General features: G+C 47.6%; 8 protein-coding genes across 11 annotated transcripts; 5 read left to right on the top strand and 3 right to left on the bottom strand.

Moving 5' to 3' along the window:
* Nucleotides 1-32,111: 32,111 nt before the first annotated feature.
* On the bottom strand, nucleotides 32,112-45,005 carry HSPE1 (heat shock protein family E (Hsp10) member 1). The gene is made up of 4 exons (XM_038749615.1): nucleotides 44,804-45,005; nucleotides 37,045-37,209; nucleotides 33,472-33,561; nucleotides 32,112-32,341 (listed from the first exon to the last, which is right to left on the bottom strand). Exons 1-4 carry the CDS (start codon nucleotides 44,804-44,806, stop codon nucleotides 32,291-32,293), a joined length of 309 nt encoding a protein of 102 aa, XP_038605543.1. The 5' UTR covers nucleotides 44,807-45,005; the 3' UTR covers nucleotides 32,112-32,290.
* A 341-nt stretch (nucleotides 45,006-45,346) lies between these two features.
* HSPD1 (heat shock protein family D (Hsp60) member 1) lies at nucleotides 45,347-78,634 on the top strand. 2 transcript variants are annotated; one of them, XM_038749525.1, is made up of 12 exons: nucleotides 45,347-45,474; nucleotides 51,618-51,784; nucleotides 59,978-60,230; nucleotides 62,171-62,253; nucleotides 63,550-63,645; nucleotides 64,345-64,438; nucleotides 67,076-67,244; nucleotides 69,685-69,784; nucleotides 72,574-72,819; nucleotides 72,913-73,087; nucleotides 76,156-76,334; nucleotides 78,108-78,634. In XM_038749525.1, exons 2-12 carry the CDS (start codon nucleotides 51,620-51,622, stop codon nucleotides 78,258-78,260), a joined length of 1,713 nt encoding a protein of 570 aa, XP_038605453.1. In that variant the 5' UTR covers nucleotides 45,347-45,474; nucleotides 51,618-51,619; the 3' UTR covers nucleotides 78,261-78,634. The 2 variants fall into 2 exon arrangements, with proteins under 2 accessions (XP_038605453.1, XP_038605454.1); XM_038749526.1 differs by lacking the exon at nucleotides 45,347-45,474 and adding an exon at nucleotides 45,507-45,525.
* Nucleotides 78,635-85,646: 7,012 nt separating this feature from the next.
* COQ10B (coenzyme Q10B) lies at nucleotides 85,647-125,860 on the bottom strand. The gene is made up of 5 exons (XM_038749316.1): nucleotides 125,732-125,860; nucleotides 98,987-99,133; nucleotides 95,399-95,591; nucleotides 89,500-89,601; nucleotides 85,647-86,223 (listed from the first exon to the last, which is right to left on the bottom strand). The coding sequence occupies exons 2-5, from the start codon at nucleotides 99,106-99,108 to the stop codon at nucleotides 86,056-86,058; spliced, it is 585 nt and encodes a 194-aa protein (XP_038605244.1). The 5' UTR covers nucleotides 99,109-99,133; nucleotides 125,732-125,860; the 3' UTR covers nucleotides 85,647-86,055.
* A 16,963-nt stretch (nucleotides 125,861-142,823) lies between these two features.
* SF3B1 (splicing factor 3b subunit 1) lies at nucleotides 142,824-200,425 on the top strand. Of its 2 annotated transcripts, XM_038748898.1 has the most exons (25): nucleotides 142,824-142,874; nucleotides 161,281-161,447; nucleotides 163,043-163,147; nucleotides 165,256-165,370; nucleotides 167,531-167,610; nucleotides 168,919-169,086; nucleotides 169,611-169,848; nucleotides 171,766-171,978; nucleotides 172,364-172,485; nucleotides 173,741-173,938; nucleotides 174,248-174,349; nucleotides 175,775-175,954; nucleotides 178,008-178,094; nucleotides 180,365-180,635; nucleotides 184,019-184,164; nucleotides 184,291-184,437; nucleotides 184,587-184,712; nucleotides 184,980-185,201; nucleotides 187,045-187,227; nucleotides 187,317-187,428; nucleotides 190,901-191,021; nucleotides 191,329-191,460; nucleotides 194,361-194,633; nucleotides 196,845-197,061; nucleotides 200,116-200,425. In XM_038748898.1, exons 1-25 carry the CDS (start codon nucleotides 142,847-142,849, stop codon nucleotides 200,272-200,274), a joined length of 3,912 nt encoding a protein of 1,303 aa, XP_038604826.1. In that variant the 5' UTR covers nucleotides 142,824-142,846; the 3' UTR covers nucleotides 200,275-200,425. The 2 variants fall into 2 exon arrangements, with proteins under 2 accessions (XP_038604826.1, XP_038604827.1); XM_038748899.1 differs by lacking the exons at nucleotides 142,824-142,874; nucleotides 161,281-161,447; nucleotides 163,043-163,147; nucleotides 165,256-165,370 and adding an exon at nucleotides 165,380-167,156.
* Nucleotides 200,426-206,908: 6,483 nt separating this feature from the next.
* On the top strand, nucleotides 206,909-365,750 carry ANKRD44 (ankyrin repeat domain 44). Of its 2 annotated transcripts, XM_038749028.1 has the most exons (28): nucleotides 206,909-206,970; nucleotides 253,001-253,084; nucleotides 258,139-258,217; nucleotides 260,983-261,053; nucleotides 266,219-266,419; nucleotides 270,421-270,508; nucleotides 274,525-274,667; nucleotides 275,411-275,623; nucleotides 284,847-284,925; nucleotides 288,335-288,449; nucleotides 292,459-292,541; nucleotides 295,905-296,022; nucleotides 298,060-298,128; nucleotides 300,259-300,399; nucleotides 304,867-304,950; nucleotides 309,136-309,247; nucleotides 313,809-313,880; nucleotides 319,963-320,167; nucleotides 324,164-324,251; nucleotides 326,794-326,911; nucleotides 330,016-330,232; nucleotides 335,842-335,929; nucleotides 339,199-339,282; nucleotides 342,670-342,815; nucleotides 349,046-349,128; nucleotides 353,794-353,876; nucleotides 358,266-358,357; nucleotides 365,193-365,750. In XM_038749028.1, exons 1-28 carry the CDS (start codon nucleotides 206,944-206,946, stop codon nucleotides 365,420-365,422), a joined length of 3,213 nt encoding a protein of 1,070 aa, XP_038604956.1. In that variant the 5' UTR covers nucleotides 206,909-206,943; the 3' UTR covers nucleotides 365,423-365,750. The 2 variants fall into 2 exon arrangements, with proteins under 2 accessions (XP_038604956.1, XP_038604957.1); XM_038749029.1 differs by lacking the exons at nucleotides 358,266-358,357; nucleotides 365,193-365,750 and having other exon boundaries at nucleotides 349,046-349,132; nucleotides 353,794-353,844.
* A 15,420-nt stretch (nucleotides 365,751-381,170) lies between these two features.
* PGAP1 (post-GPI attachment to proteins inositol deacylase 1) lies at nucleotides 381,171-486,190 on the top strand. The gene is made up of 27 exons (XM_038749043.1): nucleotides 381,171-381,237; nucleotides 391,416-391,569; nucleotides 395,139-395,314; nucleotides 399,819-399,990; nucleotides 405,493-405,653; nucleotides 410,189-410,241; nucleotides 413,337-413,403; nucleotides 416,038-416,143; nucleotides 425,034-425,089; nucleotides 425,206-425,289; nucleotides 430,680-430,726; nucleotides 433,295-433,346; nucleotides 437,057-437,134; nucleotides 439,559-439,634; nucleotides 443,892-443,965; nucleotides 444,205-444,256; nucleotides 445,495-445,561; nucleotides 450,429-450,537; nucleotides 455,976-456,014; nucleotides 458,345-458,438; nucleotides 460,413-460,503; nucleotides 464,457-464,654; nucleotides 469,515-469,644; nucleotides 473,776-473,826; nucleotides 477,726-477,910; nucleotides 481,786-481,890; nucleotides 485,879-486,190. The coding sequence occupies exons 1-27, from the start codon at nucleotides 381,205-381,207 to the stop codon at nucleotides 486,015-486,017; spliced, it is 2,649 nt and encodes an 882-aa protein (XP_038604971.1). The 5' UTR covers nucleotides 381,171-381,204; the 3' UTR covers nucleotides 486,018-486,190.
* A 12,851-nt stretch (nucleotides 486,191-499,041) lies between these two features.
* Nucleotides 499,042-502,701, bottom strand: LOC119930616. The gene is made up of 3 exons (XM_038749142.1): nucleotides 501,983-502,701; nucleotides 500,981-501,107; nucleotides 499,042-499,073 (listed from the first exon to the last, which is right to left on the bottom strand). The coding sequence occupies exons 1-3, from the start codon at nucleotides 502,695-502,697 to the stop codon at nucleotides 499,067-499,069; spliced, it is 849 nt and encodes a 282-aa protein (XP_038605070.1). The 5' UTR covers nucleotides 502,698-502,701; the 3' UTR covers nucleotides 499,042-499,066.
* A 573-nt stretch (nucleotides 502,702-503,274) lies between these two features.
* GTF3C3 (general transcription factor IIIC subunit 3) lies at nucleotides 503,275-570,311 on the top strand. Its single transcript, XM_038749144.1, has 18 exons — nucleotides 503,275-503,556; nucleotides 507,416-507,542; nucleotides 509,034-509,254; nucleotides 513,187-513,310; nucleotides 513,412-513,603; nucleotides 518,877-519,042; nucleotides 525,785-525,932; nucleotides 528,364-528,436; nucleotides 533,890-533,987; nucleotides 537,602-537,773; nucleotides 544,764-544,966; nucleotides 547,730-547,831; nucleotides 551,673-551,808; nucleotides 555,714-555,951; nucleotides 557,672-557,862; nucleotides 563,431-563,555; nucleotides 568,955-569,107; nucleotides 569,203-570,311. The coding sequence occupies exons 1-18, from the start codon at nucleotides 503,455-503,457 to the stop codon at nucleotides 569,323-569,325; spliced, it is 2,694 nt and encodes an 897-aa protein (XP_038605072.1). The 5' UTR covers nucleotides 503,275-503,454; the 3' UTR covers nucleotides 569,326-570,311.
* The last annotated feature ends 5,151 nt before the right edge of the window (nucleotides 570,312-575,462 follow it).

The raw sequence follows: 575,462 nt of genomic DNA, 5'->3' as shown, positions 1-575,462 counted from the left end.
GGAACAGCCGCGCCCCCCAGGAAGGGGGGAGGGAAGGAGGCGGGAACAGCCCCGCCCCCAGGAAAGGGGGAGGGAAGGAGGGGGGAACAGCCGCCCCCCCCCAGGAAGGGGGGGAGCAAGAATGCGTTTCTTAGATTGGGGTAGTGTCCTCTCCCATTCGCTTAGTGCCGTGCTCTGCGCACCGTAAGCACTCAATAAATAGGGTTGACTATGAATTTAACAATGATAATGGCACTGATAAGCGGTTACTATGTGCCCAGCACCGTTCGAAGTGGGGGGGGGGGGGGATGTGCCACGGGGGGCTCCCAGTCTTCATCCCCATTTGACAGATGAGGTCACTGAGGCCCAGAGAAGTGACTTGCCCAAGGTCACACAGCTGAGGAGTGGCAGAGTCTGTGAGCCCGCTGCTGGGTAGGGACCGTCTCCATTCATTCATTCATTCATTCATTCATTCATTCATTGAGCACTTACTGTGTGCAGAGCACTGTACTAAGCGCTTGAGAAGTACAAGTTGGCAACATATAGAGACAGTCCCTGCCCAACAGCAGGCTTACTGTCTAGGAGGGGGAGACACACAACAAAACAAAACATAACAAAATAAAATAAATAGAATAAATATGTACAAATAAAATAAATCAATAGAGTAATAAATATGTACAAACATATATACATATATACAGGTGCTGTGGGGAGGGGAAGGAGGTAAGGTGGGGGGGATGGGGGAGATTATTCATTCATTCATTCATATTTATTGAGCGCTTACGGTGTGCAGAGCACCGTACTAAGCGCTTGGGAAGTCCAAATTGGCAACATATAGAGACGGTCCGTACCCAACAGTGGGCTTATATGTTTGGTTGTCTGTCTCCCCCTTCTAGACTGTGAGCCCACATCTCTCTATGTTGCCAACTTGTCCTTCCCAAGCGCTTAGTCCAGTGCTCTGCACACGCTGAGCGCTCAATAAACACGACTGAATGAATTAGAACCCACGACCTCTGGCAAATGAATGAATGACTACATATACATATATATTCAGAGAAGCAGCCTGGCTTAGTGGAAAAAGCCTAGCCTAGCTTCTAGATTGTGAGCCCACTGTTGGGTATGTTTGTACATATTTATTACTCTATTTATTTATTTTACTTGTACATATCTATCCTATTAATTTTATTTTGTTAGTGTGTTTGGTCTTGTTCTCTGTCTCCCCCTTTTAGACTGTGAGCCCACTGTTGGGTAGGGACGGTCTCTATATGTTGCCAATTTGTACTTCCCAAGCGCTTAGTACAGTGCTCTGCACACAGTAAGCGCTCAATAAATACGATTGAGGATGATGATGACCGTCTCTAGATGTTGCCAACTTGGACTTCCCAAGCGCTTAGTCCAGTGCTCTGCACACAGTAAACGCTCAACAAATACGATTGAATGAATTAAGCAATGAATGAAAAACCCTGGGCTTGGGAGTCTGAGGTCGTGGGTTCTAATCCCAGCTCTGCCACTTTTCTGCTGTGTGACCTTGGGCAAGCCACTTCAGTTCTCGGGGCCTTAGGTACCTAATCTGTAAAATGGGGATTAAGACTGTGAGCCCCACGTGGGACAACCTGATTACCGTATCCCAGTGCTTAGAACAGTGCTTGGCACATAGTAAGCACTTAACAAATACCATCATCATCATTATTATACGTGCATATATGTGTGCATATAATAATAATGATGGCATTTATAAAGCGCTTACTATGTGCCAAGCACTCTTCTAAGCGCTGGAATAATAGTGATGATGATAGCGTTTATTAAGCACTTGCTATGTGCAAAGCACTGAGCTAAGCACTGGGGAGGTTACAAGGTGATCAGGTTATAAACAAGTAGATCATCAATCGTATTTATTGAGCGCTTACTATGTGCAGAGCACTGTACTAAGCGCTTTAGTAGATGTGCCTGTATATGTGTATACCTCCTTCCCCTCCCCACAGCACCTGTATATTTGTATATATGTTTGTACGTATTTATTACTCTATTTTACTTGTACATATCTATTCTATTTACTTTATTTTGTTAATATGTTTTGTTGTCTGTTTCCCCCTTCTAGACTGTGAGCCCGCTGTTGGGTAGGGACCGTCTCTATATGTTGCCAACTTGGACTTCCCAAGCGCTTAGTACAGTGCTCTGCACACAGTAAGCGCTCAATAAATACGATTGAATGAATGAATCCAGTGCTCTGCACACAGTAAGCGCTCAATAAATACGATGGAATGAATTAGAACCCACGACCTCTGACTCCCGAGCCCGGGGTCTTCCTGCTAAGCCACGCTGCTTCCCTATGAATGAGTGAGTGAGTGAGTGAGTGAATGAGTGAATGAATGAGTGAATGAATGAGTGAGTGAATGAATGAATGCAGCATGGCTCTCAGTGGAAAAGAGCCCGGGCTTTGGAGCCAGAGGTCGTGGGTTCAAATCCCAGCTCCGCCACTTGTCAGCTGGGTGACTTTGGGCAAATCACTTCACTTCTCCTCTCCATCCCCCGCATCTTACCTCCTTCCCTTCCCCACAGCACCTGTATATACATTTGTACATATTTATTACTCTATTTACTTATTTATTTATTTTACTTGTACATATCTATTCTATTTTATTTTGTTAGTATGGTTTTGTTGGGTAGGGACTGTCTCTATATGTTGCCAAATTGTACTTCCCAAGTGCTTAATACAGTGCTCTGCACACAGTAAGTGCTCAATAAATATGATTGATTGATTGATTCTCTGGGCCTCAGTTCCCTCATCTGTAAAATGGGGATGAAGACTGTGAGCCCCACATGGGACAACCTGATCACCTTGTAACTCCCCAGCGCTTAGAACAGTGCTTTGCACATAGTAAGCACTTGATAACTACCATTATTATTATTATGCCTCACTCTCTTCCCAACCCGCCCTCGGGGGGAGGAAAAGGGGGGAACGACCCCACCCGGGGCCCGGGCTTGGGAGTCAGAGGTCGTGGGTTCGAATCCCAGCTCCACCACTTGTCTGCTGGGTGACCTTGGGCAAGTCGCTTCACTTCTCTGGGCCTCAGTTCCCTCTTCTGTCAAATGGGGATGACAACTGTGAGCCCCCCATGGGACAGCCTGATCTCCTTGTAACCTCCCCAGCGTTTAGAACAGTGCTTGGCACATAGTAAGCGCTTAATAAATGCCATCCTCATCGACATTTATTACTCTATTTATTTTACTTGTACATATCTATCCTATTTATTTTATTTTGTTAGTATGTTTGGTTTTGTTCTCTGTCTCCCCCTTTTAGACTGTGAGCCCACTGTTGGGTGGGGACTGTCTCTAGATGTTGCCAACTTGGACTTCCCAAGCGCTTAGTACAGTGCTCTGCACATAGTAAGCGCTCAATAAATACGATTGATGATGATGACAGCTCCGCCCCCCCCCCCGGCGGGAGGACAGGAAAGAGGGGGGAACAGCCCCGCCCTCCCCGGAGGGAGAACAGGAAGGAGGGTGGAACAGCCCCGCCCCCTCCCCCAGGGAGGACAAGAAAGAGAGGGGAAGAGCCCCGCCCCCCCCGGAGAGGAGGTGAGGGGGGAAATAGCCCCGCCCCCCGGCGGGAGGAGAGGCAGGAGGGGGGAACAGCCCAGCCCCCCTGGAGAGGAGGTGGGGATGAAATAGCCCCGCCCCTCGGCGGGAGGAGAGGAAGGACGGGGGAACAGCCCCGCCCTCTCCGGAGGGAGGACAGGAAAGTGGGGGGAACAGCCCCGACCTCCCCGGAGGGAGAACAGGAAGGAGGGGGGAACAGCCCCGCCCTCCCGGCGGGAGGACAGGAAGGAGGGGGGAATAGCCTCCCCCCCGGAGGGAGGACAGGAAAGAGGGGGGAACAGCCTCGTCTTCCCCGGCGGGAGGAGAGGCGGGGGGGGAACAGCCCAGCCCCACCCCTCCCAGAGAGGAGGTGGGGGGGAAATAGCGCCACCACTCGGCGGGAGGAAAAGAAGGACGGGGGGGGGAACAGCCCCGGCCCCCGGCGGGAGGACAGGAAAGAGGGGGGAACAGCCCCGCCCTCCCCGGAGGGAGAACAGGAAGGAGGGGGGAACAGCCCCGCCCCCTCGCCCAGGGAGGACAAGAAAGAGAGGGGAAGAGCCCCGCCCCCCCCAGAGAGGAGGTGAGGGGGAAATAGCCCCGCCCCCCGGCGGGAGGACAGGAAGGAGGAGGGAACAGACCCGTCCTCCCCGGCGGGAGGAGAGGCAGGAGGGGGGAACAGCCCAGCCCCACCCCCCGGAGAGGAGGTGGGGATGAAATAGCCCCGCCCCTCGGCGAGAGGAGAGGAAGGACGGGGGAACAGGCCCGCCCTCTCCGGAGGGAGGATAGGAAAGTGGGGGGAACAGCCCCGACCTCCCCGGAGGGAGAACAGGAAGGAGGGGGGAACAGCCCCGCCCTCCCGGCGGGAGGACAGGAAGGAGGAGGGAACAGCCCCGCTCTCCCGGCGGGAGGACAGGAAGGAGGGGGGAACAGCCTCGTCCTCCCCGGCGGGAGGAGAGGCAGGAGGGGGGGAACAGCCCATCCCCGCCCCTCCCGGAGAGGAGGTGGGGGGGAAATAGCGCCGCCACTCGGCGGGAGGAAAGGAAGGACGGGGGGGTGGGGGAACGGCCCCGGCCCCCGGCGGGGAGAACAGGAAGGAGGGGGGAACAGCCCCCCCCCGAGGGAGGACAGGAAGGAGGGGGGAACAGCCCCGCCCTCCCCGGCGGGAGGACAGGAAAGTGGGGGGAACAGCCCCTCCGGAGGGAGGACAGGAAGGAGGGGGGAACAGCCCCGCCCTCCCCGGCGGGAGGAGAAGCAGGAGGGGGGAACAGCTCCGCCCCCCCCCCCGAAGGGGGGGAGGAAATAGTCCTGGCCCCCGGCGGGAGGACAGGAAAGAAGGGGGAACAGCCCCGCCCCCCCCGGCGGGAGGAGAGGCAGGAGGGGGGAACAGCCCCGCCTTCCCCGGGGGAGGAGAGGGAAGTGGGGGGAACAGCCCCCCCGGGGGGGAGGCAGGAAGGGGGAACAGCCCCACCCTCAGGGAACTGATGAGGAAATTCAGTCTTTTAATCGTATTTACTGAGCGCCTACTGTGTGTGCATTCATTCATTCATTCAATCATATTGATTGAGCGCCTACTGTGTGCATTCATTCATTCCTTCAATCATACTGATTGAGCGCCTACTGTGTGCATTCATTCATTCCAAGGCCCTGCTGAGAGCTCACCTCCTCCAGGAGGCCTTCCCAGACTGAGCCCCTTCCTTCCTCTCCCCCTTGTCCCCCTCTCCATCCCCCCATCTTACTTCCTTCCCTTCCCCACAGCCCCTGTATATATGTTTGTATAGATTTATTACTCTATTTATTTATTTTACTTGTACCTATCTATTCTATTTATTTTATTTTGTTAGTATGTTTGGTTTTGTTCTCTGTCTCCCCCTTTTAGACTGGGAGCCCACTGTTGGGTAGGGACTGTCTCTATATGTTGCCAATTTGTACTTCCCAAGCGCTTAGTACAGTGCTCTGCACATAGTAAGCGCTCAATAAATACGATTGATGATGATGATGATTCCTTCAGTCGTATTGATTGAGCGCCTACTGTGTGTGCATTCATTCATTCCTTCCTTCATTCGTTTTTATTGAGAAGCAGCGCGGCTCAGAGGAAACAGCCCGGGCTTTGGAGTCAGAGGTCGTGGGTTCAAATCCCGACTCCACCAGTTGTCAGCTGGGTGACCTTGGGTAAGTCACTTCACTCCTCTGGGCCTCAGTTCCCTCATCTGGAAAATGGGGACTAAGATTGTGAGCCCCCCGGGGGACAGCCTGATCACCTAGTATCCTCCCCAGCGCTTAGAACAGTGCTTGGCACATAGTAAGCGCTTAACAAATACCATTATTATTATTATTATTATTATTCTTTGGAGTCGGGTCATGGGTTCAAATCCCGACTCCACCAGTTGTCAGCTGGGTGACCTTGGGTAAGTCACTTCACTCCTCTGGGCCTCAGTTCCCTCATCTGGAAAATGGGGACTAAGATTGTGAGCCCCACGGGGGACAACCTGATCACCTTGTAGCCTCCCAGCACTTAGAACAGTGCTTGGCACATAGTAAGCGCTTAACAAATACCATTATTATTATTATTATTATTATTATTATTATTTGGAGTCGGGTCATGGGTTCAAATCCCGACTCCACCAGTTGTCAGCTGGGTGACCTTGGGTAAGTCACTTCGCTTCTCTGGGCCTCAGTTCCCTCATCTGGAAAATGGGAACTAAGATTGTGAGCCCCCCATGGGACAACCTGATCACCTCGTATCCCCCCAGCGCTTAGAACAGTGCTTGGCACATAGTAAGCACTTAACAAATACCATCATTATTATTATCATTATTATTCTTTGGAGTCGGGTCATGGGTTCAAATCCCGACTCCACCAGTTGTCAGCTGGGTGACCTTGGGTAAGTCACTTCACTCCTCTGGGCCTCAGTTCCCTCATCTGGAAAATGGGGACTAAGATTGTGAGCCCCACAGGGGACAACCTCATCACCTTGTAACCCCCCAGTGCTTAGAACAGTGCTTGGCACATAGTAAGCACTTAACAAATACCATCATTATTATTATTATTATTATTTGGAGTCGGGTCATGGGTTCAAATTCCGGCTCCACCAGTTGTCAGCTGGGTGACCTTGGGCAAGTCACTTCACTTCTCTGGGCCTCAGTTCCGTCATCTGGAAAATGGGGACTAAGATTGTGAGCCCCACGGGGGACAACCTGATCACCTTGTAACCTCCCCAGCGCTTAGAACAGTGCTTGGCACATCATCATCATCAATCGTATTTATTGAGCACTTACTGTGTGCAGAGCACTGGACTAAGCGCTTGGGAAGTCCAAGTTGGCAACATCTAGAGACGGTCCCTACCCAACAGTGGGCTCACAGTCTAAAAGGGGGAGACGGAGAACAAAACCAAACATACTAACAAAATAAAATAAATAGAATAGATAGGTACACATAGTAAGCGCTTAACAAATACCATCATTATTATTATTATTTGAACCCCTGACCTCTGACTCCAAAGCCCGGGCTCCTTCCACTGAGCCACAATGATGGCATTTGTTAAGTAACAGTAAGCGCTTAACAAGTACCATAATTATTATTAAGCAGCCTGACTTAGTGGGTAGAGCCTGGGCCCGGGAATCATCATCATCATCATCAATCGTATTTATTGAGCGCTTACTGTGTGCAGAGCACTGTACTAAGCGCTTGGGAAGTCCAAGTTGGCAACATATACAGTCCCTACCCAACAGTGGGCTTACAGTCTTAAAGACTGTAAAAGAATCAGAAGGACCTGGGTTCTCAGCCCGGCCCTGCCACCTGTCTGCTGTGTGACTCTGGGCAAGTCACTTCACTTCTCTGGGCCTTAATATATGTATATACCTGTATATATGTTTGTACATATTTATCCCTCTATTTATTTTACTTGTCCATATCTATTCTATTTATTTTATTTTGTTAGTATGTTTGATTTTGTTCTCTGTCTCCCCCTTTTAGACTGTGAGCCCACTGTTGGGTAGGGACCGTCTCTAGATGTTGCCAATTTGGACTTCCCAAGTGCTTAGTCCAGTGCTCTGCACATAGTAAGCGCTCAATAAATACGATTGATTGATCGATTGATTAATGATCTCATCTGTCAAATGGGGATTCAGAGTGTGAGCCCCGTGTGCGACAGGGACTGCGTCCAACTTGATTAACTTGTGTGGACTTCAGTACTTAGAACAGTGCTTGGCACACAGTAAGCCCTTCATTAATACCATAATTATTTCTTATTTATTTGTTACAATATAAGGGGGTTGGTTGACACGATCCTTGCTCACAAGGATTTAATGCGGGACCGGAAGTTAAAATACATTTTATTAATATAAATTTTATATAAATATATATGTTTTTTTACTCTATTTTATTTGTACATATCTATTCTATTTATTTTATTTTGTTAGTATGTTTGGTTTTGTTCTCTGTCTCCCCCTTTTAGACTGTGAGCCCACTGTTGGGTAGGGACCGTCTCTAGATGTTGCCAATTTGTACTTCCCAAGCGCTTAGTACAGTGCTCTGCACATAGTAAGCGCTCAATAAATACGATTGATGATGATGATGATAAAGCGGAAGCCACAGAGTACTTGCTCCCTTCAGCCTCAGTTACCTCATCTGTAGAATGGGGATGATAACTGTGAGCCCCATGCGGGACAACCTGATCACTTTGTAACCCCCCCAGCGCTTAGAACAGTGCTTTGCACATAGTAAGCGCTTAACAAATGCCATTATTATTATTATTATTATTATTATTATTATTTATTATTATTTATTCAATCCCTCCCCCCCTCCAGCCCCATGGCACTTATAATAATAATGATGGTATTTGTTAAGTGCTTACTATGTGCCAGACACTGTTCTAAGCGCCGGGGTGGATACAGGGTGATCAGGTTGTCCCACGTGGGGCTCACAGTCTTCATCCCCATTTTACAGGTGAGGTAACTGAGGCACAGAGAAGTGAAGTGGCTTGCCCAAGGTCACACAGCAGACAAGTGGTGGAGCCAAAATTAGAACCCACGTCCTCTGACTCCCAAGCCTACGCTCCTTCTTTTAAGCCACGCTGCTTCTCTCATATATGCATATATACATATATATATATATGTATGCATTTATTTATTTATATTACTGTCTGTCTTCCCCTCTAGACTGTAGGCTTGTTGTGGACAGGAATTTGTCTGTTTATTGTTATATTGTCCTCTCCCAAGCACTTAGTACAGTGCTTTGCACACAGTAGGCATTCAATAAATGCTGTGTGACCTTGGGCAAGTCCCTTAACTTCTCTGAGCCTCAGTGACCTCATCTGTAAAAATGGGGATTAAGACTGTGAGCCCCCCGTGGGACAACTTGATCACATTGTATCCCCCCCAGCGCTTAGAACAGTGTTTTGCACATAGTAAGCGCTTAACAAATGCCATTATTATTATTATTATTATCCATTCATCTGTATTTATTATTAATAATTATTAATATTATTAATAATTATTATTTATTTATTCAACTGTATTTATTAATGATAATAATAATAATAATGGTGATGTCATTTATTAAGTGCTTAGAGAAGCAGCGTGGCTCAGTGGAAAGAGCCCGGGCTTTGGAGTCAGAGGTCAGGGGTTCGAATCCCGGCTCCGCCAATTGTCAGCTGGGTGACTTTGGGCAAGTCACTTCACTTCTCTGGGCCTCAGTTCCCTCATCTGGAAAATGGGGATGAAGACTGTGAGCCCCCCGTGGGACAACCTGATCACCTTGTAACCTCCCCAGCGCTTAGAACAGTGCTTTGCACATAGTAAGCGCTTAATAAATGCCATTATTATTATCATTACTATGTGCAAAGCACTGTCCTAAGCACTGGGGAGGTTACAAGGTCCCACGGGGGGCTCACAGTCTTCATCCCCATTTTACAGATGAGGGAACTGAGGCCCAGAGAAGTGAAGTGACTTGCCCAAAGTCACACAGCTGACGTGGCAGAGCCAGGATTTGAACCCATGACCTCTGACTCCAAAGGCCGGGCTCTTTCCACTGAGCCACGCTGCTTCTCTAATGAATAAACTCACTGTGGGCAGGGATTGTGTCTACTAACTGTGCTATATTGTTGTATTGTCCTCTCCCAAGCGCTTAGTACAGTGCTCTGCACACAGTAAGCGCTCAATTTGCTGGAAGCAGCATGGAGTATTTATTTTACTTGTCCATATCTATTCTATTTATTTTATTTTGTTAGTATGTTTGGTTTTGTTCTCTGTCTCCCCCCTTTTAGACTGTGAGCCCACTGCTGGGTAGGGACTGTCTCTCTATGTTGCCAACTTGTACTTCCCAAGCGCTTAGTACAGTGCTCTGCACACAGTAAGCGCTCAATAAATACGATTGATTGATTGATTGATTGAAACAGCACTGGTCTGGCAGTCATAAGGTCGTGGGTTCTAATCCCGACTCCACCACCTGTCGGCTGTGTGACTTTGGGCAAGTCACTTCACTGCCCTGTGCCTCAGTTTCCCCGTCTGTAAAATGGGGATGGAGACCGTGAGCCCCACGTGGGACAGGGGCTGAGCCAACCCGGTTTGCTTGGATCCACCCCAGCGCTTAGTGCAGTGCCTGGCACACAGTAAGCGATCAACAAATACCACTATTATTGCTAATATTAATAGTAATAATCAATATTATGATTGACTGACCGGGACAAGTTGAGCGGGGTGCCCCCTAGTGGAACGGAGATATGGTGCAGGCAGGTCAAACAATGATAATAATAATAATAATGATGGCATTTTTTAATGGCATTTATTTAGCACTTAATATGTGCAAAGCACTGTTCTAAGCGCTGGGGAGGTTACAAAGTGATCAGGTTGTCCCACGGGGGGCTCACAGTCTTCCTCTTCCTTCCTCTCCCCCTTGTCCCCCTCTCCATCCCCGCCGTCTTACCTCCTTCCCTTCCCCACAGCACCTGTATATATGTATATATGTTTGTACAGATTTATTACTCTATTTATTTATTTTACTTGTACATATCTATTCTATTTATTTTATTTTGTTAATATGTTTTGTTTCGTTCTCGGGCTCCCCCTCCTAGACTGTGAGCCCACTGTTGGGTAGGGACCGTCTCTAGATGTTGCCAACTTGGGCTTCCCAAGCGCTTAGTACAGTGCTCTGCACACAGTAAGTGCTCAATAAATACAAGTGATTGATTGATTGGGATGGACACAACAAATTGGGTTGGACCCAGTCCCTGTCCCACATGGGGCTCCCAGTCTCAATCCCTATTTAACAGATAATCAATCAATCAATCGTATTTATTGAGCGCTTACTGTGTGCAGAGCACTGTACTAAGCGCTTGGGAAGTAAGATCACTGAGGCACAGAGAAGTTAAGTGACTTGTTCATGTTAAGCGCTTACTATGCACCAAGCACTTTTCTAAGCACTGGGGTAGATACAAGGTGGTCAAGTTGTCCCCCATGGGGCCCACAGTCTAAATCCCCATTTTCTAGATGAGGGAACTGAGGCCCAGAGAGGTAAAGTGACTTGCCCAAGGACACACAGCAGACAAATGGTGGAACTGGGATTAGAACCCGTGACCTTCTAGGCCGCTTTGCTTCTCTGTAACTCTAATCCTTCCTCAAATCCTTGGCAGCCTCCTAATAATAATAATAATAATGGCATTTGTTAGGTGCTTACTATGTGCCAGACACTGTACTAAGCACTGGAGTGGATCCAAGCAAATGGGGGTGGACACAGTCCCTGTCCCCCATGGGGCTTTCAGTCTTCATACCCATTTTAATGATGATGATGGCAGTTATTAAGCGCTTACTACGTGCAAAGCACTGTTCTAAGCACTGGGGAGATTAGAAGGTGATCAGGCTGTCCCATGGGGGGCTCACAGTCTTAATCCCCATTTTCCAGATGAGGTCACTGAGGCCCAGAGAAGTGAAGTGGCTTGCCCAAAGTCACCCAGCCGGCGATTGGCAGAGCCGGGATTTGAACCCATGACCTTTGACTCCAAAGCCCGGGCTCTTTCCACTGAGCCACGCTGCTTCTCTTCTCTGTGCCTCAGTGACTTCTCTGTGCCTCCGTAACTTCTCTGTGCCCCAGCTCCCTCATCTGTAAAATGGGGATGAAGACTGTGAGCCCCCCGTGGGACAACCTGATCACCTTGTATCCCCCCCAAGCACTTAGTACAGTGCTTTGCACATAGTAAGCGCTTAACAAATACCACCATTATTATTTTACAGATGAGGGAACTGAGGCCCAGCGAATAATAATAATAATAATGGCATTTATTAAGCGCTTACTACATGCAAAGCACTGTTCTAAGCCCTGGGGAGGTTACAAGGTGATCAGGTTGTCCCACGTGGGGCTCACAGTCTTAATCCCCATTTTCCAGATGAGGTCACTGAAGCCCAGGGAAGTTAAGTGACTTGCCCAAGGTCACACAGCTGACAATTGGCGGAGCCGGGATTTGAACCCATGACCTTTGACTCCAAAGCCCGGGCTCTTTCCACTGAGCCATGCTGCTTCTCTTCTCTGTGACTCAGTAACTTCTCTGTGCCCCAGCTCCCTCATCTGTAAAATGGGGATGAAGACTGTGAGCCCCCGGTGGGACAACCTGATCACCTTGTATCCCCCCCGAAGCGCTTAGTACAGTGCTTTGCACATAGTAAGCGCTTAACAAATACCACCATTATTATTTTACAGATGAGGGAACTGAGGCCCAGCGAAAAATAATAATAATAATAATAATGGCATTTATTAAGTGCTTACTATGTGTCAATCAATCGTATTTATTGAGCGCTTACTGTGATGTGTCAATCAATCAGTCAATCAATTGTAGTTATTGAGCGCTTACTGTGTGCAGAGCACTGTACTAAGCGCTTGGGAAGTCCAAGTTGGCAACATATAGAGACGGTCCCTACCCAACAGTGGGCTCACAGTCTAGAAGGGGGAGACTGCACTGTCAAGCACCGTTCTAATCGCCGGGGAGGTTACAAGGTGATCAGGTTGTCCCCCGGGGGGCTCCCAGTCTTCACCCCCATTTCCCAGATGAGGAAACTGAGGCCCAGAGAAGTGAAGTGACTCGCCCAATTGGCGGGGCTGGGATTTGAACCCACGCCCTCGGACTCCAAAGGCCGGGCTCTCTCCACTGAGCCGCGCTGCTTCCCAAGCAGCCCGCTCCCGCTCCGGATCCTCAAGGGCAGGAGGCCCCGGGAAGGATGAGCCCAAAAAATTCCCAGAAGGGGGGTAGGTTTTGCATCAGGCTCCCACTCCGTGATGTCAATGGCGGCCTTGCTCCTCGCTCTGGAGGCTGGCCACGTGTCCGCCCGTCCGGCTCCCTTCCCGACGCCTCTGGACGCTATCCCGGCTCCGACACTTGTCAGCTGGGTGACTTTGGGCAAGTCACTTCACTTCTCTGGGCCTCAGTTACCTCATCTGGAAAATGGGGATGAAGACTGTGAGCCCCCCACGGGACAGCCTGATCACCTTGTAACCTCCCCGGCGCTTAGAACAGTGCTTTGCACATAGTAAGTGCTTAATAAATGCCATCATCATCATCATCATCATCATCAATCGTATTTATTGAGCGCTTATTATGTGCAGAGCACTGTACTAAGCGCTTGGGAAGGACAAATGGGCACACGGTAACCCTCCCCCTCCAACGCTGGTTTGTACAACACCCGAGACGCCCGTGACAGCATAGAAACCCCGTAACCCACAGAGAGGACGTAGACGAAGCCGCGGGGCCTCGGTAGTAATAATAATATTAATATCGATGGCATTGGTTAAGCGCTCACTATGTGCAAAGCACTGCTCTAAGCGTTGGGGAGGTTACGGAGAAGCAGCGTGGCTCAGTGGGAAGAGCCCGGGCTTTGGAGTCAGGGGTCATGGGTTCAAATCCCGGCTCCGCCAACTGTCAGCTGGGTGACTTTGGGCAGGTCGCGTCATTTCTCTGGGCCTCAATCAATCAATCAATCGTATTTATTGAGCGCTTACTGTGTGCAGAGCACTGTACTAAGCGCTTGGGAAGTACAAATTGGCAACACATAGAGACAATCCCTACCCAACAGTGGGCTCACAGTCTAAAAATTACCTCATCTGTAAAATGGGGATGAAGACTGTGAGCCCCCCGTGGGGCAATCTGATCTCCTTGTAACCTCCCCAGCGCTTAGAACAGTGCCTTGCACATAGTAAGCGCTTAATAAATGCCATTATTATTATTATTATTATTATTATTATTACCAGCGTGGCTCAGTGGAAAGAGCCCGGTTTTTGGAGTAAGCAGTCATGGGTTCAAATCCCATTTCCGCCAATTGCCAGCTGTGTGACTTTGGGCAAGTCACTCCACTTCTCTGGGCCTCAGTTCCCTCATCTGGAAAATGGGGATTGACTGTGAGCCCCCCGAGGGACAACCTCATCACCTTGTGGCCTCCCCAGCGCTTAGAACAGTGCTTTGCACGTAGTAAGCACTTAACAAAATGCCATTATTATTATTACCAGGTGATCAGGTTGTCCCACGGGGGGCTCACAGTCTTCATCCCCATTTTACAGGTGAGGGAACTGAGGCCCAGAGAAGTTGCGACTTTCAGTCATTCATTCATTCAGTCGTATTTATTGAGCGCTTACTGTGTGCAGAGCACTGTACTAAGCGCTTGGGAAGTCCAAGTTGGCAACATATAGAGACGGTCCCTACCCAACAACGGGCTCACAGCCTAGAAAGTGACTTCTGATTCCAAAGCCCGTACTCTTTCCACTGAGCCACGCTGCTTCTCTGGTAGAGCCCGGGTCCGAGAGTCAGAAGGACCTGAGTTCTAATCCCGGCTCCGCCACTTGTCCGCTGCGTGACCTTGGGCAAGCCATAGAAGCAGAGTGGCTCGGTGGAAAGAGCCCGGGCTTTGGAGTCAGAGGTCATGGGTTTGAATCCCGGCTCCGCCACATGTCTGCTGTGTGACCTTGGGCAAGTCACTTCTCTGAGCCTCAGTTCCCTCATCTGTAAAATGGGGATTAAGACCGTGAGCCCCCCGTGGGACAACCTGATCACTTCATACCTCCCCAGTGCTTAGAACAGTGCTTTGCACATAGTAAGTGCTTAACAAATGCCAACATTATTATTATTATTATTATTATTATTATTATTATTTGAGAAACAGCGTGGCTCAGTGGAAAGAGCCCAGGCTTGGGAGTCGGAGGTCGTGGGTTCTAATCCCGCCTCCTCCACTTGTCAGCTATGGGACTTTGGGCAAGTCACTTCACCTCTCTGGGCCTCGGTTCCCTCATCTGGAAAATGGGGATTAAGACTGTGAGCCTTATGTGGATTACCTTGTATCCCCCTTGTATCCCCCTACTCCACCCTGTGCTTAGAACAGTGCTTGGCACATAGTAAGCGCTTAACAAATACCATTATAATTATTTCACTTCTCCGGGCCTCAGTTCCCTCATCTGGAAAATGGGGATTAAGACTGTGAGCCTTCGTGGATTACCTTGTATCCCCCTTGTATCCCCCTACTCCACCCTGTGCTTAGAACAGTGCTTGGCACATAGTAAGCGCTTAACAAATACCATTATTATTATTTCACTTCTCTGGGCCTCGGTTCCCTCATCTGGAAAATGGGGATTAAGACCGTAACCCCACGTGGGACAACCTTATTACCTTGCATCCCCCCACCCCAGCGCTTAGAACAGTGCGTGGCACATAGTCAGCGCTCAACAAATACCATTATTATTACTTCACTTCTCCGTGCCTCAGTTCCGTCGTCTGTAAAAAGTGGGGATTAAGACCGTGAGCCCCACGTGGGACAACCTGATCACCTTGTAACCTCCCCAGCGCTTAGAACAGTGCTTTGCACATAGTAAGCGCTTAATAAATGCGCTCAATAAATACGATTGATGATGATGATAACCTGATGACTTTGTATCCCCCCCCAATCAATCAGAAGCAGCAGAATCAATCAGAAGCAGCGTGGCTCAATGGAAAAGAGCCCGGGCTCTGGAGTCAGAGGTCGTGGGTTCAAATCCCGGCTCCGCCAATTGTCAGCTGGGTGACTTGGGGCAAGTCACTTAACTTCTCTGGGCCCCAGTTCCCTCATCTGGAAAATGGGGATTAAGACTGTGAGCCCCCCGTGGGACAACCTGATCACCTTGTAACGTCCCCAGTGCTTAGAACAGTGCTTTGCACATAGTAAGCGCTTAATAAATGCCGTCATTATTATTATCAATCAATCAATCGTATTTATTGAGCGCTTACTGTGTGCAGAGCACTGGACTAAGCGCTTGGGAAGTACAAGTTGGCAACCTATAGAGACGGTCCCTACCCAACAGTGGGCTCGCAGTCCCCCCAGCAATTAGAACAGTGCTTGGCACAGAGTAAGCGCTTAACAAATACCATCATTATTATCATTATTACCTCCCTCCGGCCTCCGTTTCCCCCAACTCCTCTCCTCCTGCTGAGGGACCAAGGCCTAATAACAAAGTGCGCAAAACACAGTTGGAAAATTTACTTTTGTCAAACAGAAGGACGGTTGTAGCCTTGAGGGAAAGAGATCCAAAGGATTATTTTCTGCCAGACTTCAGCTCCGGGCCAAAAAATAAAAAACCAGGACAAGGAGCTTCTTCAAGGCTCCCATCGGCTCTCTCCTTTCTTAACGCTTGGATTTGCTCCCTTTTTCTCAGCCCCACGTCCACATCTGTCGTTTATTTCTATTCAATCAATCAATCAATCAATCGTATTTATTGAGTGCTTACTGTGTGCAGAGGACTGTACTACTACTACTAATAATAATGTTGGCATTTGTTAAGCACTTACTATGTGCAAAGCACTGTTCTAAGCGCTGGGGGGGGATACAAGGTGATCAGGTTGTCCCACGTGGGGCTCACGGTGTTAATCCCCATTTTACAGATGAGGTAACTGAGGCTCAGAGAAGTTAAGTGACTTGCCCGAGGTCACACAGCAGACAGGTGGCGGAGCCGGGATTCGAACCCGTAAGCGCTTGGGAAGTACAAGCTGGCAACATATAGAGACAGTCCCTACCCACCAGTGGGCTCACAGTCTGAAAGGGGGAGACAGAGAACAAAACCAAACATACTAACAAAATAAAATAAATAGAATAGATATGTACAAGTAAAATAAATAAATAAATAAATAGAGTAATAAATATGTACAAACATATATACATCATCATCATCATCATCATCAATCGTATTTATTGAGCGCTTACTATGTGCAGAGCACTGTACTAAGCGCTTGGGAAGTACAAATTGGCAACATATAGAGACAGTCCCTACCCAAGAGTGGGCTCACAGTCTAAAAGGGGGAGACAGAGAACAAAACCAAACATACTAACAAAATAAAATAAATAGAATAGATATGTACAAATAAAATAAATAAATAAATAAATAGAGTAAAAAAAATATATGTACAAACATATATACATATATACAGGTGCTGTGGGGAAGGGAAGGAGGTAAGATGGGGGGGATGGAGAGGGGGACGAGGTATTTATTGAGCGCTTACTGTGGGCAGAGCACTGGACTAAGCGCTTGGGAAGGACAAGTCAGCAACATATAGAGACAGTCCCTACCCGACAGTGGGCTCACAGTCTAAAAGGGGGAGACAGAGAACAAAACCAAACATACTAACAAAATAAAATAAATAAAATAGATATGTACAAGTAAAATAAATAAATAGAGTAATAAATATGTACAAACATATATACATATATACAGGTGCTGTGGGGAAGGGAAAGAGGTAAGATGTGGGAATGGAGAGGAGGACGAGGTATTTATTGAGCGCTTACTGTGGGCAGAGCACTGGACTAAGCGCTTGGGAAGGACAAGTCGGCAACATATGGAGACGGTCCCTACCCAACGGCGGGCTCGCACTCTAGAAGGGGGAGACGGACAACAGCACAAAACGTGGACAGATGTCATCAGAATAAATAGAGATAAAGCTAGATGCACATCAGTAACAAAATAAATAGTAAATATGTACAAGTAATAAATAGAGTAATAAATGTGTGGGTCAAAACCTCAGAACAAATGCACAGCATTAACAAAATAAATAGTAAATATGTACAAGTAATAAATCTGTACAAATATATGTATATACAGGGGCTGTGGGGAGGGGAAGGAGGTAGGGCAGGGGGATGAGGGGGAGAGGAAGGAGGGGGCTCAGTGTGGGAAGGCCTCCTGGAGGAGGTGAGCTCTCAGTAGGGCTTTGAAGGGAGGAAGAGAGCGAGCTCATGTCTTTCTCCCCCTCTAGAGTGTAATAATGATGGTATTTGTTAAGCGCTTACTATGTGCCACGCACTGTTCTAAGCTCAGGGGTAGATACAAGGTGATCAGGTTGTCCCCCGTGGGGCTCACAGTCTTCATCCTCATTTTACAGGTGAGGAAAACGAGGCACAGAGAATAATAATAATAATATAATATATATAATATAATATATATTATATAATATATATAATGATAATAATAATAATAATAATACATCTTCCCTCCTGACTTTCCCATCGCTGTCTCACCTCACTATCTTCCTAGTTTCATAAATTGGCCATCTCTATATCATCTTTCTCTGTCTCTCATTTGCTTTCCATATTTACTCTGCTTCTATATCTATATATGTATGTATACATATGTTTGTACATATTTATTACTCTATTTATTTATTTTACTTGTACATATCTATTCTATTTATTTTATTTTGTTAGTATGTTTGGTTTTGTTCTCTGTCTCCCCCTTTTAGACTGTGAGCCCACTGTTGGGTAGCGACCGTCTCTATTTTTGCCAACTTGTACTTCCCAAGCGCTTAGTACAGTGCTCTGCACACAGTAAGCACTCAATAAATACGATTGATGAAGATGATGATGATTCTATTTATTTTATTTTGTTAGTATGTTTGGTTGGGATATGAACCCATGACCTCTGACGCCAAAGCCTGTGCTCTCTCCACTGAGCCACACTGCTTCCCCCCTCCATCCCCCCGTCTTACCTCCTTCCCTTCCCCACAGCACCTGTATATATGTATATATGTTTGTACAGATTTATTACTCTATTTATGTATTTTACTTGTACATATCTATTCTATTTATTTTATTTTGTTAGTATGTTTGGTTTTGTTCTCTGTCTCCCCCTTTTAGACTGTGAGCCCACTGTTGGGTAGGGACTGGCTCTATATGTTGCCAACTTGGACTTCCCAAGCGCTTAGTACAGTGCTCTGCACACAGTAAGTGCTCAATAAATACGATTGATGATGATGATGGTGATTCTATTTATTTTATTTTGTTAGTATGTTTGGTTTTGTTCTCTGTCTCCCCCTTTTAGACTGTGAGCCCACTGTTGGGTAGGGACCGTCTCTATATGTTGCCAACTTGTACTTCCCAAACGCTTAGTACAGTGCTCTGCACACAGTAAGCGCTCAATAAATACGATTGATTGATTGATTAATAATAATAATGGTATTTGTGAAGCGCTGACTCTGTGCCAGGCGCTTGTCCAGCGCATAGAACAGTGCTTTGCACATAGTAAGCGCTTAACACATGCCATTATAATTATTACTGAGCGCTGAGGGGGATGCAAGCAAATCGAGTAGGACTCAGCCCCTGTCCCATGTGGGGCTCACAGTCTCAATCCCCATTTTCCAGATGAGGAAACTGAGGCCCAGAGAAGGGAAGTGACTTGCCCAAGGCCACACAGCTGACAAGTACTAACCTTCTCAATGTGCCTCGATCTCGCCACCAACCCCTCACCCACATCCTGCCTCTGGCCTGGAATGCCCTCCCCCACTCAAATCCCACAAACCATTCATTCATTAATAATAATAATAATAATAATAATAATAATAATAATGGCATTTGTTAAGTGCTTACTCTGTGCAAAGCACTGTTCTAAGTGCTGGGGAGGTTACAAGGTGACCGGGCTGTCCCATGTGGGGCTCACAGTCTTCATCCCCATTCGATAGATGAGGGAACTGAGGCCCAGCACCTATATATATGTATATATGTTTGTACATATTTATTACTCTATTTATTTATTTTACTTGTACATATCTATTCTATTTATTTTATTTTGTTAGTATGTTTGGTTTTGTTCTCTGTCTCCCCCTTTTAGACTGTGAGCCCACTGTTGGGTAGGGACTGTCTCTAGATGTTGCCAACTTGTACTTCCCAAGCGCTTAGTACAGTGCTCTGCACACAGTAAGCGCTCAATAAATACGATTGACTGATAGGAAGGGGTCGCGACTGCATATATGTATATATGTTTGTACATATTTATTACTCTATTTATTCATTTATTTTACTTGTACATATCTATTCTATTCATTTTATTTTGTTAGTATGTTTGGTTTTGTTCTCTGTCTCCCCCTTTTAGACTGTGAGCCCACTGGTGGGTAGGGACCGTCTCTAGATGTTGCCAACTTGTACTTCCCAAGCGCTTAGTACAGTGCTCTGCACACAGTAAGCGCTCAATAAATACGATTGATTGATTGATAGGAAGGGGTCGCGACTGTATATATGTATATATGTTTGTACATATTTATTACTCTATTTATTTATTTATTTATTTTACTTGTACTAATCTATTCTATTTTGTTAGTATGTTTGGTTTTATTCTCTGTCTCCCCGTTTTAGACTGTGAGCCCACTGTTGGGTAGGGACTGTCTCTAGATGTTGCCAACTTGTACTTCCCAAGCGCTTAGTCCAGTGCTCTGCACACAGTAAGCGCTCAATAAACACGATTGATTGATTGATTGAAGTGACTTGCCCAAAGTCACGCAGCCGGGATATGAACCCATGACCCCTGACTCCAAAGCCCGTGCTCTTTCCACTGAGCCACGCTGCTTCTCTGTGATATTTCTTAAGCGCTTACCATGTGCCGAGCACTGTTCTAAGCGCTGGGATAGATACAAGGTGATCAGGTTGTCCCACGTGGGGCTCACAGTCTTCATCCCCATTTTCCAGCTGAGGGAACTGATTCATCCAATCGTATTTAATGAGCACTTACTGTGTGCAGGGCACTGTACTAAGCGCTTGGAAAATACAATTTGGCAACACATAGAGATGGTCCCTACCCAACAACGGGCTCGCAGTCTAGAAGGGGGCGATGGACAACGAAACAAAACAAGTAGATAAGCGTCAATGCTATCAAAGTAGATAAATAGAATTATAGATCTATACACATCATTAATAAAATAAATAGAGTAATAAATATGCAGAAATATATACAAGAGCTGTGGGGAGGGGAAGGGGGTAAGGGCAGAGGGAGGGAGTGGGGGTAATGAGGGGGAGGAGCAGAGGAGGGGGGCTCAGTCTAGGAAGGCCTCCTGGAGGAGGTATGCACATTCATTCATTCATCCAATCGTATTTATTGAGCGCTTACTGTGTGCAGAGCACTGGACTAAGCGCTTGGGAAGTCCAAGTTGGCAACATCTAGAGACGGTCCCTACCCAACAGCGGGCTCACAGTCTAGGCGGGGGAGACAGACAACAAAACAAAACCTGTGGACAGGTGTCAAGTCGACAGAACAAATGGAAATAAAGCTAGATCATCATCATCAATCGTATTTATTGAGCGCTTACTATGTGCAGAGCACTGGACTAAGCGCTTGGGAAGTACAAATTGGCAACATATAGAGACAGTCCCTACCCAACAGTGGGCTCACAGTCTAAAAGGGGGAGACAGAGAACAAAACCAAACATACTAACAAAATGAAATAAATAGAATAGATATGTACAAATAAAATAAATAAATAAGTAAATAGAGTAAAAAATATGTACAAACATATATACATATATACAGGTGCTGTGGGGGAGGGAAGGAGGTAAGATGGGGGGGATGGGGATAGATGAACATCATTAACAAAATAAATAGAATAGTAAATATGTACAAGGACATAAGTGCTGTGGGATAGAGTGGGGCAACTATCAAGAGAAGCAGCGTGGCTCAGTGGAAAGAGCCCGGGCTTTGGAGTCAGAGGTCATGGGTTCAAATCCCAGCTCTGCCAATTGCCAGCTGCGTGACTTTGGGCAAGTCACTTCACTTCTCTGGGCCTCAGTGACCTCATCTGTAAAATGGGGATGAAGACTGTGAGCCCAACGTGGGACAACCTGATCACCTTGTAATAATAATAATAATAATAATGGCATTCGTTAAGCGCTTACTATGTGCAGAGCACTGTTCTGTGCTGGGGGGAGATAAGAGGTGATCAAGTTGTCCCACGTGGGGCTCACAGTCTTCATCCCCATTTTACAGATGAGGTAACTGAGGCTCTGAGAAGTTAAGCGACTTGCCCAAGGTCACACAGCAGACATGTGGCGGAGGTGGGATAACCTCCCCAGCGCTCAGAACAGTGATTTGCACATAGTAAGTGCTTAATAAATGCCATCATCATCATTATCATTATTATTATTATCAAATATCCAAAGGTCCCTTAAGGAGCTCTCACAGCCTAGAATTAAAGCCAATTTCAGTAGTTACAATCTCAGTGCTTAAAAATGAGTCAGATTTTTGCACTTTAGCAAGCTGTTGCAGAGAAGCAGCGTGGCTCAGTGGAAAGAGCCCGGGCTTTGGAGTCAAAGGTCATGGGTTCGAATCCCGGCTCCGCCACATGTCTGCTGTGTGACCTTGGGCAAGTCACTTCACTTCTCTGGGCCTCAGTTCCCTCATCTGTAAAATGGGGATTAAGACTGTGAGCCCCACGTGGGACAACCTGATCACCTTGTATCCACCCCCAGCGCGTAGAACAGTGCTCTGCACATAGTAAGCGCTTAACAAATGTCATCATTATTATTATTATTATTAATAATAAATGCAATCATTGTTATTATTATTATCAAATATTATTATTATTAATAAATGCCACCATCATTATTATTATTATCATTATTATCAAATATCCAAAGGTCCCTTAAGGAGCTCTCACAGCCTAGAATTAAAGCCAATTTCAGTAGTTACAATCCCAGTGCTTAAAAATGAGCCAGATTTTTGCACTTTAGCAAGCTGTTGCAGATGTAATGATCAGAGCCATCCTTTTCGTAGGGGGAAAAAAACAACTCTCATTTTCCCAAGGATAGTCAATCAATCAGTCAATCAATCGTATTTATTGAGCGCATACTATGTGCAGAGCACTGGACTAAGCGCTTGGGAAGTACAAATTGGCAACACCTAGAGACAGTCCCTACCCAACAGTGGGCTCACAGTCTAAAAGGGGGAGACAGAGAACAGAACCAAACATACCAACAAAATCAAATAAATAGGATAGACATGTACAAGTCAAATAAATAAATAAATAAATAAATAATAGAGTAATAAATATGTACAACCATAAGGATAGCCCAAGGGGTGGGTAATATTACCAGGAACATTCTCATCTGATTTAATCTGTTCTTGAAAAGTCAGGGTCGAGAGACAGAGGCACTCAATGAATCATTTTCGGAGGATAAAGCCTGTTGGGAAATGCCTCCCAGCTGACAGGGAGGACAAAGGGAAAATGAAAAGCCCCTAAGCTCACTGCAATTTAGCAATAAGTTGGTGTGAACTTTCCCCTCCTTCCTAAGGAGAATTAGCATGAGTCAGTGCTAAACACTCTGCTTTTTTTAAAATAATAACAATAATAATAATAATGGCATTTATTAAGCGCTTACTATGTGCAAAGCACTGTTCTAAGCGCTGGGGGAGGTTACAAGGTGATCAGGCTGTCCCACGGGGGGCTCACAGTCAATCCCCATTTTACAGATGAGGTAACTGAGGCCCAGAGAAGTGAAGTGACTTGCCCAAAGTCCCACAGCTGGGATTTGAACCCATGACCTCTGACTCCAAAGCCCGCGCTCTTTCCACTGACCCACGCTGTATCTGTTAAGCGCTCACTATGTGCCAGGCACTGTGCTAAGACAAGATAATCAGGTTGGGCACAACCCATGGCCCACATGGGGCTCACAGTCTTCATCCCCATTTTGCAGACGAGGAGACCGAGGCCCAAAGAAGTTATTTCTGAATGTAAAACACTTTGACTTTTTCTTTTACAATATTTAAGCCCTTACTACGTGCCAGGCACTGAACTAAGACAAGATAATCAGGTTGGGCACAACCCATGGCCCACATGGGGCTCACAGTCTTCATCCCCATTTTGCAGACGAGGAGACCGAGGCCCAAAGAAGTTATTTCTGAATGTAAAACACTTTGACTTTTTCTTTTACAATATTTAAGCCCTTACTACGTGCCAGGCACTGAACTAAGACAAGATAATCAGGTTGGGCACAACCTATGGCCCACATGGGGCTCACAGTCTTCATCCCCATTTTGCAGACGAGGAGACCGAGGCCCAAAGAAGTTATTTCCGAACGTAAAACACTTTGACTTTTTCTTTTACAATATTTAAGCCCTTACTACATGCCAGGCACTGAACTAAGACAAGATAATCAGGTTGGGCACAACCCTTGGCCCACATGGGGCTCACAGTCTTCATCCCCATTTTGCAGACGAGGAGACCGAGGCCCAAAGAAGTTATTTCCGAACGTAAAACACTTTGACTTTTTCTTTTACAATATTTAAGCCCTTACTACGTGCCAGGCACTGAACTAAGACAAGATAATCAGGTTGGGCACAACCTATGGCCCACGTGGGGCTCACAGTCTTCATCCCCATTTTGCAGACGAGGAGACCGAGGCCCAAAGAAGTTATTTCCGAACGTAAAACACTTTGACTTTTTCTTTTACAATATTTAAGCCCTTACTACGTGCCAGGCACTGAACTGAGACAAGATAATCAGGTTGGGCACAACCTATGGCCCACGTGGGGCTCACAGTCTTCATCCCCATTTTGCAGACGAGGAGACCGAGGCCCAAAGAAGTTATTTCCGAACGTAAAACACTTTGACTTTTTCTTTTACAATATTTAAGCCTTTACTATGTGCCAGGCACTGAACTAAGACAAGATAATCAGGTTGGGCACAACCTCTGGCCCACATGGGGCTCACAGTCTTCATCCCCATTTTGCAGATGAGGGGACTGAGGCACAGAGAAGTTAATTCAGAACGCAAAACACTTTAACTTTTTTTTTTATAGTATTAAAGTGCTTACTATGATGATGATTGTATTTGTTAAGCGCTTATTCTTTGCCAGGAACTGTACTTACTAAGCACTGGGGAAGATATGAAAGATAATCAAGTTGGACACAATCCATGTCCCACATGATGATGGTATTTGTTAAGTGCTCACTATGTGCCATGCACTTTTACATATTTATTACTCTATTTATTTATTTTGCTTGTCCATATCTATTCTATTTATTTTATTTTGTTAATATGTTTGGTTTTGTTCTCTGTCTCCCCCTTCTAGACTGTGAGCCCACTGTGGGTAGGGACTGCCTCTATATGTTGCCAACTTGTACTTCTCAAGCGCTTAGTACAGTGCTCTGCACACAGTAAGCGCTCAATAAATACGATTGATTGATTGATTCAATCCGTGTCCCACATGATCATGGTATTTGTTAAGTGCTTACTATGTGCCAAGCACTTTTACATTATTTAAACGCCTACTGTGATGATGACGGTATTTGTTAAGCGCTTACTCGTTGCCAGGAACTGTACTAAGCACTGGGGAAGATACAAAAGATAATCAAGTTGGACACAATCCGTGTCCCACATGATCATGGTATTTGTTAAGCGCTTACTATGTGCCAAGCACTGTTCTAAGCGCTGGGATGGATAGAAGGTCATCAGGTTGTTCCACGTGGGGCTCACACTCTTCATCCCCATTTTACAGATGAGGGAACTGAAGCAACAGAGAGGTGAAGTGACTTGCGGGGCTCTTAATCCCCATTTTACAGATGAGGCAACTGAGGAACAGAGAAGTGAAGCGACTTGCCCAAAGTCACACAGCTGACAATTGGCGGAGCCGGGATTTGAACCCATGACCTCTGACTCCAAAGCCCGGGCTCTTTCCACTGAGCCACGCTGCTTCTAGTCCCAGTTTGGCTACTTGCCTGCTGTGTGACCTCGATCATTCATTCATTCATTCATTCAATCGTATTTATTGAGCGCTTACTGTGTGCAGAGCACTGGAGTAAGCGCTTAGAAGACCAATATATCAATATCCCCCTCTTTCCTCTCCCCTTCCTCCCCCTCTACATCCCCCAAGCCTTACCTCCTTCCCTTCCCCACAGCACCTGTATATATGTTTGTAAGTATTTATTACTCTATTTATTTATTTATTTTACTTGTACATATTTATTCTATTTATTTTATTCTGTTAATATGTTTTGTTAATATGTTTTGTTCTCTGTCTCTGTCTCCCCCTTCTAGACTGTTGGGTAGGGACTGTCTCTATATGTTGCCAACTTGTACTTCCCAAGCGCTTAGTACAGTGCTCTGCATACAGTAAGCGCTCAATAAATACGATTGAATGAATGAATGAATGAATATAACAGAGAGATTCCCTGCTCACAGCGAGCTAACCGTCTAAAGTAGAGGAGACAGACATGAATTAGACTGTGAGCCCACTGTTGGGTAGGGACCGTCTCTATACGTTGCGAACTTGGACTTCCCAAGCGCTTAGTACAGTGCTCTGCACACAGTAAGCGCTCAATAAATACGATTGATTGATTGATTGAATAGAAATAAATAAATGGGGGATGTGGACGTGAGTGGTGTGGGGTTGGGAGCCCGCTGTTGGGTAGGGACTGTCTCTATATGTTGCCAACTTGGACTTCCCAAGCGCTTAGTACAGTGCTCTACACACAATAAGTGCTCAATAAATACGATTGAATGAATGAATGAAAAGAAAGGGAGCTAGTCAGGGTGACGCAGAAGGGAGCGGGAGAAGAGGAAAGGAGGGCGCAGTCAGGGAAGGCTTCCTGGAGGAGACGGGCCTTCGATAAGGCTTTGAAGGGAGGGAGAGTCATCGTCTGTGGGATTTGAGGAGGGAGGGCGTCCCAGGCCTGAGGCGGGACGTGGGCCAGGGGTTAATCAATCAATCAATCAATCAATCGTATTTATTGAGCGCTTACTGTGTGCAGAGCACTGGACTAAGCGCTTGGGAAGTACAAGTTGGCAACATATAGAGACAGTCCCTCCCCAGCAGTGGGCTCACAGTCTAATTCATGTCTGTCTCCTCTACTTTAGACGGTTAGCTCGCTGTGAGCAGGGAATCTCTCTGTTATATTCATTCATTCAATCGTATTTATTGAGCGCTTACTGTATGCAGAGCACTGGACTAAGCGCTTGGGAAGTACAAGTTGGCAACATAAAGAGACGGTCCCTACCCAACAGTCTAGAAGGGGGAGACAGAGACAGAGACAGAACAAAACATATTAACAAAACATATTAACAAAATAAAATAAATAGAATAGGTATGTACAAGTAAAATAAATAAATAAGAGATCGAGAAACAGTGAGATGGTTAGTTAGCACTGTCTGCTGTGTGACCTTGGGCAAGTCACTTCTCTGGGCCTTGACTTGACACCTGTCCACGTGTTTTGTTTTGTTGTCTGTCTCCCCCTTCTAGACTGTGAGCCCGCTGTTGGGTAGGGACCGTCTCTAGATGTTGTACGTCCCAAGTGCTTAGTACAGTGCTCTGCAATCAATCAGTCAATCAATCAATCGTTTTTATTGAGCGCTTACTGTGTGCAGAGCACTGTACTAAGCGCTTGGGAAGTACAAGATGGCAATAGAGTAATAAATAATAAGAAACAGAGTAACAGTACAGTGCTCTGCAGTATTTCATTCATTCAATCGTATTTATTGAGCGCTTACTGTGTGCAGAGCACTGTACTAAGCGCTTGGGAGGTCCAAGTCGGCACCATATAGAGACGGTCCCTACCCAACAACAGGCTTACAGGCTAGAAGGGGGAGACGGACAACAAAACAAAACATTAACAAAATCAAATAATTAGAATAAAGATGTACAAATCAGATAGAGTAATAAATAATAATAATAAACAGAGTAATAGTACAGTGCTCTGGAGTATTTCATTCATTCAATCGTATTTATTGAGCGCTTACTGTGTGCAGAGCACTGTACTAAGCGCTTGGGAGGGACAAGTCGGCAGCATATAGAGACGGGCCCTACCCGATAGCGGGCTCACAGTCTAGAAGGGGGAGACGGACAACCGAACAAAACATATTAACAAAATAAAATAATTAGAATAAAGATGTACAAATAAAATAGAGTAATAAATAATAATAGAGTAATAGTACAGTGCTCTACACACAGTAAGCGCTCAGTAAATACGATTGAATGAATGAATGGGCCTGTTACCTCCACTGGAAAATGGATATGGAGACTGTGAGCCCCACGTGGGACAGGGACTGTGTCCCACCTGATTAGCTTGTAATAATAATAGCGATGGCATTTATTAAGCGCTTACTATGTGCAAAGCACTGTTCTAAGCGCTGGGGAGGTTACAAGGTGATCAGGTTGTCCCACGGGGAGGCTTCTAGTCTTAATCCCCAATTTACAGATGAGGGAACTGAGGCCCAGAGAAGTGAAGTGACTTGCCCAAAGTCACCCAGCTGACAGTTGGCGGAGCCTGGATTTGAACCCATGACCTCTGACTCCAAAGCCCGGGCTCTTCAGCTTTTCTGTATCCAGCCCAGCGCTTAGTACAGTGCTTGACCCATAGTAAGTGCTTAACAAGTAGCATAAAACTCTATTAGAGAAGCAGCACGGTTCATTCATTCATTCAATTCATTCAATCGTATTTATTGAGCGCTTACTGTGTGCAGAGCACTGTACTAAGCGCTTGGGAAGTACAAGTTGGCAACATCTAGAGACGGTCCCTACCCAACAGCGGGCTCACAGTCGAGAAGGGGGAGACAGGCAACAAAACAAAACATATTTTAGTTAATAGAGCCCACGCCTGGGAGTCAGAAGGTCCTGGGTTCTAGTCCTGACTCTGTCGAGTTTCTGCTGGGTGACCTTGGACAGGCCACTTCATTTCTCTGGGCCCCAGTTACCTCATCTGTGAAGTGAGGATTTATAATAATAATAATAATAATAATAATAATGAGGGCATTTTTAAGCGCTTACTATATGCAAAGCACTGTTCTAAGCACTGGGGAGGTTACAGAGTAATCAGGTTGTCCCACGGGGGGCTCACAGTCTTAATCCCCATTTTCCAGATGAGGGAACTGAGGCCCAGAGAAGTGAAGCGACTCGCCCAAAGTCACCCAGCTGATAATTGGCGGAGCGGGATTTGAACCCATGACCTCTGACTCCAAAGCCCGGGCTCTTCTGCTTCTCTGTATCCAGCCCAGCGCTTAGTACAGTGCTTGACCCATAGTAAGTGCTTAACAAGTAGCATAAAACTATATTAGAGAAGCAGCATGGTTTAGTTAATAGAGCCCACACCTGGGAGTCAGAAGGTCCTGGGTTCTAGTCCTGACTCTGCCGAGTTTCTGCTGGGTGACCTTGGGCAGGTCACTTCATTTCTCTGGGCCCCAGTTACCTCATCTGTGAAATGAGGATTTATAGTAATAATAATAATAATGAGGGCATTTATTAAGCGCTTACTATGTGCCAAGCACTGTTCTAAGCACTGGGGAGGTTACAGGGTAATCAGGTTGTCCCACGGGGGCCTCACGGTCTTAATCCCCATTTTCCAGATGAGGGAACTGAGGCCCAGAGAAGTGAAGTGACTTGCCCAAAGTCACCCAGCTGATAATTGGCGGAGCCGGGATTTGAACCCATGACCTCTGACTCCAAAGCCCGGGCTCTTCTGCTTCTCTGTATCCAGCCCAGAGCTTAGTACAGTGCTTGACCCATAGTAAATGCTTAACAAGTAGCATAAAACTATATTAGAGAAGCAGCATGGTTCATTCATTCATTCAATTCATTCAGTCGTATTTATTGAGCGCTTACTGTGTGCAGAGCACTGTACTAAGGGCTTGGGAAGTACAAGTTGGCAACATGTAGAGACGGTCCCTACCCAACAGCGGGCTCACAGTCGAGAAGGGGGAGACAGGCAACAAAACAAAACATATTTTAGTTAATAGAGCCCACGCCTGGGAGTCAGAAGGTCCTGGGTTCTAGTCCTGACTCTGTCGAGTTTCTGCTGGGTGACCTTGGACAGGCCACTTCATTTCTCTGGGCCCCAGTTACCTCATCTGTGAAGTGAGGATTTATAATAATGATAATAATAATAATAATGAGGGCATTTTTAAGCGCTTACTATATGCAAAGCACTGTTCTAAGCACTGGGGAGGTTACAGGGTAATCAGGTTGTCCCACGGGGGGCTCACAGTCTTAATCCCCATTTTCCAGATGAGGGAACTGAGGCCCAGAGAAGTGAAGCGACTTGCCCAAAGTCACCCAGCTGATAATTGGCGGAGCTGGGATTTGAACCCATGACCTCTGACTCCAAAGCCTGGGCTCTTCTGCTTCTCTGTATCCAGCCCAGCGCTTAGTGCACAGCGTGGTGGCTAGAGTCAGAAAGTTATGAGTTCAAATCCCGGCTCCACCACTTGTCTGCTCTGACCTTGGGCAAGTCGCTTCACTTCTCTGGGCCTCGGTTCCCTCATCTGGAAAATGGGGATGAAGACTGAGAGCCCATGGGGGACAGGGACTGTGTCCAACCCCATTTGCTTGGATCCACCCCAGTGCTCAGTACAGTGCCTGGTACATAGTAAGTGCTTAACAAATACCATAATAATAACAATCTAATAGGGGATCCCCTATAATAAGCCTTGGGAGTCTAGTCTACTGTGAGCAGAGGACTATACTAAGTGCTTGGGAAAGGATGGCAACTAGTAGATAAGATCCATGCCCTCCGGATTGTAAGCTTCACACTGCTCTGCACACAGTAAGCGCTCAATAAATACGATTGATCGATTGACCTTGTATGAACCTCAGCGCTTAGAACAGTGCTTGGCACATAGTAAGCGCTTAACAAATACCAACACCATTATTATTATTACTACCCCAGGACCGTCTCTATACGTTGCCAACTTGTACTTCCCAAGCGCTTAGTACAGTGCTCTGCACACAGTAAGCGCTCGATAAATACGATCGATTGATTGATTTAGAACAGTGTTTGACACATAGTAAGCGCTTAATAATGAATGGCTGAGTAATTATGCCTGTTGACTTGTTTGGATGCCTGTCTCCCCCCTTCTAGACTGTGAGCCCATTGTGGGCGGGGATTGTCTCTACTTGTTGCTGAATTGTACTTTCCAAGCGCTTAGTACAGTGCCCTGCACACAGTAAGTGCTCAATAAATACGATCGAATGAATGAATGTGGGCAGTAAATGTCTGCGCTCACATGAAGTGCTAAGTGTGATTGATTTAATAGGAAAAATTTCACTTCAGCTTCCCCAACCACTATGAAACATCTAGAGAAGCAGCGTGGCTCAGTTTAAAGGGCCCGGGCTTTGGAGTCAGAGGTCATGGGTTCAAATCCCAGTCCCGCCAATTGTCAGCTGGGTGACTTCGGGCAAGTCACTTCACTTCTCTGGGCCTCAGTTACCTCATCTGTAAAATGGGGATGAAGAGTCCCCGGGGGGACAACCTGATCACCTTGTAACCTCCCCAGCTCTTAGAACAGTGTTTTGCACATAGTAAGTGCTTAATAAATATCATTATCATCTCTAGGGAATGCATCTTGTCATATTGTACTCTCATTTAGTAGTGATGATGGTATTTGTTAAGCACTTACTATGTGCTCTCACATAAGTACTCAAGAAATATGATTAACTGGGAGAATTTCAGCTCAGCCTCCCCACCCACTATTAAACGTCTTTAATGGTGGTATTTGTTAAGCGCTTATTATGTGCCAGGCACTGGGGGAGATATGAGGCCATCAGGTTATCCCACATTGGGCTCACAGTCTTAATCCCCATTTTCCAGCTGAGGGAACTGAGGCACAGAGAAGTGAAGCGACTGGCCCAAAGTCACACAGCTGACAAGCGGCAGAGCCAGGATTAGAACTCACGACCTCTGACTCCCAAGCCCGGGCTCTTTCCACCGAGCCACACTACTCCTCATTGTCTTTATGATCTCCACAGAATTTGTCTATTATATTGAACTCTCTCAAGTATTTAGTACAGTGCTCTCACACAATAAATATGATCGATTTTAGTTAACGGGGAGAATTTCATCTCGGCCTCCCCATCCACTATTACACTTCTCTAGGAAATAATAATAATAAAAATAATGATGGCATTTATTAAGTGCATACTATGTGCAAAGCACTGTTCTAAGCGCTGGGAGGATACAAGGTGATGAGGTTGTCCCACGTGGGGCTCAGTCTTCATCCCCATTTTACAGATGAGGGAACTGAGGCCCAGAGAAGTGAAGTGACTTGCCCAAAGTCACACAGCTGACAAGTGGTGGAGGCAGGATTTGAACCCATGACCTCTGACTCCAAAGCCCGGGCTCTTTCCCACTGAGCCACGCTGCTTCTCTATTTCTCTATGAAATGTGTGATAGTGTACAGTCTAAGCGCTTAGTACAGTGCTTTGCACACAATAAACACTCCCTAAATACGATCGACTATCTGCCTGAACAGGGAAGGGGATCCAATGGCCTCGCAGGGAGCAGGAGTTGGAAATGTTCCCGGAAAAAAAATCCGGCAAGCACCAAGCCTTTCACCTATACACATTTTATTTTGAAATGTTCACAGCGTTCCGTCCTTGTAGACCTGCCAGATATCATTAGTTTATTATAAAACAAAACCGGGAGATTATTTATTTACACGATGAAAGCAAGGTTTCAGAACGAGAGTGGAATGGGCGCCTCGGCAAATTCCGCTGGCGATGATTTCAGTTCAAATATTTTCCCAGAATATCGCCGTCTCTAAATAAGAAATAATCCTGCAAAGAGAGAAGAAACACAGATCATCAAGACCCGCTGCCGAGCTTCGACGCACTTTCTGAATTTTATCGTTAAATGAGCACGGAAGCCGGGTTCTAATCCTCCTGTGTGACCTCGAGCAAGTCACTTAGCTTCTCTGGGCCTCAGTTTCCCTTTAAAAACACCGCTCTTCCTTCCCCTTAGGAAGGACTGTGACCGATCTGAATACCTTATATCTAACCCAGTGCTTAATCCCGGGCAGCGTGGTTCAGTAGAAAGAGCCCAGGCTTGGGAGTCAGAGGTCGTGGGTTCTAATCCCGGCTCCGCCACTTGTCAGCTGTGTGACTTTGGGCAAATCACTTCACTTCTCTGGGCCTCAGTTCCTCATCTGTAAAATGGGGATGAAGACTGTGAGCCCCCCGTGGGACAACCTGATCACCTTGTATCCCCCCCAGCGCTTAGAACAGTGCTTTGCATATAGTAAACGCTTAACAAATGCCATTATCATCATCAGTAAGATCTTGCATATAGTAAGCGCTTAACAAATGCCATTATCATCATCATCATCAGTAAGATCTTAAACACCATCATTACTATTATTACTTTTACCACTTTTAGACTGTGAGCCCACTGTTGGGTAGGGACTGTCTCTATATGTTGCCAATTTGTACTTCCCAAGCGCTTAGTACAGTGCTCTGCACATAGTAAGCGCTCAATAAATACAATTGTTGATGATGATGATTACTTGTCACATAGTAAGCGCTGGAACAAACACCAGAATTATAATAATAATGACAGCATTTAAGTGCTTACTATGATGCCGACCTGTACTTCCCAAGCGCTTAGTATGGTGCTCTGCACACAGTAAGTGCTCAATAAATACGACTGAATGAATTAATGTGCCAAGCACTGTTCTAAGCGCTGGGGGTATACAAGGTAATCAGGTTGGCCACGTGGGGCTCACAGTCTTCACCCCCATTTTACAGATGAGGGAACTGAGGCCCAGAGAAGTGACCTGCCCAAAAGTCACACAGCTGACAAATGGTGGAGCCGGGATTAGAACCCATGACCTCCGACTCCCAAGCCCGGGCTCTTTCCACTGAGAACCATCCTGCTTCCCTTCTCATTTTTCATTTTAATAGCCACCAACCTTGTCTTCCAAGACGACTTTGGTGCCACCATATTCCGGAAGGAGAACTTTATCTCCCACGTCCACGCTAACAGGCTGGAGTTCTCCACTCTGAAGGAACAAAAAAATACACAAAAAGCAAGAAAAAAAGTTAACATTTGCCAAACATCCGAGGCTTCAACAGATTCATGGGGTAAAAAAAACCCAAAACCTTAGTAACTTATAAACTTGCTGACATGTTACAAACTAAGGAAAAGCCGTTGCTCTCAATCATCTGCAGATGGGAGAATCCAGAAGACCAAGTTTCAATTTAAACCAGTCCCCGATAAACTTTACTCTATAAGTTAAACATTAATTTGTAGTTGCCGCATCTTAACCGTTAACGACCTCTTCCCTCTGGATTCTGATTTGCAGGAGAAAAATCAAAATTAGAAGCCGCTTTCACTCTCGACTACCTTTTCTTATATAAATCGGAGCCCCGCAAAACACTTAAATCATCATCATCAATCGTATTTATTGAGCGCTTACTGTGTGCACAGCACTGGACTAAGCGCTTGGGAAGTACAAATTGGCAACATCTAGAGACAGTCCCTACCCAACAGTGGGCTCACAGTCTAAAAGGGGGAGACAGAGAACAAAACCAAACATACTAACGAAATAAAATAAATAAAATAAAATAAATAGGATAAATCCACAAATTTCAGCCTCTTCCCTTTCCCACACGGCTTTTGGGCAAGTTACTTAACTTCTCTGGGCCTCAGTTACTTCATCTGTAAAATGGGGATGAAGACTGGGAGTCCCTCGTGGGACAACCTGATTACCTTGTAACCTCTTGAGCGCTTATAAGAGTGATTTGCACATAGAAAGCGCTTAATAAATGCTATCGCTATTATTATCCCCCATTTTACCGATAAGGTAACAGGGAAATGGAGTGACTCGCCCGAGGTCACCCAGCAGACACGTGGAGGAGCGAGGGATTAGAACCCAAGTCCTTTTAATAATGTTGGCATTTGTTAAGCGCTTACTATGTGCAAATCACTACGGCGTACTACACTGTTCTTAATCCCATTTTACAGATGAGGTAACTGAGGCTCAGAGAAGCTAAGTGACTTGCCCAAGGTCACACAGCAGACATGTGGCGGAGCCGGGATTCGAACCCATGAACCCAAGTCCTTTTAATAATGTTGGCATTTGTTAAGCGCTTACTCTGTGCAAAGCACTGTTCTAAGCGCTGGGGGGGATACAAAGTGATCAGGTTGTCCCATGTGGGGCTCACAGTCTCCATCCCCATTTTACAGATGAGGTAACTGAGGCTCAGAGAAGCTAAGTGACTTGCCCAAGGTCACACAGCAGACATGGGGCGGAGCCGCGATTCGAACCCATGGCCTCTGACTCCAAAGCCCGTGCTCTTTCCACTGAGCCACGCTGCTTCTCTAACTTATTATTATCATTAATAATAATTTTGGCATTTGTTAAGATAATAATGACGGCATTTGTTAAGCGCTTACTATGTGCAAAGCACTGTTCTAAGCGCTATGTGCCAGGCACTGTACTAAGCGCTGGGGCAGGTCCAACCAAATCAGTCCTCGTCCCACGTGGGGCTCACAGGCTTAGTTCCTCTTTTACAGACGAGGGAACTGAGGCCCAGAGAAGTGAAGCGATTTGCCCAAGGTCACACAGCTGACAAGTGGTGGAGCTGAGATTAGAACCCAGGTCCTTAGCTCAACACCCAAAGATTGATCAACCGGGAGTGGAATAAAATGAGGGGAAGGGCCGAAAGATGGAGATGAAGATTAATTTCTTTTCATGTGGGTAATTAAGAACAAAGTGGCCTCAGGGCACTTGGAAGAGCACAATATCAAAGCGTTGGCAGGTATTTTCCTTGCCCACAAAGGGTTTACAGTCTAATTAAGCCCAAAGTGTCCTAGTGGGTAGAGCCTGGGCGGTCAGCAATAATAATAACGGCATTTATTAAGCGCTTACTATGTGCATAGCACTGTTCTAAGCGCTGGGGAGGTTACAAGGAGATCAGGTTGTCCCACGGGGGGCTCACAGTCTTAATCCCCATTTTCCAGATGAGGGAACCGAGGCCCAGAAGTGAAGTGACTTGCCCGAAGTCACACAGCTGGCAATTGGCAGAGCCGGGATTCGAACCCATTACCCCTGACTCCAAAGCCCGGGCTCTTTCCGCTGAGCCACACTGCTTCTGTAGGCCTCAGGACCTGGGTTCTAATTCTGCCCCACCACCTGTCTGCTGTGTAACCACGGGCAAATCACTCCTCTGTGCCTCAGTTACCTCATCTGAGTAATGGGGATCAAGACCCACGCGGGACTCACATTTCTCACAAGCCCAAGTCACAACTTTGAGAAGCAGCGCGGCTCAGGGGAAAGAGCCCGGGTTTGGGAGTCGGAGGTTGTGGGTTCTAATCCCGGCTCCGCCACCTGTCAGCTGGGTGACTCTGGGCGAGTCACTGCACTGCTCTGGGCCTCAGTGACCTCATCTGGAAAATGGGGATGAAGACTGTGAGCCCCACGGGGGACAACCTGATCACCTTGTATACCCCGCAGCGCTCAGAACAGTGCTTCGCACATAGTAAGCGCTGAATACCATTATTATTAATATTGACTCACAAGTCCAATCTCTCCCCCTCGTCCCCCTCTCCATCCCCCCTGCCTTACCTCCTTCCCCTCCCCCACAGCACCTGTATTTATGGATATATGTTTGTACATATTTATTGCTCTATTTATTTATTTTACTTGTACATATCTATTCTATTTATTTTATTTTGTTAGTATGTTTGGTTTTGTTCTCTGTCTCCCCCTTTTAGACTGTGAGCCCACTGTTGGGTAGGGACTGTATATGTTGTCAACTTGGACTTCCCAAGCGCTCAGCACAGTGCTCTGCACACAGTAAGCGCTCAATAAATACGATTGATTGATTGATAGGGACTGTCTCTATATGTTGCCAGCTTGTACTTCCCAAGCGCTTAGCACAGTACTCTGCACACAGTAAGCGCTCAATAAATACGATTGATTGATTGATAGGGACTGTCTATATGTTGCCAGCTTGTACTTCCCAAGCGCTCAGTACAGTGCTCTGCACACAGTAAGCGCTCAATAAATATGATTGATTGATTGATAGGGACTGTCTCTATATGTTGCCAGCTTGTACTTCCCAAGCGCTCAGCACAGTGCTCTGCACACAGTAAGCGCTCAATAAATACGATTGATTGATTGGGACTGTCTCTATGTTGCCAGCTTGTACTTCCCAAGCGCTTAGTCCAGTGCTCTGCACACAGGAAGCACTCAATACGATTGATAGGGACTGTCTCCATATGTTGCCAGCTTGTACTTCCCAAGCGCTCAGTCCAGTGCTCTGCACACAGTAAGCGCTCAATAAATACGATTGATTGATTGATTGATAGGGACTGTCTCTATATGTTGCCAGCTTGTACTTCCCAAGCGCTCAGTACAGTGCTCTGCACACAGTAAGCGCTCAATAAATACGATTGATTGATTGACAGGGCCGGGATTTGAACCCATGACCGATCTCCACAAGGCGTCGGAGAACCGTCACGTCACACGCCAACGCACCTTTCCTTTGGAGCCGGATCCAACGGCGACTACCGTGGCCTGCAGGACTTTGCCCTGGGATTTTTCCGGGAGCATAATGCCCCCCTTGGTGACCGTCTCGGCCGCATTTCGTTCCACCAGGATGCGGTCAAAGAGGGGGAGAAACTTCTTGAACGCCTTCCCTGCCTGGGGAAACCGAGGGGGACATTTGTGAGGCCCCTGCGACACAGCACACGCTGCTTCCCAAGCGCTTAGTCCAGTGCTCTGCACGCAGTAGGCGCTCAATAAATGCGACTGAATGAATGAGACCGCTGAGGGAGAAGACGTGGGTGCTAATCAATAAATACGATTGAATGGATCAATCAATCAATCGTATTTATTGAGCGCTTACTGGATGAATGAATGACAACGGTGATGAGCAAAGTCTCGCATCCTGGGCCGGGGAACGGGGGCCCCAGCGCTTAGAACAGGGCTGGGCACGTTGTAAGCGCTTCCCAGGATCATGATGAGATTTATTTTGTTCATGATTTAGCTTTAATTCTATTTGTTTAATTCTACTTGCACATATTTACTATTCGATTTATTTTATTTTGTTAATATATTTTGTTTTTGTTGTCTGTCTCCCCCTTGTAGACTGTGAGCCCGCTGTTGGGTAGGGACCGTCTCTAGATGTCGCCGACTTGGACTTCCCAAGCGCTTAGTCCAGTGCTCTGCACACAGTAAGCGCTCAATAAATACGATTGAATGAATGAATGAATAATCTCGCTCCGCCACTTGTCTGCGGTGTGGCCTTGAGCAAGCCACTTCACTTCTCTGGGCCTCAGTTCCCTTATCTGGAAAAGGGGGGTGAATAATAATAATAATGATGGCATTTGTTAAGCGCTTACTCTGTGCAAAGCACTTTTCTAAGCACTGGGGAGGTTACAAGGTGATCAGGTTGTCCCACGGGGGCTCAGTCTTCACCCCCATTTTACAGATGAGGGAACCGAGGCTCAGAGAAGTTAAGTGACTTGCCCAAGGTCACACAGCAGACACGTGGCGGAGCCGGGATTCGAACCCATGACCTCTGACGCCCAAGCCCTGGCTCATTCCACTGAGCCACGCTGCTTCTCTGTGATGAAGACTGTGAGCCCCCCGTGGGACAACCTGATGACCTTGTATCTACCCCAGCGCTTAGAACAGAGCTTGACACATAGTAAGCGCTTAATAAATACCATCATTATGGTATTAGAGAAGCAGCATGGCTCAATGGAAAGAATGCGGGCTTGGGAGTTGGAGGTCATGGATTCTAATCCCGGCCACTTATCAGCTGTGTGACTTTGGGCAAGTCATTTCACTACTCTGTGCCTCAGTTACCTCATCTGGAAAATGGGGATTAAGACTGTGAGTCCCACGTGGGACAACCTGATCACCTTGTACCTCCCCCAGCGCTCAGAAAAGTGCTTAGCACATAGCGTGTAACAAATACCAAAATTATTATTATTACTATAGGGGATACAGCCCAGGCCTGGGAGCTGGGTTCTAATCCTTAGTCTAATCTAATCCTAATCTAATCCTCTAATCCTAATCTAATCCTCTAATCTAATCCAAGCGCTTAGTACAGTGCTCTGCACGTAGTAAGCGCTCAATAAATACGATTGATGATGATAATCCCAGCTCTGCCACCTGTCTGCTGGGTGACCTTGGGAAGGTCATTTCACTTCTCTGGGGCTCAGCACAATGGGGATGAAGACTGTGAGCCCCACGTGGGACAGGGACCGTGTCCAACCCGCTGATCCTGTACCTATTCCGGCGCTTAGTACAGTGTCTGGCACATAGTAAAATCTTACCTAGACTGTGAGCCCGTTGTCGGGTAGGGACCATCTCTATATGTTGCCAACTTCTAATAATAATAATGGCATTTATTAAGCGCTTACTATGTGCAAGGCACTGTTCTAAGCGCTGGAGAGGTTACAAGGTGATCCCACGGGGGGCTCACAGTGTTAACCCCCATTTTACAGATGAAGGAACTGAGGCCCAGAGAAGTGAAGTGACTTGCCCAAGGTCACACAGCAGGCAATTGGCGGAGCCGGGATTTGAACCCGTGGCCTCTGACTCCAAAGCCCGGGCTCCTTCCACTGAGCCCCGCTGCTTCTCTAGCACCCAAGCGCTTAGTACAGTGCTCTGCACCCGGTAAGCGCTCAATAAATACGACTGAATGAATGGATCTTATCAAATGCCACTAAACCCTGGGGTGGATTCGGGATAATCCAATCTGCCCCACATGGAGATCACAAGATAAAGCTAGATACAACTAATTAATCAATCGTATTTATTGAGCGCTAACTGTGTGCAGAGCACTGTAACCAATTAATTAACCAATAGTACTTACTACACTCCTAAAGCAGAGCACATAGTAAGCGCTTAATACCACTCAAACAAAACCAGACCACCCATTCACTCCCAATCCCCAATTTTCCTCTCTTGCTCTAAATTCATTCCAGCGCCTGCATTACAGTAAGTGCTCAACAAATAGTTATTAGCGATTATTATTAGCCTCTCCTGTCTTATTGGACAACTCACACCTTTCCCTGTTTCTTGGAATCGAAAGAATGACCTTGCTTTGTCCCCAAGGTCAAGCCCACGTGCAACTCATGGTGGATAGAGGCGTCTATTCTAGTCGACTCTTTCTAGCGCTTACTACAGTGCTCTCTGCACACGAGCCCCAGACGCACATGTCTTAGGCCCCCGGAGCAGGAAGGACCCTTTTGTTTAAATTCATCTCAGTACAGTGCCTAGCACATAGTAAGCACTTAATATCCCAATTATTACTATTATGTTGCCAACTTGTACTTCCCAAGCGCTTAGTACAGTGCTCTGCACACAGTAAGCGCTCAATAAATACGATTGATATTATAATTAGGATTTGCTCTGCATCTTCTAGACCGTGAGCCCGTTGTTGGGTAGGGACCGTCTCTATATGTTGCCAACTTGTCCTTCCCAAGCGCTTAGTACAGTGCTCTGCACACAGTAAGCGCTCAATAAATACGATTGATGATATTATAATTAGGATTTGCTCTGCATCTTCTAGACCGTGAGCCCGTTGTTGGTAGGGACCGTCTCTATATGTTGCCAACTTGTCCTTCCCAAGCGCTTAGTACAGTGCTCTGCACACAGGAAGCGCTCAATAAATACGATTGAATGAATGAATGAATCAATTCCCTTGTCTGAAAAACGGGAAAAATCAATCCCTGGTTCTCCCTCCTCGTTAGACTGTGAATCCCACATAGGGGCTGATGATAATAATGATGGCATTTATTAAGCGCTTACTATGTGCAAAGCACTGTTCTAAGCGCTGGGGAGGTTACAAGGTGATCAGGTGTCCCACAGTTTTAATCCCCATTTTCCAGATGAGGTAACTGAGGCCCAGAGAAGTGAAGTGGCTTGCCCAAAGTCCCACAGCTGACAATTGGCGGAGCGGGGATTTGAACCCATGACCTCCGACTCCAAAGCCCGGGCCCTTTCCATTGAGCCACGCTGCTTCTCTAATGATGATGACCTGGGTTCTAATCCCTGCCCTGCCACTTGTCTGCTGTGTGACCCCGGGCAAGTCCCTTCGCTTCTCTGGTCCTCAGTTACCTCATCTGTAAAATGGGGATGGGGGCTGTGAGCCCCACGTGGGACAGGGACCCTATCCAACCCGTTTTCCTTGTATTCACCCCAATTCCTGGTACTTAATAAGCACTTAAATACCACAATTATCATCATCATGACATCTTTTAGACTGTGAGCCCAATGTTGGGTAGGGACTGTCTCTATATGTTGCCAACTTGGACTTCCCAAGCGCTTAGTACAGTGCTCTGCACATAGTAAGCGCTCAATAAATATGATTGATTGATCGATCATAAAAGGTTATCATGCGCAACTAAACGTTGGGGCAGATTCAGGAAAATCATCTCCATCTAAATCAATCAACTATTGATCGACTGATTGATCGATTAATCAATTAATCGATCAATCAATCATTGATTGATTAAAGAGAACCGTATATTGTCCCTGTAAAGTGGAGAGAAGTATTCCATCGATGGTAATTAATAATAATGATAATTAGGTTGGACACAGTCCCTGTCCCACGTGGGGCTCCCAATCTTCACCCCCATTTTCCAGACGAGGGAACTGAAGTGACCTGCCCAAGGTCACCCAGCAGACAGGTGACAAGGTCGGGATTAGAACCCATGACCTCCCGATTTCCACTATTCCACACTGCTTCCCAACCTTTATTGAGCACTATCCTGCTTCCCAGTACTATTACTAATCGTATTTTTAAAGCGTTTACTATGTGCCAAGTGCTTTATTTGTTGCCGATTTATACTTCCTAAGCGCTTAGTACAGTGCTCTGCCTACTGTAAGCGCTCAATAAGTACGATTGAATGAATGAATACAAGCTAATCAGGTTGAACACAGTCCCTGTCCCACATGGGGTGCACACTCTTAAAACCCCACTTTACAGATGAGGGAACTGAGGTACAGGGAAGGGAGCGCTTCCTATACGCAGAGCACTGTACTAAGCGCTTAGAATAATAATAACAAAGGCATTTATCAAGCGCTTACTATATGCAAAGCACCGCTCTAAGCGCTGGGGAGGTTACAAGGTAATCAGGTTGTCCCATGTGGGGCTCAGTCTTAACCCCCATTTTCCAGATGAGGGAACTGAGGCCCAGAGACGTGAAGTGCCTTGCCCAGAGTCACCCAGCTGACAATTGGCGGGGTCGGGATTCGAACCCATGACCTCTGACTCCAAAGCCTGGGCTCTTTCCACTGAGCCACGCTAGAAGAGGACAAGAGGCAATACCCTCAGTGCTAAGGGCTCAGTAATGGGAGAGAAGCAGCAACATGGCCTCGTCATTAGGTCATGGGTTCTAATCCCGCTCCGCCACTTAATTAATGATGGTATTTGTTAAGCGCTTACTATGCGCAAAGCACTGTTCTAAGCGCTGGGGAAGATACAAGGTTATCAGGTTGTCCCACAAGGGGCTCACAGTCTTAGTCCCCATTTTACAGATGAGGGAACTGAGGCCCAGAGAAGTGAAGTGACTTGCCCAAAGTCACCCAGCTGACAAGTGGCGGGGTCGGGATTCGAACCCATGACCTTTGACTCCAAAGCCCGGGCTCTTTCCACTGAGCCACGCTAGAAGAGGACAAGAGGCAACACCCTCGGTGCTAAGGGCTCAGTAATGGGAGAGAGGCAGCAGCATGGCCTGGTCAGAAGGTCATGGGTTCTAATCCCGACTCCGCCACTTGTCTGCTGTGTGACCTTGGTTAAGTCGCTTCACTTCTCTGGGCCTCAGTGACCTCATCTGGAAAATGGGGATTGAGACTGTGGGCCGCACGTGGTACGGCTGGGCCCTCCCACTTCTCTCCACCCCAGCGCTTAGTACAGTGCCCGGCTCATAGTAAGCGCTTACCAAATACCATCATTACGATGATAAAACGGGGGGGCCAGAGAAGGGAAACGACTTGCCCAAGGTCACCCAGCAGGCGAGTACAAAGTTCATTCATTCGTATTTATTGAGCAGAGCAGTGGACTAAAAGTGGATTTACCCACGCTATTTCTCCACTACTCCAAGAGTTAATCCCTCAGTGATATTTCTCAAGCGCTTCCTACGTGTGCAGAGCACTGTGCTAAGCGCTTGGGAAGTAGCGGGCTCACTGGAAAGAGCCCGGGCTTTGGAGTCAGAGGTCACGGGTTCGAATCCCGACTCCGCCACATGTCCGCTGCGTGACCTTGGGCAAGTCACTTAACTTCTCTGAGCCTCAGTTCCCTCATCTGTAAAATGGGGATTAAGACTGTGAGCCCCACGTGGGACAACTTGATCACCTTGTATCCCCCCCAGCGCTTTGAACAGTGCTCTGCACATAGTAAGCGCTTAACAAATGCCATTATTATTATTATTATTATTATTATAGCGGGGTTTAGCGGCAATAGCCCGGGTTTGGGAGTCGGAGGTCGTGGGTTCTAATCCCGCCTCCGCCACGTGTCAGATGGGTGACTTTAGGCAAGCCACTTCACTTCTCTGGGCCTCAGTTCCCTCATCTGGAAAATGGGGATGAAGACCGTGAGCCCCCCGTGGGACAACCTTATCACCTTGTAACCTCCCCAGCTCTTGGAACAGTGCTTGGCCCATAGTAAACGCTTAACAAGTAAGAGGAGCAGCGTGAATTAGTGGAAAGAGCCCGGGCTTAGGAGCCAGAGGTCGTGGGTTCAAATCCTGCTCTGCCCCTTGTCAGCTGTGTGATCTTGGGCAAGTCACTTAACTTCTCTGAGCCTCAGTTCCCTCATCTGTAAAATGGGGATTAAGACTGTGAGCCCCACGTGGGACAACTTGATCACCTTGTATCCCCCCCCCAGAGCTTAGAACAGTGCTCTGCACATGGTAAGCGCTTAACAAATGCCATTATTATTATTATTGCGGGGTGTAGCGGCAATAGCCCGGGTTTGGGAGTCGGAGGTCGTGGCTTCTAATCCCGACTCCGCCACGTATCAGCTGGGTGACTTTGGGGAAGTCACTTCACTTCTCTGGGCCTCAGTTCCCTCATCTGGAAAATGGGGATGAAGACTGGGAGCCCCACATGCGACAACTTGATCACCTTGTAACCTCCCCAGCTCTTGGAACAGCGCTTGGCCCATAGTAAACGCTTAACAAGTAAGAGAAGCATTGTGGCTCAGTGGAAAGAGCCCGGGTTTAGGAGTCAGAGGTCGTGGGTTCAAATCCCGGCTCCGCCTTTTGTCAGCTGTGTGATCTTAGGCAAGTCACTTAACTTCTCTGCCTCAGTTCCCTCATCTGTAAAATGGGGATGAAGACTGAGAGCCCCAAGGGGGACAACCTGATCAACTTGTAAACACCTCAGCGCTTGGAACAGTGCTTGGCACATAGTAAGCGCTTAACAAATACCATCATTATTATTTTCTGGGCCTCAATTCCCTCATCTGGAAAATGGGGGTGAAGACTGTGAGCCCCACGTGGGACAACCTGATCACCTTGTGTCTACTCTAGCGCTTGGAACAGTGCTTGGCACATAGTAAGGGCTTAACAAATACCATCATTATTATTCTCTGGGCCTCAGTTCCCCCATCTGGAAAATGGGGATGAAGCCTGTGCGCCCCACGTGGGACAGCCTGGCGACCCTGCATCCACCCCAGCACTTGGCACTTAGTAAACGCTTAACAAATACCATCATTATTATTCTCTGGGCCTCAGTTCCCCCATCTGGAAAATGGGGGTGAAGCCTGTGCGCCCCACGTGGGACAACCTGATGACCCTGTATCCCCCTCCAGGGCTTGCAACAGTGCTTGGCACACAGTAAGCGTTAAGCGCTTAGTCCAGTGCTCTGCACACAGTAAGCGCTCAATAAATATCATTGAATGTAGACTGTGAGCCCACTGTTGGGTAGGGACTGTCTCTCTATGTTGCCAACTTGGACTTCCCAAGCGCTTAGTCCAGTGTTCTGCACACAGTAAGCGCTCAATAAATAGAAGTGAATGTAGACTGTGAGCCCACTGTTGGGTAGGGACTGTCTCTCTATGTTGCCAACTTGTACTTCCCAAGCGCTTAGTCCGGTGCTCTGCACACAGTAGGCGCTCAATAAATACGATTGATTGATTGCATGAATGAGCAAAGACCATTAAGATGATGATTATAATTGGGAGGAGACAATGGGGCAATAAAGAGTCCCTTGCCCTGTTGAGGGGGCACTGCCAGGGTGCACGTGGTTCTGGTGGGGGGAAAGGGGCAACACTTACCATGGCTCCCTCGGCTGCAGCTGCTCCTTCTCCGCCCTGCAAGGAGACAAGAAAGAGACAAAAAGAGACACAAAAGGGGAGAGAGAGACAGAGAAAGGGAGAGACCCGCAGCCACCCCCCTCCAGCCACGTGACCCTGCGGCCTAGAAGTGCGGGCTAAAGGAGGGAAACCCAAGGCCACAGGCCTCTGCGCAGGCGCGGCGGCCCAAGGCCGCGGCGGCGCCGGCCGTGATTGGCTCCCCCGGCCGCCGGCGTGATGACGTCACGGGATCCCCCCTCCCACCGCGCGTTTTCTGGCGCTTTCCACGCCGCCGGCGTGCAGGGCGAGGGGGGGGAGGGCGCCTCAGTGGCCGGAAGTGACGCGCGCGCGCGCTCCAGAAGGTTCTGGAATCCCCGGCGGCCCCGGAATGGGGATGGGGCATACGGGCCCCGCCCGCGCGGGTGGGGCAGAGGCGGGCGCGCTTGGCGTATTCAGGGTGCGGGGCCCGGGGGCCGGGGCCTGCACATGTGGTGCGGGGCAGGGGGAGGGGACAGGACCGGCCAAGGGCCTCATTGCTGCGACCCCCCGCCCTCTCTCTTTCTCTCGTCTCCATCCATCGTCGTCTCTCGTCTCTGTGCAGGGGGTTTGTGTGTTTCTGTCTCGCTGCTGCTGCTGCTATTCGCCTCCCTCAGGTACCTGGGGCCCAGCCCTCCTCCATGGCCAACCTGCCCTGGGGGTCAAAGGTCAGGGGGAGAGGATGGCTAAGGGGGGGCTGCCCCTGGGGTGGGGGGTCACCAGAATAATGATAATTATAATAATGATGGTATTTGTTAAGCGCTGGGGGGGTACAGGGTGATCATCCCCATTTTATAGACGAGGGAACTGAGGCCCACAGAAGTGAAGTAATAATGATGGTATTTGTTAAGCGCTTACTATGTGCAAAGCACTGTTCTAAAGCGCTGCGGGGGGGGGGGGACACAGGGTGATCAGGTTGCACCGTCTTCATCCCCATTTTGTAGATGAGGGAACTGAGGCCCACAGAAGTGTAGTGGTCATCATCATCATCAGTCGTATTTATTGAGCGCTTACTATGTGCAGAGCACTGTACTAAGCGCTTGGGAAGTACAAATTGGCAACATCTAGAGACAGTCCCTACCCAGCAGTGGGCTCACAGTCTAACAGGGGGAGACAGAGAACAAAACCAAGCATACTAACAAAATAAAATGAATAGAATAGATATGTAATAATAATGATGATGGTATTTGTTAAGCGCTTACTATGTGCAAAGCACTGTTCTAAGCGCTGGGGCGGGATACGGGGTGATCAGGTTGCACCGTCTTCATCCCCACTTTGTAGATGAGGGAACTGAGGGCCACAGAAGTGAAGTAATAATAATAATAATGATGATGGTATTTGTTAAGCGCTTACCATGTGCAAAGCACTGTTCTAAGCGCTGCGGGGGGACGACGACAGGGTGATCAGGTTGCATCGTCTTCATCCCCATTTTGTAGATGAGGGAACTGAGGCCCACAGAAGTGAAGTAGTAGTAATAATAATGATGATGGTATTTGTTAAGCGCGTACTATGTGCCAAGCACTGTTCTAAGCGCTGGGGGAAATACAAGGTCATCAGGCTGTCCCCCGTGGGGCTCACATGCTTCATCCCCATTTTCCATATGAAGCAACTGAGGCCCAGAGAAGGAGAATAATAATGGTATTTGTTAAGCGCTTACTTTGTGCAGAGCACTGTTCTAAGCGCTTGGGGAGGTTACAAGGTGATCCCACGTGGCGCTCACAGTGTTCATCCCCATTTTACAGATGAGGGAACTGAGGCCCCCAGAAGTGAAGTAATAATAGTAATAATGGTGGTATTTGTTAAGCGCTTACCATGTGCAAAGCACTGTTCTAAGCGCTGGGGGGGATACGAAGTGATCAGGTGGTTCCCACGTGAGGTTCACAGTCTTCATCCCCATTTTATAGATGAGGGAACTGAGGCCCACAGAGGTGAATAGTAATAATGATGATGGTATTTGTTAAGCGCTTTCTATGTGCAAAGCACTGTTGCAACAGCCTGGGAAGTTACAAGGTGATGGGGGGGGGGGGGGGGGCTTTGATTGATTCATTCATTCATTCCGTCGTATTTATTGAGCGCTTACTGTGTGCAGAGCACTGTACTAAGCGCTTGGGAAGTCCAAGTTGGCAACATCTAGAGACGGTCCCTCCCCAACAACGGGCTCACAGGCTAGAAAATTTCATCAGACGATGGTCTCTAGAGGTTGCCAACTTGGACTTCCCCGGCGCTCAGTCCAGTGCTCTGCACACAGTAAGCGCTCAATAAATAGGAAAGAATGTACTGAGCGCCTACGGTGTGCGCAGCACTGCGCTAAGCGCTGGGGAGAGTCCACTACGGCAGGCTGGGTAGTGATAACAATGAGGATATTTGTTAATAATAATAATGCTGGCATTTGTTAAGCGCTTACTATGTGCAAAGCACTGTTCTAAGCGCTGGGGGGATATAACAGTGATCAGGTTGTCCCACGCGGGGCTCACAGTCAACCCCCATTTACAGATGAGGTAACCGAGGCTCAGAGAAGTGAAGCGACTTGCCCAAGGTCACACAGCAGACATGTGGCAGGGCCGGGATTCGAACCCATGACCTCTGACTCCAGAGCCCGGGCTTTCCCCACTGAGCCATGCTGTTAGGCGATTACTATGCGCCCAGCACTGTTCTGAGCGCTTTACGAGGTGATCAGGTGGTCCCACGTGGGGCTCCCAGTCTTCATCCCCATTTTGCAGAGGAGGAAACTGAGGCCCAGGGCAGTGGTGGGCCCTGAGGGTGTGCACAACACTGTGCTGAGCGCCCGGGGGAGTCCGCTAAGGCAGAGGGGGGAGGGAGGGACAAGAGGCATCCATGCGGGTGGACAGGTTGATCGGTCGGTCAGGGGTACGTACTGAGTGCCCAGGGTGGGCACAGCACTGTGCTAAGCGCTGGGGGGAGAGTCCACTACAGAGTGGGTGTGCCCTCTTTCCCCCCTCACCACGAGGTTGTGGTGCAGAGGGGGACAGGGCCATCCCTAGGGAGGAACAGGTTAATCGATCGATGGCACGTATTGAGCGCTCAGAGGGAGTCTACTACAGCAGCGTGGGTAGACGATCTCCCTCCCACCACGAGGTCGCAGCGCAGTTTGTACTTCCCAAGCGCTTAGTACAGTGCTCTGCACATAGTAAGCGCTCAATAAATACGATTGATGATGATGACTAGGTTGTCCGCTGTGTGACCTTGGGTGCGCCCCTTCCCTTCTCTGGGCCTCAGTTCCCTCCTCTGTGAAATGGGGATGGAGACGGTGAGCGCCACGTGGGACTGGGGCCAACCCCATCTGCTTGGATCCACCCCCCAGCGCTTAGTACAGCGCCGAGCAGAGAGTAAACGCTTAATGGACAGCACAATAATCAGTCGATCGATGGTATGTATTGAGCGCTGACTATGCGCAGAGCACTGGACGGAGCGCACACTGCAGTGATGTTCCCCGCCCCTGAGGAGAAGCAGCGTGTTCTAGGGGAAAGAGCCCAGAGGTCGTGGGTTCTAATCCCGCCTCTGCCACTTCATAATAATAATAATGGCATTTATTAAGCGCTTACTATGTGCCAAGCACTGTTCTAAGCGCTGGGGAGTTTGCAAGGTGATGGGGTTGTCCCACATGGGGCTCACAGGCTTCATCCCCATTTTACAGATGAGGGAACTGAGGCCCAGAGAAGTGAAGTGACTTGCCCAAAGTCACCCAGCTGACTAGTGGCGGAGCCGAGATTTGAACCCATGACCTCTGGCTCCAAAGCCCGGGCTCTGGCCACTGAGCCACGCTGCTTCCCCTTCAGCACTTGATGATGATGGTAGCATTTGTTAAGCGCTTACTATGTGCAGAGCCCTGTTCTAAGCGCTGGGGAGTTTACAAGGTGATGGGGTTGTCCCACGTGGGGCTCACAGTCTTCATCCCCATTTTACAGATGAGGTAACTGAGGCCCAGAGAAGTGAAGTGAGTTGCCCAAAGTCACCCAGCTGACTAGTGGGGGAGCCGGGATTTGAACCCATGACCTCTGGCTCCAAAGCCCGGGCTCTTGCCACTGAGCCACGCTGCTTCCCCTTCAGCACTTGTCTGCTGTGTGACTTTGGGCAGACTGAGCCCCTTCCTCCCTCTCCATCCCCCTCCATCTTACCTCCTTCCCTTCCCCTCAGCACCTGTATATATGGATATATGTTTGTACAGATTTATTACTCTATTTATTTATTTATTTTACTTGTCCATATCTATTCTATTTATTTTATTTGGTTAGTATGTTTGGTTTTGTCCTCTGTCTCCCCCTTTCCGACTGTGAGCCCACTGTTGGGTAGGGACTGTCTCTATATGTTGCCAGTTTGTACTTCCCAAGCGCTTAGTCCAGTGCTCTGCACACAGTAAGCGCTCAATAAATACGATTGATTGATTGATTCTCTGTGCCTCAGTTCCCTCATCCGTAAAATGGGGGTTAAGACTGAGCCCCGCGTGGGACAACCCGATTACCTTGTATCCCCCCAGCGCTTAGAACAGTGCTTGACATACACTAAGCCCCTTCTAGACTGAGCTCCCTGTTGGGTAGGGACCAGAGAAGCAGCGTGGCTCAGTGGAAAGAGCCCGGGCTTTGGAGTCAGAGGTCAGGGGTTCGAATCCCGGCTCCGCCACATGTCTGCTGTGTGACCTTGGGCAAGTCGCTTCACTTCTCGGAGCCTCAGATACCTCATCTGTAAAGTGGGGATGATGGCTGTAAGCCCCACGTGGGACAGCCTGATCACCTTGTATCCCCCCAGCGCTTAGAACAGTGCTTGGCACATAGTAAGCGCTTAACAAATGCCATCATTATCATCATCATCTCTATATGTTGCCAACTTATACTTCCCAAGCGCTTAGTACAGTGCTCTGCACACAGTAAGCGCTCAGTAAATACGATCGAATGAACGAATGAAAGTAAGCACTAACAAATACCATTATTATTATTTTCTGTGCCTCAGTTACCTCATCTGTAAAATGGGGATTAAGACTGAGTTCCACATGGGACAACCAGATCACCTTGTATCCCCCCAGCGCTTAGAACAGTGCTTCACGCATAGTAAGCGCTTAACAAATACCATCATCATTATTACTATTAATAATAATAATGAGAAGCAGCGTGGCTCAATGGAAGGAGCCCGGGCTTGGGAGTCAGAGGTCATGGGTTCAAATCCCGGCTCCGCCACTTAGCTGTGTGACTGTGGGCAAGTCACTTAACTTCTCTGTGCCTCAGTTCCCTCATGGGGATTAAGATTGTGAGCCCCACGTGAGACAACCTGATCACCTTGTATCCCCCCCAGCGCTTAGAACAGTGTTTTGCACATAGTAAGCGCTTAACAAATGCCATTATTATTATTATTACCATCTCTGTTGCCACCTTGTACTTCCCAAGCACTTAGTACAGTGCTCTGCACACAGTAAGCGCTCAGTAAATACGACTGAATGACTGAATAGTGGAAATCAATCAATCAATCAGTCGTATTTATTGAGCGCTTACTATGTGCAGAGCACTGTACTCAGCGCTTGGGAAGTCCAAGTTGGCAACATATAGAGACAGTCCCTACCCACCAGTGGGCTCACAGTCTAAAAGGGGGAGACAGAGAACAAAACCAAACATACTAACAAAATAAAATAAATAGAATAGATATGTACAAGTAAAATAAATAGAGTAATAAATATGTACAAACATATATACATATATACAGGTAAGAGCCAGGGCCTGAGGGTCAGAGGTTCTAATCCCGGCTATACCACGTATCTGCTGTGTGACCTTGGGCTAGTCACCTCACTTCTCTGGGCCTCAGTTCCCTCATCTGGAAAATGGGGATGAAGACTGGGAGCCCCCTGTGGGACAACCTGATCACCTTGTAACCTCCCTGGCGCTTCGAACAGTGATTTGCACATAGTAAGCGCTTAATAAATGCCATCATTATTATTATTAACTTCTCTGTGCCTCAGTTCCCTCATCTGAAAAATGGGGATGAAGACTGGGAGCCCCCTGTGGGACAACCTGATCGCCTTGTAACCTCCCCAACGCTTAGAACAGTGTTTGGCAATCAATCAATCAATCAATCGTATTTATTGAGCGCTTACTATGTGCAGAGCACTGTACTAAGCGCTTGGGAAGTACAAATTGGCAACACATAGAGACAGTCCCTACCCAGCAGTGGGCTCACAGTCTAAAAGGGGGAGACAGAGAACAGAACCAAACATACCAACGAAATAAAATAAATAGGATAGAAATGTACAAGTAAAATAAATAGAGTAATAAATATGTACAACCATATATACATATATACAGGTGCTGTGGGGAAGGGAAGGAGGTACGGTGGGGTGGATGGAGACGGGGAGGAAGGGGAGAGGAAGGAGGGGGCTCAGTGTGGGAAGGCCTCCTGGAGGAGGTGAGCTCTCAGCAGGGCCTTGAAGGGAGGAAGAGAGGGAGCTTGGCGGAGGGGCAGAGGGATTGGGGGCATTCCAGGCCCGGGGGATAGTAAGTGCTTAATAAATGCCATTATCGTTATTATTATTAACTTCTCTGTGCCTCAGTGACCTCATCTGTAAAATGGGGGTGAAGACTGGGAGCCCCCGTGGGACAACCTGATCGCCTTGTAACCTCCCCGGCGCTTCGAACAGGGCTTTGCACATAGGAGGCGCTTAATCAATGCCATCGTCATTATTATTATTATTGCTATGGGGGGGGGGGGGGGGGGAGGAAGGGGGCGCTGAGTAAGTAGCCCGTGCTTGGTGTGTTCGCAGCCATGCTCCGCCTGGTCCTGCCGCTGCGGCCGCTGGCCCGGTCCCTGACCCCGCGGCTCAGCCGGGCCTACGCCAAGGACGTCAAGTTCGGGGCCGAGGCCCGCGCCCTCATGCTCCAGGGAGTCGACTTGCTGGCCGACGCCGTGGCCATCACCATGGGACCCAAGGTACCCGGCTGGGGGTGGGCTGGGGGGCTGCAGGCCGCTGACCCGGGGGAGTCCGAGGTCATGGGTTCTAATCCGCTTATCCGCCGTGTGACCTTGGGCGAGTCGCTTCACTTCTCCGGGCCTCGGTTCCCTCATCCGGAAAATGGGGGTGAAGACTGGGAGCCCCGTGTGTCACAACCTGATTACCTTGCCTCTATCCCGGTGCCTAGAACAGTGCTTGGCACGTAGTAAGCGCTTAACAGATACCATTATTATTATTAGCCCAGCACTTAGAACAGTGCCTGGCACAGAGTAAGCGCTTAACAAATACCATCATTATTGTACAAAGATAATCGGGTTGGACACAGTCTCTGTCCTACGTGGGGCTTGCAGTCTTAATCCCCAGTTAAAGGAGGGGGAAAACGAGGCCCAGAAAAGTAAGGCGACTTCCCAAGGTCACACAGCAGATGAGGCGGGGCCTGGATTAGAACCCAGGTCCTTCAGCCACTAGGCCCTACTGCTGCTTCTGCAAATATTTAACAAATACCCCTGTCATCATTAAGTGCTCACTATGTACCTCCATCTGGGACTGATACTGGGATCAGTGCCTGGCACATAGTAAGCGCTTAACAAATGCCATTATTGTAATTCTAACCCCTCACACCGTCTAAAAGGGGTAGAACAGGAATTTAATTCCCCAATTTCCAGGTGAGGCATAGAGGGAAAAGATGAGGGACTTATCCAAGGTCACGCAGCAGGCAAGTGGTGGAGGTATCTAGTATCTCCCCCACTCCAAGTGTGAGCCCACTGTTGGGTAGGGGCCGTCTCTATATGTTGCCAACTTGTACTTCCCAAGCGCTTAGTCCGGTGCTCTGCACACAGTAAGCGCTCAATAAATACGATTCAATGAATGAATCATCATCATCAATCGTATTTATTGACCGCTTACTATGTGCAGAGTACTGTACTAAGCGCTTGGGAAGTACAAATTGGCAACATACAGAGACAGTCCCTACCCAACAGTGGGCTCACAGTCTAAAAGGGGGAGACAGAGAACAAAACCAAACATACTAACAAAATAAAATAAATAGAATAGGTACGTACAAATAAAATAAATAGAGTAAAAAAATATGTACAAACATATATACATATATCCAGGTGCTGTGGGGAAGGGAAGGAGGTAAGATGGGGGGATGGAGAGGGGGACGAGGGGGAGAGGAAGGAAGGGGCTCAGTCTGGGAATGAATGAATGAATGAATAGTATCTATCTCACCGCTTAGTAGGGCGTCTGGCCCGTATAGTAAGCACTTAACAAGCACCCTTTAAAAAGCCAGGTAGCATTACAAGTCAGATTTTGCGATTCTCGGGCCTGTTCTTTGGGGAAGAGGATGATTTGATTTTCGCTAAGAGGATGGTTTAGTCGAACCGAACGCAGAAAGCCCAGAGAACGGTTGAGCGAAAACAGGGCTACCCCCTCCGGCCTGCCTCTTGGTCCAGAAAGTCTCCGGTTTAACAACATCTTTTACAAAGGTGGTAAATCTGCGTCAATGCCCGTAAAATGTGTTTTATAAAGTGCCACCCTCAGGAGTAAAATAAGCGATCCACGCCGGAGAATCAGCACGTGGGAGGACCTGGCCGTTAATGCCCAGCGGGGACTTTGACCTTCTTGCTTCATCTGCCTGCGGTGGCGAGGACCGAGTCGGTTCCTTTCAAATCTGCCAATCAATCAGTCGGTGGTATTTCATTCATCATTCATTCATTCATATTTATTGAGCGCTTACTGTGTGCAGAGCACTGGACTAAGCGCTTGGGAAGTCCAAGTCGGCGACATAGAGAGGCGGTCCCCACCCAACAACGGGCTCACAGTCTAGGAGGGGAGACAGACAACAAAACAAAACATGTGGACAGGTGTCAAGTCATCAGAATAAATAAAAGTAAGGCTAAATGCACATCGCTGACAAAACAAATAGAATCGTAAATATGTACAAGTAGAGTAAATGAGGTAAAAAATCTGTACAAACATATATACAGGTGCTGTGGGGAGAGGAAGGATTTATTGGTTTATTTATTTATTGGTATTTATTGAGCACTTACGGCTTCAAAAGGTTCCAGCCCACCTGGGCTGGTTTCGGAGATTGCGCTTTTTGGAATTTATTTCTATTAACGTCCGTCTCCCCTGCTAGACTGAGGTCAGGCAGGAAAGAGATCTGTTCGTGGTTATGTGATACTCTCCCAGGTGTTCTGTATAGTGTTCTACCCAGTGTAAGCGCTCAGTAAATACGGTTGTCTGAGCCCCCCTTATGTTTGGCCTTGAGACTTAGTGACTGGCAAGTGGAGTCAGAGTTTGGGGAGGAACAGAAGGATTTCAGTTCCTCTTCGGATGGGCAAAGAACTAGTTAATCTGACTAACACAATCCTAGTTTGCTCCGCGGGAGTGTCACAGGATAAGCAGGAAAAAAATCAATCAATCAATCAATCGTATTTATTGAGCGCATACTATGTGCAGAGCACTGTACTAAGCGCTTGGGAAGTACAAATTGGCAACACATAGAGACAGTCCCTACCCAACAGTGGGCTCACAGTCTAAATGAAGCAATAATATCCATATTTGACCCTCTGCCCACCATCAAAGCCCTGCTAAGCGCTTAGAACAGTGCTTTGTGCGTAGTAAGCGCTTAACAAATACCAACATTATTGTTATTATTGTGGACTGTCTCTATATGTTGCCAACTTGTACTTCCCAAGCGCTTAGTACAGTGCTCTGCACACAGTAAGTGCTCAATAAATACGATTGATTGATTATTATTATTACTAAGATCCCATGCCGGTTTACTTATTTCTCTCCTTCTAGACTGTGAGCCCGGTGTGGGCCGGGATTGTCTCTCTCTATTGCTGAACCGCTCAGTACAGTGCTCTGCCCACAGTAAGCGCTCAATAAAGGGAAGCAGCGTGGCTCAGTGGCAGGAGTCAGAGGTTGTGGGTTCTAATCCCGGCTCCCCCACTTGTCAGCTGTGTATCTTTGGGCAAGTCACCTCTCTGCGCCTCAGTTACCTCAATCTGAAAATGGGGATTACAACTGAGCCCCCCGTTTTCCAGATGAGGTAACTGAGGCCCAGAGAAGTGAAGTGACACAGCTGACAATGGGTGGAGCTGGGATTTGAACCCATGACCTCCGACTCCAAAGCCCGGGCTCTTTCCACTGAGCCATGCTGCTTCTCTGTATTTAATAATAGTAATAATGATAGCATTTACTAAGCGCTTACTATGTGCGAAGCACTGTTCTAAGCGCTGGGGAGGTTACAAGGTGATCAGGTTGTCCCACTTGGGGCTCCCAGTCTTCATCTTTGACCCCTTCCTCACATTCCTTCTCTCCTTCTCCATGCCCACTCTGATCCTCGGAGACTTCAATATCCACATGGATATCCCTAACGACTCCTCTGCCGCCCGCCTTCTATCTCTCCTTGACGCTGCCAACCTCTTCCTCCACCCCACCTCACCCACTCACCAACTTGGTCATACCCTCGACCTCATCATCTCCTACCGCTGCACTGTGTCCACCCTCACCAACTCTGTGATCCCTCTCTCTGATCATAATCTTCTCACCTGCCTCCTCACTCACACTCCTTTCCCCTGTAAATCCGTATTACTCCCTCACAGAGATCTCCGCTCTCTGGACCCCACCCATCTTTCGGAACGCCTCACACCCCACCTCGCCGCCCTCTCCTCTCTACCCAGTCTTGATGATCAGATTACTGCTCTCAACTCTACCCTTTCTACTCAGCTAGACTCGCTCGCTCCCCTTTCCCTTCGCCGCTCTCGCACCACTAACCCACAGCCCTGGATCACTGCCACTGTCCGCCTCCTTCGCTCTTATGCTCGAGCTGCCGAACGCTGCTGGCGAAAGTCTAAACACCATGCCAACCTCGTTCACTTCAAGTTTATCCTTTCCTGCCTTAACTCAGCCCTCTCTTCTGCCAGACAAAACTATTTCTCCTCCCTTATTGACACCCATGCCCATCACCCCCGCCAGCTCTTCCGTACATTCAACTCCCTTCTCAGGCCCCCGGTTCCTCCCCCTCCTCCTTCCCTCACCCCCAACGATCTGGCCTCCTACTTCATTAACAAAATTAAATCCATCAGGTCCGACCTCCCCAAAGTCTCTTCCCCCCTTTCTCCAACCCCCCGGCTCTCAACATTCTCTGCTACTCTCCCATCCTTCCCAGTGGTATCCTCAGAGGAACTCTCCTCCCTCCTCTCAAGTGCTACTCCGGCCACCTGTGCTTCTGACCCCATTCCCTCTCATCTTATGAAATCTCTCGCTCCATCCCTTCTCCCCTCCTTAACTTCCATCTTCAACCGCTCACTCTCCACTGGTTCCTTCCCCTCTGCCTTCAAACATGCCCATGTCTCTCCCATCCTAAAAAAACCCTCTCTTGACCCCACCTCACCTTCTAGTTATCGTCCCATATCCCTCCTACCATTCCTTTCCAAACTCCTTGAACGAGTTGTCTACACGCGCTGCCTAGAATTCCTCAACAACAACTCTCTCCTCGACCCCCTCCAGTCTGGCTTCCGTCCCCTTCATTCCACGGAAACTGCGCTCTCAAAGGTCACCAATGACCTCCTGCTTGCCAAATCCAACGGCTCATACTCTGTCCTAATCCTCCTCGACCTCTCAGCTGCCTTTGACACTGTGGACCACCCCCTTCTCCTCAACACGTTATCTGACCTTGGCTTCACAGACTCCGTCCTCTCCTGGTTCTCCTCTTATCTCTCCGGTCGTTCTTTCTCAGTCTCTTTTGCAGGCTCCTCCTCCCCCTCCCATCCTCTTACTGTGGGAGTTCCCCAAGGTTCAGTGCTTGGTCCCCTTCTGTTCTCAATCTACACTCACTCCCTTGGTGACCTCATTCGCTCCCACGGCTTCAACTATCACCTCTACGCTGATGACACCCAGATCTCCATCTCTGCCCCTGCTCTCTCCCCCTCCCTCCAGGCTCGCATCTCCTCCTGCCTTCAGGACATCTCCATCTGGATGTCCGCCCGCCACCTAAAGCTCAACATGTCGAAGACTGAGCTCCTTGTCTTCCCTCCCAAACCTTGTCCTCTCCCTGACTTTCCCATCTCTGTTGACGGCACTACCATCCTTCCCGTCTCACAAGCCCGCAACCTTGGTGTCATCCTCGACTCCGCTCTCTCATTCACCCCTCACATCCAAGCTGTCACCAAAACCTGCCGGTCTCAGCTCCGCAACATTGCCAAGATCCGCCCTTTCCTCTCCATCCAAACCGCTACCCTGCTAATTCAAGCTCTCATCCTATCCCGTCTGGACTACTGCACTAGCCTTCTCTCTGATCTCCCATCCTCGTGTCTCTCTCCACTTCAATCCATACTTCATGCTGCTGCCCGGATTATCTTTGTCCAGAAACGCTCTGGACATATCACTCCCCTCCTCAAAAACCTCCAATGGCTACCGATCAATCTGCGCATCAGGCAGAAACTCCTCACCCTGGGCTTCAAGGCTGTCCATCACCTCGCCCCCTCCTACCTCACCTCCCTTCTCTCCTTCTACTGCCCAGCCCGCACCCTCCGCTCCTCCACCACTAATCTCCTCACTGTACCTCGCTCTCGCCTGTCCCGCCATCGACCCCCGGCCCACGTCATCCCCCGGGCCTGGAATGCCCTCCCTCTGCCCATCCGCCAAGCTAGCTCTCTTCCTCCCTTCAAGGCCCTCCTGAGAGCTCACCTCCTCCAGGAGGCCTTCCCAGATTGAGCCCCTTCTTTCCTCTCCCCCTCGTCCCCCTCTCCATCCCCCCGCCTTACCGCCTTCCCCTCCCCACAGCACCTGTATATATGTATATATGGTTGTACATATTTATTACTCTGTTTATTTATTTATTTATTTATTTTACTTGTACATTTCTATCCTACTTATTTTATTTTGTTGGTATGTTTGGTTCTGTTCTCTGTCTCCCCCTTTTAGACTGTGAGCCCACTATCGGGTAGGGACTGTCTCTATGTGATGCCAATTTGTACTTCCCAAGCGCTTAGTACAGTGCTCTGCACATAGTAAGCGCTCAATAAATACGATTGATTGATTGATTGATTGATTCATCCCCATTTGACAGATGAGGGCACTGAGGCCCAGAGAAGTTAAATGACTTTCCCAGGGTCACACCACTGACAATGGGCAGAGCTGGGATTTGAACCCATGACCTCCGACTCCAAAGCCCAGGCTCTTTCCACTGAGCCATGCTGCTTCTCTATACTTCATTGTCATATTTATTGAGCGCCTACTGTGTGCAGAGCATTGGATTAAGCGCTTGGAAAGTACAATCCGGAAACAAATAGAGACAGTCCCTACCCAACAATGGGCTGTGATTTATTATCACCTTCCCACCAGAAGGGGCCATTTTGGTTGTGGCAGATATTCACGCGACCTCCAAGTCAGTATTTGCCTGGGCTTTGGAGTCAGAGGTCATGGGTTCAAATCCCAGCTCCACCACTTGCCAGCTGTGTGACTTTGGGCAAGTCACTTCACTTCTCTGAGCCTCAGTTACCTCATCTGAAAAATGGGGATGAAGACTGTGAGCCCCCCGGTGGGACAACCTGATCACCCTGTAACCTCCCCAGCGCTTAGAACAGTGCTTTGCACATAGTAAGCGCTTAATAAATGCCATTATTATTATTATTATTTATTGAGCGCTTATAATGTGCGGAGCACTGTACTGAGCGCTTGGGAGAGTCCACTAGTACGGAATTAACAGGCACGCCCCCCGGCCCATGATGAGTTTACAGTCTAGGCGGGGGAGATGCAGTAACGTAAAGAAGTATGTTACTGTTGGGCAAGTCACTGAACTTCTCTGGGCCTCAGTTCCCTCATCTGTAAAATGGGGATGAAGACTGTGAGCCCCACGTGGGGCAACCTGATCACTTTGTATCTACCCCAGCGCTTAGAACAGTGCTTGGCACATAGTAAGCGCTTAACAAATACCAACATTATTATTATTATTAATAATAAATGCCATTATTATTATTATTAGAGCCCCGGCCTGGGTGTCAGAAGGACCTGAGTTCCTGTCCCAGCTCCGCCGCTCGTCTGCTGGGTGACCTTGCCCAAGTTGCTTCACTTCTCTGGGCCTCAGTTCCTAGCGTGGCTCAGTGGAAAGAGCCTGGGCTTTGGAGTCAGAGGTCATGGGTTCGAATTCCGGCTCCGCCACATGTCTGCTGTGTGACCTTGGGCAAGTCACTTAACTTCTCCGAGCCTCAGTTACCTCATCTGTAAAATGGGGCTTAAGACTGTGAGCCCCACGGGGGGCAACCTGATCACTCTGTATCCCCCCAAGCGCTTAGAACAGTGCTTTGCACATAGTAAGTGCTTAACAAATGCCAACATTATTATTATTATTATTATTATTCATCTGGAAAATGGGGATTAAGCCTGTGAGCCCCACGTGGGACGGGGACTGTGTCTGACCCGATTTGCTTGCACCCACCCCAGTGCTTAGCAAATGCCACTATTAATATTATATAATGTGCTGTACTGTGAGCCCACGGTTGGGTAGGGACCGTCTCTGTATGTTGCCAGCTTGTACTTCCCAAGCGCTTAGTACAGTGCTCTGCACACAGTAAGCGCTCAATAAATACGATTGATTGATTGAAGTAATTTGTAATAATAACGATCGCATTTGTTAAGCACTTACTATATGCAAAGCACTGTTCTAAGCGCTGGAGAGGTTCCATGGAATATTGGCCTGGGGGGCAGGAGGTTGTGGGTTCTAATTCCCCCTCTGCCATTTGTCTGCTGTGCGACCTTGGGCGAGTCACTTCGCCTCCGCGCCTCAGTTCCCTCACCTGTAAAATGGGGGGGTGGAGACCACGTGGGACAGGGATCGGGTCCAAATCCGGTTTGCCGGCATCCACCCCAGTGCCTGGTACACAGTAAGCGCTTAGAAGCAGCGTGGCTCGGTGGAAAGAGCCCGGGCTTTGGAGTCAGAGGTCATGGGTTCGAATCCTGGCCCCCGCCACCTGTCAGCTGTGTGACTTGGGGCAAGTCACTTCGCTTCTCCGGGCCTCAGTTACCTCAAATGGGGGTGAAGACTGTGAGCCCCCCGGGGGACGGACCCGATCACCTTGTACGGTGCTTTGCACATAGTAAGCGCTTAACCGATGCCATCGTCGCCCCTTAACAGATGACCTCGATTATTCTCGTCTCAGGGTAGAAATGTGATCATCGAGCAGAGCTGGGGGAGCCCCAAGGTCACCAAGGACGGCGTGACGGTGGCAAAAGCCATCGACCTGAAGGACAAATACCAAAACATCGGGGCCCGGCTGGTCCAGGACGTCGCCAACAACACCAACGAAGAGGCCGGGGACGGCACCACCACGGCCACCGTGCTGGCCCGCTCCATCGCCAAGGAGGGCTTCGAGAAGATCAGCAAGGGAGCCAACCCCGTGGAGATCAGGAGAGGTGGGGGGCCGGGGCCGTAACCGTACCCCCTTTATTACTGCGATCATTCAGCCCTTCCTGGGTGCCAGCCACTGTACTAAGCGCCAGGGCAGATCCGAGCAAATCGGGTTGGACGCGGCCTCCGTCCGGCACGGGGCCCGCCGTCTTCATCCCCGTTATACGGGTGAGATGACTGAGGCCCAGGGAAGTGAAGCCATACGTTGCCAATTTGACTTCCCAAGCGCTTAGTACAGTGCTCTGCACATAGTAAGCGCTCAATAAATACGATTGATGATGATGATGATGAAGCGACTGGCCCAAAGCCTCCCATTTTGCATTTTGTCCTTTGCTTTCTTCTCCCACCCCCACTATCCCAACCTTTCAAAGCCTTTATTCAAATCCTCTTTTCCCCTACTCTCTCCGTCATCATCAATCGTATTTATTGAGCGCTTACTATGTGCAGAGCGCTGTACTAAGCGCTGAGCTCTCCATCTTGGGACCCGTAATTTATTTCCATTAATGCCCGTCTCTCCCCTACTGTGTCCAAGCACTGGACTAAGCGCTTGGAAAGTACAAATCGGCAACTTCGGCACGGCCTAGTGGGTTGAGGCCGGGGCCTAGGACCGGGGCGGTCCTGGATTCTAATCCTGGCTTGACCCCCCGGTCTGCTGGGTGACCTTGAGCGAGTCATTTCCCTGGACCTCAGTTAGCATATATCTGAAAAACAGGATTGTGTGAGCTGCATGTGGGATGGGGACTGTGTCCAACTTGAAGGGTTAGTGAGTAGAGAAGCAGTGTGGCTCAGTGGAAAGAGATGGGCTCGGGTTCAAATCCCGGCTCCACCAGTTGTCAGCTGTGTGACTTTGGGCAAGTCACTTCACTTCTCTGGGCCTCAGTGACCTCATCTGGAAAATGGGCATTAAGACTGTGAGCCCCCCCGTGGGACAACCCGATCACCTTGTAACCTCCCCCAGCGCTTAGAACAGTGCTTGGCACATAGTAAGTGGGGAGCAGCGTGGCTCAGTGGAAAGAGCCGGGGCTTTGGAGTCAGAGGTCGTGGGTTCAAATCCCGGCTCTGCCACTTGTCAGCTGTGTGACTTTGGACAAGTCACTTCACTTCTCTGGGCCTCAGTTCCCTCATCTGTAAAGTCGGGATGAAGACTGTGAGCCCCACGTGGGGCAACCTTGATCACTTTGTATCTACCCCAGCGCTTAGAACGGTGCTTGGCACATAGTAAGCGCTTAACAAATACCAACATTATTATTATTATTATTAATAAATGCCATTATCATTATTATTATTAGAGCCCAGGCCTGGGTGTCAGAAGGACCTGAGTCCCCATCCCAGCTCCGCCGCTCGTCTGCTGGGTGACCTTGCCCAAGTCGCTTCACAGCTCTGGGCCTCAGTTCCTTCATCTGGAAAATGGGGATTAAGCCCGTGAGCCCCACGTGGGACGGGGGACTGTCCGGCCCGATTTGCTTGCACCCACCCCAGTGCTTGACATAGAGGAAGCGCTTAGCAAATGCCACTGTTAATATTATATAATGTGCTGTACTGTGAGCCCACTGTTGGGTAGGGACCGTCTCTATATGTTGCCAACTTGGACTTCCCAAGCGCTTAGTCCAGTGCTCTGCACACAGTAAGCGCTCAATAAATATGATTGATCGTCAGTCGCATTTATTGAGTGCTTACTGTATGCAGAGCACTGGACTAAGCGCTTGGGAAGTCCAAGTTGGCAACATATAGAGACGGTCCCTACCCAACAGTGGGCTCACAGTCTAAAAGATATTATATATATTATAACAATATTATTACAAGGGGGTGGGTAGGATCTTCTAAAGCACATACACAGCCCGCACTGAGGGGATAGCTCGGACGGCCCGGCGGGTGGATGGAGTCGGGCCGGGGAAGCAGGGGGTGGGCCGCGAGCTAAGGAATGACCGGTGTCCTTGATGTCCAGGGGTGATGCTCGCCGTCGATGCCGTCATCGCCGAACTCAAGAAACTGTCGAAGCCCGTCACGACCCCTGAAGAGATTGCCCAGGTGAGGCCTGCCGCCGCCTCCCGACTCACAGGCCGCTCCACATTTATGTCGCCGGCCGTTCGGCTCCTATATATACGTTTAGTTCCGGGAAGCAGCGTGGCTCAGTGGAAAGAGCCCGGGCTTTGGAGTCCGAGGTCATGGGTTCAAATCCCTGCTCCAATCCCTGCTCACTTTGGACAGGTCACTTCTCTGGGCTCAGTTACCCCATCTGTAAAATGGGGATTAAAATCGCGTGTGAGCCCCCCCATGGGACAACCTGATCACCTTGTAACCTCCCTGGCGCTTAGAACACACGTAGTAAGCGCTTAGCAAATACCAACATTATTATTATTATTGGACCAGAATGGCCCACAAGGAAACGAAGCTGTAGATTCTGCTTGAAGCTTACTACGTGTCTGCTGTGTGACCTTGACCAAGTCATTTCTCGAAGCCTCGGTTTCCTCCTCTGTATAATGGGGATTAAAATGGAGCCCCGTATGGGACAGGGCCCACAGTGTCTTGCCTCTGTTTCTTCAGTTGTGAGCCTCAGGGGTCTGATCTGACTTGCGTCTATCCCAGCACGTGGTACTGGTACTTGACACATAATGAGCGCTTAACAGAGAAGCAGCGTGGCTCAGGAAAGAGCATGGGCTTTGGAGTCAGAGGTCATGGGTTCAAATTCTGCTCCGCCAGCTGTGTGGCTTTGGACAACTCTCTGGGCCTCAGTTGCCTCATCTGTAAAATGGGGATTAAGACGGTGAGCCCCCCGTGGGACAACCTGATCACCTCGTAACCTCCCCAGCGCTTAGAACACTGCTTTGCACATTGTAGGCGCTTAGTAAATGCTGTTATCATTATTATACCATAACAAAACTCATCTGCTAAATAAATTTGAAACTACTAAAGGATACAATGTAACTCTTGCACTGTCCTCTCTCAAGGGCTTAAAACAATTTCCTCCACATTAAGCGCTGAATAAATACGATTGTAAGATTATAAAGGTGACAGGGAAGAGCTACTGTCATCCATGGGGTGATGTCCCATGTCAGTGGATATTATTTTTAGGGTAAAAGCTTTGCTGATTCTGGAAAGATTTCCATATTCAGTAGTTCGAAGGAATTATGACCGGCTGAAGTGGAATAAAGCGAGGGGATCCCCTCTCATTATCTGTTCGTTTTCCAAGAGCCTTTTAAATCAAGGCCCATGAAGAACGACTGCATGCCCTGGAGAGAGGAGATGTGAGGTCTGGGGAGAAAGCGGCGTCTCTGCGTTGTCCTCTGTCCAGAAGAATAACTCGAAATGGTTTTTATATTTCAGGTGGCCACAATCTCAGCGAACGGAGACCAGGAAATTGGCACCATAATATCCGACGCGATGAAGAAAGTTGGGCGGAAGGGAGTCATCACGGTGAAGGTAAGTTCAAAGTGATTGCCTTGTTATCTTGATGTTTGTCTGACTGCCTGACCTATATATATGTATATATGTTTGTACGTATTTATTACTCTATTTATTTTACTTGTACATATCTATTCTATTTATTTCATTTTGTTAGTATGTTTGGTTTTGTTCTCTGTCTCCCCCTTTTAGACTGTGAGCCCACTGTTGGGTAGGGACTGTCTCTATATGTTGCCAATTTGTACTTCCCAAGCGCTTAGTCCAGTGCTCTGCACATAGTAAGCGCTCAATAAATACGATTGATGGTGGTGACTCCTACTGAAATAAGCTCTTTGTGATTTATTAATGATAGTAATACCGATGATGATGGTATTATTCCATCTGCATTTTAATCCGTCAACCCGCATTTTACAGATTTATGTTGACGTCTGGTTCTCTGGCCCCCTTTCCGCCCAAATCTATCAGACCGCCGCTCTTTTCCATCTGCATTTTAATCCATCAATCTGCATTTTACAGATTTATATTGGCGTCTGTTGCTGTGGCCCTCTTTCCACCCAAATCTATCAGACCGCCGCTCTTCTAAAATCGTCCTCTTCCAGGAAGCCTTCTTCCATCTCTTATTAACTCTGGGGTTCCAGTCCTCAGCCTAACAGTGGTTCAGTAGCCCTTCAGGCACGGCCCCATTTCACCTCCATCGATCTCCTTTCGTCTTCCTAGGACGGGAAGACGCTGAATGATGAACTGGAAATCATCGAAGGCATGAAATTTGACCGAGGGTACATCTCTCCGTACTTCATCAACACGGCCAAAGGTAAGGGCTGTTGTCACTGAAAAATACCGGCCCCGCAAACTCAACGCTTCAGGACTCTGCGTATCATTGCATTTCTGGAGGCCTTCCCAGACTGAGCCCCTTCCTTCCTCTCCCCCTCGTCCCCCCTCCATCCCCCCCATCTTACCTCCTTCCCTTCCCCACAGCACCTGTATATATGTTTGTACATATTTTTTTACTCTATTTTATTTGTACAGATCTATTCTATTTATTTTATTTTGTTAGTATGTTTGGTTTTGTTCTCTGTCTCCCCCTTTTAGACTGTGAGCCCACTGTTGGGTAGGGACTGTCTCTATAGGTTGCCAATTTGTACTTCCCAAGCACTTAGTACAGTGCTCTGCACATAGCGCTCAATAAATACGAATGATGATGATGATTTCTTGAGTGATGGTGAACGCCTTCAACGAGTTACAAGCATTTTCTAGGAAAGGGGACTCAACTAGCTATAATAATAATAATAATAATAATAATAATAATAATAATGGCATTTGTTAAGCACTTACTATGTGCCGGTCACTGTTCTAAGCACTGGGGTGGATACTGGGTAATCAGGTTGTCCCACGGGGGGCTCACACTCTTCATCCCCATTTTACAGATGAGGGAACTGAGGCACAGAGAAGCCAAGTGAGTTACCCAAAGTCACACAGCTGACAAGTGGTGGAGCTGGGATTTGAACCCATGACCTCTGACTCCCAAGCCCGGGCTCTTTCCACTGAGCCACGCTGCTTCTCTTTGAGTGCTTTGGATTTGGGATTGGAAAATATTGGAAGAAATCCATCAGCGTGGATAAATTCCTTGCTCTCGGGAAGGAAGCCGAAGGGGCAACTCAGTTGTAACGCTAGGGATTTAAGAACTAGAAGTGACTTGCCCAAAGTCCCCCAGCTGGCGAGGGGCAGCGGCGGGATTAGAACCCACCACCTCGGACTCCCAAGGCCGTGCTCTTTCCACTAAGCCACTTGGCACAGAATAAGCGTTTAACAAATACCACTAATAGTAGTAGTAGTAGTGGTACTGAGGGTTGGCTGTCCTGGTCCAGAGGACTTCAGTTTTTTCCCCCCCGAAAAAATCGCTAGAAAGACTTCCCTCCTCCCTCTTGAGGACCTGAAAGAATAAAGGCAAGTGATAATATGAGAAGCAGCGGGGCTCAGTGGAAAGAGCCCGGGCTTTGGAGTCAGAGGTCATGGGTTCAAATCCCCGCTCCGCCACTTGTCTGCTGGGTGACTTTGGGCAGGTCACGTAACTTCTCTGGGCCTCAGTTCCCTCAACGGTAAAATGAAGATTCATTCATTCATTCAACCGTATTTCATCATCATCATCAATCGTATTTATTGAGCGCTTACTATGTGCAGAGCACTGTACTAAGCGCTTGGGAAGTACAAATTGGCAAAGTATAGAGACAGTCCCTACCCAACAGTGGGCTCACAGTCTAAAAGGGGGAGACAGAGAACAAAACAATATTAACAAAATAAAATAAATAGAATAAATATGTACAAATATAGAGTAATAAAGATGTACAAACATGTACATATATACAGGTGCTGTGGGGAAGGGGAGGAGGGGATTAAGACTGAGCCCCCCGTGGGACACACTGATTGCCTTGTAACCTCCCCAGCGCTTAGAACAGTGCTCTGCACATAGTAAGCACTTAATAAAGGCCGTTATAATTATTACTATAATTATAGTTGTTGCTATTCTTACTGGGTCTTTAGGGCGGTGGTCATCGTCATCAATCGTATTTACGGAGCGCTTACTATGTGCAGAGCACTGTACTAAGCGCTTGGGAAGTACAAATTGGCAACATCTAGAGACAGTCCCTACCCAACAGTGGGCTCACAGTCTAAAAACAGTCATGAGGTTTCATCATCATCATCATCAATCGTATTTATTGAGCGCTTACTATGTGCAGAGCACTGTACTAAGCGCTTGGGAAGTACAAATTGGCAACATACAGAGACAGTCCCTACCCAACAGTGGGCTCACAGTCTAAAAGGGGGAGACAGAGAACAAAACCAAACATACTAACAAAATAAAATAAATAGAATAGATATGTACAAGCAAAATAAATAGAGTAATAAATATGTACAAACATATATCATCATCACCATCAATCGTATTTATTGAGCGCTTACTATGTGCAGAGCACTGTACTAAGCGCTTGGGAAGTACAAACTGGCAACATAGAGACAGTCCCTACCCAACAGCGGGCTCACAGTCTAAAAGGGGGAGACAGAGAACAAAACCAAACATACTAACAAAATAAAATAAATAGAATAGATGTGTACAAATAAAATAAATAAATAGAGTAATAAATACGTACAAACATATATACATATATACAGGTCAGTCAGTCAGACAAACATCAAGATAACAAGGCAATCACTTTGAACTTACCTTCACCGTGATGACTCCCTTCCGCCCAACTTTCTTCATCGCGTCGGATATTATGGTGCCAATTTCCTGGTCTCCGTTCGCTGAGATTGTGGCCACCTGGGCAATCGTAGGCAGGGTGTGTTGTCCCGTCCTGAGCGCTTAGTCCACTGCTCGGTGCTCAGTAAGTAAATACGGTCGCTTGAGGGGCAGGCTGAGGCTTTGAGGCGCGGCTGTGCTTGGCTCCGGCAGGGCAGAAATGCGAATTCCAGGACGCCTACGTCCTGCTGAGCGAGAAGAAGATCTCCAGCGTCCAGTCGATCGTCCCCGCCCTGGAGATCGCCAACGCCCACCGCAAGCCCCTGGTCATCATCGCCGAAGACGTCGACGGAGAGGCGCTCAGTACCTTGGTCCTCAACAGGTGCGGGAAACGCAGCGGGGGGACGCGGCGTCTTCGGGGGGCGTCTCCCGTGGACCGGGGTGAGGCGTTAGCCGGTTGTCAGGTTGGACGCAGTCCCAAGTAGAGGAGGTGGGGATTCAATCAATCGATCGGATTTACTGGATAATGAATCCAGTTGTCCCACGTGGGGCTCCCGGTCTTAGTCCCCATTTTACAGATGAGGGAACTGAGGCTCAGAGATCAATCAATCAATTGTATTTATTGAGCGCTTACTGCGTGCGGAGCGCTGTACTCAGCGCTTGGGAAGTCCAAGTGGGCGACATAGAGAGACGGTCCCTACCCAACAGTGGGCTCACAGGCTAGAAGGGGGAGACAGAGAACAAAACCAAACATATTAACAAAATAAAATAAATAGAATAGGTATGTACAAATACATCGATCGTATTATTGAGCGCTTACCGTGTAAAGTTGCTGTAACCCTAATGAATAATAATGAGGGTATTTGTTCAGCACTTACTATGTGCGAAACACTGTTCTAAGCTCTGGGTGGGAGGCGAGGTGATCAGGTTGTCCCACGGGGGGCTGACAGTGTTCATCATATTTATTACTCTATTTGTTTATTTTACTTGTCCATATCTATTTATTTTATTTTGTAAGTATGTTTGGTTTTGTTCTCTCTCTCCCCCTTTTAGACTGTGAGCCCACTGTTGGGTAGGGACCGTCTCTAGATGTTGCCAATTTGTACTTCCCAAGCGTTTAGTACAGTGCTCTGCACATAGTAAGTGCTCAATAAATACGATTGATAATGATGATACCTGTATATATGTTTGTACATATTTATTACTCTATTTTACTTGTCCATATCTATTCTATTTATTTTATTTTGTGAGTATGTTTGGTTTTGTTCTCTGTCTCCCCCTTTTAGACTGTGAGCCCACTGTTGGGTAGGGACTGTCTCTAGATGTTGCCAATTTGTACTTCCCAAGCGCTTAGTACAGTGCTCTGCACACAGTAAGCGCTCAATAAATACGATTGATGATGATGATGATCCCCATTTTCCAGATGAGGTCCCTGAGGCCCGGAGAAGTGAAGTGGCTTGCCCAAGGCCACCCAGCTGACAAGTGGCAGAGCCACTTAGAGAAGCAGCGTGGCTCAGTGGAAAGAGCCCGGGCTTTGGAGTCGGAGGTCATGGGTTCGGATCCTGACCCCGCCACATGACTGCTGTGTGATCTTGGGCAAGTTACTTCTCTGAGCCTCAGTTACCTCATCTGTAAAATGGGGATTAAGACTGTGAGCCCCACATGGGACAACCTGATTACTTTGTATCCCCCCCAGCGCTTAGAACAGTGCTTTGCACATAGCAAGCGCTTAGCAAATGCCAACATCATTATTATTATTATTAGAGCCGAGGTTTGAACCCATGACCTGACTCCCAAGCCCGGGCTCTTTCCACTGAGCCACACTGCTTCTCTAGTTTGCAGGAGCTTGGGCTTGGGAATCGGAGGACATGGATTCTAATCCCGGCTGTGCCAATTGTCTGCTGTGGGACCTTGGACAAGTCACTTCACCCCTCTGTGCGGCAGTGACCTCCTCATCTGTAAAATGGGGATGAAGAGCATGAGCCCCATGTGGGACAGGGACTGTGTCCAACCTAATTATCTTGCATAATGATAATGGTGGCATTTGTGAGCCCACTGTTGGGTAGGGACTGTCTCTATATGTTGCCAATTTGTGCTTCCCAAGCGGTTAGTACAGTGCTCTGCACATAGTAAGCGCTCAATAAGTACGATTGATTGATAGGGACTGTCTCTATATGTTGCCAATTTGTGCTTGCCAAGCGCTTAGTACAGTGCTCTGCACATAGTAAGCGCTCAATAAATACGATTAATTGATTGATTAAGCGCTTACTATGTGCAAAGCACTGTTCTAAGCGCTGGGGAAGCTACAAGTTGATCAGGTTGTCCCCAGCAGGGCGGGGGCTCAGTCTTAATCCCCATTTTACAGATGAGGGAACTAATAGTAATAATAATAATAACAATAATAATGATGGCATTTGTTACCCGCTTACTATGTGCAGGGTACTGTTCTAAGCACTGGGGGGGATACAAGGTGATCAAGTTGTCCCACGGGGGGCTCACAGTCTTCATCCCCATTTTCCAGATGAGGGAACTGAGGCCCAGAGAAGTGAAATGACTTGCCCAAAGTCACCCAGCTGACAGTTGGCGGGGCCCGGGATTTGAACCCACGACCTCCGACTCCAAAGCCCGGGCTCTTCCCACTGAGCCGCCCTGCTTCTCCACAGGCGCTTACCAGACACCCTCATCATCACCCGGGAAAGGGGAGGGAGTCCAAAGCCAGAGGGAAAGACCTGGGCAAGCGGCGAGAAGGGCTCGCCCAAAGTCCGGAGAGAGTAGGTCTGGTGCTTGAAGGTGGCCCGTCTCTTCCTCCCTCTTCTTTCCAGGCTAAAAGTCGGTCTGCAGGTTGTCGCCGTGAAAGCCCCGGGTTTCGGCGATAACAGGAAGAACCAACTCAAAGACATGGCCATCGCCACCGGAGGGGCCGTAAGTACATAAGTAGATAATAATAATAATAATAAGGATGGCATTTATTAAGCGCTTACTATGTGCAAAGCTCTGTTCTAAGCGCTGGGGAGGTTACAAGGTGAGCAGGTTGTCCCACTTGGGGCTCACAGTCCTCATCCCCATTTTCCAGATATAATAATAATAATAATGGCATTTATTAAGCGCTTACTATGTGCAAAGCACTGTTCTAAGCGCTGGGGAGGTTACAAGGTGATCAGGTTGTCCCACGGGGGGCTCACAGTCTTCATCCCCATTTTCCAGATAATAATAATAATAATGGCATTTATTAAGCGCTTACTATGTGCAAAGCACCGTTCTAAGCGCTGGGGAGGTTACAAGGTGATCAGGTTGTCCCACAGGGGGCTCACGGTCTTCATCCCCATTTGACAGATGAGGGAAGTGAAGTGACTTGCCCAAAGTCACCCAGCTGACAGGTGGCGGAGCCGGGATTCGAACCCATGACCTCTGACTCCAAAGCCCGGGCTCTTCTCCACTGAGCCACGCTGCTTCTCATAAGGTCACTGAGGCCCAGAGAAGTGAAGTGACTTGCCCAAAGTCACCCAGCTGACAATCGGTGGAGCTGGATTTGAACCCATGACCTCTGACTCCAAAGTGCATGCTCTTCCCACTGAGCCACACTGCTTAAATAATGATGGCATTTATTAAGCGCTTACTATGTGCAAGGCACTGTTCTAAACGCTGGGGAGGATACAAGGTGATCAGGTTATCCCACGTGGGGCTCACAGTCTTCATCCCCATTTTCCAGATGAGGTGACTGAGGCACAGAGAAGTGAAGTGACTTGCCCAAAGTCACCCAGCTGACAATTGGTCAGCTGGTTTTGAACCCATGACCTCTGACCCCAAAGCCCATGCTCTTTCCACTGAGCCACGCTGCTTAAATAATGATGGCATTTATTAAGCGCTTACTATGTGCAAGGCACTGTTCTAAGCGCTGGGGAGGATACAAGGTGATCAGGTTATCCCACGTGGGGCTCACAGTCTTCATCCCCACTTTCCAGATGAGGTCACTGAGGCCCGGAGAAGTGAAGTGACTTGCCCAAAGTCACCCAGCTGACAATTGGTGGAGCCGGATTTGAACCCATGACCTCTGACTCCAAAGCCCGTGCTCTTTCCACCGAGCCACGCTGCTTAAATCACCCGCCACCTTTCTCTTTTAGCGTGGATCAGTGGAAAGAGCCCAGGCTTGGGAGTCAGAGGTCATGGGTTCGAATCCCGGCTCCGCCACCTGTCTGCCGTGTGACCTTGGGCAAGTCACTTCACCTCTCTGAGCCTCAGTTCCCTCGTCTGGAAAATGGGGATTAAGACTGTGGGCCCCACGTGGGACAACTTGATCACCTTGTATCCCCCCCAGGACTTAGAACAGTGCTCTGCACATAGTAAGCGCTTAACAAATGCCATCGTTATTATTGTTATTATTATTATTATTATTTATTCCCAGAGGGTGGAGAACTTGATTTAACTCGCCAAAAGGAGTCAGGTCTGTCTTCGGCGTTTCACAGGGGATCCATTAGCGAGGGGGTGTAATTGGTCATATTAAGCAATTGGCTCCGCAGAGCCTTTGGCGGAATCCTTCCTTCAAAGGCATAAGGGCATAATTATCATTAATTATTGTGGTATTGGTTAAGCGCTTACTACATGTACTTCAAACAGGGTAGGAACAGGGTAATCGGGTCGTCCCACGTGGGGCTCACACTTGTACAGATGAGGGAACTGAGGCACAGAGAATCAATCAATCGTATTTATTGAGCACTTACTGTGTGCAGAGCACTGTACTGAGCGCTTGGGAAGTACAAGTTGGCAACATATAGAGCCGGTCCCTACCCAACAGTGGGCTCACAGTCCAGAGAAGTAAAGTGACTGGCCCGGGGGCACCCAGCAGACAAGTGGCGGGGCCGGGATTAGAACCCACATCCTCTGACTCCCAAGCCACTAAGCCACGCCCGGGCTCGGGAGTCACTTGTCTGCTGCGTGACCTTGGGCAAGTCACTTAACTTTTCTGGGTCTCAGTTCCCTCGTCTGTCAAATGGGGATGGCGGCTGTGAGCCCCGGCATGGGACAACCTGATGACCTTGTATCTCCCCCAGCGCTTAGAACGGGGCTTGGCACATAGTAAGCGCTTAACAAGTGCCATAATAATAATAATAGGTAAGAGGGATACACTTTCATCGTCTTTAGCGATGAATAAGTACCCTGTATCCCACACAATTTGCTTGTATCCACCCAGTGCTAAGTACGATGTCGGACACATAGTAAGCGCTTAACAAAGTATATAGGATAGATATGTACAAGTAAAATAAATAGAGTAATAAATACGTACAAGCATATATCCATATATACAGGTGCTGTGGGGAAGGGAAGGAGGTAAGATGGGGGGGATGGAGAGGGGTCCGGGCCTCGGTTCCCCCATTTTACTTGTCCATATCTATTCTATTTATTTTATTCTGTTAGTATGTTTGGTTTTGTTCTCTGTCTCCCCCTTTCAGAGTGTGAGCCCACTGTTGGGTAGGGACCGTCTCTAGATGTTGCCAACTTGGACTTCCCAAGCGCTTAGTCCAGCACTCTGCACATAGTAAGCACTCAATAAATACGATTGATGATGGTCTGTAAAATGGGGTTGAAGACTGCGAGCCCCCCACCCCCGGCCGTGGGACGGGGACCGGCCGAGCTCGTACTGACCCCGTCCCCGGGGTCCGGCACGTAGTAGACGCTTCGTGAGTAGCTCCGCCGTCCCCCCCACCCCGCCGCAGGTGTTCGGCGAGGAGGGCCTGCCGCTGAACCTGGAGGACATCCAGCCCCACGACTTCGGCAAGGTGGGCGAGGTGATCGTCACCAAGGACGACGCCATGCTCCTCAAGGGCAAGGGCGAGAAGGCCCAGGTGGAGAAGCGCATCCAGGAGATCACCGAGCAGATCGACCTCACCACCAGCGACTACGAGAGGGAGAAGCTCAACGAGCGGCTGGCCAAGCTGTCGGACGGCGTGGCCGTGCTGAAGGTGAGCCCCCCCCGCTCCGCCCCGGACCCCCGCGGACCCCCCGGGCGGACCCGGACCCCCCGCGGACCCCCGGCTCTCTCCTCCCCGGCGCAGGTGGGCGGGACGAGCGACGTGGAGGTGAACGAGAAGAAGGACCGGGTGACGGACGCGCTGAACGCCACGCGGGCGGCCGTGGAGGAGGGCATCGTCCTGGGCGGCGGCTGCGCCCTGCTGCGCTGCATCCCCGCCCTGGAGGCCCTCACGCCCGTCAACGACGATCAGAAGATCGGTAAGGGCCCTCCGCGCCCGGCTCCGGGGGCGATCGATCCGTCGATCGGTCGGATTCGCTGCGTGGCTCGGTGGAAAGAGTCTGGGCTCTGCCAGTTGCCGGCTGGGTGACTTTGGGCAAGTCACTTCACTTCCCTGGGCCTCAGTTCCCTCATCTGTGAAATGGGGATGAAGACTGGGAGGGACAACCTGATCACCTTGTAACCTCCCCAGCGCTTAGAACGGTGCTTGGCACATAGCAAGCGCTTTGTGGCTCAGTGGAAAGAGTCTGGGCATGGGTTCAAATCCCGGCTCTGCCAATCGCCGGCTGGGCGACTCTGGGCAAGCCACTTCTCTGGGCCTCAGTTCCCTCATCTGGAAAATGGGGATGAAGACTGGGAGCCCCCGGGGGGACAACCTGATCACCTTGTTACCTCCCCAGCACTTAGAACGGTGCTTGGCACATAGTAAGCGCTTCATGGCTCAGTGGAAAGAGCCCGGGCTATGAAGTCAGAGGTCATGGGTTCAAATCCCACTCTAACTCAGCTGTGTGACTTTGGGCAAGTCACTTCACTTCTCTGGGCCTCAGTTCCCTCATCTGGAAAATGGGGATGAAGACTGTGAGCCCCCCGTGGGACAACCTGATCACCTTGTCACCTCCCCAGTACTTAGAACGGTGCTTGGCACATAGCAAGCGCTTCGGGGCTCAGTGGAAAGAGTCTGGGCATGGGTTCAAATCCCGGCTCCGCCAGTTGCCGGCTGGGTGTCTTTGGGCAAGCCACTCACTTCTCTGGGCCTCAGTTCCCTCATCTGTAAAATGGGGGTGAAGACTGGGAGTCCCCGGGGGGACAACCTGATCACCTTGTAACCTCCCCAGCGCTTAGAATGGTACTTGTCCCATCATAGTAAGTGCTTCGTGGCTCAGTGGAAAGAGCCTGGGCTATGGAGTCAGAGGTCATGGGTTCAAATCCCACTCTGTTAACTCAGCTGTGTGACTTTGGGTGAGTCACTTCACTTCCTGGGCCTCAGTTCCCTCATCTGGAAAATGGGGATGAAGACTGGGAAGCCCCCCGGGGGCCAACCTGATCACCTTGTAACCTCCCCAGCGCTTAGAACGGTGCTTGGCACATAGTAAGCGCTTCGTGGCTCAGTGGAAAGAGCCTGGGCTCTGGAGTCCGAGGTCATGGGTTCAAATCCCGGCTCTGCCAGTTGCCAGCTGTGTGACTTTGGGCGAGTCACTTCACTTCTCTGGGCCTTAGTTCCCTCATCTGGAAAATGGGGATGAAGACTCTGAGCCCCCGGGGGGTAACCTGATCACCTTGTAACCTCTCCAGCGCTTAGAGCAGTGCTTTGCACATAGTAAGCGCTTAATAAATGCTAAAAAAAAAAACCCAAATGCATTATTATTATTATTTCATGTGCCCTGATTCCATCTAACTCAGCCCTGATCTCTTTCCCTCTTTCCGTCCCTCCCCACCAGACCCTTGCTCTCCCCACCGTCAAAGCCTTATTAAGGTCTCATCTCCTCCAGGAGCCCCTGAATTAAATTCTCCTTCCTCCACCTCACTCTATCTTCTGCATTGTCTAATAGTAATAGTGATGATGGCACTTGTTAAGCGCTTACTATGTGCAGAGCACTGTTCTAAGCGCTGCGGCGGGGGGGGGGGTTACAAGGTGATCAGGTTGTCCCACGGGGGGCTCACAGTCTTCATCCCCATTTTCCAGATGAGGGAACTGAGGCCCAGAGAAGTGAAGTGACTTGCCCAAAGTCACCCAGCTGGCAATTGGCGGAGCTGGGATTTGAACCCATGACCTCTGACTCCCAAACCCGGGTTCTTTCCACTGTGCCACGCCGCTACATAATGATGGCATTTATTAAGTGCTTACTATGTAGAGCGTGGCCCAGGTTTTATCAATCAATCAGTCGCATTTATTGAGCACTTCTTGTGTGCAGAGCACTTGGGAAGTCCAAGTTGGCAACATACAGAGACGGTCCCTACCCGACAGTGGGCTCACAGTCTAGAACCCATGACCTCTGGCTCCCAAGCCCCGGCTCTTTCCACTGAGCCACGCTGCACCTACATCTGATGTTTGGGCACTTGATAATCGCCCCCACAACCACCAAAAAATATACATTATTTTTTCATACATCTGTCCATCTCTAGACCGTAAGACCCCCTTTTAGACTGTGAGCCCACTGTTAGGTAGGGACTGTCTATATGTTGCCAACTTGTACTTCCCAAGCGCTTAGTACAGCGCTCTGCACACAGTAAGTGCTCAATAAATATGATTGATTTAGACCCCCTTTTAGGCTGGGAGCCCACTGTTGGGTAGGGACTGTCTCTAGATGTTGCCAACTTGTACTTCCCAAGCGCTTAGTACAGCGCTCTGCACACTGTAAGCGCTCAATAAATACGATTGATTTAGACCCCCTTTTAGACTGGGAGCCCACTGTTGGGTAGGGACTGTCTATGTGTTGCCCACTTGTACTTCCCAAGTGCTTAGCACAGCGCTCTGCACACAGTAAGCGCTCAATAAATACGATTGATTTAGACCCCCTTTTAGACTGGGAGCCCACTGTTGGGTAGGGACCGTCTATATGTTGCCCACTTGTACTTCCCAAGCGCTTAGCACAGCGCTCTGCACACAGTAAGCGCTCAGTAAATACGATTGATTGATTACAGGCAGGGAGCGTGTCTGCAGCTCCTGTTGTATTCATTCATTCAGTCGTCCTTATTGAGCGCTTACTGTGTGCAGAGCGCTGTACTAAGCGCTTGGGAAGTCCAAGTCGGCAACATATAGAGACAGTCCCTACCCAACAGTGGGCTCACGGTCTAAAAGGGGGTCTAAATCAGTCGTATTTATTGAGCAACATAGACGGTATCGGACTTACCCAGGCTGTAATGTGGGGCTCTGCGCTCAGGAAGCGGTCCGGAGATGGCGTTGATTGATTATTGATTGGATGCGTGAGGGGCATCGTCGGGGTGTCCGGATACCCGGGCTCAGGCGCGATGCCGGCCCGCCAACTTGGGAACGCGGGCACCCGGCCAAATGGAAGCCGACCGAGCCCTCTTCCTCTTCCGCCCGCAGGCATCGAGATCGTCAAGCGGACGCTGAAGATCCCCGCGATGACCATCGCCAAGAACGCCGGCGTGGAGGGCTCGCTGATCGTCGAGAAGATCCTGCAGAGCAGCTCGGAGGTCGGCTACGACGCCATGCTGGGCCAGTTCGTCAACATGGTGGAGAAGGGAATCATCGACCCCACCAAGGTGAGTGGCTCGGCTCCTTTTCTTCCCTTCTTGGAACGCGTTGATATATGATGTTTGTCCATATTCATCACTCTACTTATTTATTCTACTCGTCCCTAGGCCGTGAGCCCACTGTTGGGTAGGGACCGTCTCTATATGTTGCCAACTTCTACTTCCCAAGTGCTTATTACAGTGCTGTGCACACAGTTAGCGCTCAATAAATACGATCGATTGATTGATTGATCCACTGAGCCACGCCGCTTCTCTTACGTACCATCGATTGATGGATTGATTGATGAGGTCGGGCTCAGCCCTGTCCCACATGGTGGGCGTGCCCACGGTCTAATGGAAGAAAGAATAGGCATTTACCTCCTTCCCTTCCCCACAGCACCTGTATATATGTATATATGTTTGTACATATTTATCACTCTATTTATTTTACTTGTCCATATCTGTTCTATTTATTTTATTTTGTTAGTATGTTTGGTTTTGTTCTCTGTCTCCCCCTTTTAGACTGTGAGCCCACTGTTGGGTAGGGACTGTCTCTAGATGTTGCCGGTTTGTACTTCCCAAGCGCTTAGTACAGTGCTCTGCACATAGTAAGCGCTCAATAAATACGATTGATGATGATGATGATGATGATGAGAGAAAACCGGTTGTCCGAAGGAGCTGTGCCCAGGCCCGGCATTTTTCCCTCACCGGGAAAAGAACAGAGAAAGAAGCGGCGCGGTCTAATGGGAAGCGCCCAGGCCTGGGAGCCGGAGGGATCTGGGTTCTAATCCTGGCTCTACCATCATCATCATCATCAATCGTATTTATTGAGCGCTTACTGTGTGCAGACAATTGGCAGAGCTGGGATTTGAACCCATGACCTGACTCCAAAGCCTGTGCTCTTTAATGCTATTATTATTCCACTGAATAATAGACTGTGAGCCCACTGTTGGGTAGGGACTGTCTCTATATGTTGCCAACTAGTACTTCCCAAGCGCTTAGTCCAGTGCTCTGCACACAGTAAGCGCTCAATAAATACAATTGATTGATGCCTGTCATCCATGTTTTGATTCTGTAATAATAAAAATAATGTTGGTATTTGTTAAGCGCTTACTAGGTTCTAAGCACTGGGGGGGATGTTGCCAATTTGTACTTCCCAAGCGCTTAGTACAGTGCTCTGCACATAGTAACCGCTCAATAAATACGGCTGATGATGGTACAGGGTAATCAGGTTGTCCCGCGGGGGGCTCCCGGTCTTCATCCCCATTTTACAGTTGAGGTCACTGAGGCCCAGAGAAGTGAAGTGGCTGGCCCAAGGTCACACAACGACTGACTGACTGTACATATTTATTCTATTTATTTTATTTTGTTAATATGTTTTGTTGTCTCCCCCTTCTAGGCTGTGAGCCCGCTGTTGGGTAGGGACCGTCTCTCTATGTTGCCCACTTGTACTTCCCAAGCGCTTAGTCCAGTGCTCTGCACACAGTAAGCGCTCAATAAATAGGATTGATTAATAATAATAATGTTGGTATTTAAGCGCTTACTATGTGCAAAGCACTGTTCTAAGCGCTGGGGGGGGGATACAAGGTGATCAGGTTGTCCCACGGGGGGCTCACAGCCTTAATCCCCATTTTACAGATGAGGGAACTGAGGCCCAGAGAAGTGAAGCGACTTGCCCAAAGTCACTTGAGCTTGTGGTGGGAAGGGAACATGTCTTACCTTGTGTTGTCCAGTGCCGCGCATATAGTAAACGCTCAATAAGGGCGACTAATTGAGCTCTGTTTTTCCCTCCTCCCCACGCAGGTGGTGAGGACGGCCCTGCTGGACGCCGCCGGGGTGGCCTCCCTGCTGACCACGGCCGAAGCGGTGGTCACCGAGCTGCCCAAGGAGGAGAAGGAGCCCGCCATGGGCGGGATGGGGGGAATGGGCGGAGGGATGGGAGGCGGGATGTTCTGAGCGCCTCCGCCGGCGACGCGGTCGGCAGTGTGAGAGACGACGACGGAGCGGAGGGGGGAGACGCCCCCGCGGGTCCGGCGGGGCCGACGTCCGAGGCCCGTCACCCCCCCCCATCCCCGGGTTTTCAGTTGGCAAAACGCAGCGTGGGTCTCTCCGCCGTCGGGGCCCACGGCCTGGCAGATAATTTATTTTCTATTTTCGGAGAAAAAAGACATTTGTACATTCCTGATCACCGCGGGCAGGGGGGGGGTGACCGTCTCTTTTCAACGCAGTTGTGCCAGGCGAAGACTGGGATCCAGCCAATTGTGTACAAAGTAGCGAACTAGCCCATTACGTGACCACCTTTGTGTAATAAAAGATCGTTGGGAGCCGCCCATCTTTGTCCGGACTGGGAGGGGGATTCACCAGCGAGTCCACGATTTAGTTATAATGACGGCATTTAAGCGCTTACTGTGTGCAAAGCGCTGAATCCATGATTTATTAGTTGTAATGATGGCATTTGTTAAGTGCTTAGTATGTGCAAAGCACTGAATTGATGTTTTTTTAGTTATAATGATGGCATTTGTTAAGCGCTTACTATGTGCAAAGCGCTGAATCCATGATTTATTAGTTATAATGATGGCATTTGTTAAGCGCTTACTATGTGCAAAGCGCTGAATCGATTTTTTGGTTATAATGATGGCATTTGTTAAGCGCTTACTATGTGCAAAGCGCTGAATCCATGATTTATTAGTTATAATGATGGCATTTGTTAAGCGCTTACTATGTGCAAAGCGCTGAATCGATTTTTTGGTTATAATGATGGCATTTGTTAAGCGCTTACTATGTGCAAAGCGCTGAATCCATGATTTATTAGTTATAATGATGGCATTTGTTAAGCGCTTAGTATGTGCAAAGCGCTGAATCCATGATTTTTTAGTAATAATGATGGCATTTGTTAAGCGCTTACTATGTGCAAAGTGCTGAATCCATGATTTATTAGTAATAATGATGGCATTTGTTAAGCGCTTACCATGTGCAAAGCGCTGAATCCATGATTTATTGGTTATGATGGCATTTGTTATGCGCTTACTATGTGCAAAGCGCTGAATCCATGATTTATTATTAGTTATGATGGCATTTGTTAAGCACTTACTACGTGCAAAGCGCTGAATCCATGATTTATTAGTTATGATGGCGTTTAAGCGCTTACTATGTGCACAGTGCTGAATCCATGATTTATTAGTTATGATGGCATTTAAGCGCTTACTATGTGCACAGCGCTGAATCCATGATTTATTAGTTATGATGGCATTTAAGCGCTTACTATGTGCACAGCGCTGAATCCATGATTTATTAGTTATGACGGCATTTGTTAAGCGCTTACTATGTGCAAAGCGCTGAATCCATGATTTATTAGTTATGATGGCATTTGTTAAGCGCTTACTATGTGCACAGCGCTGAATCCATGATTTATTAGTTATGACGGCATTTGTTAAGCGCTTACTATGTGCAAAGCGCTGAATCCATGATTTATTAGTTATGATGGCATTTAAGCGCTTACTATGTGCAAAGCGCTGAATCCATGATTTATTAGTAATAATGATGGCATTTGTTAAGCGCTTACTATGTGCAAAGTGCTGAATCCATGATTTATTAGTAATAATGATGGCATTTGTTAAGCGCTTACTATGTGCAAAGCGCTGAATCCATGATTCATTAGTTATGATGGCATTTGTTAAGCGCTTACTATGTGCAAAGCACCGTTCTAAGCGCTGGGGAGGATGCCAGGTGATCAGGTTGGGGCTCTCAGTCTCATGCCCAGAGAAGTGACTTGCCCAAAAGGTAAGGTGATCAGGCTGTCCCTCAGGGGGCTCACAGTCTTCATCCCCATTTTACAGGTGAGGTAACTGAGGCACAGAGAAGTGAAGTAACTTGCCCAAAGTCACACAGCTGACAGTTGACGGAGCTGGAATTTGAACCCATGACCACTGACTCCCAAGCCCGGGCTCTTTCCACTGAGCCACGCTGCTTCTCTGGGTAATCAACCAGTCCATCGATTGGTTGTACTTATTGAGTGCCTACAGCATTAGGGCTCTCACAGCCCCCTTTTTTTTTTAATGGCATTTATTTAGCCCTTACTATGTGCTAAGCGCTGGGGAGGTTGCAAGGTGATCAGGTTGTCCCGGGGTGGGGGGCTTACAGTCTTCATCCCCATTTCACAGATGAGTAACTGAGGCCCAGGGAAGTGACTTGCCCAAAGTCACACAGCTGACAATTGGCGGAGTGGGGATTTGAACCCATGACCTGACTCCAAGCCTGGGCTCTTTCCATCGAGCCACACTGCTTCCCCACAGATTTATTGATTTAGTCCAACGTATTTGAGTGCTTACTGGGCCGAGCACTGTACTGAGTGTGGGGCATTCTATATATGTTGCCAATTTGTACTTCCCAAGCGCTTAGTTCAGTGCTCTGCACATAGTAAGCGCTCAATAAATACGATCGATGATGATGATGCTTTGCACACAGTCGGAGCTTAATAAATGCCATAAATTAAAAATACAATTGAGGGAATAAGCGATAGAAGGAATGGGGTTGAAAATACAGTGCTTTGCACACAGTCGGAGCTTAAATGCCATAAATGAAGTACAATTGAGGGAATAAGCGATAGAAGGAATGGTGTTGAAAATAAAAACAGTGCTTTGCACACAGTCGGAGCTTAATAAATGCCATAAATGAAGTACAATTGAGGGAATAAGCGATAGAAGGAATGGTGTTGAAAATAAAAACAGTGCTTTGCACACAGTCGGAGCTTAATCAATCAATCAATCAATCAATCGTATTTATTGAGCGCTTACTATGTGCACAGCACTGTACTAAGCGCTTGGGAAGTACAAATTGGCATCACATAGAGACAGTCCCTACCCAACAGTGGGCTCACAGTCTAAAAGGGGGAGACAGAGAACAGAACCAAACATACCAACAAAATAAAATAAGTAGGATAGAAATGTACAAGTAAAATAAATAAATAAATAAATAAACAGAGTAATAAATATGTACAACCATATATACATATATACAGGTGCTGTGGGGAGGGGAAGGCGGTAAGGCGGGGGGATGGAGAGGGGGACGAGGGGGAGAGGAAAGAAGGGGCTCAATCTGGGAAGGCCTCCTGGAGGAGGTGAGCTCTCAGGAGGGCCTTGAAGGGAGGAAGAGAGCTAGCTTGGCGGATGGGCAGAGGGAGGGCATTCCAGGCCCGGGGGATGACGTGGGCCGGGGGTCGATGGCGGGACAGGCGAGAGCGAGGTACAGTGAGGAGATTAGTGGTGGAGGAGCGGAGGGTGCGGGCTGGGCAGTAGAAGGAGAGAAGGGAGGTGAGGTAGGAGGGGGCGAGGGGATGGACAGCCTTGAAGCCCAGGGTGAGGAGTTTCTGCCTGATGCGCAGATTGATCGGTAGCCATTGGAGGTTTTTGAGGAGGGGAGTGATATGTCCAGAGCGTTTCTGGACAAAGATAATCCGGGCAGCAGCATGAAGTATGGATTGAAGTGGAGAGAGACACGAGGATGGGAGATCAGAGAGAAGGCTAGTGCAGTAGTCCAGACGGGATAGGATGAGAGCTTGAATTAGCAGGGTAGCGGTTTGGATGGAGAGGAAAGGGCGGATCTTGGCAATGTTGCGGAGCTGAGACCGGCAGGTTTTGGTGACGGCTTGGATGTGAGGGGTGAATGAGAGAGCGGAGTCGAGGATGACACCAAGGTTGCGGGCTTGTGAGACGGGAAGGATGGTAGTGCCGTCAACAGAGATGGGAAAGTCAGGGAGAGGACAAGGTTTGGGAGGGAAGACAAGGAGCTCAGTCTTCGACATGTTGAGCTTTAGGTGGCGGGCGGACATCCAGATGGAGATGTCCTGAAGGCAGGAGGAGATGCGAGCCTGGAGGGAGGGGGAGAGAGCAGGGGCAGAGATGGAGATCTGGGTGTCATCAGCGTAGAGGTGATAGTTGAAGCCGTGGGAGCGAATGAGGTCACCAAGGGAGTGAGTGTAGATTGAGAACAGAAGGGGACCAAGCACTGAACCTTGGGGAACTCCCACAGTAAGAGGATGGGAGGGGGAGGAGGAGCCTGCAAAAGAGACTGAGAAAGAACGACCGGAGAGATAAGAGGAGAACCAGGAGAGGACGGAGTCTGTGAAGCCAAGGTCAGATAACGTGTTGAGGAGAAGGGGGTGGTCCACAGTGTCAAAGGCAGCTGAGAGGTCGAGGAGGATTAGGACAGAGTATGAGCCGTTGGATTTGGCAAGCAGGAGGTCATTGGTGACCTTTGAGAGCGCAGTTTCCGTGGAATGAAGGGGACGGAAGCCAGACTGGAGGGGGTCGAGGAGAGAGTTGTTGTTGAGGAATTCTAGGCAGCGCGTGTAGACAACTCGTTCAAGGAGTTTGGAAAGGAATGGTAGGAGGGATATGGGGCGATAACTAGAAGGTGAGGTGGGGTCAAGAGAGGGTTTTTTTAGGATGGGAGAGACATGGGCATGTTTGAAGGCAGAGGGGAAGGAGCCAGTGGAGAGTGAGCGGTTGAAGATGGAAGTTAAGGAGGGGAGAAGGGATGGAGCGAGAGATTTCATAAGATGAGAGGGAATGGGGTCAGAAGCACAGGTGGCCGGAGTAGCACTTGAGAGGAGGGAGGAGAGCTTAATAAATGCCATAAATTGAATGCAATTGAGGGAATAAGCGATAGAAGAAGTGGGGTTGAAAATACAGTGCTTCGCACACAGCCGGAGCTTGAGAAATGCCATAAATGAAATACAATTGAGGGAATAAGCGATAAAAGGAATGGGGTTGAAAATACAGTGCTTTGCACACAGTCGGAGCTTAAGAAATGCCATAAATGAAATACAATCGAGGGAATAAGCGATAGAAGGAATGGGGTTGAAAATACAGTGCTTTGCACACAGTCGGAGCTTAAGAAATGCCATAAATTAAATACGATCGAGGGAACAAGCGATAGAAGGAATGGGGTTGAAAATACAGTGCTTTGCACACAGTCGGAGCTTAAGAAATGCCATAAATTAATTAAATACGCTTGAGGGAATAAATGAAAGAAGAAAAAGAAGGAATGGGGTTGAGCGTCCATTCGGCGGCCGCCAACTGAGCCGACTCAACAACTTACTAGACCTTTATTGAGAGGTTTCTTGGGCGCTTACAATGATCCGTTTAAAAACCAGAGGCGTCGAGGTTGGAGATCCATTATCCCAAGTGAGTCCGCGCTATAAATAAAATCGGGGGGTGAGGGAGGGGGACCGGCGGCAGGAATCTTGGCAACGAGGACTTCCCGCTCTTTCGGCCGCGTTCCCAGCCGGGCCCGGGTCGCCCGGAAGGTGACTGGGAGCCCGTCGTTGGATTGAAGGAATATCGCACTTTCCCAAGCGCTTAGTCCAGTGCTCCGCACACAGTAAGCGCTCAATACAGACGACTGAATGAGTATCCTACTTTCCCAAGCGCTTAGTCCACTGCTCCGCACACGGTAAGCGCTCAGTACGATTGAATGAATATATTTTCCTAAGCATTTGTCCAGTGCTCCGCACACAGTAAGCGCTCAATAAAGACGACTGAAGGAATATCGCACTTTCCCAAGCGCTTAGTCCACTGCTCCGCACTCAGTAAGCGTTCAATAAAGACGATTGAATGAATATCCTACTTTCCCAAGCGCTTAGTCCACTGCTCCGCACACAGTAAGCGCTCAATACGATTGAATGAATATATTTTCCTAAGCGCTTGGTCCAGTGCTCTGCACACAGTAAGCGCTCAATATGATTGAATATTGTACCTTCCCAAGCGCTTAGTCCAGTGCTCCGCACACAGCGCTCAATAAAGACAACTGAATGAATATCGTACTTTCCCAAGCGCTTAGTCCAGTGCTCCGCACACAGTAAGCGCTCAATACGATTGAATATATTTTCCTAAGCGTTTGTCCAGTGCTCCGCACACAGTAAGCGCTCAATACGACTGAATGAATATTGTACCTTCCCAAGCGCTTAGTCCAGTGCTCCGCACACAGTAAGCGCTCAATAAATGAATGAATATCATACTTTCCCAAGCGCTTAGTCCAGTGCTCCGCACATAGTAAGCGCTCAATACGATTGAATATATTTTCCTAAGCGTTTGTCCAGTGCTCTGCACACTTAAGCGCTCAATACGATTGAATTAATATTGTACCTTCCCAAGCGCTTAGTCCAGTGCTCCGCACACAGTAAGCACTCAATAAGTATGACTGAATGAATATCGTACTTTCCCAAGCGCTTAGTCCACTGCTCCGCACGCAGTAAACGCTCAATACAATTGAATGAATATTGTACTTTCCCAAGCGCTTAGTTCAGTGCTCCGCACACAGTAAGCGCTCAATAAAGACGACAATGAATATCAGACTTTCCCAAGCGCTTAGTCCAGTGCTCCACACGCAGTAAGCGCTCAATAAAGACGACAATATCATACTTTCCCAAGTGCTTAGTCCACTATAAGCGCTCAATAAAGACAACCGAATGAATATCATACTTTCCCAAGCGCTCAGTCCAGTGCTCCGCACACAATAATCGCTCAATAAAGACAACAATGAATATCGGACTTTCCCAAGCGCTTAGTCCACTGCTCCGCACACAGTAAGCGCTCAATAAATATGACTGAATATCATACTTTCCCAAGCGCTTAGTCCAGTGCTCCGCACGCAGTAAACGCTCAATACGATTGAATGAATAGTGTACTTTCCCAAGCGCTTAGTTCAGTGCTCCGCACACAATAAGCGCTCAATAAAGACAACAATGAATATCGTACTTTCCAAAGCGCTTAGTCCACTGCTCCGCACACAGTAAGCACTCAAAGATGACAATGAATATCGTACTTTCCCAAGCGCTTAGTCCAGTGCTCCGCACACAAGTGCTCAATAAAGATGACAATGAATATCGTCCTTTCCCAAGCGCTTAGTCCACTGCTCCGCACACAGTAAGCGCTCAATAAAGACGACAATGAATATCGTACTTTCCCAAGCGCTTAGTCCAGTGCTCCGCACACAAGTGCTCAATAAAGACGACAATGAATATCGTACTCTCCCAAGCGCTTAGTCCACTGCTCCGCACACAGTAAGCGCTCAATAAAGACGACAATGAATATCGTACTTTCCCAAGCGCGTAGTCCAGTGCTCCGCACACAGTAAGCACTCAATAAAGACGACAATATCGTACTTTCCCAAGCGCTTAGTCCACTGCTCCGCACACAGTAAGCGCTCAATAAAGATGACAATGAATATCGTACTTTCCCAAGCGCTTAGTCCAGTGCTCCGCACACAGTAAGCGCTCAATAAAGACGACCATGAATATCGTCCTTTCCCAAGCGCTTACTCCAGTGCTCCGCACACCGTGAACATCGTCCTTTCCCAAGCGCTCGGTCCAGTGCTCCGCACACAGTCCGCGCTCAATAAATACGACTGGATGAAGATGAGAGCGTCGAAAATATCCGTGTAGAGAAATATATAAGGGGAGAGGGAGAGACATGTGCCCGGGCGCCCTTGGCGAACGGCATTTAATGGAGCCGCCGGATGAGATCCGCCCCCGTCCGCCCGCCGCCGGCTGGTCGACGTGTCCCGGCCCTCGCGGCGATGAGTGACGACGGACGACGGGGACTGTAATAACTTAAACCGGGAACGGGGGGCCGACGTATTAGACGCGGGAGTCGCCGGGGGGGGGGTCCTCGGGCCCGGCGGGCGGGTCGGGGGGGAATCCCGGGAGACGGGAGGACGGGATGCGGGACGCGTTCCCGGAAACCCGTCCGCCCTAGGTCTGGTGGACTTCGTGCAGCATGAGTTGCCGAGGAATGGCGGTCTCCGGCCCGTAGATCTTGGAGGCCCTCCTCTCGAAGGCGGCCACCATCTGCTTCACCACCTCGTCGAAGAACAGCGCGGCCAGCTGAGAGTGCAGGAGGGAGCGGAACTCGAATGATATCTGTCGGGGGGGGGTGGGGGGCGAAGGGCAAAGGTAACTGGACCCTCCCGAGCGCTTAGCACAGCGCGAGGCGGTCGCCGAAAGAATGAATGGTCAGGATGGGGTGGGGGGGGAGGTCCTCGGGCCATTCGGCTGCCGACGGGGCGACCGGGAGGACGTGGGTAGGTCATGTCAATCAATCAATCAATCAATCAATCAGTCGTATTTATGGAGCGCTTACTGTGTGCAGAGCACTGGACTAAGCGCTTGGGAAGTCCAGGTTGGCAACATGGAGAGACGGCCCCTACTTCACTTCTCAGGGCCTCAGCGCTTAACTCGGCGCAAAGCACTGGGGGATAATGACCGTCACGTTCAGGGCTTATTAAAGAGAAGCAGCGTGGCTCAGCGGGAAGAGCCCGGGCTTTGGAGTCGGAGGTCATGGGTTCGAGTCCCGGCTCCGCCAACTGTCAGCTGGGTGACTCTGGGCAAGTCCCTTCACTTCTCTGGGCCTCGGTGACCTCATCTGGAAAATGGGGATTAGGACTGTGAGCCCCCTGTGGGACAACTGATCACCTTGTAACCTCCCCAGCGCTTAGAACAGTGCTTTGAACACAGTAAGCGCTTAATAAATGCCATTATTATTATTATTAATTACCCTTGGGCCTCAGTGACCACATCTGTAAAATGGGGATGGAGACTGTGAACCCCCATGTGGGACAACCCGATTACTTTATATCTGTCCCAGCGCTTGGAACAGTGCTTGGCACACAATAAGCGCTTAACAAATACCATCACCATTATTATTATTTTTATTTTTTAATAATAATAATAATAATAATAATAATGGTATTTTTTAAGTGCTTACTCTGTGCAAAGCACTGTTCTAAGCGCTGGGGGGATACAAGGTGATCAGGTTGTCCCATGGGGGCTCACAGTCTTAATCCCCATTTTACAGATGGTGTTAGGCACTGTGTGTCAAGTGCTGGGGGAGATACCTGCTCAGCGTGGCTCAGTGGAAAAAGTGCGGGCTTGGGAGTCAGAGGTCATGGGTTCGAATCCCGCCTCCGCCACTTGTCAGCTGTGTGACCTTGGGCAAGCCACTTGACTTCTCCGGGCCTCAGTTCCCTCAGCTGTAAAATGGGGATGAAGACTGTGAGCCCCAAGTGGGACAACCTGATCACCTTGTAGCCCCCGCCAGCGCTTAGAACGGTGCTTTGCACATAGTAAGCGCTTAATAAATGCCATCATTATTATTATTATGATGATTATCCAGTCCAGGTCCCCCTGGGGGCTCACAGTCAAAGCAGGAGGGAGAACTGGGGTCGAATCTCGCTTTTACAGTCGAGGAAACTGAGGCCCAGCGAAGTGACGTGATCTGCCCAAGGTCACCCAGCAGGCATCTGGTGGAGCCGGGATTACAGCCCGGGCCCGGGCTCTTTCCTCTAGGCCACGCTGCTTCTCCTCCTCCAAGCGTTTAGTGCAGTGCTCTGCACAGGGTAAGGACGAATAAGTGCTTAAAAAAAACCCATCATTATTATTACTATTATTATTATTATCATTACAGTGACTGGCTGCTCAATAAATACTTTTGAATGAATGAGTGAATGAATGAATCCATCCCAGCGCTTAGTACAGTGCTTTGCACCTCGTAAGTGCTTAAAAAAACCATCATTATTATTACTATTATTATTATTATTACAGTGACTGGCTGCTCAATAAATACTTTTGAATGAATGAGTGAATGAATGAATCCATCCCAGCGCTTAGTACAGTGCTTTGCACCTCGTAAGTGCTTAAAAAAACCATCATTATTATTACTATTATTATTATTATTATTATTATTACAGTGACTGGCACCTAGTAAGCGCTTAACCAAAACCGAAATTATTGTTATTATTATTACTATTATTATTACAGTGACTGGCACCTAGTAAGCGCTTAACCAAAACCGAAATTATTATTATTATTACTATTATTATTATTATTATTATTATTATTACAGTGACTGGCACCTAGTAAGCACTTAACCAAAACTGATATAATAATAATAATAATAATTATTATTATTATTATTATTATTATTATTATTATTACAGTGACTGGCACCTAGTAAGTGCTTAACCAAAACTGAAATTCTTCTTCTTCTTCTTCTTCTTATTATTATTATTATTACAGTGACTGACACATAGTAAGCACTTAACCAAAACCGAAATTCTTCTTCTTCTTATTATTATTATTACAGTGACTGGCACCTAGTAAGCACTTAACCAAAACCGAAGTTATTATTATTATTATTATTATTATTACAGTGACTGGCACCTAGTAAGCGCTTAACCAAAACCGAAATTATTATTATTATTATTATTATTATTATTATTATTATTATTATTATTATTATTGTTATTATTACAGTGACTGGCACCTAGTAAGCGCTTAACCAAAACCAAAATTATTATTATTGTTATTATTATTATTATTATTATTACAGTGACTGGCACCTAGTAAGCACTTAACCAAAACCGAAATTATTATTATTATTATTATTATTATTATTATTACAGTGACTGGCACCCAGTAAGCGCTTAACCAAAACCGAAATTATTATTATTCTTATTCTTATTATTATTACAGTGACTGGCACCTAGTAAGCACTTAACCAAAACCGAAATTCTTCTTCTTCTTCTTATTATTATTATTACAGTGACTGGCACCTAGTAAGCGCTTAACCAAAACCGAAATTATTATTATTATTATTATTATTACAGTGACTGGCACCTAGTAAGCGCTTAACCAAATCTGAAATTATTCTTATTCTTATTCTTATTATTACAGTGACTGGCACATAGTAAGCACTTAACCAAAACCAAAATAGTAATAATAATAATAATAATAACAATAATAATAATTATTATTATTATTACAGTGACTGGCACCTAGTAAGCGCTTAACCAAAACCGAAATTATTATTATTCTTATTATTCTAAGGGTAGGGTGAGGAGCAGAGTACCTGGAGGTACTTTTAGACCGTGAGCCCACTGTTGGGTAGGGACCGTCTCTAGATGTTGCCAACTTGGACTTCCCAAGCGCTTAATACAGTGCTCTGCCCGCAGTAAGCGCTCAATAAATACGATTGCTGACGACCGACGATGATGGAGGGTACGGACACCCCCAAGGGGACAGGCCACGTAGAAGGGGGCAGAACAGCAGGGGAAGATGAGGGGCTGCCGAGGGCGGACGCCCCACCCCTTGGGTCACGATATTTGGGAAGCGCCTACTACGTCCCCCCCGCGTCCTTACGGAGAAATCGAGGGTGCAGGTCCTGGGGTAGCCGGGCAGGCCGGGGCTGAAACGCCAGATGGTCTCCAGGTGGTTGAAGAGCTTCCCGTCCGTGCAGGACGCCTACGGCACCGCGGACACGGGGACAGAGACACGGAGAGAGGGAGATGCCATCAGAAGCAGAACTATTACTATTAGTAACAGCAATAATCACTGCTATCACTAATAGTAATAATTATTACTATTACTAATAGTAACAGTAATACTAATAGTAGTATTAGTATTAGTAACACTATTACTAATACTATTAGTACTAATAGTAATGGTATTACTATTACTAATAGTAATAGTAATACTAATAGTAGTATTAGTATTAGTAACACTATTACTAATACTATTAGTATTAGTACTAATAGTAATAGCATCACTTTTACTAATAGCAATAGTAATACTAATAGCAGTATTAGTATTAGTAATGCTATTAGTATTAGTACTGATAGTAATAGTGATACTATTAATAATAGTAATAATTACTACTATTATTATTGCTATTACTAACAGTGATAGTAATACTAATAGTAGTATTGGTATTAGTATTAGTAATGCCATTACTAATACTATTAGTATTAGTACTAATAGTAATAGTATTACTATTACTAATAGCAATAGTAATACTAATAGTAGTATTAGTATTAGTAATACTATTACTAATACTATTAGCATTAGTACTACTATTACTAATACTATTAGTATTAGTGCTAATAGTAATAGTAATACTATTAATAATAGTAATGATTACTACTATTATTATTACTATTACTAATGGTGATGGTAATGCTAATAGTAGTATTAGTATTAGTAATACTATTACTAATACTACTAGTATCAGTGCTAATAGTAACAGTATCACTATTACTAATAGTAATAGTAATACTAATAGTAGCATTTGTATTAGTAATACTATTACTAATACTAATAGTAGTATTTGTATTAGTAATACTATTACTAATACTATTAGTATTAGTGCTAATAGTAATAGTAATACTATTAATAATAGTAATGACTACTACTATTATTATTTGGAGTCAGAGGCCATGGGTTCAAATCCCGGCTCCGCCGGTTGCCAGCTGTGTGACTTTGGGCAAGTGACTTCACTTCTCTGGGCCTCAGTTCCCTCATCTGGAAAATGGGGGTTGAGACTGGGAGCCCCCCCCCCCACGTGGGACAACCTGATCAATCGTATTTATTGAGCGCTTACTGTGTGCACAGCACTGGACTAAGCGCTTGGGAAGTCCAAGTTGGCAACATATAGAGACGGTCCCTACCCAACAGTGGGCTCACAGCCTAGAACCTGATCACCTTGTATCCCCCCCAGTGCTTAGAACAGTTCCTTGCACATAGTAAGCGCTTAACAAATACCATCATTATTACCATTATTATTATTATTATCAGACATGGCTCCGGGACTCTGACAGACAGGTTGTGTGCATGGCAGGCGGGCCCCTAGGGTGAAAGGTGGCCATAATAATAATAATAACGATGGCATTTTATTAAGCGCTTACTACATGCAAAGAACCGTTTTAAGCACTGGGGAGGTTACCAGGTGATCAGGTTGTCCCGCGGGGGGCTCCCAGTCTTCACCCCCATTCTCCAGATGAGGGAACTGAGGCCCAGAGAAGTGAAGTGACTTGCCCAAAGTCACCCAGCTGACAAGTGGCGGAGCCGGCATTTGAACCCATGACCCCTGACTCCAAATAATAATGATGATGGCATCTGTTAAGCGCTTACTAGGTGCAAAGCACTGTTCTAAGCGCTGAGCCATGCTGCTTCTGGTGGCTACGGCGCCTTGGCCTGCCCCGCCGCCAGACCCCCGACGGAAGCGCCCCTTGGTGAGGAGCTTCTGGCCGCCCGCACTTGTGTGCGTTCACACCCAATCAATCAATCAATCAATCAATCACATTTATTGAGCGCTTACTGTGTGCAGAGCACTGGACTAAGCGCTTGGGAAGTCCAAGTTGGCAACATCTAGAGACGGTCCCGACCCAACAGTGGGCTCACAGTCTAGAAGGGGGAGACAGACAACAAAACCAAACATAGTAACAAAATAAAATAAATAGAATAGATATGTACCCGTAAAATAGAGTAATAAATATGTACAAACATATATACAGGCATTTATACATTTATATATATTTTTTAGTCTACTCTTTTAGACTGTGAGCCCACTGTTGGGTAGGGACTGTCTCTATAAGTTGCCAATTTGTACTTCCCGAGCGCTTGGTACAGTGCCCTGCACACAGTAAGCGCTCAATAAATACGATTGATGATGATGATGACATATATATTTATATATATATATATACACATGTATATGTGTGTGTGTATAGATATATAATATATGCATATATATTTAAATATATACATTTATATATACACCCAGACACACCCACCCAGCCTGCTGCTGCCACACAGGGATGAGGGCATGCACACGCGTGTGCACACACACACACAGTCTGCTGCTGCCACACGGGGACACGTACATGGGGACACACACACACACATACAAACACATGCACATACACACCCCCAATCACCACCATCGCGCTGCCGTGAGAAGCAGCGTGGCTCAGTGGCAAGAGCCCGGGCTTGTGTGACTTTGGGCAAGTCGCTTCACCTCTCTGGGCCTCAGTGACCTCATCTGTCAAATGGGGATGAAGACTGGGAGCCCCACGGGGGACAACCTTGATCACCTTGTATCCCCCCCCCAGCGCTGAGAACAGTGTTTGGCTCATAGTAGGCGCTTAACAAATACCAACATTATTAACATTATTATCATGGGGACGGACGGAGCAGCTCACCCATCTCCGCAGCGGGTTCCATGCTCCCAAAAACACTGATCAATTAATCAATCAATCGTATTTATTGAGCGCTTACTGTGTGCAGAGCACTGTACTAAGCGCTTGGGAAGTACAAGCTGGCAACATCTAGAGACAGTCCCTACCCAGCAGTGGGCTCACAGTCTAAAAGGGGGAGACAGAGAACAAAACAAAACATACTAACAAAATATAATAAATAGAATAGATATGTACAAGTAAAATAAATAGAGTAATAAATATGTACAAACATGCCGTGGGGGCCTTGGCGGATAATAATAATAACAATAATGATGATGGTATTTGTTAAACGCTTCCTATGTGCCAAACATTGTTAACAAAATAATGATAGTAATGATGGTATTTCTTAAGTGCTTACTATGTGCCAAGCACTGTTAACAATAATAATGATAATAATGATGGTATTTGTTAAGCGCTTACTATGTGCCAAGCACTGTTCTAAGCGCTGGGCTAGATATGAGGTAACCAGGTTGTTCCACGCGGGGCTCACGGTCTTCGTCCCCATTTTACAGGTGAGAGAACTGAGGCACGGAGAATAATAATAATAATAATGATGGCATTTGTTAAGCGCTTACTATGTGCAAGGCACTGTTCTAAGCGCTGGGGGGGGATACAAGGTGATCAGGTTGTCCCACGTGGGGCTCACAGTCTTCATCCCCATTTTACAGATGAGGACACTGAGGCTCCGAGAAGTTAAGTGACTTGCCCAAGGTCACACAGCAGACGTGGTGGAGCCGGGATTCGAACCCATGACCTCTGACTCCAAAGCCCATGCTCTTTCCACTGAGCCACGCTGCTTCAGAAGTGAAGTGGCCTGCCCGAGGTCCCCCAGCAGATGAGTGGCAGAGGCAGGATTAGAACCTACAGCCTCTGACTCCCAAGCTCAGGCTCGTGAGAGGCAGCGTGGCTTAGTGGAAAGAGCCCGGGCTTTGGAGTCAGAGGTCATGGGTTCAAATCCCGGCTCCGCCAATTGTCAGCTGGGTGACCTTGGGCAAGTCACTTAGCTTCTCTGTGCCTCAGTGACCTCATCTGTGAAATGGGGATTAAGACTGTGAGTGCCACACGGGACAAACTGATCACCTTGTAGCCTCCCCAGCGCTTAGAACAGTACTTTGCACATAGTAAGCACCTAACAAATGCCATCATCATCATCATTATTATTATTATTATTGTCAGCTGGGTGACTTTGGGCAAGTCACTTCTCTGGGCCTCAGTTTCCTCACCTGGAAAATGGGGATGAAGACTGTGAGCCCTCCGTGGGACAACCTGATCACCTTGTAACCTCCCCAGCGCTTAGAACGGTGCTTGGCACATAGTAAGCCCTTAACAAATGCCATCATCATCATTATTATTATTATTATTTCCATTAGGCCACACTGTTTCTCTATAATGATGACAATGGTATTTGCTAAGCGCCTACTCTGGGCCAAGCACGGTTCTAAGTGCTGGGGGAGATGCAAAGTGATCAGGTTGCCCCCCTTGGGGCTCACAGTCTTCATTCCCGTTTTCCAGATGAGGTCACTGAGGCCCGGAGAAGCGAAGTGACTTCCCCCAAGTCACACAGCTGACAAGCAGCGTGGCTCAGCGGGAAAGAGCCCGGGCTTTGGAGTCAGAGGTCATGGGTTCAAATCCCGGCTCCGCCAATGGTCAATCTGAGTGACTTTGGGCGAGTCGCGTCACTTCTCCGGGGCTCCGTTCCCTCATCTGGAAAATGGGGATGACGACTGTGAGCCCCCCCGTGGGACAACCTGGTCACCTTGTGGCCTCCCCAGCAGCTTAGAACAGTGCTTGGCACATAGTAAGTGCTTAATAAATGTCACTATTATTATTTTTAAAGTGACATTTATTATTTTATCAATTATATTAATGATTTATTAATCATATAATTTAATTGCCTAAATTAATTATTAATTATTTGTTGTTTATTATTTCATAAATTACATCAATTGTTTATTAATCATACGATTTAATCATATCGATTAATCATTAATTATATGATCTAACCATATTGATTAATTATTAATTATATGATCTAATCGTATTGATTATTAATTATATGATTTAATCATGTCGATTAATTATCAATTATATGATTTGATCATATTGATTAATTATCAATTATATGATTTGATCATATTGATTAATTATTAATTATATAATTTAATCATGTTGATTAATCGTTAATTATATGATTTAATCATATTGATTATTAATTATATGATTTAATCATCTTGCTTAATTATTAATTATATAATTTAATCATGTTGATTAATCGTCAATTATATGACTTAATCATATCGATTAATTATTAATTATGTGATTTAATCATGTTGATTAATTATCAATTATATGATTTGATCATGTTGATTAATTATTAATTATATGATTTAATCATCTTGATTAATTATTAATTATATGATTTGATCATATTGATTGATTATTAATTATATGATTTAATCACATTGAGCGATCATTAATTATATAATTTAATCATCTTGATTAATTATTAATTATACGATTTGATCATATTGATTAATTATTAATTATATGATTCAATCATATTGAGCGATTATTAATTATATAATTTAATCATGTTGATTAATTATTAATTATACGATTTAATCATATTTGTTAATTATTAATTATATGATTTAATCATATTGAGCGATTATTAATTATGTAATTTAATCATGTTGATTGATTATTAGTTATATGATTTAATCACATTAGTTAATTATTAACTAATTATTTGCCGTTTATTTTTTAAATTATTATTAAAGTGGAGGAGCCGGGATTCGAACCCACGCCCTCGGGCTCCCAAGCCCGGGCTCTTTTTCTACTTAGCCGGGGGGGGGGGGGCTTCTCTCAAAATCTCCACCACGCGGGCCTCTGCCCGGCGGGTGGGAGGGAGGGGCGACGGCGGGGAGAGAAAGGAGGTTACCTCAGAACAGTGCTTCAGCGCTTAGAACAGTGCTTTGCACATAGTAAGCGCTTCACAAATGCCATTATTATGATATTATTATTACCTTGACCATATGCGGGTTGACGAGGGTGACGACGGACGTGTACCTCTCCAGCACCGGAGGGAAGCCGATTTCTAGGCGGGCCTTACAGTAGCCGGACCGCTTCGATGCCACGTCCGATCTTTTGCACCAGGGAACGAAGTGTTTGTAGTCCTCCACGCCGGCCACCACGTTGTACATCTCCTGCATGGAATACCTGGAGGACCATCGGGAATTCACGCGTAGATTCGGTCCAACCCACGCGGCTATAATGCGGTTTATTCTGACGGTTCGGTTTTGTTGTCCTTCTCCCCCTTCCATTCATTCGGTCGTATTTATTGAGCGCTTACTGTGTGCAGAGCGCTGGACTAAGCGCTTGGGAAGTCCAAGTTGGCTAGTACAGTGCTCTCCATCCCCCCCATCTTACCTCCTTCCCTTCCCCACAGCACCTGTATATATGGATATACATATTTGTTACCCTATTTATTTATTTTACTTGTACCTATCTATTCTATTTATTTTATTTTGTTAGTCTGTTTGGTTTTGTTCTCTGTCTCCCCCTTTTAGACTGTGAGCCCACTGCTGGGTAGGGACTGTCTCTAGATGTTGCCAATTTGTACTTCCCAAGCGCTTAGTACAGTGCTCTGCACATAGTAAGCGCTCAATAAATACGATTGATGATGATGATGATATGTTTGTACATATCTATTACTCTATTTATTTTACTTGTACATATCATCATCATCATCATCAATCGTATTTATTGAGTGCTTACTGTGTGCAGAGCACTGTACTAAGCGCTTGGGAAGTACAAGTTCTATTCTATTTATTTTATTTTGTTAGTCTGTTTGGTTTTGTTCTCTGTCTCCCCCTTTTAGACTGTGAGCCCACTGCTGGGTAGGGACTGTCTCTAGATGTTGCCAATTTGTACTTCCCAAGCGCTTAGTACAGTGCTCTGCACATAGTAAGCGCTCAATAAATATGATTGATGATGATGATCATGATATGTTTGTACATATCTATTACTCTATTTATTTTACTTGTACATATCTATTCTATTTTATTTTGTTAGTCTGTTTGGTTTTGTTCTCTGTCTCCCCCTTTTAGACTGTGAGCCCACTGTTGGGTAGGGACTGTCTCTAGATGTTGCCAACTTGGACTTCCCAAGCACTTAGTACAGTGCTCTGCACACAGTAAGCGCTCAATAAATACGATCGATGATGATGATGAAGTTGGCAACATATAGAGACGGTCCCTACCCAACAGCGGGCTCACAGTCTAGAAAGGGGAGACAGACAACAAAAGAAAACATATTAACGAAATAAAATACATAGAATAAATATGTACAAATACAGTAATAAATCATCGTCATCATCACCATCAATCGTTATTTATTGAGCGCTTACTATGTGCAGAGCACTGGACTAAGCGCTTGGGAAGTACAAATTGGCAACATATAGAGACAGTCCCTACCCAACAGTGGGCTCACAGTCTAAAAGGGGGAGACAGAGAACAAAACCAAACATACTAACAAAATAAAATAAATAGAATAGATATGTGCAAGTAAAATAAATAAATAAATAAATAAATAGAGTAATAAATATGTACAAGCATCTATACATATATACAGGTGCTGTGGGGAGGGGAAGGAGGTAAGGCGGGGGGGATGGGGAGGGGGAAGAAGGGGAGAGGAAGGCGGGGGCTCAGTCTGGGAAGGACCGTGCTGTCGACTTGGACTTCCCAAGCGCTTAGTACAGTGCTCTGCACACAGTAAGCGCTCAATAAATATGACTGAATGAATGATGGCATTTGTTAGGCGCTTACTATGTGTGAAGCACTGGGGGGATACAAGGTGATCAGGTTGTCCGCCGTGGGGCTCACAGTCTTCATCTCCATTTGACAGATGAGGGAAGTGAGGCCCAGAGAAGTCAAGTGACTTGCCCAAGGTCAGACAGCAGAGAAGTGGCGGAACCGGGATTAGAACCCAGGACCTCTGACTCCCAAGCCCGGGCTCTTCCCACTGAGCCACGCTGCTTCTCTCTTTATTGCTGAATTGTACTTCCCAAGCCCTTAGTACAGTGCTCTGCACACAGAAAGCGCTCAATAAATACAAATGAATGAATGAATTTAAAGCAAGAAAATAATGCTAACAATGTTGGTATTTAAGCGCTTGCCGCGCACCAGGCACTGTACTAAGCGCCAGGGCGGATATGAGCAAATCGGATCGGACACAGTCCCTTTCCCGCGTGGGGTTCATAGTCTCCATCCCCATTTTCCAGATGAGGGAACCGAGGCCCAGAGAAGTGAAGTGACTCGCCCAAGGTCACACAGCGGACGAGTGGCGGAGCCGGGATTAGAACCCGTGACCTTCTGACTCCCAAGCCCGGGCTCTCGCGCTGTGCCAGGCTGGCAATATTGCTAGTGACACTACCGAAGGCACTGCCACAAAAACCCCTCGCCAAACGCCCTGGCCAATTCATTCATTCAATCGTATTTATTGAGCGCTTACTGTGTGCAGAGCACTGTACTAAGCGCTTGGGAAGGACAAGTTGGCAACATATAGAGACGGTCCCTACCCAACAGCGGGCTCACAGTCTAGAAGGGGGAGACAAATCTACCCAGTGCAGTCTAGTAATAATAATGATGGCGTTTATATGTATATGTGTATATATGTATATATGTTTGTACATATTTATTACTCTATTTATTTATTTATTTATTTTATTTGTACATTTCTATTCTATTTATCTTATTTTGTTAGTATGTTTGGTTTTGTTCTCTGTCTCCCCCTTTTAGACTGTGAGCCCACTGCTGGGTAGGGACTGTCTCTGTATGTTGCCAATTTGTACTTCCCAAGCGCTTAGTACAGTGCTCTGCACATAGTAAGCGCTCAATAAATACGATTGATGATGATGATGATATGTTTGTACATATCTATTACTCTATTTTACTTGTACATATCTATTCTATTTATTTTATTTTGTTAGTCTGTTTGGTTTTGTTCTCTGTCTCCCCCTTTTAGACTGTGAGCCCGCTGTTGGGTAGGGACCGTCTCTATATGTTGCCCACTTGGACTTCCCAAGCGCTTAGTACAGTGATCTGCACACAGTAAGCGCTCAATAAATACGATTGATTGATTACTAAGCGCTTACTATGTGCAAAGCATTGTTCTAGGCACTGGGGAGGTTACCAGGTGATCTGGGGAGGTTACAAGGTGATCAGGTTGTCCCACGGGGGGCTCACAGTCTTCATCCCCACTTTCCAAATGAGATAACTGAGGCACAGAGAAGTGACTTGCCCAGAGTCACACAGCTGAGTTGGCGGCGCAGGGATTCGAACCCATGACCTCTGACTCCAAAGCCCGGGCTCTTTCCATTGAGCCACGCTGCTCCTCTGTCTAGTGTGCAGAGAGCTGTGCTAAGCACTCGAGCGGGTCCAATACGACATTGAACGGACACAGTCCCCGCCCGCCACGAGCGTCCGGTCTAGAGGGGGAGGCGGACACTGGCGCTTAGTATAGTGCTCTGCACACAGTAAGCGCTCAATAAATACGATTGATTGAAAGCAACGTCCAGATGCGGAGGGGGGGGGTGGTGAGGACGGAATACGCACCCGATGATTCTCCGCTCGGAATATTCCTTCCTCTTGTTGACTAACGGGGCCGTCAGGTTGAAGAAAGTCCTTGCAGGGAACTCTTTGGGCACCAAGGCTTGAGGGGAGGGCGTCTTGTACATCAAAATACCACAGGAGGCCAAATGCCTGCAGGGGGGGGTGGAAAGGAGAAGGAAAAGGACCTGCTTAGCACCACTGAGTCACGTTGGAGGGGAAAAAAAAACGACACAACAAGGTATAACAACAATGATGGCATCTGTTGAGATGCCAAGGCCCTGCTGAGAGCTCACCTCCTCCAGGAGGCCTTCCCAGACTGAGCCCCTTCCTTCCTCTCCCCCTCGTCCCCCTCTCCATCCCCCCATCTTACCTCCCTCCCTTCCCCACAGCACCTGTATATGTGTATATATGTTTGTACATATTTTTTTACTCTATTTATTTAATTTATTTGTACATGTCTATTCTATTTATTTTGTTAGTATGTTTGGTTTTGTTCTCTGTCTCCCCCTTTTAGACTGCGAGCCCACTGTTGGGTAGGGACTGTCTCTATATGTTGCCAATTTGTACTTCCCAAGCGCTTAGTACAGTGCTCTGCACATTGTAAGCGCTCAATAAATACGATTGATGATGATGATGATGATGATCTGTTAAGCGCTCACTACGTGCCAAGCACCGTCCTAAGCGCTGGGGTAAATACAAGGTGATCAGGTTGTCCCCCGTGGGGCTCACAGTCTCCATCCCCATTTTGCAGATGAGGGGAACTGAGGCCCAGAGAAGCCAAGTGACTTGCTCAAGATCACCCGGCAGACAAGGGGCTGAGCCGGGATTCGAACCCATAATAATAATAATAATAATAATAATAATGGCATTTGTTAAGCGCTTACTTCGTGCAAAGCACTGTCCTTGATCGCACAATGCGATCAAGTTGTCCCACGTAGGGCTCACAGTCTTAATCCCCATTTTTACAGATGAGGTAACTGAGGCTCAGAGAAGTGAAGTGACTCGCCCAAGGTCACACAGCAGACTTGTGGTGGAGCTGGGATTCGAACCCACGACCTCTGACTCCCAAGCCCGGGCCCTTTCCAAGGAGCCACGCTGCTTATCCAGGTAAGTCGGGCGCATCTCGGCTCTCTCCCCCGTCTCGGCTGTAAGCTCGCCGTGGGCAAGGAATGTATCTGTTATTCTTTCATTCACTCAATTCTATTTATTAATAAATAATAATAATAACGATGGCATTTATTAAGCGCTTACTGTGTGCAAAGCACTGTTCAAAGCGCTGGGGAGGTTACGAGGTGATCAGGCTGCCCCACGGGAAGCTCACGGTCTTCATCCCCATTTTACAGACGAGGGAACTGAGGCCCAGAGAAGTGAAGTGACTTGCCCAAAGTCACACAGCTGCCAATTGGCGGAGCCGGGATTTGAACCCGTGACCTCTGACTCCAAAGCCCGGCCCCTTTCCACTGAGCCACGCTGCTTCTCTTAGGCGCTTACTGTGTGCACGGCGCTGTACTAATTGCTCGGGAAAGTACGGTACAGGAATAAAGAGTGATAATCCCTGCCCACAACGAGCTCAGCCTATATAATCATGGTATTTGCTAAGCTCTTACTATGTGCCAAGCACTGTACTAAGCGCTGGGGTGGATCCAAGCTAATCCGGTTGGACACAGTCCCTGACTCACGTGGGGCTCACAGTCTCAATCCCCATTTGGCAGATGAGATCAATGAGGACCAGAGAATAATAATAATAATAATAATAATACCTGTATATATGTATATATGTTTGTACATATTTATTACTCTATTTATTTTATTTGTACATGTCTATTCTATTTATTTTATTTTGTTAGTATGTTTGGTTTTGTTCTCCGTCTCCCCCTTTTAGACTGTGAGCCCACTGTTGGGTAGGGACTGTCTCTAGATGTTGCCAATTTGGACTTCCCAAGCGCTTAGTACAGTGCTCTGCACATAGTAAGCGCTCAATAAATACGATTGATGACGATGATGATAATGGTATTTGTTACGAGCTGACTACGTGAAGAGCACTGCTCTAAGCGCTGGGGGAGATACCAGGTGATCGGGTTGTCCCACGTGGGGCTCGCAGTCTTCATCCCCATTTTACAGATGAGGGAACTGAGGCACAGGAAAGTGAAGTGGCTCGCCCAAGGTCACACAGCTGACAGGCGGCAGGGCCGGGATTAGAACCCACATCCTCTGAGTCCCAAGCCCCTGCTCTTGCCAATAAGCCAAGCATCTTCTCGAGCACTGTTGTAAGCGCCGGGGTAGATACAAGGTGATCAGGTTGTCCCACGGGGGGCTCACGGTCCTCATCCCCATTTTACAGATGAGGGAACTGAGGCGCAGAGCGGTGAAGTGACTTGCCCAAGGTCACCCAGCAGATAAGCGGCGGAGCCGGGATGAGAACCCACGTTCTCCTGACTCCCAAGGCTTGTGCATTATCTGTATATATATTTGTACATATTTATTACTCTATTTATCATCATCAATCATATTTATTGAGCGCTTACTATGTGCAGAGCACATAGTATTTATATTCATTTATTATAAATATTTATTTATTTTACTTGTACATATTTATTCTATTTATTTTATTTTATTAATATGTTTTATTTTGTTGTCTGTCTCCCCCTCCTAGACTGCGAGCCCGCTGTTGGGTAGGGACCGTCTCTAGATGTTGCCGACTTGGACTTCCCAAGCGCTTAGTCCAGTGCTCCGCACACAGTAAGCGCTCAATAAATACGATTGAATGAATGAATGAGTGATCTAACAGGCCGCACTCGGCGCACCGTAAGCGCTCCAGGAATAATAAAAATAATAATGATGGCATTTGTTAAGCGCTTACTATGTGCAAAGCACTGTTCTAAGCGCTGGGGGGGATACAAGGCGATCAGGTTGCCCCACGGGGGGCTCCCAGTCTTCATCCCCGTTTTCCAGCTGAGGGAACTGAGGCTCAGAGAAGTGAAGTGACTCGCCCAAGGTCACACAGCAGGCAGGTGGCGGAGCCGGCATTCGAACCCATGACCTCTGGCTCCGAAGCCCGGGCTCTTTCCACTGAGCCACGCTGCTTCTCTATATATCGCTATATATCTATAGTGACTGTGTCTATATCTATATATCCAGCGCTTAGAACAGTGCGTGGCACATAGTAAGCGCTTAAATACCATCATCACCATTATTATTACTATTTCTATAATTTTATTTTGATGGCATTGTCGCCTGTCTACTTGTTTTGTGGCCTGTCTCCCCCTTCTAGACGGCGAGCCCGTTGTTGGGTAGGGACCGTCTCCATCTGTTGCCGAACTGTCCTCTCCCAAGCGCTTAGTCCAGCGCTCTGCACACAGTAAGCGCTCAATAAATACGACCGAATGAATGAACGAAGGGACTGACGCCCGTCCCAAGGTGCTCAGAAATGTCGGCGTCTTCGCAGGCAGGGCTGACTTTTTTTGCCCGCCGCCCCCGGGCAGGGAAACTAAAAATACCCGCTTTGGGTCACGAGAACGTCTATCTGGCGCACGGCGAGATACTAGACGCCTCTCTCCCGGAGGAGAGGGTGGAAAGGGTCGCGTGGTGCCAACTTGTACTTCCCAAGCGCTTAGTCCAGTGCTCTGCACATAGTAGGCGCTCAATAAATACGATTGATGATGATGATGGCCCGGGCCGCGGGCGTCAGCCTCTCCTAGGCCCTGCGGCTTCAAAAATCTATCATCCTCTACTCGGATGCTCCGTCGACTTGTGCCATGTACAGATTTATTATTCTATTTATTTTATTAATGATGGGCATATAGCTATGATTCTCTTTCATCACCAATCGTATTTATTGAGCGCTTACTGTGTGCAGAGCACTGGACTAAGCGCTTGGGAAGTCCAAATTGGCAACATCTAGAGACGGTCCCTACCCAACAGCGGGCTCGCAGTCTAAAAGGGGGAGACAGAGAACAAAACCAAACATACGAACAAAATAAAATAAATAGAATAGATATGGACAAGCAAAATAAATAAATAAATAAATAAATAGAGTAATAAATATGTACAAACATATATACAGGATTCTCTTTATTTATATCGACGCTATTGATGCCCGTCTACTTGTGTGTACATGTACGCATTTATTATTCTATTTAATTTAATGATGCTATGTACAGAGCTGTAATTCCATTTATACTGATGCTAGTAGAGAAGCGGCGCGGCTCGGTGGAAAGAGCCCAGGCTTGGGAGTCGGGGGTCGTGGGTTCGAATCCACGCCCCGCCGCTTGTCAGCTGTGGGACTTGGGGCAAGTCACTTCATTTCTCTGGGCCTCAGCTCCCTCATCTGGAAAATGGGGATGAAGACTGTGAACCCCCCGTGGGACAACCTGATCACCCTGTAACCTCCCCAGCACTTAGAACAGTGCCATGCACATGGTAAGCGCTTAATAAATGCTATTATTATTTTTATTTTTAAGACTGTGAGCCCCACGTGGGACAACCTGATTGCCTCGTATCTTCTACCCCAGCACTTAGAACAGTGCTTTGCACATAGTAAGCACTTAACAAATGCCATTATTAATTATTGATGCCTGTCTAGGTGTGTATGTATGTACATATTTATTATTCTATTCGTTTTATTAATGATATGCATACAGCTATAATTCTATCAATTTATACTGATGCTATTGATGCCTGTCTACTTGTGCATATATGTACACATTATTATATTTATTTTATTAATGATGTGTATAGATCTATAATTCTATTTATATTGATGCTATTGATGCCTGTCTACTTGTGTAGGTATTAATGATATGCATACAGCTATAATTCTATCAATTTATACTGATGCTATTGATGCCTGTCTACTTGTGCATATATGTACACATTATTATATTTATTTTATTAATGATGTGTATAGATCTATAATTCTATTTATATTGATGCTATTGATGCCCGTCTACTGCCTGTAGGTATGTACATATTTATTATTCTATTTGTTTTATTAATGATGTGTGTATAGCTATAATTCTACCGATTTATATTGATGCTATTGATGTCTGTCTACTTGTGTATATATGTACATATTTATTATTCTATTAATGAAGTATATAGCTATAATTCTATCGATTTATACTGATGCTACTGATGCCTATTTGTGTATATATGTCCATATTTATTCTATTTATTTTATTAATGATGTATATAGCTATAATTCTATTGATTTACATTGATGCTATTGATGCCTGTCTACTTGTGTAGGTATGTACATATTTATTATTCTATTTGTTTTATTAATGATGTGTATATAGCTATAATTCTATCGATTTATATTGATGCTATTGATGTCTGTCTACTTGTGTATATATGCTCATATTTATTATTCTATTAATGAAGTATATAGCTATAATTCTATTTATACTGATGCTACTGATGCCTGTCTATTTGTGTATATATGTCCATATTTATTCTATTTATTTTATTAATGATGTGTCTTTAGCTATAATTCTATCTATATTGATGCTATTGATGCCTGTCTACTTGTGCATATATGTACATAGTTATTATTCTTTTTATTTTATTAATGATGTGTCTTTAGCTATAATTCTATTTATATTGATGCTATTGATGCCTGTCTACTTGTGCATATATGTACATATTTATTATTCTATTTATTTTATTAATGATGGGCATATAGCTATAATTTTATCAATTTATATTGATGCCGTTGATGCCTGTCTACTTGTGCCCGGGCTCTTTTCACTAAGCGCTTAACAAATATCAAAATTATTGTTATTATTATTATTATTAATTAATTATGGCATTTGCTAAGCGCTTACTATGTGCCAAGCACTGTTCTAAGTGCTGGGGTAGATACAAGGTGATCGGGTTGTCCCACATGGGGCTCACAGCCTTCATCCCCATTTTCCAGATGAGGGAACTGAGGCCCAGAGAAGTGCAGCAACTTGCCCACTGGCAGCCCACTGTTGGGTAGAGACTGTCTCTGTACATTGCTGAATTGTACTTTCCCAGCGATTAGTTCATTCATTCATTCAATCGTATTTATTGAGTGCTTACTGTGTGCAGAGCACTGTACTAAGCGCTTGGGAAGGACAATTTGGATTAGTTCAGTGCTCTGCATGCAATAAGTGCTCAATAAATACGACTGAATGAATGCATTAGTATTAGTATGAATGAATTAAGCACTTAGTACAGTGCTCTGCACACAGTAAGTGCTCAATAAATACAATTGATTGATTGATTGATTGAATGACGTGGCGGAGCCAGGATTAGAACCCACGACCTCTGACTCCCAAGCCCGGGCTCTTTCCCCTGAGCCACAATGTTTCTATTTTTATGATCAGTATTATGAATAATACTGCAGCGTGGCTCAGTGGAAAAAGCCCGGGCTTGGGAGTCAGAGGTCGTGGGTTCTAATCCTGGCTCCGCCACATCATTCAATCAATCGTATTTATTGAGCGCTCACTGTGTGCAGAGCACTGTACTAAGCGCTTAATTCATTCATATTAATACTAATTCATTCATTCAGTTGTATTTACTGAGCACTTATTGCATGCAGAGCACTGAACTAATCCAAATTGTACTTCCCAAGCGCTTAGTACAGTGCTCTGCACACAGTAAGCACTCAATAAATACGACTGAATGAATGAATGAACTAATCGCAGAGGTCATGGGTTCAAATCCCGGCTCTGCCACATGCCTGCTGCGTGACCTTGGGCAAGTCACTTCACTTCTCTGAGCCTCAGTTACCTCATCTGTAAAACGGGGATTAAGACTGTGAGCCCTACGTGGGACAACCTGATCACCTTGTATCCCCCCCCAGCGCTTAGAACAGTGCTTGGCACATAGTAAGCGCTTAACAAATCATCATCATCAATCGCATTTATTGAGCGCTTACTATGTGCAGAGCACTGTACTAAGCGCTTGGGAAGTCCAAATTGGCAACATCTAGAGACAGTCCCTACCCGACAGTGCGCTCACAGTCTAAAAGGGGGAGACAGAGAACAAAACCAAACATACTAACAAAATAAAATAAATCATCATCATCATCAATCGTATTTATTGAGCGCTTACTATGTGCAGAGCACTGTACTAAGCGCTTGGGAAGTACAAATTGGCAACATATAGAGACAGTCCCTACCCAACAGTGGGCTCACAGACAGAGAACAAAACCAAACATACTAACAAAATAAAATAAATAGAATAGATATGTACAAATAAAATAAATAGAGTAATAAATATGTACAAACAAATGCCATTATTATTAATAATAATAATTAATTATTATCATTAGACTTGAATTATTATTATTAGACTTTTAGACCATGAGCCCACTGTTGGGTAGGGACTGTCTCTACATGTTGCCAACTTGGACTTCCCAAGCGCTTAGTCCAGTGCTCTGCACATAGTGAGCGCTCAATAAATACGATTGATGATAAGAAGGAGGAGGTCGGATTGGTGGAGGGGGAGAAGCAGCGTGGTTCGGCGGGTAGAGCCCGAACCTGGGTGTGGGTTCAAATTCCAACCTCGTCCCTTGTCAACTGGGTGACTTTGGGCAAGTCGCTGCACTTCTCTAGGCCTCAGCCGGAAAAGGAGGATGAAGGCCGGGAACCCCCCGTGGGACCGCCTGATGACCCAGTACTCTCCCCCGGCGCTTAGACCAGTGCTTGGCACATAGTAAGCGCTTAACAAATGCTATCATTATTGGCGAGCCCGGGACTGTCTCTATATGTTGCCAATTTGTACTTCCCAAGCGCTTAGTCCAGTGCTCTGCACATAGTAAGCGCTCAATAAATACGATTGAGGATGATGATGATGACCCGAGGTGACCTTAAAGCGACCGACGGAGCCAAGCAGGATTCTCGTCAGCGGCCCGGCTCGATTTCAAAACGAAGACGGATGGTGGGAAGGCCGCCCGGGGTCTCGGCTCCTGCCCCGACTTTTCGGATTTGACGGTATCTATTGAGCGCCTGTCCCCGGGCCACCTCTTTCATTCATTCATTCAATCGTATTTATTGAGCGCTTACTGTGTGCAGGGCACTGGACTAAGCGCTTGGGAAGCCCAAGTCGGCAACGTATCGAGACGGTCCCTACCCAACGGTGGGCTCACAGTCTAGACGGGGAAGAAAACAAAACATATTTACAAAATAAAATGAATAGAATAAATACGTACAAAGAAAATAGAGTAATGAATGCGTACAAACAGGGCTCACAGTCTAGAAGGGGGACACAGAGAAGAAAACCAAACATATTTACAAAATAAAATGAATAGAATAAATACGTACAAAGAAAATAGAGTAATAAATACGTACAAACATATATACAGGTGCTGTGGGAAGGGGAAGGATCAGTTCAGACATAGTCCCTGTTACCCTGAATCAACTCCAGAGCTTAGAACAGTGCCCGGCACATAGTAAGTGCTTATCAAATACCATTATTATTATTATTATCATCATGATTCCACAAGAATCCTGGCTGGGCAGGCAATTAGTAATTAGTAGTTTATGGGATTTGTGATAGGGACTCAAATACACAGTGCTCTGCACATAGTAAGCGCTCAATGAATACGATTGATGATGATGATGATTTATTACTCTATTTATTTTACTTGTACAGGTTAACTATCCTATTTATTTTGTTAATATAATTTGTTTTGTTGTCTATCTCCCCCTCCTAGACTGTGACCGTATGGTTTTGTTCTCTGTCTCCCCCTTTTAGACTGTGAGCCCACTGCTGGGTAGGGACTGTCTCTAGATGTTGCCAATTTGTACTTCCCAAGCGCTTAGTACGGTGCTCTGCACACAGTAAGCGCTCAATAAATACGATTGATGATTTACTGTGGTGAGTATCAGTTTCTCAATTTCCTGTTTTGGGACTTCCCTCCAACTAGATCATTTACTAAGAGCTGACCTGGACGCCTCGGAACGAAGAAATATCTTATTCTTGAGCTTAATACTCGCCTACCAAACTACGTGTCAAGCGCTGTTCTAATTCTGGGGTAGAGACAAGTTAATCAGGTCTGACAGAGACCCTGTCCCCCTCAAAATTCACCCCTGTGTGCAGAGCACTGTACTAAGCGCTTAATAATGATGGCATTTGCTAAGCGCTTACTATACAGCGTGGCTCAGTGGAAAGAGCCCGGGCTTTGGAGTCAGAGGTCGCGGGTTCAAATCCCAGCTCCACCACGTGTCTGCTGTGTGGCCTTGGGCAAGTCACTTCCCCGAGCCTGTTCCCTCATCCGTAAAATGGGGATTAAGCCCGCCGCCAAGCCGTTCGCCGCCACCCCCCGGCCCTTCCATTCGTCCAATCCTCTTTACTGAGCGCTTACTGGTGTGCAGAGCACTGTACTAAGCGCTTAATGATGTACATATTTATTACTCTATTTATTTATTTATTTATTTTATTTGTACATATCTATTCTATTTATTTTATTTTGTTAGTCTGTTTGGTTTTGTTCTCTGTCTCCCCCTTTTAGACTGTGAGCCCACTGGTGGGTAGGGACTGTCTCTAGATGTTGCCAATTTGTACTTCCCAAGCGCTTAGTACAGTGCTCTGCACATTGTAAGCGCTCAATAAGTACGATTGATGATGATGTACATATTTATTACTCTATTTATTTATTTACTTTATTTGTACATATCTATTCTATTTATTTTATTAGTCTGTTTGGCTTTGTTCTCTGTCTCCCCCTTTTAGACTGTGAGCCCACTGCTGGGTAGGGACTGTCTCTAGATGTTGCCAATTTGTACTTCCCAAGCGCTTAGTACAGTGCTCTGCACATAGTAAGCGCTCAATAAATACGATTGATGATGATGATGATGATGGCATTTGTTAAGCGCTTACTACATAGCGTGGCTCAGTGGAAAGAGCCCGGGCTTTGGAGTCAGAGGTCGCGGGTTCAAATCCCAGCTCCACCACGTGTCCGCTGTGTGGCCTTGGAAAAGTCACTTCTCTGAGCCTGTTCCCTCATCTGTAAAATGGGGATTAAGCCCGCCGCCGAGCCGTTCGCCGCCACCCCCGGGCCCTTCCATTCGTCCAATCCTATTTATTGAGCGCTTACTGTGTGCAGAGCACTGTACTAAGCGCTTAATAATGATGGCATTTGCTAAGCGCTTACTATATAGTGTGGCTCAGTGGAAAGAGCCCGGGCTTTGGAGTCAGAGGTCACGGGTTCAAATCCCAGCTCCACCACGTGTCCGCTGTGTGGCCTTGGGCAAGTCACTTCTCTGAGTCTGTTCCCTCATCTGTAAAATGGGGATTAAGACTGTGAGCCCCACGTGGGACAGCCTGATCACCTTAATAATAATAATAATAATAATAATAATAATGGCACTTGTTAAGCGCTTACAATGTGCAAAGCACTGTTCTAAGCACTGGGGGGATACAAGGTGATCAGGTTGTCCCACGTGGGGCTCACAGTCATAATCCCCATTTTACAGATGAGGTAACTGAGGCTCAGAGAAGTTAAGTGACTTGCCCAAGGTCACACAGCAGATAAGTGGCAGAGCCGGGATTCGAACCCATGACCTCTGACTCCAAAGCCCGGGCTCTTCCCACTGAGCCACGCTGCTTCTGAGCAATCACGCTGCTTCTGAGCGTATCCACCCCACCTTGTATCCACCCCAGTGCTTAGAACAGTGCTTTGCACATAGTAAGCGCTTAATAAATGCCATCATTATTATTATTATTAGATGTGCTATCGCCTTGTAACCTCCCCAGCGCTTAGAACAGTGCTTTGCATATAGTAAGCGCTTAATAAATGCCATTATTATTATTATGTGCTGAGCACTGTTCAAAGCGCTGGGGGGATACGAGGTGATCAGGCTGTCCCACGTGGGGCTCACAGTCTCCATCCCCATTTTACAGATGAGGGAACTGAGGCACAGAGAGGTCAAGTGGACTTGCCCAAAGTTAAGAGCTTACTATGTGCCAAGCACCGTTCTAAGCGCTGGGGGAATAAGAGGTGATCAGGTTGCCCCACGTGGGGCTCACGGTCTCCATCCCCATTTTACAGATGAGGGAACTGAGGCACAGAGAGGTCAAGTGACTTGCCCAAAGTTAAGAGCTTACTATGTGCCAAGCACCGTTCTGAGCGCTGGGGGGATACGAGGTCATCAGGTCGTCCCCCGTGGGGCTCCCAGTCTTCATCCCCATTTTCCAGATGAGGGAACTGAGGACCAAAGAAGTGAAGTGACTTGCCCAAAGTCACACGGCTGACACATGGCGGAAGCAGGATTGGAACCCACAACCTCTGACTCCCAAGCCCGGGCTCTTTCCACTGAGCCACGCTGCTTAACCTCCCACGGAGCGGAAGAAAGGAAGACCACCTCGGAAGGCGTTGACGAGGGGCGCTGCCTAGAGGGTAGAGCCCAGGCCTGGAGTCAAGAGGACCTGGGTTCGAATTCCGGCTCCGCCACTTCATTCAATCGCATTTATTGAGCGCTTCGTGTGTGCAGAGCACTGTACTAAGCGCTTGGGAAGTACAAGTTGGTAACATATAGAGACGGTCCCTACCCAACAGCGGGCTCACACCCAGCTTGCCTGCCGAGTGACCTTGGGCCAGTCGCTTCGCTCATCGGGACCTCAGTTTCCTCATCCGTCAAATGGGGATGGAGACTAGGAGCTCCACGTGGGACCGGGTCCATCCTGATTAGCTTGGATCTTGGATCTTGGATTAGCCTGAGAAGCAGCGTGGCCCAGTGGCAAGAACGCGGGCTTGGGAGTCAGAGGTCGCGGGTTCTAATCCTGGCTCTGCCACGTGTCAGCCGTGTGACCTTGGGCAAGTCACTTCACTTCTCTGGGCCTCGGTGAAAAATGGGGATGAAGACTGGGAGCCCCACGGGGGACAACCTGATCACTTTGTATCTATCCCTGCGCTTAGAACAGTGCTTGGCACAGAGTGTGCGCTTAAATACCAACATGATTATTATTCATTCAATGCTATTTATTGAGCGCTTACTATGTGCACAGCACTGTACTAAGTGCTTGGGAAGTACAAACCGGCAACATATAGAGACGGTCCCTACCCAACCACGGGTTCACAGTCTAGAAGGGGCAGATTATTATTATTATTATTACTCTGGCGCTTAGTACTGTGTCTAGTGCATAGTAAGCCCTAAAAAAAATACCACAAAAAAACCTCCATTTATCCAATTATTATTATTAGCTCTTGCATACTCATTCATTCATTCAATCATATTTATTGAGCACTTACTGTGTGCAGAGCACTGTACTAAGCGCTTGGGAAGTACAAATCGGCAACCAATAGAGACGGTCCCTACCCAACAAGGGGCTCACATCGTGGCCTAGTGGGTAGAGCCCAGGCTTGGGAGTCAGAAAGTCATGGGTTCAAATCCCAGCTCCTCCACTTGTCTCCTGTGTGACCTTGGACAAATCGCTTCGCTTTTCTGGGCCTCAGTTCCCTCATCTGTAGAATGGGGATTAAGACTACCAGCCTCACAAGGGAAAGGGACTGTCCAACCCCATTAGCTTGTGTCCAACCCAGTGCTTAGTACAGTGCTCTGCACATAGTAAGCGCTCAATAAATACGACTGATGATACCTCGAGTGCTGCCAACTTGTGCTTCCCAAGCGCTTAGTCCAGTGCTCTGCACACAGTAAGCGCTCAATAAATATGATTGATTGATTGATTGATCTCCTCATCTGTTAAATGGAGATGAAGACTGAGAGGCCCACATGGGACACGGACTGTATAGCTAATTTGTTTACAATAATAATAATAATAATGAAGGTATTTGTTGAGCGCTTATTATGTGCGAAGCACTGTTTTAAGCACTGGGGGGGATACAAGGTTGTCCCACATGGGGCTCGCAGTCTCCATCCCCGTTTTCCAGATGAGGTCACTGAGGCACAGAGAAGTTAAGTGACTTGCTAAGTGACTCTCTTTGCTTCTTAGGACACCCAAATGCACCCCACGGGTCTTCCCTGAAAGACTGGTTTACATCATCATCATCATCATCAATTGTATTTATTGAGCGCTTACTATGTGCAGAGCACCGTACTAAGCGCTTGGGAAGTCCAAATTGGCAACATATAGAGACGGTCCCTACCCAACAGTGGGCTCACAGTCTAAAAGGGGGAGACAGAGAACAAAACCAAACATACTAACAAAATAAAATAAATAGGATAGATATGTACAAGTAAAATAGAGTAATAAATATGTATGTCCAGGGGGGGGACAGTCCAGGGGGGGAGAAAGCCATTAATATAAATGAATTTATTACGGATACGGATATAAGTCCTGCGGGGCCGAGGGAAGGGGGGAAAAAAGAGTGTAAATCCAAGTTCAAGGGCAACATTACAGGGAATTTTATACGGAGCTAAAGGACGCGGCTTATAAAGTTTACCCATTCTTCTCTCATCCCCGTGACGGTATTACATAATTGAGCAACGCCGCTCCCGAACGCCTTCTTTGGACCACTCTCAATTTGCCCTCCTCCCCGAATTCATTCATTCAATCATATTTATTGAGCGCTTACTGCGTGCTAAGCGCTTGGGAAGTCCAAGTCGGCAACAGATGGAGACGGTCCCTGCCCCACAACGGGCTCACAGTCTGGAAGTGGGGGGGGACAGACGGCAAAATAAAACACGTAGGCGGGTGTCAAAACCGTCAGAATAAATAGAATTATAGCTAGGTGCCCATCATTAATAAAATAAATAGAATAATAAATACGTACACATTAAATAGAGTAATAAATATGTACAAATAGAGACAAGTGCTGTGGGGAGGGAGGAGAGGAAAAAGGGCGGGGGGGGGGGGGGCTCAGTCTGAGAAGGCCAACCGTCAGAAGAAATAGAATTATAGCTAGGTGCCCATCGTTAATAAAATAAATAGAATAATAAATATGTACACATTAAATAGAGTAATAAATATGTACAAATATAGACAAGTGCTGTGGGGAGGGAGGAGAGGAAAAAGGCGGGGGGGGGGGGGGGGCTCAGTCTGAGAAGGCCAACTGTCAGAATAAATAGAATTATAGCTAGGTGCCCATCATTAATAAAATAAATAGAATAATAAATATGTACACATTAAATAGAGTAATAAATATGTACAAATAGAGACAAGTGCTGTGGGGAGGGAGGAGAGGAAAGGGGCGGGGGGGGGGGGGGGGGGGGCTCAGTCTGAGAAGGCCAACCGTCAGAATAAACAGAATTATAGCTAGGTGCCCATCGTTAATAAAATAAATAGAATAATAAATATGTACACATTAAATAGAGTAATAAATATGTACAAATATAGACAAGTGCTGTGGGGAGGAGGAGAGGAAAAAGGGTGGGGGGGGCTCAGTCTGAGAAGGCCAACCGTCAGAATAAATAGAATTATAGCTAGGTGCCCATCATTAATAAAATAAATAGAATAAATATGTACACATTAAATAGAGTAATAAATATGTACAAATAGAGACAAGTGCTGTGGGGAGGGAGGAGAGGAAAAAGGGGCGGGGGGGCTCAGTCTGAGAAGGCCAACCGTCAGAATAAACAGAATTATAGCTAGGTGCCCATCATTAATAAAATAAATAGAATATGTACACATTAAATAGAGTAATAAATATGTACAAATATAGACACGTGCTGTGGGGAGGGAGGAGAGGAAAAAGGCGGGGGGGCTCAGTCTGAGAAGGCCAACCGTCAGAATAAATAGAATTATAGCTAGGTGCCCATCATTAATAAAATAAAGAGAATAATAAATATGTACACATTAAATGGAGTAATAAATATGTACAAATATAGACAAGTGCTGTGGGGAGGGAGGAGAGGAAAAAGGGGGTGGGGGGGGCTCAGTCTGAGAAGGCCCAAATAGGTTAGAGATCCCCCAATTATTCACAGTTATTCAAATGTTTGCTTTAACGATAAGCAGAAAATACACTTGAGTCAAGGTTTTGCGCCCTTGGCCCTCGGTGACCCAACGTAAGAGTGTAAGTTCCTCGCGGGCAGAAATCTTATCAATCAATCAATCGATCTATTGGGTTTATTAAACGCTTCCTTGGGGCGGGGAGGGGCAGAGCCCGTCGTTGGGTAGGGACCGTCTCTCTACGTTGCCCAATTAAGCGCTTAGTCCAGTGCTCTGCGCACAGTAAGCGCTCAATAAATACGACTGAATGAAGGGATCATCATCATCATCAATCGTATTTATTGAGCGCTTACTACGTGCAGAGCACTGTACTAAGCGCTTGGGAGAGTCTAATATAGCCGAGCTGGTTCCCTGCTCACAAAGAGCTCACGGTCTAGAGGGGAAGACGGACGTCGATAGTAAATAAATTAGAGATCGGGGCCTAAGCATTGGGAGAGAATATTAAGTGCCCAGAGGATACAGATCCAAACGCATAGGTGATGCGGAAGGGAGCTGTTCGGTGCTCTGCACATAGTAAGCGCTCAATAAATAGGAGAGAGAGCTTCATTGGGAAAGGCCTCCGGGAGGAGGTGTGACCTTAAAAAGGCTTTGAAGGTGAGAGACGCTGGAAGAGGGAATTTCAGGCCAGAATTAGGGCTTCAAACCCTCCCAACTATTATATTGTACTCTCCCAAACGCTTAGTACAGTGCTCGGCACACTGTAAGTCCCCAACGAGAACAATACTACTACTACTACTACTAATAATAATAATAACAATGGCATTTATTAAGCGCTTACTATGTGCAAAGCACTGTTCTAAGCACTGGGCACTGTTCTAAGCACTGGTACTAATACTAATAATGATGGTGTCTGTTAAGCGCTTACTATGGGAAAAGCGCTGTACTAAGCGCTGGGGTGGATACAAAGAAATCGGGTTGGACCCAGTCCCTGTTCCCCGTGGGGCTCGCCGTCTCCATCCCCATTTGACAGATGAGGTCACCGAGGAACGCAAAAGTTAAATGACTGGCCCAAGGTCACCCAGCAGACACGGGGCAGAGCCAGGATTAGCACCCACGACCGTCTGATTTTGGTCCCTTCACTGTGCCTCTTTTGCTCACCTGTAAAATGGGGATAAAACTGATAGCCCCAATGAGACACAGACTCATTGTCATCATCATCATCAATAGCATTTATTGAGCGCTTACTGTGTTCAGAGCACTGTACTAAGCGCTTGAGAGAGTCTAATATATCCGAGCCGGTTCCCTGCTCACAAAGAGCTCACGGTCTAGAGGGGAAGACGGACGTCTATAGTAAATAAATTAGAGATCGGGGCCTAAGCATTGGGAGAGAATATTAAGTGCCCAGAGGATACAGATCCAAACGCATAGGGGACGCGGAAGGGAGATGTTCGGTGCTCTGCACATAGTAAGCGCTCAATAAATAGGAGAGAGGGCTTCACTGGGAAAGGCCTCCGGGAGGAGGTGTGACCTTAAAAAGGCTTTGAAGGTGAGAGATGGTGGAAGAGGGAATTTCAGGCCAGAATTAGGGCTTCAAACCCTCCCAGCTATTATATTGTACTCTCCCAAACGCTTAGTACAGTGCTCTGCACACTGTAAGCGCTCAATAAATACGATTGATGATGATGTAAGCCCCCAATGATAACAATACTAATAATGATGGCGTCTGTTAAGCGCTTACTATGGGCCAAGCGCTGTACTAAGCGCTGGGGTGGATACAAAGAAATCGGGTTCTTTTCCCCGTGGGGCTCGCCGTCTCCATCCCCATTTGACAGATGAGGTCACCGAGGACGACAAAAGTGAAATGACTGGCCCAAGGTCACCCAGCAGACAAGGGACAGAGCCAGGATTAGAACCCATGACCGTCTGATTTTGGTCCCTTCACTGTGCCTCTTTTGCTCACCTGTAAAATGGGGATAAAACTGACAGCCCAATGAGACACAGACTCATCATCATCATCATCATCAATCGTATTTATTGAGCGCTGACTGTGTGCAGAGCACTGTACTAAGCGCTTGGGAAGGACAAGTTGGCAACATATAGAGACGGTCCCTACCCAACAGTGGGCTCACAGTCTAAAGCACGTAACTACGCCAGCGCTTAGTACAGTCAGAGGTCGTGGGTTCTAATCCCGGCTCCGCCACATGTCTGCTGTGTGACCTTGGGCAAATCGCTCAAGTTTCTCCGGGCCTCAGTTCCCTCATCTGTAAAATGGGGATTAAGACTGTGAGCCCCACGTGGGACAACCTGATCAACTCGTATAATAATCATCATCATCAATCGTATTTATTGAGCGCTTACTATGTGCAGAGCACTGTACTAAGCGCTTGGGAAGTACAAATTGGCAACATATAGAGACAGTCCCTACCCAACATAATAATAATAATAATAATAATAACAATAATGGGATTGTGGGGGAATAATAATGACGGGGGAGATTGTATCCCCTCCAGCGCTTAGAACAGTGCTTTGCACATAGTAGCGCTTAACAAATGCCATCAATATTACTACAGTGCCTGGCACATAGTAAATGCTTAACCAGTACCATTAAAAGCAACAAAAATACACCTCTGATGGCTTTTGGGCGGGACAGACAACACCCACACGGGCATTTCATGACTAGATTATAATAATAATAATAATGGCATTTGTTAAGCGCTTACTATGTGCAAAGCACTGTTCTAAGCGCTGGGGAGGTTACAAGGTGATCGGGTTGTCCCACACGGGGCTCCCAGTCTTACATTCCCATTTTCCAGACGAGGAAACTGAGGCCCAGAGAAGTGAAGTGACTTGCCCAAAGTCACACGGCTGACAAGGGCCTTGTGGGTAATAATAATGAGATTAGTCAGTGAATGGTATTTATGGAGCGCTGACTGGGCACAGGGCACTGTATTAAGCGCTTGGGAGAGGAGAACACTAATAATAATAATAATGGCATTTGTTAAGCGCTTACTACGTGCAAAGCACTGTTCTAAGCGCTGGGGGGGGATACAAGGTGATCAGGTTGTCCCACGTGGGGCTCACAGTCTTCATCCCCATTTTACAGATGAGGTAACTGAGGCACAGAGAAGTTAAGTGACTTGCCCAAGTTCACACAGCAGACAGGTGGCGGAGCTGGGATTCGAACCCATGACCTCTGACTCCAAAGCCCGGGCTCTTTCCACTGAGCCACGCAGCTTCCCATAGAATAAATAAATAAATAGAATAGAATAAACACATTCCCACAATGAGCTTCTAGTCTAGCGGTTTCCAGTTTGGGAGGGAAGGAGGGTGTCCTAGGTCCTGCTTTGCCCCCCCCGCAATCCATCCCAAGGCCTGGGGGTCCTGGGTTCTAATCCCGGCTCCACCAGCGGTCTTCTGTGTGACCTTGGGCGAGCCGCTTCACTTCTCTGGGCCTCAGTTCCCTTGTCCGTCAGACGGGGATGGAGACTGGGATCCCCACGTGGGACAACGAAGAGGACACTGTATCCACCCCGGCGCTTAGCACAGTGCTTGGCATGTAGTAAGCACTTAACAAACACCCTCATCATTATTAATTATTCTTCTCTGGGCCTCAGTTCCCTCCTCTGTCAAATGGGGATGGAGACTGGGGGCCCCAGGTGGGACAACCAGATGACCTTGCATCTACCCCAGTGCTTAGGACAGGGTTTGGCACGGAGAAAGGGCTTAACAAATAAATTGATTTTATTACCATTATTCCCTGGGCACTTCCTGAAGGCTGGAGGAGAAAGGGCAAGCCGGGCGCAGCCTCCTCCAGGCTGGCGGTCGGATTGAAGGACCAGGGACCCCCCCTCCTCCCCGCCAGGACTGGCCGGGAGGTGGTTCTTCCCACCCCGACCCCGGCGGGAGAAGCAGCCCGGGCATCAGGAGGTCCTGGGTTCTAATCCCACCTCCACCACCTGTCTGCTGGGTGACCTCGGGCAAGTCACTTCACATCTCTGGACCTCAGTTCCCTCATCTGTGAAAGGAGGGTTAAGACTGTGAGCCCCATGTGGGACAACTTGCTGACCTTGTATCTCCCCCAGTGCTTAGAACAGTGCTTGGCACATAGTAAGCGCCTAACAAATACCATCATCATCATTATTATTATTATTATTTCCTTGTCATCACCCTGGCACTCAGTACAGTGCCTGGTCCTTAGCAAGCGCTTAACTGATACCACTACGATGATGACGATGCTGGTTCTTCTTCTGGCCAGGCTGAGGGGAGGCCTGGGCCACCTCATTCATTCAGTCATTTATTTATTCAATCGTATTTATTGAGCGCTTACTATGTGCAGAGCGCTGGACTAAGCGCTTGGGAAGGACAAGTCGGCAACATATAGAGACGGTCCCTACCCAACAATGGGCTCACGGTCAAAAGGGGCGGGACAGACAACAAAACAGAACAAGTAGACAGGTGTCAAAACCGTCAGAATAAATAGAATTAGAGCTACATAATAACACCAATGATGGTATTTGTTAAGTGCTTACTGTGTGCCAAGCACTGTTCTAAGCGCTGGGGGGGATACAGGGTCAGCAGGCTGTCCCCCGTGGGGCTCACAGTCTCCATCCCCGTTTTCCAGATGAGGGAACTGAGGCCCAGAGAAGTGAAGTGGCTTGTCCAAAGTCACACAGCTAAGTGGCGCCGCCAGAATTCGAACCCGTGACCTCTGACGCCCAAGCACGAGCTCTTTCCGCTGAGCCACGCTGCTTCTCATAATAACGATGGTATTTGTTAAGCGCTTACTTGGTGCCGAGCACTGAGAAGCAGTGTGGCTCAGTGGCAAGAGCCCGGGCTTTGGAGTCAGAGGTCATGGATTCTAATCCCTCCTCCGCCCCTTATCAGCTGTGTGACTCGGGGCAAGTCACTTCACTTCTCTGGGCCTCAGTTCCCTCATCTGGAAAATGGGGGTGAAGACTGGGAGCCCCATGGAGGACAACCTGCTGGCCCTGTATCTCCCCCAGTGCTTAGAACAGTGCTTGGCACATATTAAGCACTTAACAAATGCTATTATTATTATTATAAAATGGGGATGAAGACTGTGAGCCCTAGGCGAACAACCTGATTACCTTGTACCAACCCCAGTGCTTAGAACAGTGCTTGGCACATAGTAAGCACTTAACAAATACCATCATTATTATTATTCTCTGGGCCTCAGTGACCTCATCTGTCAAATGGGGATGAAGCCTGCGAGCTCCACGGGGGACAACCTGATCACCTTGTATCCCCCAGTGCTTAGAACAGTGCTTTGCACATAGTAAGCGCTTAACAAATGCCATTATCATTAAGTCCCTTCACTTCTCTGGGCCTCAGTGACCTCATCTGTCAAATGGGAATGAAGACTGTGATCCCCCCCTGGAACAACCTCATCACCTTGTATCCTCCCCCAGCACTTAGAACAGTGCTTGGCACATTGTAAGCGCTTAACAAATACCATCATTATTATTGTTATTATTCTAAGCACTGGGGAGGTTACAAGGTGATCAGGTTGTCCCACGGGGGGCTCACAGTCTCCATCCCCATTCGACAGACGAGGGAACTGAGGCTCAGAAAATAATAATGATGGCATTTGTTAAGTGCTTACTATGTGCAAAGCACTGTTCTAAGCGCTGGGGGGGGGGATACACGAGAAGCATTTTACCTCATCTGTCAAATGGGGATGAAGACTGTGAGCCCCCCGTGGGACAACCTGATCACCTTGTAACCTCCCCAGTGCTTAGAACAGTGCTTGGCACATAGTAAGCGCTTAACAAATGCTATTATTAATTATTATTATTATTACAAGGTGATCAGGCTGTCCTACATGGGGCTCACAGTCTTCATCCCCATTTGACAGATGAGGGAACTGAGGCCCAGAGAAGTGAAGGGACTGGCCCAAAGTCACCCAGCTGACAAGTGGTGGAGCCGGGATTCGAACCCATGACCTCTGACTCCCAAGCCCGGCCTCTTTCCACTAAACCACAATGATTTGTCCTTCCCAAGCGCTTAGTCCAGTGCTCCGCACACAGTAAGCGCTCACTCAATACGGTTGAATTGAATGAATGAATATGCTGCGACTTGCCCTTTTCTTTCATTCAATCGTATTTATTGAGCGCTTACTGCGTGCGGAGCACTGTACTAAGCGTTTGGGAAGTCCAAATTGGCAACATCTAAAGACGGTCCCTACCCAACAGCGGACTCACAGCCTAGCAGGGGGAGACAGACGACAAAACATGTGGACAGGTGTCAAGTCATCAAAATAAATAGAAATAAGGCTAGATGCACATCATTGACAAAATAAATAGAATAGTAATTATGTGCAAGTAAAATAGAGTAATAAATCTGTACAAAAATATACATACATATGTATATGTTTTGTTAATACGTTTGGTTTTGTTGTCTGTCTCCCCTTCTAGACTGTGAGCCCGCTGTTGGGTGGGGACCGTCTCTATAAGATGCCAACTTGGACTTCCCAAGCGCTTAATACAGTGCTCCACACACAGTAAGCACTCAATAAATGCGATTGATTGATTAACCGTCTCTATAAGATGCCACCTTGGACTTCCCAATCGCTTAGTACAGTGCTCCGCATACAGTAAGTGCTCAATAAATACAATTGACTGATTGATTGACCGTCTCTACAAGATGCCACCTTGGACTTCCCAAGCGCTTAGTACAGTGCTCCGCACACAGTAAGCGCTCAATAAATACGACTGATTGATTGATTGACTGACCGTCTCTACAAGATGCCACCTTGGACTTCCCAAGCGCTTAGCACAGTGCTCCGCACACAGTAAGTGCTCAATAAATACGATTGATTGATTGATTGACCGTCTCTATAAGATGCCACCTTGGACTTCCCAAGCGCTTAGTACAGTGCTCCGCACACAGTAAGCGCTCAATAAATACGATTGATTGATTGACTGTCTCTATAAGATGCCACCTTGGACTTCCCAAGCGCTTAGCACAGTGCTCCACACACAGTAAGTGCTCAATAAATACGATTGACTGATTGATTGACCGTATCTATAAGATGCCACCTTGGACTTCCCAAGCGCTTAGTACAGTGCTCCACACACAGTAAGTGCTCAATAAATACGATTGATTGATTGATTGACCGTCTCTACAAGATGCCACCTTGGACTTCCCAAGTGCTTAGTCCAGTGCTCCGCACACAGTAAGCGCTCAATAAATACGATTGATTGATTGATTGACCGTCTCTATAAGATGCCACCTTGGACTTCCCAAGCGCTTAGAACAGTGCTCCGCACACAGTAAGTGCTCAATAAATACGATTGATTGATTGACCATCTCTACAAGATGCCACCTTGGACTTCCCAAGCGCTTAGTACAGGGCACCGCACACAGTAAGCGTTCAATAAATACGACTGATTGATTGATTGACTGTCTCTACAAGATGTCTCCTTGGACTTCCCAATCGCTTAGCACAGTGCTCCGCACACAGTAAGTGCTCAATAAATACGATTGAATGAATAAAACAAAACATATTAACAAAATAAGAGTATGTACAAGTAAAATAGAGTAATAAATATGTACAATCATATATACATAATATATGAATATATATTCAGCGTTTAGAACAGTGCTTTGCACATAGTAAGCGCTTAACAATTTACCTTTTAGACTGTGAGCCCACTGTTGGGTAGGGACCATCTCTATATGTTGCCAATGTGGACTTCCCAAGCGCTTAGTCCAGTGCTCTGCACACAGTAAGCGCTCAATAAATACGATTGACTGATTGATTAACGATTGATTGATTAGAGAAGCAGCGTGGCTCAGTGGAGAAGAGCCCGGGCTTTGGAGTCAGAGGTCATGGGTTCAAATCCCGACTTCGCCACTTGTCAGCTGGGTGACTTTGGGCAAGTCACTTCACTTCTCTGGGCCTCAGTTCCCTCATCTGTCAAATGGGGGTGAAGACTGGGAGCCCCCCACGGGACAACCTCATCACCTTGTAACCTCCCCAGCGCTTAGAACAGTGCTCTGCACATAGTAAGCGCTTAACAAATGCCATCATTATCATTATTAACCAATCAATCGTATTTATTGAGCGCTTACTGTGTGCAGAGCACTGGACTTAACAATTTACCTTTTAGACTGTGATCCCACTGTTGGGTAGGGACCGTCTCTGTATGTTGCCAACTTGTACTTCCCAAGCGCTTAGTACAGTGCTCTGCACACAGTAAGCGCTCAATAAATACGATTGATTGATTACCAATTGTAACCTCCCCAGCGCTTAGAACAGTGCTTTGCACATAGTAAGCGCTTAACAAACACCATCATTATTAAATACCCCCATTACAATTATGATTCTATACAGGTCCTTCATTCATTCAATCATATTAGAACAGTGCTCCGGCGCTTAGAACAGTGCCTTGCACGTAGTAAGCGCTTAATAAATGCCATCATCATCATTATTACTATTATTATTATTAATTGGACGCTTACTGCGTGGGGAGCACTGGACTGAGCGCTCCTTCCCAAGCGCTTGATCAATACGGTGGAATGAATGAATGAATGAATGAATGAATGAAGCGACTTGCCCAAAGAATACTAATTATCATTAATAATTAATACACGATACGTGAATCATTAATAATATATAATAAGTTAAGGGCAGACACCTCGTCTACGTGAATTATTAATAAGTAATATAATTATAATTAATAATCGATACACGATATGTGAATTATTAATAATATATAGTAAGTTAAGGGTAGACACCTCGTTTACGTGAATTATTGATAAGTAATAAACAATAAGTTAATGGTAGACACCTCGTCTACGTGAATTATTAATAAGTAATAAACAATAAGTTTAGTAGACACCTCGTCTATGTGAACTATTGATAAGTAATAAACAATACGTTAATGGTAGACACCTCGTCTATGTGAACTATTAAAAAGTAATAAACAATAAGTTTAGTAGGCACCTCGTCTATGTGAATTATTGATAAGTAATAAACAATAAGTTAATGGTAGACACCTCGTCTATGTGAATTATTAATAAGTAATAAACAATAAGTTAATGGTAGACACCTCGTCTATGTGAATTATTAATAAGTAATAAACAATAAGTTTAGTAGACACCTCGTCTATGTGAATTATTAATAAGTAATAAACAATAAGTTAATGGTAGACACCTCGTCTGTGTGAATTATTGATAAGGAATAAACAATAAGTTAGTGGTAGACACCTCGTCTATGTGAATTATTAATAAGTATTAAACAATAAGTTAGTGGTAGACACCTCGTCTATGTGAATTATTGATAAGTAATAAACAATAAGTTAATGGTAGACACCTCGTCTACGTGAATTATTGATAAGTAATAAACAATAAGTTATTGGTAGACACCTCGTCTACGTGAATTATTGATAAGTAATAAACAATAAGTTAATAGCAGACACCTCGTCTATGTGAATTATTGATAAGTAATAAACAATAAGTTAATAATAGACACCTCGTCAGTGTGAATTATTGATAAGTAATAAACAATAAGTTATTGGTAGACACCTTGTCTACGTGAATTATTAAAAAGTAATAAACAATGAGTTATTGGTAGACACCTCGTCTACGTGAATTATTAATAAGTAATAAACAATGAGTTATTGGTAGACACCTCGTCTACGTGAATTATTAATAAGTAATAAACAATAAGTTAATGGTAGACACCTCGTCTATGTGAATTATTGATAAGTAATAAACAATAAGTTAATGGTAGACACCTCGTCTACGTGAATTATTAATAAGTAATAAGCAATAAGTTAATGGTAGACACCTCGTCTACGTGAATTATTAAAAAGTAATAAACAATGAGTTATTGGTAGACACCTCGTCTACATGAATTATTAATAAGTAATAAACAATAAGTTAATGGTAGACACCTCGTCTATGTGAATTATTAATAAGTAATAAACAATAAGTTATTGGTAGACACCTCGTCTATGTGAATTATTAAAAAGTAATAAAAAATAAGTTATTAGTAGACACCTCATCTATGTGAATTATTAATAAGTAATAAACAATAAGTTTAGTAGACACCTCGTCTACGTGAATTATTAATAAGTAATAAACAATAAGTTAATGGTAGACACCTCGTCTGTGTGAATTATTGATAAGGAATAAACAATAAGTTAGTGGTAGACACCTCGTCTATGTGAATTATTAATAAGTAACAAACAATAAGTTTTTGGTAGACACCTCGTCTATGTGAATTATTGATAAGTAATAAACAATAAGTTATTGGTAGACACCTCGTCTATGTGAATTATTAAAAAGTAATAAAAAATAAGTTATTAGTAGACACCTCGTCTACGTGAATTATTAATAAGTAATAAACAATAAGTTAATGGTAGACACCTCGTCTATGTGAATTATTGATAAGGAATAAACAATAAGTTAATGGTAGACACCTCGCCTACGTGAATTATTAAAAAGTAATAAATAATAAGTTATTGGTAAACACCTCGTCTATATGAATCATTAATAAGTAATAAACAATAAGTTAATGGTAGACACCTCGTCTATGTGAATTATTAATAAGTAATAAACAATAAGTTAATGGTACACACCTTGTCTACGTGAATTATTAAAAAGTAATAAAGAATGAGTTATTGGTAGACACCTCGTCTACGTGAATTATTAATAAGTAATAAACAATAAGTTAATGGTAGACACCTCGTCTATGTGAATTATTAATAAGTAATAAACAATAAGTTAGTGGTAGACACCTTGTCTATGTGAATTATTGATAAGTAATAAACAATAAGTTAATGGTAGACACCTCGTCTACGTGAATTATTGATAAGTAATAAACAATAAGTTATTGGTAGACACCTCGTCTACGTGAATTATTGATAAGCAATAAACAATAAGTTAATAGCAGACACCTCGTCTATGTGAATTATTGATAAGTAATAAACAATAAGTTAATAATAGACACCTCGTCAGTGTGAATTATTGATAAGTAATAAACAATAAGTTATTGGTAGACACCTCGTCTATGGGAATTATTAAAAAGTAATAAACAATAAGTTAATGGTAGACACCTCGTCTACGTGAATTATTAATAAGTAATAAACAATAAGTTAATGGTAGACACCTCGTCTATGTGAATTATTGATAAGTAATAAACAATAAGTTAATGGTAGACACCTCGTCTACGTGAATTATTAAAAAGTAATAAACAATGAGTTATTGGTAGACACCTCGTCTATGTGAATTATTGATAAGTAATAAACAAGAAGTTAATGGTAGACACCTCGTCTATGTGAATTATTGATAAGTAATAAACAATAAGTTAATGGTAGACACCTCGTCTATGTGAATTATTGATAAGTAATAAACAATAAATTATTGGTAGACACCTCGTCTATGTGAATTATTGATAAGTAATAAACAATAAGTTGATGGTAGACACCTCGTCTATGTGAATTATTAAAAAGTAATAAAAAATAAGTTATTCGTAGACACCTCGTCTACGTGAATTATTAATAAGTAATAAACAATAAGTTAATGGTAGCCACCTCGTCTATGTGAATTATTGATAAGTAATAAACAATAAGTTAATGGTAGACACCTCGTCTATGTGAATTATTGATAAGTAATAAACAATAAATTATTGGTAGACACCTCGTCTATGTGAATTATTGATAAGTAATAAACAATAAGTTGATGGTAGACACCTCGTCTGTGTGAATTATTGATAAGTAATAAACAATAAGTTTAGACACCTCCGTCTACTATTAGAAATCAATCTTCTAATCGATGAGGAGAGGCGCTGGGGGGAGGGGAGGGGGAGCTGAGGAGAAGGGGGGAGGGGCCCCAACCGGATCGAACCGGACCGGGAGGACCCGGATGTTGGCGGAAGGACCCGGATGGAACCGGCCGCGTTACCTGAGCCTCCTGACGGGTCCCTGAGGAGAAGGGGGGGGGGAGGAGGAGGATGGCGGCGGAGGCGGTGGTCCTGCCGCCGCTGAGGGCGACCCGGCCCGCCATCGCCGCTCGCCTCAGGCCCGCTCGTCCCTGCTGAGGCCCCCGGCCGGCTCCGCTCTCCGCCAATCAGCAGCCGCCCCGGCCGCCGGCTTCCCCCCCGCCGAGCCAATCAGCAGGCGCCGCCTCCCCCGGCTCAGCCAATCAAAAGGCCGGCATCCCCCCCTCGTGCGGGGTTCCCTGACGCAACGCGTTGCCGACCAATCGGATCAGAGGCGGCCGGGTGCGGTGTCGCGCGGGCTCTCCGCCAATCAGCAGCCTCCCCAGCCTAGCCAATCATCAGGCTCCGCCTCCCCCGGCTCAGCCAATCAAAAGGCCGGCATCCCGCCCCCCGCCGAGGCTCGCTGACGCAACGCGTTGCCGACCCATCGGATCAGAGGGAGCCGGGTGCGGTGCCGCGCGGGCTGTCCGCCAATCAGCAGGCTCCGCCTCCCCCGGCTCAGCCAATCAAAAGGCCGGCATCACCCCCCCCCCACCTACGGCGAGGTTCGCTGACGCAACGCGTTGCCGACCAATCGAATCAGAGGGAGCCGGGTGTGGTGCCGCGCGGGCTCTCCACCAATCAGCAGGCTCCGCCTCCCCCGGCTCAGCCAATCAAAAGGCCGGCATCCCCCCCTCGCCGAGGCTCGCTGACGCAACGCGTTGCCGACCAATCGGGTCAGAGGGAGCCGGGTGCGGTGCCGCGCGGGCTCTCCGCCAATCAGCAGCCTCCCCGGCCTAGCCAATCAGCAGGCTCCGACTCCCCCGGCTCAGCCAATCAAAAGGCCCAGGCTCTCCCCAGGACCCCACCCTCCGACTCGCTGACGCAACGCGTTGCCGACCAATCGGATCAGAGGGAGCCGGGTGCGGTGCCGTGCGGGAATTTCCCTCCCCCACCGGGCGCCGGCTCCTATCTCCGCCAATCAGCAGCCTCCCCGGACGCCGGCTCCCCCGCCTAGCCAATCATCAGGCGCCTCCTCCCCTGGCTCAGCCAATCAAAAGGCCGGCAGCCCCGCCGAGACTCGCCTAAGGACCAATAGGATCAGAGGGAGCCGGGTGCGGTACCGCGAGGGCAATTTCTCCCCCACGCGGCGCCTGCTCCTCTATCCGCCAATCAGCAGCCTCCCGGCAGCCGGCTTCCCCTACCCCCCCGCCTAGCCAATCAGCAGGCTCTTCCTCCCCTGGATCAGCCAATCAAAAGGCCGGCATCCCCGCCGAGGTTCGCTGACGCAACGCGTTGCCGACCAATCGGATCAAAGGGAGCCGGGTGCGGTGCCGCGCGGGCACTTCCCTCCCCCACTGGCGCGTGCCGGCCCCGCTCTCCGCCAATCAGCAACCTCCCCGGAAGCCGGCTTCCCCCCTAGCCAATCACCAGGCTCCTCCTCCCCTCGCTTAGCCAATCAAAAAGCCGGCAGCCCCCCCTCCGCCGTGGCTTGCCCAAGGATCCCACCCTCCAACTCGCTGACGCCACGCGTTGCAGGCCAATCGGATCAGAAGGAGCCGGGGGCGTGGCCGCCTCCTCCCCCACCTGCGCGCACCGCCTGGCGCCGGCTCCGCTCTCCGCCAATCAGCAGCCCCGCCGGCCGCCGGCGCCCCCCGCCTAGCCAATCAGGCTCCTCCTCCCCTCGCTCAGCCAATCAAAAGGCCGGCAGTCCCGCCGAGGATAGCCTCATGAATGAATGAATGCATGCGGAGGCCCTCTGAGAGCTCACCTCCTCCAGGAGGCCTTCCTAGACTGAGCCCCCTCCTCCCCGCTTTACCTCTTTCCCTTCCCCACAGCACCTGTATATATGTTTGTACGTATTTATTACTCTATTTATTTATTTTACTTGTACATATCTATTCTATTCATTTTATTTTGTTAGTATGTTTGGTTTTGTCTCCCCATTTTAGACTGTGAGCCCACTGTTGGGTTGGGACTGTCTCTATATGTTGCCACTTTGTACTTCCCAAGCGCTTAGTACAGTGCTCTGCACACAATAAGCGCTCAATAAATACGATTGATGATGATGATATCTATTCTATTTTATTTTGTTAATATGTTTTGTTTTGCTCTCTGTCTCCCCCTTCTAGACTGTGAGCCCACTGTTGGGTAGGGATCGTCCCTATATGTTCCCAACTTGTACTTCCCACGCGCTTAGTCCAGTGCTCTGCACACAGTAACAGCTCAATAAAAACGATTGATTGATTGATTGAAGGCCTCCTGGAGGAGGTGAGCTCTCAGTAGGGGTTCGAGAACCAGGCTCTCCCTCCTAGCCAATCATCAGGCGCCTCCTCCCCGGCCCAGCCAATCAAAAGGCCGGAAGCAGTTCCGACGTTCGCCTCAGGACCCCACCCTCCGACTCGCTGACGCACTCGTTGCGGACCAATGGGGTCAGAGGACGCGAGGCGGGGCTCCGAGGGGGCGGGGAGGGAAAGGGATGATAGCGCATGCGCGATGCGGTTAGGGACGTGATTGGCCAATGTGAGGGGCGGGGCCGACGCGCGACGCTCATTGGCTACCAAGTCCCCGCCCGCCCAACCCGGTGTCGCCGCCATTTTCAGGGGAATTGCCTCAGTCAGTCAGTGGTATTTATTGAGCGCCTACTATAATAATAATAAAAATAATAATGACATTTATTAAGCGCTTACTATGTGCAAATTACTGTTCTAAGCTCTGGGGAGGTTACAAGGCCATCAGGTTGTCCCATGGGGAGCCCCCCAGTCTACATCCCCATTTTCCAGATGAGGGAACTGAGGCCCAGAGAAGTGAAGTGACTTGCCCAGAGTCACCCAGCTGACAAGTGGCGGAGCCGGGATTTGAACCCATGACCTTTGACTCCAAAGCCCGGGCTCTTCCACTGAGCCACGCTGCTTCTCTAATTATAATGATGATGGTCTATAATATAATAACAATAGTTAGAAATAATATAATTTGATTTGATAATTTTCTAATATATATAGTAAAGATAATACTATAATAAAATATAAAAATGACAGATTATCCCATGGGGAGGCTCAAAGTCTTCATCCCCATTTTACAGAGGAGGAAACCGAGGCCCAGAGAATAATAAGAATAGTGTTGGTAATCGTTAAGCGCCTGCTCTATGCCAAGCACTGTTCTAAGCGCTGGGGTAGATACAAGGTAATTAGATTGTCCCGCATGGGGCTCAGTCTTCATCCCCATTTTCCAGACCAGGGAACTGAGGCCCAGAAAAGTGAAGTGACTTGCCCAAGGTCACACAGCAGACAAGTGGCAGAGCCGGGGTTAGAACCCACGACCTCTGACTCCCAAACCCATCCTCTTTCCTATTGAGAGTCTACTATAATGATGATGGTATTTATTAAGCGTTTACTATGTGCCAAGCACTGTTCTAAGCGCTGGGGGAGATACAAGGTCAGCAGGTTGTCCCACATTGGGCTTAGTCTTCTTCCCCATTTTCTAGATGAGGGAACTGAGGCCCAGAGAAGTCAAGTCTCTTGCCCAAGGTCACACAGCAGACAAGTGGCAGAGCTGGCATTAGAACCCACGACCTCTGACTCCCAAACCCATGCTCTTTCCTATTGAGAGTTTATTTACTATGATGATGATGATGATGATGATAGTATTTGTTAAGCGCTTACTATGTGCAAAGCACTGTTCTAAGCACTGGGGAGGTTACAAGGTGATTAGGTTGTCCCACGGGGGCGTTAACAGTTTTCATCCCCATTTTACAGATGAGATAACTGAGGCCCAGAGAAGTGAAGTGACTTGCCCAAAGTCACCCAGCTGACAAGTGGTGGAGCTGGGATTTGAACCCATGACCTCTGACTCCAAAGCCCGGGCTCTTTCCACTGAGCCACGCTGCTTCTCTAGTTATAATGATGATGGTCTATAATATGATAATATCACGATAGTTATAAATAATATACTATAATTTAATAAGTTTATAATATTATATATAATACAGATACTACTATAATAAAATACAATAATGACGGATTGTCCCATGGGGAGGCTCAAAGTCTTCATCCCCATTTTACAGAGAAGGAAACTGAGGCCCAGAGAATAATAATAACAGTGTTGGTAATCATTAAGCGCCTGCTCTGGGCCAAGCACTGTTCTAAGCGCTGGGGTAGGTACAAGGTAATTAGATTGTCCCACATGGGGCTCAGTCTTCATCCCCATTTTCCAGACCAGGGAACTGAGGCCCAGAAAAGTGAAGTGACTTGACCAAGGTCACACAGCAGACAAGTGACAGAGCTGGGGTTAGAACCCACGACCTCTGACTCCCAAACCCATCCTCTTTCCTATTGAGAGTCTACTATAATGATGATGGTATTTATTAAGCGTTTACTATGTGCCAAGCACTGTTCTAAGCGCTGGGGTAGATACAAGGTCAGCAGGTTGTCCCACATTGGGCTCAGTCTTCTTCCCCATTTTCTAGATGAGGGAACTGAGGCCCGGAGAAGTCAAGTCTCTTGCCCAAGGTCACACAGCAGACAAGGGGCAGAGCCGGAATTAGAACCCATGACCTCTGACTCCCAAACCCATGCTCTTTCCTATTGAGAGTTTACTATGATGATGATGATAGTATTTCTTAAGCGCTTACTATGTGCAAAGCACTGTTCTAAGCCCTGGGGAGGTTACAAGGTGATCAGGTTGTCCCACAGGGCGGGTTAACAGTTTTCGTCCCCATTTTGCAGATGAGATAACTGAGGCCCAGAGAAGTGAAGTGACTTGCCCAAAGTCACACAGCGGACAGTTGGCGGGGCCGGGATTTGAACCCATGACCTCTGACTCCCAAGTCCGGGCTCTTTTCCACTGAGCCATGCTGCTTTTAGTATCTACTACAAGGATGATGGTATTCAGCGCTTAGAACAGTGCCAGCGCTTAGAACAGTGCTTTGCACATAGTAAGCGCATAATAAATCATCATCATCATCAATCGTATTTATTGAGCGCTTACTATCATCATCATCATCATCAATCGTATTTATTGAGCGCTTACTATGTGCAGAGCACTGTACTAAGCGCTTGGGAAGTACAAATTGGCAACATATAGAGACGGTCCCTACCCAACAGTGGGCTCACAGTCTAAAAGGGGGAGACAGAGAACAAACCAAACATACTAACAAAATAAAATGAATAGAATAGATAATAAATAGAATAATAAATGCCATTATTATTATTATTAAGTGTTTACTCTGTGCCCAGCACTGTTCTAAGCGCTGTGGGAGATACAAGGTGATCAGGTTGTCCCACATGGGGCTCAGTCTTCATCCCCATTTTCTAGACGAGGGAACTGAGGCCCAGAGAAGTCAAGTGACTTGCCCAAGGTCACACAGCAGGCAGGTGGCGGAGCCGGGATTTGAACCCACGACCTGTGTCTCCCAGGCCCGGGCTCTTTCCACTAAGGCACGTTGCTTACTATGTGCAGAGCACTGTACTAAGCACTTGGGAGAGGACAATACACCGATAAATAGACACATTCCCTGCTCACAATGAGCTGTCAGTCTAGAGGGAAAGACAGACATTAATAGAAATACATAGATTGATGATAATAATAATTGTGGTATTTGCTAAGTGCTTACTTTGTGCCAGGCACTGTAATAATAATAATAATGATGATGATGATGGCATTTGTTAAGCGCTTACTATGTGCAAAGCACTGTTCTAAGCGCTGGGGCGATACAAGGTGATTAGGTTGTCCCACGTGGTGCTCACAGTCTTAATCCCCATTTAACAGATGAGGGAAGTGAGGCTCAGAGAAGTTAAGTGACTTGCCCAAGGTCACACAGCAGACATGTGGCGGAGCAGGGATTCGAACCCGTGTCCTCTGACTCCAAAGCCCGGGCTCTATCCAGTGAGCCACGCTGTTCATTCAATCGCATTTATTGAGCGCTTACTGTGTGCAACGCACTGTACTAAGCGCTTGGGAAGTACAAGTTGGCAACATATAGAGACGGTCCCTACCCAGTAGTGGGCTGACAGTCTAGAAGGGGGAGACAGACAACAAAACACCACCTATTAACAAAATAAAATAAATAGAATAGTAAATATGTACAAGTAAAATGGAGTAATAAATCTGTACAAGCAGCGTGGCTCACTGGAAAGCGCACAGGCTTTGGAGTCAGAGGTCATGGGTTCAAATCCCAGCTCCGCCACTTGTCAGCTGTGTGACCTTGGGCAACCGCTTCACTTCTCTGGGCCTGTTACCTCATCTGTAAAATGGGGATTAGAACTATGAGCCCCCCATGAGACAACCTGATCACCTTGTAACCTCCCCAGTGCTTAGAATAGTGCTTTGCACATAAAAAGCGCTTAATAAATGTCATTATTATTATTATTATATACAGGTGCTGTAGGGAGGGGAAGGAAGTAGGGAGAGGAAGGAGGGGGCTCAGTGTGGGAAGGCCTCCTGGAGGAGGTGAGCTCTCAGTAGGGCTTTGAAGGGAGGAAGAGAGCGAGCTAGCTATTCATGTTTTATAATAACAATCATTGTGGTATTTGTTAAGCGCTTACTATGTGCCAGGCCCTGGACTGAGCGCCGGGGGCGGGGGGGGGGGGGTGCGGGATGCAAGCTGTTGTACTAAGCGCTGGGGTGGATACAAGCTAATCGGGTTGGACACAGTCCCTGTGAGAGCCATGGGGCTCACGTCTTATCCCCATTTTACAGATGAGGTAACTGAGGCCCAGAGAAGTGAAGCAACATGCCTAGGGTCACATAGCAGACAATAATATTAATAGTGGTGTTTGTTAAGTGTTTACTATGTGCCAGGCACTGTACTAAGCACTGGGTTGGATACAAGCTAATGGGGTTGCACAGTCCCTTTCCCTTGTGAGGCTCGTAGTCTCAATCCCCATTCTACAGATAATAATAATAATAATGATGGCATTTATTAAGTGCTTACTATGTGCAAAGCACTGTTCTAAGCGCTGGGGAGGTTACAAGGTGATCGGTGATCAGGTTGTCCTTCGTGGGGCTCACAGTCTTAATCCCCATTCTACAGATGAGGTAACTGAGGCACAGAGAACTCAAGTGACTTGCCCGAAGTCACCCAGCTGACAATTGGCGGAGCTGGGATTTGAACCCATGACCTCTGACTCCAAAGCCCGGGCTCTTTCCACTGAGCCACGCTGCCCAGAAAAGTGAAGCTATTTGTCCAAGGTCACACAGCAGACAAGTGGTGGAGCTGGGATTCGAACCCATGACTTTCTGACTCCCAAGCCTGGGCTCTACCCACTAGGCCATGATGTGAGCCCCTTGTTGGGTAGGGACCGTCTCTATCGGTTGCCGATTTGCACATCCCAAGCGCTTAGTACAGTGCTCTGCACACAGTAAGTGCTCAATAAATATGATTGAATGAATGAATAAGTACGCAAGAGCTAATAATAATAATTGGGGAATCATCAATCAATCAAGGATATTTATTGAGCTCTTAATCTGTGCAGAGCACCGTACTAATTGCTTGGGAGACTACAGCTTATGAGAAGCAGCGTGGCTCAGTGGAAAGAGCGCGGGCTTTGGAGTCAGAGGTCATGGGTTCAAATTCCCGTACCGCCAATTGTCAGCTGGGTGAATCTGGGCAAGCCACTTCACTTCTCCGGGCCTCAGTTCCCTCATCTGTAAAATGGGGATGAAGACTGTGAGCCCCCCGAGGGACAACGTGATCACTTTGTAACCTCCCCAGCGCTTAGAACAGTGCTTTGCACATATTCATTCAATCGTATTTATTGAGCGCTTACTGTGTGCAGAGCACTGGACTAAGCCCTTGGGAAGTACAAGTTGGCAACATATAGAGACGGTCCCTACCCAACAGCGGTGTTTAATAAATGCCATCATTATTATTATTATTACAGTACAACAGAACTAACAAACGTGTTCCTTTAACAGTGTGTTCATTCATTCATTCAATCATCTTTATTGAGCGCTTACTGTGTGCAGAGCACTGGACTAAGCGCTTAAGAAGTACAAATCGGCAACATATAGAGACGGTCCCTACCCAACGACGGGCTCATAGTCTAGAAGATCGTGTTATGGGTCAAATACTGTGGTATTTATATTGTTAGTATGTTTGGTTTTGTTCTCTGTCTCCCCCTTTTAGACTGTGAGCCCACTGTTGGGTAGGGACTGTCTCTAGATGTTGCCAACTTGTACTTCTCAAGCGCTTAGTACAGTGCTCTGCACACAGTAAGCGCTCAATAAATACGATTGATTGATTGATTGATTGATTGAAATACTGTGCTAAGTGCTGTGGTAGATACGATATAACCAGATTGGCCACTGTCCCTGTCCATACGGGACTTACATTCTGAAATAGAGGGAGAATACTCAATCAGTGGTATTTATTGAGCACTTATTGTGCTCAATCAATCAATGGTATTTATTATTATTATTTAAAATTGTAGTATTTGTTAAATGCTTACTACGTGCCACAGTATGTACGAGTGGTCGACACAAGTTAATTAGGTTGGACACAGTCCCTGTCCCAAATGGGGGTCCCAGTCATTCATTCATTCAATCATATTTATTGAGCGCTTACTGTGTGCAGAGCACTGTACTAAGCACTTGGGAAGTACAAGTTGGCAACATATAGAGATGGTCTGTACCCAACAACGGGCTCACAGTCTAGAAGACGCAGCCTTAGAGAGAAGCAGCGTGGCTCAGCAGAAAGAGCCCAGGCTTTGGAGTCAGAGGTTGTGGGTTCAAATTCCGGCTCCGCTGCTTGTCAGCTGTGTGACTCTGGGCAAGTCACTTCACTTCTCTGTGCCTCAGTTCCCTCATCTTTAACATGGGGATGAAGACTGTGAGCCCCCCCGTATTACGACCTGATCACCTTGTAACCTCCCCAGTGCTTAGAACAGTGATTGGCACATAGCAAGCGCTTAATAAATGCCATTATTATTATTATTATTATTATTATTATTATTATTATTAAGATGGACTCACAGTCTAGAAGCCTTAATCCCCATTTTACAGATGAGGGAACTATGGCACAGAGAAGTGAAATGACTTTCCCAGGGTCACGTAGATGACAAATGGAGCCTGGATGAGAACCCAGGTCCTCTAACTCCATTCATTCATTCAATCGTATTTATTGAGCGCTTATTGTGTGCAGAGCACTGTACTAAGCGCTTGGGAAGTACAAGTTGGCAACATATAGAGACGGTCCCTACCCACTCCCAGGCCCGGGCTCTATCCATTAGACCACACTGCTTATTGAGCGCTTATTGTGGGCAGAGCACTGTACTAAGCGCTTGGGAGAGGACAATGGAACAGAGTTGGTAATAATCATCATCAATCGTATTTATTGAGCGCTTACTGTGTGCAGAGCACTGGACTAAGCGCTTGGGAAGTACAAATTGGCAACATATAGAGACAGTCCCTACCCAAAAGTGGGCTCACAGTCTAAAAGGGGAGACAAAACCAAACATACTAACAAAATAAAATAGAATAGATATGTACAAGTAAAATAAATAAATAAATAGAGTAATAAATATGTACAAACATATATACATATATACAGGTGCTGTGAGGAAGGGAAGGAGGTAAGACGGGGGGATGAAGAGGGGGACGAGGGGGAGAGGAAGGAAGGGACTCAGTCTGGGAAGGCCTCCTGGAGTAGGTGAGCTCTCAGTAGGGCCTTGAAGGGATTATTATTTATTATTATTATTATATAATAATTATAATAAATAATAATAATCGTGATGGCATTTGTTAAGCGCTTACTGTGTGCCAAGCACTGTTCTAAGCACTGGGATAGATACAAGGTGATCAGGTTGTCCCACATGAAGCTCACAGCCTTCATCCCCATTTTACAGATGGGGTCACTGAGGCCCAGAGAAGTGAAGTGACTTGCCCAAAGTCACACAGCTGATAAGTGGCGGTTCCGGGATTAGAACCCAGAAGAGATGACCCCCGCCCACATGAGCTCAAAGGTTTGAAGGAGGGACACGTAGGGCAGTGTGGTCTACTGGGTAGAGGTATATATGTACATATGTTTGTACATATTTATTACTCTATTTATTTATTTATTTTACTTGTGCATATCTATTCTCTTTATTTTATTTAGTTAATATGTTTGGTTTTGTTCTCTGTCTCCCCCTTCTACACTGTGAGCCCACTGTTGGGTAGGGACAGTCTCTAGATGTTGCCAACTTGGACTTCCCAAGCGCTTAGTACAGTGCTCTGCACACAGTAAGCGCTCAATAAATACGATTGATTGATTGATTGATTGATTGATTGATTGATAGAGGTCATGCCTGTGAATCAGTCACTGGGGGTGGAACTCCTAGGTGGCACCCTGCCCGTCCCTCATTCTCCCGGAAAAGGGTGGCATTCCCTGCCCTCTAGACTGTAAACGTCTCCTTATGGGCCGGGAATGTGACCCCTCATTCTGTTGTTTTGTCCTCTCCCAAGAGTTTAATAAGTGCACATAATAAGTACTCAGTAGTGCACATAGTAAGCACTTAATAAATACCATTATTATTATTTAGAGAAGCAGCATGCCTAAGTCCCCCTCTCCATCTCCCCCATCTTACCTGCTTCCCTTCCCCACAGCACCTGTATATATGTATATATGTTTGTACATATTTATTACTCTATTTATTTATTTTACTTGTACATATCTATTCTATTTATTTTATTTCGTTAATATGTTTTGTTTCGTTCTCTGTCTCCGCCTTCTAGACTGTGAGCCCACTGTTGGGTAGGGACCGTCTCTAGATGTTGCCAACTTGGACTTCCCAAGCGCTTAGTACAGTGCTCTGCACACAGTAAGCGCTCAATAAATACGATTGATTGATTGATTGATTGATTGATAGAGGTCATGCCTGTGAATCAGTCACTGGGGGTGGAACTCCTACGTGGCACCCTGCCCGTCCCTCATTCTCCGGGAAAAGGGTGGCATTCCCTGCCCTTTAGACTGTAAACGTCTCCTTATGGGCTGGGAATGTGACCCCACATTCTGTTGTTTTGTCCTCTCCCAAGAGTTTAATAAGCGCACATAATAAGTACTCAATAGTGCACATAGTAAGCACTTAATAAATACCATTATTATTATTTAGAGAAGCAGCGTGCCTAAGTCCCCCTCTCCATCCCCCCATCTTACCTCCTTCCCTTCCCCACAGCACCTGTATATATGTATATATGTTTGTACATATTTATTACTCTATTTATTTTACTTGTACATATCTATTCTATTTATTTTGTTTTGTTGGTATGTTTGGTTTTGTTCTCTGTTTCCCCCTTTTAGACTGTGAGCCCACTGTTGGGTAGGGACTGTCTCTATGTGTTGCCAATTTGTATTTCCCAAGCGCTTAGTACAGTGCTCTGCACATAGTAAGTGCTCAATAAATACGATTGATGAAGTCACTTCACTTCTCTGGGCCTCAGTAACCTCATCTGTAAAATGGGGATTAAGACTGTGAGCCCCCCGTGGGACAACCTGATCACCTTGTAACCTCCCCAGCGCTTAGAACAGTGCTTCGCACATAGTAAGCGCTTAACAAGCGCTTAACATGCCCACATCTCCCCCATCCTAAAAAAACCCTCTCTTGACCCCACCTCCCCTTCTAGTTATCACCCTATTCATTCATTCAATCGTATTTATTGAGCGCTTACTGTGTGCAGAGCACTGTACTAAGCGCTTGGGAAGTCCAAGTTGGCAACATACAGAGACGGTCCCTACCCAACAGTGGGCTCACGGTCTAGAAGGGGAAGACAGAGAACAAAACCAAATATATTATCACAATAAAATAAATAGAATAAATATGCACAGATCAAATAAATAGAGTAATAAGAGGTCATGGGTTCAAATCCTAGCTCCGCCAATTGTCAGCTGTGTGACTTTGGGCAAGTCACTTAACTTCTCTGGGCCTCAGTAACCTCATCTGTAAAATGGGGATTAAGGCTGTGAGCCCCCCGTGGGACAACCTGATCACCCTGTAACCTCCCCAGCGCTTAGAACAGTGCTTCGCACATAGTAAGCGCTTAACAAGCGCTTAACATGCCCACATCTCCCCCATCCTAAAAAAACCCCTCTTGACCCCACCTCTCCTTCTAGTTATCACCCCATATCCCTCCTACCATTCCTTTCCAAACTCCTAGAACGAGTCGTCTACACCCGCCGCCTCAAATTCCTCAACGCCAACTCTCTCCTTGACCCCTTTCAATCTGGCTTCCGTCCCCTATGCTCCACCGAAACTGCCCTCTCAAAGGTCACCGATGACCTCCTGCTTGCCAAATCCGACGGCTCCTACTCTATCCTAATCCTCCTCGACCAGCCCACTGTTGGGTAGGGACTGTCTCTATATGTTGCCAACTTGTACTTCCCAAGCGCTTAGTACAGTGCTCTGCACACAGTAAGCGCTCAATAAATACGACTGATGATGATGATGATGATGACACTGTGGACCATCCCCTTCTCCTCAACACGCTATCCGACCTTGACTTCACAGACTCCATCCTCTCCCGGTTCTCCTCTTATCTCTCCGGCCGTTCATTCTCAGTCTCCTTTGCGGGCTCCTCCTCCCCCTCCCATCCCAAGCGCTTAGTACAGTGCTCTGCACATAGTAAGCGCTCAATAAATACGATTGATTGATCCCCTTACTGTAGGGGTTCCTCAAGGCTCAGTTCTCGGTCCCCTTCAGTTCTCTGTCTACACTCACTCCCTCGGTGAACCCATTCGCTGGAGAAGCAGCGCGGCTCAGTGGAAAGAGCCCGGGCTTTGGAGTCAGAGGTCAGGGGTTCAAATCCCGGCTCCACCAATTGTCAGCTGGGTGGCTTTGGGCAAGTCACTTCACTTCTCTGGGCCTGTTACCTCATCTGTAAAATGGGGATTAAGACTGTGCGCTCCCCATGGGTCAACCTGATCACCTTGCCCAGTGCTTACAACAGTGCTTTACACATGGTAAGCGCTTAATAAATGCCATCATTATTATTATTATTATTCGCTCCCACAGCTTCAACTATCATCTCTAAGCTGATGACACCCAAATCTACATCTCCGTCCCTGCTCTCTCTCCCTCCCTTCAGGCTCGTGTCTCCTCCTGCCTTCAGGACATCTCCATTTGGATGTCTACCCGCCATCTAAAACTCAGTATGTCCAAGACTGAACTCCTTATCTTGTCCTCTCCCTGACTTTCCCGTCTCTGTTGACGGCACTACCATCCTTCCCGTCTCACAAGCCCGCAACCTCGGTGTCATCCTCAACTCCTCTCTCTCGCTCACCCCTCACATTCAGTCCATCACCAAACCCTGCCGGTCTCACCTCCGCAACATCGCCAAGATCCGCCCTTTCCTCTCCGTCCAGACCGCTCCCTTGCTGTTTCAATCTCTCATCCTATCCCAACTGGATTACTGCATTTAGACTGTGAGCCCAATGTTGGGTAGGGACCGGCTCTATATGTTGCCAACTTGTTCTTCCCAAGCGCTTAGTACAGTGCTTTGCACACAGTAGGTGCTCAATAAATACAATTGAATGAATGAATGAACAAATGCCATTATTATTATTATTACTGACTGACTCCCTAAAAATGGTTGCCTGAGTGACACGTTGTGGGTAGAGAATGTGTCTGTTATATTGTACACAATTTATTACTCTACTTATTTTATTAAAGATCCATATATAGCTATAATTCTATTTATTCGGATGGTACTGACACCTGTCTACTTGTTTTGCTGTCTGTCTCTGCCTTCTAGACTGTAAGCCCGTTGTTGGGTAGGGACCGTCTCTCTCTGTTGCCAAATTGTCCTCTCCCAAGCGCTTAGTCCAGTGCCCTGCACACAGTAAGAGCTGAATAAATACGATTGAATGAATGAATGTTGTACTTTTCCAAGCGCTTAGTCCAGTGCTCTTCACACAATAAGAGCTCAATAAAAACGACTGAATGAATGAATGTTGTACTTTCCCAAGGGCTTAGTCCTGTGCTCTTCACACAGTAAGCACTCAATAAGTACGATTGAATGAATATTATATTTTCCAAATGCTTGGTACAGTGCACACAGTAAGCGCTCAGTAAGTACGACTGAATGAATATTATATTTCCCAAGCACTTGGTACAGTGCACACAGTAAGCACTCAATAAATATGACTGAATGAATATTATATTTCCCAAGTGCTTGGTACAGTGCACACAGTAAGCGCTCAATAAGTACGACTGAATGAATATTATATTTCCCAAATGCTTGGTACGGTGCACACGGTAAGCGCTCAATAAAGAGAATAAAGAGAAGCAGCGTGGCTCAGTGGAAAGAGCCCGGGCTTTGGAGTCAGAGGTCATGGGTTCAAATCCCGGCTCCGCCATTTGCCAGCTGTGTGACTTTGGGCAAGTCACTTAACTTCTCTGTGCCTCAGTTCCCTCATCTGTAAAATCTCATCATCTTCTAGACTGTGAGCCCACTGTTGGGTAGGGACCGTCTCTATATGTTGCCGACTTGTACTTCCCAAGCGCTTCGTAATTAATAATGGCATTTATTAAGTGCTTACTATGTGCAAAGCACTGTTCTAAGCACTGGTGATCAGGTTGTCCCACGTGGGGCTCACAGTCTTAATCCCCATTTTACAGATGAGGTAACTGAGGCACAGAGAAGTGAAGTGACCTGCCCAAAGTCACACAGCTGACAATTGGCGGAGCTGGGGTTTGAACCCATGACCTCTGACTCCAAAGCCCGGTCTCTTTTCCACTGAGCCACGCTGCTTCTTAGTACAGTGCTCTGCACACAGTAAGCGCTTAATAAATATGATTGAATGAGTGAATGAATGAATAAAATGGGGATTATGACTGTGAGCCCCCCGTGGGACAACCTGATCACCTTGTAACCTCCCCAGCGCTTACAACAGTGCTTTCCACATAGTAAGCGCTTAATAAATGCCATTAAAAAAATTAAAAAAAATAAAAATGACTGAATGAATATTGCTGCATTGTCCTCCCCCAAGCACTTAGTCCAGTGCCCTGCACACAGTAGGCGTTCAATAAATATGACTGAATGAATATTGCCGCGCTGTCCTCCCCCAATCGCTTAATAATAATAATATAATAATAATAATGGCATCGTGGCTCAGTGGAGAAGGGCACCTTGGGCAAGTCACTTAACTTCTCTGAGCCTCAGTTACCTCATCTGTAAAATGGGGATTAAGACTGTGAGCCCCATGTGGGACAACTTGATCACCTTGTATCCACCCCCAGCGCTTAGAACAGTGATCTGCACATAGTAAGCGCTTAACAAATGCCATTATTATTATTATTATTATTAAGCGCTTACTATGTGCCAAGCACTGTTCCAAGCGCTGGGGAGTTACAAGGTGATCAGGTTGTCCCACCGGGGGGCTCACAGTCTTCATCCCCATAATAATAATAATGATGGCATTTATTAAGCGCTTACTATGTGCAAAGCACTGTTCTAAGCACTGGGGAGGTTACCACATGATCAGGTTGTCCCACGTGGGGCTCACAGTCTTAACCCCCATTTTACAGATGAGGGAACTGAGGCCCAGAGAAGTGAAGTGACTTGCCCAAAGTCACACAGCTGGCAATTGGCGGAGCCGGGATTTGAACCCATCATCATCATCATCAATCGTATTTATTGAGCGCTTACTATGTGCAGAGCACTGTACTAAGCGCTTGGGAAGTACAAATTGGCAACATCTAGAGACAGTCCCTACCCAACAGTGGGCTCACAGTCTAAAAGGGGGGGGAACTTTTAGAAATCTGACTCATCCCCATTTGCCAGATGAGGGAACTGAGGCCCAGAGAAGTGAAGTGACTTGCCCAGAGTCACACAGCAGTGCCCTGCACCCAATAAGGGCTCAATAAATGCGATTGATGGGTGGATTGATGGACGGTTTGTCCCCAGGCTGCCAAGGGGGCCCCTTTTAGACTGTGAGCCCACTGTTGGGTAGGGACTGTGTCTATATGTTGCCGACTTGTACTTCCAAGTACAAGTGGAAGTCCAAGTACTTCCAAGTGGGCAGAGTGGGCCTTAGGCCTTGAGGGATCCTCCCCCATTTTCCCTCCTGAGAGCTCACCTCCTCCAGGAGGCCTTCCCACACTCAGCCCCCTCCTTCCTCTCCCCCTCCTCCCCCTTTACCTCCTTCCCCTCCCCACAGCACCTGTATATGTGTGTATATATGTTTGGACGGATTTATTCCTCTATTTTATTTGTACATGTTTGTTCATATTTATTTGTACATTTGTTTATTTGTACATTTATTTGTACTTTGTAATTTGTATTTGTGCATATTTATTGTATTTATTTTATTTTGTTAATATGTTTTGTTTTGTTCTCTGTCTCCCCCTTCTAGACTGTGAGCCCACTATTGGGTAGGGACCGTCTCTATATGTTGCCAAGTTGGACTTCCTAAGCGCTTAGTCCAGTGCTCTGCACACAGTAAGCGCTTAATAAATACGATTGAATGAATCCCCCAGCACCTGGATATATGTATATATGTTTGTACGTATTTATTACTCTATTTTGTTTGTACATATTCTATTTATTTTGTTAACATGTTTTGTTTTGTTGTCTGTCTCCCCCTTCTAGACTGTGAGCCCACTGTTGGGTAGGGGCCGTCTCTAGATGTTGTCAACTTGGACTTCCCAAGCGCTTAGTACAGTGCTCTGCACACAGTAACCGCTCAATAAATACGATTGAATGAATGAATCCAAGCGCTTAGTACAGTGCTCTGCACACCGTAAGCGCTCAATAAATACGATTGATTGATTGATTGATTGACTGGGCCTTCCGCTTTCCCCGCCCAGCCCCCTCCAGTCCCGGCATGCACTGCGCGGCCCCGCTGTTTCCCCCCCTCCTCCCTCGCTGCGCGTTCTTGAGCCGCGCCTGCGCAGAAGGTGTCGTCCCCCCCGGCGCGCGTTCTTGAGCCGCGCCTGCGCAGACGTCGCCCTCAGGCGCGCGTCCCCGCGCCGCGCCTGCGCAGGCGTCGCCCTCCGGCGCGCGTCCCCGCGCCGCGCCTGCGCAGACGGCGCCCCCGCTCTTCGGGGCGGCGTCGGGGGCGAGCGGAAGTCGGGGGTGTGTGGGCGGGAGGGCCGCGGCAGTTCCGCCTGGTTGTCGGGGTGGACAAGATGGCGAAGATCGCCAAGACGCACGAAGGTAAATGAGGAATTTGTGGAATGGCGGGGATGGGGACGGTCTGCCCCGACATGGGGGGGTTTGTGGGAACAAGGGGATGGCGACAGGGGCGGGGAAGGTCGGGTTGGGGGGCTGAGGGGCCGCGGGGAGGACCGGGCCTGGGAAGGCCTCAGGCCTCTGTAATGGCGTCGCTCTTGCTCACCTCACCCGCCCCCCCCCCCCCACCTTCCTCCACATACACACACACAGTGACTCAGTGCGTTGAACCCGACCCTGGGAGGCAGAGGTCGTGGGTTCTAATTCATTCCATATATATCCCTGTATATATGTATATGTGTTTGTGCGTATTTATTACTCTATTTATTTTACTTGTACCTATCTATTCTATTTATTTTATTTTGTTAGTATGGTTGGTTTTGTTCTCTGTCTCCCCCTTTTAGACTGTGAGCCCACTGCTGGGCCTTCCTCTCCCCCTCGTCCTCCTCTCCATCCCCCCCATCTTACCTCCTTCCCTTCCCCACAGCACCTGTATATATGTTTGTACATATTTATTACCCTATTTATTTATTTTACTTGTACATATCTATTCTATTTTATTTTGTTAGTCTGTTTGGTTTTGTTCTCTGTCTCCCCCTTTTAGACTGTGAGCCCACTGCTGGGCCTTCCTCTCCCCCTCGTCCTCCTCTCCATCCCCCCCATCTTACCTCCTTCCCTTCCCCACAGCACCTGTATATATGTTTGTACATATTTATTACCCTATTTATTTATTTTACTTGTACATATCTATTCTATTTTATTTTGTTAGTCTGTTTGGTTTTGTTCTCTGTCTCCCCCTTTTAGACTGTGAGCCCACTGCTGGGCCTTCCTCTCCCCCTCGTCCCCCTCTCCATCTCCCCCATCTTACCTCCTTCCCTTCCCCACGGCACCTGTATATATGTTTGTACATATTTATTACCCCATTTATTTATTTTACTTGTACATATCTATTCTATTTTATTTTGTTAGTATGTTTGGTTTTGTTCTCTGTCTCCCCCTTTTAGACTGTGAGCCCACTGTTGGGTAGGGACTGTCTCTAGATGTTGCCAATTTGGACTTCCCAAGCGCTTAGTCCAGTGCTCTGCACACAGGAAGTGCTCAATAAATATGATTGATGCTGATTCCAGCATGTTTATTGAGCGCTTACTGTGTGCAGAGCATGCATTCAATCAATCAGTCAGTCGTATTTATTGAGCGCTTACTGTGTGCAGAGCACTGGACTAAGCGCTTGTGAAGTACATCATCATCGTCATCAAGCGTATTTATTGAGCGCTTACTGTGTGCAGAGCACTGGACTAAGCGCTTGGGAAGTACAGATTGGCAACATGCAGAGACAGTCCCTACCCAACAGTGGGCTCACCGTCTAAAAGGGGGAGACAGACAACAAAACCAAGCATACCAACAAAAAAAAATAAATAGAATAGATATGGACAAGTAAAATAAATAAATACGGTAATAAATATGTACAAACATGTATCCAGATATACAGGTGGCGTGGGGAAGGGAAGGAGGTAAGATGGGGGGGATGGAGAGGGGGACGAGGGGGAGAGGAAGGAAGGGGCTCAGTCTGGGAAGGCCTCCTGGAGGAGGTGAGCACTATGTTTGTACATCTCTATTACTCTATTTATTTATTTATTTTACTTGTACATATCTATTCCATTTATTTTATTTTGTTAGTATGTTTGGTTTTGTTCTCTGTCTCCCCCTTTTAGACTGGGAGCCCACTGCTGGGGAGGGACTGTCTCTAGGTGTTGCCAATTTGTACTTCCCAAGCGCTTAGTACAGTACGGTATTGAGTTAGTATGTTTGGTTTTGTTCTCTGTTTCCCCCTTTTAGACTGGACTTCCCAAGCGCTTAGTCCAGTGCTCTGCACACAGTAAGCGCTCAATAAATACGATTGATGATGGTGATGATTCCAGCGTATTTATTGAGTGCTTACTGTGTGCAGAGCATGCATTCAATCAATCAATCAGTTGTATTTATTGAGCGCTTACTGTGTGCAGAGCACTGTACTAAGCGCTTGGGAAATACATCATCATCATCATCAATCGTATTTATTGAGCGCTTACTGTGTGCAGAACATGCATTCAATCAATCAATCAATGTCGTATTTATTGAGCGCTAACTGTGTGCAGAGCACTGTACTAAGCGCTTGGGAAGTACATCATCATCAATCGTATTTATTGAGCAATTATTGTGTGCAAAGCACTGTACTAAGCGCTTGGGAAGTCCAAGTTGGCAACATATAGAGACAGTCCCTACCCAACAGTGGGCTCACAGTCTAAATGGGGGAGACAGAGAACAAAACCAAACATACAAAATAAAATAAGTAGAATAGGTATGTACAAGTAAAATAAATAAATAGAGTAATAAATATGTACATACATATATACAGGTGCTGTGGGGAAGGGAAGGAGGTAAGACGGGGGGGGGGGGGATGGAGAGGGGGACGAGGGGGAGAGGAAGGAAGGGGCTCAGTGTGGGCAGGCCTCCTGGAGGAGGTGACCTCTCAGTAGGGCCTTGAAGGGAGGAAGGCATTCATTTTCATTCAGTCGTATTGATGGAGCGCTTCCTGGGTGCAGAGCACTGGACTGAGCGCTTGAGAAGCAGCGTGGCTCAGTGGAAAGGGCCCCGGCATTGGAGTCAGAGGTCGTGGGTTCAAATCCCGGCTCCGCCACTTATCAGCTGTGTGACTTTGGGCAAGTCATCCCCCTGGCCTGGAATGCCCTCCCTCCGCCCATCCACCAAGCTCGCTCTCTTCCTTCCTTCAAGGCCCTACTGAGAGCTCACCTCCTCCAGGAGGCCTTCCCACACTCAGCCCCTTCCTTCCTCTCCCCGTCGCCCCCCTCTCCATCCCCCCCATCTTACCTCCTTCCCTTCCCCGCAACACCTGTATATATGTATATATGTTTGTACACATTTATTACTCTGTGTATTTATCTTTCTTGTACATATCTATTCTGTTTATTTTATTTTGTTAGTGTGGTTTTGTTCTCTGTCTCCCCCTTTTAGACTGTGAGCCCACTGTTGGGTAGGGACCGTCTCTAGATGTTGCCAACTTGTACTTCCCAAGCACTTAGTACAGTGCTCTGCACACAGTAAGTGCTCAATAAATACGATTGATTGATTGATTGAGCGCTTACTGTTTGCTGAGCATTCATTCATTTTCATTCAGTCGTATTGATGGAGCACTTACTGGGTGCAGAGCACTGGACTAAGCGCTTGGGAAGTACAGGTTGGCAACATATAGAGACGGTCCCTACCCAACAGCGGGCTCACAGTCTAGAAGACTAGACTAATCTAGGGAAGCAGCGTAGAGCCCGACCCTGGGAGTCAGAGGTCGTGGGTTCTAATTCATTCAGTCGTATTTATTGAGCGCTTAGTGTGTGCAGAGCGCTGGACTAAGCGCTTGGGAAGGACAAGTTGGCACCATTAGAGACGGTCCCTACCCACCAACGGGCTCACAGTCTAGAAGACTAGACTCTAATCTAGGGAAGCAGCATAGAGCTCGACCTTGAGAGTCAGAGGTCGTGGGTTCTAATTCATTCAGTTGTATTTATTGAGCGCTTACTGTGTGCAGAGCACTGGACTAAGTGCTTGGGAAGTACAAGTTGGCACCATATAGAGACGGTCCCTACCCAACAACGGGCTCACAGGCTAGAAGACTAGATTCTTATCTAATCTAGAGAAGCAGCGTGGCTCAGTGGAAAGAGCCCGGGCTTTGGAGTCAGAGGTCATGGGTTTGAATTCCGGCTCCGTCAGCTGGGTGACTTTGGGCAAGTCACTTCACTTCTCTGGGCCTCAGTGACCTCATCTGGAAAATGGGGGTTAAGATTGTGAGCCCCCTGTGGGACAACCTGATCACCTTGTAACCTCCCTAGCGCTTAGAACAGTGCTTTGCACATAGTAAGCGCTTAATAAATGCCATTATTATTATTATTAGAGCCCGACCCTGAGAATCAGAGGTCGTGGGTTCTAATCTAATCTAGAGAAGCAGCGTGGCCCAGTGGAAAGAGCCCGGGCTTTGGAGTCAGAGGACATGGGTTCAAATTCCGGCTCCGCCAATTGTCAGCTGGATGACTTCGGGCAAGTCACTTCTCAGTGCCTCAGTTATCTCATCTGGAAAATGGGGATGAAGACTGTGAGCCCCCCATGGGACAACATGATCAGCTTGTAATTTCCCCAGCACTTAGAACAGTGCTCGGCACATAGTAAGCATGGCTCAGTGGAAAGAGCCCGGGCTTGGGAGGCAGAGGTCATGGGTTCAAATCCCGGCTCCGCCTACTGTCGGTTGTGGGACTTTGGGCAAGTCACTTCACTTCTCTGGGCGTCAGTTACCTCATTTGGAAAATGGGGATGAAAACTGGGAGCCCCCCATGGGACAACCTGATCACCTTGTAACCTCCCCAGCGCTTACAACAGTGCTTTGCAGATAGTAAGCGCTTAATAAATGCCATTATTATTATTAATCCTGGCCCCGCCCATTATCAGCTGGGGGTGATTTTAGGCAAGTCCCTTCTCTGGGCCTCAGTTCCCTCATCTGGAAAATGGGGATGAAGACTGGAAGCCCGACGTGGGGACAACCTGATAATAATAGTGATAATGTTAGCATTTGTTAAGTGCTTACAATGTGCGAAGCACTTCTAAGCCCTGGGGAGGATACAAGGTGACCACGTTGTCCCCTGTGGGGCGCACAGTCCTTATCTCCATTTTACAGATGAGGGAACTGAGGCTCAGGGAAGTTAAGTGACTTGCCCAAGGTCACACAGCAGACAGCATTGCTATTGTTGTTCTGGGTCTCAGTTTCCTCATCGGTAAAATGGGGATTAAGATTGTGAGCCCCACGTGGAGCAAGCTGATGATCTTGTATCCCCCCCAGCGCTTAGAACAGTGGTTGGCACATAGTAAGTGCTTAATAATAATGATGATGGCATTTGTTAAGCGCTTACTATGTGCCAAGCACTGTTCTAAGCGCTGGGGAGGTTAAACGGTGATCGGGTTGTCCCATGGCGGCTCACAGTCTTTATACCCATTTTTCAGATGAGGTCACCGAGGCCCAGAGAAGTGAAGTGACGTGCCCAAAGTCACACAGCTGACAGTTGGCAGAGCTGGGATTTGAACCCATGATCTCTGACTCCAAAGCCCGGGCTCCTTCCTCTGAGCCACTCTGCTTAACAAATGCCATCATCATCATCATCATTATTATTATTATTATTATTGTTATGAGAATGTCCTGGGTTCTCACCCCCACTTCCCCTCTTGTCTCCCGTGTGACCTTTGACTTCCCGTCTGCGGGCCTCAGTCCCCTCACCTGTAAAATGGGGGTGAAGGCGGGTGACCTTTGACAAGTTACTTCCCATCTCCGGGCCTCAGTTCTCTCACCTGTAAAATGGGGGTGAAGATTGGGAGCCCCCACGTGGGGCAGAGATTGGGTCCAACTTGATTGGCATGGATTCCAGTTGCCTTGGGAGTCAGGTTGTGGGTTCTAATTCAGCTCCGCCACTTGTCACCCTGTCCCCTTCCCCTCCCCGCGGAACTTGTGTATATTTGTACATATTTATTATTCTATTTATTATTGATGTGTAGATAGCTATAATTCTATTTATCTGTTTTGATGGTATTGACGCCCATCTACATGTTTTGTTTTATTGTCTGTCTTCCCCCTTCTAGTCTGCGAGCCCATTGGTGGGCAGGGATTATCTCTGTCTGTTGCCGAATTGTACTTTCCAAGCGCTCAGTCCGGTGCTTTGCGCACAGTAAGCGCTCAGTAAATATGACTGAATGAACGAATGACTTTGGGCACGTCATCTCACTTCTGTGCCTCAGTTCCCTCATCTGTAAAATGGGGATTAAGATTGTGAGCCCCACTAGCGACAAACTGATGACCTTGAATCTCCCCCAGCGCTTAAAACAGTGCTTGGCACATAGTAAGCGCCTAACAAATACCATCATTATTATTAGTGCCTTCCACATAGTAAGCGGTTAACAAATGCCATTATTATTATTATTATTATTATTATTATTATTATTATTATTATTAACCTCACCCCTCCTGCCCAACCGTGAACGGGTGCTTTGCTCCAGACTCCGTTGCTCCCAACGGATTTGAGATAATTGGGTTGGACACGCTCCCTGTCCCATGTGGGGCTCACCGTCTTCAATCCCCATTTGACAGGTGAGGGAACTGAGGCACAGAGTACACTGGACTTATTATTATTATTACTATTATTATTATTATTATTATTATTATATCATTATTATTATTAGACTGTGAGCCCGTTGTTGGGTAGGGACCGCCTCTATTTGTTGCCAACTTGTACTTCCCAAGCGCTTAGTACAGTGCTGTGCACACAGTAAGCGCTCAATAAATACAATTGAATGAACAAATGGACTTAAGCGCTTGGGAGAGCATATTATAATAGAGTTGGTTGACACATTCCCAGTCCCGAACAAGTTTAGTCAGTTGTACTTATTGAGCATTTACTGTGTGCAGGGCCCTGTACTGAGCGCTTGGAAGTGTAAATCTAGCAATATAACAGACACATTCCTCGCCCACGACGAGCTTACAGTGTAGAGAGGGAGGTAAATGTTAAACTAAATAAGTGACTCGTGTGGATTTACGTGATGTGCAAATCCACGTGCTGTACTGAGCGCTTGGAAGTGTAAATCTAGCAATATAACAGACACATTCCTTGCCCACGACGACCTTACAGTGTAGAGGGGGAGATAAATGTTAAACTAAATAAATGACTCGTGTGGATTTACGTGATGTGCAAATCCACGCGCACACCCAGGCTGTTCAGTAAGTCACACCTCGTCCCTGGGGAACAAATTGTTTAGCTCTGTCAGTTTTCTTGGGGGGGAAAGGGATGGGGGTCTCTGGTAGCTTTGTCACTAGACTTTAAACTCATCGTGGGCAGGGAACGTGTCTGCCAACTCTGTTGTATTTTGTCATCCTCAGTGGTATTTATTGAGCGTTTACCGTGTGCAGAGCTCAGAGGTCATGGGTTCAAATCCCAGCTCCGCCAGTTGTCAGCTGTGTGACTTTGGACAAGTCACTTCACTTCTCTGTACCTCAGTTCCCTCATCTGCAAAGTGGGGATTAAGACTGTGAGCCCTCCATGGGACAACCTGATCACCTTGTACTTCCCCAGCGCTTAGAACAGTGCTTTGCACATAGTAAGCGCTTAATAAATGCCATCATCATTATTATTATTACTCAGCGCTTGGGAGACTCCAGTATAGCAGTTGGTAGAAAGGTTCCCTGCCCACGATGAGCTTACAGCGTAAGGGGGGAGACGGATGTTATTCATTCAGTCCTATTTATCGAGTGCTTACTGTTTGCAGAGCACCGTACTAATTAATACAAATATTCATGTGCTATATTAATACAAATGCATCATTTATAGTATAGAATTTATAGGAATGGACATCGATGCTGTGGGGTTGAAGGTGGGGCGAATATCAAATGACCAGAGGTCACAGACGCAAGGGCATAGGTGATGTAGAAGGGAGAGAGAAGTCATTCATTGTCATATTTATTGAGCACTTAACTGTGTGCAGAGCACTGTGCTAAGTGCCTGGGGGAGTACAGTGGAACAACAGACACATTCCCTGCCCACAACGAGCTCACAGTCTAGAGGAGGGCGTATTGTCCTCTCCCAAACGCCTAGTTTAGTGCTCAAATACCGTTGAGTGATTATGATGTGGCAGCCTCTTGTCATTCATTCACTCAGTCATTTATCGAGCGCTTACTGCGTGCAGAGCACTGTACTAAACGTTTGGAAAGTACAATTCAGCAACAGAAGTGTCGGGGTTGGGGGGAAAGTTGGGCCATTTAGGGACCTTGAAGGCAGCTTTACACTCTCAAGCGTAGTAGAGTACTCAGCAGAGTGCTCACTCACTAAATACTCCTGACTATTGGAGGAGCATTCGCCCGCTTCTCCGTGTTATCGATTAAAATAGCATCACCGGGCCCAATAGGCTTTCAAGGAAGCACTGATATATCGGCCCTTTTAAATCAATCAATCAATCAATCATATTTATTGAGCGCTTACTATGTGCAGAGCACTGTACTAAGCGCTTGGGAAGTACAAATTGGCAACATATAGAGACAGTCCCTACCCAACATTGGGCTCACAGTCTAAAAGGGGGAGACAGAGAACAAAACCAAACATACCAACAAAATAAAATAAATAGAATAGATATGTACAAGTAAAATAAATAAATAAATAGAGTAATAAATATGTACAAACATATATACAGGTCCAGGGGCGACGCTGGAAAATTCATCAGCTGCCAAGCGCTGAGGATGTTTCCAGGCCCAACTCTGCCTTGAGACGATCTTTTCCTCGGAAGGACCTAAATTAGCGTGTGCGTTTTTAGCCCCTTCCAGAATGAGGCCGAGAGCAATGCGGGGATGCGGCGAATTCAGGAATTTTTCCCGGTGGGCCGGAGCGGGGCTTCGGTGAACAGCTCAACTGGCCGGCCCAGTTTGCCTCTCCGTTTATCTGGGTCGCCTCCCAGGAGCGGGAAGAGGAGGCCAGAGAATCAAGTCGTTGGGCTATTGTTCTGTGGGTTAAATAAATGTTTTGAGCCAGCTGGCAAGGTAGCTTCACAACTTGTACTTCCCAAGCGCTTAGTACAGTGCTCTGCACACAGTAAGCGCTCAATAAATACGATCGATTGATGTTGATAGACTTAGCCGTTATATTCTAAGATGCATCTATTCGTGTGAGTTTTTAGGTTCAGGAAAGATGGGTGCCAGGCTTTTTCTGCCTTCTCATTGTTCGCGTTCTGTATTAGACCACAGAGCTCCCCTGGCACTAAAATGTCCGCAGGTTTTTAAAGGAAGCCAGTCGAAGAGACCGTTTGTTTATTTTTCTTTAAGTCTTTCCTTTTGAAGGTTGTGCTTGTTTGCTGCATTGGTTTTTCCTGTTTGAAACCGGTGAGCCAGGTGTCCCGCCGGCCCCCTCTCGCTCTCCAGTGAACAATTGTGCTCTCTAAAGAAGCAGTCTTCCATGGCTGCCCTCCCAGTTGGCTCAGGAAAACGGAACCTTTCCACTCTAATATTCCGCATCATCCCCAGACTGAGCGGATGATGCGGAATATCAGAGTGGAAAGGTTCCGTTTTCCTGAGCCGATTCAATTCCTGTCCCTCCCTCCTCCTTACTGGGAGTCCCTTGTGGGGCAGGGACTGTTTCCAACCTGATTATCTTGGATCTCTGTGGCCCTGTACTTGGCCAGAGTAAGTGCTTATAATGATAATTAGTACTTAGCACTTAGTACAGTGCTCTGCACATAGTAAGTGCTCAATAAATACGACTGATGATGGTGATAATTATCTCTTCCTCCCTTCAAGGCCCTGCTGAGAGCTCACCTCCTCCAGGAGGCCTTCCCAGACTGAGCCCCTTCCTTCCTCTCCCCCTCGTCCCCCTCTCCATCCCCCCATCTTACCTCCTTCCCTTCCCCACAGCACCTGTATATATGGATATATGGTTGTACATATTTATTACTCTATTTATTTTACTTGTACATATCTATCCTATTTATTTTATTTTTTTGGTATGTTTGGTTTTGTTCTCTGTCTCCCCCTTTTAGACTGTGAGCCCACTGTTGGGTAGGGACTGTCTCTATGTGTTGCCAATTTGTACTTCCCAAGCGCTTAGTACAGTGCTCTGCACATAGTAAGCGCTCAATAAATACGATTGATGATGATGATAATTATTGTTATTATTATTATTGTTGTTATTGCTCTCAGCCACTTAATAATAATGATGGTATTTGTTAAGCGCTGACAATTTTTCCTCTCCTCCTCCCTACCCTTTTCCCCTCCCCACAGCCCTTGTGTATATTTGTACACATTTATTACTCTGTTTATTTTACTTGTACATATTTACTACTCTGTTTCATTAATGATGTGCATATAGCTATAATTCTATTTATTCTAATGGTTTTGACACCTGTCTACTTGTCTTGTTGTCTGTCTTCCCCTTCTAGACAGTGAGCCCGTTGTTGGGTAGGAACCGTCTCTTTATGTTGCCAATTTGTACTTCCCAAGCGCTTAGTACAGTGCTCTGCACACAGTAAGCACTCAGTAAATACAATTGAATGAATATGTGCCAAGCACTGGTCTAAGTGCTGGGGTGGATACAGGGTCATCAGGTTGTCCTGTGTGAGGTTCACAGTCGTAATCCCCATTCTGCAGATGAGGGGACTGAGGCACAGAGAAGTGAAGTGACTGCCCAAAGTCACACAGCAGACAAGTGGTGGAGCCGGGATTAGAACCCACAACCTCTGACTCCCAAGCCCCGGGCTTTTTCCACTAAGCCACGCTGCTTCGCTAATAATAATAATAATAATAATAATAATAATAATATCTCAGAACTCTGCCACTTGATGATAATAATAATTGTATTTGAGTGCTTCACTGTGCAAAGCACTGTACTAAGCACTTGGGACAGTACAGTATAACATCAGGTACATTCCCTGCCCACCTCAAGCTCACAGTTTAGAGGGGGAGACAGACATTAAAACAGATAATGACAGATCTAGCCATATGTACTTTGGGGAAGGATTTTGTTTCCAATGATTAGTCCAAATTAAATCCTAAATACGATTGATGAAGGAGGACGAATGAAGAAGGGGGTGAGAGAAGAGGAGAGGAGGGCTCAGTCGGGGACGCCTTCCTGGAGGAGATGGGCTGTCAGTAAGGCTTTGAAGTGGGGGAGAACCACTTAATAATAATAATGATGGCATTTATTAAGCGCTTGCTATGTGCAAAATACTGCTCTAAGCGCTGGGGAGGTTACAAGGTGATCAGGTTGTCCCACGTGGGGGTTAACAGTTTTCATCCCCATTTTACAGATGAGGGAACTGAGGTCCAGAGAAGTGAAGTGACTCGCCCAAAGTCACACAGCTGACAATCGGTGGACCGGGATTTGAACGCATGACCTCTGACTCCCAAGCCCGGGCTCTTAAGTTAGTACAGTGCTCTGCACACAGTAAGCGCTCAATAAATACGATTGATTGATTAACACTGAGCCACGCGCACTTGTCTGCTGTGTGACATTGGTCGAGTCACTTCACTTCTCTGTGCCTCAGTTCCCTCATCTGGACAATGGCAGCATGGCTCGGTGGAAAGAGCCCGGGCTTTGGAGTCAGTGGTCATGGGTTCAAATCCCGACTCTGCCCATTGTCAGCTGTGTGACTTTGGGCAAGTCACTTCACTTCTCTGTGCCTCAGTTCCCTCACCTGTAAAATGGGGATTGACTGTGAGCCCCCCGTGGGACAACCTGATAACCTTGTATCCCCCCAGCATATAGAACAGTTTTTTTTTAGACTGTGAGCCCACTGTTGGGTAGGGACTGTCTCTATATGTTGCCAATTTGTACTTCCCAAGCGCTTAGTACAGTGCTCTGCACATAGTAAACGCTGAATAAATACGATTGATGATGATGGGGGTTTAGGCTTGTGAGCCCCACGTGGGACAGGGACTGTGTCCAACCGTATTTATTGCTTGCTTACTGTGTGCAGAGCGCTGTGCTGTCTACCCCAACGCTTGGAAAGGTGCTTGACACATCGTAGAGCCCGGGCTTTGGAGTCAGAGGTCATGGGTTCAAATCCCGACTCCCGCAACTGTCAGCTGTGTGACTTCGGGCAAGGCACTTCACTTCTCTGGGCCTCAGTTCCCTCATCTGGAAAATGGGGATTAAAACCGTGAGGCCCCCCCCCCCCGGAACAACCTCATCACCTTGTAGCCTCCCCAGCACTGGGAACAGTGCTTTGCCCCTAGTAAGTGCTTAACAAATACCATTATTATTATTATTATTATTGTTAGTCCCCTCAACAGCAGGGAATGACAACATTCAGTTAAGCAGCGTGGCTCAGTGGCAAGAGCCCGGGCTTGGGAGTCAGAGGTCGTGGGTGCCAATCCCGGCTCCCCCACTTGTCTGCTGTGTGACCTTGGGCAAGTCACTTCACTTCTGTGCCTGTTACCTCATCTGGAAAATGGGGATCAATCAGTCGTATTTATTGAGCGCTTACTGTGTGCAGAGCACTGTACTAAGCGCTTGGGAAGTACAAGTTGGCAACATATAGAGAAGACTGTGAGCCCTGTGCGGGACAACCTGATGACCTTGTATCTATCTCAGTGGTTAGAACAGTGCCTGGCACATAGTAAGTGCTTAACAAATGCCATTATTATTTATTATTATATGGGAACACTGATGGCTCGGCCTCCTTCTGGAGCATTGGCTACTGCTCATCAATCAATCAGTGGTATTTATCAAGTGCTTACTCAACATTTCCTATTCACCCCAACCGCACAGCACTTACGTAAATTATCTATTATGTAAATTATTTATTATGTAAATTATCTATTGTGTAAATTATCTGCTATTCATTATTTATATTAATGTCTGTCTCCCCCTCTAGACTGTAAACTCATTATCGGCAGGGAACATGTCTGCTAATTAATAAATAATAATAATAATAATGATATTAAGTGTTTACTATGAAGTGCTGGGGTGGATACAAGTAAATCGGGTTGAACACAGTCCCTGTCCTATATGGGGCTCACAGTCTCAATCCTCATTTTACAGATGAGGGAACTGAGGCACAGAGAAGTGAAGTGATTTGCCCAGTGTCACTGTAGACAAGCGGCAGAACCAGGATTAGAATCCATGACCCAATTCTCAGGGCTGTGCTCTATCCACTAGGCCATGCTGCTTCTCTAATTGTGTTGTACTGTCCCAAGCACTGAGAACAGTGTTCTGCACAAAGTAAATGCCATTGAGAGAAGCTGCATGGCCTAATGGATAAAGCCTGGGCTTGGGAGTCAGAAAGTCCTGGGTTCTAATGCCGACTCAACCCCTTGTCTGCTCTGTGACCTTGAGCATGTCATTTCACTTCTCTGTGCCTCAGTTACCTCATCTGAAAATGGGGATCGAGGTGTGAGCCCCCTGTGGGACATGGACTGTGTCCAACCCTATTTGCTTGGATTCACCCCAGTGCTTATTAGTACAGTGCTTGGCATACAGTAAGCACTTAAATACCACAATTATTATAATTATGAATGAACAGTGAATAAGGATAATATGCATTTTCCCTGTATTTACAACATCAAGTCCCAAACTGACTAATTGGAGTGGGAGGTAGAGGGGCAAGACACTCTCCTTTTGAATGTCTACCCCAGACTCCAAGCACTTTGTGGGCAGGGAATGTGTCTACTAACTCTTGGACCGTGGCTCAGTGGAAAGATCCTGGGCTTGGGAGTCAGAGGTCGTGGGTTCTAATCCCAGCTCCGCCACTTATCGGCTGTGTGGCTTTGGGCAAGTTGCTTAACTTCTCTGGGCCTCAGTTACCTCATCTGTAAAATGGGAATTAAGATTGTAAGCCCCACGTGGGACAACCTGATCACCTTGTATCCCCCCAGCGCGTAGAACAGTGCCTTGCACATAGGAGCTTTGCACTTAGTAAGCGCTTAACAAATACCATTATTATTATTATTATTATTATTATTATTACTCTACCATGCACTTAATATTTGTGGTATTTAAGTACTAACTATGTGCCAGACACTGTATTAAGGGCTGGGGTAGATGATCAGGTTGAACACAGTCCCTGTCCCACATGAGGCTCACAGTCTTAATACAGTGCTCTGCACACAGTAAGCACTCAATAAATACCACAACCTGATGGATTCTACTCTGTGCTGAAGAGCAGGCGATCCCGGGCTGGGAAGATGATATTCCCAGTTGTGGCAGGCCTGAAAATACAGTCAGACTCCTTTCCAGAAGTCAGTCCAAAGGCAACCAGGAACACCATGGAAACCAAGAATATGCAAGAACCTAGGTTGGGTTTGGAAGGAAAATAGGAGAAATGCAAACTGATTAGCTTGACTCTATCTACCCCAACACTTCGTACAGTGCCTGGTACATAGTAAGCACCTAAATACCATAAAAAAAGACTCCCCCCCACCCCCAGTTTTAGCACATACCCTGGCCCAGGTGTACAAACACCTTCTGCGGGCCTCACACTGGAAGCTTGTTGTGGGCAGGGAACGTGTCTGCCAACTCTGTTAGATTGTTGTTAAATAGTGTACTCTCCTACGTGCTTAATAATATAATAATAATAATGATAGGGGTATTTGTTCAGAGCTTACTGTGTGCCAGACACCGTTCTAAGCACTGAGGTAGCTACAAGATAATTGGGTTGGCCACAGTCCTTGCCCCATAGAAGGCATACAGTCTTCACCCCCATTTTACAGATGAGGTAACTGAGGCACAGAGAAGTGAAGTGACTTGCCCAAAGTCACACAGCTGACAATTGGCAGAGCAGGGATTTGAACCCACGACCTCTGACTCCAAAGCCCGGGCTCTCTCCACTGAGCCACGTTGCTTCTGTAAATACGATTGAATGAATGAGTGAATGAATGAATGAATGAACTTTCTAATGGAAGGAAATGTAAGGGTGAACCTAATGGATTTGGGACATTCAGGCTGTAAATGTATTTCTTGCTTTCAGCTTATATCTACCCCGATGCTTAGAACAGTGCTTGATAAATAAGTAAGCTCCAAACAAATCCCGAAAAACCATCAACTGGCAGGCTTTCAAATCTGGGTGCCCAGTGGAAAAAGACACTTGGTTGAATCAGTTCCTAAAACTGAGGATTATGTGTTCTGTTGCCATTGTATTACTTTATATGAATAGCACACTTGTAAAGCATTGCGTGATTTAAAAACAAAACACCCCAAAAAACTAATCACTCGGGTGGAACAGCAGGTAATGACATGAATCTGGATTTCTGCTGTGGTTCTGAGTAACCCGGCTTGGAAAAGTAAATTTGTCTTTAATTGGGTACAAAGCGTAATGCTTTCAGTTGCCAAAAGTGCACCCGGGAGTTATTCACTGGTTTTTTGTTTTGTTTTTTTAAATAGTATTTCTCAAGAGCTTACTGTGTGTCATGTACTATTCTAAGCGCCGGGTTAGATGGGAGTTCATCAGGTCGGACACGGTCTCTGTCATCATCATCATCATCAATTGTATTGAGCGCTTACTGTGTGCAGAGCACTGTACTAAGCACTTGGGAAGTACAAGTTGGCAACATATAGAGACAGTAACAGTGGGCTCACAGTCTAAAAGGGGCTGTCCATTGTGGGGCTCATGGTCTAAGTAGGAGGCAGAACGGATTGAATCCCCATTTTCCAGATGAGGAAACCGAGTCCTGGAGAAATGAAGTGACTGGCCCAAGATCACACAGCAGACAAGTGACAGAGACAAGATTAGAACCCAGGTCCTTTGACTCTCCGGCTCCTGCTCTTCTTACATACTCTTTTCCTTAACACAGTCCGAGTTTTCCTTCGAATAAGTTGGTCCTTTTCCGAGTCTCCCTGGCCTAGGTAGATCGGATTGATTTTAAAAGTCGAGGTTCTCTTTTTGTATTTAGTGGGGGTCTTTTGATTTAAAAAATCATTGTTCCTGTGGCTCTCTGCAGGGGATGTGTTTTGCACTTCAAAATACCATCATTATTATTATTTAAATGTCTCTGGGTTAGACCGAGTGGCTGTCTTTCTGAAATACCATCTAAGATGGTGATATTATGGCCCCTGGGTGCCATTTGAGTCTGTCAGTTGTATTTATTGAGCGCCAACTGTGTTCAGAGGGCTGGACTAAGCTCTTCAGAGAGGACAGTAGGAGCATAAACACTCATTCCTTGCCCACAACGAGCTTGCAGTCTATACTGTCAAGTTTCAGAAAATGAAATCGAATGTACCCATGTTTTGAGTCAGGTCATGTAATAATCAACCAACTCCTCGCTGCAGTATTGTAGTAGATTTCAGATCCGGAGGGAGAGCTTAACAGCTCATTAAGGGAGTGAGGCACTTAAGCTCTCAGTTTTATGTTTTTCTGGCACAAGCAGATGGTTTTAGGATGCCGACATTTCATAGATTTTTTTTTTTTTAATTTAAAATTGTTCTGGTTAAAAGATGGGGTTGTGAAGTGTATGTAGTTTCTGGAGTAGTTGGGTGGCAGAGAGCCAGTGAGTAATAAAGGTTATTGATTAAGCGCTTACTGTGTGCCAAGTGCTGAGGTAGATATAAGGTGATCTGTTAAGACAGAGTCCCTGCTGCACATCAAAACAGCTTAGTACAGTGCTCTGCACACAGTAAGCGCTCAATAAATACGATTGATAGAGAGAGACAAGAAAGACAGGAGAAGCAGCGTTGCCTTGTGTTTAGAGCCCGGGCCTGGGGGTCAGAAGGACCTGGGTTTTAATCCCGCCTCTGCCACTAGTCTGCTGTGTGACCTTGGGGAAGTCACTTCACTTATCTGGGCATCAGTTCCCTCCTCTGGAAAATTGGGGTTAAGATGGTGAGCCCCATAGGGGACAAGGATTGGGTCCAACCTGATTAGCTATACCAGGGCTTAGTACAGTGCCCGGCACATAGTAAGCACTTAACAAATTCCATTAGAAAGAAAGACATTTATTCCCCAGAATTCTTAAGACTGGACTCACTCTGCCCTGTGTGGGCACTTGGCTTGGCTCTAGCCTTTATTATTGTTATTACTGATATTATTATTATTAATCATCATCATCATCAATCGTATTTATTGAGCGCTTACTGTGTGAAGAGCACTGTACTAAGCGCTTGGGAAGTACAAGTTGGCAACGTATAGAGACAGTCCCTACCCAGCAGTGGGCTCACAGTCTAAAAGATAAAATGTGGTATTAAGTGCTTACTATGTGTGAGGCACCGAAATAAGCGTTGAGATGGATACAAGCAAACCAGAATGGACACGGTCCCCGTCCCACTTCCCATTTTACAGATGAGGGAACTGAAGCTCAGAGAAGTGAAATGACTTGCCCAGGGTCACAAAGCAGGCACGTGGCAGAGCCGGGATGAGAACCTAGGTCCTTCTGGCTGTAGCCATTAGGCCACACTGCTTCCTTCTTCTTGTCAGTTGCTAGGGGGACGGTCGGTGGTGTGTGGGTACGGCGGGGGGCGAGGGACCACTGCCATGGGGGTGGGGGGCAAAAGATGGCAGCCACCCAGCCTGAATTTGGGGTCCCGATGATGACGGATTGTACCTCAGCTCTCAGGGGGGAGAACCACTGACACTGTTATTGGTAAGATTGTAAGCTCCTTGTGGGCAGGGCGTCTGTTCTATCCTGGGGCTGTACCCTCTCAGGAATTTAGCGCAGTGCCCTGCACACAGTAAGCGCTCAATACCTACCGTCGATTTGATTGAGAATCAGCCCCTAAATCCAGGGTCGGCTTGGTTTCAGAGAAAGATGCTAAGGAAAGTTAAGACGGCTGCGGGATCGTGTCGGCTTACCCCGTTGGACTCCTGCAAAGCGCTTAGGCCAGTGCTGTGCGCAGAGGAAGCGCTCAGTAAATTCTGCAGATTGATCCCTCCCTGGAGGGATGGACGCTGTTGGCATGGTTGTCCGGCGGCGGAAACCAGCAACGGAATGGTTTTCGCTTGGGGCCTGAGGCCATTCCAGCCGATTGACCGTTGCCCTCTGTCCCTCTCCCTCCCGTACAACTCATACTTTCATTCATTCCTTCAGTCGTATTGAGCGCTTACTGTGTGCAGAGCACTGGACTAAGCGCTTGGGAATTACAGGTCGGCAACATATAGAGACGGACTCTACCCAACAACGGGCTCACGGTCTAGAAGGGGAAGACAGACAACAAAACAAAACAAGCAGGCAGGTGTCAAAACCATCAGAATAAATAGAATTATAGCTATATACACATCATTAATGAGAGTAATAAATATGTATAAATATACACAAGTGCTGTGGGAAGGGGAAAGGGGCAGGGCAGAGGGAGGGAGGAAGGCGATGGAGAGGGGAGGAGGAGGAGAGGAAAGGGGGGCTCCGTCTGGGAAGGCCTCCTGGAGGAGGTGAGCTCTCAGTAGAGCTTTGAAGGGAGGAAGAGAGCTAGTTTCTGCCTCTTATTTTCAGAGAAATAAGAAAGCTCAGGCCATTTGTACTACAGTGTACATTTTCCTTGTAAAATTGAACAGCGGTCCATGCGCTACTGCCTGTTTGGCATCTCTGGGCAACGAGCTCACTACTTGTTAGAGAAGCAGCATGGCTCAATGGAAAGAGCCCGAGCTTTGGAGTCAGAGGTCATGGATTCAAATCCCGGCTCCGCCAGTTGTCAGCTGTGTGACTTTGGGCAAGTCACTGAACTTCTCTGGGCCTCAGTGACCTCATCTGTCAAATGGAGATGAAGACTGTGAGCCCCACCGCGGGATAACCTGATCACCTTGTAACCTCCCCTGCGCTTAGAACGGTGCTTTGCATATAGTAAGCGCTGAATAAATGCCATCATTATTATTACTAAAATGGCCTCTTGGTAAAATTTGTGTCTCCTAGATATCGAAGCCCAGATCCGAGAAATCCAAGGCAAGAAGGCGGCTCTCGATGAAGCCCAGGGAGTGGGCTTGGACTCCACCGGCTACTACGATCAAGAAATCTATGGCGGAAGCGACAGCAGGTTTGCCGGATACGTCACCTCGATTGCTGCAACTGAGCTCGAAGATGTGAGTGGGTTTTTTGGTCTCAGGGCCATTTTTCTTTGGGGTTAAAATCAAGTCCCACCAGAATGTAATTTCCTTTCTGCTCGCTCTCCTGAGTGAAGTTGTGGAAGACCATACCGGGTGTATTTTCATACAGGGTGGTATTATTTTTTTCTTGTCTTTTAAAAAGGAAGTAAGTTAATTGCGTCAGTAAGTCATGCAGATAGCTACCAAAGGGGCAGTGGGTGGCTAGCCGGAGACCCAAGCGAAGAGTTTAGTAAATCCCACTGATAGAGTAAATCCCCCTGTCGAGGCCTAAGAGGAAAGGAATCAGTCCTCTGGTTAGTATTCCCCCTCCCTGCAGTTAAATTTTTCTTTCTCACTTATACTTGCTAGGGAAAGCAAAGAGATTTATAAAACAACATGGGGATGATCACTTTTGCAAAGCATTCATTTATCATCCCTAGGCCGTTTCAGATATCGATACCGCTGCCCTTTATCTCTTTTCCTCCTCCTTGGCATCTAAAAGTAGGTTTGCGTTTGTGCACTCAGCTTGCCGGCGATTTGGAGTCCACACACAAACTTCCTTTTGTTCGCCCGTGATGATTTTCTTTTTCATTTTCGACGCGCAGCTTTCCCTCCCTCTGATGTGGGAAAATAAGAGTCAGCTAAGCCCCTTAGCCTAAGGCCGCAGGGCCTGTACCTAGTTTGCTCTGGTTTGGCCCCAGGAGAGGGGGAGAGGAGGACTCTGGGAAAATCTTTGCGACTTAGGGGGCCCCCCATGATTACGTTCCAAGTCCCCGGGTCCTGGCCTGCCCACTCGACGGGGTCCTTGCGTGAAAGTTGCCCCTTGGATACCCACCAGGCTGTGAGGTGTGGTTTGGGTCTAGAGGAGCGTGGCAGGACAGGCGAGAGTGGGGGGAAATGCTTGTAACGGCAGCAGCCCCCAAAGCGGGCGGCCATACCGGGGTGTTGGAGTCCGGATTGAAATCCGAGGAAATACGGGTAGCCCAGGCTCTCTGCTTCTAGCCACACGGCTTCCCTCTCCGCTTGACGGAAGAGGCGGCGGCAAGGGCGGAAAAGGCGTCGAGCCCACAGCCTCCGTTGGCTGCCCCGTGGAGGCTCCGGGCCACCGGAGCGCGTGTACGGCTTCGTTTCGGGTCTCCTGCAAATCTGGAAACGGAGGCGGGAATTCTGAATTTCCAGGCTCTCCGGGGGAGGAGGGGTAACCTCTGAGTTCTTCCCATCACCGTGGAGGTGTTTCTTTGCTCGTTTTAAGAGCTAACTCTTCAGTAGAAGCGTATCTTCAGTTTACAGCCCCTTGCCCCTCAGCTTCCCGAGGACTGTCCCAAGCGCCTAGTGAAGCACCCCGGACCCTTTAGGAGCTTAATAGGTGTCACCGATGAATAATTCTTTCCTGGGTGTCTTCCAGTTAGTTGAAAATGGGCGATTTGGGAGACTACTAATTTATGTCCCTGCAGTTCACCTGGGATGCTAACTGGGCCCTCTGAAGGATTCTCCGCAAGAGAGGAGCGGGAGGGGGAAGGAATATTCCGGCTCCTCCTCGGCGCCTCCGTCACTGACATGATCTCCTGGATTTCTTGTCTTCCCCACTGCAGGACGACGATGACTACTCCTCTTCAACGAGCTTGCTCGGCCAGAAGAAGCCAGGATACCACGCCCCAGTGGCGTTGCTCAATGACATCCCCCAGTCGACGGAACAGGTGACCGGACACCTTCTATTGCTCCTTCCCTTTTGAAAGTAGATTTTTTTTTTCCGGTTCCCCAGGGTGGAAATCAAATATATGTTCCCCTGCCCTCTGGCTCTCCTCCTTGGGTGGAAACCAGATATGTCTCCTTTTTTTTTTTTATTTCCCTCCCCGCACCACCCCAGAGTTCTGGCTTTGTGGTCCTGGCTTCTAGGTTTTTTTTAGCAATAATTATTTCTGAAAGTACGTGTGAGGGACTTTTTCTAAAGTCAGTCATTCATTCAGTCATATTTATTGAGCTCTTACTGTGTGCAGAGCGCTGTGCTAAGCACTTGGGAAGTACAAGTTGGCAACATATAGAGTCTCTATGTGTTGCCAATTTGTACTACCCAAGTGCTTAGTACAGTGCTCTGCACGTAGTAAGTGCTCAAGAAATACGATTGATGATGATGATGATATAGAGACGGTCCCTACCCAACAGTGGGCTCACAGTCTAGAAGGGGGAGACAGAAAACAAAACATATCAACCAAATAAAATAAATAGAATATATATGTACAAGTAAAATAAGTTCATTCATTCATTGTCGTATTTACTGAGTGCTTACTGTGTGCAGAGCACTGTACTAAGCGCTTGGGAAGTACAAGCTTGCAGCAGATAGAGATGGTCCCTACCCAACAGAGGGCTCACGGTCTAGAAGGGGGAGACGGACAAGAAAACCAAGCATATAAACCAAATAAAATAGAGTAAATATGTACAAGTAAAATAAATTCATTCATTCATTCAATCGTATTTATTGAGCGCTCACTGTGCGCAGAGCACTGTACCAAGTCAGCCTTGTTGATCTTTGTGTTAGCAAGTGGCTCATTCATTTAGAATTCTTCCCTTCCCCTCCCCCCCTTTAAAAAAAAATAAGAAGAAGAAAAAGGAAGGAGACTGAGTTTCACAGGCTTATTTTGAATTGTCATGGAGGGGACATTGGTCGAACTTTGGGGAAACTACGTCGCCTAGTGGAAAGAGCTCGGGCTTGGGAGTCAGAAGGACCTGTGTTCTAATCCCGCCCCTGACACCCATCTGGATTTGTGACCTTGGGCAAGTCAATTCACTTCTCTGGGCCTCAGTTCCCTCACCTGTAAAACAGAGACTAAGCCTGTGAATCCCACATGGGTCGTGGAGCTGTGTCTACCCCAGCGCTTAGTACAGCACGTAGTAAACGCCTAACACATTCTGTTGCATTATGCTCTCCCGAGCAGTCAATTGATGGTATTTATTGAGCAGCTTACTGTATGCAGAGCACTCTACTAAGCACTTGGGAGAATACAACACAATAAGTACATAGTACAGTGCTCTGCACATAGTAAATAAATACCAGTGATCGATTTATTAACAAGCACGATTTAAACAAACAAAAAACAACAACCTAAAAGCAAAAAAAGGCCCTCAAAACTTGCCATTTGGGGCAAAGTAGGTTATCTTGCCGCCGTCCTCAAGCCCATGTCCTACCTTTTGCCTGGAACGCCCTCCCTCCCCATACCTGAAAGTGAATCTCCCCCATCTTCAAAGTCTTATTGGGGGCCCGTCTCCTCCATGAGGCCTTCCCCGACTGAGCCCCCCTTTTCTCTTCTCCCACTCCCTCCTGCGTCCCCCCGACTCGCTCCCTTCATTCACTCTCCCCCACCCTGCCCCACACCACTCAAGTCCACGTCTCTCATTTATTTCTTTCTATTGATGTGTGTCTCCCCTCCTCTAGACCGTCAGCTCCTCGTGGGCAGGGAATGTGTCTGTCATATTGTTCTATTGTCCCCTCCCAAGTGCTCTGCACACAGCAGGCGCTCAAAAAATACGATCGACCGACTAGCCGGGCATTCTCTCTATAGTATGGAAAGTACACAAGAGAAGCAGCATGGCTTAGTGGGAAAAGCCCAGGAGGCACTGCCACTTGTCTTCTGTATGACTTTGAGCAAGTCATTTCACTTCTCTGGGCCTCAGTTCCCTCATCTGTAAAATGGGGATTAAGACTGTGAGCCCCACGTTTGACAACCTGATGACCCCCCCCCCCCCCCCCCAAGCAATGCTTGGCACATAGTAAGCGCTTAACAAATACCATCATCGTTATTATTCTTAGTACGACCCATTTGCCGAGCACCGGCCCCCAAAGATCGCCGATCGCGAGGATGAATACAAGAAGCACAGACGAACGATGATCATTTCCCCAGAACGTCTAGATCCTTTCGCAGATGGTAATTCATTTCCACTTTTCTTGTTTTTTTTTTTGTGGATTTATTTGGTTTATTTATTTTTTCCAAAGCCTCTTTGTGACCAAGTTGTCTTTAGCCCTTTGATTATTACGATTATGTTTTTTTTTGGCATGCTTACGAGTTTAGTCTTCCTTTTTTAAGCACACCCCTTTTTAAGATATCTGTGTGTAGATTCGGTTGAGCTCATAGGTGCCACCCTATTCTTCATCTTTATAATTCAAGTTTTCTTTCCAGGTAGAAGGACAAGAAAATAATGAGCCATTGCCATAGAAACACAAAGGGTTAAAGGTTTTTCTTTTTCATTTTGTTCTGGGTTCTGTGTACTCCACTTGATCAAATCTGCACCCCTTTTCTTCCTGAGAGAAGCTTTCAAGTTGTGGAAAGTTTGTTCGTTTGCCCCAGACCCTAGAATTTTTATCTTTTTTGGGAAAATTATTATTATTATTAATTTTTTTTGGTGACGGTTGCTCTTCGACATGCTACCTCTCAAGTAAGAGCCCTCACATTGCCCTGAGACTAGCCGGATAAAATCACCTACCTTTGCTCCGAGCACACGCTTGAGAAACGAAGGTTATCTTTCCAAAAAAAAAAGACTTTGATACTTTTAATGGTTGAAGTCTGTTTTGCCAGTTTTAGTCTGCGAGTGAGCACAAGGGGTCTTACGGGCCTGATGGAAGCTTTCCTCAGGTGAGTGAGTTTCGGAGTCACAGCTTAGAGGTGCCGGTTTTTGTTTTTGGGTTTTTTTTCTTTTTAAAGTTAGATCCCGTTGCAGGTCTTTTACCCGTTAGACTATCAGCCTGCATGAATGAGTTAGGGCTAGTCTCTCTCTCTTGCTCTCTGTTTTTTTTTTCTTTTACTTGCTTAATTGTAATTGATTGAAACATGTATGTCAGAATTCACAGGCCCATACTAACTGTCCTTAATTTCTTTCCTACAGCAGTACTGCTATATGCCAGTCCTGTCTGCATCCTTAAGGGTGCAGTTCAACACATCCTGTGTAGATTATGGTGACAGACTACCAAGGGGAAGTGTGATGAGAGCTAGCGTCAGGGTTGACACTGCCCATTGGACCTGACGTTTAGCCTAGACCGATGTTAACGTTAGCGTCTCTCTCCCCCACACTGGGGCCGCTATCCTCTCTGTACAGCCTCTGTCTCGGGAAAGCTGATTTCTGATCTCCTTGGGCTGCTCTTAAATACCGGCGAAGCTATAGCCACAGCAAATTGGGGCCACCCCGGAGACAGAGCAGAGCAGCGCGCCCTTCCCAATCCCGTCCCAAACCTTTCCCGCCCGTGGTCGCTTCGCTGGTAAATGGGAACGGATTTTTACATTTATTCTGGCAAATGGTGGCCTCCGTCCGTTATCCGACTCGCCCCCGGAAAAAGCCGACGAAGGGGGCCAACTGCAGTGTCGTGAAACACGTATTCTTTAAAGCCCTCCTCTCGTGACACCTCAGGGTAAAGGTGTAGGAGGGTCTGGATGAGATCCGCCAGAACGCGTGTGGGTGTGTGTTTGTGTATATGTGGGTATACACTCACGCGCCCGTAGATGCGTGTATATATATATATACGGCTATCCGTACCGTGGCTCCAACACCACGTGAGTCTGGGTGTAGTTATTCAGAGTCAGGATTTTAACCGTGTGCACAGGTAATGTTTTGCATATCCACATCTTTCCAAAGTGTTACTAATGGTAAAGAGATAATTTTCTAGGCTTCTATTCTGCTGCTTGAAGTCAGAACTGCCGATGGAGACAAAGGCACGAAAGTGTACGTATTGCGGATTAGCAACCCAGGAACCCATCACCTTCTGAAGACTTTTCACAGTGCTCTTATCACTTTACCGTCACCTGCATTAAAGTATTTGTTTTAAACTGCAGTAGCTATGTTTGTGTTCAAACAGGTTTAAATTGATCAGCAAACTGAATAGAAAAAAGTAAGATATGTAATTACTAAAAAAGCCTTTGACCCCCCCCCACCCCCCCCACCAAAAGAAAAAAACAAAATAAACATTTAAGCGATTCTGAAATCTATGTCATAGTAGAGCAGGGCAGATTTTTTAAAAAATGTATAAGAGCCATTGAAACGAGTCCCGTTATTCCACACTCACTGTGCTCCTGCCCTGTTGCTGTTCTTTTCTGCAGGAGGCAAGACCCCCGATCCTAAAATGAACGCTAGAACGTATATGGACGTTATGCGGGAACAACATTTGACTAAAGAAGAGGTCAGTTAAGCCTCGTTGGTTTTTTTCTATTTCTTTTTTTAATAAACGGGCACGATGGGAGGCGGGGGTGAACGTCCACGATGCACAGGTGCGTCCTGAAGGGTCGTCGAACCTTTCAGATGATGATGGTGGTATTTGTTAAGCGCTTACTCTGTGCCAGGCACTGTACTAAGCTCTGGGGTGGTTACAAGCAAGTCCCTGTCCCACGTGGGGCTCACAGTCTCCACCCCCATTTTGCAGATGAGGTCACTGAGGCCCGGAGAAGCGAAGCGACTTGCCCAAGGTCACACAGCAGGCAGGTGGCGGAGCCGGGATTAGAACCCGTGGCCTTCTGACTCCCGGGCGTCCGGGTGTCGGACCTGTGGCTGGATTGGGTCCTCGGAGAAGCAGCGCGGCCCGGCGGGAAGGGTTCGGGATCGGAGGACCCGGGCTCTAATCCCGGCTCTGCCGCCTGTCTGCTGGGTGACCTTGGGCGAGGCACTTCACCTCCCTGGGCCTCGGTGACCTCACCTGGAAAATGGGATTTAAAACTGTGAGCCCTGCGTGGGACGGCGACCGTGTCTAAGTATTTGCTTGTATCCACCCCAGCATTTATAATAATGATGGTATTTGTTAAGCGCTTCCTAGGTGCCAAGCACTGTTCTAAGCGGTAGGGGAGATAAAAGGTCAGCAGGTTGTCCCGCGTGGGACTCACAGTCTCAATCCCCATTTTAAAGATGAGGTAATTGAGGCACAGAGCAGTGAAGTGACTCGCCCAAGGTCTCACAGCTGACCAGTGGTGGGGCCGGGATTAGAACCCATGACCTCTGACTCCCAAGCCCGAGCTCTTTCCTCCGAGCCACGCTTTTACAGTGCTTGGCACCTAGTGAGGGCTGAACAAATGCCATCACCATCATCGTCACGTAGAGTGAGGCGGAGGGCCGGGAAACGGGGGAGGGAAGGAAGCTATGGAAGCAAAGTGCCGGGGAAGAGGAGGAAAAAAAGAGTAAGATGTGGAAGTGTGGGCGGTTAGCTCCCGGCGGCCAGGGAACCTGGCTTGGTGGTTGTGGTATTGTTCCCTTGCGCTTAGTATTCTCAGCAAATACCCCTTGATGGATCGGTCGAGAGGGTGACGGGATGGTAGGCCCTTTGGGGGTCCGAAATCGAGTGTCCCTCTTTTGGACTCACCCAAGCGCTCAGCACAGTGCTTCGCCCACCGCCGGTGCCCAATAAATGCAGGAGAGGCTTGAAGGGCCACAGACGAGTCGCAGGCCGAGAGGCGGGCAAACAGCGCGGAGGTTTCCATTCTCCGCGTCGGCTCTTTTTCAGAGAGAAATTCGGCAGCAGCTGGCCGAAAAAGCTAAAGCCGGAGAGCTGAAAGTCGTCAACGGAGCGGCCTCCCAGCCCCCTTCCAAACGGAAACGGCGTTGGGATCAGACGGCCGATCAGACTCCCGGGGCCACCCCGAAAAAGCTGTCGAGCTGGGACCAAGCCGAGGTGACTGGCTTCCCCCGAGGCTTGGCGTTGGTCACGCCCGGGTCCGGCGCTGGGCTGGCCTTCCTCGCACCGCGTGGCGTCCGGCCCGTTGATTAGAGGAAGGCGCAGGACGCTTGGAATTCACGCCCCCCCGCCCCTACACCCAGCCCTGTGTCAGTCCGCCCAGCCCACCCTGGGGTAGGGAAGGGAATCACCATCCTCCCAAATCCAGGTGCCCCCGTCTTGGCCTGCCTGTGGGGTCGGGCCGAGCGCCTCCCCTCCAGCAGCAGGAAGGAATCAGACCCCCGTCCCGGGCCTGGTCCTTATTTGAGGCCGAGAGGGCAGGCTCTGAACCCGGCTGGCGTGTTTTGAGGGCTGCCTGCCAGCTGGGGAAAGGGGCACGCGTCCCCCGCTGCCCACCTCCTCTGTCCGCCCGGCATCACGCTTTCGGAGAGGTCCGCGTTGTTCCGCTCTCGGGCGTTGGTCCCTGTTGGCACTTACCAAGGCTTCTGGTTTGTTTTTGTCTTTTCGTCGTTCTCCCGTAGACCCCCGGGCACACCCCTTCGTTGCGGTGGGATGAGACCCCCGGCCGGGCCAAGGGCAGCGAGACGCCCGGCGCCACCCCGGGCTCCAAGATCTGGGACCCCACCCCGAGTCACACCCCGGCGGGGGCCGCCACCCCCGGGCGGGGGGACACGCCCGGCCACGCCACCCCGGGTCACGGAGGGGCCACGTCCAGCGCCCGCAAAAACAGATGGGACGAGACCCCCAAAACCGAAAGAGGTACCCGGGAGCCACCGGCGCGGAAACGGGCCGCTCCCCCACGGGGGGACAGGGAGGGGTCCTTGCCCACAGCGTCCGGGCATATCCGCCGCCGACCACCGGCCCCTTCTTGGAGGCCTCAGCTCCTGCCCTCTCCCCCTCCCCGGAGGAGAGGTCAAAGTTTCCGCTCTGGGGAGCCGGGCGAGAAAACCGACCCCGGGGGTTTTGCGGGGAGCCCCCTCCCCGGGAACTGTAGCCACAGGCGCCCTCAACCTCCGGAGAGGTGAGGGAGAGGGGTGAGACCATTTTCTGACCACTTGAAAGGCCCGAGGGAGTGGAGGGTTGTTCCGGGCAGAAGGCGTTGCCCAGAGTCAGTCAGTGGTATTTATTGAGCACGTACTGTGTGCAGAGCATTCATTCATGCATTCAGTTCTACTTACTGAGCGCTTACTGTGTGCGGAGCACTGTACTAAGCAGCGTGGCTCCGTGGAAAGAGCCCGGGCTCTGGAGTCAGAGGTCACGGGTTCAAACCCCGGCTCCGCCACTTGTCAGCTGTGTGACTTTGGGCAAGTCACTTCACTTCTCTGGGCCTCAGTGACCTCATCTGTAAAATGGGGATGAAGACTGTGAGCCCCCACCGTGGGGCAGCCTGATCACCTTGTGACTCCCCAGTGCATAGAACAGTGCTTTGCCCATAGTAAGCGCTTAATAAATGCCATCATTATTTTTATTGTCATTACTAAGCACTTGGGAGTACGTAACAGACAAATTCCTGCCCACAACGAGCTTGCAGTCTAGAGGACAGTAAAGGTAGTCAGTGGTATTTTTTGAGCGCTTACCGAGTGCAGAGCTCTGGACTAAGCGCTTGGGAGAGGACAATAGAACAGACGCATTCCCTCCCATAACGAGCTTTCAGTCCAGGGGGGAGACAAAGTTAAGAGAGATAAATAAATAACAGCTGTGGGGCTGGGATGGGGTTGGGGGGGTGAATAAAGGGCGAAAGGGAGGTGCAGAAGGGAGTGGGAGGCGAGGAAAGGAGGGCTCAGTCAGGGAAGGCCTCTTGGAGGAGATGGGCCTTCGATACGGTTTTGAAGGATGGGAGAGCCATTGCCAGATAGGAGGGAGGGTGTTCACTTGACTTCTCGTTGCCGCAGTTCCCTCATCTGTGAAATGGGCACTGAGACCATGGGCCCCATAATAATAATAACGATGGCATTTATTAAGCGCTTACTATGTGCGAAGCACTGTTCTAAGCGCCGGGGAGATTACAAGGTGATCAGGTTGTCCCACGGGGGGCTCACAGTCTTCATCCCCGCTTTACAGATGAGGTAACTGAGGCACAGAGAAGTTAAGTGACTTGCCTGTATATATGTTTGCACATATTTATTACTCTATTTATTTATTTATTTTACTTGTACATATCTATTCTATTTATTTTATTTTGTTAGTATGTTTGGTTTTGTTCTCTGTCTCCCCCTTTTAGACTGTGAGCCCAATGTTGGGTAGGGGCTGTCTCTATATGTTGCCAATTTGTACTTCCCCAGCGCTTAGTCCAGTGCTCTGCACATAGTAAGCGCTCAATAAATATGATTGATTGATTGATTGATTGTTCCTGGCCAGAGGCAGGACACGGGCGAGAGGTTGGTGAAAGAGATGAGATGGAGGCACAGTGAGGGGGTTGGCATCAGAGCGAAGTATGCGGGCGGCGTTGTGGTGGGAGGGAAGCCTATGAGGTAGGGGGAGGCAAGGGATGGAGAGCGTTAAAGCCAATGGTGAGGAGCTTTTGTTTGACGTGGAGGGGGCTGGGCAGCCGCTGGAGGGTCTTGAGGAGCGGGGAGACGCGGCCTGAACGATGGCCACGGGCCCCCCCCGGGGAAAACAAGTCGGGAAGCGAGCCGTCGTCGCCCCCTTCTCACTCCCGGTTGGGCTGTTTCGCAGACACTCCCGGGCACGGCAGCGGGTGGGCCGAGACCCCCAGAACGGACCGCGGCGGAGACTCCATCGGGGAAACGCCGACGCCCGGAGCGAGCAAGAGGAAATCGCGTTGGGACGAAACCCCGGCCAGCCAGATGGGCGGCAGCACCCCCGTGCTGACTCCCGGCAAGACGCCCATCGGCACCCCCGCCATGAACATGGCGACGCCCACGCCCGGTGAGCCCCGGGTCCTCCCCTCCGCCCAGCCACCGCTCTCCCCCCGGGCGCCCTGAGGCGGGTCGGGACGAAGCGTGGCCCTGTCTGCCGGTCGGGGGCTCGGAAGTCCCAAATCCCGCCCACCACGGGTGGGGACCCCGGTGTCCGGATTGCCATAGATTCTAGCTCGGCTCACCTGAGCGCTGGTGACGGCAGCAGCCGAGCGCGGCCCACCCCGTTGCCGCCCCTTCCTCAATCCTCCGGTCACGGAGGGATGGATTTCCGCGACCCCATGAAGTCATCGCCATTCTGGCCTTTCACTGGCTTTAAGGGTCGAACGAGGTTTGCTTTCTCTCGTGGTTTATCGTTGCTTGGTTTTTTTAAAATCGCCCCGTGATCCACCCAGGGCACATGATGAGCATGACCCCCGAACAGCTTCAGGCTTGGCGCTGGGAGCGGGAAATCGACGAGAGGAACCGCCCGCTTTCTGACGAAGAGTTGGATGCCATGTTCCCAGAAGGATACAAGGTAAACCGGAACGGCGTCTTCGGACGAGGATCCCTCTCCCTCCCCGCCGGGGGCCGGGGTTGGCGGAGTCTCGTGAGCGGGCCGGGATAGCGTCGGCCCGGGGCCCTCGGGGGGAATGGAAGAAAGCTCCTTTCGGTTTCCACGTTCCCTGACCCCTGACCAAACCGATTGTCACTGTTGTGGTGTTTGGGTAGGGACTGTCTCTATATGTTGCCAGTTTGTACTTCCCAAGCGCTTAGTACAGTGCTCTGCACATAGTGAGCGCTCAATAAATACGATTGATGATGATGTTTGTGTTGCGCTCACTGTGTGCCGAACACTGTTCTAAGCGCTGGTTTAGAGACAAGCTCATCTTGGGAAACAGCATGGCATTGGGGCTAGAGCCCGGGCCTGGGACTCGGAAGGTCATGGGTTCTAATCCCGGCTCTGCCGCTTGTCTGCAGGGTGACCTTGGGGAAGTCACTTGACTTCTCATTGCCGCAGTTCCCTCATCTGTGAAATGGGCGTTGAGACCGTGGGCCCCATAATAATAATAACGATGGCATTTATTAAGCTCTTAGTATGTGCAAAGCACTGTTCTAAGCGCTGGGGAGATTACAAGGTGATCAGGTTGTCCCACGGGGGGGCTCACAGTCTTCATCCCCGTTTTACAGATGAGGTAACTGAGGCATAGAGAAGTTAAGTGACTTGCCTGTATATATGTATATATGTTTGTACATATTTATTACTCTATATTTATTTATTTTACTTGTACATATCTATTGTATTTATTTTATTTTGTTAGTATGTTTGGTTTTGTTCTCTGTCTCCCCATTTTAGACTGTGAGCCCAGTGTTGGGTAGGGACTGTCTTTATATGTTGTCAATTTGTACTTCCCAAGCGCTTAGTCCAGTGCTCTGCACATAGTAAGCGCTCAATAAATATGATTGATTGATTGCCCAAAGTCACACAGCTGACAGTTGCCGGAGCTGGGATTTGACCCCATGACCTCTGACTCCAAAGCCCACGCCCTTTCCGTTGAGCCATGCTCTTCCCTGGCCCCAGCCTGATTTGCTTGTGTCCACCCCAGCGCTTAGTACAGTACCAGGCACGTACATAGTAGACACTTAAAAATACCATTATTTTTATAATATATAATAATATAATAATGGCAAATGCCATAAAGTTCTTGTCTCCTGTACATAAGGAGAGAGAGAGAGAGAGAGATATGGATGGATGGATCAGTTGCTCACCAGGCTCTTGCATTCCTCGTCAGGTCCTCCCCCCTCCAGCGGGATACGTGCCCATCCGAACCCCGGCTCGGAAACTGACGGCCACCCCGACGCCGCTGGGCGGGATGAGCGGGTTCCACATGCAGACCGAGGACCGGACCATGAAGAGCGTCAACGACCAGCCCTCCGGGAACCTGCCCTTTCTAAAGCCGGACGACATTCAGTACTTCGATAAGTTATTGGTAAGGGTCGGCCTTCCCGCGGTCACCCTCCCTTTTGGGCCACTTGTGCCCTTGGCCCCATCCCCTTCAGGCGCTTAATATTCACCTTCTCTCAGCCCCCACGACGCTTCTGGCCTGCCATTTTCCCCCCTTTTGGCTAACTTACTTCAAGGTCGGTCTCCCCTTTTAGACCGAAAGCTCTCCGTCGGCCACGGTCCGACCGTCTTCCGACTCGATCGTATCATCTTCTGAGCTCCCAGCGCAGTACTCTGCGCCGTTGGCTAATGGGCAGTGCTTCACCAGCCGTCTAAACTGTTCTTTTTCACTCAGGTGGACGTCGATGAATCAACCCTCAGTCCGGAAGAGCAGAAAGAGAGAAAAATAATGAAGCTGCTCTTAAAGATTAAGAACGGAACGCCTCCGATGAGAAAGGTCAGACCTCCAAGTACCGTGACGTGTATCGTTTTCTGGGATTTTTTATTTCCTCACCTGAGCGTTCGGTTTTCTTCAGCTGCTCCCGATATCGGTACCCCACCACCGCTGGAGTCACTTCCAAAAACCTCGTTCCGGATCCTTCGAGACCTTAACGTTGGTCTTTTAATAAAAAAAAGGTCGGAGTATCGAGGATGACGATTCGTCGTTAGGTCTCGACTTGGGAATAAAGGCGAGGTGAAATGGAAAGGTTTCAGCTAAGGGCCCCAAGGGGTTTATTACCGAGGTGGGATACCGCCGTCTTTTTCTGGATAGGTGGTAGGGTTTGTTTCTTCCTTCCCCGAGATAGATGGTAAACTCTCTGAGGACAGCTAGTCTGACCTCAGGTCCCCAAGCGCAGCAGACGGGCTTCTTTAGTTAATGTTTGTCTCCCGCTCTAGACTGTAAGCTCATTGTGGACAGGGAATGAGTCTGTTTACTGGGGCATTGTCCAGTGCTCTGCCCGCAGTAAGGGCTCAATAATATAATAATAATAATGATGGCATTTATTAAGCGCTTACTACATGCAAAGCACTGTTCTAAGCGCTGGGGAGGTTACAAGGTGATTGGGTTGTCCCACGGGGGGCTCACAGTCAATCCCCATTTTACAGATGAGGGAACTGAGGCCCAGAGAAGTTAAGGGACTTGCCCAAAGTCACACAGCTGACAATTGGCGGAGCCGGGATTTTAACCCATGACCTCTCACTCCCAAGCCTGGGCTCTTTCCACCGAGCCACAGTGCTTCTCTGCTCAATAAATATGACTGACTGGCCGAGGTGCCCGGGCGATGCTGTTGACGAGAGGGTGAGGGTGGTGGGGAGGGGAGTGAATGAAGAAAAGCTTTCAGGATTCTTTTTCTCATCATCATTATTATTAATAATAATAATAACAATAATGGTATTAAGCACTTACGATGTGCCAGGCACTGTACTAAGCACTGGGGTGTATTCAGGCAAATCAGGCTGGACACAGTCCCCGTCCCACATGGGGCTCACAGTCTCCATCCCCATTTGACAGATGAGGTCACTGAGTCACCGAGAAGTTAAGTGACTTGCCCAAGGCCACACAGCAGACAAGTGATGGAGCTGGGATTAGAACTCGTGACCCGCTGTCTCTCAGGCCCAGGCTCTGGCCGTGCTGCTTCTATTCTCCTTTTTAGCGTAAAGATACTGGAAATGGGTCTTTCCTGACTCTATCAGGAAAATCCCAAGCATCTCCTGGCTTTTCACGTCTGAAGTTGCACAGTGACTTTTTGGGTGACGGCGGGACTCAAGGAATTTATCATTCCCTTGAAACGTGCAAGGATATTTTCCCGCTCGGCGGTTCGAATGTAATGTCTGGCCTTCAACCGTTGCCCTGTTCTCTTTTTTTCTTCTTTTCTTTTAGGCCGCGTTGCGTCAAATTACGGATAAAGCTCGCGAATTTGGAGCCGGCCCACTGTTTAATCAGATTCTCCCTTTACTGATGTCCCCCACACTTGAGGACCAAGAGCGTCATTTACTCGTCAAAGTCATCGACCGGATCTTGTACAAACTGGACGACCTGGTTCGCCCTTACGTCCATAAGGTCTGTTGCTCTTTGAATGTAGAGGTCGCCTTCTAACTCTCTCTCGGGCTCGTTGGACGTTGCGGAAACGTCCATGGCGTGTCTACGTGTACGTAGTCACCCTTTATTCAAGCGCTTAGTACAGTGCTTTGCACACAGTAAGCGCTCAATAAATATGATTGAATGAATAAATACGACTGAATGAATGAATTCAATGCTGTAACTGTAACAAGAATCAATCGACTGGTGGTATTTATTCATTCTGTTGTATTTATTGCGCTTACTCTGTGCAGAGCATTGTACTAAGCGCTTGGGAGAGTACACTGTAACAACAGGCACTTTTTTTTTGATGGCATTTGTTAAGCGCTTACTATGTGCAAAGCACTGTTCTAAGCGCTGGGGGGGGGATACAAGGTGATCAGGTTGTCCCGCGTGGGGCTCACAGTCATCATCCCCATTTTACAGATGAGGTAACTGAGACTCCGAGAAGCTAAGTGACTTGCCCAAGGTCACACAGCAGACATGTGGTGGAGCCGGAATTCGAACCCATGACCTCTGACTCCAAAGCCCGGGCTCTTTCCACTGAGCCACGCTGCTTCTCAGCTTCGCTGCTTCACATTTCTGACCACGATGAGCTCTTGAGCACTTAACTGTGTGCAGAGCACTGCACTAAGCACTTGGGAGAGTCCAAAATGAGAGTCGGTAGACAGAATGTTTGGTTCATTTACTGGACTCTAAAAAAAAGTTAGTAGTGGAGGAATTAATTTTTTTTATGGTATTTAAGCGCTATGTGCCAGACACTGTACTTAGTGCCGGGGTAGATACAAGATAATCAGGTTGGACACAGTCCCTGTCCCACATAATAATAATAATTAATAATAATAATTGTGGCATTTAAGTGCTTATTATGTGCCAAGCACCGTTGTAAGAGCTGGGGGAAATAGAAGGTAATCAGGTTGTCTCTCGTGGGGCTCACAGTCTTCATCCCCGTTTGACAGATGAGGCCCAGAGAAGCAAAGTGGTTTGCCCAAGTTCCCACAGCAGACAAGGATTATTAGAACCCAGGTCCTTCTGACTTCCAGGCTATAGCCATTAGGCCACGCTGGTTTGCTCCTCCGCAATTTCAAACCTATTTAGGGATTTGGACTTTGAAGTCACATCGCCAGAATCCCGCTTTTTTGGTCCATCGGGTCGTCTGGTAGAGAGTCCTTTGAGATCATTTCCGTGAGGGGAAGTGAATCGTTGAGAGTCATCATCATCATCAATCGTATTTATTGAGCGCTTACTATGTGCAGACCACTGTACTAAGCGCTTGGGAAGTACAAATTGGCAACATATAGAGACAGTCCCTACCCAACAGTGGGCTCACAGTCTAAAAGGGGAGAGACAGAGGACAAAACCAAACATACTAACAAAATAAAATAAATAGAATAGATATGTACGAGCAGTGACCTCCACCCAGCCCCTTCCATCTGGGGCCAGATTTGGAAGACTCCCAGCAATTGTCCAAGTGGATCTGAATAAAATGAGGTATTTAAGCCGCGTGGCTCAGTGGAAAGAGCATGGGCTTTGGAGTCGGAGGTCATGGGTTGGAATCCCGGCTCCGCCACGTCTGCTGTGTGACCTTGGGAAAGTCACTTCACTTCTCTGAGCCTCGGTTACCTCATCTGTAAAATGGGGATTAAGACTGTGATGATGGCATTTATTAAGCGCTTCCTATGTGCAAAGCACTGTTCAAAGCGCTGGGGAGGTTACAAGGTCATCAGGTTGACCCACGTGGGGCTCACAGTCCCCACCCCGGTAGAGTCAAGCGGTGATTCATTCATTCAATTGTATTTATTGAGCGCTTACTGTGTGCAGAGCACTGTACTAAGCGCTTGGGAAGTACAAGTTGGCAACATATAGAGACGGTCCCTACCCAACAGCAGGCTCTCAGTCTAGAAGGGGGAGACAGACAACAAAACATATTAACAAAATAAAATAAATGGAATAGTAATGGTGGTTGCTGGAAGGATAATCTGGCTGATGTCATTACAAAAAATTCCAATACTAATCCGCTTTCTTTCTCTGTCAGATCCTCGTGGTCATCGAGCCCTTGTTGATTGATGAAGATTACTATGCTCGAGTGGAAGGCAGAGAAATTATCTCCAACTTGGCTAAGGTACTTCAAAGATGCTTCCCAGTGAAGCGAGCTGGGAGAGACTTGAAAAGTGTTAATGGAAAATAGACGTCGTTTTGGGGTGGCCTTTGAGTCAGCTTGAGGGGAGAGCGCCTCAGAAGAAAACCTTTCCCTTCCAGGGATGGGAATCGTCTGTCGTCCCCCAACTCCACCCCCCCAACTCCCCTGAATGGTATTTAAGCGCTTCCTGTGTGCCAGGCCCCGTCCTAAGCTGTGGGATAGATCCAGGATAATCGGGTTGGACGTAGTCCCTGACCCAAATGGGGTTCACAGTCTTAATCCCCGTTTTCCGGATGAGGGAACTGCAGGCCCAGAGAAGTGCAGTGACTTTTTCAAGGTCCCACGGCAGAAAAGCGGCAGAGCCGGGGATGAGAATCGGGCCTCGACTCCTAGGCCGGAGCTCTACCCATTAGGCCCCGCTGCTGCTTTCTGTAGCCCCTTGGTAGGGGCCTGGTACCCGGGGGGCGAGGCAGGGGCCGGGCCTCCATCCCGAGGGGCCCTGGTGGGGCCCTCTGAGGGGACACCACGTGCCCCCATCCCACCGCCCGCGTGGCACCAGAAGAGCCCTGCCCCGACCAGGAGGGAGACGGGTCTGGCGGTGCCCGCCGCCGACCCGAGGAGAGCATGAGTCCGGTCCTCCTCCTCCCCGCTCCGTCTGAGCCCTCGACGTCCCCCGACCCTCCTCATCCCCAGAGCGCTCACGTCCACGTCAATCAATCAGTCAATCAATCGTATTTATTGAGCGCTTACTATGTGCAGAGCACTGTACTAAGCGCTTGGGAAGTACAAATTGGCAACACATAGGGACAGTCCCTACCCAACAGTGGGCTCACAGTCTAAAAGGGGGAGACAGAGAACAGAACCAAACATACCAACAAAATAAAATAAATAGGATAGAAATGTACAAGTAAAATAAATAGAGTAATAAATATGTACAACCATATATACATATATACAGGTGCTGTGGGGAAGGGAAGGAGGTAAGATGGGGGGATGGAGAGGGGGACGAGGGGGAGAGGAGGGAAGGGGCTGAGTGTGGGAAGGCCTCCTGGAGGAGGTGAGCTCTCAGCAGGGCCTTGAAGGGAGGAAGAGAGCTAGCTTGGCGGAGGGGCAGAGGGATTGGGGGCATTCCAGGCCCGGGGGATCAATCAATCAATCAATCAATCGTATTTATTGAGCGCTTACTATGTGCAGAGCACTGTACTAAGCGCTTGGGAAGTACAAATTGGCAACACATAGGGACAGTCCCTACCCAACAGTGGGCTCACAGTCTAAAAGGGGGAGACAGAGAACAGAACCAAACATACCAACAAAATAAAATAAATAGGATAGAAATGTACAAGTAAAATAAATAAATAAATAGAGTAATAAATATGTACAACCATATATACATATATACAGGTGCTGTGGGGAAGGGAAGGAGGTAAGATGGGGGGATGGAGAGGGGGACGAGGGGGGAGAGGAGGGAAGGGGCTCAGTCTGGGAAGGCCTCCTGGAGGAGGTGAGCTCTCAGCAGGGCCTTGAAGGGAGGAAGAGAGCTAGCTTGGCGGAGGGGCAGAGGGATTGGGGGCATTCCAGGCCCGGGGGATCAATCAATCAATCAGTCGTATTTATTGAGCGCTTACTATGTGCAGAGCACTGTACTAAGCGCTTGGGAAGTACAAATTGGCATCACATAGAGACAGTCCCTACCCAACAGTGGGCTCACAGTCTAAAAGGGGGAGACAGAGAACAGAACCAAACATACCAACAAAATAAAATAAGTAGGATAGAAATGTACAAGTAAAATAAATAAACAAATAAATAGAGTAATAAATATGTACAACCATATATACATATATACAGGTGCTGTGGGGAAGGGAAGGAGGTAAGACGGGGGGATGGAGAGGGGGACGAGGGGGAGAGGAAAGAAGGGGCTCAGTCTGGGAAGGCCTCTTGGAGGAGGTGAGCTCTCAGCAGGGCCTTGAAGGGAGGAAGAGAGCTAGCTTGGCGGATGGGCAGAGGGAGGGCATTCCAGGCCCGGGGGATGAGGTGGGCCGGGGGTCGACGGCGGGACAGGCGAGAACGAGGTACAGTGAGGAGATTAGCGGTGGAGGAGCGGAGGAGCACATCCGCCACCCCCCACCGGGTCCGGACGTGAGCCGGGGCCTACCGACTCTGTGGTGTCCCAAGCGCTTAGCGCAGCGCTCCCTCTCAACCCCGGCGGGGTGGGGGTCCGGCGCGGCTGACGGTCCCCTCCCTCGCCCTCCCAGGCCGCGGGGCTGGCCACCATGATCTCCACCATGCGCCCCGACATCGACAACATGGACGAGTACGTCCGGAACACGACGGCCCGGGCCTTCGCCGTGGTGGCGTCCGCCCTGGGCATCCCTTCCCTGCTGCCCTTCCTGAAGGCCGTGTGCAAGAGCAAGAAATCGTGGCAGGCCCGCCACACCGGCATCAAGATCGTGCAGCAGATCGCCATCCTCATGGGCTGCGCCATCCTCCCTCATCTCCGGAGTTTAGTGGAGATTATCGAGCACGGTGAGTTCTAGCCCAACTCCTCTTTTCGTGAGCCGGTACAAGTTCCAGTGGACCTGAACAACTCTTAGCGGGACTGGGTTTCTTTTTTCTTGATAGCATTTGTTAATAATAATAACTATGATACTTGTTTTTTTTTTTAATGGCATTTATTAAGCGCTTACTATGTGCAAAGCACCGTTCTAAGCGCTGGGGAGGTTACAAGGTGATGAGGTTGTCCCACGGGGGCGTTCACAGTCTTAATCCCCATTTTCCAGATGAGGGAACTGAGGCCCAGAGAAATGAAGTGACTTGCCCAAAGTCACACAGCTGACAGCTGGCGGAGCCGGGATTTGAACCCATGACCTCTGCCTCCAAAGCCCGGGCTCTTTCCACTGAGCCACGCTGCTTCTCCAAGCAGCGCTTGTTAAGCGCTTGCTATGTGCCAAGCATTGTTCTAAGCAGAGGGGTAGATATAAATTGATAATCTAATCTAATGATGGCATTTATTAAGCGCTTACTATGTGCAAAGCACTGTTCTAAGCGCTGGGGGGATACAAGGTGATCAGGTTGCCCCACGGGGGGCTCACAGTCAATCCCCATTTTACAGATGAGGTAACTGAGGCACAGAGAAGTTAGGTGACTTGCCCAAGGTCACACAGCTGACAATTGGTGGAGCCGGGATTTGAACCCATGACCACTGACTCCAAAGCCCGGGCTCTTTCCACTGAGCCACGCTGCTTCTCTAATGATAAGGTGGTACATTGTTATTGTCGTATTTACTCAGCGTTTACTGCGTGCAAAGCACTATCCTAAGCATTTGTACTAAGGCCCTCTGACCATCCATGTCCCATCCAGTGCTTAGAACAATGCTTGGCACATAGTAAGCGCTTAACAAATACCAAAATGATTATTATTATCTGGGCGCACACTCTTAATCCCCATTTTACAGAGGCCCAGAGACGTGAAGTGATTTGCCCGCTGTCACACAGCAGACACGTGACAGAGTCGGGGTTGGACAACCGGGTCGTCCTGATTCCCGGGCCCATGGTCTATCCATTCATTCATTCAATCGTATTTATTGAGCGCTTACTATGTGCAGAGCACTGGACTAAGCGCTTGGGACGGACAAGTCGGCAACATATAGAGACGGTCCCTACCCAACAACGGGCTCACAGTCTAGAAAAACCACAAAACCACACTGCTTCTCTAAGCACCTACTATGCGCTAGGCACTGGACTAAGCGCTTGGAAAGTCCAATTTGGCAACAGATAGAGACAATCCCTACGGAGTCACGGGCTCAGGCTAGGATACGTCTGTTATAATAATAACGTCGGTATTTGCGTGGCTCAGTGGAAAGAGCCCGGGCTTTGAAGTCAGAGCTCGTGGGTTCAAATCCTGACTCCGCCAGTTGTCAGCTGGGTGACTTTGGGCAAGTCACTTCACTTCTCTGGGCCTCAGTTCCCTCATCTGGAAAATGGGGATGAAGACTGAGCCTCACGTGGGACAACCTCCCCCTCCCCCTCGTCCCCCTCTCCACCCCCCCATCTTACCTCCTTCCCTTCCCCACAGCACCTGTTTATATGGATATACGTTTGTACATATTTATTACTCTATTTATTTTACTTGTACATATCTATTCTATTTATTTTATTTTGTTAGTGTGTTTGGTTTTGTTCTCTTTCTCCCCCTTTTAGACTGTGAGCCCACTGTTGGGTAGGGACTGTCTCCATATGTTGCCAACTTGTACTTTCCAAGCGTTTAGTACAGTGCTGTGCACACAGTAAGCGCTCAATAAATACGATTGATTGATTGATTGACAACCTGATCACCTTGTATCCCCCCCAGCGCTTGGAACAGTGCTTTCCACATAGTAAGGGCTTAACAAATGCCATCGTTATTATTAATACTAAGCACCGGGATAGCTCCAACAACGGTACTTATTGAGCACTTACTACGTTCAGAGCACTGTACGAGGTGTGTTTAGATAGAAGGTTAGACCCAGTCCCTGCCCCCCATGGGGCTCACAGTCTTAATGCCCATTTTGTAGATGAGGGAACTGAGGCCCAGGCGAGCGAAGTCGCTTGCTCACGGTCACAGGGCGGGCTGCTGGGCAGAGCCGGGATGCGAACCCGGGGCCCTTTGCCGCCCGCAGCCCTGCTGCTTTTCCCCTTGCCTGCAGAAGCCACGTTGGTTTCTCGGTGGCAATCACCCATCCATTCAGAGAAGCAGCGTGGCTCAGTGGAAAGAGCCCGGGCTTGGGATTCAGAGGTCACGGGTTCTAATCCTGGCTCCACCATTGGCCAGCTGTGTGACTTCGGGCAGGTCGCTTCACTTCTCTGGGCCTCAGTGACCTCATCTGTAAAATGGGGATTAAGACTGTGAGCCCCACGTGGGACAACCTGATTGCCCTGTATCTACCCCAGTGCTTGGAAGAGTGCTTTGCACATAGTAAGCGCTTAACAAATACCATTATTATTATTATTCAGGCACATTTATTGAACGCTTACTGTGTGCAGAGCAGTGTATTAAGTGATTGGGAGAATACACTAGAACAATCCACCCAACTAGATTTCTTCCACCCCTCAAAACCCTACTGAGAGCTCACCTCCTCCAGGAGGCCTTCCCAGGCTGAACCCCCTCCCCTTTTCCTCTCCTTCTCCTCCCCTCCCCATTGCCCCCATTCCCTCCCTCTTCCTTCCCCCCTTCCCCTCCCCTCCCCACAGCACTTGGGTCTATTTGTACTTATTTATTACTCTATTTAATTAATGGTGTGTATAAGCGCTTAGTAAAGTGCACTGCACACAGTAAGTGCTCAGTAAATATGATTGAATGAATAAATCTATAATTCTATTTCTCTATTTTGATGGTATTGACACTTGTCTACTTGTTTTGTTGTCTGTTCCCCCCCTTCTAGACTGTGAGCCCATTAGTGGGTAGGGACTGTATCTGTTACCGAATTGTACTTTCCAAGCGCTTAGTCCGGTGCTGTGCACACAGTGAGCGCTCAGTAAATACGATTGAATGAACAATAAGCAGACACGTTCCCTGCCCATGATGAGCTTACAGTCTAGAGGGGGCGAGGCAGTAATAGAAATAAAGAAATTACAGGTATAATAAATTACAGTCAGTTGGTAGCGTACCGGAGGCTTGGCTCCGTTGTATCCCGTCAGAGGAAACTGTGACTCGCAAGTAGTATCGGGAGCGAGGCCGGACGGTGGTCTTCTCAATCAGTCGTATTTATTGAGCGCTTACTGTGTGCAGAGCACTGTACTAAGCGCTTACCTCCAGGCTCGACCCGAGTTCCCGATAGTTAGTCCATCCCTCCCTCCGCCGGTGGAATCCGGGCCCCGGGGGCCGCCCGTCTAAATCCCTCCCTCTAAATCCCGGCCTGCTCTCCTCTCCAGGGCTCGTGGACGAGCAGCAGAAAGTCCGGACCATCAGCGCTCTGGCCATCGCGGCTCTGGCCGAGGCGGCCACGCCTTACGGCATCGAGTCCTTCGACTCGGTCTTAAAGCCCCTGTGGAAGGGTATCCGCCAGCATCGGGGGAAGGTACGGCCAAACTCGGGTGGTGTGTCCCTCTGTCCCTGTCTGTCTCTGCCTCCTCTTCTTGGCCTCAGGCGTCACCAGTTCCAACTCAGGCCAGCTCCTCCTCTCTCTGTCTCGACCTTCACCTAGGGCCTGGCTGCCTTCCTGAAGGCCATCGGGTACCTGATTCCCCTCATGGACGCGGAGTACGCCAACTACTACACCCGGGAGGTGATGCTCATCCTCATCCGAGAATTCCAGTCCCCCGACGAGGAAATGAAGAAAATCGTGCTGAAGGTACCGAAAGGGGAAACGGCCGCGCCTCCCCTCCCGGGATCCCGGCGGCGATTTCGGGGCGTTCCCTCGAGTCCGCGGGGACGTCGGAGCGGCCGACCGCCGGGACGCTCCGGCCCGTGTCCTTGATCCTTCCGTTCTGCTGGGTCTAGGTGGTGAAGCAGTGCTGCGGAACAGATGGCGTCGAAGCCAATTATATTAAAACCGAGATCCTCCCTCCTTTTTTCAAACACTTCTGGCAACATAGAATGGCTTTGGACCGGCGAAATTACCGACAGGTGAGCGGGCTGCGGGGCGGGGCTGGGGGGAGCCGGACCCGTGTGACCGCAGCCGTTCCTTGGCCTCGATCTCGGACCTCGGGCCCGCGTTGACGCCCGCGGACTTTGGACGTTGGCCAAGTCCGAGACGGAAGATTGTCCGCCGCGCGTTATAGCGTGCGCTAAAAAATCCGGGTGGGTTGTGGGAGGGGGCCGCCACCGTCTACCCCCGGGCCTCCGGCGGTCTCGAGTGGGGCCGGGCGAACCGGGCCGCGTTTCCGTCCCCAGCTGGTGGACACCACGGTGGAGCTGGCCAACAAAGTGGGAGCGGCCGAGATCATCTCCCGGATCGTGGACGACCTGAAGGACGAGGCGGAGCAGTACCGGAAGATGGTCATGGAGACCATCGAGAAGATCATGGGGAACCTGGGGGCCGCCGACATCGACCACAAGCTGGAAGAGCAGCTCATCGACGGGATCCTGTACGCCTTCCAGGAGCAGACCACGGAGGTGAGGCGGGGTGGGGGGGGTCGCCGTCACCCCGGGACCGCGAGGCGTTCGCCCCCTCGGCCGGGGCCAAACCGGGGGTCCCGAAGCCCTTTCCGAGCCTTTGGGGAAGGAAGCCAGCCAAGGGTCTTGAAATTCCCGCATCTCGACCTTTCCCTGGGCACGGTCCGTGGTTTCCCCTTTTTCGTGAAGTCGTTAGGTGGTTACCCGTAATCCTCGTGGCCCACCTAGTCGACAGGTCTCGTGTGGGATTTGGGGTGGTGGGGGAAATCTCCCCTTCCGAAGAAAAGTTCCCCATCTGGACTGGGAAACTCGTCGCGGGCCGGGAAACGGGTCATTCTCTCCCAAGCGCTTAGCACAGGAGGCAGCATGGGGTAGTGGTTAGAGCCCGTGCCCGGCAGTCAGGAGGTCATGGGTTCTAATCCCGACCCTGCTACTTGGCTGCTGTGTGGCCGTGGGCAAGTCACTTCACTTCTCTGGGCCGCAGGTCCCTCATTCATTTAGACTGTGAGCCCACTGTTGGGTAGGGACTGTCTCTATATGTTGCCAATTTGCACTTCCCAAGCGCTTAGTACGGTGCTCTGCACATAGTAAGCGCTCAATAAATACGATTGATGATGATTGAGACTGTGAGCCCTAGGTGGGACAGTGACCGTGTCCACCCCAGCGCTTAGTACAGTGCCTGGCACACAGTAAGCACTGAATAGGTACCCTGATTATTATTACAATAGGCACTCAAATATAACCGTTGGGAAGTCATCCAGTTGTATTTATTGAGCGCCTCCTGTGTGAGAGCACTGGACTAAGCGCTTGGGGGAGGGCAGTAGAACAGACAGGCTCCCTGCCCACAGCGAGCTTCCAGTCTAGGGGGGAAACAGATATTCACAGAAATAAATCAGTGGCTTAGTGGCTAGAGCCCGGGCCTGGGGGTCAGAAGGACCTGGGTTCTAATCCCATCTCTGCCACGTCTGCTGTGTGACCTTGGGCCAGTCCCTTCACTTCTCTGGGCTTCAGTTCCCTCATCTGTAAAATGCGGATAAAGACCGTGCGCCGCACGTGGGACAGGGACCGTGTCCAACCTGATTACCTTGTGTCTGCCCCAGTGCTCGGCGTGTAGCGTGGCTCAGTGGAAAGAACATGGACTCGGGAGCCAGAAGTCATGGGTTCAAATCACAGCTCTGCCAATTGTCAGCTGTGTGACTTCGGGCAAGTCACTTCTCTGTGCCTCAGTTATCTCACCTGCAAAATGGGGATTAAGACTGTGAGCCCCGCGTGGGACAACGTGATCACCTTGTATCCCCCTCAGCGCTTAGAGCAGTGCTTTGCACAGAGTAAGCGCTTAAAAAGTGCCATCATTATTATTACACTGAAGCAGCGTGGCTCAATGGAAAGAGCACATGCTTGGGAGTCAGAGGTCGTGGGTTCTAATCCAAGCCTCGCCAGTTGTCCGCTGTGGGAGTTTGGGCAAGTCACTTCACTTCTCTGTGCCTCAGTCCCCCCCATCTGCAGAATGGGGATGAAGACTGTGAGCCCCCCGTGGGACAAGCCCACTGTTGGGTAGGGACTGTCTCTATGTGTTGCCAGTTTGTACTTCCCAAGCGCTTAGTACAGTGCTCTGCACATAGTAAGCGCTCAATAAATGCGATTGATGATGATGATGACAACCCCATCACCTTGTATCCCCCCCCAGCGCTTAGAGGACGGTGCTTGGCACGTAGTAAGCACCGAACAGATGCCGTCGTTATTATCTAGTAAGCGCTTAACGGGTACCACAATTATTCAAGTGCGACGGGGCCGGGGAAGGTGAAGGAAGGGCGGGCATCCCTGACGGCGCTTCCTCCCCCAGGACTCGGTGATGCTGAACGGGTTCGGCACGGTGGTCAACGCCCTGGGCAAGCGCGTCAAACCCTACCTGCCGCAGATCTGTGGCACTGTCCTGTGGCGGCTCAACAACAAGTCGGCCAAAGTCCGGCAGCAGGCCGCCGACCTCATCTCCCGCACGGCCGTCGTCATGAAGACGTGCCAAGAGGTACGTCCTCCCCCCACCCCATCCCGGCGCCCTGCCCGTCGGCTCCGGGCGGGCCCGGTCGGGACACAGGCGCTCTCGTCCCTCCGTAGGAGAAGCTGATGGGGCACTTGGGCGTGGTGCTGTACGAATACCTGGGCGAGGAATACCCGGAGGTGCTGGGCAGCATCCTCGGCGCCCTGAAGGCCATCGTCAACGTCATCGGTAAGGTCCTCCCCGGAGGGATTCTCGCTGAAGCATTCGTAGCGGTTAATGCCGTCGCGTTTGAGGTATTTGCAAAATAGAACACAAATCATCATCATCAGTCGTATTTATTGAGCGCTTACTATGTGCAGAGCACCGTACTGAGCGCTTGGGAAGTACAAATTGGCAACATATAGAGACGGTCCCTACCCAACAGCGGGCTCACAGTCTAAAAGGGGGAGACGGAGAACAAAACCAAACATACTAACGAAATAAAATAAATAGAATAGATAGGTACAAGTAAAATAAATAAATAGAGTAATAAATATGTACAAAGCTGTATACATACATGCAGATCTACCAATGTCGTCATTGTTCCGTGACGTGAACTTTCTGGAAAAGTCAATTCTGGCTGGATCATCATCACCATCAATCGTATTTATTGAGCGCTTACTGTGTGCAGAGCACTGGACTAAGCGCTTGGGAAGTACAAATTGGCAACATATAGAGACGGCCCCTACCCAACAGCGGGCTCACAGTCTAAAAGGGGGAGACGGAGAACAAAACCAAACATACTCACAAAATAAAATAAATAGAATAGATAGGTACAAGTAAAATAAATAAATAGAGTAATAAATATGTACAAAGCTATATACATACATGCAGATCTACCAATGTCGTCATTGTTCCGTGACGTGAACTTTCTGGAAAAGTCAATTCTGGCTGGATCATCATCATCATCATCATCAATCGTATTTATTGAGTGCTTACTGTGTGCAGAGCACTGTACTAAGCGCTTGGGAAGTACAAGTCGGCAACACATAGAGACAGTCCCTACCCAACAGCGGGCTCACAGTCTAAAAGGGGGAGACAGGGAACAAAACCAAACATACTAACAAAATAAAATAAATAGAATAGATACGTACAAGTAAAATAAATAAATAAATAAATAGAGTAATAAATATGTACAAAGCTATATACATACATACAAATCTACCAATGTCGTCATTGTTCCGTGACGTGAACTTTCTGGAAAAGTCAATTCTGGCTGGATCATCATCATCATCAATCGTATTTATTGAGCGCTTACTGTGTGCAGAGCACTGTACTAAGCGCTTGGGAAGTACAAATTGGCAACATCTAGAGACAGCCCCTACCCAACAGCGGGCGCACAGTCTAAAAGGGGGAGACAGAGAACAAAACCAAACATACTAACAAAATAAAATAGAATAGATATGTACAAGTTAAATAAATAAATAAATAAATAGAGTAATAAATATGTGCAAACATATATATCATCATCATCATCAATCGTATTTATTGAGCGCTTACTATGTGCAGAGCACTGTACTAAGCGCTTGGGAAGTACAAATTGGCAACATATAGGGACAGTCCCTACCCAACAGTGGGCTCACAGTCTAAAAGGGGGAGACGGAGAACAAAACCAAACATACTAACAAAATAAAATAAATAGGATAGATATGCACAAGCAAAATAAATAAATAAATAAGTAGAGTAATAAATATGTGCAAACCTATATACAAATCTATCAATGTCGTCATTGTTCTGTGACGTGAACTTGCTGGAAAAGTCAATTCTGGCTGGATGATAAAGGGAGGAATCATGTTAATGAATAGAGACTCAGCCTGGGAAACAGGATATCTAGAGTTTAGGTCTGGCTTGGCCGTGACTCCCTTCATGACCTAAGGGAATGATGATGATGATGATGGCATTTGTTAAGCGCTTACTATGTGCAGAGCACTGTTCTAAGCGCTGGGGGTGGATACAAGGTGACCAAGTTGCCCCACATGGGGCTCACAGTCTTAATCCCCATTTTACAGATGAGGTAACTGAGGCTCAGAGAAGTTGTGACTTGCCCAAGGTCACACAGCAGACATGTGGCGGAGCCGGGATTCGAACCCATGACCTCTGACTCCAAAGCCCGGGCTCTTTTCCACTGAGCCACGCTGCTCCTAAGCCATGCTGCTCCTAGGAAGACATTTGACCTTTCTAGGATTCACTCCCCTCTACTACTGTGAAGTTCTGATAATAACACACACCATTCGCTGTCCAGCCATTCTTAGAACAGTGCTCTGCACATAGTAAGCGCTTAACAAATGCCATCATCATCATATTATCTATCTGTCTCTTTATATAAATATACAGTTAAAATAATGCTTTCCCAAGAAGCTTCAAGACACTTTGAGCTTCTTGAGAAAGCAGTCATCATCATCATCAATCGTATTTATTGAGCGTCCAGCCATATATATATACAGAAGCAGCGTGGCTCAGTGGAAAGAGCCCGGGCTTTGGAGTCAGAGGTCGTGGGTTCGAATTCCGACTCTGCCACTTGTCGGCTGTGTGACTTTGGGCAAAGCACTGTGCTGAACACTTGGGAGAGGACAACAGAACAGTGGAACAGACATATTCACCCTGCCCACGATTTGATTGTCATTCATTCAGTTGTGTTTATTGAGCGCTTACCTTGTGCAAAGCACTGTTCTTGGGAGAGGACAACAGAACAGTAGAACAGACACATTCCCTGCCCACAATGAGCTTCCAGTCCGAGGGGGTGGAAAAGGTAGTCAATGGCGTTTATTGGGTGCTTTCTGTATGCAGAGCACTGTATAGTAATAATAATGATGGCATTTGTTAAGCGCTTACTATGTGCCAAACACTGTTCTAAGTGCTGGGGAGGATACAAGGTAATCTTGCTGTCCCCCGTGGGGCTCACAGTCTTCATCCCCGTTTTCCAGATGAGGTCACTGAGGCCCAGAGAAATGAAGTGACTTGCCCAAAGTCACACAAAGTCCGCCAAAGACAATTGGCAGAGCCGGGATTTGAACCCATGACCTCTGACTCCCAAGCCGATGCTCTTTCATCATCATCATCATCAATCGTATTTATTGAGCGCTTACTATGTGCAGAGCACTGTACTAAGCGCTTGGGAAGTACAAATTGGCAACATATAGAGACGGTCCCTACCCAACAGTGGGCTCACAGTCTCACCATTGAGCCACGCTGCTTCTTCTCATACTGTATTCATTCAGTCGTATTTATTGAGCGCTTACTGTGTGCAGAGCACTGTCCTAAGCGCTTAGCACGGTACTAAGTGCTTGGGAGAGAACATTCATTCATTCAGTCGTATTGATTGAGCGCTTACCGTGTGCAGAGCACTGTCCTAAGCGCTTGGGAAGTCCAAGTCGGCAACATCTAAAGACGGCCCCTACCCAACAACGGGCTCACAGTCTAGAAGAGGGGAGAAGACGACAAAACAAAACATGTGGACAGGTGTCAAGTCATTAGAATAAAACAATAGAACAGTCTATAGCGGGCAGGCAGACATTTGCAACCGGGGATCCCCAGGAACGTGGCTTTCCGGGTTGGGACGCGTGATCCCCGCCGTCGCCCCCCGACCTCCCACTCCCCCTTGGGGGGCCGGGCTTGCCGGCCGTCGGCCCCCTCCTTTAACCGGCATCGTGCGCCCGTCCAGGCATGCACAAGATGACCCCCCCGATCAAGGACCTCCTGCCCCGGCTCACCCCCATCCTGAAGAACAGGCACGAGAAAGTCCAGGAGAACTGCATCGACCTCGTCGGCCGCATCGCCGACAGGTGAGGGCCCGCGGGCCGGACCCCCTCCGGGTAGCGCGGAAACCCCGGCCCCTCCCTCCCACGGCAGCGTCATCCTCACCCGAACCCAGCCCCCGGGACAAGTAGAGGTCTGAGGTCGGGGAGTGGTGGACGGACGGACATACGACTCCCATCCTCTCCCACCCCCTTTCCCGGGCTTCCCAGAGACGCCCCGTGGGAACGGAGGCGACGGGGGGCGAGGCCGGGTTTCGTCCCCTTCGGATTCTTCCCCATCGGTCGTCAACGCGCGTGTGCGCGTGTTCTGACTCGACCGCCCTTCGGTGCCCAGGGGGGCCGAGTACGTGTCTGCGAGGGAGTGGATGCGAATCTGCTTCGAACTGTTGGAGCTGTTGAAAGCGCATAAAAAGGCGATCCGGAGGGCCACCGTCAACACGTTCGGGTACATCGCCAAAGCTATCGGGTGAGTACGCCGCGGCCGTCGGGGGCCACAGAGCAACGCTGCTATCACCGGGGCGACGGCCTCAGTCTCCCCCCCACCAACCTCTTGTCCCTCCTGTCCCTCCCCTGGGACATTTTGGCGTTTGCCAAAGGAACCCAGGAGTCCAGAGGAGCGGTGTTTCCTAGTGGTTAGAGCCTGGGCCCGGTTGCCAGAAGGACCTGGGTTCCGATTCCGGGTTAGGGGCTTGGCTGGTGCCCAAAGACTCACTGTCGTCCCCCCCCCCATCCTTTATTAATAACCTTCTAAATGTTGCTACCCCTCCTCCTAATAATAATGGTATTTGTTAAAGCGCTTACTTTGTGCCGGGTGCTTTCCTAAGCTCTGGCGTGAATTCAAGCAAATCAGGTGTCCCTCACGGGGCTCGCGGTGTTCCTGCCCGTTTTCCAGATGAGGTCACTGAGGCACAGAGAAGCGAAGTGACTTGCCCAATCTGTACTTCCCAAGCGCTTAGTACAGTGCTCTGCACACAGTAAGCGCTCAGTAAATACGATGATGACGATGAAGTGAGGGAGCCAGGGATAGTAATAATAATGGCATTTATTAAGTGCTTACTATGTGCCAAGCACTGTTCTAAGCTCTGGGGAGGTTACGGGTTGATCAGGTTGTCCCAAGGTGGGCTCACAGTCAATCCCCATTTTCCAGATGAGGTCACTGAGGCACAGAGAAGCGAAGTGACTTGCCCAATCTGTACTTCCCAAGCGCTTAGTACGGTGCTCTGCACACAGTAAGCGCTCAGTAAATGCGATTGATGATGATGATGATATAGTGAGGGAGCCAGGGATAATAATAATAATAATAATGGCATTTATTAAGTGCTTACTATGTGCCAAGCACTGTTCTAAGCTCCGGGGAGGTTACAAGGCGACCAGGTTGTCCCAAGGGGGGCTCACAGTCTTCACCCCCATTTTCCAGATGAGGTAACCGAGGCACAGAGAAGTTAAGTGACTTGCCCAAAGCCACACAGCTGACCGTTGGCGGAGCTGGGATTTGAGCCCATGACCTCTGACTCCAAAGCCTGGGCTCTTTCCACTGAGCCACAGAACCCGTGACTTTCCAACTCCCAGATCCGGGCTCTCTCCACTGTGCCGTGTTGCTTTTCTGGTATTTAGGTGCCTACTATGTGTCTAGCACTGCTCTAAGCGCTGGGGTAGATACCCGTAAATCAGGTCGGACATGGTTCCCGTCCCATGTCGGGCTCCCAGACTAAGGGGGAGGGAGAACAGCAGTTAAATGTCAATTAAAGCCATCAATCCCCTGGCCCCCTCCTACCTCACCTGGCTGCTCTCCTGCTCCAGCCCAGCCCCCACACTCCGCTCCTGTAGTGCCCACCTTCTTCCTGGGCCTCTGTCAATCAATCAGTCGTATTTATTGAGCGCTTACTGTGGGCAGAGCACTGTACTAAGCGCTTGGGAAGTCCAAGTTGGCAACATCTAGAGACAGTCCCTACCCAACAGCGGGCTCACAGTCTAAAAGGGGGAGACAGAGAACAAAACCAAACATACTAACAAAATAAAATAAGTAGAATAGATATGTACAGGTAAAATAGAGTAATAAATATGTACAAACATATATACAGGTGCTGTGGGGAAGGGAAGGAGGTAAGATGGGGGGATGGAGGGGGCAGTCTTCATCCCCATTTTACAGATGAGGTCACCGAGGCACAGGGAAGTAAAGTGACTTGCCCAAAGTCACACAGGTGATAATTGGAGGAGCCAGGATTTGAACCCCTGACCTCTGACTCCAAAGCCCCGGGCTCTTTCCGCTGAGCCACGCTGCTTCCCTATCTCGTCGCCGCCCTCTCGCCCACGTCCTTCCCCTGGCCTGGAACGCCCTCCCTCCTCATATCTGACAGACCCCCGCTCTCCCCACCTTTCAAGCCCTTATCAGAAGCAGCGTGGCTCAGTGGGAAGAGCCCGGGCTTTGGAGTCGGAGGTCAAGGGTTCAAATCCCGGCCCCGCCAATTGGCAGCTGTGTGACTTCGGGCAAGTCACTTCACTTCTCTGGGCCTCAGTTACCTCATCTGTAAAATGGGGATTAAAATTGTGAACCCCCGTGGGACAACCTGATCACCTTGTAACCTCCCCAGCACTTAGAACAGTGCTTTGCACATAGTAAGCACTTAATAAATGCCATTATTATTATTATTACCAAAGGCCCATCTCCTCCAAGAGGCCTTCCCCAACTAAGCCCTCCTTTCCTCTTCTCTCCCCTCTGCGTCACCTTGACTTGCTCCTTTAATTCATCTCCCTTCCCAGCCCCACAGCCCTTATAAAAAAAAAATTATAGTATCTGTGAAGCGCTTGCTCCGTACCAAGCACTGTTCTAAGCGCTGGGGGAGATGCGAGGTAATCGGGTTGTCACCCTGTATCCCCATTTGGCAGATGAGGCAGCTGAGCCACAGAGAAGTTAAGGGACTTGTCTAAGGTCACACAGCAGACAGGTGGCGGAGCCGGGATTTGAACCCGTGACCTCTGACTCCCGAGCCCGGGCTCTTTCCACTGAGCCACGCTGCTTCCCTTATATTCATATCTGTAGCTTTTTTTTTAATTAATGGATTCATTCATTCATTCATTTAGTCGTATTTATTGAGCGCTTGGGAAGTGCAAGTTGGCAACATATAGAGACGGTCCCTACCCAACAGCGGGCTCACGGTCTAGAGGGGGGAGACGGCTGTCTCCCTGACTAGACTGTAAGCTCTCTGCGGGCAGGGAAAGCGCCTGTTCTGTCGTGTCGTACTCTCCTGAGCGCTCAGTCCGGTGCCCTGCGCTCCGAAGGCGCTCAGTAAATACGATGGGCCGACCGACGGGGCGACACACCGGTAGGCAGGGCCGCGTTTGACCCCCCCCCTCCCGCCCTTCCAGGCCGCACGACGTGTTGGCCACCCTCCTCAACAACCTGAAGGTCCAGGAGCGGCAGAACCGCGTGTGCACCACGGTGGCCATCGCCATCGTCGCCGAGACGTGCTCCCCGTTCACCGTCCTGCCCGCCCTGATGAACGAGTACCGCGTCCCCGAGCTCAACGTCCAGAACGGCGTGCTCAAGTCGCTCTCCTTCCTGTTCGAGTACATCGGCGAGATGGGCAAGGACTACATCTACGCCGTCACCCCGTTGCTGGAGGACGCCCTGATGGACAGGTCAGTGCGGACCCGGTGTGGCTCCAGTGACCCCGAAGCTAACGAGGGTCACTTTCACGCCGGATGGGCCGGCCAACGCTCGCCCCAGGCTCAGAGGTGGCGAGTCTTTTGTCGTCTCTCCCGTCCCCCCCCCAGTTTGGTCTCAGCCAAGGAGCCACTTGGTGGCCTGGCATTCATTCATTCAATCAATCAATCAATCAGTCAATCTTTCCACTGAGCCACGGCTGCTTCCCTTATGTTCATATCTGTAGTTTTATTTCTATTAATGGATTCATTCATTCATTCATATTTATTGAGCGCTTACTGTGTGCAGAGCACTGGACTAAGCGCTTGGGAAGTCCAAGTTGGCAACATCTAGAGACGGTCCCTACCCAACAGTGGGCTCGCAGTCTAAAAGGGGGAGACAGAGAACAAAACCAAACGTACTAACAAAATGAAATAGAATAGATATATGTACAGGTAAAATAGAGTAATCATCATCATCATCAATCGTATTTATTGAGCGCTTACTATGTGCAGAGCACTGTACTAAGCGCTTGGGAAGTACAAATTGGCAACATCTAGAGACAGTCCCTACCCATCAGTGGGCTCACAGTCTCAAAGGGGGAGACAGAGAACAAAACCAAACGTACTAACAAAATGAAATAGAATAGATATGTACAGGTAAAATAGAGTAATCATCATCATCATCAATCGTATTTATTGAGCGCTTACTATGTGCAGAGCACTGTACTAAGCGCTTGGGAAGTACAAATTGGCAACATCTAGAGACAGTCCCTACCCAACAGTGGGCTCACAGTCTCAAAGGGGGAGACAGAGAACAAAACCAAACATACTAACAAAATAAAATAGAATAGATATGTACAAGTAAAGTAAATAGAGTAATCATCATCATCATCAATCGTATTTATTGAGCGCTTACTATGTGCAGAGCACTGTACTAAGCGCTTGGGAAGTACAAATTGGCAACATCTAGAGACAGTCCCTACCCAACAGTGGGCTCACAGTCTAAAAGGGGGAGACAGAGAACAAAACCAAACGTACTAACAAAATGAAATAGAATAGATATGTACAGGTAAAATAGAGTAATCATCATCATCATCAATCGTATTTATTGAGCGCTTACTATGTGCAGAGCACTGTACTAAGCGCTTGGGAAGTACAAATTGGCAACATGTAGAGACGGTCCCTACCCAACAGTGGGCTCACAGTCTAAAAGGGGGAGACAGAGAACGAAACCAAACATACTAACAAAATAAAATAGAATAGAATACATATGTACAAGTAAAATAAATAAATAGAGTAGTAAATATGTACAAACATATATACATTCATTCAGTCGTATTTGTTAATAATGATGGCATTTATTAAGCGCTTACTTGGAGAAGCAGCGTGGCTCAGTGGAAAGAGCCTGGGCTTGGGAGTCGGAGGTCATGGGTTCAAATCCCACTCCACCAATTGTCAGCTGTGTGACTTTGGTCAAATCACTTAACTTTTCTATGCCTCAGTTCCCTCATCTGTAAAATGGGGATGAAGACTGTGAGCCCCCAGTGGGACAAACTGATCACCCGGTAACCTCCCCAGCGCTTAGAACGGTGCTTGGCACATAGTGAGCGCTTAATAAATGCCATCATTACTATTATTATTATTATTATTACTATGTGCCAAACACCGTTCTAAGCGCTGGGGAGGTTACAGGGTGATCAGGTTGTCCCACGGGGGGGCTCAAGAAGTGAAGAAGTCACAAGAAGTGAAGCGACTTGACCAAAGTCACCCAGCTGACTATCGGCGGAGCCGGGATTAGAACCCATGACCTCCGACTCCAAACCCCGAGCTCTTTCCACTGAGTCACGCTGCTTCTCCTGGAATTTTCAAGTATTTCATCATCATCAGTCGTATTTATTGGGCGCTCACTGTGTGCAGAGCACTGTACTAAGCGCTTGGGAAGTTCAAGTTGGCAACATATAGTATTATTTATTATGTATTTATTCATTTAGTATTTATTTACGATTGATGATGATGATGATGGAGAGCTTACTGCGTGCAGAGCACTGTACTAAGCGTTTGGGAAAGGACAGTGCAGCAGTAGAGAGGGGCAATCGCTGCCCACGACGTGCTCGCGGTGCAGAGGCGGGCCCCGGGCAGGGCGTCGGGGCGGGGGTTGCCCAAGTTGCCCTCCCTTGCCGACCCGAGCCGCCCGCTGCCCCTCAGGGACCTGGTGCACCGTCAGACGGCCAGCGCGGTCGTCCAGCACATGTCGCTGGGCGTGTACGGCTTCGGCTGCGAGGACTCCCTCAACCACCTGCTCAACTACGTGTGGCCCAACGTGTTCGAGACGTCGCCGCACGTCATCCAGGCCGTCATGGGGGCCCTCGAGGGCCTGCGCGTGGCCATCGGACCCTGCCGGATGCTGCAGTACTGCCTGCAGGTAGGTCCAGCCCGAGGGGCGGCTACTACGGGCCCGCGGGGCGGGTGGCGGGCCATCTCCATCTCTCTCTCTCTCTCTCTGCGTTGTTTCGATGGTGTGGGTTAGGCGCTCACTAGGTGCCCGGCACCGGACTAAACGTTAGAGGGTAAACTACGGGCTAGTCTGGCCGCAGTCGTCGCGGAGGGCTCGCGGTCCCAGTTGTCCAGATGAGGGAATCAAGGCCCGGCACAGAGACTTGCCCAAGCACCCAGCAGGCAAATAATAATAATCATCATCATCATCATCGATCGTATTTATTGAGCGCTTACCGTGCTTAGAGCACCGTACTAAGCGCTTGGGAAGTCCAAGTTGGCAACATAGCGAGACGGTCCCCACCCAGCAGTGGGCTCACAGTCTGAAAGATTTATTGTGATAGGATTTGTTAAGCGCTTACTGTGTGCGAAGCACTGTGCTAAGCGCTGGGGAGGTGACAGGATGATGAGGTTGTCCCACGGGGGGCTCACAGGTCTTAACCCCCATTTTACAGATGAGGGAACTGAGGCCTAGAGATGTTAAGTGAGTTGCCCAAAGTCACACAGCCGACAAGTGGCGGAGCCGGTATTTAATAATAATAATAATAGTGATGATGGCATTTATGAAGCGCTTACTATGTGCAAAGCACTGTTTTAAGCGCTGGGAGGATGCAAGGTGACAGGTTGTCCCACGGGGGGCTCACAGTCAATCCCCATTTTACAGATGAGGGAACTGAGGCCTAGAGAAGTTAAGTGACTTGCCCAAAGTCAACAGCTGACAAGTGGCAAAGCTGGGATTTGAACCCATGACCTCTGACTCCAAAGCCCGGGCTCTTTCCACTGAGCCACACTGCTTCAGTGGCAGAACCAGGGTAAGAAGGCCGGTCCTTCTGACTCCTAGACCCGGATTCTAGCCATCGGAGTGAGCCCACTGTCGGGTAGGGACCGTCTCTATACGTTGCCAACTTGTACTTCCCAAGCGCTTAGTACAGTGCTCTGCACACAAGTAAGCGCTCAATAAACACGATTGATTGATTGATCAGAGGGTCCCGCTGGTAGCCTGGATGGCCACCTCGGTAGCCAGCTCTGTCTGTGCCCCTCACGTTAGCAGCTAGCTAGTCCTCTGATTCCCGGTGAGCCCGTCCACCCCACGAGATGGCTTCCCCCCTGGGGTCAGTCGTTCATATTTATTGAGCACTTACCGTGGGCTGAGCACCGTACTGAGCTCTAGGGAGAGGACAGGAGAACACTAAAGAGACCCATTCCCTGCCCACAGTGAGCTCACAGTCTAGAGGGGGAAACCTTGGGTCATACTGCATGCAGAGCGCTGTACTAAGCGCTTGGGAGGGAACAATAAAAGACACCCATTCCCTACCCACAACGAGCTCACAGTCTAGAGGGGGTGACCTTGGGTCATACTGCATGCAGAGCACTGTACTAAGCGCTTGGGAGGGAACAGTAAAGACACCCATTTCCTGCCCACAATGAGCTCACAGTCTAGAGGGGGAGACCTTGGGTCATACTGCATGCAGAGCACTGTACTAAGCGCTTGGGAGGGATCAATAAAGACACCCATTCCCTACCCACAACGAGCTCACAGTCTAGAGGGGGAGACCTTGGGTCATACTGCATGCAGAGCACTGTACTAAGCGCTTGGGAGGGAACAATAAAGACACCCATTCCCTGCCCACAATGAGAGCTCAGTCTGGAGGGGCAGACCTTGGGTCATAGTGCATGCAGAGCACTGTACTAAGCGCTCGGGAGGGAACAATAAAGACACCCATTCCTTGCCCACAACGAGCTCACAGTCTAGAGGGGGAGACCTTGGGTCATACTGCATGCAGAGCACTGTACTAAGCGCTTGGGAGGGAACAATAAAGACACCCATTCCCTGCCCACAATGAGAGCTCAGTCTGGAGGGGCAGACCTTGGGTCATAGTGCATGCAGAGCACTGTACTAAGCGCTCGGGAGGGAACAATAAAGACACCCATTCCCTGCCCACAACGAGCTCACAGTCTGGAGGGGGAGACCTTGGGTCATACTGCTTGCAGAGCACTGTACCAAGCGCTTGGGAGGGAACAATAAAGACACCCATTCCCTGCCCACAACGAGCTCACAGTCTACAGGGGGAGACCTTGGGTCATACTGCATGCAGAGCACTGTACTAAGCGCTTGGGAGGGAACAATCAATCGTATTGAGCGCTTACTGTGTGCAGAGCACTGTACTAAGCACTTGGGAAGTCCAAGTTGGCAACATTTAGAGACAGTCCCTACCCAACAGTGGGCTCACAGTCTAAAAGGGGGAGACAGAGAACAGAACCAAACGTACTAACAAAATAAAATAAATAGAATAGATATGTACAAGTAAAATAAGTAAATAAACGAATAGAGTAATGAATCTGTACAAACATATATACAGGTGCTGTGGGGAAGGGAACATATATACATATATACAGGTGCTGTGGGGAAGGGAAGGAGGTAAAATGGGGGGGATGGAGAGGGGGATGAGGGGGAGAGGAAGGAAGGGGCTCAGTCTGGGAAGGCCTCCTGGAGGAGGTGAGCTCTCAGTAGGGCCTTGAAGGGAGGAAGAGAGCCAGCTTGGCGGATGGGCAGAGGGATTGGGGGCATTCCGGGCCCGGGGGAGGACGGGGGCCGGGGGTCGATGGCGGGACAGGCGAGAGCGAGGCCTAACGGGGAGGAGATTAGTGGCGGAGGAGCGGAGGGTGCGGGGTGGGCTGGAGAAGGTCAGAAGGGAGGTGAGGTAGGAGGGGGCCAGGGGATGGACGGATGGATGGACAGCCTGGAAGCCCAGGGGGAGGAGTTTCTGCCTGATGCGCAGATTGATTGGGAGCCACTGGAGATTTTTGAGGAGGGGAGTAATATGCCCCGAGCGTTTCTGGACAAAGATAATCCGGGCAGCAGCATGAAGAAGTATGGCCTCGGCTTCCGGGGGGCGGTGGGTCCGAAACGGGGGGTCGCCCGGGCACGGCCGCGGGGGCCCCCCGCCCCACCCCGCCTCACGGCCCAAACCGTTCCCCCCAGGGCCTCTTCCACCCAGCCCGGAAAGTGCGGGACGTCTACTGGAAGATCTACAACTCCATCTACATCGGCTCCCAGGACGCCCTCATCGCCCACTACCCCCGCATCTACAACGACGAGAAGAACACCTACATCCGTTACGAACTCGATTACATCTTGTAACCCGCTCCCCCCGACACCCCGCCGGTCCCCCTCTCTCCACCCCACCCCAGCCCCCCACCTCCCACCCGCCTCCGTTCAGGCGGGCGTCACAACCCTCTCGACGCGGCCGGCCGGCAAGGCGGAGAGGAACAGTCAGCGGTCCGGGAGCGTGGTTGCTTTTTTTTTTTTTCCTAAAAAAAAAAAAAAGATAATAACCTCCCCCCCCAACTCCCACCCCACCCCCCCACCCCGTCCGTGTTTTCGATGTTAAGCCGTTTAATGCCAGTGATGACCAAGACCCACGAGGCCCACGTGCCGTCCCGGAGGGATCGCATTTTGAATCCGCCTTTCCGAAGATTTAGACTCCATTACTTGTGTTATAAGGGGAGGTTTCTTTGAGAAATAAACATTTGTGTACAAAGACGCGGACTCCTCCGCGGCTCGGTGAAGGAGGGGGACGCCGGTAGCAGAACAGGGCCAGGGGAGAAGCCACTGTGCCCACTCCGGCTGTCCGCGGGCTGCCCCGCGCACGGGAACCACTCCGGAAATACCGCGGATTGATTGATTGATCGGGTGGAGCGAAAAAGGGACAAAACGGCCCAGCACCAAGCGATTTTAGTTTGGATTTTTTTTTTCCAACGGTATTTAAATAATAAATAATAACTCTGGTATAAAGTGCTTAGTATAGGCCAAGCACTGTTCTCAGCACCGGGGAAGATACAAGTTAATCACGTCGGACGCAGTCCCCGTCCCACGTGGGGCTCACGGTCTTCATCCTAGACTGTGAGCCCACTGTTGGGTAGGGACCGTCTCTATATGTTGCCAACTTGGACTTCCCGAGCGCTTAGTACAGTGCGCTGCACACAGTAGGCGCTCAATAAAAACGATTGATTAATCATCATCATCATCAATCGTATTTATTGAGTGCTTACTCTGTGCAGAGCACTGTCCTAAGCGCTTGGGACGTCCAAGTTGGCAACATCTAGAGACGGTCCCTACCCAACAGTGGACTCACAGTCTAAAAGGGGGAGACAGACAACATAAGCCAAACATACTAACAAAATAAAATAAATATTTATTTTATCCTCATTTTCCAGGTGAGGTCACTGAGGCCCAGAGAAGTGAAGAAGTGAGAAGCGGCGTGGCTCAGTGGAAGGAGCCCGGGCTTTGGAGTCGGAGGTCGTGGGTTCAAATCCCGGCTCCGCCACTTGTCAGCTGGGTGGCTTTGGGCGAGTCGCTTCACTTCTCTGGCTCTGTTACCTCATCTGTAGAAATGGGGATGAAGACTGTGAGCCCCCCGTGGGACAACCTCATTACCCTGTAACCTCCCCAGCGCTTAGAACAGTGCTTGGCACATAGTAAGCGCTTAACAAATGCCATCGTTATTATTAAATGAAGCCCAAGGTCACAAAACGGAGCTGGGCTCGGAACTCGGGTCCTGCTGACTCGCCAGCCCGTGCTGTGTCCGCTCCGCCATGCTGCATCTGTCTTCACCCCCATTTTACAGAGGAGGAAACTGAGGCCCAGGGAAGGGAAGTGACTTGCCCGAGGTCACACAGCGGACAAGGGGTGGAGCCTTTCTTACCCTGCAGCTGCCCTGGGGGGAAACAACTTCTTAAAATGGGAGTGGAAGATGTCCTGAGGGGTCACGGAGACCGCAGATGAGAAGCAGAGTGGCCTAGCGGTTAGAGCCCGGGCCTGGGAACCAGAGAATCTGGGTTCTCATCTCGGCTCTGCTGCTTGTCTGCTGGGTGACCTCGGGTGAATCACTTCACTTCTCCCGGCCTCAGTTCCTTCATCTGTAAAATGGGGACTCACACCCTCCTAGTTAGAGTGTGAGCCCCTTGGGGGAATCTGATTAACCTGCACCTACCCATAGCGCTTGGTCCTTAAGTGCTTAACAAGTACCGCAATTCTCATTACTGTGACTGTCGTTCTGGCTGTTACACAGAGCGCTGCTTGGTACACAGTGTAGCACAATGTCTGGCCTAATGGTTACCGCACACAGTAAGCGCTCAGTAAATACGATTGAATGAATACTGAATACAGTTCATCGCCCTGGGCACTGTGTGGGAGGCCACACCTTGCTACTCTGTGGCACACGGCGTAACAAGTGTGCAGCGATCCGGAAAGGAAGGGCCCTTTTGAGCAGATAATAATAATAATGATGGCATTTGTTAAGCGCTTACTATGTCCAAAACACTGTTCTAAGCGCAGGGAAGGATACAAGGTGATCGGCTTGTCCCACGGGGGGCTCCCATTCTTCATCCCCATTTGACAGATGAGGGAACTGAGGCCCGGTGAAGTGACGGGACTTGCCCAAAGTCGTACGGCGGAGCCAGGATTTGAACCCACGACCTCCGACTCCCGAGCCTTGCCACCGAGTCGTGGTGGCAGTCGTGAGGATCACAAGGAGAGGAGGTAAAAGCAAAGACAGGGCCGGGCACAGCCACAAATACAACAGACAGAGAGACAGAGTGTGTGGCAGTAAATATGCTTGAGTGAATGAATGAATTTTTTCCAGATGAGGCAACTGAGGCCTAGAGAAGTGGCTTGCCCCAAGTCAGACAGCAGACAACCTGGTGAAGCCGGGATGAGAATCCAGGTCCTTCTGATTCCCAGGCCCGGGCTCTACCCACTTAGCCTCGCTACTTCTCCGAGGCACTTAACTGTGCCTCAGTTTCCTCATCTGTAAAATGGGGCCTGGAGGGGAGGGCAGAGCGCGGGGTGGCCAGTAGGGGGGGCAGTTGGCCGTGGAGGCCGAGGGGGCGGTGCCCTGGGCGCCCTATGGCGGACGGTCAGCAGGGGGCGGTGTTGGCCCGGCCTTGGCCGGGAACGCGCTTGGTGCAGAGCTCAGGGCGGCCAGCAGGGGGCGGCCTGCCCTGCCCGGGGCGGCCAGCAGGGGGCGGGGCGCCCTGCCCGCGGCGCCCGGAAATCAATCAATCAATCAATCAATCGTATTTATTGAGCGCTTACTGTGTGCAGTGCACTGTACTAAGCGCTTGGGAAGTACAAGTTGGCAACATATAGAGACGGTCCCTACCCAACAGTGGGCTCACAGTCTAAAAGGGGGAGACAGAGAACAAAACCAGCCATACTAACAAAATAAAATAAATAGAATAGATATGTACAAGTAAAATAAATAGAGTAATAAATATGTACAAACATATATATATATATATATATAAAGGTGCTGGAAGGGAAGGAGGTAAGATGGGGCGATGGAGAGGGGGACGAGGGGGCGGGCCCGTGCCAGCAGGGGGCGGGCTGCCGTGCCCGGGGAGGCCAGCAGGGGGCGGCCTGCCCTGCCCGCGGCGGCCAGCAATCAATCAATCATCATCATCCTCATCATCAATCGTATTTATTGAGCGCTTACCGTGTGCAGAGCACTGTACTAAGCGCTTGGGAAGTACAAGTTGGCAACATGTAGAGACGGTCCCTACCCAACAGTGGGCTCACAGTCTAGAAGGGGGAGACAGAACAAAACCAAACGTACTAACAAAATAAAATAAATAGAATAGATATGTACAAGTAAAATAAATGAATAAATAAATAGAGTAATAAATATGTACAAACATATATATATATACAGGTGCTGTGGGGAAGGGAAGGAGGTAAGATGGGGGGATGGAGAGGGGGACGAGGGGGCGGGCTGCCGTGCCCGGGGCGGCCAGCAGGGGGAGGGCTGCCGTGCCCGGGGCGGCCAGCAGGGGGCGGGCCAGCAGGGGGCTGGCTGCCGTGCTCGAGGTGGCCAGCAGGGGCCGACGTTTCATTCCTTCAATCATTCATTCATTCATTCATTCATTCGAGCGCTTACTCATCATCATCATCATCATCAATCGTATTTATTGAGCGCTTACTGTGTGCAGAGCACTGTACTAAGCGCTTGGGAAGTCCAAGTCAGCAACGTATAGAGACAGTCCCTACCCACCAACGGGCTCACAGGCTAGAAGGGGGGGACAGACAACAAAACAAGTAGACAGGCATCAATACCATTAATGTAGATAGAATTATAGATATATACACATCATTAATAAAATAGATTAATAAATATGTGCAAATAGACACAAGTGCTGTGGGGCGGGGAGGGGGGGAGGGCAGAGGGAGGGAGTCGGGGCGATGGGGAGGGGAGGAGGAGCTGGGGAAAAGGGAGGCTCGGTCTGGGAAGGCCTCAAAGCATCAAGCATCCAGTGCAGAGCACTGGACTAAGCGCTTGGGAAGTACAAGTCGGCAGCATATAGAGACGGTCCCTACCCAACGACGGGCTCGCAGTCTAGAAGGGGGAGACTGACAACAAAGCAAAACATGTGGACAGGTGTCAAGTCATCAGAATAAATAGAAATAAAGCTAGATGGACACAATAAATAGAATAGAAAATCTGTACAAGTCAAATAGAGTAATACATCTGTACAAACATAGTTACAAGTGCTGTGGGGAGGGGAAGGAGGTAGGGTGGGGGGATGGGGAGGGGGAGAGGAAGGAGGGGGCTGAGTGTGGGAAGGCCTCCTGGAGGAGGTGAGCTCTCAGTAGGGCTTCGAAGGGAGGAAGAGAGCGAGCTTGGCGGATGGGCGGAGGGATTGGGGGCATTCCGGGCCCGGGGGAGGACGTGGGCCGGGGGTCGATGGCGGGACAGGCGAGAACGAGGCCTAACGGGGAGGAGATTAGCGGCAGAGGAGCGGAGGGTGCGGGCTGGGCTGGAGAAGGACAGAAGGGAGGTGAGGTAGGAGGGGGCCAGGGGATGGACAGCCTGGAAGCCGAGAAAAGCTTGACAGCTCAGTGGTGAGACAGACACTAAAGCAGCAGCATGGCCTAGTGGGAAGAGCCCGGGCCTGGGCCTGCTAATAATGATGATGATGATGATTTTTGTTTAGCGCTTACACTGTGCCGAGCACTGAAGCAGATGCAAGATAATCAGGTTGTCCCATGTGGGGCTCACAGTCTTAGTCCCCATTTTCCAGATGAGGTCACTGAGGCCCAGAGAAGTGAAGTGATTTGCCCAAAGTCACAAAGCTGACAAGGGGCGGAGTCGGGATTCGAACCCACGACCTCTGAGCCACGCTGCTTCTCATGGGGGGCGCGGGCTGCAGTTCATGGGGCGGCCAGCAGGGGCCGACATTATCGGGGGAGCCGGCTGTAGTTCTTGTGGCGGCCAGCAGGGGCCGCCGTTGTCCCGAGGGGCGCTTGCTGCAGTTCATGGGGCGGCCAGCAGAGGCCGACATTATCCAGGGGGGTATGGAATGTAGTTCATGGGTCGGCCAGCACGGGACGACGTTACCCTGGGGGCCGCGGGCTGCAGTTCATGGGGCGGCCAGCAGACGGCGACATTATCCAGGGGGCGTAGGCTGTTGTTCATGGGTTGGCCAGCTGGGGCCGCGGGCTGCAGTTCATGGGGCGGCCAGCAGACGGCGACATTATCCAGGGGGCATGGGCTGTTGTTCATGGGTTGGCCAGCTGGGGCCGGCGTTACCCTGGGGGACGCGGGCTGTAATTCTCGAGGCGGCCAGCAGGGGCTGACGTTACCCTGTGGGGGCGCGGGCTGCAGTTCATAGTTCGACCAGCGGGGGCCGATGTTAACCGGTTGGGGGGGGGGGGCGCGGCCTGCAGTTCATGGGACGGCCAGCAGGGGCCGACGTTACACCGGGGACCACGGGCTGCAGTTCACAGGGCGGCCAGCAGGAGCCGACTTTATCCCGGGAGGCGCGGGCTGCGGTTCACGGGGCGGCCAGCAGGAGCCGACGTTATCCCGAGGGGTGCGGGCTGCAATTCATGGGGCGGCCAGCAGGGGCCGACGTTACTCCGAGGGCCGCGGGCTGCAGTTCATGGTTCGGCCAGCAGGGGCAGGGGGGGGGTATGGGGGGCTGTAATTCTCGGGGCGGCCAGCAGGGGGAGGGAGGGGTATGGGGGGGGTGTAATTCTCGGGGCGGCCAGCAGGGGCAGGGGCGTATGGGGGGCTGTAATTCTCGGGGCGGCCAGCAGGGGCGGGGGGGGTATGGGGGGTGTAATTATCGGGGTGGCCAGCGGGGGCCGACGTCACCCCGAGGGGCGCGGGCTGCAGTTCATGGTTCGGCCAGCAGGGACGGTGGGGGGGGAATGGGGGGTGTAATTCTTGGGGCGGCCAGCAGGGGCAAGGGGGTATGGGGGGCTGTAATTCTCGGGGCGGCCAGCAGGGACAGGGGGGGTATGGGGGGTGTAATTCTCGGGGCGGCCAGCAGGGGCCGACGGGGTATGGGGGGTGTAATTCTCGGGGCGGCCAGCAGGGGCCGACGGGGTATGGGGGGCTGTAATTCTCGGGGCGGCCAGCAGGGGCAGGAGGGGGTATAGGGGGGTGTAATTCTCGGGGCGGCCAGCAGGGGCCCACGTCACCCCGAGGGGCGCGGGCTGCAGTTCATGGTTCGGCCGGCAGGGGCCGGCATTACCCAGGGGATCGCGGGCTGCAGTTCACGATGCGGCCGGCAGGGGCCGCCGTTGCCCCCCTCCGTGGGCGGGTCGGGGAGGGGGCGGGCCCGGGTGACGTCACCGTCCCCGGACCGCCAAAGAGGAGGAGGAAGAAGAAGAAGAAGAGGAGGAGGAAGAAGAAGAATAAGAAGAGGAGGAGGAAGAAGAAGAAGAAGAAGAAGAAGAAGAGGAGGAGGAGGAGGAGGAGGAGGAGAGGAGCCCCTTTCCCGTCCCCCCCGTCCTGTTCCCCCGAGGATGGCGGAGCTGCGGCTGTTGGACCAGGTGAGCTGGGGGAGGGGCGATGGGGGCGCGAACCATTCATTAATTTATTCATTCATTCATTCAATGGTATTTATTGAGCGCTTACTGTGTGCGGAGCACTGGACTAAGCGCTTGGGAAGTCCAAGTTGGCAACATCGAGAGACGGTCCCTACCCAACAGCGGGCTCACAGTCTAGGAGGGGGAGACAGGCAAGAAAACAAAACATATTGGCAAAATAAAATAGATAGAATGAATATGTACAAGTAAAATAAATAGAGTGATAAATGCGTACAAACATATATGCATATATACAGGTGCTGTGGGGAGGGGAAGCACTGCGCGAAGCGCTTGGAGAGACCCCCGGCCTGCCCTCCACTCCTTCCCTTCCCCACAGCACCTGTATATATGTTTGTACATATTTATTACTCTATTTATTTATTTATTTATTTTACTTGTACATATCTATTCTATTTATTTTATTTTGTTAGGACGTTTGGTTTTGTTCTCTGTCTCCCCCTTTTAGACTGTGAGCCCAATGTTGGGTAGGGACTGTCTCTAGATGTTGCCAATTTGTACTTCCCAAGCGCTTAGTACAGTGCTCTGCACATAGTAAGCGCTCAATAAATATGATTGATTGATTGATTGATCAGCAGCAGGATCAGCATCATCATCATCAGCCCAGAGCGCTTAGGACAGGGCTCTGCACACCACTAGCGCCCACCAAATAATAATAATAATGATAATGATGGCATTTGTTAAGCGCTTACTATGTGCCAAGCACTGTTCTGAGCGCATGGGGGGGATACAAGGTGATGAGGTGGTCCCCCGGGGGGCTCACAGTCTCCATCCCCATTTGACAGAGGAGGGAACTGAGGCCCAGAGGTAATAACAATAATAGTGGTGGCGTTTGTTAAGCGCTTACTATGCGCCGAGCACCGTTCTAAGCGCCGGGGAGGTTGCAAGGTGATGAGGTGGTCCCACGGGGGGCGCCCAGGCTTCATCCCCATTTGACAGATGAGGGAACTGAGGCCCAGAGAAGGGGAGTAACTTGCCCAAAGTCACACAGCGGACGAGTGGCGGAGCCGGGATGTCAATCGGTCCAGCCGGGGTTGGTTGTGACTCCCCATGAAGCCCCCACTCCCTCCTCCTCCTCCTTTTCTTCTTCTTCCTCCTCCTCATCCTCCTCCTTTTCCTCTTCTTTCTCCTCCTCCTCCTCCCCGCTTCTCATCTTTCCCCTCCTTATCCTCCTCCTTTTCCTCTTCTTCCTCCTCCTCCTCCTCCTCTTCCCCTTCCTCCTTCTCATCTTTCCCCTCCTTATCCTCCTCCTCCTCCTCCTCCCCTTCCTCCTTCTCATCTTTCCCTCCTTATCCTCCTCCTTTTCCTCTTCTTTCTCCTCCTCCCCCTCCCCTTCCTCTTCATTTTTCCCCTCCTTATCCTCCTCCTTTTCCTCTTCTTTCTCCTCCTCCTCCCCTTCCCCTTCCTCCTTCTCATCTTTCCCCTGCTTGTCCTCCTCCTTTTCCTCTTCTTCCTCTTCCCCCTTCTCCTCCTCCTCATCTTACTCCTCCTTTTCCTCTTCTTTCTCCTCCTCATCCTCTTCCCCTTCCTCCTTCTCATCTTTCCCTCCTTATCCTCCTCCTTTTCCTCTTCTTCCTCTTCCCCCTTATCCTCCTCCTCATCTTCCTCCTCCTTATCCTACTCCTTTTCCTCTTCCTCCTCATCCTCCTTTTCCTCTTCTTCCTCCTCCTCCTCCTTTTTCTTTTCTTCCTCCTTTACCTCTTCTTCCTCCTCCTCATCCTCTTTTTCCTCTTCTTCCCCCTCCTCCTTTTCCTCTTCCTCCTCCTCCTCTTCTTCCTCCTTTTCCTCTTTTTCCTCCTTTTCCTCCTCCTCCTCCTCCTCCTCGCCCTCAGGCCGCTCAGTGCCCCCTCCCCACTTTGCCCCTGGGCCCACCAGCTCCATGACCGCCTGCCAACTCCCATATGTACATATTTGTTACTCTATTTATTTATTTTACTTGAACATATCTATTCTATTTATTTTATTTTGTTAGTATGTTCGGTTTTTTTCTCTGTCTCCCCCTTTTAGACTGTGAGCCCACTGTTGGGTAGGGACTGTCTCTAGATGTTGCCAACTTGGACTTCCCAAGCTCTTAGTACAGTGCTCTGCGCACAGTAAGCGCTCAATAAATACGATTGATGATGATGATGATCCCCTCCCCAGTACTTACCACAATGCTTTGCCCACAGTAAAGCTCTCAGTAACTACCCCTCCTCCTCCTCCAAGAGGCCTTCCCACACTGAGCCCCCTTTTTCCTCTCCTCCTCCCCATCCCCTCCCCACAGCACTTGTGTCTATATATATTTAGTACTCCTATATTTTATTAACGATGTGTACATAGCTCTAATTCTATTTCTTCAGACGGTTTTGACACCTGTCTACTTCTTTTGTTTTGTCGTCTGTCTCCCCCCTTCTAGACTGTGAGCCCGTCGTTGGGTAGGGACTGTCTCTATCTGTTGCCAACTTGGACTTCCCAAGCGCTTAGTCCAGCGCTCTGCACACAGTAAGCGCTCAATAAATACGATTGAAGCTGACTGGCTTTCGCCTCGGAGTTCCAGGCCGGGGCCAGTCACGTCCTTCCGGCCCAGAGCCACTTTCTCAGATTTTACGAATGACGAGTCCGGCCTGAGACTGTGACTTCATTTATTTACTGCAGGTCTGGCCTTTTTCTTGATAATAATAACAATAATAATGATGGTATCTGTTAAGTGCTTACTATGTGCCAAGCACTGTGCTAAGCACTGGAGCACTGTTCTAAGTGGCTATACATATATATATCTATATACATAGATATATATACGTACAATAATTCTGGTATTTGTTAAGTGCTTACTACATGCCAAGCACTGTTCTAAACGCCAGAGCACTGTTCTAAGTGGTTATATATATATATATATGTGCATATACATAATAATTATGATATTTGTTAAGCACTTACTATGTGCCAAGCACTGTTCTAAGCGCTGGAGCAGTGTTCTAAGTGGCTATACATATATATAGCTATATACATAGATATATATATGTATAATAATTCTGATATTTGTTAAGTGCTTACTACATGCCAAGCACTGTTCTAAATGCCAGAGCACTGTTCTAAGTGGGTTTATATATATATGTACATATATATATAAATTATCATATTTGTTAAGCACTTACTATGTGCCAAGCACTGTTCTAAGCGCTGGAGCACTGTTCTAAGTGGCTATACATATATATAGCTATATACATAGATATATATATGTATAATAATTCTGATATTTGTTAAGTGCTTACTACATGCCAAGCACTGTTCTAAATGCCAGAGCACTGTTCTAAGTGGGTTTATATGTATATATATATATATATATATATATGTACATATTTATATATTAATTATGATATTTGTTAAGCACTTACTATGTGCCAAGCACTGTTCTAAGCGCTGGGGTAGACACAAGGTCATCAGGTTGTCCCACATGGGGCTCACAGTCTTCACCCCCATTTTACAGGTGAGGGAACTGAAGCCCAGAGAAGTAAAGCAACTTGCCCAAGGTCACACAGCAGACAAGTGGCGGAGCTGGGATTAGAAACTACATCCTCTGACTCCAAAGCTTGGGCTCTTTTCCACTGAGCCACGCTGTTTCTTTTATGTATATATATGTATACACTTGGGAAGTACAAATCGGCAACAGATAGAGACGGTCCCTGCCCAACAACGGGCTCACAGTCTAGAAGGGGGAGACAGACAAGAAAAAACAAAACAGACAGGCATCAATACCGTCAGAAAAGATAAATAGAATTATAGCTATAGCGCTTAGAACAGTGCTCAGCGCTTAGAACAGTGCTTTGCACATAGTAAGCGCTTAACAAATGCCATCATTATTATTATATACACCTCATTAATAAAATAATAATAATAATGATGGCATTTATTAAGCGCTTACTATGTGCAAAGCACTGTTCTAAGCGCTGGGGTAGATACAAGGTAGTCAAGTTGTCCCACGTGAGGCTCACAGACTTAATCCCCATTTTCCAGATGAGGGAACTGAGGCCCAGAGAAGTGAAGTGACTTGCCCAAAGTCACCCAGCTGACAAGTGGCAGAGCCGGGATTTGAACCCATGACCTCTGACTCCAAACCCCGGGCTCTTTCCACTGAGCCACGCTGCCTCTCTAGAGTAGTGAATAGGTGCAAATAAATATGTATAAATATAGAAAAGAATGAGATCCCGTCCTTTGCCTAGGTCGTCATAAATCCTTGTCGGCCTTGGGGAAACGTGGGGGCTTGGGATAATAATAGTAATGATGGCATTTGTTAAGCGCATACTATGTGCCAAGCACTGTTCATTCATTCATCCAATTGTATTTATTGAGCGCTTACTGTGTGCAGAGCACTGTACTAAGCGCTTGGGAAGTACAATTCAGCAACAGATAGAGACGCTCCCTACCCAACAACAGGCTCACAGTCTAGACGGGGGAGACAGACAGTGAAACAAGTAGACAGGCATCAATAGCATCAAAATAGATAAGTAGAATTATAGATATATACACGTCATTAATAAAATAAAGAGAATAATAAGTATGTACAAATATACACAAATGCTGTAGGGTGGGAAGGGGGTAGAGCAGAGGGTGGGAGTAGGGGTGTTGGGGAGGGGAGGAGGAGCAGGATTGTATTTCATCTTGATGTATTCGGACTACTCCCTGGTATATCCTTTTGTATTCATTCATTCAATCGTATTTAGAGCGCTTACTGTGTGCAGAGCACTGTACTAAGCGCTTGATCTCATCCTCCCACTATTTTGTACATTTACCTCCGCAAGTCCCCACTAGACTGTAAGCTGACAACCCACCGCTCTGTTCGTGCACTATGAAAACGAAGCGCCGGGGAGGACACAAGGCAATCGAGTTGTCCCACGGGGGGCTCACGGTCTTCATCCCCATTTCGCAGATGAGGGAACCGAGGCCCAGAGAGGCGAAGTGACTTGCCCACAGCAGCTGACGGGATTAGAACCCATGACCTCCAGACTCCAAAGCCCGGGTTCTTACCACCGAGCCACGGTGGATCCGAAATTAGGGTCGGGTTAAATTTAGGAGGAGCCGGGGAGCGGCTTCGGTGGGTATTTAAGTGGCCTCTCGCCCTCGGCCGACTGTTGAGAAATGTTTCCGCAATGTCTGGGCCCCTGGATGTCCAGGCTGGTTTGGCCTCCCCGGGCCCTCACCCCGCCGTCGCCAACTGTTGTGGACGCATCTGCTCTCCTTAATCCTCTGGATTTCGACCCCCACGGGTGTTCGGGGTTCGCCCAAAGCCCCGGCCAGGGATCGGGGACGTCCCGGGGAACGGGCCTCCGAAGGCTTTGGGCCCCTGCCGAAGACGACGTTGCCAGGCCCTTATTTTTTAAATTGGTCTTTGCTAAGCGCTTATTATGTGGCAGGCACTGTAGTAAGCGCCGGGGCAGATACAGGATAAGCAGGCCGGACGCCGTCCCCGTCCCGCTGGAAAGAGCCCAGGCTTTGGAGTCAGAGGTCGTGGGTTCAAATCCCGGCTCCACCCCTTGTCAGCTTTGTGACTCTGGGCCTCAGTGACCAGTTTTCTGTGCCTCAGTGGCCTCACCTGTAAAATGGGGATGAAGACTGTAAGCCCCCCATGGGACAACCTGATCACCTCGTAACCTCCCCGGCGCTTTGCCCCTAGTGAGCGCTTAATAAATGCCATTATTAATTATCATTAAATGCGTCCGAATGAAAGAACGATTAAAGCCGGGGGATCCGGGTTGGAGCGGGACAAGTTCTTGGAGCCGTCGTGTCCCGGGAGCTGGGCCGGGCCCGCCAGGCCGACGGAAGCCCGGGCCGGTGGTGGTGGTTGGCAGCAGGGAGATTCTGCTTTTCACCGAGATGGAGTTTGGGGCCTTCTTATTTTTTTTTCTTTTCAAAGTAGGTATCCCTTCCTCTTTCATTTCGGGCCGGATGTCGTGGTGGAAACCCCCATTTTGGCGGGCCTCTGGGGCGGGGGGCTCTCTCCTCGAGGAAAGGGATCGCGCCGACTAACTCTGAATTGGATTTGTAATTGTACAGTTGCTGAACTGTCCTTTCCAATCACAGCACCTGTATATATGGTTGTACGTATTTATTACTCTATTTATTTATCTTGTCCATATCTATTCTATTTATTTTATTTTGTTAGTATGTTTGGTTTTGTTCTTTGTATCCCCCTTCTAGACTGTGAGCCCACTGTTGGGTCGGGACTGTCTCTAGATGTTGCCAATTTGTACTTCCCAAGCGCTTAGTCCAGTGCTCTGCACATAGTAAGCGCTCAATAAATACGATTGATGATGATGATGGTGATTTATCTTGTACATATCTATTCTATTTATTTTATTTTGTTAGTGTGTTTGGTTTTGTTCTCTGTCTCCCCCTTTTAGACTGTGAGCCCACTGTTGGGTCGGGACTGTCTCTAGATGTTGCCAATTTGTACTTCCCAAGCGCTTAGTACAGTGCTCTGCACATAGTAAGCGCTCAATAAATACGATTGATGATGATGATGGTGATTTATCTTGTACATATCTATTCTATTTATTTTATTTTGTTAGTATGTTTGGTTTTGTTCTCTGTCTCCCCCTTCTAGACTGTGAGCCCGCTGTTGGGTAGGGACTGTCTCTATGTGTTGCCGACTTGTACTTCCCAAGCGCTTAGTACAGTGCTCTGCACACAGTAAGCGCTCAATAAATATGATTGGTTGATTGATTAGTCCCAGACTGAGCCCCTTCCTTCCTCTCCCCCTCCTCCCCTTCTCCATCCCCCCATCTTACCTCCTTCCCTTCCCCACAGCACCTGTATATATGGATATATGTTTGTACATATTTTTTTACTCTATTTATTTATTTATTTTATTTGTACATATCTATTATATTTATTTTATTTTGTTAGTATGTTTGGTTTTGTTCTCTGTCTCCCCCTTTGACTGTGAGCCCATGTTGGGTAGGGACTGTCTCTATATGTTGCCAATTTGTACTTCCCAAGCGCTTAGTACAGTGCTCTGCACATAGTAAGCGCTCAATAAATACGATTGATGATGATGATGATTAGTCCAGTGCTCAATAAATACGATGGAATGAATGATTGAACTCTCCTGTGCTCTGCACTCAGTAGCTTGGAAACTCCTTGAGGGGAGGGATTGTGTCCAGTAACTCTACCGTTCTCTCCCAAGTGCTCAGTACGGTGCTTCGCACACAGTAGATTGGAAGCTCCTCAAGGGCAGGGATTGGAATAATAATGATGGTGTTTGTTAAGCGCTTACTATGTGCCGAGCACTGTTCTAAGCGCCGGGGGAAATACAAGGTGATCAGGTTGTCCCACATGGGACTCACAGTCTTCATCCCCATTTTCCGGGTGAGGGGACTGAGGCCCAGAGAATAATAGTAATAATATTAACCTGGAAACTCCTCGAGGAAAGGGATCGCGCCGACTAACTCTGAATTGGATTTGTAATTGCACAATTGCTGAATTGTACTTTCCAAGCGCTTAGTCCAGTGCTCAATAAATACGATTGAATGAATGATTGAACTAACTCTCCTCTGCTCGGCACACAGTAGACTGGAAACTCCTTGAGGGGAGGGACTGTGTCCGCTAAATCTACCGTTCTCTCCCAAGTGCTCAGTACGGTGCTTCGCACACAGTAGATTGGAAGCTCCTCAAGGGCAGGGATTGGAATAATAATGATGGTGTTTGTTAAGCGCTTACTATGTGCCGAGCACTGTTCTAAGCGCTGGGGGAGATACGAGGTGATCAGTTTGTCCCACGTGGGACTCACAGTCTTCACCCCCATTTTCCAGATGAGGGGACTGAGGCCCAGAGAATAATGATAATAATAATATTAATAATGGTGGTAATCAGATTGTCCCACGTGGGACTCACAGCCTTCATCCCCATTTTCCAGATGAGGGGACTGAGGCCCAGAGAATAATGATAATAATAATAATAATAATAATGGTGGTAATCAGATTGTCCCACAAGGGACTCACAGCCTTCATCCCCATTTTCCAGATGAGGGGACTGAGGCCCAGAGAATAATAATAATGATAATGGTATTGGTTAAGCGCTTACTATGTGCCAAGCACTGTTCTAAGCACTGGGGGACACTCAAGCTTATCTGGTTGTCCTGCGGGTGGGCTCACAGTCTTCGTCCCCATTAGACGGATGAGGGAACTGAGGCCCAGAGAAGTGAAGTGACTTGCCCAAAGTCACACAGCTGACGAGCAGCGGAGGCGGGATTAGAACCCACGACCTCTGACTCCCAAGTCCGGGCTCTTTCCACGGAGCCACGCCGCTTCTCACGTCTACTAACTCTACCGTTCTCTTCTAAGCGTTCAGTCCAGTGCTCTGCACACAGGAGACTGGAAGAGCCTTGAGGGAAGGGATTATGTTTATTAATATTATCGTCCTCTCCATGCACACAGTAGACTGAGCTCCTTAAGGCGTCTACCACACTCTCTCAAGCGCTTGGTTAAGTGCTCTGTACAGAGTCAGCGCTCGACATATACTAGTTCACTCAATCAGAAGTATTCCTCAAGTGCTTCCTGGGGGCAGAGCACTGTACTAAGCACTTGGCCCGGGACGAAAGAGTAAGTAGACACGTTCCCATTTCCATCTTTCCATTTCCATCCGGGCTTGGGAGTCAGAGGTCGTGGGTTCAAATCCTGGCTCCGCCAGTTGTCAGTTTTGTGACTCTGGGCAAGTCACTTCACTTCTCTGGGCCTCAGTGACCTCATCTGTAAAATGGGGATTAAGATTGGGAGCTCCACGCGGGACAACCTGATCTCCTTGTATCCCCCCAGCGCTTAGAACAGTGCTTTGCACATAGTAAGCGCTTAACAAATACCATGATTATTATTATTATTATTATCTAGCCGGGGAGACACACGTTAAAATAAATTACAGGTAGGTCGACTCTAAAGCGGTGTATGTTAGTGCTTTGGGGGTACGGATTCAGGAGAGGCAGCGTGGCTCAGTGGAAAGAGCCTGGGCTTTGGAGTCAGAAGTCATGGGTTCAAATCCTGGCTCCACCAATTGTCAGCTGTTTGACTTGGGGCAAGTCACTTCACTTCTCTGGGCCTCAGTGACCTCATCTGTCAAATGGGGGTGAAGACTGTGAGCCCCCCGTGGGACAACCTGATCACCTTGTAACCTCCCCAGCGCTTAGAATGGTGATTTGCACATAGTAAGCGCTTAATAAATGCCATCATTATTATTATTATTATTCAAAAAGGCAATCGGGGCTGTGCAAAGGTGGGAAAATGCGGGGTTTCGTCAGGGAAGGCTTCCTAGAGGAGGTATGATTTTTTAAGGATTTTTTTAAGCACTTAGAATGGTGCTTTGCACATAGTAAGCGTGTAATAAATGCCATTATTATTATTATTCAAAAGGCAATCGGGGCTGTGCAAAAGTGGGAAAATGAGGGGTTTCTTCAGGGAAGTCTTCCTGGAGGAGGTATGTTTTTTTAAGGATTTTTTTCAAGCACTTAGAACGGTGTTTTGCACATAGTAAGGGCTTAATAAATGCCATCATTATTATTATTATTATTCAAAAGGCAATCGGGGCTGTGCAAAGGTGGAAAAAAGGGGTTTCGTCAGGGAAGGCTTCCTGGAGGAGGTATGATTTTTTTTTAAGGATTTTTTTAAGCACTTAGAACGGTGTTTTGCACATAGTAAGCGCTTAATAAATGCCATCATTATTATTATTCAGAAGGCAATCAGGGCTGTGCAAAGGTGGGAAAATGAGGGGTTTAGTCAGGGAAGGCTTCCTGGAGGAGGTATGATTTTTAAGGATTTTTTTTAAGCGCTTAGAACGGTGTTTTGCACATAGTATGCGCTTAATAAATGCCATCATTGTTATTATTCAGATGGCAATCAGGGCTGTGCAAAGGTGGGAAAATGAGGGGTTTCATCAGGGAAGGCTTCCTGGAGGTGGTATTTTTTTAAGGATTTTTTTAAGCGCTTAGAATGATGTTTTGCACATAGTAAGCGCTTAATAAATGCCATCATTATTATTATTCAGATAGCAATCAGGGCAGTGCAAAGGTGGGAAAATGAGGGGTTTCATCAGGGAAGGCTTCCTGGAGGTGGTATTTTTTTAAGGATTTTTTTAAGCGCTTAGAATGATGTTTTGCACATAGTAAGCGCTTAATAAATGCCATCATTATTATTATTCAGAAGGCAATCAGGGCTGTGCAAAGGTGGGAAAATGAGGGGTTTAGTCAGGGAAGGCTTCCTGGAGGAGGTATGATTTTTAAGGATTTTTTTAAGCGCTTAGAATGGTGTTTTGCACAAAGTAAGTGCTTAATAAATGCCATCATTATTATTATTCAGAAGGCAATCAGGGCTGTGCAAAGGTGGGAAAATGAGGGGTTTAGTCAGGGAAGGCTTCCTGGAGGAAGTATGTTTTTTTAACGATTTTTTAATCGCTTAGAATGGTGTTTTGCACATAGTAAGTGCTTAATAAATGCCATCATTATTATTATTCAGAAGGCAGTCAGGGCTGTGCAAAGATGGGAAACTGAGGGGTTTAGTTAGGGAAGGCTTCCTGGAGGAGGTATGATTTTTAAGGATTTTTTTAAGCGCTTAGAACGGTGTTTTGCACATAGTAAGCGCTTAATAAATGCCATCATTATTATTACTCAGAAGGCAATCAGGGCTGTGCAAAGGTGGGAAAATGAGGGGTTTAGTCAAGGAAGGCTTCCTGGAGGAGGTATGATTGTTTTTTTTAAGGAGGCTTCAAAGATGGGGGAGAGGGCAAGGGGTTGGCGATGAGCTAGACGAGATGGAGGTCCAGGAAGGAGGGGGCCGGGGGATGGATGACTTTGAAGCCAACGGTGACGAATTTCCATTTGATCAATAAATATGTTTGATTGATTGCTGTGCACACAGTAAGTGCTCAATAAATACGCTCACCTCCTCCAGGAGGCCTTCCCAGACTGAGCCCCTTCCTTCCTCTCCCCCTCGTCCCCCTCTCCATCCCCCGCATCTTACCTCCTTCCCTTCCCCACAGCACCTGGATATATGGATATATGTCTGTACATATTTATTACTCTATTTATTGATTTATTTTACTTGTACATATCTATTCTATTTATTTTATTTTGTTAGTATGTTTGGTTTTGTTCTCTGTCTCCCCCTTTTAGACTGTGAGCCCACTGTTGGGTAGGGACCGTCCCTATATGTTGCCAACTTGTACATCCCAAGCGCTTAGTACAGTGCTCTGCACACAGTAAGCGCTCAATAAATACGATTGATTGATCGATTGATTGTTGTCTGTCTCCCCCTTCTAGACTGTGAGCCCGCTGTTGGGCAGGGGCCGTCTCTATGTGTTGCCCAGTTGTGCTTCCCAAGCGCTTAGTACAGTGCTCTGCACACAGGAATCGCTCAATAAATACGATTGAATGAATATGTTGCCGACTTGTACTTCCCAAGCGCTTAGTACAGTGCTCTGCACACAGGAATCGCTCAATAAATACGATGGAATGAATGAATATGTTGCCGACTTGTACTTCCCAAGCGCTTAGTACAGTGCTCTGCACACAGGAAGCGCTCAATAAATACGATTGAATGAATGAATATGTTGCCGACTTGTACTTCCCAAGCACTTAGTACAGTGCTCTGTGTGCAGTAAGCGCTCAATAAATACGACTGATTGATTGATTGATTTGATGCGGAGGTGGACGGGTGACTACCGGAGGGGCTTGAAGACAATCATATGTTGTGGGCCGAGAGGGTGGCTGTGATAGTGCCCTCTTTCCCATCGCTGTCATAATAATAATAAATAATGGTATTTAAGTGCTTACTATGTGCCAAGCACTGTTCTAAGCGCTGGGGGGGGATACAAGGTAATCATGTTGCCCCATGTGGGGCTCACAGTCTTCATCCCCATTTAGCAGAGGGGTCAACTGAGGCCCAGAGAAGTGAAGTGGCTCGCCCGAGGTCGCACAGAAACAGACAAGTGGCGGAGGCGGGATTAGAACCCAGGTCTTCCGACTCCCAAGCCTGAGCTCTTTCCGCTAAGCCACACTGCTTCGCATCTACAGATCGCTCCCTCAGTCCACTCGTGGTGTTTATGGAGCGCTTTCCAAGGGCCGAGCTCTGTACTAAGCGCTTGGAAGAGGGCCACACGACAGAGTTGGAGTCTAGAGGCGGAGACAGGCGTGAATAGAAAGAAATAATTATTTTTCTCAAAGGCAGAGATGAGCTTTACCGCTCAGTGGTGAGATAGACGCTAAAGAAGCAGCGTGGCCTAGTGGGTAGAGCCGGGGCCTGGGGAGGTCAGAAGGACCTGGGTTCTAATCCCTGCTCCACCGCTTGGCTGCTGTGTGACCTCGGGCAAGTTACTTCACTTCTCTGGGCCTCAGTTCCCTCACCTGCAAAACGGGGTTTCAATACATGTTCTCCCTCAGCGCCTGGTACAGTGCCTGACACATAGGAAGCGCTTAACATCGTAATTACTTTTTATTTATTTATTGCTATATGTTGCCAATTTGTACTTCCCAAGCGCTTAGTACAGTGCCCTGCACATAGTATGCGCTCAATAAATACGATTGATGATGATGATGCTAAAACCGTGGACTCCATGGGGGACAGGGACTGAGTCCAACCTGATTATCTTTTTTCTACCCCAGCGCTTAGTACAGTGCCCGGCACGTAGTAAGCGCTGAACAATAATAATAATGTTGGCATTTGTTAAGTGCTTACTATGTGCAAAGCACTGTTCTAAGCGCTTGGGGGGATACAGAGTGATCAGGTTGTCCCACGTGGGGCTCACAGTCTTAATCCCCATTTTACAGGTGAGGTAACTGAGGCTCAGAGAAGTTAAGTGACTTGCCCAAGGTCAAACAGCAGACATGTGGCGGAGCCGGGATTCGAACCCATGACCTCTGACTCCAAAGCCCGGGCTGTTTCCACTGAGCCACGCTGCTTCTATTATGTATAATTTACTTATTGCTAAGACCGTGAGTTCCATGTGGGACAGGGTCTGTCTCCAACCTAATTATCTTTTTATCTACCTCAGTGCTTTTCATTCATTCAATCGTATTTATTGAGCGCTTACTGTGTGCAGAGCACTGTACTAAGCGCTTGGGAAGGACAAGTCGGCAACATCTAGAGGCGGTCCCTACCCAACAGCGGGCTTACAGTCTAGAAGGGGGAGACAGACAACAAAACAAAACATATTAACAGAATAAAATTAATAGAATAGTAAATATGTACAAGGAAAATAGAGTAATAAATGTGTACAAACATATATACAGGTGCTGTGGGGAGGGGAAGGAGGTAGGGCGGGGGGGGATGGAGAGGGGGAGGAGTGCTTAGCACAGTGCCTGGCACATAGTAATAATAATGATAATAATAATAATGGCATTTGTTAAGCGCTTACTATGTGCAAAGCACTGTTCTAAGCGCTGGGGGTGGATACAAGGTGATCAAGTTGTCCCACGTGGGGCTCACAGCCTTAATCCCCATTTTACAGATGAGGGAACTGAGGCTCAGAGAAGTTAAGTGACTTGCCCAAGATCACACAGCAGACATGGTGGAGCCGGGATTCGAACCCATGACCTCTGACTCCAAAGCCCGGGCTCTTTCCACTGAGCCACGCTGGTAGTAGTTAAGCGCTTCCTAATAATGATGGCATTTAATGATGGCATTTATTAAGCGCTTCCTATGTGCAAAGCACTGTTCTAAGCGCTGGGGGAGATACAAGGTGATCATATACCACAGTTATTATTACTATTGTTATTTGAAGACGGCAAGGAATGGAGGGTGATGCTTAGAGAAGTAAGCGCTTAACAAATACCATTATTATTATTATTATTATCATCATCATCATCAATCATATTTATTGAGCGCTTACTATGTGCAGAGCACTGTACTAAGCGCTTGGGAAGTACAAATTGGCAACATATAGAGACAGTCCTTACCCAGCAGTGGGCTCACAGTCTAAAAGGGGGAGACAGAAAACAAAACCAAACATACTAACAAAATAAAATAAATAGAATAGATATGTACAAATGAAATAAATAAATATCATATATTATAGTAATATATATATATTATTGTTATATATATAGTTATATATATTATAGTTATATATATAGTTATATATATTATTGTTATATATAATATATATTATATAATATAATAATATATAATATAATATAATATATTATCCTCATATATCATAGGGAAGCAACGTGGGTCAGTGGAAAGAACCCGGGCTTTGGAGTCAGAGGTCATGGGTTCAACCCCGGCTCTGCCAATTGTCAGCTGTGTGACTTTGGGCAAGTCGCTTCACTTCTCTGGGCCTTAGTACCTCATCTGTAAAATGGGGACTAAGTCTGTGAGCCCCCGTGGGACAACCTGATCACCTTGTGACCTCCCCAGTGCTTAGAACAGTGCTTTGCACATAGTAAGCACTTAATAAATGCCATTATTATTATTATTATTATAGAGAGGCAGTGTGGCTTAGTGGCAAGAGGCTGGGCTTGGCAGTCAGAGGTGGTGAGTTCTAATCCCGGCTCCGCCACTTATCAGCTGTGTGACTTTGAGCAAGTCACTTCACTTCTCTGGGCCCCAGTGACCTCATCTGTAAAATGGGGATTAGGACTGTAAGCCCCACATGGGACAACCTGATCACCTTGTATCTACCTCAGCGCTTAGAACAGTGCTTTGCACATAGTAAGCGCTTAATAAATGCCATCATTATTATTATTATTAATCTGTAAATCTGTATTAGTTAATTATTATTATTATTAATGTAAATAATCTGTAATCTGTAATAGTCATCTGTAAAATGGGGGTGATGACTGTGAGCCCCCCGTGGGACAACCTGATCTCCTTGTACCCCTCCCAGCGCTTAGAACAGTGCTTTGCACATAGTAAGCGCTTAACAAATGCCATTATTATTATTAATAATAATCCAAGCACTTCTCCTCTCCCACCTGGATGACTGTATCAGCCTCCTCGCTGACCTCCCTGCCTCCTGTCTCTCCCCACTCCGGTCCAGACTCTGGTCACTTCACTCTGGTCACTTCTCTGGGCCTCAGTTCCCTCATCTGTAAAATGGGGATGAAGACCGTGAGCCCCACGTGGGACAAGCTGATGACCTCGTATCTACCTCGGTGCTTAGAACAGTGCTTGGCACGTAGTAAGCGCTTAGCAAATGCCATCATTATTATTATCCTCGCACTTGGACGCCTGAGCCCGGGGGTGGGGTCGTCCCAGCGCTTGACTTCCGAGTTGAGGCGTCCAGAAAGTACCTTGGGAAACATCTTAGAAGACTTCCACTTCCTCTTCTTCGCAGCAGCGAGAGAGCCGGCCTTTTGAGGAAGTGAGGGAAGCCCAAATGGCCCGCCTGCCTCCAAAATGGCATTCTCAGAGTTTCTCGCGTCTGTGGGTTCCTCGTCCTCGAGGGTCTCTGAGAACCTGAAATTGGTCTCCAATTTATTGGTTTATTAGTTCATATCGACGGCTGTCTCATAATAATAACAATCACGGTATTTATTAAGCTCTTACTTTGTGCCAAGCACCGTTCTAAGCACTTGGGATAGATACAAGGTCATCACATTGTCCCCCCGTGGGGCTCACGCTTTTAATCCCCATTTTACCGTTGAGGTATCTGAGGCACAGAGATCATCATCATCAATCGTATTTATTGAGCGCTTACTGTGTGCAGAACACTGGACTAAGCGCTTGGGAAGTACAAGTTGGCAACATCTAGAGACGGTCCCTACCCAACCATGGGCTCACAGTCTAAAAGGGGGAGACAGAGAACAAAGCCAAACATACTAACAAAATAAAATAAATAGAATAGATATGTACAAGTAAAATAAATAGAGTAATAAATATGTACAAACATATATACATATATACAGGTGCTGTGGGGAAGGGAAGGAGGTAAGATGGGGGGCGACTCGCCCAAGGTCACACAGTAGGCAAGTGGCGGAGCTGGGATTAGACTCTCCCCCTCCAGACTGTAAGCTCATCGTGGGCAGGGTATGTGTCCATTTATAATAATAATTGTGGTATTTGTTAGGCTGTTACTATGAGCCAGGTGCTGTAATAATAATAATAATGATGGCATTTATTAAGCACTTACTATGTGCAAAGCACTGTTCTAAGCGCTGGGGGAGATACAAGGTGATCAGATTGTTCTACGGGGGGCTCAGAGTCTTCATCCCCATTTTACAGATAAGGGAACTGAGGCCCAGAGAAGTGATGTACATATTTATTACTCTATTTATTTATTTATTTATTTTACTTGTACATATCTATCCTATTTATTTTATTTTGTTAGTATGTTTTTTTTTTTTCTCTGTCTCCCCCTTTTAGACTGTGAGCCCAATGTTGGGTAGCGACTGTTTCTATATGTTGCCAATTTGTACTTCCCAAGCACTTAGTACAGTGCTCTGCACATAGTAAGCGCTCAATAAATATGATTGATTGATTGATTGATTGAAGTGACTTGCCCAAAGTCACCCAGCTGACAAGTGGCAGAGCCGAGATTTGAACCCATGACCTCTGACTCCAAAGCCCGGGCTCTTTCCACTGAGCCACGCTGCTTCTCTGTACTAAGCACTAGGGTGGAGGCAAGCAAGTCGGGTTGAACACGGGCCCTGGCCCAGGTGGGGGTCACAGTCTCAATCGTCATTTTACAGATGAGGAAACTGAGGCCCAGAGAAGTGAAGGAACTTGCCCAGGGTCACCCAGGAGACAAGTGGCGGAGCTGGGATTCGAACCCACAACCTTCTGGCTCCCAGGCCCGAGCTCTAGCCACTAGGCCATGCTGCTTCTCCCTATGCCGTCCTTCATAATAATAATAATAATGATGGTATTTGTTAAGCGCTTACTATGTGCCAGGCACTGTTCTAAGCACTGGGGTAGATACAGCGCTTAGTACAGTGCTCTGCACACAGTAAGCGCTCAATAAATACGATTGAATGAACACAGGTGGTCCCACATGGGGCTCACAGGCTTCCTCCCCATTTTACAGATGAGGTAACCGGGGCACAGAGAAGTGAAGTGACTTGCCCACAGTCACACAGCTGACAAGTGGCGGAGCCGGGATTTGAACCCATGACCTCTGACTCCCAAGCCCGGGCTCTTTCCACCAAGCCACAGTTCATATTCATGTCCGTCTCTCCCTCTAGATTAAGCTCGTCATGGGCAGGGAACGTGTCGGTTTATTGTAGTATTGTCCTCTCCCAGAGCGCTTAGTGCAGTGCTGTGCACACAGTAAGTAATTAATTACACAATTACACACACAATTATTTAATACTTAGACTGTGAGCCCACTGTTGGGTAGGGACTGTCTCTATATGTTGCCAATTTGTACTTCCCAAGCGCTTAGTACAGTGCTCTGCACATAGTAAGCGCTCAATAAATACGATTGATGATGATATAATATATAATAGTTACACAATGAATTTGTTAAGCGCTTACTATGTGCCAAGCACTGTTCTGAGCACTGGGGTAGACACAAGTTAATCAGGTCTTACCACGTGCGGCTCACGGTCTTCATCCCCATTTTAGTGAGCACATAGTGAGCGCTTAACAAAATGCCACGATTATTATTATTATTTTTATTATTACTCCCCTGTAAAACTGGGCCTAATAGTAGCCGTCTCCTGTGGGACGGGGATTTGCCCGAAACGATCGCCGCTATCAATCAATCATATTGATTGGGTGCTTGCCGTGGGCAGAGTAGTGAAATAATCAATCTATTTTGATTTATAAAGTATTTATAAAGTGCTTACTATGTGCACTCCTTCCATCGTATTTATTGAGTGCTTACTGTGTGCGGAGCACTGTACTAAGCGCTTGGGAGAGTATAACAGAGTTGGCAGATACATTCCCTACCCTTAAAGAGCTGATAGTCTGAAGAGAAATCAATAAATGACAGATATGGACATAAGTGGTGTGGGGCTGAGGGAGGGGGAATAAAAAGAACAAATCCAAGGGCAAGCGTGATGCACGCTGAGAAGCAGCGGGTCTCAGTGGAAAGAGCCCGGGTTTAGGAGTCAGAGGTCATGGGTTCTAATCCCGACTCTGCCCTTTGTCAGCTGGGTGACTTTGGGCAAGTCGCTTCACTTCTCCGGGCCTCAGTTCCCTCATCTGGAAAATGGGGATAATAATAATAATAACAATGGCATTTATGAAGCGCTTACTATGTGTAAAGCACTGTTCTAAGCGCAGGGGAGGTTACAAGGTGATGAGGTTGTCCCACGGGGGGCTCACAGTCTTATCCCCATTTTCCAGTTGAGGTCACCGAGGCACAGAGAAGTGACTTACCCAAATAATAATGATAATAATGACGGCATTTATTAAGCTCTTACTCTGTGCAAAGCACTGTTCTAAGCGCAGGGGAGGTTACAAGGTGATGAGGTTGTCCCACGGGGGGCTCACAGTCTTATCGCCATTTTCCAGTTGAGGTCACCGAGGCACAGAGAAGTGACTTACCCAAATAATAATGATAATAATGACGGCATTTATTAAGCGCTTACTCTGTGCCAAGCACTGTTCTAAGCGCAGGGGAGGTTACAAGGTGATGAGGTTGTCCCTCGGGGGGCTCACAGTCTTCATCCCCGTTTTACAGATGAGGGAACTGAGGCCCAGAGAAGTTGACTCGCCCAAAGTCACACCGCTGACAGCTGGTGGAGCTGGGATTTGAACCCATGACCTCTGACTCCAAAGCCCACGCTCTTTCCACTGAGCCACGCTGCTTTCCAATAATAATAACGATGGTATTTGTTAAGCGCTTACTATGTGCCAAGCACTGTTCTAAGCGCTGGGGGGGATACAAGGTGATCAGTTTGTCCCACGTGGGGCTCCCAGTCTTCATCCCCATTTTCCGGATGAGGTCACTGAGGCCCAGAGAAGTGACTTGCCCAAAGTCCCACACCGGACAAGTGGCGGAGCTGGAATTCGAACCCGTGACCCCTGACATCGCGAGGCCCGGCTGGGGTCGAACCAAACTGCAGCCGCAGCTGACAAAATGGCGAGCACAGATAATATAATAATGATGCTATTTGTTAAGCGCTTACGATGTGACTGTGAGCCCCACGTGGGACAACCTGATCACCTCGTATCCTCCCCAGCGCTTAGAACAGTGCTTTGTGCATGGTAAGTGCTTAATAAATGCCATTATTATTATTATTATTATTCTCTGGGCCTCAGTTACCTCATCTGTAAAATGGGGATGAAGAGTGTGAGCCCCCCGTGGGACAACCTGATTACCTTGGAACCTCCCCAGTGCTTAGAACAGTGCCTTGCACATAGTAAGCGCTTAATAAATGCCATCATTATTATTATTATTATTATTATTATTATTATTATATAGAGACGGTCCCTCCCCAGCAACGGGCTCACCGTCTTGTCTGCTGTGTGACCTTGGGGAAGTCACTTTGCTTCTCTGGGCCTCAGTGTCCTCGTCTGTAAAATGAGGATTAAGACTCTGAGCCCCATGAGGGACAGGGACAAATCCAAACCGATTTGCTTGTATCTAGCGCTTAGTATAGTGCCTGGCACATAGTAGGAGCTTAAGAAATACCATGATAATAATAATATTAATAATATTAATAACAAAATACGAGTGCAATATAACAAAATAAGCATAGAGTAAGCAGAGTAAGCACATAGTAAGCACTTAACAAATAACAGTAAAAAAAAAAAATTCCAAAGAAGCCATTTAGAAACCCAGCAGCATGGCTCAGTGGAAAGAGCCCGGGCTTTGGAGTCAGAGGTCATGGGTTCAAATCCCGGCTCCGCTACATGCCTGCTGTGTGACACTGGGCAAGTCACTTAACTTCTCTGAGCCTCAGTTCCCTCATCTGTAAAATGGGGATTAAGGCTGTGAGCCCCACGTGGGACAGCCTGATCACCTTGTATCCCCCCCCCCAGCGCTTAGAACAGCGCTTGGCACATAGTAAGCGCTTAACAAATTCCATCATTATCATGTGGCGAAAAGGTGAATTTGATCCGGACCACGGATCAGGTTCAGATAGGAAAACGGAACATTCCCAGCTGGGAATGGCTGGGGAAGGTGGATGTCAGCACTTAGTAAAGTACAGTAAGTGCTTAATAAATATCATAATTATTACTATGTCTTCATCCGTTATTATTCGAGTGCTCTCGAACTGCATAGGCCAAGCTACTGTGCTAAACGTTTGGGAGGTTCCAAGCTACTGTACTAAACGCCAGGGAGATTCCAAAGACACCAAGGCCCTGTCCCTGCCTAAAGGATGTCCCACTTGAATCATCAATCATCATCATCAATCGTATTTATTGAGCACTTACTGTGTGCAGAGCACTGTACTAAGCGCTTGGGAAGTCCAAGTTGGCAGCATATAGAGACAGTCCCTACCCAACAGCGGGCTCACAGTCTAGAAGGGGGAGACAGAGAACAAAACCAAACAGACTAACAAAATAAAATAAATGGAATAGATAGGTACAAGTAAAATAAATAACTAGAGTAATAAATATGTACAAACATCTACATATATACAGGTGCTGTGGGGAAGGGAAGGAGGTAAGATGCGGGGGATGGAGAGGGGGACGAGGGGGAGAGGAAGGAAGGGGCTCAGTTGTATTTATTGTATTTATCATCATCATCATCAATCGTATGTATTGAGCGCTTACTGTGTGCAAGGCACTGTACTAAGCGCTTGGGAAGTACTAGTTGGCAACATCATCATCATCAATCGTATTTATTGAGCGCTTACTGTGTGCAGAGCACTGGACTAAGCGCTTGGGAAGTACAACTTGGCAACATATAGAGACGGTCCCTACCCAACAGTGAGCTCACAGACTTTATTATTTAATCGCAGAACAGTGTTCTGCACATAGTAAGCGCTTAACAAATGCCATCATTATGATGATGATGAATTGATGATGAATGAATGACTGACTGAATGAATGACTGAATGGCCCCCCGGGTCCGTCGTGGGGCCCACCTTGGTGGAAGGCAAGGCCTTGTGAGGCTGGGGCCTATAGGGTCAGGGCGGCCCGCTCTGTGAGGGAAAGGACCGGCCGGGGTGGGGGGTCCCAAGGGTCCGGGGTTCCCGGGAATGTCGGGGGTTCCCGGGAATGTCGTGGGTTCCCGGGAATGTCGCGGACGGGACGGGACGGAATCCCGGCTCCACCGCTTAGAGAAGCAGCGTGGCTCAGTGGGAAGAGCCCGGGCTTGGGCGTCAGAGGTCATGGGCTCCGCCGCTTGTCAGCTGGGTGACTTTGGGCGAGTCACTTCACTTCCCTGGGCCTCAGTTGCCTCATCTGGAAAATGGGGCTGCGAGCCCCATGTGGGACGCCTGTCTTTTGTTTTGTCGTCCGTCTCCCCCTTCTAGACTGTGAGCCCGTTGTTGGGTAGGGACCGTCTCCATCTGTTGCCGATTTGTATTTCCCTAGCGCTTAGTACACTGCTCTCTGCACACGGCAAGCGCTCAATAAATACGATTGAATGAAGGAATGAATGAATGACAGGGACTGTGTTCAACCCAGTTTGCTTGTATCTACCCCAGGGCTTAGTACAGTGCCTGGCACATAGTAAGCGCTTAACAAATTCCACAATTATTATTTGTTATTATTATTTATCATTTTTTGAATGACATTTATCAAGCTTATTTTGTGCCAGCTAATCTACTAAGGGTAACGAGGCACTAAATTAGAGAAGCAGCGTGGCCCAGTGGGAAGAGCCCGGGCTTGGGAGCCAGAGGTCATGGGTTCGAATCCCGACTGCCACATGTCAGCTGTGTGACCTTGGGCAAGTCACTTAACTCCTCTGAGCCTCAGTTCCCTCATCTGTAAAATGGGGATTAAGACTGTGAGCCCCGTGTGGGACAACCTGATCACCTTGTCTCCCCCCCCCAGCGCTTAGAACAGTGCTTTGCACATAGTAAGCGCTTAACAAATGCCATTATTATTATTATTATTATTATAATCAGGTTGGACCCAGTCCCCGTCCCACATGGGGCCCACAGTCTTTATCCCCATTTTACAGATGAGGGAACTGAGGCCCGGAGAAGTCTAACTATAATGTCTGTGTTGCTTACAGCTCTCTCTCTTTCTCTTTCTCTTTTATATATTTCTTAAGCACTTATTATGTGCCGGAAACTGTATTAAGTGCTGGAATCAGGTTGGATACAGTCCCCGTCTCAGTCTTAACCCCCATACAGTTAAGGGAACTGAGGCATAGGGAAGTGCAGTGACTTGCTCAAGGTCACACAGCAGACAAGTGGCGGAGCCGGGATTAGAACCCAGGGCCTTCTGATTAGTACAGTGCTCTGCACACAGTAAGCGCTCAATAAATACGATTGATTGATATTGATTGATTGCCAGGCCCGGGCTCTAATAATAATGATGATGGCATTTGTTAAGTGCTTACTATGTGCCAAGCACTGTTTTAAGCGCTGGGAAAGGGGGTTGCTGGCTTGAATGGCAGGGAGGATGGTACTCAGCTCTGGGGCGGATCCAAACAAATGGCGTTGGATGCAGTCCCTGTCATCATCATCATCATCAATCGTATTTATGGAGCGCTTACTGTGTGCAGAGCACTGTACTAAGCGCTTGGGAAGTCCAAGTTGGCAACATCTAGAGACAGTCCCTACCCAACAGTGGGCTCACAGTCTAAAAGGGGGAGACAGAGAACAAAACCAAACATACTAGCAAAATGAAATAAATAGAATAGATATGTACAAGATAAATAGAGTAATAAATATGTACAAACATATATACATATATCCCACCTAAGGCTCCCACTCTTCATCCCCGAGCCCGGGCTTTGGAGTCAGAGGTCATGGGTTCGAATCCCAGCTCCTCCACGCGTCTGCTGTGTGACCTTGGGCAAGTCACTAAACTGCTCTGCGCCTCAGTTCCCTCATCTGTAAAATGGGGATGAAGACTGTGAGCCCCACGTGGGACAACCTGATCACCTTGCATCCCCCCCCAGCGCTTAGAACAGTGCTTTGCACATAGTAAGCGCTTAGCAAATGCCATCATTATTATTATTATTATCATTTTCCAGCTGAGGAAACTGAGGCCCAGAGAATCATCATCATCATCATCAATCGTATTTATTGAGCGCTTACTGTGTGCAGAGCACTGGACTAAGTGAAGTGACCTGCCCAAAGCCACGCAGCAGACAAGTGGTGGAGTAGGGGTTAGAACTCAGGGCCTTCTGAGTACTCACTGGGCCACGTTCATTCATTCATTCAGTCAGTCGTATTTATTGAGCGCTTACTGTGTGCAGAGCACTGTACTAAGCGCTTGGGAAGTCCAAGTTGGCAACATATAGAGACGGTCCCTACCCAACAGCGGGCTTACAGTCTAGAAATTGATGGGCATGGGTGCCCAGGGCGAGGCTGGACGCAGGCCCGGGCCCTGAGGCAGAGGATTCTGAGAGCGTAGCCATAAAAAGGGCCTTTTAGGCCCAGGGCGCTCCCCATTATTGGGTAGGGACCGTCTCTATAAGTTGCCGACTTGTAGTTCCCAAGCGCTTAGTACAGTGCTCTGCACACAGTAAGCGCTCAATAAATGCGATCGAATGAATGAGTGAATAAAAGTGAGAGTGAGAAGCAGCGTGGCTCAGTAGGAAAGAGCCCGGGCTTTGGAGTCAGAGGTCATGGGTTCAAATCCCGGCTCCACCAATTGTCAGCTGTGTGACTTTGGGCAAGTCACTTCACTTCTCCGGGCCTCAGTTCCCTCATCTGGAAAATGGGGATTAAATCTGTGAGCCCCACGAGGGACAACCTGATCACCTTGTAACCCGCCCCAGCGCTTAGAACAGGGCTTTGCACATAGTAAGCGCTTAATAAATGCCATCATTATTATAAAAGCCCCAGGGGCCTGAAGAAAGACGCTTCTGTCCGAGGAGGGATGAGGAAATGACCCCTTCTCTAGAGAAGCAGCGTGGCTCAGTGGAAAGAGCCCGGCCTTTGGAGTCAGAGGTCAAGGGTTCGAATCCCGGCCCCGCCAATTATCAGCTGAGTGACTTGGGGCAAGTCGCTTCACTTCTCTGGGCCTCAGTTATTGCAGCTGTAAAATGGGGATGAAGCCTGGGAGCCCCCCGTGGGACAACCTGATCCGCTTGTAACCTCCCCAGCGCTTAGAACAGTGCTTTGCAGATAGTAAGCGCTTAATAAGAAGCAGCGTGGCTCAGTCTAAAGAGCCCGGGCTTTGGAGTCAGAGGTCATGGGTTCAAATCCTGGCTCTGCCAATCCATTCATTCATTCATTCGATCGTATTCATTGAGCGCTTACTGTGTGCGGAGCACTGGACTAAGCGCTTGGGAAGTCCAAGTTGGCAACATCTAGAGACGGTCCCTACCCGACAGCGGGCTCACAGTCTCGAAGGGGGAGACAGACAACAAAACAAAACATATTAACAAAATAAAATAAATAGAATAAACATGTACAAATAAAATAGAGTAATAAATCCGTACAAACACATATACAGGTGCTGTGGGGAGGGGAAGGAGGTATGGCGGCAATTGTCAGCTGTGTGACTTTGGGCGAGTCTCTTCACTTCTCTGGGCCTCGGTTCCCTCATCTGTAAAATGGGGATGAAGACTGGGAGCCCCACGTGGGACATCCTGATTGCTTTGTAACCTCCTCAAGACACGTGGCGGAGCCGGGATTGGAACCCAGGCCCTTCGGAGACGTATAAATGACAGCTCTGTCCAAACGGCTTCCTCTCTTCCCGGCTCCCTCGTGCCGGCACCGTGGTGGCGTCTCAGCAATCCCGGCTGTTTGGGAAGAACAGGAGGTCAGGAAGCCCGAGGGTCACAAGTGGCGTGAGAACGGGCCGGACTTCTTTCTCGCGTCCGCGTCCGGGGCCCGGGAGTCCGGCTGCTGGCCATTCTATCCATCCTTGATCTATTTCTCTTCCAAAAGCAGCGTGGCTCAGTGGAAAGAGCCCGGCCTTGGGAGGCAGAGGTCATGGGTTCGAATCCCGGCTCTGCCACTTTCATTCATTCATTCAATCGTATTGATTGAGCGCTTACTGTGTGCAGAGCGCTTGGGAAGTACAAGTTGGCAACATCTAGAGATGGTCCCTACCCAACAGTGGGCTCACACTTGTCAGCCGTGTGACTTTGGGCAAGTCACTTCACTTCTCTGGGCCTCAGTTCCCTCATCTGGAAAATGGGGATGAAGACTGTGAGCCCCCCCGTGGGACAACCTGATCACCTTGTAACCTCCCCAGCGCTTAGAACAGTGCTTTGCACATAGTTGGGTAGGGACCGTCTCTATATGTTGCCGACTTGTACTTCCCAAGCGCTTAGTACAGTGCTCTGCACACAGTAAGCGCTCAGTAAATGCAATTGAATGAAGTGGTGGAGCCAGGATTCGAACCCATGACCTCTGACTCCAAAGCCCATGGTCTTTCCACGTCTCTCAGATGTCCACATCAGTCATTTTATTTGTTTATATTAAGATGTGCCTCCCCTGCTAGACTGAAAGCTCATTGTGAGCAGGGAATGGGTCTGTTCTATTGTTCTATCGTCCTCTCCCCAGCGCTTAGTACAGTACTCTATGTGAAGTAATAATAATAATGATGGCATTTGTTAAGCACTTACTATGTGCAGAGCTCTGTTCTAAGCACTGCGGGGGATACAAGGTGATCAAGTTGTCCCGTGTGGGGCTCGCAGTCTTCATCCCCATTTTACAGAGGGGGTAACTGAGGCTCAGGGAAGTGAAGTGACTTGCCCAAGGTCACACAGCAGACATGTGGTGGAGTTGGGATTCGAACCCATGACCTCTGACTCCAAAGCCCGGGCTCTTTCCACTGAGCCACGCTGCTTATTGAGTGAGCGCTCAATAAACACGATTGACCAAGCAACCGACTTACCTCGCGTTATCCATGAATCCAGCATTCCTTGGATTAAGTGGATTTAGACATTCCCGTTACCCAGGCGCTTGGATTTGTTTGTGCGTTTTGTCGTTCACCTTCAGGGCAGAGGACAGAGCCCTGTACTAAGCGTCGGAGTAGATTCCAACTTGTACTTATGATGGCAACTTGTATTTCCCAAGCGCTTAGTACAGTGCTCTGCACACAGTAAGCGCTCAATAAATACGATTGATTGATTGATTGATTCCAGATAACCAGGTCAGACACCGTCCCTGTCTTCCCCGGGGCCTAAGGGAGGACAGGGAATTGAATCCCCGTTTTACAGATGGGGAAAGTGAGGCCCAGAGACGCGAAATGACTTGCCCAAGGACAACCAGCTGGTACGATGTGGCGGAGCTGGGATTGGAACCCAGGTCCTCTGATCCCCAGGCGGCCTATTTATTAGGCAGTGTGAGAAGCAGCGGAGCCTAGGAGTCAGAAGGTCCTGGGTTCTAATTCAGCCTTCTAGACTGTGAGCCCGCTGTTGAATAGGGACCGTCTCTGTATGTTGCCAACTTGTACTTCCCAAGCGCTTAGTACAGTACTCTGCACACAGTAAGCGCTCAATAAATACGATCGATTGATTGATTAATCCCGGCTCCCCCACTTGTCTGCTGCGTGGTCTTGGGCAAGTCATTTCATTCATTCAGTCATATTTATTGAGCGCTTACTGTGTGCAGAGCACTCATCATCATCATCGATGGTATTTATTGAGTGCTTACCGTGTGCAGAGCACTGTACTAAGCGCTTGGGAAGTACAAGTTGGCAACATCTAGAGACGGTCCCTACCCAACAGTGGGCTCACAGTCTGAAAGGGGGAGACAGAGAACAAAACCAAACATACTAACAAAATAAAATAAATAGAATAGATATGTACAAGTAAAATAAATAAATCAATAAATAGCACAGAGCACTGTGCTAAGCTCTTGGGAAGTACAAGTCGGCAACATATAGAGACGGTCCCTACCCAACAACGGGCTCACAGTCTAGAAGGGGGAGACAGACAACAAAAAAAACCATGTGGACAGGTGTCAATCAATCAATCAATCGTATTTATTGAGCGCTTACTGTGTGCAGAGCACTGTACTAAGCGCTTGGGAAGTCCAAGTTGGCCACATAGAGAGACAGTCCCTACCCAACAGTGGGCTCACGGTCTAGAAGGGGGAGACAGAGAACAAAACCAAACATATTAACAAAATAAAATGAATAGAATAGATATGTACAAGTAAAATAAATAAATAAATAGAGTAATAAATATGTACAAACATATATACATATATACAGTCACCAGAATAAATAAAAATAAAGCTAGATGCCCATCATTAACAAAATAAATAGAATAGTAAATCTGTACAAGTAAAATAAATAGAGTAATGAATCTGTATGAACATATACAGGTGCTGTGGGGAGGGGAAGGAGGTAGGGTCGGGGGGATGGGGAGGAGGAGAGGAAAAAAGGGGGCTCAGTGTGGGCAGGCCTAATGAGAAGCAGCGTGGCTCAGTGGAAAGAGCCCGGGCTTTGGAGTCAGAGGTCATGGGTTCAAATCCCGGCTCCGCCAAGTGTCAGCTGGGTGACTTTGGGCAAGACACTTCACTTCTCTGGGCCTCAGTTCCCTCATCTGTAAAATGGGGATGAAGACCGGGAGCCCCCTGTGTAACAACCTGATCACCTTGTAACCTCCCCAGTGCTTGGAACAGCGCCTGGCACAGAGTAAGCGCTTAATAAATGCCACCATTATTATTGCACTTCTCTGGGCTTCAGTGACCTCATCTGTAAAATGGGGATTGAGACTGTGAGCCCCACATGGGACAGGGACTGTGTCCGACCCGATTTTAGACTGTGAGCCCACTGTTGGGTAGGGACTGTCTCTATATGTTGCCAACTTGTACTTCCCAAGCGCTTAGTACAGTGCTGTGCACACAGTAAGCGCTAAATAAATACGATTGATGATGATTTGCCTGTATCTCCCCCAGAGCTCAGTACAGTGCCTGGCACATAGTAAGCGCTCAACACATAGCATCATTATTATTATTATTAGGCCATCCTGCTTTCATGGCCGCAAGAAGCTTGCAGTCTGTTGTGTGAGGAGCTTTGTCCTAAGAGCTTGATAGAGGAGAGTTGCCGTCCATCCTCTTCCCCCACTCCCTTCTGCGTCGCCCTTGCACTTCATTCATTCAACCGTATTTATTGAGCGCTTACTGTGTGCAGAGCACTGGACTAAGTGCTTGGGAAGTCCAAGTTGGCAACATATAGAGACGGTCCCTACCCAACAGTGGGCTCACAGTCTAGAAGAGTGGGCCGCACTTGGATTTGCTCCCTCTGTTCATCCCTCCTTCAGCCCCCCGGTACTTATCCAGTGCTTAGAACAGTGCTTGGCACATAAAAAGCGCTTAAAAAATACCATTGCTATTATTATTATTATGTCCAGAGCTAATTGTGGGCAGGAATCTGTCTATTTTTGTTATATTATCCTCCCCCAAGCGCTTTATTATTATTATTATTATTATTATTATTATTATTAATTATTATTACTAGGTGCCTTCCCTAAGCCTTCATTTTTTCTTTACCCACTCCCTTCTGCATCATCCTGATTTATTCCTTTATTCCCTCCTCCCCAGCTCCACACCACTTATGTCCACCTCCCTCATTTATTGATTTCTATTCACGTCTGTCTTCCCCCTGTAGACTGTCAGCTCTGTCATATAGTCCCCTCCCAAGCGCTCAGTACAGTACTTTGCACACAGTAAGCGCTCGGTAAATACGACTGAATTGACTGAACGAATATCCCTTATTTATTCAGTGCTCAGCGCTTAGAATGGTGCTTGGTACATAGTAAGCGCTTAACAAATACCATCATCATTATTATTATTATTCAGTTCTCTTAGTGTCTGTCTCCCCCCTCTAGACTGTCAGCTCCTTGTGGGCAGGGAACATGTCATCATCATCATCATCATCAATCGTATTTATTGAGCGCTTACTATGTGCAGAGCACTGTACTAAGCGCTTGGGAAGTACAAATTGGCAACATCTAGAGACAGTCCCTACCCAACAGTGGGCTCACAGTCTAAAAGGGGGAGACAGAGAACAAAACCAAACATACTAACAAAATAAAATAAATAGAATAGATATGTACAAGTAAAATAAATAGAGTAATAAATATGTACAAACGTGTATACATATATGACTGAGAAGCAGTGTGGCTTATTGGAAAGAACCCGGGCTTGGGAGTCAGAGGTCCTGGGTTCTAATCCCGGCTGCCCCACTTGTCAGCTGGGTGACTTTGGGCAAGTCACTTCACTTCTCTGGGCCTCAGTTCCCTCATCTGGAAAATGGGGAGGAAGACTGGGAGCCCCACGGGGGACAACCTGTGATCACCTTGTATTCATTCATTCAGTCGTATTTATTGAGCGCTTCCCGTGTGCAGAGCACTGGACTAAGCGCTTGGGAAGTCCAAGTCGGCAACAGATGGAGACGGTCCCTACCCGACGACGGGCTCACGGTCTAGAAGGGGGAGACAGACAACAAAACAAAACGTGGACCGGCGTCAAAACTGTCAGAATAAATAGAATTGTAGCTGTATGCACATCATTAATCAAATAAATAGAGTAGTAAATATGTACAAGTAAAATAAATAGAGTAAAAAATCTGTACAAATATATACAAGTGCTGTGGGGAGGGGAAGGAGGTAGGGCAGGAGAGGGGAGGAGGAGAGGAAAACGGGGGCTCAGTCTGGGAAGGCCTTGTATCCCCCCCAGCGCTTAGAACAGTGCTCGGCACATAGTAAGCGCTTAAATACCATCATTATTTTATATTATTCTGTTGTCCTCTCCCAAGCGCTTAGTACAGTGCTGTGCACTCAGCAAGCGCTCAATAAATCTGATCGACTGCCTGGCAGACACAGGAGCAGCGGGAGGACCGCTGAAGCAATTTAGAAATAATAACGATGGCATTTGTTAAGCGCTTACTATGGGCCGAGCACTGTTCTAAGCGCCGGGAGGAGGAATCTGTGGGTACGCCGATGGCTTAGGGCTTAAATAGGCTTTTCCAGCGCTTAGAACCGTGCTTTGCACCTAGTAAGCGCTTAACAAATGCCAGCATTATTAATATTTGGGGCCAGCTGCAGAGTATTCGGAGCAGACATCTCCTGAATTCCTCTCGTGCCTCGAGGGGGGACAAGAGGGATTCCAAGCCTGTTGATTTTGGGAGCTCCGCACTCTCGGAAGCGGAATGGAACGCCAACGATGACGGACGGCAGCCTGGCATTTCTCAGGGTTGGGCGGCCAACTGGGAACGGCTGTCTTCGCCCGCTGTGGCGTCCCTGATTTTTATTTTATTTATTTGATGATGGCATTTATTAAGCGCTTACTATGTGCCAAGCACTGTTCTGAGCGCCGGGGAGGGTACAAGGTGATCGGGTTGTCCTACGGGCGGCTCAGAGTCTTCATCCCCATTTTACAGATGAGGGAACTGAGGCCCAGAGAAGTGAAGTGACATTTCCAAAGTCACCCAGCCGACAATGACGGACGGCAGCTTGGCATTTCTCAGGGTTGGGCGGCCAACTGGGAATGGCTGTCTTCGCCCGCTCTGGCGTCCCTGATTTTTATTTTATTTATTTGATGATGGCATTTATTAAGTGCTTACTACGTGCAAAGCACTGTTCTGAGCGCTGGGGAGGTTACAAGGTGATCGGGTTGCCGCGCGGGGGGCTCCCGGTCTTCATCCCCATTGTACAGATGAGGTCACTGAGGCCCAGAGAAGTGAAGTGACATTTCCAAAGTCACCCAGCCGACGATGACGGACGGCAGCTTGGCATTTCTCAGGGTTGGGCGGCCAACTGGGAACGGCTGTCTTTGCCCGTTCTGGCGTCCCTGATTTTTATTTCATTTATTTGATGATGGCATTTATTAAGCGCTTACTATGTGCCAAGCACTGTTCTGAGCGCTGGGGAGGTTGCAAGTTGATCGGGTTGTCCCACGGGGGGCTCACAGTCTTCACCCCTATTTTACAGATGAGGTAACTGAGGCCCAGAGAAGTGAAGTGACATGTCCAAAGTCACCCAGCCAATGATGACAGACGGCAGCTTGGCATTTCTCAGGGTTGGGCGGCCAACTGGGAACGGCTGTCTTTGCCCGCTCTGGCGTCCCTGATTTTTATTTTATTTTTTTGATGATGGCATTTATTAAGCGCTTACTACGTGCCAAGCACTGTTCTGAGCGCTGGGGAGGTTACAAGGTGATCGGGTTGTCCCACGGGGGGGCTCCCAGTCTTCATTCCCATTTTACAGATGAGGGAACTGAGGCCCAGAGAAGTGAAGTGGCTTGCCCAAAGTCACCCAGGTGACAAGTGGCAGAGCCGGGATTTGAACCCATGACCTCTGACTCCCAAGCCCGGGCTCTTACCACTGAGCCACGCTGCTTCTCTGATTCCCGGACATCACCGACCCCGCTAGACGGGAAGCCTCATGTGGGCAGAGAGTGCGTCGTTATAGGTGGGAAACAGGCCCTGTATATTGTTGTTGCGTCCTCTCCCGACGCTTAGTACAGTGAAGCAGAAGCAGCATGGCTCAATCAATCAATCATATTTATTGAGCACTTACTGTGTGCAGAGCACTGTACTAAGCACTTGGGAAGTACAAGTTGGGCTCAGTGGAAGGAGCACGGGCTTTGGAGTCAGAGGTCATGGGTTCAAGTTCCACCTCTGCTACTTGTCAGCTGTCTGACTTTGGGCCAGGCACTTCACTTCTCTGGGCCTCAGTTCCCTCATCTGGAAAATGGTGATTAAAACTGTGACCCCCCCGTGGGACAACCTGATCACCTTGTAACCTCCCCCGTGCTTAGAACAGTGCTTTGCACATAGTAAGCGCTCAATAAATGCCATCATCATCATTATTATTATTATTAAAGAGCCCGAGCTTTGAAGTCAGAGCTCATGGGTTCAAATCCCGGCTCCGCCAACTGTCCGCTGGGTGACTTTGGGCAAGTCACTTCACTTCTCTGGGCCTCAGTTCCCTCATCTGTCAAATGGGGATCAAAACTGTGAGCCCCCCGTGGGACAACCTGATCACCTTGTAACCTCCCCCGTGCTTAGAACAGTGCTTTGCACGTAGTAAGCGCTCAATAAATGCCATCATCATTATTATTATTATTATTAAAGAGCCCGGGCTTTGAAGTCAGAGCTCATGGGTTCAAATCCCGACTCCGCCAACTGTCAGCTGGGTGACTTTGGGCAAGTCACTTCACTTCTCTGGGCCTCAATTCCCCCATCTGTCAAATGGGGATTAAAACTGTGAGCCCCCCGTGGGACAACCTGATCACCTTGTAACCTCCCCAGTGCTTAGAACAGTGCTTTGCACATAGTAAGCGCTCAATAAATGCCATCATCATTATTATTATTATTATTAAAGAGCCCGGGCTTTGAAGTCAGAGCTCATGGGTTCAAATCCCGACTCCGCCAACTGTCAGCTGGGTGACTTTGGGCAAGTCACTTCACTTCTCTGGGCCTCAATTCCCCCATCTGTCAAATGGGGATTAAAACTGTGAGCCCCCCGTGGGACAACCTGATCACCTTGTAACCTCCCCAGTGCTTAGAACAGTGCTTTGCACATAGTAAGCGCTCAATAAATGCCATCATCATTATTATTATTATTATTAAAGAGCCCGGGCTTTGAAGTCAGAGCTCATGGGTTCAAATCCCGACTCCGCCAACTGTCAGCTGGGTGACTTTGGGCAAGTCACTTCACTTCTCTGGGCCTCAATTCCCCCATCTGTCAAATGGGGATTAAAACTGTGAGCCCCCCGTGGGACAACCCGATCACCTTGTAACCTCCCCAGCGCTTAGAACAGTGCTTTGCACATAATAAGGGCTTAACAAATACCATCAGAGTCCCTTCTAGACTGTGAGCCCACTGTTGGGTAGGGACCGTCTCTATATGTTGCCAACTTGTACTTCCCAAGCGCTCTGCACACAGTAAGCACTCAGTAAATATGATTGATAGATTGATCATAATTATTATTATTATTATTACAGTGCCTGGCGCATAATAAACGCTTAACAAATACCTTAATTATTATTATTGTTACCTATCTCAGCAGGGACCAGACCCCGTCCCCCAACCTCCCCGGTTGCCATGGTAGCGCCCACAACCCACAACCTGTTTTTTATCCTTCCTGCCTCTCGGCAGCCCACAAAGCTACCGAACGACATTTGTTCGGACGGAAAAAGGTTTTCTTTTTACAACTGGACAGCTGGGCAGCCTGGGGGCTCTTTTTTGGGTTTTTTTAAAATGTGGCTGCCAGGCCGGGGGTAATAATAATAATGATGATGGTATTTGTTAAGCGCTTACTATGTGCTAAGCACTTTTCTAAGCGCTGGGGGGGATACAAGGTGATCAGGTTGTCCCACGGGGCACTCACAGTTTTGATCCCCATTTTCCAGATGAGGGAACTGAGAGAAGTGAAGTGACTTGCCCAAAGTCACCCAGCTGACAGTTGGTGGAGCTGGGATTTGAACCCATGACCTCTGACTCCAAAGCCCGGGCTCCTTCCACTGAGCCACGATAATAATAATAATAATAATTATGTTGGCATTTGTTAAGCGCTTACTATGTGCAAAGCACTGTTCTAAGCGCTGGGGGGGGGATACCCCCCATCTTACCTCCTTCCCTTCCCCACAGCACCTGTAGATATGTATATATGTTTATACATATTTATTACTCTATTTTATTTATTTATTTATTTATTTTACTTGTGCATATCTATTCTATTTATTTTATTTTGTTAGTATGTTTGGTTTTGTTCCTTGTCTCCCCCTTTTAGACTGTGAGCCCACTGTTGGGTAGGGACTGTCTCTAGATGTTGCCAATTTGTACTTCCCAAGCGCTTAGTACAGCGCTCTGCACACAGTAAGCGCTCAATAAATATGATTGATGATGATGATGATGATACCAGGTGATCAGGTTGTCCCATGTGGGGTTCACAGTCCTAATCCCCATTTTACAGGTGAGGTAACTGAGGCTCAGAGAAGTTAAGTGACTTGCCCAAGGTCACACAGCAGACGCTACTTCTCTAATACCATCGTCATTATTATTATTATTGCCCCAGCGCTTAGAGCAGTGATGATGATGATGACAGCATTTATTAAGCGCTTACTATGTGCAAAGCACTGTTCTAAGTGCTGGGGAGGTTACACGGTGATCAGGTTGTCCCATGGGGGCCTCACAGTCTTCATCCCCATTTTACAGATGAGGGAACTGAGGCCCAGAGAAGTGAAGTGACTTGCCCCAAGTCACACAGCTGACAAGTGGGGGAGCGGAATTTGAACCCATGACCTCTGACTCCAAAGCCCGGGCTCTTTCCACTGAGCCACATGACTTCTCTAATACCATCGTCATTATTATTCTTATTACCCCAGCGCTTAGAACAGTGCTCGGCACATAGTAAGCGCTTAACAGATACCATCATTATCAATTGCAATTATTATTGTTACGATTATGGGCCCTCAGTAAGGCTTTAAGGTGGCCGAGAGGGGTTGTCTGTGGGATCAGTGGAAAGAGCTCGGGCTTGGGAGTCAGAGGTCATGGGTTCGAATCCTGACTCCACCACTTAGCTGTGTGGCCTGGCAAGCCACTTAACTTCTCTGTGCCTCAGTTACCTCGGTTACCTCATCCCTTCAAAGCCCTACTGAGAGCTCACCTCCTCCAGGAGGCCTTCCCAGACTGAGCCCCCTCCTTCCTCATCCCCTCCTCATCCCCCCCGCCTGACCTCCTTCCCCTCCTCACAGCACCTGGGTAGATGTATATATGTTTGTACGGATTTATTTCTCTATTTATTTATTTTATTTGTACATATTTTATTTATTTTATCTTGTTAATATGTTTTGTTTTGTCTCCTGTCTCCCCCTTCTAGACTGTGAGCCCGCTGTTGGGTAGGGACCGTCTCTACATGTTGCCGACTTGGACTTCCCAAGCTCTTAGTCTCTTCCCCACAGCACCTGCATATATGTATATATGTTTGTACAAATTTATTACTCTATTTATTTATTTTACTTGTACATATCTATTCTATTTATTTTATTTTGTTAGTATGTTTGGTTTTGTTCTCTGTCTCCCCGCTCTAGACTGTGAGCCCACTGTTGGGGAGGGACCGTCTCTATATGTTGCCAACTTGTCCTTCCCAAGCGCTTAGTACAGTGCTGTACACACAGTAAGCGCTCAATAAATACGATTGATTGATTGATTGACTGTCTCTATATGTTGCCAACTTGTACTTCCCAAGCACTTAGTACAGTGCTCTGCACACAGTAAGCGCTCAATAAATACAATTGATTGAGTGATTAATCCAGTGCTCTGCACACAGTAAGCACTCAATAAATACGATTGATTGATTGATTGTACTTCCCAAGCGCTTAGTCCAGTGCTCTGCCCACAGTAAGCGCTCAGTAAATCCGACTGAAGGAATGAATGAATCTGTCAAATGGGGATGAAGACTGTGAGCTCCACGTGGACAACCTAATCACCTTGTATCCCCCCAGTGCTTAGAACAGTGCTTGGCACATCGTAAGCGCTTAACAAATATTACTCTATTATTACTCTATTTTACTTGTACATATCTATTCTATTTATTTTATTTTGTTAGTATGTTTGGTTTTGTTCTCTGTCTCCCCCTTTTTAGACTGTGAGCCCACTGCTGGGTAGGGACTGTCTCTATATGTTGCCAACTTGTCCTTCCCAAGCGCCTAGTACAGTGCTCTGCACACAGTAAGCGCTCAATAAATACGATTGATTGATTGATTGATTAGTCCAGTGCTCTGTACACAGTAAGCGCTCAATAAATACGATTGATTGATTGATTGTACTTCCCGAGCGCTTAGTCCAGTGCTCTGCCCACAGTAAGCGCTCAGTAAATCCGACTGAAGGAATGAATGAATCTGTCAAATGGGGATGAAGACTGTGAGGCCCACGTGGACAACCTGATCACCTTGTATCCCCCCAGTGCTTAGAACAGTGCTTGGCACATCGTAAGCGCTTAACAAATATTACTCTCTTATTACTCTATTTATTTTACTTGTACATATCTATTCTATTTATTTTATTTTGTTAGTATGTTTGGTTTTGTTCTCTGTCTCCCCCTTTTTAGACTGTGAGCCCACTGCTGGGTAGGGACTGTCTCTAGATGTTGCCAACTTGGACTTCCCAAGCGCCTAGTACAGTGCTCTGCACACAGTAAGCGCTCAGTAAATACGATTGATTGATTGATTGATTAGTCCAGTGCTCTGCACACAGTAAGCACTCAATAAATACGATTGATTGATTGATTGTACTTCCCAAGCGCTTAGTCCAGTGCTCTGCCCACAGTAAGCGCTCAGTAAATCCAACTGAAGGAATGAATGAATCTGTCAAATGGGGATGAAGACTGTGAGGTCCATGTGGACAACCTGATCACCTTGTATCCCCCCCCAGCGCTTAGAACAGTGCTTGGCACATCGTAAGCGCTTAACAAATATTACTCTATTATTACTGTATTTATTTATTTTACTTGTACATATCTATTCTATTTATTTTATTTTGTTAGTATGTTTGGTTTTGTTCTCTCTCCCCCTTTTTAGACTGTGAGCCCACTGCTGGGTAGGGACTGTCTCTATATGTTGCCAACTTGGACTTCCCAAGCGCCTAGTACAGTGCTCTGCACACAGTAAGCGCTCAATAAATACGATTGATTGATTGATTGATTAACAAATGCCATTATTATAATGGTTATGTGAGGAGGGAGGGCATGCCAGGCCAGAGACGGGCCGCGGTCGACGTCGAGATAGACGAGACGGAGGCCCAGGGAGGAGGTTGGCATCAGAGGAGGCCCAGGGAGGAGGTTGGCATCAGAGGAGGCTGGGCATGTGTGGGGGGCAGGCCCCCCATTTTCTGGCCTAAACGGAACAGATGAAGCAACGAGGCCCGGTTGCTTCAGAGAAAAACTGAGGAAGCAGAAATGTGCACAATTTCCGCTCCCCTCGGCGAGGGGGTGGGGAGGCCGGGACTGCCCAAAGCCGAGCGCTGGGCGCGGGGCGGGAGAGGAATAAGAATATTATAATAATGATGGCGTTTATTAAGCGCTTACTATTTGCAAAGCACTGTTCTATACACTGGGGAGGTGACAAGGTGATCAGGTTGTCCCACGGGGGGCTCCCAGTCTTCATCCCCATTTTGCAGATGAGGTCACTGAGGCCCAGAGAAGTGAAGTGACTTACCCAAATAATGATGATGGCATTTATTAAGCGCTTACTATGTGCAAAGCACTGTTCTAAGTGCTGGGGAGGTTACAAGGTGATCAGGCTGTCCCACGGGGGGCTCACAGTCTTCATCCCCATTTTGCAGATGAGGTCACTGAGGCCCAGAGAAGTGAAGTGAATTACCCAAATAATTATTGTGGCATTTATTAAGCACTTAGTATGTGCAAAGCACTGGTTCTAAGCGCTGGGGAGGTTATAAAGTGATCAGGTTGTCCCACGGGGGGCTCACAGTCTTCATCCCCATTTTGCAGATGAGGTCACTGAGGCCCAGAGAAGTGAAGTGACTTACCCAAATAATAATGATGGCATTTATTAAGCACTTAGTATGTGCAAAGCACTGTTCTAAGCACTGGGGAGGTTACAAGGTGATCAGGTTGTCCCATGGGGGGCTCACAGTCTTCATCCCCATTTTGCAGATGAGGTCACTGAGGCCCAGAGAAGTGAAGTGACTTTTACCCAAATAATAATGATGGCATTTATTAAGCACTTAGTATGTGCAAAGCACTGGTTCTAAGCGCTGGGGAGGTTATAAGGTGATCAGGTTGTCCCACGGGGGGCTCACAGTCTTCATCCCCATTTTGCAGATGAGGTCACTGAGGCCCAGAGAAGTGAAGTGACTTACCCAAATGATAATAATAATAATGATGGAATTTATTAAGCGCTTACTATGTGCAAAGCACTGTTCTAAGCGCTGGGGAGGTTACAAGGTGATCAGGTTGTCCCACGGGGGGCTCATAGTCTTCATCCCCATTTTACAGATGAGGGAACTGAGGCCCAGAGAAGTGAAGTGACTTGCCCAAAGTCACCCAGCTGACAAGTGGTGGAGCCGGGATTGGAACCCATGACCTCTGACTCCAAAGCCCGAGCTCTTTTACACTGAGCCATGCTGCTTCCCGTCCCAAAATGGGTCCAGCTCGGGGTCGGCGGAGGGAGACACAGTTCTAGACTGTGAGCCCGTTGTTGGGTAGGGAATGGCTCTCTATGTTGCCGACTTGTACTTCCCAAGCGCTTAGTACAGTGCTCTGCACACAGTAAGTGCTCAGTAAATACGATTGAATGAATGAATGAATGCCAGGCACTGTACTAAGCACTGGGGTGGGGGGAGGATGTGGGGGGAATCCAAGCAAATCAGGCCGGACCCAATCCCTGCCCTGCTTGGGACTCACGGTCCCAATCCCCATTTTACAGATGAGGGAACTGAGGCCCAGAGAAGGGAAGTCACTTACCCAAGGTCACACGGCAGACAGGTGGCGGAGGCGGGATTAGAACCCACGACCTCTGACTCCCAAGCCCGGGCTCTTTCCCCTAAACCACCTAAGTTAAGTTCATCAGGTTGGACACGGTCCCTGTCCCACGGGGGGCTCCCAGTCTTCATCCCCATTTGACAGATGAGGGAACTGAGGCCCAGAGAAGCGAAGCGACTTGCCCAAAGTCACACAGCAGGCAGAGCCGGGATTAGAACTCAGGTCCTTGTTACTCCCAGCCCCGGGCTATATATAATATGCCAGGCTGCTGCTTTTTTCCTTTTCTGCGAGAAGCAGCGTCGCTCAGTGGAAAGAGCCCGGGCTTTGGAGTCAGTGGTCATGGGTTCGAATCCCGGCTCTGCCGATTGTCGGCTGTGTGACTTTGGGCAAGTCACTTCACTTCTCTGGGCCTCAGTGACCTCATCTGTAAAATGGGGATGAAGACTGTGAGTCCCCCATGGGACAACCTGATCACCTTGTAACCTCCCCAGCGCTTAGAACAGTGCTTGGCACATAGTAAGTGCTTAATAAATGCCATTATTATTATTATTATTGTTGTAGAGCTCTGTATTTGGGCTTGCAGGGCACTCTACTAAGGGCTGCTGAGCACTGTACTGAGGTTAGCCGAGTGCTGTTCTGAGCATAATAATAATGATGGCATTTGTTAAGCGCTACTATGTGCGAAACACTGTTCTAAGCACTTGGGGGGGGAATAATAAAGTCACACAGCTGACAAATAATAATAATAATGGCATTTATTAAGCGCTTACTATGTGCAGAGCACTGTTCTAAGCGCTACAAGGTGATCAGGTTGTCCCACGGGGGACTCACAGTCTTCATCCCCATTTGACAGATGAGGGAACTGAGGCCCAGAGAAGGGAAGTGACTTGCCCGAAGCCACACAGCTGACATGGCAAAGCAGTCCGACCGAGGGTGACAGAGCGCTGTACTGAGCGTGACAACAGCACTCAAGTTTTTTTTTTTAAATGCGTGAAAGTGAAACCGACATTTTCTAAAAACTTGAAATGAGAGCTTTTCCTGTTTTTCAGGCTGATGTTTTCTTTCAAGTCATAAAAAAAAACCTGACCGCAGATTAAGAAAAAAAATCGCGTGGTTGAAGGACAAAATCTATTTTTCTCCTCAGAGAGCCAGGTTTTTCATTCATTAATTCCTTCGATCGTATTTATTGAGCGCTTAACTGTGTGCGGAACACTGTACTAAGCGCTTGGAAAGTACAATTCGGCACCAGAGACCATCCCTTGCCCACAACGGGCTTACAGTCTAGAAGCAGCGTGGCTCAGTGGAAAGAGCCAGAGGTCGTGGGTTCTAATCCTGCTCAGCCACTTGTCAGCTGGGCGACTTTGGGCAAGTCACTTCACTTCTCCGGGCCTCAGTGACCTCATCTGGCAAATGAGGATGAAGACTGGGAGCCCCCCGTGGGACAACCTGATCGCCTTGTAACCTCCCCAGTGCTTAGAACAGTGCTTTGCACATAGTAAGCGCTTAATAAATGCCATCATTATTATTATTTGCACATAGTAAGCGCTTAATAAATGCCATCATTATTATTATTTGCACATAGTAAGCGCTTAATAAATGCCATTATTATTCATTCAGTCATTCAGTCATATTTATTGAGCGCTTACTGTGTGCAGAGCACTGTACTAAGCGCTTGGAAAGTACAGTTCGGCACCAGAGACCATCCCTTGCCCACAACGGGCTTACAGTCTAGAAGCAGCGTGGCTCAGTGGAAAGAGCCAGAGGTCGTGGGTTCTAATCCTGCTTGGCCACTTGTCAGCTGGGCGACTTTGGGCAAGTCCCTTCACTTCTCTGGGCCTCAGTGACCTCATCTGTCAAATGGGGATGAAGACTGGGAGCCCCCCGTGGGACAACCTGATCACCTTGTAACCTCCCCAGTGCTTTGAACAGTGCTTTGCACATAGTAAGCGCTTAATAAATGCCATCATTATTATTATTTGCACAAAGTAAGTGCTTAATAAATGCCATTATTATTCATTCAGTCATTCAGTCGTATTTATTGAGCGCTTACTGTGTGCAGAGCACTGTACTAAGCGCTTGGGAAGTCCAAGTTGGCAACATCTAGAGACGGCCCCTACCCAACAGTGGGCTCACAGTCTAGAAGGGGGAAACAGAGAACAAAACAAGGAAAACGGGCGTCAGTAGCATCATTATAAATAAATGGAATTATAGATATATACACCTCAATGATAAAATAAATAGAATTACACATATGTACATATAATAATAATAATAATTGGGGTACTTGTTAAGCGCCCACTACGTGCCAAGCACTGTTCCAAGCACTGGGGCGGATACAGGGCAATCAGGTTGTCCCACGTGGGGCTCACAGTTTTCATCCCCATTTTACAGATTCACTGTCGGCGTCCCTTGTGAGCGGGGCTCATGGCCTCCCCGTGGGTCCTTTCCCACACGCTTAGTCCGGTGCTGTGCACGTAGTAAGCGCCTCCACATCCTCCTCTTCCTCCCTTCAAAGCCCTACTGAGAGCTCACCTCCTCCGGGAGGCCTTCCCACACTGAGCCCCCTTTTCCCTCTCCTCCTCCCCATCCCGCCTGCCCTACCTCCTTCCCCTCCCCACAGCACTGCAGATTTATTCCTCTATTTATTTTACTTGGACATATTATAGCTAGATGCCCATCATTAACAAAATAAATAGAATATTACTATTAGAATATTAGAATATTACTATTCTATTTATTTTGTTAATGATGGGCATCTAGCTATAATTCTATTTATTCCTACGGTATTGACACCCGTCTACATGTTTTGTTTTGTCGTCTGTCTCCCCCTTCTAGACCGTGAGCCCGCCGTTGGGTAGGGACCGTCTCTAGATGTTGCCGACTTGTACTTCCCAAGCGCTTAGTACAGTGCTCTGCACACAGGAAGCGCTCAATAAATACGATTGAATGAATGAATAAATACCAGTGATTGGCTTCTGGGCATTTGAGCGATACTAAACTTATCATTTGTGAAATTTATCGCATTTCAAGTACTGTGAGCCCATCTAGACTGTGAGCCCCCTGTTATGTAGGGACTGTCTCTATGTGTTGCCAACTTGGACTTCCCAAGCGCTTAGTCCAGTGCTCTGCACACAGTAAGCGCTCAATAAATACGATTGATGATGATGATGATGATTTGAGTGGATGATCTGTCCTATGCAGCATCTCTGTCTGCTTTCTGTCTTCCCCTCTAGACCGTAAGCTCACTGTGGGCAGGGAACGTTTCTCATTCATGCTTTCAGTCGTATTTGTTGAGCGCTTACCGTGTGCAGAGCACTGGACTAAGGATCAGGTTGTCCCTCGGGGGGCTCACAGTCTTCATCCCCATTTTCCAGATGAGGGAACTGAGGCCCAGAAAAGTGAAGTGACTTGCCCAAAGTCACCCAGCTGACAAGTTAGAGAAGCAGCGTGGCTCAGTGGAAAGAGCCCGGGCTTTGGAGTCAGAGGTCATGGGTTCAAATTCCGGCTCGGCCAAATGTCAGCTGGGTGACTTTGGGCAAGTCACTTCGCTTGTACTTCCCAAGCACTTAGTACAATGCTCCGCACCCAGTAAGCGCTCAATAAATAGGATTGAATGAATGAACTTCTCTGTGCCTCAGTTCCCTCATCTGTAAAATGGGGATGAAGACGGTGAGCCCACCGTGGGACAATCTGATTGCCTTGTAACAGTGCTTTGCACATAGTAAGTGCTTAATAAATGCCATTATTATTATTATTATTATTATTATTATGTGGCAGAGTCAGGATTAGAACCCATGACCCCTGACTCCCAAGCCTGGACTCTGTCCACTGAGCCACTCTGCTTCTCTAGAAGCAGCTTAGAGCAGTGTCTGTACATAGCAAGCGCTCAATAAATACCATTGAATGATTGATTGATTGATTGATTGACACCCCCCCCATCTTTACCCATAATCCCCTTCCCTTAATTGGGCAAGCTAGAGCGGCCGGATGTTGCCTTCCGGCGCCCCCTGGTGGAACATTGAAATAATTGAAAAATATCAAATCTGGCCCTTCAGTTTTATTTATTTTTATTTTTCTGTGAATGTGTTAAGCACTTACTAGGTGCCAGACACTGTACTAAGCGCTGGCGTAGACACAGGCTGTTCAGGTTGGACACAACCCCATGTCCCATTTGGGGCTCAACAGTCTCTAGACTGTAACCTTGTTGTGGGCAGGGCCTGTGTCTGTTTATTGATGATGGGATTTGTTAAGCGCTTACTATAATAATAATAATGATAATAACGGCATTTATTAAGTGCTTACTATGTGCCAAGCACTGTTCTAAGCGCTGGGGGAGAGACAAGGTCATCAGGTTGTCCCACGGGGGGCTTCACAGTCTTCATCCCCATTTTCCAGATGAGGTCACTGAGGCCCAGAGAAGTGAAGTGACTTGCCCAAAGTCACCCAGCTGACAGGTGGCGAGGCCGGGATTAGAACCCACGACCTCTGACTCCCAAGCCCGGGCTCTCGCCGCTAAGCCACGCTGTTTATTGTTCTGTCATCCTCTCCTAAGCTCCTAGGACGGTGCTGCGCACACAGCAGGCGCTTAATACGATCCAGTGACTTGAATGAATGAAGGGACCTTCATCCCTTCATATATGTTGCCTACTTGTACTTCCCAAGCGCTTAGTACAGTGCTCTGCACACAGTAAGCGCTCAATAAATACGATTGATGATGATGATGATGATGATCACCATTTTACAGATGAGGGAACTGAGGCACAGGGAAGTGAAGTGACTGGCCCAAGGTCACACAGCAGACAGGTGGCGGGGGCCAGGATGAGAACCCAGGTCCCCTGACTCCTAGGCCTGGGCTCTACCCACTGGTCCACACTATTTCTCTTCTTAAATAATAATAATAGCAATTGATGGCATTTGCTAAGCGCTTACTATGTGCAAAGCACTGTTCTAAGCGCTGGGCGGGATACAAGGTGATCACATTGTCCCACGTGGGGCTCACAGTCTTAATCCCCATTTTACAGATGAGGTCACTGAGGCTCAGAGAAGTGAAGTGACTTGCCCAAGGTCACTCAGCAGACATGTGGGGGAGAAGGGATTCAAACCCATGACCTCTGACTCCGAAGCCCGGGCTCTCTTTCCACTGAGCCACGTTAAAGCATCTTAAAGAGGCAAGCAGAGGGGTAATAGTATTAATGATGGCATTTGTTAAGCGCTTACTATGTGCAAAGCACTGTTCTAAGCACTGGGGGAGATACAAGGTGATCAGGTTGTCCCATGGGGGGCTCACAGTCTTCATCTCTATTTGACAGATGAGGTCACTGATGCTCAGAGAAGTGAAGTGACTTGCTCAAGGTCACACAGCAGACATGTGGTGGAGCTTTTACTTCCCAAGCGCTTAGTACAGTGCTCTGCACACAGTAAGCACTCAATAAATACAATTGAATGAATGAATGAATGAGCCGGGATTAGAACTTCCCAAGCGCTTAGTCCACTGCTCTGCACACAGTAAGCTCTCAATAAATACGATTGAATGAATGAATGAGCTGGGATTAGAACCCGTTACCTTCTGGCTCCCAAGCCCGGGCTCTTTCCCCTGAGCCACACTGCTTCTCAACCTCTTTGATAGAACCTCTTTCCTTCACAGGATTAAAAAAAAGGATCCTTCTTAAAAGGCCACCTCCCCCAGGAAGCCTGCCTTCCCTTCTTCCCGATCCCACCCTCCCCTTTTCCTCTCCTCCTCCCCCTCCCCATCACCCCAACTCCCTCCCTCTACTCCCCCTCCTCTCACTTGTGTATATATGGGCATATTTATTATTCCATTTATTTTATTAATGATGTGTCTATAGCTATAAATCTATTGATTTCTATTGATGCTATCGATGCCTGTCTATTTGTTTTGTCTTGTCGTCTGCCTCCCCCCTTCTAGATCGTGAGCCTGTTGGTGGGTAGGGACCGTCTCTGTTGCCAAATTGGACTTTCCAAGCGCTTAGTATATAGTGCTCTGCATGCAGTTAGCGCTCAAGAAATGCAATTGAATGAATGAATGAATCAATCAAACCTCTCGCATTCGTTCATGTCAATAGTGAAAGTGCTTAGAACAGTGCTTGGCACATAGTAAGCGCTTAACAAATACCATCATTGTTATTATCCCTCTAGACTGTTATTTTATTACTATGTGCCAAGCGCTGGGGTAGATACAAGGTAAGCAGATTGCCCCACGTGGGGTTCACAGTCTTCACCCCCATTTTACACGAGGGAACTGAGCTCCACTGTAACCGTATCCACCCCAGTGCTCAGTACAGTGCTTGGCACATAGTAAGTGCTTAACAAATGCCATTTTAAAAAAATTGGGCTGAAGGGGGAGGGAAAAGTGGGAGGAGGGAGGAGGACGAAGGGAAAGGGGAGGAAGAGAAAGGAAAGAGGAGGAGGGAAAGGGAGGAAGAGAAAGGAAGGGGGAAGAGGGAGGGAAGAGGGAGGAAGGGAGAGACAAGAAGAGAGGGAGGAGGTGGGGTAGTTGTGTAGGGGCTTGGGAATGTGGGGATCCCCCTCTCCCGGGACACGGGGCGCAGGGCTGTCACCCCAGGTGCCCCAGCCCCATTCATTCAATCGTATTTATTGAGCGCTTACTGTGTGCAGAGCACTGTACTAAGCGCTTGGGAAGTCCAAGTTGGCAACATCTAGAGACGGTCCCTACCCAACAGCGGGCTCACAGTCTAGAAGGGGGAGACAGACAACAAGACTAGAGCATATTAACAAAATAAAATAAAAAGAATAAATACTTACAAATAAAATAGAGTAATAAATCCGTCCAAACATATATACAGGTGGTGTGGGGAGGGGAAGGGAGAGGAAGGAGGGGGCTCAGTCTGGGAAGGCCTCCTGGAGCCCCAGGGACAGCCCGCCTGGGCCCTGCCTGCCGGTGGGAAGGAAGGGTGGTTTTCCGGGCCGGGAATCATCATCATCATCATCAATCGTATTTATTGAGCGCTTACTATGTGCAGAGCACTGTACTAAGCACTTGGGAAGTACAAATTGGCAACACATAGAGACAGTCCCTACCCAACAGTGGGCTCACAGTCTAAAAGGGGGAGACAGAGAACAAAACCAAACATACCAACAAAATAAAATAAATAGGATAGATATGTACAAGCAAAATAAATAAATAAATAAATAGAGTAATAAATATGTACAACCATATATACATATATACAGGTGCTGTGGGGAAGGGAAGGAGGTAAGATGGGGGGATGGAGAGGGGGACGAGGGGGAGAGGAAGGAAGGGGCTCAGTCTGGGAAGGCCTCCTGGAGGAGGTGAGCTCTCAGCAGGGCCTTGAAGGGAGGAAGAGAGCCAGCTTGGCGGATGGGCAGAGGGAATGGGGGCATTCCAGGCCCGGGGGATGACGTGGGCCGGGGGTCGATGGCGGGACAGGCGAGAGCGAGGCCTAACGGGGAGGAGATTAGCGGCGGAGGAGCGGAGGGTGCGGGCTGGGCTGGAAGGAGAGAAGGGAGGTTGGCGAGGACTTGGGGGTCCGCAGGCCGGCTTCCTGGGCGCGGAGCCCCTAACTCCTGGCTCCTTGCCCGCAGCCCCCGCTGGTCCAGGCCATCTTCAATGGCGATCCCGAGGAGATCAAGACTCTCATCTACAAAACCGAGGACGTCAACGCACTGGTGAGGGCTCCACACCTCTGACCTCCCTCCGGACGCTCCTGCTCCGTCTCTTTGGCGGGCTCCTCCTCCCCCCTCCAACTGCGGGGGTCCCTCAAGGCTCAGTTCGAGTCTCCATCTCCATCCCCTCCCTCGGATAACTCACTCGCTCCCCTGGCTTCAACTCCCACCTCTGCGCGGACGATTCCCCAATCTCCCTCTGCAGCCCTCATCTCTCTCATCATCATCATCATCAATCGTATTTATTGAGCACTTACTATGTGCAGAGCACTGTACTGAGCGCTTGGGAAGTACAAATTGGCAACGTATAGAGACAGTCCCTACCCAACAGTGGGCTCACAGTCTAAAAGACTCTCCCTCTCCGCATTCTCGTATTTCCCCCCCTGCCATCTTCAGGACGGCTCTACTTGGATGTCCCACCGACGTCTCAAAAGTAACGTGTCCAAAACAGAGCTCCTTATCTTCCCACCCAAACCCTGTCCTCCCCGTGATTTTCCCATCACTGTAGACGGCACCACCATTCAATCATTCATTCACTCAGTCGTATTTATTGAGCGCTTACTGTGTGCAGAGCACTGGACTCAGCGCTTGAGGATCCTTCCCTCATCATCCTTCCCGTCTCACAAGCCCGCAACCTTGATGTTTTCCTTGACTTCTCATCGGGTAGGGACCGTCTCTATATGTTGCCAACTTGTCATCATCATCATCATCAATCGTATTTATTGAGCGCTTACTATGTGCAGAGCACTGGACTAAGCGCTTGGGAAGTACAAATTGGCAGCATCTAGAGACAGTCCCTACCCAACAGTGGGCTCACAGTCTAAAAGGGGGAGACCGAGAACAAAACCAAACATACTAACAAAATAAAATAAATAGAATAGATATGTGCAAGTAAAATAAATAAATAAATAGAGTAATAAATATGTACAAATATCTATACATATATACAGGTGCTGTGGGGAAGGGAAGGAGGTAAGATGTGGGGGATGGAGAGGGGGACGAGGGGAAGAGGAAGGAAGGGGCTCAGTCTGGGAAGGCCTCCTGGAGGAGGTGAGCTCTCAGCAGGGCCTTGAAGGGAGGAAGAGAGCAGTCATATTTATTGAGCGCTTAATGTGTGCAGAGCACTGGACTTAGCGCTTGAGGATCCTTCCCTCATCATCTTTCCCGTCTCACAAGCCCAGAACCTTGATGTTTTCCTTGACTTCTCTCCTCATTGGGTAGGGACTGTCTCTATATGTTGCCAACTTGTAATTCCCAAGCGCTTAGTACAGTGCTCTGCACACACTAAGCGCTCAATAAATATGATTGATGATGATGATGGTGATTCGACCCACATAGTCCATCACTAAATCCTGTCAGATCCACCTTCACACCATCGCTCCAATCCGCCCTTTCCTCTCCATCCAAACCGTTACCCCGTTAATCCAGTCCCTCATCCTCTCCCGCCTTGATGACTGTATCGGCCTCCTCACTGACCTCCCTGCCTCCAGTCTCTCCCCACTCCAGTCTGTACTTCCCTCTGCCGCCCGGATCGCATTTCTACAAAAACGTTCAGTCCGGGTTTCCCCACTCCTCAAGACCCTCCAGGGGTTGCCCATCCACCTCCGCATCAAATAATAATAATAATAATAGTAATAATAATGATGATGGCATTTGTTAAGCGCTTACTATGTGAAAAGCACCGTTTTAAGCGCTGGGGGGATACAAGGTGATCAGGTTGTCCCACGTGGGGCTCCCAGTCTTTATCCCCATTTTACAGATGAGGGAACTGAAACAAAAATAAAACAAAAACGGCTTCAAAGCGGTCCATCCCCTGGCCCCCTCCTCCCTCACCTCACTACTCCTACTCCAACCCAGCTTGCCCATCATCATCAATCGTATTTATTGAGCGCTTACTGTGTGTAGAGCACTGTACTAAGCGCTTGGGAAGTACAAGTTGGCAACATATAGAGACATTCCCTACCCAACAGTGGGCCCATTCCTCTCCTCTAGTGCCGATCTTCTCACTGAACCTCCATCTCATAATAATTATAATAATAATAAAATAATAATAATAATAATGATAATAATAATAATAATGTTACTTGTTGAGTGCTTACTATGTGCCAAGCACTGTACTAAGCACTGGGGTGGCCACAAGTTAATCAGGTGGGGACACAGCCCCTGTCCCACGTGGGGCTCACAGTCTTAATCCCTATTTTTCACAGATGAGGTAACTGAGGCCCAGAGAAGTTAAGTGGTTTGCCCAAGGTCTCGCATCAGACATGTGGCGGAGCCGGAATTAGAACCCAGGCCCATGCTTTATTCATTCATTCGTATTTATTGAGCGCTTACTGAGTGCAGAGCACTGTACTAAGCGCTTGGGAAAGTACATAGAACAATAAACAGACACATTCCCTGCCCACAATGAGCTCACAGTCTAGAGTTCCCTAGTGCGGCAGTGACGTGAAAATGAGAAGCGGTATTCATCCATTCATTCATTCAATCGTATTTATTGAGCGCTTATTGTGTGCAGAGCACTGTACTAAGCGCTAGGGAAAGTACATACAACAATAAACAGACACATTCCCTGCCCACAATGAGCTCACAGTCTAGAGTTTCCTAGTGCGGCAGTGACGTGAAAATGAGAAGCAGTATTCATCCATTCATTCATTCAATCGTATTTATTGAGCACTTATTGTGTGCAGAGCACTGTACTAAGCGCTAGGGAAAGCACATACAACAATAAACAGACACATTCCCTGCCCACAATGAGCTCACAGTCTAGAGTTCCCTAGTGTGGCAGTGACGTGAAAATGAGAAGCAGTATTCACCCATTCATTCATTCAGTCGTATTTATTGAGCGCTTACTGTGTGCAGAGCACTGTACTAAGTGCTTGGGAAAGCACATACAACAATAAACAGACGCATTCCCTGCCCACAATGAGCTCACAGTCTAGAGTTCCCTAGTGCGGCAGTGACGTGAAAATGAGAAGCAGTATTCATCCATTCATTCAATCGTATTTATTAAGTGCTTACTATGTGCCAAGCACTGTACTAAGCACTGGGGTGGCTACAGGTTAATCAGGTGGGGACACAGCCCCTGTCCCACGTGGGGCTTACAGTCTTAATCCCCATTTTTCACAGATGAGGTAACTGAGGCCCAGAGAAGTTAAGTGGTTTGCCCAAGTTCTCGCAGCAGACGTGTGGCAGAGCCGGAATTAGAACCCAGGCCCATGCTCTATTCATTCATTCCTTTTTTTTTGAGCACTTACTGAGTGCAGAGCACTGTACTAAGCGCTTGGGAAAGTACATACAGCAATAAACAGACACATACCCTGCCCACAGTGAGCTCACAGTCTAGAGTTCCCTAGTGCGGAGTGACGTGAAAATGAGAAGCAGTATTCATCCATTCATTCATTCAATCGTATTTATTGAGTGCTTATTGTGTGCAGAGCACTGTACTAAGCGCTTGGGAAAGCAAATACAACAATAAACAGACACATTCCCTGCCCACAATGAACTCACAGTTTAGAGCTCCCTAGTGCGGCAGTGACGTGAAAATGAGAAGCAGTATTCATTCATTCAGTCGTATTTATTGAGCTCTTACTGTGTGCAGAGCACTGTACTAAGCGCTTGGGAAAGCACATAGAACAATAAACAGACACATTCCCTGCCCACAATGAGCTCACAGTCTAGAGTTCCCTAGTGCGGCAGTGACGTGAAAATGAGAAGCAGTATTCACCCATTCATTCATTCAGTCGTATTTATTGAGCGCTTACTGTGTGCAGAGCACTGTACTAAGCGCTTGGGAAAGCACATACAACAATAAACAGGCACATTCCCTGCCCACAATGAGCTCACAGTCATTGAGTCCCGTAGTGCAGCAGTGACGTGAAAATGAGAAGCAGTATTCATCCATTCATTCAATCGTATTTATTGAGTGCTTACTATGTGCCAAGCACTGTACTAAGCGCTGGCGTGGCTACAAGTTAATCAGGTGGGACACAGCCCCTGTCCCACGTGGGGCTCACAGTCTTAATCCCCATTTTTCACAGATGAGGTAACTGAGGCCCAGAGAAGTTAAGTGATTTTCCCAAGGTCTCGCAGCAGATGTGTGGCGGAGCCGGAATTAGAACCCAGGCCCATGCTCTATTCATTCAATCATATTTATTGAGTGCTTACTGTGTGCAGAGCACTGTACTAAGCGCTTGGGAAAGTACATACAACAATAGACACATTCCCTGCCCACAATGAGCTCGCAGTCTAGAGTTCCCTAGTGCAGCAGTGATGTGAAAATGAGAAGCAGTATTCATCCATTCATTCATTCAATTGTATTTATTGAGCGCTTACTGTGTGCAGAGCACTGTACTAAGCGCTTGGGAAGTACAAATTGGCAAATAAAGAGACGTTTCCTACCCAACAACGGGCTCACAGTCTAGAAGGGGGAGACAGACAACAAACAAAACACGTAGAAGCAGTATGGCCTAGTGGCTAGAGCCCAGACCTGGGAGTTCGAGGACCTGGGTTCTAATCCTGGCTCCGCCATTTATCTGCTGTGTGACCTTGGGCAAATCACTTCTCTGAGCTTCAGTTCCCCTCATCTGCAAAATGGGGATGGAGACCGTGAGCCCCACATGGGACAGGGACTGTGTCCCATCCGATTTGCTTCTATCCACCTCGGCACTTAATACAGTACCTGACACCTGGAAGCTTTAAGAAATGCCGCAGTTATTATTATTATCTTCCCCAGCGCTTAGTACAGTGCCTGGCACCTGGTAAGCGCTTCACAAATGCCATTTTAAAGACATTTTAATGCCACTTTAAAGACATTTTAAAGTGGGAGATGCTAGGGCTCTGGAAACTCTCCGAAGTGTGTCAGTCCCCAGCTGTCCCCCACCTCCTCCAAGAAGCCTTCCCTGATTGACTCCAGAAACTCCACCCACCTTTCCTCACCCGGATTTCCCCCGTGGGACACATTCCCGTCCCCGTGTCTCTTCTCCGCCTCGTCCATCAGCGGCTTGCGTGGCTTCTTGGTGCGAGCCGCCCCACAGCCCGCCCGGTCTGGTTCCTTGCAGGACGGTGAGAAACGCACCCCGCTGCACGTGGCGGCCTTCTTGGGGGACGCCGAGATCATCGAGCTCCTCATCCTCTCAGGTAAGGTCCTCCTTCCCTCCTCAAATCCCACAGACGACCCCTCTCCCCGGCTTCAAAGCCTTATCGAAGGCCCTTCTCCTCCCAGAGGCCTTCCCTGACTGCGCCCTCCTTTCCTCTTCTCCCGCTCCCTTCTGCGTCACCCCGACTCGCTCCCTTTCTTCATCCCCCCCTCCCAGCCCCACACTGCTTACGTCCACATCCCTCATTTATTTCTTTCTACTAATGTCTGTCTCCGCCCTAGACTGTCAGCTCATTGTGGGCAGGGATTGTGTCTGCTTCTTGTTGTACCGTCCTCTCCCAAGCGCTTAGTCCAGTGCTCTGCACACAGAAAGCGCTCAATAAATCTGATTGAATGGATGAATTTATTTATACTAACATCTGTCTCCCCCCTAGACTGTCAGCTCATTGTAGGCAGGGATTGTGTCTGCTTCTTGTTGTATCGTCCTCTCCCAAGCGCTTAGTCCAGTGCTCTGCACACAGAAAGTGCTCAATAAATCTGATTGAATGGATGAATTTATTTATACTAACATCTGTCTCCCCCCTAGACTGTCAGCTCATTGTGGGCAGGGACTGTGTCTGCTTCTTGTTGTATCGTCCTTTCCCAAGCCCTTAGTCAAGTCCTCTGCACACAGAAAGTGCTCAATAAATCTGATTGAATGGATGAATTTATTTATACTAATGTCTGTCTCCCCCCCAGACTGTCAGCTCATTGTGGGCAGGGACTGTGTCTGCTTCTTGTTGTATCATCCTCTCGCAAGTGCTTAGTGCAGTGCTCTGCACACAGAAAGCGCTCAATAAATCTGATTGAATGGATGAATTTATTTATACTAATGTCTGTCTCCCCCCTAGACTGTCTGCTCTTTTTGGGCAGGTACCGTGTCTGCTTCTTGTTGTATCATCCTCTCCCAAGAGCTTAGTACAGTGCTGTGCACACAGAAAGCGCTCAATAAATCTGATTGAATGGATGAATTTATTTATAATCATATCTGTTTCCCCCCTAGACTGTCAGCTCATTGTGGGCAGGGACTGTGTCTGCTTCTTGTTGTATTGTCCTCTCCCAAGAGCTTAGTCCAGTGCTCTGCACACAGAAAGTGTTCAATAAACCTGATTGAATGGATGAATTTATTTATACTAACGTCTGTCTCCCCACTAGACTGTCAGCTCATTGTGGGCAGGGACTGTGTCTGCTTCTTGTTGTATCGTCCTCTCCCAAACGCTTAGTCCAGTGCTCTGCACATAGTAAGCACTCAATAAATCTGATTGAATGGATGAATTTATTTATACTCATTTCTGTCTCCCCCTAGACTGTCAGCTCAATATGGACAGGGACTGTGGTGTCTGCTTCTTGTTGTATCGTCCTCTCCCAAGCGCTTAGTCCGGTGCTCTGCACACAGAAAGCTCTCAATAAATCTGACTGAATGGATGAATTTATTTATACTAACGTCTGTCTCCCCCCTAGACTGTCAGCTCATTGTGGGCAGGGATTGTGTCTACTTCTTGTTGTATCATCCTCTCCCAAGCGCTTAGTTCAGTGCTCTGCATTCAAAAAGTGCTCAATAAATCTGATTGAATGGATGAATTTATTTAAAATCATGTCTGTCTCCCCCCTAGACTGTCAGCTCATTGTGGGCAGGGATTGTGTCTGCTTCTTGTTGTATCGTCCTCACCCAAGCGCTTAGTCCAGTGCTCTGCACACAGAAAGTGCTCAATAAACCTGATTGAATGGATGAATTTATTTATACTAATGTCTGTCTCCCCCCTAGACTGTCAGCTCATTGTGGGCAGGGACTGTGTCTGCTTCTTGTTGTATCGTCCTCTCGCAAGTGCTTAGTGCAGTGCTCTGCATACAGAAAGTGCTCAATAAATCTGATTGAATGGATGAATTTATTTATACTAATGTCTGTCTCCCCCCTAGACTGTCAGCTCATTGTGGGCAGGGATTGTGTCTGCTTCTTGTTGTATCGTCCTCTCCCAAGCGCTTAGTCTGTTGGATAGGGACCGTCTCTATGTGTTGCCAACTTGTACTTCCCAAGCGCTTAGTCCAGTGCTCTGCACACAGTAAGCGCTCAATAAATACGATTGAATGAATAAATGTATATGTATGTTTGTACATATTTATTACTCTATTTTACTTGTACATATTTATTCTATTTATTTTATTTTGTTAGTATGTTTTGTTCTGTTGTCTGTCTCCCCCTTCTAGCCTGTGAGCCCGCTGTTGGGTAGGGACCGTCTCTATACGTTGCCAACGTCTACTTCCCAAGAGCTTAGTCCAGTGCTCTGCACACAGTAAGCGCTCAATAAATACGATTGAATGAATAAAAGTATATATATGTTTGTACATATTTATTACTCTATTTTACTTGTACATATTTATTCTATTTATTTTATTAATATGTTTTGTTCTGTTAGTCTCCCCCTTCTAGCCTGTGAGCCCGCTGTTTGGTAGGGACCGTCTCCATATGTTGCCAGCTTCTACTTCCCAAGCGCTTAGTCCAGTGCTCTGCACACAGTAAGCGCTCAATAAATACGATTGAATGAATGAATGAATGAAAGCGTTCAATAAATCTGATTGAATGGATAAATTTATTTATCCTAATGTCAGTCTCCCCCCCATAGACTGTCAGCTCTTTTTGGGCAGGGACTGTGTCTGCTTCTTGTCGCATTGTAGTTTCCCAAGCGCTTAGTCTAGTGCTCCGCACGCAGTAAGCGCTCAATAAATAGGATTGAATGATCTGGGGGTGACGGATGCTGCTTGGTTTCAGGGGCTCGCGTGAACGCCAAGGACAGCATGTGGCTGACCCCCCTCCATCGCGCTGTGGCCTCCAGGAGTGAGGTGAGCGGGGGGCATCAGTCTTTCCACTCCCTCTCCCCTGGCATCCACCCCCTTCTCCTGGGGGGTTTCCACTCGACGGGAGGCAGCGGGATTTAGCGGGAAGAGCGGGAGACCCCCAGACTGAGCCCCTTCCTTCCTCTCCCCCTCATCCCCCTCTCCATCCTCCCCATCTTACCTCCTTCCCTTCCCCACAGCACCTGTATATATGGATATATGTTTGTACATGTTTATTACTCTATTTATTTTACTTGTACATATCTATTCTATTTATTTTATTTTGTTAGTATGTTTGGTTTTGTTCTCTGTCTCCCACTTTTAGACTGTGAGCCCACTGTTGGGTAGGGACAGTCTCTATATGTTGAGAATTTGTACTTCCCAAGTGCTTAGTACAGTGCTCTGCACATAGTAAGCGCTCAATAAATACGATTGATGATGATGATGACCCGGGTTCTAACCCAGCCCTTCCACCGGCCGGCTGCGTGACCTCTGACGGATGATGACAGCATTTGTTAAGCGCTTACTATGTGCCAAGCACTGTTCTAAGCGCTGGGGAGGATACAAGGTGAACAGGTTGTGCCACTTGGGGCTCACAGTCTTCATCCCCATTTTCTAGATGATGTTGGCATTTGTTAAGCGCTTACTATGTGCCAAGCACTGTTCTGAGCGCTGGGGAGGATACAAGGTGATCAGGTTGTCCCACTTGGGGCTCTGAGTCTTCATCCCCATTTTCCAGATGAGGGAACTGAGGCCCAGAGAAGTGAAGTGAGTTGCCCATAGTCACCCAACTGACAATTGGAGGAGCCGGGATTTGAACCCATGACCTCTGACTCGCAAGCCCAGGCTCTTGCCACTGAGCCACGCTGCTTCCCATAGATGACTCAACCTCTCAGGGCCTCAGTTGCCTCATCTGTAAATAACAACGATGGCATTTATTAAGCACTTACTATGTGCAAAGCACCATTCTAAGCGCTGGGGAGGTTACAAGGTGATCAGGTTGTCCCCCAAGGGGCTCACAGTTTTAATCCCCATTTTACAGATGAGGGAACTGAGGCCAGAGAAGTGAAGTGACTCGCCCAAAGTCACCCAGCTGACAGTTGGCAGAGTAGGGATTTGAACCCATGACTTCTGACTCCAAAGCCCGGGCTCTTTCCACTGAAATACAATTGAATCATTCAATCTTATTTAATAATAATAATGATGGCATTTATTAAGCGCTTACTATGTGCAAAGCACTGTTCTAAGCGCTGGGGTGTTTACAAGGTGATCAGGTTGAGCCACGGGGGCTCACATTCTTCATCCCCATTTGACAGATGAGGTCACTGAGGCCCAGAAAAGTGAAGTGACTTGTCCAAAGTCACACAGCTGACAAGTGGCGGAGTTGGGATTAGAACCCATGACCTCTGACTCACTCATTCATTCATTCAATCGTATTTATTGAGCGCTTACAATGTGCAGAGCACTGGACTAAGTGCTTGGGAAGTACAAGTTGGCAACTGAGCCACGCTGCTTCTCTGAATGCAACACTTTGGTAGACACGATCACTGCCCTCAGAGAGCTTTCAATCTATTGTGTGCAGAGCACTGGACTGAGCGTTCAGTCATTCATTCCATCGTATTTACTGAGAGCCTGCTGTGTGCAGAGCACTGGACTAAGCGCTTGGAAAGAGAAGCAGTGGGGCTCAGTGGAAAGAGCCCGAGCTTGGGAGTCAGAGGTCGTGGGTTCTAATCATCATCATCATCATCATCATCAATCGTATTTATTGAGCGCTTACTATGTGCAGAGCACTGTACTAAGCGCTTGGGAAGTACAAATTGGCAACATATAGTACAAATTGGCAACATAATCTAATCCCGGCTCTGCCACTTATCGGCTGTGTGACTTTGGGCAAGTCGCTCCTCTGTGCCTCAGTGACCTCATCTGGAAAATGGGGATGAAGATTGTGAGCCCCAGGTGGGACAACCTGATCACCCTGTGTCCCCCCAGCGCTTAGAACAGTGCTTGGCACGTAGTAAGCGCTTAGCAAATACCATCATTATCATTATTATTATTATTATTGAAGTACAATTCGGCCAGAGATAGAGACAGGAGAGTTAGTAGACAGGATCCCTGCCCTCCGGGTGCTGGCAGTCTACTGTGTGCAGAACACTGTGCTGAACGCTTGGGCCTTGGTGTTGGGCCTGAGCCCTAGAGAAGCAGCATGGCCTAATGGGTAGCGCCCAGGGCTGGGAGTCAGAAGGACCTGGGTTCATTCATCCAATCGTATTTATTGAGCGCCTACTGCGTGCGGAGCACTGGACTGGGCGCCCTGGACGGTGACGATCCCTCCCCACGACGAGCTCACAGTCTAAAGGAGCAGGGTCGTCTAGTGGGTAGCGCCCGGGCCTGGGGGTCAGAAGGACCCAGGTTCCCATCCCACCTCCGCCCCTCGTCTGCTGGGTGACCTTGGGTAAGTCACTTCCCCTTCTAGACTGTGAGCCCACTGTTGGGTAGGGACCGTCTCTATATCATCATCAATCGTATTTATTGAGCGCTTACTGTGTGCAGAGCACTGGACTAAGCGCTTGGGAAGTCCAAGTTGGCAACATATAGAGACAGTCCCTACCCAACAGTGGGCTCACAGTCTAGAAGGGGGAGACAGAGAACAAAACCAAACAGACTAACAAAATAAAATAAATAGAATAGATAGGTACAAGTAAAATAAATAAATAAATAAATAGAGTAACAAATATGTACAAACATATATACAGGTGCAGTGGGGAAGGGTCTCTAGATGTTGCCAACTTGGACTTCCCAAGCGCTTAGTACAGTGCTCTGCACACAGTAAGCGCTCAGTAAATACGATTGATTGATTGATTCCCCGGGCCTCGGTCCCCTCACCCGTCAAACGGGGACGAAGCCAAGCAGGATGGGGCCTGCGTCATTCATTCATTCAATCGTATTTATTGAGCGCTTACTGTGTGCAGAGCACTGGACTAAGCGCTTGGGAAGTCCAAGTCGGCAACATAGAGAGACGGTCCCTACCTCACAACAGGCTCACATTCATTCATTCATTCAATCGTATTTATTGAGCGCTTACCGTGTGCAGAGCACTGGACTAAGCGCTTGGGAAGGACAAATCAGCAACATCTAGAGACAGTCCCTACCCAACGACGGGCTCACATTCATTCATTCATTCATTCATTCAGTCGTATTTATTGAGCGCTTACTGTGTGCAAAGCACTGTACTAAGTGCTTGGGAAGTCCAAGTCGGCAACAGAGACGGTCCCTACCCAACGACAGGCTCACAGGCTAGAAGGGGGAGACGGATGACAAAACAAAACATGTAGACAGGTGTCTAGTCGTCAGAATAAATAGAATTAAAGCTAAATGCCCATCATTAACAAAATAAATAGAATAGTAAATATGTACAAGTAAAATAAATAGAGTAATAAATCTGTACAAATATATATACAGGTGCTGTGGGGAGGGGAAGGAGGTAGGGTGGGGGATATAATAATAATAATAATGGCATTTGTTAAGCGCTTACTATGTGCAAAGCACTGTTCTAAGAGCTGGGATGGGGAGGAGGAGAGGGAAAAGGGGGCTGAGTGTGGGAAGGCCTCCTGGAGGAGGTGAGCTCTCAGTAGGGCTTTGAAGGGAGGAAGAGAGCCAGCTTGGAGGAGAAGCAGCATAGGTCAGTGGAAAGAGCCCGGGCTCTGGAGTCAGAGGTGATGGGTTCAAATTCCGGCTCTGCCTCTTATCAGCTGTGTGACTTTGGGCAAGTCGCTTCACTTCTCTGGGCCTCAGTGACCTCATCTGCAAAATGGGGATGAAGACTGTGAGCCCCCCATGGGACAAACTGATCACCTTGTATCTCCCCCAGCACGTAGGACAGTGCTTTGCACATAGTAAAGTGCAAAGTATATATATATACTGTATATATGTAGATATCCTTTATATATGTTTGTACATATTTATTACTCTATTTATTTATTTTACCTGTACATATCTATTCCATTTATTTGATTTTGTTAGTATGTTTGGTTTTGTTCTCTGTCTCCCCCTTTTAGACTGTGAGCCCACTGTTGGGTCGGGACCGTCTCTATATGTTGCCAACTTGGACTTCCCAAGCGCTTAGTCCAGTGCTCTGCACACAGTAAGCGCTCAATAAATACGATTGTTTGATTGATAGTAAGCGCTTAATCAATGCCAACATTATTATTATTTGGGCAAGTCGCTTCACTTCTCTGTGCCTCAGTTCCCTCATCTGTCAAATGGGGATGAAGACTGGGAGCCCCCCCGGGGGACAGCCCGATCACCTTGGAACCTCCCCAGCGCTCAGAACATTCATTCATTCAATCAATCGGATTTATCGAGCGCTTCCGGTGTGCAGAGCACTGTACTAAGCGCTTGGGAAGTACAAGTTGGACATTCATTCATGCAATCAGTCGTATTTATCGAGTGCTTCCGGTGTGCAGAGCACTGGACTAAGCGCTTGGGAAGTACAAGTGGGACATTCATTCATGCAATCAATCGTATTTATCGAGCGCTTCTGGCATGCAGAGCACTGTACTAAGCGCTTGGGAAGTCCAAGTTGGCAACATCTAGAGACGGCCCCTGCCCGACAGCGGGCTCACAGGCCAGAAGAGTGCTTTGCACGTAGTAAGCGCTTCATAAACGCTTCCTTCCTTCCTCTCCCCCTCGTCCCCCCCTCCATCCCCCCATCTTACCTCCTTCCCTTCCCCACAGCACCTGTATATATGGATATATGTTTGTACATATTTTTTTTACTCTATTTTATTTGTACATATCTATTCTATTTATCTTATTTTGTTAGTATGTTTGGTTTTGTTCTCTGTCTCCCCCTTTTAGACTGTGAGCCCACTGTTGGGTAGGGACTGTCTCTAGATGTTGCCAATTTGGACATCCCAAGCGCTTAGTCCAGTGCTCTGCACATAGTAAGCGCTCAATAAATACGATTGATGATGATGATGATGATGATAAACGCCATTATAATGTGCGGAGGGAGGGCATTCCGGGCCCGGGGAAGGACGCGGGCCTGGGTTCGACGGCGGGACGGGAGAGAACCAGCGCCCAGTTGGGTGCCCGGCATGTAGTGAGCGCTCCCCCGAGCCCCCCGAGGGTGTCGGTCCCCCCGTCCCCAGGCCAGCCCGGTGTCCCCGCAGGAGGCGGTGTCGGTGTTGCTGAAACACGCGGCGGACGTCAACGCGCGGGACAAGAACTGGCGGACGCCATTGCACGTGGCGGCCGCCCACCGGGCCCTGCGCTGCGCCCAGCTTCTCCTGCCCCAGCTGGGCGGCCTCAACGTCTCCGACCGCGCCGGACGGGCCGCCCTGCATCACGCCGCCCTCAACGGGCACGGAGATGTGAGAGACGCCACCCCGGGAGGGCCGGGCCCGCTCCGCCGCGGGAAGCAGAAAGCCGGCCTTCGTCCGTCGGCCGGTCCGGCCTGTTTCCGAGCGCTCGGTCCGGTGCTCTGCATGCACTCAGCGCTCAATAAATACGATTGAATGAATGAATTGAGCGCTCAATAAATACGATTGAATGAATGAATTGAGCGCTGACTCTGTGCGGAGCACTGGACGGAGCGGTTGGGAGAGGACGATGGAACGATAGTCAGTCTGTTGTATTTATTGAGCGCTGACTGTTCTGCGGAGCACTGGATCGAGCGCTTGGGAGAGGACGGTAGAACAATAATCTGTCAATCCTACTTATTGAGCGCTTACTGTGAGGAGAGCACGGTACTGTCCAGCCTTAATCCATCGGTTTGTCTGGTCTGTTTCTAAGCGCTCAGTTCAGTGCTCTGCACACAGCGCTCAATAAATACAATTGAATGAATGAATGAATTGAGCGCTGACTGTGCACTGGATTGAGCGCTTGGGAGAGGACGATAGAACAATAATCTGTCAATCCTACTTATTGAGCGCTTACTGTGAGGAAAGCACAGTACTGTCCAGCCTTAGTCCATCGGTTAGTCCGGCCTGTTCCTAAGCGCTCAGTCCAGTGCTCTGCACAGAGCGCTCAATAAATACAATTGAATGAATGAATGAATTGTCCAGTGTTAGTCCATCGGCCAGTCTGGCCTGTTTCTAAGCTCTCAGTCCAGTGCTCTGCGCACAGTCAGCGCTCAATAAATACGATGGAATGAATGAATTGAGCGCTGACTGTGTGCGGAGCACTGGACGGAGCGGTTGGGAGAGGACGATGGAACGATAGTCAGTCTGTCGTATTTATTGAGCGCTGACTGTTCTGCAGAACATTGGATCGAGCGCTTGGGAGAGGACGATAGAACAATAATCTGTCAATCCTACTTATTGAGCGCTTACTGTGAGGAGAGGACAGTACTGTCCAGCCTTAATCCATCCGTTTGTCTGGTCTGTTTCTAAGCACTCAGTCCAGTGCTCTGCACACAGTCAGCGCTCAATAAATACGATTGAATGAATGATTGAATTGAGCGCTGACTGTGTGCGGAGCACTGGACGGAGCGGTTGGGAGAGGATGATGGAACGATTGTCTGTCGTATTTATTGAGCGCTGACTGTTCTGCAGAGCACTGGATTGAGTGCTTGGGAGAGGACGATAGAACCATAATCTGTCAATCCTACTTATTGAGCGATTACTGTGAGGAGAGCACAGTACTGTCCAGCCTTAGTCCATCGGTTAGTCCGGCCTGTTCCTAAGCGCTCAGTCCAGTGCTCTGCACAGAGCGCTCAATAAATACAATTGAATGAATGAATGAATTGTCCAGTGTTAGTCCATCGGCCAGTCTGGCCTGTTTCTAAGCTCTCAGTCCAGTGCTCTGCACACAGTCAGCGCTCAATAAATACGATGGAATGAATGAATTGAGCGCTGACTGTGTGCGGAGCACTGGACGGAGCGGTTGGGAGAGGACGATGGAATGATAGTCTGTTGTATTTATTGAGCGCTGACTGTTCTGCAGAGCACTGGATCGAGCGCTTGGGAGAGGACGGTAGAACAATAATCTGTCAATCCTACTTATTGAGCGCTTACTGTGAGGAGAGGACGGTACTGTCCAGCCTTAGTCCATCGGTCAGTCTGGCCTGTTTCTAAGCGCTCAGTCCTGTGCTCTGCACACAGTGCTCAATAAATACAATTGAATGAATGAATGAATTGAGCGCTGACTGTGCACTGAATTGAGCGCTTGGGAGAGGACGATAGAACAATAATCTGTCAATCGTACTTATTGAGCGCTTACTGTGAGGAGAGCACAGTACTGTCCAGTCTTAGTCCATTGGTCAGTCCGGCCTGCTTCTGAGCGCTCAGTCCAGTGCTCTGCACACAGTCAGCGCTCAATAAATACGATGGAATGAATGAATTGAGCGCTGACTGTGTGCGGAGCACTGGATGGAGCGCTTGGGAGAGGACGATGGAACGATAATCTGTCGTGTTTATTGAGCGCTTACTGTTCTGCTGAGCACTGGATCGAGCTCTTGGGAGAGGACGGTAGAACAATAATCTGTCAATCCTACTTATTGAGCACTTATTGAGGACCAGAGTGACTAAGTGGAAAGAGCCCGGGCTTTGGAGTTAGAGGTCACGGGTTCAAATCCCGGCTCCGCCACTTGTCAGCTGGGTGACTTTGGGCAAGTCACTTCCCTTCTCTGAGCCTCAGTGACCTCATCTGGAAAATGGGGATGAAGACTGGGAGCCCCCCGGGGGACAACCTGATCACCTTGTAACCTCCCCAACGCTTAGAACGGTGCTTGGCACATAGTAAGCGCTTAATAAATGCTGTCATTATTATTATTATTACTGTGAGGAGAGAACAGTACTAAGTCCCCGACTCCCAAGCCCGGGCTCTTTCCACTGAGCCACGCTGCTTCTCTCTGAATAGAAGGGGGTGACAGACAGCAAAACCAAACAATTAGATGGGTGTCAATACCGTCAGAATAAATAGAATTATAGCGCTTACAGAATACCACAGTTCATTCAATTCATTCAGTCGTATTTACTGAGCGCTTACTGGGTGCAAAGCACTGTTCTAAGCGCTGGGGAGGTTACAGGGTGATCTCTGTAAGATCACAGAGAAGCAGCGTGGCTCAGTGGAAAAGAGCCCGGGCTTTGGAGTCGGAGGTCATGGGTTCAAATCCCGGCTCCGCCACTTGTCAGCTGGGTGGCTTTGGGCAAGTCACTTCACTTCTCTGGGCCTCAGTCCCCTCATCTGGAAAATGGGGATTAAGACTGTGAGCCTCCTGTGGGACAACCTGATCACCTTGTAACCTCCCCAGCACTTAGAACAGTGCTTTGAACATAGTAAGCACTTAATAAATGTCATTATTATTATTATTACTATTATTATGGGTTCAAATCCCGGCTCTGCCAATTGTCAGCTGTGTGACTTTGGGCAAGTCACTTCACTTCTCTGGGCCTCAGTCCCCTCATCTGGAAAATGGGGATTAAGACTGTGAGCCCCCTGTGGGACAACTCTATCACCTTGTAACCTCCCCAGCACTTAGAACAGTGCTTGGCACATAGTAAGCGCTTAATAAATGCCATTATTATTATTATTATTATTATTATTATTATTATTATTATGGGTTCAAATCCCGGCTCCGCCAGTTGTCAGCTGGGTGACTTTGGGCAAGTCACTTCACTTCTCTGGGCCTCAGTCCCCTCATCTGGAAAATGGGGATTAGGACTGTGAGCCCCCCGTGGGACAACCTGATCACCTTGTAACCTCCCCAGCGCTTAGAACAGTGCTTTGCACATAGTAAGTGCTTAATAAAATGCCATTATTATTATTATTATTATTATTATTATTATTATTATTATTATTATCTCCCCCTTCTAGACTGTGAGCCCGCTGTTGGGTAGGGACCATCTCTAGATGTTGCCGACTTGGACTTCCCAAGCACTTAGTCCAGTGCCCTGAACACAGTAAGCGCTCAATAAATACGATTGATTGATTGATTGTCGGGTAGGGACCATCTCTAGATGTTGCCAACTTGGACTTCCCAAGCGCTTAGTCCAGTGCCCCGCACACAGTAAGCGCTCAGTAAATACGATTGATTGATTGATTGTTGGGTAGGGACCGTCTCTAGATGTTGCCGACTTGGACTTCCCAAGCGCTTAGTCCAGTGCTCTGCACACAGTAAGCGCTCAATAAAGACGATTGAATGAATGAATGAATGAATCAGGCTGTCCCACGGAGGGAGCTCCCAGTGCAGAGCACTGGACTAAGCGCTTATTATTATAGTTATTATTATTAGCTTGGTCCCGGGGGCAGGCGACGGGGAGGAGGGGTGCCATCCTGGCTTTGGGTGCGGGGAGGGGGTCCCAGGTGGACGCCGCCCCCCCGTTGAATGACTGAATGACTGGCAATGAATGAATGAATGTTGTCTTTTCAGATGGTCAGTTTACTCTTGGCCAAAGGGGCCAACATCAACGCGTTCGACAAGAAAGACCGGCGCGCACTGCACTGGGCGGCCTACATGGGTAAGGAGGAGGCGGCCAGGACGGCGGGCGGTCACCTCCCTTCTCTCCTTCTCCCTCCCATTCATTCCTTCAGTCGTATTTATTGAGCGCTTCCTGTGTGCAGAGCACTGGACTAAGCGCTTGGGATGTCCAAGTTGGCAACCTATAGGGACGGTCCCTGCCCAACAGACTCCTAGACTGTGAGCCCGTTGTTGGGTAGGGACCGTCTCTATAGGTTGCCAACTTGGGCTTCCCAAGCGCTTAGTACAGTGCTCTGCACACAGTAAGCGCTCAATAAATACGATTGAATGAATGAATGAATAAATGCCATTATTATTATTATTATTATTATTATTATATGGATTCTCTCCCTTTCCCACCCTCACTTCTCCCACTCCCTTCCACGTTGCCCTGACTCGCTCCCTTTCTTCATCCCCCTTTCCCAGCCCTACGCTGCTTACGTCCACATCTGTCCCTATATATGTATATATGTTTGTACATATTTGTTATTCTATTCATTTATTTATTTTGCTTGTACATATTTATTCTATTTATTTTATTTGGTTTATATTTTTTTTTGGTCATCTGTCTCCCCCTTCTAGACTGTGAGCCCGCTGTTGGGTAGGGACCGTCTCTAGATGTTGCCAGCTTGGACTTCCCAAGCGCTTAGTACAGTGCTCGGCACTCAGTAAGCGCTCAATAAATACGATTGAATGAATGAATGAATAAATGCCATTATTATTATTATTATTATTATATGGATTCTCTCCCTTTCCCACCCTCACTTTTCCCGCTCCCTTTCTTCATCCCACTTTCCCAGCCCCACAGTGCTTACGTCCACATCTGTCCGTCTATATGTATATATGTTTGTACATATTTATTACTCCATTTATTTATTTTACTTGTACATATTTATTCTATTTATTTTATTTGGTTTATATGGTTTTTTTTTTGTCGTCTATCTCCCCCTTCTAGACTGTGAGCCCGCTGTCAGGTAGGGACCGTCTCTAGATGTTGCCAACTTGGACTCCCCAAGCGCTTAGTACAGTGCTCGGCACTCAGTAAGCGCTCAATAAATACGATTGAATGAATGAATGAATAAATGCCATTATTATTATTATTATTATATGGATTCTCTCCCTTTCCCACCCTCACTTCTCCCGCTCCCTTCCACATTGCCCTGACTAGCTCCCTTTCTTCATCCCCCTTTCCCAGCCCACACTGCTTACGTCCACATCTGTCCGTCTATATCTATATATGTTTGTACATATTTATTACTCCATGTATTTATTTTACTTGTACATATTTAGTCTATTTTATTTGGTTTATATGTTTTTTTTTGTCGTCTGTCTCCCCCTTCTAGACTGTGAGCCCGCTGTTGGGTAGGGACCGTTTCTAGATGTTGCCAACTTGGACTTCCCAAGCGCTTAGTACAGTGCTTTGCACACAGTAAGCGCCCAATAAATACGATTGAATGAATAAGTGACTTGCCCAAGGACACACAGCTGACACTTGGCGGAGCTGGGATTTGAACCCATGCCCTCTGACTCCAAAGCCTGGGCTCTTTCCACTGAGCCACGCTGCTTCTCATCATCTGGAAAATGGAGATGGAAACTGTGAGCCCCACAGGAGACGGGGACTGCGTCCAACCCGATTAGCTTGTACCCACCCCAGTGCTTAGTACAGTGCCTGGCACATAGTAAGCGCTTAACAAAGACCACAATTACTATTATTATCTCTAGCCTTTTAGCTTGTTGTGGACAGGGAATGAGAAGCAGCGTGGACTTAGTGGAAAGAGCCCGGGGAGTCAGAGGACCTGGGTTCTAATCCTGGCTCTGCCACGTACTTGCCGTGTGACCTTGGGCCAGTCACTTCACCTCTCTGGGCCTCAGTTCCCTCATCTGCAAAATGGGGATTCAATTCTCCCTCCTATTTATTTATTCATTCATTCATTCAATCGTATTTATTGAGCGCTTACTGTGCGCAGAGCACTGGACTAAGCGCTTGGGAAGTCCAAGTTGGCAACATCTAGAGACGGTCCCTACCTGACAACGGGCTCACAGTCTAGAAGGGGGTGACAGACAACAGAACAAAACACATAAGCCAAATAAAATAAATAGAATACATATGTACAAGTAAAATAAATGCATTCATTAATTCAATCATATTTATTGAGCGCTTACTGTGTGCAGAGCACTGTACTGAGCGCTTGGGAAGTACTAGTTGGCAACATCTAGAGACGGTCCCTACCCAACAACGGGCTCACAGTCTAGAAGGGGGAGACAGACAACGAAACAAAACACATAAACCAAATAAAATAAATAGAATGCATAGGTACAAGTAAAATAAATGCATTCATTCATTCAATCGTATTTATTGAGTGTTTATTTTTAGACTGTGAGCCCACTGTTGGGTAGGGACCGTCTCTCTATGTTGCCAACCTGTACTTCCCAAGCGCTTAGTCCAGTGCTCTGCACACAGTAAGCGCTCAATAAATACGATTGATTGATTGATTGATTGATTGAGTGCTTACTGTGTGCAGAGCACTGTACTAAGCGCTTGGGAAGTACAAGTTGGCAACATTTAGACTGCGAACCCCTTGTGGGTCCTGATGATCTTATATCTACCCCAGTGCTTAGTAACTAGCACAATTCCTGCCTCCCCATCTTCAAAACCCTACCGAAAGGGTTTTCCCAGACTGAGCCCCCCTTTTTCTCCGCTCCTCCTCCCCTCCCCATCACTCCAACTCCCTCCATCTGCCCTCCCCTTCCCCTCCCCGCAGCACTTGTCTATATTTTTACATATTTATTACTCTATTTATAGTATTATGCTTATATATATATATATATATATATATATATAAAAGCATATACAACCTTGGTGTCATCCTCGACTCTGCTCTCTCATTCACCCCTCACACCCAATCCGTCACCAAAACCTGCCGGTCTCAGCTCCGCAGCATCGCCAAGATGCGCCCTTTCCTCTCCATCCATACCGCTCCCTTCCCGGTTCAATCTCTCATCCTATCCCGACTGGATGACCGCATCGGCCTCCTCTCCGACCTCCCATCCTCCCGTCTCTGCCCGCTTCAGTCTATACTTCCCGGATCATCTTTGAATGAATGAATGAATTTATTTTACTTGTACATATTTATTCTATTCATTTTATTTGGTTTATATGTTTTGTTTTGTTCTTTGTCTCCCCCTTCTAGACTGTGAGCCCGCTGTTGGGTAGGGACCGTCTCTATATGTTGCCAACTTGGGCTTCCCAAGCGCTTAGTCCAGTGCTCTGCACACAGTAAGCGCTCAATCAATATGATTGATTGATTGATTGTTGGGTAGGGACTGTCTCTAGATGTTGCCAACTTGGACTTCCCAAGCGCTTAGTACAGTGCTCTGCACACGGTAAGCGCTCAATAAATACGAATGAATGAATGAATCTTTGTCCAGAAACGCTCTGGGCATGTCACTCCCCTCCTCAGACATCTCCAGTGGCTACCAATCAACCTCCGCATCAGGCAGAAACTCCTCACTCTCGGCTTCAAGGCTGTCCATCCCCTCGCCCCCTCCTACCTCACCTCCCTTCTTCATTCAATACTGTGTGCAGAGCACTGTACTAAGCGCTTGGGAAGCCCAAGTTGGCAACAGATAGAGACGGTCCCCACCCAACAGCGGGCTCACGGTCTAGAAAGCCCTGTTCTAAGCACTGAGAAGGATACAAGGTGATCAGGTTGCCCCAGGTGGGGCTCCCAGTCTTCACCCCCATTTTCCAGATGAGGGAACTGAGGCCCAGAGAAGTGAAGTGACTTGCCCGAAGTCACCCGGCTGGCATGCGGGGGAGCCGGGATTTGAACCCGTGACCTCTGACTCCCAAGCCCGGGCTCTTTCCACTGAGCCTCGCTGCCTTCTCAGTGGGGCGATTCCTCCGAAGGGCGAGATGGAGGCCCAACGCGGGGCGGCCTTTGCGGGCCGGAGAGGGGGCAGAGCGACCCTCCGACGGGCTCACGGCCTCCCCGCGTCCCCGGGTCCCTCCCTCAGGACACCTGGAAGTGGTCGCCCAGCTCATCACCCACGGGGCCGAGGTCACCTGCAAGGACAAGAAGGGCTACACACCCCTCCACGCCGCCGCCGCCAACGGACAGATCGCCGTCATCAAACACCTCCTCAACCTGGGCGTCGAGGTGAGGGGGCCGCGGGGACTCCCGTCGTTGGGTAGGGACCGTCTCTATACGTTCATTCATTCCTTTGTTCAATCGTATTTTTTATACTAATATTAATAATAATAATAATAATAATGATGGTATTCGTTAAGCGCTTACTGTGTGCAAAGCACTGCTCTAAGCGCTGGGGAGGTTACAAGGTGATCAGGTTGTCCCACAGGGGCTCACAGTCCTCATTTTCCAGATGAGGGAACTGAGGCCCAGAGAAGTGAAGTGACTTGCCCAAAGTCAGTCAATCAATCAATCATATTTATCGAGCGCTTACTGTGTGCACAGCACTGTACTAAGCGCTTGGGAAGTATAGAGACGGTCCCTACTCAACAGTGGGCTCCCAGTCTAAAGTCACCCAGCTGACAGTTGGCAGAGCCCGGATTTGAACCCGTGACCTCCGACTCCCAAGCCCGGGCTCTTTCCCACTGAGCCACGGAGCGCTTACTATGTGCAAAGCACCGTTCTGTGTGCAGAGCGCCGGACTAAGCGCTGGGGAAGTCCAAGTCGGCGACATCTAGAGACGGTCCCGACCCAACGACGGGCTCCCAGGCTAGAAGGGGGAGACAGATGACTTATGTTGCCGATTTGTGCGCTTAGTCCAGCGCTCTGCACACAGTGAGCGCTCAATAAATACGACTGAATGAATGAGTGAATGAATGGATGGATAACTGGGCGGCTGGGGCCTTGTCCGCCTCGTCTCCCCGCCTCCGCAGGTGGACGAAGCCAACGTCTACGGAAACACGGCCCTGCACCTCGCCTGCCACAACGGTCAGGACGCCGTCGTGAGCGAACTCATCGACTCCGGCGCCAACATCAACCGGCCCAACTTGGGGGGCTTCGGCCCCCTGCACTTCGCCGCCGCCTCCGCCCACGGTGCCCTCTGCCTCGACCTGCTCGTCAACAGCGGGGCCCACGTCAACATCCAGGTGCCCGCCATCCCCCGACGGGACGCTTCCCCCTCTACCCGCCATCGGGATACGATACTGATTTCTGGGAATGTCTGTCTCCCCTTCTAGACCAGAATCTCGTTGTGGGCAGGGAATGTGTCTGTTCTGTTGCTCTGTTGTCCCCTCCCAAGTGCTTAGTACAGTGCTGTGCACGTGGGAAGCGCTCAATACCGTCGATTGACTGACCGTTCGTCTGTAATTTGATTTATTTCTATGAATGTCTGTCTTCTCCTCTATCCTGGAAGATCATTGTGGGCAGGAATGTATCTGTTCTGTTGCCCTGTTGTCCTCTCCCAAGCGCTTAGTACAGTGCTGTGCACGCGGGAAGCGCTCAATACCGTCGATCGACTGACTGGCCGTTCGTCTGTAATTTGATTTATCTCTAAGAATGCCTGTCTTCTCCTCTAGCCTGAAAGATCTTTGTGGGCAGGGAATGGGTCTCTTCTGTTGCTCTGTTGTCCTCTCCCAAGCGCTTAGTACAGTGTTCGCCCCTTCTAGACTGGAAGCTCGTTGTGGGCAGGGGATGTGTCTGTTCTGTTGCTCTGTTGTCCCCTCCCAAGTGCTTAGTACAGTGCTGTGCACGCGGGAAGCGCTCAATACTTTCGATTGACTGGCCGTTCGCCTGTAATTTGATTTATTTCTAAGAATGCTTGTCTTCTCCTCTAGCCTGGAAGATCATTGTGGGCAGGAATGTATCTGTTCTGTTGCTCTGTTGTCCTCTCCCAAGCTCTTAGTACAGTGCTGTGCACGCGGGAGGTGCTCAATACTGTCGATCGACTGACTGGCCGTTTGTCTGTAATTTGATTTATCTGTAAGAATGCCAGTCTTCTTCTCTAGCCTGGAAGATCGTTGTGGGCAGGGAATGTGTCTCTTCTGTTGCTCTGTTGTCCTCTCCCAAGCGCTTAGTACAGTGTTCGCCCCTTCTAGATTGGAAGCTTGTTGTGGGCAGGGAATGTGTCTGTTCTGTTGCTCTGTTGTCCCCTCCCAAGTGCTTAGTACAGTGCTGTGCACGTGGGAAGCGCTCAATACCGTCGATTGACTGACCGTTCGTCTGTAATTTGATTTATTTCTATGAATGTCTGTCTTCTCCTCTATCCTGGAAGATCATTGTGGGCAGGAATGTATCTGTTCTGTTGCCCTGTTGTCCTCTCCCAAGCGCTTAGTACAGTGCTGTGCACGCGGGAAGCGCTCAATACCGTCGATCGACTGACTGGCCGTTCATCTGTAATTTGATTTATCTGTAAGAATGCCAGTCTTCTTCTCTAGCCTGGAAGATCGTTGTGGGCAGGGAATGTGTCTCTTCTGTTGCTCTGTTGTCCTCTCCCAAGCGCTTAGTACAGTGTTCGCCCCTTCTAGACCGGAAGCTCATTGTGGGCAGGGAATGTGTCTCTTCTGTTGCTCTGTTGTCCTCTCCCAAGCGCTTAGTACAGTGTTCGCCCCTTCTAGACTGGAAGCTCGTTGTGGGCAGGGGATGTGTCCGTTCTGTTGCTCTGTTGTCCTCTCCCAAGCGCTTAGTACAGTGCTGTGCATGCAGGAAGCGCTCAATACTTTCGATTGACTGGCTGTTCGCCTGTAATTTGATTTATTTCTAAGAATGCTTGTCTTCTCCTCTAACCTGGAAGATCATTGTGGGCAGGAATGTATCTGTTTTCTTGCTCTGTTGTCCTCTCCCAAGCACTTAGTACAGTGCTGTGCACGCGGGAAGTGCTCAATACCGTTGATCGACTGACTGGCCGTTCGTCTGTAATTTGATTTATCTGTAAGAATGCCTGTCTTCTCTAGCCTGAAAGATCTTTGTGGGCAGGGAATGGGTCTCTTCTGTTGCTCTGTTGTCCTCTCCCAAGCGCTTAGTACAGTGTTCGCCCCTTCTAGACTGGAAGCTCATTGTGGGCAGGGAATGTGTCTGTTCTGTTGCTCTGTTGTCCTCTCCCAAGCGCTTAGTACAATGCTGTGCATGCAGGAAGCGCTCAATACCTTCGATTGACTAACTGACTGTTCGCCTGTAATTTGATTTATTTCTAAGAATGCCTGTCTTCTCCTCTAGCCTGGAAGATCATTGTGGGCAGGAATGTATCTGTTCTGTTGCTCTGTTGTCCTCTCCCAAGCACTTAGTACAGTGCTGTGCACGCGGGAGGTGCTCAATACTGTCGATCGACTGACTGGCCGTTCGTCTGTAATTTGATTTATCTGTAAGAATGCCAGTCTTCTTCTCTAGCCTGGAAGATCGTTGTGGGCAGGGAATGGGTCTCTTCTGTTGCTCTGTTGTCCTCTCCCAAGCGCTTAGTACAGTGTTCGCCCCTTCTAGACTGGAAGCTCGTTGTGGGCAGGGGATGTGTCTGTTCTGTTGCTCTGTTGTCCTCTCCCAAGCGCTTAGTACAGTGCTGTGCATGCAGGAAGCACTCAATACTTTCGATTGACTGGCTGTTCGCCTGTAATTTGATTTATTTCTAAGAATGCTTGTCTTCTCCTCTAACCTGGAAAATCATTGTGGGCAGGAATGTATCTGTTCTGTTGCTCTGTTGTCCTCTCCCAAGCACTTAGTACAGTGCTATGCACGCGGGAGGTGCTCAATACTGTCGATCGACTGACTGGCCGTTCGTCTGTAATTTGATTTATCTGTAAGAATGCCAGTCTTCTTCTCTAGCCTGGAAGATCGTTGTGGGCAGGGAATGTGTCTCTTCTGTTGCTCTGTTGTCCTCTCCCAAGCGCTTAGTACAGTGTTCGCCCCTTCTAGACTGGAAGCTCGTTGTGGGCAGGGGATGTGTCTGTTCTGTTGCTCTGTTGTCCTCTCCCAAGCGCTTAGTACAATGCTGTGCATGCAGGAAGCGCTCAATACCGTCGATTGACTGACCGTTCGTCTGTAATTTGATTTATTTCTATGAATGTCTGTCTTCTCCTCTAGCCTGGAAGATCATTGTGGGCAGGAATGTATCTGTTCTGTTGCTCTGTTGTCCTCTCCCAAGCTCGTAGTACAGTGCTGTGCACGCGGGAGGTGCTCAATACTGTCGATTGACTGACTGGCCGTTCGTCTGTAATTTGATTTATCTGTAAGAATGCCAGTCTTCTTCTCTAGCCTGGAAGATCGTTGTGGGCAGGGAATGTGTCTCTTCTGTTGCTCGGTTGTCCTCTCCCAAGCGCTTAGTGCAGTGTTCGCCCCTTCTAGACTGGAAGCTCGTTGTGGGCAGGGGATGTGTCCGTTCTGTTGCTCTGTTGTCCTCTCCCAAGCGCTTAGTGCAGTGCTGTGCATGCAGGAAGCGCTCAATACTTTCGATTGACTGGCTGTTCGCCTGTAATTTGATTTATTTCTAAGAATGCTTGTCTTCTCCTCTAACCTGGAAGATCATTGTGGGCAGGAATGTATCTGTTTTCTTGCTCTGTTGTCCTCTCCCAAGCACTTAGTACAGTGCTGTGCACGCGGGAAGTGCTCAATACCGTTGATCGACTGACTGGCCGTTCGTCTGTAATTTGATTTATCTGTAAGAATGCCTGTCTTCTCTAGCCTGAAAGATCTTTGTGGGCAGGGAATGTGTCTCTTCTGTTGCTCTGTTGTCCTCTCCCAAGCGCTTAGTACAGTGTTCGCCCCTTCTAGACTGGAAGCTTGTTGTGGGCAGGGGATGTGTCCGTTCTGTTGCTCTGTTGTCCTCTCCCAAGCGCTTAGTGCAGTGCTGTGCATGCAGGAAGCGCTCAATACTTTCGATTGACTGGCTGTTCGCCTGTAATTTGATTTATTTCTAAGAATGCTTGTCTTCTCCTCTAACCTGGAAGATCATTGTGGGCAGGAATGTATCTGTTTTGTTGCTCTGTTGTCCTCTCCCAAGCACTTAGTACAGTGCTGTGCACGCGGGAAGCGCTCAATACCGTTGATCGACTGACTGGCCGTTCGTCTGTCATTTGATTTATTTCTAAGAATGCCTGCCTTCTCCTCTAGCCTGGAAGATCGTTGTGGGCAGGGAATGTGTTTGTTCTGTTGCTCTGTTGTCCTCTCCCAAGCGCTTAGTACAGTGCTCTTCCCTTCTAGACCGGAAGCTCATTGTGGGCAGGGAATGTGTCTGTTCTGTTGCTCTGTTGTCCCCTCCCAAGCACTTAGTACAATGCTGTGCATGCAGGAAGCGCTCATTACCTTTGATTGGCTGTTCGCCTGTAATTTGATTTATTTCTAAGAATGCTTGTCTTCTCCTCTAGCCTGGAAGATCATTGTGGGCAGGAATGTATCTGTTTTGTTGCTCTGTTGTCCTCTCCCAACCGCTTAGTCCAGTGCTGTGCACACGGGAAGCGCTCAATACCTTCAATTGACTGACTGACTGTCTGTAATTTGATTTATTTCTAAGAATGCCTGTCTTCTCCTCTAGCCTGGAAGATCATTGTGGGCAGGAATGTATCTATTCTGTTGCTCTGTTGTCCTCTCCCCAGCGCTTAATACAGTGCTGTGCATGTGGGAAGCGCTCAATACCATCAATTGACTGACTGGCCGTTCGTCTGTAATTTGATTTATTTCTAAGAATGCCTGTCTTCTCCTCTAGCCTGGAAGATCGTTCTGGGCAGGGAATGTGTCTGTTCTGTTGCCCTGTTGTCCTCTCCCAAGCGCTTAGTACAGTGCTGTCCCCTTCTAGACCGGAAACTTGTTGTGGGCAGGGAATGTATCTGTTCTGTTGCTCTATTAGTAATAATAATAATAATAATAATAATAATAATGATAATGATGGCATTTGTTAAACACTTACTATGTGCAAAGCAGTGTTCTATGCCCGTGGGGGGGGGGGGGGGATACAATCTTCATCCCCATTTGACAGATGAGGTCACTGGGGCTCAGAGAAGTGAAGTTACTTGCCCAAGGTCACACAGCAGACATGTGGCGGAGCTGGGATTGGAACCCATGACCTCTGACTCCCAAGCCCGGGCTCTTTCCACCGAGCCACGCTGCTTCCCAAAATAGAAATAATAACGATGGCGTTTGTTATGCGCTTACTACGTGCAAAACACTGTTCTAAACGCTGGGGAGGTTACAAGGTGATCAGGTTGTCCCTCAGGGGGCTCACAGTCTTAATCCCCATTTTCCAGATGAGGGAACCGAGGCCCAGAGAAGTGAAATGACTTGCCCAAAGTCCCACGGCTGACAGTTGGCGGAGGCGGGACTTGAACCCAGGACCTCTGACTTCCAAGCCCGGGCTCTTTCCACTGAGCCACGCTGCTTCTCTAGGCACAGGCAACCACCGGAGGGTATTGAGGAAAGGGGAGATGGGGACTGAATATTTTTGTAGGAAAATGAGGCGGGCGGCAGAGCGTAGTACAGACCGGAGTGGGGAGGGACAGGAGGCTGGGAGGTCAATCAATCAATCAATCAATCAATCAATCGTATTGAGCGCTTACTGTGTGCAGAGCACTGGACTAAGCGCTTGGGAAGTCCAAGTTGGCAACATCTAGAGACGGTCCCTACCCAACAGTGGGCTCACAGGAGGCCGAGACAGTCGGATGAGGGATTGGATTAACGTGGGAGCAGTTCGGATGGAGAGGAAAGGGCACATTGGAGCGGTTCATTCAATTGTATTTATTGAGCGCTTACTGTGTGCAGAGCTCTGGACTAAGCGCTTGGGAAGTCCAAGTCGGCAACATCTAGAGACGGTCCCTACCCGACGACGGGCTCACAGGCTAGAAGGGGGAGATAGACGACAAAACAAAACATGGAGACAGGTGTCAATACCGTCAGAATAGAGAGATAGAACTCATTCATTCAGTTGTACTTACTGAGCGCTTACTGTGTGCAGAGCACTGGACTAAGCGCTTGGGAAATACAAGTCGGCAACATCTAGAGACGGTCCCTACCCAACGACGGGCTCACGGGCTAGAAGGGGGAGACAGGGAACAAAACGAAACAGGGAGACAGGGGTCAATACCGTTCATTCATTCAGTTGTATTTATTGAGCGCTTACTGTATGCAGAGCACTGGACTAAGCGCTTGGGAAGTCCAAATTGGCAACATATAGAGATGGTCCCTACCCAACAGTGGGCTCACAGTCTTAGTTAGATAGAACTCATTCATTTAGTTGTATTTATTGAGCGCTTACTGTGTGCAGAGCACTGGACTAAGCGCTTGGGAAGTCCAAGTCGGCAACATCTAGAGACAGTCCCTACACAACAACGGGCTCACAGGCTAGAAGGGGGAGACAGACAACAAAACAAAGCATGTAGACAGGTGTCAATACCATCAGAATAGATAGAACTTATTCATTCAGTTTTATTTATTGAGCGCTTACTTTGTGCAGAACACTGTACTAAGCGCTTGGGAAGTACAAGTCAGCAACAGATAGAGATGGTCCCAACCCAACAACGGGCTCACAGGCTAGAAGGGGGAGACAGACAACAAAACAAAGCATGTAGACAGGTGTCAATACCATCAGAATAGATAGAACTCATTCATTCAGTTGTATTTATTGAGTGCTTATTGTGTGTAGAGCACTGTACTAAGCGCTTGGGAAGTCCAAGTCGGCAACAGATAGAGATGATCCCAACCCAACAACGGGCTCACAGTCTAGAAGGGGGAGACAGACAACAAAACAAAGCATGTGGACAGGTGTCAAAATCGTCAGAACAAATAGAATTGAAGCTAGATGCAAATCTTTAACAAAATAAATAGAATAGTAAATATGTACAAGTAAAATAGAGTAATAATTTTATATAAATATATATATATAAGTGATATGGGGAGGGGAAGGAGGTAGAGCTGGGGGGATGGGGAGGAGGAGAGGACAAAAAGGGGGCTCAGTCTGGGAAGGCCTCAGTGAAAAGAGCCCAGGCTTGGGAGTCAGTTACTCATTCATTCATTCATTCAGTGGTATTTATTGAGCGCTTACTGTGTGCAGAGCACTGTACTAAGCGCTTGGGAAGTCCAAGTTGGCAACATAGAGAGACGGTCCCTACCCAACAGCAGGCTCACGGTCTGGAAGGCACTTGGGAAGTACAATTGAGCGCCAAATGGAGACAGTCCCTGCCCACAACGGGCTCACAGTCTAGAAGGGGGGAGACAGACATCAAAACAAGTAAACAGGCATCAGTAATAATAATAATAATAATAATAATGGTGTTTATTAAGCGCTTACTATGTGCAAAGCACTGTTCCAAGCGCTGGGGAGGTTACAAGGTGATCAGGCTGTCCCACGGGGGGCTCACACAATTTTAATCCCCATTTTCCAGATGAGGTCACTGAGGTCCAGAGAAGTGAAGCGACTCTCCCAAAGTCACCCAGCCGACAATTGGCGGAGCCGGGATTTGAACCCGTGACCTCTGACTCCTAAGCCATTGAGCCACGCTGCTTCTCTGTGTCCATATCCCTTCTTTATGTCCGTATCCCTAATTTATTTATTTCATAATGGTGGCATTTAGTAAGCGCTTACTATGTGCAAAGCGCTGTTCTAAGCGCTGGGGAGGTTACAAGGTGATCAGGTTGTCCCACGGGGGGGTTCACAGTTTTAATCCCCATTTACAGATGAGGGAACTGAGGCACAGAGAAGTGATGTGACTTGCCCAAAGTCACACAGCTGACAATTGGTGGAGCCGGGACTTGAACCCATGACCTCTGACTCCAAAGCCCGGGCTCTTTCCACTGAGCCACGCTGCGTCTCTAGCATCAATATATAGAAATATAAATGCATGTATCAGATATAAGAGAAGCAGCGTGGCTCAGTGGAAAGAGTCCAGGCTTTGGAGTCAGAGGTCGTGGGTTCAAATCCCGCTCTGCCACTTGTCAGCTGTGTGACTTTAGACAAGTTACCTCACTTCTCTGTGCCTCAGTTCCCTCACCTGTAAAATGGGGACTAAGAGTGTGAGCCCCAGGTGGGACAACCCGATCACCTTGTGACCTCCCCAGCGCTTAGAACAGTGCTTTGTACAGAGTAAGCGCTTAATAAATACCATTATAAAAATGTATATAGATTGTTAAGCGCTTATTATTTGCCAGGCATGATACTAAGCACTGGGGTGGACATAAGCAAATCCAGTTGGACCCAGTCCCTGTCCCATGTGGGGCTCACAGTCTTTGGAGTAAGAGGTCATGGGTTCAAATCCCGGCTCCTCCCCTTGTCAGCTGGGTGACTTTGGGCAAGTCACTTCACTTCTCTGCGCCTCAGTTACCTCATCTGGAAAATGGGGATTAAGACTGTGAACCCCACGTGGGGCAACCTGATCACCTTGTATCCTCCCCAGTGCTTAGAACAGTGCTTTGCACATAGTAAGTGCTTAACAAATGCCCTTATTATTATTATTATTATTATTATTATTATTATTACCCACAAGGCCCTTGTCAGCCGTGTGACTTAGGGCAAGTCACTTCACTTCTCTGGGCCTCAGTTCCCTCATCTGGAAAATGGGGATGAAGCCTGTGAGCCTCTCGTGGGACAACCTGATCACCTTGTGACCTCCCCAGTGCTTAGAACAGTGCTTTGCACAGAGTAAGCGCTTACTAAATACCATTATAAAAAAATATAAATTGTTAGGCGCTTATTGTTTGCCAGGCATGATACTAAGCACTGGGGTGGACACAAGCAAATCTAGTTGGACCCAGTCCCTGTCCCATGTGGGGCTCACAGTCTTGGGAGTCAGAGGTCATGGGTTCAAATCCCGGCTCTTCCACTTGTCAGCTGGGTGACTTTGGGCGAGTCACTTCACTTCTCCGGGCCTCAGTTCCCTCATCTGTAAAATGGATATGAAGACCGTGAGCCCCACGTGGGACAACCTGATCACCTTGTGACCTCCCCAGTGCTTAGAACAGTGCTTTGCACAGAGTAAGCGCTTAACAAATACCATTATAAAAAAATATAAATTGTTAGGCGCTTATCATTTGCCAGGCATGATACTAAGCACTGGGGTGCTTCTCTGTGCCTCAGTTCCCTCATCTGTAAAATGGGGATGAAGACCGTGAGCCCCCAGTGGGACAACCTGATCACCTTGTGACCTCCCCAGCGCTTAGAACAGTGCTTTGCACAGAGTAAGGGTGTAATAAATGCCATCATCATCATCATCAATCCCTTAAGGACGCAAGGATAACGAGCGGTCGGGAGAAGGGGAGAGCGGCCAGAGGACGGGGTCATTTGGGCCCGGATTTGTGTCACCTCCATCGCGAGGCCCGGCGGTTCGTCCCCGGCCGTGGGCGGAGGGTGGACGCCCCTCGGCCGACCCTCCGGTCACCCCCCGCGTCTGTTTGCCCCCACAGAGCAAGGACGGTAGGAGTCCACTACACATGACGGCCATCCACGGGAGGTTCACGCGCTCGGAGACCCTCATTCAGAACGGTGAGCGGGCCCGCGGATGGGGTGGGGACGGTTTGGGGGGGCGGAAGGTGACATTAATTAATTAATTAATTCATTCAATCATATTTATTGAGCACTTACTGTATGCAGAGCACTGTACTAAGCGCTTGGGCCTAGAGGAAGATGGCGGCGGCGGCGGCGGCCCACCTCTCCCCTCAGGTGCTCTGGGGCCTGGTGAGCCCAGCCCCCTTGGAATGCATTGGTTTGATTTGTTTTAATAATAATAATGATGGCGTTTATTATTAAGCAGCGTGGCTCAATCAATCAGTCATATTTATTGAGCGCTTACTGTGTGCAGAGACTGTACTAAGCGCTTGGGAAGTACAAGTTGGCAACATCTAGAGACGGTCCCTACCCGACAGTGGGCTCACAGTCTAAAAGGTGGGCTCAGCGGAAAGAGCCCGGGCTCTATATGTTGCCAACTTGTACTTCCCAAGCGCTTAGTACAGTGCTCGGCACACAGTAAGCGCTCAATAAATACGATTGAATGAATGAATGAAGAGGTCATGAGTTCAAATGCTGGCTCCGCCACTTAATAATAATAATAATAATAATGATGGCATTTATTAAACGCTTACTATCAATCAATCAGTCAATCGTATTTATTGAGCGCTTACTGCGTGCAGAGCACTGTACTAAGCGCTTGGGAAGTACAAGTTGGCAACATATACTGAGCGCTCACCTCCTCCAGGAGGCCTTCCCAGACTGAGCCCCTTCCTTCCTCTCCCCCTCGTCCCCCTCTCCATCCCCCTCCATCTTACCTCCTTCCCTTCCCCACAGCACCTGTATATATGGATATATGTCTGTACATATTTATTACTCTATTTATTTATTTATTTATTTAACTTGTACATATCTATTCTATTTATTTCATTTTGTTAGTGTGTTTGGTTTTGTTCTCTCTGTCTCCCCCTTTTAGACTGTGAGCCCACTGTTGGGTAGGGACTGTCTCTCTATGTTGCCAATTTGTACTTCCCAAGCGCTTAGTACAGTGCTCTGCACATAGTAAGCGCTCAATAAATATGATTGATGATGATGATAACATATAGAGACGGCCCCTACCCAACAGTGGGCTGTGCAAAGCACTGTTCTAAGCGCGGGGGAGGATACAAGGTGATCAGGTTGTCCCACTTGGGGCTCCCAGTCTTCATCCCCATTTTCCAGATGAGGGAACTGAGGCCCAGAGAAGTGAAGTGACTTGCCCAAAGTCACCCAGCTGACAGTTGGCGGAGCCGGGATTTGAACCCGTGACCTCTGACTCCAAAGCCCGGGCTCTTTCCACTGAGCCACGCCACTTCTCCACCCTTGACCTTCAGACTCCCCAGCACACGGGCTCTAGTGACGTCCACCATGTTGCTTCCCTTCTCTATCTACCCTAGTGCTTAAAACAGTGCTTGGCTCCTAGAAAGCTCTTATCAATAATAATAATTACTATTATTATTATTATTATTATTAAGCACTATACTCAATAACAATTTCTAGACTGTGAGCCCATTGTCGGGTAGGGACTGTCTCTAGATGTTGCCAACTTGGACTTCCCAAGCGCTTAGTCCAGTGCTCTGCACACAGTAAGCGCTCAATAAATACGATTGATTGATTGATTGGCACATAGTAAGCGCTTAATAAATACGATTGAATGAATGAATAATCATAACAATCATGGTACTTGTGACGCGCCTACTCTGTGCCAAGCACTGTTCTAAGCCCTGGGGAGGTTACAAAGTGATGAGGTTGTCCCACGTGGAGCTCACTCTCTTCATCCCCATTTTCCAGATGAGGGAACTGAGGCCCGGAGAAGAGAAGCAGCATGGCTCAGTGGAAAGAGCCCTGGTTTTGGAGTCAGAGGTCATGGGTTCCAATGCCGACTCCACCACATGTCTGCTGTGTGACCTTGGGCAAGTCACTTAACTTCTCTGAGCCTCAGTTCCCTCATCTGGAAAATGGGGATGAAGACTGCGAGCCCCCTGTGGGGCAACCTGATCACCTGGTAACCTCCCCAGTGCTTAGAACAGTGCTTTGCACATAGTAAGTGCTTAATAAATGCCATCATCATTGTTATTATTATTACTTGGAGCCAGAGGTCATGGGTTCAAACCCCGGCCCCGCCAATTGTGGGCTGTGTGACTTTGGGCAAGTCACTTCACTTCTCTGGGCCTCAGTTACCTCATCTATAAAAAGGGGATGAAGACTGGGAGCCCCACGTGGGACAACCTGATGACCTTGTAACCGCCTCGGCACTTAGAACAGTGCTTGGCACATAGTAAGCGCTTAATAAATGCCATCATTATTATTATTATTATTATAAAAAGGGGATGAAGACTGGGAGCCCCCCGTGGGACAACCTGATCACCTTGTAACCGCCTCGGCGCTTAGAACAGTGCTTGGCACATAGTAAGCGCTTAATAAATGCCATCATTATCATTATTATCATTATTATAAAAAGGGGATGAAGACTGGGAGCCCCCCGTGGGACAACCTGATCACCTTGTAACCGCCTCAGCGCTTAGAACAGTGCTTGGCACATAGTAAGCGCTTAACAAATGCCATTATTATTATTATTATCATTTCAGGAGGGGAGATTGACTGCGTGGACAAGTGCTTTTAGACTGTGAGCCCACTGTTGGGTAGGGACTGTCTCTATATGTTGCCAACTTGTACTTCCCAAGCGCTTAGTCCAGTGCTCTGCACACAGTAAGCGCTCAATAAATACGATTGATTGATTGATTGGCACATAGTAAGCGCTTAATAAATGCCATCATTATCATTATTATTATTATTATAAAAAGAGGATGAAGACTGGGAGCCCCCCGTGGGACAACCTGATCACCTTGTAACCGCCTCGGCATTTAGAACAGTGCTTGGCACATAGTAAGCGCTTAATAAATGCCATCATTATCATTATTATCATTATTATAAAAAGGGGATGAAGACTGGGAGCCCCCCGTGGGACAACCTGATCACCTTGTAACCGCCTCAGCGCTTAGAACAGTGCTTGGCACATAGTAAGCGCTTAACAAATGCCATTATTATTATTATTATCATTTCAGGAGGGGAGATCGACTGCGTGGACAAGTGCTTTTAGACTGTGAGCCCACTGTTGGGTAGGGACTGTCTCTATATGTTGCCAACTTGTACTTCCCAAGCGCTTAGTCCAGTGCTCTGCACACAGTAAGAGCTCAATAAATACGATTGATTGATTGATTGATTGGCACATAGTAAGCGCTTAATAAATGCCATCATTATTATTATTATTATTATAAAAAGAGGATGAAGACTGGGAGCCCCAGGTGGGACAACCTGATCACCTTGTAACCGCCTTGGCGCTTAGAACAGTGCTTGGCACATAGTAAGAGCTTAACAAATGCCATTTTTATTATTATTTTCATTTCAGGAGGGGAGATCGACTGCGTGGACAAGGACGGGAACACCCCCCTGCATATGGCGGCCAGACACGGGCACGAGCTGCTCATCAACACCCTCCTCACCAACGGCGCCGAGGCCACCAAGTGAGCCGTCCCCTCCCGCGGGGCAGGCCCGAGGGCGCTCCCCAAATAGCCACCGGAGATTGATAATTTGGCGGGTTTTCCGTCCAGTTCACTCATTCGGTCCTTCGGTTGTGTTTACGGGGCGCTTACGGTGTGCGGGACACTGGACTGAGCACTTGGAAAGAACAATTCGGCGACAGATAGGGACGGCCACTACCCAGAAAACCGGCTCACAGTCGAGAAGAGACGTATATGTGGCATCGCCCTAGCCGTCCTCTTAAAGTCATCATCATCATCATCATCAATCGTATTTATTGAGCGCTTACTGTGTGCAGAGCACTGGACTAAGCGCTTGGGAAGTCCAAGTTGGCAACATCTAGAGACAGTCCCTACCCACCAGTGGGTTCACAGTCTAAAAGGGGGAGACAGAGAACAAAACCAAACATACTAACAATATAAAATAAATAGAATAGATAGGTACAAGTAAAATAAATGAATAAATAAATAGAGTAATAAATATGTACAAACATATATCCATATATACAGGTGCTGTGGGAAGGGGAAGGAGGTAAGGAGGGGGGGATGGAGAGGGGGACGAGGGGGAGAGGAAGGAAGGGGCTCAGTCTGGGAAGGCCTCCTGGACGTGTGGCCTAGTGGAAAGAGCCTTGGCTTAAGGTCGTAATAATAACAATAATAATAATAATAATAATAATAATAATAATAATAATGAGAAACAGCGTGGCTCAATGGAAGGACCAAGGCTTAAGGTCATAATAATAATAATAATAATAATAATAATAATAATAATAATGATGAGAGACAGCGTGGCTCAATGGAAAGACCAAGGCTTAAGGTAATGATAAGAATAATAATAATAATAATAATGAGAAACAGCATGGCTCAATGGAAAGACCAAGGCTTAAGGTCATAATAATAATAATAACAATAATAATAATAATGAGAAACAGCATGGCTCAATGGAAAGACCAAGGCTTAAGGTCATAATAATAATAACAACAATAATAATAATAATAATAATGAGAAACAGCATGGCTCAATGGAAAGACCAAGGCTTAAGGTAATAATAATAATAATAATAACAATGAGAAACAGCTTGGCTCAATTGAAAGACCAAGGCTTAAGGTCATAATAATAATGATAATAATAATAATAATAATAATAATAATAATAATAATAACAATAATGAGAAACAGCGTGGCTCAATGGAAAGAGCCCGGGCTTTGGAGTCAGAGGGCATGGGTTCAAATCCCGCCTCCGCCACTTGTCAGCTGGGTGACTTTGGACAAGTCACTTCACTTCTCTGGGCCTCAGTGACCTCATCTGTCAAATGGGGATTAAGACTGTGAGCCCCACATGGGACAACCTGATTACCCTGTATATCCCCCCCCAGTGCTTAGAACAGTGCTTGCTATTATTATTATTATTATTATTATTATTATAAGTCACTTAACTTCTCTGGGCCTCAGTGACCTCATCTGTCAAATGGGGATTAAGACTGTGAGCCCCACATGGGACAACCTGATTACCCTGTATCCCCCCCCCAGTGCTAAGAACAGTGCTTGCTATTATTATTATTATTATTATAAGTCACTTAACTTCTCTGGGCCTCAGTTCCCTCATCTGTCAAATGGGGATGAAGACGGTGAGCCCCCCGTGGGACAATCTGGTCACCTTGTAACCTCCCCCAGCGCTTAGAACAGTGCTTGGCACATAGTAAGCGCTTCACAAATACCATCATAATAATAATAAATAATAATGGCATTTATTAAGCGCTTACTATGTGCCAAGCACTGTTCTAAGCGCTGGGGTTTGTACAGATTTATTACTCTATTTATTTTACTGGTACATAGCTACTATTCTATTTATTTTATTTTGTTAATGATGTGCATCTAGCTGTACTTCTATTTATTCTGATGACTTGACACCTGTCCACATTTATTCATTCATTCATTCAGTTGTATTTATTGAGCGCTTACTGTGTGCAGAGCACTGTCCACATGTTTTGTTTTGTCGTCTGTCTCCCCCTTCTAGACTGTGAGCCCGTTGTTGGGTAGGGACCGTCTCTAGATGTTGCCGACTTGGACTTCCCAAGCGCTTAGTCCAGTGCTCTGCACACAGTAAGCGCTCAATAAATATGATTGAATGAATGAATACAAGGTGATCAGGTTGTCCCACGTGGGGCTCACGGTTTTAATCCCCATTTTACAGATGAGGGAACTGAGGCCCAGAGAAGTGAAGTGACTTTCCCAAAGTCACCCAGCTGACAAGCGGTGGAGCCGGGATTCGAACCCACGACCTCTGACCCCCAAGCCTGGGCTCTTTCCACTGAGCCACGCTGCTTCCCCGGGTTCTAATCCCGGTTCTCCCGCTTGTCTGCTGTGTGACCTTGGGCAAGTCACTTCACTTCTCTTGGCCTCGGTTCCCTCACCTGTCAAATGGGGATGGAGACTGAAGCAGCGCGGCTCAGTGGTAAGAGCCCGGGCTTTGGAGTCAGAGGTCACGGGTTCGAATCCCGGCTCCACCAACTGTCAGCTGTGTGACTTTGGGCAAGTCACTTCACTTCTCTGGGCCTCAGCGACCTCATCTGGAAAATGAGGATTAAGACTGTGAGCCCGCCGTGGGACAACTTGATCACCTTGTATCTCCCCTAGCGCTTAGAACAGTGCTTTGCACATAGTAAGCGCTTAATAAATGCCATCATTAAATGCCATCATTATTAGTAAGCGCTTAACTACTACCAGCGTGGCTCAGTGGAAAGAGCCCGGGCTTTGGAGTCAGATGTCATGGGTTCGAATCCCGGCTCCACCACGTGTCTGCTGTGCGACCTTGGGCAAGTCACTTAACTTCTCTGAACCTCAGTTCCCTCATCTGTAAAATGGGGATTAAGACTGCGAGCTCTCCGCGGGACAACCTGATCACCTTGTATCCCCCCCAGCGCTTAGAACAGTGCTTTGCACATAGTAAGCACTTAACAAATGCCATTATTATTATTATTATTTGGAGTCAGAGGTCATGGGTTCGAATCCCGGCTCCGCCGCATGTCTACTGTGTGACCTTGGGCAAGTCACTTAACTTCTCTGAGCCTCAGTTACCTCATCTGTAAAATGGGGATTAAGACTGTGAGCCCTCCATGGGACAACCTGATCACCTTGTATCCCCCCAGCGCTTAGAACAGTGCTTTGCACATAGTAAGCGCTTAACAAATGCCATTATTATTATTATTATTATTATTATTATTTGGAGTCAGAGGTCATGGGTTCGAATTCTGGCTCCACCACCTGTGAGCTGTGTGACTTTGGGCAAGTCACGTCACTTCTCTGGGCCTCAGTTCCCTCATCTGGAAAATGGGGATGAAGGCCGTGAGCCCCCCATGGGACAACCTGCTCACCTGGTATCTCCCCCAGCGCTTAGAACGGTGCTTGGCACCTAGTAAGCGCCTCCTAAATGCCATCATTATTAGTAAGAGCCTAACTACTACCATCATCATTATCATTATTATTATTAATCTCTTTACCCGCCGGGAACGTATCTGCTTTCTGTTTGTGCATATTTATTACTCTATTTATTTATTTATTTATTTTATTTGTACATATCTATTCTATTTATTTTATTTTGTTAGTATGTTTGGTTTTGTTCTCTGTCTCCCCCTTTTAGACTGTGAGCCCACTGTTGGGTAGGGACTGTCTCTAGATGTTGCCAATTTGTACTTCCCAAGCGCTTAGTACAGTGCTCTGCACATAGTAAGCGCTCAATAAATACGATTGATGATGATGATGATGCTTTCTACCTTCCTCTCCCAAGCGCTTAGACCAGTGCCCTGCACTTAGCGAGCGCTCAATCAGTACCACCGGTCAATTGATTGATTGATTGATTGATAGATTGATTCTCCCTTCCATCCAGAGATCAAAACGCGGCCTATTTAAGAGGCGCCGCCTTGTCCGCTGGCGGCTCCGTTTTCGAACGGACGACTTTGGCTCTTTCAAAACGGCGGCCCCTTCTTGTCTTTCAGGCGTGGGGTCCATCACATGTTCCCCCTTCACCTGGCTGCGTTGTACGCCCACGCCGACTGCTGCAAGAAACTCCTGTCGTCAGGTAGGACACCTCCGGGATGTAGTAAGCGCTTCCCCCTCCACCTAAGCCAGGGATTGTGGGTTCGAGTCTCCAACCCGGGGTGGAAGGAATTGCTCTGTCGAGAAGCAGTGAGGCCTAGTCAGGTGCTCTGCACGCAGGAAGCGCTCAATAAATACGATTGAATGAATGAAGGAATAATGGATGGAGCAAAGGCCTGGGGGGCGTCAGAAGGTTGTGAGTTCTAATCTCGGTGGGGGACCTTGAGAAAGTCACTTCACTTCTCCTTTAGACTGTTAGACTGTGAGCCCACCGTTGGGTAGGGACTGTCTCTATATGTTGCCATCTTGTACTTCCCAAGCGCTTAGTACAGTGCTCTTCACACAGTAAGCGCTCAATAAATACGATGGATTGATTGATTCTCTGGGCCTCAGTTGCCTCACGGGTAAAATGGGGATGAAGACAGGGAGCCCCACGTGGAACAGGGACTGTGTCCAACCTAAATATCTTGGATCTCCCCCAGCGCTTAGAAAAGAGCCTGGCACATAGTAAGCGCCTAACAAATACCGTCGTTATTACGATGATTCTATGTCACCCTAATGTGCGCCCTTTCTTCATCCCCACGCCACTTCACGTCCAGACCCGTCCTTTATTTATTTCCATTCATGTCTGTCTCCCCGTCTAGACTGGAAGCTCGTTGTGGGCAGGGACTGTGTCTGTTTATTGTTCTGTTGTCCCCTCCCGAGCGCTTAGTACAGTGCTCTGCATACAGGAAGCTCATATTGAGTGGGGAATGTGTCTGTTTATTGTTGTGTTGTCCTCTCCCGAGCGCTTAGTACAGTGCTCTGCATACAGGAAGCGCTCAATAGTCATTCATCCCTTCAATTGTATTTCTTGAGCACTTCCTGTATTGCAGAGCACTGTACTAAGCGCTTGGGAAGTACAAGTTGGCAACATTCATTCATTCAATTGTATCTATTGAGTGCTTACTGTGTGCGGAGCATTGTACTAAGCGCTTGGGGAGTACAAGTCGGCAACATTTAGAGACGGTCCCTACCCAACAGTGGGCTCACAGTCTAGAAGGGGGAGACAACATGAATAAATACGATTATATATAATATATATAATATAAATAATATATATGATATTTATAGATAATATATATAGATAATAGATGATAGATAATAGATAATACATAGATAACATACATAAATATATTATATATTATACAATAATATAATTATATAATATATTATATAACACATATGTCAATATTTATCGTAATAATATATAATAATATATAATATATATGTCTTATATATCACATATTATATCATATACAAAATGTAATCTATAATATAGCATAATACATAATATTATAATATATGTAACAATATATAATAATATGCATGTTATCATATATATTATATGCATGTATAATTATATTTAATTAAATATGATATAATTATATTATACATTATTATATATTATCACGATATATATTTATACATATACATATGCACACACATATACGTTTATACACATACATACATATATACATATGTATATACATCCATACATGCATATATACATACATACATGCATATGTACATATATACATGCATATATACATATATACACATAATATTATTATCACACACATAAATATATTTCGCAATAATATAAAATAATGTTTATAATATAATGTAATAATAATCATATATGATTACAATATATATTTATGTATATAATAATATATTATATGTATATATATGCATGTATATATGTATATACATACGCATGTATGTATATATGCGTATTTATATGTATATATGCATATATCATATATATGTATGTATTATATATCAATAAATACATATAATATAAATCTATTATATTATATGTATTATTATAAATATAAATAATATACCAATAAATATGATTGACTGATCGGCGGCCCCCGTGTTTCCCTCTGGCTGGGGCGGGGGGGGTGTTTTTGTGTCCAGTTTTGGAGGCCGTGCCCTCCTGGGGCCCCGACTCCCGAGAGATAGATAGACAGACATCATCAATCGTATTTATTGTATTTATTGAGCGCTTACTGTGTGCAGAAAGTCACTTCACTTCTCTGGGCCTCAGTGCCCTCCTCTGTAAAATGGGGATAAAGACTGTGAGCCCCACGGGGGGCAGGGATTGTGCCCTATCTATTATAGTATTTTATGTATCTGTTGAGAAGCAGCGTGGCTTAATAATAATAATGATAACTTTGGTATTTGTTAAGCGCTTACTATGTGCAAAGCACTGTTCTAAGCGCAGGGGAGGATACAGGGTGATCAGGTTGACCCGTGTGGGGCTCAGAGTCTTCATCCCCATTTTCCAGATGAGGGAACTGAGGCCCAGAGAAGTGAAGTGACTTTCCTAAAGTCACACAGCTGACAAGTGGCGGAGCCGGGATTTGAACCCATAGTGATAATAACGATAATGGTGGTATTTGTTAAGCGCTTACTATGTGCAAAGCAGTGTGAAGTGAAGTGACTTGCCCATAGTCACCCAGCTGACAAGTGGCGGAGTCGGGATTTGAACCCATGACATCTGACTCCAAAGCCCGGGCTCTTTCCGCTGAGCCACGCTGCTTCCCCATCATCATAATCATAATCCCCATAATCATCATTATGGCACCCGATGAGCGCTTATCCTGTCCCAAGCACTGTGCTGAGCGCTGAGGTAGCAGCTGAGAAGCAGCGTGGCTCAGTGGAAAGGGCACAGGCTTTGGAGGCGTCAGAGGTCCCGGGTTCAAATCCCGGCCCCGCCAATTGTCAGCTTTGTGGCAAGTCACACATGGTCACACGGAGAAGTGAAGCGACTTGCCCAAAGTCACACAGCTGATAAGTGGCGGAGCTGGGATTCGAACCCATGACCTCTGACTCCAAAGCCCGGCCTCTTTCCATTGAGCCACGCTCCTACCCACTAAGCCACTGAGAAGCAGCGTGGCTCAGTGGAAAGAGCCCGGGCTTGGGAGTCAGAGGTCATGGGTTCGAATCCCGACTGCGCCACTTGTCAGCCGGGTGACTTTGGGCAAGTCACTTCACTTCTCCGGGCCTCTGACCTCATCTGGAAAATGGGGAGGAAGACTGGGAGCCCCACGTGGGACAACCCGATCACCTTGTAACCTCCCCGGCGCTTAGAACGGTGCTTGGCACATAGTAAGCGCTTAATAAATACCATTATTATTATTATTCTTGTGTAAGTGCTCAATAAATACGATTGAATGAATGAATAATGATGATTATTTTTTTCCCAACCTCCTCCGGCTGCCGGGGTTTCCTTGGGCCACGGTTTTCCCGCTCCCTGCGGCTTCCTCCTCGACGCCGTCTCCTCCGCGCGGCCTAGGCCCGAAGCCCGGCGGGGCGTCCTCTACACCCGCAGACCCTGGGCCGTCCCCGGGCTTCGCCATCGACACGCCCGACAGCTTTGGGAGGACCTGTCTCCACGCCGCCGCCGCCGGGGGGTGAGTGTCGGATCCCCCGGGGGTCCGGGACCTGCTCCTGAGGGAAAACCAGAGATAATAATAATAATAATAATAGCATTTATTAAGCGCTTCCTATGTGCAAAGCATAATAAGGATGAATGATGGCATTTATTCATTCATTCATTCACTCAGGCGTATTTATTGAACGCTTACTGTGCGCAGAGCACTGGACTAAGCGCTTGGGAAGTCCAAGGTGGCAACATACAGAGACGGTCCCTACCCGACAGAGGCCGCGGGGCTCAGTGGAAAAGAGCCCGGGCTTTGGAGTCAGAGGTCATGGGTTCAAGTCCCGGCTCCTCCAATTGACAAGTAGGGAAGCAGCGGGGCTCAGTGGCAAGAGCACAGGCTTTGCCTTTCGAGCGCTTAGTTCGGTGCTCCGCACACAGTAAGCGCTCAATAAATACAGTTGATTGATTTGGAGTCAGAGGTCGTGGGTTCAAGTGCCGGCTCCTCCGATTGTCAGCTGGGTGGCTTTGGGCAAGTCACTGGACTTCTCTGGGCCTCAGTTCCCTCATCTGGAAAATGGGGTTTGAGACCGTGAGCCCCCCGTGGGGCAACCTGATCACCTTGTGACCTCCCCAGCGCTTAGGACAGTGCTGGGCACATAGTAAGCGCTTAACAAATACCTTTATTATTATTATTAGAAGGGGGAGACAGACGACAAAGCAAAACAGATTAACAAAATGAAATAAATAGAATAAAAAGATGTACAATCAATCAGTTTGATTGATTGATTGATTGAAAAAGATGTACAAATAAAATAAATAGAGTAATAAATACGTACAAACGTATATACATATATACAGGTGGTAGACATATTTGCAGGTGATATACATATATATAGGTGTTCTAAGCGCTGGGGAGGTTACAAGGTGATCAGGTTGTCCCACGGGGGGCTCACAGTCTTCATCCCCATTATACAGATGAGGTCACTGAGGCACAGAGAAGTGAAATTACTTACCGAAATAATAATAGTGATGGCATTTATTAAGCGCTTACTATGTGCAAAGCACTGTTCTGAGCAGCGGGGAGGTTACCAGGTGATCAGGTTGTCCCATGGGGGGCTCACAGTCTTCATCCCCATTTTACAGATGAGGTCACTGAGGCACAGAGAAGTGAAATTACTTACCCAAATAATAATAATAATAATGACGGCATTTATTAAGCACTTACTATGTGCAAAGCACTTTCTAAGCACCGGGGAGGTTACAAGGTGATCAGGTTGTCCCCCGGGGGGCTCCCAGTCTTCATCCCCATTTTCCAGATGAGGTCACTGAGGCCCAGAGAAGTGAAGTGACTTAGAGAAGCAGCGTGGCTCAGTGGAAAGAGCCCGGGCTTTGGAGTCAGAGGTCGTGGGTTCAAATGCCCGCTCCGCCAATTGCCAGCTGGGTGACTTTGGGCAAGTCACTTCACTTCTCTGGGCCTCAGTTCCCTCATCTGGAAAATGGGGATGAAGATGGTGAGCCCCATGTGGGACAACCTGCTCACCTTAAATAACCCCAGCGCTTAGAAGAGTGCTTTGCACATAGTAAGCGTTTAATAAATGCCATTATTATTATTATTATTATTATTATCATTATTATTAGAACCCATGACCTCCGACTCCCAAGCCTGGGCTCTTTCCACTGAGCCACGCTGTACTCTCTCAAGCGCTTAATACAGTGCTCTGCAAACAATAGGCGCTCAATAAATCCAATCGATCAATTGCTTGATTCTCTCTCCAACTTAGATCGTGAGCCCCTGTGGGATTCATTCATTCATTCAGTTGTATTTATTGAGCGCTTTGGAACTGTTTATTGTTCCTGTTAGGGATTGGAACTCATTCAATCGTATTTATTGAGCGCTTGGGAACTGTTTATTGTTAGGGATTGAAACCGTGTCCAGCCTGATTAACGCATACTCACCCCGGCGCTTAGAATAATGCGTGACGCGTAGTAAGAGCCCAACAAATACCGTAAAAACAAATAAACAAACAAAAAAATCCCAAATACCGTAAAAAAAATCCTGTCTTTCCAGGAATGTGGAATGTGTCGAAGCCCTGCAGAGCAGCGGAGCGGATTTCCGGAAAAAGGACCAATACGGCCGGTAACGGAATATGGGAGCTCAGCTCTAAGGCTTGTTATATTCATTTAGTCACTTGTGTTTATTAAGTCACTTAAGTCACTTAGTGACTTGTGGGCAAGTCACTTCACTTCTCTGTGCCTCAGTTTCCTCAACTGTAAAATGGGGGTTAAAACTGTGAGCCCCCCGTGGGACAACCTCATCACCTTGTAACCTCCTCCGTGCTTACAACAGTGTTTTGCACATAGTAAGCGCTTAATAAATGCCATCATTATTATTATTTTGTATTATTATTTATTGAGCACTTACTGTGTGCAGATACCGTGTACCATGAACACGATACAGGCACCGTGTACCGTGTACTCTGACCTATATATATGTATATATGTTTGTACATATTTATTACTCTATTTATTTTACTTGTACATATCCACTGCTGGGTCTCTACATGTTACCAACTTGTACTTCCCAAGCGCTTAGTACAGTGCTCTGCACACATTAAGTGCTCAATAAATACGATTGATGATGATGATGATGATTTATTGTACACATTTATTGAGCGTGTCCCATGAGTGGAGCCCACTTTACCTCCTTCCCTTCCCCACAGCACCTGTATAGATGTATATATGTTTGTACATATTTATTACTCTATTTATTTATTTATTTATTTTACTTGGACATATCTATTCTATTTATTTTATTTTGTTAGTATGTTTGGTTTTGTTTGTCTCCCCCTTTTAGACGGTGAGCCCACTGTTGGGTAGGGACCGTCTCTAGATGTTGCCAACTTGTACTTCCCAAGCGCTTAGTCCAGTGCTCTGCACACAGTAAGCGCTTAATAAATACGATTGAATGAATGAATGAATGAACAGTGCTTTGCACATAGTAAGCGCTTAACAAATGCCATCATTATTATTATTATTGTTATTATGGGGATGAAGACTGCGAGCCCCCCGTGGGACAACCTGATCACCTTGTAACCTTCCCAGTGTTCTGAACAGTGCTTGGCATGTAGTAAGCGCTCAATAAATGTGATTGAATGAATGAATGAATGAATGAACCGTTCTTTGCGCATAGTAAGCGCTTAATATAATAATCATTATATTGTTATAATATAATATATTACATTATTATATTATATCATATCATATTACATTATACTATATTATACTGTAATAACATAACATAATATTATTATTATATATTATATAACGTTACATATTATATTACACATTACATTATATTATTATAATAAATGCTATATTATATTACATTATATTACATTATTCTACTTTACATTATATTATATTATATCATATTATATTATGTTATATTATATTATTATGTTATATATTATATTATACATCATATTATATTATATATTATACCATTACATTGTATTATATAATATGATATTATATCATATATTATTATGTTATATATTATATTATATATCATATTATATTATATATTATACCATTACATTGTATTATATAATATATTATATCATATATTCTAATATTAATATATTATACATGTAATATAATAACATATCACATTAATATAACATATAACCATATTATATATAATTTTTACATATTATCATACAATCATATATAATATATTCATATATTATATTACATATAATCATTATATAATATTATATAACATTATATTATATTATATATTTTATATTATATCATATCATATTATATTATGTTATGTTATTAGATAATATAATATATTATTATATATGATTATAATATAATAATAATATGTTATTATTATTATTATTATTATTATTATTATTATTATTATTATTATTATTATTATTATCAGACTGCGGCTGTGACTGTGAGCCCCCCGTGGGACAACCCAATCACCTTGTAACCTTCCCAGTGTTCTGAACAGCGCTTGGCGCGTAGTAAGCGCTCAATAAATGCCATTATCATCATTATTTTTATTATTAAAGAAGCAGCCAGCTCACGCCTGTGTCTTCTAGCCTGTGAGCCCACTGTGGGGTAGGGACCGTCTCTAGATGTTGCCAACTTGGACTTCCCAAGCGCTTAGTCCAGTGCCCTGCACCCAGTAAGCGCTCAATAAGTACAATCGATCGATCGATTGATGGATTGATTGTGGTCCTTCCCTCCGCAGGACGCCCCTGCACTACGCCGCGGCCACCGGCCACCTGGGCTGCCTCCAGGCCTTGGTGGAGGCGGGCGCCCAAGTCAACGAGCCGGACTCCTGGGGCCGCACCGCTCTGCACTACGCCGCCGCCTCCGACGTCCAGCACAGGTCAGCGGGCCCTTCCCCACCTGGGAGCAACCGAGGCAGGGCACCGGACTCCCCTCGGGGCTCCTTGCAAGCCACGGTATCTATCGATCGCCCACTGCGATCGATACTGCGAAGCTACTCCTACTCCAGTAATAATAATAATTGGCATTTGTTAAGCGCTTACTATGTGCAGAGCAATCAATCAATCGTATTTATTGAGCGCTTACTATGTGCAGAGCACTGTACTAAGCGCTTGGGAAGTACAAATTGGCAACACATAGAGACAGTCCCTACCCAACAGTGGGCTCACAGTCTAAAAGGGGGGGTCTAAAAGCACTGTTCTAAGCGCTGGGGAGGATACAGGGTGATCAGGTTGCCCCACGTGGGGCTCACAGCCTTAACCCCCATTTTCCAGAGGAGGTAACCGAGGCCCAGAGAAGTGAAGTGACTTGCCCAAGATCGCACAGCGGATGTGTGGTGGAGTCGGGATTTGAACCCATGACCTCTGACTCCAAAGCCCGGGCTCTTTCCACTGAGCCACGCTGCTTCTCTAGTAGTACTACTACTAACGATGGTACTTGTGGTACTCTTTTAGACGGTGAGCCCACTGTTGGGTAGGGACCGTCTCTCGATGTCGCCAACTTGGACTTCCCAAGCGCTTAGTACAGTGCTCGGCGCACAGTAAGCGCTCAATAAATACGATTGATTGATTGATTGATTGTGAAGCGGCAGACAACAGAAAGGCCGCTTGGCATTCGAGGCTACGAGGGAAGCAGCGTGGCTCAGTGGAAAGAGCCCGGGCTTTGGAGTCAGAGGTCATGGGTTCAAGTCCCGGCTCTGCCACTTAAGAACGATGGCATTTGTGAAGTGCTTACTGTGTGCATTCAGTCATTCAGTCGTATTTATTGAGCGCTTACTGTGTGCAGAGCACTGGACTAAGCGCTTGGGAAGGACAAGCGGTACAAGAACAGCAGCGTGGCTCAGTGGAAAGAACCCGGGCTTTGGAGTCAGAGGTCATGGGTTCAAGTCCCGGCTCCGCCACTTAAGAACGATGGCATTTATGAAGTGCTTACTATGTGCATTCAGTCATTCAGTCGTATTTATTGAGCGCTTACTGTGTGCCGAGCACTGTACTGAGCGCTTGGGAGAGGACAGGAGAGCAATGAGCGGCTCCATTCCCTACCCTCAATGAGTTTACAGTCTAGAGGGAGCCTCCTTTGGCGGGGGATGCCCCCCGCCAAAATAATAGATGCCATCGTCATTATTGTTATTATTATTAACAAATACCAATCAATCAATCAATCAATCGTATTTATTGAGCGCTTACTGTGTGCAGAGCACTGTACTAAGCGCTTGGGAAGTACAAGTTGGCAACATATATACCACTGAATGAATGAATGGGCTGAACACTTGGGAGAGGACAACAGAGTCGGCTGATACACTCCCTGCCCACGAGGAGCTTACAGCCTAGTTCACGCATTCATTCATTTAGTCGTATTTATTGAGCGCTTACTGGGCGCGGAGCACTGTACTAAGCACCTGGGAGAGGACAGTCGAGCCGTAAACAGGCACATTCCCTGCCCACGACGAGCTGACAGTCTAGAGGAACCAGCCTGCAGTCTAGAAGGGGAAACGGACGTCAGTATAAGTGAATAATTTAAATCCATTAATCAGGAGTGTTTATTAAGCGCTTGCTGTGTGCAGAGGAGTAGACTAAGCGCTTGGGAGAGTCCAATAGAACAGAGTTGGTGGACCCATTCCCTGTCCACAAGGAGCTTACAGTCCGTGGGGGGGGAGAAAGACGTCAATATAAATGAATAATTTCAATCCATCGATCAGTGGGATTTATTGAGCGCTTACCGTATGCAGAGCACTGGACTAAGCGCTTGCCAAGTACAGAGTTGCTAGACACGTTCCCTGCCCACAGAGAGCTTACAGTCTAGAGGGGGAGACGGACGTCAATATAGACGAATAATTTCAACCAATCAGTGGTATTTATTGAGCGCTTACTGTGCACAGAGCACTGTACTAAACGCTGGGGAGAGGACAGTACAACAATAAACAGACGCGTTCCCTGCCCACAGCGAGCTGATAGTCTAGAGGGGGAGGCAGACGTGAATAGAAATAAATAAATGGCAACAAATACCATAATTATTAGAGGGGAAGACAGATGTCAATATAAGGAGAAGCAGCGTAGCTCATTGGAAAGAGCCCGGGTTTTGGAGTCAGAAGTCCTGGGTTCAAATCCTGGCTCTGCCACTTGTCAGCTGTGTGACTTTGGGCAAGTCACTTCACTTCTCTGGGCCTCAGTGACCTCATCTGTCAAATGGGGATTAAGACCGTGAGCCCCCCGTGGGACAACCTGATCACCTTGTAACCTCCCCAGCGCTTAGAACAGTGCTTGGCAATCAATCAATCAATCAATCGTATTTATTGAGCGCTTACTATGTGCAGAGCACTGTACTAAGCACTTGGGAAGTACAAATTGGCAACACATAGAGACAGTCCCTACCCAACAGTGGGCTCACAGTCTAAAAGGCACATAGTAAGCGCTTAATAAATGCCATTATTATTATTATTATTAAATGAATAATCTCAATCAATCAGTCGTATTTATTAAGCGTTTGCCGTGCACAGAGCACTGTACTAAGCGCTTTGGAGAGGACAATAGAACAATAAACGGACACATTCACTGCCCTAAACGAGCTGATAGTCTAGAGGGGGAGACAGATGTGAATAGGAATAAATAAATGACGACAAATACCATAATTATTATTATTATTATAATTAGAGGGGAAGACAGATATCAGTATAATCAATCAGTCCATCAATCATATTTATTGAGCGCTTACTGTGTGCAGAGCACTGTACTAAACGCTTGGGAAGTACAAGTTGGCAACATATAGAGACGGTCCCTACCCGACAGCGGGCTCACAGCCTAGAAGGGGGAGAGTTTTTCATTCATTTCAATAATTTCAATCAAATCAGAGGTGTTTGTTGAGCGCTTACTATGTGGAGCAGCGTGGCTCAGTGGAAAGAGCCCGGGCTTTAGAGTCAGAGGTCAGGGGTTCAAATCCCGGCTCTGCCACTTGTCAGCTGGGTGACTTTGGTCAAGTCACTTCACTTCTCTGGGCCTCAGTTCCCTCATCTGGAAAATGGGGATTAAGACTGTGATCACCTTGTAACCACCCCGGCGCTTAGAACAGTGCTTTGCACATAGTAAGCGCTTAATAAATGCCATTATTATTATTATTATTATTAAATGATGACAAATAACATAATTATTATTATTATAATTAGAGGAGAAGACAGATGTCAATATAAATGAATCATTCATTCAGTCAGCCATCTTTATTGAGCGCTTACTGTGTGCAGAGCACTGTCCTAAGCGCTTGGGAAGTCCAAGTCGGCAACATATAGAGACGGTCTCTACCTAACAACGGGCTCACAGCCTAGAAGGGGGAGAGTTTTTCATTCATTTCAATAATTTCAATGAATCAGTGGTATTTGTTGAGCGCTTACTATGTGGAGCAGCGTGGCTCAGTGGAAAGAGCCCGGGCTTTGGAGTCAGAGGTCATGGGTTCAAATCCCGGCTCCGCCACTTGTCAGCTGTGTGACTTTGGACAAGTCGCTTCACTTCTCTGGACCTCAGTTCCCTCATCTGTAAAATGGGGATTAAGACTGTGAACCCCACATGGGACAACCTGATCACCTTGTAACCTCCCCAGCGCTTAAAACAGTGCTTTGTACATAGTAAGCGCTTAATAAATGCCATTATTATTATTATTATTATTCTCTGGGCCTCAGTTGCCTCATCTGGAAAGTGGGGATGAAGACTGTGAGCCCCCACCATGTGGGACAACCTGATCACCTTTTATCCCCCCCAGCACTTAACACAGTGCTTCGCACATAGTAAGCGCTTAACAAATGCCATTATTATCCTTATTATTATCATTATGATAAGGGGAGCAGCGTGGCCTAGTTGCGAGAATACAGTCTTGAGAGTCAGAGGTCACGGGTTCTAATCCCGGTTCCTCCACTTGTCTTCTGTGTGACCTTGGGCAAGTCACTTCACTTCTCTGGGCCTTAGTTCCCTCATCTGGCAAATGGGGATTGGAACCGTGAGCCCCCGCGGGGGACAGTCTGATGACCTTGTATCTACCCCAGCGCTTAGAACAGTGCTTGGCACATAGTGAGCGCTTAATAATAATAATAATAATAATGGCATTTATTAAGCGCTTACTATGTGCAAAGCGCTGTTCCACAATTATTATTGTAGTGTAGAGGGATGGTGGCTGACCTTTGACCCCCACCCTCTCCCGATTGGGAAGATGGTGTGAGGGGGCGGAAGGCGGGACTCCCCACAGCCGAGGCGGTGAGGGGGGAAACTGAGGCAGCGGGGGAATGGGTGGGCAGGGCCCTGGGGGCAGGCTACCCGGACCGCTGCCGGGATCGGCTCGAACTCAGCTCTTTCTCCCTCCCTCCAAGAAGGCAGAACGTACTGGGAGCCCCCTCAGAAAATGCGGATGAGCTGCAGAGGGCCAGCGAGCTGAAGGAGAAGGAAGCGGCCATGTAAGTTCGTTCTGTCATACTTATTGAGCGCTTCCTGGGGCAGGGCTCTGTATCAGTCAATCAATTGTATTTATTGAGCGCCTACTGTGTGCAGAGCACTGTACTAAGCGCTTGGGAAGTCCAAGTTGGCAACATATAGAGACAGTCCCTACCCAACAGTGGGCTCACAGTCTAAAAGGGCTCTGTACTAAGCGCTTGGGAGACAACAATACGACAGTAGACCGGATATATTCCCTGCCCACCCCGAGCTTCTAGTCTAGAGGGGGAGACGGATATTCGTAATAATAATAATAATAATGATGGTATTTGTTAAGCGCTTACTATGTGCAAAGCAGTGTTCTAAGCGCTATTAGTGCTGTTAGCTGTTCTAAGTGCGCTATTAATATTATCATAATATAATGGTAGCGTGGCTCCGTGGAAAGAGCCTGGGCTTGGGAGCCAGAGGTCAGGGGTTCGAATCCCGGCTCTGCCACATGTCTGCTGTGTGGCCTTGGGCAAGTGACTTCACTTCTCTGAGCCTCAGTTCCCTCATCTGTAAAATGGAGATGAAGACCGTGAGCCCCCCGCGGGACAACCTGATCACCTTGTACCCCTCTCAGCGCTTAGAACAGTGCTTGGCACATAGTAAGCGCTTAACAAATGCCATCATTATTATTATTATTATTATTATTATTGTTAATAGAAGTGGGCCTTAGTGGATAGAACCTGGGTTTGGGCATCAGAAGGCCCTGGGTTCTAATTTGGCTCCACCCCATGTCTGTTCTGTGACCTTGGGCAAATCACCTCACTTTACTGGGCCTCAGTTATTTCATCTGTAAAATGGGGATGAAGACTGTGAGCCCCCCGTGGGACAACCTGATCACCTTGTACCCCCCTCAGCGCTTAGAACAGTGCTTGGCACACAGTAAGCACTTAACAAATGCCATCATTATTATTATTATTATTATTATTATTATTATTAATAGAAGTGGGCCTTAGTGGATGGAACCTGGGCTTGGGCGTCAGAAGGCCCTGGGTTCTAATTTGGCTCCACCCCATGTCTGTTCTGTGACCTTGGGCAAATCACCTCACTTTACTGGGCCTCAGTTATTTCATCTGTAAAATGGGGATGAAGACTGTGAGCCCCCCGCGGGACAACCTGATCACCTTGTACCCCCCTCAGCGCTTAGAACAGTGCTTGGCACACAGTAAGCGCTTAACAAATGCCATCATTATTATCATTATTATTATTAATAGAAGTGGGCCTTAGTGGATAGAACCTGGGTTTGGGCGTCAGAAGGCCCTGGGTTCTAATGTAGCTCCACCCCATGTCTGCTGTGTGATCTTGGGCAAATCACCTCACTTTACTGGGCCTCAGTTATTTCATCTGTAAAATGGGGATGAAGACCGTGAGCCCCCCGCGGGACAACCTGATCACCTTGTACCCCCCTCAGCGCTTAGAACAGTGCTTGGCACATAGTAAGCGCTTAACAAATGCCATCATTATTATCATTATTATTATTAATAGAAGTGGGCCTTAGTGGATGGAACCTGGGCTTGGGCATCAGAAGGCCCTGGGTTCTAATCTGGCTCTACCCCATGTTTGCTGTGTGACTTTGGGCAAATCACCTCACTTTACTGGGCCTCAGTTATTTCATCTGTAAAATGGGGATGAAGACCATGAGCCCCCCGCGGGACAACCTCATCACCTTGTATCCCCCCCCCAAAGCGCTTAGTACAGTGCTTTGCACATGGTAAGCGCTTAACAAATGCCATCATTATTATCATTATTATTATTAATAGAAGTGGGCCTTAGTGGATAGAACCTGGGCTTGGGCGTCAGAAGGCCCTGGGTGCTAATCTGGCTCCACCCCATGTCTGCTGTGTGACCTTGGGCAAATCACCTCACTTTACTGGGCCTCAGTTATTTCATCTGTAAAATGGGGATGAAGACTGTGAGCCCCACGCCGGACAGGGACTGTGTCCAACCCAGTTTGCCTGTATCCGCCCTAGAGTGTAGTACAGTGCCTGGCACATAGTAAGTGCTTAACAAATGCCGTTATTATTACCATTATTATTACAATTATTATTACATTATATATAATATTGTATACGTTATATATTACGTTATTATTGAAGCAGCAAGGCTCAGTGGAAAGAGCCCAGGCTTGGGAGTCAGAGGTCACGGGTTCTAATTCCGCCTCCACCGCATGTCTGCTGTGTGACCTTGGGCAAGTCACTTCACTTCTCTGGGCCTCAGTGCCCTCATCTGTAAAATGGGGATGAAGACTGTGAGCCCCCCATGGGACAACCTGATCACCTTGTAACCTCCCCAGCGCTTAGAACAGTGCTTTGCACATAGTAAGCGCTTAATAAATGCCATTATTATTGTTATTATTATTAAAATGGGGATTAAAGACTGTGAGCCCCACATGGGACAACCTGATGACCTTGTATCCCCCCCAGCGCTTAGAACAGTGCTTGGCACATAGTAAGCGCTTAGCAAATGCCGTTATTATTTTTATTAATAAACAGATACATTCCCTGCCCTCAAGGAGCTGACAGTGTAGAGGGGGAGACCAACGTTAATGGAAGTAAATAAATGACAGATAAGACTTTCCTTTAAGCTTTTGTCGATGTGACGACGCAGGCCGTTAACGGCGTCAGCCGGTCGTATTTATTGAGCACTTACTGTGTGCAGGGCACTGTACTGAGCGCTTGGGAGAGGTCCGTTCCCTACCCTCAACGAGCTTACAGTCTAGAGGGAGCCTCCTTTTGCGGGAAGGCGGGGAAATTGTGGATGAGCCGACAGGCAGTTGGCCTTCCCCCAGCAGCCCTGGCATAATAATAATAATGATGGCATTTATTAAGTGCTTACTATGTGCCAAGCACTGTCCTAAGCGCTGGGGAGGTAACAAGGTGATCAGGTTGTCCCACAGGGGGCTCACATTAATCCCCATTTTCCAGAGGAGGTCACTGAGGCCCAGAGAAGTGACATGACTTGCCCAAAGTCACACAGCTGCCAAGTGGCGGAGCCGGGATTTGAACCCGTGACCTCTGGCTCCAAAGCCCGGGCTCTTTCTGCTGAGCCTCACTGCATAATAATAATAATAATAATAATAATAATAATAATAATAATGATGGCATTTATTAAGCGCTTACTATGTACAAAGCACTGTTCGAAGCGCTGGGGGAGATACAAGGCGATCAGGTTGTCCCACGGCGGGGGGGCTCACAGTCTTCATCCCCATTTTCCAGATGAGGTCACTGAGGCCCAGAGAAGTGACGTGACTTGCCCCAAGTCACACAACTGCCAAGTGGCGGAGCTGGGATTTGAACCCGTGACCACTGGCTCCAAAGCCCGGGCTCTTTCCGCTGAGCCTCGCTGCATAATAATAATAATAGTGATGGCATTTATTAAGCGCTTACTGTGTGCAAAACACTGTTCTAAGCGCTGGGGGAGATACAAGGCGATCAGGTTGTCCCACGGCGGGGGGGCTCACAGTGTTCATCCCCATTTTCCTGATGAGGTCACTGAGGCCCAGAGAAGTGACGTGACTTGCCCAAAGTCACACAGCTGCCAAGTGGCGGAGCCGGGATTTGAACCCGTGACCTCTGGCTCCAAAGCCCGGGCTCTTTCCGCTGAGCCTCGCTGCATAATAATAATAAAACGATGGCATTTATTAAGCGCTTACTATGTGCAAAGCACTGTTCTAAGTGCTGGGGAAGATACAAGGTGATGAGGTTGTCCCACGGTGGGGGCTCACAGTCTTCATCCCCATTTTCCAGATGAGGTCACTGAGGCCCAGAGAAGTGACGGGACTTGCCCAAAGTCACACAGCTGCCAAGTGGCGGAGCTGGTATTTGAACCCGTGACCTCTGGCTCCAAAGCCCGGGCTCTTTCCGCTGAGCCTCGCTGCATAATAATAATAATAATAACGATGGCATTTATTAAGCTCTTACTATGTGCAAAGCACTGTTCTAAGCGCTGGGGGAGATACAAGGCGATCAGGTTGTCCCACGGTGGGGGGGCTCACAGTCTTCATCCCCATTTTCCTGATGAGGGAACTGAGGCCCAGAGAAGTGACGTGACTTGCCCAAAGTCACACAGCTGACAGTGGGCAGAGCCGGGATTCGAACCCGTGACCTCCGGCTCCAAAGCCCGGGCCCTTTCCGCTGAGCCTCGCTGCCTCTGTCTCTCCCCAGGTGCCTGGAGTTCCTGCTTGAGAACGACGCCAATCCGGGCCTCCCGGACAAGGAGGGCTACAGCACTGTGCACTACGCTGCGGCCTACGGCCACAAGCAGTGTCTGGAGTTGGTGAGTCTTCCTACCCCCGGGGGGACGGGCGATAATAAGAATAATAATAATGATGGCATTTATTAAGCGCTTACTATGTGCAAAGCACTGTTCTAAGCGCCGAGCACTGTTGGGGGGGGGGGTCATTCATTCATTCATTCAATTGTATTTATTGAGCGCTTACTATGTGCAAAGCACTGTACCAAGCGCCGAGCACTGTTGGAGAGGGGGGGTCATTCATTCATTCATTCAATCGTATTTATTGAGCGCTTACTGTGTGCAAAGCACTGTACTAAGTGCCGAGCACTGTTGGAGAGGGGGGGTCATTCATTCATTCATTCAATCGTATTTATTGAGCGCTTACTGTGTGCAAAGCACTGTACTAAGCGCTTGGGAAGTACAAATCGGCAACATCTAGAGACGGTCCCTACCCAACAGTGGGCTCACAGTCTAGAAGGGGGAGACAGACAACAAAACAAGTGGGCTGCAATACTACTACCACTACTACTACTACTACTACTACTACTACTACTACTACTACTACTACTACTAATGGCATTTATTAAGCACTTACTATGTGCAAAGCACTGTTCCAAGCGCTGGGGAGGTTACATGGTGATCAGGTTGTCCCACGTGGGGCTCACGGTCTTCATCCCCATTCTACAGATGAGGGAACTGAGGCCCTGAGAAGGGAAGTGACTTGCCCAAAGGCACACAGCTGACAATTGGCGGAGCCGGGATTCGAACCCATGACCTCGGGCTCCAAAGCCCAGGCTCTTTCTACTGAGCCACGCTGCTTCTCTAATGCTTCGCGGTTCTACTATTAGAATAAATAGAATTATAGCTATATACACATCATTAATATGTGTATATGGGGAAGTAGCGTGGCTCAGTGGAAAGAGCCCGGGCTTTGGAGTCAGAGGTCCTGGGTTCAAATCCCGGCTCCGCTACTTGTCAGCTGGGTGACTTTGGGCAAGTCACTTCACTTCTCTGGGCCTCAGTTCCGTCATCTGTAAAATGGGGCTGAAGACTGGGAGCCCCTCGTGGGACAACCTGATTACCTTGTATCTACCCCAGCGCTTAGAACAGTGCTTTGCACATAGTAAGCGCTTAACAAATACCAACATTATTATTATATAGCTAATCATTAATATAGTATATACTATATATAAAAAATACAATATATTAATATATAATATATAATATAACAATATATAATATAATAATATATAATATACTATATCATTAATATAGTAAGTATGTACAAATAAAATAGAGTAATAAATACGCAGAAGTTGTTCCACTACCAAGAACCCGAGGCTCATTGGCAAGAGCCCGGGCTTGGGAGTCAGAGGATGCGAGTTCTAATCCCGGCGCCGCCACTTGTCTTCTGTGTGACCTTGGGCAAGTCACTTCACTTCTCTGTGCCTCGGTTGCATCGTCTGTCAAATGGGGATAAAGACTGTGAGCCCCCCGTGGGACCACCTCATCACCTTGTAACCCCCCCAGCGCTTAGAACAGCGCTTGGCACATAGTAAGCGCTTAACAAACCCCATCGTTATCATTAGCCTTGCCTCAGAATGCAAGTGGCTTCCTGGGTTCTGCTGTCCGCTACTCCCATCACCTGGCCCAAACATTCGTTCAGTCGTATTTATTGAGCGCTTACTGTGCGCAGAGCACTGTACTAAGCGCTTGGGGGGAGCCCACCCGCAAGCCAGCGGGAGGACCCGCGCGGCCAAAAGGGAAGAGCCCGGGCCTGGGACTCGGGGAACCCGGCTTCTAATCCCGGCTCTGCCGCTCCCTTGCCGCGTGACCTTGGGTGAGTCACGTCACTTCTCTGGACCTCAGTTCTCCTGTCATAGCAGTAATAATAATAATAATAATAATGGCATTTATTAAGCGCTTACTACGTGCAAAGCACTGTTCTAAGCGCTGGGGAGGTTACAAAGTGATCAAGTTGTCCCACAGGGGGCTCACAATCTTAATCCCCATTTTCCAGATGAGGGACCTGAGGCACAGAGAAGTGAAGTGACTTGCCAAAGTCACCCAGCTGACAACTGGCAGAGCCGGGATTCGAACCCATGGCCTCTGACTCCAAAGCCCGGACTCTTTCCACTGAGCCACGCTGCTTCTTAATAATAAGTAATAATAGTATTTGTTAAGCGCTTACTACGTGCAAAGCACTGTTCTAAGGGCTGCGGGGGGGATCCTCTGACTTTGGAGTCCGAGGTCATGGGTTCAAATCCTGACCCTGCCCATTGTCAGCTGTGTGACTTTGGGCAAGTCGCTTCACTTCCCTGCACGCTGTGTCAAGCACTGTTCTAAGCGCTGGGGTAGATTCATTCATTCATCCATCCATTCATTCATTCAGTCGTCTTTATTGAGCGCTTACTGTGTGCAGAGCACTGGACTAAGCGCTTGGGAAGTCCAAGTTGGCAACATCTAGAGACGGTCCCGACCCCACAGCGGGCTCACAGTCTAGAAGGGGGAGACAGACGACAAAACAAAACAAGTAGACAGGCGTCAATACCATCAAAATAGATAAACTCATTCAATCGTATTTATTGAGCGCTTACTGTGTGCAGAGCACTGGACTAAGCGCTTGGGAAGTCCAAGTTGGCAACATCTAGAGACGGTCCGGACCCAACAGTGTTCTAGAAGGGGGAGACGGACGACAAAACAAAACATGTAAACCAAATAAAACAAAAAGAGAATGTTTTGTCGTCCGTCTCCCCCTTCTAGTCTGTGAGCCCATTGCTGGGTAGGGACAGTCTCTATCTATTGCCAACTTGTACTTCCCAAGCGCTTAGTACAGTGCTCTGCACACAGTAAGCGCTAAATTAGAGGAGCAGCGTGGCTCAGTGGAGAAGAGCACGGGCTTTGGAGTCAGAGGTCATGGGTTCGAATCCCGGCTCTGCCACATGTCTGCTGTGTGACCTTGGGCAAGTCACTTAACTTCTCTGAGCCTCAGCTACCTCATCTGTAAAATGGGGATTAAGACTGTGAGCCCCATGTGGGACAACTTGATCACCTTGTATCCACCCCCAGCGCTTAGAACAGTGCTCTGCACATAGTAAGCGCTTAACAAATGCCATTAAAAATAAATAAATAAATAAATAAATACGATTGAATGAATGGAGACCGTCTCTATATGTTGCCGACTTGTATCACCCAGCCGACAAGTGGCGGAGCCGGGATGAGAACCCATCCAGCGCTTAGAACAGTGCTTTGCGCATAGTAGGTGCTTAATAAATGCCATTATAAATGTGGCTCAGTGGAAAGAGCCCGGGCTTTGGAGTCAGAGGTCATGGGTTCGAATTCCGGTTCTGCCAATTGTCAGCTGGGTGACTTGGGGCAAGTCACTTCAATCAATCAATCAATCAGTCGTATTTATTGAGCGCTTACTATGTGCAGAGCACTGTACTTCACTTCTCCGGGCCTCAGTTCCTTCATCTGTAAAATGGGGATTAAGATTGTGAGCCCCCCGTGGGACAACCTGATTACTTTGTAACCTCCCCAGCACTGAGAACAGTGCTTTGCACATAGTAAGTGTTTAATAAATGCCATTAAAAAAAACCCATGACTAGACTGTGAGCCCGCTATTGGGTAGGGACCCTCTCTATATGTCGCCAACTTGTCCTTCCCAAGCGCTTAGTACAGTGCTCTGCACACAGTAAGCGCTCAATAAATACGATTGAATGAATGAATGAATTCTGGCTCCTAAGCCCGAGCTCTTTCCGCTGAGCCACGTATTCATTCAGTCGTATTTGTTGAGCGCTTACTGTGTGCAGAGCACTGTACTAAGCGCTTGGGAAGTACAAGTTGGCAACATCTAGAGACGGTCCCTACCCAAAAATGGGCTCACAGTCTAGAAGGGGGAGACAGAGAACAAAACAAAACATATTAACAAAATAAAATAAATAGAATAAAATTACTTGTCAGCTGTATGACCTTGGAAGAGTCACTTCACTTCTCTGGGCCTCAGTTTCCTCAATTCATTCATTCATTCATTCAATTGTACGTATCCACCGCGGCGCTTAGTACAGCGCCTGGCACATAGTCAGCGCTTACCAAACACCACGGATTATTTATTTATTTTACTTGTACATACCTATTCTATTTATTTTATTTTGTTAATATGTTTTGTTTTGTCGTCTGTCTCCCCCTTCTAGACTGTGAGCCCGCTGTCGGGTAGGGACCGTCTCTAGATGTTGCCAACTTGGACTTCCCAAGCGCTTAGTCCAGTGCTCTGCACCCAGTAAGCGCTCAGTAAATACGATTGAACGAATGAATGAATGAATAAATGCCATTATTATTATTATCATATGGATTCTCTCCCTTTCCCACCCTCACTTCAATAAATACGATTGATTGATTGTTGGGTAGGGACTGTCTCTATGTGTTGCCGACTTGTACTTCCCAAGCGCTTAGTACAGTGCTCTGCACACAGTAAGCGCTCAATAAATACGATTGATTGATTGATTGATTGATTGGGAGAGGACGGTAGACGCGTACCCTGCTCACAACGAAATTCGTTCGTTTCCGAGGGGTCTTCTTCGACTTTTCCCTTCTGTCTCCGCAGCTCCTGGAGAGGACGGACGGACACCTCGGGGGGCAAGATTTTGGGACCACCAAGAGTCCCCTCCACTTAGCGGTGAGCAGGGGGCCACCCCAGACCCGTGATCCTCGGGAGCAATAATGAGAATATTGATGGTATTTGTTATTCGTAACAATAATGATAATGATGGCATTTACTAAGCGCTTACTATGTGCAAAGCACTGTTCTAAGCGCTGGGGAGGTTACAAAATGATCCAGTTGTCCCACGGGGGGCTCACAGTCCTCATCCCCATTTTCCAGATGAGGTCACTGAGGCCCAGAGAAGTGAAGTGACTTGCCCCAAGTCACCCAGCTGACAAGTGGCGGGGCCGTGATTTGAACCCACGACCTCTGACTCCGAAGCCCGGGCTCTTTCCACTGAGCCACGCTTCTTCTCATTGGCCACGCTGCTTCATAATACCACTACTAATGAAACCTATTTTTATTATTAGTAGTATTATTACCATCATCAGAGAAGCAGCGTGGCTCAGTGGAAAGAGCCCGGGCTTTGGAGTCAGAGGTCATGGGTTTGAATCCCGGCTCCGCCAATTGTCAGCTGGGTGACTTTGGGCAAGTCACTTCACTCCTCTGGGCCTCAGTGGCCTCATCTGGAAAATGGGGATGAAGACTGTGAGCCCCCCCCCGTGGGACAACCTGATCACCTTGTAACCTCCCCAGCGCTGAGAACAGTGCTTGGCACATAGTAAGCACTAAATAAATGCCATTATTATTTTATTATTATTATTCTCTGGGCCTCAGTGACCTCATCTGGAAAACGGGGATGAAGACTGGGAGCCTCCCATGGGACAACCCGATCACCTTGTAACCTCCCCAGCGCTTAGAACAGTGCTTTGCACATAGTGCTAAATAAATGCCAACATAAGCTTAACAAAGCTTAAGCTTAACAGATTCATTCATTCATTCATTCAATCGTATTTATTGAGCGCTTACTGTGTGCAGAGCACTGGACTAGGCGCTTGGGAAGTCCAAGTTGGCAACAGATAGAGACGGTCCCTACCTGACAGTGGGCTCACAGTCTAGAAGAACAAATACCATCATCGCTTCTAGCCTGTGAGCTCGCTACTGGGTAGGCACCGTCTCTCGATGTTACCAACTTGTCCTTCCCAAGCGCTTAGTCCAGTGCTCTGCACACAGGAAGCGCTCAATTCATTCATTCCTTCAATCGTATTTATTGAGCGCTTCCTGTGTGCGGAGCACTGGACTAAGCGCTTGGGAAGGACAAGTTGGCAACATATAGAGACGGTCCCTACCCAACAGCGGGAATACGATGGAATGAAGGAATCATCATTGTTATGGGGTCGAGAGGTCAATGCTTAATAAATGCCATTATTATTATTATTATTATTATTATTATTATTATTATTATATGGATTCTCTCCCTTTCCCACCCTCACTTCATTCATTCATTCATTCATTCATTCATTCAATCGTATTTATTGAGCGCTTACTGTGTGCAGAGCACTGTACATACTTGTACATATTTATTCTATTTATTTTATTTGGTTTATGTGTTTAGTTTTGTCACCTGTCTCCCCCTTCTAGACTGTGAGCCCGCTGTTGGGTAGGGACCGTCTCTAGATGTTGCCAACTTGGACTTCCCAAGCGCTTAGTACAGTGCTCTGCACACAGTAAGCATTCAGTAAATACGATTGAATGAATGAATGAATTAATAAATGCCATTATTATTATTATTATTATTATTATTATTATTATTATTATTATATGGATTCTCTCCCTTTCCCACCCTCACTTCTCCCACTCCCTTCCACGTCGCCCTGACTCGCTCCCTTTCTTCATCCCCCTTTCCCAGCCCCACACTGCTTGCATCCACATCTGTCTGTCTATATGGATATATATACCTGTCTATATGTATACCTGTTTGTACTTATTTATTACTCTATCTATTTATTTATTTTACTTGTACATATTTATTCTATTTATTTTATTTGGTTTATATGTTTTGTTGTGTCGTCTCTCTCCCCCTTCTAGACTGTGAGCCCGCTGTTGGGTAGGGACCGTCTCTATATGCTGCCAACTTGGACTTCCCAAGCGCCTAGTACAGTGCTCTGCACACAGTAAGCACTCAGTAAATGTGATTGAATGAATGAATAAATGAATAAATGTCATTATTATTATTATTATTATTATTATATGGATTCTCTCCCTTTCCCACCCTCACTTCTCCCACTCCCTTTCTTCATCCCCCTTTCCCAGCCCCACGCTGCTTATGTCCACATCTGTCTGTCTATATGTATATATGTTTGTACATATTTATTACTCCATTTATTTATTTTACTTGTACATATTTATTCTATTTATTTTATTTGGTTTATATGTTTTGTTTTGTCGTCTGTCTCCCCCTTCTAGACTGTGAGCCCGCTGTTGGGTAGGGACTGTCTCTATAGGTTGCCAACTTGAACTTCCCAAGCGCTTAGTACAGTGCTCTGCACACAGTAAGCACTCAGTAAATATGATTGAATGAATGAATGAATAAATGTCATTATCATTATTATTATTATTATTATTATATGGATTCTCTTCCTTTCCAACCCTCACTTCTCCCACTTTCTTCCATGTCACCCTGACTCGCTCCCATTCTTCATCCCCCTTTCCCAGCCCCACGCTGCTTACGTCCATATCTGTCTGTATAGATGTATATATACCTGTCTATATGTATATATGTTTGTACATATTTATTACTCTATTTATTTATTTATTTTGCTTGTACATATTTATTCTATTTATTTTATTTGGTTTATATGTTTTGTTTTGTCGTCGGTCTCCCCCTTCTAGACTGTGAGCCCGCCGTTGGGTAGGGACCGTCTCTAGATGTTGCCGACTTGGACTTCCCAAGCGCTTAGTACAGTGCTCTGCACACAGTAAGCACTCAATAAATATGATTGAATGAATGAATGGAAGGACAAGTTGGCAACATATAGAGATGGTCCCTACCCAACAGCGGGACCACGATGGAATGAAGGAATCCATCATGTTGCCCACTTGGACTTCCCAAGCGCTTAGTCCAGTGCTCTGCACACAGTAAGCGCTCAATAAATACGATTGATTGATTGATTGAATCATCATTGTTAAGGGGTCGAGAGGTCAACGTTGCCATCTGAGGCAGAACCACTCGGAAAACCGTAAGGGCCCTCAAGAATCGTCCACGTCCGGTCAGTTGTCTTGGCCGCCCGCTTTCAGGGGGCACCACGGGATGAAATACGATCAAATACTTGTTTTTTTTGTCTGTTTCCCCGCTTCTAGACTGTGAGCCCATTTTTGGGTAGGGACCGTCTCTATCTGTTGCCGACTTATACTTCCCAAGCGCTTAGTCCAGTGCTTTGCACACAGTAAGCGCTCAATAAATACGATTGAATGAATGAATGAATTTATTTTGATGGTATCGATGCCTGTCTACTTGTTTTGTTTTGTTGTCTGTCTCCCCGCTTCTAGACTGTGAGCCCGTCGTTGGGTAGGGACCGTCTGTATCGGTTGCCAGTTTGTACTTCCCAAGCGCTTAAAAATCAGTGTTATTATTATTATAACATCTAGAGACAGTCCCTACCCAGCAGTGGGCTCACAGTCTAAAAGGGGGAGACAGAGAACAAAACCAAACATACTAACAAAATAAAATAAATAGAATAGATAGGTACAAGACGGCAAGTCGGCATTTCAGTTGAAACCTCTCGTTATTGCTTCCTCAAAAATCAGTGTTATTATTATTATGGCAAGTTGGCAACACATAGAGACGGTCCCTACCCAACAGTGGGCTCACAGTCTAGAAGGGGGAGACAGAGAACAAAACCAAACATATTAACAAAATGAAATGAATAGAATAGATATGTACAAATAAAATAGAGTAATAAATCTGTACAAACATATATGCACATATACAGGTGCTGTGGGGAGGGGATGGGGAGCACACTTCTCAGATGCTGCCAAGCGCTTAGTCCAGTGCTCTGCACACAGTAAGCGCTCAATAAATACGATTGATTGATTGCCACAACGCCATTTCAGTTCATTCATTAATTCTGTCGGATTTATTGAGTGCTCACTGTGTGCAGAGCACTGGACTAAGCGCTTGGGAAGTCCCAGTTGGCATTTCAGTTGAAACCTCTCGCTATTGCTTCCTCAAAAATCAGTGTTATTATTATTATTATTGCAAGTTGGCAACACATAGAGACGGTCCCTACCCAACAGTGGGCGCCCAGTCTAGAAGAGGGAGGCAGAGAACAAAACCAAGCATATTAACAAAATGAAATGAATAGAATAAATATTTACAAATAAAATAAATAAATAGAGTAATAAATCCATACAAACATATATACACATATCCAGGTGCAGTGAGGAGGGGAAGGAGGTAAGGTGGGGGGATGGGGAGCACACTTCTCAGATGCTGCCACAACACCATTTCCGTTCATTCGTTAATTCCGTCGGGTTTATTGAGCGCTCACTGTGTGCAGAGCACTGGGCTAAGCGCTTGGGAAGTCCAAGTTGGCATTTCAGTTGAAACCTCTCGCTATTGCTTCCTCAAAAATCAGTGTTATTATTATTATTGCAAGTTGGCGACACATAGAGACGGTCCCTACCCAACAGTGGGCGCCCAGTCTAGTCACGGCGGGATGCCGGGAACCAAGGAAGGCCGTGATAATAATAGTAATAATAATAATTGGCATTTGTTAAGTGCTATCATCATCATCATCAATCATATTTATTGAGCACTTACTGTGTGGAGAGCACTGTACTAAGCACTTGGGAAGTACAAATTGGCAACATCTAGAGACAGTCCCTACCCAACAGTGGGCTCACAGTCTAAAAGGGGGAGACAAAACCAAACGCACTAACAAAATAAAATAAATAGAATAGATATGTACAAGTAAAATAAATAAATAAATAGAGTAATAAATATGTACAAACATATATACATATATACAGGTGCTGTGGGGAAGGGAAGGAGATAAGATGGGGGGATGGAGAGGGGGATGAGGGGGAGAGGAAAGAAGGGGCTTAATGTGGGAAGGCCTCCTGGAGGAGGTGAGCTCTCAGCAGGGCCTTGAAGGGAGGAAGAGAGCCAGCTTGGCGGATGGGCAGAGGGATTGGGGGCATTCCGGGCCCGGGGGATGATGTGGGCCGGGGGTCGATCAATCAATCAATCAATCGTATTTATTGAGCGCTTACTGTGTGCAGAGCACTGTACTAAGCGCTTGGGAAGTACAAATTGGCAACATATAGAGACAGTCCCTACCCAACAGTGGGCTCACAGTCTAAAAGGGGAAGACAAAACCAAACATACTAACAAAATAAAATAAATAGAATAGATATGTACAAGTAAAATAAATAAATAAATAAATAGAGTAATAAATATGTACAAACATGTACACATATATACAGGTGCTGTGGGGAAGGGAAGGAGGTAAGATGGAGAGGGGGACGAGGGGGAGAGGAAGGAAGGGGCTCAGTCTGGGAAGGCCTCCTGGAGGAGGTGAGTCTCAGTAGGGCCTTGAAGGGAGGAAGAGAGCCAGCTTGGCGGATGGGCAGAGGGATTGGGGGCATTCTAGGCCCGGGGGATGATGTGGGCCGGAGGTCGATCAATCAATCAATCAATCGTATTTATTGAGCGCTTACTGTGTGCAGAGCACTGTACTAAGCGCTTGGGAAGTACACATTGGCAACATATAGAGACAGTCCCTACCCAACAGTGGGCTCACAGTCTAAAAGGGGAAGACAAAACCAAACATACTAACAAAATAAAATAAATAGAATAGATATGTACAAGTAAAATAAATAAATAAATAAATAGAGTAATAAATATGTACAAACATGTATACATATATACAGGTGCTGTGGGGAAGGGAAGGAGGTAAGATGGAGAGGGGGACGAGGGGGAGAGGAAGGAAGGGGCTCAGTCTGGGAAGGCCTCCTGGAGGAGGTGAGCTCTCAGCAGGGCCTTGAAGGGAGGAAGAGAGGGAGCTTGGCGGATGGGCAGAGGGATTGGGGGCATTCCGGGCCCGGGGGAGGACGGGGGCCGGGGGGTCGATGGCGGGACAGGCGAGAACGAGGTACCGTGAGGAGATTAGCGGCAGAGGAGCTATGGTGTCTCCCCCTCTAAATGTCTCTTCAGGCCTACAACGGGCACCACCGGGCCCTGGAGGTGCTCCTGCGGTCACCGCTGGCCGACCCGGACGTCAAGGACGAGCGCGGGCGCACGGCCCTGGACATGGCGGCCTTCAGGGGCCACGTGGACTGCGTCGAGGTGCTCGTCAACCGGGGCGCCTCCGTCGTCGTCAAGGACCGCGTGACCGAGCGCACCCCGCTCCACGCCTCAGGTGACCCCGCGCCCCCCAAAAACCCCCCGGGGCTCGGCCCGCGGGGCCTGGAAGATGGGGATGGGAGACCCTGGCGCGTAGTAAGCACTCAGTAATAATATCAGTCATCATCCTTAATCATCAAGTACCATCAGTTCTCAGTAGCATTAATCAATCGATCAATCAGTCGTATTTATTGAGCGCTTACTGTGTGCAGAGCACTGTACTAAGCGCTTGGGAAGTACAAGCTGGCAACACATAGAGACGGTCCCTACCCAACAGTGGGCTCACAGTCTAAAAGGGGGAGACAGAGGACAAAACCAAGCATGCTAACAAAATAATTAAAATAATTAATTAAATTAAATTTAAGGAAGCACATAGGAAGCACTTAATAATATCAATCATCATTAATTATCAAGTATAATCAGTTCTCAGTAGCATTAATCAATCAAGCAATCAGTCGTATTTATTGAACGCTTACTGTGTGCGGAGCACTGTACTGAGCGCTTGGGAAGTCCAAGTTGGCAACATCTAGGGACAGTCCCTACCCAACAGTGGGCTCACAGTCTAAAAGGGGGAGACAGACAACAAAACCAAACATGCTAACAAAATAATTAAAATAATTAATTAAATTAAATTTAAGTAAGCACATAGGAAGCACTTAATAATATCAATCATCATTAATTATCATCTAATCAGCTCTCAGTAGCATTAATTAAAATAATTAATTAAATTAAATTTAAGTGAGCACCTAGGAAGCACTTAATAATGTCATCATTAATTATCAACTACAATCAGTTCTCAGTAGCATCAATTAAAATAATTAATTAAATTAAATTTAAGTAAGCACATAGGAAGCACTTAATAATATCAGTCATCTTTAATTATCAAGTATCATCAGTTCTCAGTAGCATCAATTAAAATGATTAATTAACTTAAATTTAAGTAAGCACATAGGAAGCACTTAATATCAATCAGCATTAATTATCAAGTATCATCAGTTCTCAGTAGCATCAATTAAAATGATTAATTAAATTAAATTTAAGTAAGCACATAGGAAGCACTTAATAATATCAGTCATCCTTAATTAGCAAGTACAATCAGTTCTCGGTAGCATTAATTAAAATAATTAATTAAATTAAATTTAAGTAAGCACATAGGAAGCACTTAATAATATCAATCATCATTAATTATCAAGTACCATCAGTTCTCAGTAGCATTAATTAAAATGATTAATTAAATTAAATGTAAGTAAGCACATAAGAAGTATTTAATAATATCAATCATCATTAATTACCAAGTACAATCAGTTCTCAGTAGCATCAATTAAAATGATTAATTAAATTAAATTTAAGTAAGCACATAGGAAGCACTTAATATCAATCATCATTAATTATCAAGTATAATCAGTTCTCAGTAGCATTAATTAAAATAATTAATTGAATTAAATTTAAGTAAGCACATAGGAAGCACTTAATATCAATCACCATTAATTATCAAATATCATCAGTTCTCAGTAGCATTAATTAAAATAATTAATTAAATTAAATTTAAGTTAGCACATAGGAAGCACTTAATAATATCAGTCATCATTAATTATCAAGTATAATCAGTTCTCAGTAGCATCAATTAAAATGATTAATTAAATTAAATTTAAGTAAGCACATAGGAAGCACTTAATAATATCAGTCATCATTAATTATCAAGTATAATCTGTTCTCAGTAGCATTAATTAAAATAATCATCAATCGCCATCATTTTAAATGTCGTATTTATTGAGCGCTTACTGTGTGCAGAGCACTGTAGTAAACGCTTGGGAAGTCCAAGTTGGCAACATCTAGAGACGGTCCCTACTCGACAGCGGGCTCACAGGCTAGAAGGGGGAGACAGGCAACAAAACCAAACATATTAACAAAATAAAATAAATAGCATATGATTGATATTAATTGTTGCCAACTTGTACTTCCCAAGCGCTTAGTACAGTGCTCTGCACACAGTAAGCGCTCAATGAATACGATTGATTGATTGATTAATTAAACCACTTGTCGATTAATTATATCATTAATCATTAATATTAATGCTTAATATTAATTAAAAATATTCCGCAATAATAATAATAATGGCATTTGTTAAGCGCTTACTATGTGCAAAGCACTGTTCTAAGCACTGGTGGGAGGGTACAAGTTGATCAAGTTGTCCCACATGGGGCTCACAGTTTTAATCCCCATTTTACAGATGGGGGAACTGAGGCTCAGAGAAGTTAAGTGACTTGCCTAAGGTCACACAGCATATTAATTGACAAACAAGATCATTAATCATCCTCAATATTAAGGACGATTGATATTAATTAATAAAATAATCTTTAATAATTATTAATATTAATGGACTATCACAAGCATTATTTATCCTCAATATTAAGGACGATTAATATTAATTAATAAAAATGGGAGACCGGGAGCCCCACGGGGGATGGAGACCCTGGCACATAGTAAGCACATAGTAAGCGCTTAATAATAATATCAGTTATTATCGTTAATTATCAAGTATAATCACTTATCAATAGCATTAATTAAAATAATGATCAATCGTCATCATTTGAAATGATGATTGATATCCATTAAAACAATTGTTAATGATGATTAATGCTAATTAAAATAATAATTATTAATATTAATTGACTAACATAAGCATCAATTATCCTCAATATCAAGGATGGCTAATATCAATTAATAAATAATTATTAATATCAATTGTCTAACATAAGCATAATTATCCTCAATATTAAGGATGGTTAATATTAATTTATAAACTGATTATTAAGAATTATTGATATTAATTGACTAACATAAGCATTAATTATCCTCAATATTAAGGATGATTAACATCAATTAATAAAAATAATCTACTGATTATGAATATTAATTGATTAAATGACGATCAATTATTATTATTATTATTGATGCTGGTCAATATTAATGAAAACAATTATGAATTATTAATTGATTAAATATGATTGAATGAATTCTGAATCCCCACTTTTCAGATGAGGGAACCGAGGCCCAGGAGGTGACTCAATCAATCAATCAATCGTCTTTATTGAGCGCTTACTGTGTGCAGAGCACTGGACTAAGCGCTTGGGAAGGACAAGTGGGCAACACGTAGAGACGGTCCCTACCCTCTAATCAATCAATCAATCAATCAATCGTCTTTATTGAGCGCTTACTGTGTGCAGAGCACTGTACTAAGCGCTTGGGAAGTCCAAGTTGGCAACATCTAGAGACGGTCCCGACCCAACAGCGGGCTCACAGTCTGAAAGACTCGCCCAGGGTCACGCCGCCAACACGTGGCGGAGCGGGATTAGAACCCACGCGCCGTCCTAAGCAGTGTAACGAGGCCGACGGTGATGATGATGATGATGATCAATCAATCAATCAATCAATCGTATTTATTGAGCGCTTACTGTGTGCAGAGCACTGGACTAAGCGCTTGGGAAGTACAAATTGGCAACATCTAGAGACAGTCCCTACCCAACATTGGGCTCACAGTCTCAAAGGGGGAGACCGAGGACAAAACCAAACATACTAACAAAATAATCAATCAATCAATCATATTTATTGAGCGCTTACTATGTGCAGAGCACTGGACTAAGCGCTTGGGAAGTACAAATTGGCAACACATAGAGACAGTCCCTACCCAACAGTGGGCTCACAGTCTCAAAGGGGGAGACCGAGGACAAAACCAAACATACTAACAAAAGAAAATAAATAGAATAGATATGTACAAGTAAAATAAATAAAGAAATAGAGTAATAAATCTGTACAAACATATATACATTTATACAGGTGCTGTGGGGAAGGGAAGGAGGTAAGATGGGGGGGATGGAGAGGGGGATGAGGGGGAGAGGAAGGAAGGGGCTCAGTCTGGGAAGGCCTCCTGGAGTATGATGATGATGATGGTATTTGCTAAGCGCTTACTATGTGCCAAGCCCGGTGAAAGGTTTTCCTTTTTTCTTTTCAGTCATCAACGGCCACACGCTCTGTTTGCGGCTCCTGCTGGAAATCGCGGACAACCCCGAGATCGTCGACGTGACGGATTCCATGGGGCAGTGAGTGACCTATTATTACTCTATTTATTTATTTATTTATTCATTCATTCATTCATTCATTCATTTATTTATTTATTTATTTACACATTTATACATTTATTTATTTATTTATTTGTGCATTTATCTATTTATCCATCCATCTATCTATCTATTTATTTATTTATTTATTTATCTATCTATTTATTTATTTATTTATGCATTTATCTATTTATCCATCCATCTATCTATCTATCTATTTATTTATTTATTTATTTGTTTATTTATTTATTTATCTTACTTGTACCTCTCTATTCTATTTATTTTATTTTGTGAGTATGTTTGGTTCTGTTCTCCGTCTCCCCCTTCTAGACTGTGAGCCCACTGTTGGGTCGGGACCGTCTCTATGTGTTGCCGACTTGGACTTCCCAAGCGCTTATTCCAGTGCTCTGCACACAGTCAGCGCTCAATAAATGCAACTGATTGATTGATTGATTGACCTCCCCCTCTTTTTCCCCCTCTCCCTTTCCCCCTTCCTCGTTCATTCATTCGTTCAATGGATCGCGTTTATTGAGCGCTCACTGTGTGCAGAGCCCTGTGCTAAGAGCTTGGGAGAAGACAACTCTCCCCCTTCTAGACCGTGAGCCCGTCGTTGGGTAGGGACCGTCTCTACGGGGATTAATAATAATAATAATAATAATAATAATGGCATTTATTAAGCACTTACTATGTGCCAAGCACTGTTCTAAGCACTGGGGAGGTTAACAACGTGATCAGGTTGTCCCACGGGGGGCTCCCAGTCTTCTTCCCCATTTTACCGATGAGGTCACTGAGTCCCAGAGAAGTTAAGTGACTTGCCCACAGTCACACAGCTGATAAGTGGTGGAGCCGAGATTTGAACCCATGACCTCTGACTCCAGAGCCCGGGCTCTTTCCACTGAGCCACGCTAGGAGCCCCCCGTGGGACAACCTGATCATCTTGTAACCTCCCCAGCGCTTGGAACAGTGCTTGGCACATAGTAAGCGCTTAATAAATGCCATCATTATTATTATTATTATTTGTGGGGGACCCAGTCCCTTGAGGAGGCGGGATGCGATCCACGCTGAGCCGATCATCTTCCCGCAGCTCACGGGCACTGGGAAACCTCCGGGGGAAGCGACCCCGGGAGGAAACCGGGGCGTGGGGGGTCTCTGATAATAATAAGTTGTATGAGGAGCCAGCTTGTACTTCCCAAGTGCTTAGTACAGTGCTCTGCACACAGTAAGCGCTCAATAAATACTATTTTGTTAATACGTGTGTGTGGTTTTGTTCTCTGTCTCCCCCTTCTAGACTGTGAGCCCACTGTTGGGTAGGGACCGTCTCCATGTGTTGCCAACTTGTACTTCCCAAGCGCTTAGTACAGTGCTCTGCATCATCATCATCAATCGTATTTATTGAGCGCTTACTATGTGCAGAGCACTGTACTAAGCGCTTGGGAAGTACAAATTGCCAACATCTAGAGACGGTCCCAGTGGGCTCACAGTCTGAAAGGGGGAGACAGAGAACAAAACCAAACATACTAACAAAATAAAATAAATAGAATAGATATGTACAAGTAAAATAAATAAATAAGTAAATAGAGTAATAAATATGTACAAACATATATACAATCCAGAAGTCAAGTCAGAGGTCATGGGCTCAAATCCCAGCTCTGCCATTAGCTGTGTGACTTACGATTGATTGATTATTGAATGAATTGAATGAATAATAATAATGATAGTATTAGTTAAGCGCTTACTACTACTAATAATGATGGCATTTGTTAAGCGCTTACTATGTGCAAAGCGCTGTTCTAAGCGCTGGGGAGGTTACAAGGTGATCTGGTTGACCCACTTGGGGCTCCCAGTCTTCACCCCCATTTTACAGATGAGGTAACTGAGGCACAGAGGAGTGACGTGACTTGCCCAAAGCCACACAGCTGACAAGTGGCGGAGCCGGGATTAGAACCCACGACCTCTGACTCCCAAACCCGGGCTCTTTCCACTGAGCCAAGCACTGTTCTAAGCGCTGGGGGAGATACAGCATCATCAGGTTGTCCCATGTGGGGCTCCCAGTCTTCATCCCCATTTTACAACTGAGGTCCGGAGAATAATAATGGTATTTATTAAGCGCTTACCATGTGCCAAGCACTGTTCTAAGCGCTGGGGAGGTGACAAGGTGATCAGGTTGTCCCACGGGGGGGCTCACAGTTTCCATCCCCATTTTCCAGATGAGGGAACTGAGGCCCAGAGAAGCGAAGTGACTTGCCCAGAGTCACCCAGCTGACAGTTGGCGGAGCCGGGATTTGAACCCATGACCTCTCACTCCCAATCCCGGGCTTGTGCATATTTATTCTATTTATTTAATTTTGTTAATATGTTTTGCTTTGTGGCCTGTCTCCCCCTTCTAGCCTGTGAGCCCACTGTTGGGTAGGGACCGTCTCTCTATGTTGCCAACTTGGACTTCCCAAGCGCTTAGTCCAGTGGTCTGCACACAGTAAGCGCTCAATAAATACGATTGATTGATTGATTGATTGATTGATTTCAGGACCCCCCTGATGCTGGCCGTGGCCTACGGACACGTCGACGCCGTCTCCCTGCTCCTGGAGAAAGACGCTTCCGTGGATGCGGTGGACCTGATGGGCCACAGCGCCCTTCACAGAGGGGTGACCTCTCCTCTTCCTCTTCCTCTTAAGAAATCAGGAATTTGGGAAGCGCTTCCTAGTTGCCGGGCTCTGTACTAAGCGCCGGGGTGGACCCCAGCCGATCGGGCTGGACGCGGTCCCCGTAATCTTAGTAAGGGCTCCATGGTGTAATGGTTAGTGCTCTGGACTCTGAATCCAGCCATCCGAGTTCACATCTCGGTGGGACCTTAATCTTCCCCCTTCTAGACTGTGAGCCCACTGTTGGGTAGGGACTGTCTCTATACTTCCCAAGCGCTTAGTACAGTGCTCTGCACACAGTAAGCGCTCATAGTAAGGGCTCCATGGTGTAATGGTTAGCACTCTGGACTCTGAATCCAGCCATCCGAGTTCATATCTCGGTGGGACCTTAATCTTCCCCCTTTTAGACTGTGAGCCCACTGTTGGGTAGGGACTGTCTCTATACTTCCCAAGCGCTTAGTACAGTGCTCTGCACGCAGTAAGCGCTCAATCAATACGATTGATTGATTGATTGATTGATTGGGGGGCTCCATGGTGTAATGGTTAGCACTCTGGACTCTGAATCCAGCCATCCGAGTTCATATCTCGGTGGGACCTTAATCTTCCCCCTTTCAGATTGTGAGCCCACTGTTGGGTAGGGACTGTCTCTATACTTCCCAAGCGCTTAGTACAGTGCTCTGCACACAGTAAGCGCTCATAGTAAGGGCTCCATGGTGTAATGGTTAGCACTCTGGGCTCTGAGTCCAGCCATCCGAGTTCATATCTCGGTGGGACCTTAATCTTCCCCCTTTTAGACTGTGAGCCCACTGTTGGGTAGGGACTGTCTCTATACTTCTCAAGCGCTTAGTACAGTGCTCTGCACACAGTAAGCGCTCAATCAATACGATTGATGATTGATTGATTGATTGGGGGCCTCCATGGTGTAATAGTTAGCACTCTGGACTCTGAATCCAGCCATCCGAGTTCATATCTCGGTGGGAACTGAATCTTCCCCCTTTTAGACTGTGAGCCCACTGTTGGGTAGGGACTGTCTCTATACTTCCCAAGCGCTTAGTACAGTGCTCTGCACACAGTAAGCGCTCAATCAATACGCTTGATTGATTGGGGGGCTCCATGGTGTAATGGTTAGCACTGTGGACTCTGAATCCAGCCAGCCGAGTTCATATCTCGGTGGGACCTTAATCTTTCCCCTTTTAGACTGTGAGCCCACTGTTGGGTAGGGACTGTCTCTATACTTCCCAAGCGCTTAGTACAGTGCTCTGCACACAGTAAGCGCTCATAGTAAGGGCTCCATGGTGTAATGGTTAGCACTCTGGGCTCTGAGTCCAGCCATCCGAGTTCATATCTCGGTGGGACCTTAATCTTCCCCCTTTTAGACTGTGAGCCCACTGTTGGGTAGGGACTGTCTCTATACTTCTCAAGCGCTTAGTACAGTGCTCTGCACGCAATAAGCGCTCAATAAATACGATTGATTGATTGATTGGGGGGCTCCATGGTGTAATGGTTAGCACTCTGGACTCTGAATCCAGCCATCCGAGTTCATATCCCGGTGGGACCTTAATCTTCCCTCTTTTAGACTGTGAGCCCACTGTTGGGTAGGGACTGTCTCTATACTTCCCAAGCGCTTAGTACAGCGCTCTGCACACAGTAAGTGCTCAATCAATATGATTGATTGATTGTTTGATTGATTGGGGGGCTCCATGGTGTAATGGTTAGCACTCTGGACTCTGAATCCACGATCCGAGTTCATATCTCGGTGGGACCTTAATCATCAGCATCATCATCATCAATCGTATTTATTGAGCGCTTACTATGTGCAGAGCACTGTACTAAGCGCTTGGGAAGTACAAATTGGCAACATATAGAGACAGTCCCTACCCAACAGTGGGCTCACAGTCTAAAAGGGGGAGACAGAGACCAAAACCAAACATACTAACAAAATAAAATAAATAGAATAGATATGTACAAGTAAAATAAATAAATAAATAAATAGAGTAAAAAAATATGTACAAACATATATACATATATACAGGTGCTGTGGGGAAGGGAAGGAGGTAAGGCGGGGGGATGGAGAGGGGGACGAGGGGGAGAGGAAGGAAGGGGCTCAGTGTGGGAAGGCCTCCTGGAGGAGGTGAGCTCTCAGCAGGGCCTTGAAGGGAGGAAGAGAGCGAGCTTGGTGGAGGGGCAGAGGGATTGGGGGCATTCTGGGCCCGGGGGAGGACGGGGGCCGGGGGTCGATGGCGGGACGGGCGAGAACGAGGCCTAACGGGGAGGAGATCAGCAGTGGAGGAGCGGAGGGTGTGGGGTGGGCTGGAGAAGGAGAGAAGGGAGGGGAGGGAGGAGGGGGCCAGGGGATGGACAGCCTGGAAGCCCAGGGGGAGGAGTTTCTGCCTGATGCACAGATTGATTGGTAGCCACTGGAGATTTTTGAGGAGGGGAGTAATATGCCCGGAGCGTTTCTGGACAAAGATAATCCGGGCAGCAGCATGAAGTATGGATTGAAGTGGAGAGAGACACGAGGATGGGAGATCAGAGAGAAGGCTGATGCAGTAGTCCAGACGGGATAGGAGGAGAGCTTGAACGAGCAGGGGAGCGGTGTGGATGGAGAGGAAAGGGCGGAGCTTGGCAATGTTGCGGAGCTGAGACCGGCAGGTTTTGGTGACGGCTTGGGTGTGAGGGGGGAATGAGAGAGCGGAGTCGAGGATGACACCAAGGTTGCGGGCTTGTGAGACGGGAAGGATGGTAGTGCCCTCAAAAGAGATGGGAAAGTCAGGGAGAAGGCAAGGTTTGGGAGGGAAGACAAGGAGTTCAGTCTTCGACATGTTAATCTTCCCCCTTATAGACTGTGAGCCCACTGTTGGGTAGGGACTGTCTCTACATGTTGCCAACTTGTACTTCCCAAGCGCTTAGTCCAGTAAGCGCTCAATAAATGCAATTGATTGATTGATCGGGGGGCTCCCGCTCTCCATCCCCATTTCCCCACGAGGGCGCTGAGGCCCGGAGGCGCGAAGCCACTCGGCCGGGCCGGGCGGGGGGAGCCGGGATTAGAGCCCGCTTCCCGGGCCCTAACGGGAAGGCCGCCCCGTCCGTCCGTCCGTCCGTTTCAGATCCTGTCGGGACACGAGGAGTGCGTCCAGATGCTCCTGGAGCAGGAGGTGTCCGTCCTGGGCCGGGACGGCCGGGGCCGCACCGCGCTGCATTTGGCCGCCGCCCGCGGCCACGCCGCCTGGCTCAGCGAGCTGCTGGCGCTGGCCCTGGCCCAGGACCACTGCTCCTTCGGCGACAAGCAGGGCTACACCCCGCTGCACTGGGCCTGCTACAACGGTGCGTCCGACCCCTGACCCCTGACCCCTGACCCCCGACCCCCCTCGCCCGGGATGACAAGCGGGGCCTTTCCCAACGCTGCGCCTGACCCCTGACCCCTGGTCCGCCGCATCCCCAAGACGCGCCCTTCCCTCTCCGTCCAAACCGCTCCCTTGCCGGTTCAATCTCTTCTAGCCTGTGAGCCCACCGTTCATTCATAATAATAATAATAATGGCATTTGTTAAGCGCTTACTATGTGCAAAGCACTGTTCTAAGTGCTGGGTAATAATAATAATAATAATGGCATTTGTTAAGCGCTTACTATATGGAAAGCACTGTTCTAAGCGCTGGGTAATAATAATGATAATAATGGCATTTGTTAAGCGCTTACTATCTGCAAAGCACTGTTTTAAGCGCTGGGTAATAATAATGATAATAATGGCATTTGTTAAGCGCTTACTATGTGCAAAGCACTGTTCTAAGCGCTGGGTAATAATAATAATGGCATTTGTTAAGCACTTACTATGTGCAAAGCACTGTTCTAAGCGCTGGGGGGGATACAAGGTGATCAAGTTGTCCCACGTGGGGCTCCCAGTCTTCATCTTCTTCCCCTTCTAGCCTGTGAGCCTGTTGTTGGGTAGGGACCGTCTCTCTATGTTGCCGACTTGTACTTCCCAAGCACTTAGTACAGTGCTCTGCACACAGTAAACGCTTAATAAATACGATTGATTGATTGATTGATCCCCATTTTTACAGAGGAGGGAACTGAGGCTCAGAGAAGTGAAGTGCCTTGCCCAAGGTCACACAGCAGACTTGGGGTGGAGCTGGGATACGAACCCACGACCCCTGACTCCGAAGCCCAGGCTCTTTCCACTGAGCCACGCTGCTTTCTAGAATGAATGAATGAATGAATGAATGAATTCATTCTATCGTATTTATTGAGCGCTTACTGCGCGCAGAGCACTGGACTAAGCGCTTGGGAAGTATAAGTCGGGAACAGATAGAGACGGTCCCTACCCGACGACGGGCTCACAGTCTAGAAGCGGGAAGACGGACGACAAAACAAGTAGACAGGCGTCAATACCATCAAAATAGATCAATTCATTCATGCAGTCGTATTTATTGAGCGCTTACTATGTGCGGAGCACTGGACTAAGCGCTTGGGAAGTACAAATTGGCAACAACTAGAGACGGTCCCTACCCGACGATGGGCTCACAGTCTAGAAGCGGGGAGACAGACAACAAAACAAGCAGGTAGGCGTCGATACCATCAAAATAAATTCATGCATTTGTTCGATCGTATTTATTGAGTGCTTACTGTGTGCAGAGCACTGGACTAAGCGCTTGGGAAATATAAGTCGGCAACATATAGAGACGGTCCCTATTTGGGTAGGGACCGTCTGTATATGTTGCCAACCTGTAATAATAATGATAATAATGGCAATTATTAAGCGCTTACTCTGTGCAGAGCACTGTTCTAAGCGCTGGGGAGGTTACAAGGCGATCGGGCTGTCCCACGGGGGGCTCGCGGTCTTCATCCCCATTTTCCAGATGAGGGAACGGAGGCCCAGAGAAGGGAAGGGACTGGGCCAAGGTCACGCGGCGGTTTTTTTTCTACCCCCCGGGGAAGGCGGGGGTTCCCACGGACACCCGCGTTCGTCCAGTTGGTTGAGGAGGTGGAGGAGCTGGGGGTGCCTGTTGTTGATGGACTCTATTTATTTATTTATTCATTTATTTTATTTGTACATACCTATTCTATTTATTTTATTCTGTTAGTGTGTTTGGTTTTGTTCTCTGTCTCCCCCTTTTAGACTGTGAGCCCACTGTTGGGTAGGGACTGTCTCTCTATGTTGCCAATTTGTACTTCCCAAGCGCTTAGTCCAGTGCTCTGCACATAGTAAGCGCTCAATAAATACGATCGACGACGATGATGATGGAAGAGGGAGAGGACGGCCCAGTCGCTAGTGATGCTGCGGCCGCGCGGGTGGTTGCTCTCCATGCGTTTGACGGAGGTGGTGACGGCCTTCTGCGGCCCCTTCAGGAGCTGCTCGCGCTCCTCCTCTCACTCCCCGTTCTGATATTGCTCAGCTGTGCTTCCCAAGCGCCTAGTCCAGTGCTCTGCACACAGTAAGCGCTCAATGAATATGATTGAATGAATGAATGAATGAATCTCTCACCTTATCCCGACTGGATGACTGCATCGGCCTCTCTGATGTCCCATCCTCCCGTCTCTCCCCGCTTCAGTCTATACTTCACGCTGCTGCCCGGATCATCTTTGTGCAGAAAAGCTGTGGACATGTCACTCCCCTCCTCAAAAATCGCCAGTGGCTGCCTGTCAACCTACGCATCAAGCAAAAACTCCTCACTCTCAGCTTCCAGGCTGTCCATCCCCTCGCCCCCTCCTCCCTCACCTCCCTTCCCTCCTTCTCCATCCCATCCCGCACCCTCTGCTCCTCTGCTGCTGCTCACCTCCTCACCGTGCATCATTCTCGCCCGTCCCGCCGTCGACCCCCGGCCCCCGTCCTCCCCCGGGCCCGGAATGCCCCCAATCCCTCCACACATCCGCCAAACTCTCTCTCTTCCTCCCTTCAAAGCCCTACTGAAAGCTCACCTCCTCCAGGAGGCCTTCCCACACTCAGCCCCCTTTTTCCTCTCCCCATGCCCCCCACCCTCCTTCCTTCCCCTCCCCACAGCACCTGTATAGATGTTTATACAGATTTATTACTCTATTTATTTTACTTGTACGTATTTGCTATCCTATTTATTTTGTTAACGACGTGCATCTAGCTTTCATTCTATTTGTTCTGACGACTTGACGCCTGTCCACAGGTTTTGTTCTGTCGTCCGTCTCCCCCTTCTAGACCGTGAGCCCGCCGTCGGGTAGGGACCGTCTCTCTATGTTGCCCACTTGTACTTCCCAAGCGCTTAGTCCAGTGCTCTGCACACAGTAAGCGCTCAATAAATACAACTGAATGAGTGAATGAATGACCCCTTCCCTCACCTGCGCTTTCGGCGGCAAGCAGGGCGATACCCTGCGGCACTGAGCCTCTTCATCATCAATCATCAATCGTATTTATTGAGCGCTTACTATGTGCAGAGCACTGTACTAAGCGCTTGGGAAGTACAAATTGGCAACATATAGAGACAGTCCCTACCCAACAGTGGGCTCACAGTCTAAAAGACTCTTAAAACGGTGCGTATGCCCCTCCGACCCCTCACCCTTGACCTCTGCCCTAACCTGTTTCATCGGGGACAAACGGGGCTAAACTCCACTGCCCTGGGCCTGTTACAGGGGTCCGTCTGACCCCTGACCTCTGACCCCTGCCCTCACCTTTCCTTCATTCATTCAATCACATTTATTGAGCCCACGGTGACTGTGTGACTGTGAGCCCACTGTCGGGCAGGGACCGTCTCTCTATGTTGCCAACTTGGACTTCCCAAGCGCTTAGTCCAGTGCTCTGCACACAGTAAGCGCTCAATAAATACGATTGATTGATTGATTGAGGAGCAGAGGGAGCGGGCTGGGCTGGAGAAGGAGAAAAAGGAGGTGAGGGAGGAGGGGGCGAGGCGATGGACAGCCTTGAAGCCCAGGGTGAGGAGTTTTTGCTTGATGTGTAGGTTGATTGGGAACCACTGGAGATTTTTGAGGAGGGGAGTAATATGCTCAGAGCGTTTCTGGAAAAAGATGATCCGGGCAGCGGCATGAAATATAGACTGAAGCGGGGAGAGACGGGAGGATGGGAGATCGGAGAGGAGGCCGATGCGGTCATCCAGTCGGGATAGGATGAGAGATTGAACCGGGAAGGGAGCGGTTTGGATGGAGAGGAAAGGGCGCATCTTGGCGACGTTATGGAGGTGAGACCGGCAGGATTTGGTGACGGATCGGATGTGAGGGGTGAACGAGAGAGCGAAGTTGAGGAGCACACCAAGGATGACACCTGCTCCTTCAGGGGCAAGCAGGGCTACATCCTGCTTCCCTGGTCCTGTTAATAACAATAATAATTATAATGATGATGATGATGGCATTTATTAAGCACTTACTATGTGCAAAGCACTGTTCGAAGCGCTGGGGAGGTTACGAGGTGATGAGGTTGTCCCATGGGGGGCTCACAGTCTTCCAAAGTCACACAGTGGCTAAGTGGCGGAGCTGGGATTAGAACCCGTGACCCCTGACTCCCGAGCCCGTGCTGTTTCCACTGAGCCATGCTGTTTCTCTAATAATAGTGATAATAATAATATTTGTTAAGCGCTTACTATGTGCCAAGCACTGTTTTAATAATAATAATAATAACGATGGTATTTGTTAAGCGCTTACTATGTGCAAAGCACTGTTCTAAGCGCCTGGGGGGATACAAGACATTTGACAGATGAGGGAACTGAGGCCCAGAGAAGTGAAGTGACCTGCCCAAACTCACACAGCTAACAGTTGGTGGAGCCGGGATTTGAACCCATGACCTCTGACTCCAAAGCCCGGGCTCTTTCCACTGAGCCACGCTGCTTGTTCATTCATTAATTTATTCAGTCGTATTTATTGAGCGCTTACTGTGTGCAGAGCACTGGACTAGGCGCTTGGGAAGTACAAATGAATGAATGAATAGGAAGTACAGAGAAGCAGTGTGGATCAGTGGCAAGAGCCTGGGCTTGGGAGTCCGAGGTCATGGGTTCGAATCCCGGTTCTGCCACTTGTCAGCTGGGTGACCTTGGGCAAGTCACTTCACTTCTCTGGGCCTCAGTGACCTGAGCCCACTGTTGGGTAGGGACCATCTCTAGATGTTGCCAACTTGGACTTCCCAAGCGCTTAGTCCAGTGCTCTGCACACAGTGAGCGCTCAATAAATACGACTGAATGAATGAATGAAAATGGGGATGAAGACTGGGAGCCCCTCGTGGGACAACCCGATCACCTTGTAACCGCCCCAGCGCTTAGAACAGTGCACATAGTAAGCGCTTAATAATAATAATAATAATAATGGCATTTATTAAGCACTTACTATGTGCAAAGCACTGTTCTAAGCGCTGGGGAGGCTACAAGGTGATCAGGTTGTCCCACTTGGGGCTCACAGTCTTAATCCCCATTTTACAGATGAGTTAACTGAGGCCCAGAGAAGTGAAGTGACCTGCCCAAAGTCACCCAGCTGACAAGTGGTGGAGCTGGGATTCGAACCCATGACCTCTGACTCCAAAGCCTGGGCTCTTTCCACTGAGCCACGCTGCTTCCAATAAATGCCATCATCATCATTATTATCATCATCATCATCATCAATCGTATTTATTGAGCGCTTACTATGTGCAGAGCACTGTACTAAGCGCTTGGGCAGTACAAATTGGCAACATATAGAGACAGTCCCTACCTAACAGTGGGCTCACAGTCTAAAAGGGGGAGATTATTATTATTATATAGCTGTAATTCTCTTTATTCTGATGGAATTGGCGCCTGTCTACTCGTTCTGTTTTGTCGTCCGTCTCCCCCTTCTAGACTGTGAGCCCGTCGTTGGGTCTCTATATGTCTCTCTACGTTGCCAGCTTGGACTTCCCAAGCGCTTAGTCCAGTGCTCTGCACACGGTAAGCGCTCAGTAAATACATTTGAATGAAAGAATGAGTGAACCTTGACTTGGTTTGATTCCCTCAGGCAACGAGAGCTGTTTAGAGGTCCTTCTGGAGCAGAAATGTTTCCGCGAGTTCAAAGGAAACCCCTTCACCCCGCTGCACTGCGCCGTGTAAGTTGGGCTAACCTGGGTCCTGGGTGCGGAGAAGGATCCCTGGGGTCCTGAAGCCGGGTGCGAATCCGGGTGCGGGACTCGGGATAATAATAATAATAATAATAATGACATTTATTAAGCGCTTACTATGTGCAAGGCACTGTTCTAAGCGCTGGGGAGGTTACAAGGCGATCGGGTTGTCCCACAGTCTTCATCCCCACTTTACAGATGAGGTCCCTGAGGCCCAGAGAAGCGAAGTGACTTGCCCAAAGTCACCCAGCTGACAATTGGCGGAGCCGGGATTTGAACCCGTGACCTCTGACTCCAAAGCCCGGGCTCTTTACCACTGAGCCACGCTGCTTCTCATAAGCAGAGAACCCTTTTAGACTGTGAGCCCACTGTTGGGTAGGGACCGTCTCTATATGTTGCCAACTTGGACTTCCCAAGCGCTTAGTCCAGTGCTCTGCACACAGTAAGCGCTCAGTAAATACGATTGATGATGATGATGATGATGATAAACACTCATAAGGGATGGTGGGTTGGAGTTCCCCCCTCAGCGAGAAAACTGTGGATTTCCACCCCTTGGGATAAAACTTGAAGACCAGATAAGAGAAGTGATTGAGGGGAATTAAAATAGATCATATAATAATAGTAATAATACTAGTATTTATTAAGCACTTACTCCGTGCCAGATAAGAGAAGTGATTGAGGGGAATTATCATCATCATCAATCGTATTTATTGAGCGCTTACTGTGTGCAGAGCACTGTACTAAGCGCTTGGGAAGTACAAGTTGGCAACGTATAGAGACAGTCCCTACCCCACAGTGGGCTCACAGTCTAAAAGGAATTAAAATATTTCATATAATAATAGTAATAATACTAGTATTTATTAAGCGCTTACTCCATGCCAAGCACTGTTTTAATCACTGGGGTAGATATAAGGTAATCAGGTTGTCCCACCAGGGGCTCCCAGTCTTCATCCCCATTTTCCGGATGAGGGAACTGAGGCCCAGAGAAGTGAAGTGACTTGCCCAAATGCGGAGCCGGGATTTGAACCCCTGACCTCTGACTCCAAAGCCCGGGCCCTTTCCACTGAGCCACGCTGCTTCTCCTATAATAAATAATAAATATGATATAATAATAATATATAATAATAATATATGATAATAATATAATAATAATAATATGTGTGCCTCAGAGAGGCAGCGTGGCTCAGTGGAAAGAGCACAGGCTTTGGAGTCGGAGGTCATGGGTTCGAATCCTGGCTCCACCACATGTGTGCGGTGTGACCTTGGGCAACTCACTTAACTTCTCAGAGCCTCAGTTACCTCATCTGTAAAATGGGGATGATGACTGTGAGCCGTGAGCCCCACGCGGGAAAACCTGAGCCCCTTGTATTCCCCCCAGCGCTTAGAACAGTGCTTTGCACATAGCGCTTAACAAATGCCAACATTATTATTATTATTATTATTAATAATAATAATAAATCCGATTGAATGAATGAATGAAAGGCCAAAAATCTCCCGCGTGATCCTTGCCCTCAGAGGGCTTCCCGTCTACTGTGCGCTGAGCGCTGGTCTGGGCGTTTGGGAGATGACAGTACATGTATATATGTTTATATATATATGTATATATATTATGTATATATATATATATATATATATACAAATGCATGTATATATGTTTAATAAATTTTATTGGTCATGTTAATTCATTGAAAAAAACTTTTTATATTGTTGTAAATACATGTATATATGTTTAATAAATTTTATTGGTCACGTTAATTCATTGACAGTAGAGAGAACGGAGACGCTCGTTATCATCGAGGAGCTTTCCAAGTCTAGACCGTGAGCCCACTGTTGGGTAGGGCCCGTCCCTATCTGTTGCCGACTTGGACTTCCCAAGCGCTTAGTACAGTGCTCTGCACACAGTAAGCGCTCAATAAATACGATTGAGTGAATGAATGAATGGAGTGGGAGAGTTGGGGGACGTGAAGAGCAGTTGCTCACTCATTCAGTCGTCTTTATTGAGCGCTTACTCATCATCATCATCAGTCGGATTTATTGAGCACTTACTGTGTGCAGAGCATTGTACTAAGCGCTTGGGAAGTCCAAGTTGGCAGCATACAGAGACGGTCCCTACCCAACAGTGGGCTCACGGTCTAAAAGGGGGAGACAGAGGACAAAACCAAACATACCAACAAAATAAAATAAATAGAATAGATATGTACAAATAAAATAAATAAATACTTATGTAGAGCAGAGCACTGGACTAAGCGCTTGGGAAGTACAGATCGGCAACAGAGAGAGACAACCCCTCCTGCCCGACGACGGGCTTCCGTTCTAGAAATTCCTTCAAAGTTCCTTCAAACCCCGGACTTGGGAGTCAATCAATCAATCAATCAATCGTATTTATTGAGCGCTTACTATGTGCAGAGCACTGGACTAAGCGCTTGGGAAGTACAAATTGGCAACATCTAGAGACAGTCCCTACCCAACAGTGGGCTCACAGTCTAAAAGGGGGAGACAGAGAACAAAACCAAACATGCTAACAAAATAATTAAAATAATTAATTAAATTAAATGTAAGTAAGCACATAGGAAGCACTTAATAATATCAATCATCTTTAATTATCATCTAATCAGTTCTCAGTAGCATTAATTAAAATAATTAATTAAATTAAATTTAAGTGAGCACATAGGAAGCACTTAATAATGTCATCATTAAGTCGGAGGTCATGGGTTCAAATCCCGGCTCCACCACTCGTCAGCGGTGTGACTTGGGGCAAGTCGCTTCTCTGGGCCTCAGTTCCCTCATCTGTCAAATGGGGATAATAATAATAATAATAATAATGATGGCATTTATTAAGCGCTTACTATATGCAAAGCACTGTTCTAAGCGCTGGGGAGGTTACAAGGTGATCAGGTTGTCCCACAGGGGGATCACAGTCTTCATCCCCATTTGACAGATGAGGGAACTGAGGCCCAGAGAAGTGAAGTGACTTGCCCAAAGTCACCCAGCTGACAGTCGGCGGAGCCGGGATTTGAACCCATGACCTCTGCGTCCAAAGCCCGGGCTCTTTCCACTGAGCCACGCTGCTTCTCAAGATGAAGACTGTGAGCCCCACGTGGGACAACCTGATCACCTTGTATCCTCCCCAGCGCTTAGAACAGTGCTGTGCACATAGTAAGCGCTTAACAAATGCCATCTTTATTATTATTATTATTATTATTATTATTATTATTATTATTATTATTCAAAGCACCTTGTTTCCTTGTCGGTCGTAGGATGAACGACCATGAAAACTGCGCCTCGTTGCTACTTCAGACCATCGACTCCGGCATCGTCAACTGTACGGACACCAAGGGCCGGTGAGTGTTTCGGACGCTTCTCCTCGCTGCTTGACGAGAAGCAGCGTGGCTCAGTGGAAAGAGTGCGGGCTTGGGAGTCAGAGGTCGTGGGTTCGAATCCCGGCTCCGCCACTTGTCAGCTGGGTGACCTTGGCCGAGCCACTTCACTTCTCCGGGCCTCAGTTCCCTCATCTGTCAAATGGGGATGAAGACTGTGAGCCCCACGTGGGACAACCTGATCATCTCGTATCCCCCCCAGCGCTTAGAACAGTGCTTGGTACATAGTAAGCGCGGGCTTTGGAGTCCGAGGTCATGGGTTCAAATCCCGGCTCCGCCAATTAGCTGTTTGACTTTGGGCAAGTCACTTCACTTGTCTGGGCCTCGGTTCTCTCATCTGTAAAATGGGGATGAGGACTGTGAGCCCCCCGTGGGACAACTGGATCACTTTGAAACCTCCCCAGCGCTTAGAACAGTGCTTATTTATTTTATTTTGTTAATATGTTTGGTTTTGTTCTCCGTCTCCCCCTTTTAGGCTGTGAGCCCACTTTTGGGTAGGGACCGTCTCTATATGTTGCCAATTTGTACTTCCCAAGCGCTTAGTACAGTGCTGTGCACACAGTAAGCGCTCAATAAATACGATTGATGATGATGATGCTTTGCACATAGTAAGCGCTTAATAAATGCCTTCAGTATTATTATCCTCGGGGCTCGCGAAGCCCGGCCGATCCCTGTCAGTCCAGCGATCGATCCATCCGGGCTGTCTGCTGAGCGCTTACCATGTGCACAGCACTGGACTAAGCGCTTGGGGAAGAAGGCAACAAAACAATCAACAGAGACACGTTCCCTGCCCACAACGGGCCGACAGTCTAGAGGGGGAGACGGACGTGAATAGAAATAAATAAATGACAGATCACTGGGTAGGGATTGTCTCTCCCTTTTGCCGACTTGTACTTTTCAAGCTCGGTGGAAAGAGCCCGGGCTTTGGAGTCCGAGGTCATGGGTTCGAATCCCGGCTCCGCCCCGTGTCTGCTGTGTGACCTTGGGCAAGTCACTTCACTTCTCTGAGCCTCAGTGACCTCACCTGTAAAATGGGGATGAAGACGGTGAGCCCCACGTGGGACAACTTGATCACCTCGTATCCCTCCCAGCGCTTAGAACAGTGCTGTGCACATAGTAAGCACTTAACAAATGCCATTATTATTATTATTATTATTATTATTATTATTGTTATTATTATTATTATTATTAGTACAGTGCTCTACACACAGTAAGTGCTCAATACATACGATTGAATGGATGAATGAAGACGGTGTGGGGCTGGAAGCCGGGATGAAAAAGGGAGCGAGTTGGAGCGACGCAGAAGGGAGTGGGAGAAGAGGAAAGCGGGGGCTTAGTCAGGGAAGGCCTCTGGGAGGAGATGGGCCTTCAGTAAGGCTTCAAATAATAATAATAACAATAATAATAACAATAATAATAGTATTTGTTAATAATGATTATAGCATTTATTAAGTGCTTACTATGTGCAAAGCCCTGTTCTAAGCACCAGGGAAGTTAACAAGGTGATCAGGTTGTCCCACAGGGGGCTCCCAGTCTTCATCCCCATTTTCCAGATGAGGTCACTGAGGCCCAGAGAAGTGAAGTGACTTGCCCAAAGTCACACAGCTGATAAGTGGCGGAGCCGGGATTTGAACCCATGACCTCCGACTCCAAAGCCCGGGCTCTTTGCACTGAGCCACGCTGCTTATGCTTACTATGTGCCAAGCACTGTTCTAAACACTGGGGGAGACACAAGGTGATTGGGTTGTCCCCCGTGGGGCTCACAGTCTTCATTCCCAATGAATGAATGAATGAATTGGATCGTATTTATTGAGCGCTTACTGAGTGCAGAGCACTGTGCTAAGCGCTTGGGAAGTACAAGTTGGCAACATACAGATTGTGAGCCCACTGTTGGGTAGGGACCGTCTCTATATGTTACCAACTTGGACTTCCCAAGCGCTTAGTATACTGCTTTGCACTCAGTAAGCGCTCAATAAATACGATTGAATGAATGAATGCATTAATTTTACTTGTACATATTTATTCTATTTATTTTATTTGGTTTATATGTTTCGTTTTGTTGTCTGTCTCCCCCTTCTAAACCGTGAGCCCGCTGTTGGGTAGGGACCGTCTCTATCTGTTGCAAACTTGTACTTCCCAAGCGCTTAGTCCAGTGCTCTGCACACAGTAAGCGCTCAATAAAGATGATTGAATGAATTTATTTTACTTGCACATGTTTATTCTATTTATTTTATTTGGTTTATATGTTTAGTTTTGTCGTCTGTCTCCCCCTTCTTGACTGTGAGCCTGCTGTCGGATAGGAACCGTCTCTACATGTTGCCAACTTGGACTTCCCAAGCGCTGAGTCCAGTGCTCTGCACACAGTAAGCGCTCAATAAATGCGATTGAATGAATGAATGCATTTATTTTACTTGTACACGTTTATTCTACTTATTTTATTTGGTTTATACGTTTTGTTTTGTCGTCTGTCTCCCCCTTCTCGACTGTGAGCCCGCTGTTGGGTAGGGACCGTCTCTAGAGGTTGCCAACTTGGACTTCCCAAGGGCTGAGTCCAGTGCTCTGCACACAGTAAGCGCTCAATAAATACGATTGAATGAATGAATGCCTTTATTTTACTTGTACACATTTATTCTACTTATTTTATTTGGTTTATACGTTTTGTTTTGTCGTCTGTCTCCCCCTTTTCGACTGTGAGCCCGCTGTTGGGTAGGGACCGTCTCTAGAGGTTGCCAACTTGGACTTCCCAAGGGCTGAGTCCAGTGCTCTGCACACAGTAAGCGCTCAATAAATACGATTGAATGAATGAATGCATTTATTTCACTTGTACACATTTATTCTATTTATTTTATTTGGTTTCTATGTTTTGTTTTGTCGTCTGTCTCCCCCTTCTCGACTGTGAGCCCGCTGGTGGGTAGGGACCGTCTCTAGATGTTGCCAACTTGGACTTCCCAAGCGCTGAGTCCAGTGCTCTGCACACAGTAAGCGCTCAATAAATACGATTGAATGAATGAATGAATGAATACGATGGAATGAAGCTAGAGACGTTCAATCAATCAATCAATCAGTCGTATTTATTGAGCGCTTACTGTGTGCAGAGCACTGGACTCAGAGCTTGGGAAGTCCAAGTTGGCAACATCTAGAGACGGTCCCTACCCACCAGCGAGCCCACTGTTGGGTAGGGACCATCTCTAGATGTTGCCAACTTGGACTTCCCAAGCGCTTAGTACAGTGCTCCGCACACAGTAAGCGCTCAATAAATACGATTGATTGATTGATTGATTGAGAAGGGGGAATGAATGAAAGTCTAGAATGGATTTATGAAAGAGGCCGCCGTTTTCTGTCCTCCCTCAGGACGCCGCTCCACGCCGCCGCTTTCGCCGACCACGTGGAATGCCTGCGCCTCCTCCTGAGCCACCGGGCGCCCGTGAATGCCGTGGACCACTCTGGGAAGACGGCCCTCATGATGGCGGCCGAGAACGGGCAGGCGGGAGCCGTGGGTAAGGAGCGCCGCGGCCCCACGCGGAAAATCATCACCATCATCAATTAATCAATCAATCAATCAATCAATCAATCAATCATATTTATTGAGCACTTACTGTGTGCAGAGCACTGGACTAAGCACTTGGGAAGCACGTGGGACAACCTCATGACTTTGTATCCCCCCAGCGCTTAGAACAGTGCTTTGCACATAGTAAGCGCTTAATAAATGCCATTATTATTATTACAAGTTGGCAACATATAGAGACAGTCCCTACCCAACAGTGGGCTCACAGTCTAGAAAGGGGAGACAGAGAACAAAACCAAACATACTAACAAAATAAAATAAATAGAATAGATATGTACAAGTAAAATAAATAGAGTAATAAATATGTGCATACATATATAATAATAATGATAATGGCATTTATTTAGTGCTTACTATGTGCAAAGCACTGTTCTAAGCACTGGGAGGTTACAAGGTGATCAGGTTGTCCCACGGGGGGCTCCCAGTCTTCATCCCCATTTGACAGATGAGGGGACTGAGGCCCAGAGAAGCTAAGTGACTTGCCCAGGGTCACACATTCATTCAATCGGATTTATTGAGCGCTTACTGTGTGCAGAGCACTCTACTAAGAGCTAAATGTTGAAGCAGCGTGGCTCAGTGGAAAGAGCCCGGGCTTTGGAGTCAGAGGTCACGCGTTCAAATCCCGGCTCCGGCAATTGTCAGCTGGGTGACTTTGGGCAAGTCACTTCACTTCACTGGGCCTCAGTTCCCTCATCTGGAAAATGGGGATGGAGACTGGGTGCCCCCTGTGGGACAACCTGATCACCTTGTAACCTCCCCAGTGCTTACAACAGTGCTTTGCACATAGTAAGTGCTTAATAAATGCCATCATTATTATTATTATTAAGTGGTGTGGCCGGGATTTTTCATTCATTCATTCATCCAGTCATATTTATTGAGCGCTTACTGTGTGCAGAGCACTGTACTAAGCGCTTGGGAAGTACAAGTTGGCAACATATAGAGATGGTCCCTACCCAACAATGGGCTCACAGTCTAGAAGAACCCATGACCACACATGACCATCATAATGACCGTATTTCCTCGAAGGCGCTTAGTGTGTGTCAAGTACTGTACTAAGCGCTGTGTAGATGCAAGTTAATCAGTTTGGACACGGTCCCTGTCCCACGTAGGGCTCACAACCTTAATCCCCATTTGACAGATTTATTGCTGTATTGATTTTATTTGTACGTGTTTATTTTCTTAATGATTCATTCATTCAGTCGTATTTATTGAGCGCTTACTGTGTGCAGAGCACTGTACTAAGCGCTTGGGAAGTACAAGTCGGCAACAGATAGAGACGGTCTCCACCCAGCAACGGGCTCACAGTCTAGAAGGGGGAGACAGACAATGAAACATAACATAGAGGCAGGTGTCAGAACCGTCAGAATAAATAGAATTAAAGCTAAATGCACATCATTAAGAAGAGAAGCAACGTGGCTCAGGGGAAAGAGCCCGGGCTTTGGAGTCCGAGGTCATGGGTTCAAATCCCGGCTCAGGCACTTTTCAGCTGTGTGACCTTGGGCAAGTCACTTAACTTCTCTGGGCCTCAGTTCCCTCATCTGGAAAATGGGGATTAAGACTGTGAGCTCCATGTGGGACAACCTGATTACCTTGTATCTTTCCCAGCACTTAGAACAGTGCTTTGCACATAGTAAGCACTTAATAAATGCCATTATTATTATTATTATGACCTTGTATCGCCCCCAGTGCTTGGAACAGTGCTTGGCACATAGTAAGCGCTTAACAAATACCAACATTATTATTATTATTAACAGAGAGGAGTTCAGTAGCTGTGGCAGAGATGATCTCTGGAGGCCTTATGGAGGAGGGAGAAATCTAGGCCGGGGGGTGTCAAGGGGGCAGAGAAATCAAGATGGAGTCAGAATGGAGAGGAGCATGGTGGCTGTGACAGAGGTGATCCCTGGAGGCCTAGAGAGGAGAGAGAAATCTAGGTCGGGGCGTATCAAGGGGGCAGAGAAATCAGAATGGAGTCAGAATGGAGAGGAGCGTGGTGGCTGTGGCAGAAATGATCTCTGGAGGCCTAGAGAGGAGAGAGAAATCTAGGTCGGGGGGTATCAAGGGGGTAGAGAAATTAAAATGGAGTCAGAATGGAGAGAAGCACGGTAGCTGTGGCAGAAATGATCTCTGGAGGCCTAGAGAGGAGAGAGAAATCTAGGTCGGGGGGTATCAAGGGGACAGAGAAATCAAAATGGGGTCAGAACGGAGAGGAGCACGGTAGCTGTGGCAGAAATAATCTCTGGAGGCCTAGAGAGGAGAGAGAAATCTCGGTCGAGGGGTATCAAGGGGGCAGAGAAATCAAAATGGAGTCAAAATGGAGAGGAGCGCGGGAGCTGTGGCAGAAATGATCTCTGGAGGCCTAGAGAGAAGAGAGAAATCTCGGTCGGGCATGTCAAGGGGGCAGAGAAATCAAGATGGAGTCAGAATGGAGAGGAGCGCGGTAGCTGTGGCAGAAATGATCTCTGGAGGGCTAGAGAGGAGAGACAAATCTAGGTCGGGGGGTATCAAGGGGGCAGAGAAATCAAAATGGGGTCAGAACGTAGAGGAGTGCGGTAGCTGTGGCAGAAATGATCTCTGGAGGCCTAGAGAGGAGAAAGAAATCTCAGTTGGGGGGTATCAAGGGGGCAGAGAAATCAAAATGGAGTCAGAACGGAGAGGAGCGCGGTAGCTGTGGCAGAAATGATCTCTGGAGGCCTAGAGAGGGGAGAGAAATCTAGGTCGGGGCGTATCAAGGGGGCAGAGAAATCAAAATGGAGTCAGAATGGAGAGCAGCGCAGTAGCTGTGGCAGAAATGATCTCTGGAGGCCTAGAGAGGAGAGAGAAGTCACGGTCACGGGGTATCAAGGGGGAAGAGAAATTAAAATGGAGTCAGAATGGAGAGCAGTGCGGTAGCTGTGGCAGAAATGATTCTCTGGAGGCCTAGAGAGGGAAGAGAAATCTAGGTCGGGGGGTATCAAGGGGGCAGAGAAATCAAAATGGAGTCAGAATGGAGAGGAGCGCGGGAGCTGTGGCAGAAATGATCTCTGGAGGCCTAGAGAGGAGAGAGAAATCTCAGTTGGGGGGTATAAAAGGGGCAGAGAAATCAAAGTGGAGTCAGAATGGAGAGGAGCACGATAGCTGTGGCAGAAATGATCTCTGGAGGCCTAGAGAGGAGAGAGAAATCTAGGTTGGGGGGGAATCAATGGGGGCAGAGAAATCAAAATGGAGTCAGAACGGAGAGCAGTGCGGTAGCTGTGGCAGAAATGATCTCTGGAGGCCTAGAGAGGAGAGAGAAATCTCGGTCCGGGGGTGTCAAGGGGGCAGAGAAATCAAGATGGAATCAGAACGGAGAGGAGCGTGGTGGCTGTGACAAAGGTGATCTCTGGAGGCCTAGAGAGGAGAGAGAAATCTCAGTTGGGGGGTATAAAAGGGGCAGAGAAATCAAAATGGAGTCAGAACGGAGAGCAGTGCGGTAGCTGTGGCAGAAATGAACTCTGGAGGCCTAGAGAGGAGAGAGAAATCTCGGTCGGGGGGTATCAAGGGGGCAGAGAAATCAAAATGGAGTCAAAACGGAGAGGAACGTGGGAGCTGTGGCAGAAATGATCTCTGGAGGCCTAGAGAGGAGAGAAAGATCTCGGTCGGGGGGTATCAAGGGGGCAGAGAAATCAAGATGGAGTCAGAATGGAGAGGAGCGCGGTAGCTGTGACAGAGGCGATCTCTGGAGGCCTAAGGAGGAGGGATAAATCCAGGTGTGGAGGGAGATTGGGAATGAAAGAGAGAAAAGAGGGAGCCATTAGCTGGAGGCCGGAGTTCGCCAGAGATTTTTCTGTTTTCCAGAAAGTGTGGCGGGGGCTGACGAAAACCTGTGGGGCGGGAGAAGAGTGCTCTGCACATAGCAAGCGCTCAATAAATATGACTGACTGATTGCATTGAAATTGCAATGAGAGTTCTATGCAAAATGGTTTGACAGACTTTAAAAGACAGAGGAAATACCCTGATTTCAACTACCTGGTGTTTTTTTTAAAGGATAATAATAATAATAATAATGGCATTTGTCAAGTGCTTACTATGTGCGAAGCAGTAGTGATAACTGGGAAGAATACATTGGTATCTTTTAGATGAAAAATTTCCCTGGGAATATCTTATATTCATTCATTCAGTGGTATTTATTGAGCGCTTACTGTGTGCAGAGCACTGGACTAAACACTTGGGAAGTCCAAGTTGGCAACATCTAGAGACGGTCCCTACCCAACAGCGGGCTCACAGTCTAGAAGGGGGAGACGGACGACAAAACAAAACATATTATGCCCTGTTGTAAAACATGCCCTGATCTGAATTACCTGGTATTTTTTAAAGGGATAATAATAATAATAATAATAATAATAATAATGATAATAATGGCATTTGTCAAGTGCTTACTATGTGCGAAGCACTAGTGATAACTGGGAAGAATACATTGGTATCTTTTAGATGAAAAATTTCCCTGGGGAATGTCTTATATTCATTCATTCAATTGTATTTATTGAGCGCTTACTGTGTGCAGAGCACTGTACTAAGCACTTGGGAAGTCCAAGTTGGCAACATCTAGAGATGGTCCCTACCCAACAGCAGGCTCACAGTTTAGAAGGGGGAGACAGACAACAAATCAAAACGTATTATGCCCTGATGCAAAAAGATGCCCTGATTTGAATTACCTGGTGTTTTTTAAGGGATAATAATAATAATAATAATAATGCATTTGTCAGATGCTTACTATGCGCGAAACACTAGTGATAACTGGGAAGAATACATTGGTATCTTTTAGATGAAAAATTTCCCTGGGAATATCTTATATTCATTCATTCAATGGTATTTATTGAGCGCTTACTGTGTGCAGAGCACTGGACTAAGCGCTCGGGAAGTCCAAGTTGGCAACATCTAGAGACAGTCCCTACCCAACAGTGGGCTCACAGTCAAGAAGGGGGGAGGCAGACAACAAAGCAAAACATATTAACAAAATAAAATAAATGGAATAAATATGTACAAGGAAAATAAATAAATAGAGCAATAAATCTGTACAAACATATATCCATATATACAGATGCTGTGGGGAGAGGAAGGAGGGGGCTCAGTCTGGGACTTATATTCATTCATTCATTCATTCAGTCGTATTTATTGAGCGCTTACGGTGTGCAGAGCACTGTACTAAACGCTTGGCAAGTCCAAGTCGGCAACATCTAGTGAGAGAAGCAACGTGGCCCAGTGGAAAGAGCCCGGGCTTTGGAATCAGAGGTCACGGGTTCAAATCCCAGTTCCGCCAGTTGTCAGCCAGGTGACTCTCGGCAAGTCACTTCACTTCTCTGGGCCTCAGTTGCCTCATCTGTCAAATGGGGATGAAGACTGTGAGCCCCACATGGGACAACCTGATCACCTTGTATCCTCCCCGGCGCTTAGAGCAGTGCTTTGCACATAGTAAGCGCTTAACAAATGCCATCATTAGTATTAAGAGGAGCAGCGTGGCTCAGTGGAAAGAGCCCGGGCTTTGGAGTCAGATGTCATGGGTTCGAATCCTGGCTCCGCCACATGTCCGCTGTGTGACCTTGGGCAAGTCACTTAACTTCTCGGACCCTCAGTTACCTCACCTGTAAAACGGGGATGATGATCACTTAAATTCTCGGAGCCTCAGTGACCTCACCTGTCAAATGGGGATGATGACTGTGAGCCCCACGCGGGCCAACCTGATCACCTTGTATCCCCCCCCCCCAGCGCTTAGAACAGTGCTTTGCACGTAGCAAGCGCTTAACAAATGCCATCATTATTTTATTATTATTTATCTAGAGACGGTCCCTCCCCAACAGTGGGCTCACAGTCGAGAAGGGGGAGATGGGCAACAAAACAAAACGTGTTAACAAAATAAAAAAAATAGAATAAATATGTACAAGTTAAATAGATAAATCGAGTAATAAATACGTACAAACATATATACATATGTCCGCTGTGTGACTTTGGGTGAGTCACTTCTCTGGGCCTCAGTTCCCTCGTCTGTAAAATGGGGATGAAGACCGGGAGCCCCACGTGGGACAACCTGATGACCTTGTATCCCTTCCCAGCGCTTAGAACAGTGCTCGGCACATAGTAAGCGCTTAACAGATGCCACCATTATTTTATTCTTGTGGTAACGCCGATGTCGACCGTTCTCTGTTGCAGAGGCTCTGGTGAACGTTACCACCGTGGACCTTTCTGTCAAGGACAAAGATTCGAACTCGGCCTTGCATTTGGCTACAACTAAAGTAGGTAAAGACTTCGGCCGTGGTAACGGTTGTACTCAATGTAACCTATCAATCCATCCATCCTGATCATCATCAATCGTATTTATTGAGCTCTTACTATGTGCAGAGCACTGTACTAAGCGCTTTCACTTGGTATCCCCCCCCAGCGCTTAGAACAGTGGTTTGCACATAGTAAGCACTTAATAAATGCCATTATTATTATTATTACCCATCGGCGGTATTTGTTGAGCACTCACCACACGCAGAGCGCTGGACTAAGCGCCCGGGAGAGAAAAATTCAATCCCTCAGTGCGGCATATTTATCGAGCGCTCCCTCTGCGCAGAGAGGATGAAGAGGAGGTTGTTCTTCTCTGGAAATGGTTGCTCCTTTTCACTCATTCATTCATTCCATCGTATTTATTGAGCGCTTACTGTGTGCAGAGCGCTGGACTAAGCGCCTGGGAGAGAAAAATTCAGTCCCTCAGTGTGTCATATTTATCAAGCGCTCCCTCTGCGCAGAGAGGATGAAGAAGAGGATTTTCTGCTCTGGAAATAGTTGCTCCTTTTCACTCATCCATTCATTCCATTGTATTTATTGAGCACTTACTGTGTGCAGAGCACTGGACTAAACGCCCGGGAGAGGAATAATTCAATCCCTCAGTGTGGCATATTTATCGAGCGCGCCCTCTGCGCAGAGAGGATGAAGAAGAGCTTGTTCTGCTCTGGAAATGGTTGCTTCTTTTCACTCATCCATTCAGGCCATCGTATTTATTGAGCACTTACTGTGTGCAGAGCGCTGGACTAAGCGCCCGGGAGAGAAAAAAAGTTAATCCATCAATGCAACATCTTTATTGAGTGCGTCCTCTGCGCAGAGAGGATGAAGATGAGGTTTTTCTGCTCTGAAAGTGGTTGCTCCTTTTCACTCATTCATTCATTCCATCGTATTTATTGAGAGCTTACTGTGTGCAGAGCGCTGGACTAAGCGCCCGGGAGAGAAAAATTCAGTCCCTCAATGCGGCATATTTATCGAGCGCTCCCTCTGCACAGAGAGGATGAAGAAGAGGTTTTTCTGCTCTGAAAGTGGTCGCTCCTTTTCACTCATCCATTCAGTCCATCGTATTTATTGAGCGCTTACTGTGTGCAGAGCACTGGACTAAGCGCCCAGGAGAGGAATAATTCAATCCCTCAATGTGGCATATTTATCGAGTGCTCCCTCTGCGCAGAGAGGATGAAGAGGAGGTTGTTCTGCTCTGGAAATGGTTGCTTCTTTTCACTCATCCATTCATTGCATCGTATTTATTGAGCGCTTACTGGGTGCAGAGCGCTGGACTAAGCGCCCAGGAGAGGAAAAAGTCAATCCATCAATGCAGCATCTTTATTGAGCGCTCCCTCTGTGCAGAGAGGATGAAGAAGAGGATTTTCTGCTCTGGAAATGGTTGCTCCTTTTCACTCATTCATTCATTCCATCGTATTTATTGAGCACTTACTGTGTGCAGAGCACTGGGCTAAGCGTCCGGGAGAGGAATAATTTAATCCCTCAATGTGGCATATTTATCGAGTGCTCACTCTGCACAGAGAGGATGAAGAAGAGATTGTTCTGCTCTGGAAATGGTCGCTCCTTTTCACTCATTCATTCATTCCATCGTATTTATTTAGCACTAACTGTGTGCAGAGCGCTGGACTAAGCGCCCGGGAGCGAAAAAAAGTCAATCCATCAATGCAGCATCTTTATTGAGCGCTCCCTCTGCGCAGAGAGGATGAAGAGGAGGTTGTTCTGCTCTGGAAATGGTTGCTCCTTTTCACTCATTCATTCAGTCCATCATATTTATTGAGCGCTTACTGTGTGCAGAGCACTGGACTAAGCGCCCGGGAGAGAAAAATTCATTCCCTCAGTGCGGCATATTTATCGAGCGCTCCCTCTGCACAGAGAGGATGAAGAAGAGGTTTTTCTGCTCTGAAAGTGGTCGCTCCTTTTCACTCATCCATTCATTCCATCATATTTATTGAGCGCTTACTGTGTGCAGAGCACTGGACTACGCGCCCGGGAGAGGAATAATTCAATCCCCCAATGTGGCATATTTATTGAGCGCTCACTCTGCGCAGAGAGGATGAAGAGGAGGTTGTTCTGCTCTGGAAATGGTCGCTCTTTTTCACTCATCCATTCATTCCATCGTATTTATTGAGCGCTTACTGTGTGCAGAGCACTGGAGTAAGCGCCTGGGGGAGGAATAATTCAATCCCCCAATGTGGCATATTTATTGAGCGCTCCCTCTGTGCAGAGAGGGTGAAGAGGAGGTTGTTCTGCTCTGGAAATGGTTGCTCCTTTTCACTCATTCATTCATTCCATTGTATTTATTGAGCGCTTACTGTGTGCAGAGCACTGGGCTAAGCACCCGGGAGAGGAAAAGTCAATCCCTCAATGCGGCATATTTATCAAGTGCTTAGTACAGTGCTCTGCACACAGTAAGCACTCAATAAATACGATTGAATGAATGAATTGAGCGCTTCCTCTGCGCAGAGAGGAAGAAGAGGAGGTTGTTCTGCTCTGGAAATGGTTGCTCCTTTTCACTCATCCATTCAAGCCATCGTATTTATTGAGCGCTTACTGTGTGCAGAGCGCTGGACTAAGCGCCCAGGAGAGGAAAAAGTCAATCCATCGATGCAGCATATTTATTGAGCGCTCCCTCTGCGCAGAGAGGATGAAGAAGAGGTTTTTCTGCTCTGGAAATGGTCGCTCCTTTTCACTCATCCATTCATTCCATCGTATTTATTGAGCGCTTACTGTGTGCAGAGCACTGAACTGAGCACTTGGGAAGTACAGTTTGGCAAGAGTAATCAGTCTGTCATCTACTCTGCCACTTGTCTGCTGGGTGACCTTGGTCAAGTCACTTCTCTGTGCTTCAGTGACCTCATCTTTAAAAACGGGGATAATAATAATAACAGTAAAATGATGGTATTTGTTAAGCGCTTACTATGTGCACAGCACTGTTCTAAGCACTGGGGAGGTTACAAGGTGATCAGGTTGTCCCATGGGGGGCTCACAGTTTTAATCCCCATTTTACAGATGAGGTCACTGAGGCACAGAGAAGTTAAGTGACTTGCCCAGAGTCACCCAGCTGATAGTTTGCGGAGCCAGGATTTGAACCCATGACCTCTGACTCCAAAGCCCGGCCTCTTTCCACTGAGCCACGCTGCTTCAAGACTGTGAGCCCCAAATGGGACAGCCTGATGTCCTTGTATCTCACCCAGCGCTTAGAACAGTGCTTGGCACCTAGTAAGCGCTTAACAAATACCATCATTATTATTATTATTATCTACGCTGAGTGCTCTCTGGGTACAGACTGTGCTGAGCACTTAATAATTAATCCTAATTATGGTATTTGTTAAGCGCTTCTTATGTGCCCGGCACTGTACTAAGCGCCGGGCTGGATACAAGCAAATCAGGTTGGACATAGCCCTGTCCTACGTAGGGCTCTCAGTCTTAATAATAATAATAATAATAATGGCATTTATTAAGCGCTTACTATGTGCAAAGCACTGTTCTAAGCGCTGGGGAGGTTACAAGGTGATCAGGTTGTCCCACGGGGGGCTCACGGTCTTCATCCCCATTTGACAGATGAGGGAATATGTATATATGTTTGTACATATTTATTACTCTATTTATTTATTTATTTTACTTGTACATATCTATTCTATTTATTTTATTTTGTTAGTATGTTTGGTTTTGTTCTCTGTCTCCCCCTTTTAGACTGTGAGCCCGCTGTTGGGTAGGGACCGTCTCTAGATGTTGCCAACTTGTCCTTCCCAAGCGCTTAGTACAGTGCTCTGCACACAGTAAGCGCTCAATAAATACCATTGATTGATTGATTGATTGATTGAAGTGACTCGCCCCAAGTCACACAGCTGGCAAGTGGCGGAGCCGGGATTTGAACCCAGGACCTCTGACTCCAAAGCCCGGGCTCTTTCCACTGAGCCACGCTAATCCCCGTTGCACAGCTGAGGTAACTGAGGCCCGGAGAAGTGAAGTGACTTCCCCAAGGTCACACAACAGACAAAAGGAAGAGCCGGGATTAGAACCCAGGTCCCTCTAACTCTCAGGCCCGGGCTCTTTCCACTAGGCCTCTCCGCTTCTGCTTTCCCTTTGAAGTGACTTTGGGTAAGTCACTTCACTTCTCTGTGCCTCAGTTGCCTCATCTGTAAAATGGGGATGAAGACTGTGAGCCCCCCGTGGGAAAACCTGATCGCCTTGTAACCTCCCCAGCGCTTAGAACAGTGCTTTGCACATAGTAAACGCTTAACAAATGCTATTATTATTATTATTATTATTATTATTATTATCATTATCATTATTATTTCCCACAGAAGATCTTCGGTTCTGGGTTTTAAATATTCCCCCGGAATCCGCCGGGATATTTCCTTTTGCGTCTTTTTAGACTGTGAGCCCACTGTTGGGTAGGGACCGTCTCTATATGTTGCCAACTTGGACTTCCCAAGCGCTTAGTACAGTGCTCTGCACACAGTAAGCGCTCAATAAATACGATTGATTGATTGGAGGAATTCATCTTAAAGTCGTTCAGTCGAGCCGAATCCCCTCTTCGTTTGCGTCCCCCGCCCCTCGGCTTCCCTCCAGCATCAGCGGGATTTGAAATAATCCGGGGTTTTTCTGGTTTTGTGTTTTGATATCAGGGTCATGAGAAATGTGCCTTGTTAATTCTCAGCAAGATTCAGGAACAGAACCTCATCAATGCAAAAAATAGCGCATTGCAAACGTAAGTACCGATTTGTGCCGATTTAGAGAAGCAACGTGGCTCAATAATAATAGCAATAATAATAGTGGCATTTATTAAGCGCTTACTATGTGCCAAGCACTGTTCTAAGCACTGGGGAGGTTACAAGGTGATCAGGTTGTCACACGGGGGGCTTTTTTAATATGCAAAAATTAAAAAATATTATGTGCCAGTGCTTATTAAGGAGCCAGCCTGAGCCAAGCTGGGTCCTCGCCTCTTTTTTCCTCCCTCCCACCGCCTGAGACAGGCCCTCAGAGATGACCACGGCACTCAGGAGCCCTAGGTGCTGCCCAGATGACAAAATGGCCTCCCGAGCGTTGCCCTCACATCTTCATTTCTTCCTCCCGTGGCACGAGACAGACCCTAAGAGATCATACAGCACTCAGGGGTCCCAGGCCCTGCCCAGATGACAAAAATGGCCACCAGGCCTTGCCCTCGCCTCTCCTTTCCGCCCTCCCTCTGCCTGAAACAGGCCCTCAGAGATGACCACGGCACTCAGGAGCCCTAGGTGCTGCCCAGATGACAAAATGGCCTCCCAAGCCTTGCCCTCACATCTTCATTTCTTCCTCCCGTGGCACGAGACAGACCCTCAGAGATCATACGGCACTCAAGGGTCCCAGCCCCTGCCCAGATGACAAAAATGGCCACCAGGCCTTGTCCTCACCTCTCCTTTCCACCCTCCCTCTGCCTGAAACAGGCCCTTAGAGATGACCACGGTGTTCAGGGGCTCTAGGTGCTACCCAGATGACAAAAATGGCCACCAGGCCTTGCCCTCGCCTCTCCTTTCCACCCTCCCTCCGCCTGAAACAGGCCCTTAGAGATGACCACGGTGTTCAGGGGCTCTAGGTGCCGCCCAGATGACAAAATGGCCTCCCAAGCCTTGCCCTCACATCCTCATTTCTTCCTCCCGTGGCACGAGACAGACCCTCAGAGATCATACGGCACTCAAGGGTCCCAGCCCCTGCCCAGATGACAAAAATGGCCACCAGGCCTTGTCCTCACCTCTCCTTTCCACCCTCCCTCTGCCTGAAACAGGCCCTTAGAGATGACCACGGTGTTCAGGGGCTCTAGGTGCTACCCAGATGACAAAATGGCCTCCGAAGCCTTGCCCTCACATCTTCATTTCTTCCTCCCGTGGCACGAGACAGACCCTCAGAGATCATATGGTACTCAAGGGTCCCAGCCCCTGCTCAAATGGCAAAATGGCCACCAGGCCTTGTCCTCGCCTCTCCTTTCCGCCCTCCCACCACCTGAGACAGGCCCTTAGAGATGACCACGGCGTTCAGGGGCCCTAGGTGCCGCCCAGATGACAAAATGGCCTCCCAAGCCTTGCCCTCACATCTTCATTTCTTCCTCCCGTGGCACAAGACAGACCCTCGGAGATCATACGGCACTCAAGGGTCCCAGCCCCTGCTCAAATGGCAAAATGGCCACCAGGCCTTGTCCTCGCCTCTCCTTTCCGCCCTCCCACCACCTGAGACAGGCCCTTAGAGATGACCACGGTGTTCAGGGGCTCTAGGTGCTACCCAGATGACAAAATGGCCTCCCAAGCCTTGCCCTCACATCTTCATTTCTTCCTCCTGTGGCACGAGACAGACCCTCAGAGATCATACGGCACTCAAGGGTCCTAGCCCCTGCCCAGATGACAAAAATGGCCACCAGACCTTGCCCTCGCATCTCCTTTCCGCCTTCCCTCCGCCTGAAACAGGCCCTCAGAGATCACAATAGCGTTCAGGGGCTCTAGGTGCCGCCCAGATGACAAAATGGCCTCCCAAACCTTGCCCTCACATCTTCATTTCTTCCTCCCGTGGCACGAGACAGACCCTCAGAGATCATACGGCACTCGAGGGTCCCAGCCCCTGCCCAGATGACAAAAATGGCTACCAGGCCTTGTCCTTGCCTCTCCTTTCCGCCCTCCCTCCGCCTGAAACAGGCCCTTAGAGATCACCATGGCGTTCAGGGGCTCTAGGTGCCGCCCAGATGACAAAATGGCCTCCCAAGCCTTGCCCTCACATCTTCATTTCTTCCTCCCGTGGCACGAGACAGACCCTCAGAGATCATACGGCACTCAAGGGTCCCAGCCGCTGCCCAGATGACAAAAATGGCCACCAGGCCTTGTCCTCGCCTCTCCTTTCCACCCTCCCTCTGCCTGAAACAGGCCCTCAGAGATGACTATGGCACTCAGGGGCCCTAGGTGCTGCCCAGATGACAAAATGGCCTCCCAAGCCTTACCCTCACTTCTTCATTTCTTTCTCCCGTGGCACAAGACAGACCCTCAGAGATCATACGGCAGTCAAGGGTCCCAGCCCCTGCCCAGATGACAAAAATGGCCACCAGGCCTTGTCCTCGCCTCTCCTTTCTGCCTTCCCACCACCTGAGACAGGCCCTCAGAGATGACCATGGCATTCAGGGGCAGTAGGTGCTGCCCAGATGACAAAATGGCCTCCCAAGCCTTGCCCTCACATCTTCGTTTCTTCCTCCTTTGGCACGAGACAGACCCTCAGAGATCATATGGCACTCAAGGGTCCCAGCCCCTGCTCAAATGGCAAAATGGCCACCAGGCCTTGTCCTCGCCTCTCCTTTCCGCCTTCCCACCACCTGAGACAGGCCCTCAGAGATGACTACGGCTCTCAGGGGCCCTAGGTGCTGCCCAGATGACAAAATGGCCTCCCAAGCCTTGCCCTCACATCTTCATTTCTTCCTCCCGTGGCCTGAGGCAGACCCTCAGAGATCATATGGCACTCAAGGATCCCAACCCCTGCCCAGATGACAAAAATGGCCACCAGGCCTTGTCCTCGCCTCTCCTTTCCACCCTCCCTCTGCCTGAAACAGGCCCTTCAAGATCACCATGACGTTCAGGGGCTCTAGGTGCCGCCCAGATGACAAAATGGCCTCCCAAGCCTTGCCCTCACATCTTCATTTCTTCCTCCTGTGGCACGAGACAGACCCTCGGACATCATATGGCACTCAAGGGTCCCAGCCCCTGCCCAGATGACAAAAATGGCCACCAGGCCTTGTCCTCGCCTCTCCTTTCCACCCTCCCTCTGCCTGAAACAGGCCCTCGGAGATGACCACGGCACTCAGGGGCCCTAGGTGCTGCCCAGATGACAAAATGGCCTCCCAAGCCGTGCCCTCACATCTTCATTTCTTCTTCCTGTGGCACGAGACAGACCCTCAGACATCATGTGGCACTCAAGGGCCCCTGCCCCTGCCCAGATGACAAAATGGCCACCAGACCTTGCCCTCGCCTCTCCTTTCCACCCTCCCTCCGCCTGAAACAGGCCCATAGAGATGACCACGGTGTTCAGGGGCTCTAGGTGCTACCCAGATGACAAAATGGCCTCCGAAGCCTTGCCCTCACATCTTCATTTCTTCCTCCCGTGGCACGAGATGGACCCTCAGACATCATGTGGCACTCAATGGCCCCTGCCCCTGCCCAGATGACAAAATGGCCACCAGGCCTTGTCCTCGCCTCTCCTTTCCGCCCTCCCTCTCCCTGAAACAGGTCCTCAGAGATGACCACGGCGTTCAGGGGCTCTAGGTGCCGCCCAGATGACAAAATGGCCTCCCAAGCCTTGCCCTCACATCTTCATTTCTTCCTCCCGTGGCACGAGACAGACCCTCAGACATCATATGGTACTCAAGGGCCCAAGGCCCTACCCAGATGACAAAATGGCCTCCCAAGCCTTGCCCTCACATCTTCATTTCTTCCTCCTGTGGCACTAGACAGACGCTCAGACGTCATATGGCACTCAAGGGCCCCTGCCCCTGCCAAGATGACAAAATGGCCACCAGGCCTTGTCCTCGCCTCTCCTTTCCGCCCTCCCTCTCCCTGAAACAGGCCCTCAGAGTTGACCATGGCGTTCAGGGGCTCTCGGTGCCACCCAGATAACAAAATGGCCTCCCAAGCCTTGCCCTTACATCTTCATTTTTTCGTCCTGTGGCACGAGACAGACCCTCAGAGATCATACGGCACTCAAGGGTCCCAGCCCCTGCCCAAATGGCAAAATGGCCACCAGGCCTTGTCCTCGCCTCTCTTTTCCGCCTTCCCACCACCTGAGACAGGCCCTCAGAGATCACCACGGTGCTCCAAGCCCCCAGGTGCCGCCCAGATGTCAAAATGGCCACCCAGGCCTTGCTCTCGCCTGTCCGCCCTTGGCCACCTGTCCTCCCGGCAGACAGAAATTCGGCTCCGGGAAGTCGACGGATTCCTCGGCCCTCTGAAGAAGTTCGGGCCGCCGATCTAGTCCATTTCGTCACTGGCCCGGGCTTCCGACCCCCACGTCTCCCACCGGGTCGGGTGTCTCCAGTCTCAAGACGCCGGCCGCGGCGCGGGAATTTTTCATCCGTAACCAGGGCCTTGTTTTTCAGACCTCTGCACATCGCCGCCCGGAACGGCCTGAAGAAGGTGGTGGAGGAGCTGTTAGCCAAAGGGGCCTGCGTGCTCGCCCTGGACCGGAATGGTAAGAATGGAGGCCGACCTGGGACTCCCCCGAGGGTCCCCATCCCGACGCCTCACGGGATTTCCGATCTCGATTCCGAAGGAGCAGAGGGATGTGGGAGAGGAGGGCGGTGGTCGGCCCGTGGCGAGCCGAGCTCGGAGCGGGAGTGAGCCCACTGTTGGGTAGGGACCGTCCCTAGATGTTGCCAACTTGGACTTCCCAAGCGCTTAGTACAGTGCTCTGCACACAGGAAGCGCTCAATAAATACGATTGAATGAATGAATGAATGAGTGGGAGAAGGACCACCTGGTCCTCCTCAGTTTCTGAGAAGCAGCGTGGCTCAATGGAAAGAGCCCGGGCTTTGGAGTCAGAGGTCCTGGGTTCAAATCCCGGCCCCGCCACTTGTCAGCTGGGTGACTTTGGGCAAGTCACTTCACTTCTCTGGGCCTCAGTTCCCTCATCTGTAAAATGGGGATGAAGACTGGGAGCCCCCCGTGGGACAACCTGATCATCTTGTAACCTCCCCAGCGCTTAGAACAGTGCTTGGCACATAGGAAGTGCTTAATAAATGCCATCATCATCATCATCATCATGTGAGCCCACTGTTGGATAGGGACTGTCTCTATATGTTGCCAACTTGTACTTCCCAAGCGCTTAGTACAGTGCTCTGCACACAGTAAGCGCTCAATAAATACGATTGATTGATTGAAAGATTCATCCCAGCGCTTAGTACGGTGCTTGGCATAGAGAAAGCAAGAAGCAGCATGGCTCAGTGGAAAGAGCTCGGGCTTTGGAGTCCAAGGTCACGGGTTCAAATCCCGGCTCCGCCACTTGTCAGCTCAGTGACTTTGGGCAAGTCACTTCACTTCTCTGGGCCTCCGTTCCCTCATCTGGAAAATGGGGGTGAAGACTGGGAGCCCCCCGTGGGACAACCTGATCACCTTGTAACCTCCCCAGTGCTGAGAACCGTGCTTTGCACATAGTAAGTGCTTAATAAATGCCATCATCATCATCATCATCATTCATCCCAGCGCTTAGTACAGTGCTTGGCATAGAGAAAGCAAGAAGCAGCGTGGCTAAGTGGAAAGAGCCCGGGCTTTGGAGTCCAAGGTCATGGGTTCAAATCCCGGCTCCGCCACTTAGCTGGGTGACTTTGGGCAAGTCACTTCACTTCTCTGGGCCTCAGTTCCCTCATCTGGAAAATGGGGGTGAAGACTGGGAGCCCCCCGGGGGACAACCTGATCACCTTGTACCCCCCCCCCCCAGTGCTTAGAACAGTGCTTGGCACATAGTGAGCGCTCAACAAATACCATTATTATTATTATTATTAACAAATACCACTGTTGCCAACTTGTACTTCCCAAGCGCTTAGTCCAGTGCTCTGCACACAGTAAGGGCTCAATAAATAGATTGGATGAATGAATGAATGAATGAATGAATGAATGAAATACCACAATTTTTATTATTACAATGGGTGCTGGTGGAGGTTATGGAGCTTGGGTTGTTCCCGACTGAAAATCAGGATGTTTGTGTGTCCCACAAGCGGAGCCCCTCCAGATGGATTTCCCATTTCTCCACCCTGTTCCCCTTAGCAGAGAAGCAGCCTGGCTCAGCGGGTAGAGCCCGGGCTGTGGAGTCGGAGGTCATGGGTTCAAATCCCGGCTCCGCCACTTGTCAGCTGGGTGACTCTGGGCAAGTCACTTCCCTTCTCTGGGCCTCAGTTCCCTCATCTGGAAAATGGGGATGAAGACTGGGAGCCCCCCGGGGGACAACCCGATCACCTTGTCACTTCCCCAGCGCTTAGAACGGTGCTTGGCACATGGTAAGCGCTTAGTAAATGCCACTATTATTATTATCATTATATGGATTCTCTCCGTTTCCCACCCTCACTTCTCTGCTTTCTTCCATGTTGCCCTGACTCGCTCCCCCTTTCCCAGCCCCACGCTGCTTACGTCCACATCTGTCTGTATAGATGTGTATGTGTTTGTACATATTTATTACTCTATTTATTTTACTTGTACATGTTCATTCTATGTATTTTATTTGGTTTATATCTTTAGTTTTGTCGTCTGTCTCCCCCCTTCTAGACTGTGAGGCTGCTGTCGGGTAGGGACTGTCTCTAGATGTTGCCAACTTGGACTTCCCAAGTGCTTAGTACAGTGCTGTACACACAGTAAGCACTCAATAAATATGATTGAATGAATAAATGAATGAATAAATGCCATTATTATTATTATTATTGTTATTATTATTATATGGATTCTCTCCCTTTCCCACCCTCACTTCTCCACTTTCTTCCACGTCGCCCTGACTCGCTCCCTTTCGTCATCCCCCTTTCCCAGCCCCACGCTGCTTACGTCCACATCTGTCTGTATAGATGTATATATACCTGTCTCTATATATATATGTTTATACATATTTATTACTCTATTTATTTATTTATTTTACTTGTACATATTCATTCTATTTATTTTATTTGGTTTATATGTTTAGTTTTGTCGTCTGTCTCCCCCTTCTAGACTGTGAGGCTGCTGTCGGGTAGGGACCGTCTCTATGTGTTGCCAACTTGGACTTCCCAAGCGCTTAGTACAGTGCTCTGCACACAGTAAGCGCTCAATAAATATGATTGAATGAATGAATGAATGAATAAATGACATTATTATTATTATTATTATATGGATTCTCTCCCTTTCCCACCATCACTTCTCCGCTTTCTTCCACGTCGCCCTGACTCGCTCCCTTTCTTCATCCCCCTTTCCCAACCCCACGCTGCTTACGTCCACATCTGTCTGTATATGTGTGTATATGTTTGTACATATTTATTACTCTATTTATTTTACTTGTACATATTCATTCTATTTATTTTATTTGTTTTATGTGTTTAGTTTTGTCATCTGTCTCCCCCTTCTAGACTGTGAGCCCACTGTTGGGTAGGGACCGTCTCTAGATGTTGCCAACTTGGACTTCCCAAGTGCTTAGTACAGTGCTCTGCACACAGCGCTCAATAAATACAATTGAATGAATGAATGAATGAATAAATGCCATTATTATTATTATTATTATCATTATTATTATTATATGGATTCTCTCCCTTTCCCACCCTCACTTCTCCCGCTTTCTTCCACGTCGCCCTGACTTGCTCCCTTTCTTCATCCCCCTTTCCCAGCCCCACGCTGCTTACATCCCCATCTGTCTGTATAGATGTATATCTGTTTGTACATATTTACTACTCTATTTATTCATTTATTTTACTTGTACGTATTTATTCTATTTATTTTATTTGGTTTATATGTTTAGTTTTGTCGTCTGTCTCCCCCTTCTAGCCTGTGAGCCCGCTGTTGGGTAGGGACCGTCTCTAGATGTTGCCGACTTGGACTTCCCAAGCGCTTAGTACAGTGCTCTGCACACAGTAAGCGCTCAATAAAGATGATTGAATGAATGAATGAATGTCTGTCAGTGCTTAGTGGGTAGAGCCCGGCCTGGGAATCAGAAGGAGCTGGGTTCTAATAATAATAATAATAATAATAATAATGGCATTTATTAAGCGCTTACTATGTGCCAAGCACTGTTCTAAGTGCTGGAGAGGTTACAAGGTGATAGGTTGTCCCACGGGGGGCTCCCAGTCTTCATCCCCATTTGACAGATGAGGTAACTGAGGCCCAGAGAAGTGAAGTGACTTTCCCAAAGTCACACAGCTGACAATTGGCGGAGCCGGGGTTTGAACCCAGGACCTCGGACCCCAAAGCCTGGGCTCTTTTCCACTGAGCCACGCTGCTTCTAATCCCGGCTCTGCCACATGTCTGCTGGGTGATCTTGTGTAAGTGCTTAGTACAGTGCTCTGCGCACAGTAAGCGCTCAATAAATTTTTATTTAATTTGCACATATTCTATTTATTTTATTTTGTTAATATGTTTTGTTTTGTTCTCTGTCTCCCCCCTCTAGACTGTGAGCCCACTGTTGGGTAGGGACCGTCTCTAGATGTCACCAACTTGGACTTCCCAAGCGCTTAGTCCAGTGCTCTGCACACAGTAAGCGCTCAATAAATACGATTGAATGACTGAATGAATACGATTGAATGAATGAAGTCACTTCACTTCTCTGGGCCTCAGTCACCTCAAAGGGGGATAATCAATCAATCAATCAATCAATCAATCGTATTTATTAAGCTCTTACTGTGTGCAGAGCACTGTACTAAGCACTTTGGAAGTCCAAGTTGGCAACATCTAGAGACGGTCCCTACCCAACAGCGGGCTCACAGTCGAGAAGGGGGAGACAGAGAACGAAACAGTGCATATGAACAAAATAAAATAAATAGAATAAATGTGTACAGGTTACATAAATAAATGAATAAATGAATAAATGGATCAATCAATCGTATTTATTGAGCGCTTACTGTGTGCAGAGCACTGTACTAAGCGCTTGGGAAGTCCAAGTTGGTACCATATAGAGACGGTCCGTACCCAACAGTGGGCTCACAGTCTAGAATTAAGTTCAATCAATCAATCAATCAATCAGTCGTATTTATTGAGCGCTTACTGTGTGCAGAGCGCTTGGGAGGTCCAAGTCGGCAACATCTAGAGATGGTCCCTACCCAACAGCGGGCTCACAGGCTAGAAGGGGGAGACAGACAACAAAACAGAACATATTAAAAAAATAAAATAAATAGAATAAATATGTACAAGTTAAATAAATAAATGAAGAAATGACTAAATGGATCAATCAATCAATCAATCATATTTATTGAGCACTTACTGTGTGCAGAGCACTGTACTAAGTGCTTGGGAAGTCCAAGTTAGGAACATAGAGAGACGGTCCCTACCCGATCAATCAATCAATCAATCAATCAATCAATTGTATTTATTGAGCGCTTTACTGTGTGCAGAGCACTGTACTAAGCACTTGGGAAGTCCAAGTTGGCAACATAGAGAGACGGTCCCTACCCAATCAATCAATCAATAGTATTTATTGAGCGCTTACTGTGTGCAGAGCACTGTACTAAACGCTTGGGAAGTCCAAGTTGGCAACATAGAGAGACGGTCCCTACCTGATCAATCAATCAATCGTATTTATTGGGCGCTTACTGTGTGCAGAGCACTGGACTAAGAGCTTGGGAAGTCCAAGTTGGCAACATATAGAGACGGTTCCTACCCAGTCAATCAATCGTACTTATTGAGCACTCACTGTGTGCAGAGGACTGTACTAAGCGCTTGGGAAGTCCAAGTTGGCAACATAGAGAGACGGTCCCTACCCAATCAATCAATCGTATTTATTTAGCACTTACCGTGTGCAGAGCACTGGACTAAGCGCTTGGGAAGTCCCAGTTGGCAACATAGAGAGACGGTCCCTACCCGATCAATCAATCAATCGTCTTTATTGAGCGCTCACCGTGTGTAGAGCACTGGACTAAGCGCTTGGGAAGTCCCAGTTGGCAACATAGAGAGACGGTCCCTACCCGATCAATCAATCAATCGTCTTTATTGAGCGCTTACCTTGTGCAGAGCACTGGACTAAGCGCTTGGGAAGTCCCAGTTGGCAACATAGAGAGATGGTCCCTACCTGATCAATCAATCAATCGTATTTATTGAGCGCTTACTGTGTGCAGAGCACTGGACTAAGCGCTTGGGAAGTCCCAGTTGGCAACATAGAGGTACGGTCCCTACCTGATCAATCAATCAATCGTCTTTATTGAGCGCTTACCGTGTGCAGAGCACTGGACTAAGCACTTGGGAAGTCCAAGTTGGCAACATCTAGAGACGGTCCCTACCCGATCAATCAGTCAATTGTATTTATTGAGTGCTCACTGTGTGCAGAGCATTGTACTAAGCGCTTGGGAAGTACAAGTCGGCAGCATAGAGAGACGGTCCCTACCCAATCAATCAATCAATCAATCCTATTTATTGAGCGCTTACTGTGTGCAGAGAACTGTACTAAGTGCTTGGGAAGTCCATGTTGGCAACATAGAGAGACGGTCCCTACCAGATCAATCAATCTATCGTATTTATTGAGTGCTTACTGTGTGCAGAGCACTGGACTAAGAGCTTGGGAAGTCCAAGTTGGCAACATAGAGAGACGGTCCCTACCCGATCAATCAATCAATCGTATTTATTGAGCGCTCACTGTGTGCAGAGCACTGGACTAAGCGCTTGGGAAGTCCCAGTTGGCAACATAGAGAGACGGTCCCTACCCGATCAATCAATCGTATTTATTGAGTGCTTACCGTGTGCAGAGCACTGGTCTAAGCACTTGGGAAGTCCCAGTTGGCAACATAGAGAGATGGTCCCTACCCGATCAATCAATCAATCGTCTTTATTGAGCGCTTACTGTGTGCAGAGCACTGTACTAAGCGCTTGGGAAGTCCAAGTTGGCAACATATAGAGACGGTCCCTACCCAATCAATCAATCATATTTATTGAGCGCTTACCGTGTGCAGAGCACTGGTCTAAGCACTTGGGAAGTCCCAGTTTGCAACATAGAGAGATGGTCCCTACCCGATCAATCAATCAATCGTATTTATTGAGCGCTCACCATGTGCAGAGCACTATACTAAGCGCTTGGGAAGTCCAAGTTGGCAACATAGAGAGACGGTCCCTATACAATCAATCAATCAATCGTATTTATTGAGCGCTCACTGTGTGCAGAGCACTGGACTGAGCGCTTGGGAAGTCCAAGTCGGCAACATAGAGAGACGGCCCCTACCCGACAGCGGGCTCACCGTCTAGAAGATGCAGGCCGCACGCCGGGTAGTCAATCAATCGTACTTATTGAGCGCTAACCGTGTGCAGAGCACTGTACTAAGCGCTTGGGAAGGACAAGTCGGCAACGTGTAACGATTTCCTTGTCTGCGTTTGTGTCGAAGGTCTCAGCCCAGCCCTGGCCTGCGTGCCCAACCAGGACGTGGCCGCCTGCTTGGCCCTCATCTTGGCTTCCTCGACGCCCCTGTCGCCCTCCATTCCCGGGACGAACCTCGACTCCGACCGTTTTCCGGCAGCCGGGCGGAGCGGGCCTCGGCCCGGCCCGGCCTCCCCAACCGCCCCGGGCCCGGAGGACGGGGGCGGCGAGAACCATTCCGATTCGGAAACGTTTTGACTCCGGCCCAAGGAAGGGCCGGCTCCCGAGGGAGCCAAGGACGGGCTGGGACGGCGGGGCGGGTTTGGGAACGTCCCGGGACCGCGGCCTGCTCCGCTTTGACCTTGCCGGGAAAGACCACCTCCCTGTTAATCAAAAAAAGACACGTACTGAGCGCCCCTTCCGATGGTGTGACCGGGCTGGGAGCCGGAATGGGGGGCGGATTCGGGATACCGGGGTCCCCGCTGCTCGCCCTTCCGACGCCCGTGTAATCCGGCGGGAATTCGTGAGTTGCTGGGGGGGCGGAGGGGTGTCCTCACCATCCCCTGTTTCCTCTCTGTCTCATTTCCTCATGGCCTAAATAATAATAATAATGATGGCATTTATTAAGCGCTTACTATGTGCAAAGCACTGTTCTAAGCACTGGGGCAGATACGAGGTGATTAGGTTGTCCCACATGGGGCTCACAGCCCCCCATTTTACAGATGAGGTAACTGAGGCCCAGAGAAGTGAAGTGGCTCGCCCAAAGTCACACAGCTGACAGTTGGTGGAGCCGGGATTTGAACCCATGACCTCTGACTCCAAAGCCTGGGCTCTTTCCCACTGAGCCACGCTGCTTCTCTCAATCCCGTGGGATCCGTCCCGCAGACCAAAGTTTTCGTCGTTGGCCTTGCCAAACCTTGCCCGAGCCGGGGTCTGCTGTAATAATGATGCCATTTGTTAAGCGCTTACTATATGCCAGGCACTGTTCTACACGATGGGTTGGATAATAATAACGACGGTATTTGTTAAGCGCTTACTACGTGTCAGGCACTGTTCTACGCGATGGGTTCGATAATAATAACGACGGTATTTGTTAAGCGCTTACTACGTGCCAGTCACTGTTCTACATGCTGGGTTGGGTAATAATAATGACAGTATTTGCTAAGCGCTTACTACGTGCCAGGCACTGTCCTACGCGCTGGGTTGGATAATAATAACAACGGTATTTGTTAAGCGCTTACAATGTGCCAGGCACTGTCCTAAGTGTTGGGTTGGATAATAATAATGACGGTGTTTGTTAAGCACTTACTACATGCCAGGCACTGTTCTACGCGCTGGGTTGGATAATAATAATAACGATGGTATTTAAGTGCTTACTATGTGCCAGGCACTGTCCTAAGCGCTGGGTTGGATAATAATAATGACGGTATTTGTTAAGCGCTTACTATGTGTCAGGCACTGTTCTAAGCACTGGGTTTGGATAATAATAATGACGGTATTTTTTAAGCGCTTACTACATGCCAGGCACTGTTCTACGCAATGGGTTGGATAATAATAATGACGGTATTTGTTAAGCGCTTACTACGTTCCAGGCACTGTCCTATGTGTTGGGTTGGATAATAATAATGACGGTATTTGTTAAGCGCTTACTACGTGCCAGTCACTGTTCTACGTGCTGGGTTGGATAATAATAATGACAGTATTTGTTAAGCGCTTACTACGTGTCAGGCACTGTCCTAAGCGCTGGGTTGGATAATAATAATGGCGGTCTTTGTTAAGCGCTTACTACATGCCAGGCACTGTTCTACGCAATGGGTTGGATAATAATAATGACGGTATTTGTTAAGCGCTTACTACGTGTCAGGCACTGTTCTACATGCTGGGTTGGATAATAATAATGACGGTATTTGTTAAGCGCTTACTACATGCCAGGCACTGTCCTAAGCGCTGGGGTGGATAATAATAATGACGGTATTTGTTAAGCGCTTACTACATGTCAGGCACTGTCCTAAGCACTGGGTTGGATAATAATAATGACGGTATTTGTTAAGCGCTTGCTACATGCCAGGCACTGTCCTACGCACTGGGTTGGATAATAATAATGATGGTATTTGTTAAGCGCTTACTACATGCCAGGCACTGTTCTACGCACTGGGTTGGATAATAATAATGACGGTATTTGTTAAGCGCTTACTACGTGCCAGGCACTGTTCTATGCAATGGGTTGGATAATAATAACGACAGTATTTGTTAAGCGCTTACTACGTGTCAGGCACTGTCCTAAGCGCTGGGTTGGATAATAATAATGGCGGTATTTGTTAAGCGCTTACTATGTGTCAGGCACTGTTCTACGCGTTGGGTTGGATAATAATAATGATGGTATTTGTTAAGCGCTTACTTCGTGTCAGGCACTGTTCTACACGCTAGGTTGGATAATAATAATGATGGTATTTGTTAAGCACTTACTATGTGCCAGGCACTGTTCTACATGCTGGGTTGGATAATAATGACGGTATTTGTTAAGCGCTTACTACGTGCCAGGCACTGTCCTAAGCTCTGGGTTGGAGAATAATAATGACGGTCTTTGTTAAGCGCTTACTACATGCCAGGTACTGTTCTACACAATGGGTTGGATAATAATGACGACGGTATTTGATAAGCGCTTACTACATGCCAGGCACTGTCCTACGCGCTGGGTTGGATAATAATAATGACGCTATTTGTTAAGCGCTTACTACATGCCAGGCACTGTTCTATGCGCTGGATTGGATAATAGTAATGACGGTATTTGTTAAGCACTTACTACATGCCAGGCACTGTCCTAAGCGCTGGGTTGAATAATAATAATGACGGTCTTTGTTAAGCGCTTACTACATGCCAGGCACTGTTCTACGCACTGGGTTGGATAATAATAATGACGGTATTTGTTAAGCGCTTACTACATGCCAGGCACTGTTCTACGCACTGGGTTGGATAATAATAATGACGGTATTTGTTAAGTGCTTACTACATGCCAGGCACTGTTCTACGCACTGGGTTGGATAATAATAATGACGGTCTTTGTTAAGCGCTTACTACATGCCAGGTACTGTTCTACACAATGGGTTGGATAATAATGACGACGGTATTTGTTAAGCGCTTACTACATGCCAGGCACTGTCCTAAGCGCTGGGTTGAATAATAATAATGACGGTCTTTGTTAAGCGCTTACTACATGCCAGGCACTGTCCTACGCACTGGGTTGGATAATAATAATGACGGTCTTTGTTAAGCGCTTACTACATGCCAGGTACTGTTCTACACAATGGGTTGGATAATAATGACGACGGTATTTGTTAAGCGCTTACTACATGCCAGGCACTGTCCTAAGCGCTGGGTTGAATAATAATAATGACGGTCTTTGTTAAGCGCTTACTACATGCCAGGCACTGTCCTACGCACTGGGTTGGATAATAATAATGACGGTATTTGTTAAGCGCTTACTACGTGCCAGGCACTGTTCTACGTGATGGGTTGGATAATAATGACGACGGTATTTGTTAAGCGCTTACTACATGCCAGGCACTGTCCTACGCGCTGGGTTGGATAAAATAATGATGGTATTTGTTAAGCGCTTACTACATGCCAGGCACTGCTCTACGCAGCGGGTTGTATAGTAATAACGATGGTATTTGTTAAGCGCTTACTACGTGTCAGGCACTGTCCTACGCACTGGGTTGGAGAATAATAATGACGGTCTTTGTTAAGCGCTTACTACATGCCAGACACCGTTCTACACAATGGGTTGGATAATAATGACGACGGTATTTGTTAAGCACCTACTACGTGCCAGGCACTGTCCTAAGCACTGGGTTGGATAATAATAACGACGGTCTTTGTTAAACGCTTACTATGTGTCAGGCACTGTACTAAGCACTGGGTTGGATAATAATAATGATAGTATTTTTTAAGCGCTTGCTACGTGCCAGGCACTGTCCTGAGCGCTGAGTTGTATAATAATAATGACGGTATTTGTTAAGCGCTTACTACATGTCAGGCACTGCTCTAAATGCTGGGTTGGATAATAATGACGACGGTATTTGTTAAGCGCTTACTACATGCCAGGCACTGTTCTACGCAGTGGGTTGGATAATAATAACGACGGTATTTGTTAAGCGTTTACTACATGCCAGGCACTGTCCTAAGCGCTGGATTGGATAATAATAATGACGGTATTTGTTAAGCGCTTACTACGTGCCAGGCACTGTTCTACGCAGCGGGTTGGATAATAATAACGACGGTATTTGTTAAGCGTTTACTACATGCCAGGCACTGTACTAAGCGCTGGGTTGGATAATAATAATGACGGTCTTTGCTAAGCGCTTATCCAACGGTCGCTACCCAACGACGGGCTCGCGGTCTAGAAGGGGGATAACCTTGAAATAAAATCCTGCTTTAGGGGAAGGAATTGTACCGCCCTGTGATTCACTGTTGCCAACTTGTACTTCCCAAGCGCTTAGTACAGTGCTCTGCACACAGTAAGCGCTCAATAAATGCGATTGATGATGATCACGCTCTACAAGCGCTTACTATGTGCCAAGCGCTGTTCTAATATACAGGTGCTGTGGGGAGGGGAAGGAGGTAAGGTGGGGGGGATGGGGAGGGGTACTTTCTCTTTACCAGCGCTTAGTACAGCGCTTTGCACACATTAAGCGCTCAATAAATACGATCGAGTGAATAAAAGGGGGATAACGCCAAGTTTACGGGCTTGTGAGGCAGGAAGGATGGCGGTTCATCCCCTACCACGCTGTGGGCCCTCAGTACAGCCACTAATAATAAATGATAATAATAATGATGGCATTTATTAAGCGCTTACTATGTGCCAAGCACTGTTCTAAGCGCTGGGGAGGTTACAAGGTGATCGGGTTGTCCCCCGGGGGGCTCCCAGTCTTCATCCCCATTTGCCAGATGAGGGAACTGAGGCCCAGAGAAGTGAAGTGACTTGCCCAGGGTCACACAGCGGACACGTGGCGGAGCCGGGATTAGAACCCGTGACCTTCAGACTCCCGGGCCTGGGCTCTGTCGGCTAGAGTTCCCTAGTACGGCAGTGATGTGAAAATGAGAAGCAGTATCCATCCACTCATTTATTCAGTCATATTTATTGAGCGCTTACTGTGTGCAGAGCACTGTACTAAGCGCTTGGGAAGTCCAAGTTGGCAACATAGAGAGACGGTCCCTACCCGACAGAGGGCTCACAGTCTAGAAGGGGGAGATGGATGACAAAATAATAATAATAATAATAATAATGACAGTATTTATTAAGCGCTTACTATAGAGACGGTCCCTACCCGACAGCGGGCTCACAGTCTAGAAGGGGGAGACGGATGACAAAATAATAATAATAATAATAATAATAATAATAATGACAATATTTATTAAGCACTTACTATAGAGACAGTCCCTACCCGACAGCAGGCTCACAGTCTAGAAGGGGGAGACGGATGACAAAATAATAATAATAATAATAATAATAATGATGGTATTTATTAAGCGCTTACTATAGAGATGGTCCCTACCCGACAGTGGGCTCACAGTCTAGAAGGGGGAGACGGATGACAAAATAATAATAATAATAATAATAATAACGATGGTATTTATTAAGCGCTTACTATAGAGATGGTCCCTACCCGACAGCGGGCTCACAGTCTAGAAGGGGGAGACGGATGACAAAATAATAATATAATAATAATAATAATGACGGTATTTATTAAGCGCTTACTATAGAGACGGTCCCTACCCGACAGCGGGCTCACAGTCTAGAAGGGGGAGATGGATGACAAAATAATAATACAATAATAATAATAATGACGGTATTTATTAAGCACTTACTATAGAGACAGTCCCTACCCGACAGCAGGCTCACAGTCTAGAAGGGGGAGACGGATGACAAAATAATAATAATAATAATAATAATAATGATGGTATTTATTAAGCGCTTACTATAGAGATGGTCCCTACCCGACAGCGGGCTCACAGTCTAGAAGGGGGGAGACGGATGACAAAATAATAATAATAATAATAATAATGACGGTATTTATTAAGCGCTTACTATAGAGATGGTCCCTACCCGACAGCGGGCTCACAGTCTAGAAGGGGGAGACGGATGACAAAATAATAATAATAATAATAATGACGGTATTTATTAAGCGCTTACTATAGAGACAGTCCCTACCCGACAGCAGGCTCACAGTCTAGAAGGGGGAGATGGATGACAAAATAATAATAATAATAATAATAATGACGGTATTTATTAAGCGCTTACTATAGAGACGGTCCCTACCCGACAGCGGGCTCACAGTCTAGAAGGGGGAGACGGATGACAAAATAATAATATAATAATAATAATAATGACGGTATTTATTAAGCGCTTACTATAGAGATGGTCCCTACCCGACAGCGGGCTCACAGTCTAGAAGGGGGAGACGGATGACAAAATAATAATAATAATAATAATAATAATAATGACGGTATTTATTAAGCACTTACTATAGAGACAGTCCCTACCCGACAGCAGGCTCACAGTCTAGAAGGGGGAGATGGATGACAAAATAATAATAATAATAATAATAATGACGGTATTTATTAAGCGCTTACTATAGAGACGGTCCCTACCCGACAGCAGGCTCACAGTCTAGAAGGGGGAGATGGATGACAAAATAATAATACAATAATAATAATAATGACGGTATTTATTAAGCACTTACTATAGAGATGGTCCCTACCCGACAGCGGGCTCACAGTCTAGAAGGGGGAGATGGATGACAAAATAATAATAATAATAATAATAATAATAATAATAATGACGGTATTTATTAAGCGCTTACTATAGAGATGGTCCCTACCCGACAGCGGGCTCACAGTCTAGAAGGGGGAGACGGATGACAAAATAATAATAATAATAATAATAATGACGGTATTTATTAAGCACTTACTATAGAGATGGTCCCTACCCGACAGCGGGCTCACAGTCTAGAAGGGGGAGATGGATGACAAAATAATAATAATAATAATAATAATAATAATAATGATGGTATTTATTAAGCGCTTACTATAGAGATGGTCCCTACCCGACAGCGGGCTCACAGTCTAGAAGGGGGAGACGGATGACAAAATAATAATAATAATAATAATAATGACGGTATTTATTAAGCACTTACTATAGAGATGGTCCCTACCCGACAGCGGGCTCACAGTCTAGAAGGGGGAGACGGATGACAAAATAATAATAATAATAATAATAATAATAATGACGGTATTTATTAAGCGCTTACTATAGAGATGGTCCCTACCCGACAGCGGGCTCACAGTCTAGAAGGGGGAGACGGATGACAAAATAATAATAATAATAATAATAATGACGGTATTTATTAAGCGCTTACTATAGAGATGGTCCCTACCCGACAGCGGGCTCACAGTCTAGAAGGGGGAGACGGATGACAAAATAATAATAATAATAATAATAATGACGGTATTTATTAAGCGCTTACTATAGAGACAGTCCCTACCCGACAGCAGGCTCACAGTCTAGAAGGGGGAGACGGATGACAAAATAATAATAATAATAATACTGATGGTATTTATTAAGCGCTTACTATGTGCCAAGCCCTGTTCTAAGTGCTGGGGAGGTGACAAGGTGATCAGGTTGCCTCACATGGGGCTCACAGTTTTAATGCCCATTTTCCAGGTGAGGGAACTGAGGCCCAGAGAAGTGAAGTGACTTGCCCAAGGTCACCCAGCTGACAGTTGGCGGAGCCAGGATTTGAACCCAGGACCTCCGACTCCAAAGCCCGGGCTCTTTCCACTGAGCCGCGCCGGTTCCTTCAAACGAAGGCCCTTTCCCGTCAGCCTGTTGGAGAGCGAACAAATACCATTATTATTATTATTATTATTATTATTATTATTATTATTATTATTATTATTTTAGACTGTGAGCCCACTGTTGGGTAGGGACTGTCTCTAGATGTTGCCAACTTGTACTTCCCAAGCTCTTAGTACAGTGCTCTGCACAGTAAGCGCTCAATAAATACGATTGATGATGATGATGATGTTGCCAACTTGTACTTCCCAAGCGCTTAGTCCAGTGCTCTGCACATAGCAAGCGCTCAATAAATACGATTGATGATGACGATGTTGTTGCCAACTTGTACTTCCCAAGCGCTTAGTCCAGTGCTCTGCACATAGTAAGCGCTCAATAAATACGATTGATGATGATGATGATGTTGCCACCTTGTACTTCCCAAGCGCTTAGTACAGTGCTCTGCACATAGTAAGCGCTCAATAGATACGATTGATGATGATGATGATGTTGCCACCTTGTACTTCCCAAGCGCTTAGTACAGTGCTCTGCACATAGTAAGCGCTCAATAAATACGATTGTTGATGATGATGATGTTGCCAACTTGTACTTCCCAAGCGCTCAGTACAGTGCTCTGCACACAGTAAGCGCTCAATAAATACGATTGATTATTATTATTATTATTATCATTATTATTATTATTATTATGAACGGTTTTCCAATCAGTCGGACCAATCGGGCGCTGTGATAAGCGCCTGGGAGGGCACAGCAGAATCGCTAGTCACGATCCTCGCCCTCGAGGAGGAGTTTACAGCCTGGCGGAGATTGTAAGAGACGCTTTCTCTCGCCGGACATTGAGGTACCGGCAGCTTTAGATTTTATTTCCAACTGGAAAGCCAAGGGAAACTCATTTTCATTCATTCATTCATTCATTCCATCGTATTTATTGAGCGCTCACCGTGTGCAGAGCACTGGACTAAGTGCTTGGGAAGTCCAAGTTGGCAACGTATGGCAACAATCTCGTTTTCGATGAGATTAATAATAATAATAATAATAATAATAATGTTAGCATTTGTTAAGCGCTTACTACGTGCCAAGCACTGTTCTAAGCGCTGCGGAGGATGCAAAGTGATCAGGTTGGCCCATGTGGGGCTCACAGTCTTCATCCCCATTTTACAGATGAGGTAAAAGAAGGAAGGAGCCTTCCCTGACCCAGCGGGGGCAAGGACGGAGGAGGAGGAGGGGAATGCACACAGTAAGCGCTCAATAAATACGATGGAATGAACGAATTGATCTATTTTGATGGTATTGACGCCTGTCTACTTAATAATAATAATAATAATGTTGGGATTTGCTAAGCGCTTGCTATATGCAAAGCGCTGTTCTAAGCGCTGGGGGAGATACAAGGTAATCAGGTTGTCCCACGAGGGGCTCCCAGTCTTCATCCCCATTTTCCAGATGAGGGAACTGAGGCCCAGAGAGGTGAAGTGACTTGGCCAAAGTCACCCAGCTGACAAGTGGCGGAGGCAGGATTTGAACCCATGGCCTCCAACTCCAAAGCCCGGGCTCTTTCCATTAAGCCACGCTGCTTGTTTTGTTTTGTTGTCTGTCTCCCCGCTTCTAGACTGTGAGCCTGTCGTGGGGTAGGGACCGTCTCTATCGGTTACAAATTTGCACTTCCCAAGCGCTTAGTACAGTGCTCTGCACACAGTAAGCGCTCAGTAAATATGATAGAATGAATTTATCTATTTTGATGGTATTGACGCCTGTCTACTTGTTTTGGTTTGTCGTCTGTCTCCCCGCTTCAAGACTGTGAGCCCGTCGTTGGGGAGGGACCGTCTCTATAGGTTGCCAACTTGTACTTCCCAAGCGCTTAGTACAGTGCTCTGCACACAGTAAGCGCTCAGTAAATACGATCGAATGAATTGATCTATTTTGATGGTATTGACACCTGTCTACTTGTTTTGTTTTGTAGTCTGTCTCCCGGCTTCTAGACTGTGAGCCCGTCATGGGGGAGGGACCGTCTCTATCGGTTGCCAACTTGTACTTCCCAAGCGCTTACTACAGTGCTCTGCACACAGTAAGCGCTCAGTAAATACAATTGAATGAATTCATCTATTTTGATGGTATTGACACCTGTCTACTTGTTCTGTTTTGTCGTCTGTCTCCCCACTTCAAGACTGTGAGCCTGTCGTTGGGTAGGGACCGTCTCTGTCGGTTGCAAATTTGTACTTCCCAAGCGCTTAGTACAGTGCTCTGCACACAGTAAGCTCTCAGTAAATACGATTGAATGAATTTATCTATTTTGATGGTATTGACGCCTGTCTACTTGTTTTGTTTTGTCGTCTGTCTCCCCACTTCTAGACTGTGATCCTGTTGTTGGGTAGGGACCATCTCTATCGGTTGTAAATTTGTACTTCCCAAGCGCTTACTACAGTGCTCTGCACACAGTAAGCGCTCAGTAAATACAATTGAATGAATTTATCTATTTTGATGGTATTGACGCCTGTCTACTTGTTTTGTTTTGTTGTCTGTCTCCCCGCTTCAAGACTGTGAGCCCGTCATTGGGGAGGGACCGTCTCTATCGGTTGCCAACTTGTACTTCCCAAGCACTTACTACAGTGCTCTGCACACAGTAAGCGCTCAGTAAATACGATCGAATGAAATGATCTATTTTGATGGTATTGACGCCTGTCTACATGTTTTGTTTTGTCATCTGTCTCCCCGCTTCTAGACTGTGAGCCCGTCGTTGGGTAGGGACCGTCTCTATCGGTTGCAAATTTGTACTTCCCAAGTGCTTAGTCCAGTGCTCCGCACATAGTAAGCGCTCAGTAAATACGATCGAATGAATTGATCTATTTTGATGGTATTGACGCCTGTCTACTTGTTTTGTTTTGTCGTCCGTCCGCCCGCTTCTAGACTGTGAGCCCGTCGTTGGGGAGGGACCGTCTCTATCTGTTCCCGACTTGGACTTCCCAATCGCTTAGTCCAGTGCTCCGCACACAGTAAGCGCTCAATAAATACGACTGAATGAATGAATGAATGAATGAATGTGAGCCCGTCGTTGGGTAGGGACCGTCTCTAGATGTTGCTGATTTGTACTTCCCAAGCGCTTAGTCCAGTGCTCTGCACACGGTAAGCGCTCAATAAATACGACTGAATGAATGAATGAATGTGCCAAGCAAAATAGTGGGATGGAGGGCGTGAAGGAAGGTTTGAGATCAATCAATCAATCGTATTTATTGAGCGGTTTCTGTGTGCAGAGCACTGGACTAAGCGCTTGGGAAGTCCAAGTTGGCAACATCTCGAGACGGTCCCTACCCAACAGCGGGATCGCGGTCTAGAAGGGGGAGATGGAGAGGAAACGGGAATTGCCCCCCGTCCGAAAAAACCAGCCGACACCTGCTCTCTCCACGTATCCCTTATCCGGTCCACATTTGAATCCCGCGTCCGCTCCTTCTGCCCAAGTTTCTAGGTCATCCGGACCCCGGCGTTCGCCTGGAACGGAGATTCCGAAAGAAGAGTGAGCCCCCCTTCCCGGTGTTCCCGCCCCGAGGACCGGAATCATCATCATCATCATCAATCGTATTTATTGAGCGCTTACTGTGTGCAGAGCACTGTACTAAGCGCTTGGGAAGTACAAGTTGGTAACATCTAGAGGCGGTCCCTACCCAGCAGTGGGCTCACAGTCTAAAAGGGGGAGACAGAGAACAAAACCAAACTTCCTAACAAAATAAAATAAATAGAATAGATATGTACGAGTAAAATAAATAAATAAATAAATAAATAGAGTAATAAATATCATCATCATCATCATCAATCGTATTTATTGAGCGCTTACTGTGTGCAGAGCACTGTACTAAGCGCTTGGGAAGTACAAATTGGCAACATATAGAGACAGTCCTTACCCAACAGTGGGCTCCCAGTCTAAAAGGGGGAGACAGAGAACAAAACCAAACATACTAACAAAATAAAATAAATAGAATAGATATGTACGAGTAAAATAAATAAATAAATAAATAGAGTAATAAATATCATCATCATCATCATCAATCGTATTTATTGAGCGCTTACTGTGTGCAGAGCACTGTACTAAGCGCTTGGGAAGTCCAAATTGGCAACATATAGAGACAGTCCCTACCCAACAGTGGGCTCACAGTCTAAAAGGGGGAGACAGAGAACAAAACCAAACATACTAACAAAATAAAATAAATATGTACAAACATATATACCAGAATGCTTCGCTATCGCAGGCGGAAGATTTCCATCGCATTCCCCGGACCCGAGGGCGAGGGACAGAAGCAGCTTTCCCCCCAAACTCCGGGAGTAATGGGTTTTTAGGCCTGTGACGGCCCGGCTCTTTAGGGCGTTGACCTCTGACCTTAAGGGCGAGACGGTTTTCCGGGGGATGTCTCTTGGCCCGCTCGGAAAGAGCGTACAAAAAACGCGTTTCTATTTATTTGACATGAGGCCAGTGGCCAGGGAAACTATCCACAGACCGGACAAAGCGTCTAAAAAATGCGTTTCTATTTATTTGACATGAGGCCAGTGGCCAGGGAAACTATCAATCATATTTTTTGAGCGCTTACTGTGTGCAGAGCACTGTACTAAGCGCTTCGGAAGTCCAAGTTGGCAACACATAGAGACAGTCCCTACCCAATAGTGGGCTCACAGTCTAAAAACTATCCTGCAAATCCCTTCAAATCCCGGCTCCGCCAACTGTCAGCTGTGTGGCTTTTTGGGCCAGTCACTTCACTTCTCTGGGCCTCAGTTCCCTCATCTGTAAAATGGGGACGAAGACTGTGAGCCCCCCGTGGGACAACCTGATCACCTTGTAACCTCCCCCAGTGCTTAGAACAGTGCTGTGCTCATAGTAAGCACTTAGTAGATGCCATCATTATTATTATTATTTATTATTATTGTCCAGAGAAGCAGTGTGGCTCAGTGGAAAGAGCCCGGGCTTTGGAGTCAGAGGTCATGGGTTCAAATCCTGGCTCCGCCACTTGTCAGCTGGGTGACTTTGGGCAAGTAACTTCACTTCTCTGGGCCTCAGTTCCCTCATCTGGAAAATGGGGATGAAGACTGTGAGCCCCCCATGGGACAACCTGATCACCTTGTAACCTCCTCCAGTGCTTAGAACAGTGCTTTGCTCATAGTTAGCGCTTAGTAAATGCCATAATTATAATTATTTATTATTATTGTCCAGAGAAGCAGTGTGGATCAGTGGAAAGAGCCCGGGCTTTGGAGTCAGAGGTCATGGGTTCAAATCCCGGCTCCTCCACTTGTCAGCTGGGTGACTTTTTGGGCAAGTCACTTCACTTCTCTGGGCCTCAGTTCCCTCATCTGGAAAATGGGGATGAAGACTGTGAGCCCCCCATGGGACAATCCAATCAATCAATCAATCAATCAATCGTATTTATTGAGCACTTACTGTGTGCAGAGCACTGTACTAAGCGCTTGGGAAGTACAAGTTGGCAACATATAGAGACGGTCCCTACCCAACAGTGGGCTCACAGTCTAAAAGAACCTGATCACCTTGTAACCTCCCCAGTGCTTAGAGCAGTGCCTTGCACATAGTAAGCGCTTAACAAATGCTGTCATTATTATTATTATTATCCATGGACCGTTCTCCGTCTCGGCCGTCCCGGGCCTTAGCCGAGGGAACGCCAGCCGAAAAATCCGGACGTCCCTTCGGGTCGGCCGAGGAGGCCCGGCCGCCCGCCCTGTTTGGTGGTGGAGACTCAAGGCCCGCTGGAGGAAGGGCAGATCTCGGGGCAGAGGATGGATTCATTCAATTGTATTTATTGAGCGCTTACTGTGTGCAGAGCACTGAACTAAGCGCTTGGGAAGTACAAGTCGGCAACACCTAGAGACGGTCCCTACCCGACAGCGGGCTCACAGTCTAGAAGGGGGAGACGGCCCACAAAACAAAACATATTAAGAAGATAAAATAAAGAGAATAGTCAATATTTCGCACCCGGGGACTCAGCCCGGCGAGGATGTGGCCACCGTCTTCCCTGCGGGAACTGAGACGTGTGGCAGGGGCCCGGGCAGATGCGCATGGGAGGCGAGCTGGAAATCCAAGGGGTGGACGAGGATCTGGCCGCCGGGAATGCCTTTCGGCTCCCATTTCCCAGCACGGACGCCGTCCCCGTCCTCTTTTAATCAATCAATCAATCAATCAATCGTATTTATTGAGCGCTTACTGTGTGCAGAGCACTGGACTAAGCGCTTGGGAAGTCCAAGTTGGCAACATCTAGAGACGGTCCCTACCCAACAGTGGGCTCACAGTCTAAAAGGGGGAGACAGGGAACAAAACCAAGCATACTAACAAAATAAAATGAATAGAATAGATATGGACAAGTAAAATAAATAAATAAATAATAGAGTAATAAATATGTAGAAACATATATACAGGTGCTGTGGGGAAGGGAAGGAGGTAAGATGGGGGGATGGAGAGGGGGACGAGGGGGAGAGGAAGGAAGGGGCTCAGTCTGGGAAGGCCTCCTGGAGGAGGTGAGCTCTCAGTAGGGCCTTGAAGGGAGGAAGAGAGCCAGCTCTTTATACAAGTTAATTAGGTCAGACATATCCCCTGTCCCACACGGAGCTCACAGTCTAGCTCAGAGGGAGAACAGGAATTTAAGTGAAGTTAAGTAACTTGACCAAGGTAACACAGCAAGCAACTGGCCAATGCGGGATTAGAACCCAGGTCCTCTGATGCCCAGGCTGCTGTCCCGGGATGCAGTGCGCAGGCGCACTGAGCCGAGGTCCCGGAGCACCTGCTTGCAGGGCGGGGGTGCAGTGCGCAGGCGCGGTGCTCGCTGAGGGGTGGGAGAGCCGAGCGCAGGGCGCAGGCGCACTGAGCGGAGGGGCCGGGGCCCCGGCTTGCGGGGCGGGGGTGCAGTGCGCAGGCGCGGTGCGCGCCCTGAGCAGAGGGGCCGGGGCGCAGGCGCACTGAACGGAGGGATCGGAGTCCCGGCTTGCAGGGCGGGGATGCAGTGCGCAGGCGCACTGAGGGGAGGGACCGGAGCGCTGGCGCGCATCGTCATCATCAATCCTATTTATTGAGCGCTTACTGTGTGCAGAGCACTGTACTAAGCGCTTGGGAAGTACAAGTTGGCAACATCTAGAGACAGTCCCTACCCAACAGCGGGCTCACAGTCTAAAAGGGGGAGACAGAGAACAAAACCAAACATACTAACAAAATAAAATAAATAGAATAGATATGTACAAGTAAAATAGAGTAATAAATATGTACGAACATATATACATATATACAGGTGCTGTGGGGAAGGGAAGGAGGTAAGATGGGGGGATGAGGGGGAGAAGAAGGAAGGGGCTGAGTGTGGGAAGGCCTCCTGGAGGAGGTGAGCTCTCTGTAGGGCCTTAAAGGGAGGAACAGAGCGAGCTTGGAGGATGGGCAGAGGGAGAGCATTCCAGCGGCACTTAGCGGAGGGACCAGAGCGCCGCCTTGCCGGGCGGGGGTGCAGTGCGCAGGCGCGGTGCGCGCTGAGCGGAGGGAGAGCAGGGCGCAGGCGCACTGAACGGAGGGGCCGGAGTCCGGCTTGCAGGGCGGGGGTGCACTGAGCCGAGGGACCGGAGCGTCGGTGCGCAGGCGCACTGAGCGGACGGTCCGGAGCGCCGGCTAGCCGGCGGGGGTGCAGTGCGCAGGCGCGGTGCGCGCTGAGCGGAGGGGCCGGAGTCCCGGCTTGCCGGGCGGGGGTGCAGTGCGCAGGCGCCGTGCGCGCTGAGCAGAGGGCGAGCCCAGCGCAGGGCGCAGGCGCGCTCATTGCAGGGCTGGCGCGCAGGCGCCCTGAGCGGAGGGTCGGAGAGCCGGCTTGCCGGGCGGGGGTGCAGTGCGCAGGCGCACTGAGCGGAGGGACCGTAGAGCCGGCGCGCAGGCGCACTGAGCGGAGGGACCGGAGTCCCGGCTTGCCGGGCGGGGGTGCAGTGTGCAGGCGCGCTGACTGGTGGGCTGGCGCAGGCGCCCTGAGCAGGGGGTCCGGAGCGCCGGCTTGCCGGGCGGGGGCGCAGTGCGCAGGCGCGGGGCCCTGTGTCGCCGGGGCCCGGGGGTCCGGGAGGTCAGGGGTCAGGGGTCATGGTTTGGGGGTGCTGGGGCCCGGCGCTGTGGGGGGCGGTGGGGGTGCTGGGGGCGGTGGGGCTGTGGGACGTCTTCTTCGGCTACGAGGAGGACAACAGGTGCGCCATGACCTACATGTTCGAGGACCCCGAGTACCAGGTCGGGACCCCCCCATCTCCGTGACCCCTGACCTCTGACCCCTGACCCCGCTCCCCCCGTTTGCAGCTGTCGAGGGCATTTATTCGGCTTTATTGCTGTTTTTTCTGACGACCGGACCCCCGTCCACACGCCTGGTTTTGCCCCTTCTACCCCGGGAGCCCGGCCTTGGATGCATTCAGCGCTTACTAGGTGCACGGCCCTGCTCTAAGCGCTCAGTCGTTCATTCATCCATCCGGTCGATCGCATTTATGGAGCGCCTAGTGTGCATTCATTCATTCAGTCGTATTTATGGAGCGCTTTCTGTGGGCATTCAGTCATTCATTCAATCGTATTTGTAGAGCGCTTACTGCGGGCGTTCATTCATTCATCCACTCAGTTGTATTTATGGAGCGCTTACTGTGGGCATTCATTCATTCATCCATTCAATTGTATTTATGGAGCGCTTCCTGTGAATATTCATTCATTCATCCATTCAATCGTATTTGTGGAGCGCTTACTGTGGCCATTCATTCATTCATCCATTCAGTTGTATTTATGGAGCGCTTACTGCGGGCATTCATTCATTCATTCAGTCGTATTTATGGAGCGCTTATTGTGGGCATTCGTTCATTCATCCATTCAGTCGTATTTATGGAGCGCTTACTGTGGCCATTCGTTCATTCATTCAGTCGTATTTATGGAGCGCTTATTGTGGGCAATCATTTATTCATCCATTCAATTGTATTTATGGAGCGCTTACTGTGGACATTCATTCACTCATTCAATCGTATTTATGGAGCGCTTATTGTGGGCATTCGTTCATTCATCCATTCAATCGTATTTATGGAGCGCTTCCTGTGGGCATTCGTTCATTCATCCATTCAGTTGTATTTATGGAGCGCTTTCTGTGGGCATTCAGTCATTCATTCAATCGTATTTGTAGAGCGCTTACTGCGGGCGTTCATTCATTCATCCATTCAGTTGTATTTATGGAGCGCTTACTGTGGGCATTCATTCATTCATCCATTCAATTGTATTTATGGAGCGCTTCCTGTGGATATTCATTCATTCATCCATTCAATCGTATTTGTGGAGCGCTTACTGTGGCCATTCATTCATTCATCCATTCAGTTGTATTTATGGAGCGCTTACTGCGGGCACTCATTCATTCATTCAGTCGTATTTGTGGAGCGCTTACTGTGGCCATTCGTTCATTCATCCATTCAGTCGTATTTATGGAGCGCTTACTGTGGCCATTCGTTCATTCATTCAGTCGTATTTATGGAGCGCTTATTGTGGGCAATCATTCATTCATCCATTCAATTGTATTTATGGAGCGCTTACTGTGGACATTCATTCATTCATTCAATCGTATTTATGGAGCGCTTATTGTGGGCATTCGTTCATTCATCCATTCAATCGTATTTATGGAGCGCTTCCTGTGGGCATTCATTCATTCATCCATCCATTCAGTCATATTTATGGAGCGCTTACTGTGGGCATTCATTTATTCATCCATTCAATCGTATTTATGGAGCGCTTCCTGTGGGTATTCATTCGTTCATTCATTCAATCGTATTTATGGAGTGCTTACTGTGGGCATTCGTTCATTCATCCATCCATCCATTCAGTCGTATTTATGGAGCGCTTATTGTGGGCATTCATTCATTCAATTGTATTTATGGAGCGCTTACTGTGGGCATTCACTCATTCATTCGTATTTATGGAGCGCTTACTGTGGGCATTCATTCATTCATCCACTCAATCGTATTTATGGAGCGCTTCCTGTGGGCATTCGTTCATTCATTCAATCGTATTTACGGAGCGCTTACTGTGGGCATTCATTCATTCATCCATTCAGTCGTATTTATGGAGCGCTTACTGTGGGCATTCATTCATTCATCCATTCAATCGTATTTATGGAGTGCTTACTACGGGCATTCATTCGTTCATTCATTCAATCGTATTTATGGAGCGCTTACTGTGGGCATTCGTTCATTCATCCATCCATTCAATTGTATTTATGGAGCGCTTACTGTGGGCATTCATTCATTCAATTGTATTTATGGAGCGCTTCCTGTGGGCATTCATTCATTCATCCATTCAATCGTATTTATGGAGCGCTTCCTGTGGGCATTCATTCGTTCATTCATTCAATCGTATTTATGGAGCACTTGCTATGGGCATTCATTCATTCATCCATTCAGTCGTATTTATGGAGTGCTTACTGCGGGCATTCATTCATTCAATCGTATTTGTGGAGCGCTTATTGCGGGCATTCGTTCATTCATTCAGTCGTATTTATGGAGCGCTTCCTGTGGGCATTCGTTCATTCATTCAGTTGTATTTATGGAGCGCTTCCTGTGGGCATTCATTCATTCATCCATTCAATCGTATTTATGGAGCGCTTCCTGTGGGCATTCATTCGTTCATTCATTCAATCGTATTTATGGAGCACTTGCTATGGGCATTCATTCATTCATCCATTCAGTCGTATTTATGGAGTGCTTACTGCGGGCATTCATTCATTCAATCGTATTTGTGGAGCGCTTATTGCGGGCATTCGTTCATTCATTCAGTCGTATTTATGGAGCGCTTCCTGTGGGCATTCGTTCATTCATTCAGTTGTATTTATGGAGCGCTTCCTGTGGGCATTCATTCATTCATCCATTCAATCGTATTTATGGAGCGCTTTCTGTGGGCATTCATTCGTTCATTCATTCAGTCGTATTTATGGAGCGCTTACTGTGGCCATTCATTCATTCATCCATTCAGTCGTATTTATGGAGCGCTTACTGCGGGCATTCATTCATTCATTCGATCGTATTTATGGAGCACTTACTACGGGCGTTCATTCGTTCATTCATTCAATCGTATTTATGGAGCACTTACTATGGGCATTCATTCATTCATCCATTCAGTCGTATTTATGGAGCGCTTATTGCGGGCATTCATTTGTTCATTCATTCAGTCGTATTTATGGAGCGCTTACTGTGGCCATTCATTCATTCATCCATTCAGTCGTATTTATGGAGCGCTTACTGCGGGCATTCATTCATTCATTCGATCATATTTATGGAGCACTTACTACGGGCATTCATTCGTTCATCCATTCAATCATATATATGGAGCGCCTACTGTGGGCATTCATTCATTCATTCAATTGTATTTATGGAGCGCCTACTGTGGGCATTCATTCATTCATTCAATTGTATTTATGGAGTGCCTACTGCGTGCGTTCATTCGTTCATCCGTATTTATGGAGCGCTTACTGTGGGCATTCATTCATTCATTCAATCGTATTTATGGAGCGCCTACTGCGTGCCTTCATTCGTTCATTCATTCAATCGTATTTATGGAGCGCTTACTGTGGGCATTCATTCATTCATTCAGTTGTATTTATGGAACGCTTCCGTGGGCATTCATTCATTCATTCATTCAGTCGTATTTATGGAGCGCTTACTGTGGCATTCATTCATTCCATCGTATTTGTGGAGCACTTACTGTAGGCATTCATTCATGCATGCATCCATTCAATCGTATTTATGGAGTGCTTACTGTGGGCATTCATTCATTCATCCATTCAATCGTATTTATGGAGTGCTTACTGTGGGCATTCATTCATTCATCCATTCAGTAGTGTTTATGGAGCGCTCACTGTGGGCATTCATTCAGTCGTATTTATGGAGCGCTTATTGTGGGCATTCATTCGTTCATTCAGTCTATGGAGTGCTTCCTGCTGGTGTTCGTTCATCCATTCAATCATATTTATGGAGCGCCTACTGTGGGCATTCATTCATTCAATCGTATTTATGGAGCGCCTACTGTGGGCATTCATTCATTCAGTCAGTCGTATTTATGGAGCGCTTACTGTGGGCATTCATTCATTCATCCATTGTCATATTTATGGAGCGCTTACTGTGGGCAGAGCACTGGACTAAGCGCTTGGGAAGTACAAGTCGGCAACATAGAGAGACGGTTCCTACCCAACATTCAATCATACTGATAGTAATCATAAGGATTCATTCGTTCACTGTCGTATTTATTGAGCGCGTACTGTGTGCGGAGCACTGGACTGGGCGCTTGGGAAGTACAAGTCGGCAACATAGAGAGACGGGTCCCGACCCAACATTCAATTGTAGTGATAATAATAATAAGGATTTATTCATTCATTCAGTCATATTTATTGAGCGCTTACTGTGTGCGGAACACTGGACTGAGCGCTTGGGAAGGACAAGTCGGCAACAGAGAGAGACGGTCCCGACCCAACATTCAGTCATAGTGATAATAATAAGGATTCATTCATTCATTCAATCGTATTTATTGAGCGCTTACTGCGTGCGGAGCACTGGACTAAGCGCTTGGGAAGTACAAGTCGGCAACATAGAGAGACGGGTCCCGACCCAACATTCAATCATAGTGATAATAGTACTAAGGATTCATTCATTCATTCAGTCGTATTTATTGAGCGCTTACTGCGTGCGGAGCACTGGACTGAGCGCTTGGGAAGGACAAGTCGGCAACATAGAGAGACAGGTCCCGACCCAACATTCAATCATAGTGATAATAGTACTAAGGATTCATTCATTCATTCAGTCATATTTATTGAGCGCTTACTGCGTGCGGAGCACTGGACTGAGCGCTTGGGAAGGACAAGTCGGCAACAGAGAAGGTCCCGACCCAATGACAGGCTCACAGGCTAGAAGGGGGAAACAGACAGACAGTGGAACAAAACAAGTAGACAGGTGTCCATACCGTCAGAATAAAAAGAATTATAACTATATGCGCATCATTAATAAAAATAAATACAGTAGTGAATGTGTAAAGAGTAAATATGTACAATAAAATAGAGTAATATGTACAGTGGTCTGCACACAGTAAGCGGTCAATAAATACGATTGATTGATTGATGTACAAATATACATAGGTGCTGTGGGGAGGGGAAGGAGGTAGGGCGGGGGGGGGTGGGGAGGAGGAGAGGGAAAAGGGGGCTGAGTGTGGGAAGGCCTCCCGGAGGAGGTGAGCCTTCAGTAGGGCTTTGAAGGGAGGAAGAGAGCGAGCTAGGTGGATGTGCGGAGGGATTGGGGGCATTCCGGGCCGGGGGGACGACGTGGGCCGGAGGTCGATGGCGGGACGGGCGAGAAGGAGGCCTAACGGGGAGGAGATTTCTAGACTGTGAGCCCACTGTTGGGTAGGGACCGTCTCTATATGTTGCCAAATTGCCAAATTGCCCTTCCCAAGCACTTATCATCATCAATCGTATTTATTGAGCGCTTACTGTGTGCAGAGCACTGTACTAAGAGCTAAATGTTGAAGCAGCGTGGCTCAGTGGAAAGAGCCCGGGCTTTGGAGTCAGAGGTCATGAGTTCAAATCCCAGCTCTCCAATTGTATATATACAATATATACAAGGTGTATATCTGTATGTATACTCATATATAACACACACACACACACGTGTATGCTCATATATACACACACACACACACACATATAGATATACACCTTGTGAGCTCATTGTCCGCTGTGTGACTTTGGGCAAGCCACTTCACTTCTCTGGGCCTCAGTTCCCTCATCTATCAAATGGGGATGAAGACTGTGAGCCCCCCGTGGGACTACCTGATCACCTTTAACCTCCCCAGTGCTTAGAACAGTGCTTTGCACATAGTAAGCGCTTAATAAATGCCATCATTATTAGGAGGCCTTCCCAGACTGAGCCCCCTCCTTCCTCTCCCCCTCGTCTCCCTCTCCATCCCCCCGTCTTACCTCCTTCCCTTCCCCACAGCACCTGTATATATGGATATATGTTTGTACATATTTATTACTCTGTTTATTTTGCTTGTACATATCCATTCTATTTATTTTATTTTGTTAATATGTTTGGTTTTGTTCTCTGTCTCCCCCTTCTAGACTGTGAGCCTGCTGCCAGGTAGGGACCGTCTCTAGATGTTGCCGACTTGCCCTTCCCAAGCGCTTAGTACAGTGCTCTGCACACAGTAAGCACTCAATAAATACGATTGATTGATTAGTACAGTGCTCTGCACACAGTAAGCGCTCAATAAATACGATCAGCGGCCGAGGAGCGGAGGGTGCGGGATGGCCCGGAGAAGGACGGAAGGGAGGGGAGGATGGAGGGGGCGAGGGGATGGACAGCCTGGAAGCCGAGAGGGAGGAGTTTTTGCTTGATGCCCTGTATCAAGTGCTCAGTACAGTGCCCTGTATCTGGTAAGTGCTCAATTCCGTTGACTGATTACTCAGCCACTCCTCAGTAGTGGTAATAATATTTATTAAGTGTTTACTGTGTGCAGAGCACTGTACGACACGCCGGGAAGGAATCCACGGGTGGAAATTGGACCCCATCCCTGTCCCTCAGAGGGCTCACGATCCAAAAAAGTTTTCCTGTTTTTTGAGAGGACTCCCTTGGGAAACCGGCTCCCTTTCTCCAGGAAAAATGATCCTGCTTCCCCCTCTCCATCCCCCCCGTCTTACCTCCTTCCTTTCCCCACAGCACCTTTATATATGTATATATGTTTGTACAGATTTATTACTCTATTTTACTTGTACATATCTATTCTATTTATTTTATTTGGTTAATATGTTTGGTTTTATTCTCTGTCTCCCCCTTCTAGACTGTGACCCCACTGTCCAGAATATTTATACTATTGATTTTATTTTGGTAATATGTTTTGTTTTGTCATCCGTCTCCCCCTTCTAGACTGTGAGCCCGCTGTTGGGTAGGGACCGTCTCTATATGTTGCCAACATGTGCTTCCCAAGCGCTTAGTCCAGTGCTCTGCACACAGTAAGCGCTCAATAAATACGATTGATTGATGCATAGGTTTGACAGGCAGCCAGTGGAGATTTTTGAGGGCGGGAGTGACATCCAACTTGTACTTCCCAAGCGCTTAGTCCAGTGCTCTGCACACAGTAAGCGCTCAATAAATGCGATTGAAGGAATGAACAAATGACCAGAGCGTCTCTGCACAAAGACGATCCGGGCAGCGGCGGGAAGTGTAGACCGAAGCGGGGAGGGACGGGAGGAGGGGACGTCGGAGAGGAGGCCGATGCCGTCATCCAGTCGGGATGGTAATTGTACTTTACCATTCATTCATCCAGTCGTATTTATTGAGCGCTTACTGTGTGCAGAGCACTGGACTAAGCGCTTGGGAAGTCCAAGTCGGCAACATCTGGAGACGGTCCCAACCCGACAGCGGGCCCACGGTCTAGAAGGGGGAGACGGACGACAAAACAAAACATATTAACAAAATAAAATAAATAGAATAAATATGTGCAAATAAAATAGAGTAATAAATACGTACAAACGTATATACAGTTAGACTGTGAGCCCACTGTTGGGCAGGGACTGTCTCTATATGTTGCCAATTTGTACTTCCCAAGCGCTTAGTACAGTGCTCTGCACACAGTAAGCGCTCAGTAAATACGATGATGATGATGATGACGTGCTGTGGGGAGGGGAAGGAGGTAAGGCGGGGGGGATGGGGAGGGGTATCTTCTCTTTACCAGCGCTTAGTACAGCGCTTAACCTCCCCAGCGCTTAGAACAGTGCTTTGCACTTAGTAAGCGCTTAATAAATGCTATTATTATTATTATTATTAAGCGCTCAATAAATATGATCAAGTGAATAAAAGGGGGATAACGCCACGTTTACGAGCTTGTGAGACAGGAAGGATGGTGGTTCATCCCCTACCATGCTGTGGGCCCTCAGTACAGCCACTAATAATAAATAATAATGATGATGGCATTTATTAAGCGCTTACTATGTGCAAAGCACTGTTCTAAGCGCCGGGGAGGTTACAAGGTGATCGGGTTGTCCCACGGGGGGCTCACGGTCTTAATCCCTATTTTCCAGATGAGGGAACTGAGGCCCAGAGAAGTGAAGTGACTCGCCCAAAGTCACCCAGCTGACAGTTGGCGGAGCCGGGATTTGAACCCATGACCTCTGACTCCCAAGCCCAGGCTCCTTCCACTGAGCCACACTGCTTCTCACTACTCCCCAGTGGGCTCTCCGTTCAGCGCCCAGCACACAGTGGGCGCTCAGTACAGTACCCAGCATGCAGTGGATACCCGGTGAACACGGTCGAATACCTCCTTAAGCTGGGAGCCCCATGTGGGGCGGGGACGGATCCGACCCGATTAACTTGCATCTTTCCCGGTGCTTAGAACAGTGCTGAAGCGTAGTAAGCGCCCAACAAATGCCGTGATTAACAATGATGGATCAGGGGCTTTGGTGGTGGTATTCCTTCTAGCCTGTGAGCCCGTTGTTGGGTAGGGACCGTCTCTCTACGTTGCCGACTTGTTCTTCCCAAGCGCTTAGTCCAGTGCTCTGCACACCGTAAGCGCTCAATAAATACGATTGAATGAATGAATGAATGAATTTAATAGTGGGATTTGTTTAGCACTTGCTGTGTGCCAGGCCCTGTTCGAAGTACCGGGGGACAGCCATGCTCATCACCCTTTTCCTCCTCCTTTCTTCCGCGTTTCCTCCTCCTTTCCTTGTCTTCCTTTCCTCCTCTTCTTTCCCTCCTTTTTCTCCTTTCCTTCTCCTTTCCTCTTCCTCTTTCCCTCCTCATTCCCTCCATCCTTTCCTTCCTCCTCCTTTCTTCATTTCCTCCTCCTTTTCTCGTCCTCTTTCCCTCCTCCTTTTTTCCTTTTCCTCCTCTTTCCCTCCTCCTTTTTCCTCCTTTCCTTCTCTTTCCCTCCTCCTTTTTTCCTTTTCCTCCTCTTTCCCTCCTCCTTTTTCCTCCTTTCCTTCTCTTTCCCTCCTCCTCCTTCTCTCCTCCCTTCCTCTTCCTCTTTCCCTTGTCTTTCCCTCCTTCCCTCCCTCTTCCTCTTTCCCTTGTCTTTCCCTCCTTCCCTCCTCCTTCTTTCCTTCCCTCCTCCTTCTTTCTTCATTTCCTCCTTTCCTCGTCCTCTTTCCCTCCTCCTTTTTTCCTTTTCCTCTTTCCCTCCTCCTTTTTCCTCCTTTCCTTCTCTTTCCCTCCTCCTCCTTCCCTCCTCCTTCCCCCTCCTTTCTTCTTCCTCTTTCCCTCGTCTTTCCCTCCTTCCCTCCCTCTTCCTCTTTACCTCGTCTTTCCCTCCTTCCCTCCCTCTTCCTCTTTCCCTCATCTTTCCCTCCTCCTTCCCTCTTCCCTCCTTCCTCCTCCTCTCCTCCTCTCCTCCTCTTTTCCTCCTCCTCCTTCCCTCCTCCTTCTTCCTTTCCTCCTCTTTCCCTCCTCTTCCCTCTTCCTCATTCGCTAGTCCTCATTCCCCCTCCTTCCTCCTCCTTTCCTTCCCTTGTCCTTCTTTCCTTCCCTCGTCCTTCTTTCCTTCCCTCCTCCTCCTTTCCTTCCCACCCTCTTCTCCTCTTTCCCTCCTCCTCCTTCCCTCCTCCTTCCTTGTTCCTTTCTTCCTCCTCTTTCCCTCCTCCTCATTCCCCCTCCTCCTTCCCTCCTCCTCTCTTTCTCCCCTCCCTCGTCTCCTCTTTTAATAGTAATAATGATGGTATTTGTTAAGCACTTACTATGTGCCAAGCACTGTTCTAAGTTCTGGGGGCGGGGAATACAGGGTCATCAGGTTGTCCCACATGGGGCTCACAGTCTTCATCCCATTTTACAGATGAGGGAACTTTTCCTCCTCCTCTCCCTCCCTCCTTTTAATAATAATAGTAATGATGGTATTTGTTAAGCGCTTACTATGTGCCAAGCACTGTTCTAAGCTCTGGGGAGGTTACAAGGTGATCAGGTTGTCCCACGGGGGGCTCGCAGTCTTCATCCCATTTTACAGATGAGGGAACTTTTCCTCCTCCTCTCCCTCCCTCCTTTTAATAATAATAGTAATGATGGTATTTGTTAAGCGCTTACTGTGTGCCAAGCACTGTTCTAAGCGCTGGGGAGTTTACAAGGTGATCAGATTGTCCCACCGCGGGGGGGGGGCTCACAGTCTTCATCCCCATTTTCCAGGTGAGGGAACTGAGGCCCAGAGAAGTGAAGCGACTTGCCTAAAGTCACCCAGCTGACACATGGCGGAGGCGGGAGTAGAACCCACGACCTCCGACTCCCAAGCCCGGGCTGTTGCCGCCGAGCCCCGCTGCTTCTCCTCTTCCTCCTCCTCTCCCCGTCGGCCCGTCTGCCCGGGGCCGTGGCGGGGGGTCGGGCGGAGGGGGGCATCGGGGCCTGACCGGGGCCGGGCCCGTTTCCCCGCAGAAGATCCAGCTGCCCAAGAGGCTGAGCCGCCGCTTCCCGGCCTACGAGCTGTACCTGTACGGAGAGGGCAGCTACGCCCGCCGCAACAGGAAGCTGCAGCTGGCGGGCGTCCCCGTCCTCTTCCTCCCCGGGAACGCCGGCAGCTACAAGCAGGGTGAGGCGGGCAGCCCGGGCACCCCGGGCACCCCGGGCACCCCGGGCACTGGGGCCCGGCGCGCTGCGGGGAGGCCCCGGCGTGGAAGGAGGAGGGAAGGAGGAGGAGGAAAAGAGGAGAAGGAGGAGGAGGAGGAAAAGAGGAGAAGAGGGAGGGAAGGAGGAGGAGGAAAGGATGAGGGAAGGAGGAGGAGGGAAGGAGGAGGAGGAAAAGAGAAGAGGGAGGGAAGGAAAGGAGGAGGAGGGAAGGAAAGGAGGAGGAGAGGACGAGGAAAAGAAGAGGGAGGGAAGGAGGAGGAGGAAAGGATGAGGGAATGAGGAGGAGAGAAGGACGAGGAAAAGAAGAGGGAGGGAAGGAGGAGGAGGAGGGAAGGATGAGGGAATGAGGAGGAGAGAAGGACGAGGAAAAGAAGAGGGAGGGAAGGAGGAGGAGGAGGGAAGGATGAGGGAATGAGGAGGAGCGAAGGAAGGAGGAGGAGGAAAAGAGAAGAGGGAGGGAAGGAGGAGGAGGGAAGGATGGACGGAATGAGGGGGAGGAAAGGAAGAAGGAAGGAGGAGGAGGAAAAGAGAAGAGGGAGGGAAGGAGGAGGGGGAAAAGAGGAAGAGAAGGAAAGGAGGAGGAGGGAAGGATGGACGGAATGAGGAGGAGGAAAGGAAGATGGGAGGAGGAGGAAAAGAAGAGGGAGGGGAGGAGGAGGAAAAGAGGAAGGGAAGGAAAGGAGGAGGAAAAGAAGAGGAAGGGAAGGAAAGGAGAAGGAGGGAAGGACGGATGGAATGAGGGGGAGGAAAGGAAGGAGGAGGAGGAAAAGAGAAGAGGGAGGGAAGGAGGAGGAGGAAAAGAGGAAGGGAAGGAAAGGAGGAGGAGGGAAGGACGGACGGAATGAGGAGGAGGAAAGGAAGAAGGAAGGAGGAGGAGGAAAAGAAGACGGAGGGAAGGAGGAGGAGGAAAAGAGGAAGGGAAGGAAAGGAGGAGGAGGGAAGGACGGACGGAATGAGGAGGAGGAAAGGAAGAAGGAAGGAGGAGGAGGAAAAGAAGAGGGAGGGAAGGAGGAGGAGGAAAAGAAGAGGAAGGGAAGGAAAGGAGGAGGAGGGAAGGACAGATGGAATGAGGAGGAGGAAAGGAAGGAGGAGGAGGAGGGAAGGACGAGGGAATGAGGAGGAGGAAAAAAGAGGGAGGGAAGGAGGAGGAGGAAAAGAGGAGAAGAGGGAGGGAAGGGGAGGAGGAGGGAAAGAAGAGGGAATGAGGAGGAGGAGGAAAAGGGAAGAGGGAGGGAAGGAGGAGGAGGGAATGAGGAGGAAAAGAGGAGAAGAGGGAGGGAAGGAATGGAGGAGGAGGGAAGGAAAGGAGGAGGGCTGGAGGAGGGACCATCGACTGGGCACGGACCCAGGGAGTCCCGCCACCCCCCACCCACGGGCATCATTAGGCGGGACAGCGGGAATCCAGACCCTGGAAAAAGGCAGAACTGGTATGGTAAAGTCAAAGTCATCATCCTGGTATTTAAGCACTTCATAATAATAATAATAACTAGCGTAAGCCATTATCAAATACCATAATGGTTTCTTAGTATTAACATGGATAATAATTATGGTATTTGTTAAGTGCATGATGATAATAACACTAACTATGGTAACTGTTAAGCACTTAGGCCCGGGAGAGTGGAAAAGGCAGAATTGGTACTTAATAATCATAATAGTAGTTGTGATATTCAAGTGATTCAGAGTGATGCTAATGGCATTTGATAACTTCTTCTTATTAATATAGATAATAATATTAATGGTATTTGTTAAGGGCTTGATAATAATAATAACAATAATAATAATACTAACGATGGTATCTGTTAAGCACTTAGGCCCGGGAGAGCGGAAAAGGCAGAATTGGTACTTAATAATCGTAATAGTAGTTGTGATATTCATGTGATTCATAGTGATGCTAATGGCATTTCATAACTTCTTATTATTAATATTGATAATGATAATAATGGTATTTGTTAAGGTTGATGATGATAATAATAATACTAGCGATGGTACTTCTTAAGCCCTTAGGCCCGGGAGAGTGGAAAGGCCGGAATTGGTATTTTATAATCATAATAATAGTTGTGATATTTAAGTGATTCATAGTAACAATAATGGTATTTGATAATAGCTTATTAATAGTAATATTGATAAAATTATGGTATTTTAAGTGCTTGATAATAATAATAACAATAATGCTAACGATGGTATCTGTTAAGCACTTAGGCCCAGGAGAGTGATAAAGGCAGAATTGGTACTTGATAATCATAATAATAGTTGTGATATTTAATAATAATAATGGTGTTAACCGCTTACTACGTGCAAAGCACTGTTCTAAGCTCTGGGGGAGATACAAGGTGATCAGGTTGTCCCAGAGGGGGCTTACGTTCTTCATCTCCATTTTACAGATGAGGCAACTGAGGCCCAGAGCGGTGATGGGACAGAGATGGGACAGATATGGGGGGACAGAGATAGGGGGGACAAAGATGGGGAAGAGATGGGGGGCAGAGATGGGACAGAGATGGGGAGACAGATGGGGGGCAGAGATATGGGGAAGAGATGGGGGGCAGAGATGGGACAGAGATGGGGGGACAGAGATGGGGGTGGAGATGGGGCACAGATTGGTGGGACAGAAATGGGGGACAGAGAGGGGGACAGAGAAGGGGGGCAGAGATATGGGGGACAGAGATGGGCGGAGATGGGGGATAGGGATGGGACAGAGATTGGGGGAGCAGAGATGGGGGGACGGAGATGGGGGACAGATTGGTGGGACAGAAATGAGGGGTAGAGATGGGGGACAGAAATGGGGGACAAAGCGGGGACAGAGATGGGGGGACAGAGAAGGGGGGCAGAGATATGGGGGACAGAGATGGGCAGGGATGGGAGATAGGGATGGGACAGAGATGGGGGGACAGAGATGGGAACAGAGATGTGGGACAGAGATGGGGGGACAGAGATGGGGACAGAGATGGGGCGGAGATGGACAGATTGGTGGGACAGAAATGGGGGACAAAGCAGGGACAGAGATGGGGGGACAGAGAAGGGGGGCAGAGATGTGGGGGACAGAGATGGGCGGAGATGGGGGACAGGGATGGGACGGTTTGGGGGGCGGAGATGGGGGACAGATTGGTGGGACAGAAATGGGGGGCAGAGATGGACAGAAATGGGGGACAAAGCGGAGACAGAGATGGGGGGCAGAGATATGGGGGACAGAGATGGGTGGAGATGGGGGATAGGGATGGGACAAAGATTGGGGGGACAGAGATGGGGGGTGGAGATGGGGGACAGATTGGTGGGAAAGAAATGGGCAGAGATGGGGGACGGAAATGGGGGACAAAGTGGGGACAGAAGGGGGGCAGAGATATGGGGGACAGAGATGGGTGGAGATGGGAGATAGGGATGGGACAGAGATTGGGGGAGCAGAGATGGGGGGACAGAGATGGGGCAGAGGGGGGATGTGGGAGATGGGAGAGACAGAGAGGGGTCGGGGGGGAGAGAGGGATCGAATGAATAATAATAATAATACTACTAGTTATTCTAATGACTGTGCCTGCCCAGTGCGATCCCTCGGCTCTATTGCCCTCCGCAAGGCCGAAGACATCGGCTTCAGATACCACTTCAACTTCTTCAGCGTCAACTTCAACGAAGAGCTGGTGGCCCTGTATGGCGGCGGCCTCCGGGGTCAGACGACGTTTGTGCACGAGTGCATTCAAGTCATCCTGAACCTCTATAAGGTAATCCTCATCGTCATCATCGTCGTCATCATCATCATGGCCAAGCGGGACTTAGCGGAAAGGGCCCGGGCTTGGGCGGCAGAGGTCGTGGGTTCCAATCGCGGCTCCGCCGCCTGTCAGCTGGGTGGCTTGGGGCAAGTCACTTCACGTCTCCGGGCCTCAGTTCCCTCACCTGGAAAATGGGGATAAAGATCGTGAGCCCCCCGGGGGACAACCTGATCACCTTGTATCTCCCGCAGCGCTTAGAACAGTCTTTGCACATAGTAAGCGCTTAATAAATGGCATCGTCGTTATTATTATGGCCTTTCTTAAGCGCCTACTATGTGCCCAGCGTCGGTGGAAGCGCTGGGCTAAATACAAGGTGATCAGGTTGTCCCCCCTGGGGCTCCCAGTCTTCATCCCCATTTGACGGATGAGGTCACTGAGGCCCGGAGAAGCGAAGTGACTTGCCCAAAGGGCGTAGCCGGGACTAGAATAATAATAATGACGGCATTTATTAAGCGCTTACTATGTGCCAGGCACTGTTCTAAGCACTGGGGAGGTTACAAGGCGATCGGGTTGTCCCATGGGGGCTCACAGTCTTCATCCCCATTTGCCAGATGAGGGAACTGAGGCCCGGAGAAGCGAAGTGACTTGCCCAAAGTCACCCAGTTGACAAATGGCGGAGCTGGGATTAGAATAATAATAATGATGGCATTTATTAAGCGCTTACTATGTGCCAGGCACTGTTCTAAGCACTGGGGAGGTTACAAGGCGATCGGGTTGTCCCATGGGGGCTCACAGTCTTCATCCCCATTTGCCAGATGAGGGAACTGAGGCCCGGAGAAGCGAAGTGACTTGCCCAAAGTCACCCAGTTGACAAATGGCGGAGCTGGGATTAGAATAATAATAATGATGGCATTTATTAAGCGCTTACTATGTGCCAGGCACTGTTCTAAGCGCTGGGGAGGTTACAAGGCGATCGGGTTGTCCCACGGGGGGCTCACAGTCTTCATCCCCATTTGCCAGATGAGGGAACTGAGGCCCGGAGAAGCGAAGTGACTTGCCCAAAGTCACCCAGTTGACAAATGGCGGAGCTGGGATTAGAATAATAATAATGATGGCATTTATTAAGTGCTTACTATGTGTCAGGCACTGTTCTAAGCGCTGGGGAGGTTACAAGGCGATCGGGTTGTCCCACGGGGGGCTCACAGTCTTCATCCCCATTTGCCAGATGAGGGAACTGAGGCCCGGAGAAGCAAAGTGACTTGCCCAAAGTCACCCAGCTGACAAGTGGCGGAGACAGGATTTGAACCCATGGCCTCTGACTCCCAAGCCTGAGCTCTTCCCACTGAACCACACTGCTTTAAGTGATTCATATTAGTAATAATGGTGTTCAATAATTTATTCTTAATATGACTATTGATAATAATGATGGTATTTGTTAAGTGGCGTGATAATAATAATGGTATTTGATAACTTCTTCTTAATATTAATATTGATAATAATAATGATATTTGTTAAGGGCATTTGATAACTTCTCATTATTCATATCGATAATAATAATGGTATTTGTTAAGCACTTGAAGACTTCCAAGCCCGGGCTCTTTCCACTGAGCCATGCTGCTTTAAGTGATCTGTAGTAATCATAATGGTATTTGATAATTTCTTCTTAATATTAATATTGATGATAATAATGATATTTGTTAAGTGCTTGATAATAATAATGGTATTTGATAATTTCTTCTTAATATTAATATTGATAATAATAGTGGTATTTCTTAAGGGCTTAATAATAATAGTAATACCAGCAATGGTATTTCTTAAGCCCTTAGGCCCGGGAGAGTGGAAAGGCCGGAATTGGTACTTTATAATCATAATAATAGTTGAGGTATTTAAGGGATTCATAGTAATAATAATGGCATTTGATAACTTCTCATTATTCATATTGATAATAATAATGGTATTTGTTAAGCGCTTGATGACTTCCAAGCCCAGGCTCTTCCCACTGAGCCACGCTGCTTTAAGTGATTCGTAGTAATAATAATGGTATTCGATAATTTCTTCTTAATATTAATATTGATAATAATCACAGTATTTGTTAAGTGCTTGATAATAATGTTATTTGATAACTTCTTAATATTAATATTGATAATAATAATGGTATTTCTTAAGTGCCTGATAATAATAGTACCAGCGATGGTATTTCTTAAGCCCTTAGGCCCGGGAGAGTGGAAAGGCCGGAACTGGTACTTTATAATCATAATAATAGTTGAGGCATTTAAGTGATTCATAGTAATAATAATGGCATTTGATAACTTCTCATTATTCATATTGATAATAATAATGGTATTTGTTAAGCGCTTGATGACTTCCAAGCCCGGGCTCTTTCCACTGAGCCATGCTGCTGTAAGTGATCCGTAGTAATAATAATGGTATTCGATAACTTCTTCTTAATGTTAATATTGATAATAATAATGGTATTTGTTAAGTGCTTCATAATAATAATGGTATTTGATAACGTCTTAGTATTAATATTGATAATAATAATGGTATTTGTTAAGGGCTTGATAATAATAATAATAATACCAGCGATGGTATTTCTTAAGCCCTTGGGCCTGGGAGAGTGGAAAGGCCAGAATTGATACTTTATAATCATAATGATAGTTGAGGTATTTAAGTGATTCATAGTAATAATAATGGCATTTGATAACTTCTCATTATTCATATTGATAATAATAATGGTATTTGTTAAGCGCTTGATGACTTCCAAGCCTGGGCTCTTCCCACTGAGCCACACTGCTTTAAGTGATTCGTAGTAATAATAATGGTATTCGATAACTACTTCTTAATATTAATATTGATAATAAGAATGGTATTTCTTAAGTGCTTGATGATAATAATAATAATACCAGCAATGGTATTTCTTAAGCCCTTGGGTCCGGAAGAGTGGGGTATTTGGGGTATTTGTCAAGCGCTGTGTGACCCTGGGCCAGTCCCTTTCCTTCTCTGGGCCGCAGGATTAGAATCCAGGTCCTTCTGACATCCAGGCCCGACCTCTTTCCCGTTAATAATGATGATGGTTTTTGTTAAGTGCTTACTATGTGCCAGGCACTGTTCTAAGCACTGCAGGGGGTACAAGGTCAGCAGGTTGTCCCACGTGGGTCTCCCAGTCTTTATCCCCATTTTCCAGATGAGGGAACTGAGGCCCAGAGAAACGAAGTGAATTGCCCAAAGTCACACAGCTGACAATTGGCGGAGCCGGGATTTGAACCCACGACCTCGGACTCCCAAGCCTGGGCTCTAGCCGGGGCTTCCTTAGAGAAGCAGCGTGGCTCAGCGGAAAGAGCCCGGGCTTGGGAGTCAGAGGTCGTGGGTTCGAATCCTGACCGCCAACTGTCCTTGTAGACTGTGAGCCCACTGTTGGGTAGGGACCGTCTCTATATGTTGCCAACTTGTACTTCTCAAGCGCTTAGTCCAGTGCCCTGCACACAGTAAGCTCTCAGTAAATATGATTGAATGAATGAATTTATTTTACTTGTACGTATTTATTCTATTTATTTTATTTTGTGAATATGTTTTGTTTTGTCATCTGTCTCCCCCTTCTAGCCTGTGAGCCCGCTGTTGGGTAGGGACCGTCTCTAGATGTTGCCGACTTGTCCTTCCCAAGCGCTTAGTCCAGTGCCCTGCACACAGTAAGCGCTCAGTAAATACGATTGAATGAATGAATGAATTTATTTTACTTGTACATATTTATTCTATTTATTTTATTTTGTTAATATGTTTTCTTTCGTTGTTTGTCTCCCCCTTCTAGCCTGTGAGCCCGCTGTGGGGTAGGGACCGTCTCTAGATGTTGCCAACTCGGCCTTCCCAAGCGTTTAGTCCAGTGCCCTGCACACAGTAAGCACTCAGTAAATACGATTGAATGAGTGAATGAATTAATTTTACTTATACATATTTATTTTATTTGGTTTCTATGTTTTGTTTTGTTGTCTGTCTCCCCCTTCTAGCCTGTGAGCCCGCTGTCGGGTAGGGACCGTCTCTAGATGTTGCCAACTCGGCCTTCCCAAGCGCTTAGTCCAGTGCCCTGCACACAGTCAGCGCTCAGTAAAGACGATTGAATGAATGAATGAACGAACAAACGAACTGTCGGCCGTGTGACATTGGGCGAGTCGCTTCGCTTCTCTGGGCCTCCGTTCCCTCATCTGGAAAATGGGGATGAAGACTGTGGGACAACCTGATCGCCTTGTAACCTCCCCAGCGCTTCGAACGGTGCTTTGCACATAGTGAGCGCTTAGCAAATACCATCATTATTATTATTATTATTATTATTATTATTGCCTCTAGGCCTCTAGGGCACGGCCTTCCCGGCGCTCAGTACACCCCCCGCCGCACGGTGCGGACGGTCAGCCGGGTCCTGCCGCGCCCGTCCTCTCCCCGGGCCCCCAGTCCGCCGGCCCGGCGTCAGCGGACGCTCAGTAAGTAGGCCCGGTGGGCCGACTGACGCCTCGGTTTCCCCCCGAAGGGTCGGGATCCGGCCCCGCGGAGCGTGGCCATCGTGGGCCACTCGATGGGCGGCCTGGTAGCCCGCGCCCTGCTCACCCTGGACCGCTTCGACCCCGAGCTGCTCAACCTGCTGATCACCCAGGCCGCTCCGCACGCCGCCCCCGTCCTGCCCTTCGATCGCTACCTCGCCGGTAAGGCGCTCCTCTCGCCGTCCTAATTAAGTCCAATCAATCAATCAATCAATCAATCGTATTTATTGAGCGCTTACTGTGTGCAGAGCACTGTCATCGTCACCCGATAATAATGACGATGGCGGTATCTGGTCGGCGCTTACTAGGTGCCCAGCACTGTTCTAAGCGCTGGGGGGGGATGATGGTGATGGGTTTGACGATGATGATGCTTTTAATGATGATGATTGTGATGATGATGGTTTTGATGGTGATTTTGATGATGATGGTGGTGGTTTTGGTGAGGATGATGATTTTGATGGTGATGATTTTGATGATGGTGCTTTTAATGATGATGATTTTGATGGTGGTGATGATGAGGATGGTTTTGATGGTGATGATCATGATGATTTTGATGATGATGGGTTTGATGATGGTTTTGATGATGATGATGGTTTTGATGGTGATGATGATGGTGATGGTTTTGGTGATGACGATTGTGATGATGATGATGATGGGTTTGATGATGATGGTTATGATGATGATTTTGATGATGATGCTTTTAATGATGATTATTGTGATGATGGTGATGATGATGGTGTGGATGGTGATGGTTTTGGTGAGGATGATGATTTTGATGATGGTGCTTTTGACGATGATGATTTTGATGGTGGTGATGATGAGGATGGTTTTGATGGTGATGATGATGATGATTTTGATGATGATGGGTTTGATGATGGTTTTGATGATGATGGTTTTGATGGTGATGATGATGGTGATGATGGTTTTGGTGATGACGATTGTGATGATGGTGATGATGGTTTTGGTGATGACGATTGTGATGATGATGATGATGGGTTTGATGATGATGGTTATGATGATGATTTTGATGACGATGCTTTTAATGATGATTATTGTGATGATGGTGATGATGATGGTGTGGATGATGGTTTTGGTGAGGATGATGATTTTGATGATGATGATGGGCTTGATGATGATTTTGATGATGGTGATGACGGTTATGACGATGGTTATGATGGTGATTTTGATGATGATTTTGATGATGATGCTTTTAATGATGATTATTTTGATGGTGATGAGGATGGTTTTGATGATGATGGTAATGACGATGATGACTTTGATGATTTTGATGATGATTTTGATGATGTGGTTTAGGTGATAATTTTGATGATGATTTTGATGATGATGATGGTTTAGGTGATGATGATTTTGATGATGATGGTGGTGGGTTTGATGATTTTGATGATGATGATGATGGGTTTGATGGTTATAATGATGATTTTGATGATGATGATTTTGATGATTATTATTTTGGTGGTGATGATGATGATGATGGTTTGGATGATGATGGTGATGATTTTGATGATGATTTTGGTGATGATGGTTTTGGTGATGATTTTGATGATGATGATGGGTTTGATGATGACTTTGATGATGATGATGGTTTTGATGATGGCTATGATGATTTTGGGTATGATGATTTTGATGATGACTGGTTATTTTGATGATGATTTTGATGATGATGCTTTTAACAATAATTATTTTGATGGTGATGATGATGATGGTTTTGATGGTGATGATGATGGTGATTTTGATGATGCTTTTGATGATGATGATGATGATGGTTTTGATGATGGTGATGATGATGCTGATTATTTTGATGATGCTTTTGATGATGATGATTTTGATGGTGAAGATGATGCTGGTTTTGATGATGATGGTGATGATGATTTTGATGATGATGGTTTTGATGATGATGGCTATGATGATGATTTTGATGATGATGATTTTGATGGTGATGATGGGGTTGATGATTTTGATGATGATGATGGTTTTGATGATGGTTATGATGATTTTGGGTATGATGATTTTGATGATGATGACTGATTATTTTGATGATGATTTTGATGATGCTTTTAACAATGATTATTTTGATGGTGATGATGATGATGGTTTTGATGGTGATGATGATGGTGATTTTGATGCTTTTGATGAGGATGATGATGGTTTTGATGATGGTGATGATGATGCTGATGATTTTGATGATGCTTTTGATGGTGATGATGATGATGGTGATGATGATGATTTTGATGATGATTTTGATGATGGTGATGGTTTTGATGATGATGGCTATAATGATGATTTTGATGATGATTTTGATGGTGATGATTTTGATGATGAGTTTGGTGGTGATGGTTTTGATGATGATTTTGATGATGATGAACATGGTTTTGATGATGATGATGGTTTTGATAATGGTAATTTTGATGATGATTCTGATGATGATGATGATTCTGATGATGATGATGATGATGATTTTGATGATGATTGATGATGATGATGATGATATTTGTTACTATGTGCCAAGCACTGTTCTAAGTGCTGGGGAGGTTACAAGGCAATCAGGTTGTCCCATGTGGCTCAGTCTTCATCCCCATTTTACAGCTGAGGGAACTGAGGCACAGGGAAGTTAAATGACATGCCCAAAGCCACACAGATGATAAGCGTAATAATAATAATGATGGTATTTGTGAAGCGCTTACTATGAGCCCAACACTGCTCTAAGTGCTGGGGCGGTTACAAGGTGATCAGGTTGTCCCCCGTGAGGCTCCCAGTCTTCATCCCCATTTTCCAGATGAGGGAACTGAGGCCCAGAGAAGTGAAGCGACTTGCCCAAGGTCACACAGCTGACGAGCGGCGGAGCCGGGATTAGACCCCACGCTGCTTCTCTAATAATTATAGTAATACTATAATAATTGTAATAATTGTGGTATTTGTTAAGCGCTTCCTTTGTGCCATGCACTGTACTAAGCGCCGGGGTGGATACAAGGAGATCAGGTTGTCCCCCGTGGGGCTCACGGTCTTTATCCCCATTTGACAGATGAGGGAACTGAGGCACAGATTGGAAGTTCATCATGGGCAGGGAGAGCAGTACAGCGTAGTGGTTAGAACACAGGCCTGGGAGTGAGAAGGTCCTGGGTTCTAATCTTGGCTCTGCCACTTGTCTGCTGGGTGACCTTGGGCAAGTCGCTTCACTTCTCTGGGCCTCAATTCCCTCATCTGGAAAATGGGGATGAAGACTGGGAGCCCCACGGGGGACAGGGACTGGGTCCGACCTGATTTGGTTCTATCCATTCTAGTGCTCAGTACAGTGCTTGGCACATAATAATAATAATAGTAATAATAGTATTTGTTAAGCGCTTACTATGTGCAAAGCCCTGTTCTAAACGCTGGGGAGGTTACAGGGTGATCAGGTTGTCCCATGGGGGGCTCATGGTCTTCATCCCCATTTGACAGATGAAGTAACTGAGGCCCAGAGACGTTAAGTGACTTGCCCAAGGTCACACAGCAGACATGCAGCAGAGCAGGGATTTGAACCCATGACCTCTGACCGCTGAACCAGTGGCATCATTATTACTATTAAGCGCTGAACCAATGCCCTCATTATTATTATTATTGAGCGCTGAACCAATGCCATCATTATTATTATTATTGAGCGCTGAACCAATGCCCTCATCATTATTATTATTGAGCGCTGAACCAATGCCCTCATTATTATTATTATTGAGCGCTGAACCAATGCCCTCATTATTATTATTATTATTGTTATTGAGCACTGAACCAATGCCATCAGTATTATTATTATTGAGCACTGAACGAATGCCATCATCGTTATTATTATTATTAAGCGCTGAACCAATGCCATTATTATTATTAAGCGCTGAACCAATGCCATTATTATTATTAAGCGCTGAACCAATGCCATCATTATTATCATTATTAAGCGCTGAACCAGTGCCATCATTATTATCATTATTAAGTGCTGAACCAATGCCATCATTACTACTGTTATTATTAAGTGCTGAACCAATGCCATCATTATTATCATTATTAAGTGCTGAACCAATGCCATCATTACTACTGTTATTATTAAGTGCTGAACCAATGCCATCATTATTATTATTATTGAGCGCTGAACCAATGCCATCATCTTTATTATTATTATTAAGCGCTGAACCAGTGCCATCATTATTATCATTATTAAGCGCTGAACCAAGGCCATCATTATTATCATTATTAAGCGCTGAACCAAGGCCATCATTATTATCGTTATTAAGTACTGAACCAGTGCCATCATTATTACTATTATTATTAAGCACTGAACCAATGCCCTCATTATTATTATTATTGAATGCTGAACCAATGCCATCGTTATTATTATTATTGAGCGCTGAACCAATGCCATCATCGTTATTATTATTATTAAGTGCTGAACCAATGCCATCATTATTATTATTATTGAGCGCTGAACCAGTGCCATCATTATTATTATTAAGCACTGAACCAATGCCGTCGTTATTATTATTATTATTAAGCGCTGCACCAATGCCCTCATCATTATTATTATTAAGCGCTGAACCAGTGCCATCATTATTATCATTATTAAGCGCCGAACCAATGCCATCATTATTATCATTATTGAGCGCTGAACCAGTGCCATCATTAGTATTATTATTAAGCGCTGAACCAATGCCCTCATTATTATTATTATTGAGCACTGAACCAATGCCATCATTATTATTATTATTATTATTGAGCGCTGAACCAATGCCATCATCGTTATTATTATTATTAAGCCCTGAACCAATGGCATTATTATTATTATTATTGAGCGCTGAACCAATGCCATCATTATTATTATTATTAAGCCCTGAACCAATGCCATCATTATTATTATTATTGAACACTGACCCAATGCCATCATTATTATTATTATTGAGCACTGAACCAATGCCACTATTATTATTATTATTATTATTCTTATTATTGAGCGCTGAACCAATGCCATCATTATTATCATTATTCTTAAGCACTGCACCAATGCCATTATTATTATTATTATTATTAAGTGCTGAACCAATGCCATCATTATTATTATTATTAAGCCCTGAACCAATGCCATCATTATTATTATTATTGAACGCTGACCCAATGCCATCATTATTATTATTATTGAGCACTGAACCAATGCCACTATTATTATTATTATTATTATGGAGCGCTGAACCAGTGCCATCATTATTATCATTATTCTTAAGCACTGCACCAATGCCATTATTATTATTATTATTATTATTAAGTGCTGAACCAATGCCATCATTATCATAATTAAGCGCTGCACCAATGCTATCATTATTATCATAATTAAGCGCTGAACCAATGCCATCATTATCATGATTATTAAGCGCTGAACCAATGCCATCATTATCATGATTATTAAGCGCTGAACCAATGCCGTCATTATTATTATAATTAAGCGCTGAACTAATGCCATCATCGTTATTATTATTATCATGGAGCGCTGAACCAATGCCCTCATTATTATTATTATCATTAATTTTATTATCATTCTGTTTAGCCCAGCGCCCCGCCGCCAGTGAGCGCTCAATAAATAGGAGCGGGCGGACCGACTGACCGGGCCGGGTGTTCCGTGTCTCCTCGTAGGTTTCTACGCGGCGGTGAACTCGTACTGGACGCTCCAGGGACGGGCCACGGAGAACCTGACGGCGCTTTCGGTGGCCGGGGGCTTCCGCGACTACCAAGTGCGGGCGGGCCTGGCCTTCCTGCCCACGGGCGTCCATCACAGCAGCGCCGTATCCGTCGTGGTGAGCCGCCGCCCCGTTCATTCACTCAATCGCATTTATGGAGCGCTTCCCGTGTGCAGAGCACTGTACTAAGCGCTTGGGAAGGCCAAGTCGGCAACATCTAGAGACGGTCCCTACCCAGCAGTGGGCTCACAGTCTAGAAGAAAATAATGGCATTTGTTAAGCGCTTACTATGTGCCAAGCACTGTTCTAAGCGCCGGGGGGGATGCAAGGTGATCCGGTTGTCCCACGGGGGGCTCAGTCTTCATCCCCCCTTTTAGACCGTGAGCCCACTGTTGGGTAGGGACCGTCTCTATATGTTGCCAATTTTGCACTTCCCAAGCGCTTAGTACAGTGCTCTGCACACAGTAAGCGCTCAATAAATATGATTGGTGATGATGATGATGATCCCCATTTTACAGATGAGGTAACCGAGGCCCGGAGAAGTTAAGTGACTTGCCCAAGGTCACGCAGCAGACATGTGGCGGAGCCGGGATTCGAACCCATGACCTCTGACTCCAAAGCCCTGGCTCTTTCCAATCAATCAATCGTGTTTATTGAGCGCTTACTGTGTGCAGAGCACTGTACTAAGCGCTTGGGAAGTACAAGTTGGCAATAGGTTTCCACTGAGCCCCGCCGCCTCGCGCCCTTCCCGGTTTTCCGGGCCTTCCCGGTCGGAGGATGGCGTGGGCTGGGAAGGGAGGGAGGGTGGTTAATAATAATAATGATAATGATGATGGCATTTGTTAAGCGCTTACTATGTGCCAAGCACTGTTCTAAGCGCTGGGGAGGTGACAAGGTGATCAGGTTGTCTCATGTGGGGCTCACAGTCTTCATCCCCATTTTCCAGATGAGGGAACTGAGGCTTAGAGAAGTGAAGTGAAGGGACTGCTATCTACTCATGAGAAGCAGCGTGGCCTAGGGGGTAGAGCCCACCCTGGGAGTCAGAAGGTCCTGGGTTCTAATTCCGCCTCCGCCACTCATCTGCTGGGCAAGTCACTTCACAAGTGGCGGAGCCGGGATTTGAACCCATGACCTCTGACTCCAAAGCCTGGGCTCTTTCCACTGAAATACCATTGAATCATTCAATCTTGTTTAATAATAATATTGATGGCATTTATTAAGCGCTGACTGTGTGCAAAACACTGTTCTAAGCGCTGGGGAGGTTACAAGGTGATGAGGTTGTCCCACGGGGGGCTCACAGTCTTCATCCCCATTTTACTGATGAGGAAACTGAGGCACAGAGAAGTGAAGTGACTCGTCCAAAGTCACCCAGCTGACAATTGGCGGAGTCGGGATTCGAATCCATGACCTCTGACTCCAAAGCCCGGGCTCTTTCCACTGAAATACCATTGAATCATTCAATCTTGCTTAATAATAATAATGATGGCATTTATTAAGCGCTGACTATGTGCAAAGCACTGTTCTAAGCGCCGGGGAGGTTACAAGGTGATGAGGTTGTCCCCCAGGGGGCTCACAGTCTTCATCCCCATTTGACAGATGAGGAAACTGAGGCACAGTGAAGTGAAGTGACTCGTCCAAAGTCACCCAGCTGACAATTGGCAGAGTCGGGATTCGAATCCATGACCTCTGACTCCAAAGCCTGGGCTCTTTCCACTGAAATACCATTGAATCATTCAATCTTGTTTAATAATAATATTGATGGCATTTATTAAGCGCTGACTGTGTGCAAAACACTGTTCTAAGCGCTGGGGAGGTTACAAGGTGATGAGGTTGTCCCACGGGGGGCTCACAGTCTTCATCCCCATTTTACTGATGAGGAAACTGAGGCACAGAGAAGTGAAGTGACTCGTCCAAAGTCACCCAGCTGACAATTGGCAGAGTCGGGATTCAAATCCATGACCCCTGACTCCAAAGCCCGGGCTCTTTCCACTGAAATACCATTGAATCATTGTCTTATTTAATAATAATGATGATGGCATTTATTAAGCGCTTACTATGTGCCAAGCACTGTTCTGAGCGCTGGGGAGGTTACAAGGTGATGAGGTTGTCCCACGGGGGGCTCACAGTCTTCATCCCCATTTTACAGATGAGGAAACTGAGGCCCAGAGAAGTGAAGTGACTCGTCCAAAGTCACCCAGCTGACAACTGGCAGAGTCGGGATTCGAATCCATGACCTCTGACTCCAAAGCCTGGGCTCTTTCCACTGAAATGCCATTGAATCATTCAATCTTGCTTAATAATAATAATGATGGCATTTATTAAGCGCTGACTATGTGCAAAGCACTGTTCTAAGCGCCGGGGAGGTTACAAGGAGATCAGGTTCATTCAATTGCATTTATGGAGCACTTACTGTGTGCAGAGCACTGGACTGAGCGCTTGGGAAGGGCAAGTTGGAGCCCGTTGTTGTGTAGGGACCGGCTCTAGATGTTGCCGGTTTTGTATAATAATAATAATGAGAATAATAATAGTAGCAGTTATTCATTCATTCATTCATTCATTCAGTTGTATTTATTGAGCGCTTACTGCGTGCAGAGCACTGGACTGAGCGCTTGGGAAGGGCAAGTTGGAGCCCATCATTGGGTAGGGACTGTCTCTAGATGCTGCCGATTTGTAACAGTAATAATAATAATAATTATTATTATTATTATTTAATGAATAATTTATTCATTCATTCATTCATTCCTTCAGAGAAGCAGCGTGGCTCAGTGGAAAAAGCCCGGGCTTTGGAGTCAGAGGTCATGGGTTCGAATCCCAGCTCTGCCACATGTCTGCTGTGTGACCTTGGGCAAGTCACTTAACTTTTCTGAGCCTCAGTTCCCTCATCTGTAAAATGGGGATTAAGACTGGGAGCCCCCCGGGGGACAACTTGATCACCTTGTATCCCCCCCCCCCCCCCCAGTTCTTAGAACAGTGCTTTGCACATAGTAAGCGCTTAACAAATGCCATCATTATTATTATTATCATTTATTCAATCGTATTTAGTGAGCGCTTGCTGTGTGCAGAGCACTGGACTGAGCGCTTGGGAAGGACAAGTTGGAGCCTGTCGTTGGGTAGGGACCGGCTCTAGATGTTGCCGATTTGTAACAATAACAACAACAACAACAATAATAATAATAATAATAATGATAGCATTTATTTACTCATTCATACATTCATTCAGTTGTATTTATTGAGCGCTTACTGTGTGCAGAGCACTGGACTGAGCGTTTGGGAAGGGCAAGATGGAGCCCGTTGTTGGGTAGGGACCATGTCTAGATGTTGCCGATTTGTAATGATAATAATAATAATAATAATAGCATTTATTTATTCATTCATTCATTCAATCGTCTTTATTGAGCACTTACTGTGTGCAGAGCACTGGACTGAGCGCTTGGGAAGTGCAAGATGGAGTCCGTTGTTGGGTAGGGACCGTCTCTAGATGTTGCCGATTTGTAATAACAATGATAATAATAATAATAATAATAATAATAGCATTTATTCATTCATTCATTCAGTAGTATTTATTGAGCGCTTACTGTGTGCAGAGCACTGGACTGAGCTCTTGGGAAGTGCAAGATGGAGCCTGTTGTTGGGTAGGGACCGTCTCTAGATGTTGCCAATGTGCAATAACAATAATAATAATAATAATAATAATAATGACATTCATTCATTCAGTCGTATTTATTGAGCGCTTACTGTGTGCAGAGCACTGGACTGAGCTCTTGGGACGTGCAAGATGGACCTCGTCGTTGGGTAGGGACCGTCTCTAGATGTTGCCGATTTGTAATAATAATAATAATAATAATAATAATAATAATAATAATGATAGCATTTATTCATTCATTCATCCAATCGTATTTATTGAGCGCTTACTGTGTGCAGAGCACTGGACTGAGCTCTTGGGAAGTGCAAGATGGAGCCTGTTGTTGGGTAGGGACCGTCTCTAGATGTTGCCAATGTGCAATAACAATAATAATAATAATAATAATAATAATAATGACATTCATTCATTCAGTCGTATTTATTGAGCGCTTACTGTGTGCAGAGCACTGGACTGAGCTCTTGGGACGTGCAAGATGGACCTCGTCGTTGGGTAGGGACCGTCTCTAGATGTTGCCGATTTGTAATAATAATAATAATAGTAATGATAATAATAATAATAATAATGATATTTATTCATTCATTCATTCACTCCTTCAATCGTCTTTACTGAGCGCTTACCGTGTGCAGAGCACTGTACTGAGCGCTTGGGAAGTCCAAGCCGGCAACATCTAGAGACGGTCCCCACCCCACGACGGGCTCGCAGTCTAGAAGGGGCAGACAAACGTCCAAACAGGACGATAGTCAAGCGCTTAGTACAGTGCTCTTCCGGTCGCATTTATGGAGCGCTTACCGTGCGCAAAAGCGCTTAGTACAGCGCTCTTTCGGTCGTACTTACGGAGCGCTCACCGTGTGCAAAGCAGTCTTCTAGGCGCTTGGGAGAGGACAGTGCAGCGACAGAAAGACACATCGTTCCTCCGCGCAGGGGAGCTCGCGGTCCGGGCACGGTAGGCGCTCAGTAAGTAGGACGGGAGGCAGGACTGAATGGGGCGTCTCCCCCCCTTTCCCTGCAGAGCTCGGCGGTGCCGAGGACCTGGGCCTCCACGGATCACCTTTCCATCGTGTGGTGAGTCGGAAAACCCCCTCGCTCGCGGGCGCGATGGCTTCCGTTTGGGGGAGGGACCCGAGTTCGAGAAGGAGGGGAGGGGGATAAATCGTCATCATAATAATGATGGTATTTGTTAATAATAACAATAATAATAATAATAATGGAAATTTATTAAGCGCTTACTATGTACAAAGCACTTCTACGTGCTGGGGAGGTCACAAGGTGATCAGGTTGTGCCATCATTATTATAAATAAATAATAAATGCCATCATATTATTATTATTATTATTATCAGGTTGTCCCTCGGGGGACTCACAGTCTTCATCCCCATTTTACAGACGAGGGAACTGAGGCCCAGAGAGGTGAAGTAATAATAATAATGATGATGGTATTTGTTAAGCGCTTACTATGTGCCAAGCACTGTTCTAAGCGCTGGGGAGGTTACAAGGTGATCAGGTTGCCCCACGGGGGGCTCCCGGTCTTCATCCCCATTTGACAGGTGAGGGAACTGAGGTGAGGCCCAGAGAAGTGAAGTAATAATAATAATGATGATGGTATTTGTTAAACGCTTACTACGTGCAAAGCACTGTTGTAAGCGCTGGGGAGGTCACAAGGTGATCAGGATGTACCACGGGGGACTCACGGTCTTCATCCCCATTTGACAGATGAGGGAACTGAGGCCCAGAGAATAATAATAGTAATGATGGTATTTGTTAAGCGCTTACTATGTGCAAAGCACTGTTCTAAGCGCTGGGGAGGTTACAAGGTGATGAGGTTGTCCCCCGTGGGGCTCCCAGTCTTCATCCCCATTTGGCAGGTGAGGGAACTGAGGCCCAGAGAAGTGAAGTTATAATAGTAATGATGATGGTATTTGTTAAGCGCTTACTATGTGCCAAGCACTGTTCTAAGCGCTGGGGAGGATACAAGGTGATGATGCTTTCCCACAGGGGGGCTCCCAGTCTTCACCCCCATTTTCCAGATGAGGGAACTGAGGCCCAGAGAAGTGAAGTGACTTGCCCGAAGTCACCCAGCTGACAGTTGGCGGAGCTGGGATTCGAACCTATGACCTCTGACTCCAAAGCCCAGCCTCTTTCCACAATAATAATAAATAATAATAATAATGATGGTGTTTATTAAGCCCTTACTATGTGCAAAGCACTGTTCTAAGCGCTGGGGAGGTTGCAAGGTGATCGGGTTGTCCCACATGGGGCTCCCAGTCTTCATCCCCATTTTCCAGATGAGGGAACTGAGGCCCAGAGAAGTGAAGTGACTTGTCCAAAGTCAATCAATCAATCAATCAATCGTATTTATTGAGCGCTTACTGTGTGCAGAGTACTGTACTATTAGCTTGTGAAGTACAAGTCACCCAGCTGATAGTTGGCGGAGCTGGGATTTGAACCCATGACCTCGGACTCCAAAGCCCGGCCTCTTTCCACAATAATAAATAAACAATAATAATAATGATGGCGTTTATTAAGCCCTTACTATGTGCAAAGCACTGTTCTAAGCGCTGGGGGAGGTTACGAGGTGATCGGGTTGTCCCACGGGGGGCTCCCAGTCTTCATCCCCATTTTCCAGATGAGGGAACTGAGGCCCAGAGAAGTGAAGTGACTTGTCCAAAGCCAATCAATCGTATTTATTGAGCACTTACTGTGTGCCGAGCACTGTACTAAGCGCTTGGGAAGTACAAGTCACCCAGCCGACAGTTGGCGGAGCCGGGATTCGAACCCATGACCTCGGACTCCAAAGCCCGGCCTCTTTCCACTGAGCCACGCTGCTTCTCCCGAAGCTTCTCTCTTCTTCTTCATTCATTCATTCATTCCTTCAATCGTACTTACTGAGCGCTTACTGTGTGCAGAGCACTGGACTAAGCGCTTGGGAAGGACAAGTTGCCTTCGAGGAGTAACCGTCCGGAGCAGGACGCCGGACAGGCGGCCATTCACGGCAGCGCTCAGTACAGTGTCGGACACATAGTAAGCGGGAAGCAAGCACCGCCAACGGAAAGGAGCTGGAGCCCGAGAAGAGGAGGACGTGGGGCCGAATCCCAGCTCCTCCGCTTGACTGCCGTGTGCCCTTTTAATAATAATAATAATAATAATAATAATAGTAATAATAATAGCATTTATTAAGCGCTTACTATAATAATCAATCAATCGTATTTATTGAGCGCTTACTATGTGCAGAGCACTGTACTGAGCGCTTGGGAAGTCCAAGTTGGCAACATATAGAGACAGTCCCTACCCAACAGTGGGCTCACAGTCTAATAATAATAATAATAATAATAATAATAATAATAATAGTAATAATAATAGCATTTATTAAGCGCTTACTATAATAATCAATCAATCGTATTTATTGAGCACTTACTGTGTGCAGAGCACTGTACTGAGCGCTTGGGAAGTCCAAGTTGGCAACATATAGAGACAGTCCCTACCCAACAGTGGGCATACAGTCTAATAATAATAATAATAATAATAATAATAATAGTAATAATAATAGCATTTATTAAGTGCTTACTATAATAATCAATCAATCAATCGTATTTATTGAGCACTTACTGTGTGCAGAGCACTGTACTGAGTGCTTGGGAAGTCCAAGTTGGCAACATATAGAGACAGTCCCTACCCAACAGTGGGCTCACAGTCTAATAATAATAATAATAATAATAATAGTAATAGTAATAATAGTAGCATTTATTAAGTGCTTACTATAATAATCAATCGTATTTATTGAGCACTTACTGTGTGCATAGCACTGTACTGAGCGCTTGGGAAGTCCAAGTTGGCAACATATAGAGACAGTCCCTACCCAACAGTGGGCTCACCGTCTAAGAATAATAATAATAATAATAATGATGGCATTTATTAAGCGCTTACTATGTGCCAAGCACCGTTCTAAGCGCTGGGGGAGGTTACAAAGTGATCCGACTGTCCCGCGGGGGGCTCCCAGTCTTCATCCCCATTTTGCAGATGAGGGAACCGAGGCCCAGAGAAGTGAAGTGACTTGCCCAAAGTCGCTCTTCTCCCAGAGCGCTCAGTACAGCGCTCCGCCGTCCGTAAGCGCCCCACGGACGCCGCCGATGGATTTTTATCGACTTTTCTCCGGCCTTTCAGGTGCAAACAGCTGATCCTGGCGACGGTGCGGGCTTTCTTCGACCTCGTCGACGCGGACACCAGGCAGGTCGGTATCCGTCCTTCCGGAGGCCGGAACGGGAATCGTGGTGGTGTCTTTGGGGGGAGGATCTGTGAAGAAGCGCTTACTACGTGCCCGGCACTGTACTGAGCGCTGGGGTGGATGCCAGCAGATCGGGTCGGACGCAGTCCCTGTCCCACCCGAGTGTTTAGTACAGCGTTCTGTGCACGGTAAGCGCTCAGTAAATAGCGCGGATTGCTGGAGTGCAGTGTGCTGCCCGCCTTACTTCATCAGTCGTATTTATTGAGCGCTCACTGTGTGCAGAGCGCTGTACTAAGCGCTTGGGAAGTACAAGTTGGCAACGTATAGTAAAGTTCACCCGACGAAAGCGACCTTTCATTCGGGAAGGAGCGTGGCTCAGTGGAAAGAGCCCGGGCTTTGGAGTCAGAGGTCATGGGTTCAAATCCCGGCTCTGCCAATTAATAATAATAATAATAATAATAATAATAGACTGTGAGCCCACTGTTGGGTAGGGACTGTCTCTATATGTTGCCAGTTTGTACTTCCCAAGCGCTTAGTCCAGTGCTCTGCACACAGTAAGCGCTCAATAAATGCGATTGATGATGATGATGATAATAACAATAATAATGGCATTGTCAGCTGGATGACTTTGGGCAAGTCACTTCGCTTCCCTGGGCCTCAGTTCCCTCATCTGGAAAATGGGGATGAAGACTGGGAGCCCCCCGTGGGACAACCCGATCATCTTGTAACCTCCCCAGCGCTTAGAACGGTGCTTTGCACATAGTAAGCGCTTAACAAATGCCATTATTATTGTTGTTATTCATGCGGTCGTATTTATGGAGCGCTTACTGTGTGCAGAGCGCTGTACTAAGCGCTTGGGAAGGACAAGTTGGCAACATCTAGAGACGTTCCCTACCCAACAGCGGGCTCACAGTCGAGAAGGGGGAGACGGACAACAAAACAAAACATACTAACAAATTAACAAAATAAAATAAATATTATCTCCTTCCCCTCCCCACGGCACCTGTATATATCTATATATGTTTGTACATATTTATTACTCTATTTATTTATTTTATATGTACATATGTATTCTATTTATTTTATTTGGTTTATGTGTTTTGTTTTGTTGTCTGTGTCCCCCTTCTAGCCTGTGAGCCCGCTGTCGAGTAGGGACCGTCTCTAGATGTTGCCAACTTGTACTTCCCAAGCGCTTAGTCCAGTGCTCTGCACACAGTAAGCGCTCAATAAATACGATTGATTGATTGATTGACTGAATGAATGAATGAATGAAAAGAAGCAGAGAAGCAGCGTGGCTTAGAGAAGCAGCGTGGCTCAGTGAAAAGAGCCCGGGCTTTGGAGTCTGAGGTCGTGGGTTCGAATCCCGGCTCCCCCACACATCTGCTGTGTCACCTTGGGCAAGTCACTTCACTTCTCTGAGCCTCAGTTCCCTCATCTGGAAAATGGGGATTAAGATTGAGAGCCCCACGTGGGACAGCCTGATCACCTTGTATCCTCCCCAGCGCTTAGGACAGTGCTTTGCACATAGTAAGCGCTTAACAAATGCCATCATTATTATTATATTTATTAGACTGTATATATTATATTTATATTCTAATAAATATATCATTATATATTATAAATATATAAATTTATATTTCTAATAAATATGTTATATTTATATTTTTTAGACTGCGAGCCCACTGTTGGGTAGGGACCGTCTCTAGATGTTGCCAGCTTGTACTTCCCAAGCGCTTAGTACAGTGCTCTGTACACAATAAGCGCTCAGTAAATACGATTGATGATGATGACTGTCTCTATATGTTGCCAACTTGTACTTCCCAAGCGCTTAGTCCAGTGCTCTGCACACAGTAAGCGCTCAATAAATACGATTGATGATGATGATGATGACTGTCTCTATATGTTGCCAACTTGTACTTCCCAAGCGCTTAGTACAGTGCTGTGCACACAGTAAGCGCTCAATAAATACGATCGATGATGATGACTGTCTCTGTATGTTGCCAACTTGTACTTCCCAAGCGCTTAGTCCAGTGCTCTGCACACAGTAAGCGCTCAATAAATACGATTGATGATGATGACCGTCTCTATATGTTGCCAACTTGTACTGCCCAAGGGCTTAGTCCAGTGCTCTGCACACAGTAAGCGCTCAATAAATACGATTGATGATGATGATGACTGTCTCTATACGGGCTTTGGAGTCAGAGGTCATGGGTTCAAATCCCAGCTCCGCCAACTGTCAGCTGGGTGACTTTGGGCAAGTCACTTCACTTCTCTGTGCCTCAGTTACCTCATCTGTAAAATGGGGATTAAGATTGTGAGCCCCCCCGGGACAACCTGATCACCCTGTAACCACCCCAGCGCTTAGAACAGTGCTTTGCACAGAGTAAGCGCTTAATAAATGCCATTATTATTATTATTATATGTTGCCAACTTGTACTTTCCAAGGGCTTAGTCCAGTGCTCTGCACACAGTAAGCGCTCAATAAATACGATTGATTGTATTATTAAAAGGGGCGGAGCCGGGATTGGAACCCAGACCCTCCTGTGTCCCGTTCCCGCCGGCGTCCGAGGCGGGCTGGGTGTCGGGGGGCGGCACCGAGGGCGGGAGTGACCGGAGGCGTCCGCGGCCGGGCCCCCCCAGATCACGGCGGACCCCCAGAAGAGGCTGTCGGTGCTCAACCATCACTTCGTGCGGCATCCGGCCAAGCAGTTCCAGGAAAAGCCCGACGTCGTCACCGAGCTTCCCGGTTGGTGCTCCCGGTCCCCGGGTGGGGGGTCATCCCGATTCGGGGATGGACGGGATGGGCGGGGGGCCGGGGCTGGGGGGCAAGAGGAACGGTGCACCCCCCCTTATCGCCCACCATCAATCAATCAATCATATTGATTGAGCACTTACGGTGTGCAGAGCACTGTACTAAGCGCTTGGGAAGCCCAAGTTGGCAACGTATAGAGACGGTCCCTACCCAACAGTGGTAGTCTCACCATCATCGCCCACCGTGATGATGATGGCATTTATTAAGCGCTTACTCTGTGCGAAGCACTCTGTGGGGGATACAAGGTGATCAGGTTGTCCCCCGTGGGGCTCCCAGTCTTCATCCCCATTTTCCAGATGAGGTCACTGGGGCCCGGAGAAGTGAAGCGACTTGCCCAGAGTCACCCGGCTGACAAGCGGCGGAGCCGGGATTTGAACCCATGACCTCGGACTCCAAAGCCCGGCCTCTTTCCACGCTGCTTCTCTATAATGATGGTGGCATTTGTTAAGCGCTTACTATGTGCCAAGCACTGTTCTAAGCACTGGGGGGGATACAGGTGATCAGGTTGTCCCACGGGGGCTGCCAGTCTTCATCCCCATATTCCAGATGAGGTCACTGGGGTCCGGAGAAGTGAAGCGACTTGCCCAGAGTCACCCGGCTGACAAGTGGCGGAGCCGGGATTTGAACCCATGACCTCTGACTCCAAAGCCCGGGCTCTTTCCACACTGCTTCTCTATAATGATGATTTCTAGACTGTGAGCCCACTGTCGGGTAGGGACCGTCTCTATATGTTGCCAACTTGTACTTCCCAAGCGCTTAGTACAGTGCTCTGCACACAGTAAGCACTCAATAAATACGATTGGATGAATGAATGAATGAATGATGGCATTTGTTAAGCGCTTACTATGTGCCAAGCACTGTTCTGAGCCCTGGGGGGGATACAAGGTGATCAGGTTGTCCCCTGTGGGGCTCCCAGTCTTCATCCCCATTTTCCAGATCAGGGAACTGAGGCCCAGAGAAGTGAAGGAACTTGCCCAAAGTCACCCGGCTGACAAGCTGTGGAGCCGGGATTTGAACCCATGACCTCTGACTCCAAAGCCCAGGCTCTTTCCACGCTGCTTCTCTATAATGATGATGGCATTTGTTAAGCGCTTACTATGTGCCAAGCACTGTTCTAAGCACTGGGGGGGATACTGGTGATCAGGTTGTCCCACGGGGGCTGCCAGTCTTCATCCCCATTTTCCGGATGAGGTCACTGAGGCCCGGAGAAGTGAAGCGACTTGCCCAAAGTCACCCGGCTGACAAGCGGCGGAGCCGGGATTTGAACCCATGACCTCTGACTCCAAAGCCCGGGCTCTTTCCACGCTGCTTCTCTATAATGATGATGGCATTTGTTAAGTGCTTACTATGTGCCAAGCACTTTTCTAAGCACTGGGGGGGATACAAGATGATTAGGTTGTCCCAGGGGGGGCTCGCAGTCTTCATTCCCATTTTCCAGATGAGGTCACTGAGGCCCGGAGAAGTGAAGCGACTTGTCCAAAGTCACCTGGCTGACAAGCGGCGGAGCCGGGATTTGAACCCATGACCTCTGACTCCAAAGCCCGGGCTCTTTCCACGCTGCTTCTCTATAATGATGGTGGCATTTGTTAAGCGCTTACTATGTGCCAAGCACTGTTCTAAGCGCTGGGGGGGATACAAGGTGATCAGGTTGTCCCCCGTGGGGCTCCCAGTCTTCATCCCCATTTTCCAGATGAGGTCACTGAGGCCCGGAGAAGTGAAGCGACTTGCCCAAAGTCACCCGGCTGACAAGCGGCGGAGCCGGGATTTGAACCCATGACCTCTGACTCCAAAGCCCGGGCTCTTTCCACGCTGCTTCTCTATAATGATGGTGGCATTTGTTAAGCGCTTACTATGTGCCAAGCACTGTTCTAAGCGCTGGGGGGGATACAAGGTGATCACGTTGTCCCCCGTGGGGCTCCCAGTCTTCATCCCCATTTTCCAGATGAGGTCACTGAGGCCCGGAGAAGTGAAGCGACTTGCCCAAAGTCACCCGGCTGACAAGCGGCGGAGCTGGGATTTGAACCCATGACCTCTGACTCCAAAGCCCATGCTCTTTCCACACTGCGTCTTTATAATGCTTCTCCCTTCAAGGCCCTACTGAGAGCTCACCTCCTCCAGGAGGCCTTCCCAGACTGAGCCCCCTCCTTCCTCTCCCCCTCCTCCCGCTCCTCATCCCCCCCGCCTTACCTCCTTCCCCTCCCCACAGCACCTGGATAGATCGATAGACGTTTGTATGGATTTATTACTCTGTTTATTGATTTATTTTATTTGTACATATTTATTCTATTTATTTTATTTTGTTAATATGTTTTGTTGTCTGTCTCCCCCTTCTCGACTGTGAGCCCACTGTTGGGTAGGGACCATTTCTAGATGTTGCCAACTTGGACTTCCCAAGCGCTTAGTCCAGTGCTCTGCACACAGTCAGCGCTCAATAAATACGATTAAATGAATGAATTAATATAATGATGACGGCATTTGTTAAGCGCCTGCTATGTGCCAAGCACTGTTCTAAGCACTGGGGGGGATACAAGGTGATCAGGTTGTCCCACGTGGGGCTCCCAGTCTTCATCCCCATTTTCCAGATGAGGTCACTGAGGCCCGGAGAAGTGAAGCGACTTGCCCAAAGTCACCCGGCTGACAAGCGGCGGAGCCGGGATTTGAACCCATGACCTCTGACTCCAAAGCCCGGGCTCTTTCCACGCTGCTTCTCTATAATGATGGTGGCATTTGTTAAGCGCTTACTATGTGCCAAGCACTGTTCTAAGTGCTGGGGGGGATACAAGGTGATCAGGTTGTCCCCCATGGGGCTCCCAGTCTTCATCCCCATTTTCCAGATGAGGTCACTGAGGCCCGGAGAAGTGAAGTGACTTGCCCAAAGTCACCTGACTGACAAGCGGCGGAGCCAGGATTTGAACCCATGACCTCTGACTCCAAAGCCCGGGCTCTTTCCACACTGCTTCTCTATAATGATGATTTCTAGACTGTGAGCCCGTTGTTGGGTAGGGACCGTCTCTGTATGTTGCCAACTTGTACTTCCCAAGCGCTTAGTACAGTGCTCTGCACACAGTAAGTGCTCAATAAATACGATTGGATGAATGAATGGCATATGTTAAGCGCTTACTATGTGCCAAGCACTGTTCTGAGCCCTGGGGGGGATACAGGGTGATCAGGTTGTCCCCTGTGGGGCTCCCAGTCTTCATCCCCGTTTTCCAGATCAGGGAACTGAGGCCCAGAGAAGTGAAGCAACTTGCCCAAAGTCACCCGGCTGACAAGCTGTGGAGCCGGGATTTGAACCCATGACCTCTGACTCCAAAGCCCGGGCTCTTTCCACGCTGCTTCTCTATAATGATAATGGCATTTGTTAAGCGCTTACTATGTGCCAAGCACTGTTCTAAGCACTGGGGGGGATACAGGTGATCAGGTTGTCCCCCGTGGGGCTCCCAGTCTTCATCCCCATTTTCCAGATGAGGTCACTGAGGTCCAGAGAAGTGAAGTGACTCGCCCAAGGTCACACAGCCGACAAGTGGCGGAGCTGGGATTAGAACCCATGACTCTGACTGCCAAGCCCGGGCTCTTTCCACTGGGACACACCGCCTCTCTATTCCACATGGGGCTCCCAGTCTTCACCCCCATTTTCCAGATGAGGGAACTGAGGCCCGGAGAAGTGAAGCGACTTGCCCAAAGTCTCCCAGCTGGCAAGCGGCGGAGCTGGGATTCGAACCCATGACCTCTGACTCCAAAGCCCGGGCTCTTGCGACTGAGCCCCGCTGTTTGACCATCATCACTTCTCTGTCTCTCTGTGTGTCTCTCTATGTCTTCCTCTCTCTGTCTCGTCCTCTCGTGTTCTCTCTCTCGTTCTCACTGTGTCTCTGTCTCCCTGTTGCTCTCTCCGTCTCTCATCCTCTCTCCTTCTCTCCCGTTCTCGCTCTCTCCATCATTTTATCTCTCAGTCTCTCTTATTCTCTTCCTCTTTCTCAGTGTCTCTTCCTGTCGCTCGCTCTGTCTCGTTCTCTCTCATTCTCTTTCTAACTCTCCCTGTCTCTGTCCATCTCTGTGTCATATTCTCTCCCTCGTTCTCTCTGTGTCTCTGTCTCCTCGTCCCTCTCTCTGTCTCTCATTCTCTCTCATTCCTACCCTCTCCGTTGCTCTGTCTTTCTGCCTCCCCATCTCTCTTATTCTCTCCCTCGTTCTCACCGTGTCTCTGTCTCCCTGTCTCTCTCCATCTCTCTTATTCTTTCCCTTGTTCTCACTGTGTCTTTGTGTTCCCAGTGCTCTCTGTCTCTCTCTCGCTCTAACTCTTTCGATCTCTCAGTCTCTCTTATTCTCTTCGTCTTTCTCAGTGTCTCCCTGTCGCTCGCTCTGTCTCGCTCTCTCTCATTCTCTTTCTAACTCTCCCTGTCTCTCTGTCTCTGTCGTATTCTCCCCTTCGTTCTCTCTGTGTCTCTGTCTCCCCGTCCCTCTCTCTGTGTCTCAATCTCTCTCATTCTCACTCTCTCCATTGTTCTGTCTTTCTCTTATTCTCTCCCTCGTTCTCACCGTGTCTCTGTCTCCCTGTCTCTCTCTGCCTCTCAGTGCCCCTTATTATTTCCCTCGTTCTCACTGTGTCTTTGTGTTCCCGGCGCTCCCTCTGTCTGTCTCTCTCACTCAAACCCTTTTTATCTCTCAGTCTCTCTTATTCTCTCTCCCTCATTCTCAGTGTCTCTCTTCCTGTCGCTCACTCTGTCTCATTCTCTCTCATTCTCTTTCTAACTCTCTCTGTCTCTCTCTGTCTGTCATATTCTCTCCATTCTCTCTGTGTCTCTGTCTCCCCGTCCCTCTCTCTCTCTCATTCTCTCTCATTCTCACTCCGCCGTTGCTCTGTCTTTCTGCCTCCCCGTCTCTCTTATTCTCTCCCTCGTTCTCACCGTGTCTCTGTCTCCCTGCCTCTCTCTGTCTTTCAGTCTCTCTTATTCTTTCCCTCATTCTCACCGTGTCTCTGTCTTCCCGGCACTCTCTCTGTGTCAGTCTCTCTTGTTCTAACTCTCTTTCTGTCTCCCCGTCTCTCTTATTCTCTCCCTCGTTCTCACCGTGTCTCTCTGTCTCCCTGTTATTATTTCCCTCGTTCTCACCATGTCCCTGTCTCCCAGTCTCTCTCCATCTCTCGTATTCTTTCCCTCATTCTCAGTGTGTCTTTGTGTTCGCGGCACTCCCTCTGTCTCACTCTCTCTCATTCTAACTCTATCTTTCTATCTCTCAGTCTCTCTTATTCTCTCCCTCATTCTCAGTGTCTCTCTTCCTATCGCTCGCTCTGTCTCATTCTCTCTCATTCTCTTTCTAACTCTGTCTCTGTCTCTGTGTCGTATTCTCTCCTCTGTTGTCTCTGGCTCCCTGTCCCTCTCTCTGTCTCATTCTTTCTCATTCTCACTCTCTCCGTTGCTCTCTTTCCGTCTCCCCGTCTCTCTTATTCTCTCCCTCCTTCTCACCATGTCTCTGTCTCCCTGTCTCTCATTGTCTCTCAGTGCCCCTTATTATTTCCCTCGTTCTCACCATGTCTCTGTCTCCCTGTCTCTCTCCATCTCTCTTATTCTTTCCCTCATTCTCACTGTGTCTTTGTGTTCCCAGTGCTCCCTGTCTGTCTCTCTCACTCAAACTCTTTTTATCTCTCAGTCTCTCTTATTCTCTCCCTCATTCTCAGTGTCTCTCTTCCTGTCGCTCGCTCTGTCTCGCTCTCATTCTCTTTCTAACTCTCCCTGTCTCTCTCTGTCATATTCTCTCCTTCGTCCTCTCTGTGTCTCTGTCTCCCCGTCCCTCCCTCTCTCTCATTCTCTCTCATTCTCACCCTCTCCGTTGCTCTGTCTTTCTGCCTCCCCGTCTCTCTTATTCTCTCCCTCGTTCTCACCGTGTCTCTGTCTCCCTGCCTCTCTCTTTCTCTCAGTCTCTCATTCTTTCCCTCGTTCTCACCGTGTCTCTGTCTTCCCGGCGCTCTCTCTGTCTCGCTCGCTCTCATTCTAACTGTCTGTCTCCCCGTCTCTCTTATACTCTCCCTCCTTCTCACCATGTCTCTGTCTCCCTGTCTCTCATTGTCTCTCAGTGCCCCTTATTATTTCCCTCGTTCTCACCATGTCTCTGTCTCCCTGTCTCTCTCCATCTCTCTTATTCTTTCCCTCATTCTCACTGTGTCTTTGTGTTCCCAGTGCTCCCTGTCTGTCTCTCTCACTCAAACTCTTTTTATCTCTCAGTCTCTCTTATTCTCTCCCTCATTCTCAGTGTCTCTCTTCCTGTTGCTCGCTCTGTCTCGCTCTCTCTCATTCTCTTTCTAACTCTCCCTGTCTCTCTCTGTCATATTCTCTCCTTCGTCCTCTCTGTGTCTCTGTCTCCCCGTCCCTCCCTCTCTCTCATTCTCTCTCATTCTCACCCTCTCCGTTGCTCTGTCTGTCTGTCTCCCCGTCTCTCTTATTCTCTCCCTCGTTCTCACCGTGTCTCTGTCTCCCTGTCTCTCTCTGTCTCTCAGTCTCTCTTATTCTTTCCCTCATTCTCACCGTGTCTCTGTCTTCCCGGCGCTCTCTCTGTCTCGCTCGCTCTCGTTCTGTCTGTCTCCCCGTCTCTTATTCTCTCCTTCGTTCTCACCGTGTCTCTGTCTCCCTGTCTCTCATCGTCTCTCAGTCCCCCTTATTATTCCCTCGTTCTCACCATGTCTCTGTCTCCCTGTCTCTCTCCATCTCTTATTCCTTCCCTCGTTCTCACTGTGTCTTTGTGTTCCTGGCGCTCTCTCTGTCTGTCTCTCTCACTCTAACTCTTTTTATCTCTCAGTCTCTCTTATTCTCTCTCCCTCATTCTCAGTGTCTCTCTTCCTGTTGCTCGTTCTGTCTCGTTCTCTCTCATTCTCTTTCTAACTCTCCCTGTCTCTCTCTGTCATATTCTCTCCTTCGTTCTCTCTGTGTCTCTGTCTCCCTGTCCCTCCCTCTGTGTCTCATTCTCTCTCACCCTCTCCATTGCTCTGTCTTTCTCTCTCCCCGTCTCTCTTATTCTCTCCCTCGTTCTCACCATGTCTCTGTCTCCCTGTCTCTCAGTCTCTCTCATTCTTTCCCTCGTTCTCACCGTGTCTCTGTCTTCCCCACGCTCTCTCTGTCTCGCTCGCTCTCGTTCTGTCTGTCTCTCCATCTCTTACTCTCTCCCTCGTTCTCACCGTGTCTCTGTCTCCCTGTCATTCATTCATTCAGTAGTATTTATTGAGCGCTTACTGTGTGCAGAGCACTGGACTAAGGGCTTGGGAGAGGACAAATACAAATAAATTCTATATTATACGTGGCTTATTTAGTCATCATCATCATCAATCGTATTTATTGAGCGCTTACTGTGTGCAGAGCACTGGACTAAGCGCTTGGGAAGTCCAAGTTGGCAACATCTAGAGACGGTCCCTACCCGACAGTGGGCTCACAGTCTAAAAGGGGGAGACAGAGAACAAAACCAAACATACTAACAAAATGAAATAAATAGAATAGATATTTTAATGTCTGTCTCCCCCTCTATGCTATAATAATAATAATAATAATAATAATAATGGCATTTATTAAGCACTTACTATGTGCAAAGCACTGTTCTAAGTGCTGGGGAGGTTACAAGGTGATCAGGTTGTCCCACGGGCGGCTCACAGTCTTCATCCCCATTTTCCAGATGAGGGAACTGAGGCCCAGGGAAGTGAAGTGACTTGCCCAAAGTCACCCAGCTGACAATTGGCGGAGCCGGGATTTGAACCCATGACCTCGGGCTCTAAAGCCCGGGCTCTTTTCCACTGAGCCACGCTGCTTCTCTATCAATTATCAATTAAATCAGCGGTATCAAGCGAGCGCTGCTTCTCTATCAGTCATCAATCAATTAAATCGGCGGTATCAAGCGACCGCTGCTTCTCAATCAATCAATCAGTCGTATTTATTGAGTGCTTACTGTGTGCAGAGCACTGTACTAAGCGCTTGGGAATTACATAATAATGCTATTTATTAAGTGCTTAATAATAATAATAATAGTAATGGCATTTATTAAGTGCTTACTATGTGCAAAGCACTGTTCTAAGCGCTGGGGAAGTTACAAGGTGATCAGGTTGTCCCACGGGCGGCTCACAGTCTTCATCCCCATTTTCCAGATGAGGTAACTGAGGCCCAGAGAAGTGAAGTAACTTTCCCAAAGTCACCCAGCTGACAAGTGGCAGAGCCGGGATTTGAACCCATGACCTCTGACTCCAAAGCCCGGGCTCTTTCCACTGAGCCACGCTGCTTCGATGTGCCAAGCACTGTTCTAAGCGCTGGGGAGGTGACAAGGTGATCGGGTTGTCCCACGGGGGGCTCCCAGTCTTCATCCCCATTTTCCAGATGAGGTCACTGAGGCCCAGAGAAGTGAAGTGACTTGCCCAAAGTCACACAGCGGACGTGTGGCAGAGCCAGGATTAAAATAATGATAAGATTAAAATAATAACGATGAAATTTTTAAAAAATGATGGCTTTTGTTAAGCGCTTACTTTGTGCCAAGCACTGTTCTAAGCGCTCGGGGGATAAAAGGTAATCAGGTTGTCCCCGTGGGGCTCACGGTCTTTATTCCCATTTTCCAGATGAGGAAACTGAGGCCCAGGGAAGTTAAGTGACAAGTGGCGGAGTGGGGGTTTGAACCCATGACCTCTGACTCCAAAACCCGGGCTCTTTTAGTGTGTCTGCTAATTCTGTTGTCCTCTCCCAAGCGCTTAGTACAGTGCTCTGCACGTAGTAAGCACTCAAAAAAAAAAATAGTAAGCGCTTAACAAATACCCAAATAGTTATGATTATTATGAAGTCAACCAAATGGTGTTGTCCCCCAGGAGCAGCAGCGTGGATTCGGGTCAGAGCTCCCCAGTGGACCTACGCGGTGCGCAACGTAAGGGACCATTCGGGGCGTCCTTTGGCTTTGGGGGTGCGGACGTCTCCCTTCGGACCGTCGGCGGCGCGGAATTCCTTCTTTCCTCCTGCGTTTTTGTTTATTTTTTCCCGTAGGAATCGGACGAAAAGTACTTTTTATTCCCGCTGGCCAGCCACCGGAAATCCTACAGCCACGTCTACTGTCAGAACGCCCTGTTGGTGAGCGTTTCCGCCGCTCCTTTCCCTTCGCCTCGGGACGGGAAAGCTCGTTGACGCTTGTTTTGTTTTTGTTGGCCGTCTCCCCCCCTTCGAGACTGTGAGCCCGTCGTTGGGTAGGGACCTCCTCTCTCTGTTGCCCAATTGGACTCCCCAAGCGCTTAGTACAGTGCCCTGCACACAGTAAGCGCTCAATAAATCTCCCCCTTCTAATAATAATAATAATGATGATGATGGCATTTGTTAAGCGCTTACTATGTGCAAAGCACTGTTCTAAGTGCTGGGGGGAATAATAATGATGGCATTTGTTAAGCGCTTACTAGGCACTGTTCTAATCACTGGGGAGGTTACAAGGCAATCAGGTTGTCCCACAGGGGGCTCAAAGTCTTCATCCCCATTTTACAGATGAGGGAACTGAGGCTCCGAGAAGTGAAGTGACTTGCCCAAGGTCACACAACAGACATGTGGCGGAGCCGGGACTCGAACCCATGACCTCTGACTCCAAAGCCTGTGCTCTTTCCACTGAGCCATGCTGCTTCTCTGTTCAGTGAGCCCGCTGTTGGATAGGGGCCGTCTCTATATGTTGCCGACTTGGACTTCCCAAGCACTTAGTACAGTGCCCTGCACACAGTAAGCGCTCAATAAATCTCCCCCTTCTAATAATAATAATAATAATGATGGCATTTGTTAAGCGCTTACTATGTGCAAAGCACTGTTCTAAGCACTGGGGGGGATACAAGGTGATCAGGTTGTCCCACGTGGGGCTTACAGTCATCATCCCCATTTTACAGATGAGGTAACTGAGGCCCAGAGAAGTGAAGTGACTTGTCCAAGGTCATACAGCAGACATGTGGTGGAGCCGGGACTCGAACCCATGACCTCTGACTCCAAAGCCCGGGCTCTTTCCACTGAGCCACGCTGCTTCTCTAAGTTCAGTGAGCCCGCTGTTGGATAGGGACCGTCTCTATATGTTGCCGATTTGTACTTCCCAAGCGCTTAGTACAGTGCCCTGCACACAGTAAGCGCTCAATAAATCTCCCCCTTCTAATAATAATAATAATAATAATAATGATGATGATGGCATTTGTTAAGCGCTTACTATGTGCAAAGCACTGTTCTAAGCGCTGGGGGGGATACAAGGTGATCAGGTGGTCCCACGTGGGGCTTGCAGTCATCATCCCCATTTTACAGATGAGGTAACTGAGGCTCCGAGAAGTGAAGTGACTTGCCCAAGGTCACACAGCAGACGTGTGGCGGAGCCGGGACTCGAACCCATGACCTCTGACTCCAAAGCCTGTGCTCTTTCCACTGAGCCATGCTGCTTCTCTGTTCAGTGAGCCCGCTGTTGGATAGGGGCCGTCTCTATATGTTGCCGACTTGGACTTCCCAAGCACTTAGTACAGTGCCCTGCACACAGTAAGCGCTCAATAAATCTCCCCCTTCTAATAATAATAATAATAATGATGGCATTTGTTAAGCGCTTACTATGTGCAAAGCGCTGTTCTAAGCGCTGGGGGGGGGGATACAAGGTGATCAGGTGGTCCCACATGGGGCTTACAGTCATCATCCCCCTTTTACAGGTGAGGTAACTGAGGCCCAGAGAAGTTAAGTGACTTGCCCAAGGTCACACAGCAGACATGTGGCGGAGCCGGGACTCGAACCCATGACCTCTGACTCCAAAGCCCGGGCTCTTTCCACTGAGCCACGCTGCTTCTCTAAGTTCAGTGAGCCTGCTGTTGGATAGGGACCGTCTCTATGAGTAGGGGCTGTCTCTATATGTTGCCAATTTGTACTTCCCAAGCGCTTAGTACAGTGCTCTGCACATAGTAAGCGCTCAATAAATACGATTGATGATGATGATGATGTTGCCGATTTGTACGTCCCAAACACTTAGTACAGTGCCCTGCACACAGTAAGCGCTCAATAAATCTCCCCCTTCTAATAATAATAATAATAATAATGATAATGGCATTTGTTAGCACTTACTATGTGCAAAGCACTGTTCTAAGCACTGGGGGGGATGCAAGGTGATCAGGTTGTCCCACGTGGGGCTTACAGTCATCATCCCCATTTTACAGATGAGGTAACTGAGGCCCAGAGAAGTGAAGTGACTTGTCCAAGGTCATACAGCAGACATGTGGTGGAGCCGGCATTCGAACCCTTGACCTCTGACTCCAAAGCCCGGGCTCTTTCCACTGAGCCACGCTGCTTCTGTAAGTTCAGTGAGCCCGCTGTTGGGTAGGGACCGTCTCTATATGTTGCTGATTTGGACTTCCCAAGCACTTAGTACAGTGCCCTGCACACAGGAAGCGCTCAATAAATCTCCCCCTTCTAAACCCTGAGCCCGCTGTTGGGTAGGGACCGTCTCTCTCTGTTGCCGACTTGTAGTTCCCAAGCGCTTAGTACAGTGTTCTGCACTCAGTAAGCGCTCAATAAGTACGACGGAATGAATTTCAGTGTTATTCTTGTCACCCAATATGAAAAAGGCAGCAAGTTCCTCCCTAAATCGCGCTCAATAAATCTCCCCCTTCTAGACCGTAAGCCTGTTGTTGGGTAGGGACCGTCTCTAGATGTTGCCGATTTGCACTTCCCAAGCGCTTAGTATAGTGCTCTGCACACAATACACGCTCAATAAATACGATGGAAGGAATGAATTTCAGTGGCATTCTTGTCACCCAATATGAAAAAGGCAGCAAGTTCCTCCCTAAATCGCGCTCAATAAATCTCCCCCTTCTAGACTGTGAGCCCGCTGTTGGGTAGGGACTGTCTCTATCTGTTTCCGATTTGTCCTTCCCAAGAGCTTAGTACAGTGCCCTGCACACAGTAAGTGCTCAATAAATATGATGAAATGAATTTCAGTGGCATTCTTGTCACCCAGTATGAAAAAGGCAGCAAGTTCCTCCCTAAATCGCGCTCAATAAATCTACCCTTTCTAGACCGTGAGCCTGTTGTTGGGTAGGGACTGTCTCTAGATGTTGCCGATTTGCACTTCCCAAGCGCTTAGTACAGTGCTCTGCACACAGTAAGTGCTCAATAAATACGATGGAGTGAATGAATTTCAGTGGCATTCTTGTCACCCAATATGAAAAAGGCAGCAAGTCCTTCCCTAAATCGCGCTCAATAAATCTCCCCCTTCTTTACCGTGAGCCCATTGTTGGGTAGAGATTGTCTCTATGTGTTGCCGATTTGTACTTCCCAAGCGCTCAGTACAGTGCTCTGCACACAGTAAGCGCTCAATAAATATGATGAAATGAATTTCAGTGGCATTCTTGTCACCCAATATGAAAAAGGCAGCAAGTTCCTCCCTAAATCACGCTCAATAAATCTCCCCCTTCTAGACCGTGAGCCCATTGTTGGGTAGGGATTGTCTCTATCTGTTGCCGATTTGTCCTTCCCAAGCGCTTAGTACAGTGCCTTGCACACAGTAAGTGCCCAGTAAATACGATGGAATGAATTTCAGTGACATTCTTGTCACCCAATATGAAAAACGCATCAAGTCCTTCCCTAAATCGCGCTCAATAAATCTCCCCCTTCTAGACCGTGAGCCCGTTGTTGGGTAGGATTGTCTCTATCTGTTGCCGATTTGTCCTTCCCAAGCACTTAGTACAGTGCTGTGCACACAGTAAGCGCTCAATAAGTACAATGGAATGACTGAATTTCAGTGGCGTTCTTGTCACCGAATATGAAAAAGGCAGCAAGTTCTTCCCTAAATCACGCTCAATAAATCTCCGCCTTCTAGACCATGAGCCCGTTGTTGGGTAGGGATTGTCTCTATCTGTTGCCGACTTGTAGTTCCCAAGCGCTTAGTACAGTGCTCTGCACACAGTAAGCGCTCAATAAGTATGATGGAATGAATTTCAGTGGCGTTCTTGTCACCCAATATGAAACAGGCAGCAAGTTCCTCCCTAAATTGCGCTCAATAAATCTCCCCCTTCTAGACCGTGAGCCCATTGTTGGGTAGGGACCGTCTCTATCTGTTGCCAATTTGTACTTCCCAAGCGCTTAGTATAGTGCTGTGCATATGGTAAGCGCTCAATAAATACGATGGAGTGAATGAATTTCCATTCTTGTCACCCAGTATGAAAAAGGCAGCAAGTTCCTCTCTAAATCGCGCTCAATAAATCTCCCCCTTCTAGACTGTGAGCCTGCTGTTGGGTAGGGACAGATGGCAAAACAAAACATATTAACGAAATAAAATAAATAGAATAAATATGTACAAGTGAAATAAATAGAGTAATAAGTAATGACTGAGTAGGCCTCAGTGATCTCATCTGTCAAATGGGGATGAAGACCGTGAGCCCCCTGTGGGACTGTCTCTATATGTTGCCAGCTTGTACTTCCCAAGCGCTTAGTACAGTGCTCTGCACACAGTAAGCGCTCAATAAATATGATTGATTGATTGATTGACAACCTGATCACCTTGTAACCTCCTCAGTGTTTAGAACGGTGCTTGGCACATAATAAGCGCTTAATAAATGGATGCTATTATTATTATTATCATTATTATTATTATTATTATTATTATTATTATTATTCTCGGGGCCTCAGTTCCCTCATCTGTCAAATGGGGATGAAGACCGGGAACTCCTGGGGGACAACCGGATCACCTTGTAACCTCCCCAGCGCTTAGAACGGTGCTTGGCACATAATAAGCACTTAATAAATGCCATTATTATTATTATTATTATTATTATTATTATTTTTCTCAGGGCCTCAGTTCCCTCATCTGTCAAATGGGAATGAAGACTGTGAGCCCCCCGTGGGACAACCTGATCACCTTGTAACCTCTCCAGCGCTAAGAACGGTGCTTGGCACATAATAAGCGCTTAATAAATGCCATTATTATTATTATTATTATTATTATTATTATTATTATTATTCTCGGGGCCTCAGTTCCCTCATCATCTGTCAAATGGGGATAAAGACTGTGAGCCCCCCGTGGGACAAACTGATCACCTTGTAACCTCCCCAGCGCCTAGAATGGTGTTTGGCACATAATAAGCGCTTAATAAATGCCATTATTATTATAATTATTATTATTATTATTATTATTCTCAGGGCCTCAGTTCCCTCATCTGTCAAATGGGGATGAAGACCGGGAGCCCCCCGTGGGACAACCTGATCACCTTGTAACCTCCCCAGCGCTTAGAACAGTGCTTGGCACCTAGTAAGCACTTAATAAATGCCATCATTATTATTATTATTATTATTATTATTATTATTATTCTCGGGGCCTCAGTTCCCTCATCTGTCAAATGGGAATGAAGACCGTGAGCCCCCCGTGGGACAACCTGATCACCTTGTAACCTCCCCAGCGCTTAGAACGGTGCTTGGCACCTAGTAAGCGCTTAATAAATGCCATCATTATTATTACTATTATTTAAAATTTCCAGGATACAAGAAGCTGGATTTACGGCTGCCGCAACAGTAGTTCTTCCTGGTGAGTATCCCGTTGCGGGTGATATTTGGGAGCGTGTCCGGAAATTGCGTGACGCCTCCAAAGCGTCTCTCAAATGTCCATCTCCTAGGCCCCGGATGAGAAACCAGAATAGTTATAATAATAACGGCATTTATGAAGCGCTTACTATGTGCAAAGCGCTGTTCTAAGCGCTGGGGAGGTTACACGGTAGTGGTAACGATGATCATTAATTATAACAATAATAGTTGTCGTGTTTGCTTTGCACATAGTAAGCGCTTAACAAATACCGTCATTATTATTATTGTTTGTTCGTAATAATGGTATTTGTTAAGCGCGTACTATGTGCCCAGCACTGTTCTAATAAATTATAAATAATAATTTATTTATTTTGCTTGTACATATCTATTTATTTTATTTTGTGAATATGTTTGGTTTTGTCGTCTGTCTCCCCCGTCTAGACTGTGAGCCCACTGTTGGGGAGGGACCGTCTTTATGTGTTGCCGACTTGTACTTCCCAAGCGCTTAGTACAGTGCTCTGCACACAGTAAGCGCTCAATAAATACGATTGATGATGATGATGATGATTCCGGTCCTTTTCACCCTTCACCGATTGTTCAGTCTGTGGTATTTATTGAGCGCTTACCAAGTGAAGAACAGCGTCCTACGCTCTAGGGAGAAAAGCAGCGTGGCTCGGTGGAAAGAGCCCGGGCTTTGGAGCCAGAGGTCATGGGTTCAAATCCTGCCTCCACCGCTTGTCAGCCGGGTGACTTTGGGCAAGTCACTTTCATTCATTCATTCATTCAATTGTATTCATTGAGCGCTTACTGGGTGCAGAGCACTGGACTAAGCGCTTGGGAAGTATTGGGAAGCAGCGTGGTTCAGTGGAAAGAGCCCGGGCTTTGGAGTCAGAAGCCGTGGGTTCTAAACATATTAACAAAATAAAATAAATAGAATCAATCAATCAATCAATCGTATTTATTGAGCGCTTACTATGTGCAGAGCACTGGACTAAGCGATTGGGAAGTACAAATTGGCAACATATAGAGACAGTCCCTACCCAACAGTGGGCTCACAGTCTAGAAGGGGAAGCGTATTTATCAGTTGTATTTATTGAGCGCTTACTTCACTTCTCTGGGCCTCAGTTCCCTCATCTGTCAAATGGGGATGAAGACTGGGAGCCCCCGGGGGACAACCCGATCTCCTTGGAACCTCCCCAGTGCTTAGAACAGTGTTTCGCACGTGAGAAGCAGCGTGGCTCAGTGGGAAGAGCCCGGGCTTTGGAGTCGGAGGTCATGGGTTCGAATTCTGGCTCCGCCACTTGTCAGCTGGGTGACTTTGGGCATGTCCCTTCACTTTTCTGGGCCTCAGTTCCCTCATCTGTCAAATGGGGATGAAGCCCGTGAGCCCCCCGTGGGACAACCTGATCACCTTGTAACCTCCCCAGCGCTTAGTACAGTGCTTGGCACATAGTAAGCGCTTAATAAATGCCATCCTTACTATTTCCACTGAGCCACGCCGCTTCTAACCCGATCACCTTGTAACCTCCCCAGCGCTTAGTACAGTGCTTGGCACATAGTAAGCGCTTAATAAATGCCATCCTTACTATTCCCACTGAGCCACGCCGCTTCTAACCCGTTCACCTTGTAACCTCCCCAGCGCTTAGTACAGTGCTTGGCACATAGTAAGCGCTTAATAAATGCCATCCTTACTATTCCCACTGAGCCACGCCGCTTCTAACCCGTTCACCTTGTAACCTCCCCAGCGCTTAGTACAGTGCTTGGCACATAGTAAGCGCTTAATAAATGCCATCCTTACTATTTCCACCGAGCCTCGCCGCTTCTCCATACATTCCGCCGATGGGTCGATCCAAATTCAACCGTATCTATTGAGCGCTTACTGTGTGCAGAGCACTGTACTAAGCGCTTAATCCCGAGGAAGCTGCTCTAAAGTGGATTTTCCTTAGAGCCCGAACCCCCCGGTGACCGTTGGACGTCCCCCAGCTCACCAACACGGCCCTCTGCCCCTCTCCCCGGCGCTCGGCTCCGTCTCTATCTGTTCCCAACTTGGACTTCCCAAGCGCTTAGTACAGTGCTCTGCACACAGTAAGCGCTCAATAAGTACAATTGAATGAGTGAATGAATGCTCCACACTCAGCACGCGCTCAATAAATACCGAGGGTTGATGAATTGATTTCCCCATCTGTGCATCGGTCTATGTTTTTCCACTGTTGGGTAGGGACCGTCTCTCTAGGTTGCCAACTTGTACTTCCCAAGCGCTTAGTACAGTGCTCTGCACACAGTAAGCGCTCAATAAGTACGATTGAATGAATGAATGAATGCTCCGCACTCAGCACACGCTCAATAAATGCCAAGGGTTGATGAATTGATTTCCCCGTCTGTGCATCGGTCTATGTTTTTCCACTGTTGGGTAGGGACCGTCTCTCTAGGTTGCCAACTTGTACTTCCCAAGCGCTTAGTACAGTGCTCTGCACACAGTAAGCGCTCAATAAATACGATGGATTGATTGATTGATATTGATTTTTCCGCCTCTGCGACCCATCTCGATGCAATCCGCCCCTCTGCCCTGCAGTCTGGAAGGAATTGATCTGTCCTGGAAAGCAGAACTGTTACCGACGGTCAAGGTAAATGGGATTTTATTTAATTTTCCGGGGGGGAGAGCTCAGTGGACGTTTCCAGCGGTCCTTTCAATCAATCAATCGTATTTATTGAGCGCTTACTGTGTGCAGAGCACTGAACTAAGCGCTTGGGAAGTCCAAGTTGGCAACATATAGAGACAGTCGCTACCCAACAGTGGGCTCACAGTCTAAAAGTCACAGTCCTTTCTTCTGGGGACTGTTGGAAGTATATATATAAATATATATAAAACTATATATATAAATAAATATATGTATACACACACACACATATACTCATTCATTCATTCAATCGTATTTATTAAGCGCTTACTGTGTGCAGAGCACTGTACTAAGCGCTTGGGAAGTCCAAGTTGGCAACATATAGCGTCGGTCCCTACCCAACAGTGGGCTCACAGTCTAGAAGACTGCGTAGATATATATATATATATATATATATGTATGCACGCATGCATGCATGCATGCATGCATGTGCATATATACATGCATGTAAATATACACACATATGTATATATGTATATTATATGCATATAATACAATATCTAACACACACCTATAAACATATATAACATCATATACACATAATACATTATATAATACACACACATATATAAACATATATACACATATAACATTGCATACACATAATATAATACACACATATATGAACATATATACACATATAACATTATATGCATACAATACAATGTATAATACACACACATATATAAACATATATACACATATAACATTGTATACATATAATCGAATATATAATACACACACACACATATGAACGTATATACACATATAACATTATATGCATACAATACAATGTGTGACCTTGGACAAGTCACTTCACTTCTCTGAGCCTCAGTTACCTCATCTGTAAAATGGGGATTAAGACTGTGAGCCCCATGTGGGACAACTTGATCACCTTGTATCCACTCCCAGCGCTTAGAACAGTGCTCTGCACATAGTAAGCGCTTAACAAATGCCATTATTATTATTATTATTATTATTATTATTATACATTCACACATATATAAACATATATACACATATAGCATTATATACATATAATCCAATATATAATACACACACATATATAAACATATATACATATATGTTTATGTGTGTGTACATATATATGTGTGTGTGTGTATATATATGTATACACACTTATTTATATAACAATAATAATAATGATGGTATTTGTTAAGCGCTTATTATGTGCCAAGCACTGTTCCAAGCGCTGGGATAGATACAAGCTTATCAGGTTGTCCCACTTTTTTATGTACTTTTATATACTATATATAGCTTCGTAGAAATGCACTTTTATATGTACTTTTATATACTATATATAGCTTCATAGAAATGCACTTTTATGCATACTTTTATATACTATACATAGCTTCATAGAAATGTGCTTTTATATGCTATACATGGCTTTAGAATATATACTTTTATATACTATATATAGGTTCATATATATGCTTTTATAAATTATGTAGCTTTACATTTTTGCTTTTATGTATGCTTTTATTTACTACATATAGTTTTTTTATGTGCACTCATACTTTTATACATACTTTTGTACTTTTATATTTATACTTGTATATATACTTTTATATCCCATATGTAGTTTTAGATGTGTACTTTATATAAGTATAACTTTATAAGTATGTAAAGTTTTAAGTTTATATATGTACTTTTGTGCTTTTATATATACTTTATACCCTATATTACATATATACTTTTATATCCTATATATAGTTACACATATACTTTCACATATACTTTTATACCCTATATATAGTTTTATATATGCTTTTAAATGCTATATATATTATTATATGTATGCTTATATGTATATTTCTATATATTATATGTAGTTATATATATATACTTTGTACTTTTATATTTATAAATATATATTCAAGCCCTTCCCCTCCCCACAGCACTTGTGTATACTTGTGCATATTTATTACTCTATTCACTTAATTTTATCATTTATTATTAAGAGAAGCAGCGTGGCTCAGTGGAAAGAGCCTGGGCTTTGGAGTAGGAGGTCATGGGTTCAAATCCCGGCTCCGCCAACTGTCCGCTGGGTGAGTCTGAGCAAGTCACTTGACTTCTCTGGGCCTCAGTTCCCTCATCTGGAAAATGGGGATGAAGACTGTGAGCCCCCCGTGGGACAACCTGCTCACCTTATATCCCCCCCCCCCCCCCCCAGTGCTTAGAACAGTGCTTGGCACATAGTAAGCGCTTAACAAATGCCATTATTATTATTATTATTATTATTATTATCCTTGTAACCTCCCCAGCGCCTAGAACAGTGTTTTGCACATAGTAAGGGCTTAATAAATGCCATTATTATTATTATTATTAACGATGTACATATAATTGTATTTATTCTGATGGTATTGATGCCTGTCTACTTGATTTGTCATCTGTCTCCCCCTTCTAGACCATGAGCCCGTCGTCGGATAGGGACCATCTCTATCTGTTGCCGACCTGTGCTTCCCAAGCGCTTAGTACAGTGCTCGGCACACAGGAAGCGCTTAATAAATACGATGGAATGAATGAATGGATGAGCTTCCTTTCCTTCCTACTCTGCCTTCTGCGTGGCCCTGGTTGGCTCTTCTATCTCCCCCAGCGCTTAGAACAGTGCTTGGCGCATAGTAAGCGCTTAACAAGTACCATTGTCATTCATTCGTTCATTCAATCATATTTATTGAGCGCTTACTGTGTGCATAGCACTGTACTAAGCGCTTGGGAAGTCCAAGTCGGCAACATAGAGAGATGGTCCCTACCCCACAATGGGCTCACAGCCTAGAAGGGGGAGACTGATAACAAAACAAAACGTACAGACAGGTGTCAATACCGTCAGAATAAATAGAATTATAGCCCTAATAATAATAATGATGGCATTTATTAAGCGCTTACTATGTGCCAAGCGCCGTTCTAAGCGCTGGGGAGGTTACAAGGTGATCAGGTTGTCCCACGGGGAGCTCACGGCCTTCATCCCCGTTTTCCAGATGAGGGAACTGAGGCCCACAGAAGTGAAGTGACTTGGCCAAGCTGAGAATTGGTGGAGCTGGGATTTGAACCCATGACCTCTGACTCCCAAGCCTGGGCTCATTCCACTGAGCCACGCTGCTTTATATAATGGCATTTATTAAGCGCTTACTATGTGCCAAGCACTGTTCTAAGCACTGGGGAGGTTACGAGGTGATGAGGTTGTCCCACGGGGGGCTCACAGTCTCCATCCCCATTTTCCAGATGAGGGAACTGAGGCCCAGAGAAGTGAAGTGACTTGGCCAAGGTCACCCAGCTGACAAGCGGCCGAGCCGGGATTTGAACCCATGACCTCCGACTCCAAAGCCCGGGCTCTTTCCACTGAGCCACGCTGCCTTATATAATGGCATTTATTAAGCGTTTACTATGTGCCAAGCACTGTTCTAAGCGCTGGGGAGGTTACAAGGTGATCAGGTTGTCCCACGGGGGGCTTACAGTCTCCATCCCCATTTGGCAGATGAGGGAACTGAGGCCTAGAGAAGTGAAGTGACTCGCCCAAAGTCACACAGCTGACAAGCGGCGGAGGCAGGATTTGAACCCATGGCCTCAACGGAACACGTAGACAGGCGACGAAACACGTAGACGGGTAAATAAAAGGAAACTTTGCCCCTTTTCAGGCCGTCACGCTGAAACTCGAAGAGCATCCGGCATTTTCACATCTGGTGCTACGCGTGCCAGCTCTCGACGGAAACAAGGTACCCGGGGGGGGGCCGAAAAAGCGGGGTTTGGGGGAGACCAGCACAGATCTAGTAGTAATAATAATAATAATAGTAATAATAATAATAATAATAATAATAGCATTTATTAAGTGCTTACTATGTGCCAAGCACTGTTCTAAGCGCTGGGGAGGTTACAGGGTGATCAGGTTGTCCTACGGGGGGGGCTCCCAGTCTTCATCCATAAATGCCATTATCATTATTGTTGTTATTATTTTTTTTATTAGATTTTTTAATATCAAATTGAATATTTTATTATTAGAGCAGCAGCATGGCCCAGTGGAAAGAGCCCAGGCTTTGGAGTCAGAGGTCGTGGGTTCAAATTCCGGCTCCGCCACTCATCAGCTGGGTGACTTTGGGCGAGTCACTTCACTTCTCTGGGCCTCAGTTCCCTCATCTGGAAAATGGGGGTGAAGACTGGGAGCCCCACGTGGGACAACTCGATCAGCTTGTATCCCCCCCCCCCCACCCCCAGCGCTTAGAACAGTGCTCTGCACATAGTAAGCGCTTAACAAATGCCAACATTATTATTATTATCATTATTTATCCCCATTTGACAGATGAGGGAACTGAGGCCCAGAGAAGTGAAGTGACTTGCCCAGAGTCACCCTGCTGACAAGTGGCGGAGCCGGGATTTGAACCCATGACCTCTGACTCCAAAGCCCGGGCTCTTTTCCACTGAGGCACGCTGCTTCTCTAGGGAGACGGTCCCTACCCAACAATGGGCTCCCGGTCTAGAATAATATTATTATTATTACAAATCGGCAACATAATAATAATAATAATAATAATAATGATGGCATTTATTAAGCGCTTACTATGTGCAAAGCACTGTTCTAAGCGCTGGGGAGGTTACAAGGTGATCGGGTTGTCCCCCGGGGGCCTCACAATCTTCATCCCCATTTTCCAGATGAGGTCACTGAGGCCCAGAGAAGTGAAGCGACTTGTCCAAAGGCACACAGCTGACAATTGGCAGAGCCGGGATTTGAACCCAGGACCTCTGACTCCAAAGCCCGGTCTCTTTCCACTGATCCATGCTGCTCCTCTGTCTGTTAGGTGCCTGCTATGTGGCAGATGCTGTACTAAGCGCTCGATTAGATGCAAGCTAATCAAGTTGGCACCGTCCCTGTCCCCGATGGGGCTCACAGTCCTTATAGAGAAGCAGCGTGGCTCAGTGGGAAGAGCCCGGGCTTTGGAGTCAGAGGTCATGGGTTCAAATCCTGACCTTGCCAATTGTCAGCTGGGTGACTTTGGGCAAGTCACTTCACTTCTCTGGGCCTTAGTTACCTCATCTGTAAAATGGGGATGAAGACTGTGAGCCCCCCGTGGGACAACCCGATCTCCTTGTAACCTCCCCAGTGCTTAGAACAGTGCTTGGCACATAGTAAGCGCTTAATAAACGCCATCATTATTATTATTATTGTTATTAGGTGACTTCTCTGTGCCTCAGTTCCCTCATCTGTAAAATGAGGATGAAGACTGTGAGCCCCCCGTGGGACAACCCGATCACCTTGTAACCTCCCCGGCGCTTAGTACAGTGCTTTGCACATAGTAAGCCCTTAACAAATACCATCATCGTTATTATTATTATTATTACTTCACTTCTCTGGGCCTCAGTTCCCTCACCTGTAAAATGGGGATGAAGACTGTGAGTCCCCCGTGGGACAACCCGATCACCTTGTAACCTCCCCAGTGCTTAGAACAGTGCTTGGCACATAGTAAGCGCTTAATAAATGCCATCATCGTCATTATTATTACTTTACTTCTCCGTACCTCAGTTCCCTCACCTGCAAAATGGGGATGAAGACTGTGAGCCCCCCGTGGGACAACTTGATCACCTTGTCACCTCCCCAGCGCTTAGAACGGTGCTTTGCACATAGTAAGCGCTTAATAAATACCATCATCATTATTATTATTATTATTTGGAGCCAGAGGTCATGGGTTCAAACCCCGGCCCCACCAATTGTCGGCTGTGTGACTTTGAGCAAGTCACTTCACTTCTCTGGGCCTCAGTTCCCTCATCTGTCAAATGGGGATGGAGACTGTGAGCCCCCCTGTGGGACAACCTGATCACCTTGTCACCTCCCCGCCGCTTAGAGCAGTGCTTTGTACATAGTAAGCACTTAACAAATACCTTCATCATTATTATTATTACTTCACTTCTCTGGGCCTCAGTTCCCTCATCTGTCAAATGGGGATGAAGACTGTGAGCCCCACATGGGACACCCTGATCACCTTGTAACCTCTCCAGCGCTTAGAATGGTGCTTGGCACATAGTAAGCGCTTAATAAATGCCATTATTATCATTATTATTATTATTATTACTATCCCCATTTGACAGATGAGGGAACTGAGGCCCAGAGAAGTGAAGGGGCTCGCCCAAGGCAGTATTTTCTGTTTCAGTTTACCGTGGACTGTGAGTTCTTCAGGGAAGACTTGAGGACCAGCGAGCTGCCCGTAACTCACCTCTTTTCTCTCGGTAGGTCGTTCCCCGTCCCGCCCGGCGGGATGAGCCTTTCCCGCCTGGCAGCCCGTCCCTTGGGATTTGGGAAGTTTGGGAGGTTGAGGGGTGGGATTGACGAGACATTCATTCATTCAATTGTATTTATTGAGCGCTTACTGTGTGCACAGCACCGTACTAAGCGCTTGGGAAGTCCAAGTCGGCAACATCTAGAGATGGTCTCTACCCAACAGTGGGCCCATTTTACTTATTTTGGGGCTTATTTTTATTTTGGGCTTATTTTTTGGGCTTATTTTTATTTTGGGCTTATTTTTTATTAAATCTTATTATTAAATTAAATCAAATAATTATTAAATTAATAATTAAATTTTATTAAACTTTTAGACTGTGAGCCCACTGTTGGGTAGGGACTGTCTCTATATTTTGCCAACTTGTACTTCCCAAGCACTTAGTACAGTGCTCTGCACACAGTAAGCGCTCAATAAATACGATTGATGATGATAGAAGGGGGAGACAGACGACAAAACAAAACATATAAACCAAATAAAATAAATAGAATAAATATGTATGTACAAGTAAAATAAATTCATTCATTTATTCAGTAGTATTTACTGAGCGCTTACTGTGTGCAGAGCACTGGACTAAGTGCTTGGGAAGTACAAGTTTTTAACAGATAGAGACGGTCCCTACCCAACAGCAGGCTCACGGTCTAGAAGGGGGAGACAGAGAACAAAACAAAACATATAAACCAAATAAAATAAATAGAATAAATATGTACAAGTAAAATTCATTCATTCATTCAATCATATTTATTGAGCGCTTACTGCGTGCAGAGCGCTGTACTAAGCGCTTGGGAAGTCCAAGTCGGCAGCATCTAGAGACGGTCCCTACCCAACAGCGGGCTCACAGGCTAGAAAGGGGAGACAGGGAACAAAAGAAAACATATAAACCAAATAAAATACATAGAATAAATATTCATTCATTCATTCAGTCGTCTTTATTGAGCGCTTACTGTGTGCAGAGCACTGTGCTAAGCGCTTGGGAAGTACAAGCTTGCAACATGTAGAGACGGTCCCTACCCAACAGCGGGCTCACAGTCGAGAAGGGGGAGACAGACAACAAAACAAAACATATAAACCAAATAAAATACATAGAATAAATATGTACAAGTAAAATGAATTCATTCATTCATTCAGTCGTATTTATTGAGCGCTTACCATGTGCAGAGCACTGGACTAAGCGCTTGGGAAGGCCAGGTCGGCAACATCTAGAGACGGTCCCTACCCAGCGGCGGGCTCACAGTCGAGAAGGGGGAGACAGACAACAAAACAAAACATATAAACCAAATAAAATACATAGAATAAATATGTACAAGTAAAATGAATTCATTCATTCAATCGTATTTATTGAGCGCTTACTGTGTGCAGAGCGTGCATCTAGCTTTAATTCTATTTGTTCTGACGATTTTGACCCCCGTCCACGTTTGGTTTTGTCGTCTGTCTCCCCCTTCAATAAATATGATTGAATGAATGAATGAATGAATGAACAGTGAGCTCCCAGTCTAGAAGAAGGGCAGTGACTTGCTCAAGGTCACACAGCAGCCTCGTGGCGGGGGCGGGATTAGAACCCACAACCTCGGGCTTCCAAGTCCCACGGGGTCTCCCAGTCTCCATTCCAGTCTCAAGCGCTTAGTACAGTGCTGTGCACACAGTAAGCGCTCAATAAATACGATTGATTGAATGAATGAATGAATGAACAGTGGGCTCCCAGTCTAGCAGAAGGGCAGTGACTTGCTCAAGGTCACAGCAGCCTCGTGGCGGAGCCGAGATTAGAACCCACAACGTCGGGCTTCCAAGTCCCACGTGGGGCTCCCAGTCTCAAGCGCTTAGTACAGTGCTCTGCACACAGTAAGCACTCAATAAATATGATTAATGAATGAACGAATGAACAGAGGGCTCCCAGTCTAGAAGAAGGGAAGTGACTTGCTCAAGGTCACACAGCAGCCTCGTGGCGGGGCCGGGATTAGAACCCACAACCTCAGGCTTCCAAGTCCCACGTGGGGCTCCCAGTCTCCAGCGCTTAGTACAGTGCTCTGCACACAGTAAGCGCTCAATAAATACAATTGAATGAATGAATGAACAGTGGGCTCCCAGTCTAGCAGAAGGGCAGTGACTTGCTCAAGGTCACACAGCAGCCTCGTGGCGGGGGCGGGATTAGAACCCACAACCTCGGGCTTCCAAGTTCCACGTGGGACTCCCAGTCTCCATTCCAGTCTCAAGCACTTAGTACAGTGCTGTGCACACAGTAGGCGCTCAATAAATATGATTGAATGAATGATTGAACAGTGGGCTCCCAGTCTAGAAGAAGGGAAGTGACTTGCTCAAGGTCACACAGCAGCCTTGTGGCGGGGCCAGGATTAGAACCCACAACCTCGGGCTTCCAAGTCCCACGTGGGGCTCCCAGTCTCCAGCGCTTAGTACAGTGCTCTGCACACAGTAAGCGCTCAATAATTACGATTGAATGAATGAATGAATGAACAGTGGGGTCCCAGTCTAGAAAAAGGGAAGTGACTTGCTCAAGGTCACACAGCAGCCTTGTGGCGGGGCCGGGATTAGAACCCACAACGTCGGGCTTCCAAGTCCCCTGTGGGGCTCCCAGTCTCCAGCGCTTAGTACAGTGCTCTGCACACAGTAAGTACTCAATAAATACGATTAATGAATGAATGAGTGAACAGAGTGCTCCCAGTCTAGAAGAAGGGCAGTGACTTGCTCGAGGTCACACAGCAGCCTTGTGGCGGGGCCGGGATTAGAACCCACAACCTCGGGCTTCCAAGTCCCACATGGGGCTCCCAGTCTCCAGCGCTTAGTACAGTGCTCTGCACACAGTAAGCGCTCAATAAATACAATTGAATGAATGAATGAACAGTGGGCTCCCAGTCTAGCAGAAGGGCAGTGACTTGCTCAAGGTCACACAGCAGCCTCGTGGCGGAGCCGGGATTAGAACCCACAACCTCGGGCTTCCAAGTCCCACGTGGGGCTCCCAGTCTCAGTGCTCTGCACACAGTAAGCACTCAATAAATACGATTAATGAATGAATGAATGAACAGAGGGCTCCCAGTCTAGAAGAAGGGAAGTGACTTGCTCAAGGTCACACAGCAGCCTCGTGGCGGGGCCGGGATTAGAACCCACAACCTCAGGCTTCCAAGTCCCACGTGGGGCTCCCAGTCTCCAGCGGTTAGTACAGTGCTCTGCACACAGTAAGCGCTCAATAAATATGATTGAATGAATGAACAGTGGGCTCCCAGTCTAGAAGAAGGGAAGTGACTTGCTCAAGGTCACACAGCAGCCTCGTGGCGGAGCCGGGATTAGAACCCACAACCTCGGGCTTCCAAGTCCCACGTGGGGCTCCCAGTCTCCAGCGCTTAGTACAGTGCTCTGCACGCAGTAAGCACTCAATAATTGCGATTGAATGAATGAATGAACAGTGGGCTCCCAGTCTAGAAGAAGGGCAGTGACTTGCTCAAGGTCACACAGCAGCCTCGTGGCGGGGCTGGGATTAGAACCCACAACCTCAGGCTTCCAAGTCCCACGTGGGGCTCCCAGTCTCCAGCGCTTACTACAGTGCTCTGCACGCAGTAAGCACTCAATAATTACGATTGAATGAATGAATGAACAGTGGGCTCCCAGTCTAGAAAAAGGGAAGTGACTTGCTCAAGGTCACACAGCAGCCTCGTGGCGGGGCCGGGATTAGAACCCACAACGTCGGGCTTCCCAGTCCCACGTGGGGCTCCCAGTCTCAAGCGCTTAGTACAGTGCTCTGCACACAGTAAGCACTCAATAAATACGATTAATGAATGAATGAATGAACAGAGGGCTCCCAGTCTAGAAGAAGGGAAGTGACTTGCTCAAGGTCACACAGCAGCCTCGTGGTGGGGCCGGGATTAGAACCCACAACCTCGGGCTTCCAAGTCCCACGTGGGGCTCCCAGTCTCAAGTGCTTAGTACAGTGCTCTGCACACAGTAAGCACTCAATAAATACGATTAATGAATGAATGAGTGAACAGAGGGCTCCCAGTCTAGAAGAAGGGCAGTGACTTGCTCGAGGTCACACAGCAGCCTTGTGGCGGGGCCGGGATTAGAACCCACAACCTCGGGCTTCCAAGTCCCACATGGGGCTCCCAGTCTCCAGCGCTTAGTACAGTGCTCTGCACACAGTAAGCGCTCAATAAATGCGACTGAACAGATCCCCATTAATACCGAGCGGTTCATTCAACAGGGTTGTCGTCGAGGACGATCGCGTTGCCTTCCCCCGGTTTAGTCCATCACGTTCAGCTCCTGAACTTCGGACAGGTAACCCCCTTTCCCGGGGGAGGACTCGAACTCGGGGCTTTCCCCTGCCGTTCCGTGTTTTCCGCGGGCGAACCCACCGTGGTGTCTTTTTCTTTTTTTTCTTTTTTCTTTTATTTTTATTTTTATTAAATTTTATTATTAAATTAAATGAATTATTAAATTTTTAATTAATTTTTTAAATTATATTTATTTTTTATCTTTTAATTTTTGTCTTTTTTCCCCCCGTCCCGCGCTCATAGATCTACCAGGCGTTCAAAATCAACGTGGTGAGCAGTTGCCAGAGGGCCAGAGGTAATCCTGCTTTCTCACATCTCCTGTGTGACCTGGGGCAAGTCGCTTCACGTCTCTGGGCCTCAGTTCCTTCATCTGGAAATAATAATAATAATGATGATAATCATGATGATGGCATTTATTAAGCGCTTACTATGTGCCAAGCACTGTTTTAAGCGCTGGGGAGGTTACAAGGTGATCAGGTTGTCCCACGGGGGGCTCACAGTCTTCATAATTAATAATAATAATAATAATGATGGCATTTATTAAGCGCTTACTATGTGCCAAGCACTGTTCTAAGCGCTGGGGAGGTTACAAGGTGATCAGGTTGTCCCATGGGGGGCTCACAGTCTTCATAATAATAATAATAATAATAAGGATGGCATTTATTAAGCGCTTACTATGTGCCAAGCACTGTTCTAAGCACTGGGGAGGTTACAAGGTGATCAGGTTGTCCCATGGGGGGCTCACAGTCTTCATAATTAATAATAATAATAATGATGTCATTTATTAAGCACTTACTATGTGCCAAGCACTGTTCTAAGCGCTGGGGAGGTTACAAGGTGATCAGGTTGTCCCACGGGGGGCTCACAGTCTTCATAATAATAATAATAATAATAATGACAGTTATTAAGTGCTTACTATGTGCCAAGCACTGTTCTAAGCGCTGGGGAGGTTACAGGGTGATCAGGTTGTCCCACGGGGGGCTCACAGTCTTCATAATAATAACAATAATAATGATGGCATTTATTAAGCGCTTACTATGTGCCAAGCACTGTTCTAAGCGCTGGGGAGGTTACAAGGTGATCAGGCTGTCCCACGGGGGGGCTCACACAGCTTTAATCCCCATTCTCCAGATGAGGGAACCGAGGCCCAGAGAAGTGAAGTGACTGGCCCAAAGTCCCACAGCTGACAGTTGGCGGAGCCGGGATTTGACTGGAAAATGGGGATGAAGACTGGGAGCCCCACGAGGGACAACCTGATCACCTTGTAACCTCCCCAGCGCTTAGAACAGTGCTTGGCACGTAGTAAGCGCTTAATAAATGCCATCATTATTATTATTTTTATTACTGTATCCAACCCAGCACTTAGAACAGTGCTTGGCGCATAGGGTAGGGTAGGAACGGATAGGGACCGTCTCTAGATGTTGCCAACTTGTACTTGCCCAGCGCTTAGTACAGTGCTCTGCACACAGTAAGCGCCCAATAAATACGAATGAAAAGAGCACGCTGTGAAGCGATTGTATTTCTGTTTTCCAGAAAGGAGAGCTGACATCTTCCGCCTTCATATTCCTTGGTCCCATGAAGACTCCCTCACGCTCTCCAAGTACGTGAAAGCGTCTAGACTCCCCCCGCGTCTAGACAGTAAACCCGTCGTGGGCAGGGAACGGATCCCCTACCGTCCCGTGGTCCTCTCCCGAGCGCTTAGTCCAGCGCTCGGCACGCAGTAAGCGCTCAATAAATACGACTGACAAGCAGCGTGGCTCCGTGGGAAGAGCCCGGGCTCGGGAGTCCGAGGACGTGGGTTCTAATCCCGGCTCCGCCGCTTGTCTGCTGGGTGACCTCGGGCCAGTCACTTCACTTCCCTGGGCCTCAGTTCCCTCATCTGGAAGATGGGGATGAAAACTGTGAACCCTGTAATAATAATAATAATGATAGCCCAGAGAAGAATAATAATAATGATGGTATTTGTTAAGCGCTTACTATGTGCCAAGCACTGTTCTAAGCGCTGGGGGGGTGATCGGGTTGGCTCACGTGGGGCTCATGGTCTTCATCCCCATTTTACAGGGGAGGGAACTGAGGCCCAGAGAATAATAATAATAATAATAATGTTGGCATTTGTTAAGCGCTTACTATGTGCAAAGTACTGTTCTAAGCGCTTGGGGGGATACAGAGTGATGAGGTTGTCCCACATGGGGCTCACAGTCTTAATCCCCATTTTACAGATGAGGTAACTGAGGCTCAGAGAACTGAAGTGACTTGCCCAAGGCCACACAGCAGACATGTGGCAGAGCAGGGATTCGAACCCATGACCTCTGACTCCAAAGCCCGGGCTCTTTCCACTGAGCCACGTAATAATGATGGTATTTGCTAAGCGCTTACTATGTGCCAAGCACTGTTCTAAGCACCCGGGAGGTTACAAGGTGATCAGGTTGTCCCACGGGGGGCTCACAGTCTTCATCCCCATTTTACAGGGGAGGGAACTGAGGCCCAGAGAATAATGATAATAATGATGGTATTTGTTAAGCGCTTACTATGTGCCAAGCACTAAGCGCCGGGAAGGTTACAAGGTGATCGGGTCCCACGGGGGGCTCACAGTCTTCACCCCCATTTTCCAGGTGAGGGAACTGAGGCCCAGAGAATAATAATAATAATGATGGTATTTGTTAAGTGCTTACTATGTGCTGAGCACTGTTCTCAGCGCCAGGGGAGATACAAAGTGATCAGGTTGTCCTACGGGGGGCTCACAGTCTTCACCCCCATTTTCCAGGTGAGGGAACTGAGGCCCAGAGAATAATAATAATGATGATGGTATTTGTTAAGCGCTTACTATGTGCTGAGCACCGTTCTCAGCGCCGGGGGAGATACAAAGTGATCAGGTTGTCCTCCGTGGGGCTCACAGTCTCCACCCCCATTTTCCAGGTGAGGGAACTGAGGCCCAGAGAATAATAATAATGATGATGGTATTTGTTAAGCGCTTACTATGTGCTGAGCACCGTTCTCAGCGCCGGGGGAGATACAAAGTGATCAGGTTGTCCAACGGGGGGCTCACAGTCTCCACCCCCATTTTCCAGGTGAGGGAACTGAGGCCCAGAGAATAATAATGATGATATTTGTTAAGCGCTTACTATGTGTTGAGCACCGTTCTCAGCGCTGGGGGAGACACAAGGTGATCAGGTTGTCCCACCTGGGGTTCACGGTTTTAATCCCCATTTTACAGAGGCCCAGAAAAGTAAAATAATAATAATAATAATAATGGCATTTGCTAAGCGCTTACTATGTGCGAAGCACTGTTTTAAGCGCTGGGGGGGATACAAGGTGATCCAGTTGAAACAGCGTGGCTCAGTGGAAAGAGGCCGGGCTTTGGAGTCAGAGGTCATGGGTTCGAATCCCGGCTCCGCCAATTGCCAGCTGGGTGACTTTGGGTGAGTCACTTCACTTCTCTGGGCCTCAGTTGCCTCATCTGGAAAATGATGGGTGTGCCAAGCACTGTTCTAAGCGCCGGGGAGGTTACAAGGTGATCAGGTTGTCCCACGGGGGGGCTTCCGGTCTTTATCCCCATTTGACAGATGAGGGAACTGAGGCAAATATCAATCAATCGTATTTATTGAGCGCTTACTGTGTGCAGAGCACTGGACTAAGCGCTTGGGAAGTCCAAGTTGGCAAAGAGAAGTGAAGTGACTTGCCCAGAGTCACCCAGCTGACAAGTGGCGGAGCGTACTTCCCAAGCGCTTAGTCCAGTGCTCTGCACGCAGTAAGCGCTCAATAAAGTGCTCCCCCTCCACCCCCTCCCCGTCCCCCCCGCCTTACCTCCTTCCCCTCCCCACAGCACCTGTATAATAATAATAATAATAATAATAATGGCATTTACTAAGCGCTTACTATGTGCAAAGCACCGTTCTAAGCGCTGGGGAGGTTACAAGGTGATCACATTATCCCATGGGGGGGATGGGGCGGCTCACACTTCAATCAATCAATCAATCGTATTTATTGAGTGCTTACTGTGTGCAGAGCACTGGACTAAGCGCTTGGGAAGTCCAAGTTGGCAACATGTAGAGCCAATCAATCAGTCAATCGTATTTATTGTATGGATGTATAGATCATCAATCGTATTTATTGAGCGCTTACTGTGTGCAGAGCACTGGACTAAGCGCTTGGGAAGTCCAAGTCGGCAACAGATAGAGCCAGTCAATCAATCAATCAGTCAATCGTATTTATTCTATAGATGTACAGATCATCGATCGTATTTATTGAGCGCTTACTGTATGCAGAGCACTGGACTAAGCGCTTGGGAAGTCCAAGTTGGCAACATATAGAGACAGTCAATCAATCAATCAGTCAATCGTATTTATTGTATAGATGTACAGATCATCGATCGTATTTATTGAGCGCTTACTGTGTGCAGAGCACTGGACTAAGCGCTTGGGAAGTCCAAGTTGGCAACATCTAGAGACAGTCAATCGTATTTATTGTATAGATGTATAGATCATCAATCGTATTTATTGAGCACTTACTGTGTGCAGAGCACTGTACTAAGCGCTTGGGAAGTCCAAGTTGGCAACATATAGAGCCAGTCAATCAATCAGTCAGTCAATTGTATTTATTGTATAGATGTAGAGATCATCGATCGTATTTATTGAGCGCTTACTGTGTGCAGAGCACTGTACTAAGCGCTTGGGAAGTCCCAGTTGGCAACATCTAGAGACAGTCCCTACCCAACAGTGGGCTCACAGTCTAAAAGATGTATAGATGTTTGTACGGATTCATTACTCTATTCATTCTATTTGTACATATTTATTTTATTTCTAGAATAGACGGGTAGGGACCGTCTCTATAGGTTGCCAATTTGCCCTTCCCAAGCGCTTAGTCCAGTGCTCTGCACGCAGAGCACTGTGTGTATATATGTATATATGTTTGTACATATTTATTATTCTATATATTGATTTATTTTATTTGTACATATCTATTCTATTTATTTTATTTTGTCAGTATGTTTGGTTTTGTTCCCCGTCTCCCCCTTTTAGACTGTGAGCCCACTGTTGGGTAGGGACCGTCTGTCTATGTTGCCGACTTGGACTTCCCAAGCGCTTAGTACAGTGCTCTGCACACAGGAAGCGCTCAATAAATACGACTGATTGATTGTTGGGTAGGGACCGTCTCTATATGTTGCCAACTTGGACTTCCCAAGCGCTTAGTCCAGTGCTCTGCCCACAGTAAGCGCTCAATAAATCCGATTGATTGATCGATTGATTGATTCTAGACTGTGAGCCCACCGTTGGGTAGGGACCGTCTCTAGATGTTGCCAACTTGGACTTCCCAAGCGCTTAGTCCAGTGCTCTGCACACAGTAAGCGCTCAATAAATCCGATTGATTGATTCTAGACCGTGAGCCCACTGTCAGGTAGGGACCGTCTCTAGATGTTGCCAACTTGGACTTCCCAAGCGCTTAGTCCCGTGCTCTGCACGCAGTAAGCGCTCAATAAATGCGATTGATTGATTGATTGATTCTAGACTGTGAGCCCACTCTCGGGTAGGGACCGTCTCTAGATGTTGCTGACTTGGACTTCCCAAGCGCTTAGTCCAGCGCTCTGCACACAGTAAGCGCTCAATAAATCCGATTGATTGATTGATTGATTGATTCTAGACTGTGAGCCCACTGTTGGGTAGGGACCGTCTCTAGATGTTGCCAACTTGGACTTCCCAAGCGCTTAGTCCAGTGCTCTGCACACAGTAAGCGCTCAATAAATCCGATTGATTGATCAATTGATTGATTCTAGACTGTGAGCCCACCGTCGGGTAGGGACCGTCTCTAGATGTTGCCGACTTGGACTTCCCAAGCGCTTAGTCCAGTGCTCTGCCCACAGTAAGCGCTCAATAAATCCGATTGATTGATTGATTCTAGACAGTGAGCCCACTGTCGGGTAGGGACCGTCTCTAGATGTTGCCGACTTGGGCTTCCCAAGCGCTTAGTCCAGTGCCCTGCCCACAGTAAGCGCTCAATAAATCCGATTGATTGATCGATTGATTGATTCTAGACTGTGAGCCCACCGTCGGGTAGGGACCGTCTCTAGATGTTGCCAACTTGGACTTCCCAAGCACTTAGTACAGTGCTCTGCCCACAGTAAGCGCTCAGTAAATCCGATTGATTGATCGATTGATTGATTCTAGACTGTGAGCCCACTGTCGGGTAGGGACCGTCTCTAGATGTTGCCGACTTGGACTTCCCAAGCGCTTAGTCCAGTGCTCTGCACACAGGAAGCGCTCAATAAATACGATTGATTGATTGATTGATTGATTGATTCTAGGCTGTGAGCCCACTGTCAGGTAGGGACCGTCTCTCGATGTTGCCGACTTGGACTTCCCAAGCGCTTAGTCCAGTGCTCTGCACACAGGAAGCGCTTAATACATATGATTGATTGATTGATTGATTGATTGAAAGGCGAGGGTGGTGGCTGAGGAAATGTCTCCTTTCAGAGCTCCCTCTCGGACAGACCTCTCTGCGAAGCTGCACGTCGCCCAGCCGGAAAACGACAGCAGCGTGGCCGTGTTGGAGATGTACACCGCGTCCGATTGCCAGTACGAAGTAAGCGGCGAAAACGGACACCTTTCCCTCCTTTTTCCCGGGATGCGGGGAATTTGGGTGTAAACAGAGTCCCGCACCGAGCCCCCAGCCGGCTGCCCCTAACGCACCTCTTTACTCTTCCTTCCCAAGCGCTTAGTCCGGTGCGCTGCACACAGTAAGCGCCCAATAAATACGATGGAATGAATGAATGCCGTAACTCACCTCTTTTCATTCCCAACTTGTCCTTCCCAAGCGCTTAGTCCGGTGCACTGCACGCAGTAAGCGCTCAATAAAGACGATTGAATGAATGAATGAATTCAGTCTTCTTTATTGAGCGCTTACTGTGTGCAGAGCACCGGACTGAGCGAATGAATGAATGAATTCAATCGTCTTTGTTGAGCGCTTACTGTGTGCAGAGCACCGGACTGAGCGATTGAATGAATGAATGAATTCAATCTTCTTTATTGAGCGCTTACTGTGTGCAGAGCACCGGACTAAGCGATTGAATGAATGAATGAATGAATGAATTCAATCGTCTTTATCGAGCGCTTACTGTGTGCAGAGCACCGGACCAAGCGCTTGGGAAGTCCAAGTTGGCAACATCTAGAGACGGTCCCTACCCAACAACGGGCTCACAGTCTAGAAGGGGGAGACGGAGAACAAAACAAAACATATTCACAAAATAAAGTAAATAGAATAAATATGCACAAGCACTGTACTAAGTGCTTGGGAAGTCCAAGTTGGCAACATCTAGAGATGGTCCCTATCTGACAGCAGGCTCACAGTCTAGAAGGGGGAGACAGGCAACAAAACAGAACGTTTTAACAAAATAAAATAAATATGTACAAGTAAAATAAATAAATAGAGTAATCAATATATCCCAGCCCGAGCGTTTGGCTGGGTTTGAAGGGAAAGTTATTCGGCCTCGGGCCATTTTCCCTTTGGGATCCTTTTCCGGTTGTTGATAGCAGTTGGGGGAAATGGCAGTCATTCATTCACTCAGTCGTCTTGAACTCTGACTCCATTCATTCATTCAGTTGTATTTATTGAGCACCTACTGTGTGCAGAGCACTGGACTAAGCACTTGGGAAGTCCAAGTTCGGAACATATAGAAATGGTCCCTACCCGACAGCGGGCTCACAGTCTAGAAGGGGGAGACAGACGACAAAACAGAACATATTAACAAATAAAATAAATAGAATAAATATGTACAAGTAAAATAAAGAAATAAATAGAGTAATAAATATATCCAGGCCGGAGCGTTTGGCTGGATTTGACGGGAAAGGTATTCGGCCTCGGGCCATTTTTCCTTTGGGATCCTTTTCTTTTCCGGCTGTTGATGGCAGTCGGGGGAAATAGCAGTCGTTCATTCATTCAATCGTCTTTATTGAGCGCTGACTGTGTGCAGAGCACTGGACTAAGCGCTTGGGAAGTCCAAGTTGGCAACGTATAGAGACGGTCCCTACCCAACAGCGGGCTCACAGTCTAGAAGGGGGAGACAGAAAACAGAGCATATTAACAAAATAAAATAAATAGAATAAATATGTACAAGTAAAATAAAGAAATAAATAGAGTAATAAATATATCCCGGCCGGAGAGTTTGGCTGGATTTGACGGGAAAGTTATTCGGCCTTGGGCCATTTTTCCTTTGGGATCATTTTCTTTTCCAGTTGATAGCAGTCCGGGGAAATAGCAGTATTCATTCACTCAATCATCTTTATTGAGTGCTCACTGTGTGCAGAGCACTGTACTAAGCGCTGGGGAAGTCCAAGTTGGCAACATCTAGAGACGGTCCCTACCCAACAGCGGGCTCACAGTCAAGAAGGGGGAGACAGACGACAAAACAAAACCTATAAACCAAATAAAATAAATAGAATAAATATGTACAAGTAAAATAAAGAAAGAGAGTAATCAATATATCCTGGCCAGAGCATTTGGCTGGATTTGACGGGAAAGGTATTCGGCCTCAGGCCATTTTCCCTTTGGGATCCTGTTCTTTTCCGGTTGTTGATAGCAGTCGGGGGAAATAGCAGTTGTTCATTCACTCAATCGTATTTATTGAGCGCTTACTGTGTGCAGAGCACTGGACTAAGCGCTTGGGAAGTCCAAGTTGGCAACATCTAGAGACAGTCCCTACCTGACAGCGGGCTCACAGTCGAGAAGGGGGAGACAGATGACAAAACAAAACATAGTAACAAAATAAAATAAATAGAATAGATATGTACAAATAAAATAAATAGAGTAATAAATATGTACAAGCATGTATACATCTATACAGGTGCTGTGGGGAGGGGAAGGAGGTCAAGCGGGGGGGCTGGGGAGGAGGAGGAGTGGGTTCAAATCCCGGCTCCGCCAATTGTCAGCTGTGTGACCTTGGGCGAGTCACTTAATCTCTCTGTGCCTATTACCTCTGTAAAATGGGGATGAAGACTGTGAGCCCCCCGTGGGACAACCTGATCACCTTGTATCCCCCCCAGCGCTTAGAACAGTGCTTGGCACATAGTAAGCGCTTAACAAATGCCATTATTATTATTATTATTATTATTATTATTATTATTATTATTTCCACCATGAAAAAGGGAAAAGGGGCAGCATAGGCCTAGTGGAAAAAGCCCAGGGTCGGGAGTCCGAAGTCCTGGGTTCTAATCCCGGCTCCGCCACTCGTCAGCTGTGTGACTTTGGGCAAGTCACTTCACTTCGCTGGGCCTCGGTTCCCTCATCTGGAAAATGGGGATGAAAATGGTGAGCCCCACGAGGGACAACCTGATGACCTCCCCCCTTCTAGACCGTGAGCCCATCGTTGGGTAGGGACCGTCTCTAGATGTTGCCGACTTGCCCTTCCCAAGCGCTTAGTCCAGTGCTCTGCACACAGTTAGTGCTCAATAAATACGATTGAATGAATGAATGACCTTGTATCGACTATCTAGGGACCGTCTCTAGATGTCGCCAACTTGTCCTTCCCAAGCGCTTAGTCCAGTGCTCTGCACACAGTAAGCGCTCAATAAATACGATTGAACGAATGAATGACCTTGTATCTACTATCTAGGGACCGTCTCTAGATGTCGCCGACTTGTCCTTCCCAAGCGCTTAGTACAGTGCTGTGGATGTTGCCAACTTGTACTTCCCAAGCGCTTAGTAAAGTGCTCTGCGCACAATAAGCGCTCAATAAATACGATTGATTGATTGATTAATACGATTGAACAAATGAATGACCTTGTATCTACTATCTAGGGCCCGTCTCTAGATGTCGCCGACTTGTCCTTCCCAAGCGCTTAGTCCAGTGCTCTGTACACAGTAAGCGCTCAATAAATACCATTGAATGAATGAATGCCCTTGTGTCTACTATCTAGGGCCCGTCTCTAGATGTCGCCGACTTGTCCTTCCCAAGCGCTTAGTCCAGTGCTCTGTACACAGTAAGCGCTCAATAAATACCATTGAACGAATGAATGCCCTTGTATCTACTATCTAAGAACCGTCTCTAGATGTTGCCGACTTGTCCATCCCAAGCGCTTAGTACAGTGCTCTGCACACAGTAAGCGCTCAATAAATACAATTGAACGAATGAATGACCTTGTATCTACTATCTAGGGACCGTCTCTAGATGTCGCCGACTTGTCCTTCCCAAGCGCTTAGTACAGTGCTGTGGATGTTGCCAACTTGTACTTCCCAAGCGCTTAGTACAGTGCTCTGCACACAGTAAGCGCTCAATAAATATGATTGATAAATACGATTGAACGAATGGATGACCTTGTATCTACTATCTAGGGACCATCTCTAGATGTTGCCGACTTGTCCTTTTCAAGCGCTTAGTCCAGTGCTCTGTACACAGTAAGCGCTCAATAAATACCATTGAACGAATGAATGACCTTGTATCTACTATCTAGGGATCGTCTCTCGATGTCGCCGACTTGTCCTTCCCAAGTGCTTAGTACAGTGCTGTGGATGTTGCCAACTTGTACTTCCCAAGCGCTTAGTACAGTGCTCTGCACACAGTAAGCGCTCAATAAATACGATTGATTGATAAATAAGATTGAACGAATGAATGCCCTTGTATCTACTATCTAGGGCCCGTCTCTAGATGTCTCCGACTTGTCCTTCCCAAGCGCTTAGTACAGTGCTCTGCACACAGTAAGCGCTCAATAAATACCATTGAACGAATGAATGACCTTGTATCTACTATCTAGGGATCGTCTCTCGATGTCGCCGACTTGTCCTTCCCAAGTGCTTAGTACAGTGCTGTGGATGTTGCCAACTTGTACTTCCCAAGCGCTTAGTACAGTGCTCTGCACACAGTAAGCGCTCAATAAATACGATTGATTGATAAATAAGATTGAACGAATGAATGCCCTTGTATCTACTATCTAGGGCCCGTCTCTAGATGTCTCCGACTTGTCCTTCCCAAGCGCTTAGTCCAGTGCTCTGCACACAGTAAGCGCTCAATAAATACCATTGAACGAATGAATGACCTTGTATCTACTATCTAGGGACCGTCTCTAGATGTTGCCGACTTGTCCTACCCAAGCTCTTAGTACAGTGCTCTGTCCACAGTAAGCGCTCAATAAATACGATTGAACAAATGAATGACCTTGTATCTACTATCTAGGGACCGTCTCTCGATGTCGCCGACTTGTCCTTCCCAAGCGCTTAGTACAGTGCTGTGGATGTTGCCAACTTGTACTTCCCAAGCGCTTAGTACAGTGCTGTGCACACAGTAAGCGCTCAATAAATATGATTGATAAATACGATTGAACGAATGGATGACCTTGTATCTACTATCTAGGGACCATCTCTAGATGTTGCCGACTTGTCCTTTTCAAGCGCTTAGTCCAGTGCTCTGTACACAGTAAGCGCTCAATAAATACCATTGAACGAATGAATGACCTTGTATCTACTATCTAGGGATCGTCTCTCGATGTCGCCGACTTGTCCTTCCCAAGTGCTTAGTACAGTGCTGTGGATGTTGCCAACTTGTACTTCCCAAGCGCTTAGTACAGTGCTCTGCACACAGTAAGCGCTCAATAAATACGATTGATTGATAAATAAGATTGAACGAATGAATGCCCTTGTATCTACTATCTAGGGCCCGTCTCTAGATGTCTCCGACTTGTCCTTCCCAAGCGCTTAGTACAGTGCTCTGCACACAGTAAGCGCTCAATAAATACCATTGAACGAATGAATGACCTTGTATCTACTATCTAGGGACCGTCTCTAGATGTTGCCAACTTGTCCTTCCCAAGCGCTTAGTCCAGTGCTCTGTCCACAGTAAGCGCTCAATAAATACGATTGAACAAATGAATGACCTTGTATCTTGTAAGCGCTTAAGCTTGTAAGCGCTTAATAAATACTATTGAACGAACGAATCACCTTGTATCTTGTAAGCGCTTAAGCTTGTAAGCGCTTAATAAATACTGCAATTATCGCTATTATTTTCAAAAACGTTGTGTTATGGTTTCCTCTAGGTAACGATTAAGACGTCGCTTCCTCAAGTACTGGGGCAGGTAAGTCAATCAATCAGTCGTATTTATTGAGCGCTTACTGTGTGCAGAGCACTGTACTAAGCGCTTGGGAAGTCCAAGTTGGCAACATCTAGAGACAGTCCCTACCCAGCAGTGGGCTCACAGTCTAAAAGGGGGAGACAGAGAACAAAACCAAACATTTAAACAAAATAAAATAAATAGAATACCTTCTAGCACCAACTTTTCTCGGGGGAATGGATCACGTCCGTCAGTCGATCGTATTTATTGAGCGCTTACCGTGTGCCGAGCACTGGACTCAGCACTGCTGGGTGACCTTGGGCAAGCCACTTCACTTCTCTGTGCCTCAGTGACCTCATCTGTCAAATGGGGATGAAGACTGGGAGCCCCACGGGGGACAACCTGATCACCTTGTATCTCCCCCAGCGCTTAGAACAGGGCTTGGCACATAGTAAGCGCTTAACAAATACCATCATCATCATTATTATCATTATTATTCTCTGGGCCTTAGTTCCCTCATCTGGAAAATGGGGATGAAGACTGTGATTCCCCTGTGGGACAACCTGATCACCTTGTCACCTCCCCAGCGCTTAGAACAGTGCTTCGCACATAGTAAGCGCTTAACAAATGCCATCATTAGTAGTAGTAGTAGTAAGCACTTAACAAATACCATCATTATAATTATTATCATTATTCTCTGGGCCTCAGTTCCCTCATCTGTCAAATGGGGATGAAGACTGTGAGCCCCACGAGGGACAACCTGATCACCTTGTATCCCCCCGGTGAGCGCCTTAGAACAGTGCTTCACACATCGTAAGAGCTTAACAAATGCCATTATTATTATTATTATTATTATTATTCTCTGGGCCTCAGTTCCCTCATCTGTCAAATGGGGATGAAGACTGTGAGCCCCACGGGGGACAACCTGATCACCTTGTATCCCCCCCGTGAGCGCCTTAGAACAGTGCTTCACACATCGTAAGAGCTTAACAAATGCCATTATTATTATTATTATTATTATTATTATTATTATTATTATTATTATTATTATTATTCTCTGGGCCTCAGTTCCCTCATCTGTCAAATGGGGATGAAGACTGTGAACCCCCCGGGGGACAACCTGATCACCCTGTATCCTCCCCAGTGCTTAGAACAGTGCTTGGCACATAGTAAGCGCTTAACAAATGCCATTATTATTATTATTATTATTCTTTAAGTGCTTAATAATAATCATCATAGAGAAGCAGCGTGGCTCAGTGGAAAGAGCCCGGGCTTGGGAGTCAGAGGTCATGGGTTCAAATCCGGGCTCCGCCACTTATCAGCTGTGTGACTTTGGGCAAGTCGCTTAACCTCTCTGGGCCTCAGTTACCTCATCTGGAAAATGGGGATTAAGATTGTGAGCCCCACATGGGACAACCCGATCACCTTGTATCCCCTCAGCGCTTAGAACAGTGCTTGGCACATGGTAAGCGCTTAACGAATACCATTATCATTGTTATCATTACAACCGGATCACCTTGTATCCCCCCAGTGCTTTGAACAATACTTTGCACACAGTAAGCGCTTAACAAATACCATCATCATCATTATCATTATTCTCATTGTCATGGGTTCAAATCCCGGCTCCGCCACCTGTCAGCCGGGTGACTCTGGGCAAGTCACTTCACTTCTCTGGGCCTCAGTCGCGTCATCTGGAAAATGGGGATGAAGAGCGGGAGAGAAGCAGCGTGGCCCAGTGGAAAGAGCCCGGGCTTTGGAGTCAGAGGTCACGGGTTCAAATCCCGGTCCCGCCAGTTGTCAGCTAGGTGGCTCTGGGAAAGTCACAACCTTGTAACCTCCCCAGCGCTTAGAACAGTGCTTTGTACATAGTAAGCGCTTAATAAATGCTATTATTATTATTATTCTCTGGGCCTCAGTTGCCTCGTCTGTCAAATGGGGATGAAGACGGTGAGCCCCCACGTGGGACAACGTGATGACCTTGTATCCTCCCCAGCGCTTAGAGCAGTGCTTTGCACATAGTAAGCGCTTAACAAATGCCATCGTGAGTATTATCCTCTTAATAATGGTATTTTTTCAGCGCTTGATAATCACCATCATCGTAACGGTGGTATTTTTTAAGCGCCTACTCTGTGCCAAGCACCGGTCTAAGCCCTGGGCCTCACACGGGGCGGCCCCGTCTCCATCCCCATTTTCCAGATGAGGTCACCGAGGCCCAGAGAAGGGCAGTGACTCGTCCAGGGTCGCACGGCAGACGAGGGGCGGAGGCGGGACTCGAACCCGCGGCCTCCGCCGCCTCACGGCCCCGCGGCCTCCGGGAACGCCGCCGGATTTCTTTTCCGCCTCCTGCTTTCTAGGTAATCCGTTTCCACGGGGAATCGCTTCCAGCCTACGTCGTCGCCAACGTCCTCCTGGGCTACGGCGGACAGCTCGCCTCCCTTCTCTCCACCGGTGAGAATTCAGTCGGGCCTATTTATTGAGCGCCCGCTGGGTGCAGAGGGCTGGACCAAGTGCTGGGGAAAGTACAGTACAACAAGGCATTTTTGTTACTATTATTGCTATAATAATTACAGTTATAATATAGTTATAATTTTTCTATATTATTATATTATATTAGATTATCTCATATATCATATCATATAATATTATATCATATTATAACATACTATGTTACTATTATTACTATAATAATTATAGTTACAATATAGTTATAATTCTCTATATTATTATATTATATCATGTATCATATTATATAATATTATATCATATTATAACATACCATGTTATATATCATTATATCATCATATTATATCTTATTGTATATTATTATATTATATATTATCTATGATTTATTATATTGCATTAAATATTATTATGCATCATATATTATATATAATTTGTTACTATTATTACTATAATAACTACAGTTATAATATGGCTATATTATAACTATAATAACTGTGCTATATTATGATGACTTTATTACATTATTATATTTCATTATTCTATATTACAACATGATATGTAATTGATATTAGTAATTTATCAGATAGTATATATTTTATATATAATATATAAGGTATAATATATATGGTATACAATATGCAACATATAATAATCTATTAGTAATATATTAGTAATGTATTCTTCATTCAATTGTATTTATTATCATATTAACTGTATTAATATATAATAATATATTAGTAATATATTAGTAATGTATTCTGCATTCAATTGTGTTTATTATCATATTAACTGTATTAATATATTTTATCATTACTTATATTATAGCATTACTATAACTACATTACATTATTATTACTGTATTATATTATCATGTTTTAATATTATGCATTCTGTTATCATATATCATTATCACTCATATTATTATCACTATAAGTGTATTTTATTATTGCTTTATTATATTAAATTTTATTATATATTATAACACATAATGTATTGTTAGATCAATCAATCGTATTTATTGAGCGCTTGCTGTGTGCAGAGCACTGTACCAAGAGCTTTGGAAGTACAAGTTGGCAACATATAGAGATGGTCCCTACCCGACAGCGGGCTCACAGTCTAAAAGATTATTATTATTATTACAAGTCGGCAACATATTGAGTTGGTCCCGACCCAACAGCGGGTCTTATTGTTAATAATAAGCTTCTAATTAATAATAAAGACGGCATTTATTAAGCGCTTACGCTGTGCCAAGCACTGTTCTAAGCGCTGGGGAGGTCACAAGGTGATCAGGTTGTCCCATGGGGGGGCTCCCGGTCTTCACCCCCTCTTTCCAGATGAGGTCACCGAGGCCGGGACTATTCATTCATTCATTCATTCATTCATTTAGTCGTATTTATTGAGCGCTTACCGTGTGCAGAGCACTGGACTAAGCTCTTGGGAAGTACAAGTGGGCAACATATAGAGACGGTCCCTACCCAACAGCGGGCTCACAGTCTAGAAGATTATTATTATTATTACAAGTCGGCAACATATTGAGTTGGTCCCAACCCAACAACGGGTCTTATTATTAATAATAAGCTTCTAATTAATAATAAAGACGGCATTTATTAAGCGCCTACTCTGTGCAAAGCACTGTTCTAAGCGCTGGGGAGGTCACAAGGTGATCAGGTTGTCCCACATGAGGGGAGGCTCCCGGTCTTCACCCCCTCTTTCCAGATGAGGTCACCGAGGGCGGGACCATTCATTCATTCATTCATTGTCGTATTTATTGAGCGCTTACCGTGTGCAGAGCACTGGACTGAGCGCTTGGGAAGGGCAAGTTGGCAACACAGAGAGACGGTCCGTACAAGACAGCGGGCGAACCCCGGCCCCCCGACTCCCAAGCCGGGGGTTGAGCCGGGGTCGTCGCCCGGGGTGGGGGCGTCTTCCCCACTCAACCGTGTCGCCTCTCTCCCTCAGGCCGCTGCGGCCGCTTTGGGTCGGCGCTGCAGAGGACGGCCAGACCTTACAAGGTGGAGCCCGTGATCCACGGCCTCAGGTTCCTGCTGGGGTGAGTGACCAGATGGCCGCCCCCTCGGGCCCCGCGGGACGGCTTTCCTCCACCCCTCCATTCATTCGGTCGTACTTATTGAGCGCTTACTGCCTGCAGAGCACTGGACTAAGCGCTTGGGAAGGACAAGTCAGCAACAGATAGAGACCGTCCCCCCCGCCGGACAGGGACTGGGTCCAATCCGCGTTGCTCAGATCGGCCCCGACGCTTAGTAATAATAATAAGTCGCGAAGCAGCGTGGCTCAGTGGAAAGAGCCCGGGCTTTGGAGTCAGAGGTCATCATCAATCGTATTTATTGAGCGCTTACTAGGTGCAGAGCACTGTACTAAGCGTCATATTGGCAACATATAGAGACAGTCCCTACCCAACAGTGGGCTCACAGTCTAAAAGGGGTCGTGGGTTCAAACCCCGGCTCCGCCAGTTCATTCATTCAGTCGTATTTATTGAGCGCTTACTGGGTGCAGAGCACTGGACTAAGCGCTTGGGAAGGCCAAGTCGGCAACATTGAGCTCACAGTCTAGAAGGGGGAGGCAGACAACAAAACATTCATTCAGTCAGTCTTTCAATCGTATTTATTGAGCGCTCACTGTGTGCGGAGCAGTGGACTAAGCGCTCAGGAAGTACAATTGGGAACAGAGACGGTCCCTCCCCAACGACGGGCTCACAGTCTAGAAGCGGGGAGACAGACAACGAAACAAGTAGACAGGCGTCAATACCGTCAAAATAGATAAATTCATTCAATCGTATTTATTGAGCGCTCACTGTGTGCAGGGCACTGTACTAAGTGCTTGGGAAGTATAAGTCGGCAACAGATAGAGACGGTCCCTACCCAACGACGGGCTCACAGTCTAGAAGCGGGGAGACAGACGACAAAACAAGTTGACAGGCGTCAATACCGTCAAAATAGATAAATTCATTCAATCGTATTTATTGAGCACTCACTGTGTGCGGAGCAGTGGACTAAGCGCTTGGGAAGTACAATTGGCAACAGATAGAGATGGTCCCTACCCAACGACGGGCTCACAGTTGAGAAGTGGGGAGACAGACAACAAAACAAGTCGACAGGCGTCAATACCGTCAAAATAGATAAATTCATTCAATCGTATGTATTGAGCGCTCACTGTGTGCAGAGCACTGGACTAAGCGCTTGGGCAGTCCAATTGGCAACAGATAGAGATGGTCCCTACCCAACGACGGGCTCACAGTCTAGAAGCGGGGAGACAGACAACAAAACAAGTTGACAGGCATCAATACCGTCAAAATAGATAAATTCATTCAATCGTATTTATTGAGCGCTCACTGTGTGCGGAGCAGTGGACTAAACGCTTGGGAAGTACAATTGGCAACAGATAGAGACGGTCCCGACCCAACGACGGGCTCACAGTCTAGAAGCGGGGAGACAGACGACAAAACAAGTAGACAGGCGTCAATACCATCAAAATAGATAAATTCATTCAATCGTATTTATTGAGCGCTCACTGTGTGCGGAGCACTGGACTAAGCGCTTGGGAAGTACAATTGGCAACAGAGACGGTCCCTCCTCAACGACGGGCTCACATTCTAGAAGTGGGGAGACAGACAACAAAACAAGTAGACGGGCGTCAATACCGTCAAAATAGATAAATTCATTCAATCGTATTTATTGAGCGCTCACTGTGTGCAGAGCACTGGACTAAGCGCTTCGGAAGTACAATTGGCAACAGATAGAGACGGTCCCGACCCAACGACGGGCTCACAGTCTAGAAGCGGGGAGACAGACAACGAAACAAGTAGACAGGCGTCAATACTATCAAAATAGATAAATTCAGTCAATTGTATTTATTGAGCGCTTACTGTGTGCAGAGCACTGGACTAAGCGCTTGGGAAGTGTTGGGAAGCAGCGTGGCTCAGTGGAAAGGGCCATATTAACAAAATAAAATAAATGGAATAAATATGTACAAGTAAAATAAATAAACTTGTACGTATTTATTACTCTATTGATTTTATTAATGAGGCGTATATTAAGCAGCGTGGCTCAGTGGAAAGAGCACAGGCTTTGGAGTCAGAGGTCAGGGGTTCGAACCCCGGCTCCGCCAATTGTCAGCTGGGTGACTTTGGGCAAGTCACTTCACTTCTCTGGGCCTCAGTTCCCTCATCTGGAAAATGGGGATGAAGACTGTGAGCCCCCCGTGGGACAACCTGATCGCCTTGTAACCGCCCCCCCCCCAGGGCTTAGAACAGTGCTTTGCACAGAGTAAGCGCTTAACAAATGCCATCCTTATTAAGACTGGGAGCCCCCCGTGGGACAACCTGATCACCTTGTAACCTCCCCAGCACTTAGAACAGTGCTTGGCACATAGTAAGCGCTTAATAAATGCCGTCATTATTATTATTATTATTATTATTATTATTATTATTATTTCAAGTCGGCAACAGATAGAGATGGTCCCTTCCCAACAAGACTGTGAGCCCCCCGTGGGATGTGGATTGAGTCCAATCTGCTTTGCTCAGATCCACCCCAACGCTTAGTAATAAAAATAATAAAAGTCTAGAAGCAGCGTGGCTCAGTGTAAAGAGCCTGGGCTTTGGAGTCAGAGGTCATGGGTTCAAATCCTGGCTCCGCCACTTAGCTGTGTGACATTGGCCAAGTCACTTCACTTCTCTGGGCCTCAGTTCCCTTATCTGTCAAATGGGGATGAAGGCTGTGAGCCCCCCGTGGGACAACCTCATCACCTTGTAACCTCCCCAGCGCTTAGAACAGTGCTTGGTACGTAGTAAGCGCTTAATGAATGCCATCATTATTATTATTATTATTATTCAATTGCTCTTATTGAGTGCACACAATAGAGGTAGAAGTGGAGAAGCAGCGTGGCTCAGTGGAAAGAGCCCGGGCTTTGGAGTCGGGGGTCATGGGTTCAAACCCCGGCTCCGCCACTCGTCAGCTGTGTGACTTTGGGCAAGTCACTTCACTTCTCTGGGCCTCAGTTCCCTCATCTGTCAAATGGGGATGAAGACCGGGAGCCCCCCATGGGCCAATTTGATCACCTTGTAACCTCCCCAGCGCTTAGAACAGTGCTTTGCACAGAGTAAGCGCTTAATAAGTGCCATTATTATTATTATGGGTTCAAATCCCGGCTCCGCCACTCGTCAGCTGGGTGCCTTTGGGCAAGTCACTTCACTTCTCCGGGCCTCAGTTCCCTCATCTGGAAAATGGGGATGAAGACCGTGAGCCCCCCATGGGCCAACCTGATCACCTTGTAACCTCCCCAGCGCTTAGAACAGTGCTTGGCACATAGTAAGTGCTTTTCCCTTCTAGCCTGTGAGCCCGCTGTCGGGTAGGGACCGTCTCTAGATGTTGCCAACTTGTACTTCCCAAGCGCTTAGTCCAGTGCCCTGCACACAGTAAGCGCTCAATAAAGACAGTTGAATGAATGAATGAATGAATGAATGAACCCATGACCTCTGACTCCAAAGCCCGGGCTCTTTCCACCGAGCCACGCTTGACACCTGTCCACGTGTTTTATTTTGTCGCCTGTCTCCCCCTTCTAGACCGTGAGCCCGTTGTCGGGTAGGGACCGTCTCTAGATGTTGCCGACTTGTACTTCCCAAGCGCTTAGTCCAGTGCTCTGCACACAGTAAGCGCTCAATAAAGACGATTGAATGAATGAATGAATGAACAAATGCCACCATTATTATTATTATTCTAGCCCGTGAGCCCGCCGTCGGGTAGGGACCGTCTCTAGATGTTGCCGGCTTGTCCTTCCCAAGCGCTTAGTCAATCAATCGTATTTATTGAGCGCTTACTGTTTGCAGAGCACTGTACTGAGCGCTTGGGAAGTCCTAGTTGGCAACATAGAGAGACGGTCCCTACCCAACAGTGGGCTCGCAGCCTAGAAGTGCACGTAGTAAGCGCTCCGTAAAGGCGATTGAACGGCTGACTCTCCATCCCGCGTCCGCGGGTTTTTCCTCCGGAGGTTCCGCTGGATTAAAGAGGCCTGGGAAGCGACGCCCTTCCCGGATCCGGCCGTGATTCCCGCCGGGGCCCGCGGTCCCTGGTTCCCACTCGTGTCATTCGTCCTCTTCCTGCTGGGCACCGCCGTGGCCTACTGGACTCACGCTCTGGGCGCCTGCTCGCTCCGCCTCCTCGCCTCCGCCCGGCAGGCGCTGCCAAGGTAATAATAATAATAATAATAATAATAATAATAATAATAATAATAATGATAATAGCATTTGTTAAGCGCTTACTATGTGCAGAGCACTGTTCTAAGCGCCGGGGAGGTTACCAGCTGATCAGATTGTCCCACAGGGGGCTCACAGTCTTCATCCCCATTTGACAGATGAGGGAACTGAGGCCCAGAGAAGTGAAGCGACTTACCCAAAGTCACCCAGCTGATAATCGGCGGAGCCGGGATTCAAACCCATGACCCCCGACTCCAAAGCCCGGGCTCTTTCCACTGAGCCACGCTGCTTCTCTATGGCAGTTGTTAAGCGCTTACTATGTACAAGGCACTGTTCTAAGGTAGTTACGCGACCCCCCGAGCTTTTTATTTTACTTGTACCTATTCTATTCTATTTTATTTTGTTAGTATGTTTGGTTTTGTTCTCTGTCTCCCCCTTTAAGACTGTGAGCCCACTGTTGGGTAGGGACCGTCTCTAGATGTTGCCAATTTGTACTTCCCAAGCGCTTAGTACAGTGCTCTGCACATAGTAAGCGCTCAATAAATACGATTGATAATGATGATGATGAAATAGACCTCGCTCCCCTCGTCTGGGGAAAATGATGATTATTCAATCCTGTTCACCTCATAGCATCTCATTCTTCTAGACTGTGAGCCCACTGTTGGTTAGGGACCGTCTCTATATGTTGCCAACTTGTACTTCCCAAGCGCTTAGTACAGTGCTCTGCACACAGTAAGCGCTCAATAAATACGATTGATTGATTGATCTGTTTATTTGATTTTGTTAATGTATTTTGCGGTGTTGTCCGTCTCCCCTTTCTAGACTGTGAGCCCGTTGTTGGGTAGGGACCGGCTCTATATATTGTAAAATATTTCTGTAAAATGGGGATTAAGATTGTGAGCTCCCCCGGGGACAACCTGATCACCTTGTAACCTCCCCGGCGCTTAGAACAGTGCTTTGCACAGAGTAAGCGCTTAACAAATATGATTGCGCTATATTGCTGCCTTGGACTTCCCAAGCTCTGCACACAGTAAGCGCTCGGTAAATCATCATCATCATCATCATCATCAATTGTATTTATTGAGCGCTTACTATGTGCAGAGCACTGTACTAAGCGCTTGGGAAGTACAAATTGGCAACATATAGAGACAGTCCCTACCCAACAGTGGGCTCACAGTCTAAAAGGGGGAGACAGAGAACAAAACCAAACATACTAACAAAATAAAATAAATAGAATAGATATGTACAAATAAAATAAATAAATAGAGTAATAAATATGTACAAACATATATATATATATATATATATATATATATATATATATACAGGTGCTGTGGGGAAGGGAAGGAGGTAAGATGGGGAGGATGGAGAGGGGGACGAGGGGGAGAGGAAGGAAGGGGCTCAGTCTGGGAAGGCCTCCAAGACTGAGTACGATTGAATGAATGAATGAACGAATGAATCTGGGAAAATGATGATTATTAATCCTATTCATTGAGTGCCTGCTGCGTGCAAAGCACTGCACTAGGCAATTGGAAGAATACAATGTAACATCTCGTCTGGAAAACGATGATTATTAATCCTATTTATTGAGCACCTGCTGCGTGCAAAGCACTGCACTAGGCAATTGGAAGAATACAGTATAACGTCTCGTCTGGAAAACGATGATAATTAATCCAATTCATTGAGCGCCTGCTGTGTGCAAAGCACTGCACTAGGCACTTGGAAGAATACAGTATAACGTCTCATCTGGAAAACGATGATAATTAATCCTATTCATTGAGCGCCTACTGCGTGCAAAGCACTGCACTAAGCATTTGGAAGAGTACAATATGACATCTCATCTGGAAAATGATGATTATTAATCCTATTCATTGAGCGCCTGCTGCGTGCGAAGCACTGCACGAAGCACTTGGAAGAGTACAATATGACATCTCATCTGGAAAATGATGGTTATTAATCCTATTCATTGAGCTCCTACTGTGTGCATAGTACTGCACTAAACACTTGGAAGAGTACAACATCTCATCTGGAAAATGATGATTATTAATCCTACTCATTGAGCGCCTGCTGCGTGCAAAGCACTGCACTAAGCACTTGGAAGAGTACAACATCTCATGTGGAAAATGGTGATTATTAATCCTATTCATTGAGCGCCTGCTGCGTGCAAAGCACTGCATTAAGCACTTGGAAGATTACAACATCTCATCTGGAAAATGATGATTATTAATCCTATTCATTGAGCGCCTGCTGCGTGCAAAGCACTGCACTAAGCACTTGGAAGATTATAACATCTCATCTGGAAAATGGTGATTATTAATCCTATTCATTGAGCGCCTGCTACGTGCAAAGCACTGCACTAAGCGCTTGGAAAAGTACAATATAACACCAGGCACATTCCTGCCCACAATGAGCTCAGTGGCAAGAGCCCGGGCTTGAGAGTCAGAGGTCATGGGTTCAAATCCCGCCTCCGCCACTTATCAGCTGGGTGACTTTGGGCAAGTCGCTTCACTTCTCTGGGCCTCAGTTCCCTCATCTGGAAAATGGAGATTAAAATGGTGAGGTCCACTTGGGACGGACAGTTTGCAAAACCGATTTGCTTGTCTCCACCCCAGCGCTTAGAACAGTGCCTGGCACATAGTAAGCGTTTAACAAATACCATCATCGTTATTATTATCCACCCAACCCGATTATCTTGTACTTTCCCCAGCGCTTAGAACAGTGCTTGGCACATAGTAAGCACTTAACAAATACCATCATCGTTCTTATTATCCACCCAACCTGATTATCTTGTACTTTCCCCAGCGCTTAGAACAGCGCCTGGTACATAGTAAGCGCTTAACAAATATCATCATCATTGTTATTATCCACCCAACCCGATTATCCTGTACTTTCCCCAGCGCTTAGAACAGTGCTTGGCACATAGTAAGTGCTTAACAAATACCATCATCGTTATTATTACCAACCCAACCCGATTATCCTATACTTTCCCCAGCGCTTAGAACAGTGCCTGGCACATAGTAAGTGCTTAACAAATACCACCGTCATTATTATTATCCACCCAACCTGATTATCTTGTACTTTCCCCAGCGCTTAGAACAGTGCCTGGTACATAGTAAGTGCTTAACAAATACCATCATCATTATTATTATCCACCCAAACTGATTACTTTGTACTTTCCCCAGCGCTTAGAACAGTGCTTGTCACATAGTAAGCGCTTAACAAACACCATCATCATTATTATTATCCACCCAAACTGATTATTTTGTACTTTCCCCAGCGCTTAGAACAGTGCTTGTCACATAGTAAGCGCTTAACAAACACCATCATCATTATTATTATCCACCCAAACTGATTATTTTGTACTTTCCCCAGTGCTTAGAACAGTGCTTGGCACCTAGTAAGCACTTAAGAAATGCCATCATTGTTATTATTATCCACCCAACCCGATTATCTTGTACTTTCCCCAGCTCTTAGAACAGTGCTTGGCACATAGTAAGCGCTTAACAAATACCATCATTGTTATAATCCACCCAACTGGATTATCTTGTACTTTCCCCAGCGCTTAGAACAGTGCCTGGCACATAGTAAGCGCTTAACCAATACCACCATCGTCATTATTATCCACCCAACCCAATTATCTTGTACTTTCCCCAGCGCTTAGAACGGTGCATGGCACATAGTAAACGTTTAACTAATAATAATAATAATAATGACATTTGTTAAGTGCTTACTATGTGCCAAGTACTGTTCTAAGTGCTGGGGGGGTTACAAGGAGATCAGGTTGTCCCACGGGGGGCTCACAGTCTTAACCCCCATTTTCCGGATGAGGGAACTGAGGCACAGAGAAGTGAAGTGACTTGCCCAAAGTCACACAGCTGACAATCGGCAGAGCCGGGATACTGTCATTATTATTATTGTAATCATTATTATTATTATCATCCTTGATAATTCCCCCCGTCTTACCTCCTTCCCTTCCCCACAGCACCTGTATATATGTATATATGTTTGTACATATTTATTACTCTATTTATTTATTTATTTATTTTACTTGTACATATCTATTCTATTTATTTTATTTTGTTAATATGTTTGGTTTTGTTCTCTGTCTCCCTCTTGTAGACTGTGAGCCCGTTGGTAGGTAGGGACCGTCTCTAGATGTTGCCAACTTGTACTTCCCAAGCACTTAGTACAGTGCTCTGCACACAGTAAGCGCTCAATAAATACGATTGATTGATTGATTGGTGAGTCCCCCAGTTAGTTGTTAATAATAATAATAATGACGGCATTTATTGAGCGCTTACTATGTGCAAAGCACCGTACTAAGCGCTGGGGAGGTTACAAGGTGATCAGGTTGTCCTACATGGGGCTCACAGTCTTCATCCCCATGATTAAGTTGATTCCTGTGACCATGTGAGCCCCCCGTGGGACAACCTAATCACCTTGTAGCCTCCCCAGCGCTTAGAACAGTGCTTTGCACGTAGTAAGCGCTTAACAAATGCCATCATTATTATTTGTGGGATGCTTCTCAGGGCATACGGTAACCCATGTATCTTTCAGAGAAGCAGCGTGGCTCAGTGGAAAGAGCCCGGGCTTTGGAGTCAGAGGTCAAGGGTTCAAATCCCGGCTCCGCCACTTGTCAGCCGGGTGACTTGGGGCGAGTCACTTCACTTCTCCGGGCCTCAGTGACCTCATCTGTAAAATGGGAATTAAGACTGTGAGCCCCCCGTGGGGCAACCTGATCACCTTGTATCCTCCCCAGCGGTTAGAACAGTGCTTGGCACATAGTAAGTGCTTAATAAATGTCATTATTATTATTATTATGATGATGATGATGATGATGATGATGATTTCAGGCGGTCAGCCCGTCCACAGAGGGTGAGCCCGGGCCCGGCGAGCTCGGCCTGTTTGGTCCTGGTCCTGGGGGGCTGGATTACGTGCGGCGCCTCCTCCCTCGCCCTCGCCGCCCTTCTCTACGTGCTCCGGGTAAGCAGCGCGGCCGAGCCGGGAGAGCCCGGCCCGGGGACTCACGGGTCGTGGGTTCTAATCCCGCCCCCGCCGCTCGTCTGCCGGGGGACCGCGGGCCGGCCGCGTCACTTCTCTGGGCCTCCGTCCCTCTGTCTGTGAGATGGGGATGAAGATCGTGGGGGCCCCCCCGGGGGACAGGGACTGCGTCCAACCACATTCATTCGCTTATTCAGTCATTTATGGAGCGCTTACTGTGTGCAGAGCACTGGACTAAGCGCTTGGGAAGCACAAGTCGGCAACAGAAGACTTTCTATCTATCCCAGCACTTAGCGCTTAGCGCCTAGTAAGCGCTTAACAAATTCCACAATTCTTCTCTCTTCTTCCTCCTCCTCTGTCTTCTTTTTCCTCTTCCTCCTCTTCTCCCTCTTCATCTTCTCCTTCCTCTCCTTCCTCCTCTTCCTCCTCTTCTTCCTCTTCTTCCTCTTCATCTTAGGGACCATCTCTATATGTTGCCAACTTGTACTTCCCAAGCACTTAGTACAGTGCTCTCCACACAGTAAGCGCTCAATAAATACAATTGATTAATTGATTGATTCTCCTTCCTCTTCCTCTCCTTCCAGCTCTTCCTCCTCCTCCTCCTCTTCTTCTCTTCTTCCTCCTCTTCTTCTTTTCTTCCTCCAGCGCTTAGAACAGTGATTTGCACATAGTAAGCGCTTAATAAATGCCATTATTATTATTATTATCATTCCTCCTCTCCCTCCTCTCCCTCTCCCTCCTCTCCCTCCTCTCCTTCCTCTTCTTCCTCTTTTTCCTCCACTTCTTCCTCCTCTTTTTCCTCTTCTTCCTCCTCTTCTTCCTCTTCATTCATTCATTCATCTTTGTTGAGTGATTACTGTGTGCAGGGCACTGTACTAAGCGCTTGGGAAGGACAAGTCGGCAACATCTAGAGACAGTCCCTACCCACCAACGGTCTCACAATCTAGAAGGGGGAGACAGACAACAAAACAAAACATGCAGACAGGTTTCCTGTCTTCTTCTTTCTCATGTTTTCTTCGTCCTCCTCTTCCTCCTCTTCCTCTTCTCCTTCGTCTTCCTTTTCTTCCTCCTCCCCCTCTTCTTCCTCTTCTCTTTTTCCTCTTCTTCTTCCTCGTCTTCCTCTTCATTCATTCTTTCAATGGTCTTTATTGAGCGCTTACTGTGTGCAGAGCACTGTACTAAGCGCTTGGGAAGGACAAGTCGGCAACAGATAGAGACAATCCCTACCCAACAGCGGGCTCACAGTCTAGAAGGGGGAGACGGACAACAAAACAAAACATGCAGACAGGTTTCCTGTCCTCTTCTTTCTCAGGTTTTCTTCTTCCTCCTCCTCCTCCTCCTCTTCTTCCTCTTCATCTTCTCCTTCCTCTTCCTCTCCTTTCTATTCTTCCCCCTCCTCCTCCTTTTCCTCCTCTTTTCCCTCTTCTTCCTCCTCGTCTTCCTCTTCATTCATTCATTCACTCAGTCATCTTTATTGAGCGCTTACTGTGTGCAGAGCACTGTACTAAGCGCTTGGGAAGTCCCAGTCGGCAACAGATAGAGACGGTCCCTACCCACCAACGGGCTCACAGGCTAGAAGGGGGAGACGGACAACAAAACAAAACATGGAGACAGGTTTCCTGTCTTCTTCTTTCTCAGGTTTTCTTCTTCTTCCTCTTCCTCCTCTTTTTCCTCTTCTTCTTCCTCTTCATCTTTTCCTTCCTCTTCCTCTCCTTCCTCTTCTTCCTCCTCCTCTTCCTCCTCTTTTTCCTCTTCCTCCTCGTCTTCCTCTTCATTTATTCATTCATTCATTCATTCATTCAATCGTCTTTATTGAGCACTTACTGTGTGCAGAGCACTGTATTAAGCGCTTGGGAAGTCCAAGTTGGCAACCTCTAGAGACGGTCCCTACCCAACAGCGGGCTCACGGTCTAGAAGGGGGAGACGGATAACAAAACAAAACATGGAGACAGGTTTCCTGTCTTCTTCTTTCTCAGGTTTTCTTCTTCTTCCTCTTCCTCCTCTTTTTCCTCTTCTTCTTCCTCTTCATCTTTTCCTTCCTCTTCCTCTCCTTCCTCTTCTTCCCCCTCCTCCTCTTTTCCTCTTCTTCCTCCTCGTCTTCCTCGTCATTCAGTCATTCATTCAGTCGTCTTTATTGAGCGCTTACTGTGTGCAGAGCACTGTACTAAGCGCATGGGAAGGCCAAGTCGGCAACACAGAGAGACGGTCCCTACCCAACAATGGGCTTACAATCTAGAAGGGGGAGACGGACGACAAAACAAAACATGTAGACAGGTTTCCTGTCTTCTTCTTTCTTAGGTTTTCTTTTTCCTCTCTTCCTCCTCTTTTTCCTCTTCTTCTTCCTCTTCATCTTCTCCTTCCTCTTCCTCTCCTTCCTCTTCTTCCTCCTCCTCCTCCTCTTCCTCCTCGTCTTCCTCTTCATTCATTCATTCATTCATTCAATCAATCGTCTTTATTGAGCGCTTACTGTGTGCAGAGCACTGGACTAAGCGCTTGGGAAGTCCAAGTCGGCAACATAGAGAGACGGTTCCTACCCACCAGCGGGCTCACAGTCTAGAAGGGGGAGATGGACAACAAAACAAAACATGTAGACAGGTTTCCTGTCTTCTTCTTTCTCAGGTTTTCTTCTTCCTCCTCCTCCTTTTTCCTTTTTTCCTTTTGTCCTCTTTTTCCCAGCGCTTAGTCCAGTGCTCTGCACACAGTAAGCGCTCAATAAATACGATTGATTTCCTCTTCTTCTTCCTCTTCCTCTCCTCCCTCTTCTTCATCCTCCTCCTCCTCTTCCTCCTCTTTTTCCTCTTCATTCATTCATTCATTCAATCGTCTTGATTGAGCGCTTACTGTGTGCAGAGCACTGTACTAAGCGCTTGGGAAGTCCAAGTCGGCAACATCTAGAGACGGTCCCTACCCGACAACGGTCTCACAGTCTAGAAGGGGGAGACAGACGACAAAACAAAACACGGAGACAGGTTTCCTGTCTCCTTCTTTCTCAGGTTTTCTTCTTCCTCCTCTTCTTCCGCTTCCTCCTCCTCTTCCTCCTCCACTTCTTATAATAATAACAATAATGGTATTTGTTGAGCCCTTACTCTGTGCCAAGCACTGTTCTAAGCACTGGAGGGGATACAAGGTGATCAGGTTGTCCCCCGGGGGGCTCCCAGTCTTCATCCCCATTTTCCAGATGAGGGGACTGAGGCCCAGAGAAGTGAAGTGGCTTGCCCAAAGTCACCCAGCTGACAATCGGCAGGGGCGGGATTAGAATAATAATGATAATTTTGGTATTTGTTAAGCGCTTACTATGTGCAAAGCACTGTTCCAAGGAAACAGAAGCAGCGTGGCTCAGTGGAAAGAGCCCCGGCTTTGGAGTCGGAGGTCGTGGGTTCAAATCCCGGCTCCGCCACTTATCACCTGTGTGACTTTGGGCAAGTCACTTCACTTCTCTGGGCCTCGGTGACCTCATCTGGAAAATGGGGATAAAGACTGTGAGCCCCCCGTGAGACAACCCGATCACCTTGTATCCGCGCCCCCCACAGCGCTTAGAACAGTGCTTGGCACATAGTAAGCGCTTAACAAATGCCATCATTATTATTATTAATACATACCGTTGATGACGTCGATTCTCCAGACTGTAAGCTCATTTCATTGATTCATTCATTCATCCGACGGTATTTACTGAGCGCTCACTGTGTGCAGAGCACTGGACTAAGCGCTTGGGAAGGACAAGTTGGCAACATCTAGAGACGGTCCCTACCCCACAATCAATCAATCGTATTTATTGAGCGCTTACTGTGTGCAGAGCACTGTACTAAGCGCTTGGGAAGGACAAGTTGGGAACATCTAGAGACGGTCCCTACCCCACAATCAATCAATCGTATTTATTGAGCGCTTACTGTGTGCAGAGCACTGTACTAAGCGCTTGGGAAGGACAAGTTGACAACATCTAGAGACGGTCCCTACCCAACAGCGGGCTCACAGTCTAGAAGGACTGCCTCATTACGGGCAGGGGACACGTATGCGGGTTCTGTTGGCTTGGACGCTCCCGAGCGCTTAGCACAGTGCATAGCGAGCGCTCAATAGAGGCCCTGGACTGATGGGCATCTATCTGTGTTCTCCTAGGTGATCCACCTGCAGTCCGCCGTACGAACCCCGAAAAGTGGCCTTAATGTGGTAAGTCCTCCTTCCTTCTTCAGGTGAATCATTCATTCATTCAGTCGTATTTATTGAGCGCTTACTGTGTGCACTCATTCATTCAGTCGTATTTATTGAGCACTTACTGTGTGCAGAGCACTGGACTAAGCGCTTGGGAAGGACAAGGCGGCAACATCTAGAGACGGCCCCTACCCGACAGCGGGCTCACAGTCTAGAGGGATCAGCAGCGTGGCTCAGTGGAAAGAGCCCCGGGCTTGGGAGTCAGAGGTTCTGGGTTCGAATTCCGGCTCTGCCGCTTGTCAGCTGGGTGACTTTGGGCAAGTCGCTTCACTTCTCTGGGTCTCAGTTCCCTCATCTGGAAAATGGGGATGAAGACTGCGAGCCCCCCGTGGGACAACCTGACCTCCTTGTATCCCCCCCAGTGCTTACAACAGTGCTTGGCACATAGTAAGCGCTTAACAGATATCGTCATTATTATTATTATTATTATTATTATTATTATTATTATTCTCTGGGCCTCAGTGACCTCATCTGTAAAATGGGGAGGAAGACTGCGAGCCCCATGGGGGACAACCCGATCACCTTGTATCCCCCCCAGTGCTTAGAACGGTGCTTGGCACATAGTTAGCGCTTAACAAATACCATCATTATTGTTATTATTATTATTATTATTCTCTGGGCCTCAGTTCCCTCATCTGTAAAATGGGGATGAAGACTGCGAGCCCCACGGAGGACAACCTGCTGACCTTGTGTCTCCCCCAGCACTTAGAACAGCACTTGGCACAGAGTAAGCGCCTAACAAATACCATCATTATTATTATCATTCTCTGGGCCTCAGTTCCCTCATCTGTAAAATGGGGATGAAGACTGCGAGCCCCACGTGGGAAAACCTGCTGACCTTGTATCTCCCCCAGTGCTTAGAACAGTACTTGGCACAGCGTAAGCGCTTAGTAAATGCCACCATTACTATTATTATTATCATCATCAATCGTATTTATTGAGCGCTTACTATGTGCAGAGCACTGTACTAAGCGCTTGGGAAGTACAGATTGGCAACACATAGAGACAGTCCCTACCCAGCAGTGGGCTCACAGTCTAAAAGGGGGAGACAGAGAACAAAACCAAACATACCAACAAAATAAAATAAATAGGATAGATATGTACAAGTAAAATAAATCAATAAATAGAGTAATAAATATGTACAACCATATATACATATATACAGGTGCTGTGGGGAAGGGAAGGAGGTAAGATGGGGGGATGGAGAGGGGGATTATTATTATTATTATTATTAGATACCGTTTCGTAGCGAAGGGTTTGGCCACACCCACCCCTTCCCACACCGAAAGCGACCGTTGAATCCGTTTCGATTTGGGTGGTTCTGGTGGATAATAATAATAATAATAATAATAATAATAATAATAATAATAATAATAATGGCATTTATTAAGCGCTTACTATGTGCAAAGCACTGTTCTAAGCGCTGGGGAGAATACAGGGTGAGCAGGTTGTCCCACGGGGGGGGGGGGGGGCTCACAGTCTCCATCCCCATTTTCCAGATGAGGTCACTGAGGCCCAGAGAAGTGAAGTGACTCGCCCAAAGTCACCCAGCTGACAAGTGGCGGAGCCGGGATTTGAAGCCATGACCTCGGACTCCAAAGCCCGGGCTCTTTCCACCGAGCCAGGCTGCTCCGCATAGTAAGCGCTCAACAAATACCGCTGATTGAAATTATTAAGTGCTTACTATGTGCCAGGCACTGTTCTGAGCGCTGGGGAAAGTAGAAGATAAGGGCTTAGTGCCGAGGGCAGCCTAAGGCCGCACATCCCAGCTGTGCGCTTCCTCGCCTGGGCCGTCTTTAAAAATCTCAGGTAATCCGTCGCTCTGCGGTAAGCGCTCAATAAATACGATTGATTGAATAAACAACTATTCGAGAGAGAGAGCGGTTATAGCGAGAGGGACTTTTACAGACCGGAGAGATGGCACATTCGCGCGACACATTCTGCTGTCTTAGCAACCTGAAAGTAAAAATGACTCGCACAGAGGACCAGACCCCCCCCGGAATAAATGAACGCCGCAGAGGAAGCATCGGCGTAAAAATCATCTATTACGCTTTTTTGGTTGTACATGAAACGGATCAGTTGGATTTTCAAAGATTCATTCATTCATTCGGTCGTCCTCATTGAGCGCTTACTGTGTGCAGAGCACTGGACTAAGCGCTTGGGGAGTCCAAGTTGGCAACAGATAGAGGCGGTCCCTACCCAGCAGCGGGCTCACAGGCTAGAAGGGGGAGACGGACGACAAAACAGAACATATAAACCAAATAAAATAAATAGAATAAATATGTGCAAGTAAAATAAATTCATTCATTCATTCATTCAGTCGTCCTTATTGAGCGCTTACTGTGTGCAGAGCACTGCACTAAGCGCTTGGGAAGTACAGGTTGGCAACAGATAGGGACAGTCCCTACCCAACAGTGGGCTCACAGGCTAGAAGGGGGAGATGGATGACAAAACAATACAAATAAACCAAATAAAATAAATAGAATAAATATATGCAAGTAAAATATATTCATTCATTCAATTGTCCTTATTGAGCGCTTACTGTGTGCAGAGCACTGGACTAAGCGCTTGGGAAGTCCAAGTTGACAACAGATAGAGACGGTCCCTACCCAACAGCGGGCTCACAGGCTAGAAGGGGGAGACGGACGACAAAACAGAACATATAAACCAAATAAAATAAATGGAATAAATATGTACAAGTAAAATAAATTCATTCATTCAGTCAATCGTCCTTATTGAGCGCTTACTGTGTGCAGAGCACCGGACTAAGCGCTTGGGAAGTCCAAGTTGGCAGCAGATAGAGACGGTCCCTACCCAACAGCGGGCTCACAGGCTAGAAGGGGGAGACAGACGACAAAACAGAACATATAAACCAAATAAAATAAATAGAATAAATATGTACAAGTAAAATAAATTCATTCATTCAGTCAGTCGTCCTTATTGAGCGCTTACTGTGTGCAGAGCACTGGACTAAGCGCTTGGGAAGTACAAGTTGGCAACAGATAGAGAACAGCGGGCTCACAGGCTAGAAGGGGGAGACAGACGACAAAACAGAACAGATAAACCAAATAAAATAAATAGAATAAATATGTGCAAGTAAAATAAATTCATTCATTCATTCAATCGTCCTTATTGAGCGCTTACTGTGTGCAGAGCACTGGACTAAGCGCTTGGGAAGTCCAAGTTGGCAACAGATAGAGACAGTCCCTACCCACCAGCGGGCTCACAGGCTGGAAGGGGGAGACAGACGACAAAACAGAACAGATAAACCAAATAAAATAAATAGAATAAATATGTGCAAGTAAAATAAATTCATTCATTCATTCAATCGTCCTTATTGAGCGCTTACTGTGTGCAGAGCACTGGACTAAGCGCTTGGGAAGTCCAAGTTGGCAACAGATAGAGACAGTCCCTACCCACCAGCGGGCTCACAGGCTGGAAGGGGGAGACAGACGACAAAACAGAACATATAAACCAAATAAAATAAATAGAATAAATATGTACAAGTAAAATAAATTCATTCATTCATTCAGTCGTCCTTATTGAGCGCTTACTGTGGGCAGAGCACTGGACTAAGCGCTTGGGAAGTCCATGTTGGCAACATCTAGAGACGGTCCCTACCCAACAGCGGGCTCCCAAGCTAGAAGGGGGAGACAGACGACAAAACAGAACATATAAACCAGATAAAATAAATAGAATAAATATGTACAAGAAAATAAATTCATTCATTCATTCAATCGTCCTTATTGAGCGCTTACTGTGTGCAGAGCACTGGACTAAGCGCTTGGGAAGTACAAGCTGGCAACTGATAAGATGAATTCCTAATAGCCCCGATGGGTTTCTCTCCTGCGGCACAGACGCCAAGGGGCTCGGCCGGAGCGGGGGAAGCGGCCGAGAACTGCCGGTCCAGCGCGGAGCCCCCCGCCGAGACCCCCGAGGAGGCCGAGGACGCTCTAAGGATGCACATCACAGCTCTGCATTTCCTCGCCTGGATCGTGCTGCTCAGCGCGCCGTCTTTAATTTACTGGTTCAAAAACCTCAGGTAATCCGTCGCTCCGCAGACCCGAAAATAGGCTGGTTTGGGGTGGATGATAATAATCACGACGGTAGAACAGTGCTTTGCATTCATTCATTCATTCATTCAATCGTACTTATTGAGCGCTTACTGTGTGCAGAGCACTGGACTAAGTGCTTGGGAAGTCCAAGTTGGCAACAGATAGAGACGGTGCCTACCCAACAGCGGGCTCACAGTCTAGAAGGGGGAGACAGATGACAAAACAGAACATATAAACCAAATAAAATAAATAGAATAAGTATGTACAAGTAAAATAAATTCATTCATTCATTCAGTCGTCCTTATTGAGCGCTTACTGTGTGCAGAGCACTGTCCTAAGCGCTTGGGAAGTCCAAGTCGGCAACATCTAGAGACGGTCCCTACCCGACAGCGGGCTCACAGTCTAGAAGGGGGAGACAGACGACAAAACAGAACATATATACCAAATAAAATAAATAGAATAAACTTAGTAAGCGCTTAACAAATACCATTCTTATTATTATTATTTGTTAATAATAGTCTTCTAGACTGTGAGCCCGCTGTCGGGTAGGGACCGTCTCTAGATGTTGCCAACTTGGGCTTCCCAAGCTCTTAGTCCAGTGCTCTGCACGCAGTAAGCGCTCAATAAATACGATTGAATGAATGAATGAGCATTAAGTGCTTACTATGTGCCAGGCACTGTTCTAATCGCTGGGGAAAGTACACGATAAGCGCTTAGTGCCGAGGACAGTGTAAGGATGCACATCCCAGCTGTGCACTTCCTCGCCTGGATCGTACTGCTCGGAGCGCCGTCTTTAAAAAATCTCAGGTAATCCGTCGCTCCACAGACCCGAAAATAGGCTGGTTTGGGATGGATAATAATAATCACGATGGTAAAACAGTGCTTTGCACTTAGTAAGCGCTTAACAAATACCATTCTTCTTATTATTATTTGTTAATAATAGTCTTCTAGACTGTGAGCCCACTGTCGGGTAGGGACCGTCTCTATATGTTGCCAACTTTGACTTCCCAAGCGCTCAGTCCAGTGCTCTGCACGCAGTAAGTGCCCAATAAATACGATTTAAGGAATGAATGAATGTTAAGTGCTTACTATGTGCCAGGCACTGTTCTAAGCGCTGGGGAACGTACAAGATAAGCGCTTAGTCCAGTGCTCTGCACACAGTAAGCGCTCAATAAATACGATTGAATGAAAAGATAATCGGGTTGGGTGGGTAATAATAAGGATGATGATATTTGTTAAGCACTTACTATGTTCCAGGCACTGTTCTAAGCGCTGGGGTAGATAAAAGATAATCGGTTTGGGTGGATAATAATGATGATGATGGTGTTTGTTAAGCGCATACTATGTGCCAGGCACTGTTCTAAACGCTGGGGAAAGTACAGGATAATCGGGTTGGGTGGATAATAATAACAATGATGGTATTTGTTAAGCGCTTACTATGTTCCAGGCACTGTTCTAAGTGCTGGGGAAAGTACAAGATAATTGGTTTGGGTGGATAATAATAACGATGATGGTGTTTGTTAAGCAGTTATTATGTGCCAGGCACTGTTCTAAACGCTGGGGAAAGCACAGGATAATCGGTTTGGGTGGATAATAATAACGATGATGGTATTTGTTAAGCGCTTACTATGTTCTAGGCACTGTTCTAATTGCTGGGGTAGATACAAGATAATCGGTTTGGGTGGATAATAACAATGATGATTGTGTTTGTTAAGCGCTTATTATGTGCCAGACACTGTTCTAAGCGCTGGGGAAAGTCCAGGATAATCAGGTTGGGTGGGTAATAATAACGATGATGCAATTTGTTAAGCGCTTACTATGTGCCAGGCACTGTTCTAAACGCTGGGGAAAGCACAGGATAATCGGTTTGGGTGGATAATAATAACGATGATGGTATTTGTTAAGTGCTTACTGTGTTCTAGGCACTGTTCTAATTGCTGGGGTAGATACAAGATAATCGGTTTGGGTGGATAATAACAATGATGATTGTGTTTGTTAAGCGCTTATTATGTGCCAGACACTGTTCTAAGCGCTGGGGAACGTACAGGATAATCAGGTTGGGTGGGTAATAATAATGATGATGCAATTTGTTAAGCGCTTACTATGTGCCAGGCACTGTTTTAAGCGCTGGGGAAAGTACAAGATAATCGGTTTGGGTGGATAATAATAATGATGATGGTGTTTGTTAAGCGCTTACTACGTGTCAGGCACTGTTCTAAGCACTGGGGAAAGTACAGGATAATCAGGTTGGGTGGATAATAATAAACGATGATGGTATTTGTTAAGTGTTTACTATGTGCCAGGCACTGTTCTAAGTGCTGGGGAAATTACAAGATGATCGGTTTGGGTGGATAATAATAACGATGATGGTGTTTGTTAAGCGCATACTATGTGTCAGACACTGTTCTAAGCGCTGGGGAAAGCACAGGATAATCGGATTGGGTGGATAATAATAACGATGATGGTATTTGTTAAGCGCTTACTATGTTCTAGGCACTGTTCTAAGTGCTGGGGTAGATACAAGATAATCGGTTTGGGTGGATAATAATAATGATGATGGTGTTTATTAAGCATGTACTATATGCCAGGCACTGTTGTAAGCACTGGGGAAAGTACAGGATAATCGGGTTGGGTGGATAATAATAACGATGATGGCATTTGTTAAGCGCTTACTATGTGCCAGGCACTGTTCTAAGCGCTGGGGAAAGTACAGGATAATCGGGTTGGGTGGATAATAATAACGATGATGGTATTTGTTAAGCGCTTACTATGTACCAGGCACTGTTCTAAGTGCTGGGGAAAGTACAAGATAATCGGGTTGGGTGGATAATAACGACGATGATGGTGTTTGTTAAGCGCTTACTATGTGCCAGGCACTGTTCTAAGCACTGGGAGAGATACAAGGTGATGAGGTTGTCCCACGGGGGGCTCACAGTCTTCATCCCCATTTTCCAGATGAGGTCACTGAGGCCCAGAGAAGTGAAGTGACTTGCCCAGACTCACCCAGCTGACAGTTGGCGGAGCTGGGATTTGAACCCATGACATCTGGCTCCATTCATTAATTCATTCAGTCGTATTTATTGAGCGCCTACTGTGTGCAGAGCACTGTACTAAGCGCTTGGGAAGTACAATTGGGCAGCATCTAGAGACGGTCCCTACCCCACAGCGGGCTCACAGTCTAGAAGGGGGAGACAGACAACAACACAAAACATGGAGACAGGTGCATAGCAGAATAAATAATAATAATAATGATGGTATTTTTTAAGCGCTTATTACATGCCAAGCACTGTTCTAAGCACTGGGGGAGATACAAGGTGATCAGGTTGTCCCACGGGGGGGGCTCACAGTCTTCATCCCCATTTTCCAGATGAGGTCACTGAGGCCCAGAGAAGTGAAGTGACTTGCCCAGACTCACCCAGCTGACAGTTGGCGGAGCTGGGATTTGAACCCATGACATCTGGCTCCATTCATTAATTCATTCAGTCGTATTTATTGAGCGCCTACTGTGTGCAGAGCACTGTACTAAGCGCTTGGGAAGGACAGTTGGGCAGCATATAGAGACGGTCCCTACCCCACAGCGGGCTCACAGTCTAGAAGGGGGAGACAGACGACCAAACAAAACATATAAACCAAATAAAATAAATAGAATAAATATGTACAAATAAAATAAATAGAGTAATAAATATGTACAAACAGATATACCCCAAAGCCCGGGCTTTTTCCACTGAGCCACGCCGAGCCCCCCGTGGGACCCCCCGATCACCTTGTATCCCCCCCAGCGCTTAGAACAGTGCTCCGCACATAGTAAGCGCTTAACAGATACCATTATTATTATTATTATTATTGAATTATTCCACCGTAGGTACAATATCCAGCTGGATCCCGATCCCTGTAAACCTCTGGCTCTTATCCTGGTTCCAACTCTGGGAATTCTCATGAATTCCAACATGGCCTCAGTGAAATCCAGGTAAGTTGGCTTGCCTCCTCTCCCATTCATTCATTCATTCATTCATTCAGTGGTATTTATTGAGCGCTTACGGTGTGCAGAGCACTGTACTAAGCGTCCCTACCCGACAGTGGGATCACAGTCGAGAAGGGGGAGACAGGGAACAAATCCCCAAGGCTGATCAGAAATTGCGAGGCGGTGCTTTAGGTTCAAAACCTCCCTTTTCGATAAAGCCCGGGCACGGCACGGGAGTCAGAAGGACCCAGGTTCTAATCCCGCCCCCGCCCCATGTCCGCCGCGTGACCTTGGACAAGTCACTTCACTTCCCTTTTAGTCTTTTAGACTGTGAGCCCACTGTTGGGTAGGGACTACTGTCTCTATGTGATGCCAATTTGTACTTCCCAAGCGCTTAGTACAGTGCTCTGCACATAGTAAGCGCTCAATAAATACGATTGATTGATTGATTGATTGATTCCCTGGGAAGCAGCGTGGCTCAGTGGAAAGAGCCCGGGCTTTGGAGTCAGAAGGTCATGGGTTCAAATCCCGGCTCCACCGTTCGTCAGCTGGGTGACTTTGGGCAAGTCACTTGATGATGACGATGGCATTTATTAAGCGCTTACTACGTGCCAAGCACTGTTCTAAGCGCTGGGGAGGTTACAAGGTGATCAGGTTGTCCCACGGGGGGCTCACAGTCTTCATTCCCATTTTACAGATGAGGGAACTGAGGCACAGAGAAGTGAAGTAACTTGCCCAGAGTCACACAGCTGACAAGTGGTGGAGCCGGGATTTGAACCCATGACCTCCGACTCCAAAGCCCGGGCTCTTTCCGCTGAGCCACGCTGCTTCTCAAGTCACTTCCATTCATTCATTCAGTCGTATTTATTGAGCGCTCACTGTGTGCAGAGCACTGGACTAAGCGCTTGGGAAGGACAAGTTGGCAACATATCGAGACCGTCCCTACCCAACAGCGGGCTCACAGTCTAGACTGTGCCTCATCATCATCATCATCATCATCAATCGTATTTATTGAGCGCTTACTATGTGCAGAGCACTGTACTAAGCGCTTGGAAAGTACAAATTGGCAACATATAGAGACGGTCCCTACCCAACAGTGGGCTCACAGTCTAAAAGGGGGAGACAGAGAACTGTTCCCTGCACTTCTCTGTGCCTCAGTTCCCTCATCTGGAAAATGGGGATGAAGACTGTGACCCCCCCGTGGGACAACCTGATCACCTTGTATCCTCCCCGGCGCTTAGAACAGTGCTTTGCACATAGTAAGCGCTTAACAAATACCAAAATTATTATTATTATTATTATAATTCTCCGGGCCTCAGTTCCCTCACCTGTGGGGTTGAAGACCGTGAGCCCCGTGCGGGACAAGGGGACTGCGTCCGACCTACCCCAGCGTTTAGTACAGTGCGTGGCACATAGTAAGCGATGAACACATACCTTTTAAAAACAAATAAACCCAACAAACCTGAAACCACTCATTCCCCTCCCCATCCGGAAGGAACCGTAGATTTCAAAATCACTTCGTGCCAAAGCTCCTGTGCTGGTGTCGGATTTATTGAGCGCTCACGGTGCGCAGAGCACCGTAATAATAATGGCATTTATTAAGCGCTTACTACGTGCCAAGCACTGTTCTAAGCGCCGGGGAGGTTACAAGGCGATCAGGTTGTCCCACGGGGGGCTCACCGTCTTCATCCCCGTTTTCCAGATGAGGTCACCGAGGCCCAGAGAAGTGAAGTGACTTGCCCAAAGTCACCCAGCTGACAATTGGCGGAGCCGGGATTTGAACCCGTGACCTCTGACTCCAAAGCCCGGGCTCTTTCCACTGAGCCACGCTGCTTCAGCGCTTAGAACAGTGCTTTGCACGTAGTAAGCGCTTAATAAATGCCATTATTATCATTATTATTATTATTGGGAGAGTTCGGGGTGACAGAGTTGGTAATAATCCTAATAACGATGGCATTTATTAAGCGCTTACTATGTGCAGAGCACTGTTCTAAGCGCTGGAGAGGTTACAAGGTGATAGGTAGGTTCTCCGTCCGTAAGGAGCTTGCAGGGAGGGGGGGGAGACAAATGTTAAGAGAAATAAAAACATGACGGATAATTACCATTATCAAATCCCACTGGAGTGGCTATCTCTGTGTCTCGCCAGTCTCTTCCTCTCCGTCTCCCTTACTCTCCCTGTCTCTCTCACTCTGTCTCTGTCCATCTCCATCACTCCGTCTCTCTCTGCCTCACTCTCTGCTACTCCCTTGCCCTGCCTCCCTCCCTGTCTCTCTCACTCGGCCTATCTCTTTCCATCTCCGTGTCTCCTTTCCCCGTCTCTTCCTCCCTGTCTCTCTCACTCTATCTCTCTCACTCTGTCCCTCTCCGTCGCACTCTCGGTTACTCCCTTTCCCCGTCTCCCTGCCTCCCTCCCTATCTCTCTCACTCGGCCCCCCTCCGTCTCTCTCCATCTCTGTGTCTCTCCCCATCTCTTCCTCTCCGTCTCCCTTACTCTCCCTGTCTCTCTCACTCTGTCTCTGTCAGTCTCTGTCAGTCCGTCTCTCTCTGTCTCACTCTTCGTTACCCCCTTTCCCTGTCTCCCTGCCTCCCTCCCTATCTCTGTCACCCGGCCTCCATCTCTCTCCATCTCTGTGTCTCTTTTCCCGTCTCTTCCTCTCCATCTCCCTCACTCTCCGTGTCTCTCTCACTCCGTCTCTGTCAGTCCATCTCTGTCTGTCTCACTCCCCGTTACCCCCTTTCCCCGTCTCCCTGCCTCCCTCCCCATCTCTGTCACTCGGCCCCCCGTATCTCTCCATCTCTGTGTCTCCTTTCCCCATCTCTTCCTGTCCGTCTCCCTCACTCTCCCTGTCTCTGTCACTCCATCTCTCTCTGTCTCACTCGGTTACACCCTTTCCCATCTCGCTGCCCCCTCCCTATCTCTCTCACTCGGCCTCTTTCTCTGTCCATCTCTGTGTCTCCTTTCCCCGTCTCTTCCTTTCTGTCTCCCTCACTCTCCCTGTCCCTCTCACTCTGTCTCTCTCTGTCTCACTCTCCTTTACACCCTTTCCCCGTCTCCCTGCCTCCCTCCCTATCTCTGTCACTCGGCCTCCGTCTCTCTCCATCTCTGTGTCACCTTTCCCCGTCTCTTCCTCTCCATCTCCCTCACTCTCCCTGTCTCTGACTCTGTCTGTGTCACTCCATCTCTCTCTGTCTCACTCTCCATTACACCCTTTCCCTGCCTCCCTCCCTATCTCTGTCACTCGGACTCCGTCTCTCTCCATCTCTGTGTCTCCTTTCCCCGTCTCTTCCTCTCCATCTCCCTCACTCTCCCTTTCTCTCTCACTCTGTCCGTCTCTGTCAGTCCATCTCTCTCTGTCTCCCTCTCCGTTACTCCCTTTCCCTGTCTCCCTGCCTCCCTCCCTATCTCTGTCACTCGGCCTCCATCTCTCTCCATCTCCGTGTCTCCTTTCCCCGTCTCTTCCTCTCCATCTCCCTCTCTCTGACTGTGTCTCTGTCACTCCGTCTCTCTCCGTCTCACTCTCCGTTACCCCCTTTCCCCGTCTCCCTGCCTCCCTCCCTATCTCTGTCACTCGGCCTCCGTCTCTCTCCATCTCTGTGCCTCCTTCCCCCGTCTCTTCCTGTCTGTCTCCCTCACTCTCCCTGTCTCTCTCACTCCGTCTCTGTCTGTCTCACTCTCCGTTACCCCCTTTCCCCGTCTCCCTGCCTCCCTCCCTATCTCTGTCACTCGGCCTCCGTCTCTCTCCACCTCCGTGTCTCCTTTCCCCGTCTCTTCCTCTCCGTCTCCCTCTCCCTGACTCTGTCTCTGTCACTCCGTCTCTCTCCGTCTCACGTCTCCCTGCCTCCCTCGCCATCTCTGTCACCCGGCCTCCTTCTCTCTCCATCTCTGCGTCTCCTTTCCCCGTCTCTTCCTCTGTGTCTCTCCCGGTCTCCGCCGCCCCGTCTCCCTCTCCCTTCCCGTTTTTCTCACGCTGTCCGTCTCTCTGTCTCTCCTCAGCAAGTTCCTGAAGATGGCCGCCAGCCTCCCGCCCGTCCTGTCGGTGGCCACGGTGGCCTTCGGGGCCACCCATCTTTACCGCGTCCCGTACCTGGCTAGCGTCCCCCTGGTCCTCCACGCTCTGTGTAGCGTCGTGTGACCTCCCCTTCCTTCCCCTTCCCGGGCTCCGCAGAAGAGGGAACGTTCCCAAAACGGCGTCCGAGGGATCCGAGGCCCAGGCGCCTCGCCGCCTCCCCTCAGAGCCGGGATTTGAACCCATGACCTCTGCCTCCAAAGCCCGGGCCCTTTCCACTGAGCCACGCTGCTTCTCTAATGATGATGGTATTTGTTAAGCGCTTACTACGTGCCAAGCGCCGTTCTAAGCGCTGGGGGAGATACAAGGTGATCAGGTTGTCCCACATCAATCAATCGTATTTATTGAGCGCTTACTATGTGCAGAGCACTGTACTAAGTGCTTAAGTACTAAGGTTATGAGCCCACATGGGGCTCATAACCTTAAGCAATTAGTACAGTGCTCTGCACACAGTAAGCGCTCAATAAATACAATTGATTGATTGAGCCCCATTTTCCAGATGAGGCCACTGAGGCCCAGAGAAGTGAAGTGACTTGCCCAAAGTCACACAGCTGACAAGTGGCGGGGCTGGGACTTGAACCCACGACCTCTGACTCCAAAGCCCGGGCCCTTTCCACTGAGCCACGCGGCTTCTCTAGTAATAATGATGGTATTTGTTAAGCGCTTACTACATGCCAAGCACTGTTCTAAGCACTGGGGGAATACAAGGTGATCAGTTGTCCCACATGGGGCTCATAATCTTCATCCCCATTTTCCAGATGAGGGAACTGAGGCCCAGGGAAGTGAAGTGACTTGCCCAAAGTCACACAGCTGACAAGTGGCGGAGCTGGGATTTGAACCCATGACCTCTGACTGACTCCAAAGCCCAAGCCCTTTCCACTGAGCCACGCGGCTTCTCTAATAATAATGGTGGTATTTGTTAAGCGCTTACTATGTGCCAAGCACCGTTCTAAGCACTGGGGGAGATACAAGGTGATCAGTTGTCCCCCATAGGGCTCATAATCTTCATCCCCATTTTCCAGATGAGGGAACTGAGGCCCAGAGAAGTGAAGTGACTTGCCCAAAGTCACTCAGCTGACAAGTGGCGGAGCCAGGATTTGAACCCATGACCTCTGACTCCCAAGCCCGGGCTCGCTCGGCATCTCTCGGCCTCCGCCCGTGTCTCTGTCTGTCTCTGCCTGGGTCTCTCCGGGGGCTGTCGTTGGCCGTGGCAGCCCCTGATCCCGAACAATAATAATAATAATAATAATGATGATGGCATTTATTAAGCGCTTACTATGTGCCAAGCCCTGTTCTAAGCGCTGGGGAAGTTGCAGGGTGATCGGGTTGTCCCATGGGGGGCTCCCGGTCTTCATCCCCATTTGACAGATGAGGGAACTGAGGCCCAGAGAAATGAAGTAATAATAATAATGATGGCATTTATTAAGCGCTTACTATGTGCCAAGCACTGTTCTAAGCGCTGCAGAGGTTACAAGGTGATCAGGTTGTCCCACAGGGGGCTCACAGTCTTCATCCCCATTTTGCAGATGAGGGAACTGAGGCACAGAGAAATGAAGTAATAATAATAATGATGGCATTTTTTAAGTGCTTCCTATGTGCCAAGCACTGTTCTAAGTGCTGGGGAGGTTACAAGGTGATCGGGTTGTCCCATGGGGGGCTCCCGGTCTTCATCCCCATTTTACAGATGAGGGAACTGAGGCCCAGAGAAATGAAGTAATAATAATAATGATGGCATTTATCAAGCACTTACTATGTGCCAAGCACTGTTCTAAGCGCTGGGGAGGTTACAAGGTGATCAGGTTGTCCCACGGGGGGCTCACAGTCTTCGTCCCCATTTTACAGATGAGGGAACTGAGTCCCAGAGAAGTGAAGTGACTTGCCCAGAGTCACCCAGCTGACAATTGGCGGAGCTGGGATTTGAACCCATGACCTCTGACTCCAAAGCCCGGGCTCTTCCCACTGAGCCACGCTACTTCTCTAATAATAATGATTGTATTTGTTAAGCACTTACTATGTGCCAAGCACTGTTCTAAGCGCCGGGGAGTTTACAAGGTGATCGGGTTGTCCCCCGGGGGGCTCACAGTCTTCACCCCCATTTGACAGATGAGGGAACTGAGGTCCAGAGAAGTGAAGTGACTTGCCCGAAGCCACACAGCTGACAATTGGCAGAGCCGGGATTTGAACCCATGACCTTTGACTCCAAAGCCTGTGCCCTTTCCACTGAGCCACGCTGCTTCTCCATTCATTCATTCAATTGTATTTATTGAGCACTTACTGTGTGCAGAGCACTGTACTAAGTGCTTCATTATTCATTCACTGTACTAAGCGCTTGGGAAGTACAAGTTGGCAACACAAAGAGATGGTCCCTACCCAACAGAGGGCTCACAGTCTAGAAATAATGATCATGCATTCATTCATTCATTCATTCAATCGTATTTATTGAGCGCTTACTGTGTGCAGAGCACTGTACTAAGCGCTTCATTTATTCATTCAATCGTCCTTATTGAGCGCTTACTGTGTGCACAGCACTGGACTAAGCGCTCGGGAAGGACAAGTCGGCAACATGTAGAGACGGTCCCTACCCGACAGCGGGCTCACAGTCTAGAAGTGGGGAGACAAGCGACAAAACAAAGCATATTAGCAAAATAAAATAAATAGAATAAATATGTACAAGTAAAATAAATAAATAGAGTGATAAATTCATTCATTCAATCGTATTTATTGAGTGATTACTGTGTGCAGAGCAATGTACTAAGCGCTTGGGAAGTCCAAGTTGGCAACATATAGACATGGTTCCTACCCAACAGTGGGCTCACAGTCTAGAAAATAAATAAATATGCACAAACATCTGTCCATATATACAGGTGCTGTGGGGAGGGGAAGAAGGTAAGATGGGGGGGATGGAGAGGGGGACGAGGGGGAGAGGAAGGAGGAGGCTCAGTCTGGGAAGGCCTCCTGGAGGAGGTAGGAAGTCCAAGCCCTGGGGAGGTGACAAGGTGATCAGGTTGTCCCACGTGGGACTCACAGTCTTCATCCCCATTTTCCAGATGAGGTCACTGAGGCCCAGAGAAGGGAAGTGACTTGCCCAAAGTCACCCAGCTGACAAGCGGTGAGCTGGGATTTGAACCCATGACCTCTGACTCCAAAGCCCGGGCTGTTTCCCCAGAGCCACGCTGCTTCTAGAAGCAGAGGGAGCCCGGAAAGGGCCGGCGGCCCCCCATCCGCCCCCAGCCCATACCGGGGGCCGGCCGAACCCCGTCCCCCAGTCATTCATTCAATCGTATTTATTGAGCGCTTACTGTGTGCAGAGCACTGGACTAAGCACTTGGGAAGGACAAATTGGCAACAGATAGATGGTCCCTACCCAACGACGGGCTCACGGTCTAGAAGCGGGGAGACAGACAACAAAACAAAGCAAGTAGTTGTCAATACCATCAAAATAGATAAATTCATTCATTCAATCGTATTTATTGAGCGCTTACTGTGTGCAGAGCACTGGACTAAGCGCTTGGGAAGTACAAACTGGCAACAATCAATCAATCAATCGTATTTATTGAGCGCTTACTGTGTGCAGAGCACTGGACTAAGTGCTTGGGAAGTACAAGTTAGCGACAGATAGAGACGGTCCCTGCCCAACGACGGGCTCAAGGTCTAGAAGCGGGGAGATGGCGGGGAGACAGAGAACAAAACAAAGCGAGTAGACAGGCGTCAATACCATCAAAATAGTTCAATTCATTCATGCAGTCGTATTTATTGAGCGCTTACTGTGTGCAGAGCACTGGACTAAGCGCTTGGGAAGTACAGATTGGCAACTGATAGAGACGGTCCCTACCCAACGACGGGCTCACGGTCTAGAAGCGGGGAGACAGACGACAAAACAAAGCAAGTAGACAGGCGTCAATACCATCAAAATAGATCAATTCATTCATTCATTCAATCGTATTTATTGAGCGCTTACTGTGTGCAGAGCACTGGACTAAGCATTTGGGAAGGACAAATTGGCAACCAATAGAGACGGTCCCTACCCAACGACGGGCTCACGGTCTAGAAGTGGGGAGACAGACAATGAAACAAAACAAGTAGACAGGCGTCAATACCATCAAAATAGATCAATTCATTCATTCAGTCGTATTTATTGAGCACTTACTGTGTGCAGAGCACTGGACTAAGCGCTTGGGAAGTACAAATTGGCAACATATAGAGACGGTCCCTACCCAATGACGGGCTCACAGTCTAGAAGCGGGGAGACAGACAACAAAACAAAGCAAGTAGACAGGCGTCAATACCATCAAAATAGATAAATTCATTCAATTAGAAATGAGGCTGCGGGAGTTGTCTGGGGATTGCTCTGCCACATGTCTGCTGCGTGACCTTGGACAAGTCACTTATCTTTTCTGAGCCTCAGTTCCCTCATCTGTCAAATGGGCATGAAGACTGTGAGCCCCCCGTGGGTTGTAACCTCCCCAGCGCTTAGAACAGTGCTTAATAAATGCCATTATTATTATTATCATTATTCTCTGGGCCTCAGTTCCCTCATTTGGAAAATGGGGATGAAGACTGTGAGCCCCCCGTGGGACAACCTGATCACCTTGTAACCTCCCCAGCGCTTAGAACAGCGCTTTGCTCATAGTAAACGCTTAATAAATGCCATCATTATTATTTTGATTACTAGGGGTGGCAGGGTTTTCACACATTCATTCAATCGTATTTCTTCATTCATTCATTCATTCAATCGTCTTTATTGAGCGCTTACTGTGTGCAGAGCACTGGACTAAGCGCTTGGGAAGCCCAAGTTGGCAACAGATAGAGACGGTCCCTACCCGACAGCGGGCTCACGGTCGAGAAGGGGGAGACAGACGACAAAACAAAACATATAAACCAAATAAAATAAGTAGAATAAATATGTACAAGTAAAATAAATTCATTCATTCATTCAATCGTATTTATTGAGCGCTTACTGTGTGCAGAGCACTGGACTAAGCGCTTGGGAAGCCCAAGTTGGCAACAGATAGAGACGGTCCCTACCCAACAGCGGGCACATGGTCGAGAAGGGGGAGACAGAGAACAAAACAAAACATATAAACCAAATAAAATAAGTAGAATAAATATGTACAAGTAAAATAAATTCATTCATTCATTCAGTCGTATTTATTGAGCGCTTACTGTGTGCAGAGCACTGGACTAAGCGCTTGGATGTACTTTAAGGGGCCTTTTGGGGGGGGGGGCAGGGGAGAAGGCAAAAAACTCTTGCTGTTGTGGAAGTTTCTTCTTTTTTATTGACACCGAAGCATCGGTTCACTCAACTGACCCCCGACCCCAGCAGCTACGGGGAAACTTGGAAGTTGTCCATGTCCATTTTTTTTGTTCGAATGGTATTTGTCCAGAGAAGCAGCGTGGCTCAGTGGAAAGAGCCTGGGCTTTGGAGTCAGAGGTCATGGGTTCGAATTCCGGCTCCGCCGCTTGTCAGCTGGGTGACTTTGGGCAAGTTGCTTCACTTCTCTGGGCCTCAGTTCCCTCATCTGTCAAATGGGGATGAAGACTGGGAGCCCCCCATGGGACAACCTGATCACCTTGTATCCTCCCCAGTGCTTAGAACAGTGCTTGGCACATAGTAAGCACTTACTAAATGCCATCATTATTATTATTATTATTTTTTGGGTAAGTCACTTCACTTCTCTGGGCCTCAGTGACCTCATCTGGAAAATGGGGGTTAAGTCTGTGAGCCCCCCGTGGGACAACTTGATGACCTTGTAACCCCTCCAGCGCTTAGAACAGTGCTTTGCACATAGTAAGCGCTTGATAAATGCCATCGTTATTATTAATAAGAAGCAGAAGCGCTCAGTAGAGAAGCAGCGTGGCTCAGTGGAAAGAGTCCGGGCTTTGGAGTCAGAGGTCATGGGTTCGAATGCCTGCTCCGCCACCTGTCAGCTGTGTGACTTTGGGCAAGTCACTTCACTTCTCTGGGCCTCAGTGACCTCATCTGGAAAATGGGGATGAAGACGGTGAGCCCCATGTGGGACAACCTGATTACCTTGTCTCCCCCCCCCCCAGCGCTTTGAACAGTGCTTTGCACATAGTAAGCGCTTCACAAATGCCATTATTATCATTACCTTTGGCCATCGAAGCTTATAATAATAATGATGGTATTTGTTAAGCGCTTACTAGGTGCCAAGCACTGTTCTAAGCGCTGGGGGGGTACAAGGTGATGAGATTGTCCCACAAGGGGCTCACAGCTTTAATCCCCATTTTCCAGATGAGGGAACTGAGGCCCAGAGAAGTGAAGTGGCTTGCCCAAGGTCACCCAGCTGACAAGTGGCGGGGCTGGGATTCGAACCCACGACCTCTGACTCCCAAGCCTGGGCTCTTTCCCCTGAGCCAGGCTGCTTCTCTAAGAGACTGAGGAAACGTGAGCCGACGAATTCTGCCTACGAGCCAATCCACGCTTGGAGTCGATGAGAGATCATCTTTTCTATATTTGGTTTTCAAACTAGCCCCTAAAACGACCGGATTCACAGAATTTTTGCACTCATCCCAGTTTTCCCTTTGAAATATCCTTGAGCCCACTGTTGGGTAGGGAATGTCTCTATATGTTGCCAACTTGTACTTCCCAAGCGCTTAGTCCAGTGCTCTGCACACAGTCAGCGCTCAATAACTACGATTGATGATGATGATGCTCTGCACACAGTAAGCGCTCAATAAATATGATTGATTGATTGATTGACCATCTCTATATGTTGCCAACTTGGACTTCCCAAGCGCTTAGTCCAGTGCTCTGCACACAGTAAGCGCTCAATAAATATGATTGATTGATTGATTGACTGTCTCTATATGTTGCCAACTTGTACTTCCCAAGCGCTTAGTCCAGTGCTCTGCACACAGTAAGCACTCAATAAATACGATTGATTGACTGTCTCTCTATGTTGCCAACTTGTACTTCCCAAGCGCTTAGTCCAGTGCTCTGCACACAGTAAGCGCTCAATAAATACGATTGATTGATCGTCTCTATATGTTGCCAACTTGTACTTCCCAAGCGCTTAGTCCAGTGCTCTGCACACAGTAAGCGCTCAATAAATACGATTGATGATGATGATGATGCTCTGCACACAGTAAGCGCTCAATAAATATGATTGATTGACTGTCTATGTTGCCAACTTGTACTTCCCAAACGCTTAGTCCAGTGCTCTGCACACAGTAAGCGCTCAATAAATACGATTGATGATGATGATGATGATGCTCTGCACACAGTAAGCGCTCAATAAATACGATTGATTGATTGTCTCTCTATGTTGCCAACTTGTACTTCCCAAGCGATTAGTCCAGCGCTCTGCACAGAGTAAGCGCTCAATAAATACGATTGATTGTCTCTCTATGTTGCTAACTTGTACTTCCCAAGCGTAGTCCAGTGCTCTGCACACAGTAAGCGCTCAATAAATACGATTGATTGATTGTCTCTCTATGTTGCCAACTTGTACTTCCCAAGCGCTTAGTCCAGCGCTCTGCACACAGTAAGCGCTCAATAAATACGATTGATTGATTGATTGATCCTTCAGGCTTCCTCTCTCTGACATCCGGAATAATACCGAACGGGAACACAGTCCAACTTTATATTGTTTCTTTAAAGGCCCCTTGTTGAACGGTCGATCTTCCGTTTTCTAAAAACTTCCTTAGGGGGTCCTGGTTTTTCTCGCGCTCAGAGGAAACGGGCGTGTCAAGAGGAGCAATCAATCGTATTTATTGAGCGCTTAGTGTGTGCAGAGCACTGTACTAAGCGCTTGGGAAGTCCAAGTTGGCAACATCTAGAGACGGTCCCGACCCGACAGCGGGCTCATCGTCTAGAAGACTTTTCCATGCTGCGTTGGCGGGGGGACCTTTCTATTTATCGTAAATTTTGATGGTGTACAAAGTGGATTCACACAGTAAGCGCTCAATAAATACGATTGATGAAGTGGACTCAAAAGTGTTGTTTTTTTTTTTAATGTCACGCACATAAAACTTTTACGATCGGATCCTTAATGGGCTGCTGTGTTGTGTACCTCGGGTAGGGTGCGGGCGGCGATGCACGAAGCGGAGATGCCCGCGGATGGGGGTTGCTAGGCGACCGTACCAAATCAATCAATCGTATTTATTGAGCGCTTACTGTGTGCAGAGCGCTGGACTAATAAATAATAATAATAAATAATAACGATGGCGTTTGTGAAGCGCTTACTATTTGCGAAGCACTGTTCTAAGCGCTGGGGGGGATACAAGGTGATCAGCAGAGAAGCAGCGTGGCTCAGTGGAGAGTGTTTTGTTGTCTGTCTCCCCCTTCTCGACTGTGAGCCCGCTGTCGGGTAGGGACCGTCTCTAGATGTTGCCAACTTGGACTTCCCAAGCGCTTAGTACAGTGCTCTGCACACAGTAAGCGCTCAATAAATACGATTGAATGAACGAATAAAAGCCCGGGCTTTGGAGTCAGAGGTCACGGGTTCAAATCCCGGCTCCGCCAATTAGCTGTGGGACTTTGGCCAAGTCACTTCACTTCTCTGGGCCTCAGTGACCTCATCTGGAAAATGGGGATTTATTCATTCATTCCGTCGTATCTATTGAGTGCTTACTGTGTGCAGAGCGCTGTACTAAGCGCTTGGGAAGTCCAAGTTGGCAGCATATAGAGACGGTCCCTACCCAACGACGGGCTCACAGGCTAGAAGGGGGAGTGCGAGCCCCCCGTGGGACAACCTGATCACCTTGTAACCTCCCCAGCGCTTAGAACAGGGCTTTGCACATAATAAGTGCTTAATAAATGGCATCACTATTATTCTTCTAGACTATGAGCCTGCTGTTGGGTAGGGACCGTCTCTAAATGTTGCCAACTTGTACTTCCCAAGCGCTTAGTCCAGTGCTCTGCACACAGTAAGCGCTCAATAAAGACGATTGAATGAATTATTATTATTATCAGGTTGTCCCATGGGCGGTTCACAGCCTTCATCCCCATTTGACAGATGAGGGCCCAGAGAAGTGAAGTGACTTGCCCAAGGTCACCCAGCTGACAAGTGGCGGAGCTGGAATTTGAACCCATGGCCTCTGACTCCCAACCCCGAGTTCTTTCCACTGAGCCACGCTGCTTCATTCATTCATTCAATCATTTATTGAGCGCTTACTGTGTGCAGAGCACTGGACTAAGTGCTTGGGAAATCCAAGTTGGTGATATCTAGAGACGGTCCCTACCCAACAGTGGGCTCACAATCAATCAATCGTATTTATTGAGCGCTTACCGTGTGCAGAGCACTGTACTAAGCGCTTGGGAAGTCCAAGTTGGCAACATCTAGAGACAGTCCCTACCCAACAGTGGGCTCACAGTCTAAAAGGGGGAGACGGAGAACAAGGAGACGGAGAACAAAACCAAACATACTAACAAAATAAAATAAATAGAATAGACACGTACAAGTAAAATAGAGTAATAAATATGTACAAACATATATACATATATACAGGTGCTGTGGGGCATCCAAAGGGGGTCGCACCTCGCTTTTTTATTCGAAGAAGTAGGTCGGTGGGTTCTGAACATCCCCTTCCTCAAATTCGGGGACTTCAGACCCTCCGACTCCATCCTCGCGTTGACCGTCATTCATGCATTTATTCAATCGTATTTATTCAGCGCTTACTGTGTGCACAGCACCATACTAAGCGCTTGGGAAGTCCAAGCTGGCAACAGATAGAGACGGCCCCTACCCACCAGCGGGCTCACAGTCTAGAAGGGGGAGACAGAAAACAAAACAAAACATAGAATCCAAATAGAATAAATATGTACAAGTAAAATAAATTCATTCATTCAATCGTATTTATTGAGCGCTTACTGTGTGCAGAGCACTGGACTAAGCATTTGGGAAGTACAACTTGGCAACATCTACAGACGGTCCCTACCCAACAGTGGGCTCACAGTCTAGAAGGGGGAGACAGACAACAAAACAAAACATATAAACCAAATAAAATAAATAGAATAAATATTGTACAAGTAAAATAAATTCATTCATTCATTCAATCGTATTTATTGAGCGCATACTGCGTGCAGAGCACTGTGCTAAGCGCTTGGGAAGTCCAAGTTGGCAACAGATAGAGATGGTCCCTACCCAACAGCGGGCTCACAGTCTAAAAGGGGGAAACAGAGAACGAAACAAAACATAAAACCCAAATAGAATAAATACTGTACAAGTAAAATAAATTAATTCATTCATTCAATCGTATTTATTGAGCGCATACTGTGTGCAGAGCACTGGACTGAGCGCTTGGGAAGTACAACTTGGCAACATAGACGGTCCCTACCCAACAGTGGGCTCACAGTCTAGAAGGGGGAGACAGGACAACAAAACAAAACACATAAACCAAATAAAATAAATAGAATAAATATTGTACAAGTAAAATAAATTCATTCATTCATTCAATCGTATTTATTGAGGGCTTACTGCGTGCAGAGCACTGTGCTAAGCGCTTGGGAAGTCCAAGTTGGCAACAGATAGAGATGGTCCCTACCCAACAGCAGGCTCACAGTCTAAAAGGGGGAAACAGAGAACAAAACAAAACATAAAACCCAAATAGAATAAATACTGTACAAGTAAAATAAATTAATTCATTCATTCAATCGTATTTATTGAGCGCATACTGTTTGCAGAGCACTGGACTAAGCGTTTGGGAAGGACAACTTGGCAACATAGACGGTCCCTATCCAACAGCGGGCTCACAGTCTAGAAGGAGGAGACAGACAACAAAACAAAACATATAAACCAAATAAAATAAATAGAATAAATATGTACAAGTAAATTCATTCAGTCGTATTTATTGAGCGCACAGCGGGCTCACAGTCTAGAAGGGGGAGACAGAGAACAAAACAAAACATAGAAACCAAATAAAATAAATAGAATAAATATGCACAAGTAAAATAAATTCATTCATTCATTCAATCGTATTTATTGAGCGCAAATATGTACAAGTAAAATAAATTCATTCAGTCGTATTTATTGAGCGCACAGCGGGCTCACAGTCTAGAAGGGGGAGACAGAGAACAAAACAAAACATAGAAACCAAATAAAATAAATAGAATAAATATGTACAAGTAAAATAAATTCATTCACTCATTCAATCGTATTTATTGAGCGCTTACTGTGTGCAGAGCACTGGACTAAGCGTTTGGGAAGTTGGCAACATAGAGAGCATGCGCACTCCGCTTACCTCCTGACTCCGGCTCCGGGCTAATCCAGTTCCGGGTGACTCCGGACGTTCCCGGCCTGCGCGCGCATGCGCGCTCTGCTTCCCTCCTGACTCCGGCTCCGGACTAATCCAGTTCCGGGTGACTCCGGACGTTCCCGGCCTGCGCGCGCATGCGCGCTCCGCCACCCTCCTGACTCCGGGGGACTCCAGTTCCGGGTGATTCCGGATTCGGACGCTCCCGGCCAGCGCGCGCATGCGCGCTCCGCTTCCCTCCTGACTCCGGCTCCGGGTAAATCCAGTTCCGGGTGACTCCGGACGTTCCCGGCCTGCTCGCGCATGCGCGCTCCGCTTCCCTCCTGACTCCGGGCGACTCCAGTTCCGGGTGATTCCGGACTCGGGCGCTCCCGGCCTGTGCGCGCATGCGCGCTCCGCTTCCCGCCTGACTCCGGTTCCGGGTGATCCAGTTCCTGGTGATTGGGGACGCTCCCGGCCCGTGCGCGCATGCGCGCTCCCCTTCCCTCAATCAATCAATCGTATTTATTGAGCGCTTACTGCGTGCAGAGCACTGTACTAAGCGCTTGGGAAGTCCAAGTTGGCAACATCTAGAGACAGTCCCTACCCAACTGCGGGCTCACAGTCTAGAAGGGGGAGACAGACAACAAAACAAAACATATTAACAAAATAAAATAAATAGAATAATAAATACGTACAAGTAAAATAAATAGAGTAATTCATTCACTCAATCGTATTTATTGAGCACTTACTGTGTGCAGAGCACTGTACTAAGCTCTTGGGAAGTCCAAGTTGGCAACATCTAGAGACGGTCCCTACCCAACAGCGGGCTCACAGGCTAGAAGGGGGAGACAGACAACACAACAAAACATAATAACAAAATAAAATAAATATGTACAAGTAAAATAAACAGAGTAATTCATTCATTCAATCGTATTTATTGAGCGCTTACTGTGTGCAGAGCACCGTACTAAGCGCTTGGGAAGTCCAAGTTGGCAACATCTAGAGCCGGTGCCTACCCAACAGCGGGCTCACAGTCCAGAAGGGGGAGACAGACAACACAGCAAAACATATTAACAAAATAAAATAAATAGAATAAATGCGTACAAGTAAAACAAATAAATGGAGCGCTTACTGTGTGCAGAGCACTGGACTAAGCGCTTGGGAAGTCCAAGTCGGCAACATCTAGAGACGGTCCCTACCCAACAGCGGGCCCACAGTCTAGATGGGGGAGACAGACAACAAAACAAAACATATTAACAAAATAAAATAAATATGTACAAGTAAAACAAATAAATAGAGTAATTCATTCATTCATTCGTATTTATTGAGCGCTTACTGTGTGCAGAGCACTGGACAAAGCGCTTGGGAAGTCCAAGTCGGCAACATCTAGAGACGGTCCCTACCCAACAGCGGGCCCACAGTCTAGACGGGGGAGACAGACAACAAAACAAAACATATTAACAAAATAAAATAAATATGTACAAGTAAAACAAATAGAGTAATTCATTCATTCATTCAATCTTATTTATTGAGCGCTTACTCTGCGCAGAGCACTGTACTAAGCGCTTGGGAAGGCCAAGTTGACAACCTATAGAGACGGTCCCTACTCAACAACGGGCTCACAGTCTAGAAGGGGGGGACAGGGAACAAAATAAAACATATTAACAAAATAAAATAAATAGAATAAACATGTACAAGTAAAACAAATAGAGGGCTCACAGTCTAGACGGGGGAGACAGACAATACAACAAAACATATTAACAAAATAAAATAAATATATACAAGTAAAACAAATAGAGTAATTCATTCATTCATTCAATTGTATTTATTGAGCACTTACTCTGCGCAGAGCACTGGACTAAGCTCTTGGGAAGGCCAAGTTGACAACCTATAGAGACGGTCCCTACCCACCAGCGGGCTCACAGTCTAGAAGGGGGGGACAGACAATAAAACAAAACATATTAACCAAATAAAATAAATATATACAAGTAAAACAAATAGAGTAATTCATTCATTCATTCAATTGTATTTATTGAGCGCTTACTCTGTGCAGAGCACTGGACTAAGCGCTTGGGAAGGCCAAGTTGACAACCTATAGAGACGGTCCCTACCCAACAACGGGCTCACAGTCTAGAAGGGGGGGACAGAAACAAAATAAAACATATTAACAAAATAAAATCAATAGAATAAATATGTACAAGTAAAACAAATAGAGGGCTCACAGTCTAGACGGGGGAGACAGACAGCAAAACAAAACATATTAACAAAATAAAATAAATATGTACAAGTAAAACAAATAAATAGAGTAATTCATTCATTCAATCGTATTTATTGAGCACTTACTGTGTGCAGAGCACTGAACGAAGCGCTTGGGAAGGCCAAGTTGGCAACATCTAGAGACGGTCCCTACCCAACAGCGGGCTCACAGTCTAGAAGGGGGAGACGGAACAAAATAAAACATATTAACAAAATAAAATAAATAGAATAAATATGTATAAGTAAAACAAATAGAGGGCTCACAGTCCAGACAGGGGAGACAGACAACAAAACATATTAACAAAATAAAATAAATATGTACAAGTAAAACAAATAGAGTCATTCATTCATTCATTCAATCGTATTTATTAAGCGCTTACTCTGCGCAGAGCACTGGACTAAGCGCTTGGGAAGGCCAAGTTGACATCCTATAGAGACGGTCATCATCATCAATCGTATTTATTGAGCGCTTACTGTGTGGAGAGCACTGTACTAAGCGCTTACCTTAGTCCCTACCCAACAATGGGCTCACAGTCTAGAAGGGGGGGACAGGGAACAAAACATATTAACAAAATAAAATAAATAGAATAAATATGTACACGTAAAACAAATAGAGGGCTCACAGTCTAGACGGGGGAGACAGACAACAGAACAAAACATATTACCAAAATAAAATATGTACAAGTAAAACAAATAAATAGAGTAATTCATTCAGTCATTCAATTGTATTTATTGAGCGCTTACTCTGCTCAGAGCACTGGACTAAGCGCTTGGGAAGGCCAAGTTGACATCCTATAGAGACGGTCATCATCATCAATCGTATTTATTGAGCGCTTACTGTGTGGAGAGCACTGTACTAAGCGCTTACCTTAGTCCCTACCCAACAACGGGCTCACAGCCTAGAAGGGGGGGACAGGGAACAAAACATATTAACAAAATAAAATAAATAGAATAAATATGTACAAGTAAAACAAATAGAGGGCTCACAGTCTAGACATGGGAGACAGACAACAAAACAAAACATATTACCAAAATAAAATAAATATGTACAAGTAAAACAAATAGAGTAATTCATTCATTCAATCGTATTTATTGAGTGCTTACTCTGCGCAGAGCACTGTACTAAGTGCTTGGGAAGGCCAAGTTGACAACCTATAGAGCCGGTCCCTACCCAACAGCAGGCTCACAGTCTAAAAGGGGGAGACAGGGAACAAAATAAAACATACTAACAAAATAAAATAAATAGGATAAATATGTACAAGTAAAGCAAATAGTGGGCTCACAGTCTAGACGGGGGAGACAGACAACAAAACAAAACATATTAACAGAATAAAATAAATATGTACAAATAAAATAATAGTCATTCATTCATTCAATCGTATTTATTAAGCGGTTACTCTGCGCAGAGCACTGTACTAAGCGCTTGGGAAGGCCAAGTTGACAACCTATAGAGCCGGTCCCTACCCAACAGCGGGCTCACAGTCTAGAAGGGGGAGACGGACAACAGAACAAAACACACTAACAGAATAAAATAAAATAAATAGGAAAAAATATGTCCACATAAGATGGCAACTGACCTCATGCTGTAAACCCTCGCACCCAGCTCCTGCCCGATCCCGGAGAGGCTGGCATCGAAATCCTGCACCAGCCCGGACTCGATGACCTCGTCGGCCAGGGGCAGCTTGAGGGCCCAGGCCATGGCGCCTGTTATCGACAAGTAGGGTGCAAATGATGGCATTTATTAAGCGCTTACTATGTGCAGAGCACTGTTCTAAGCACTGGGGAGGTACAAGGTGATCAGGTTGCCCCACGGAGGGGCTCACAGTTGTAATCCCCATTTTACAGATGAGGTAACTGAGGCCCAGAGAAGTGAAGTGACTTGCCCAAAGTCACACGGCTGACAATTGGCGGAGCTGGGATTTGAACCCATGACCTCTGACTCCAAAGCCCGAGCTCTTTCCACTGAGCTATGCTGCTTCTCTAATAATAATAATAATGATGATATTATTATATTATAACAATATATAACATAATATATAATAATATAATGGTAATATATAATAATATATAATATAATATATGATGATAATTATTATTATAATAATAATGATGCAAAATATAGGTTAAGTCGGTGTAAATCGGCCGCAGGGTTCTTGTACCCAGGGTGGTGACGCAGATAGGAGAAATGACTCTCTTCCTCCCTTCAAGGCCCTACTGAGAGCTCACCTCCTCCAGGAGGCCTTCCCACACTCAGCCCCTTCCTTCCTCTCCGCCTCCTCCCCCTCTCCATCCCCCCATCTTACCTCCTTCCCTTCCCCACAGCACCTGTATATATGTATATATGTTTGTTCACATTTATTACTCTATTTATTTATTAATTTTACTTCTACATATCTATTCTATTTATTTTATGTTATTAGTATGTTTGGTTTTGTTCTCTGTCTCCCCCTTTTAGACTGTGAGCCCACTGTTGGGTAGGGACTGTCTCTAGATGTTGCCAACTTGTACTCCCCAAGCGCTTAGTACAGTGCTCTGCACAAAGCAAGCGCTCAATAAATACGATTGATTGATTGATTCACTCGGGTGCTCTAGGCCTATGTCCACACACGCGTTCCGCTTCCCGCCTGACTCCGGCTCCGGACGACTCCAGTTCCGGGTGATTCCGGATGCACACGCGCCCGGCCTGTGCGCGCATGCGCACTCGGCTTCCCTCCTGACTCCGGCTCCGGGAAACTCCAGTTCCGGGTGATTGCGGACGCTCCCGGCCTGTGCGCGCATGCGCGCTCTGCTTCCCTCCTGACGCCGGCTCCGGGCGATTCCGGACTCGGGAGCTCCGGACCTGTGCGCGCATGCGCCCTCCGCTTGCCTCCTGACTCCAGCTCCGGGCGACTCCAGTTCCGGGTGATTGCGGACGCTCCCGGCCTGTGCGCGCATGCGCGCTCCGCTTCCCTCCTGACTCCGGCTCCGGGCGATCCCGGACTCGGGAGCTCCGGACCTGTGCGCGCATGCTCCCTCCGCTTGCCTCCTGACTCCAGCTCCGGGTGACTCCAGTTCCGGGGGATTGCGGACGCTCCGCTTCCCTCCTGACTCCGGCTCCGGGCGATCCCGGACTCGGGAGCTCCGGACCTGTGCGCGCATGCGCCCTCCGTTTGCCTCCTGACTCCAGCTCCGGGTGACTCCAGTTCCGGGTGATTGCGGACGCTCCCGGCCTGTGCGCGCATGCGCGCTTCGCTTCCCGCCTGACTCCGGCTCCGGGCGATTCCGGACTCGGGAGCTCCGGACCTGTGCGCGCATGCGCCCTCCGCTTGCCTCCTGACTCCGGCTCCGGACGACTCCAGTTCCGGGGGATTGCGGACGCTCCCGGCCTGTGCGCGCATGCGCGCTCCGCTTCCCTCCTGACTCCGGCTCCGGGCGATCCCGGACTCGGGAGCTCCGGACCTGTGCGCGCATGCGCCCTCCGCTCGCCTCCTGACTCCAGCTCCGGGTGACTCCAGTTCCGGGGGATTGCGGACGCTCCCGGCCTGTGCGCGCATGCGCGCTTCGCTTCCCGCCTGACTCCGGCTCCGGGCGATCCCGGACTCGGGAGCTCCGGACCTGTGCGCGCATGCGCCCTCCGCTTGCCTCCTGACTCCGGCTCCGGACGACTCCAGTTCCGGGGGATTGCGGACGCTCCCGGCCTGTGCGCGCATGCGCGCTCCGCTTCCCTCCTGACTCCGGCTCCGGGCGATCCCGGACTCGGGAGCTCCGGACCTGTGCGCGCATGCGCCCTCCGCTTGCCTCCTGACTCCAGCTCCGGGTGACTCCAGTTCCGGGGGATTGCGGACGCTCCCGGCCTGTGCGCGCATGCGCGCTCCGCTTCCCGCCTGACTCCGGCTCCGGGCGACTCCAGTTCCCGGCCCGATCCGGTCCGAGCCGGTCCGAGCCGGCGGGGCGGCGCGGGGCTGCGCGGCGCGGGGCAGGCCGGGAAAGGCCAAGCCAAAGTCAGGCCAAGCCAAGGCCCAGGCCCAGGCCCAGAACCGGACGGGACCGGCGCGGACCGGATCGTGCCGCCATGTCGGGCTTCAGCCCCGAGCTCACCGACTACCTGGACGGGAAGATTTCCTTCGAAGAGTTCGAGCGGCGCAGGGAGGAGCGCAAAACGCACCGCAGAAAAGTCAGGAGACCGACACCCCCGCATCATCCCCCCCCCCACATCATCATCATCATCCCCCACATCATCATCATCCCCCACCTCATCATCATCATCATCCCCCACATCATCATCATCCCCCACCTCATCATCCCCCACGTCATCCCCCATCATCCTTCACATCATCATCCCCCACATTATCCTCCCCCACATCACCATCCTCCATTTATTTATTTATTTATTTTACTTGTACATTTCTATCCTATTTAATTTTGTTGGTATGTTTGGTTCTGTCCTCTGTCTCCCCCTTTTCGACTGTGAGCCCACTGTTGGGTAGGGACTGTCTCTATGTGTTGCCAATTTGTACTTCCCAAGCGCTTAGTACAGTGCTCTGCACATAGTAAGCGCTCAATAAATACGATTGATTGATTGATCCCCCATCATCCCCCCCATCATCCCACCTCATCCTCCCCCACCTCATTCTCCCCCACCTCATCCTCCTCCCCCACCTCATCCTCCCCCACCTCATCCTCCTCCCCCACATCATCATCCCCCACATCATCCCTCACATCATCATCCCCCACATCATTGTTCCCCCACCTCATCATCCCCCACCTCATCATCTCCCACCTCATCACCCCCCCACCTCATCATCCCCCACCTCATCATCCCCTACTCATCATCCCCCACCTCATCCTCCCCCACTCATCATCCCCCACCTCATCCTCCCCCACCTTATCATCCCCCACCTTATCATCCCCCACCTCATCATCCCCCCATCATCCTCCACATCATCATCCCCCACATTATCCTCCCCCACATTATCCTCCCCCACATTATCCTCCCCCACATCATCATCCCCCCATCATCCCCCCATCATCATCCCCCACCTCATCCTCCCCACCTCATCCTCCCCCACCTCATCCTCCCCCACCTCATCCTCCTCCCCCACATCATCCCCCACATCATCCCTCACATCATCCCATCACCCCCCACATCATCGTTCCCCCACCTCATCATCCCCCACCTCATCACCCCCCACCTCATCACCCCCCACCTCATCATCCCCCACCTCATCACCCCCCACCACATCACCCCCCACCTCATCACCCCCCACCTCATCCTCCCCCACCTCATCATCCCCCACCTCATCATCCCCCACCTCATCACCCCCCACCTCATCATCCCCCACCTCATCATCCCCCACCTCATCATCCCCCACATCATCATCCCCCACCTTATCATCCCCCACCTCATCCTCCCCCACCTCATCCTCCCCCACCTCATCCTCCCCCACCTCATCCTCCCCCACCTCATCCTCCCCCACCTCATCACCCCCCACCACATCACCCCCCACCTCATCACCCCCCACCTCATCACCCCCCCACCTCATCACCCCCCACCTCATCACCCCCCCACCTCATCATCCCCCACCTCATCATCCCCCCACCTTATCATCCCCCACCTCATCCTCCCCCACCTCATCCTCCCCCACCTCATCCTCCCCACCTCATCCTCCCCCACCTCATCCTCCCCCACCTCATCCTCCCCCACATCATCATCCCCCACCTCATCATCCCCCACCTCATCATCCCCCACCTCATCATCCCCCACATCATTCATTCATTCAATCATATTTACTGAGCGCTTACCGTGTCAGAGCACTGTGCTAAGCCCTTGGGATACAGGTCGGCAACATAGAGAAACAGTCCCTACCCAACAAGGGGCTCACAGTCTAGAAGGGGGAGACAGACAACAAAACAACGTGTAGACAGGTGTTAAAATCGTCAGAACAAATAGAATTAAAGCTCTATGCACGTCATTAACAAAATAGAATAGTAAATCAATCAATCAGTCGTATTTATTGAGCGCTTGCTGTGTGCAGAGCACTGGACTAAGCGCTTGGGAAGTCCAAGTTGGCAACATCTAGAGACAGTCCCTACCCAACAGTGGGCTCACAGGCTAAAAGAGGGAGACAGACAACAAAACCAAACATACTAACAAAATAAAATAAATAGAATAGATAGGTACAAGTGAAATAAATAAATAAATAGAGTAATAAATATGTACAAACATATAACCATATATACAGGTGCTGTGGGGAAGGGAAGGAGGTAAGACGAGGGGGATGGAGAGGGGAACGAGGGGGACATCATCATCCCCCACATCCCCTTCCCTTCAAGGCCCTACTGAGAGCTCACCTCCTCCAGGAGGCCTTCCCACACTCAGCCCCCTCCTTCCTCTCCCCCTTCCGGGAAAAAAGGGGCTCAGTCTGGGGCACATAGTACAGTAAGTACTGTATAGTAAGCGCTTAGTACAGTGCTCTGCACACAGCGCACAATAAACACGATTAAGTGAACATAGCACCATTATTATTATTAAATATTCCCCCCCCACACCGATTTCATTAATTCACTCATTCAGTCGTATTTATTGAGCGCTTACTGTGTGCAGGGCATTGGACTAGGCGCTTGGGAAGTCCAAGTTGGCAACATATAGAGACGGTCCCGACCCAACAACAGGCTCAAAGTCTAGAAGGGGGGAGACAGATGACAAAACACAACATATTAACGAAGTAAAATAAATAGAATAGTGAATATGTAGGATATGTAATGATAATAATGATGGCATTTATTAAGTGCTTACTATGTGCAAAGCACTGTTCTAAGCGCTGGGGAGGTTACAAGGTGATCAGGTTGTCCCACTGGGGGCTCACAGTCTTAATCCCCATAAAAATAATAATAATAATGATGGCATTTATTAAGCGCTTGCTATATGCAAAGCACTGTTCTAGGCGCTGGGGAGGTTACAAGGTGATCAGGTTGTCCCACTGGGGGCTCACAGTCTTAATCCCCATAAAAATAATAATAATAATGATGGCATTTATTAAGCGCTTGCTATATGCAAAGCACTGTTCTAGGCGCTGGGGAGGTTACAAGGTGATCAGGTTGTCCCACTGGGGGCTCACAGTCTTAATCCCCATAAAAATAATAATAATAGTAATAATGGCATTTATTAAGCACTTACTATGTGCAAAGCACTGTTCTAAGCGCTGGGGTGGTCACAAGGTGATCAGGTTGTCCCACGGGGGGGCTCCCAGTCTTCATCCCCATTTTACAGATGAGGTCACTGAGGCTCACTTTGACTTGCCCAGGGTCACCCAGCTGACAAGTGGCAGAGCCAGGATTTGAACCCATGACCTCCGACTCCCAAGCCCGGGCTCTTTCCACTGAGCCACGCTGCTCCTCTGATGGCGCAGTTTTTATTTTGTTAATGATCATCCTCATCATCATCGATCGCATTTATTGAGCGCTTACTATGTGCAGAGCACTGTACTAAGCGCTTGGGAAGTACAAATGGGCAACATCTAGAGACAGTCCCTACCCAACAGTGGGCTCACAGTCTAAAAGGGGGAGACAGAGAACAAAACCAAACATACTAACAAAATAAAATAAATAGGATAGATATGGACAAGTAAAATAAAGAAATTAATAAATAGAGTAATAAATCTGTACAAGCATATATACACATATACAGGTGCTGTGGGGAAGGGAAGGAGGTAAGATGGGGGGGATGGAGAGGGGGACGAGGGGGAGAGGAAGGAAAATGATGCGCATCTAGCTTTAATTCTATTCTGACGATTTTGACGCCCGTCCGCATGTTTTGTTTCGTCCTTCTAGACTGTGAGCCCACTGTTGGGTAGGGACCGTCTCTAGATGTTGCCGACTTGTCCTTCCCAAGCGCTTAGTACAGTGCTCTGCACACAGTAAGCGCTCAATAAAGACGATGGAATGAATGAATGAATGAAGGTCATCACGCCCGTGGTGACCTTGGGCTGACCCGCTGGGCGGGGGTTGGTCTGTCCATGTGTCCCCCCACCCAGGCCGTGCAGGAGAGAGGAAAAGCGGCTCCCGAGGGGACCCCCGCCGCCTCCCAGCTGGACGCCCCCTCTTCCTCCTCGTCCTCCGGAAAGGCGCCCGCCAAACCCCGCAGCCCTGAGAGCGCAGAAGGTAAGGGGACGGAGCCGGGCCGCGGGCCGCCCCCACCCTCCGTCCCGGTCCCCGGGTGGGGGGCGAGGGATGGAGGAGACCCCCCCACCCCCTGGTGCTGCCCTTCTAGACTGTTAGCCTGCTGTCGGGTAGGGACCGTCTCTATAAGTTGCCAACTTGTCCTTCCCAAGCGCTTAGTACAGTGCTCTGCACACAGTAAGCGCTCAATAAATACGATTGAATCAATGAATGAATGAATGCTTAGACTGTGAGCCTGCTGTCGGGTAGGGACCGTCTCTGTATGTTGCCAACTTGTCCTTTCCAAGCGCTTAGTCCAGTGCTCGGCACACAGTAAGTGCTCAATAAATACGAATGAATGAATGAATGATTGCCTAGACTGTGAGCCCGCTGTTGGGTAGGGACCGTCTCTAGATGTTGCCAACTTGGACTTCCCAAGCGCTTAGTCCAGTGCTCGGCATACGGTAAGCGCTCAATAAACACGATTGAATGAGTGAATGAATGAATGCTTAGACTGTGAGCCTGCTGTCGGGTAGGGACCGTCTCTATAAGTTGCCAACTTGCCCTTCCCAAGCGCTTAGTCCAGTGCTCGGCACACAGTAAGCGCTCAATAAGTACGATTGAATGAATGAATGAATAATTGCCTAGACTGTGAGCCCGCTGTTGGGTAGGGACCGTCCCTAGATGTTGCCGACTTGTCCTTCCCAAGCGCTTAGTACAGTGCTCGGCACACAGTAAGCGCTCAATAAATACGATTGAATCAATGAATGAATGAATGCTTAGACTGTGAGCCCGCTGTCGGGTAGGGACCGTCTCTAGATGTTGCCAGCTTGTCCTTCCCAAGTGCTTAGTACAGTGCTCGGCATACAGTAAGTGCTCAATAAATACGAATGAATGAATGAATGATTGCCTAGACTGTGAGCTCGCTGTCGGGTAGGGACCGTCTCTAGATGTTGCCAACTTGGACTTCCCAAGCGCTTAGTACAGTGCTCGGCATACAGTAAGCGCTCAATAAACACGATTGAATGAGTGAATGAATGAATGCTTAGACTGTGAGCCCGCTGTCATGTAGGGACCGTCTCTATATGTTGCCAACTTGGACTTCCCAAGTGCTTAGTACAGTGCTCGGCACACAGTAAGCGCTCAATAAACACGATTGAATGAATGAATGAATGCTTAGACTGGGAGCCCGCTGTCGGGTAGGGGCCGTCTCTAGATGTTGCCAACTTGTTCTTCCCAAGCGCTTAGTACAGTGCTCTGTACACGGTAAGCACTCAATAAAGATGATTGAATGAATGAATGAAAGAATGCATGAATGCCTAGACTGTAAGCCTGCTGTTGGGTAGGGACCGTCTCTCTATGTTGCCAACTAGTACTTCCCAAGCGCTTAGTCCAGTGCTCTGCACACAGTAAGCGCTCAATAAATGCGATTGAATGAATGACTCCAAAGCCCGGGCTCTTTTCCACCGAGCCACGCCGCGTCTCTGGCCCCAGGGGAGACTTCCGACGGCGTCAGCAAGTCTGTGCAGCGGGCCTTCGCCTCCATGATCGGAGAGAGCGAGGAGAAGGAGGATGAGGAGGAGGAGGAGGAGGAAGAAGAGGAGGAGGAGGATGAAGAGGAGGAGGAGGAAGAGGAGGCCGCCCAGCAGCCGACGGCGGGAGACGTCTTCGTCCTGGAGATGGTCCTAAACCGGGAGACCAAGAAGATGATGAAGGCGAGCGGGGCCCGAGGTCGGGGGGCCGGGGAGGGTCCGGATGCCCCCTCCGCTGGGATTTCGGGGGGACGTTCGTTCCTTCACTCGTATTTCTTGAGCACTTTAAGGTAATAATGATAACGATGCCATTTAATAACAATAATAATAGCGATGGCATTTATTAGGCGCTTACTATGTGTTCTGAGCGCTGGGGAGGTAACAAGGTGATCACCAACTTGGCCATTTTGCTTAGTGTCCCCCTCACGGTCCTCCCCCTCTCCACCCACCTGCCTTACGTCCTTCCCTTCCCCGCAGCACCTGTATAGATGTATATACGTTTGTACGGATTTTTTACTTTATTGATTTATTTTACTTGTACATATCTATTCTATTTATTTTATTTTGTTAATATGATGATGATGCTTAGTGTCCCCCTCACGGTCCTCTCCCTCTCCACCCACCTGCCTTACGTCCTTCCCTTCCCCACAGCACCTGTATAAATATATATATGTTTGTAAGGATTTATTACTTTATTTATTGATTTATTTTACTTGTACGTATCTATTCTATTTATTTTATTTTGTTAATATGATGATGATGCTTAGTGTCCCCCTCATGGTCCTCCCCCCCCCCCCCCCCCCCGCCTTACCTCCTTCCCTTCCCCACAGCACCTGTATAGATGGATAGATGTTTGTACGGATTTATTACTCTATTTATTGATTTATTTTACTTGTACATATCTATTCTTTTTATTTTATTAATATGATGATGATGCTTAGTGTCCCCCTCACGGTCCTGCCCCTCTCCACCCCCCCGCCTTACCTCCTTTCCTTTCCCACAGCACCTGTATAGATGGATATATGTTTGTACGGATTTATTACTCTATTTATTGATTTATTTTACTTGAACATATCTATTCTATTTATTTTATTTTGTTAATATGATGATGATGATGATGATGATGATGATGATGATGGCATTTGTTAAGCGCTTACTATGTGCAAAGCACCGTTCTAAGCGCTGGGGGGAAATAACATGATCAGGTTGTCCCATGTGGGGCTCACAGTCAATCCCCATTTTACAGATGAGGGAACTGACGCTCAGAGAAGTGAAGTGACTTGCCTAAGGTCACACAGCAGACGTGGCGGAGCCGGGATTCGAACCCACGACCCCTGACTCCAAAGCCCGGGCTCTTTCCACTGAGCCTTGTTTTGTTCTCTGTCTCCCCCTTCTAATAATAATAATAATAATGATGGCATTTATTAAGCGCTTACTATGTGCAAAGCACTGTTCTAAGCGCCGGGGAGGTTACCAGGTGATCAGGTTGTCCCACGGGGGGCTCACAGTCTTCATCCCCACGTTACAGATGAGGGAACTGAGGCCCAGAGAAGTGAAGTGACTTGCCCAAAGTCCCCCAGCTGACAAGTTGTGAGCCCTTTTAGACTGTGAGCCCACTGTCGGGTAGGGACTGTCTCTATATGTCGCCAAATTGTACTTCCCAAGCGCTTAGTACAGTGCTCTGCACACAGTAAGCGCTCAGTAAATGCGATTGATGATAAATACGATTGATGATGAAGTTGTTAAGCGCTCACTACGTGCTAAGCACCGGTCTAAGCGCCGGGGTGGATACAAGGCGATCAGGTTGGACCCCGTGGGGTTCCCAGTCTTCAGCGCTTAGAACAGTGCTTTGCACATAGTAAGCGCTTAATAAAGGCTATCATTATTATTATTCATCCCCATTTTCCAGAGGAGGGAACTGAGGCCCAGAGAAGTGAAGTGACTTGCCCAAATAATAATAATAATAATAATGGCATTTATTATGCGTTTATTATTCATTCATTCAATCGTATTTATTGAGCGCTTACTGTGTGCAGAGCACTGTACTAAGCACTTGGGAAGTCCAAGTTGGCAACAGAGACAGTCCCTACCCAACAGCGGGCTCACAGTCTAGAAGGGGGAGACAGAGAACAAAACAAAACATATTAACAAATGAAATAAATAGAATAAATATGTACAAATAAAATAGAGTAATAAATATTAAGAGCTTACTATGAGCCAAGCACTACGGTGGATACAAGCAGATCAGGTTGGACACAGGCTGTCATTCATTCAATTGTATTTATTGAGCGCTTACTGGGTGCAGAGCACTGGACTAAGCGCTTGGGAAGTCCAAGTCGGCAACATCTAGAGACGGTCCCTACCCGACAACGGGCTCACGGGCTAGAAGGGGGAGACGGGCGACAGAACAAAACATGGAGACAGGTGTCATAATCGTCCCATGTGAGGCTCACAGTCTCAACCCCCAATTTACACGGTGAGGCAACTGAGGCAGAGAAGTGACTTGCCTAAGGCAAGGAAGCACTTGCTTACTATGTGCCAAGCACTGTTCTTAGCGCTGGGGAGGTAACAGGGTGATCAGGCTGTCCCACGGGGGGCTCACAGTCTTCATCCCCATTTTCCAGATGAGGGAACTGAGGCCCAGAGGAGTGAAGTTTTAGACTGTGAGCCCACTGTTGGGTAGGGACTGTCTCTATGTGTTGCCAATTTGTACTTCCCAAGCGCTTAGTACAGTGCTCTGCACATAGTAAGCGCTCAGTAAATACGATTGATTGATTGATTGATTGATTGAAGTGACTTGCCCAAAGTCACACAGCTGACTGTTGGCGGAGCCAGGATTTGAACCCGTGACCTCTGACTCCAAAGCCCGGGCTCTTTCCACTGAGCCATGCTGCTTCCCCATATCACACACACACACACACACACCATATACCGTTGAGCCGTGTATATAACATATATATACATACACACACACACACACACACACCATATACCGTTGAGCCATGTATATACCATATATATACATACACACACATACATACCATACATATACCGTATACCATTGAGCCATATATATACATATATACGCACACATATCTATATCTATCAATCAATCGTATTTATTGAACACTTACTTTGTGCAGAGCACTGTATTAAGCGCTTGGGAAGTCCAGGTTGGCAACATCTAGAGACGGTCCCTACCCAACAGTGGGCTCACAGTCGAAAAGGGGGAGACAGAGAACAAAACCAAACGTACTAACAAAATAAAATAAATAGAATAGATATGTACAAGTAAAATAAATAAATAAATAAATAGAGTGATAAATCTGTACAAACATCTATCCATATATCCAGGTGCTGTGGGGAAGGGAAGGAGGTAAGATGGGGGGATGGAGAGGGGGACTAAGAGGAGAGGAAGGAAGGGGCTCAGTCTGGGAAGGCCTCCTGGGACCTCTGACGGGGGGCTCTATCTATCTATCTATCTATCTATATCTATCTATCTATCTATATCTATCTATCTATCTATCTATCTATCATCTATCTATCTATTTATCTCTCTCTCTCTCTCTCTCTCTCTCTCTATCCCGCATATATACCATATATATATATATACACTGTACACATGCACCATATATATATACCACACACCCACCACATATACTATATATATGCCATATACCACTGAGCCATATACATACCATGTATATACATACACACACACGTATATATCTATATCTATCTATCATCTATCTATCTATCTATCTATCTATCTATCTATCTAATCTATCCCGCATATATGCCATATATATACATACCGCATATATGCACCATACATATACCATACACATACCACATATACTATATATATCACATATATGCCATGTATACCATTTATGCCACATATCTACCCTATATATCACATATATACCCTATATATGCCGTGTGTGTGTGTGTGTGTGTGTGTGTGTGTATACCATATACCATTGAGCCATATATATACCAACATATATACGGGGGCTGTGGGGCGGAGGGATGGGGAGGAGGAGAGGGAAAAGGGGGTCAGTGTGGGATTCTCCTTCCCGGCGGGACTGACGGGGGGCTCGTGGGTCCCGCAGGAGAAGAGACCGCGAAGCAAGCTCCCGCGGGCGCTGCGCGGCCTCATGGGCGAGGCCAACATCCGCTTCGCGCGCGGGGAGCGGGAAGAGGCCGTCGTCATGTGCATGGAGATCATCCGGCAAGGTGAGTCCGCCCCCCGGCCCCGTCCCGTCCCGCCCGGTGGCCCCGGGCCCGTCCGTCCGGCCGTCCGCGGTCTGATCGCGTCGCCCCTTCGCCCCCGGCAGCGCCCCTGGCTCACGAGCCGTTCTCCACGCTGGCCATGATCTACGAGGACCAGGGGGACGTGGAGAAGTCGCTGCAGTTCGAGCTGATCGCCGCCCACCTCAACCCCAGCGACACCGAGGAGTGGGTCCGCCTCGCCGAGATGTCCCTGGAGCAGGACAACGTCAAGCAGGCCATCTTCTGCTACACCAAAGGTCGGCGGGGAGAAGGCGCGTGGAGGAGACGGGAGGGAGTCCGGGGGGAGAGACTGTAGAGATGGATATACGTTTGTACCTATTTATTACTCTATTTTATTTGTACGGACGATTGAGTGAATGAATGAATGAATGAATGTGAGGCCATCTTCTGCTACACCAAAGGTCGGCGGGCCCCGGTGGGGAGAGGCCCGCGGAGACGGGTGGAAGTCCGCGGGGGAGAGACTGTGTAGATGGATATACGTTTGTACCTATTTATTACTCTATTTTATTTGTACGGAAGATTGAATGAATGAATGAGTGAATGAATGTGAGGCCATCTTCTGCTACACCAAGGGCCGGCGGGCCCCGGCGGGGAGAGGCGCGCGGAGACGGGCGGGAGTCCGCGGGGGAGAGACTGTATAGATGGATATACGTTTGTACGTATTTATTACTCTATTTTATTTGTACGGACGATTGAATGAATGAATGAATGAGTGAATGAATGAATGAATGAATGAATGTATGAATGTGAGGCCATCTTCTGCTACACCAAGGGTCGGCGGGCCCCGGCGGGGAGAGGCGCGTGGAGACGGGCAGGAGTCCGGGGGGAGAGACTGTATAGATGGGTATACGTTTGTACGTATTTATTACTCTATTTTATTTGTACGGACGATTGAATGAATGAATGACTGAATGAATGTGAGGCCATCTTCTGCTACACCAAGGGTCGGCGGGCCCCGGCGGGGAGAGGCACACGGAGACGGGCGGGAGTCCTGGGGGAGAGACTGTATAGATGGATATACGTTTGTACGTATTTATTACTCTATTTTATTTGTATGGACGATTGAATGAATGAATGACTGAATGAATGTGAGGCCATCTTCTGCTACACCAAGGGTCGGCGGGCCCCGGAGGGGAGAGGCACACGGAGACGGGCGGGAGTCTGGGGGGAGAGACTGTATAGATGGTTACACATTTGTACATATTTATTACTCTGTTTTATTTGTACGGACGATTGAATGAATGAATTAATGTGAGGCCATCTTCTGCTATACCAAAGGTCGGCGGGCCCTGGCGGGGAGAGGCGCGCGGAGACGGTCAGGAGTCCTGGGAGTGGGGAGAGACTGTATAGATGGATATATGTTTGTACGTATTTATTACTCTATTTTATTTGTACAGATGGATTCTATTTATTTTATTCTGTTAACATGTTTTGTCTTGTTGTCTGTCTCCCCTTTCTATTCATTCATTCAATTGTATTTATTGAGCGCTTACTGTGTGCAGAGCACTGGACTAAGCACTTGGGAAGGACAAGTCGGCAACATCTAGAGACGGTCCCTACCCACCAACGGGCTCACAGGCTAGAAGGGGGAGACAGACGACGAAACAAAACATGCAGACAGGTGTCAAAATCATCAGAACAAATAGAATTAAAGCTAGATGCACATCATTAACAAAATAAAAACTTCGTCATCAAAGGAGCAGCGTGGCTCAGTGGAAAGAACCCGGGCTTGGGAGTCAGAGGTCATGGGTTCAAATCCCAGCTCCGCCACTTGTCAGCTGGGTGACTCTGGGCAAGTTCACTTCTCTGGGACTCAGTGACCTCATCTGCAAAATGGGGATGAAGACTGTGAGCCCCCCGGGGGACAACCCCATCCCCTTGTAACCACCCCAGCGCTTAGAACAGTGCTTTGCACATAGTAAGCGCTTAATAAATGCCATCATTATTATTATTATTTTTATGGGGATTAAGACTGTGAGCCCCCAGTGGGACACCCTGATCACCTTGTAACCTCCCCAGTGCTTAGAACAGTGCTTTGCACGTAGTAAGCGCTTAATAAATGCCATCATTATTATTATTATTATTGTTACATATTCTACATATTCACTATTCTATTTATTTTGCTTTGTTAATATGTTTTGTTTTGTCGTCTGTCTCCCCCTTCTAGACTGCGAGCCCACTGTTGGGTAGGGACCGTCTCCAGATGTTGCCAACTTGGACCTTGTATACAGATTGATTCTATTTATTTTATTTTGTTAACACGTTTTGTCTGGTTGGCCGTCTCCCCTTTCTATTCATTCATTCAATCGTATCTATTGAGCGCTTACCGTGTGCAGAGCACTGGACTAAGCGCTTGGGAAGTACAAGTGGGCAACATCTAGAGACGGTCCCTACCCAACAGCGGGCTCACAGTCTAGAAGGGGGAGACAGGGAACAAAACAGAACATATTAACAGAATAAAATAAATAGAATGAATATGTACAAATAAAATAAAGTAATAAATCCGAACAAACATATGTACATATATACAGGTGCTGTGGGGAGGGGGAGAGGAAGGAGGGGGCTCCGCTTCCCTCCTGACTAGACTGTGAGCCCACTGTTGGGTAGGGACCGTCTCTAGATGTTGCCAACTTGTACTTCCCAAGCGCTTAGTCCAGTGCTCTGCACACAGTAAGCGCTCAATAAATAGGATTGAATGAATGAATGAATGTGAGTCGTTATCATAATTCTCCCCATTGGACAGATGAAGGAACTGAGGCCCAGAGAATTAATTAATTAACTAATGGTGGCATTTGTGAAGCGCTTCCTATGATGTGCCAAGCACAGTTCTACAGGCCACCATCATTATCATTGCCATAATTCTCCCCATTTGACAGATGAAGGAACTGAGGCCCAGAGAATTAATTAATTAGTTAGTGGTGGCATTTGCAAAGCACTTCCTATGTGCCAAGCACTGTTTTACAGACCACCGTCATTACTGTTCTCATAATTCTCCCCATTTGACAGATGAGGGAACTGAGGCCCAGAGAATTAATTAGTTAATGGTGGCATTTGTGAAGCGCTTCCTATGTGCCAAGCACTGTTCTAAGCGCTGGGGGATACAAGGTGATCAGTTTGTCCCACGTGGGGGCTCCCAGTCTTCATCCCCATTTGACAGGTGAGGGAACTGAGGCCCAGAGAATTAATTAATTAGTTAATGGTGGCATTTGTGAAGCGCTTCCTGGGTGCCAATCACAGTTCTACAGGCCACCATCATTATCGTTCTCATAATTCTCCCCATTTGACAGATGAGGGAACTGAGGCCCAGAGAATTAATTAATTAGTTAATGGCGGCATTTGTGAAGCACTTCCTATGTGCCAGGCACAGTTCTACAGACCACCGTCATTACTGTTCTCATAATTCTCCCCTTTTGACAGATGAGGGAACTGAGGTCCAGAGAATTAATTAATATTAATTAATGGTGGCATTTGTGAAGCGCTTCCTATGATGTGCCAAGCCCGGTTCTACAGGCCACCATCATTATCGTTATCATAATTCTCCCCATTTGACAGATGAGGGAACTGAGGCCCATAGAATTAATTAATTAGTTAGTGGTGGCATTTGTGAAGCGCTTCCTACGTGCCAAGCACTGTTCTAAGCGCTGGGGGGATACAAGGTGATCAGGTTGTCCCACGTGGGGGCTCCCAGTCTTCATCCCCATTTGACAGATGAGGGAACTGAGGCCCAGAGAATTAATTAATTAGTTAGTGGTGGCATTTGTGAAGCGCTTCCTATGTGCCAAGCACTGTTCTAAGCGCTGGGGGGATACAAGGTGATCAGGTTGTCCCATGTGGGGGCTCCCAGTCTTCATCCCCATTTGACAGATGAGGGAACTGAGGCCCAGAGAATTAATTAATTAGTTAATGGTGGCATTCGTGAAGTGCATCCTATGTGCCAAGCATGGTTCTATAATAATAATGGTATTTATTAAGTGCTTACTATGTGCAAAGCACTGTTCTAAGCTCTGGGGAGGTTACAAGGTGATCAGGTTGTCCCTGGTGGGGCTCCCAGTCTTAATCCCCATTTTCTAGATGAGGTCACTGAGGCCCAGAGAAGCGAAGTGACCTGCCCAAAGTCACCCAGCTGACAATTGGCAGAGCCGGGATTTGAACCCATGACCCCGGACTCCAAAGCCCGGGCTCTTTCCTACTGAGCCACACTGCTTCTCTAAATGCCACCATCATTATCATCAATCGTATTTATTGAGCGCTTACTGTGTGCAGAGCACCGTACTAAGCGCTTGGGAAGTACAAGTTGGCAACATATAGAGACAGTCCCTACCCAACAGTGGGCTCATTATCATTATCATAATTCTCCCCATTGGACAGATGAAGGAACTGAGGCCCAGAGAAGCGAAGTGACTTGCCCAGAGTCACCCAGCTGACAAGTGGCGGAGCCGGGATTTGAACCCGTGACCCCCGGACTCCAAAGCCCGGGCTCTTTACTACTGAGCCGCATTGCCTCTCTAAATGCCACCATCATTATCATCAATCGTATTTATTGAGCGCTCACTGTGTGCAGAGCACCGTACTAAGCGCTTGGGAAGTACAAGTTGGCAACATACAGAGACAGTCCCTACCCAACAGTGGGCTCATTATCATTATCATAATTCTCCCCATTGGACAGATGAAGGAACTGAGGCCCAGAAAAGCGAAGTGACTTGCCCCGAGTCACCCAGCTGACAATTGGCAGAGCCGGGATTTGAACCTGTGACCCCCGGCTCCAAAGCCCAGGCTCTTTCCTACTGAGCCGCGCTGCTTCTCTAAATGCCACCATCATTATCATTATCATAATACCCCCATTGGACAGATGAAGGAGCTGAGGCCCAGAGAAGCGAAGTGACCTGCCCCGAGTCACCCAGCTGACGCGTGGCGGAGCTGGGATTTGAACCCGTGACCTCTGACTCCAAAGCCCGGGCTCTTTCCTACTGAGCCGCGCCACTTCTCTAATTGCCACCATCGTTATCGTAATCGTAATTCTCCCCATTAGACAGATGAAGGAGCTGAGGCCCAGAGAAGCGAAGTGACCTGCCCCAAGTCACCCAGCTGACAATTGGCAGAGCCGGGATTTGAACCCATGACCCCCGACTCCAAAGCCCGGGCTCTTTCCTACTGAGCCGCGCTGCTTCTCTAAATGCCGCCATCATTATTATTATCATCATAATTCTCCCCATTGGACAGATGAAGGAACTGAGGCCCAGAGAAGCGAAGTGACCTGCCCCGAGTCACCCAGCTGACAAGTGGCGGAGCCGGGATTTGAACCCGTGACCCCCGGCTCCAAAGCCCGGGCTCCTTCCTACTGAGCCGCGCCGCTTCTCCAAATGCCGCCATCATTATCGTTATCGTAATTCTCCCCATTGGACAGGTGAAGGAGCTGAGGCCCGGAGAATTAATTAGTTAAGTGACGGTGGCCCGGCTGTACAGGGCACCGTCGTTAGCGTTATCCTAATTCTCCTTGCCCGCCCCGCAGCGCTGAAGTACGACGCGGCCAACGTGCGCTACCTGTGGGAGCGGTCCAGTCTGTACGAGCAGTTGGGCGAGCACAAGCTGGCCATGGATGGATACCGGCGAGTCCTGGCCCTCCTGTCCCCGCTGGACGGCGAGCGGTTCATGCAGCTGGCCAGGGACATGGCCAAGTAAGTGCCACCGCCGCCGCGGCGGCGGGCGCGACGGCGGGCGCGGCCGACATCTCCAGCCGGTCCCTACCCGACAGCGGGCTCACGGTCTAGAAGGGGGAGACGGAGAATCAATCAATCAATCGTCTTTATTGAGCGCTTACTGGGTGCAGAGCACTGGACTAAGCGCTTGGGAAGTCCAAGTTGGGAACATCTAGAGACGGTCCCTACCCAACAGCGGGCTCGCAGGCTAGAAGGGGGAGATGGAGAATCAGTCAATCAATCGTATTTATTGAGCGCTTACTGGGTGCAGAGCACTGGACTGAGCGCTTGTGAAGTCCAAGTTGGCAACATAGACAGTCCCTACCCAACAGCGGGCTCACAGTCTAGAAGGGGGAGATGGAGAGTCAATCAATCAGTCATATTTATTGAGCGCTGACTGTGTGCTGAGCACTGGACTAAGCGCTTGGGAAGTCCAAGTTGGGAACATCTAGAGACAGTCCCTACCCAACAGCGGGCTCACAGGCTAGAAGGGGGAGACGGAGAATCAATCAATCAGTCGTATTTATTGAGCGCTTACTGTGTGCAGAGCACTGGACTAAACGCTTGGGAAGTCCAAGTTGGCCACATCTAGAGATGGTCCCTACCCAACAGCGGGCTCGCAGGCTAGAAGGGGGAGACGGAGAATCAATCCATCAATCAATCGTCTTTATTGAGCACTTACTGTGTGCAGTGCACTGGACTAAGCGCTTGGGAAGTACAAGTTGGGAACATATAGAGACGGTCCCTACCCAACAGCGGGCTCGCAGTCTAGAAGGGGGAGATGGAGAATCAATCAATCAATCGTCTTTATTGAGCACTTACTGTGTGCAGAGCACTGGGCTAAGCGCTTGGGAAGTCCAAGTTGGCCACATCGAGAGACGGTCCCTACCCGACAGCGGGCTCGCAGGCTAGAAGGGGGAGACGGAGAATCAATCAATCAATCGTATTTATTGAGCGCTTACTGTGTGCAGAGCACTGGGCTAAGCGCTTGGGAAGGACAAGTTGGCAACATCGAGAGACGGTCCCTACCCGACAGCGGGCTCGCAGGCTGGAAGGGGGAGACGGAGAATCAATCAATCAGTTGTATTTATTGAGCGCTTACTTGTGTGCAGAGCACTGTACTAAGCTCTTGGGAAGTCCAAGTTGGCCACATCGAGAGACGGGCCCTACCCGACAGCGGGCTCGCAGGCTAGAAGGGGGAGACGGAGAATCAATCAATCGTATTTATTGAGCGCTTACTGTGTGCAGAGCACTGGACTAAGCGCTTGGGAAGTCCAAGTTGGCCACATTGAGAGACGGTCCCTACCCGACAGCGGGCTCGCGGTCTAGAAGGGGGAGACGGAGAATCAATCAATCAATCGTCTTTATTGAGCACTTACTGGGTGCAGAGCACTGGACTAAGTGCTTGGGAAGTCCAAGTTGGCAACATAGACAGTCCCTACCCAACAGCGGGCTCACAGTCTAGAAGGGGGAGACGGAGAATCAATCAATCAATCGTCTTTATTGAGCGCTTACTGGGTGCAGAGCACTGGGCTAAGCGCTTGGGAAGTCCAAGTTGGGAACATCTAGAGACGGTCCCTACCCGACAGCGGGCTCGCAGGCTAGAAGGGGGAGACGGAGAATCAATCAATCAATCAATCGTCTTTATTGAGCGCTTACTGTGTGCAGAGCACTAGACTAAGCGCTTGGGAAGTACAAGTATAGAGACGGTCCCTACCCAACAGCGGGCTCACGGTCTAGAAGGGGGAGACGGAGAATCAATCAATCAATCGTCTTTATTGAGCGCTTACTGTGTGCAGAGCACTGGACTAAGCGCTTGGGAAGTACAAGTTGGGAACATATAGAGACGGGCCCTACCCAACAGCGGGCTCGCAGTCTAGAAGGGGGAGATGGAGAATCAATCAATCAGTCGTATTTATTGAGCGCTTACTGTGTGCAGAGCACTGGACTAAGCGCTTGGGAAGTCCAAGTTGGCCACATCTAGAGACGGGCCCTACCCAACAGCGGGCTCGCAGGCTAGAAAGGGGGAGACGGAGAATCAATCAATCAATCAATCGTATTTATTGAGCGCTTACTGTGTGCAGAGCACTGGACTAAGCGCTTGGGAAGTCCAAGTTGGGAACATCGAGAGACGGTCCCTACCCAGCAGCGGGCTCGCGGTCTAGAAGGGGGAGATGGAGAATCAATCAATCAGTCGTCTTTATTGAGCGCTTACTGTGTGCAGAGCACTGGACTAAGCGCTTGGGAAGTCCAAGTTGGCCACATCGAGAGACGGTCCCTACGCGACAGCGGGCTCGCAGGCTAGAAGGGGGAGACAGAGAATCAATCAATCAATCAATCGTCTTTATTGAGCGCTTACTGTGTGCAGAGCACTGGACTAAGCGCTTGGGAAGTACAAGTTGGGAATATCTAGAAACTGTCCCTACCCAACAGCAGGCTCACAGTCTAGAAGGGGGAGACGGAGAATCAATCAATCAATCGTATTTATTGAGCGCTTACTGTGTGCAGAGCACTGGACTAAGCGCTTGGGAAGAACAAGTTGGCCACATCGAGAGACGGTCCCTACCTAACAGCGGGCTCAAAGTCTAGAAGGGGGAGACGGAGAATCAATCAATCAATCGTCTTTATTGAGCGCTTACTGTGTGCAGAGCACTGGGCTAAGCGCTTGGGAAGTCCAAGTTGGCCACATTGAGAGACGGTCCCTACCCAACAGCGGGCTCGCAGGCTAGAAGGGGGAGACAGAGAATCAATCAATCAATCAATCGTCTTTATTGAGCGCTTACTGTGTGCAGAGCACTGGACTAAGCGCTTGGGAAGTCCAAGTTGGCCACATTGAGAGACGGTCCCTACCCAACAGCGGGCTCGCAGGCTAGAAGGGGGAGACAGAGAATCAATCAATCAATCAATCAATCGTCTTTATTGAGCGCTTTCTGTGTGCAGAGCACTGGACTAAGCACTTGGGAAGTACAAGTTGGCAACATCTAGAGATGGTCCCTACCCGACAGCGGGCTCGCAGTCTAGAAGGGGGAGACGGAGAATCAATCAATCAATAGTCTTTATTGAGCTCTTACTGTGTGCAGAGCACTGGGCTAAGCGCTTGGGAAGTCCAAGTTGGCAACATCGAGAGACGGGCCCTACCCAACAGCGGGCTCACAGGCTAGAAGGGGGAGACAGAGAACAAAACCAAGCATACTAACAAAATAAAATAAATAGAATAGATGCTTAACAGATGGCACCGTTGATTAATTGATTCTGTGTGCCTCAGTTCCCTCATCTGTCAAATGGGGGTGAAGACTGGGAGCCCCCACATGGGACAACCTCATCACCTTGGATCCCCCCCAGCGCTTAGAACAGTGCTTTGCACATAGTAAGCGCTTAACAGATGCCACTGTTAATTAATTAATTCTCTGGGCCTCAGTTCCCTCATCTGTCAAATGGGGGTGAAGACTGGGAGCCCCCACGTGGGACAATCTGATCACCTTGGATCCCCCCCAGTGCTTAGAATAGTGCTCGGCTCATCGTAAGCGCTTAACAGATGCCACCATTAATTAATTAATCCTCTGGGCCTCAGTTCCCTCATCTGTCAAATGGGGGTGAAGACTGGGAGCCCTCACGTGGGCCAACCTCATCAGCTTGTATCCCCCCCAGCGCTTAGAACAGTGCTTGGCATGTAGTAAGCGCTTAACAGATGCCACCATTAATTAATTAATTTTCTGTGCCTCAGTTCCCTCATCTGTCAAATGGGGGTGAAGACTGGGAGCCCCCATGTGGGACAATCTGATCACCTTGTATCCCCCCCCAGCGCTTAGAACAGTGCTCGGCTCATCGTAACCGCTTAACAGACGCCACCATTAATTAATCCTCTGGGCCTCAGTTCCCTCATCTTTCAAATGGGGGTGAAGACTGGGAGCCCCCACAGGGGACAATCTGATAATAACAATAATAATAATAATAATATTAATAATAATAATGATGATGGTGGCATTTGTTGAGCACTTACTATGTGCCAAGCACTTTCTAAGCGCTGGGGGAGATACAAAGTAACTGGGTTGTCCCACGCTTAACAAATACCATCATCATTATTATTAATAATAATAATAATGATGATGGCATTTGTTGAGCACTTACTATGTATGTGCCAAGCACTTTCTAAGCGCTGGGGGAGATACAAGGTAACCAGGTTGTCCCACGCTTAGCAAATACCATCATCATTATTATTAATAATAATAATAATGATGATGATGGCATTTGTTGAGCACTTACTATGTGCCAAGCACTTTCTAAGCGCTGGGGGAGATACAAGGTAATCAGGTTGTCCCACGCTTAACAAATACCATCGTCATTATTAGTAATAATAATAATGATTCATTTAGTCGTATTTATTGAGCACTTACTGTGTGCAGAGCACTGGACTAAGCGCTTGGGGAGTCCAAGTTGGCAACATCTAGAGACGGTCCCTACCCAACAGCGGGCTCACAGTCTAGAAGACTGATGATCAACAAATGATGGCATTTGTTGAGCACTTACTATGTGCCAAGCACTTTCTAAGCCCTGGGGGAGATACAAAGTAACCGGGTTGTCCCACGCTTAACAAATACCATTGTTATTATTGATATTATTATCAGTATTAATCATTTGTTGAGCACTTACCATGTGCCAAGCACTTTCTAAGCGCTGGGGGAGATACAAGGTAACCAGGTTGTCCCATGCCTAACAAGTACCATTGTTATTATTATTATTAATAATAATAATAATAATAATGATGATGATGGCATTTGTTGAGCACTTACTATGTGCCAAGCACTTTCTAAGCGCTGGGGGAGATACAAGGTAACCAGGTTGTCCCACGCTTAACAAATACTGTCATTATTATTAATATTATTATCAATATAAATAGTATATAGTATGATATATCACAACATATAACGATAATATTAATATAATATATACTATAGTGTATAAATATATTATATGATATATGATTATTATTATTAATAATAATGATGATGGCATTTGTTGAGCACTTACTATGTGCCACGCACTTTCTAAGCGCTGGGGGAGATACAAGGTGACCGGATTGTCCCATGCTTAACAAGTACCATCATTATTATTAATATTATCAATGCTAATAATATATAATATGATATATTACAAGATATAATAATATTAATATAATATATACTATAATATATAAACATATTATATAGTATATTATTAGTAATAGTAATAATAATAACGATGATGGCATTTCTTGAGCACTTAAAGCACTTTCTAAGCGCCGGGGGAGATACAAGGTAACCAGGTTGTCCCATGCTTAACAAATACCATCATCATTATTAAGATTATCAATATTATAATATTTAATACAATATATTACAATATATAATAATGTTAATATAATATATACTATAATATATAAACATATTATATAATATATTATTATTAATAGTAATAATAATAATAATGATGATGATGGCATTTGTTGAGCACTTACTATGTGCCAAGCACTTTCTAAGCTCCGGGGGAGATACAAGGTAACCAGGTTGTCCCACGCTTAACAAACACCATCATTATTATTAATACCGTCAATATTAATAATATATAATACGACATATTACAATATATAATAATATTAATATAATATGTACTATAATATATAAATATAGTATATAGTATATCATTATTATTATTAATACTAATAATGATGATGGCATTTGTTGAGCACTTACTACATGCCAAGCACTTTCTAAGCGCGGGGGGAGATACAAGGTAACCAGGTTGTCCCACGCTTAACAAATACCATCAGTATTATTAATATTATCAATATTAATAATCTTTAATATGATATATTACAATATATAATAATATCAATATAATACATACTATAATATATAAATATATTAGATAATATATTATTATTATTAATACTGCTGCTGATGATGGCATTTGTTGAGCACTTACTACATGCCAAGCACTTTCTAAGCGCGGGGGGAGATACAAGGTAATCAGGTGGTCCCACGCTTAATACCATCATCATTGTTATGATTCATTCATTCATTCTTCATTCATTCATTCAATCGTATTGATTGAGCGCTTACTGTGTGTAGAGCACTGTACTAAGCGCTTGGGAAGTCCTAGTCGGCAACAAGCAGCGTGGCTCAGTGGAAAGAGCCCGGGCTTTGGAGTCAGAGGTCGTGGGTTCAAATGCCGGCTCCGCCAGTTGTCAGCTGTGTGACCTTGGGCAAGTCACTTCACTTCTCTGGGCCTCGGTTACCTCATCTCTAAAATGGGGATTAAGACCGTGAGCCCCCCCGTGGGACGACCCGATCACCTTGTAACCCCCCAGCGCTTAGAACAGGGCTTGGCACAGAGTAAGCGCTTAATAAATCGCGGTCCCTACCCGACAGCGGGCCCACAGTCTAGAAGGGCATCGACTGGATCGATGATTGAATGGAGTCGAATGACGATCCGTCAGAGGCGCTTACTGAGCGCCGAACGGGGGGCTCGAGCGGGGCCCATGCGCTGAGCCCACTGGCGGGTCGGGGCCGTCTCTAGATGTTGCCGACTTGGACTTCCCAAGCGCTTAGTACAGTGCTCTGCACACAGTAAGCGCTCAGTAAGTACGATTGATTGATTGATTGATCCGTTTCCTGCCGGCGACGCGAGCGGCGTGGGGGTCCGCGGGCGGGCGACGGGGGGGCTCAACCCTCCCCGCCGGCAGGAGCTACTTCGAAGCCAACGACGTGGCCGCGGCCCTCAACGTCGTGGAGGAGGCGTTCTCCAAGCACCCCGGCCTCGTCTCCGTGGAGGACGTCAACATCGCGGCCGAGCTCTACACGGCCAACAAGCAGTTCGACAAGGCGCTGGAGGTACGAGCGCGGCCCTGCTTCGGCGCTTACCGCCGGCCCGGCGCTGTGCTGAGCGCCGGGGCGGTTGCGTTCGTCCATTCATTCATTCATTCGGTCGTATTTATTGAGCGCTTCCTGCGTGGAAGCGCTCGGGAAGTCCGTGTCGGCAACAGAGAGGAGCGGATGGGGCGGGCTGGAGAAGGCCAGAAGGGAGGTAGGAGGGGGCGAGGGCTGGGGTTGATAATAATAACAATAAAAATCATCATCATCAATCGTATTTATTGAGCGCTTACGATGTGCAGAGCACCGGACTAAGCACTTGGGGAGTACAAGTTGGCAACCTATAGAGACGGTCCCAGATGGTATTTGTTAAGCGCTCACTATGCTCCAGGCACCGTTTTCCAGACTGTGAGCCCACTGTTGGGTTGGGACCGTCTCTCTATGTTGCCGACTTGGACTTCCCAAGCGCTTAGTCCAGTGCTCTGCACACAGGAAGCGCTCGATAAATACGATTGATTGATTGATTCTAAGCGCTGGTTGGGGGGATATGAGAAGCAGCGTGGCTCAGCGGAAAGAGCCTGGGCTTTGGAGTCCGAGGTCATGGGTTCAAATCCCGGCTCCGCCAGTTGTCAGCTGGGTGACTTTGGGCAAGTCACTTCACCTCTCTGGGCCTCAGTTCCCTCATCTGGAAAATGGGGATTAAGCCTGTGAGCCCCCCTCCCATGGGAAAACCTGATCACCCTGTATCCTCCCCAGCGCTTAGAACAGTGCTGTGCACATAGTGAGCGCTTAATAAATCCCATCATTATTATTATACAAGGTGATCAGGTTGTCCCACGGGGGGCTCCCAGTCTTCATCCCCATTTTCCAGATGAGGTCACTGAGGCCCAGAGAAGTGAAGTGACCGGCCCAAGGTTACACAGCTTCCTTCCCCTCCCCACAGCACATATATATATATATATATATATATATATATATATATATATATTTGTTTGTACATATTTATTACTCTATTCATTTTATTTGTACATATTTATTTGGTTTATTTGGTTAATATGTTTTGTTGTCCATCTCCCCCGTCTAGACTGTGAGCCCGTTGTTGGGTAGGGACCGTCTCTAGATGTTGCCAACTTGGACTTCCCAAGCGCTTAGTCCAGTGCTCTGCACACAGTAAGCGCTCAGTAAATGCGATTGAATGAATGAATGAGTGGCAGAGGCAGGATTAGAACCCATGACCTCTGACTCCCAAGCCTGGGCTCTTTCCACTAAGCCATGTTGCTGCCCCCAAAATAATAATAATGGTATTTGTTATGCGCTTACTATGTGCCAAGCACTGTTCTAAGCCCTGGGGAGGTTACAAGGTGATCGGATTGTCCCACGGGGGGCTCACAGTCTTCATCCCCCTTTTACAGGTGAGGGAACTGAGGCCCAGAGAATAATAATCATAATAATAATAATGGCATTTCTTAAGCGCTTACTATGTGCCAAGCACTGTTCTAAGCACTGGGGAGGTTACCAGGTGATCAGGTTGTCCCACGGGGGGCTCACAGTCTTAATCCCCATTTTACAGATGAGGGAACTGAGGCCCAGGGAAGTGAAGTGACATGCCCAAAGTCCCATAGCTGGCAGTTGGTGGAGCCGGGATTTGAACCCATGACTTTTGATTCCAAAGCCCAGTCTCAGTTCCACTGAGCCACCTGTTAAGCACTTACTATGTGCCAAGCACTGTTCTGAGCGCTGGGGCGGTCACAGGATGATCACGTTGTCCCATGGGGGGCTCCCAGTCTTCATCCCCATTTTCCAGATGAGGGAACTGAGGCCCAGAGAAGTGAAGTGACTTGCCCAGAGTCACACAGCTGACAGGTGGTTGTACTTCCCAGGCGCTTAGTCCAGCGCTCTGCACACAGTAAGCGCTCAATAAATACGTCTCCCCCTTCTAGACTGTGAGCCCGTTGCTGGGTAGGGACCGCCTCTATATGTTGCCAACTTGGACTTCCCAAGCGCTTAGTACAGTGCTCTGCACACAGTAGGTGCTCAATAAATAGAGCACTTTGACCGACTGAATGAATGAATGATTGAATGAATGGTGGATCCAGATGAGAACTCACAACCTCGGTCTCCCAAGCCCATCAGCGCATAGAGCAGTGCTTTGCACATAGTAAGCGCTTAATAAATCAATCAATCGTATTTATTGAGCGCTTACTGTGTGCAGAGCACTGTACTAAGCGCTTGGGAAGTACAAGTTGGCCCATTATTACTATTATTATTATTATTATTATTATGCTCTTTCCACTAAACCATGACAGGGATTGGGTCCAATGTGATTAGCCGGGGTCTTCCTTGGCGTTCAGTCCAGTCCCGGCACATAGTAGGCGCCTCCCGACTCCCACCCGTCCCCTCCGGGTCCGTCCCCTCGTCGGCTCTCGCGTCTGAAGCGTTTCTCCGTCGTCAGGTCATCACCGATTTTTCCGGCATCGTCCTGGAGAAGAGCGCGGCCGGGGAAGGCCCGGCCGAAGACCGCGGAGGTACACGGGGCCGGGGGTGGGCGCGGCATTCATTCCTTCATTCAGTGGTATTTATTGAGCGCCTACTGTGTGCAGAGCACTGGACTAAGCGCTTGGGAAGTCCAATTCGGCAGCAGATAGAGGTGGTCCCTCCTCAACGACGGGCTCACAGGCTAGAAGCGGGGTGACAGACGACAAACCAAAACAAGTAGACAGGCGTCAATACCATCAAAATAGATCAATTCATTCAATCGTATTTATTGAGCGCTTACTGTGTGCAGAGCACCGTACTAAGCGCTTGGGAAGTACAAATGGGCAACCGATAGAGACGGTCCCTACCCAACGACGGGCTCACAGTCTAGAAGCGGGGAGACAGACAACAAAACAAAACAAGTGGACAGGCATCAATACCATCAAAATAGATCAGTTCATTCAGTCGTATTTATTGAGCGCTTACTGTGTGCAGAGCACTGTACTAAGCGCTTGGGAAGTACAAATGGGCAACAGATAGAGACGGTCCCTACCCAACGACGGGCTCACAGTCTAGAAGCGGGGAGACAGATGACAAAACAAAACAAGTAGACGGGCATCAATACTATCAAAATAGATACATTCCTTCATTCAGTCGTCTTTATTGAGTGCTTACTGTGTGCAGACCACTGTACTAAGCGTTTGGGAAGTCCAAGTCGGCAAAAGATGAAGACGGTCGCTCCCCTACGACGGGCTCACAGTCTAGAAGCGGGGAGACAGACAACAAACCAAAACAAGTAGACAGGCGTCAATACCATCAAAATAAATAAATTCATTCAATCGTATTTATTGAGCGCTTACTGTGTGCAGAGCACTGGACTAAGCGCTTGGGAAGTCCAGTTCCACAGCAGATAGAGACGGTCCCTCCCCAACGACGGGCTCACAGTCTAGAAGCGGGGAGACAGACGACGAAACAAAACAAGTAGACAGGCGTCAATACCATCAAAATAGATACATTCATGCATTCGTATTTATTGAGCACTTACTGTGTGCAGAGCACTGTACTAAGCGTTTGGGAAGTCCAAGTCGGCAAAAGATAAAGACGGTCGCTCCCCTACGACGGGCTCACAGTCTAGAAGCGGGGAGACAGACAACAAACCAAAACAAGTAGACAGGCGTCAATACCATCAAAATAGATAAATTCATTCAATCGTATTTACTGAGCACTTACTGTGTGCAGAGCACTGGACTAAGCGCTTGGGAAGTCCAGTTCCACAGCAGATAGAGACAGTCCCTCCCCAACAACGGGCTCACAGTCTAGAAGCGGGGAGACAGACCACAAAACAAAACAAGTAGACAGGTGTCAATACCATCAAATAGATAAATTCATTGTCGTATTTATTGAGCGCTTACTGTGTGCAGAGCACTGTACTAAGCGCTTGGGAAGTACTAATCGGCAACATATAGAAGCAGTCCCTACCCAGCAGCGGGCTCACAGCCGAGAAGGGGGAGACGGATGACAAAACAGAACATTTTAACCAAATAAAATAAATAGAATAAATATGTACAAGTAAAATAAATCATTAAATAGAGTAATAAATCCATACAAACATATATACATCTATCCAGGTGCTGTGGGGAGGGGCAGGAGGTAAGGCGGGGGGGATGGGGAGGGGGAGAGGAAGGAGGGGGCTCAGTCTGGGAAGGCCTCCTGGAGGAGGTGAGCTCTCAGTAATAATAATAATAATAATTTTGGTATTTGTTAAGCGCTCACTATGTGCCAAGCACTGTTCTAAGCGCTGTGGAGGCTACAAGGTGATCAGGTTGTCCCACGTGGGGTTCACAGTCTTAATCCCCATTTTCCAGATGAGGGAACTAAGGCCCAGAGGAGTGAAGTGACTTGCCCAAAGTCACCCAGCTGACAAGTGGCGGAGCCGGGATTTGAACCCACGACCTTTGTCTCCCAAGCCCGGCCTCTTTCTACTGAGCCACGCTGCTTCTCTAGGCTTTGAAGGGGCTTTGCTTCTCAATGTATCTACCGCAGCGCTTAGAACAGTGCTTGGCACATAATAAGCGCTTAACAAATACCAACATTATTATTATTATTATTTATTGAGCTCAATAAATACAATTGAATGCAATCGTGTTTATTGAGCTCAATAAATACAATTGAATGAATAAATGAATGAATGAATGAATGGAAAGCAGTGTGGCTCAGTGGAAAGAGCCCAGGCTCTGGAGTCGGGGGTCGTGGGTTCGAATTCCAGCTCCACCACTTGTCAGCTGGGTGACCTTGGGCAAGTGACTTCACTTCTCTGGGCCTCAGTTCCCTCATCTGGAAAATGGGGATAATAATAATATTAATAATAATAATAATAATAATGGCATTTACTAAGCGCTTACTCTGTGCAAAGCACTGTTCTAAGCGCTGGGGAGGTTACAAGGTGATCAGGTTGTCCCACGGGGGGCTCACAGTCTTCATCCCCATTTGACAGATGAGGGAACTTGAGGCGCAGAGAAGTGAAGTGACTTGCCCAAAGTCACCCAGCTGACAGTTGGCGGAGCCGGGATTTGAACCCATGACTCCAGAGCCCGGGCTCTTTCCACTGAGCCACGCTGCTTTCCATTCATTCATTCATTCATTCATTCAATTGAATGAATGAAGACTGGGAGCCCCATGTGGGACAACCTGATTACCTTGTATCTACCGCAGCGCTTAGAACAGTGCTTGGCACATAGTAAGCGCTTAACAAATACCAACATTATTATTATTATTATTATTATTATTATTATTATTTATTGAGCTCAATAAGTACGATTGAATGCAATCGTATATATTGAGCTCAGTAAATACGATTGAATGAATGAATGAATGAATGGAAAGCAGCGTGGCTCAGTGGAAAGAGCCCGGGCTCTGGAGTCAGAGGTCGTGGGTTCAAGTCCCGGCTCCGCCACATGTCAGCTGGGTTTCCTTGGGCAAGTCGCTTCACTTCTCTGGGCCTCAGTTCCCTCATCTGGAAAATGGGGATGAAGACTGGGAGCCCCACGTGGGACAACCTGATTACCTTGTATCTACCGCAGCGCTTAGAACAGTGCTTGGCACATAGCGCTTAGCAAATACCAACATTATTATCATTATTATTTATTGAGCTCAATAAATACGATTGAATGCAATCGTGTTTATTGAGCTCAATAAATACGATTGAATGAATGAATGAATGAATGACTTTTAGACTTTTGGACTGTGAGCCCACTGTTGGGTAGGAACTGTCTCTATATGTTGCCAACTTGTACTTCCCAAGTGCTTAGTACAGTGCTCTGCACATAGTAAGCACTCAATAAATACGATTGATTGATTGACTGTATGAATGGAAAGCAGCGTGGCCCAGTGGAAAGAGCCCGGGCTCTGGAGTCAGAGGTCGTGGGTTCAAGTCCCGGCTCCACCACTTGTCAGCTGGGTGACCTTGGGCAAGTCGCTTCAGCTTCTCTGGGCCTCAGTTCCCTCATCTGGAAAATGGGGATGAAGACTGGGAGCCCCACGTGGGACGACCTGATTACCTTGTATCTACCGCAGCGCTTAGAACAGTGATTGGCACATAGTAAGCGCTTAGCAAATACCAACATTATTATCATTATTATTTATTGAGCTCAATAAATACGATTGAATGCAATCGTGTTTATTGAGCTCAATAAATACGATTGAATGAATGAATGAATGACTTTTAGACTTTTAGACTGTGAGCCCGCTGTTGGGTAGGAACTGTCTCTATATGTTGCCAAATTGTACTTCCCAAGCGCTTAGTACAGTGCTCTGCACACAGTAAGCGCTCAATAAATACGATTGATTGATGGATTGATTGAATGAATGGAAAGCAGCGTGGCCCAGTGGAAAGAGCCCGGGCTCTGGAGTCAGAGGTCGTGGGTTCAAGTCCCGGCTCCACCACTTGTCAGCTGGGTGACCTTGGGCAAGTCGCTTCACTTCTCTGGGCCTCAGTTCCCTCATCTGGAAAATGGGGATGAAGACTGGGAGCCCCACGTGGGACAACCTGATTACCTTGTATCTACCGCAGCGCTTGGAGCAGTGTTTGGCACAGGGTAAGCGCCTAGCAAATACCAACATTATTATTATTATTATTATTACTTATTGAGCTCAATAAATACGATTGAATGCAATCGTGTCCTTTTAGACTGTGAGCCCACTGCTGGGTAGGGACTGTCTCTATATGTTGCCAACTTGTACTTCCAAAGCGCATAGTACAGTGCTGTGCACACAGTAAGCGCTCAATAACTACGATTGATGATGATGATGATGATGATTGAGCTCAATAAATACGATTGAATGAATGAATGAATGAATGACTTTTAGATTTTTAGACTGTGAGCCCACTGTTGGGTAGGAGCCGTCTCTATATGTTGCCAACTTGTACTTCCCAAGCGCTTAGTACGGTGCTCTGCACACTGTAAGTGCTCAATAAATACGATTGATTGATTGACTGAATGAATGGAAAGCAGCGTGGCCCAGTGGAAAGAGCCCGGGCTCTGGAGTCAGAGGTCGTGAGTTCAAATCCCGGCTGTGTGACCTTGGGAAAGTCGATTCACTTCTCTGGGCCTCAGTTCCCTCATCTGGAAAATGGGGATGAAGACTGGGAGCCCCACGTGGAACAACCTGATCACCTTGTATCTACCGCAGCGCTTAGAACAGTGCTTGGCACATAGGAAGCGCTTAGCCAATGCCAACATTATTATCATTATTATTTATTGAGCTCAATAAATACGATTGAATGCAATCGTGTTTATTGAGCTCAATAAATACGATTGAATGAATGAATGAATGGAAAGCAGCGTGGCCCAGTGGAAAGAGCCTGGGCTCTGGAGTCAGAGGTCGTGGGTTCAAGTCCTGGCTCCACCACTTGTCAGCTGGGTGACCTTGGGCAAGTCGCTTCGCTTCTCTGGGCCTCAGTTCCCTCATCTGGAAAATGGGGATGAAGACTGGGAGCCCCACGGGGGACAACCTGATTACCTTGCATCTACCGCAGTGCTTAGAACAGTGCTTGGCACATAGTAAGCGCTTAGCAAATACCAACATTATTATTATTATTATTAATTGAGCTCAATAAATACGATTGAATGCAATCATGTCTTGAGCTCAATAAATACGATTGAATGAATGAATGACTTTTAGACTGTGAGCCCACTGTTGGGTAGGGACTGTCTCTATATGTTGCCAACTTGTATTTCCCAAGCGCTTAGTACAGTGCTCTGCACACAGTAAGCGCTCAATAAATACGATTGATTGAATGAATGGAAAGCAGCGTGGCCCAGTGGAAAGAGCCCGGGCTCTGGAGTCAGAGTTCGTGGGTTCAAGTCCCGGCTCCACCACTTGTCAGCTGCGTTTCCTTGGGCAAGTCGCTTCACTTTTCTGGGCCTCAGTGACCTCATCTGGAAAATGGGGATGAAGACCGGGAGCCCCCCGGGGGACAACCTGTCGTGTCGTGTCCCCGCAGAGAGGGTGACGTGCACCATCCCGGAAGGAGTCCCCATCGACATCACCGTCAAGCTGATGGTCTGCCTCGTCCATCTCAACATCCTGGAACCGCTCAACGTGAGGCCCGCGGGGAGGGCGAGGGGCGGCGGGAGCGCTTAGCACACTCATTCAGTCCTCCAATCGCCTTTATTGAGCGCTGACTGGGTGCAGAGCACTGTACTAAGCGCTTGGGAAGTACAATTTGGCAACATAGACAGTTCCTACTGAGCGCTGGGGAAGGACGTCTAGACAGTGAGCCCGCTGTTGGGTAGGGTCCGGCTCTCTATTTTTGCCAACTTGGCCTTCCCAAGCGCTTAGTACAGCGCTCTGCACGCAGTCAGCGCTCAATAAACACGATTGAATGAATGAATGAATAGTCAGCGCTTAATAAACGCCGTCATTATTAAGCCCCGGGGCTTCGATCGGCGCTTGGCACATAATAATAATAATAATGGTGGCATCTGTTAAGCGGTTACTATGTGCAAAGCACTGTTCTACACGGTTGCTTATTAATCATTATTAATCCCCGGTGCTTCAATCGGCGCTTGGCACATAATAATAGTAATAATAATGATGGTGGCACTTGTTAAGCGCTTATTATGTGCAAAGCACTGTTCTACATGGTTGGTTATTAATCATTATTAATCCCCGGTGCTTCAGTCAGCGCTTGGCACATAATAATAGTAATAATAATGATGATGGCACTTGTTAAGCGCTTATTATGTGCAAAGCACTGTTCTACATGGTTTCTTATTATTAATCCCCGGTGCTTCGATCAGCGCTTGGCCCATAATAATAATAATAATAATAATAATAATAATAATAATAATATAATAATAATGGTGATGGCACTTGTTAAGCGCTTACTATGTGCAAAGCAGTGTTCTACATGGTTGCTGATTATTAATCCCCGGTGCTTCGATCAGCGTCTTGGCCCATAATAATAATAATAATAATGATGATGATGGCACTTGTTAAGCGCTTATTATGTGCACAGCACTGTTCTACATGGTTGCTTATTAATCATTGTTAATCCCCGGTGCTTCAGTCAGCGCTTGGCACATAATAATAGTAATAATAATGATGATGGCACTTGTTAAGCGCTTATTATGTGCAAAGCACTGTTCTGCATGGTTTCTTATTATTAATCCCCGGTGCTTCGATCAGCGCTTGGCTAATAATAATAATAATAATAATAATAATAATAATAATAATGGCACTTGTTAAGCGCTTACTATGTGCAAAGCAGTGTTCTACATGGTTGCTGATTATTAATCCCCGGTGCTTCGATCAGCGTCTTGGCCCATAATAATAATAATAATGATGATGATGGCACTTGTTAAGCGCTTATTATATGCAAAGCACTGTTCTACATGGTTTCTTATTATTAATCCCCGGTGCTTCGATCAGCGCTTGGCCCATAATAATAATAATGATGGCACTTGTTAGGTGCTTATTACTCATCCTTATTAATCCCCAGTGCTTCGATCAGCGCTTGGCACATAGTAATGATAGCGATGGCACTTGTTAAGCGCTTACTGTGTGCTACATGGTGCTTATTATTGATTCTTATTAATCCTTGGTGCTTCGATCAGCGCTTGGCACATAATAATAATAACGATGGCACTTGTTAAGCGCTTACTGTGTGCTGCATGGTGCTTATTATTGATTCTTATTAATCCCCGGTGCTTCGATCAGCGCTTGGCACATAATAATAATAGCGATGGCACTTGTTAAGCGCTTACTATGTGCTACATGGTGCTTATTATTGATTCTTATTAATCCCCAGTGCTTCGATCAGCGCTTGGCCCGTAATAATAATAACGATGGCATTTGTTAAGCACTTACTGTGTGGTACATGGTGCTTATTATTGATTCTTATTAATCCCCGGTGCTTCGATCAGCGCTTGGCACGTAATAATAATAACGATGGCACTTGTTAGGTGCTTATTATTGATTCTTATTAATCCCTGGTGCTTCGATCAGCGCTTGGCACATAATAATAATAACGATGGCACTTGTTAGGTGCTTATTATTGATTCTTATTAATCCCCGGTGATTCGATCAGCGCTTGGCCCATAATAATAATATCGATGGCACTTGTTAAGCGCTTACTGTGTGCTACATGGTGCTTATAATTGAGTCTTATTAATCCCCGGTGCTTCGATCAGCGCTTGGCACGGAATAATAATAACGATGGCGCTTGTTAGGTGCTTATTATTGATTCTTATTAATCCCCAGTGCTTCGAGCAGCGCTTGGCCCATAATAATAATAGTGATGGCACTTGTTAAGCGCTTACTGTGTGCTACATGGTGCTTATTATTGATTCTTATTAATCCCCGGTGCTTCGATCAGCGCTTAGCCCATAATAATAATAACGATGGCACTTGTTAGGTGCTTATTATTGATTCTTATTAATCCCCGCTGCTTCCGTCAGCGCTTGGCACATAATAATAGTAACGATGGCACCTGTTAAGCGCTTACTGTGGGCTACATGGTGCTTATTATTGATTCTTATTAATCCCCGGTGCTTCAATCAGCGCTTGGCCCGTAATAATAATAACGATGGCACTTGTTAGGTGCTTATTATTGATTCTTATTAATCCCTGGTGCTTCGATCATATTGATTCTTATTAATCCCCAGTGCTTCGATCAGCGCTTGGCACATAATAACGATGGCACTTGTTAAGCGCTTACTGTGTGCTACATGGTGCTTATTATTGATTCTTATTAATCCCCGGCGCTCCGATCAGCGCTTGGCCCGTAATAATAATAACGGTGGCACTCGTTAGGTGCTTATGATAGAAGCCGCGTGGCTCAGTGGAAAAGAGCCCGGGCTTGGGAGCCAGAGGTCCTGGGTTCAAATCCCGGCTCCGCCACTTGTCAGCTGTGTGACTTTGGGCAAGTCCCTTCACTTCTCCGGGCCTCAGTTCCCTCATCTGGAAAAGGGGGATGAAGACTGGGAGCCCCCCGTGGGACAACCTGATCACCCTGTATCCCCCCCCCCAGCGCTTAGAACGGTGCTTTGCACATAGTAAGCGCTCAATCATCATCATCATCATCAATCGTATTTATTGAGCGCTTACTATGTGCAGAGCACTGGACTAAGCGCTTGGGAAGTACAAATTGGCAACATATCAATCAATCAATCAATCAATCGTATTTATTGAGCGCTTACTATGTGCAGAGCACTGTACTAAGCGCTTGGGAAGTACAAATTGGCATCACATAGAGACAGTCCCTACCCAACAGTGGGCTCACAGTCTAAAAGGGGGAGACAGAGAACAGAACCAAACATACCAACAAAATAAAATAAGTAGGATAGAAATGTACAAGTAAAATAAATAAATAAAATAGAGTAATAAATATGTACAACCATATATCCATATATACAGGTGCTGTGGGGAAGGGAAGGAGGTAAGACGGGGGGATGGAGAGGGGGACGAGGGAGAGAGGAAAGAAGGGGCTCAGTCTGGGAAGGCAACATATAGAGCATTAATAAATGCTGTTATTATTATTATCATTATTATTAATCCCCGGTGCTTCGGTCAGCGCTTGGCGCATCGTTATCGCTTCGGAGGCGGGCCGATTCTCAGCGGCATCGTCCCGTGGGGAGGGAAGGGGCTCGCCGGGGCGGCGCGCGCGGGGCGGTGGGTGAGTCGGTGTGGTTTGGGGGGTCCGGCGGGCGCAGCCCCTCCTGTCCAGCCTGGCGGAGCAGAACCCCGAGGACATGGGTGACCTCTACCTCGACGTGGCGGAGGCCTTCCTGGACGTGGGCGACTACGGCTCGGCCCTGCCGCTCCTCAGCGCGCTCGTCTGCTCCGAGCGCTACAACCTGGCCGTCGTCTGGCTGCGCCACGCCGGTGAGCGGGGCACCGTCCGCGGGGTGGGTTTCGTCGTCTGTCCCCCCCTTCTCGTGATAAGAATGATAATTCAATCGGATATTCATTCATTCGTTCATTCGTTGAGCGCTTACCGCGTGCGGAGCACTGTGCTAAGCGCTTGGGAAGGACGGGTGGGCAGCATCTAGAGACGGCCCCTACCCCAAAACGGTATCCAGGTGCTTAATACATCATCGTCATCAATGGTATTTTTTGAGCGCTTACCGTGTGCGGAGCACTGTGCTAAGCGCTTGGGAAGGACGGGTGGGCAGCATCTAGAGACGGCCCCTACCCCAAAACGGTATCCAGGTGCTTAATACATCATCGTCATCAATGGTATTTTTTGAGCGCTTACCGTGTGCGGAGCACTGTGCTAAGCGCTTGGGAAGGACGGGTGGGCAGCATCTAGAGACGGCCCCTACCCCAAAACGGTATCCAGGTGCTTAATACATCATCGTCATCAATCGTATTTTTTGAGCGCTTACCGTGTGCGGAGCACTGTGCTAAGCGCTTGGGAAGGACGGGTGGGCAGCATCTAGAGACGGCCCCTACCCCAAAACGGTATCCAGGTGCTTAATACATCATCGTCATCAATCGTATTTTTTGAGCGCTTACCGTGTGCAGAGCACTGTGCTAAGCGCTTGGGAAGGACGGGTGGGCAGCATCTAGAGACGGCCCCTACCCCAAAACGGTATCCAGGTGCTTAATACATCATCGTCATCAATCGTATTTTTTGAGCGCTTACCGTGTGCAGAGCACTGTGCTAAGCGCTTGGGAAGGACGGGTGGGCAGCATCTAGAGACGGCCCCTACCCCAAAACGGTATCCAGGTGCTTAATACATCATCGTCATCATTCGTATTCTTTGAGCGCTTACCGCGTGCAGAGCACTGTGCTAAGCGCTTGGGAAGGACGGGTGGGCAGCATCTAGAGGCGGCCCCTACCCCAAAACGGTATCCAGGTGCTTAATACATCATCGTCATCAATCGTATTTTTTGAGCGCTTACCGTGTGCAGAGCACTGTGCTAAGCGCTTGGGAAGGACGGGTGGGCAGCATCTAGAGACGGCCCCTACCCCAAAACGGTATCCAGGTGCTTAATACATCATCATCATCAATCGTATTTTTTGAGCGCTTACTGTGTGCAGAGCACTGTGCTAAGCGCTTGGGAAGGACGGGTGGGCAGCATCTAGAGACGGCCCCTACCCCAAAACGGTATCCAGGTGCTTAATACATCATCATCATCAGTCGTATTTTTTGAGCGCTTACCGTGTGCAGAGCACTGTGCTAAGCGCTTGGGAAGGACGGGTGGGCAGCATCTAGAGACGGCCCCTACCCCAAAACGGTATCCAGGTGCTTAATACATCATCATCATCAATCGTATTTTTTGAGCGCTTACCGTGTGCAGAGCACTGTACTAAGCGCTTGGGAAGGACGGGTGGGCAGCATCTAGAGACGGCCCCTACCCAAAAACAGTATCCAGGTGCTTAATACATCATCGTCATCAATCGTATTTTTTGAGCGCTTACTGTGTGCAGAGCACTGTGCTAAGCGCTTGGGAAGGACGGGTGGGCAGCATCTAGAGACGGCCCCTACCCCAAAACGGTATCCAGGTGCTTAATACATCATCGTCATCATTCGTATTTTTTGAGCGCTTACCGCGTGCAGAGCACTGTGCTAAGCGCTTGGGAAGGACGGGTGGGCAGCATCTAGAGACGGCCCCTACCCAAAACAGTATCCAGGTGCTTAATACATCATCATCATCAATCGTATTTTTTGAGCGCTTACCGTGTGCAGAGCACTGTGCTAAGCGCTTGGGAAGGACGGGTGGGCAGCATCTAAAGACGGCCCCTACCCCAAAACGGTATCCAGGTGCTTAATACATCATCGTCATCAATCGTATTTTTTGAGCGCTTACCGTGTGCAGAGCACTGTGCTAAGCGCTTGGGAAGGACGGGTGGGCAGCATCTAGAGACGGCCCCTACCCCAAAACGGTATCCAGGTGCTTAATACATCATCGTCATCAATCGTATTTTTTTGAGAGCTTACCGTGTGCAGAGCACTGTGCTAAGCGCTTGGGAAGGACGGGTGGGCAGCATCTAGAGACGGCCCCTACCCCAAAACGGTATCCAGGTGCTTAATACATCATCGTCATCAATCGTATTTTTTGAGCGCTTACCGTGTGCGGAGCACTGTGCTAAGCGCTTGGGAAGGACGGGTGGGCAGCATCTAGAGACGGCCCCTACCCCGAAACGGTATCCAGGTGCTTAATACATCATCATCATCAGTCGTATTTTTTGAGCGCTTACCATGTGCAGAGCACTGTGCTAAGCGCTTGGGAAGGACAGGTGGGCAGCATCTAGAGACGGCCCCTACCCCAAAACGGTATCCAGGTGCTTAATACATCATCATCATCAGTCGTATTTTTTGAGCGCTTACCGTGTGCAGAGCACTGTACTAAGCGCTTGGGAAGAACAGGTGGGCAGCATCTAGAGACGGCCCCTACCCCGAAACGGTATCCAGGTGCTTAATACATCATCATCATCAATCGTATTTTTTGAGCGCTTACCGTGTGCAGAGCACTGGACTAAGCGCTCGGGAAGGACGGGTGGGCAGCATCTAGAGACGGCCCCTACCCCAAAACGGTATCCAGGTGCTTAATACATCATCGTCATCAATCGTATTTTTTGAGCGCTTACCGTGTGCAGAGCACTGTGCTAAGCGCTTGGGAAGGACAGGTGGGCAGCATCTAGAGACGGCCCCTACCCCAAAACGGTATCCAGATGCTTAATACATCATCATCATCAGTCGTATTTTTTGAGCGCTTCCCGTTTGCAGAGCACTGTGCTAAGCGCTTGGGAAGGACGGGTGGGCAGCATCTAGAGACGGCCCCTACCCCAAAACGGTATCCAGGTGCTTAATACATCATCATCATCAATCGTATTTTTTGAGCGCTTACCGTGTGCAGAGCACTGTGCTAAGCGCTTGGGAAGGACGGGTGGGCAGCATCTAGAGACGGCCCCTACCCCAAAACGGTATCCAGGTGCTTAATACATCATCATCATCAATCGTATTTTTTGAGCGCTTACCGTGTGCAGAGCACTGTACTAAGCGCTTGGGAAGGACGGGTGGGCAGCATCTAGAGACGGCCCCTACCCCAAAACGGTATCCAGGTGCTTAATACATCATCGTCATCAATCGTATTTTTTGAGCGCTTACCGTGTGCAGAGCACTGTACTAAGCGCTTGGGAAGGACGGGTGGGCAGCATCTAGAGACAGCCCCTACCCAAAAACGGTATCCAGGTGCTTAATACATCATCATCATCAATCGTATTTTTTGAGCGCTTACCGTGTGCAGAGCACTGTGCTAAGCGCTTGGGAAGGACAGGTGGGCAGCATCTAGAGACGGCCCCTACCCCAAAACGGTATCCAGGTGCTTAATACATCATCATCATCAATCGTATTTTTTGAGCGCTTACCGTGTGCAGAGCACTGGACTAAGCGCTTGGGAAGGACAGGTGGTCAGCATCTAGAGACGGCCCCTACCCCAAAATGGTATCCAGGTGCTTAATACATCATCATCATCAATCGTATTTATTGAGCGCTTACTGTGTGCAGAGCACTGGACTAAGCGCTTGGGAAGAACAAGTTGGCAACATCTAGAGACGGTCCCTACCCAACAGCGGGCTTACAGTCTAAAAGGGGGAGACAGAGAACAAAACCGAACATACTAACAAAATAAAATAAATAGAATAGATATGTACAAGTAAAATAAATAAATAGAGTAATAAATATGTACAAATATATATATGCATATAGCGCTTTGTACAGTGCTCTGCACACAGTAAGCGCTCAATAAATACGATTGATGATATGCAGTGCTCCGCCCAATCCCCCTTCTAATAAGAATAAGAATAATAATTCAATCAGATTCAATCGTATTTATTGAGCGCTTACTGTGTGCAGAGCACTGTACTAAGCACTTGGGAAGGACAGGTTGGCAACATCTAGAGACGGTCCCTGCCCCAAAACAGCATCCAAGTGCTTAATACAGTGCTTCGCCCAGTCCCCCTTCTAATAATAATAATTCAATTGGATTCATTCATTCAGTCGTACTTATTGAGCACTTACCGTGTGCAGAGCACTGTACTAAGCGCTTGGGAAGTACAGGTGGGCAGCATATAAAGACGGTCCCTACCCAAAAAACAGCATCCCAGTGCTCCGCCCAGTCCCCCTTCTAATAATAATAATTCAATCGGATTCATTCATTCAGTCGTACTTATTGAGCACTTACCGTGTGCAAAGCAGTGTACTAAGCGCTTGGGAAGTACAGGTGGGCAGCATATAAAGGCGGTCCCTACCCAAAAAACAGCATCCCAGTGCTCCGCCCAGTCCCCCTTCTAATAATAATAATTCAATCGGATTCATTCATTCAGTCGTCCTTACTGAGCACTTACCGTGTGCAGAGCACTGTACTAAGCGCTTAGGAAGTACACGTTGGCAGCATATAAAGGCGGTCCCTACCCAAAAAACAGCATCCCAGTGCTCCGCCCAGTCCCCCTTCTAATAATAATAATTCAATCGGATTCATTCATTCAGTCGTCCTTATTGAGCACTTACCGTGTGCAGAGCACTGTACTAAGCGCTTAGGAAGTACACGTTGGCAGCATATGAAGACGGTCCCGACCCAAAAACAGTATCCAAGTGCTTAATACAGTGGTCCCCACCCAACAGTGGGCTCACAGTCTAGAAGGGGGCCAACCCGATCACCTTGTAGCCTCCCCAGTGCTTAGAACTGTGCTTGGCACATAGTAAGTGCTTAATAAATGCCATCATCATTATTATTCTCTGGGCCTCAGTTGCCTCATCTGTCAAATGGAGACGAAGCCTGTGAGCCCGCCCCTGTGGGACAACCTGATGACCTTTCATTCATTCATTCATTCATTCATTCAATCGCATTTATTGAGCGCTTACTGTGTGCAGAGCACTGTACTAAGCGCTTGGGAAGTCCAAGTTGGCAACATAGAGAGACGGTCCCTACCCAACAGCGGGCTCACAGTCGAGAAGGGGGAGACCTGATCCCCTTGTAACCTCCCCAGTGCTTAGAACAGTGCTTGGCACCTAGTAAGTGCTTAATAAATGCCATCATTCTCTGGGCCTCAGTTCCCTCATCTGTCAAATGGGGATGAAGACTGTGAGCCCCCCGTGGGACCGCCTGATCACCTTTCCTTCCTTCCTTCATTCATCCAGTCGCATTTATTGAGCGCTTACTGGGTGCAGAGCACCGGACTAAGCGCTTGGGAAGGACAAGTTGGGAACATCTAGAGACGGTCCCTACCCAACAGCGGGCTCACAGTCTAGTCATGGGTTTTTTTTTTTTAATGGCATTTATTAAGCGCTTACTGTGTGCAGAGCACTGTACTAAGCGCTTGGGAAGTCCAAGTTGGCAACATAGAGAGACGGTCCCTACCCAACAGCGGGCTCACATTCATTCAGTCGCATTTATTGAGCGCTTACTGTGTGCAGAGCACTGGACTAAGCGCTTGAGAAGGACAAGTTGGCAACATCTAGAGACGGTCCCTACCCAACAGCGGGCTCACAGGCTAGAAGGGGGATACCTGATCACCTTATAACCTCCCCGGCGCTTAGAGCGGTGCTTGGCACATAGTAAGCGCTTAATAAATGCCATCATCATTATCATTATCATTATTATGAAGACTGGGAGCCCCCCGTGGACCAACCTGATCACCTGGTAACCTCCCCGGCACTTAGAACGGTGCTTGGCACATAGTAAGCGCTTAATAAATGCCATCATTGTTATTATTATTATTATTATGAAGACTGGGAGCCCCCCGTGGGCCAACCAGATCACCTCGTCACCTCCCCGGCGCTTAGAACGGTGCTTGGCACATAGTAAGCGCTTAATAAATGCCATCATCATTATCATTATTATTCTTATGAAGACTGGGAGCCCCCCGTGGGACAACCTGATCGCCTTGCCACCTCCCCGGCGCTTAGAGCGGTGCTTGGCACATAGTAAGCGCTTAATAAATGCCATCATCATTATTATCATTATTATTATGAAGACTGGGAGCCCCCTGTGTGCCAACCAGATCACCTTGCAACCTCCCCAGCACTTAGAACGGTGCTTGGCACATAGTAAGCGCTTAATAAATGCCATCATCATTATCATCATTATTATTATTATGAAGACTGGGAGCCCCCCGTGGGCCAACCTGATCACCTTGTCACCTCCCCGGCGCTTAGAACGGTGCTTGGCACATAGTAAGCACTTAATAAATGCCATCATCATCATTATTATTATTATTATTATGAAGACTGGGAGCCCCCCGTGGGCCAACCTGATCGCCTTGCATCCTCCCCGGCGCTAAGAACGGTGCTTGGCACATAGTAAGCGCTTAATAAATGCCATCATCATTATCATTATTATTATTATGAAGACTGTGAGCCCCCCATGGGACAACCAGATTACCTTGCAACCTCCCCGGCGCTAAGAACGGTGCTTGGCACATAGTAAGCGCTTAATAAATGCCATCATCATTATCATTATTATTATTATGAAGACTGGGAGCCCCCCGTGGGCCAACCTGATCACCTTGTCACCTCCCCGGCGCTTAGAATGGTGCTTGGCACATAGTAAGCGCTTAATAAATGCCATCATCATCATTATTATTATTATTATTATGAAGACTGGGAGCCCCCCGTGGGCCAACCTGATCGCCTTGCATCCTCCCCGGCGCTAAGAACGGTGCTTGGCACATAGTAAGCGCTTAATAAATGCCATCATCATTATCGTTATTATTATTATGAAGACCGGGAGCCCCCCGTGGGCCAACCTGATCACCTTGTCACCTCCCCGGCGCTTAGAACGGTGCTTGGCACATAGTAAGCGCTTAATGAATGGCGTCATTCTCTGCACGGCGCGGCGGCGTCTCCCCCACTCCCCGTCCCGCAGAGTGCCTGAAGGCGCTGGGGCACATGGAGCGGGCCGCCCAGAGCTACGCCAAGGTGGTGGGCCTCGCCCCGCTTCACCTGGACGCCCGCATCGCCCTGTCCACGCTCCAGCAGCAGCTGGGGCAACCCGACAAGGCGCTGGAGGCCCTGGAGCCCATGTACGACCCCGACACCCTGGCGCAGGACGCCAACGCCGCCCAGCAGGTAGGTGCCCGCGCCCCGCCGGCCCCGCCGGGACCCCCCTCCGCCACCCTCGGGAGCCTTTCGAGACGAGTAGCAATGATAATATTATTATCATTAATATTAATACTATAATATCATTAACGTGTAATTATATGACATATGATATAATCATATTGTACAACATAATATAATGATATAATATCATATATGACATATAATATGACATATATTATATGATTATATCACACAACCTAATATATTATAGTTATATAATATTATATATAATATATATCACATATAATAGATTATATCATCCATTATATTATATATTATATATATCATATGCTATACATAACGTATCATATATCACATATATTTATTGTATAAATGTTCATTATTTCATATATTATTATATAATACCATGTCATATATCATAGTAATTATAATTATAACAATCATAATAATTATAATAATCATTATATATAACATGATATAATATATAAAATAAATTGTAACATAACATATAATAATTTTATATAAAATATAATAATTACAACGTAATATATAATATATCGCATTCTATATTATGTTATATATTATATAATGTAATATGCAATATTATATAAATATTTATAATATATTCATATATGATGTGCATAATACATTTAATGAATATTCATATAATATGTATTATAACGTATAATATATAAATATTTATTATATATTTATATATAATATATAATATATTATACTATATAATATAATATGTTATAATTATACAATACCAGCAATATTAATATTATTATTAGTAGTAATATTATTAGAGAAGCAGCATGGCTCAGTGGAAAGAGCCTGGGCTTGGGAGTCAGAGGTCATGGGTTCAAATCCCAGCTCCACCCATTGTCAGCTGGGTGACTTTGGGCAGGTCACTTCTCTGGGCCTCAGTGACCTCATCTGGAAAACGGGAATTAAGACTGTGAGCCCCACCTGGGGCAACCTGATCACCCTGTAACCTCCCCGGTGCTTAGAACAGTGCTTGGCACAGAGTAAGCGCTTAATAAATGCCATCGTTATTATTATTATAATGATATTATTATGGAGAAGCAGCGTGGCCCAGTGGAAAGAGCCCAGGCTTTGGCATCGGAGGTGGTGGGTTCGTATCCCGGCTCCGCCAGCGGGCGGCTGGGGGACCTTGGGCAAGTCATGTCGCTTCTCGGGGCCTCGGTGACCTCATCTGGAAAATGGGGATTCATTAAAAAAATAAATAAATAAAATAATAATAATAATAATAATAATGATGGTGTTTGTGGTATTAAGGCTGTGAGCCCCACGTGGGACAACCTGATCACCTGTCACCTCCCCAGTGCTTAGAACAGGGCTTTGCACATAGTAAGCGCTTACTAAATGCCATCCTTCTTCTTCTTCTCCTTCTCTGAAATGGGGATTCATTCATTCATTCATTCAATCATATTTATTGAGCGCTTACCGTGTGCAGAGCACTGGACTAAGCGCTTGGGAAGGACAAGTTGGGTGAAGACCGTGAAGACAACCCACTGACCTTGTATCCCCCCCCCGCTTAGAACAGTGCTCGGCACATAGTAAGCGCTCAACAGGTGCCATCCTTATAAAATGGGGATTCATTCATTCATTCAGTCGTATTTATTGAGCGCTTACCGTGCGCAGAGCACTGGACTAAGCGCTTGGGAAGTACAAGTTGGGTGAAGACCGTGAAGACAACCCACTGACCTTGTATCCCCCCCCTGCTTAGAACAGTGCTTGGCACATAGTAAGCGCTCAACAGATGCCGTCCTTATAAAATGGGGATTCATTCATTCATTCATCCATTCAATCGTATTTATTGAGCGCTTACCATGTGCAGAGCACTGGACTAAGCACTTGGGAAGGCCAAGTTGGGTGAAGACCGTGAAGACAACCCGCTGACCTTGTATCCCCCCGCCCCCCCCCCGGTGCTTAGAACAGTGCTTGGCACATAGTAAGCGCTCAACAGATGCCATCCTTATAAAATGAGCATTCATTCATTCATTCAATCATATTTATTGAGCGCTTACCGTGTGCAGAGCACTGGACTAAGCACTTGGGAAGTACAAGTTGGGTGAAGACCGTGAAGACAACCCCCCCACCCCCACCCTGGTGCTTAGAGCAGTGCTTGGCACATAGTAAGCGCCTAACAGATGCCATCCTTATGAAATGGGGATTCATTCATTCAATCATATTTATTGAGCGCTTACCGTGTGCAGAGCACTGGACTAAACACTTGGGAAGGACAAGTTGGGTGAAGACAACCTGCTGACCTTGTATCCCCCTCCGGCGCTTGGCATAAGTGCCAAATGCCATAATAAATACCATTATTATTATTATTACATAGTAAGCACTTAACAGATGCCATCCTTATTGTTACTATTATTAATACTAGAGAAGCAGCGTGGCTCGGCGGAAAGAGCCCGGGCTTTGGAGTCCGAGGTCACGGGTTCAAATCCCGGCTCCGCCAGCTGTCAGCCGGGGGACTCTGGGCGAGTCACTTCACCTCTCCGGGCCTCCGTGCCCTCATCTGGAAAATGGGGATGAAGACTGGGAGCCCCACGGGGGGACAACCTGATCGCCTTGTCACCTCCCCAGCGCTTAGAACAGTGCTTGGCACATAGGAAGCGCTTAATAAATGCCATTATTATTATTATTATTATTATTATTACAATTGGGGAGCGGGGAGGGGGACGGCTGGACGGCGGGACGGTCAGCGGGGCGGCCCGCGGGGTCCGTTTTCAGGAGCTGAAGTTACTGCTGCACCGCTCCACCCTACTCTACTCCCAAGGCAAGATGAGCGGCTACGTGGACACCCTGCTGACCATGCTCGCCATGCTTTTAAAGGTAAGCGGGGCCGCGGGGGCGGGAAGTACAGTCGCATTTCTTAAATCGCCTTCATTCATTCAGTCGTATTTATTGAGCGCTCACCGTGTGCAGAGCACCGGACTAAGCGCTTGGGAAGTCCAAGTCGGCAACATCTAGAGACGGTCCCTCCCCGACAGCGGGCTCACAGGCTGGAAGGGGGAGACGGACGACAAAACGAAACACATAAACTAAATAAAATAAATAGAATACATATGTACAAGTGCATTCATTCATTCAATCGTATTTATTGAGCGCTCACCGTGTGCAGAGCACCGGACTAAGCGCTTGGGAAGTACACAAGTTGGCAACATCTAGAGACGGTCCCTACCCAACAGTGGGCTCACAGGCTAGAAGGGGGAGACGGACGACAAAACGAAACACATAAACCAAATAAAATAAATAGAATACATATGTACAAGTGCATTCGTTCATTCAGTCGTATTTATTGAGCGCTCACCGTGTGCAGAGCACCGGACTGAGCGCTTGGGAAGTCCAAGTCGGCAACATCTAGAGACGGTCCCTCCCCGACAGCGGGCTCACAGGCTAGAAGGGGGAGACGGACGACAAAACGAAACACGTAAACCAAATAAAATAAATAGAATGCATATGTACAAGTGCATTCATTCATTCAATCGTATTTATTGAGCGCTCACTGTGTGCAGAGCACCGGACTAAGCGCTTGGGAAGTCCAAGTCGGCAACCTCTAGAGACGGTCCCTCCCCGACAGCGGGCTCACGGGCTAGAAGGGGGAGACGGACGACAAAACGAAACACATAAACTAAATAAAATAAATAGAATACATATGTACAAGTGAAATAATAATAATAATAATAATGATGGCATTTATTAAGCGCTCACTATAAAGCACTGTTCTAAGCGCTGGGGAGGTGACAAGGTGATCGGGTTGTCCCTTGGGGGCTCACAGTCTTCATCCCCATTTTACAGATGAGGGAACTGAGGCCCAGAGAAGTGAAGTGACTTGCCCAAAGTCACCCAGCTGACATTTGGCGGAGCCGGGATTTGAACCCACGACCTCTGACTCCAAAGCCCGGGCTGTTCTCCACTGAGCCACGCTGCTTCTCTAATAAATAAATGCATTCATTCATTCAGTCGTATTTATTGAGCGCTTACTGGGTGCAGAGCACTGGACTAAACGCTTGGGAAGTACAAGTTGGCAACATAGAGAGACGGTCCCTACCCAACGACAGGCTCACAGTCTAGAAGGGGGAGACAGACAACAAAACAAAACATAAACCAAATAAAATAAATAGAATACATATGTACAAGTAAAATAAATGCATTCCTTCATTCAATCGTCTTTATTGAGCGCTTACTGTGTGCAGAGCACTGGACTAAGCGCTTGGGAAGTCCAAGTTGGCAACATCTAGAGACGGTCCCTACCCAGCAGCGTGCTCACAGGCTAGAAGGGGGAGACAGACAACAAAACAAAACATATAAACCAAATAAAATAAATAGAATACATATGTACAAGTAAAATAAATTCATTCATTCAGTCAATCGTCCTTATTGAGCGCTTACGGTGTGCAGAGCACTGGACTAAGCGCTTGGGAAGTACAAGTTGGCAACAGATAGGGACAGTCCCTTACCCAACAGCGGGCTCCCAGGCTAGAAGGGGGAGACGGACGACAAAACAGAACACGTAAACCAAATAAAATAAATAGAATAAATATGTACAAGTAAAATAAATTCATTCATTCATTCAGTCGTCCTTATTGAGCGCTTACTGTGTGCAGAGCACCGGACTAAGCGCTCGGGAAGTCCAAGTTGGCAACAGATAGAGACGGTCCCTCCCCAACAGCGGGCTCACAGTCTAGAAGGGGGAGACAGAGAACAAAACAAAACATATAAACCAGATAAAATAAATAGAATACATATGTACAAGTAAAATAAATGCATTCCTTCATTCAATCGTCTTTATTGAGCGCTTACTGTGTGCAGAGCACTGGACTAAGCGCTTGGGAAGGACAAATCAGCAACATATAGAGACGGTCCGTACCCAACAGTGGGCTCACGGTCTAGGAGAGTGCTTACTATGTGCCAAGCCACCTGAGAAGCGCTTAATTTCCCTTCTAGACTGTGAGCCCACTGTTGGGTAGGGACTGTGTATGTTGCCAACTTGTACTTCCCAGGCGCTTAGTACAGTGCTCTGCACACAGTCAGTGCTCAATAAATACGATTGATTGATTAATTACACATGGGACAACCTGATCACCTTTTATCCTGCCCTCCCCCAGAGCTTCGAAGAGTGCTTTGCAGCTTAGCACAGTGCTCTGCACACAGTAAGCGCTCAATAAATACGATTGATTGATAGTAATTGCTTTGACACCTGTCTACGTGTTTTGTTTTGTCGTCCATCTCCCCCTCCCCGACTTTGAGCCCGTCGTCGGGTAGGGCCCGTCTCTACCTGTCGCCGACTTGTCCTTCCCAAGCGCTTAGCCCAGTGCTCTGCACACAGTAAGCGCGCAATAAAGACGACTGAATGAATGAATGAATGAATGAATGAGCAAATGCCATCGTTATTATTATTATTATGAATAAAAGCCATTGTTATATTATTATTAAGTGGCAGAGGCGGGATGAGAACCCACGACCTCCGACTCCCAAGCCCCGGGTCTTGCCACTGAGCCACGCTGCTTCCGTCGTATACAGCGAGGGCTTACTGTGCGCGGAGCGCTGGACTGAGCGCCCGGGGGAGGAAAAAGCGACGTTTACGGTTGAAAAGCTCCGACAACCCAGCCAGGGGGCACGAACCCTCGACTGTGAGCCCACTGTTGGGTAGGGACCGTCTCTCTATGTTGCCAACTTGGACTTCCCAAGCGCTTAGTGCAGTGCTCTGCACACAGTAAGCGCTCAATAGATACGATTGATTGATTGAACCCCCGTTCCGTGGGCGACAGGCGGTCCCCCCGATGCCGGAGTGCCGGCCCCAAAGCTGCCCTGAGCCTGCTTTGGGCGCCTCAGACTTTCCCGTCCTCCGCTTGGCTCACCTTGGCCTTCCTCTCCTGTGGCGTCTGGGCCGCCCGCCTCTCCACCCCATCATCTGGGCCTCCCACCTCCCCTCCCTGGCATCTGGGCCGCCCACCTCCCGACCCTGGCGTCTGGGCTGCCCACCACCCCTCCCCGGGGTCCAGGCCGCCCACCTCTCCACCCCAGTGTCCGGGCCGCCCACCTCCCCTCCCTGCCATCCAGGCCACCCACCTCCCCTCCCTGGCATCCAGGCCGCCCACCTCCCCTCCCTGGCATCTGGGCCACCCACCTCCCCTCCCTGGCAACCGGGCCACCCACCTCCCCTCCGTGGCATCCGGGCCACCCACCTCCCCTCCCTGGCATCCGGGCCGCCCACCTCCCCACCCCGGCGTCTGGGCCGCCCACCTCCCCTCCCTGGAGTCCGGGTGCCCACCTTCCCTCTCCGGCGTCCAGGCCGCCCACCTCCCCACCCCAGCGTCAGGGCCGCCCACCTCCCCTCCCTGGCATCTGGGCCGCCCACCTCCCCTCCCTGGCATCCGGGCCACCCACCTCCCCTCCCTGGCATCTGGACCACCCACCTCCCCTCCCTGGCATCCAGGCTTCCGACCTCCCCTCCCTGGCATCAGGGCCGCCCACCTCCCCACGCCGGCATCCGGGCCGCCCACCTCCCCTCCCTGGCACCCGGGCCGCCCACCTCCCCTCCCCGGCATCCAGGATGCCCACCTCCCCTCCCTGGCATCGGGGCCGCCCACCTCCCCTCCGCGGCGCCCGGGATGCCCACCTCCCGTCCCCGGCCAGCGGGCGACGCGCGGGTCTGTCCTGGCGTTTTCAGGTGGCGATGAACAGGGCCCAGGTGTGCCTCATCTCCAGCTCCAAGTCGGGGGAGAGACACCTCTACCTCATCAAGGTGTCGCGGGACAAGATCTCGGGCAACGACGACCAGGAGACGGCCAACTGCGACGCCAAAGGTGACCGGGCCCCGCGCCTTCTCCCCCCCGGCCCGCTCGACACGGTTTTCTTAGCCAGAACCTACTCGTTAATAATAATGATAATAATAACGGCATTTATTAAGCGCTTACTATGTGCCAAGCACCGTTCTAAGCAGCTGGGGAGGTGACAAAGTCATCAGACTTTGACTTTTAGACCGTGAGCCCACTGTTGTGTAGGGACCGTCTCTATATGTTACCAACTTGTACTTCCCAAGCGCTTAGTACAGTGCTCTGCACACAGTAAGCGCTCAATAAATACGATTGATTTATTGATTGATCAGGTTGTCCCATGGGGGGCTCACAGTCTTCATCCCCATTTTACAGATGAGGAAACTGAGGCCCAGAGAACAACAGTAATAACAATGGCTTGCTATGTGCCAAGTACTGTTCTAAGCACTGGAGGGGGATACAAGATAATCATGTTGTCCCACGTGGGGCTCACAGTCTTCATCCCCATTTTACAGATGAGGAAACTGAGGCCCAGAGAATAACAATAATAACAGTGGCTTGCTATGTGCCAAGTACTGTTCTAAGCGCTGGAGGGGGATACAAGGTAATCATGTTGTCCCCCGTGGGGCTCACAGTCTTCATCCCCATTTTACAGATGAGGAAACTGAGGCCCAGAGAATAATAATAATAACAATGGCTTGCTATGTGCCAAGTACTGTTCTAAGCGCTGGAGGGGAATACAAGCTAATCATGTTGTCCCACATGGGGCTCACAGTCTTCATCCCCATTTTCCAGATGAGGAAACTGAGGCCCAGAGAATAATAATAATAACAATGGCTTGCTATGTGCCAAGTACTGTTCTAAGCGCTGGAGGGGAATACAAGCTAATCATGTTGTCCCACATGGGGCTCACAGTCTTCATCCCCATTTTCCAGATGAGGAAACTGAGGCCCAGAGAAGTGAAGTGACTTGCCCAAAGTCACCCAGTTGACAATTGGCGGAGCTGGGATTTGAACCCATGACCGCTGACTCCAAAGCCTGTGCTCTTTCCACTGAGCCACGCTGCTTCTCTCGAGGCTTCACTCTTCTCCTTCTTCTTCATTCATTCAATCGTATTTATTGAGCGCTCACTGTGTGCAGAGCACTGTACTAAGCGCTTGGGAAGTCCAAGTTGGCAGCATCTAGAGACGGTCCCTACCCGACAGCGGGCTCACAGTCTAGAAGGGGGAGACATTCGTTCATTCACTCAGTCGTATTTATTGAGCGCTTACTGTATGCAGAGCACTGGACTAAGCGCTTGGGAAGTCCAAGTTGGCAACATCTAGAGCCGGTCCCTACCCAACAGCGGGCTCACAGTCTAGAAGGGGGAGACAGACAACGAAAGAAAACATATTCACAAAATAAAATAAATAGAATGGATATGTACAAATAAAATAAATGAATAAATAGAGTAATAAATCCGTACAAACATATATACATCTGTACAGGTGCTGTGGGGAAGGGAAGGAGGTCAGTCCGGGGGGGATGGGGAGGAGGGGGAGAGTAATAATAATAATGATGGCATTTATTCATCATCATCATCATCAATCGTATTTATTGAGCGCTTACTGTGTGCAGAGCACTGTACTAAGCGCTTGGGAAGTCCAAGTTGGCAACATATAGAGACAGTCCCTGCCCAACAGTGGGCTCACAGTCTAAAAGGGGGAGACAGAGAACAAAACCGAACATATTAACAAAATAAAATAAATAGAATAGATATGTACAAGTAAAGTAAATAAAGCTTACTATGTGCAAAGCACTGTTGTAAGCGCCGGGGTGTCCCCTCACACAGTAGGCGCTCAAGAAATACGATTAATTCCGAAGAGATAAGAAATTTCCTAAGGAATCCGCCGTTACCGGGGTGAGCTTTCGTCGCCTGGGCCACGGTGGCCGTGCTTATTTATTTATCCGTTTTCATTCATTCATTCAGTCGTATTTATTGAGCGCTCACTGGGTGCAGAGCGCTGTACTGAGCGCTTGGGAAGTACAGGTTGGCAACATCTGGAGACGGTCCCTACCCGACAGTGGGCTCACAGTCTAGTGTGTTTATTGATTTCCATTCGTGTCTGTCTCCCCTTCTGGACTGTGAGCTCCCCGTGGGCGGGGAAGGGGTCCGTTGGCTGTTCCGTCGTCACGGATGGGGAGGTCACTGGGCCTCAGTGACCTCATCTGGAAAATGGGGATGAAGACCGGGAGCCCCCCCGTGGGACAACCTGATCACCTTGTAACCTCCCCAGCGCTTAGAACAGTGCTTGGCACATAGTAATAATAATAATAATAATAATGACATTTATTAAGCGCTTACTATGTGCCAAGCACTGTTCTAAGCGCTGGGGAGGTTACAGGGTGATCAGGTTGTCCGACGGGGGGCTCACAGTCTTAATCCCCATTTTACAGATGTGGTCACTGAGGCCCAGAGAAGTGAAGCGACTTGCCCAAAGTCACACAGCTGACAATTGGCGGAGCCGGGGTTTGAACCCATGACCTCTGACTCCAAAGCCCGGGCTCTTTCCACTGAGCCACGCTGCCAGGGACCGTCTCTCGATGTTGCCAACTTGGCCTTCCCAGGCGCTCAGTCCAGTGCTCTGCACACAGTAAGCGCTCAAAAAATACAATTGAAGGAATGAATCATTATTATTATTATTGTAAATAAGCCCACTGTCGGGTAGGGACCGTCTCTCGATGTTGCCAACTTGGACTTCCCAAGCGCTTAGTCCAGTGCTCTGCACACCGTAAGCGCTCAATGAATACGATTGAATGAATGAATCATTATTATTATTGTTAATAAGCCCGCTGTCAGGTAATAATAATAATAATAATAATAATAATAATGGCATTTATTAAGTGCTTACTATGTGCAAAGCACTGTTCTAAGCGCTGGGGAAGTTACAAGGTGATCAGGTTGTCCCATGGGGGGCTCACAGTGTTAATCCCCATTTTACAGATGTGGTCACTGAGGCCCAGAGAAGTGAAGTGACTTGCCCAAAGTCACACAGCTGACAATTGGCCGAGCCGGGGTTTGAACCCATGACCTCCGACTCCAAAGCCCGGGCTCTTTCCACTGAGCCACGCTGCCAGGGACCGTCTCTCGATGTTGCCAACTTGGCCTTCCCAGGCGCTCAGTCCAGTGCTCTGCACACCGTCAGCGCTCAATGAATACGATTGAATGAATGAATCATTATTATTATTATTGTTAATAAGCCCGCTGTCAGGTAGGGACCGTCTCTATATGTTGCCAACCTGGACTTCCCAAGCGCTTAGTCCAGTGCTCTGCACACCGTAAGCGCTCAATAAATACGATTGAATGAATGAATCATTATTATTATGATTGTTAATAAGCCTGCTGTCGGGTAGGAACCGTCTCTACATGTTGCCGACTTGGACTTCCCAAGTGCTTAGTCCAGTGCTCTGCGCACAGTAAGCGCTCAATAAATATGAATGAATGAATGAATCATTATTATTACTGTTAATAAGCCCGCTGTCAGGTAGGGTCCATCTCTTGATGTTGCCAACCTTTACTTCCCAAGCGCTTAGTCCAGTGCTCTGCACACCGTAAGCGCTCAATAAAGATGATTGAATGAATGAATCATCATTATTATGATTGTTAATAAGCCCGCTGTCGGGTAGGGACCGTCTCTCGACGTTGCCAACTTGGCCATCCCAAGCGCCTAGTCCAGTGCTCTGCACACCGTCAGCGCTCAATAAATACGATTATCGATTGATGGATCGGCAAATGCCATCACTATTATTACGATGATTATTAACAGAGGCCGAAGTCGTTATTACTAAGCGCTCGGTAAATCCCCCCGGGGGGCTTCCGGGGGCCTTGGGGCGGAGGGGGGAGGCGCGGCCCCCGGCCCTGACCGGCTGGGGTTGTGGCGTTGCGGTGGGGGCAGCCATCCTGGCGGGGCTGAGCGGCGTCCTGACCAAGGAAGACTGGTGGAGCGTGGTGCTGAAGGCGGTGGACGCCCTGTGCGCGCTGGCCCGCTACCAGGAGGCCGAGCTGCTGGTGGACGCCTCGCTGGAGTACTACTCCTTCTACGACGACCGCCAGAAGCGCAGGGAGCTGGAGCACCTGGGCCTGTCCGCCGCCATCCTGGACGACAACTTCCGCAAGGCCTACAACTACATCAGGTGAGGCTCCCCCCCTGCCCCCCGGGTTTGGGGGGCTCCCGGTGAGGCGGGGGCGGGCCGGCCCACAGGCTCTTTCACAGCCGGGACCTCCCTCCCTCCCTCCGCTCTGTCTCTTTACCTCGCTCTCTCTCTCCCTCTCTCTGTCCCTCTCTGTTTCTTCCTCCCTCTCTTTCTCCCTCCTCCCTTCCCCCTTTCTCTCTCTCTCTCTCTCTGTAACTCTATCTCTCTCTCTCTCTCTTCCTCCTTCTCTCCATTTCCCTCCCTTCCCCCTGTCCTCTCTCTTTCTCTGTAACTCCATCTCTCTCTGTCTTCCTCCTTCTCTCCATTTCCCTTCCTTCCCCCTGTCCTCTCTCTCTCTCTAACTCCATCTCTCTCTCTCTCTCTTCCTCCCTCTCTCCATTTCCCTCTCTCCCCCTTTCCCACTTCCTCTTTCTCTCTCCCTCTTTCTCCCCCTCCCTTCCCCCTTCCCCCTCTCTCTCTCTCTTTCTCCCTTTCTCCCCCTTTCCCTCCCCCCTCTATCTCTCTAAGTCTCTCTCTCTTCTTCCTCTATTCTTCCCCTCCCCTCTTCCCTCCCTCTCCCTCCATTTCCCTCTCTCCATTTCCCTCTCTCCCCCTTTCCCACTTCCCCTTTCTCTCCCTTTCTCCCCCCTCCCTTCCCTCTTTCTCTCTCTGTCTGTCTCTCTCTTCTTCCTCTCTTCCTCCCCCGCTTCCCCCTCTCCATTTCCCTCTCCCTTTCTCCCCCTCTCCCTTCCCCTTTCTCCCCCTCTCCCACTTCCCCCTTCTCTCTCTCTCTCTCTCTTCCTCCCTCTTTCTCTCCCACTTTCTCCCCCTCTTATGTACAGGTAAAATAAATAAATAAATAAATAGAGTAATAAATCTGTACAAACATCATCATCATCATCATCAATCGTATTTATTGAGCGCTTACTGTGTGCGGAGCACTGGACTAAGCGCTTGGGAAGTACAAGTTGGCAACATCTAGAGACGGTCCCTACCCAACAGTGGGCTCACAGTCTAAAAGGGGGAGACAGAGAACAAAACCAAACATACTAACAAAATAAAGTAAATAGAATAGATAGGCACAAGCAAAATAAATAAATAAATAAATAAATAGAGTAATAAGTCTGTACAAACATCAGCATCATCATCAATCGTATTTATTGAGCGCTTACTGTGTGCAGAGCACTGGACTAAGCGCTTGGGAAGTACAAATTGGCAACAAATAGAGACAGTCCCTACCCAACAGCGGGCTCACAGTCTAGAAGGGGGAGACAGAGAACAAAACCAAACAGACTAACAAAATATAGTAAATAGAATAGATAGGTACAAGTAAAATAAATAAATAAATAAATAGAGTAATACATCTGTACAAACATCATCATCACCATCAATCATATTTACTGAGCGCTTACTGTGTGCAGAGCACTGGACTAAGCGCTTGGGAAGTACAAATTGGCAACATATAGAGACATTCCCTACCCAACAGCGGGCTCACAGTCTAAGGGCCTGCTGTGTGACCCTGGGCAAGTCGCTTAACGTCTCTGAGAATCAGTTTCCTCATCCCGAAAATAGGGATTGAAGACCTGTTCTCCCCCCTAATTTAAAAAAGCCGTCATCCCCGGGGTGGGGGGGGGGGGGCCGTGGTGCTGTCCTGAGCACCTAAGGGGCGGGACGGGGTGAGGGGTCTCACAGTCGCCGTCCTCCTCCTCCTCTCCGGCAGGATAATGGTGATGGAGAACGTGAACCGGCCGCAGCTGTGGAACATCTTCAACCAGGTGACCATGCACTCGCAGGACGTCCGTCACCATCGCTTCTGCCTCCGCCTGATGCTCAAACACCCCGACAACCATGCCCTCTGCGTCCTCAACGGCCACAACGCCTTCGTGTCCGGAAGCTTCAAGCACGCGCTCGGTCAGCCCCGCGCCCGGAACCGTATTCCTAATCATAATCTTAATAAGAATGCAAGAATCATAATCATAATAATTCATTCCATCGTATTTATTGAGCACTTACTGTGTGCAGAGCACTGGACTAATACTGATAATTCATTCATTCCATCGTATTTATTGAGCACTTACTGTGCGCAGAGCACTGGACTGATAATGATAATTCATTCATTCCATCGTATTTATTGAACACTTACTGTGTGCAGAGCACTGGACTGATAACGATAATTCATTCATTCCATCGTATTTATTGAACACTTACTGTGTGCAGAGCACTGGACTGATAACGATAATTCATTCATTCCATCGTATTTATTGAGCACTTACTGTGTGCAGAGCACTGGACTTATAATAATAATAATTCATTCATTCCATCGTATTTATTGAGCACTTACTGTGTGCAGAGCACTGGACTAATAATGATAATTCATTCCATCGTATTTATTGAGCACTTACTGTGTTCAGAGCACTGGACTGATAACGATAATTCATTCATTCCATCGTATTTATTGAGCACTTACTGTGCGCAGAGCACTGGACTGATAATAATTCATTCATTCCATCGTATTTATTGAGCACTTACTGTGTGCAGAGCACTGGACTAATAATAATAATAATTCATTCATTCCATCGTATTTATTGAGCACTTACTGTGTGCAGAGCACTGGACTGATAATGATAATTCATTCACTCCATCGTATTTATTGAGCACTTACTGTGTGCAGAGCACTGGACTGATAATTATATAATTCATTCATTCCATCGTATTTATTGAGCACTGCAAAGCACTGGGCTAAGCTCTGACAAGTGGCAGAGCCGGGATTCGAACCCACAACCTCGGACTCCCAAGCCCGGGCTCTTCTCACCAAGCCACGCTGCTTCTTCGGGCCATCTGTCCGGAGGCACGAGGCCGCCTGACCCCGGGGGGCGTCCACAGTAATATTAAGCACTTAGTCCAGTGCTCTGCACACAGTAAGCGCTCAATAAATACGACTGAATGAATGAATATGTCACCAGCTTGTCCTTCCCAAGCGCCTAGTCCAGTGCTCTGCACACAGTAAGCGCTCAATAAATACGGTTGACTCAATAACGGCAATGACGGAACTTACTAAGCGCTTCCTATGTGCCAGGCACTGTTCTAAGCGCCGGGGGGGATACAAGGTGATCAGGTTGTCCCCCGGGGAGCTCACGGTCTCCATCCCCATTTTCCAGATGAGGGAACTGAGGCCCAGAGAAGATGTAATGAGTAAAAATTCCGTGTTGTGAAGCGGATGAATTTATCCATCGCTCCGACTCACTTTGACCCACCACTTTGAGCAGCAGCGCGGCTCGGTGGAAAGAGCCCGGGCTTTGGAGTCAGAGGTCATGGGTTCGAATTCCAGTGCTCTGCACATAGTAAGCGCTCAATAAATACGATTAATTGATTGATTGATTATTACTATTATTATTATTATTATTATAAAATGGGGATGAAGACTGTGAGCCCCCCGTGGGACAACCTGATCACCTTGTATCTCCCCAGTGCTTAGAACAGTGCTTGGCACATAGTAAGCGCTTAATAAATGCCATTATTATTATTATTATTATTAAATGGGGATGAAGACTGTGAGCCCCACGTGGGACAACTTGATCACCTTGTAGCCCCCCAGCGCTTAGAACAGTGCTTGGCACATGGTAAGCGCTTAATAAATGCCATTATTATTATTATTATTATTATTATTATTATTATTATTACTAAATAGGGATGAAGACTGTGAGCCCCACGTGGGACAACCTTCATTTCCTTGCATCCCCCCAGCACTTAGAACAGTGCTTGGCACATAGTAAGTGCTTAATAAATGCCATTATTATTATTATTATTATTATAAAATGGGGATGGAGACTGTGAGCCCCACGTGGGGCAACCTGATCACCATGTATCCCCCCAGTGCTGAGAACAGTGCTTGACACATAGTAAGTGCTTAATAAATGCCATCATTATTATTATTACTATTATTATTATCATTATAAAATGGGGATGAAGACTCTGAGCCCCATGTGGGACAACCTGATCACCTTGTATCTCCCCAGTGCTTAGAACAGTGCTTGGCACATAGTAAGCGCTTAATAAATGCCATTATTATTATTATTATTATTATTATTATTATATTATTATTATTAAATGGGAATGAAGACTGTGAGCCCCACGTGGGACAACTTGATCACCTTGTGTCCCCCCCAGTGCTTAGAACAGTGATTGGCACATAGTAAGCACTTAATAAATGCCGTTATTATTCTTATTATTAAATAGGGATGAAGACTGTGAGCCCCACGTGGGACAACCTTCATTTCCTTGTATCCCTCCAGCGCTTAGAACAGTGCTTGGCACATAGTAAGTGCTTAATAAATGCCACCATTATTATTATAATAAAATGGGGATGAAGAGTTTGAGCCCCCCGTGGGACAGCCTGATCACCCTGTCCCCCCCCCCAGCGCTTAGAACAGTGCTTTGCACATAGTAAGTGCTTAATAAATGCCATCGTTATTATTATAATAAAATGGGGATGAAGAGTTTGAGCCCCCCGTGGGACAACCTGATCACCCTGTCCCTCCCTCAGCGCTTAGAACAGTGCTTTGCACATAGTAAGTGCTTAATAAATGCTATTATTATTATTATTATTATTATTATTATTATTATTAAATGGGGATGAAGACTGTGAGCCTCCCATGGGACAACCTGATCACCTTGTATCCCCCCCAGCGCTTAGAACAGTGCTTGGCACATAGTAAGCGCTTAATAAATGTCATCATTATCATTATAAGATGGGGATGAAGACTGTGAGCCCCCCGTGGGACAACCTGATCACCTTGTATCCCCCGCCCCAGCGCTTAGAACAGTGCTTGGCACATAGTAAGCGCTTAACAAATGCCATCATCATTATTATTATTAAGAGCCCGGCCTTGGGCGTCTGAGGTCGTGGGTTCGAATCCCAGCCCCGCCGCTTGCCAGCTGGGTGACTTCGGGCAAGTCACTTCTCTGGGCCTCAGGTCCCTCCTCTGTCAAATGGGGATGAAGACAACCTGATCGCCTTGTACCCCCCCCCCCCCCCAACAGCGCTTAGAACATAGTAAGCGCTTAACAAATGCCATCCTTATTATTATAATTATCAAGAGGCTTATTATTATAATTATCAAGAGGCGGGGTCCGGGCCTCGGTCGCTCTGATGCATCGGGGAAAAAGATGTCAATGTAGCCATGGCCGCCTCTTCCCCCCGGGGAGGGTGACTGTTGGCCCAAGGCCCACGGGGGTCCGTGTCCTTCATCAATCAATCAATCAATCAATCAATCAATCATATTTATTGAGCACTTACTGTGGGCAGAGCACTGTACTAAGCGCTTGGGAAGTCCAAGTCGGCAACACATAGAGACGGTCCCTACCCAACAGCGGGCTCACAGTTCATTCATTCAATCGTGTTTGTTGAGTGCTTACTATGTGCAGAGCACTGTACTAAGCGCTTGGAAGAGGACAGCATAACAATTTTACTTGTACATATCTATTCTATTCATTCTGTATACACCTGTATATATGCTTGTACATATTTATTACTCTATTTATTTTACCTGTACATATCTATTCTATTTATTTTATTTTGTTAGGATGTTGGGTTTTGTTCTCAGTCTCCCCCTTTTATCATCATCATCATCATCAGTCGTATCTATTGAGCGCTTACTGTGTGCAGAGCACTGGACTAAGCGCTTGGGAAGTACAAATTGGCAACATCTAGAGACGGTCCCTACCCAACAGTGGGCTCACAGTCTAAAAGGGGAAGACAGAGAACAAAAACAAACATAACATACTAACAAAATTAAATAAATAGAATAGATAGGCACAAGTAAAATAAATAAATAAATAAATAGAGTAATAAATATGTACAAACATTGACTGTTTGTTTTAGACTGTGAGCCCACTGTTGGGTAGGGACCGTCTCTAGATGTTGCCAACTTGGACTTCCCAAGCGCTTAGTCCAGTGCTCTGCACACAGTAAGCGCTCAATAAATATGATTGATTGATTGATTTAATTTTGTCAATACATTTTGTTTTGTTGTCTGTCTCCCCCTTCTCGACTGTGAGCCCGCTGTTGGGTAGGGACCGTCTCTATATGCCACGCGCCGAGTCCAGTGCTCTGCGCACAGTAAGCGCTCAATAAATAATAATAATAATAATGGCATTTATTAAGCGCTTACTATGTGCAAAGCACCGTTCCAAGCGCTGGGGAGGTTACAGGGTGATCAGGTGGTCCCACAGGAGGCTCACGATCTTAATCCCCACTCTCCAGATGAGGGAACTGAGGCACAGAGAAGCGAAGTGACTTGCCCAACGTCACACAGCCGACAATGGGTGGAGCCGGTAAAGGCAGGAGAAAAAAAAAAGCTTTAATAATAATAATAATGATAATAATAATAATAATAATAATAATGGCGTTTATTAATAATAATGATGGCATTTATTAAGCGCTTACTATGTGCAAAGCACTGTTCTAAGCGCTGGGGAGGTTACAAGGTGATCAACGTGTCCCACGGGGGGCTCACAGTCTTCATCCCCATTTTACAGATGAGGTAACTGAAGCCCAGAGAAGTGAAGTCATCATCATCAATCGGATTTATTGAGCGCTTACTATGTGCAGAGCACTGTACTAAGCGCTTGGGAAGTACAAATTGGCAACACAAAGAGACAGTCCCTACCCAGCAGTGGGCTCGCAGTCTAAAAGGAGGAGACAGAGAACAAAACCAAACATACTAACAAAATAAAATAAATAGAATAGATATGTACAAATAAATTAAATAAATAAATAGAGTAAAAAAATATGTACAAACATATATACAGGTGCTGTGGGGAAGGGAGGGAGGTAAGATGGGGGGATGGAGAGGGGGACGAGGGGGTGAAGTGACTTGCCCAAAGTCACCCAGCTGACAATTGGCGGAGCCGGGGTTTGAACCCAAGACCTCTGACTCCAAAGCCCGGGCTCTTTCCACTGAGCCACGCTGCTTCTCTAAATGATGCCATTTATTAAGCGCTTACTATGTGCAGCGCACTGTTCTAAGCGCTGGGGAGGTTACAAGGTGATCAACTTGTCCCACGGGGGGGCTCCCAGTCTTCATCCCCATTTTCCAGATGAGGTAACTGAGGCCCAGAGAAGTGAAGTCACACAGCTGACAATCAATCAGTCAATCAATCAATCGTATTTATTGAGTGCTTACTATGTGCAGAGCACTGTACTAAGCGCTTGGGAAGTACAAATTGGCAGCACATAGAGACAGTCCCTACCCAACAGTGGGCTCACAGTCTAAAAGACAAGTTGACAAGTGGCGGAGCCGGGATTTGAACCCACGGCCTCTGACTCCAAAGGCCGGGCTCTTTCCACTGAGCCAGGCTGCTTTAGGCTTTAAATGGACAATTTGAATTCTACGTGAATAACGTTTTTAAGAAACTTAGTAGAAGAGGGAACAAAGCAGCATATTGGACGAGCGGACCCATTTCCCCTTCCCGCCGCAGGCCAGTACGTGCAGGCCTTCCGCGCCCACCCCGGCGACCCGCTCTACAGCCTGTGCATCGGCCTGACCTTCGTTCACATGGCGTCCCAGAAGTACGTCCTGAAGAGGCACGCGCTCATCGTGCAGGTGACCGCCGCGGCCCCAATCCTCCCGGACGGACAATCAATCCATCAATCGTATTTATTGAGCGCTTACTGTGTGCAGAGCACTGGACTGAGCGCTGGGGAAGTCCAAGTTGGCCACATCAAGAGGCAGTCCCTACCCGACAGCGGGCTCACAGTCTAGAAGAAGCGCTTAGTCCGGTGCTCTGCACATAGTAAGCGCTTACCAAATACCATCAGTATTATTATTCATTCATTCATTCACTCAATCGTATTTATTATTCATTCATTCAGTCAGTCATATTTGTTGTGCTCTGGGGAAGTCCAAGTTGGCCACATCTAGAGGCGGTCCCTACCCGACGGCGGGCTCACAGTCTAGAAGAAGCGCTTAGTCCGGTGCTCTGCACATAGTAAGCGCTTACCAAATACCATCATTATTATTATTCATTCATTCGTTCACTCAATTGTATTTATTATTCATTCAGTCAGTCAGTCATATTTGTTGTGCGCTGGGGAAGTCCAAGTTGGCCACATCTAGAGGCGGTCCCTACCCGACGGCGGGCTCACAGTCTAGAAGAAGCGCTTAGTCCAGTGCTCTGCACATAGTAAGCGCTTACCAAATACCATCATTATTATTATTCATTCATTCGTTCACTCAATTGTATTTATTATTCATTCAGTCAGTCAGTCATATTTGTTGTGCGCTGGGGAAGTCCAAGTTGGCCACATCTAGAGGCGGTCCCTACCCGACAGCGGGCTCACAGTCTAGAAGAAGCGCTTAGTCCAGTGCTCTGCACATAGTAAGCGCTTACCAAATACCATCATTATTATTATTCATTCATTCGTTCACTCAGTTGTATTTATTATTCATTCATTCAGTCAGTCATATTTGTTGTGCTCTGGGGAAGTCCAAGTTGGCCACATCTAGAGGCGGTCCTTACCCGACGGCGGGCTCACAGGCTAGAAGAAGCGCTTAGTCCGGTGCTCTGCACATAGTAAGCGCTTACCAAATACCATCAGTATTATTATTCATTCATTCATTCACTCAATCGTATTTATTATTCATTCATTCAGTCAGTCATATTTGTTGTGCGCTGGGGAAGTCCAAGTTGGCCACATCTAGAGGCGGTCCCTACCCGACGGCGGGCTCACAGTCTAGAAGAAGCGCTTAGTCCAGTGCTCTGCACATAGTAAGCGCTTACCAAATACCATCATTATTATTATTCACTCATTCATTCATTCAATCATATTTATTGAGCGCTGACTGTGTGCAGAGCACTGGACTAATTAAGCTCTTGGGAAGTCATTCATTCATTCATTAGTATTGAGCGCTTACTGTGTACAGAGCACTGGACTAAGCGCTGGGGAAGTCCAAGTTGGCCACATCTAGAGGCGGTCCCTACCCAACAGTGGGCTCACAGTCTAGAAGAAGCGCTTAGTCCAGTGCTCTGCACTCAGTAAGCGCTTACCAGATACCATCAGTATTATTATTCATTCATTCATTCACTCAGTCGTATTTATTATTCATTCATTCATTCAGTCAGTCGTATTTATTGAGCGCTTACCGAGTGCAGAGCACTGGACTAAGCGCTTGGGAAGTCCAAGTTGGCAACGTATAGAGATGGTCCCTACCCAACAGTGGGCTCACAGTTGAGAAGAAGCGCTTAGTCCAGTGCTCTGCACATAGTAAGCGCTTACCAAATATCATCATTATTATTATTCATTCACTCAATCGTATTTACTGAGCACTGACTGTGTGCAGAGCACTGGACTAAGCGCTTGGGAAGTCCAAGTTGGCAACATCGAGAGACGGTCCCTACCCAAAAGTGGGCTCACAGTTGAGAAGAAGCGCTTAGTCCAGTGCTCTGCACATAGTAAGCGCTTACCAGATACCATCATTATTATTACTCACTCATTCACTCAATCGTATTTCTTGAGCGCTGACTGTGTGCAGAGCACTGGACTAAGCTCTTGGGAAGTCATTCATTCACTCATTCATTCGTATTTATTGAGCGCTGACTGTGCGCAGAGCACTGGACTAAGCTCTTGGGAAGTCATTCATTCATTCGTATTTATTGAGTGCTTACCGAGTGCAGAGCACTGGACTGAGCGCTTGGGAAGTCCATGTTGGCCACATCTAGAGGCGGTCCCTACCCGACAGCGGGCTCACAGTCTAGAAGAAGCGCTTAGTCCAGTGCTGTGCACATAGTAAGCGCTTACCAAATACCGTCATTATTATTATCATTCATTCATTCATTCAGTCGTATTTGTTGAGCGCTGACTGTGTGCAGAGCACTGGACTAACTAAGCTCTTGGGAAGTCATTCATTCATTCATTCGTATTGAGCGCTTACTGTGTACAGAGCACTGGACTAAGCGCTTGGGAAGTCCAAGTTGGCGACATAGAGAGACGGTCCCTACCCGACAGCGGGCTCACAGTCTAGAAGAAGCGCTTAGTCCAGTGCTCTGCACATAGTAAGCGCTTACCAGATACCATCAGTATTATTATTCATTCATTCATTCACTCAATTGTATTTATTATTCATTCATTCATTCACTCAGTCGTATTTATTGAACGCTTACCGTGTGCAGAGCACTGACTAAGCGCTGGGGAAGTCCAAGTTGGCAACATCTAGAGGCGGTCCCTACCCAACAGTGGGCTCACAGTTGAGAAGAAGCGCTTAGTCCAGTGCTCTGCACATAGTAAGCGCTTACCAAATACCATCATTATTATTATTCATTCACTCAATCGTATTTAGTGAGCGCTGACTGTGTGCAGAGCACTGGACTAAGCGCTTGGGAAGTCCAAGTTAGCAACGTATAGAGGCGGTCCCTACCCGACAGCGGGCTCACAGTCTAGAAGAAGCGCTTAGTCCAGTGCTCTGCACATAGTAAGCGCTTACCAGTGCTCTGCACATAGTAAGCGCTTACCAAATACCATCATTATTATTATTCATCATCAATCGTATTTATTGAGCGCTTACTATGTGCAGAGCACTGTACTAAGCACTAATTACTAAGCACTGTAGTAAGCGCTTCACTCATTCATTCACTCAGTCGTATTTATTGAGTGCTGACTGTGTGCAGAGCACTGTACTAAGCGCTGGGGAAGTCCAAGTCGGCAACATCTAGAGACGGTCCCTACCTGACAGCGGGCTCACAGTCTAGAAGGGGGAGGCAGACAACAAAACAAAACATATTAACAGAATGAAATAAATAGAATAGATATGTACAAGTAAAATAAATCGATAAATAGAGTAATAAATCCGTACAAACATATATACATATATACAGGTGCTGTGGGGGAGGGAAGGACGTAAGGCGGGACAGACCTGATGCGGCCGAGAGACGTCAATAATAATAATAATATTCTAGACTGTGAGCCCACTGTTGGGTAGGGACTGTCTCTATATGTTGCCAACTTGTACTTCCCAAGCTCTTAGTCCAGTGCTCTGCACACTGTAAGCGCTCAATAAATACGACTGAGTGAATGAATGAGTGAATAATAATAATGATGGTATTTGGTAAGCGCTTACTATGTGCAGAGCACTGGACTAAGCGCTTCTTCTCAACTGTGAGCCCACTTTTGGGTAGGGACCGTCTCTAGATGTTGCCAACTTGTACTTCCCAAGCGCTTAGTCCAGTGCTCTGCACACGGTAAGTGCTCAATAAATTCGACTGAGTGAATGAATGAATGAATAATAATAGTGATGGTATTTGGTAAGCGCTTACTGTGTGCAGAGCACTGGACTAAGCGCTTCTTCTAGACTGTGAGCCCACTGTTGGGTAGGGACCGCCTCTAGATGTGGCCAACTTGGACTTCCCAAGTGCTTAGTCCAGTGCTCTGCACACAGTAAGCGCTCAATAAATACGACTGAGTGAATGAATGAGTGAATAATAATAATGATGGTATTTGGTAAGCACTTACTATGTGCAGAGCACTGGACTAAGAGCTTCTTCTAGACTGTGAGCACACTGTTGGGTAGGGACCGCCTCTATACGTTGCCAACTTGGACTTCCCAAGCGCTTAGTCCAGTGCTCTGTACACGGTAAGCGCTCAATAAATACGACTGAGTGAATGAATGAGTGAATAATAATAATGATGGTATTTGGTAAGCGCTTACTATGTGCAGAGCACTGGACTAAGCGCTTCTTCTAGATTGTGAGCCCACTGTTGGGTAGGGACCGCCTCTCTATGTTGCCAACTTGGACTTCCCAAGCGCTTAGTCCGGTGCCCTGCACACGGTAAGCACTCAATAAATACGATTGAGTGAATGAATGAATGAATAATAATAATGATGGTATTTGGTAAGCGCTTACTATGTGCAGAGCACTGGACTAAGCGCTTCTTCTAGACTGTGAGCCCGCTGTTGGGTGGGGACCGCCTCTATACGTTGCCAACTTGGACTTCCCAAGCGCTTAGTCCAGTGCTGTGCACACGGTAAGTGCTCAATAAACACGATTGAGTGAATGAATGAGTGAATAATAATAATATTGGTATTTGGTAAGCGCTTACTGTGTGCAGAGCACTGGACTAAGAGCTTCTTCTAGACTGTGAGCCCACTGTTGGGTAGGGACCGCCTCTATACGTTGCCAACTTGGACTTCCCAAGCGCTTAGTACAGTGCTCTGCACACAGTAAGCGCTCAATAAACACGATTGAGTGAATGAATGAGTGAATAATAATAATATTGGTATTTGGTAAGCGCTTACTGTGTGCAGAGCGCTGGACTAAGCGCTTCCTCTAGACTGTGAGCCCACTGTTGGGTGGGGACCGCCTCTATACGTTGCCAACTTGGACTTCCCAAGCGCTTAGTCCAGTGCTGTGCACACGGTAAGTGCTCAATAAATGCGATTGAGTGAATGAATGATGAATAATAATACTGATGGTATTTGGTAAGCGCTTACTATGTGCAGAGCACTGGACTAAGCGCTTCTTCTAGACTGTGAGCCCGCTGTTGGGTAGGGACCGCCTCTAGATGTGGCCAACTTGGACTTCCCAACCGCTTAGTCCAGTGCTCTGCACACAGTAAGCGCTCAATAAATGCGATTGAGTAAATGAATGAATGAATAATAATATTGACGGTATTTGGTAAGCGCTTACTATGTGCAGAGCACCGGACTAAGCGCTTGGGCAGCCCAAGTTGGCAACGTAGACGGTCCCGCCCCAACGACGGGCTCACAATCAGTCAATCGTATTTATTGAGCGCTCACTATGTGCAGAGCACTGTACTAAGCGCTTGGGAAGCCCAAATTGGCAACGTATAGAGACAGTCCCTACCCGACAGTGGGGTAAAAGACTGCTCACAGGCTGGAAGGACTCCATCGCTCGGGGTCCGGGAGCGGCGACGGCGCGGATCTCGCCGTCCCCTCCTCCGGGGGGGCCGCCGGGGTGGGGGTCCGATGTTGTGGACGCCCCCCGGCAGGGCTTCTCCTTCCTCCACCGCTACCTGAGCCTGCGCGGGCCCTGCCAGGAGGCCTTCTACAACCTGGGCCGCGCCCTGCACCAGCTGGGCCTGCAGCACGCCGCCGTCCATTACTACCGCAAGGCCCTCGACCTGCCGCCCCTCGTCGCTCAGGTAGGACCCCCCGCCCCCTGCCACGGGTGACGCTCAGTACAGAGGCCCGGGCCCGCCCTGACGCCGCCCCCCGGGGCGTCCCCTGTCCCCAACAGGGCATGGATCCCGACCAGCTGGACCTGCGTCGAGACGCGGCCTACAACCTGGCCCTCATCTACCACAGCAGCGGGAACGTGGGCATGGCCCGCCGGCTCCTCTGCACCTGGGGCTCCGTGTGATGGCCGCTGATGGCCGTCTATTAGACTGTGAGCCCACTGTTGGGTCGGGACCGACTCTAGATGGTTCCAAGTTGGACTTCCCAAGCGCTTAGTCCAGTGCTGTGCCCACGGTAAGCGCCCAATAAAGACGATTAAATGAATGACGGCCCACCTCGCAACGTCCGGGATCCTCCCAAGGCGGGCCGCCGTTGACCATGTATTAGACCGTGAGCCCACTGTTGGGTCGGGACCGACTCTAGATGTTGCCAAGTTGGACTTCCCAAGCGCTTAGCACAGTGCTCTGCCCACAGTAAGCGCCCAATAAAGATGATTGAATGAATGATGGTGGTTCCCGGCGGCCCTCTCCCGCCCCGCCGATCGTGCAACGTCCGGGATCCTCCCAAGGCAGGCAGCTGTTGACCACGTATTAGACTGTGAGCCCACTGTTGGGTCGGGACCGACTCTAGATGTTTCCAAGTTGGACTTCCCAAGCGCTTAGTCCAGTGCTGTGCCCACGGTAAGCGCCCAATAAAGACGATTAAATGAATGACGGCCCACCTCGCAACGTCCGGGATCCTCCCAAGGCGGGCCGCCGTTGACCATGATTAGACTGTGAGCCCACTGTTGGGTCGGGACCGTCTCTAGGTGTTGCCCACTTGTACTTCCCAAGCGCTTAGCACAGTGCTCTGCCCACAGTAAGCGCCCAATAAAGACGATTGAATGAATGACGGTGGCTCCCGGCGGCCCTCTCCCGCCCCGCCGATCGTGCAACGTCCAGGATCCTCCTATGGCAGGCAGCTGTTGACCATGTATTAGACTGTGAGCCCACTGTTGGGTCGGGACCGAGTCTATATGTTTCCAAGTTGGACTTCCCAAGCGCTTAGTCCAGTGCTGTGCCCACAGTAAGCGCCCAATAAAGACGATTGAATGAATGACGGTGGCTCCCGGCGGCCCTCTCCTGCCCCGCCGATCGCGCAACGTCCGGGATCCTCCCAAGGCGGGCCGCCGTTGACCATGATTAGACTGTGAGCCCACTGTTGGGTCGGGACCATCTCTAGATGTTGCCAACTTGGACTTCCCAAGCGCTTAGTACAGTGCTCTGCCCACAGTAAGCGCCCAATAAAGACGATTGAATGAATAACGGTGGTTCCCGGCGGCCCTCTCCCGCCCTGCCGATCGCGCAACGCCGGGATCCTCCCAAGGTGGGCCACCGTTGACCATGCACTAGACTGTGAGCCCACTGTTGGATTGGGACCGTCTCTAGATGTTGCCAAGTTGGGCTTCCCAAGCGCTTAGTACAGTGCTCCACCCACAGTAAGTGCCCAATAAAGGCAATTGAATAAATGACGGCCCACCTCGCAATGTTCGGGATCCTCCCAAGGCAGGCCGCCGATGGCCATCTGTTAGACTGTAGCCCACTGTCGGGTCGGGACCGTCTCTAGATGTTGCCGTCTTGGACTTCCCAAGCGCTTAGTACAGTGCTCTGCCCACGGTAAGCCCCCAATAAAGACGATTGAATGAATGACGGTGGCTTCCTGCGGCCCTCTCCGGCCCCGCCGATCGCGCAACGTCCGGGATCCTCCCAATGCGGGCCGCCGTTGACCCTGTATTAGACTGTGAGCCCACTGTTGGGTCGGGACCGACTCTATATGTTTCCAAGTTGGACTTCCCAAGCGCTTAGTACAGTGCTCTGCCCACAGTAAGCTCCCAATAAAGACGATGGAGTGAATGACAGTGGCTCCCGGCAGCCCTCTCCCGCCCCGCCGATCACGCAATGTCTGGGATCCTCCCATGGCGGGCCGCCGATGGCCATCTATTAGACTGTTAGCCCACTGTCGGGTCGGGACCGTCTCTAGATGTTGCCGACTTGGACTTCCCAAGCGCTTAGTACAGTGCTCTGCCCACGGTAAGGGCCCAATAAAGGTGATTGAATGAATGACAGCCCACCTAGCAACGGCCGGGATCCTCCCAAGGCGGGCCGCCATTGGCCATCTATTAGACTGTTAGCCCACTTTTGGGTCGGGACCGTCTCTAGATGTTGCCGACTTGGACTTCCCAAGCGCCTAGTACAGTGCTCTGCCCACAGTAAGCGCCCAATAAAGACGATTGAATGAATGACGGTGGCTTCCTGTGGCCCTCTCCGGCCCCGCCGATCGCGCAACGTCCGGGATCCTCCCAAGGCGGGCCGCCGTTGACCCTGTATTAGACTGTGAGCCCACTGTTGGGTCGGGACCGACTCTATATGTTTCCAAGTTGGACTTCCCAAGCGCTTAGTACAGTGCTCTGCCCACAGTAAGCGCCCAATAAAGACGATTGAATGAATGACGGTGACTCCCAGCGGCCCTCTCCCGCCCCGCCGATCGCGCAATGTTTGGGGTCCTCCCAAGGCAGGCCACCGCTGACCATATATTAGACTATTAGCCCACTGTTGGGTAGAGACCATCTCTAGATGTTGCCAAGCGCTTAGTCCAGTGCTCTGCACACGGTAAGTGCCCAATAAAGACGACTGAATGAATGACGGCCCACCTCGCAACGTCCGGGATCCTCCCAAGGCGGGCCGCCATTGGCCATCTATTAGACTGTGAGCCCACTGTTGGGTCGGGACCATCTCCAGATGTTGCCAACTTGGACTTCCCAAGCGCTTAGTACAGTGCTCTGCCCACGGTAAGTGCCCAATAAAGACGATCGAATGAATGACGGCCCACCTCGCAACGTCCGGGATCCTCCCAAGGTGGGCCGCCGTTGGCCATCTATTAGACTGTGAGCCCACTGTTGGGTCGGGACTGTCTCTAGATGTTTCCAAGTTGGACTTCCCAAGCGCTTAGTACAGTGCTCTGCACACAGGAAGAGCTCAATAAATATGATTGAATGAATGACAGCCCATCTCGCAATGTCCGGGATCCTCCCAAGGCGGGCCGCCGTTGGCCATCTATTAGACTGTAAGCCCACTGTCGGGTTGGGACCGTCTCTAGATGTTGCCAAGTTGGCCTTCCCAAGCGCTTAGTACAGTGCTCTGCACACAGTAAGCGCCCAATAAAGATGATTGAATGAATGACGGCCCACCTCGCAACGTCCGGGATCCTCCCAAGGCGGTCCGGGCGTGGGCCTCTCCCGGGAAAAAGTCCGGCCATCCGATCCCGGGCCAGTGGGATGGACGAATCCGGGAATGTTCGGGTGCCACCGTCCCTCGGGGGGGCATCTCGCCCCTGCCCCTGCGTGCCTCGGTGGAAAGAGCCCAGGCTCCGGAGTCAGAAGTCGTGGGTTCGAATCCTGACCCTGCCAACTGTCAGCTGGGGGAGAAGCAGCGCGGCTCAGTGGAAAGAGCCCGGGCTTTGGAGTCGGAGGTCGTGGGTTCAAACCTCGGCTCCACCAATTAATAATAATAATAATAATAATAATAATGGCATTGTCAGCTGGGTGACCTTGGGCAAGTCGCTTCACTTCTCTGGGCCTCAGTTCCCTCATCTGGAAAATGGGGGTGAAGACTGGGAGCCCTCCCCATGGGACAACCTGATCACCTTGTAACCTCCCCCAGTGCTTAGAACAGTGCTTGGCACATAGTAAGCACTTAATAAATGTCATCATTATTATTATTATTAAGTCACTTCACTTCTCTGTGCCTCAGTTCCCTCACCTGTCAAATGGGGATGAAGACTGGGAGCCCCATGGGGGACAACCTGATCACCTTGTAACCTCCCCAGCGCTTAGAACAGTGCTTTGCACATAGTAAGCGCTTAATCAATCAATCAATCATATTTATTGAGCGCTTCCTGTGTGCAGAGCACTGTACTAAGCGCTTGGGAAGTACAAGTTGGCAACATATAGAGACGGGCCCTACCCAACAGTCTAGTCTAGAAGCCTAGAATAAATGCCAACATTATAAGTATTATTATTATTATTATTAGAACAGTGCTTTGCACATAGTAAGCGCTTAATAAATGCCATTATTATTATTATTATTTGGGCAAGTCACTTCTTTGGGCCTCATCTGGAAAACGGGGATGAAAACCGTAAGCCCCCCACCGTGGGACAACCTGATCACCTTGTAACCTCCCCAGCGCTTAGAACAGCGCTTGGCACATCGTAAGCGCTTAACAAATAGCATCATTATCATATTATCCGGGCCCGCCATTTTATCAGCAGCAGCGGCAGTTCGGTTCGACCCCAGCCGGGCCTCGCGATGTCAGGGGTCACGGGTTCGAATTCCGCCTCCGCCACTAGTCCGGTGTGGGACTTGGGGCAAGTCACTTCTCTGGGCCTCGGTGACCTCATCTGGAAAATGGGGATGAAGACTGGGAGCCCCACGTGGGACAAACTGATGACCTTGTATCCCCCCCAGCGCTTAGAACAGTGTTTGGCATATAGTAAGCGCTTAACAAATGCCATCGTTATTATTATTGGAAAGCAGCGTGGCTCAGTTGAAAAAGCCTGGGTTTTGGAGTCAGAAGTCACGGGTTTAAATCCTGGCTCCGTCAGCTGTGTGACTTTGGGTGAGTCACAACTCCTCTGGGCCTCAGTTCCCTCATCTGGAAAATGGGGATGAAGACTGTGAGCCCCCCCGGGGGACAACCTGATCACCTTGTAACCTCCCCTGCGCTTAGAACGGTGCTTTGCACAGAGTAAGCGCTTAATAAATGCCATCATTATTATTAATCATCATCAATCATCAATCATTAATTTTATCATTAATCATTAATTAATTAATCATTAATGACTAATGATTAATTAATCATTAATAATCATTAATCATTATTAATCATCATCATTATTATTAAATACGATTGATTGATTATTATTAGTATTTGGGTAAGTCACTTCTCTGTGCCTCGGTGACCTCAACTGGAAAATGGGGATAAGACTGTGAGCCCCCCGGGGGACAACCCGATCACCTTGTAACCTCCCCTGCGCTTAGAGCAGTGCTTTGCACAGAGTAAGCGCTTAATAAATGCCATCATTATTAATCATCATTAATTATTAATCATCATTTTTAACATTAATCATTAATTAATCATTAATGACTAATGGTTAATGATTAATTAATCATTATTAATCATTAATAATCATCATTATTATTAAATACGAGTGATTGATTATTATTAGTATTTGGGTAAGTCACTTCTCTGTGCCTCGGTGACCTCAACTGGAAAATGGGGATAAGACTGTGAGCCCCCCGGGGGACCACCTGATCACCTTGTTACCTCCCCAGCACTTAGAACAGTGCTTGGCATGTAGTAAGCGCTTAATAAATGTCATTATTATTATTATTATTATTATTACTATTATTGTTATTTCCCCCAAGGGGAGTCGGGTCTCTTCTCGGCAGGTGGCGGAAACGTGGTGGCCTGGTGACCGGAGGGCGTCTCCCCCACTCCCGGGTGGCACCCGGGGGCCGAGGGCACCGATCTGGGAGCAGGCAGCGGCGCGGCCTAGAAAAGAGAGAACGCACGACCGGGCCTCGGAGGGACCTGGGTTCTAATCCCGCTCCGCCACACGTCCACTGCACGTGGGCAAGTCACCTCGCCGCCCTGGGCCTCAGTTTCTTCATCTGGAAAACGGGGCTTCAGTACCTGAACTCCCGCGCCCTCAGACCGAGCCCCGTTGGAGCCCCACGGACCGTGTCCCACCGGATCATCCTGGGGTTACTCGAGCGCTCAGTACAGCGTCGGCACCGAGTAAGCACTTAATAAACACCGTTATTTGTTAGAGAAGCAGCGCGGCTCAGTGGAAAGAGCCCGGGCTTCGGAGTCAGAGGTCATGGGTTCGAATCCCGGCTCCACCACAAGTCTGCTGTGTGACCTTGGGCAAGTCACTTCACTTCTCTGGGCCTCAGTTCCCTCATCTGGAAAATGGGGATGAAGACTGGGAGCCCCCCGTGGGACAAACTGATCACCTTGTCGCCTCCCCAGCGCTTAGAACAGTGCTTGGCACGTAGTAAGCGCTTAATAAATGCCATCATTATTATTATACTATGTGGAAGCGTGTCTGTGTGAGCTGAAGCGGGAGAAGCGTAAACGCTTAAAGAGAGGCAGCGTGGCTCAGTGGAAAGAGCCCAAGCTTTGGAGGCAGAGGTCATGGGTTCAAATCTTCTAGACTGTGAGCCCGCTGTCGGGTAGGGACTGTCTCTATATGTTGCCAACTTGGACTTCCCAAGCGCTTAG

Source organism: Tachyglossus aculeatus, chromosome 7 (assembly GCF_015852505.1).
Source record: "Tachyglossus aculeatus isolate mTacAcu1 chromosome 7, mTacAcu1.pri, whole genome shotgun sequence".
Taxonomy (NCBI): Eukaryota; Metazoa; Chordata; class Mammalia; order Monotremata; family Tachyglossidae; genus Tachyglossus; species Tachyglossus aculeatus.
The sequence above is the reverse complement of the archived record's forward strand: the minus strand, read 5'-3'. Positions and strand labels throughout refer to the sequence as shown.

Bases quoted from the DNA above. Each gene is read 5' to 3' on its own strand.
- HSPE1 (XM_038749615.1), bottom strand. The intron at 33,562-37,044 runs GTGCGTTGGCGT...TTGTTCCTTCAG, and splicing joins GATCCGGCTCCAAAGGAAAG to AGTGGAGAACTCCAGCCTGT. The intron at 32,342-33,471 runs GTTGGTGGCTAT...CTCTCTTTGCAG, and splicing joins AAGTCGTCTTGGAAGACAAG to GATTATTTCTTATTTAGAGA.
- HSPD1 (XM_038749525.1), top strand. From the start codon at position 51,620: ATGCTCCGCCTGGTCCTGCCGCTGCGGCCGCTGGCCCGGTCCCTGACC. The intron at 60,231-62,170 runs GTGGGGGGCCGG...CTTGATGTCCAG, and splicing joins CCCCGTGGAGATCAGGAGAG to GGGTGATGCTCGCCGTCGAT. The intron at 63,646-64,344 runs GTAAGTTCAAAG...TCGTCTTCCTAG, and splicing joins AGGGAGTCATCACGGTGAAG to GACGGGAAGACGCTGAATGA.
- COQ10B (XM_038749316.1), bottom strand. From the start codon at position 99,108: ATGTACAAGACGCCCTCCCCTCAAGCCTTGGTGCCCAAAGAGTTCCCT. The intron at 95,592-98,986 runs GTGCGTATTCCG...ATGGTCCTCCAG, and splicing joins TCCGAGCGGAGAATCATCGG to GTATTCCATGCAGGAGATGT. The intron at 86,224-89,499 runs GTAAGGACGCGG...CCCCCCCGACAG, and splicing joins CCTGCACCCTCGATTTCTCC to ATATCATTCGAGTTCCGCTC.
- SF3B1 (XM_038748898.1), top strand. From the start codon at position 142,847: ATGGCGAAGATCGCCAAGACGCACGAAG. The intron at 184,165-184,290 runs GTACGGCCAAAC...ACCTTCACCTAG, and splicing joins TCCGCCAGCATCGGGGGAAG to GGCCTGGCTGCCTTCCTGAA. The intron at 191,461-194,360 runs GTGAGTACGCCG...CCGCCCTTCCAG, and splicing joins TACATCGCCAAAGCTATCGG to GCCGCACGACGTGTTGGCCA.
- ANKRD44 (XM_038749028.1), top strand. From the start codon at position 206,944: ATGGCGGAGCTGCGGCTGTTGGACCAG. The intron at 335,930-339,198 runs GTAAGTTGGGCT...TGTCGGTCGTAG, and splicing joins ACCCCGCTGCACTGCGCCGT to GATGAACGACCATGAAAACT. The intron at 339,283-342,669 runs GTGAGTGTTTCG...GTCCTCCCTCAG, and splicing joins TGTACGGACACCAAGGGCCG to GACGCCGCTCCACGCCGCCG.
- PGAP1 (XM_038749043.1), top strand. From the start codon at position 381,205: ATGACCTACATGTTCGAGGACCCCGAGTACCAG. The intron at 410,242-413,336 runs GTGAGTCGGAAA...CCGGCCTTTCAG, and splicing joins GATCACCTTTCCATCGTGTG to GTGCAAACAGCTGATCCTGG. The intron at 477,911-481,785 runs GTAATCCGTCGC...ATTCCACCGTAG, and splicing joins TACTGGTTCAAAAACCTCAG to GTACAATATCCAGCTGGATC.
- LOC119930616 (XM_038749142.1), bottom strand. From the start codon at position 502,697: ATGCGCGCACAGGTCCGGAGCTCCCGAGTCCGGAATCGCCCGGAGCCG. The intron at 501,108-501,982 runs GTGAATCAATCA...TGTCGATAACAG, and splicing joins CATAGGCCTAGAGCACCCGA to GCGCCATGGCCTGGGCCCTC.
- GTF3C3 (XM_038749144.1), top strand. From the start codon at position 503,455: ATGTCGGGCTTCAGCCCCGAGCTCACCGACTACCTGGACGGGAAGATT. The intron at 509,255-513,186 runs GCGAGCGGGGCC...TGGGTCCCGCAG, and splicing joins AGACCAAGAAGATGATGAAG to GAGAAGAGACCGCGAAGCAA. The intron at 519,043-525,784 runs GTAAGTGCCACC...CCCCGCCGGCAG, and splicing joins CTGGCCAGGGACATGGCCAA to GAGCTACTTCGAAGCCAACG.